The sequence below is a fragment of the Musa acuminata genome, chromosome BXJ3-10, assembly GCF_036884655.1.
Source record: "Musa acuminata AAA Group cultivar baxijiao chromosome BXJ3-10, Cavendish_Baxijiao_AAA, whole genome shotgun sequence".
NCBI classification, from domain to species: Eukaryota; Viridiplantae; Streptophyta; class Magnoliopsida; order Zingiberales; family Musaceae; genus Musa; species Musa acuminata.
Window position 1 is genome coordinate 32,884,827 of NC_088358.1, and position 563,678 is coordinate 33,448,504.

Consider the following 563,678-nt stretch of genomic DNA (forward strand, 5'->3'; position numbering starts at 1 on the left):
TTCTTTATCTCAACTCTTCTAGTTCTTTAAATTAATATTCGATAAAATTGAAACGATACAGAGAAATTAATATTCTCAAAAGCTAACAAAGATAACAAAAAGATTAATGTTTGTGGTGGATAGATTGTTGACTTGTTACTGATGGGGAAATAGTAAGATAAAGTTTAGGCCAAAAATGTTTGTGCAAGATGAGAATTGTTACCTATGCTTGGAAATAAATGGAACCCCGGACTTCATTGGATATCAAGATCTATCGGATTCCATGATGCAAACAATTAATGATGAGTTCATGAGCCGCTTCAGAAACTTTCCATGTAGGTGACACCCCTATGAACTGAAGCTAGAAGGATGCCGTATACCTTACCACTTCTTTCTTCATCGAGACTATAAGTGCCTTTTGTCCCATCACCTTTGGCTTTTTCGGGTGGTGTCACTGCCACCTTCTATCCAAACTCTTCATCAATTGCGTACGACGTAAGTGTGGTTTGCTGTTCTTCTGTGTCAAAAGATCAAAAGCTTTAAAAAGCTACACAGGCTCGACTAAAGAAAGATAAGCTCAAAGCACCGTTCTCTTAGCCAATTATGCAGTGTAAGCAAATGTTAGTGCGCCCTATGTGGGGTACTGATTCAATCTAAACAGCAATGTCTGCACTGCTGTCCCTTTGCTGTGTCAAGCTTAGCTACATAACAATGCACTTTGATTGACTAAATGAGTTCCTTTTTTTTTTTTTCTTGACCAAGGATACATTTGCCATGCTTTTCTAGCACAGATCTATGGGTCTTATATCAAATTAGTCTGTCAAAAGAGCAAAGTCGCTTGGAAAAGGAGGTCAGCCAGGTAAAGAGGCATCTGAGGATAATATTAGAAATGCCAAATGACTAAGATTCTTTGCATGGGTGGTGCATTCTGCTTTTTGAGATGTTTTGATGTAGATCTGCAGAATGGAGAGGAACACAGAAAAAGATCCCAGTGGTCTAAAACCATATCTGAACATGTTCAATTGAGACGCAAGAAAATATATGCAACCACAAGCCCTAATTATACCAACTATCATCAGCTTATTCCATGTGTGAAGGATTAAATCTTTTCAGCATTTCTTTCTCATCTAACTCATGGACTAAACTGACTTAAAAAAGACTACATATATACATACATACATATATATATATATATATATATATATATATATATATAGGATTTATTATTCAAGGCATATAACTAATAGGATTTGATACTTTGGGTACTTTAGTAAATAGATCTGATACACAATATTTTCTAGGTATAAAAAATGTTATTGGAGATGGTCAATATCAAATCTTTGATAAGTGGTCTTATACACCACTATCAATTAAGGTTTTTGATATAAAAATTATAAAATGATGCCTTAAATCTTTGATAAGTAGGTCTAATGCATTATCTCCGGATTAATTTTCATAGGTGATGATATGGCACAATTTGGTAGCACGCCCCAAGGTAGCCATCCACAGCCACATCAGCGCCAACGAAGAGCTTCGAAGTCGACATGGCAAACCACATCAACACAATGCCCCGAACTCAAACGACACGTATATCCTCTGTACAAAGTCATGCAAGGGGCACGGCTCAAAAACGACGTCGCTCGGGTACGATGTCATCCCGCAAAGATCGAGACAATGTCACTCGGATACAACAGTGTCTTGCAAAGATCAGAACGGTGTCACTCGGGTACGACACTGCCCCGATGAGATCAGGATAGTACTGCTCGATGTTGATCCGCGTAGGACGATCAGTATCAGTGCAAAGGGTATGGGTTCGCCGCTTAAGAGGTCGACAACCATTAAGAGGTCGGGTACAGTCGATCCTCGTGTGTGGGCATAAAAACTCATCACCTGGCTAACACGGAGGAGGTTTTTCCTGCTCAAGCACTCTACTCTCTCTCATTCAACCAAAAAACTAACTTAAGCTTCGGAGGGGTTGAGTCGAGAAATCCCCCTCCTGATCTCGACCTATGTGCAGGAGTCCAGCGATGAAGAAGCAGGCCGCCCACCAAGAGAGAAGATCGCTCTCGGAGTAGGTTGACACTTGCCCTTGAGACTCGAGCGTCAGACCGAGCAACCTTGCGCGTCTAGAGTCAAACCTAGTCATGCTGACTCCCCAACCACGGTGTAAAGAGACACTAACATATGAGAATTATATTAGATAAGGTTTCGAAATCTAAAACTTCTGTAAGCGAGTCTCATGCATTATCAGACCAATATTTTAAGTATTAGCAAAATTATATCCATATATACATGTATAGGTGAATATATTACTTGTAGATGCATACTTGATGTATCCATAGGCTTGGTTTTGAACCTTGTAGAATCATAGAAAATCCCCTTTGGCCATCAGTTTAGAGCTTCACCTCAGCAAAAGCAAACAGGCTAGCAAAAGAGACTAGAAGAACACTGTGCTTCTGCTAATCCTAGGTATCATTTGGGGAGTATACTGTGGGTGATAGAAACTGTTGAGCTTTTCTTTTTCTTTCCTATTTCTTGTTTCTGATGAGATCCCATATTGCATGATTACTATGTCTAGTGGAGGAAGCCATTCATTCATCAGAAATGAGGCTTCCTAGTCTATTATGATTGCAGAAGACCATCAAGATGTAGTGGCTGACACAGTTCTGGCCTTTTCTTCGAGGGCCGAGAGAGTTCCCACCTCGGCTGCACTATTACATTGTCTTCGTAGGCCACCGAATCCACTACTAACGAAGGGCACTCCCCTTTAGCATTTTGGATGTGCCTTAACGCGCAGCACAAAGTCAGAAGCTGCAAACAGTTCTCGCACTTTATCGCAATTTTTTGTCCATCAAAGAGCACGATAGCCAAAGCATTATTTGGATTCCAATATCTCTCTCTCTCTCTCTCTCTCTCTCTCTCGTAGAGGAAGAAGAAAAGCTTGCTGTTCGACTAGTGTCTGCCAACAAAGCTACAGAAGAACTCAAACCCTTTCCATGTCAGGAGTCTTCGAAGCTTTCTCCCAGAGAAACGGATCATTGCTGAGCCATTTATTCAGCAGTGCCTGCTGCATGCAGGAACGCAAGAAACTAAGGTTTTGGTCTCTGATTCAACAACGGTAAAAACACTAAACTAGAACTAACTGGAAAATATATGTAGCTTTTTCCTCAAAGATTAACATATATAACAAGACTTTTCTTTGTTATGCAGTTTGCTATCACTAGATTTATGTAAAAGATTAAGTTGATGGATGAGAAAAGGGTTTATGTATCTTTTCTATTTTAAGAGTCATCCTCAGTTGACAGAATAATTGATATCTAATAAATAAAACTAAAATTTCCCTTATATTAATTTGAATTTAACCTATTTAGCTCAAGTTACTCTACTGGGGCAAAAAGGAATTGTCATAATATAAATAAAAAAATATTATCTCATGTATCACCTTAAAGATTAAAATTTTAACGAGTTGCTCTAATTATCCTTTATCGGAGTTATATCTAGTTATTAACAAATAAAAAAATTATATCTTTCCTAATTATTCGATATATCAATCTCATCAATATTCTCATCTCAACAATATAAGTATTTTATATATGTTATGATTTAACTACTCAACACTTAAAACCATAAAGCATTCATTATTTTTCTTTTAATCCTAAAAATATTTGATAATCACGTAATTAAATAATATAACATTACTATTTCACTCAGAACCGTATACCCATTCAATAAGCTTAAATTAAATATTAGGCGTTGTGATTATCATTATTTTTTAAAATTTAAAATATTTTATATAATTTCAATAATTATTTGGTCTATCATGTTTCTCAATATTGTTGAAGGGTACTACTGTAAAATTCAATTTTAACGTGCTAACGATCAAAGTAATTTTTTTTCTAGGAATATATGATAACTTAAATTTAGAGAGATAAATATAAAACTCACTAACTTAGACACACACTTTTGCCATTTAGTTTTAACGAGGATGCCAAACACTTCAAATTATTTGGTGGATCAAACACTTTTGAAGGATTCAGAGGCAATTCGCCTAATAGACTTTTACTCGTTTGAACACTTCGACATCATTATCATAGTGGATGATTTTTCTTTGTGAATTTTATGAGGTTAAATTGATCTAAATAAATCAATTAGGCTTTGTGGGCTTGCGTCGAAGCTTGGAGGAATTTTTGGATCACATAGCTAAAGAATCTGGGGCAATTTTAGTAGCAATAAGTATCATCTAAAGATTGATCTGACATTATTATTTATAACTTCATAGCAAGGATTTTAGTTATTGTTATGGGAAAAATGGGCATGATTGACACGTCAACACCATGCGCCTGACATGTCAACTCCTTCTCAACAACTTATTTCTATGTGATTAAGTTGCTATGTTGCTTGATTGACCTGATGAGGTTACATGGTTGACGAGCTGACTCCACATAGTCGAAATATCAATGTTGCATAGAAGATACAATGGCTCCACGTGATCAACCAATAGGCTTCAAGTGGTCGACATGCCAAAGCCATCTTGTCAACACATCAGAGCCACCTAGCTAATCATCCAATGTCATGTTGACCACCTATAGAGTGAAGTCGGTTGACTACACCTAATGAATATCACGTGGAGACGGGTCATGCAATCTTGGGTGTAAGCTAATGATAGTTATAGTCGAACTCCATACCCCTATTAGTACATGAATTGTATAATGAGTTACGGTAATAGTCTTAAATACCCATTATAAAAGGAAATGCATAAGTATATCTCAAGGTACTAAATGTCAAAAGTTTGACTTATCATATGACTTAAGCTTCCAAAGGACATTATCGAAAATACCTCCGATGTAGTTTTTATAGAATTCGAACAAAACTTGATAAGTTCATCTTGGATCCGAATTAGCTTCTAATTCGGACAATCAAAATTTACTATAATAGACCGGTAATAGAAGGAAGATCAACAAACATGTTTCAAGGAAACTTTGTAGGCCCATCTCGATCGAATTCTGACAACCTAAATGTGAACAGGTCGAGTCCCATAACGTCGAACACCCCCTTGCCAAATCCCTTAGTACTAATGATCTTGAGTCAGGGATAACTCGGTGTCATCTAATCTGAATCCATCTCCTCATATTATAAACCCTAACATCTTTGGATAACTTTTAATTGTTCATATCAAAGCTTGCATACCCAAGTTATTATAAATGCAAGTTTTGATCGGAATAATCCAAAATGTAGTTTCATACCTTCCCCGACTAGCTAAGTTCACCCAGCAAGCTCCACTTGTCTCATTCACACTACCATTCCTAGCTCTCATTCTAGTATCTATTTCGTCTCCAAGCCTGGTAGTTGAGTCTCGTTTAGCTCATATGCCTCTCGAAGCGCTTCTTCTACGTAAAATTCAATCCCCATACCAAAATTAGAAATCCCCGATAAGTCAATCGTACAATCAACAAAACTCACAATTGGGGTTCGGGATCACATCAATAAAATCAACCAAATATCGAAAGACATACAAAAAGAGATAAAACAAGAAAACCAATCCTGGAATTTTATCTATAATCCCCCTTCATGAAAACCATAACTGAGGGGATAATTTTTGATAGAGGCTTCAGGCAATTTGTCCACCACAAAAGCTAAAAAAAGTGACAATTAAAGCCTTGATGCATATAGAGAGCCAACTAGATCTAAATCGATCCTCTTTAAGCAAATTACCGATTATCTAAGACTTAAATTAAAGATCTTCAACTTTAAATCTAACCTATGTTGTATAACATTTTAAAGATCCCAAGCATATTTGCATTGAAAAAGTTAAATATTAATGAATGTGTGTATATTGAGTTTTAGCAATCTTCACCCACAATTATTGTTATTATTTAGGTACAAAGAATTGGTGTTTAGCTTGGATTGTGACTTAGTTGTATGAACATCTCGAAGACCAATGCGACGTTAATCTTAGGAGCAGTGAATTTTAATGGAGTTGTAGTATCTTCAGATCAAACTCCTCAATTTGCCAAATTTTGGTGCTAATGTTCTATTCGAAGCAACATAAAAAATTTACTGAAAACTTCAATGACAATGTTCTATTTTCTGTTATTAGAAATAAAAATCAATATGCTGGTTTTTCTTCCATGATTATATTTCTGCATAGTTTATGCTTTATGTTTTCTTACTTTTTAAAACTGAAGAATTTCTAAGAAAACAAATTTAGTAACTTTGTCTCTTTTGTTGGTTTTATAAAGTACTTATAAAAATTATCAAAAATTTTGAATTGTTCTAATACATCCAATTTTTATCACCTAATTGAAATTAGGTAAAGAAGTTGGAAATAACTAAGAGATCTCCAAATATAATAAAATGGTGACCACTAAAATCCCTATTTAAAATAATTTATGTTTCTTATTTTTGAAAATATTAGAAACAATTTAAATTCCCTCCATATGAGAGGACTCCTAGAAATATGGCAATGATCAGGAAAAACAAAAATATTTTTCTTCTTTACCTCCAAAATTTTCAGAAGCATTTTAGTAAATCTGGAAGAAAACAAAAAGAAAAACAAAGATTGATTTCTGTTTTTTTGTTTATAGAAACAAAAAACATGGAAATGTCTCAGGAAATTAATTTCGTGCTCTTGGTTGTGACCCGTAAGATTCCAAAGAGGCCCCCTCCCCCCCCCCCCCCCCTTTGAAGAAGGCCCAAAGAGGAGGCAAAAGGTCCACAAAAGGGGCCGAGCTCTAAAACCCTGAAAAGCCGATCAAACCCTAGCGAACCCATTACCTGGCATCGATGGCCACCAAGAAGCGGAAAGTCGACCAAGAGGATGAGCTCCTCATCTCCGCCGCCCCAAACCATGCCGGCGAACTTCTCCCCCAGGCCCCTCACCAGCCCGTCGTGTATACCCCGGCCCCGGCCTCTGACGAAGAGGAAGGCGGCGAGGACGATGACGACGATGACGTGGGGAAGCTGCTGGAGCCGCTGTCGAGGGACCAGCTTGTCGCCATCCTCCGAACCACCGCTGCCGCAGACCCCGCCACTCTCGTGGAGATCCGCCGCGTTGCCGACCTCGATCCCGCACACCGCAAGCTCTTCGTTCACGGTCTCGGCTGGGAAACCACCGCCGAGGGCCTCCGCGCGGCCTTCGGCAGCTACGGTGACATCGACGACTGCCGCGTCATCGTCGACAAGGGTAGCGGCCGATCCAAGGGTTACGGCTTCGTCCTCTTTCGCCACCGCGTCTCCGCTCGGCGTGCCCTTCGCCGCCCCCAGAAGCTCATCGATAATCGCATGACCTCCTGCCAGTTGGCCTCCTCCGGCCCCTCCGCGCCGTCCTCCCATCATCACAACTCCGGCCCGCAGCACCACCAAAACCTTAATCCTAGTCCTGGCCCCGCCTCTCATCAGGACAACATCTCGAGGAAGATCTATGTGGGGAACGTCCATTCCGACGTCGACGGCGGCCGCCTCCTTGCCTTTTTCTCCCAGTACGGCGAGATCGAGGAGGGTCCCATCGGCTTTGATCGACACACCGGGAAGCCGAAAGGGTACGCCCTGTTTGTCTATAAGACGGTGGATGGCGCGCTGAGGGCCCTCGAAGAGCCAAACAAGAATTTTGAGGGCCATCTGCTCCACTGCCAGCGGGCCACTGATAACAAGAGTAAGGCAGCGTCCCTTCAGAATGCTGCGGCACCGCCAAGTGTCGCATCCAGCACAGGAGCTCTCAATGGGTCCGGTTATGCAGGGACTACGTCTGATATGGGGTTAGCACAGCAAGCTGCCATGTTAGGTCAGGGATTTATGGGCATGGCTGGGGCTCAAGCTTATGCTCCGGGAATGCAACCAAATGCTGCATTGCTCACTCTTCTGGCAGCAGCTGGGCAGAATCCGGCAGCTTTCGGAGTCACACCAGCCATGCTTGCTTCTTTGAACCCTGCTTTTGCTGCTGCATTTGGTGTCCCGGGGAGCCAACAGGCTGTGCCTTCTTCAGTGATCCCGCAGGCGGCACAGGTGCCAAACTATGGGATGGGAAGTGTTGCATATCAGGGACCTCCAGGATTTCAGGGGTCTACTGGGTTTCAGGGAGCTTCTGGTTTTCAAGGTTCACCAGGGCTCCAAGGCCCTCCAGGTTTCCAGGGAACTCAGCCAATTTCTCAACAAGGAGGAGGTGGCACTTCTTACCAGGGAGTTGCAGCAGTGCAGGGTCCTATGTCAAGGCCACCAACTGGACCAATGGGTGGATACTGATTACTCTAGGTATAAAATATATGAAATAGATTGATTTGCTGAAATTCTCGATCTTAAGAACTGATCTTTTTGTGGGTTTACACTTTCTGTTGTTGTTGGATTTTCTTGCTAATTGATCTTCCCTCTGTTCTAGTTTCATACTGAGACCGTGGTTATTCATGTCATTTAAAGATCACATGGCATTTCAATGTCTATCGGCGCCGGATATCAAGAAAGGCTTCCAATGCAACAGTTGTTCGAATACTGCAACTTTATTAGTTTTCTCGTTGTTTATGGATGTATGGATTTTGGACCTTATCTTTTGACTTGATATTTCTTCTGTTCTTGGAACTCAGTCTCTCTGTTTAGTGTAATGTTCAATGCTGTTCAAAATCTATCTTTCCATTATGGATTGTCAGTTTGGCTATGTGGACTTCGTTAGCTGGTTTTGATTGGAGCTTGATGAGATCTTAACATCTTCTATGCATTGTCATTTGTACAGTATGATACTGTTGCTGAATTTTCTGCCTTATCATGCTTTAAAGTGTCCTTTACATGATCACTTTGCATCTTTGGTTGCCTAGTCACTTGGGGAGCAGAGTTTCTATGGAGATGTCGCCAAAAGTTGTATCCTAGACATTCTCTTTGCCTTGAAATTGACTTAGGATTTATTTTTCCTCATTCTTTTGAGCATCAGGATGATGAATTAATTCTTTGAAGTCAAAGGTCGATATAGCTTTTGGTCAAACTTACAGCATTGCTTCTTGCTAATTGCTTGTCTTTACAGGTTTTAAAATCAATAGTATGTGAAATTCAATATATCTCATTGACTCATCCAAATTTTTATCACTTACATTGGTTAATGAGGCTGTTGTAGCTGCAGCATGCTTTCTCTAATCCCTACACCACCGTTCTGTAAGGTAGATCTCCTGTATTGTTTATCTCAAAATCATTCTTGTTTCACTTCATTACATGGCATTCTGCTAAGACTTTGTTTTTCCTTGGTTATCACCGTTATGTAAATATCCTTTATAAATTGAATATTGACTTGCACAATGGAATTGCAATGAATTAATCTGGAGAAATGGATTATGTTGTGGAGTTCATTTTAAATTTGATAAGCATGAATTGTTATGGTTTATTTCTGTTTGCATGCTTTCACCACATTAAGTTGAATATTTTTTCTTACTGTTGCAACTTCTTTGCCACTGAATAACAAATGAATGTCTGAAGTCCTACTGAAATATAATCTGGCAGATGTTTTAGAAAAGTCAATGTCATGTTGTATTTTTCTTATACTAGTTTGCTATAAGAAATCATGTGAGGTGTAGAGACTATATAACCTTCCATCAAAATATGCACTGGTGCTGCTTGGCTTTTGGATCATCTCCATAACTACTTGTTTCTGAGCTGTTACCTTACAATAGTCCCAAAGAATAAGCCAAGTTGGTTTGAATGGTCGGCTAGTTGTAATGTCCACTCAAATAGTCAAAACTCTAGTAGATGACTGAAGCTTATGATTTGCTATGCTGATTACAACAATGTTGGCACGAATCTTTTGGCTGGTTGCTTTTGCCATACAACTGGGAGGAAAAACAAAGTCACGATTATAGAATTCTTTAGCTGACAATTATGCTAACTTTGCTGTGCGATGAACTTCTTTACCTTTTATCTCTGTTTCTCACCTCCTCAAGTTGACAAGTGTGACTGACATCCAGGATGCCATAGCTCTTTGCGAAGTAGTTGCATCCCAGTATCTGCTGGTGAGTGGTCAATGTGGAGGGATCATTGGAGCCAAGGTGGGATGGGAAATTGTATATTCTGCTGCTTCATCTCAGACTTGTGTGTGCGTTTATGTCAAAATGCAGTAGGGATCATAGTGTTTATCATGGCTGTCGAACTAATCTGGGATATACGAGGATATAACCTAAAAAGGACTCAATTCTGATGTACAGGGATGAAATTCTGATTTAAAACAAAACAAAATGTATTTTTTATGCCTTTATAAATTAATTTCTGGAAACTACAAATGTGTATTCTATGACAAATAGGTCCTATTTATAAGACTAATCATTACTTTTTCAACTATTATATTTTTTGTCTCTTCTATTTTCTACTCTTCTATTCTTCTTATCTTGTTTGTTCTCCCCTTTTCCCTTTTTTCTCCCTTCCCTTTCTATTTTTTTCACACCATGACCTACTCTCCCACGAGTATGCTACCCTGTGATGCAAAATTAGATCCCATGGACTTACCTCTCTATTTGTTACATAGCAGCAGTTTGTAGTGCAAACGAGTACCACCATTTCTCGTCCCTTTTGTCTCCTTTGATTCTTCCTCCATGTCCTTATTGTGCATCTGGTTGATAATGGCTGCTGCATGTTGTGGCTTTCATCTTTCTTTTCATTCTTAGCGAATGGATAGAATCATGTCTAGATGAACTAGTAGTCATGATCTTTGGTTGAATTGGACACAATCCATACTAGAATCCTTGTAATGTCAGGTAAAACTGGTATGGCGGGACAATCTGTCAGACTGTGAGGACCAATTTTATACGCTAAGTGCTGTACAAGTATAGTATAATATAACTTGTAATGTATAGCATATAATTTTATTTAGTATAGTTTATGCTACAGGGTATAATATGCATGTATTTTTTAAAGAAAAAATGATAATTAACTTAAAAGTCACGTACAGAATATGCCTCTAGTCTACATGCATAATATATTATGCATGTACACTATCCTGTACTTGTGTAGTTAGCACAGTATAATATATAGTATGATGTAATTTAGTATTCTATAGTATTTTATAATGCAAGGCTTGCAAGATTGGTAGGACCAGATCAATCAATGAGGATTGGCATAAGAAAATTCAAAAATCAAAATGTTCAAAAAAAGATAAGAAAAGAAGCAAACGAAAAATGATGTATTTTAAAAGAAAAGTGTACATACAAATCTGTGCTTTCGATTTGCAAATCTGTACATACAAATTTCTTTGCTAGTCCTGATCCTATGAGCTTTAGATTTATACAATAATGAACAAGTGCCATGTCTGTTCACTGTGACGTTCTGATGTGAACCAAATGGTAATAAAGGGTGGCCTAGTGCATTAGGCTCCTACAATCTTATGCAGTTGTACACCCGTAAACAGAGTGATTGCCTTCACATGGATCATATATTGATAGGCATATAATTATTTCTTATTATGCATTGTTAGGTTCATTATTTGGTGTAATTGCATGTGGTTTATTTGATGGAAGCGTTGGAAAATGAAAGGTAACTAAGAGAGAACATGCATCTGTTTTTCAGTCTATATCTTTCATTCATAGTGGTTCCAGAATCTAGATGATTAACGTGTAGCTTGGCTATCATATTCTCATCTATTGTTTGTTTATTTATTAAGTGCCACCATGCTGAGATGCATAGTTCCAGCTTACTGTGGCCATATTCTCTTAAATTTTCTTTTTTTTTTCTCAAAGAGTTTATGTTGGGTGTAACAATGAGTTGGGCATGGATATGACTTAAGACAGTTGCATCCTTGTAAAATCCTTGATTCTAGGCTCTAAAGTTGGTGTCTACCATGGAAAACAAATCATCTTGACAAATGTTATATCTGATATAACACCCAAGTCAGTTTTGTCTAGTGCTTTGAGTGATATTACATACAGCTTTCTTCCCTATATATATATATACCTAATCAGACCACTAAACTTGTTTACATGTTAAACTCTCCACCAATTTGGATGCCTTGCCTATTCGGACTACTACCTGATAAGTGTGAGTCTGACTTCTACTGTTGGACTCTTATGTAATAATGATGTTAGTGGTGGCTATTAAAATTTAGTTATTCAATGTTTTCATGAAATTTGGAAGGTATTACTAGAAACTTGTAGGCCAACTAGTTACAATGGAGTTTGATGGGCATGTCTCTCCTTTTTACAAAAGAATTTATAAATGGTGATTATAAATGTAATATCAAGTTATATGGAAACATGTGCTTCTTATTGTTCCTCACACTTTGCTGTTTGGGACAGGAATGAGATGAAAGGGTGACTTCATTTGGACCTTCACATCTTGAAAGCAATGTTGCCTTAGTCTTTTGCCTTTGGTTGTTGAAAGATAGGTAAAAAAACTTTGCTCTCCAGGTGTAGGATTGTTTACATTGTCGAGTGAATGTGGTCAATGTTCTTTATATGTCAATGGTTGATTTAAGAGTTAGTATGTATCAATTATGCTAATGCCTTGTTACAAAATCTATATTCGAAATGTTGTGTGAACATGGAGTTTTCTCATCAAGAATGACCACAAATGTTGCAGGCTAAACATCATCTTATTAACTTTATGCCGACGTCAGGTGAATTCTTGGCAGCTTCTGCTTGTCTATTGATTATTGGAGGTTGAGATCATGTATTTATTAGTTATAACCTTGTTGTACGATAAATGTTTGTACTGTTTGATTTGGTGCAGAAAGATCCTCCTGGCCAATGCATATGGTAGGTGTTCATTTACTGGTGTTACGGAATTAGCTTTATCTTGGCAAGCCAAATTTAGATTGTGGTAGTATATATTTGCTAGTGATATTTGTGTTCGTCCGGCCGTATGTTACACTTGTGTATCCTTTACATGGACTAGCAATGTCTGAGTCATCTATAGACAATTGTGAAGACAAAAAAAAAATAGTGACAATCTTATTGCAATTTTGCTGCAATATAACCATAACGGCGTGGTGTCAATTTAAGTGCTGACTAGCGTTCTCAATTTGCTTAGTTTTTCAGTGACTAAATACAAGGATTTAAAGCTGCATCCGTTCCGGAAGGTCTTATTTGCAGCAAAGCAGTAGGGGGTCAAACCATCAGAACTGGTTATTACTGTGTATGAAGAATAGTTGGTCTCTGTAACAAGAGGATGATGAAGATGTAGTCCGAGTGGAAGATGGTGATAATTCGTATTATGATGCAGGAAGGGAGCATGGGCAGTGCAAACCCTTTGTTTTTTTTTGTTTGTTTCTTTCTTTCTCCAGTTCAAGGTCCTCCGGATACATGCAGTGTTCACAAGATGAGATGCACGTGGAGATCACTGTCAGTGGTAGGTGATATATAATATCATACTAGGCTTTCACGTGAATCCCCCATCATCCCAATCCCAATCCCATCTGCCCTTTTCTCTCTGTGGTATTGGATCAATCTCCAACAACCTCCACTATGTATTTCGCTGTTCACAATTCTCTTTCTTCGAGGAGAATGCTCTCTTTTTCCTTTTACGGTATCAAGGCCTCTTCGTCTTTAAGCTTGTATGTGGATGTCACAGTAACATGGCAATCGATGTACAACCCATCCAATTAGACCCATAATTATGACCAAGGAATCAAACGAGGTCAACGTGTAACTTATAAGGGTTACTGTTACACTTTTTCATCTGGGGGCATCAACTTTGAGACGTGTCTTCCTTTCGATGGCAATTGCATGATGTCAATGATTGATGCTTTTTATTGCAATTGATTTCCATGCATGCAATTTCTTTTTGAACTATGCAGCTGAAAGGTTGGAGAGTAACTTTGGAACGCAAAGTAAGTTTGATCAAATAATTTTCTGTTTGATGATAAACAACAGAAAAGAAAATTGTGGCCGATAAAAGCTTGTTGTAATATCGGATGTTCTCAATTAAGTGCCCTGAATATTCTGAATTTTCATATCAGTCACCCAATTTTTTGGATGGGTCCTTAGTAAGTAATATACACAAAAGGTTTAGGATTTTGAGGACCAGTGTTAACAACATGCAAATTAGAAGGAATCTACTTTCTACATTTTCCAACTTTTTTTTTTTAATTTTTGAATATACTTCTTAGCAATATGGGGTATTTCGCAATGATGAAGAATTTGAAACTTATTAGTAAATTTCTAAGATGCAAAAGAAGCATTAGTAGTATTTCCAACTTAATTCCCAAAATTAATCAATATAATAAAATACTTTTTTTTCCTTGGAAATTAAAATTAGGATTGTAATATTGGAAGATTTAAAATGAAGTTTCTTTCAAATAAAAAAATCATGATATTTGAATAAAATCATATTAAAATATTTTTCACCATGGAGCATCAATATTTTGGTGGATCGAATCACCCGAAAAAAAAAAAATGCAGGAATGAGACAACCTCTCACTCACGAACAAAATTGAGGTTCTATGTGTACATCCCACACAACAAGCTTGTTAGAGACTGTCTTATCCTAAATATATCTTTTAAGGTAATTTAGTCTACTTAAAGATCTTTTCCTTTCATCAAGTGGAGCCTCCGAGTTAAAAAACCAAACCAAACCACTCAAAACTATTTATATATATATAAATGAATTGAGAGGTTGAAATGTTTTCTTATGATCAACACTATATTTAATATCTATTAAATCGAACACTTTGTAGCCACCAAGATGGTAATTTGACGATGCTCTTTTGGAATAAAAGAAGGGGAAAAAAAAGCGAAGGATATGGTACAAAAGAATTACATATTATTGCAGATTGTCAAATTATCTGTCCTTGTACATGATTTTTTTAGTATTTTGTTCTTTTACATGGATGTGTATATATTTTTATATTTTAATTTTTTTGTCATTTCATATAATATGCATTATACTAACACCAATAGATGAAGCATTGATCTATTAACTCTGTACATGACATCTTAATCATCAGAGAATATATATATATATATATATATATATATATATATATAACACTGAAATATAATAAAATTTTAAACATTAAAAAAAAATTATTAGTTTGAATTAGATGGTGTGCGTTTGTGAGTAGTAGAGACTTTGTAGGGCCCCCAAGAAAAATACATGATCTGTTGAGGGGGTTCCCTGCAAAATCTCACAAGAAAAGACACCGTCGCGGCCTCCCTGCGCCCGCTCTGCTCTCTCCCTCTCGCTTTCGCCGAAACCTGAGCGCTCCTAAAAAGCGAAGCCCCAATCCCTCGATCGAAACCCCTCCCTCTCTTCCACAAAACCCTACCTTTCTGCGCGACGCCAGACCCGTGTTTTCCCCCAGTCGCGTCTCGTTGGCTCAGATCTCGCTCCATTTGTGATCTCGCTGCCGACCGCTGTTGCCTCAGCCTCATTGTACCTTAGATTGACCCCCATTTGAGCTCCTAACGTCGGATCTAGGCCGCCTCGGGCCATGGCGAGAGCGTGTTTCTTGATCTCTTTGGTCGTCGCGAGCTGCTTGGTGTGGAAAGCCCACTCGTTCGCGCTCTCCGCGAAACTCGTCCACAGGTTCTCTGATGAGGCGCGGGCCGCGGCGGCGTCCCGCATCGGCGGAGGAGGCGGGGAGCGGTGGCCGACGCGGCGAAGCAAGGAGTACTACCAGATGCTGGCGAGGAGCGATCTCCTGCGGCGGAAGCGGCGGCTTGGTGCCCGGTACCAGATGTTGTTCCCCTCCGAGGGGAGCGAGACGTTGTCGCTTGGAAATGACTTCGGATGGTGAGTTGAAACGCTAATTTCTGGAGCCCCTTCTTTTTTCTCTCATGCATTTGAGCCATCAGACTCTCCTAAGAAACAAAGAAGAAGAACTATGTGATTCTTGTATTTAAATTACCTGAGAGCCAATGATAATTGATTTGGGTCTGCATGAGTTAGAAAGGGACAGTTTGTGGTTACTACTTGTAATTTCATTTCTAAATTTCAAGTTCTTAAAGGGTTTTTCCTCACTTGAATACTTATATCAAGATAAACGAGATTTTGAGCTAAGTCACTAATTTAGCCTCAGGCACTTGGATCATCAGATCTTCTCTTCTTATATTAAGAAAGCCAGAATTCTCTTACGCTTCATTCTACCTGTGCTTAATTACCAGAGAAACGCTAAAGCAGAATCGTCTGAGGGATAATAGTTTGGATTCTAAATAAGTTAATTAGGACTGCTGTGGTGGTTATTAATTGTAACTTGATTTTTAAATTAATGCTTGTGAAGGGTTTTTCCTCTAATGAATGTGTCTATTAAAACAAATAGGACTTTGTATGTTTAGGAATATGTTCATACGTTTGCATTATGCAACCTGCATTGCGAGTCTTGTCGTGTTTGCTGTGGCTGTCATGTGATGCGTTCCTGGAGAAGCAATATATGGGATTCAGATAGTAAAAAAATCATTAGGTTAGTTATAAATGTAGATGGCCTCCTGTGAGCTTTTTATGATTTTCCTTTTTCCTCTTGTTATATGAGGTCTGTGATCGGCAGTCTTTTGTAGCAATCCTATTACAGAACAAGGACTGGTTCCTTTGTAAAAAGATTATGATAAGTTGTTTTTATCAGGGGTGTGACTGACTTATAAAGGTCTCATTTTATTTTGTTATTTTCCCTTCATGGAAATGATTGGTTCATAACAATCCTCATGTTGATTGATTTCCTTTATGCAAGTCATGTGAATGTACCATAAATAATTCATTTGAGAGTAATTAAATGTCTAGAATTTAATATTATGCTGGAATTGTGAGGAAATTAGCCCTGATTCATAAAGCATTATCATGATCCTTGCAAAATGGCATTAATACTTTGAAGCCAATCGTTGACTCGATAGTGAGTTCTGAGTCCAAAATTCCTCATAAACAGACCTCTTACAATAAATCTGTCTCAGGAGTGAGACTATAGAGAGCACCTAAGAGAACAAATCTTAAATCTTCCCCATTAAAGCATTTGGAACAAGAATTTTCTTGTACACTCTGTGAAACATGGATATCAGCACATGTAGTTATAAATCATGAAAATAAATTATTAGAGTCCAAATTTGCAACAAAACATCCAAATATATAATAGAGGACTTAATAAAATGTAATTAAATACATGATTTACAAATTATGATTATAATTCATTTTGAATTTCACTAAATTGTAGAGTCATCCATCCATTTTTCCCAATTAGAAAGTTTAATATGTAGAGAGCAGACCATCACAGAAGGTATCTAAGAAATCTTCCTTAGATATCTATGGTATCTGTTATTCTGATAAATCATTGACAGAGCTGCTATGTAAGTCAAAAGTTACAAAATGTATCCATATCCAAATATTGCTGATTTTAATTAGGATGGCCGTACATTTTAAACTAGTCTGGTTTAATAGCAGATATTGCACTCAACCATGATATGCCCCCTTAAACAAGCACTTAGTCATCAGTATCATTATGAATGCCAATAGATATTGTAAATCAGAGGTTCAATTGCATGACAGAGACTTTGTAGATGTTTGGTTCTTCTTAGCTTGTTTGTAATGTTTCCAGTTATATAGGACAATGTAACTGTGAGCGGTGGGCGAACTTTAGCAAGTTGCTGGTTACAATTGTTACAGATAAAAATCTTGCTTGTGTGTTGCTTCTGGAAATGACTCATAGCTGACTAGTTATTTGCTTGAAATTCAATGGATATGTGTTTGGTTTGTTTGCTGACAGAGTTCCAGCTGGTAGCAATCAGGTAATTACCAGAGTCTGCAGTCTTTTGATTTTCTTAGATAGAAAATCAGTGATTGATTGTTCATTGCTACTGTTGAATGCGTGAAGGTGTACTCTTATTCAGTTGATGGAGATTTTAGGAATCTAGGGAATCATAGAAATGAGTTAAAAATCATTCGGGTAGTACCTTAAATCTTCCTTTTGCGAGCTTCTGAGCCGAATCTCAAGAATGTCTATCTGCTTCCGGTAAAATATGAATAAGTTAATCGTCTCATTTGGTTTGTCTAAACAAACTCGGACAAGAATGGCATCAACCAGCACGTTTTGTATTCTACATGCTGTTCCCTCTCTCTGGTTGGTGCCCTTTTCTTTGTGAAGTACTTTCCACATATTATATATTTAAGCAGTTATCTAGTCACTTGCAAAGGGTCCATGTGTTTCTTCTTTTTGCCCCATTTATTTTAGCATTCATAAATTGTAGTCTTCATTTTTCTCATTATTTTCTTCCATTTGTTTGTCTAGGCAGATATTTTTTTCTTTTATTGGTGTCTATATTTGATGAAGCAGTTTATTTCATGTGTTTTATTTAGTGCAAACTGGTCACCATCGTATTACCTGTATCCATATTTATGATATTCACATTACTAATTAGTGGGATACTGCTAATTGTTTCGGAATGTTTCATTTTTATTTCTGATTGGCAGGTTACACTACACATGGATCAATATAGGAACTCCTAATGTTTCCTTTCTTGTCGCTTTGGATGCTGGAAGTGACCTGCTTTGGATCCCATGTGATTGCATACAATGTGCTCCTTTGTCTGGTTATCATGGCAGTTTGGTAGGCAAACATCTGCTTTGGCTTTGGGTTATTGTCATGAAAGAAATGCCATTGCCTTTGGATTTCTTATATATTACTGGATTGCTTTTTGGTTTATGATTGTGTCTCTATCTTCTTTCTATTGTTTTGTGTACTTTGATCCATCCCACCTGATTTCTTGTCCTATTTGTATAAGAAATTATGACAATGTAGTATCCTTATTTCATTTTTTTATTTATAACCCTTTGAAAGTTCAAAAAATTCTTCTTTTTTTTCAATAATATGTACGTATGATGGCCTTCTTTCCTTCAGAGGTTCAAGAAGTGGCCACAGAAATGAAATGGAGAACAGCAAGAATACCTAGTTAAATGGATCAGTAGGCAGCAACTATTAGGTCATTATGTTGAATGATCAGAATTTGATGATCATATGTTCTTTTGTTGTTATAGAGCAGTATAGCTCAGTAACTAAAATTAGCAAGCACAAACCTATGGGGTTTAATTGCAACAAAGAAATATTATTTTTTTAGTAATAATTGCAAGTTGCAACTATATATAATTCTGCCTTAGAAAATATTATAGAAAGAATTTCACTAAGCAACAAAAGAGAGCAAATGTTGTTGGCTTCAACATACAGAGTTGTTGGATTTCTTTCACAAAATTAAGTAGCTAAGGATGCAGTTTGCTCTTCTTTCTGATCTGTCTCCATCCTCACCCAAATTTCCATTATTGAGGCGATGGTCATCTGCGATAATAATGTATTTCCACTGTAGCATATTAAAAGAGAGAAACTCCACTTTTATTTTAACTGTATTTTTTTAACAATATTTGCTTTTTTAACTATATGCATTATTTAATAACGACAATATAAAGTGGTTCTTCACAATGATAAGAATATGCTCATGTTTTAAATCTCTTATTTAGGTTAATAATTTTGTGTATTCAAAGTTGAGTATTCTTATTGTTTCTGAAAGTTCTTATATAACAAAGTTTTGCATACAGACAGTAGTACCACTACACCTTTAGACAACTTCAAGATGATTAACTACTTATAGGAGCTTATAAACTCACCTTTCAGAATAATACTCTAAATATATTTAAGAAGTAAATCAGGAGAATATCAAATTAAGTGCATTCTCCATATTATGTGGAAACACTTTACAACTGTCTAAACAACAACCAACTGAGATGCATATTAAGAAGTCTTACAGACACCATAAGAAACTTACTATAGAAGTTTTATTTTTCTGCAATGAAATTGATGTACAGACAAGATTTAAGTACTATTGGGCTACCATATTTCTGCATAATTGCCTTGGATCTGTTGCCTTAAATGTCTTAGCCATTATTTAATATTAGTGACAATTAGTTTGTGCATACGGGATTAATTTACACTTATTATATGTTTTCTTTATTATTTTGAATTTGATGATGCAGTTCATGGAGGCTACCTTGATTTTCTCCATTATCCTGGACCTGCATTGTTCACTACTCTTATGCTTATAAAGAACTTCAGTAACCCTTTCACATAAGATTGCCCCTTCTCATATTTAGACTTCAACAAAAGAGTACCTTGGTAAGCCTCATAGCTTAAAAAGATGATTCATGACAGTTTTCTGAAAACCTCAATAGATATGTTTAGCCTGTAGTCTTATTATAATATGATACATGCTTACGTATACCAGATGACCTATAAGAGCAGAGATTTATAAGGAGCCTCTCTAGCTGTAGCACCAAGTTTTAATATGAATTATATTTTATTCCATCATGTGTAGATTTTGCATTTCATGGTCTCATCAAAGTTCTTAAAGATTGTGCTCAAGTTCAGAAATAAGTGTATGAGCATTTTTGCTTCTCTCATTTTAATTTGAATATTGATTTTAATTGATAGAATTTTTTTGAAAGGTTTATTTGACTATAGGAATTGTGGTTTAGTTCTGGCATGCTTTATTTTATATTAGCCTTTATTTTTCAAAGGTCCTTATAATTGTGGCTACAACTGTTAGATCACTTGTGTGGTGGATCTTACCTGTGATAGAAGCTGGTAACTTGTCAACATTGTCTATTAGTAATTTTGCTGTTGTAAACAGAAAACAAGGGGATATTCTATTTACATTTAACAGCAGGTTTAGCACTTATTTCCGATGATTGATTGGCAGGTGCTCCTTTCTGTATGGAGCATCTATTGTGCAGGATAAAAATCTCAGCATGTATAGTCCAGCTGAATCGAGAACCAGCAGATATCTCTCATGCAATCATGAACTATGTAGTTTGGGTTCAACCTGTGGCAGTGCAAAACAGCCTTGCCCTTACAGGATAAACTACTATTCAGAAAATACATCCAGTTCAGGTTTGTTGGTTGAGGATATATTACACTTGGCAACTAGTGAGGATCACGCATCAGTGCAGGCTTCGGTCATCATAGGGTGGGTCTACTTTTAGGTTTTGCATAATGAGTAGATATGAGTTTCTCTTTATGTATTTTTTGTCGACCTTTTCTTCTATAAGATTTCTACTTTTTAAGATTTTTTCTGCTCCTGATTCAGATGTGGTAGAAAGCAGAGTGGTGATTATTTGGATGGAATTGCTCCTGATGGTCTTCTGGGTTTGGGATTTGGAGACATTTCGGTTCCAAGCTCCCTTGCAAGAACTGGACTGATACGAAACTCTTTTTCCTTGTGCTTCCGGGATGATGACTCTGGAAGAATTCTATTTGGAGATCGAGGCTTGCCCACCCAACAGTCTACACCATTTGTTCCCTTGGATGGAAAATAGTGAGTTTTATTAAGTGACACATCATTTGTCGCCCTGGATAGATATTCATTTTATAGGGCATTGATCCATCATTTGTTATTAGGTTCAATCTTTTTGTTTGATACCTTGCAAATGCCTAGGCTCTTTTCTTGCTTTGTTTGTTGTACATTGTCATTCAGACATATGTTTCAGATCAGCACCATTAAAAAGGAAAAAAGAAAGAAAAAATGTTCAAATAATGGATGTCAGTGGATGAGAATGACAATCAGTGGAGCTTTCATTCTTCGCCATGCATTTAATCATTTATTTAAATTTTATAGGCTCATTGAGTGACAATAAAGCAAACTGTTATAAAGAAAGCACTGAATATTTGTAATTATCCTCCTTTACATGAACTGAGCAAGAATTCTATCAGGAGGCTTGGGTCTCAACTCTCAATCCTATCACAAATTCAATTGTGAAAGGTCCAAAATTCAGGATCAATTCTATTGAACATTATCTATGTGATTTGGATATCTTTTGGATGTTTATGAAACTAACCAAAAAACGATTGGTTAAACAGTGTTCATGAGGCAAAAGTATGATCAAGACTATTTCAACTAATGGTCCAGTGGATTGATCGTGATTTAACTAGTATTAGATGAATGCACACAAACATTCAACTCATGTTTAATAGAGCTGATTTTCGATTTAGAACCTCCAGAATCGATTTTGAGGCGATAGGACTGAGGATCAATCCTCCGATAGGATTCAACCTCAACTCCCTTGCTATTGCCCAATGCATAACGTAGGGGAACATATTTAGCTAATTAATATTGATAATTGAAGTCATCTGTAGGTTTTATTTATGACTTAAGTTCAATACAGTGAACTATTTTTCCCCTAATCTTTAATCTTTTTCCCAATTTATTCTGGATGCTAGTTGTGGTAGTTTTGACTTTTCATAATGTTGATTTTAGCTTTTGGCCTTGTGCTTCAGCGACACTTATGTCATTGCGGTGGAGAGTTTCTGTATGGGATCTTCATGTCCTGGGAAAACCAGCTTTCATGCACTAATTGACAGTGGATCATCCTTCACCTTTCTTCCTAACGACATCTATAAGAGAGTCACTCTGGAGGTACTTTTTTATTCTTTTTATATGTCAGAAAAATGTTGTTTTGTCTAGGCACTGACTTGACCCTGGATTGGTGGATAGTTCGACAGACAAGTTAATGTCTCAAAGCGTGCCACTAATAATGAATCTCCTTGGGAATACTGTTATGAAGCCAGGTGAATTTCTTAGTAAGGGTATCATTTTGCACATTTTGCTATCTTTATTTTGTCATTTTAAACCAAGTTCTACTTTTTGTGATGACAGCCCTCTTGGGATGCCTGGTCTGCCAAAAGTAAAACTAATATTTGGTGGAAACAAGAGCTTCATGGTTATCAATCCTATTTATCCTTTCTATAATACAGAGGTGCCTGACTTTGTACTTAAATACTATTTAATTTTTTTATCATCAGGATATGTTTAAACATTAGTATTCTGTCCTGAAGCAAGTGTATATCTGCTCTTTTAATCTAATTTCTGATAGTTTAACAAATAATAAGTTTTACTCCTGATATAGTTGTATGGTTTTGTTGAGTTCAGCAAATACAGGCGTTAAATGTTCCAACTAATGCGACTGAAATTAGTCATCCCAAACTAATATAACAGAGTAGAGGCCTTAAAGGCTTTTTGAAGTTCAAGATTTTTTCTGCTCATTTTATAACAATCCTAATAGGACAATGTTATTTTCAACTTTAGGTGCAGACAGAAGCTACATATGTAACTATTGTTTGCTCTATTGTCTAGGATTTTGTGAATGAAAAAATTAGTTGATGATGTGGTTCCAAGAGCAGTTTTAGCTTATGGATATTGCTCAACACTTTTTGCAACTAAACCTTTGAGGTATAAAACTGGTCCAGACCATGTGGGGCATATTATATTTGCATAACTACTCAGTTATCATCTGCAAATGCTTTGTAAAGGACATTGATAAGCTAAGCAGCAGATGTTGTTATTTAAATTATTAAATTTCTGAGTAAGAACATACTACTTGATTAGATCATAAAAAATGAGCATATGATGACATACCATTTTATGGTTGATCTCGATCGAATTTGTAACTAGGTTCATTTGCTGTTAAGTGATGGTACTATAAAATTTGTGATTGGATCTTTGTTGCAAAATTAGTGTTAATAAGTGAAATGGCCCATAAGAAAATTACTCTGGTTACATGCCTGTCAATTTGTATATGTATGGTCAGAGAGATAAGATGATTGTTTTTTGCCTTCACAGGGAGAACTTGCTGTGTTTTGCTTAGCTCTTCAGTCATCTCAAGAAAGTCTTGGCACCATAGGACGTGAGCATTCTTCAACCACAAAACTTGATCCATACAAATTTAGCTTCCATATAAATTTTCACTTATTTATTTTCTCTTTCTCAGCTAAAAGATTTCATATTGTGGATGCAGAGAATTTTATGACGGGATATCATTTGGTATTCGATAGAGAGAACTTGAAGCTGCGATGGTCACGATCTGATTGTGAGTCATTCTGTAGTCTATTCTTTAGTTGATAAGATACCCTTTTTATCCTTCCCATTTTGGTTAATACAGATCAATATGGTAATGCATCTTGACATTGGTGAGTCTTGTGTTAACGAATACTTCAGATGCTACATAATGATGTCACTTCTATTAGATTTACAAAGGCTTACCAGTATTCTTGTGGTCGTTGAGATACTGTTGTATTTATTGCTTATCACATGCAGTAGATGTCCATCCAAGACATGACTGGCAATGGGTTTATTTGACCGGAATTATACTTGTTTGGATTCTCTGCACATTAGCCTTCCTAGACCAGACGAGCTCCCATGGATACAATATCACTCTCCCAAATGCTAAATTAAGGCAATAGTTTTTGGTTGACAAACGCAACACTGTCTATTCTTCATGTTTCTCTCATTAGATTGTTATAAGCATGATGGTATTGTTGTGTTCATGCATGATATACTGTCTAGAGTCCCATAAGTTTATTACAGAGGAAGTAAATACAACCTTATTTATTCACCATATTTTCCTTGCATGGAGACAGGTCATCATGATCTTGACAACAGCAGGAGGATGCCATTGGGTTCACCACCATGTAACAGGCCTGAGAATCCTTTGCCGACGAACGAACAACATAGCTTTCCTAACAATGCCCGTGCCATTTCTCCTGCGGTTGCCGGGCGGGCTCTCCCTGCTAACTCATCGTCTGTTTCCCAAGGGTTGAATGCCTGGTACTGTCTGTTGTTGCTACTGACTCAACTCGCTGTATTTGCCATCGGGTGATAGTCTTGGATCTAAAATACATAAATAGTGTTGTAAATCTCGGTTCATGGCTTTCCGTTATCCAATGTGTTTTTGTGGTCATTGGATTCTTGGGGCTGTTGTCCACTATATTCTCCATTAAGTGTCTCTGTTATCAATTCACATATTGCCTGGTGGATGATACTAATTCACATGTTCACATGTTGGGGTTGGGTAGTGAGAGATGAAAAATCCGAAATCAAATAGAGAAATTTATCAGAGATTAATAATTAAAAGAATATATCAGAAATTAATACAAGATTTAATATTATTTGATAAATCTTGTTTATCTTCACAAAAAGTTAGTCCGGATATTATGTCTTTTGATATTATTGTTATTGTTTGCACTTGTTAGTTTTATTGGCAAATTCTCACTGATTTAGATTAATAGCTGAAGCAATTGAAGTCACTGAGCGCCCGATAAGTGGGCCGGACGGGCGTGTTCAACCGGATGCGGCCCAGGAGCCCGTCTGATTAAGGTTTGGTCTAGCCCAAGTCAAGTCAATTTGGATCTCTGGTTCGATTGAACCAGATGAGAACGGCATCCTCAACTTCGCACCCGTGCCCTAAACGTCAGAGGTGAAACTGTCTCCTTCTCCACAGCGACCGCGACTGCGGCGTTTTCCTTGGCGAAAGGCGGCAGCAGCGGTGGCATCTTCCTCCATCGAGCTCTTATCGCTGCGGCGTTTTCCTCGGCAAACGGTGGATGCTGCGGTTTCCTCTCCGTCGGCGAACGGTGACGGCGCCCGGTATCTCTCTCTTACACATTCTCCTCCTCCTCTTCCTCCTTCGCCTGTTACACAATCCCTTCCCCTCCCTCCTCTACACCCCGCTTCGCCCTCTCTATACATCTTCCCCTCCCCTTTCCTACTCCCTGATAGTTACCCGCTACCCTCCGAACAAACGGTCAGCATCTTGCCATGAGCATACTTTAAAGAAATAGCAAGTCACAGTATGCAAGTTAAATACGGTTGTTAAGATAGACAGCAGGAGAAGTGCTGCTTTTACAGAGAGCAAAGAGAATTGGGGAAGTCTTAGAGAAAAGGAAAGCACGGAAAACATAGAACAAGAGACTATAATTGGGTCACTGTCCAAAGAAAATCATAATTATTTGTCAATAGAATCATGCACAAGTCTGACTATTCCTCATGTGAAGCATTTTAATTAAAAATATACCTAAGATAATACTAATCTGACTAGGTTTCCCAAAAGAAGCTCTCTCAACAGAAACTGCTTATTTTGCTGAAGCGTTTGGTTCATCAAACCTCTTAGTTTTCTTATTATGTTTACTGCATTGCAGTTTCCTTTTCAAGCACATCAGAAAATTTCAACACAAAACCCCAAATGATACAAAGGACTCGACTCAATATAAAGGACAAGTTGAGTCAACAACTAGAATTTGACTTGATTTCCAAACCCGAAAATAGACTCAAAATCTCAATGTATTTGGTTAGGTATAACCTTACACCTTGACGTCAGCATAGCGTGTTCTCTGCTGTAGTGCTGAAAGCAACTATCTTCGCTACTTGAGGCTAGTTCATACCTCAAAACACAAAGGCCTGCCTATATTTGGATTGTTAAATCTTGTATTTGCTGGTTTAATTGGTGATTTGAAGGAGATTTTGCAGGTGACAATAGAAAGAGATATTAATGCTCTTAATTTAACTACAGATATTTTCTTATTCAGAGTTCAATGATGCAAAAGATCCATATGGATGATCATGAATTGTTTGAACATCATGGCTTCTGTTATTATTTTGGTCGTTTGCACATGCTGGTTTTATTGTCAAATTCTCACTGATATAGGCTTTTTTATTCTTCATTAATGATATGTAGCTGACGCAACATATAATTTTTTAACTGTAGTTGAAGTTATTTACATGAGCAGTCTTTCTCATAAATTAATTTCCTTTATCAGCAAAGAACCAAATAAACTAGTAGCATTTCTTGATTGAGGCAGTTTTCTTATCTCTTTATTCATTTTTCAGAATATTTATTGCCTTTCTCTGGTCTTCCAGCTATGTTTTTTTTTTTCTGTCAAGTTGCTCATCATCATCAACAATGCCTTTTTTAGCATGTTGAACCTCACAAATTACTGTTGTTAATTAATTCAACAGTATCTTTTCTACTTACCAGTCTTGCAAGACTTATAACTAGATCATCTCTCTACATTCTTGATGAAATGGATCAATTATTCTGGAAGTGCTCATTTGAAATGTTCCAGGTTTTAGTTATAGGACATTGCTGAATCTGATGTTAGAGAAAACATTATGCATCTTCCTGTTATTCTGAATTCTTTAGTACCATTTGCAAGTTGTTGATGTTCAACCTACAAGTATAAACATGAGCATCGTCTGTATACGATCAACATGGTAAATGCCTTTGCCACTCTTATGCAGCATATTTGATGAAGATACATTTGATATGGTTTTTAAATTGCTACAGGGATATAGGATGCTTGGTAGTGTATGAATGCACCAACTACAATCGAAAAATAAGTGGAAGATTGTGTTTGTGTGCTGTTGTTATATGATGCCATTATTTCAGTGGTGGAGAATTGCTTGGATGTGAGCATGATAATAAGTAACTAATCATAGGTACTCTTTATCAACTCTCAAACACCATTTAGAGACTTATCTCTGAAAGAAATGGCTGATTGGAACTGAATGCATGTGGATTAACATGAGTGGTAAAGGAATGTTGTCTGAGACAGATGATTAGTTGAAAGTTTTCAACATCCTTGATTTGAGGTAGAAGAGGAATTTGGACTTGGAGAGGGCAGAAATAAGATTACTTTTCTTGTATTTTTCTGCAAACGGTACAGGATACTGCCTCAAAAGACTAATGTTTTCGGTGCAGAAGAGGCTCGTGTGCCTTCTCTCTTGTAACAAGTCCAACATCCATCTTTCCTCCTCTCAACTCTGCAGTCTGTTTAGCTTTTCCACTGCCGAAGAGCACAGTTTAAATCATAGATCCAACTTTACGTTGGTCGACCCCCTTGAGTCATGTGAACTTTCCTCAAAAGAGGCTGCAAAAAGGGCCAAGGATGGCATCTGTGAAAAAGAACTTTCAAGTTCAAGTCTTTCCATTGAGTTCTTTAAGCAGAGCGGTTGGAGTGATGCACAAGTCTTGAAGCTTACCCAGAGGGAACCCAGGTTTCTACGTGCTAACTTAGAGACTGTCCAGAAGCCGAAGATAAGATCTTTGCAGGACATGAGATTTTCTGACACTGAAATAGTTCAGCTGGTTTCATCATGTCCGGGTCTGCTCCATTTTCGTGAGATATCCAACCAAGGATCAACTTCTGGAGGTCACTTCTTGGTTCTAATGAGAGGTTAATTAAGGCCTGCAGGAGGAACATGTTTCTCCTTACTTCTAGCTTGGCTCAAAAGATTGAGCCCAATATATCTCTCTTGAGGGAATGTGGCATCAGTGAGCAAAACATCGCGCAGATGGTAGTGAGACTACCAAGTTTTTTATGTCATACAGAAAAATGTATCAAGGAAGCGATCAAACATGTTGAGGAGTTGGGTGTGTCACGTGACTGTAAAACGTTCCCTCGTGCACTTTTAACAGTCGTGACCCTTAGCAGGTCCAGGCTTGATGCTACCTTTGCAACCCTGATCAGCTATGGGTGGTCCCAACCAGATTGCGTTGCTGCATTCAGGAAGCATCCATCCATTTGGTCTTTGTCAAAGAAGACCTTATGTGACAAGATGACATTCCTGATGAAGGAAGCTGGTTGTGAGCTGACATATATCATTTGCCGTCCGGTGCTTCTTACATATAGCTTGGAGAAGAGGTTGAGACCTCGATATGAAGTTCTGAATTTTCTTGATCCGAATAAATTGCTGGATAAAGGACATGACCTGCTATCTGTCATCCTGCTATCTGAAGAGACGTTCAGAAACAAATTCCTTTTCCTGCTACCCAAGGAGAAATTTATTGCTCAATATGATTCCTATGTTGCTGCTGTGCGGGGAAAGCACCACGTTGTTGTGGAAAACTAGGATTGCAAGTGCTTCCTCGAGACAAAAGTGTAAACCTAATGCATGCTGACCTAAACTTAATCATTTTACATTTGTGACAATTTAAATTCTCCAAGAGTTTATTAGAGTAGAACTTCCATGTTGATTTTTGGGATTTTTCCTCTATTTATCTTTTTCTACAACAAAAGAATGCTGATTCATATATGCTGATGTCCCAGAAAGTGGAGTTTGGGGGAAGTCAATTACTTAGGAAAGGTAACAAAAATATCAAGCTTTTGTGTTATGTTTCTACCATATCTAGCCAATTCACAGACTTATTATTGAATTTGAGTTACGTTGTTGGTTGCATGGTATGTAACTTCGAATGGTATTGCTTGTATCGAGCGGTACGTATCGGTCTGACAATATATCGGTATGTGGACCGTTCGTTATCGAACGAATCATGCTACATCGCACAGTAAATCTTGGTATACCTTACGATACGTCTGTGTTGTACCGTATGATACGGTATTGTATATCTTGGTTGATTGTATCCAATTTTTTATAGTAACATTTTAATTGTATTAAGAGATCAATTACTAATATGATCACATCTATATCTCCTATTAAGTAAGCTATTTTCTTCCTGTGAAGTTAACGAAAAAATGAGAAAGATTTTATAATTTAAATGATAAAAAGATCAAAAGATTTTCTAGAGATGTTTCTGTCTATAGAATTCAATGTATAAACTATTTAAAAAATATTTTGAATATAAATAGTTATTATATATTTTTATTACAAATAATATTATGAAAGATTGCTTATATTTGCAACATTGGAATGTGTGTGATAATATCATTTTCAATGTTGATGATGAATACTAGCAACCTTTGTATGGATGATAGTTATGGATCAAGATTTGAACATAAAAGAATAAGTATGGATGATAGTTATGGATCAAGATTTGAACATAAAAGAATAAATCCTAGATGAAAGTAGATTAACCATGCCCATTTAATTAGTTAAATCTATTGATGATTAGATAAAGACAGATGAAATAGAAGGATAAAAATTTTATTTATAAATAAGGATTAAATATTTATAAATTTAACATAATTTTACATCAAATATTTTATTATATCATTATATACTTGTACTTATTATAGTTATACATCCATTGTCTTCAAAAATTTTAAAAAATTATAAAACTTTTTATATTATAAATTATTTTTAAATGAAATAATAAAAACTTAAGATTTTTATTCCAAATTTTGAATTGACAATTTTTGAAATGGATGATTCTGAAATGGTGACTAAGTCTTAAATATAACTTATATTTAAATCATCAAATCTTATATTTGCTGGTTTAGTTTGTGAATTGAAGGACAATTTACTTGTAACAGTAGAAAGAGTTTTGAATGCTTTAAGTTTGACTACATATGTTTTTTACATAGAGCATAAATAGTTCGGATATTACGGCTTTTCGTTATTAGTGTGATTGTTAGCAATTGTTGGCTTTATTGGCAAATTCTCACTGATTTTGATTATGCCAGCGAAGATTCTCACTGATTTAGATTATGGTTTTATTGAGAAAGTTCTTTACTACAGCTGAAGCCATTGATGTCACCGGCCACCCGATAAGTGGGCCGGGCGAGCGAGTTCAACCGGGTGCAGCCCAGGCGCCCGCGTGATTCAGGTTGCGTCGAGCCCGAGTCAAGTCAATTTGGACCTCTGGTTCGATTGAACCAGATGAGATGGCATTCTCAAAATTCCCACCCGTGCCCTAACTGCAGCGGTCAAACTGTCTCCTCCTATATAGCGACCGCGAATGCGGCGTTTTACTTGGCGAAAGGCGGCTGAAGCGGCGGCATCTTCCTCCGTCGGGCTTTTATCGCTGCGGCGTTTTCCTCGGAGAACGGTGGATGCTGCGGCTTCCTCTCCGTCAGCGAACGGTACAGCGCCGGGTATCTCTCTCTTACTCCTCCTCCTCTTCCTCGTCCATCGCCGTTGCAGAATCCCTTCTCCTCCCTCCTCCTCCCTCTTCCCCTATTCGTCGCAGCTCTCCCGATTCCCCGACAACATCCTCCTCCTCCCTTCTCCCCCCTCCTCCCTCTTTCACCCGTTCATCGAAGCCCCCCGCCCCTCTTCCTCGATCCCTCCCCCTCCTCCACTTCATTACAGTCCCCGCCCCTCGTTTTCCTACTCCGATCTCAACGGTCCCCTCTCCGTTTTCCTACTCCGGACCCGACAGCCCCAACTCCATTATCTTGCTCCGGCCCGGACAGCCCCCGAGAAGCCCCCGTCTCCCTCCTCTACACCCCTCTTCGCCTTCTCTATACATCTTCCCCTCCCCTTTCCTACTCCCTGATAGTTATCCGCTACCCTCCCAACAAGCAGTCAGCAGCATGTCATGAGCATTTACTTTGAAGAAATAGCTAGTCACAGTATGCATGTTAAATACTGTTGTTAAGATAGACAGCAGGAGAAGTGCTGCTTTTATAAAGAGCAAAGAGAATTGGGAAGTCTTAGAGAAAAAGAAACAAAAACACGGAAAAGATAGAACAAGAGATAACAGAGACAATAATTGGGTCACTGTCCAAAGAAAATCATAATTATTTGTCAATAGAATCATGCACAAGTCGGACTATTCCTCATGTGAAGCATTTTAATTAAAAATATACCTAAGATAATACTAATTTGACTAGGTTTCCCGAAAGAAGCTCCCTCAACAGCAACTGCTTATTTTGATGAAGTGTTTGGTTCATCAAACCTTTTCAAGCACATCAGAAAATTTCAACACAAAACCCCAAATGTTACAAAGGACTCGACTCAATCTAAACTACAAGTTGAGTAAACAAATAGAATTTGACTTGATTTCCAAACCTGAAAATAGACCCAAAATCTCAAATGTATTTGGTTAGGTATAACCTTACACCTTTATGTCAGCATAGTGTGTTCTCTGCTGTAGTGCTGAAAGCAACTATCTCAGCTACTTGAGGCTTGTTCGTACCTCAAAACACACAGTCCTGCTTATATTTGAATTGTCAAATCTTGTATTTGCTGGTTTAGTTGGTGATTTGAAGGGGCCTTTTCCAGTAACAACAGAAAGAGATTTGAATGCTCTTACTTTAACTACAGATATTTTCTTATACAGAGTTCGATGATGCAGAAGATCCATATGGCTGATCATGAATAGTTTGGACATCATGGCTTTTGTTATTATTGTGGTTGTTTGCACTTGCTGGTTTTATTGGCAAATTCTCACTGATCTAGGCTTTTTTTTTCTTCATTATTGATATTTAGCTGATGCCACATATAATTTTTTTTTACTGTTGTTGAAGTTATTTACATGACCAATCTTTCTCATAAATTAAGTTCCTTTATCAGCATAGAACCAAATAAATTAGTAGCATTTCTTGATTGAGGCAGTTTTCTTATCTCTTTTTTCATTTTTCAGAAAATTTATTGCCTTTCTCTGGTCTTCCAGCTATGTTGTTTTTTTTTTTTTGTCAAGTTGCTCATCATCATCAACAATGCCCTTTTTAGCATGTCGAACCTTACAAATTACCCTTGTTAATTAATTAAACAGTGTCTTCTCTGCTTACCTGTCTTGCTAGACTTTTAACTAGATCATCTCTTTACATTCTTGATGAAATGGATCAATTACTCTGGTAGTGCTCATTTGAAATGTTTCAGATTTTAGTTGTAGGACATTAGTGAATCTGATGTTAGAGAAAACATTATGCATCTTCCAGTTATTCTGAATTCTGTAGTACCATTTGCAAGTCATTGATGTTCAACCTATAAGTATAAACTTGAGTATCGTCTGTATACGATCGACATTGTAAATGTCTATGCCACTCTTATGCAGCATATTTGATGAAGATACATTTGATATGGTTTTTAAATTGCTACAGGGATATAGGATGCTTGGTAGTGTCTAAACCCACCAACTACAATATAAAAATAAGTGGAAGATAGTGTCTGTGCTCTAGTGTTATATGATACCAGCATTTCAGTGGTGGAGAATTGCTCTGATGTGAGCATTTGAATGAGTAACGAATTATAGGTACTCGTTATCAACTCTCAAACACCATTTAGAGACTTATCTCTGGAAGAAATGTCTGATTGGAGCTGAATGCATGTGGATTAACACGAGTGGTATAGGAATGTTGTCTGAGACAGATGATTAGTAGAAAGTTTTCAACATCCTTGATTTGAGGTAGAAGAGGAATTTGGACTTGGAGAGGGCAGATTAAGACTACTTTTCTTGTATTTTTCTGCAAACAGTACGTGATACTGCCTCAAAAGACAATGTTTTTGGTGCAGAAGAGGCTCTTTTGCCTTCTCTCGTGTAACAAGTCCACCGTCCATGTTTCCTCCTATCAACTCTGCAGTCTGTTTAGCTTTTCCACTGCCGAAGAGCACAGTTCAAATCATGGATCCAACTTTACGTTGGTCGACCCCCTTGAGTCATTTGAACTTTCCTCAAAAGAGGCTGCAAAAAGGGCCAAGGATCGCATCTGTGAAAAAGAACTTTCAAGTTCAAGTCCTTCCATTGAGTTCTTCAAGCAGAGCGGTTGGAGTGATCCACTAGTCATGAAGCTTTTGCAGAGGGAACCCAGGCTTCTACGTGCTAACGTAGAGACTATCCTGAAGCCCAGGATGAGATCTTTGCAGGACATGGGATTTTCTGACACTGAAATAGTTCAGCTGGTTACATCATGTCCGTGTCTGCTCTATTTACGTGATATCCAACCAAGGATCGACTTCTGGAGGTCACTACTTGGTTCTAATGAGAGATTAATTAAAGCCAGCAGGAGGAACATGTTTCTCCTTACTTCTAGCGTGGCTCGAAAGGTTGAGCCCAATATATCTCTCTTGAGGGAATGTGGCATCAGTGAGCAATGCATCACGCAGATGTTGGTGGCAGTACCGAGTTTTTTTTGTCGAACGAACAAATGTATCGACGAATCTATCAAACATGTTGAGGAGTTGGGTGTGTCACGTGACTGTAAAATGTTCCCTCATGCACTTTTAAAAGTCATGACCCTGAGCTGGTCTAGGTTTCATGCTACTTTTGCAATCCTGATGAGCTTTGGGTGGTCCCAACCAGACAGCCTTGCTGCATTCAGGAGGTATCCAGTCATTTGGAATTACTCAAAGAAGAACTTATCTGACAAGATGACATTCCTGATGAAGGAAGCTGGTTGTGAGCTGACATATATCATTGGTCATCCCGTGCTTCTTACATATAGCTTGGAGAAGAGGTTGAGACCTCGATATGAAGTTATGAATTTTCTTTATCAGAATAAATTGCTGGATAAAGGACATGACCTGCTATCTGTCATCCTGCTCTCTGAAGAGAAGTTCAGAAACAAATTCCTTTTCCTGCTACGCAACGAGAAATTTATTGCTCAATATGATTCCTATGTTGTTGCTGTGCAGGGAAAGCATGACGTTATTGCGGAAAACTAGGATTGCAAGTGCTTCCTTAAGACAAAGTGTAACCTATTGCATGCTGACTGCAAATTAAACACTTTATATTTGTGACAATTTAAATTCTGCAATAGTTTCTTGGAGTATAACTTCCATGTTGATTTGGTGATTGTTCTTCTATTTATGTTTTCTACAACAAAAGGTACTCATTCTTTTATGCTGATGTCTCAGAAATTGGTGTGGTGGAAAGTCAATTACTTAAGAAAGGTAACCAAAATATCAAGCTTTTGTGTTCTGTTTCTATCATATTTACCTGATTCTGGCAGCCATATTGATTACTGTGCTGTCATTTAGATGATTGTGATCTAATTTAATAAGGATACCTTCCTTTTGAATGGGGACATCTCAAAGAATTATGTAAGAGCCGCTTGGACGGAAAATACTTCAAAGGCAACCACAGATGTGGGTATGACTCTTTAACATTTTTGTTGTAGTCATATCCACACTCGCTCATTAAATAATTAAGTCCAGTTTAACTGTTTAATCGAACGCATTAAACAGCCGATCTATATTAAGTTTGATACACATCTGTATTGTTATATAATTAGATCGTGTGTTTTACTTTGCTTTTGCGATCTAATAGACCCAATGTGGCTCCCGTATTTTGTTTTATTTAACTATTAACGCCCATGCATTTTGGATCATTTATGTTTATGTTTGAATTCATACCCAGAATGATTATTGAATTTGAGCTGCATTGGGTGCATATCTATTTTTTGATAATAATAGTTGAATTATATTAAGAGAACAATTACCAGGTAGGTAATAAAATGAACACATCTATGGCATATATCTACAGTAAGTTATGAAGCTTCTGTTTTTTTTAATGTAATGTTGTATTATCATTTTAGTGTCTTAAATATAAGAAACAGTATTATTATTTTTTATAATATGTTTAGTTGACAAAATTTTAATTTAACTAAAGATTCTAAGAGGAAAGATTCAAAAGATTGGATAGAGAAGATTATTGGATGGTTGTTGAGCGACTACGGATTATAAGCTAACAATAATGCTGAAGAGTGTAAGATTGTTTTCAGAAGTTCCCGAAGAATTTAAAAGATAACTGTTGCTATTCTTTTGAAGAATATATAAACATTGACTACTAAGAATTCAAGAGAATAGTATATGTAATTTTTGCTTCTATTATGTTATGAAACTTCATTTTTTTCTTATACTATTGTATTATCATTTTGGTGTCTTCAACATAAGGAATAGTATCATTATTTTTTTAGTGATATGTTTAGTTACTAAAATTTTAACTTAATAAAAAATTATAAGAGGAAAGAGTAGAAAAGTGAACAAAATATATTGTTGGATGATTGTGGGGGAACTATTGATTATAAATCAGGTTATGATGTTGAAGAGTGTAAAATTCTTTTTAAAAATTGTGAAAAGACATAAAAGATTTGTATTTGTAAGATTTTGGATAATAAAAAAATACAAATGGAGTTTACATTTTTCAGCAATAGTTTTTGAACCAAACAATATCCTTTAGTACTTTAAATAATTATCTTATTGAATTGTTTCTCGAGCACTTTATACATACGTGTTTTTTATCATAGGAAGGACCTATTAAATTGCAGCATCATCAACTACTTTTGTCTTTTTTTTTCTTTTTCATTAGGCCTCAACAAAAATCATCTATATTTCTGTAAGGTAAAGTTATCATCTAAGTAAGATACTTGAAACTAATTATGACAAACTACTTCTGTTGGGATGTATATGTAAGTTATGACATACTACTGCATTTAGTTAAGTATAACTAGTCCTAACTAAATCACAACTGGTTTGTTGTGACGGTTTTGAATCACAACATAATCAATGCATTTATTTAGGTATAAATATGACTGGTTTGAATTGAATCAAACCAGAATCGACGGTTGATTGCAAATCAAATCGTAATTTACCGGGGGTAATTTAATTGAGGTTCCTAGGTTTGAAAAATTAGAATCAATGATCCCATAATTGATTATTCTGCTTCCTATTTAAACCATCTATTTGATGGTATTCTATATAGATAAAAACCTCGATCAAATAGATTGTCGATGGATAATTGGGCTTAAACAATTGAGCCCAATAGTCTGTGCTTGGACCAACAATCGAATGAATGTCAAATTGGCTATATTTAGGGGTACTTTAATTATTTTATAATTAAAATATTAAAAATTAGAAAATAAATTAGTCCTTCCAATAAGCAAATAATAGCTAGTTATGAAGATATTTTAGGAAAAAAAATTTAAAAATCCTATAGATACCCCAAAAATCTTTTATTTTTTTCCAGATTACTTGTTGAAGGTTGAACGGTTTGATGCTCTTTTCTTAATCCGATGGCAAGTGGAAGCTATCACTTTACCATATAAGAGGCTTTTGGAAATTAGATCTTGTTAATTCAAGAAAACCAACATATCAATGTTGATGTTAAGATGTTGATACGATGGCTTTTAAAAATATAGAAGGAAGAAGATATGATGACCAAACTCAAGTTAGACATCTTCTAAGTTATACTTTAAAAATGTCTGAAACACCGATGGCTCCTTCCATATCATATGTAATTATTGAGATCAAATTTTTAAATATAAAGAAGAAAGAAGATATAGAATATTTTGAAAGTATATTAGGAAGAAACATCCACGGTGAAAGTCAAACGTAAATTTTCAGATACCCTACTAATCTCACTTTTTTATTATTCTATTGAAAAAATAATGAAACATTAGCTATATTTATTTTTTTGTTAAATATTTATTTTTTAGTTTTGGTGAACAAGTTGGATTTATTGATTATTATCAACAGGCTTTAAATCATATTACATAATGAATTTTCATATCACTCTTGCTCGCACTTTATATAATCTTTATAAAAATAATTATCATGTTTTTATTTATATTGATATTTGGAGTTCAAATGTACTCATATTATTGTTATTGGATTGATAGTGATTGGACCATGCAAAATAAATTATTGCTTTTAGAGAAGTTCAGAAAGAAATTTCTTTTCCTGCTAGGCGAGGAGAAATTTATTCCTCTATATGATTCCTATGTTGCAGCTAATTCAGAGACTTAAATTTGAGCTACGTTGTTGGTTGTATCTCTAATTTTTTTTATAGTAACAGTTTAATTGGTTGTATCTCTATTTTTTTTATATAGTAACAGTTTAATTGTATTAAGTGAACAATTATCAGGGTAGGTAATAATATGCACACATCTATATCTCCTATTAAGCAAGCTATTTTATTCTTGTGAAGTTAATGAAAAAAATAAGGCAGATTTTATAATTTAAATGATAAAAAGATTAGAAGATTTTCTAGCGATGTTTTTACCTGATGGAATTCAATATATAAACTCTTTAAAAAATATTTTGAATATAAATAGTTATTATATATTTTTATTACAAATAATATTATGAAAGTTCGCTTATATTTGCAACATTGGAATGTGTGGGATAAAATTTTAAAGATTTTGAAACTGTTTAATAATGTAATATATACTTTTACTGGTGTTTATTATCTTACTGTGCATATTTTTTTGGTTGTTTGCATTAATATGCTTGGTGAATTATAAGAATATCAATATGATAATAATTTAAATATGACAATAGTGATTATAAAATTAAAAAAGGATAAATTATTTTTTTAATTCTATCGATTTATTTAATTACATATTTAATTACATATGACTTTAGTAATTATTCAATTATTTAACCATTTATTATGAAAGTTTAGCGGTCAATAATATTGGTCATAAAATTAGAGATATTAAAAAATTAATTGTTAACTTATATAACTATTATAGTGCTAACTATAGTAGACAACATGGTACCTTTCAAACTTCTCCATCAATGGATCAAGTCATTGGAGATAACAAAATTTGTAAGGGAGAAAAACTATTGTTACAAAGATTAAAAAATCAAAGGGATCATCAAACACAAGCTTAATATGTATCTAACAACTTCTTTTGAATTTGGTGACAATACTATAAGTATAGAGTTTTCTATTATAAGATCATGGACATGATATATAATATCATTTTCAATGTCGATAATGAATACTAGCAACCTTAGTACCGATGATAGTTATGGATCAAGATTTGAACATAAAAGAAAGGATCATAGATGAAAGTAGATTAAGCATGCCCATCTAATTAATTAAATCTCAAGCATATATTGATGAATAGATAAAGACGACGAAATAGAACTAAGAGACCATATGCGAAAACAAAAATTTTATTTATAAATAAGGATTAAATATTTATAAAATGTTACATAATTTTACATCAAATAATTTATTATATCATTATATATTTATACTCATTATAGTTATACATCCATTGTCTTCAAAAATTTTAAAAAATATAAATTTTTTTTATATTATAAATTATTTTTAAATGAAATAATAAAAAAATATTGGTTCAAACTAGAATCGAAATGGATCAAACCGAAACCAATTTTTGCGGATTCGATTTTTTATAAAATTAAAAAATCATACATCCATTGTCTTCAAATATTAAAAAAATATTAATAAATTATTTTATAAATTATTTTTTAAATAAAATAATAAAAAAAAAATATTGGTTCAAACTTGAATCGAAATGGATCAAACCGAAACCAATTCTTGCCGATTCGATTTTTATTCCAAATTTTGAATTCACAATTTTTGAAATGGATGATTCTGAAATGGTGACTAAGTCTTAAATATAACTTATATTTAAATCATCAAATTTTATATTTGCTGGTTTAGTTTGTGAATTGAAGGACAATGTACTTGTAACAGTAGAAAGAGATTTGAATGCTTTAAATTTGACTATATATATATATATGTTTTCTTACACAAAGCATAAATAGTTCGGATATTTTATGGCTATTGTTATTAGTGTGATTGTTTGCACTTGTTGGCTTTATTGGCAAATTCTCACTGATTTAGATTATGGCTTTATTGAGAGAAAGTTCTTTACTACAGCTGAAGCCATTGAAGTCAATGAGAGCCCGATGAGTGGGCCGGGCGTGAGAGTTCAACCGGGTGCAGCCCAGGCGCATGCCTGAATCAGGTTCTGTCGAGCACGAGTCAAGTCAATTTGAGGCTCTGGTTCGATTGAACCAGATGAGAACGGCGACCTCAAAATTCGCACCCGTGCCCTAAATGCAGCGGTGAAAATGTCTCCATATTCACAGCCACTGCAACTTCGGCGTGTACCTTGGCTAGAGCCGGCAGCGGCGGCGGCATTTTCCTCCGTCGAGCTCTTATCGCTGCGGCGTTTTCCTCGGCGAACGGTGGATGCTGCGGCTTCCTCTCCGTCAGCGAACGGTACAGCGCCCGGTATCTCTCTCTTACTCCTCCTCCTCCTCCTTCGCCGTCACACAATCCCTTCTCCTCCCTCCTCCTCCCTCTTCCCCCTTTCGTCGCAGCTCTCCCGCTTCCCCGACACCATCCTCCTCCTCCCTCTTTCACCCGTTCATCGCAGCCCCCCGCCCCTCTTCCCCGATCCCTCCCCCTCCTCCACTTCATCACAGTCCCCGCCCCACGTTTTCCTACTCCGATCCCAACGGTCCCCTCTCAGTTTTCCTACTCCGGACCCGACAGCCCCCTCTCCATTATCTTGCTCCGGCCCCGACAGCCCCCGACAAGCCCCCGTCTCCCTCCTCTACACCCCTCTTCGCCCTCTCTATACATCTTCCCGTCCCCTTTCCTTCTCCCTGATAGTTACCCGCTACCCTCCCAACAAGTAGTCAGCAGCATGTCTTGAGCATTTACTTTAAAGAAATAGCAAGTCACAGTATGCAAGTTAAATACTGTTGTTAAGATAGAAAGCAGGAGAAGTGCTGCTTTTATAAAGAGCAAAGAGAATTGGGGAGTCTTAGAGAAAAATAAAAAAACACGGAAAAGATAGAACAAGAGATAGCAGAGACAATAATTGGGTCACTGTCCAAAGAAAATCATAATTATTTGTCAATAGAATCATGCACAAGTCTGACTATTCCTAATGTGAAGCATTTTAATTAAATCTATACCTAAGATAATACTAATCTGACTAGGTTTCCCAATAGAAGCTCTCTCAACAGAAACTGCTTATTTTGATGAAGTGTTTGGTTCATCAAACTTCTTAGTTTTCTTATTATGTTTACTGCATTGCAGTTTCCTTTTCAAGCAATCAGAAAATTTCTACACAAAACCCCAAATGATACAAAGGACTCGACTCAATCTAAAGTACAAGTTGAGTAAACAACTAGAATTTGACTTGATTTCGAAACCCGAAAATTGTCTCAAAATCTCAATGTATTTGGTTAGGTATAACCTTACACTTTTATGTCAGCATAGTGTGTTCTTTGCTGTAGTGCTGAAAGCAACTATCTCCGCTACTTGAGGCTTGTTCGTACCTCAAAACACACAGGCCTGCTTATATTTGAATTGTCAAATCTTGTATTTGCTAGTTTAGTTGGTTATTTGAACAGTGTCATTTCTAATTACCAGTCTTGCTAGACTTTTGACTAGATCATCATTCTTGATGAAATGGATCAATTACACCCCAATGTTTCAGATTTTAGTTGTAGGACATTAGTGAATCTGATGTTAGAGAAAACATTATGCATCTTCCTGTTATTCTCAATTCTGTAGTACCATTTGCAAGTCTTTGATGTTCAATCTACAAGTATAAACATAAATTAAGTTCCTTTATCAGCATAGAACCAAATAAACTTGTAGCATTTCTTGATTGAGGCAGTTATCTTGTCTCTTTATTCATTTTTCAGAAAATTTATTGCCTTTCTCCGGTCTTCCAGCTATGTTGTTGTAATTTTTGTCAAGTTGCACATCATTAACAGTGGCTTCTTTAGCATGTTGAACCTCACAAATTACCCTTGTTAATTAATTAAACAGTGTCTTTTCTGCTTACCAGTCTTGCTAGACTTTTAACTAGATCATCTCTTTACATTCTTGATGAAATGGATCAATTACTCCACAATGTTTCAGATTTTAGTTGTAGGACATTAGTGAATCTGATGTTAGAGAAAACATTATGCATCTTCCAGTTATTCTGAATTCTGTAGTACCATTTGCAAGTCATTGATGTTCAACCTATAAGTATAAACATGAGTATTGTCTGTATACGATCGACATTGTAAATGCCTATGCCACTCTTATGCAGCATATTTGATGAAGATACATTTGATATGGTTTTTAAACTGCTACAGGGATATAGGATGCTTGGTAGTGTCTAAACCTACCAACTACAATATAAAAATAAGTGGAAGATAGTGTCTGTGTGCTGGTGTTATATGATGCCATTATTTCAGTGGTGGAGAATTGCTCGGATGTGAGCATTAGAATGAGTAACTAATTATAGGTACTCGTTATCAACTCTCAAACCCCATTTAGAGACTTATCTCTGGAAGAATTGGCTGATTGGAACTGAATGCATGTGGATTAACACGAGTGGTATAGGAATGTTGTCTGAGACAGATGATTAGTTGAAAGTTTTCAACATCCTTGATTTGAGGCAGAAGTTGAATTTGGACTTGGAGAGGGCAGAAATAAGACTACTTTTCTTGTATTTTTCTGCAAACAGTACGTGATACTGCCTCAAAAGACAATGTTTTTGGTGCAGAAGAGGCTCTTTTGCCTTCTCTCATGTAACAAGTCCACCGTCCATGTTTCCTCCTATCAACTCTGCAGTCTGTTTAGCTTTTCCACTGCCGAAGAGCACAGTTCAAATCATGGATCCAACTTTACGTTGGTCGACCCCCTTGAGTCATGTGAACTTTCCCCAAAAGAGGCTGCAAAAAGGGCCAAGGATCGCTTCTGTGAAAAAGAACTTTCAAGTTCAAGTCCTTCCATTGAGTTCTTTATGCAGAGTGGTTGGAGTGATGCACAAGTCATGAAGCTTATGCAGTGGGAACCCAGGTTTCTACATGCTAACGTAGAGACTCTCCTGAAGCCCAGGATGAGATCTTTGCAGGACGTGGGATTTTCTGACACTGAAATAGTTCAGCTGGTTTCATCATGTCCGACTCTGCTCTTTCTACGTGATATCCAATCAAGGATCGACTTCTGGAGGTCACTACTTGGTTCTAATGAGAGGTTAATTAAAGCCAGCAGGAGGAACAAGTTTCTCCTTATTTCTAGCGTGGCTCGAAAGATTGAGCCCAATATATCTCTCTTGAGGGAAGGTGGCATCAGTGAGCAATGCATCACGCAGATGTTGGTGGCAGTACCGAGTTTTTTTTGTCGAACGAACAAATGTATCAACGAATCTATCAAACATGTTGAGGAGTTGGGTGTGTCACGTGACTGTAAATTGTTCCCTCATGCACTTTCAGCAGTCATGACCTTGAGCAGGTCCAGGTTTGATGCTACCTTTGCAACCTTGATGAGCTTTGGGTGGTCCCAAGCAGACAGCCTTGCTGTATTCAGGAGGCATCCAGTCATTTGGAATTACTCAAAGAAGAACTTATGTGATAAGATGACATTCCTGATGAAGGAATCGTCCTGTGCTTCTTACATATAGCTTGGAGAAGAGGTTGAGGCCTCGATATGAAGTTATCAATTTTCTTGATCAGAATAAATTGCTTGATAAAGGACATAGCCTGCTATCTGTCGTGATGCTATCTGAAGAGAAGTTCAGAAACAAATTCCTTTTCCTGCTACGCAAGGAGAATTTTATTGCTCAATATGATTCCTATGTTGTTGCTGTGCGGGGAAAGCACTACGTTGTTGTGAAAAACTAGGATTGCAAGTGCTTCCTTAAGACAAAGTATCGACCTATTGCCTGCTGACTGCAAATTAAACACTTTATATTTGTGACGATTTAAATTCTTCTAGGGTTTCTTGGAGTATAACTTCCATGTTGATTTGGTGATTGTTCTTCTATTTATGTTTTCTACAACAAAAGGTACTGATTCTTTTATGCTGATATCTCAGAAATTGGTGTGGGGGAAAGTCAATTACTTCAGAAAGGTAACCAAAATATCAAGCTTTTGTGTTCTGTTTCTACCCTCTTTGGCTAATTTTGCCAGTCGATCGATCGGTGCCAACTTTGTCTCGTTCAAGTTAATTGTTGTGGAGGCATTTTGGTAACTGTGCTGTCATTTAGATGATTGTGATCTAATTTAATATGGATACCTTCCTTTTGAATGGGGACATCTCAAATAAATAATTATGGATACCTTCCTTTTGAATGGGGACATATTTTTTTAGTTAATAATTTATTGACAAGTCCTTTCCACAAGTTATTGACAATCACTTCCTCTTCTCTTCTGTTTATTGGACAAGTATGATTTGTTTATTTCATTACATAATTATTTATTTTAATTTTTTTAGAAAATAAATGACTAACACAAGGTTTCACCATGAGAGGATCTCGAGTTAATTAAAGAAGGTTTTTTTTTTCGAGGCCTCTTTAGCATGAAACTTTCAATTAGGAAGATCTGTGGAAACAACAAGCAACAACATTTAGTATTTTGAATAATTGTCTTATTGAATTTTTCGAGCACTCTACACTTAGTTGTTATGACAGGCTACTCCAAAATAGACTCAAAATCTTGCAAAATCTGACTGGTTTGAATTGAATCAAACTAGAATCGACGGTTCATTGATTGCAAATCAAATCGTAATCTACCAGGGGTAATTTAATTGAGGTTCTTAGGTTTGAAAAATTAGAATCAACGATCCCATAATTGATTATTCCGCTTCCTATTTAAACCATCGATTTGATTGTGTTTTATATAGATAAAAACCTCGATCAAATAGGTTGTCGATGGATAATTGGGCTTAAACAATTGGGCCCAATAGTCTATGCTTGGACCAACAATCGAATGAATGTCAATTTGGCTATATTTAGGGGTACTTTAGTTATTTTATAATTAAAAATATTAAATATTAGAAAATAAATTAGTCCTTCCAATAAGCAAATAATAGCTAGTTATGAAGATATTTTAGGAAAAAAATTTAAAAACCCTATAGATACCCCAAAAATCTTTTATTTTTTCTCACGTCATTGATTAAGCACTTGTTGAAGTTTGAACGCTTTGATGCTCTTTTCTTAATCCGATGGCAAGTGGAAGCTATCACTTCACCACCGAGGTTGATATGATGGTTTTTAAAAATATAGAAGAAAGAAGATATGATAACTAAACTCAAGTTCGACATCTTCAAGTTATACTAATCTCACTGATGGCTCCTTCTATATCATATGTAATTATTGAGATCAAATTTTTAAATACAAAGAAGGAAGAAGATATAGAATATTTTGAAAGTGTATTAAGAAGAAACATCCATCACAAGTTAGTATGGTGAAAGTCAAATGTAAATTTTCAGATACCCTACTAATCTCACTTTTTATTATTCTATTAAAAAAATATGAAACATTAGCTATATTTACTTTTGTTAAATATTTATTTTTTAGTTTTGATGAACAAGTTGGATTTATTGATTATTATCAATAGGCTTTAAATCATATCACATAATGAATTTTCATATTACTCTTGCTTGCACTTTATATAATCTTTATACAAATAATTATCATGTTTTTATTTATATTGATATTTGGAGTTCAAATGTACTCATATTATTGTTATTGGGTTGATAGTGATTAGACCATGCAAAATAAATTATTGCTTTTAGAGTTTTTATTGAATGACATATAGTCGATAATATTTATAGAATGATAAATTTTATAAAATATTGTTTGATTTTTAATTTTTTTTCATTGGTTTTAGTAATACAATGGTAAATACCGCTTCTATTATGGAATTACAAGAAGTTTATCGACTTTCCTTTGTCATGTTTTAAATTTATGCATATAAGAATGACTAACATCTCTTAAAAGTTTTATTTCTCCTATTAGGTAAACTATTTCATTCTAATGGGTCATAAGTAATGAAAAAATAAGTCAGATTTTATAAATTAAATAACAAAAGATCCAAAAGATTTTCCAGGGGTGTTTCTACCCAATGAAATTCTACATATGTGAATTATTTAAAAAATCCTTTAAAGATAATAAATTATTATTTATTTTTATTATAAATAATATTATGAATGTTAGTTTATATCTACAACATTGGAATGTGTGTGAAATAATTTTAAAAATTTTAAAAGTTTTTAAAAAGGTAACATATACTTTAACTAGTGTTTATCGTATTGATACTGTACAATATCAATATGATAATAATTTAAATTTGACAATAATGGCTACAAAATAAAAAAAAAGATAAATTATTATTATTATTATTAATTTTATTGATTTATTTAATTATATGGGTTTTAAATTTTGTATAGATTAAATGACTTATGTAATTATTTAACCACTTATTATGAAAGTTTAGGAGTCGATGATATTAGTGATAAGATTAAAGATATTAAAAAATTAATTATTAACTTACATAATGCTAACTATGGTAGACAACATGATACCTTTGAAACTTCTCCGTTTACGGATCTAAGTTAACAAAGGTAATAAAATTTGTAAGGGAGAAAAACTATTATTACAAAGACTTAAAAGCGGATCGTAAAGCTCAAACTTCAAGTTTGTTATGTATCTAATAATGCTTTTAAAGTTTGGTGATAGCACTATAGGTATAGAGTTTTCTAGAATGATGGACATGATACATAATAACATTTTCAGTTTTAAGGATTAATACTAGCAACTTTAGTGTCAATGGTATATGTGGAGTCAGCCTTCAATACAAAATGTTTTAAGTATGCATTAATAGATAAAAGCGATGAAACAGAACCAATAATAATAATGATGTCCTATTAAACATATCAATTGAAAGGATGATTAGAATGTCCAATATTAGAAGGGATTAAGGATGATTAATTTTTCTTCATCAATGATAGGTTGCTTAAAGTTCTTTACTATACTATAGCTGAAGCGATTGACGACACCGGGCGCCCGATAAGTGGGCCGGGCGGATGAGTTCGACCGGGTGCGGCCCAGGTGCCGCCTGATTTGGCTGTGTCGAGCCCGAGTCAAGTCTATTTGGAACTAAGGTTCGATTGAACCAGATGAGAACGGCATCCTCAAAGTCGCAACCGTGCCCTAAATGCAGCGGTGAAACTGTCTCCTCCTCTACAGCGACCACGACTGCGGCGTTTTCCACGGAGAACGGTGCATGCTGCGGCTTCCTCTCCGTCGGCGAACGGTGACAGCGCCCGGTATCTCTCTCTTACTCCTCCTACTCCTCCTCTTCCTCCTTCGCCGTTAGTTATATGTGCTTTCCCTGCACATCATCAACAGTGGCTTCTTTAGCATGTTGAACCTCACAAATTACTGTTGTTAATTTCTTAAACAGTGTGTTTTCTAATTACCAGTCTTGTTAGACCTATAACAAAATCATCTCTTTACATTCTTGTTGAAAAGGATCAATTATTCTGGAAGTGCTCATTTGAACTGTTACAGGTTTTAGTTGTAGGACATTAGTGAATCTGATGTTAGACAAAACATTATGCATCTTCCACCTAATCTTAGTGCTGAAGTACCCATTGCAAGTCATCGACTGATGTTCAACCTATTAGTACAAAGTTGAATATCATCTGTATACAATCAACATAGTAAATGCCATTGTCACTCTTATGCTGCATATTTGATGAAAATACATTTGATATAATTTTTCAATATCTGCATGGATATAGTGTGCTTCACAGTTTCTAAAGCTACTACCTACAATAGATAAATAGCGGAAGGTAGTGTCAGTGTGCATGTGTCATATCAAGACATTATTTCAGTGGTGGTTAATAGCTTGGATGTGAGCATGGTAATAAGTAAATGATCAATGGTACCCTTAATCAACATTCAAACACCATTTAGAGGCTTACATCTGAAAGAAATGGTTAATGGGAACTGAATGCAGGTGGATTTACGTGAGTGGTAGGGAATGTTATCCGATACAGATGATTAGTTGGAAGCTTTCAACTTCCTTTTGGTTGGAAGCAGACACAGAAAATATATTTAGTTCAGCAATAAAACTACTTGTGTTTTTCTGCAAATAGTGTGTGATACTGCTTCAAAATATAATGTTTTTGGTGCAAAAGAGGCTCTTTTGCATTCTCCCATTTAACAAGTCCACCATCCATGTTTCTTCCTATGAACTCTTCAGTCTGCTTAGCTTTTCCACCGCCAAAGACCAAATTTCAGATCATAAATCCTACTTTACAGTGGCCAACCCCCTTCAATCATGTGAACTTTCCTCGGAAACGGCTGCAAAAACAGCCAAGTTCCTCACCTGTCACACAAAATCTTCAAGTTCAAGTCTTTCCATTGAGTTCTTTAAGCAGAGCGGTTGGAGTGATGCACGAGTCTTGAAGCTTACCCAGAGGGAACCCAGGTTTCTATGTGCTGACATAGAGACTGCCATGAAGCCCAAGTTGAGATCTTTGCAGGACATGGGATTTTCTGACACTGAAATAGTTCAGCTGGTTTCATCATGTCCGACTATGCTCCTTCTACATGACATCAAACAGAGGATCAACTTCTGGAGGTCACTTCTTGGCTCTTGTTGGATGCAGAGCTCCGCTTCAAGTTATAGGAGAATTGGGCAATGTCCAATAACTTCATCCAATCTCGTTGGTTGGCACTCACGTAGTGCCGAAGAATATTGCTGTAGGAGATGAAAGCCACTGTCTCGACAATCTTGGACTTGTTCTTCGAATCAAAATACAATGCGTTGCCAATATTTAGATGATCAAATCTTATATTTGCTGCTTTAGTTTGAAGGAGAATATAATACTGGTAACAATAGAAAGAGATTTTAATGCTTTGACTAAATATGTTTTCTTACGCAGAGCATAAATAGTTCGGATATTATGGCTTTTTATATTATTGTTATTGGTTGCACTTGTTGGATTTATTGGCAAATTCTCACTGATTTAGATTAATAGCTGAAGCAATTGAAGTCACCGAGCGCCCGATAAGTCAACATGCTAAAGAAGCCACTGTTGATGATGTGCAGGGAAAGCACATATAATTAACGGCGAAGGAGGAAGAGGAGGAAGAGGAGGAAGAGAGAGATACCGGGCGCTGTCACCGTTCGCCGACGGAGAGGAAGCTGCAGCATCCACCGTTCTCCGTGGAAAACGCCGCATCGATAAGAGCTCGACGGAGGATGATGCCACCGCTGCTGCCGCCTTTCGCCAAGGAAAACGCCGCTGTCGCGGTCGCTATGGAGAACGCGCAGTCAGCAGCATGTCATGAGCATTTACTTTAAAGAAATAGCAAGTCACAGTATGCAAGTTAAATACTGTTGTTAAGATAAACAGCAGGAGAAGTGCTGCTTTTATAAAGAGCAAAGGGAATTGGGGAGTCTTTGAGAAAAATATAAAAACACGGAAAAGATAGAACAAGAGATAGCAGAGACAATAATTGGGTCACTGTCCAATGAAAATCATAATTATTTGTCAATAGAATCATGCACAAGTCTGACTATTCCCCATGTGAAGCATTTTAATTAAAAATATACCTAAGATAATACTAATCTGACTAGGTTTCCCAAAAGAAGCTCTCTCAACAGAAACTGCTTATTTTGATGAAGCGTTTGGTACATCAAACCTCTTAGTTTTCTTATTATGTTTACTGCATTGCAGTTTCCTTTTCAAGCACATCAGAAAATTTCAACACAAAACCCCAAATGATACAAAGGAATCGACTCAATATAAAGGACAAGTTGAGTCAACAACTAGAATTTGACTTGATTTCCAAACCCGAAAATAGACCCAAAATCTCAATGTATTTGGTTAGGTATAACCTTACACCTTTACGTCAGCATAGTGTGTTCTCTGCTGTAGTGCTGAAAGCAACTATCTTTGCTCCTTGAGGCTAGTTCATAAGGCCTGCTTATATTTGGATTATCAAATCTTGTATTTGCTGGTTTAGTTGGTGATTTGAAGGAGATTTTGCAGGTGACAATAGAAAGAGATATTAATGCTCATAATTTAACTACAGATATTTTCTTATACAGAGTTCAATGATGCAAAACATCCATATGGATGATCATGAATTGTTTGAACATCATGGCTTTTGTTATTATTTTGGTCGTTTGCACACGATGGTTTTATTGTCTAATTCTCACTGATATAGGCTTTTTTTTTTCTTCATTAATGATATGTAGCTGTGGCAACATATAATTTATTTTAACTGTAGTTGAAGTTATTTACATGAGCAGTCTTTCTCATAAATTAATTTCCTTTATCAGCAAAGAACCAAATAAACTAGTAGCATTTCTTGATTGAGACAGTTTTCTTATCTCTTTATTCTTTTTTCAGAAAATTTATTGCCTTTCTCTGGTCTTCCAGCTATGTTGTTTTTTTTTGGTCAAGTTGCTCATCATCATCAACAATGCCCTTTTTAGCATGTTGAACCTCACAAATTACCCTTGTTAATTAATTAAACAGTGTCTTTTCTGCTTACCAGTCTTGCTAGACTTTTAACTAGATCATCTCTTTACATTCTTAATGCAATGGATCAATTACTCCCCAATGTTTCAGATTTTAGTTGTAGGACATTAGTGAATCTGATGTTAGAATAAACATTATGCATCTTCCAGTTATTCTGAATTCTGTAGTACCATTTGCAAGTCATTGATGTTCAACCTATAAGTATAAACATGAGTATCGTCTGTATACGATCGACATGGTAAATGCCTATGCCACTCTTATGCAGCATATTTGATGAAGACACATTTGATATGGTTTTTAAATTGTACAGGGATATCTGATGCTTGGTAGTGTCTAAACCCACCAACTACAATATAAAAATAAGTGGAAGATAGTGTCTGTGCGCTGGTGTTATATGATGCCATTATTTCAGTGGTGGAGAATTGCCCGGTTGTGAGCATTAGAATGAGTAACTAATTATAGGTACTCGTTATCAACTCTCAAACACCATTTAGAGACTTATCTCTGGCAGAAATGGCTGATTGGAACTGAATGCATGTGGATTAACACGAGTGGTACAGGAATGTTGTCTGAGACAGATGATTAGTTGAAAGTTTTCAACATCCTTGATTTGAGGCAGAAGAGGAATTTGGACTTGGAGAGGGCATAAATAAGACTCCTTTTCTTGTATTTTTCTGCAAAGAGTACGTGATACTGCCACAAAAGACAATGTTTTTGGTGCAGAAAAGGCTCTTTTGCCTTCTCTCATGTAACAAGTCCACCATCCATGTTTCCTCCTATCAACTCTGCAGTCTGTTTAGATTTTCCACTGCCGAAGAGCACAGTTCAAATCATGGATCAAACTTTACGTTGGTCGACCCCCTTGAGTCATGTGAACTTTCCTCAAAAGAGGCTGCAAAAAGGGCCAAGGATCGCATCTGTGAAAAAGAACTTTCAAGTTCAAGTCCTTCCATTGAGTTCTTCAAGCAGAGCGGTTGGAGTGATGCACTAGTCATGAAGCTTTTGCAGAGGGAACCCAGGTTGTTGCTCGCTAATGTAGAGACTGCCCTGAAGCCCAGGATGAGATTTTTGCAGGACATGGGATTTTCTGACACTGAAATAATTCAGCTGGTTTCATCATGTCCTACTCTGCTCCGTTTAAGTGATATCCAACCAAGGATCAACTTCTGGAGGTCACTTCTTGGTTCTAATGAGAGGTTAATTAAAGCCAGCAGGAGGAACATGTTTCTCCTTACTTCTAGCTTGGCTCAAAAGATTGAGCCCAATATATCTCTCTTGAGGGAATGTGGCATCAGTGAGCAATGCATCACGCAGATGCTGGTGGTAGTACCGAGTTTTTTTTGTCGAAAGAACAATTGTGTCAATGAATCTATCAAACGTGTTGAGGAGTTTGTTGTGTCACGTGACTGTAAAATGTGCCCTCAGGCACTTTTAACAGTCATGACCCTCAGCTGGTCCAGGTTTCATGCTACTTTTGAAACCCTGATGAGCTTTGGGTGGTCCCAACCAGACAGCATTGCTGCATTCAGTAGGTATCCAGTCATTTGGAATTACTCAAAGAAGAACTTATCTGACAAGATGACATTCCTGATGAAGGAAGCTGGTTGTGAGCTGACATATATCGTTGGTCATCCCATGCTTCTTACATATAGCTTGGAGAAGAGGTTGAGACCTCGATATGAAGTTACGAATTTTCTTGATCAGAATAAATTGCTGGATAAAGGACATGACCTGCTATCTGTCATCCTGCTATCTGAAGAGAAGTTCAGAAACAAATTCCTTTTCCTGCTACGCAAGGAGAAATTTATTGCTCAATATGATTCCTATGTTGTTGCTTTGCAGGGAAAGCACGATGTTGTTGCGGTAACCTAGGATTGCAAGTGCTTCCTTAAGACAAAGTGTAAACCTATTTTATGCTGACTGCAACTTAATCATTTTACATTTGTGACAATTTAAAATTCTCCTTGAGTTTCTTGGAGTATAACTTCCCTGTTGATTTGGTGATTGTTCTTCTATTTATGTTTTCTACAACAAAAGGTACTCGTTCTTTTATGCTGATGTCTCAGAAATTGGTGTGGGGGAAAGTCAATTACTTAAGAAAGGTAACCAAAATATCAAGCTTTTGTTTTCTGTTTCTATCATATTTACCTGATTCTGCCAGCCATATTGATAACTGTGCTGTCATTTAGATGATTGTGATCTAATTTAATAAGGATACCTTCCTTTTGAATGGGGACATCTCAAAGAATTATGTAAGAGCCGCTTGGACGGAAAATACTTCAAAGGCAACCACAGATGTGGATATGACTAACATTTTTGTTGTAGTCATATCCACACTCAGCTCATTAAATAATTATGTCCAGTTTAACCGTTTAATGGAACGCATTAAACAACTGATCTATATTAAGTTTGATACACATCTGTATTGTTATATAATTAGATTGTGTGTTTTACTTTGCTTGTGCGATCTAATAGACCCAACATGGCTCCCGTTTAATTGTGTGTTTCATTTTTTTCTTATAATGTTGTATTATCATTTTGGTGTCTTCAACATAAGGAATAGTATCATTATTTTTTTAGTGATATGTTTAGTTACTAAAATTTTAACTTAATAAAAATTTCTAAGAGGAAAGACTCCGAAAAGTGAACAAAATATATTGTTGGATGGTTGTGGCGGAACTATTGATTATAAATCAGTAATGATGTTATGATGTTGAAGAGTGTAAACTTCTTTTTAAAAATTATGAAAAGACATAAAAGATATGTATTTGTAAGATTTTGGATAATAAAAAAATACAAACGGAGTTTACATTTTTCAGCAATAGTTTTTGAACCAAACAATAACCTTTAGTACTTTGAATAATTATCTTATTGAATTGTTTCTCAAGCACTCTGTACTTCCGTGTTTTTTTATCAAGGGAATGACCTATTAAGTTGTAACATCATTAACTACTTTTGTCTTTTTTTCTTTTTCATTAGGTCTCAACAAAATTCATCTATATTTTTATAAGGTCGATAAAATCATCATCTAAGTAAGATACTTGAAACGGATTATACAGACTACTCCTGTTGGGATGCATATGTAAGTTATGACATACTACTCCAAAATAGACCCAAAATCTCAATGCATTTAGTTAACTATAACTAGTCCTAACTAAATCACAACTGATTTGTTGTGACGGGTTTGAATCACAACTGAATCAATGCATTTAGTTAGGTATAAATATGACTGGTTTGAATTGAATCAAACCAGAATCGGAGGTTCGATTGATTGCAAATCAAATCGTAATCGAGCAGGGGTAATTTAATTGAGGTTCCTAGGTTTGAAAAATTAAAATCAACGATCCCATAATTGATTATTCCGCTTCCTATTTAAACTATCGATTTGATGGTGTTTTATATAGATAAAAACCCCGATCAAATAGGTTTTAGATGGATAATTGGGGCTTAAACAATTGGGCCCAATAGTATGTGCTTGGACCAACAATCGAATGAATGTCAAATTGGCTATATTTAGGGGTACTTTAATTATTTTATAATTAAAAATATTAAAATTAGAAAATAAATTAGTCATTCCAATAAACAAATAATAGCTAGTTATGAAGATATTTTAAGAAAAAAAATTAAAAACCCTATAGATACCCCAAAAAATCTTTTATTGTTTCTCAAATTAAGTACTTGTTGAAGTTTGAACGATTTGATGCTCTTTTCTTAATCCGATGGCAAGTGGAAGCTATCACGTCACCGTTGAGGAGGCTTTTGGAAACATGATCTTGATAATTCAAGAAAGCCAACATATCAATGTTGATGTTAAGATGTTGATATCATGGCTTTTATGATGGGGATATAAAGCGAAATAACCTTTGTATATGAATAAATACTAGCAGGCCATGATATGCAGCGGAATTAAATGAAATCACAATCAAATATAACACCAAGATATACGTAGAAAACCCCTCCAATATGAAGGGTAAAAACCACGGAGCAAACTAGAGATAATCTACTATGAGAATAATGAATATACAAATCTCAATCTCTTGCCCTAAACCTTAGGAACAATCACAAGAGAACAACTGGGATACAAGGATCACATCACTATCCACGATATCTAAAACCTTCCCAAGTAATCACAGCAAAAGTCTACTGTAGATTTGATCTAATATGAGATGAGAACACTGCTAGATGATTGAGAACAGTCTCTCTACATTATCCTTGTCTTCTTCCCTTTCTTTCTCTTCATTTTCTGCCTTCTTTTCCTCCTTTTCTTTAGAATCATGTGGCTATGTTCTTCTCTGGCCTATTTATGCTTTTTTCTGTCTCCAAAACACAGCTACCACACCCCCCTAATGTTAATTAGGGTTAGGTTAAGAGGGGGGTGAGCTGTGAGCTGCCCAAGCCCACTATGGGCTGAATTTGTGGGCTGCCAGTCCAATATTTTAAAAATATAGAAGAAAGAAGATATGATGATCAAACTCAAGTTAGATATCTTCAAGTTATACTTTAAAAATATCTGAAACACTGATGGCTCCTTCCATATTGTAATTATTGACTCTAAATTTTTAAATACAAAGAGGAAAGAAGATATAGAATATTTTGAAAGTATATCATGAAGAAACATCCATCACAAGTTGGTACGGTGAAAAATCAAACGTAAATTTTCGGATACCCTACTAATCTCACTTTTTATTATTCTATTGAAAAGAATATGAAACATTAGCTATATTTATTTTTGTTAAATATTTATTTATATCTACAACATTGGAATGTCTGTGAAATAATTTTAAAAATTTTAAAAGTTTTTAGAATGGTAACATCTAGTTTGACTAGTGTTTATATGTTACTGTAAATTTTTTTTCTTAATTGTTTGCATTGATATAGTTGGTGCATTATAAGAATATCAATACGATAATAATTTAAATATGATAATAATGGCTACAAAATAAAAATATAAATTATTATTATTAATTTTATTGATTTATTTAATTATATGGGTTTTTAATTTTGTATAGTTTAAATGACTTTTGTAATTATTTAACCGCTTATTATGAAAGTTTAGGAGTCGATGATATTAGTGATAAGATTAAAGATATTAAAAAATTAATTATTAACTTACATAATGCTAACTATAGTAGACAACATGATACCTTTGAAACTTCTTGGATTTAAGTTAGCAAAGGTAATAAAATTTGTAAGGGAGAAAAACTATTATTACAAAGACTTAAAAGCATCGAAAGGATCTTAAAGCTAAAACTTCAAGTTTATTTTGTATCTAATAATGTTTTTAAAGTTTGGTGATAGCTCTAAGTATAGAGTTTTCTATTCTTGAATAATGGACATGATACCTAATAACATTTCCAGTTTTAAGGATTAATACTAGTAACTTTAGTGTCGATGGTATCTGTGGAGTCAGCCTTCAATATAAGAGGACGAGTTCTACGTGAAACTAGATTAAATATGACCCTCGAACCAATTGATGTTTAAGTATGTATTAATAGATAAAAGCGATAAAACAAAACCAATATGTCTTATTAAACATATCAATTGAAAGGATGATTAGAATGTCCAATATTAAAAGAGATTAAATATTTATAAATTTACATAAATTTGTATTAACTTTTTTTATTATATCGTTAAACATTATACATCCATTTTTAAATTAAAAAATTATAATTTTTAAATAAAATAATTAGAAAAATATCAGTTCAAACTAAAATCAAAATCGATCAAACTGGAACTGAACCTTGCAGGTTCGATTTTTTATTATAAATTTTGCCAAACTAGAAATGATAATTCCGGAATTGAAATCAATTTACTTAGACTAGATATAACCTTACTGAAAGCCACCCTTTCCATAATCTGAGACTTGTTCTTTAACTCAAAACACAATGCCCTATCAATATTTAGATTATCAAATCTTATATTTGCTGGTTTAGTTAGTGACTTGAAGGAGAATATAATAATATGGTAACAATAAAAAGAGATTTGAATGCTTTAAATTTGACTACATATGTTTTCTAACACAGAGCATAAATAGTTTGGATATTATGGCTTTTGTTATTATTGTTATTGTTTGCACTTGTTGGATTTGTTAGCAAATTCTCACTGATTTAGAATATGCCAGTGAAGATTCTCACTGATTTAGATTATGGTTTTATTGAGAAAGTTCTTTACTACAGCTGAAGCCATTGATGTCACCGGGCGCCCGATATGTGGGCCGAGCGAGCGAGTTCAACCGGGTGCAGCCCAGGCGCCCACGTGATTCAGGTTGCCTCAAGCCCGAGTCAAGTCAATTTGGACATCTGGTTCGATTGAACCAGATGAGAACGGCATTCTCAAAATTCCCACCCGTGCCCTAACTGCAGCGGTGAAACTGTCTCCTCCTATACAGCGACCGCGAATGCGGCGTTTTACTTGGCGAAAGGCGGCTGAAGCGGCGGCATCTTCCTCCGTCGAGTTCTTATCGCTGCGGCGTTTTCCTCGGAGAACGGTGGATGCTGTGGCTTCCTCTCCGTCAGCGAACGGTACAGCGCCCGGTATCTCTCTCTTACTCCTCCTCCTCCTTCGCCGTCGCACAATCCCTTCTCCTCCCTCCTCTTCCCTCTTCTCCCTTTCGTCGCAGCTCTCCCGCTTCCCCGACACCATCCTCCTCCTCCCTCCTCCCTCTTTCATCCGTTCATCGAAGCCCCCCGCCCCTCTTCCTCGATCCCTCCCCCTCCTCCACTTCCTAACAGTCCCCGCCCCCCGTTTTCCTACTCCGATCTCAACGGTCTCCTCTCCGTTTTCCTACTCCGGACCCGACAGCCCCATCTCCATTATCTTGCTCCGGCCCCGACAGCCCCCGACAAGCCCCCGTCTCCCTCCTCTACCCCCCTCTTAGCCCTCTCTATACATCTTCCCCTCCCCTTTCCTACTCCCTGATAGTTACCCGCTACCCTCCCAACAAGCAGTCAGCAGCATGTCATGAGCATTTACTTTAAAGAAATAGCAAGTCACAGTATGCAAGTTAAATACTGTTGTTAAGATAGACAGCAGGAGAAGTGCTGCTTTTATAAAGAGCAAAGAGAATTGGGAAGTCTTAGAGAAAAAGAAACAAAAACACGGAAAGGATCGAACAAGAGATAGCAGAGACAATAATTGGGTCACTGTCCAAAGAAAATCATAATTATTTGTCAATAGAATCATGCACAAGTCGGACTATTCCTCATGTGAAGCATTTTAATTAAAAATATACCTAAGATAATACTAATTTGACTAGGTTTCCCGAAAGAAGCTCTCTCAACAGCAACTGCTTATTTCGATGAAGTGTTTGGTTCATCAAACCTCTTAGTTTTCTTATTATGTATACTGCATTGCAGTTTCCTTTTCAAGCACATCAGAAAATTTCAACACAAAACCCCAAATGTTACAAAGGACTTGACTCAATCTAAACTACAAGTTGAGTAAACAAATAGAATTTGACTTGATTTCCAAACCCGAAAATAGACCCAAAATCTCAAATGTATTTGGTTAGGTATAACCTTACACCTTTATGCCAGCATAGTGGGTTCGCTGCTGTAGTGCTGAAAGCAACTATCTCAGCTGCTTGAGGCTTGTTAGTACCTCAAAACACACAGGCCTGCTTATATTTCAATTGTCAACTCTTGTATTTGCTGGTTTACTTGGTGATTTGAAGGGGCCTTTTCCAGTAACAACAGAAAGAGATTTGAATGCTCTTACATTAACTACAGATATTTTCTTATACAGAGTTCAATGATGCAGAAGATCCGTATGGCTGATCATGAATAGTTTGGACATCATGGCTTTTGTTATTATTGTGGTTGTTTGCACTTGCTGGTTTTATTGGCAAATTCTCACTGATCTAGGCTTTTTTTTCTTCATTAATGATATTTAGCTGACGCCACATATAATTTTTTTTTACTGTAGTTGAAGTTATTTACATGACCAATCTTTCTCATAAATTAAGTTCCTTTATCAGCATAGAACCAAATAAACTAGTAGCATTTCTTGATTGAGACAGTTTTCTTATCCCTTTATTCATTTTTCAGAAAATTTATTGCCTTCTCTGGTCTTCCAGCTATGTTGTGTTTTTTTTTTTTGTCAAGTTGCTCATCATCATCAACAATGCCCTTTTTAGCATGTTGAACCTTACAAATTGCCCTTGTTAATTAATTAAACAGTGTCTTTTCTGCTTACCAGTCTTGCTAGACTTTTAACTAGATCATCTCTTTACATTCTTGATGAAATGGATCAATTACTCTGGAAGTGCTCATTTGAAATGTTTCAGATTTTAGTTGCAGGACATTAGTGAATCTGATGTTAGAGAAAACATTATGCATCTTCCAGTTATTCTGAATTCTGTAGTACCATTTGCAAGTCATTGATGTTCAACCTATAAGTATAAACATGAGTATCGTCTGTATATGATCGACATTGTAAATGCCTATGCCACTCTTATGCAGCCTATTTGATGAAGATACATTTGATATGGTTTTTAAATTGCTACAGGGATATAGGCTGCTTGGTAGTGTCTAAACCCACCAACTACAATATAAAAATAAGTGGAAGATAGTGTCTGTGCTCTGGTGTTGTATGATGCCAGTATTTCAGTGGTGGAGAATTGCTCGGATGTGAGCATTAGAATGAGTAACGAATTATAGGTACTCGTTATCAACTCTCAAACACCATTTAGAGACTTATCTCTGGAAGAAATGGCTGATTGGAGCTGAATGCATGTGGATTAACACGAGTGGTATAGGAATGTTGTCTGAGACAGATGATTAGTAGAAAGTTTTCAACATCCTTGATTTGAGGTAGAAGAGGAATTTGGACTTGGAGAGGGCAAATTAAGACTACTTTTCTTGTATTTTTCTGCAAACAGTACGTGATACTGCCTCAAAAGACAATGTTTTTGGTGCAGAAGAGGCTCTTTTGCCTTCTCTCGTGTAACAAGTCCACCGTCCATGTTTCCTCCTATCAACTCTGCAGTCTGTTTAGCTTTTCCACTGCCGAAGAGCACAGTTCAAATCATGGATCAAACTTTACGTTGGTCGACCCCCTTGAGTCATGTGAACTTTCCTCAAAAGAGGCTGCAAAAAGGGCCAAGGATCGCATCTGTGAAAAAGAACTTTCAAGTTCAAGTCCTTCCATTGAGTTCTTCAAGCAGAGCGGTTGGAGTGATCCACTAGTCATGAAGCTTTTGCAGAGGGAACCCAGGCTTCTACGTGCTAACGTAGAGACTATCCTGAAGCCCAGGATGAGATATTTGCAGGACATGGGATTTTCTGACACTGAAATAGTTCAGCTGGTTTCATCATGTCCGTGTCTGCTCTATTTACGTGATATCCAACCAAGGATCGACTTCTGGAGGTCACTTCTTGGTTCTAATGAGATGTTAATTAAAGCCTGCAGGAGGAACATGTTTCTCCTTGCTTCTAGCTTGGCTCGAAAGATTGAGCCCAATATATCTCTCTTGAGGGAATGTGGCATCAGTGAGCAACACATCGCGCAGATGGTAGTGAGACTACCAAGTTTTTTATGTCATACAGAAAAATGTATCAAGGAAGCGATCAAACATGTTGAGGAGTTGGGTGTGTCACGTGACTGTAAAAAGTTCCCTCATGCACTTTTAACAGTCGTGACCCTGAGCAGGTCCAGGCATGATGATACCTTTGCAACCCTGATCAGCTATGGGTGGTCCCAACCAGATTGCGTTGCTGCATTCAGGAAGCATCCATCCATTTGGTCTTTGTCAAAGAAGACCTTATGTGACAAGATGACATTCCTGATGAAGGAAGCTGGTTGTGAGCTGACATATATCATTTGCCGTCCGGTGCTTCTTACATATAGCTTGGAGAAGAGGTTGAGACCTCGATATGAAGTTCTGAATTTTCTTGATCAGAATAAATTGCTGGATAAAGGACATGACCTGCTATCTGTCATCCTGCTATCTGAAGAGAAGTTCAGAAACAAATTCCTTTTCCTGCTACGCAAGGAGAAATTTATTTCTGTGCAGGGAAAGCACGATGTTGTTGCGGTAACCTAGGATTGCAAGTGCTTCCTTAAGACAAAGTGTAAACCTATTGCATGCTGACTGCAACTTAATCATTTTACATTTGTGACAATTTAAATTCTCCAAGAGTTTATTAGAGTAGAACTTCCATGTTGATTTTGTGATCTAATTAATAATGACACCTTCCTTTTGAAGGTTAAGGAATTATGTAAGAGCCACTTGGACGGAACATTAAAAATTTACGACCTACACTTTAATTTAACGCATTAAACTACATATCTATATTAAATTTTGGTACACATCTGTGTTGTTACATATTTAGGTTAAGTATTTGACTTTGTGGCTCACGTGTTTGGTTTCATTTAATTATTGAGACCCATGCATATTGTCACATTTGGTCATTTAATTATAACATTCTTTTCAAGCACACTAGAAAATTTCAACAATCATCAAAATACTAAATGATCGAAAGGTGCCAAATAAAACTATAACGTGACTTATTATCTAACTCAAAAATAAACCTAAAATCTCAATGTATTTGATTATGTATAACCTAACACCTTTTATCTCCGCGTATTCCTCTCTTGTAATACTGTAAGCCATTATCTCGGCAACTTGAGGCTTGTTCGTACCTTAAAACAAGTTGCACTACTTATATTTAAATTATCAAATCTTCTATTTGATGGTTTGGTTGGTTATTTAAAGGAGAATTTACTAGTAACAATACTAAGAGATTTTAAAAGTGCTAGGTAGGTCAAGCACTCATCTGATTCAACTGAGTCAGGAGCCCATTTCATTGGTAAACCATAAATTCAAACCTAAGAAAATGATTATATATCTAGTGTAACAAAACATATGAATCTGTCAAACCATAAATGAATTTGCATTGTAATTACCTCATATAGTCCATTGTGAATGAATCTGCATTAGAAAATAAAAATGAATTGGCAACAATAAACATGTGGTCTACAAAATGGTTCAGTTCTATTTTGATGAAGTGTTTGGTTCATCAAATCTGTTAGTTTCTTTATCTTATCTACCTTACTTCTTTTTCAAACACACCAATAAATTTCAATAATCAACAAAACCCCAAATGATCGAAATATTCTAAACAACTATAACATAACTTATTTCCAAACTCCAAAATAGACCCAATATCTAAATGCATTTAGTTAAGTATAACTAGTCCTTATCTAGATCCAATTTGAATCATAACTATATCAAATTGATAATTAATTATAGTTCTTGGATTTGAAAAATTGAAAATATGGGTCCAATGATTCCGATTCTGATTTGAATCATCAATTTGATCGTTTTTATATAAAAAAAAAATTGTTGGGCTCTAATGATAAGGCCCAACAGTCCTTGCTTGGCCCAACAATCGAGGGAGAAGAAAACGAACGATTCGTTTGTCCCAGTGATATAAATGACTATATTTATGGATATTTTAGTTATTTTATAATTTAAATTTTAAAAAAATTATCCTCTCAACAACCAAGTAATCGATAGTTTTGGAGATATTTTAAAGAAAAAAAGAAAAAACCTTATAAATACTCTTGAAATCTCTAATTCTGTCTCACATCATTGATTAAGGGCTCAAGTTTGAATGCTCTAATGCTTTTTTCTTAACATGATGGTAAGTGGAAGCTACAACTTCACCGTCGAGGAGGTGTTTGAAAATTCAATATTTATAATTTAATAAAGCCAACACATTAATGTGGATATCGAGCTGAAGGAAACAGATATGATGACTAAACTCAAGTTAGACATATTCAAACTATACTTAAAAAATGTCTAAAACATCGATGACTCCTTCCATATCACATGGAATTATTAGAGTTAAAAATTTTAAATTTAAAGAAGAAAAAAGATAAGAACATTATGGAAAAAACATCCAATAGCTATACTAATTCATTTTTTAGCACCATACTAATTCATTTTTTTTTATTTTTTATATTAAAAATATGAAACATTAGCTATATTAAGTTTTGTTAAATATTTATCTTTTAATTTCGATGAAAAAATTAGATTTATTGATTATTGTCAAGGCTTTAAATCCTACCACACTTGCTCACACATTATATAATTTTTATAAAAAAAATATTATGTTTCCATTTATTTTGATATTTAGAGTGATCACTAACAAATATACACATATATAGGAATCACTTATCATTGGATTGATAGCAATTGGACCATATATAAAAAATTATTGCTTTTAGAGTTTTTGTTGAATGGCATATAATCAATAATATTTATGAAATGATAAATTTTATAATATATTATTTGATTCTTAAATTTTTCCATTGATTTTAATAATACAATGATAAATACCGCTTTTATTTTGAAATTATAAGAAGCTAGTCAGCTTGTTTTCCATGATTTTTTTTTTCATGTTAGATGTGCTTGTCATATTTTGAATTTGTGTGCACAACAAGGACTTAGATCTTTTTGAACTTTTATATATCCTATTAAGCAACCTATTTCATTCTTGTGAAGTCATCCATAAGTAATGAAAAAATAAGTTAAATTTTATAAATTAAATGATAAAAAGATCAAAATATTTTTTAGAGATGTTTCTACCTAATGGAATTCAATATATAAATTATTTTAAAAATCTTTTGAATATAAAAAATTATTATATATTTTTATTTCAAATAATATTATGAAAGTTTACTTATATTCACAACATTGGAATGCATGTGAAAGAATTTTTAAAATTTTAAAATTTTTAATAATTTAATATATATTTTACTAGTGCTTATTATCTTACTATGCATATTTTTTTTGTTGTTTGTATTAATATGCTTAGTTAATTATAAGAATATAAATATGATAATAATTTTAATATTATAATAATGATTATAAAATTAAAAAAAGATAAAATATTTTTTAATTCTATCGATTTTTTTAATTACATATGTTTTTAACCCTCGTAGAAGATTAAGTGACTATAGTAATTATTCAATTATTTAACCACTTATTATGAAAGTTTAGGAGTCAATGATATTGGTCATAAAATTAAAGATTGTTAAATCTCGAATTTTATGGTAAAATCGATTGATGAAGTTGTGATTTAATATGCGTTTGAATAACATAAGATTAATCTCGATCAAGGAAAAGTAATTCGAATAAAGAAGAAATAATCATACGTTGGGCTGAAGTAGAACATGTCAAAAGATTGGACGTCAGGCTGGAGGACCGGTTGATATATCGGAAGGATTTCGTGCCATGAGTTCGAGCATCGGGTCAAAAAATCGAAAACTGCGTGAGTCTATCATGTCGATTGGGTAATATGTTGAAAGAGAGGATGATGCATCAAAGGACCAGATGAAGCATCAAATGAATCAATAATATGCTAGATAAGATAGGATTCATTCTTATAATTGTGTGTTTAGATCAAGTTAATTTAGATCTAATTGAGTCAATTTTGGGATAAAACAATGCAACTCAATTAGGGGCTCATTGGGCCTAAGTTGGGGTTGTTTTGGGCCAAGTGGAAGGCCCATTCAGTGACCTTGAACTGGCCCAAGCGGTGGCACCGCTTGAAGCTTAGCTTCCTAAGGTGTCTGGGTGATGATATCACTCAAACAAAATCTCCGAGACTATGTGAAGCGGTGGTACTGACTAGTGTTAATATGAGACTAGGCAATAGTACCATATAGTGTCAGACTGATAGACGATAGTACCACCCAGTGTCAGACTGATAGGTGGTGGTACCGCCCAGTATTGACAATGGAACCGCTAGTACCTTGAAAACCCGGGATGAGACTGTTTTGACTCTAAATTTGAATCCATTTGAGGTCTATAAATATCCTACTCATCCTTGCTCGGTTAACACAAGAATTGAGAATAAATTTGTAAGAAAATGCTATTGTAATTTAGTGAGAATTTTTCTCATTTTCTCAATTTTTGTTTAAGGGAGGGATGAGTGACTTATAAAGGTTATCTTTTCAACCTGAGAAAAGTATTGTAATAGGGTATTTAATCTTTGCCTATTGAAAGACGATTGATAGTGAAAGTTGGTGGCCTCGATGGAGGAAGAATCAGGATTAATGTAGGTCACGATGACCGAATCAATATAAACGCGATGTGCACTTTATATTCTACTTTAAATTATTGTTGCCTATTGATTCAACCGTTAGCTTGTACTCTACATTTAAACATCTTTTCGATATGAGATTTATCGAATAAAAATTTTGAATCGATGTAATTTTTATAAAAGTACTTATTCACCCTCCTTTCTTAGTGCCAATTTCGATCATAATAGAAATATTAAAAAAATAATTATTAACTTATATTACTATTATAGTGCTAACTATAATAGACAACCTTCCAAACTTCTCTATCAATAGATCAAGTTATTAGAGAAAATAAAAATTGTAAGAGAGAAAAACTATTATTACAAAGATAAAAAAATCAAAGGGATCATCAAGGTCAATCTAACAATTTTTTTTTAGTGTTGCGACAATACTAGTAGAAAGTTCTTTACTACGGCTGAAACCATTGATGTCACCGGCCGCCCGATAAGTGGGCCGGGCGAGCGAGTTCAACCGGGTGCAGCCCAGGCACCCGAATGATTCAGGTTCGTCGAGCCCGAGTCAAGTAAATTTGGTTCTCTGGTTCGATTCAACCAGATGAGAACGACATCCTCAAATTCGGACCCGTGCCCTAAATGCAGCGGTGAAACTGTCTCCTTCTCTACAGCGACCGCGACTGCGGCGTTTTCCTTGGCGAAAGGCGGCAGCAGCGGCGGCATCTTCCTCCGTCGAGCTCTTATCGCTGCGGCGTTTTCCTCCGAGAACGGTGGATGCTGCGGCTTCCTCTCCGTCAGCGAACGGTACAGCGCCCGGTATCTCTCTCTTACTCCTCCTCCTCTTCCTCCTCCATCGCCGTTGCAGAATCCCTTCTCCTCCCTCCTCCTGCCTCTTCCCCCATTCGTCGCAGCTCTCCCGCTTCCCCGACACCATCCTCCTCCTCCCTTCTCCTTCCTCCTCCCTCTTTCACCCGTTCATCGCAGCCCCCCGCCCCTCTTCCCCTCCCCCTCGCCCTCCTCCACTTCATCACAGGCCCCGCCCCCCGTTTTCCTTCTCCGATCCCAACAGTCCCCTCTCCGTTTTCCTACTCCGCACCCGACAGCCCCCTCTCCATTATCTTGCTCCGGCCTCGACAGCCACCATCTCCCTCCTCTACACCCCTCTTCGCTCTCTCTACACATCTTCCCCTCCCCTTTCCTTCTCCCTGATAGTTACCCGCTACCCTCCCAACAAGCAGTCAGCAGCTTATCATGAGCATTTACTTAAAAGAAATAGAAAGTCACAGTATGCATGTTAAATACTGTTGTTAAGATAGACAGCAGGAGAAGTGCTGCTTTTATAAAGAGCAAAGGGAATTGGGGAGTCTTAGAGAAAAAGAAAAAAACATGGAAAAGATAGAACAAGAGATAGCAGAGACAATAATTGGGTCACTGTCCAAAGAAAATCATAATTATTTCAGTAGAATCATGCACAAGTCTGACTATTCCTCATGTGAAGCATTTTAATTAAAAATATACCTAAGATAATACTAATTTGACTAGGTTTCCCAATAGAAGCTCTCTCAACAGCAACTGCTTATTTTGATGAAGCGTTTGGTTCATCAGACGTCTTAGTTTTCTTATTATCTTTACTGCATTGCAGTTTCTTTTTCAAGCACATCAGAAAATTTCAACACAAAACCCCAAATGACACAAGGGACTTGACTCAATCTAAACTACAAGTTGAGTCAACAACTAGAATTTGACTTGATTTCCAAACCCGAAAATAGACCCAAAATCTCAATGTATTTGGTCAGGTATAACCTTACACCTTTATGTCAGCATAGTGTGTTCTCTGTTGTAGTGCTGAAAGCAACTATCTCTGCTAATCGAGACTTGTTCGTACCTCAAAACACATAGGCCTGCTTATATTTGAATTGTCAAATCTTGTATTTGCTGGTTTAGTTGGTGATTTGAAGGGGCCTTTTCCAGTAACAACAGAAAGAGATTTGAATGCTCTTACTTTAACTACAGATAATTGATAAGACCCTAAAGGTCTTATCGTCGCTCTGATACCAAATGATAAGACCCTAAAATCTTATCGTGGAAGAAAGGGGAGAAATGAGGATGATAATGATCGCTTCGAGGGGATCGGCCTCCTTGATCGCTTCGAGGGGATCGGCCCTCCTTGATCACTTCGAGGGGATCAACCCTCCTTGATCACTTCGAGGGGATCGACCTCCTAGGGTTTGTCCAAAGACAGAATAATATTTTTCATAGATTACTGAAAAGAAGCAGTTACATCCCTATTTATAGAGTTCCACACAGAGTCCATCAGGACTTGAACTCTAATAATAAATAAATATTAGATAAACCTCTATTTGACTCTAACTGAACCAAACCGACTCAATAAACAAATGGACTAAACATACTCAATAAACATTATTCAAAAGCTCAGAAAAAGGGTCCTAACAGTTCCTCCCTCTTCAAATCAGCCTTGTCCTCAAGGCTGAGCAGCATCAATCTCGGGGAGCTTCTCTTTCAGCACTTTAGCCATAGCTTATCTGCAACGCATCACAACCCGTTGATCAAGTAAGTATGGTCTCCACTTTTTGAGAGTGTAAGCAACAGGTCGATTTTTCAGTATAGTAATTGTTGCATGAAACTTCTGGCCCTGTATAATCAATTTTATCTTTGAACCTTTGCTATCACAAGTGAAAATACGTCCATCAATGATCTTTACTTCGAATCTGTCATAGTCTTCGATGTGGTGGGCCAATCGGTCAACAGTCTCACTGTCCATAAAATTCTTAGTGCTACTAGTATCAATCAAAACTATAATAGGCTGATGCTCTCGAGTTCCGGCAACTTCCATAGTTTACGGGTTAGAGTAATCGGCTAATGTATGCATTATATGTGCGGTAAGTTCAACGTCTTCATTAGAATTTATACCTTCATGATCGGAGTCCACATTCTTCGCTTTCGGCTCCTCTCCAATTGGTTCAATCATCAGAAGTTGCCCTTCTTTACATCGATGCTCCATACTCCATTTTTCATCATAATACAAACCCTTTGCTGATCTTTCCTTAAGTTCTTCTTGGGTTAGTCTTCGTCTGTCAAGGCTTTGGTTGGGAATAGATAGGGCTGGTAGCTTACTGATCATCTGGTTATTGTCACTTTTGTTTCCATGATTTTCCCTGTTGATTTTTTTCTCATGTAGGTGTGCGAATGAGATTGCAGCTATCATAGTGCGAGGTTGACGAGCCTTAACTTCACACCGGATCTCTGGAATAAGACCTTCAATAAATGTATCCAGAAGTTGTCGTTCCGACCAATCTCTAGCTTGATTTGATAATCTTTCAAACCTACTCTGATATTCCAACACTGTAGAAGTCTGACAAATTTTTGAGAGCTCTCCATCCGCCTTCATGTCTGAGTAGATTGTGTCACAATCTTGGGGCCTTTTTCCAGTATTTCCATATCTGTGCAACATAGAATTTGATCTCCCACCTTGTTGAAATTTACTAAGGCTCCCCAGTAAGTCCTTTTTGAAATCATTAAGTATTTCTTGCAATCGGTTCTCAATTCTGATTTCCAATGCTTCCATTTGTGCTTTCATTGAGTTATCGGTGGCCATTTTGTAAAACCGCAAATCTGTAATCTCAACTCCTGTTTTTGGTGTCAAGATTAGGGCATAAATCACTGCCCTACTCGGTGTTGTTGTTGTGATGCAATCGGTGGTAGCACTATTGGAATGAAGGGTTGCTGCGAGGATATGGGGATGTAGCTGCGTTCGCTGCATGGGAGGCAACGATGCTTGCTGTGGTTGTTGCGTGGAGGGATCACTACTGCTGAGGGCTGGGAGGCAGCGATGGTTGTGTGGCTGGGGTAGCACCGCCAAGGGCTCGCCGCTGCGATGGCTGCGACGGCGCAGATGGAAGGCAGCGTTGCTCTGTCTCTATCACACTGCGGAAGGAGGCACTAGTGAGAGGCAACGATGCTTGTTACAATTGCTACGTGGAGGGATCGCTGCTACTGAGGACTGAGAGGTAGCGATGGTGGTGCGGTTGGGGGCAGCATCGGCAAGGGCTCGCCGATGCGGTGGCTGCGACGGAGGAAGAGTCGCTGCCCTGTGTTTCAGTTGCTGTGTGAGATGAGAGCGTCGGGGGCTAGAAGGCGACGATTGCAACTGTTGTGACTCACGGAAGCGATCGCTAAATAGTCAGGTTGAGGCTGCGATGATGGCATCCGGTGGCTGCAGCAGTGGAGGCAGAGCAAGGGAGAGGCAGCGTTGAAGTGGTCGGGGTTGAGGTTGCAGTGGAGAATAGGAATCGACGGTGGCTCTGCGGGAACAAAGGCAATTGGTGATTTACCTTGTTTCTGTTACCAGAGTAAGGGAGAGGCTACGAGGATCACGGCTGGGCGACGAGCAGCGTTGTCACTGGCTGGGCAGTAGCAGCGACAGTGACGGTAGCCGGCGTTCGCAGCAACAAGGGGACCCATGACTGTGGTGCGGTTGGAAACAAGGGCAGCAAGGTGAGCTGCCTGTGCTCTGTTTCGGTTGCAAAGGATGCAGAGCAAGGTGGAGCGGCGGCTAGGAGGCGAGCGGCAGTCGTCGCACGGTGGCCCGCAGCGGTGATGGGTCGGTTAGGCGACGACAGCGCTGGAGGGGAAGAGGAGTGCTGGAGGTGGCGCGGCTGCGATCGACGAGGGGCTGCAGCAACAGAGGAACTCTGTTTCTGCAACCGCTGCAACGAGGGGCTGCGGCAACCGGTGGTTGCGGTTGCGACCCAAGGGGGGGGGGGGCACGACTGGGAGGCGGGCGGCGGTGATCGAGCGATCGGGAAGCAGCGGCGGCAGTGGAGAAAAAGGCAGCGAGCGTCGTCGTTGGCCGGGAAGTTGCGATGCTGGAGAAGGGAAACAGGGTGCTCTGTTTCTATCGCACCACAGCCGGAGCCGCTGGCGATGCTGGCAACGGCGGTGCGACAGTGAAGAAGGAGGCAGCAGTGGTGGCGTGGTTGGAAGTAGCGTCACCAACGATCGCCGACGAGGGGAGGTCGAGCGGCTGCGGCTGCGACCCAAGGGGAGGCGGCAACGACAGTAGGGCTGGGATGGACGCTGGCAGCGTCGTCTCCTGGCCGGGGAACAGCGGCGGCGGTGGTCGCCGGCCGGGAAGCGGGGCGATGGTGGGCGCTGGCCGGAGAGCAGCAGCGGCGGGTGGGTTGGCCGGAAGCAGGGGACGCAGGGGTGGCTGCGGCTTCTTCTTCCTCTCGTGTTTTTTTTTTTTTTTTTTTTTTGATCGAGATGGGGCAGCGAGGAGGTCGAGCGGTGGTCGAAGGTCGCTGGCCGGGGAGAAGCAGCGACAACGGTGAAGAAAGAGTTGCCTTGTAGTGGTGGTGGGGAAGAAGGGAAGCAAGGTTGCGGCGGGTTGCGCCAAGGATCGTGGCTCTGATACCAAATGATAAGACCCTAAAATCTTATCGTGGAAGAAAGGGGAGAAATGAGGATGATAATGATCGCTTCGAGGGGATCGGCCTCCTTGATCTCTTCGAGGGGATCGGCCCTCCTTGAGCACTTCGAGGGGATCGACCTCCTAGGGTTTGTCCAAAGACAGAATAATATTTTTCATATATTACTGAAAAGAAACAGTTACATCCCTATTTATAGAGTTCCACCCAGAGTCCATCAGGACTTGAACTCTAATAATAAATAAATATTAGATAAACCTCTACTTGACTCTAACTAAACCAAACCGACTCAATAAACAAATGGACTAAACGGACTCAATAAACATTATTCAAAAGCTCAGAAAAAGGGTCCTAACAATAATTTCTTACACAGAGTTCAATGATGCAGAAGATCCATATGGCTGATCATGAATAGTTTGGACATCATGGCTTTTGTTATTATCGTGGTTGCTTGCCCTTGCCTCTTTTATTGGCAAATTATCACTGATCTAGGTTTTTTTTCTTCATTAATTATATGTAGCTGACGCCACATATAATATTTTTTTTACTGTAGTTGAAGTTATTTACATGAGCAATCTTTCTCATAAATTAAGTTCTTTTATCAGCATAGAACCAAATAAACTAATAGCATTACTTGATTGAGGCAGTTTTCTTATCTCTGTATTCATTTTTCAGAAAATTTATTGCCTTTCTCTGGTCTTCCAGCTATGTTGTTTTTTTTTGTCAAGTTGCTCATCATCATCAACAATGCCTTTTTTAGCATGTTGAACCTCACAATTTACTGTTGTTAATTAATTCAACAGTGTCTTTTCTACTTACCAGTCTTGCAAGACTTATAACTAGATCATCTCTCTACATTCTTGATGAAAAGGATAAATTATTCTGGAATTGCTCATTTGAAATGTTCCAGGTTTTAGTTATAGGACATTACTGAATCTGATTGTAGAGAAAACATTATGCATCTTCCTGTTATTCTGAATTCTGTAGTACCATTTGGAAGTCATTGATGTTCAACCGACAAGTATAAACATGAGTATCGTCTGTATACGATCAACATGGTAAATGCCTTTGCTACTCTTATGCAGCATATTTGATGAAGATACATTTGATATGGTTTTTAAATTGCTACAGGGATATGGGATGCTTGGTAGTGTCTAAACCCACCAACTACAATGGAAAAATAAGTGGAATATTGTGTCTGTGCGCTGGTGTTGTCTGATGCCATTATTTCAGTGGTGGAGAATTGCTCGGATATGAGCATGATAATAAGTAACTAAGCATAGGTACTCTTTATCAACTCTCAAACACCATTTAGAGACTTATCTCTGAAAGAAATGGCTGATTGGAACTAAATGCATGTGCATTAACATGATTGGTAAAGGAATGTTGTCTGAGACAGATGATTAGTCGAAAGTTTTCAACATCCTTGATTTGAGGTAGAAGAGGAATTTGGACTTGGAGAGGGCATAAACAAGACTACTTTTCTTGTATTTTTCTGCAAACAGTGCGGGATACTGCCTCAAAAGACTAATGTTTTCGGTCCAGCAGAGGCTCTTTTACCTTCTCTCTTGTAACAAGTCCAGCATCCATCTTTCCTCCTATCAACTCTGCAGTCTGTTTAGCTTTTCCACTGCCAAAGAGCACAGTTCAAATCATAGATCCAACTTTACATTGGTCGACCCCCTTGAGTCATGTGAACTTTCCTCAAAAGAGGCTGCAAAAACGGCTGATGATCGCATCTGTGAAAAAAAACTTTCAAGTTCAAGTCCTTCCATTGAGTTCTTTAAGCAGAGTGGTTGGAGTGATGCACAAGTCATGAAGCTTATGCAGAGGGAACCCGGGTTTCTACGTGCTAACGTAGAGACTATCCTGAAGCCTAGGATGAGATCTTTGCAGGACATGGGATTTTCTGACACTGAAATAGTTCAGCTGGTTTCATCATGTCCAAGGGTGCTCCTTCTACGTGACATCCAACTGAGGATCAACTTCTGGAGGTCACTTCTTGGTTCTAATGAGTGGTTAATTAAAGCCTTCAGGAGGAGCATGTTTCTCCTTACTTCTAGCTTGGCTCGAAAGATTGAGCCCAATATATCTCTCTTGAGGGAATGTGGCATTAGTGAACAACGCATTGCGCAGATGGTGGTGAAACTACCAAGATTTTTATGTCGAACAGAAAAATGTATCAAGGAATTTATCGAACACGTTGAGGAGTTGGGTGTGTCACGTGACTGTAAAATCTTCCCTCGTGCACTATTATCAGTCATGACCCTGAGCAGGTCCAGGTTTGATGCTACCTTTGCAACCCTGATGAGCTTTGGGTGGTCCCAACCAGACTGCATTGCTGCATTCAGGAGGCATCCAGTCATTTGGAATCTCTCAAAGAAGAACTTATGTGATAAGATGACATTCCTGATGAAGGAAGCTGGTTGTGAGCTGACATATATCATTTATCATCCTGTGCTTCTTACATATAGCTTGGAGAAGAGGTTGAGACCTCGATATGAAGTTATGAATTTTCTTGATCAGAATAAATTGCTGGATAAAGGATATAACCTGCAATCTGTCGTGAAGCTATCTGAAGAGAAGTTCAGAAACAAATTCCTTTTCCTGCTACGCAAGGAGAATTTTATTGCTCAATATGATTCCTATGTCGTTGCTGTGCATGGAAAGCACGACGTTGTTGTGGAAAACTAGGATTGCAAGTGCTTTCTTAAGACAAAGTGTCAACCTATTGCATGCTGACTGCAAGTTAATCACTTTTTATTTGTGACCATTTAAATTCTGCAGGAGTTTGTTTGAGTATAACTTCCACGTTGATTTGGTGATTGTTCTTCTATTTATTTTTTCTACAACAAAAGGTACTGTTTCTTTTATGCTGATGTCTCAGAAATTGGTGTGGGGGAAAGTCAATTACTTCAGAAAGGTAACCAAATAAAAGATTGCTGGATATTAGTTTCTAGTTCAAGAACCAAGTGCTAAATTCATGGTGTAGTGTGTTCATATGCTCTTTATAGAAGTTGGTCTGCAGATGATCAACTAAGAAACTGATGTAATGTTGAAGTTAAAAAGGTTGAGAACTACTATTTCTCTGCCGAACCCAAAAATTTGATGATGAGAATTTGTAGATTAAGAAAGGCAACAGTGTCAATAAAAAATTATTGTGTTATCGATACATTGGTTACACTTTATCTCATTGGGAGTCAAGAAAATAAATTTATTATTTGTGAAGTAAAACGAGTAAAACGAAAAGCTAAGAATTATGATGACAAAATATTTTAAACGGTAAAAAAAAAAGAAAAAAGAGGGGGTTTAAACCCCACGTGATTCAAACACACAACCTTGCACCATGGATCATTGTGTTCTATAGTGTTCTATTAAGCATAATAGAAATGATCGTCATCATTTTAGGGCTAGAGATTTCTAGACACCACGGAGGCCAAAGACAAGATAAAATATAGTTTCAAACTTTTAACACTTCCTTTAAATCTTAGTGATCAAGAAATAATAGAAGAATTTTGTATTGGATGATTTGTCAATAAATTTTATTTTTCGTCGGCTACGATACTTCTTTAATGTTTTTTCAACATAATACTTAATTCTTACCTTCATTATTGTGAGTCTTGTAGTAAGAACGGTTTCTTTCTAATCAAGTGGTTATTAAGTTTATTATCGTGATTCTTTTAGTAAGAACTTAACGGATATGCAAGATTAAGCTGTGTATACTTGGGGTTCATACAAATTTCTCTAGTATTTCATATAATATTTCTAAACAAAGAATTGAATGCTTTTCGGTAATAAGTTCTTGTTAAAGCATTGGGTACGTGAAACATAAAGTCAAATCTTAGAATAAGGTTATATCTAAAGTAACATAACTTATGATGCTAGATTTATTTTATAAAATGAGACTTTTGATAGAACCATCGTGGATTCTGAGCTTGGGGTTGATCTCTTTAGGGGATCGACCTTCTTGGAACTCTATAGGGGTTCTTCCTCCAAGTTGCTGCTAAAAATATTCATCTATTTCTTATTAAAAGAGAATGAATACATGATTATTTATAAGGTTTCTAAACCTCAACTCCTAATAGGACTCTTACTCAAGACTCCTACTTCTAACCAACTCTATAAATTGGTTAGAAGTAGGTTTTACATGAATGTCTAGCTAGAGTCCTAACAACTTTTTAATCCACAAATTGATTAGATATTTTTTAGCATAAAAATTTGATGTTACATAATTATTTTAATTTGCTTTCGTAGGCTTCTCTATCATCAAATGTCTACCGAGAGATGTATCGGCTTTCATAGTATAATATTTATATTTATTATTTTAGGGGAGTCAAAAAATCTCTTCTTTCCTACCTATTGCTAGGAACGTAATTGTTCTCGTCTAAGTTGTACAGTAACATTGTGATACTTATTTCAAAGGATCAATCGTAACCTCATTAAGTCCACTTAAAAATTATATTAAAAAAATTAATATTTTCTTATTTTATGTACCGCTTTATAATTTTCATATCAAGCATCATCAAAACACCAAATGATGCAAAGGAGCCGAATAAAACTATAATGTAACTTATTTCCAAACTCAAAATCTGAATGCATTTGGTTAGGTATAACCTTACACCTTTATCTCACTATGTTCTCTTCTCTACTGCAGTGTTAAAAGTCATTATCTTGGCAACTTGAGGCTTGTTCTTACCTTAAAACAAGTTGCCCAACTTATATTTCAATGATCAAATATTGTATTTGAGAGTTTAGTCGGTGATGTGAAGGAGAATTATGTAAGACAACGTATGTAGTCAAATTAAAATAATTAAAATCTCTTTCCATTACTAGTAAATTTTCTTTCTATTACTAAAAATATAAAGAGATTTTAATTTGACTATTGTCATTCATAAGAGTGCAAAAGATTCATATAGCTAAATAGTTCCAACATCTTGACTTTTGTTATTATTATGATTGTGCACTTGCAGGTTATATTGACAAATTCTCCATCAAAAATGGAAATATATTTTTTCATGAGTGATGTTTAGCTGAAGCTACATATAATTTTTTTTACTGAAACAAGTGGTCACTTATGCTTAAATCAATTGTAGTTGGATTGAGCTTAAATCAAACTAATTTGATTTCACTTGGATTCAAGTGCTGAGGGGGTCAAGCGCCTAATTGATTTGTAAATAATAAATTGAAATCTAAGAAAATGGTTATAATATAACATAACATGTTAATATGCAAAAGTCAAACAATCTGGATTGTAATTACCTCACGTAGCACATTATGAATGACTCTGCATTGAAACTAAAAATGGGTTGGCGACAAGCAAAACAAAATGGATCAGCTTTATTTTGATTAAGTGTGTGGTTTATCAAATATCTTAGTTTCCTTATATTGTCTACCTTTCTACGATTTTCTTTTTCGAACACATAGCAAAACCCCAAATGATCTAAATGTGCTGAACAAGTATAGTGTAACTCATTTCTAACTCCAAAATAGACCTAAAATCTTAATGCATTTAGTTAGGTATAATAACTAGTCCTTATCTAGGACAGGTTTGAATCACAACAACTGAATCGAACCAAAATGGATGATTCGTTGATTGGAAATCAAATCGGAATCGACTAGGGGTGATTTAATTCTAGTTCCTAGGTTTGAAAAATTAAAATAAATGATCTCAGAATCAATGATTCTGCATCCTATTTAAATCACCAATTTGATGGTGTTTTATATAGAAAAAAACTTATATCAAATAGGTTACAATGGATAATTGGGCTTCAACAATTGGGCCCAATAGTCCGTGCTTGGCTCAACAATCGAAGGAGTGTCAAATGAACAATTTGCCGACGGTGGTACCGCCCAACAGTAGATCCTGTTGTAGTATCACTAAGGAACGACGATGGTCCCATCAGTACACAGGAAACCTGGGATGAGATTTTTTTAGGCTCCGAGTTTAAATCAACTTGAAACTTATAAATACCCCTCTCATCCCTTGTTAACAAACATAAGCATAGATATTTTAAAGTGAGAAAACGCTGTAAAAATCACTTGAGAAATCCCTCCTCTAGATCTAACTTTAGAATTATGTTTAAAGAGGAGTGTGTGTACTTGTAAAAGTTGACTCGTAAACCTGTGAAAAGGAAAAGAGGGGTGTAAGAAGAAGGTTAATATTCGCCTGTTAAAGAAAGATCGATAGTGGATACCGGTGACCTTGACGGAAGAGGAATCAGCGAAGTGAATGTAGGTCATGACGACCGAACCACTCTAAAATTTGGTTTGCATTTCATATTGAGCAATTTACTTTATTACAAATCATTTTACTTGCCTACTGCCTTTAATACATTTACGAACATGCTTTCAAGTTAAACATTTCCGAGTTTGGTTTTATCGTACGAGAATATTTCAGAACCGACGTATTTTACCGCTGCACTAATTCACCCCCCCTCTTAATGCCGACTCTTTTCCTAACAAGGTAAACTATTTCATTCTTATGGGTCATTTACAAGGAACGAAAAAACAAGTCAGATTTTATAAATTAAATAATAAAAGATCCAAAAGATTTTCTATGGATTTTTCTATCTGATGAAATTCTATATATATGAATTATTTAAAGATAATAAATTATTATTTATTTTATTATAAATAATATTACAAAAGTTGGTTTATATCTACCACGTTGGAACGTATGTGAAAGAATTTTAAAAATTTTAAAAGATTTTAAAAAAGTAACATATAATTTGACTAGTGTTTATTATGTTACTGTACATTTTTTTTAGTTGTTTGTATTAATATGGTTGGTGCATTATAAGAATATCAATATGATAATAATTTAAATATGACATTAATGGCTACAAAATCAAAAAAGATAAAATATTATTATTGAAAGTTTAAGAGTCAATGATATTAGTGATAAGATTAGTGATATTAAAAAATTAATTATTAACTTATATAACCTTTATAGTGCTAACTATCGTAGACAACACGATACCTTTGAAACTTATCATGGATCAAACTAGCAAAGATAATAAAATTTGCAATGGACGAAAACTATCGTTACAAAGATTTAAAAGAATCAAAGGAATTGTCAAGCTAAAACTTAAAGTTTAATATGTATCTAATAACTTTTTAAAGTTTGGTGATAGCACTATGGGTAGAGAGTTTTCTATTCTAGAACAATGGATATGATACGTAATAACATTTTCGATTAATACTAACAATTTTAGTGTCGATGGTACCTATGGAGTGAGTCTTCAAAAGATGCGTTCTACATGAAACTAGATTGAGTATGACTCTCGAATCGAATCAATTGATGTTTAAGTATGCATTAATAGACAAAGACGATGAAACTAAACCAATACATCTTCTACAAGGATAATTATCTCATATTAAACATATCAATTGAAAGGATGATTGAAATATCCAATATTAGAGGAAGGGATTAAATATTTATAATTTTACATAATTTTATATTAATTTTTATTATATCATTACACATTTACTACATTCATTTTTCAAAATTTAAAAATAAAATTATGATTTTTTTATTATAATATTTAAAATAAAAAATAATTAAAAATATCAGTTCAAACTAGAATCAAAATCGATCAAACTTGAACCGAACCTTAGGGGTTCGATTTTTTATTCTAAATTTTGCCAAATGATAAGTCCAGAATTGAAATCAATTTACTTAGGCTAGATTAAACCTTACATCTATAAAAGCCACTCTCTCGACAATTTGAAACTTGTTCTTAACTCAAAACAAAATGTCCTACCAATATTTAGATTATCAAATCTTATATTTGCTGGTTTAGTTAGTGACTCGAAGGAGAATGTATTACTAACAATAGAAAGAGAATTGAATGCTTTAAATTTGACTAAATATGTTTTCTTACAGAGAGCATAAATAGTTCGGATATTATGGCTTTCGTTTTTATTGTTATTGTTTGCACTTGTTTGTTTTTATTAGCAAATTCTCACTGATTTAGATTCTCAATAAAAAAGTAATTTTTCTTCGTCAATGATAGGTTGACGAAAGTTCTTCCGATGGCGGAAGCAATTGACGACACCGGGCGGTCGAGTTCATCATGGTGCGGCCAAGGCGCCCACCTGATTAAGGTTTAGTCGAGCCCGAGTCAAGTCAATTTGGAAATCTGGTTCGATTGAACCAGATGAGAACGGCATTCTGAAAGTCGCACCCGTGCCCTAAATGCAGAGGTGAAACTGTCTCCTTCTCCACAGCGACCGCGACTCGGCGTTTTCCTTCTCGAACGGCGGCAGCAGCGGCGGGATCTTCCTCCGTCGAGCTCTTATCGCTGCGGGGTTTTCCTCGGAGAACGGTGGAGGCTGCGGCTTCCTCTCCGTCATCGAACGGTACAGCGCCCGGTATCTCTCTCTTACTCCTACTCCTTCGCCGTCGCACAATCCCTTCTCCTCCCTCCTCCTCCCTCTTCCCCCTTTCGTCGCAGCTCTCCAGCTTCCCTGACACCATCCTCCTCCTCCCTTCTCCTCCCTCCTCTCTCTTTCACCCGTTCATCGCAGCCCCTCGCCCCTCTTCATCACAGTCCCCGCCCCCTGTTTTCCTACTCCGATCAACATGGTAAATGCCTTTGCCACTCTTATGCAGCATATTTGATGAAGATACATTTGATATGGTTTTTAAATTGCTACAGGGATATGGGATGCTTGGTAGTGTCTAAACCCACCAACTACATTGGAAAAATAAGTGGAATATTGTGTCTGTGCGCTGGTGTTGTCTGATGCCATTATTTCAGTGGTGGAGAATTGCTCGGATATGAGCATGATAATAAGTAACTAAGCATAGGTACTCTTTATCAACTCTCAAACACCATTTAGAGACTTATCTCTGAAAGAAATGGCTGATTGGAACTAAATGCATGTGCATTAACATGATTGGTAAAGGAATGTTGTCTGAGACAGATGATTAGTCGAAAGTTTTCAACATCCTTGATTTGAGGTAGAAGAGGAATTTGGACTTGGAGAGGGCATAAACAAGACTACTTTTCTTGTATTTTTCTGCAAACAGTACGGGATACTGCCTCAAAAGACTAATGTTTTCGGTCCAGCAGAGGCTCTTTTGCCTTCTCTCTTGTAACAAGTCCAACATCCATCTTTCCTCCTATCAACTCTGCAGTCTGTTTAGCTTTTCCACTGCCAAAGAGCACAGTTCAAATCATAGATCCAACTTCACATTGGTCGACCCCCTTGAGTCATGTGAACTTTCCTCAAAAGAGGCTGCAAAAACGGCTGATGATAGCATCTGTGAAAAAAAACTTTCAAGTTCAAGTCCTTCCATTGAGTTCTTTAAGCAGAGTGGTTGGAGTGATGCACAAGTCATGAAGCTTATGCAGAGGGAACCCAGGTTTCTACGTGCTAACGTAGAGACTATCCTAAAGCCCAGGATGAGATCTTTGCAGGAGATGGGATTTTCTGACACTGAAATAATTCGGCTGGTTTCATCATGTCCTACTCTGCTCCGTTTAAGTGATATCCAACCAAGGATCAACTTCTGGAGATCACTACTTGGTTCTAATGAGAGGTTTCTGAAAGCCTGCAAGAGGAACATGTTTGTTCTTACTTCTAGCTTGGCTCGGAATATAGAACCCAGTATATCTCTCTTGAGGGAACATGGCATCAGTGATGAGCGGATCGCGCATATGGTGGTGACAATGCCGGGCGGTTTTGGTAGAATAGACAAATTAAAGGAAGTTATCAAATATATTGATGAATTGGGTGTCCCACGAGACTCTGGAGTATACACTAAAGCACTTAATGTGGTCATTACCGTGAGCAGGTCCAGGTTTGATGCTATGTCGGTAACTCTGATGAGCTTTGGGTGGTCCCAGCCTGACATCATTGCTTTAATCGGGAAGTGCACCTCCATTTGGACACTCTCAAAGAAGAACATATGTGACAAGATGACATTCCTGATGAAGGAAGCTGGTTGTGAGCTGACATATATCATTGGCCATCCCGTGCTTCTTACATATAGCTTGGAGAAGAGGTTGAGACCTCGATATGATGTTATGAATTTTCTTGATCAGAATAAATTGCTGGATAGAGGGCATAACCTGGCATCTGTCGTGACGCTACCTGAAGAGAAGTTCAGAAACAAATTCCTTTTCCTGCTAGGCAAGGAGAAATTTATTGCTCAATATGAGTCCTATGTTGTTGCTGTGCAGGGAAAGAACGACGTTGTTGTGGAAAACTAGTATTGCAAGTGCTTCCTCAAGACAAAGTGTCAACCTATTGCATGCTGACTGCAAATTAATCACTTTATATTTGTGACTATTTAAATTCTGCAAGAGTTTCTTGGAGTATAACTTCCATGTTGATTTGGTGATTCTTCTTCTATTTATTTTTTCTGCAACAAGAGGTACTGATTCTTTTATGCTGATGTCTCAGAAATTGGTTCGGGGGAAAGTCGATTACTACAGAAAGGTGTAACCGAAATATCAAGCTTTTGTGTTCTGTTTCTACCTTATTTAGCTAATTCTGTCCGCTGATCGATCAGTGTCAACTTGGCCTCGGTCATGTTAATCGGTAACTGTGCAGTCATTTAGATGATTGTGATCTAATTTAGTGAGGAAACCTTTTGAATGGAGACATCTCAAATAATTATGTAAGAGCCGCTTGGACTGAACATACTTCAAAGGATACAACTGATGTGGATGTTACTATAACATATTTGTTCTAGTCACATCCGGACTCGCACATTAAAAAATATAGAGCAATACGTCCATTTTAACAGTTTAATTCAACGCATTGAACAACATATCTATATTAAATTTGATACACATCTGTATTGTTATATAATTAAATCAAGTGTTTGATTTTGCTTATGCGATCTAATAGACCCAACATGTCTCCTGCGTTTGGTTTCATTTAATTATTAAGACCCATGCATTTTGTCACGCTCCGGTATTTATGTGTATGTTTGAATTCATCTCAACCAAATTGAGCATATATCACAAATTCAGAAAGATTATTTAATTTGAGCTACGTTGGTTGTATCTTTAGTTTTTTTTTATAATAATAGTTTAATTGTATTAAGAGAACAATTGGCAGGTAGGTAATAAAATGTGCATATATCTACAGTTAGTTATGGAGCTTTTTATATATATATAATGTTGTATTATTATTTTAGTGTCTTAAAAATAAAAAATAGTATTATTATTTTCTTTAGTGATATGTTTAGTTGATAAAATTTTAATTTAATGAAAGATTCTAAGAGAAAAGATTCAAAAGAGTGGACAAAGAATATTGTTGGATGGTGGTAGAGCGACTAATTATTATAAGCTGACAATGATGTTGAAGAGTGTAAAATTCCTTTCAAAGTTCTAAAAGAATATAAAAAAATATTGATTTCTTTTTTTAAAGAATATATAAATGTAGACTATTAATTCTTAATTTGTCAAGAGAATAGTATATGTAATTTTTGCTTCGTACAACTTGGTTTGTTTTATGAAACTTCATTTTTTTTCTTCTAATGTAGTATTATCATTTTGGTGTCTTCAAAATAAGGAAAAATGTCATTATTTTTTTTAGTAATATATATAGTTACTAAAATTTTAACTTAATTAAAGATTCTAAGAGGAAGGACCGAGAAAATTGGACAACGGAGATTGTCGTATAGTTGTGGAGCAACTATTGATTATAAGTTAGTAATGATGTTGAAGAATGTAAAATACTTTTTAAAAGTTCTAAAAAGACAAAATATATCTATTTGGAATATTTTGGACAACAAAAACAAAACAAATGGAGCTCACATTTTTGGCATTAGTTTTTGACCCAAATTAGTTTCAGAAAATTTGCTGCTTATGTCCTCATTTATTTTTCAACAAGTCCTCAGTTATGCATTAATAATTTGCTGATAAGTCCTTTCCAGAAGTCATTGATGGTCACTTTTTTTTTCTTCTCTTCTGTTTATCATGATGCTCAGGTATGATTTATTTGTTTCATGAAATAATTATTTATTTTAAAAAAAATTTAAAAAAAAAAAATAAATGACTAAAACAAGATTTCACCTAGAGAGGATCTCGAGTTCATCAAAGAAAACCTTTTTCCTGAAGACCCTTTAATATAAAACTTCTAATTAGAAAGGTCTATGAAAACCACAAGCAACAACCTTTAGTAATTTGAAAAAATAATTATCTTATTAAATTATTTCTCGAGTACTTTGCACTTACGTGTTTGATCATGGGAAGGACCTCTTAAGTTGCAACATCATTAACTGCTTCTGTCTTTTCTCCTTCTTCATTAGGTCTTGATAAAAAACGTCTATCTTTCTCAAAGGTTGATAAAATCATCATCTAAGTAAGATACTTGAAAGTTGTTATGACAGACTACTCCTGTTTGAATGCATCCATAAGTTATCTATCTTTTTTCTACCTAAGTTTGCATTACTTGGGATACATAAAGTCGTAAACTTCCTTTACATTTCACTAACTCGGCAGGGCATATGATACATAGCATCAGCAGTTATCTATAATGCAAATAACAATTCTAATGTTAGCAATAGATCTCTCATTATTCTCTTTCATAATATGTGCTTTTATTAAAAGTTCATCTACACCAACAAAAACAAAGTATCTGACACTTTAGTTTATCTTGCTTGGAATTTGCTATTGCATATTTGCCAAGCGAATCACCTTCGACAACAGGCTTTGCAGCAAATGTACAACATCCTCACAAGTCACCAATCAGCACAGAGGTTGCTTGGCTTGGGTGACTACTTCCAATGCCTTCGCGCCCTTAGCTCCTAATGGATGACTCGTTCTCCCTCGTGAATCAATTTAAAATTCTTTGGTGGAGGCACTATGGTAACTTAATGTTCAAATATGGGCGACTAAGTTAGCAGGCCAAGATGGCTATTAGCATCCATCCGAAGTAATTTTATGAATAGATTAACCACCGCTCAAATTCTAAAATGTTAGCTGGGGTGGAAACTTAGATGTTTCTACCATAGCCAACTAGTTCTGTCAGCTGATCAGTGTCAACTTTGCCTCGGTCAGGTTAATTGGTGTGAAGTGTCTGCTTAGTTCACCATTGCCTCGTGGAAGAGCCATATTGATATGGATTTCCTTGATCCAATCTCTGCTTAGTTCACCATCTCGCCACCTCTAAGGATACAATTGTCTGCCATATAATTTATACCTTCTGAAACATGTTGTAAGTTTAGTTATTTTTGTTTAGTTATTTAAAATCTAACAGCAAAAGTTTATGAACTCTACATTAACATTTTCTGAATCCAATCCCCCGATTGCGTACTGATTGTATTATTGAATCATCTTAAATTTATGAAAATTTGAATTCTCCGTAACTATCGAAGAAGGAACCTCTTAGAGTATAACATCCTTGTTGATTTTGAGATTCGTTTTCTATAAGGTTTTTCATGCTACAAACGATATCAAATCTTTTATATCGATATAAATGGGTACAAGTTCATTAGTTCATAAAGATAATCAAAATATTCTCGAGTTCTTATATTATATTTCTATCATAGTTGACGAATTCTGTCTGATTCGTGTCAACTTGGCCTCAATCATGTTTAATTGATGTTGATTACGTTATTATTAATTTTATTGTAATATGTGAAATCTTGGTAGCTGAACTATCATTTAAACGTTTTTGATCTATTTAAATAAAGTATGATATATCGTATGAATAAGGATAGAATTATGGATGTCATGTTGGTATTAAAATTATTATCTAAGCCCTATAAATTGATAGAAATTTAATTGTGTGAGGACTTTCATTCATCGAATACTCATCATTTCTCAACCTCTTATGTCAGTCATCTAAGTTTTTGTTAAAGGTTCTATTGTTATAATCAAGTGGCGATGAGGAGCCATTGTCACATGAAATAATATGATTAATCATATTAAGAAGTCTTAATTGAAATATAAGCATAATAAGACAGAAAAAATTAGTATGAGAACATCGACGCGTCCGGCGGCCGAATGATTAAAATCCGGATCGAACCCGAGTCACACTCGAACCCCACCCAAACCCCCGCGGCTCCACCCCTGCCCTAATCGCCGCGACCGCCAAAGTGTCTGTTTTTCTTCGGCGACTGCGGCGTATCCTCGGTGAACAACGGCTGCCTTCCTCTCCAGCGGGAAACAGCGACATTGGCGGTGGCGTCTTCCCCTCCCGGTATCTCTCTTTCTCTTCCTCCTTCGCCATCGCACACTCCCTTCTCCTCCCTCTTTCCCCTCTGTTCATCGCAGCCCCGCCCCCACCATGCCCCACGCGCGCCACCCCCCTCCCTTCGTCGCAGCCCCCCTTCCCCTATCGCTCCTCCCTCTCCCCCTTTCGTCGCAAGCTCGCCCCCTTCCCCGACACCATCCTCCTCCTCCTTCCTCCCTCTTCCCTCTTCCCTCTTCCCTCTTCCCTCTTCCCACTTCCCCCAATTTTCTTTGTTTTTCTTCCTCGATACCATCCTCCCCCTCCCTTCTCCTTCCTCCTCCCTCCTCCCCCCTGTTCATAGCAGTCCCGTCCCCCCCCCCCCCCCCCCCCCTTCGCCTCGTCGCAACCCCCTTCGCAGACCCCTTCTCCCTCTTCCCCTCCTCCTCGCTGCTCCCAGACCACAGCCCCGTCTTCTTCCTCCTCCTCACTCCTCCTTTCTGTATTTGTAACTGCTGTAATTTTGAATTGTTAATTTTGAATTATTATTTTTTACTATAATTTTGAAAAATATCATTTTTGATGTTAATATTCTTTTTTTAGTTATCTTACAAGCTCTGAACTCGATTGTTCTTCCAATTTGTTGGTTTTTCATGTATCTTCCAACGAGTTTCGTTTGCGTGTCTTGGTTTATTGCAAAACCATACTTGGCTTTTCTCATTTCCCTTTCTTTGATTACATTGCAGAGCATGAGCATAAGTAATTTCAGTGAATCTGATGTTAGACAAAACATTATGCATCTTCCACCTAATCTGAATGCTGAAGTACCTATTAGGACAAACTTGAATATCATCTGTATACAATCAACATAGTAAATTCCATTGTCACTCTTATGCCGCATATTTGATGAAAATACATTTGATATCATTTTTCAATATCTGCAGGGATATAGTGTGCTTCACAGTTTCTGAAGCTACTAACTACAATAGATAAATAGTGGAAGGTAGTGTCAGTGCGCATGTGTCATATCAAGACATTATTTCAGTGGTGGAGAATTGCTTGGATGTGAGCATGATAATAAGTAAATGATCAAAGGTACTCTTAATCAACACTCAAACACCATTTAGAGACTTAAATCTGAAAGAAATGGTTTATGGGAACTGAATGCACGTGGATTTATGTGAGGAATTTTATCTGATACAGATGATCAGCTGGAAGTTTTCAACTTCCTTTTGGTTGGAAGCAGATACAGAAAATATATTTAGTTTGGACTTTGGATGTGCTTGATCTGAGGTAGAAGAGGAGTTGGACTTAGAGAGGGCAGCAATTAGATTAGTTTTTTTGTATTTTTCTGCAAACAGCACACGATACTGCTTCAAAAGATGATGTTTTTGTTGCAAAAAAGGCTCTTTTGCCTTTTCCCATGTAACAATTCCTCCATTTATCTTTCCTCCTATCAACTTTGCGGCCTGTTTAACTTTTCCACTGCCACATACGAAAGTTCAGAGCACAGTTCCAACTTTATAGTGGTCAACCCCCTTCAATCATGTGAACTTTCCTCGGAAAAGGCTGCAAAAACTGCCAAGTATCACACCTGTCGTAAAAATTCTTCGAGTCTTTCCATTGAGTTCTTTAAGCAGAACGGTTGGAGCGATGCACAAGTCATGAAACTTACCCAGAAGGCACCCAAGTTGCTGCGTGCTAAGGTAGAGACTACACTGAAGCCCAGGATGAGATCTTTGCAGGACATGGGATTTTCTGTTGCTGAAATAGTTCAGTTGGTTTCAAAATGGCCGACTATACTCTTTAATAATATCCAACCGAATTTGAACTTCTTGAGGTCACTACTTGGTTCTAATGAGAGGTTACTGAAAGCCTGCAGGAGGAATGGATTTCTTCTTAATTCTAACTTACCTCGGAAGATAGAGCCTAATATATCTCTCTTAAGGGAATGTGGCATCAGCAATGAACGCATCGCGCTTATGGTGGTGACGATGCCGAGTTTTGTTGTTCGAAAAAGCAAATTTATTAAGGAAGTTATTGAACATGTTGAGGAGTTGGGTGTGCCACGTGATTGTGGAATGTTCCCTCATGCACTTCTTGTTGTCATGAACGTGAGCAGATCTAAGTGTGATGCTACCTTTGCAACCTTGAAGAGCTTTGGTTGGTCCCAGCCAGACATCATTGCCATACTCAGGAAGAGCCCATTTGTTTGGAAACTCTCAAAGAAGAACGTATCTGACAAGATGACATTCCTGATGAAGGAAGCTGGTTGTGAGCTGCAGTATATCATTCGTCATCCTGTACTTCTTTCACTTAGCTTGGAGAAGAGGTTGAGACCTCGACGTGAAGTTATAAATTTTCTTGAGCAGAATAAATTGCTGGATAAAGGACATAGCCTTATATATGTCTTGACACTAACTGAGCAGAAGTTCATAAACAAATTTCTTTTCCCGTACAAGGAGAAATTTACTGCTCTCTATTATTCCTATGTTGCTGCTGTGCAGGGAAAGCACCATGTTGTCGTTGAAAATTAGGATTGCAAATGCTCCGTCGAGACTGGCAAAGTGTAAACCTATTGCATACTGATTGATGTTGATTTTGATATTTTATTTCTAATTATCTTTTACGTACAACACAAGATACCATTTATTTTATACCGATGTTCTAAATCTTTTGTGTTATGTTTCTATGGTAGCTAGCTATTTCTGTCGGCTGATCGGTGGCGACTTGGCCTCAAGACATGCGTGGGAAAATAATTGATGTGTGGAGAAACAATATTGTGCGATTGACTCTTCATCATATTGTCAATATCTCTGCGCCATATCTATCTCTATTAGAGCCTCTCTTCTTACAGGAGAGCTTTTCATCATATTCTTAATATCTCTGCTGCCATCTCTATCTCTATTAGAGCCTCTCTTGTCTTACAAGAGAGATCGAAACGATACATGAGAGATAATCTTAACCCTTCCAATATTCTTCTAAACTGAAAATAAGTGAAGCAAAATAATCTCTCCGCTACTTGGAGGCTTGTTCGTACTGATGTTGACTCAGAAATTGGAAGAACGAGTGTGGAAACAGTCACTACCTCAGAAAGATAATCTAAATTTTCTCAAGCCATTGTGAACGAGTGTGGAAACAGTCACAAACCTAAAATAATAAATAATACATTGATAGATTTTCTTCTTCTTTTCATTTATTTCCTATGAGACGGTCGATATGTGCCTCAGCGGTCATAGTAAGACTGTGGCTTCATTGAAGCATTAGTTATTTTGGCAACCAAAATAATTTAATCTGACATTTCAATTTTAGTATGGCATCGACTGTTTTGTTACACGAGCATCCGATAAGTGGGGTGAGAGCCCCACGAATTCCAACCGGAGAAGGTTCGACGGGTCCGGCGCCCGAATGATTAAAATCCGGATCGAACCCGAGTCATATTTCGAACCCCACACAAACCCCCGCGGCGCACCCCTGCCCTAATCGAAGCGACCGCCAAACTCTCTTTTTCTTCGGCGACTGCGGCGTCTCCTCCGTGAACGACGGCTGCCTTCCTCTCCATCGGGAAACAGCGACAGTTGGCGGTGGCGTCTTCCCCTCCCGGTATCTCTCTTTCTCTTTCTCTTCCTCCTTCGCCATCGAACACTCCCTTCTCCTCCCTCTTTCCCCTCTGTTCATCGCAGCCCCCGCCCCCACCACGCCCCACGTGCGCCACCCCACCCTTCCCCGATCCCTCCTCCCTCTCCCCCTTTCGTCGCAAGCTCGCCCCCTTCCCCGGCACCATCCTTCTCCTCCTTCCTCCCTCTTCCCTCTTCCCCCAATTTTTCTTCGTTTTTCTTCCTCGACACCATCCTCGCCCTCCCTTCTCGTTCCTCCTCCCTCCTCCCTCTTCCCCCTTTTCATCGCAGTCCCTCGACCCCTCGCCTCGTCGCAACCCCCTTCGCAGGCCCCTTCTTCCTCTTCCCCTCCTCGTCGCTGCTCCCAGACCACAGCCCCGTCTTCTTCCTCCTCCTCACTCCTCCTTTCTGTATTTGTGACTGCTGTAATTTTGAATTGTTAATTTTGATGTTAATTTTGAATTATTATTTTTTACTATAATTTTGAAAAATGTCATTTTTGATGTTAATCTTCTTTTTTTAGTTATCTTATTATTAGATTTGGATAATTTAGCACTTTAATGGTTTCTCGATAGTTAAATAAATGTAATTTGATATTTAGTGGTGATGATTTGAATATGAAATTAGGTGAAACTCATTTTGTCTAATTTTTATTTTAATGGCTAGCTTTTTTGTTAATTATATTTTTTATTATTTTATATTGGCTAGTTCTTTGCCGAGCTTGGGCGAGCGCCTTTAACGATACTGTCTTGAAACAAGTGATCTTTTTTACATACTCATTTCCTGATCATTGTAACCCATTAAGGAGGCTATAAAAAATAATTTTGATATATTACTTTAGATTAACGTAACTTGATTGTAGCCAGATACTGTGGTCAAATATGGTGCTTAGTTTTTGGAATTTCTTATCTTACAACTAAGGAAATTGATTACTAACTGTACAACTAAGGAAATTGATTCCATACAATTTTTTATTCTAATTCATTTCCTGTAATATGGGCTGATTTAATATTGATTGAGTGGTCCAAAATAGAGGATAAATTCCCTTAATTATGTGATTATTAAATGCTTAATTATGGAATTTTGTATATTCCCCCTCAAGTTAGTTCAAAAATGTTAATCATTCTTAAGTTGTTAGTTAGATCCACATAAGAAAATATTTGAGGCTCATTAGTAAAAATATTTGCTAGTTGCTTCTTTGTAGGAATATAAGATATGCAGACAATTCCTTCTCTAATTTTCTCCTTTATGAAATATCAATCTACTTCAACATACTTTGTTCTTTCATGCTGCATTGGACTTCAACATACTTTGATGAATTGTTTGCTTCATCATACCTCTTAGTTTTCTTACTATGTTTACTGCATTGCAGTTTCCATTTCAAGAACATCAGAAAATTTCAACACAAAACCCCAAATGATACAAAGGACTCGACTCAATCATACAAAGGACTCGACTCAATCTAAATTACAAGTTGAGTAAACAACTACAATTTGACTTGATTTCGAAACCCGAAAATAGACCCAAAACCTCAATGTATTTGGTTAGGTATAACCTTACACCTTTATGCCATCACAGTGTGTTCTCTGCTGTAGTGCTGAAAGCAACTATCTCTGCTACTTGAGACTTGTTCGTACCTCAAAACACACAGGCCTGTTTATATTTGAATTGTCAAATCTTGTATTGGCTGGTTTAGTTGGTGATTTGAAGGGGCCTTTTCCGGTAACAACAGAAAGAGATTTGAATGCTCTTACTTTAACTACAGATATTTTCTTACACAGATTTCAATGATGCAGAAGATCCATATGGCTGATCATGAATAGTTTGGACACCATGGCTTTTGTTATTATTGTGGTTGTTTGCACTTGCTGGTTTTATTGGCAAATTCTCATTGATCTAGGTTTTTTTTTTTCATTAATGATATGTAGCTCATGCTACATATAATTTGTTTACAGTAGTTGAAGTTATTTACATGAGCAATCTTTCTCATAAATTAAGTTCCTTTATCAGCATAGAACCAAATAAACTAGTATCATTTCTTGATTGAGGCAGTTTTCTTATCTCTTTATTCATTTTTTCAGAAAATTTATTGCCTTTCTCTGGTCTTCCAGCTATGTTGTTTTTTTATGTCAAGTTGCTCATCATCATCAACAATGCCCTTTTTAGCATGTTGAACCTCACAAATTACCCTTGGTAATTAATTAAACAGTGTCTTATCTACTCACCAGTCTTGCTAGACTTTTAACTAGATAATCTCTTTACATTCTTGATGAAATGTACCAATTACTCTGGAAGTGATCATTTGAAATGTTTCAGATTTTAGTTATAGGACATTAGTGGATCTGATGTTAGAGAAAACATTATGCATCTTCCTGTTATTCTGAATTCTGTAGTACCATGTGCAAGTCATTGATGTTCAACCTATAAGTATAAACATGAGTATCGTCTGTATACGGTCAACATTGTAAATGCATAGGCCACTCTTATGCAGCATATTTGATGAAGATTCATTTGATATAGTTTTTAAATTGCTACAGGAATATAGGATGCTTGGTAGTGTCTAAACCCACCAACTACAATATAAAAATAAGTGGAAGATAGTGTCTGTGCGCTGGTGTTATATGATGCCATTATTTCAGTGGTGGAGAATTGCTCGGATGTGAGCATGAGAATGAGTAACTAATCATAGGTACTCGTTATCAACTCTCAAACACCATTTAGAGACTTATCTCTGAAAGACATGGTGGATTGGAACTGAATGCATGTGGATTAACATGAGTGGTAAAGGAATGTTGTCTGTGACAGATGATTAGTAGAAAGTTTTCAACATCGTTGATTTGAGGTAGAAGAGGAATTTGGACTTGGAGAGGGCAGAAATAAGACTACTTATCTTGTATTTTTCTGCAAACAGTACGTGATACTGCCTCAAAAGACAATGTTTTTGGTGCAGAAGAGGCTCTTTTGCCTTCTCTCATGTAACAAGTCCACCATCCATCTTTCCTCCTATCAACTCTGCAGTCTGTTTAGCTTTTCCACTGCCAAAGAGCACAGTTCAAATCATAGATCCAACTTTACATTGGTCGACCCCCTTGAGTCATGTGAACTTCCCTCAAAAGAGGCTGCAAAAAGGGCCAAGGATCGCATCTGTGAAAAAGAACTTTCGAGTTCAAGTCCTTCCATTGAGTTCTTTAAGCAGAGCGGTTGGAGTAATGCACAAGTCATGAAGCTTATGCAGAGGGAACCCAGGTTTTTGTGTGCTAAGGCAGAGACTGTCCTGAAGCCCAGGATGAGATCTTTGCAGGACATGGGATTTTCTGACACTGAAATAGTTCAGCTGGTTTCATCAAGTCCGAATGTGCTCCTTCTACGTGACATCCAACCGAGGATCAACTTCTGGAGGTCACTTCTTGGTTCTAATGAGAGGTTAATTAAAGCCAGCAGGAGGAACATGTTTCTGCTTACTTCTAGCTTGGCTCGAAAGATTGAGCCCAATATATCTCTCTTGAGGGAATGTGGCATCAGTGAGCAATGCATCACGCAGATGGTGGTGAGACTACCGAGTTTATTTTGTAGAACAGAAAAATGTATCAAGGAAGTTATCAAACATGTTGAGGAGTTGGGTGTGTCACGTGACTGTAAAATGTTCCCTCATGCACTATTAGCAGTCATGGCCCTGAGCAGGTCCAGGTTTGATGCTACCTTTGCAACCCTGATGAGCTTTGGGTGGTCCCTACCAGATTGGATCGCTGCATTCAGGAGGCATCCATCCATTTGGAGTTACTCAAAGAAGAACTTATGTGATAAGATGACATTCCTGATGAAGGAAGCTGGTTGTGAGCTGACATATATCATTGGCCATCCCGTGCTTCTTACATTAAGCTTGGAGAAGAGGTTGAGACCTCGATATGAAGTTATGAATTTTCTTGATGAGAATAAATTGCTGGATAAAGGACATAACCTGCTATATGTCGCGAAGCTATCTGAAGAGAAGTTCAGAAACAAATTCCTTTTCCTGCTACGCAAGGAGAAATTTATTGCTCAATACGATTCCTATGTTGTTGCTGTGCAGGGAAAGCACCACGTCGTTGCGGAAAACTAGGAGTGCAAGTGCTTCCTTAAGACAAAGTGTCAAGCTATTGCATGCTGACTGCAAATTAATCATTATATATTTGTGACAATTTAAGTTCTACAAGAGTTTCTTGGAGTATAACTTTCATGTTGGTGATTCTTCTTCTATTTATTTTTTCTGCAACAAGAGGTACTGATTCTTTTATGCTGATGTCTCAGAAATTGGTTTGGGGGAAAGTCGATTACTTCAGAAAGGTGTAACCGAAATATCAAGTTTTTGTGTTCTGTTTCTACCATATTTAGCTAATTCTGTCAGCTGATCGATCAGTGTCAACTTGGCCTCGGTCATGTTAATTGGCGTGGTGGCGTATTTTTAAGTGTGCTGTTAGTTAGATGATTGTGATCTAATTTAGTGAGGAAACCTTTTGAAGGGAGACATCTCAAAGAATTATGTTAGAGCCGCTTGGACGAAACATACTTCAAAATTAACAGTTTAATTTAACGCATTAAACAACATGTATATATTAAATTTGATACACATCTGTATTGTTATATAATTAAATCTAGTGTTTGATTTTCCTTATGCGATCTAATAGACCCAACATGTCTCCTGCGTTTGGTTTCATTTAATAATTCTAATAAAGAATTATTATTATTTTTATTATAAATAATATTACAAAAGTTAGTTTATATCGACAATATTGGAATTTATGTGAAAGATTTTTAAAAATTTTAAAAGCTTTTAAAAAGGTAACATATACTTTGACTAGTGTTTATTATGTTACTGTACTTTTTTTTAAAGTTGTTTGCATTAATATGGTTGGTGCATTATAAGAATATCAATGTGATAATAATTTAAATATGACACTAAGGGCTACAAAATCAAAAAAGATAAATTATTATTTTTATTAATTTAATTAGTTATATATGTTTTAATCCTTGTACTAGATTAAATGACTTCAGTAATTATTTAACCACTTATTATGAAACTTTAGAAGTTGATGATATTAGTGATAAGATTAGAGATATTAAAAAATTAATTATTAACTTATATAACCGTTATAGTGCTAATTATATTAGGCAACCTTTTAAACTTTAAGTTAGGGAAGGTAAGGGAGAAAAACTATTATTAGAAAGATTTAAAAGAATCAAATGGATCGTCAAGCTCAAACTTCTAAGTTTAATATATTTCTAACAACTTTTTTAAAGTTTGGTGACAACATTATAGGTATAAAGTTTTCTATTATGGAATGATGGACATGATACATAATAATATTTTCAATTTTATCAATTTTAATGTTTAATACCCGTAACTTTAATGTTAATGATACTTATGGAGTGAGGATGTGTTTTATATGAAACTAGATTTAGTGTCACCCTCGAATCAATTGATATTTAAGTATGAGAAAAACTATGAAATAGGACAATGATCTCTTATTAAACATATCAATTAAAAGGACGATTGAAATGTTTAACATTAAAAGGGATTAAATATTTATGAATTAATAGATAAAAGCGACGAAACATAACCAATACATCTTATCTTATGCGAGGACAATGATCTTCTATTAAATATATCAATTGAAATGATGATTGGAATGTCAACAGGGATTAAATATTTATAAATTTATATTAAATTTTTAATAGATCATTAAACATTTAAACTCATTATAGTTGTACATTCATTTTGCAAAATTTAAAAATAAAATTATGATTTTTTATTATAATTTTTAAAATAAATAATTGAAAAAATCAGTTCTAATTATATCAAAATCGATCAAATTGGAAACAACCCTTACAGGTTCGATTTTTTATTCTAAATTTTGCTTAGGCTAGATATAGCCTTACACTGATGAAAGCCAGTGTCTCGATAATTTGAGACTTGTTCTTAACTCAGAATACAATGCCTTGCCAATATTTAGATTATCCAATCTTATATTTGCTGGTTTAGTTAGTGACATGAAGGAGAATATAATACTGGTAACAATAGAAAGAGATTTGAATGCTTTAAATTTGACTACATATGTTTTCTCACACAGAGCATAAATAGTTCGGATATTATGGCTTTTGTTATTATTGTGATTGTTTGCACTTGTTGGATTTATTGGCAAATTCTCACTGATTTAGATTAATAGATGAAGCAATTGAAGTCAATGAGCGCCCGATAAGATGGGCCGGGCGTGCGAGTTGAACCGGGTGCGGCCCAGGCGCCCGCCTGATCAAGGTTGCGTCGAGCTCAAGTCAATTCAATTTGGATCTCTGGTTCGATTGAACCAGATGAGAACGGCATTCTCAAATTGACACCCGTGCCCTAAATGCCGCGGTGAAGCTGTCTCCTTCTCCACAGCTACCGCGACTGCGGCGTTTTCCTTGGCGAAAGGCGGGACCAGCGTTGGCATCTTCCTCCGTCGAGCTCTTATCACTGCGGCGTTTTACTCGGCGAACGGTGCATGCTGCGGCTTCCTCTCCGTCGGCGAACGGTGACAGCGCCCGGTATCTCTATCTTAGTCCTCCTCCTCCTCCTTGGCCGTCGCACAATCCCTTCTCCTCCCTCCTCCTCCCTCTTCCCCCTTTCGGCGCAGCTCTCCCGCTTCCCCGACACCATCCTCCTCCTCCCTCCTCCCTCTTTCACCCGGTCAGCGCAGCCCCCCGCCCCTCTCTCCCGCTTTCGTCGCAAGCTCGCCCCCTTCCCCGGCACCATCCTTCTCCTCCTTCCTCCCTCTTCCCTCTTCCCCCCAATTTTTCTTCGTTTTTCTTCCTCGACACCATCCTCGCCCTCCCTTCTCGTTCCTCCTCCCTCCTCCCTCTTCCCCCTGTTCATCGCAGTCCCTCGACCCCTCGCCTCGTCGCAACCCCCTTCGCAGGCCCCTTCTTCCTCTTCCCCTCCTCGTCGCTGCTCCCAGACCACAGCCCCGTCTTCTTCCTCCTCCTCACTCCTCCTTTCTGTATTTGTGACTGCTGTAATTTTGAATTGTTAATTTTGATGTTAATTTTGAATTATTATTTTTTACTATAATTTTGAAAAATGTCATTTTTGATGTTAATCTTCTTTTTTTAGTTATCTTATTATTAGATTCGGATAATTTAGCACTTTAATGGTTTCTCGATAGTTAAATAAATGTAATTTGATATTTAGTGGTGACGATTTGAATATGAAATTAGGTGAAACTCATTTTGTCTAATTTTTATTTTAATGGCTAGCTTTTTTGTTAATTATATTTTTTATTATTTTATATTGGCTAGTTCTTTGCCGAGCTTGGGCGAGCGCCTTTAACGATACTGTCTTGAACATTGGTACAGTAGCATGAAACAAGTGATCTTTTTTACATACTCATTTCCTGATCATTGTAACCCATTAAGGAGCCTATAAAAAATAATTTTGATATATTACTTTAGATTGACGTAACTTGATTGTAGTTAGATACTGTGGTCAAATATGGTGCTTAGTTTTTGGAATTTCTTATTGTACAATATCTCCAATGATGTTTTTTTTTTTTGACAACTGACAATTAATTTCTGGTTCTTGGATATCAGCTGGTTCACTGACCTCAGATTGTGAGTTTTATCAGTCTCAGATGTTCAATGTTCTGAAAATGCGTGCATGTCATGTACGAGAATTTACTTTGGGGAAATAGCAAGCTACAAGTTGAATAATGTTGATAAGATAGACAGCAGGAGAAGTGCTACTTTTAACGAGAGCAAAGAGAATTGGACAGTCTTTTGCAGAAAAAAAATGCATGGAGAAGATAGAACAAGAGATAGCAGAGATGGTAAATGGGTCACTGGTCAAGGAAAATTATATTCTTTTGTCCATAGAATCATGTATACGTCTGACAATTCCACATCCGTTTTACTTATATATAAATGTAAGATGAACACAATAGAACATAGTTTCTTTCGTTAATCTTTTCTTTATGCAAAGGAAGACATAGATAGGTTGATTACTAACTGTACAACTAAGGAAATTGATTCCATACAATTTTGTATTCTAATTCATTTCCTGTAATATGGGCTAATTTAATATTGATTGAGTGGCCCAAAATAGAGGATAAATTCCCTTAATTATGTGATTATTAAATGCTTAATTATGGAATTTTGTATATTCCCCCTCAAGCTAGTTCAAAAATGTTAATCATTCTTAGGTTGTTAGTTAGATCCACATAAGAAAATATTTGAGGCTCGTTAGTAAAAATATTTGCTAGTTGCTTCTTTGTAGGAATATAAGATATGCAGACAATTCCTTCTTTAATATTCTCCTTTATGAAATATCAATCTACTTCAACATACTTTGTTCTTTCATGGTGCATTGGACTATGAGCAATATTGATAGCAGTCGTATTGTCATAAATTTAGATAATTTTCCCACTATGTTGTTAATTAATTAAACAGTGTCTTTTCTACTTACCAGTCTTGCTAGATTTATAGCTAGGTCATCTTTTTACCTTCTTGATGAAATGGATCAATTACTCTGGAAGTACTCAGTTGAAATGTTTCAGGTTTTTGTTGTAGGACATTAGTGACTCTGATGTTAGAGAAAACATTATGCATCTTCCAGTTATTCTGAATTCTGTAGTACCATTTGCAAGTCATCGATGTTCAACCTGTAAGTATAAACATGAGTATCGTCTGTAAACAATCAACATGGTAAATGCCTTTGCCACTCTTATGCAGCATATTTGATTAAGATACATTTGATATGGTTTTTAAATTGCTACAGTGATATAGGATGCTTGGTAGTTTCTATACCCACCAACTACAATAGAAAAATAAGTGTAATTTATTGTCTGCGCGCAGGTGTTATTTGAAGCCATTATTTCAGCGGTGGAGAATTGCTTGGATGAGCGTGAGATTGAGTAACTAATTATAGTTACTCTTTATCAACTCGCAGACACCATTTAGAGACTTATCTCTTAAAGAAATGGCTGATTGGAACTGAATGATTGTGTATTAACATGAGTTCTAGAGGACTGTTGTCTGAGACAGATTATTAGTTGAAAGTTTTCAACATCCTTGATTTGAGGCAAAGGAGGAATTTGGATTGGAGAGGGCAGAAATAAGACTACTTTTCTTTTTATTTTTCTGCAAACAGTACGTTATACTGCCTCAAAAGACAATGTTTTTGGTGCAGAAGAGGCTCTTTTGCCTTCTCTCATGTAACAAGTCCTCCATCCATCTTTCCTCCTATCAATTCTGCAGTCTGTTTTCAAATCATAGATCCGAATTTATGTTGGTCGAACCCCTTGAGTCATGTGAACCTTCCTCAAAAGAGGCTGCAAAAATGGCCAAGGATCGCATCTGTGAAAAAAAACTTCCAATTTCAAGTCCTTCCATTGAGTTCTTTAAGCAGAGCGGTTGGAGTGATGCACAAGTCACGAAGCTTATCAAGAGGGCACCCAATTTGCTGAATGCTAATGTAGAGACTGCCCTGAAGCCCAGGATGAGACGTTTGCAGGACATGGGATTTTCTGACTCTGAAATAGTTCAGCTAGTTTCATCATGTCCGTGTGTGCTCATTTTACGTGACATCGAACCGAGGATCAACTTCTGGAGGTCACGATTAGGTTCGAATGAGAGGCTTCTGAAAGCCTGCAAGAAGAACATGTTTATTCTTAGTTTTAGCTTGGCTCGGAATATAGAACCCAGTATCTCTCTCTTGAGGGAACATGGCATCAGTGACGAGCGTATTGCGCATATGGTGTTGACAGTGCCTGGCTGTTTTTGTGGAATAGACAAATTAAAGGAGGTTATCAAATATACTGAGGAATTGGGTATCCCACGTGACTCTGGACTATATACGTATGCACTTCATGTAGTCATGAGCAGGAAGAGATCTAGTTTTGATGCTACCAGTGCGACTCTGATGAGCTTTGGGTGTTCCCAGCCTGACATTGTTGCTGTATTCAGGAAGTGCCCATACGTTTGGACATTCTCGAAGAAGACCATATGTGACAAGATGACTTTCCTGATGAAGGAAGTTGGTTTTGAGCTGAAATCTATCATTCGCTGTCCCGTGATTCTTACTTGTAGCTTGGAGAAGAGGCTGAGACCTCGATATGAGGTTTTGAATTTTCTTAAGCGGAATAAATTGCTGGATGAAGGACATAATCTGCTATCCGTCATACAACTAACCGAGGAGAAGTTCATTAAGAAATATCTTTTCCAGCACAAGGAGAAATTTACTTCTCTCTATGATTCCTATCTTGCTGCTGTGCAGGGAAAGCCATATGTTGTTACTTGAAATTGAAACTTTATATTAAAAAGATCAAGTTCATACTGACGGCACTATTTAATCATCTCAAATTTTGTGACATTATAAATTCTCCAGGAGTTTCTTGTTGTATAACATCCGTGATGATTTTGAGATTCTTTTTATATTATTTATTTTTTTTACAACAAAATTTAAGGATTCTTTGATATTGCTGTTGACTCAGAAATTGGAAGAACGAGTGGGGAAACAGTCCCTTCCTCGGAAAGGTAACACAAATTTTCTCAAGCTTTTGTGTTATGTTTCTATCATAGCCAGCTAGTTTCTATCAGCTGACCAGTGTACGTTAATTGGTGTGAGGTGTTACAAAAGAAACTTTATTAATGGTTATGTTGTGGAAGAGCCATATTGATATGGAATTCCTTGATCCAATGTCTGCTTAGTTCACCATCTCGCCAGCTATAAGGATACAATTCTCTGTCATATAATTTGTACCTTCTCAAACATGTAAGTGTGAAACTCCAAATTTTAATTATTTTTTTAATAACATTTTTGTTTAGTTATTTAATTTTAATTTATACCTTCTGAGAGGCTCTATTGTTGCGCCACAGATCCAAAGATAATTGGAATGACCATCATTTCTACTGTTAAGAGTTCAAAATTGGGGTTAAGCTGTGTATATTTGGGGTCCCGTGTATTTTTCTCTAGTATCTCATGTAAGATTTCTAAACAACAAATTGAAAGCTTTTCTTATGTGATAATAGGATCTTGTCAAACTATTGGGTACTTCAATCATAAAATCAAACCTTAGAAAAGGATGCATATCTCGTGTATCATAACTTACGATGCTATATTTGTTGAGAAATTCATTAGATGTGTTGTAAAAGGAGACTTTTTGGATCCACTCATGTTGAGATTGGTTAGCTTTTTTATAGTATAAAAATCTAATGTTTTATAATTATTTCTGATTTGATATTTTTGGACTCAAATGATCGAGCCCAATAATCTTCGCTTAGCCTAATAATCAGAGAGGAAAATGGTTTGTTTGCCCTTTTAGACAGTGATATAAATGACTATATTTAGGGGTCTTTTATCTTTTTTTTTTAATTAAAAATTTAAAAAATAAATTTATTCTTTCAACAACCAAATAATAGTTAGTTATGGGGATATTTTAAGAAAAAATAAAAAACCCTATAAATACTCTTAAAATATCTAATTTTCTATCACATCATTGATTAAGTACTCATGGAAGTTTGAATACTCTTATGCTCTTTTTTTAATACGATGATAAGTGGAAGCTACTAACTTTCCCACCAAGAAGGCTTTCGAAAACCTGATATTTATAATTCCATAAAGCGTGGATATGAGTCGAAAAAAATCTTCAAACTGTATTTTAAAAATTCTTGAAACATCGATCTCTCGTTCCATATCATATGGAATTATTAGAGTAAAAAAATTTAAATTCAAAGAGAAAAAAATATACGAAGAAAGTATATTATAAAAAAAACATCCAATAAACAGTAGAAAGAGATTTGAATGCTTTATATTTGACTACAAATGTTTTCTTACACAGAGCATAAATAGTTCGGATATTATATGGCTTTTGTTATTATTTTGATTGTTAACACTTGTTGGCTTTATCGGCAAATTCTCACTGATTTAGATCATGGCTTTCTTGAGAAAGTTCTTTACTACAGCTGAAGCTATTGATGTCACCGGCCGCCCGAGAAGTGAGCCTGGGATGCGTGTTCAACCCGCTGCGGCCCGCCTGATTCTGGTTGTATCGAGCCCGAGTCAAGTCAATTTGGATCTCTGGTTCGATTGAACCAGATGAGAACGGCATCCTCAAAATTCGCACCCATGCCCTAAATGCACCGGTGAAACTGTCTCCTTATTCACAGCCACTGCAACTGCGGCGTGTACCTTGGCGAGAGCCGGCAGCGGCGGCGGAATTTTCCTCCGTCGAGCTCTTATCGCTGCGGCATTTTCCTCGGAGAACGGTGGATGCTGCGGCTTCCTCTCCGTCAGCGAACGGTACAACACCCGGTATCTCTCTCTTACTCCTCCTCCTCCTCCTCCTTCGCCGTCGCACAATCCCTTCTCCTCCCTCCTCCTCCCTCTTCCCCCTTTCGTCGCAGCTCTCCCGCTTCCCTGACACCATCCTCCTTCTCCCTTCTCCACCCTCCTCTCTCTTTCACCCGTTCATCGCAGCCCCTCGCCCCTCTTCCCCGATCCCTTCCCCTCCTCCACTTCATCACAGTCCCCGCCCCCTGTTTTCCTACTCCGATCCCAACGGTCCCCTCTCCGTTTTCCTACTCCGGACCCGACAGCCCCCTCTCCATTATCTTGCTCCGGCCCCGACAGCCCCCATCTCCCTCCTCTACACCCCTCTTCGCCCTCTCTATACATCTTCCCCTCCCCTTTCCTACTCCCTGATAGTTACCCGCTACCCTCCCAACAAGCAGTCAGCAGCATGTCATGAGCATTTACTTTAAAGAAATAGCTAGTCACAGTATGCAAGTTAAATATTGTTGCTAAGATAGACAGCAGGAGAAGTGCTGCTTTTATAAAGAGCAAAGGGAATTGGGGAGTCTTAGAGAAAAAGAAAAAAACACAGAAAAGATAGAGCAAGAGATAGCAGAGACAATAATTGGGTCACTGTCCAAAGAAAATCATAATTATTTGTCAATAGAATTATGCACAAGTCTGAATATTCCTCATGTGAAGCATTTTAATTAAAAATATACCTAAGATAATACTAATCTGACTAGGTTTCCCAAAAGAAGCTCTCTCAACAGCAACTGCTTATTTTGATGAAGTGTTTGGTTCATCAAACTTCTTAGTTTTCATATTATGTTTACTGCATGGCAGTTTCCTTTTCAAGCACATCAGAAAATTTCAACACAAAACCCCAAATGACAAAAAGGACTCGACTCAATCTAAACTACAAGTTGAGTAAACAACTAGAATTTGACTTGATTTCCAAACCCGAAAATAGACCCAAAATCTCAATGTATTTGGTCAGGTATAACCTTACACCTTTATGTCAGCATAATGTGTTCTCTGCTGTAGTGCTGAAAGCAACTATCTCTGCTACTTGAGGCCAGTTTGTACCTCAAAACACACGGGCCTGCTTATATTTGAATTGTCAAATCTTGTATTTGCTGGTTTAGTTGGTGATTTGAAGGGGCCTTTTCCAGTAACAACAGAAAGAGATTTGAATGCTCTTTCTTTAACTACAGATATTTTCTTACACAGAGTTCAATGGTGCAGAAGATCCATATGGCTGATCATGAATAGTTTGGACATCATGGCTTTTGTTATTATTGTGGTTGTTTTCACTTGCTGGTTTTATTGGCAAATTCTCACTGATCTAGGTTTTTTTTTCTTCATTAATGATATGTAGCTGATGCTACATATAATTTTTTTTACTGTAGTTGAAGTTATTTACATGAGGAATCTTTCTCATAAATTAAGTTCCTTTATCAGCATAGAACCAAAAAAACTAGTAGCATTTCTTGATTGAGGCAGTTTTCTTATCTCTTTATTCATTTTTCAGAAAATTTATTGCCTTTCTCTGGTCTTCCAGCTATGTTTTTTTTTTTTGTCAACTTTCTCATCATCATCAACAATGCCCTTTTTAGCATGTTGAACCTCACAAATTACCCTTGTTAATTAATTAAACAGTGTCTTTTCTGCTTACCAGTCTTGCTAGACTTTTAACTAGATCATCTCTTTACATTCTTGATGAAATGGATCAATTACTCCCCAATGTTTCAGATTTTAGTTGTAGGACATTAGTGAATCTGATGTTAGAGAAAACATTATGCATCTTCCTGTTATTCTAAATTCTGTAGTACCATTTGCAAGTCATTGATGTTCAACCTACAAGTATAAACATGAGTATCGTCTGTCTACGATCAACATGGTAAATGCCTTTGCCACTCTTATGCAGCATATTTGATGAAGATACATTTGATATGGTTTTTAAATTGCTACAGGGATATAGGATGCTTGGTAGTGTCTAAACCAACCAACTACAATGGAAAAATAAGTGGAATATTGTGTCTGTGCGCTGGTGTTGTATGATGCCATTATTTCAGAAGTCGAGAATTGCTTGGATGTGAGCATGATAATAAGTAACTAATCATAGGTACTCTTTATCAACTCTCAAACACCATTTAGAGACTTATCTATGAAAGAAATGGTTGATTGGAACTGAATGCATGTGGATTAACACGAGTGGTATTGGAATGTTGTCTGAGACAGATGATTAGTTGAAAGTTTTCAACATCCTTGATTTGAGGCAGAAGAGGAATTTGGACTTGGAGAGGGCAGAAATAAGATTACTTTTCTTGTATTTTTCTGCAAACAGTACGTGATACTGCCTCAAAAGACAATGTTTTTGGTGCAGAAGAGGCTCTTTTGCCTTCTCTCGTGTAACAAGTCCACCGTCCATGTTTCCTACTATCAACTCTGCAGTCTGTTTAGCTTTTCCACTGCCGAAGAGCACAGTTCAAATCATGGATCCAACTTTACGTTGGTCGACCCCCTTGAGTCATGTGAACTTTCCTCAAAAGAGGCTGCAAAAAGGGCCAAGGATCGCATCTGTGAAAAAGAACTTTCATGTTCAAGTCCTTCCATTGAGTTCTTCAAGCAGAGCGGTTGGAGTGATCCACTAGTCATGAAGCTTTTGCAGAGGAAACCCAGGCTTCTACGTGCTAACGTAGAGACTATCCTGAAGCCCAGGATGAGATCTTTGCAGGACATGGGATTTTCTGACACTGAAATAGTTCAGCTGGTTTCATCATGTCCGGTTCTGCTCTATTCACGTGATATCCAACCAAGGATCAACTTCTGGAGGTCACTTCTTGGTTCTAATGAGAGGTTAATTGAAGCCAGCAGGAGTAACATGTTTCTCCTTTCTTCTAGCTTGGCTCGAATGATTGAGCCCAATATATATCTCTTGAGGGAATGTGGCATCAGTGAGCAATGCATCTCGCGGATGTTGGTGACACTACCGAGGTTTTTTTGTCGAAGGAACAAATGTATCAATGAATCTATCAAACATGTTGAGGAGTTGGGTGTGTCACGTGACTGTAAAATGTTCCCTCAGGCACTTTTAACAGTCATGTCCCTGAGCAGGTCCAGGTTTGATGCTACCTTTGCAACCCTGAGGAGCTTTGGGTGGTCCCAACCAGACAGCCTTGCTGCATTCAGGAGGCATCCAGGCATTTGGAATTTCTCAAAGAAGAACTTATCTGACAAGATGACATTCCTTATGGAGGAAGCTGGTTGTGAGCTGACATATGTCGTTTGCCGTCCCGTGCTTCTTACTTTAAGCTTGGAGAAGAGGTTGAGACCTCGATATGAAGTTATGAAATTTCTTAATCAGAATAAATTGCTGGATAAAGGATATAACCTGCTATCTGTCATGCTGCTTTCTGAGGAGAAGTTCAGAAACAAATTCCTTTTCCTGCTACGCAAGGAGAAATTTATTGCTCAATATGATTCCTATGTTGTTGCTGTGCAGGGAAAGCACTACGTTGTTGCTGAAAACTAGGATCTCGAGTGCTTCCTTAAGACAAAGTGTCAACCTATTGCATGCTGACTGCAAATTAATCATTTTACATTTGTGACAATTTAAATTCTGAAAGAGTTTCTTGGAGTAACTTCCATGTTGATTTGGTGATTGATCTTCTATTTATTTTTTCTACAACAAAAGGTACTGATTCTTTTATGCTGATGTCTCAGAAATTGGTGGGGGAAAGTCAGTTACTTCAGAAAGGTAACCAAAATATCAAGCTTTTGTGTTCTGTTTCTACATAATTCTTTGTGATCGATCGGTGTCAACTTGGCCTCGGTCTTGTTAATTGGTGCGAAGGCATATTGGTAACTATGCCGTCATTTAGATGATTGTGATCTAATTTAATAAGGACCCCTTCCTTTTGAAGGGGGCCATCTCAAAGAATTATGTATGAGCCGCTTGGACGAAACATACTTGAAAGGCAACAACAGATGTGGATATGACTATTAACATATTTGTTCTACTCATTTCCAGACTCACACATTAAAAAATTAAGTGCAGTACATCCATTTAAACTGTTTAATTAAAAATTAAGAGCAATACGTTCGTTCTAATAGACTCTCCCGCGTTTGGTTTCATTTGATTATTAAGGCCCATGTATTTTGTTTGAATTCACTGAACCAAATTGAGCACACATCACAGGTCCAGAAAGATTATTGAATTTGAGCTATTTTGGTTGTATCTCTAGATTTTTTTATAATAACAGTTTAATTATATTACGTGAACAATTAGCAGGTAGGTAATAAAATGAACACATCTATTGCATATATCTAAATTAGTTATAAAGGTTTTTTTAGTAATATGTTTAGTAAACAAAATTTTAAGTTAATGAGAGATTCTAAGAGGAATGACTAAGAAGAGTGGATAGAGAAAATTGTTAGATGGTTGTGGGGGCAAGTAGTGATTATAAGCTGGAAATGATGTTGAAGAATATATAATTGTTTTCGAAAGTTCTAAAAGCATGTAGGATATATCTATTACTTATTTTGGAAAACACATAAACATTGACTACTAATTATTAGATTGTCGAGAGTATAGTATAGTATCTGAAATTTTTGCTCGATACATGTGTTATGAAGCTTTATTTTTTTTCTTGTAACGTTGTATTATCATTTTGGTGTCCAATAAAGGACAGTATCATTATTTTTTTTTTGTAATATATTTAGTTACTAAAATTTTAATTTAATGAAAGATTCTAAGATAAAGAACTTTGAAAATTGGATGAAGAAGATTGTTGGATAGTTGCGTCGTAACTATTGATTATAAGTTGATAATGGTGTTGGAAGAGTATAAAATTTTTTTAAAAAATTTTGAAAAGACATAAAAGATATCTATTCAAAACAAATGGAGCTCATATTTTTCTGCATTAGTTTTTTAACCCAACAAGTTCTAAAAAATTTGCTGATTATGTCCTCATGTCTTTTTCAGTAATTTTTCTATTATACATTAATAGACCAAGTTGAATGGATGATAATGCTATACATAAGATACTCCGCGATTGAAAAATTAGAAAATGTCAAGGTTTATGTATTTAAGTTATCTTTTTAGTCGATAATTCACTGACAAGTCTCTTCCATAAGTCACTGACAATTACTTTTTCTTCTCTTATGTTTATCATGATAAATAGATATGATTTATTTATTTAATAACATAATTATTTATTTAAAAAAATGATTAACACAAGATTTCATCCAGAGAGAATCTCGAGTTCATTAAAGAAGACATTTTTCTTCAAGGCCCTTTAGTATGAAACTTTCAATTAGAAAGGTATGTTAAAACCACAAGCAATAATCTTATTATTTTGAATAATTATCTTATTAAACTGTTTCTCGAGCACTCTTCGCTTATGTGTTTGATTATAGGAAAGACCTCTTAAGTTGCAGCATGCTTCTGTCTTTTCTCTTTCCTCGTTAAGCCTCAACAAAAATCGTCTGTCTTTTTGTAAGGTTAATAAAGTCATCATTCAAGTAAGATGCTTGAAAGTGGTTGTGACATACTACTCCTGTTGGGATGCATCCGTAAGTTATCTATCCTTTTCTATAAGATTTTGCATTACTTGATATACAGAAAGTCAAACTTTTTTTATATTTCACTCTTTGTAGGGCATATGATGCATAGCATCAACAGTTATGCATAATGCAAATATCAACTCTAATGTCAGTAGCAGATCTTTTATTATTCCTTTCATAATATGTGCTTTTGTTAAAAGTTCATAAACACCAATAAAAACTAAGTATATGACAATTTAGTTTATCCTGCTTGGAATTTGCTATTGTATATTTATCTGATTGTGAAATTATCATTGACTTCATTTATTGAAAAGACATATCACCTATGATAACAACATCCTCACAAGTCGCCAATCAACACAAAGGATGCTTGCCTTACGTGACTACCTCCAATGCTATCATGCCCTTAGCTCCCTTATAAATGACTCGTCTTCCCTCGTAAACCAGCTTAGAAATCTTTAAAGGAGGCAACATGGCAACTTGATATTCAAATATGGGCGACCAAATCAGCTGGCTAAGATGGCTAGCAACATCCATCCAGAGTAATTCTACTAATAGATTAACTATTCAAATTATAAAAGGTTAGCTGTTGGTGTAGATGATCTATGGATATCTTTCGAATCTCTATAGCCAACAACAAAGTTGCTTTTGCTTTTCCGTTTATCATATTGGAATTGAACAGATTAAAGAATGTTAGAGATTTGTTTATAATTCAAGAACTAAGAGTTGAATTCATGGTGTAGTGTTCATATGCTCTCTATAGAAGTTGGATTGTGGATGATCAACTAAGGAACTAATGTAACGTTGAAGTCAAAAGATTGAGCACTATTATTACTCTACAGAACTTAATGACAATTGTATAATCTAATTAGGCTATTGTGGTAAAACCTGATGAGAATTCATAGACTATGGAAGGCAGAAGCGTCGACAAGAGACTATTGTGTTACAAACGTATTAGTTACTCTATCTCATCGGGAGTCAAAAAAGAACTTAATTCTCATGTGACATAAAACAAAAAGCTAGGAATTATGACGATCAAATATTCTAAACAATAAAAAAAAGGGTTTAAATCTCATGTGATTCGAACAAGTTGTGTTTTATTTTTTTTTGATGTATTTGAAATAAATATCTTAAGCATAATGGGAATGACCATCATTATTTTAGGACTAGAGATTTCTAGATACTACAGACGCCAAAAACAATAAAATATAACTTCTAACTTTTAACACTTCCTTCAAATCCGGGTGATCAACAAATAATAAAAGAATTTTGTATTAGATGATTTATCAGTAAATTTTATTCATTGTTGGCTACGATACTTTTTCAATATTTTTTTGACATAATACATTATTCTTGATGAACCATAAAACCTTCGTTTTTTTCTATTTTTTATGCTCTACTTCTAATGGTTGTGTTATTGAAGTTATTCTTCTTTCTAATAAGTGGTTGTTAAGTGAGTCTTGTAGTATGAACTTAACATATATGCAAGATTAAACTGTATATATTTAGGGTTTCGTATATTTTTCTCTAGTAATTCATACAATATTTCTAAACCACGAATTGAATACTTTTCTTAAATGATAATAGCATCTTGTCAAACCATTGGGTACGTGAATCATAAAGTTAAACCTTAGAATAAGATTATATCTAGTGTAACATAACTTATGATGCTAGATATATTTTTGTAAAAGGAGACTTTTGGATCCACAAATTGATTAGATATTTTTTTAGCATAAAATGTTGATGTTACATAATTATTTTAATTTTCTATCTTATACTTCTCTATCATCAAATGTCTACCAAGATATGTATAGGCTTTCATTGTGTAAGATCTCTTCTTCCCTACCTATTGCCAGGAAAGTAATTGTTCTCATCTAAGTTATATAGTAACGTTGTGGTACTTGTTCGGAAAGGATTAACCTATCTCGTAACCTCATACAGTCCACTAAAAAATTATATTAAAAAATTTGTATTTCCTTATTTTATGTACCGTTTTATAATTTTCATTTCAAGAACCATCAAAACACCAAATGATGCAAAGGAGCCGAATAAAACTATAATGTAACTTATTTTCAAACTCAAAAATAAACTGAAAATCTCAATATATTTGGTTACGTATAACCTTACACCATCTCACTTTATTATGTAGTGTTAAAAGTCATTATCTTGGTACCTTAAAACAAGTTGCCCATCTTATATTTCAATGATCAAATATTGTATTTGATAGTTTAGTTGGTGTTTTAAAGGAGAATTTACTAGTAATAGAAAGAGATTTTAATAATGCAAAAGGTTTGTCTTACGTAAGAATGCAAAAGGTTCAAAGAGCTAAATAGCTCCAACATTATGACTTTTGTTATTATCATGATTGTTTGCACTTACAGGTTATATTGACAAATTCTCCATCTATGATGCTTCTCAATAAAAATAAAAATATATTTTTTCATCGTTGATATGTAGCGTTGAAGATAGATTATGTGGTTCTATTTAATTAGGTAAGATATATTATAAATATAATTAGATTCTGATTATTGTTATTGATCAATAGAAAAAAAAATTATGTTATAATATAATTCTTTAAGGGATGCTATACTCTTTGCTCTCGCTTATAAATAGATATAATTTCTAGGGGCTAAAAAGATGCATCTCAACATAGTTGAGAGATTAAGATTTTTCTCCTAATCTCCCTAATCCATCAATCTAAGTGATCATGTAAAAAGATAGGAGAATGAATGTCTTGTTCTTCTTACATATTGATATGATGATGATATACTTATAGATCAGATAAGGTTTATTCTTCTAAACAACAATAAAAAGTACATATCGTAATAATATTAGATCTAATTTTATTTAATTTCATATTCTAGCATAAAAATTTTTTCGCATTATAAATTTTACATTAACAGAAGTTACATATAATTTTTTTTATTAAAACAAGTGAAGTCATTTACTCTTTCGTTCACCCATCCTATGTGATGAGGCCCAAGAGTGAGTGAGTTCAATCGGCCATAGTCCAAGCACTCACTTGAGTGGACAGGTCAAACATTCATTTGACCTAGATTAATCGGGTTCAAGTGTTGGGCAATCAGGTGCCCATTTGATTTGTAAATAATAAATTTGAACCTATAAAAATGGTTATAGTATAATATAACATATAAATTTGGTGACAGTACTAAAGTTTTATATACTGGACTAATGGATATATTATATAATAATATTTATAATTTTAGCGATAGATATTTATAATTTTATGTAGAGAATAATTGTAGAACAAAACCTAAAGATAAAATAGAACCAAAAGATCATTTACGAGGACAATGATGTCCTAACGATCGGAATATCCGACATCAGAAGGGATTAAATATTTATAATTATATATTATTTTTTATAATATCATTATACATTTACATTAATTATAGTTGTACATCCATTTTTTTAAATTTAAAAATAAAATTATAATTTTATATTTTTAATAAAAAATAATAAAAAATCCATCAAATTGGAACCTACCCAACAACGATTTTGATTCTAAATATTGACAAACTAAAATTTCGAATTGAAACCCATTTACTTAGGATAGATATAACCTTATGAAAGTCACTCTCTTGACAATTTGAGACTTGTTCGTAGCTTTAAAACACATTGCCTTATATTCGAATTATCAAATCTTATATTTGCTAGTTTAGGTAGAGATTTGAATGCTTTAAATTTGACTACATATGTTTTCTTACACATAGAATAAATAGTTCGGATATTATGGCTTTTCTTATTATTGTGATTGTTTGCACTTGTTGGATTTATTGGCAAATTCTCACTGATTTAGATTAATAGATGAAGCAATTGAAGTCAATGAGCGGCCGATAAGATGGGCCGGGCGTGCGAGTTGAACCGGGTGCGGCCCAAGCGCCCGCCTGATTAAGGTTGCGTCGAGCCCAAGTCAAGTGAATTTGGATCTCTGGTTCGATTGAACCAGATGAGAACGGCATCCTCAAATTGACACCCGTGCCCTAAATCCAGCGGTGAAACTCTCCCTCTCCACAGCGACCGCCACTGCGGCGTTTTCCTTGGCGAAAGGCGGGAGTAGCGTTGCCATCTTCCTCCGTTGAGTGTTTTTTGCTGCGGCGTTTTCCTCGGCGAACAGTGCATGCTGCGGCTTCCTCTCCGTCGGCGAACGGTGACTGCGCTCGGTATCTCTCTCTTACTCCTCCTTCTCCTCCTCTTCCTCCTTCGCCGTTAATTATATGTGCTTTCCCTGCACATCATCAACAGTGGCTTCTTTAGCATGTTGAACCTCACAAATTCCTGTTGTTAATTTCTTAAACTGTGTGTTTTCTAATTACCAGTCGAGTTAGACCTATAACAAAATAATCTCTTTACATTCTTGTTGAAAAGGATCAATTATTCTGGAAGTGCTCATTTGATATGTTACTGGTTTTAGTTGTAGGACATTAGTGAATCTGATGTTAGACAAAACATTATGCATCTTCCACCTAATCTTAGTGCTGAAGTACCCATTGCAAGTCATCGACTGATGTTCAACCTATTAGTACAAAGTTGAATATCATCTGTATACAATCAACATAGTAAATGCCATTGTCACTCTTATGCTGCATATTTGATGAAAATACATTTGATATAATTTTTCAATATCTGCAGGGATATAGTGTGCTTCACAGTTTCCAAAGCTACTAGCTACAATAGATAAATAGCGGAAGGTAGTGTCAGTGTGCATGTGTCATATCAAGACATTATTTCAGTGGTGGTTAATAGCTTGGATGTGAGCATGGTAATAAGTAAATGTTCAATTGGTACTCTTAATCAACATTCAAACACGATTTAGAGGCTTACATCTGAAAGAAACTGTTAATGGGAACTGAATGCAGGTGGATTTACGTGAGTGGTAGGGGAATGTTATCCGATACAGATGTTTAGTTGGAAGCTTTCAACTTCCTTTTGGTTGGAAGCAGATACAGAAAATATATTTAGTTCGGATGTGCTTGATTTGAGGTAGAAGAGGCATTTGGACTTGGAGAGGACAGCAATAAAACTACTTTTCTTGTGTTTTTCTGCAAACAGTGTGTGATACTGCTTCAAAATATAATGTTTTTGGTGCAAAAGAGGCTCTTTTGCATTCTCCCATGTAACAAGTCCACCGTCCATCTTTCTTGCTATGAAATCTGCAGACTGTTTAGTAGCTTTTCCACCGCCAAAGACCAAATTTCAGATCATAAATCCAACTTTACCGTGGTCAATTCCCTTCAATCATGTGAACTTTCCTCAGAAAAGGCTGCAAAAACAGCCAAGTGTCGCACCTGTCACACAAAATCTTCAAGTTCAAGTCTTTCCATTGAGTTCTTTAAGCAGAGTGGTTGGAGTGATGCACAAGTCATGAAGCTTATGCAGAGGGAACCCTGGCTTCTACGTGCTAACGTAGAGACTATCCTGAAGCCCAGGATGAGATCTTTGCAGGACATGGGATTTTCTGACACTGAAATAGTTCAGCTGGTTTCATCATGTCCGTGTCTGCTCTATTTACGTGATATCCAACCAAGGATCGACTTCTGGAGGTCACTTCTTGGTTCTCATGAGAGGTTAATTAAAGCCAGCAGGAGGAGCATGTTTCTCCTTTCTTCTAGCTTGGCTGGAAAGATTGAGCCCAATATATCTCTTTTGAGAGAGTGTGGCTTCAGTGAGCAATTCATCGCGCAGATGGTGGTCGCACAACCGAGTTTTTTTTGTCGAACGAACAAATATATCGACGAATCTATCAAACGTGTTGAGGAGTTGGGTGTGTCACGGGACTGTAAAATGTTCCCTCATGCACTTTTATCAGTCATGACCCAGAGCAGGTCCAGGTTTGATGCTACCTTTGCAACCTTGATGAGCTTTGGGTGGTCCCAACCAGACAGCCTTGCTACATTCAGGAAGCATCCAGGCATTTGGAATTACTCAAAGAAGAACATATCTGACAAGGTGACATTCCTGATGAAGGAAGCTGGTTGTGAGCTGACATATATCATTGGCCATCCCGTGCTTCTTACATATAGCTTGGAGAAGAGGTTGAGACCTCGATATGAAGTTGTGAATTTTCTTGATCAGAATAAATTGCTGGATAAAGGATATAACCTGCTATCTGTCATACTGCTGTCTGAAGAGAAGTTCAGAAACAAATTCCTTTTCCTGCTACGCAAGGAGAAATTTATTGCTCAATATGATTCCTACGTTGTTGCTGTGCAGGGAAAGCACCACGTTGTTGTGGAAAACTAGGATTTCAAGTGCTTCCTTAAGACAAAGTGTCATCCTATTGCATGCTGACTGCAAATTAATCACTTTATATTTGTGACAATTTAAATTCTGCAAGAGTTTCTTGGAATTGAACTTCCACGTTGATTTGGTGATTGTTCTTTTATTTATTTATTCTACAACAAAAGGTACTCATTCTTTTATGCTAATGTCTCAGAAATTTGTGTGGGGGAAAGTCAATTACTTCAGAAAGGTAACCAAAATATCAAGCTTATGTGTTCTGTTTCTACCATATTTGGCTAATTCTGCGAGTCCATCGATCAGTGTCAACTTTGTCTCGGTCAGGTTAATTGTTGTGAAGGCATATTGGTAACTGTGCTATCATTTAGATGATTGTGATCTAAGTAATAAGGACACCTTTCTTTTGAAGGCGGACATCTCAAAGAATTATGTAAGAGCCGCTTGGACGGAACATACTTGAAAGGAAACAACAGATGTGGATATGACTATTAACATATTTGTTCTGGTCATATCCAGACTCACACATTAAAAAATTAAGAGCAATACGTTTAATTTAACGCATTAAACAACAGATCTATATTAAATTTGATACACATCTGTATTGTTATATAATTAGATTATATGTTTGACTTTGCTTGTGCGATCTAATAGACCCAACATGTCTCCCGCGTTTGGTTTCATTTAATTATTAAGACCCATGCATTTTGCCACAGTCGTGCATTTATTTGTATGTTTGAATTCATCTGAACCAAATTGAGCACACAGGTCCAGAAAAATTATTGAATTTGAGCTACGTTGGTTGTATCTTTAGTTTTTTTTTTATAATAACAGTTTAATTGTATTAGGAGAACAATTAGTTGGTAGGTAATAAAATGAACACATCTATGACATATATCTGCAATTAGTTATGAAGCTTTTTTTTTATTGTAATGTTGTATTATCATAACATATGAATATGCATAAGTGAAATCATAAATTTTATGAATTTGGATTGTAATTACCTTAAGTAGTCCATTATGAATGAATCTGCATTTGAAAGTAAAAATGAGATCGGCGACAAGTAAACTTGTGGCCGACAAAAAGGATCAGCTTTATTTTGATGAAGTGTGTGGTTCATCAAATCTCTTAGTTTCCTTATCTTCCCTACCTTTCTATGATTTCCTTTTTCAAACACATAGCAAAACCCCCAATGATCTAAATGTGCTGAACAACTATAGTGTAACTTATTTCTGAAAAATCACAATGCATTTAGTCATGTATAACTAGTCCTAACTGAATCACAACGAACCCATTGTGATGGGTTTGAATCACAACTGAATCGATGCATTTAATTAGGTATAAATACGATGAATTTGAATTGAATCAAACTAGAATCGATGGTTCGTTGATTGCAAATTAAATCAGAATCGACCAAGGTTGATTTAATTCAGGTTCTTAAGTTCAAACAATTAGAATCAACGATCCTGGAATTAACGATTATGCTTCCTATTTAAACCATCGATTTGATGGTATTTTATATAAAATAAACCTCGATCAAATAGGTTATCGATGGATAATTGAGCTTAAACAATTGGGCCCAATAATCCGTGCTTCTCCCAACAATCGAAGGAGTGTCAAATGACCAATTTACCTCTCCCATATAAATAGCTATATTTAGGGTACTTTAGTTATTTTATAATTAAAAATTATTAAAAATTAGAAAATAAACTAGTCCTTCCAATAAGCAAATAATAACTAGTTATGGAGAAATTTTAGGAAAAAAAATTAAAAACCTTATAGATACCCCAAAAATCTTTTATCATTTATCACCTCATTTGATTAAGCACTTATCGAAGTTTGAACACTCCGATGCTCTTTTCTTAATCCGATGGCAAGTGGAAGCTACCACTTCACCACCGATGGCAAGTGAAATCCGATGGCTTTATTGGCAAGTGGAAGCCATCACTTCACCGTTGATGTCACCGGCCGCCCGACAAATGGGCCGGGCGAGCGAGTTCAACCGGGTGCAGGCCAGGCGCCCGCCAGATTCAGGTTGCGTCGAGCACGAGTCGAGTCAATTTGGATCTCTGGTTCGATTGAACCAGATGAGAACGGCATCCTCAAATCGACACCCGTGCCCTAAATCCAGCGGTGAAACTGTCTCCCTCTCCACAGCGACCGCGACTGCGGCGTTTTCCTTGGCGAAAGGCGGGAGTAACGTTGGCATCTTCCTCCATCGAGTGTTTTTCGCTGCGGCGTTTTCCTCGGCGAACGGTGCATGCTGCGGCTTCCTCTCCGTCGGCGAACGGTGACCGCGCTCGGTATCTCTCTCTTACTCCTTCTCCTCCTCTTCCTCCTTAGCCGTCGCACAATCCCTTCTCCTCCCTCCTCTTCACTCTTTCCCCGCCTCGTCGCTGCCCCCGTTACCCGATCCCTCCTTACTCTTCCCCCTTTCGCCGCAGCTCTCCCGCTTCCCCGACACCATCCTCCTCCTCCCTCTTTCCCCTGTTCATAAGCAGCGCCCCGCCCCTCTTCCCGATCCCTCCCCCTTCCACCACTTCACCACAGCCACCTTCACCATCCTCCGACTCCTCCGACCGCAACAGCGCCCTCTCCATTTTCCTACTCCGGCCCCGACAGCCCCCTCTCCATTATCCTGCTCCGGCTCCGATAGCCCCTTCTCCATTATCCTGCTCCGGTCCCGAAAGCCCCCATCTCCCTCCTCTACCCACCTCTTCGCCCTCTCTATACATCTTCCCCTCCCCTTTCCTACTGCCTGATAGTTACCCGCTACCCTCCCGACAAACAGTCAACAGCATGTCATGAGCATTTACTTTAAAGAAATAGCAAGTCACAGTATGCAAGTCAAATACTGTTGTTAAGATAAACAGCAGAAGTGCTGCTTTTAGAGAGAGCAAAGAGAATTGGGGGAAGTCTTAGAGAGAAAAAAAAGGCACGGAAAAGATAGAACAAGAGATAGCAGAGACAATAATTGGGTCACCGTCCAAAGAAAATCATAATCATTTGTCAATAGAATCATGTAGAAGTCTGACTATTCCTCATGTGAAGCATTTTAATTTAAAACATACCTAAGATAATACTAATCTGACTAGGTTTCCCAAAAGAAACTCTCTCAACAGCAACTGCTTATTTTGATGAATTGTTTGCTTCATCATACCTCTTAGTTTTCTTACTATGTTTACTGCATTGCAGTTTCCATTTCAAGAACATCAGAAAATTTCAACACAAAACGCCAAATGATACAAAGGACTCGACTCAATCATACAAAGGACTCGATTCAATCTAAAGTACAAGTTGAGTAAACAACTACAATTTGACTTGATTTCGAAACTCGAAAATAGACCCAAAACCTCAATGTATTTGGTTAGGTATAACCTTACACCTTTATGCCAGCATAGTGTGTTCTCTGCTGTAGTGCTGAAAGCAACTATCTCCGCTACTTGAGGCTTGTTTGCACCTCAAAACACACAGGCCTGCTTATATTTGAATTGTCAAATCTTGTATTTGCTGGTTTAGTTGGTGATTTGAAGGGGCCTTTACCAGTAACAACAGAAAGAGATTTGAATGCTCTTAATTTAACTACAGATATTTTCTTATACAGAGTTCAATGATGCAGAAGATCCATGTGGCTGATCATGAATAGTTTGGACATCGCGGCTTTTGTTATTTTTGTGGTTGTTTGAACTTGCTGGTTTTATTGGCAAATTCTCACTGATCTAGGTTATGCCAGCGAAGCTTCTCAAATAAAAGACTTTCTTTTTTCTTCATTAATGATAAAAAGCTGAGGATACATATATTTTTTTGTGGTAGCTGAAGTTATTTACATGAGCAGTTTTCCTCTTAAATTATGTTTTTTTATCATCATAGAACCAAATAAACTAGTAGTTTTTCTTGATCGAGGCAGTTTTCTTACCTTTTTATTCATTTTTCGGAAAATTTGTTGCCCTTATCTGGTCTTCCAGCTATGTTGTTGTAATTTTTGTCAAGTTGCACATCATCAGAAAATTACTGTTGTTAATTTCTTAAAATGTGTGTTTCCTAATTACCAGTCGAGTTAGACCTGTAACAAAATCATCTCTTTACGTTCTTGTTGAAATGGATCAATTATTCTGGAAGTGCTCATTTGAAATGTTACCGGTTTTAGTTGTAGGACATTAGTGAATCTGATGTTAGACAAAACATTATGCATCTTCCACCTAATCTTAGTGCTGAAGTACCCATTGCAAGTCATCGACTGATGTTCAACCCATTAGTACAAAGTTGAATATCTTCTGTATACAATCAACATAGTAAATGCCATTGTCACTCTTATGCTGCATATTTGATGAAAATACATTTGATATAATTTTTCAATCTCTGCAGGGATATAGTGTGCTTCACAGTTTCTAAAGCTACTAGCTACAATAGATAAATAGCGGAAGGTAGTGTCAGTGTGCATGTGTCATATCAAGACATTATTTCAGTGGTGGTTAATAGCTTGGATGTGAGCATGGTAATAAGTAAATGTTCAATGGAACTCTTAATCAACATTCAAACACGATTTAGAGGCTTACATCTGAAAGAAACTGTTAATGGGAACTGAATGCCGGTGGATTTACGTGAGTGGTAGGGGAATGTTATCCGATACAGATGATTAGTTGGAAGCTTTCAACTTCCTTTTGGTTGGAAGCAGATACAGAAAATATATTTAGTTCGGATGTGTTTGATTTGAGGTAGAAGAGGCATTTGGACTTGGAGAGGACAGCAATAAAACTACTTTTCTTGTATTTTTCTGCAAACAGTGTGTGCTACTGCTTCAAAATATAATGTTTTTAGTGCAAAAGAGGCTCTTTTGCATTCTCCCATGTAACAAGTCCACCATCCATCTTTCTTGGTATGAAATCTGCAGTCTGTTTAGTAGCTTTTCCACCGCCAAAGACCAAATTTCAGATCATAAATCCAACTTTACCGTGGTCAATTCCCTTCAATCATGTGAACTTTCCTCGGAAAAGTCTGCAAAAACAGCCAAGTGTCACACCTGTCACACAAAATCTTCAAGTTCAAGTCTTTCCGTTGAGTTCTTTAAGCAGAGTGGTTGGAGTGATGCACAAGTCATGAAGCTTATGCAGAGGGAACCCAGGCTTCTACGTGCTAACGTAGAGACTATCCTGAAGCCCAGGATGAGATCTTTGCAGGACATGGGATTTTCTGACATTGAAATAGTTCAGCTGGTTTCATCATGTCCGAATATGCTCTTTTTACGTGACATCCAACCAAAGATCAACTTCTGGAAGTCACTTCTTGGGTCTAATGAGAGGTTACTTAAAGCCTGCAGGAGGAACATGTTTCTCCTTGCTTCTAGCTTTGCTCGAAAGATTGAGCTCAATATATCTCTCTTGAGGGAGTGTGGCATCAGTGAGCAACGCATCGCACAGATGGTGGTGGCACAACCGAGATTTTTTTGTCGAAGAAACAAATTTATCGACGAATCTATCAAACGTGTTGAGGAGTTGGGTGTGTCATGTGACTGTAAAATGTTCCCTCATGCACTTTTAGCAGTCGTGACCTTGAGCAGGTCCAGGTTTGATGCTACCTTTGCAACCTTGATGAACTTTGGGTGGTCCCAACCAGACAGCCTTGCTGCATTCAGGAGGTATCCAGTCATTTGGAAGTACTCAAAGAAGAACTTATCTGACAAGATGACATTCCTGATGAAGGAAGCCGGTTGTGAGCTGACATATATCATTGGCCATCCCGGGCTTCTTACATTTAGCTTGGAGAAGAGGTTGAGACCTCGTTATGAAGTTATGAATTTTCTTGATCATAATAAATTGCTGGATAAAGGACATGACCTGCTATCTGTCATCCTGCTAACTGAAGAGAAGTTCAGAAACAAATTCCTTTTCCTGCTACGCAAGGAGAAATTTATTGTTCAATATGATTCCTATGTTGTTGCTGTGTAGGGAAAGCATGACGTTATTGCGGAAAACTAGGATTGCAAGTGCTTCCTTAAGACAAAGTGTAACCTATTGCATGCTGACTGCAAATTAAACACTTTATATTTGTGACAATTTAAATTCTGCAAGAGTTTCTTGGAGTATTACTTCCATGTTGATTTGGTGATTGTTCTTCTATTTATGTTTTCTACAACAAAAGGTACTCAATTCTTTTATGCTGATGTCTCATAGTCAATTACTTCAGAAAGGTAACCAAAATATCAAGCTTTTGTGTTCTGTTTCTACCATTTTTGGCTAATTCTGCCAGTCGATCGATCGGTGTCAACTTTGTCTCGGTCATGTTAATTGTTGTGGAGGCATATCGGTAACTGTGCTGTCATTTTGATGATTGTGATCTAATTTAAAAAGGATACCTTCCTTTTGAATGTGGACATCTCAAAGAATTATGTAAGAGCCGCTTGGACGTACTTCGAAGCCAACAAAAGATGTGGATATGATTATTACATATTTGTTCTAGTCATAACCAGACACACACATTAAAAAATTAAGACCAATACGTCAATTTTAATCGTATAATTTTAGACATTAAACAACTGATCTATATTAAATTTGATACTCATCTTTATTGTCATGTGATTATTGTTATATAACAATAATTATATAACACGTTGTATTGTTATATAAATATTGATTACTAATTCTTAATTTATCAAGAGGTTAGTATCTGTAATTTTTGCTTGGCACAACTTGATTTGTGTTATGAATTTTCCTTTTTTTTCCCGTATGTAATTATTATTTTGGTGTCTTCAAAATAAGTAACAGTATCAGTATTTTTTATTAATATATTTAATTGCTAAAATTTTAATTTAATAAAAGATTCTAAAAAAGACTCGGAAAAATAGAAAAAGAAGATTGTTGGATGGTTGTGGGGCAACTATTGATTATTAATCGATGATAATATCGAAGTGTGTAAAATTCTTTTCAAATGGTTTGAAAAGACATAAAAGATATCTATTTATACAATTTTGGATAATAAAAAATAATATAAATGGAGCTCACGTTGTTCTGTATTATTTTTTGAACCAAATGAGTTCCAGAAAATTTGCTGCTTTTGTTCTCATTTATTTTTCAACAAGTTCCCCTTAATAATTCGCTGACAAGTTCCTTCATAGTCAATTTTTTCTTCTCTTCACGATGGACAGTTATGATTTGTTTGTTTTATAACATAATTATTTATTTCAAAAAAAAAGAAGAAAATAAATTGCTAACACAAGATTTCACCTTCAGATGATCTCAAGTTATGAAGGCCCTTTAGCATGAAACTTCTAACTATGAAGGTTCGTGGGAACCACAAGTAACAAGCTTTAGTAATTTGAAAAAATAATTTTCTTATTAAACTATTTCTCGAGCACTCTATACTTATGTGTTTGATTATGGGAAGGACCTCTTAAGTTGCTGCATCATCAAACTGCTTCTGTCTTTTCTCTTTCCTCATTAGGTTTCAACAAAAATTGTCTATCTTTCGGTTGACAAAGATATCATCTATGTAAGGAATTTGAAAGTGGTTATGAAATACTACTTTTGTTGATACGAATATGTAAGTTATCTATCCTTTTCTAACCTGAGTTTGCATTACCTGATATATATATAAATTTACAAACTTCTTTTACATTGCACTCTCTCCGCAAGACATATGATGCATAGCATCAGCAGTTAGCATAATACAAATAATAAATATCATATTAATTCTAATGTCAGCAGTAGCAATTAGCATAATACAAATAACAAATATCATATCAATTCTAATGTCAGTAGTATGTCTCATTATTCCTTTCATAATATGTACTTTTGTTAAAAGTTCATCTACATCATAAAAAATGAAGTAAATGACAATTTAGTTTATCATACATGGAATTTGCTATCGTATATTCGTGTGATTGTTAAGTCATCCCGTACTTAATTTTTGAAACAAGCATATCACCTTTGGCAGCAGGCTTTGCAGCAAATGTACAACATCATCACAACTCGCTAATCAGCACCATGGTTTCTTGCCTTGGGTGACTAATTCCAATGCCTTCGGGCTCTTAGCTCCCTATGGATGACTCGTTCTCTCTCAAAAACTAGCTTAAAAATCTTTGGAGGAGGTACAACGATTACTTGATATTCGAATACGGGCGACCAAGTCAATTGCCCAAGATGGATACCAACATTATTCTAGTCAAACCTTAGAATAATGTTATATCTAGTGTAACATAACTTATGATGCTAGATTTATTTTGTAAAAGGAGACTTTTGGATCCACAAATTGATTAGATATTTTTTTAGCATAAAAATTTGATGTTACATAATTATTTTAATTTGCTATCCTAGTCTTCTCGCTCATCAAATGTCTATCTAACAAGATATGTATAGGCTTTCATAGTGTAATATTTATATTTATTATTTTTAGGGAAGTCAAAAGATCTCTTCTTCCCTATGTTTTGCCAGGAATGTAGTTGTTCTCGTCTAAGTTGTACAGTAACGTTGTAATACTTATTCCCAAGGGATCAACCTATCTCGTAATCCCATACAGTCTATTAAAAAATTAGTATTTCCTTATTTTATGTACCACCTTATAATTTTCATTTCAAGCACCATCAAAACACCAAATGATGCTAAGGAGTCGAATAAAACTATAATGTAACTTATTTCCAAACTCAAAAATAAACTCAAAATCTCAATGCATATGGTTAGGTATTACCTTACATCTTTATCTCACTATATTCTCTTCTTTGCAGTGTTAAAAGTCATTATCTCGGCAACTTGAGGCTTGTTTGTACCTTAAAATAAGTTGCCTAGCTTATATTTCAATGATCTAATATTGTATTTGATAGTTTAGTTGGTGATTTGAATGAGAATTTACTAGTAATAAAAAGAGATTTTAATGATTTTAATTTGACGACATATGTTGTCTTATATAAGAGTGCAACAGATTCATATAGCTAAATAATTCCAACATTATGACTTTTGTTATTATTACGATTGTTTGCATCTATATTATCCTGCTTTTCAATAAAAATAGAAATATATTTTTTCATCAGTGATGTGTAGTTGAAGCTAAATATAAATTTTTTTATTGAAACAAGTGAAGTCACTTACTCTTTCTCACCCTGTGATGAGACTCTGGTTGAGCGAGTTCAATCGGGCATGGTCCAAGCACTCACCCGGGTTCAAGTGTTGGGTCGATCAGACATTCATCTGATCCAACTTTAGTTGGATCGAGCTTAAGTCAAACTAATTTGATTTCACTTGGATTCAAGTGCCCATTTGATTTGTAAATAATAAATTCGAACCTAAGAAAATGATTATAGTATAATATAACATATGAACTTGCATCTGGATTGTAATTACCTTATGAGTGAATCTGCATTGAAAGTAAAAATGATTTACTTGTCGCCGACAAGATGGATCAGCTTTCTGTTGATGGTGTGTGTGGTTCATCAAATCTCTTAGTTTCCTTATCTTGTCTAAATGATCTAAGTGCGCAGAACAACTATAGTGTAACTCATTTCTAACTCCAAAATAGTCACAAAGTCTCGATACATTTAGTTAGGTATTACTAGTCGTTATCTAGGACTGGTTTAAATCACAACCGAATCAAACCAGCTCGACGGTTCGTTGATTGCAAATCAAATCGGAATCGGTCATGGCTGATTTAATTCCTAGGGTTGAAAAATTAGAATCGATTCCGGAATTGATGGTGTTTTATATAGAATTGTCGATAAATAACCAGGTTTAAACAATTAGGCCCAACAGTGAGTGTTTGGCGCAACAATCGAAGGAGTGTCAAATGAATCATTTGTCTCTCCCGTATAAATAGCTATATTTAGGAGTACTTTAGTTATTTTATAATTAAAAATATTAATAATTAGAAAATAAATTAGTCCTTCCGATAAACAAATAATAGTTAGTTATGGAGAAATTTTAGAAAAAAAAAAATTAAAAACCCTGTAGATACCCCAAAATTTTTTTTTATCCTTTCTCACATCATTGATTCAACACTAATTGAAATTTGAATGCTTTGATGCTCTTTTCTTAATCCTATAACTAGTTACGGAGAAGCGGAAGCTGTCACTTTAACACTGAGAAAGTTTTTGGAAATCCAATCTATGTAATTCATGAAGACCAACATATCAACATGAAACTCAAGTTAGATATCTTCAAGTTATACTTCAAAAATATTTGAAATAATGATGACTCCTTGCATATCACATGAAATTATCGTAGCCAAATTTTTAAATAGAAAGAAGAACGAAGATATGAAACATTCAGACAATATACCGTGAAGAAACATCCATCATAAGTTGACGTAAATTTTTGGGTACCCTAATAATATCACTTTTTATTTTTCTATTGAAAAAATTATGAAACATTAGCTATATTTATTTTTGTTAAATATTTATTTTTAAGTTTCGGTGAAAAAGTTAGTCCGGATATTATGTCTTTTGATATTATTGTTATTGTTCGCACTTGTTAGTTTTATTGGCAAATTCTCACTGATTTAGATTAATATCTGAAGCAATTGAAGTCACCGAGCGCCCGATAAGTGGGCCGGGGGTGCGAGTTCAACCGGGTGCGGCCCAGGCGACCTCCAGATTCATGTTGTGTCGAGCCCGAGTCAAGTCAATTTGGAACTCTGGTTCGATTGAACCATATGAGAACGGCATCCTCAAAGTCGCACCCGTGCCCTAAATGCAGCGGTGAAACAGTCTCCTTCTCCACAGCGACCACGACTGCGGCATTTTCCTTGGCGAAAGGCGGCAGCTGCGGCGGCATCTTCCTCCGTCGAGCTCTTATCGCTGCGGCGTTTTCCACGGAGAACGGTGCATGCTGCAGCTTCCTCTCCGTCGGCGAACGGTTACAGCGCCCGGTATCTCTCTCTTACTCCTCCTCCTCCTCTTCCTCCTTCGCCGTTAATTATATGTGCTTTCCCTGCACATCATCAACAGTGGCTTCTTTAGCATCTTGAACCTCACAAATTACAGTTGTTAATTTCTTAAACAGTGTGTTTTCTAATTACCAGTCTAGTTAGACCTATAACAAAATCATCTCTTTACATTCTTGTTGAAAAGGATCAATTATTATGGAAGTGCTCATTTGAAATGTTTCAGGTTTTAGTTGTAGGACACTAGTGAATCTGATGTTAGACAAAACATTATGCATCTTCCACCTAATCTTAATGCTGAAGTACCCATTGCAAGTCATCGACTGATGTTCAACCTATTAGTACAAAGTTGAATATCATCTGTATACGAACATAGTAAATGCCATTATCACTCTTATGCTGCATATTTGATGAAAATACATTTGATATAATTTTTCAATATATGCAGGGATATAGTGTGCTTCACAGTTTCTAAAGCTACTACCTACAATAGATAGATAGTGGAAGGTAGTGTCAGTGTGCATGTGTCATATCAAGACATTATTTCAGTGGTGGTTAATAAGTAAATGATCAAAGGTACTCTTAATCAACATTCAAACACGATTTAGAGGCTTACATCTGAAAGAAACTGTTAATGGGAACTGAATGCAGGTGGATTTACGTGATTGGTCGGGGAATGTTATCCGATACAGATGATTAGTTGGAAGCTTTCAACTTCCTTTTGGTTGGAAGCAGATACAGAAAATATATTTAGTTCGGATGTGCTTGATTTGAGGTAGAAGAGGCATTTGGACTTGGAGAGGACAGCAATAAAACTACTTTTCTTGTGTTTTTCTGCAAACAGTGTGTGATACTGCTTCAAAATATAATGTTTTTGGTGCAAAAGAGGCTCTTTTGCATTCTCCCATGTAACAAGTCCACCATCCATCTTTCTTCTTATGAAATCTGCAGTCTGTTTAGTAGCTTTTCCACCGCCAAAGACCAAATTTCAGATCATAAATCCAACTTTACCGTGGTCAATTCCCTTCAATCATGTGAACTTTCCTCAGAAAAGGCTGCAAAAACAACCAAGTGTTGCACCTGTCACACAAAATCTTCAAGTTCAAGTCTTTCCGTTGAGTTCTTTAAGCAGAGCGGTTGGAGTGATGCACAAGTTGTGAAGCTTATGCAGAGGGATCCCAGGGTTCTTCGTGCTAACGTAGAGACTATCCTGAAGCCTAGGATGAGATCTTTGCAGGACATGGGATTTTCTGACACTGAAATAGTTCAGCTGGTTTCATCATGTCCGTGTCTGCTCCATTTACGTGACATCCAAACGAGGATCAACTTCTGGAGATCACTTCTTGGTTCTAATGAGAGGTTAATTAAAGCCTGCAGGAGGAGCATGTTTCTCCTTGCTTCTAGCTTGTCTCGAAAGATTGAGCCCAGTATATCTCTCTTGCGGGAGTGTGGCATCAGTGAGCAACGCATCGCGCAGATGGTGGTGGAACGACCAAGTTTTTTTTGTCGAACGAACAAATGTATCGGCGAATCTATCAAACATGTTGAGGAGATGGGTGTGTCACGTGACTGTAAAATGTTCCCTCATGCACTTTTAACAGTCATGACCATGAGCAGGTCCAAGTTTGATGCTACCTTTGCAACCTTGATGAGCTTTGGGTGGTCCCAACCAGACAGCCTTGCTGCATTCAGGAGGTATCCAGTCATTTGGAAGTACTCAAAGAAGAACTTATCTGACAAGATGACATTCCTGATGAAGGAAGCCGGTTGTGAGCTGACATATATCATTGGCCATCCCGGGCTTCTTACATTTAGCTTGGAGAAGAGGTTGAGACCTCGATATGAAGTTATGAATTTTCTTGATCATAATAAATTGCTGGATAAAGGACATGACCTGCAATCTGTCATCCTGCTAACTGAAGAGAAGTTCAGAAACAAATTCCTTTTCCTGCTACGCAAGGAGAAATTTATTGTTCAATATGATTCCTATGTTGTTGCTGTGCAGGGAAAGCATGACGTTATTGCGGAAAACTAGGCTTGCAAGTGCTTCCTTAAGACAAAGTGTAACCTATTGCATGCTGACTGCAAATTAAACACTTTATATTTGTGACAATTTAAATTCTGCAAGAGTTTCTTGGAGTATAACTTCCATGTTGATTTGGTGATTGTTCTTCTATTTATGTTTTCTACAACAAAAGGTGCTCATTCTTTTATGCTGATGTCTCAAAAATTGTTGTGGGGGAAAGTAAATTACTTCAGAAAGGTAACCAAAATATCAAGCTTTTGTGTTCTGTTTCTACCATTTTTGGCTAATTCTGCCAGTCGATCGATCGGTGTCAACTTTGTCTCGGTCATGTTAATTGTTGTGGAGGCATATTCGTAACTGTGCTATCATTTAGATGATTGTGATCTAATTTAATAAGGATACCTTCCTTTTGAATGGGGACATCTCAAATAATTATGTAAGACCCGCTTGGACGGAAAATACTTCAAAGGCTACAAAAGATATGGATATGATTATTACATATTTGTTCTAGTCATATCCAGACTCACACATTAAAAAATTAAGACCAATACGTCAATTTTAATCGTATAATTTTACACATTAAACAACTGATCTATATTAAATTTGATACTCATCTTTATTGTCATATAATTATTGTTATATAACAATAATTACATAACACGTTGTATCGTTATATAAATATTGATTACTAATTCTTAATTTATCAAGAGGTTAGTATCTGTAATTTTTGCTTGGTACAACTTGATTTGTGTTATGAATTTTCCTTTTTTTTCCCGTATGTATTTATTATTTTGGTGTCTTCAAAATAAGTAACAGTATCAGTATTTTTTTAATAATATATTTAATTGCTAAATTTTTAATTTAATAAAAGATTCGAAAAAAGACTCGGAAAAATAGAAAAAGAAGATTGTTGGATGGTTGTGGTGGCAACTATTGATTATTAATCGATGATAATATCGAAGTGTGTAAAATTCTTTTCAAATGGTTTGAAAAGACATAAAAGATATCTATTTATATAATTTTGGATAATAAAAAAGATTATAAATGGAGCTCACATTGTTCTGTATTATTTTTTGAACCAAATGAGTTCCAGAAAATTTGCTGCTTTTGTTCCCATTTATTTTTCAACAAGTTCCCCTTAATAATTCGCTGACAAGTTCCTTGGTAGTCATTTTTTCTTCTCGTCATGGTGGACATGTATGATTTGTTTGTTTCATAATATCATTATTTATTAAAAAAAAGAAGAAAATAAATTGCTAACACAAGATTTCACCTTGAGAGGATCTCAAGTTCATCAAAGAAAGCCTTTTTCATGAAGGCACTTTAGCATGAAACTTCTAACTAGGAAGGTTCGTGGGAACCACAAGTAACAAGCTTTAGTACTTTGAAAAAATAATTTTCTTATTAAACTATTTCTCGAGCACTCTATACTTACGTGTTTGATCATGGGAAGGACCTTAAGTTGCAGCATCATCAACTGCTTGTGTCTTTTCTCCTTCCTCATTAGGTCTCAACAAAAATTGTCTATCTTTCCATAAGATTGACAAAGTTATCATCTATGTAAGAAATTTGAAAGTGGTTATGAAATACTACTTCTGTTGACATAAATCTGTAAGTTATCTATCCTTTTCTAACCTGAGTTTGCATTACCTAATATACATATAAATTCACAAACTTCTTTTACATTGCACTCTCTCATCAAGACATATGATGCATAGCATCAGCAGTTAGCATAATACAAATAATAAATATCATATTAATTCTAATGTAGTATGTCTCATTATTCCTTTCGTAATATGTACTTTTGTTAAAAATTTATCGACCTCATAAAAAATGAAGTATATGACAATTTAGTTTATCATACATGGAATTTGCTATCGTATATTCGTCTGATCGTGAAATCATCCCGGACTTAATTTTTGAAACAAGCATATCACCTTTGGCAGCAGGCTTTGCAGCAAATGTACAACATCGTCACAACTCGTTAATCAGCACCATGATTTCTTGTCTTGGGTGACTAATTCCAATGCCTTCGGCCCTTAGCTCCCTATGGGTGACTCGTTCTCTCTCATAAACTAGTTTAGAAATCTTTGGAGAAGGCACCACGACAACTTGATATTCAAATACGGGCGACCAAGTCAATTGCCCAAGATGGATACCAACATTATTCTAGTCAAACCTTAGAATAATGTTACATCTAGTGTAACATAACTTATGATACTAGATTTATTTTGTAAAAGGAGACTTTTGGATCCACAAATTGTTTAGATATTTTTTTAGCATAAAAATTTGATGTTACATAATTATTTTAATTTGCTATCCTAGGTTTCTCGGTCATCAAATGTCTATCTAACAAGATATGTATAGGCTTTCATAGTGTAATATTTATATTTATTATTTTTAGGGGAGTCAAAAGATCTCTTCTTCCCTACGTATTGCTAGGAACGTAATTGTTCTCGTCTAAGTTGTACAGTAACATTGTAATACTTATTGGCAAAGGATCAATCTATCTCGTAACCTCATACAGCCCATTAAAAAAAAATAAGTTGCCTAGCTTATATTTCAATGATCGAATATTGTATTTGATAGTTTAGTTGGTGATTTGAATGAGAATTTACTAGTAATAAAAAGAGATTTTAATGATTTTAATTTGACGACATACTACGTTGTCTTATATAAGAGTGCAAAAGATTCATATAGCTAAATAGTTCCAACATTATGACTTTTGTTATTATCATGATTGTTTGCACCGGCAGGTTATAGCTAAATGGTCCAAGCACTCACCCGGGTTCAATTGTTGGGCCGATCAGACGTTCATCTTATCCAACTTTAGTTGGATCGAGCTTAAGTCAAACTAATTTGATTTCACTTGGATTCAAGTGCCAATTTGATTTGTAAATAATAAATTCGAACCTAAGAAAATGATTATAGTATAATATAACATATGAATTTGCATCAGTCAAACCATAAATGAATCTGGATTGTAATTACCTCATGTAGTCCGTTATGAATGAATCTGCATTGAAAGTAAAAATGATTTACTTGTGGCCGACAAGATGGATCAGCTTTCTTTTGATGGTGTGTGTGGTTCATCAAATCTCTTAGTTTCCTTATCTTGTCTAAATGATCTAAATATGCTGAACAACTATAGTGTAAATCATAACTGAATCAAACCAGCTCAATGGTTCGTTGATTGCAAATCAAATCGGAATCGGACATGGGTAATTTAATTCTGATTCCTAGGTTTGAAAAATTAGAATCATCGATCCCGGAATTGACGATTCTCCTTCCTATTTAAATAATCAATTTGATGGTGTTTTATATATAAAAACCTCGATCAAATAGGTTGTTGATAGATAACTAAACTTAAACAATTACGCCAACAATCGAAGGAGTGTCAAATGAACCATTTGCCTCTCCCATATAAATAGCTATATTTAAGAGTACTTTAGTTATTTTATAATTAAAAATATTAATAATTAAAAATAAATTAGTCCTTCTGATAAGCAAATAATAGTTAGTTCTGGAGAAATTTTAGGAAAAAAATAATTAAAAACCCTATAGATACTCCAAAAAAATCTTTTATCCTTTCTCACATAATTGATTCAACACTAATTCAAGTTTGAATGCTTTGATGCTCTTTTATTACTTCAACACCGAGGAAGCTTTTGGAAATCCGATATGTGTAATTCATGAAAACCAACATATCAAAAATATTTGAAAGAATAACGAAGATATGAAACATTCAGAAAATATATTGTGAAGAAACATCCATCATAAATTTTTGGGTACCCTAATAATATCACTTTTTATTTTTCTATTGAAAAAATTGTGAAACATTAGCTATATTTATTTTTGTTAAATATTTTTTTTTTTTATTTTGGTGAAAAAGTTGGATTTATTTAAAAAGTTAGTCCGGATATTATGGCTTTTGTTATTAGTGTGATTGTTAGCACTTGTTGGCTTTATTGGCAAATTCTCACTGATTTAGATTAATAGCTGAAGCAATTGAAGTCACTGAGCGCCCGATAAGTGGGCCGGACGGGCGTGTTCAACCGGATGCGGCCCAGGAGCCCGTCTGATTAAGGTTTGGTCTAGCCCAAGTCAAGTCAATTTGGATCTCTGGTTCGATTGAACCAGATGAGAACGGCATCCTCAACTTCGCACCCGTGCCCTAAACGTCAGAGGTGAAACCGTCTCCTTCTCCACAGCGACCGCGACTGCGGCGTTTTCCTTGGCGAAAGGCGGCAGCAGCGGCGGCATCTTCCTCCGTCGAGCTCTTTTCGCTGCGGCGTTTTCCACGAAGAACGGTGGATGCTGCGGCTTCCTCTCCGTCGGCGAACGGTGACAGCGCCCGGTATCTCTCTTTTACTCCTCTTCCACCTCCTGTTCCTCCTTCGCCGTCGCACAATCCCTTCCCCTCCGTCTTCCCCCGTTCATCGCAGCCCACCGACGCCCCCGCCTCGTCGCTGCCCCCTTACCCTAATCCCTCCTTGCTCTTCCCCTTTCGACACAGCTCTCCCGCTTCCCCGACACCATCCCCCGACTCCTCCGATCCCAACAGCCCCCTCTCCGTTTTCCTTCTCCGGCCCCGACAGCCCCCTCTCTATTATCCTTTTCCGGGCCCGACAACCCCCATCTCCCTCCTCTACACCCCTCTTCGCGCTCTCTAATACATCTTCCCCTCCCCTTTCCTACTCCCTGATAGTTACCCGCTACCCTCCGGACAAACGGTCAGCATCATGTCATGAGCATACTTTAAAGAAATAGCAAGTCACAGTATGCAAGTTAAATACGGTTGTTGAGATAGACAGCAGGAGAAGTGCTGCTTTTCGAGAGAGCAAAGAGAATTGGGGAAGTCTTAGAGAAAAAGAAAGCACGGAAAACATAGAACAAGAGGCTATAATTGGGTCACTGTCCAAATAAAATCGTAATCATTTTTCAATAGAATCATGCAAAAGTCTGACTATTCCTCATGTGAAGCATTTTAATTAAAAATATACCTAAGATAATACTAATCTGATTAGGTTTCCTAAAAGAAACTATCTCAATGACAACTGTTTATTTTGATGAAGTGTTTGTTTCGTCGAACCTCTTAGTTTTCTTTATTATGTTTACTGCATAGCAGTTTCCTTTTCAAGCACACCAGAAAATTTCAACACAAAACCCCAAATGATACAAGGACTCGACTCACCCTAAAGTACAAGTTGAGTAAACAACTAGAATTTGACTTGATTTCCAAACCCCAAAGATAGACCCAAAATCTCAATGTATTTGGTTAGGTATAACCTTACACCTTTATGTCAGCATAGTGTGTTCTCTGCTGTAGTGCTGAAAGCAACTATCTCCGCTACTTGAGGCTTGTTCGCACCTCAAAACACACAGGCCTGTTTATATTTGAATTGTCAAATCTTGTATTTGCTGGTTTAGTTGGTGATTTGAAGGGGCCTTTACCAGTAACAACAGAAAGAGATTTGAATGCTCTTAATTTAACTACAGATATTTTCTTATACCGAGTTCAATGATGCAGAAGATCCATGTGGCTGATCATGAATAGTTTGGACATCGCGGCTTTTGTTATTATTGTGGTTGTTTGCACTTGCTGGTTTTATTGGCAAATTCTCACTGATCTAGGTTATGCCAGTGAAGCTTCTCAAATAAAAGACTTTCTTTTTTCTTCATTAATGATAAATAGCTGAGGATACATATTTTTTACTGTAGCTGAAGTTATTGACACGAGCAGTCTTCCTCTTAAATTATGTTTTTTTTATCATCATAGAACCAAATAAACTAGTAGTTTTTCTTGATCGAGGCAGTTTTCTTACATTTTTATTCTTTTTTCGGAAAATTTGTTGCCTTTCTCTGGTCTTCCAGCTATGTTGTTGTAATTTTTGTCAAGTTGCACATCATCAGAAAATTACTGTTGTTAATTTCTTAAACTGTGTGTTTTCTAATTACCAGTCGAGTTAGACCTATAACAAAATCATCTCTTTACATTCTTGTTGAAAAGGATCAATTATTATGGAAGTGCTCATTTGAAATGTTACTGGTTTTAGTTGTAGGACATTAGTGAATCTGATGTTAGACAAAACATTATGCATCTTCCACCTAATCTTAGTGCTGAAGTACCCATTGCAAGTCATCGACTGATGTTCAACCTATTAGTACAAAGTTGAATATCATCTGTATACGATCAACATAGTAAATGCCATTGTCACTCTTATGCAGCATATTTGATGAAAATACATTTGATATAATTTTTCAATATCTGCAGGGATATAGTGTGCTTCACAGTTTCTAAAGCTACTAGCTACAATAGATAAATAGCGGAAGGTAGTGTCAGTGTGCATGTGTCTTATCAAGACATTATTTCAGTGGTGGTTAATAGCTTGGATGTGAGCATGGTAATAAGTAAATGTTCAATGGTACTCTTAATCAACATTCAAACACGATTTAGAGGCTTACATCTGAAAGAAACTGTTAATGGGAACTGAATGCCGGTGGATTTACGTGAGTGGTAGGGGAATGTTATCCGATACAGATGTTTAGTTGGAAGCTTTCAACTTCCTTTTGGTTGGAAGCAGATACAGAAAATATATTTAGTTCGGATGTGCTTGATTTGAGGTAGAAGAGGCATTTGGACTTGGAGAGGACAGCAATAAAACTACTTTTCTTGTGTTTTTCTGCAAACAGTGTGTGATACTGCTTCAAAATATAATGTTTTTGGTGCAAAAGAGGCTCTTTTGCATTCTCCCATGTAACAAGTCCACCGTCCATCTTTCTTGCTATGAAATCTGCAGTCTGTTTAGTAGCTTTTCCACCGCCAAAGACCAAATTTCAGATCATAAATCCAACTTTACCGTGGTGAATTCCCTTCAATCATGTGAACTTTCCTCAGAAAAGGCTGCAAAAACAGCCAAGTGTCGCACCTGTCACACAAAATCTTCAAGTTCAAGTCTTTCCATTGAGTTCTTTAAGCAGAGTGGTTGGAGTGATGCACAAGTCATGAAGCTTATGCAGAGGGAACCCTGGCTTCTACGTGCTAATGTAGAGACTATCCTGAAGCCCAGGATGAGATCTTTGCAGGACATAGGATTTTCTGACACTGAAATAGTTCAGCTGGTTTCATCATGTCCGAATATGCTCATTTTACGTGACATCCAACCGAGGATCAACTTCTGGAAGTCACTTCTTGGTTCTAATGAGAGGTTAATTAAAGCCAGCAGGAGGAACATGTTTCTCCTTTCTTCTAGCTTGGCTCGAAAGATTGAGCCCAATATATCTCTTTTGAGAGAGTGTGGCTTCAGTGAGCAACGCATCGCGCAGATGGTGGTCGCACAACCGAGTTTTTTTTGTCGAACGAACAAATATATCGACGAATCTATCAAACGTGTTGAGGAGTTGGGTGTGTCACGGGACTGTAAAATGTTCCCTCATGCACTTTTATCAGTCATGACCCAGAGCAGGTCCAGGTTTGATGCTACCTTTGCAACCTTGATGAACTTTGGGTGGTCCCAACCAGACAGCCTTGCTACATTCAGGAAGCATCCAGGCATTTGGAATTACTCAAAGAAGAACATATCTGACAAGGTGACATTCCTGATGAAGGAAGCTGGTTGTGAGCTGACATATATCATTGGCCATCCCGTGCTTCTTACATATAGCTTGGAGAAGAGGTTGAGACCTCGATATGAAGTTGTGAATTTTCTTGATCAGAATAAATTGCTGGATAAAGGATATAACCTGCTATCTGTCATCCTGCTAACTGAAGAGAAGTTCAGAAACAAATTTCTTTTCCTGCTACGCAAGGAGAAATTTATTGCTCAATATGATTCCTACGTTGTTGCTGTGCAGGGAAAGCACCACGTTGTTGTGGAAAACTAGGATTTCAAGTGCTTCCTTAAGACAAAGTGTCATCCTATTGCATGCTGACTGCAAATTAATCACTTTATATTTGTGACAATTTAAATTCTGCAAGAGTTTCTTGGAATTGAACTTCCACATCGATTTGGTGATTGTTCTTCTATTTATTTATTCTACAACAAAAGGTACTCATTCTCTTATGCTGATGTCTCAGAAATTGGTGTGGGGGAAAGTCAATTACTTCAGAAAGGTAACCAAAATATCAAGCTTTTGTGTTCTGTTTCTACCATATTTGGCTAATTCTGCGAGTCGATCGATCATTGTCAACTTTGTCTCGGTCAGGTTAATTGTTGTGAAGGCATATTGGTAACTGTGCTATCATTTAGATGATTGTGATCTAAGTAATAAGGACACCTTTCTTTTGAAGGCGGACATCTCAAAGAATTATGTGAGAGCCGCTTGGACGGAACATACTTGAAAGGAAACATATGACTATTAACATATTTGTTCTAGTCATATCCAGACTCACACATTAAAAAATTAAGAGCAATACATTCATTTTAACCGATTAATTTAACGCATTAAACAACAGATCTATATTAAATTTGATACACATCTGTATTGTTATATAATTAGATTATATGTTGGACTTTGCTTGTGCGATCTAATAGACCCAACATGTCTCCCGCGTTTGGTTTCATTTAATTATTAAGACCCATGCATTTTGCCACACTCGTGCATTTATGTGTATGTTTGAATTCATCTGAACCAAATTGAGCACACAGATCCAGAAAGATTATTGAATTTGATCTACGTTGGTTGTATCTTTAGTTTTTTTTTTATAATAACAGTTTAATTGTATTAGGAGAACAATTAGTTGGTAGGTAATAAAATGAACACATCTATGACATATATCTGCAATTAGTTATGAAGCTTTTTTTTTATTGTAATGTTGTATTATCATTTTAGTGTCTGAAAAATAAGAAAAAGTATCATTATTTTTTTAGTAATAATTATACTTTTTCTTATAAGCTAGAAATGATGTTAAAGAATATAAAATTCTTTTCAAAAGTTCTGAAAGCATATAAAAGATATCTATTACTTATTTTTAAAAATATATAAATATTGACTACTAATTCTTAGTTTGTCAAGAGGATAGTATAGTATCTGAAATTTTTGCTTGCTACATATGTTATGAAGCTTCATTTTTTTCCTGTAACGTTTTATTATCATTTTGGTGTCGAATAAAGAACAGTATCATTATTTTTTTTTTTGTAATATGTTTAGTTACTAAAATTTCAATTTAATGAAAGATTGTAAGAGAAAGAACTTCGAAAATTGGACAAAGAAGATTGTTGTATAGTTGTGGAGGCAACTATTGATTATAAGTTGATAATGGTGCTGAAGAGTATAATTTTTTTTTAAAAGACATAAAAGATATCTATTCAAAACAAATGGAGCTCACATTTTTCTGCATTAGTTTTTGAACCAAACAAATTCTAGAAAATTTGATGCTTATGTCCTAGTCGAATGGATGATAATGCTATACATAAGATACTCTTCTTCCTTCCGATGATTGAAAAATTAGAAAATGTCAAGGTTTATGTATTCAAGTTATTCTGACTCATTAAAAACTCTATGACAACATATTTCTTTTTAGTCAATAATTCATTGACAAGTCCCTTCCATAAGTCATTGACAATCATTTTTTCTTCTCTTATGTTTATCATAATGAATAAGTATGATTTATTTATTTGATGACATGATTATTTATTTTAAAAATAAAAAATAAAATAAATTGCTAACAAAATATTTCACCCCCGAGAGGAACTCGAGTTCAAAAAAGAAGATCTTTTTCTTCTAGGCCCTTTAGCCTGAAGCTTTCAATTAGAAAGGTTTGTGGAAACCGCGAATAACAACCTTTAGTACTTTGAATAATTATCTTATTAAATTATTTTTCTAGCACTCTTCGCTTATGTGTTTGATCATCGGAAAGATCTCTTATTTTGCAACATCATCTAACTACTTTCGTCTTTTCTCCTTTCTCGTTAGGCCTTGATAAAAATCATTTTTCTGTAAGGTTAATAAAATCATTATCTATCTAAGTAAGATGCTTGAAAGTGATTATGACAGACTACTCTTATTGGGATGCATCCGTAAGTTATCTATCCTTTTCTACAAGAGTTTGCATTACCTATTTACATAAAATTATAAACTTTTTTTTATATTTCACTCTCTCTGTTGGGCATATGATGCATAACATCAGTAGTTATGCATAATGCAAATATCAACTCTAATGTCAGTAGTAGGTTTTTCATTATTCTTTTCATAATATGTGTCTTTGTTAAAAGTTCATATACACCAATAAAAACTAAGTATATGACAACTTAGTTTATCTTGTGAATTTGCTACTACATATTTTCTTTATTGTGAAATCATCATTGACTTCATTTATTGAAACATGCATATCACCTTCGACAACAGGCCTCATAGCAAATGTACAACATCCTCATAAGTCGCCAATTAGCACAGAGGATGCTTGCCTTGGGTGACTACTTCCAATGTCTTCGTGCCCTTAGCTCCCCTAAGGGCGACTCATCCTCTCTCATGAACCAGCTTAGAAGTTTTTGGAGGAGGCATCACGGCAACTTGATGTTCAAATATGGGCGACCAAGTCAGCTAGCTAAGGTGGCTACCAGCATCCATCTAGAGCAATTTTACTAATAGATTAATCGCTCAAATTCTAAAAGGTTAGCTATTGGTGGAGATAATCTATGGATATCTATCGAAGCTCTATAGCCAACAACAAAGCTGTTTTTTCTTGTCTATTTATCGTATTAGAATCAAATTGATAAAATAATGCTAGAGATTTTTTTATAATTCAAGAACTAAGAGCTGAATTCATGATGTAGTGTTCATATGCTCTCTACAAAAGTTGGATTGCAGATGATCAACTAAGAAACTGATGTAATGTTGAAGTTAAAAAAGTTGAGCACTACTATTTCTCTACAGAACTCGTAGTTAGTTATATAATCTGGTTAGGATATTGCTATAAAATATGATAATGAGAATTTGTTGACTATATAAGACAACACAACAGTGTCAACATAAAATTATTACATTACAGACACATTGGTTACTCTATCTCATCGAGAGTCTAGATAACAAATTCATTATTCCGTGAAGTAAAACGAAAAGCTGAGAATTATGATGATAAAATGTTCTAAACAGTAAAAAAGAAAAAGAAAAAAAGAGGGGTTTAAACCCCATGTGATTCAAACACGCAACCTTGCGCCATGGATCAATGTGTTCTATGGTATTTGAAATAAATATCTTAAGCATAAGTTGCTCAGCTTATATTTTGATAATCAAATATTATATTTGAGAGTTTAGTTGGTGATTTGAAGGAGAATTATGTAAGACAACATATATGTAGTCAAATTAAAATCAATAAAATTTTAGTGATTTTAATTTGACTAAATACATTGTCTTACATAAGAGTGCAAACGATTCATATAGCTAAATAGTTCCAACATCATGACTTTTATTATTATTATGATTGTTTGCACTTGTAGATTATATCGACAAATTCTCCATCAATATAATGCTAGTGATGTTTCTCAATAAAAATAGAAATATAGCTAAAGCTATATATAATTTTTTTATTGAAACAAGTGAAGTCACTTACTCTTTCTTTCACCTAGGCGCCTTGTCATGAGACTCGAGAAGTGTTGGGCAGGTCAAACATTCATCTGATTCAACTTTAGTTGGACCGAGCTTAAGTCAACTAATTTGATTTCACTTGGATTCAAGTGCTCATTTGATTTGTAAACTAATTTGATTTCACTTGGATTCAAATCCATTATGAATGAATCTGCATTTGAAAGTAAAAATGAGATAGGCGACAAGGAAACTGGTGGCCGACGAAAAGGATAAGCTTTATTTTGATGAAGTGTGTGGTTCATCAAATCTCTTAGTTTCCTTATCTTCCCTACCTTTCTATGATTTCCTTTTTCAAACACATAGCAAAACCCCAAACGATCTAAATGTGCTGAACAAATATAGTGTAACTCATTTATGGAAAATCACAATGCATTTAGTCAGGTATAAATACGACGGATTTGAATTGAATCAAACCAGAATCGAGAGTTCGTTGATTGCAAATTAAATCGAAATCGACCAAGATTTATTTCAAGTTCTTAGGTTCAAAAAATTAGAATCAACGATCACGGAATTGATGATTCCGCTTCCTATTTAAGCCATCGATTTGATGATATTTTATATAAAAAATAAACCTCGATCAAATAGGTTATCGATGGATAATTGAGCTTAAACAATTGGGCCCAATAATCTGTGCTTCGCCCAACAATCGAAGGAGTGTCAAATGACCAATTTACCTCTCCCATATAAATAACTATATTTAGGGGTACTTTAGTTATTTTATAATTAAAATATTAAAAATTAGAAAATAAACTAGTCCTTCCAATAAGCAAATAATAACTAGTTATGGAGAAATTTTAGAAAAAAAAAATTAAAAACCTTATAGATACCCCAAAAATCTTTTATCATTTATCGCATCATTTGATTAAGCACTTATTGAAGTTTGAACACTCCGATGCTCTTTTCTTAATCCGATGGCAAGTGGAAGCTATCACTTCACCACCGATGGCAAGTGAAATCCGATGGCTTTATTGGCAAGTGGAAGCCATCACTTCACTGTTGATGTCACCGGCCGCCCGACAAATGGGCCGGGCGAGCGAGTTCAACCGGGTGCAGCCCAGGCGCCCGCCTGATTCAGGTTGCGTCGAGCACGAGTCGAGTCAATTTGGATCTCTGGTTCGATTGAACCAGATGAGAACGGCATCCTCAAAATTCGCACCTGCGCCCTAACTGCAGCGGTGAAACTGTCTCCTTCTCTACAGCGACCGCGACTGCGGCGTTTTCCTTGGCGAAAGGCGGCAGCAACGGCGGCATCTTCCTCCGCTGGGCTCTTATCGCTGCGGCGTTTTCCTCGGAGAACGGTGGATGCTGCGGCTTCCTCTCCTTCAGCGAACGGTACAGCGCCCGCTATCTCTCTCTTACTCCTCCTCCTCCTTCTCCGTCGCACAATCCCTTCTCCTCCCTCTTCCCCCTTTCGTCGCAGCTCTCCCGCTTCACGGACACCATCCTGCTCCTCCCTTCTCCTCCCTCCTCCCTCTTTCACCCGTTCATCGCAGCCCCCCGCCCCTCTTCCCCGATCCCTCCCCCTCCTCCACTTCATCACAGTCCCCGCCCCCCGTTTTCCTACTTCGATCCCAACGGTCCCCTCTCCGTTTTCCTACTCCGGACCCGACAGCCCCCTCTCCATTATCTTGCTCCGGCCCCGACAGCCCCCATCTCCCTCCTCTACACCCCACTTCGCCCTCTCTATACATCTTCCCCTCCCCTTTCCTACTCCCCGATAGTTACCCGCTACCCTCCCAACAAGCAGTCAGCAGCATGTCATGAGCATTTACTTCAAAGAAATAGCAAGTCACAGTATGCAAGTTAAATACTGTTGTTAAGATAGACAGCAGGAGAAGTGCTGCTTTTATAAAGAGCAAAGCGAATTGGGGAGTCTTAGAGAAAAAGATAAAAAAACCACGGAAAAGATAGAACAAGAGATAGCAGAGACAATAATTGGGTCACTGTCCAAAGAAAATCATAATTATTTGTCAATATAATCATGCACAAGTCTGACTATTCCTTATGTGAAGCATTTTAAATAAAAATATACCTAAGATAATACTAATCTAACTAGGTTTCCCAAAAGAAGCTCTCTCAACAGCTACTGCTTATTTTGATGAAGCGTTTGGTTCATCAAACCTCTTAGTTTTCTTATTATCTTTACTGCTTTGCAGTTTCCTTTTCAAGCACATCAGAAAATTTCAACACAAAACCCCAAATGATACAAAGGACTTGACTCAATCATACAAAGGACTCGACTCAATCTAACGTACAAGTTGAGTAAACAACTACAATTTGACTTGATTTCGAAACCCGAAAACAGACCCAAAACCTCAATGTATTTGGTTAGAATTTGACTTGATTTCCAAACCCGAAAATAGACCCAAAATCTCAATGTATTTGGTTAGGTATAGCCTTACACCTTTATGTCAACATAGTGTTCTCTGCTGTAGTGCTGAAAGCAACTATCTCCGCTACTTGAGGCTTGTTGGCACCTCAAAACACACAGGCCTGCTTATATTTGGAATGTCAAATCTTGTATTTGCTGGTTTAGTTGGTGATTTGAAGGAGATTTTGCAGGTGACAATAGAAAGAGATTTTAATGCTCTTCATTTAACTACAGATATTTTCTTACACAGAGTTCAATGATGCAGAAGATCCATATGGCTGATCATGAATAGTTTGGACATCATGGCTTTTGTTATTATTGTGGTTGTTTGCACTTGCTGGTTTTATTGGCAAATTCTCACTGATCTAGGCTTTTTTTTCTTCATTAATGATATGTAGCTGACGCTACATATAATTTTTTACTTTAGTTGAAGTTATTTACCTGAACAATCTTTATCATAAATTAAGTTCTTTTATCAGCATAGAACCAAATAAACTAGTAGCATTTCTTGATTGAGGCAGTTTTCGTATCTCTTTATTCATTTTTCAGAAAATTTATTGCCTTTCTCTGGTCTTCCAGCTATGTTGTTTTTTTTGTTAAGTTGCTCATCATCATCAACAATGCCTTTTTTAGCATGTTGAACCTCACAAATTACTGTTGTTAATTAATTAAACAGTGTCTTTTCTACATACCAGTCTTGCTAGACTTATAACTAGATCATCTCTCTACATTCTTGATGAAAAGGATCAATTATTCTGGAAGTGCTCATTTGAAATGTTCCAGGTTTTAGTTATAGGACAATGGTGAATCTGATGTTAGAGAAAACATTATGCATCTTCCTGTTATTCTGAATTCTGTAGTACCATTTGCAAGTTATTAATGTTCAACCTACAAGTATAAACATGAGTATCATCTGTATACGATCAACATGGTAAATGCCTTTGCCACTCTTATGCAGCATATTTGATGAAGATACATTTGATATGGTTTTTAAATTGCTACAGGGATATAGGATGCTTGGTAGTGTCTAAACCCACCAACTACAATGGAAAAATAAGTGGAAGATTGTGTCTGTGCTCTGGTGTTATATGATGCCATTATTTCAGTGGTGGAGAATTGCTCGGATGTGAGCATGATAATAAGTAACTAATCATAGGTACTCTTTATCAATTCTCAAACACCATTTAGAGACTTATCTCTGAAAGAAATGGCTGATTGGAACTGAATGCATGTGGATTGACATGAGTGGTAAAGGAATGTTGTCTGAGACAGATGATTAGTTGAAAGTTTTCAACGTCCTTGATTTGAGGTAGAAGAGGAATTTGGACTTGGAGAGGGCAGAAATAAGACTACTTTTCTTGTATTTTTCTGCAAACAGTATGGGATACTGCCTCAAAAGACTAATGTTTCCGGTGCAGAAGAGGCTCCTTTGCCTTCTCTCTTGTAACAAGTCCGACATCTATCTTTCCTCCTATCAACTCTGCAGTCTGTTTAGCTTTTCCACTGCCAAAGAGCGCAGTTCAAATCATAGATCCAACTTTACATTGGTCGACCCCCTTGAGTCATGTGAACTTTCCTCAAAAGAGGCTGCAAAAAGGGCCAAGGATCGCATCTGTGAAAACAAACTATCAAGTTCAAGTCCTTCCATTGAGTTCTTTAAGCAGCGCGGTTGGAGTGATGCACAAGTCATGAAGCTTACCCAGAGGAAACCCAAGTTGATATTTGCTAATGTAGAGACTATCCTGAAGCCCAGGATGAGATCTTTGCAGGACATGGGATTTTCTGACACTGAAATAGTTCAGCTGGTTTCATCATGTCCGGGTCTGCTCCTTCTACGTGACATCCAACCGAGGATCAACTTCTGGAGGTCATTTCTTGGTTCTAATGAGAGGTTAATTAAAGCCAGCAGGGGGAACATGTTTCTGCTTACTTCTAGCTTGGCTCGAAAGATTGAGCCCAATATATCTCTCTTGAGGGAATGCGGCATCAGTGAGCAATGCATCATGCAGATGGTGGTGGCACTACCGAGGTTTTTTTGTCGAACGAACAAATGTATCAACGAATCTATCAAACATGTTGAAGAGTTGGGTGTGTCACGTGACTGTAAAATGTTCCCTCATGCAATTTCAACAGTCTTGACCCTGAGCAGGTCCAGGTTTGATGCCACCTTTGCAACCCTGATGAGCTTTGGGTGGTCCCAACCAGACAGCCTTGCTGCATTCAGGAAGCATCCAGTCATTTGGAATTACTCAAAGAAGAACATATCTGACAAGGTGACATTCCTGACAAAGGAAGCTGGTTGTGAGCTTGCATATATCATTTGCCATCCCGTGCTTCTTACATATAGCTTGGAGAAGAGGTTGAGACCTCGATATGAAGTTATGAATTTTCTTGATCAGAATAAATTGCTGGATAAAGGATATAACCTGCTATCTGTCATGCTGCTATCTGAAGAGAAGTTCAGAAACAAATTCCTTTTCCTGCTTGGCAAGGAGAAATTTATTGCTCAATATGATTCGTATGTTGTTGCTGTTCAGGGAAAGCCCCACATTGTTGCGGAAAACTAGGATTGCAAGTGCTTCCTTAAGACTGTGTCAACCTATTGCATGCTGATTGCAAATTAATCATTTTATATTTGTGACAATTTTAATTCTCCAAGAGTTTGTTGGAGTATAACTTCCATGTTGATATGGTGATTGTTCTTCTATTTATTTTTTCTACAACAAAAGGTACTGATTCTTTTGTGCTGATGTCTCAGAAATTGGTGTGGGGGAAAGTCAATTACTTCAGACAGGTAACCAAATTGAGCACCCATCACAGGTCCAGAAAGATTATTGAATTTGAGCTACATTGGTTGCATATTTAATTTTTGATAATAATAGTTGAATTAAATTAAGAGAACAATTACCAGGTAGGTGATAAAATGAACACATCTATGGCATATATCTATAGTTAGTTGTGAATTATTTAGTATCTTAAAAATGAGAAACATTATCATTAATTTTTTAGCAATATGTTTAGTTGATTATTAGATAGTTGTGGTCGAGTACTGAAAAGAAGATTGTTGAATGGTTGTGGAGCGACTACTGATTATAAGCTGACAATGATGTTGCAGAGAATAAAATTCTTGTCAGAAATTTTGAAAGGATATTAAAGATATCTAATTTTAACTTGGTACAATCATTTGTCAGAAATTTTGTTGAATTTTTATTTTTATTTTCATGTAAGTACTATTTTGGTGTCTTCAAAATAAGGAACAATATCATTATTTTTTTAGTAATATGTTTAGTTATTAAAATTTTAATTTAATGAAAGATTCTCAAAAAAGTGGACAAAGAAGATTATTGGATGATTGTGGGGTAACTATTGATTATAAATCGATAATGATATTGAACGGTGTAAAATTCTTTTAAAATTTTTTGAATAGACATAAAAGATATGTAAGATTTTGCACAACAAAAAAAACAAATGGATCTCACATTTTTCTGTATCAGTTTTTGAACTAAATTAGTTCCAGAAAATTTGCTGCTTATGACGGGTCAGGCGCCCGAATGATTAAAATCCGGATCGAACCTGAGTCGCATTTCGAACCCCACGCAAACCCCCGTGGCGCGACCCTGCCCTAATCGCAGCGACTGCTCTTTTTCTTCGGCGACTGCGGCGTCTTATCAGTGAACGACGGCTGCCTTCCTCTCCATCGGGAAACAGCGACAGTTGGCGGTGGCGTCTTCCGTTCCCGGTATCTCTCTTTCTCTTTCTCTTCCTCCTTCGCCATCGCACACTCCCTTCTCCTCCGTCTTTCCCCTCTGTTCATCTCAGCCCCCGCCCCCACCACGCCCCACGGGCGCCAAGCCCCCTTCCCCGATCCCTCCTCCCTCTCCCCCTTTCGTCGCAAGCTCGCCCCCTTCCCCGACACCATCCTCCACCTCCTTCCTCTCTCTTCCCTCTTCCTCCAAGTTTTCTTTGTTTTTCTTCCTCGATACCATCCTCCCCCTCCCCTTTCCTTCCTCCTCCCTCTTCCCCCTGTTCATCGCAGACCCCCGCCCCCTCGCCTCGTCGCAACCCCCCTTCGCAGACCCCTTCTCCCTCTTCCCCTCCTCCTCGCTGCTCCCAGACCACAGCCTGTCTTCTTCCTCCTCCTCACTTCTTTCTGTATTTGTGACTGCTTTAATTTTGAATTGTTAATTTTGAATTATTTTTTTTTTATATAATTATGAAAATGTCATTTTTGATGTTAATCTTCTTTTTTATAGTTATCTTGTTATTAGATTTGGATAATTTAGCACTTTAATGTTTTCTAGATAGTTAAATCAATGTAATTTGATATTTAGTGGTGATGATTTGAAAATGAAATTAGATGAAACTCATTTTGTCTAATTTTTATTTTAATGCCTGGCTTTTTTGTTAATTATATTTTTTTATTATTTTATATTGGCTAGTTCTTTGCGGAGCTTGGGCGAGTGCCTTTAACAATACTGTCTTAAACATTGGTACAGTAGCATGGAACAAGTGATCTTTTTTACATACTCATTTCCTGATCATTGTAACCCATTAAGGAGGCCATAAAAAATAATTTTGATATATTAATTTAGATTAACGTAACTTGATTGTAGCCAGGTACTGTGGTCATATATGGTGCTCAGTTTTTGCAATTTTCTTATCATACAATATCTCCAATGATGTTTTTTTTTTTTTGACAACTGACGATTAATTTCTTGTTCTTGGAATGTTCTGAAAATGCATACAAGTTGAATAATGTTGATAACATAGACAACAGGAGAAGTGCTGCTTTTAAAGAGAGCAAATAGAATTGGACAGTCTTTTGAGGGGAAAAAAATGCATGGAAAAGATAGAACAAGAGATAGCAGAGATGCTGATTGGGCCGCTGGCCAAAGAGAATTATATTCTTTTGTCAATAGAATCATGTATAAGCCTAACAATTCCACATCCGTTTTACTTATAAATATATCTAAGATGAACCCAAGAGAATATAGTTTCTTTCATTCATTAATCTTTTCTTTATACAAAGGAAGATATAGATAGGTTGATTACAAACTGTACAGCTAAGCAAATAGAAGTGCTGACAATTCCACATCCGTTTTACTTATAAATATATCTAAGATGAACCCAAGAGAATATAGTTTCTTTCATTCATTAATCTTTTCTTTATACAAAGGACCATGCCTGATTGGTTTCACAAAGCTTGTCAATGATGATATGATTATGGAATTTTCATAATCGCATACTTTGCACTTGGGATTATCCTCTGCAGGCGTCATTGATATGGTCAAATTGTTGATCTTTCCTCTTCCTCGGATATACAGTTTTACAGACTGAGACCAATGAAGAAAGCTCTCTCTGTTGAGTTTTTGTATTATAATCAGCAAGGATGGATGCCACCTAAGCTGTTTGTTGAAGATGGAACCATTTGTTTCAATTTTCTCTCCTTTAGACATAATAGCATAGGTACCTCACAAACAAACGAAGAAGAAGAAATAGTTGGGGCTAATCTGGAGAGTGGTAGAACAAAGGAATTTTTTTTTAACAATTAAGGTTGAGAGAAAGAAGAAAAACAAATTCTATTGAAACCAAGCTCCGATACCATAAACCAAGGTTCACCTTACCAATCTATACTAGTGTATCGATCGATCATCGGTATGGTAAGTGCCAAGGTATTGTATGTCGGTATGTGTTGTATGATGGGGCATATCGATGGTTTAGAAAAATTATCGAAAATAACTCAAAAAAAAGGAAGAAAGTTAGATTAAAGTTTTTAAGTTGGAAATAAATTTAAATTTACTATAATTTTAGCAAAAAAAATCTAATTTAGGAAAGAATAGTGACACATCTTTTTCGAGCTTTAAGGAATATCTTTGTGGTACGTACTTAATCGTCCTTATGTTAATATTGAATTATTTACAAAAAAATGATTTGAATTATTAGATTGTTTATTTAAATAGCTTAAACTTTAAGATTCAAATGAAACAAGTAATTAACGATAAATTGTTAGATTGTTTATTTTAACAACTTAAACTTTAAGATTCAAATGAATCAAGTAATCAATCGATGGATATACATGGTTCTATCACAAAAAAGAATGACTGGATTCCACTGGCTGTGGATTGGGGTCTTCAATCCTCTATATATATATATATAAATTTGATATATTTGTTAGACCCAAACCTAAAATTGATCCCGCGACATAGTATACTGATGCACTGTACGCCATTAGTGTATTAATGTGGTTTGGTCGCAGTTTGATTGCCTTGAACCATGTGTCCAAGGCAGCTTCTGAGGCAAGGATGTTTGTGACATATATATGTGTGGAGCATAGAGAATATCAAAACTTCTACTTTCGCCACTAATTTGTTGTTTCGTGTCATAAGATCGATCATCGTATTGTTGCTCGGAGAAGAATAATCAGCCAAGATTGTATTACTGTTGACTGTAAGATTCTTCATAATATGATCGCTGTGCATATGATGAGCTTCACGCTTTGTCTATGTCGTGTAGACTCTGTCGCATTTGCTGAAAACTATCCATTGTCTTCCCCTTTCCCTTATATGTATACACATGACCAATATCTCATCGAGCTTAATTATCAGAATCCTGGGTGGTACGTGTAAAATGCTGCTTCTCGGTTCATGCACCACCCTTAAATTATGTAGATGTGACCATATCTGGCATCGTTGCCATCATCGGTCAAGGCACTGTGTCGACGTCGTTGTCATGTCTTTGGACTGAGTGAGTTGTTGAATGCAATTGAGAAAGTGTCTTGTCGTCTGACATGATTCTTTTCAACGGTGCAACTGATGCTATTGTCTTCCCCTTTGTCTATTCCTTTGTTTTTGCACATTAGTCGAACTATTATAACGATTAGGTGTCTCTAGTTCATCTTGATTAGAGTGTTCTTCTTTTTAATCCTTTCAAATTTGATCCAATCCACATAATATGATGGTCGTGCATACGATGAGCTTCGCGCTGTAAGATTCTTCATAATATGATGGTCGTGTATACGATGAGCTTCGCGTTGTGTCTATGTCGTGTAGGCTCTATCGCATCTGCTGAAAACCATCCACCGTCTTCCCCTTTCCCTTCTATGTATGAACATGACCAATATCTCGTTGAGCTTAATGATTTGAATTTTGGGTGGTATGTGTAAAATTCTGCTCCTCAGTCTATCCACCACCTTCAAATTGTGTAGACATGACCATCTCAAGCTTTGTTGCCATCATCGGTCGAGGTATTGTGTCTCCTTCGCTGTCATGTCTTTGGACGGAGTGGGTTGTTGAATGCGATTGAGAAGGTGTCTCGTCGTCCGACATGATTATTTTCAACGGTCTGACTGATGATATTGTCTTCCCCTTTGCCTATTCCTTTGCTTTTGCACATTGGTCGAACGATTATGACGGTTGAGTGTCTCTAGTTCATCTTGATTAGAGCATTCTTCCTCTTAATCCTCTCAAATTTGATCAAATCCACAAATTTCTCAAACAATGTCTTTTCTTCTTACCGGTCTTGTTAGACCTAGAAGTGAATCATCTCTTTTCATTCTTGATGAAAATGATCAATTTTTCTGGAAGTGCTCATTTGAAATGTTTCAGGTTTTCGTTGTAGGACATTAGTGAATCTGATGTTAGACAAAACATTATGCATCTTCCACCTAATCTGAATGCTGAAGTACCTATTGCAAGTCCTTGACTGATGTTCAACCTATTAGTACAAACTTGAATATCGTTTGTATACGATCAACATAGCGAATGCCATTGTCACTCTTATGCCACATATTTGATGAAAATACATTTGATATCATTTTCAATATCTGCAGGGATATAGCGTGCTTCACAGTTTCTGAAGCTACTAACGACAATAGATAAATAGTGGAAGGTAGTGTCAGTGCGCATGTGTCAAATCAAGACATTATTTCAGTAGTGGAGAATTGCTTGGATGTGAGCATGATAATAAGTAAATGATCAAAGGTACTCTTAATCAACACTCAAACACCATTTAGAGACTTAAATCTGAAAGAAATGGTTTATGGGAACTGAATGCAGGTGGATTTATGTGAGGAATTTTATCCGTTACAGATTATCAGCTGGAAGTTTTCAACTTCCTTTTGGTTGGAAGCAGATACAGAAAATATATTTAGTTTGGATGTGCTTGATCTGAGGTAGAAGAGGAGTTGGACTTAGAGAGGGCAGCGATTAGATTAGTTTTCTTGTATTTTTCTGCAAACAGCACACGATACTGCTTCAAACGATGATGTTTTTGGTGCAAAAAAGGCTCTTTTGCCTTTTCCCATGTAACAATTCCTCCATTTATCTTTCCTCCTATCAACTTTGCGGCCTGTTTAACTTTTCCACTGCCAAATACGGAAGTTCAGAGCAAAGTTCCAACTTTATAGTGGTCAACCCCCTTCAATCATGTGAACTTTCCTCAGAAAAGGCTGCAAAAACAGCCAAGTATCACGCCTGTTGTAAAAATTCTTCAAGTCTTTCCACCGAGTTCTTTAAGCAGAACGGTTGGAGCGATGCACAAGTCATGAAAGTTACCCAGAAGGCACCCAAATTGCTGCGTGCTAAGGTAGAGACTACACTGAAGCCCAGGATGAGATCTTTGCAGGACATGGGATTTTCTGATACTGAAATAGTTCAGTTGGTTTCAAAATGTCCGACTATACTTTTTCATAATATCCAACCGAATTTGAACTTCTTGAAGTCACTACTTGGTTCTAATGAGAGGTTACTGAAAGCCTGCAGTAGGAACCGATTTCTTCTTACTTCTAGCTTAGCTCGGAAGATAGAGCCCAATATATCTCTCTTAAGGGAATGTGGCATCAGTGCTGAATGCATCGCGGGTATGGTGGTGTTGAATCCGGGTTTTGTTGTTCGAAAAAACAAATTTATTAGGGAAGTTATCGATTATGTTGAGGAGTTGGGTGTGCCACGGGATTGTGGAATGTTCCGTCATGCACTTCATTCTGTCATGAACATGAGCAGATCTAAGTGCGATGCTACCTTTGCAACCTTTAAGAGCTTTGGTTGGTCCCAGCCAGACATCATTGCAATACTCAGGAAGAGCCCATGTGTTTGGAGACTCTCAAAGAAGAACATATCTGACAAAATGACATTCCTGACGAAGGAAGCTGGTTGTGAGCAGCAGTATATCATTCGCCATCCTGGGATTCTTTCATATAGCTTGGAGAAGAGGGTGAGACCACGACATGAAGTTATAAATTTTCTTGAGCAGAATAAATTGCTGGATAAAGGACATAGCCTTTTATATGTCATGCCACTAACTGAGCAGAAGTTCATGAACCAATTTCTATTCCCGTACAAGGAGAAATTTACTGCTCTCTATGATGCCTATGTTGCTTCTGTGCAGGGAAAGCACCATGTTGTCGCTGAAAATTAGGATTGCGAGTGCTTCCTCGAGACAAAAGTGTAAACCTATTGCATACTGACTGCACTATTTAATCATCTTAAATTTGTGACAATTTATAATCTTCAGGAGTTTCTTCTGAGTAGAACATCACTGTTGATTTTGATATTTTATTTCTAATTATCTTTTGATACCTTTTTATTTTTTACGGATGTTTTAAAGCTTTTGTGTTATGTTTCTACGGTAGGTAGCTATTTCTGTCGACTGATCGGTGACGACTTGGCCTCAGACATGCGTGGGAAAATAATTGATGTGTGGTGAAACAATATTGTGCGAGTGACTCTTCATCATATTCTCAATATCTCTGCGCCATCTCTCTCTCTCTTAGAGCTTCTCTTGTCTTACAAGAGAGATCGAAACGATACATGAGTGATAATCTTAGCCCTTTCAATATTCTTCTAAACTGAAATGAAGTGTAAGCAAAATTAAAGGTTCAACCACTTGAAATATCATAACATCACAGCAGCGAGGAAACATTTGAAATCTAACTTGGAGAGCAGTCCCCAACAAGCTCGGAAAATTTGGAATCAAGTACACGACAAGGGTAGTTGACAATATATACAATGATGCATTGATAATAACAAGATAGAGAAGTTGTCATTTTATATTTATATATATACATATATATATGTATATATTAAATATCATGAATTTTAAGTTAAATCGGCTTAGTTTTATTTAACCTAAATACTGGGCGCTCGGCGCTCGCCTAATCACTCAGGTGAGGCAAAGCTTGAGCATCTTACATGCACATCCTGTATGCTTTTTTTATTCATGTGACGTTTCGACGAGCACCTGCTGAGCACTAGACATTGGACACCCGAGTGATGTTGCACATAAATTAAACCCTCGGTTGGGTCGAACAAATGGTCTGAAGGACTTGACTCACATGCACATCTTGTATGCTTTTTTATTCATGTGACGTTTCGATGAGCACCGGTTGAGCACCAGACATTGGACACTCGAGTAATGTTGCACATAAAGTAAACACTCGGTTGGGTTTAACAAAGGGTCCGAAGGACTTGACTCACACTAAAGTACAAGTTGGATAAGCAATAGAATTTGACTTGATCTCCAAACCCGAAAATCGATCCAAAATCTCAATGTATTTGATTAGGTATAACCTTACAACCTTTACGTCAGCATAGTGTGTTCTCTGCTGTAGTGCTGAAAGCAACTATCTCGGCTACTTAGAGGCTTGTTCGTACTGATGTTGACTCAGAAATTGGAAGAACGAGTGTGGAAACAGTCACAAACCTAAAATAATAAATAATACATTGATAGATTTTCTTCTTCTTTTCATTTATTTCCTATGAGACGGTCGATATGTGCCTCAGCGGTCATAGTAAGACTGTGGCTTCATTGAAGCATTAGTTATTTTGGCAAACAAAATAATTTAATCTGACATTTCAATTTTAGTATGGCATCGACTGTTTTGTTACACGAGCATCCGATAAGTGGGGTGAGAGCCCCACGAATTCCAACCGGAGAAGGTTCGACGGGTCCGGCGCCCGAATGATTAAAATCCGGATCGAACCCGAGTCATATTTCGAACCCCACCCAAACCCCCGCGGCGCACCCCTGCCCTAATCGAAGCGACCGCCAAACTCTCTTTTTCTTCGGCGACTGCGGCGTCTCCTCAGTGAACGACGGCTGCCTTCCTCTCCATCGGGAAACAGCGACCGTTGGCGGTGGCGTCTTCCCCTCCCGGTATCTCTCTTTCTCTTTCTCTTCCTCCTTCGCCATCGAACACTCCCTTCTCCTCCCTCTTTCCCCTCTGTTCATCGCAGCCCCCGCCCCCACCACGCCCCACGCGCGCCACCCCCCCCTTCCCCGATCCCTCCTCCCTCTCCCCCTTTCGTCGCAAGCTCGCCCCCTCGCCACGTCGTAAACCCCTTAGCAGACCTCTTCTCCCTCTTCCCCTCCTCCTCGCTGCTCCCAGACCACAGCCTCGTCTTCTTCCTCCTCCTCACTACTCCTTTCTGTATTTGTGACTGCTTTAATTTTGAATTATTATTTTTTACTATAATTATGAAAATGTCATTTTTGATGTTAATCTTCTTTTTTATAGTTATCTTATTATTAGATTAGGATAATTTAGCACTTTAATGTTTTCTACATGGTTAAATCAATGTAATTTGATATTTAGTGGTGATGATTTGAATATGAAATTAGATTAAACTCATTTTCTCTAATTTTTATTTTAATGCCTGGCTTTTTTGTTAATTATATTTTTTATTATTTTATATTGGGTAGTTCTTTGCGGAGCTTGGGCGAGTGCCTTTAACAATACTATCTTAAACATTGGTACAGTAGCATGGAACAAGTGATCTTTTTTACATACTCATTTCCTGATCATTGAAACACATTAAGGAGGACATAAAAAATAATTTTGATATATTAATTTAGATTAACGTAACTTGATTGTAGCCAGGTACTGTGGTCATATATGGTGCTCAGTTTTTGCAATTTTCTTATCATACAATATCTCCAATGATGTTTTTTTTTTGACAACTGACGATTAATTTCTGGTTCTTGGAATGTTCTGAAAATGCATGCATGTCATGTATGAGAATTTACTTTGGAGAAATAGCAATCTACAAGGTGAATAATGTTGATAACAAAGACAACAGGAGAAGTGCTGCTTTTAAAGAGAGCAAATAGAATTGGACAGTCTTTTGACGGAAAAAAATGCATGGAAAAGATAGAACAAGAGATAGCAGAGATGGTAATTGGGTCGCTGGCCAAAGAAAATTATATTATTTTGTCAATAGAATCATGTATAAGTCTGACAATTCCACATCCGTTCTACTTATAAATATATCTAAGATGAACACAAGAGAATATAATTTATTTCATTCATTAATCTTTTCTTTATACAAAGGAAGATATAGATAGGTTGATTACAAGCTGTACAGCTAAGCAAATTGATTCCACACAATTTTTTATTCTAATTCTTTTCCTGTAATGTGGGCGGATGTAATATTGATTGAGTGGTCCAAAATAGGGGATAAATTCCCTTAATTATGTTATTATAAAATGCTTAATTATGGAATTTTCTATATTCCCCCTCAAGCTGGTTCGAAAATGTTAATCATTCTTAGGTTGTTAGTTAGATCCTCATAAGAAAATCTTTGAAGCTCTATAGTAAAAATATTTGCTAGTTGCTTCTTTGTAGGAATATAAGATATGCAGACAATTCCTTCTTTAATTTTCTCCTTTATGAAATATCAATCTACTTCATGTAACGTCTTCTTCAAGATAATAAGGTCCTACACTCTCTTTAGCACCGTCAATCGTCTTCCTCGAATATAGGTGGAGTGGGAGATCCCATATTGACCTGTCTTAGACTTTCCTCCCTCCTAACTTCAGATAATATAGCTTGGAGGGATGGCAATGGATCCTCTCCCAATATTCATTCATGAACTTCAGCTAGTTCTTTGTTTAAATTTGTCAAAAAATGAAAGGCTCGGGCCCTCTCAAGCATTTTTATATCTTGAACATTATCAGTAGCACATGACCACTCAATATCATAAAAAATATCAAGCTCTTGGAGAGTGTCTTCAAGGTATTAAAGTGTTTTGCAACACTAGTATTACCTTCTTTTGGGTCTTTGATCTTACTTGTAATCTCAAATACTTGGGTTGAATTCCCTATTTGAATGTCTCGATCACGTTATCCCATAACTCCTTTGTATTGGTCAAAATATAAAAGTTTGTTAAATTTATGGTTTCACAAAGTTTGTCAATGATGATGTGATTATGGAATTTTCATAATCGCATACTTTGAACTTGGGATCATCCTCTGCAGGTGTCATTGATCTGGTCAAATTGTTGATCTTTCCTCTTCCTCAGATATACAGTTTTACAGACTAAGACCAATGAAGAAAGTTCTCTCTGTTGAGTTTATGTATTATAATCAGCAAGGATGGATTGCCACCTAAGCTGTTTGTTGGAGATGGAAGCATTAGTTTCAATTTTCTCTCCTCTAGACATTGTAGCGTAGGTTTCTCATAAACAAACGGAGAAGAAGGAACAGTTGGGGCTAATCTGGAGTGTGGCAGAATAGAGGAAAAAAAATTTAACAATTAAGGTTGATTGAAAGAAGAAAAACAATTTCTGTTGAAACCAAGCTTTGATACCATGAACCAAGGTTCACTTTACCGATCTATACTAGTGTATCAATTGATCATCGGTATGGTATGTGCCAAGATATTATATGTCAGCACATGTCGATACGATGGGGCATATTGACGATATAGAAAAATTATCGAAGATAGCTCAAAAATATAAAAAGTTAGATTAAAGTTTTTAAGTTGAAAATAAATTTAAATTTACTATAATTTTAGCAAAAATAATCTAATTTAAGAAACAATAGTGACATCTTTTTCGTGCCTTAAGGAATATCTTTGTGGTACGTTCTCAAACGTCATTATGTTAATATTAAATTATTTATAAAGAAATGATTTGATTTTTTAGATATTTAAACAACTTAAACCTTAAGATTCAAATGAATCAAGTAATTAATCGATGAATTGTTAGATTATTTAGTTAAACAGTTTAAACTTTAAGATTCAATTGAATCAAGTAATCAATCGACGGATATACTTGGTTCTACCACCAAAAAGAACGACGGGATTCCACTGACTGTGGATCGGGGTCTTCAATCCTCTATATCTATATATAAATTTGATATGTTTGTTAGACCCAATCCTAAAATTGATCCCGCGACATAGTATACTGATACACCGTATGCCATTAGTGCATTAATGTGGTTTGGTCGTAGTTTGATTGTCTTGAATCATGTGTCTGAGGCAGCTCTTGAGGCAAGGATTGTTGTGACATATATTGGTGTGGAGCATGGAGAATGTTAGAACTTCTACTTTCGCCACTGATTTGTTGTTTCGTGTCATTAGATCGATCATCGCATTATTGCTCGGAGAAGAATGACCAGCCATGATTGTATTGTTGTTGGCTGTAAGATTCTTCATAATATGATGGCTATGCATATGATGAGCTTTGCGTTGTGTCTATGTCGTGTAGGCTCTATCGTATCTATTGAAAACCATCCACTGTTTTTCACTTTCCTTTCTATGTGTAAACATGACCAATATCTCGTCGAGCTTAATGATCTGAATCCTGAGTGATATGTGTAAAATATTGTTTCTCAGTTCATGCACCACCCTCAAATTGTGTAGATGTGACCATCTCTGGCGTTGCTGCCATCATCGGTCGAGGTACTCTGTCTACGTCGCTATCATGTCTTTGGATGGAGCGGATTGTTGAATGCGATTGAGAAGGTGTCTCGTCGTCCAACACGATTCTTTTCAACGGTGCGACCGATGCTATTGTCTTCCTCTTTGCCTATTCCTTTGCTTTTGCACATTGGTCGAATGATTATGACGGTTGGGTGTCTCTAGTTCATCTTGATTAGAGTGTTCTTTCTCTTAATCCTCTCAAATTTGATCCAATCCACAAATTTCTCAAACAATGTCTTTTCTACTTGCCAGTCTTGTTAGACCTATAAGTGAATCATCTCTTTGCATTCTTGATGAAAAGGATCAATTATTCTGGAAATGCTCATTTGAAATGTTTCATGTTTTCGTTGTAGGACATTAGTGAATCTGATGTTAGACAAAGCATTATGCATCTTCCGCCTAATCTGAATGTTGAAGTATTGCAAATCCTTGACTGATGTTCAACCTATTAGTACAAACTTGAATATCGTCTGTATACAATCAACATAGTAAATGCCATTGTCACTGTTATGCTGCATATTTGATGAAAATACATTTGATATCATTTTTCAATATCTGCAGGGATAAAGTGTGCTTTGCAGTTTCTGAAGCTACTAACTACAATAGATAAATAGTGGAAGGTAGTGTCAGTGTGCATGTGTCATATCAAGACATCATTTCAGTGGTGGAGAATTGCTTGGATGTGAGCATGATAATAAGTAAATGATCAAAGGTACTCTTAATCAACACTCAAACACCATTTTCTGAAAGAAATGGTTTATGGGAACTGAATGCAGGTGGATTTACGTGAGGAATTTTATCTCATACAGATGATCAGCTGGAAGTTTCCAACTTCCTTTTGGTTGGAAGCAGATACAGAAAATATATTTAGTTTGGATGTGCTTGATCTGAGGTAGAAGAGGAGTTGGGAATTAGAGAGGGCAGCGATTAGATTAGTTTTTTTGTATTTTTCTGCAAACAGCACACGATACTGCTTCAAAAGATGATGTTTTTGATGCAAAAAATGCGCTTTTGCCTTTTCCCATGTAACAATTCCTCCGTTTATCTTTCCTCCTATCAACTTTGCAGCCTGTTTAACTTTTCCACTGCCAAATACGAAAGTTCAGAGCACAGTTCCAACTTGATAGTGGTCAACCCCCTTCAATCATGTGAACTTTCCTCAGAAAAGGCTGCAAAAACAGCCAAGTATCACACCTGTCATAAAAGTTCTTCGAGTCTTTCCATTGAGTTCTTTAAGCAGAATGGTTGGAGCGATGCACAAGTCATGAAACTTACCCAGAAGGCACCCAAGTTGCTGCGTGCTAAGGTAGAGACTACACTGAAGCCCAGGATGAGATCTTTGCAGGACATGGGATTTTCTGATACTGAAATAGTTCAGTTGGTTTCAAAATGTCCGACTATACTCTTTCAGAATATCCAACCGAAATTGAACTTCTTGAAGTCACTACTTGGTTCTAATGAGAGGTTACTGAAAGCCTGCAGTAGGAACCGATTTCTTCTTACTTCTAACTTAGCTCGGAAGATAGAGCCCAATATATCTCTCTTAAGGGAATGTGGCATCAGTGATAAATGCATCGCGCGTATGGTGGTGTTGAATCCGGGTTTTGTTGTTCGAAAAAACAAATTTATTAAGGAAGCTATTGAACATGTTGTGGAGTTGGGTGTGCCACATGATTGTGGAATGTTTTCTTATGCACTTCTTGCTCTCTTGAACTTGAGCAGATCTAAGTGTGATGCTACCTTTGCAACCTCGAAGAGCTTTGGTTGGTCCCAGCCAGACATCGTTGCCATACTCAGGAATAACCCATGTGTTTTGAAACTCTCAATGAAGAACATATCTGACAAGATTACATTCCTGATGAAGGAAGCTGGTTGTGAGCTGCAATGTATCATTCGTCACACTGGGATTCTTTCACGTAGCTTGGAGAAGAGGATGAGACCTCGGTATGAAGTTATGAATTTTCTTGAGCAGAATAAATTGCTGGATAAAGGACATAGCCTTATGTCTGTCTTGGTACTAACTGACGAGAAGTTCATAAACAAATTTCTTTTCCGGCACAAGGAGAAATTTACTGCTCTCTATAATTCCTATGTTGCTGCCGTGCGGGGAAGGCCCCACGATGTGGCCGAAAATTAGGATTGCAAGTGCTTCCTGGAGACAAATTGTAAACCTATTGCATACTGACTGTACTATTTAATCATCTTAAATTTGTGGCAACTTATATTCTTTAGGAGTTTTATCGAGTAGAACATCCCTGTTGAGTTTGATATTTTATTTCTAATTATCTTTTGCGTCCAACACTAGATACCATTTATTTTATCCCCATGTTCTAAATCTTGTGTTATGTTTCTACGTATCTATCTATTTTTGTTGGCTGATCGGTGGCGACTTGGCCTCATTCATGCGTGGGAAAATATTTGATGTGTGGAGACACAATATTGTGCGGGTGACTCTTCATCGTATTCTCAATATCTCTGCGCCATCTCTATCTCTATCTCTCTTAGAGCTTCTCTCGTCTTACAAGAGAGATCGAAACGATACACGAGTGATAATCTTAGCCCTTGCAATATTCTTCCAAGCTGAAAATAAGTGTAAGCTAAATAAAAGTTTCAACCACTTGAAATATCATAACATTACAGCAGCGAGGAAACAAGAGTTGTTGCCGATATATACAATGATGCACTGATAATAACAAGATCGAGAAGTCATATATATATATATATATATATGACGCTCGCCTAATCACTCAGGTGAGCCAAAATGATTAAGCTGAAGTTTATAATAATGCACTTATCAGACCTTTATAAGTCAATCTTAATCTTGCCTACCTCCGATGTGGGATTAATCAGGGATGTTATATGCATGGTAACTGTATCGACTTCGACGCAAATGAAGAGTGGCCTACACCTCTATCGCTAGTGTATATATAATATATGATGGTGCCTATGCATATTTGAATGCATGCTATTTTATTTAATCTTTTGATCATTTATTAATTTATTGTTGCTTGCCACATAAGTCGGTTGTCAAATGGTTATCAACATCAAATAATATTGTATTATAAATTGATACCTATTTGTTTCTTAGACTTAATAATGTCTCTACTTTAGTCATCAGGTAGCACACATGGGAGCATAGTAAATGTTTCTTGTCTAAAGTTTGCCCTTGGGATAACTTCATCACATGCATGCTGGTTCTAGTGTCTTGCTTTGAACCATAGTAATGAATTGTTGGACCTCTTTTTGCACGTATTCACTAATTACACGTAGAGAACGCATGTAAATATTCAATTTTGAGGCTTAAGGGATGACATCGTTGCCGCATTCAGGAAGTGCCCATACGTTTGGTCACTCACAAAGATGAACATATGTGACGAGATGAACTCTACATTATGAACTCTACGTTAACATCTTGAACCCTATCCCCCTTGTTGCGTACTAATTGTACCATTATCCCCTTTGTTGCGTACTAATTGTACCATTGAATCATCTTAAATTTGTATCAATTTAAATTCTCCATAAAGAATCTCTTAGAGTACAACATCCAAGTTGATTTTGAGATTCATTTTTCATAATTTTTTTTTGCTATAAATCTTTTATATGGATATGAATGGGTACGAATCATTAGTTCAGAAAGATAATCAAAATATTCTCAAGTTTATATGTTATGTTTCTACGATAGTTGACTAATTATGTTTGTCATCTGTGTCAACTTGGCCCTAGTCATATTAAAATTAATATTGATTACGTTGTTACTGATTTTATTATAATATATAAAATCATCATAGCTGAACTATCATTTGTGTGAAATATCATATGAATAAGGACAGAATTATAGATGTCATTAAATGTGTTCGTATTAAAATTATGTTCTAAGCCCTATAAATTGATGGTGTCATGATATATGAATGCATAGAAAAATTTAATTGTGTGAGGACTTTCATTCATCATATACTCACCATTTCTCCACCTCTTTATCACTTATCTTAGTTTTTGTTAAAGGTTCTTCTATTGTTATAATCAAGTGACGCCGAGGAACCATTGTCACATGAAATAAAATGGTAAATCATATTACGAAGTTTTAATCGAAAAATAATCTAAGTGAAAGCCAAAGATAAAAATGAGCATAATAAGCTAGAAAAGATTGGTATCGAGAACATGATCCGCCTAGTTTCACTCGTTTTCATATCTTCTACTATGAGACGATCGATATGTGCCTCAGCGCTGAATTCATTTTTACATGTTGAAGCATTAGTTTGTTACATGAGCATCCGAATCATTAAAATCCGGATCGGACCGAGTCACATTTCGAACACCACCCAAACCCCCGCGGCGCAACCCTGCCCTAATCGCAGCGGCCGCTCTTTTTCTTCGGCGACTGCGGCGTCTCCTCAGTGAACGACGGCTGCCTTCCTCTCCATCGGGAAACAGCGACAGTTGGCGGTGCCGTCTTCCCCTCCCGGTATCTCTCTTTCTCTTCCTCCTTCGCCATCCCACACTACTCCCTTCTCCTCCCTCTTCCCCCTCTGTTCATCGCAGCCCCGCCCCCACCCCCGCCCCACGGGCGCCAGCCCCCCTTCCCCGATCCCTCCTCCCTCTCCCCCTTTCGTCGCAAGGTCGCCCCCTTCCCCGACACCATCCTCCTCCTCCTTCCTCCCTCCTCCCTCTTCCCTCAAAAATGGAAAAAGTTAGATTAAAGTTTTTAAGTTTGAAATAAATTTAAATTTATTATAATTTTAGCAAAAATAATCTAATTTAGGAAAGAATAGTGACACATCTTTTTTGTGCTTTAAGGAATATCTTTGTGGTACGTTCTCAATCGTCATTATGTTAATATTAAATTATTTATAAAGAAATTATTTGATTTTTTAGATTATTTATTTAAACAACTTAAACCTTAAGATTCAAATTAATCGATGAATTATTAGATTTTTTAGTAAAACAGTTTAAACTTTAAGATTCAATTAAATCAAGTAATCAATCGATGGATATACTTGGTTCTATCACCAAAAAGAACGACGGGATTCCACTGGGTGTGGATCGAGGTCTTCAATCCTCTATATCTATATATAAATTTGATATGCTTGTTAGATCCAATTCTAAAATTGATCCCGCGACATAGTATACTGATACACCGTATGCCATTAGTACATTAATGTGGTTTGGTCGTAGTTTGATTGTCTTGAACCATGTGTCTAAGGCAGCTCCTGAGGCAAGAATGGTTGTGACATATATTGGTGTGGAGCATGGAGAATGTCATAACTTCTACTTTCGCCTTTGATTTGTTGCTTCGTGTCATTAGCTCGATCATCGCATTATTGCTCGGAGAAGAATGACCAGCCATGATTGTATTGCTGTTGGCTATAAGATTCTTCATAATATAATGACTATGCATACGATGAACTTTGCGCTGTGTCTATGTCATGTAGGCTCTGTCGTTTCTGTTGAAAACCATCTACTGTTTTTCACTTTCCCTTCTATGCATAAACATGACCAATATCTTATCGAGCTTAATGATCTGAATCCTGAGTGATATGTGTAAAATATTGCTTTTCAGTCCATGTACCACCCTTAAATTGTGTAGATGTGATCATCTCTAGCGTTGCTGCTATCAGCGGTGAAGGTACTATGTCTACGACGCTGTCATGTCTTTGGATGGAGCGGGTTGTTGAATGCGATTGAGAAGGTGTCTTGTCGTCCGACACGATTCTTTTCAACGGTGCGACTGATGCTATTGTCTTCCCCTTTGTCTATTCCTTTGCTTTTGCACATTGGTCGAATGATTATGACGGTTGGGTGTCTCTAGTTCATCTTGATTAGAGTGTTCATTCTCTTAATCCTTTCAAATTTGATCCAATCCACAAATTTCTCAAACAATGTCTTTTCCACATAACGGTCTAGTTTGACCTGTAAGTGAATCATTTCTTTACATTCTTGATGAAAAGGATCAATTATTCTGGAAGTGCGCATTTGAAATGTTTCAGGTTTTCGTTGTAGGACATTAGTGAATCTAATGTTAGACAAAACATTATGCATCTTCCACCTAATCTGAATGCTGAAGTACCTAGTGCAAGTCCTTGACTGATGTTCAACCTATTAGCACAAACTTGAACATCATCTGTATACGATCAACATAGTTAATGCCATTGTCACTCTTATGCTGCATATTTGATGAAAATATATTTGATATCATTTTTCAATATCTGCAGGGTTATAGCATGCTTCACAGTTTCTGAAGCTACCAACTGCAATAGATAAATAGTGGAAGGTAGTGTCAGTGCGCATGTGTCACATCAAGACATTATTTCAGTGGTGGAGAATTGCTTCGATTTGAGCATGATAATAAGTAAATGATCAAAGGTACTCATAATCCACACTCAAACACCATTTAGAGACTTTAATCTGAAAGAAATGGTTTATGGGAACTGATGGCAGGTGGATTTATGTGAGGAATTTTATCTGATACAGATGATCAGCTTGAAGTTTTCAACTTCCTTTTGGTTGGAAGCAGATACAGAAAATATATTTAGTTTGGATGCGCTTGATCTGAGGTAGAAGAGGAGTTGGACTTAGAGAGGGCCTGTATTAGATTAGTTTTTTTTTGTATTTTTCTGCAAACAGCACACGATACTGCTTCAAAAGATGATGTTTTTGGTGCAAAAAAGGCTCTTTTGCCTTTTCCCATGTAACAATTCCTCCATTTATCTTTCCTCCTATCAACTTTGCGGCCTGTTTAACTTTTCCACTGCCACATACGAAAGTTCAGAGCACAGTTCCAACTTGATAGTGGTCAACCCCCTTCAATCATGTGAACTTTCCTCAGAAAAGGCTGCAAAAATAGCCAAGTATCACACCTGTCGTAAAAATTCTTCGAGTCTTTCCATTGAGTTCTTTAAGCAGAATGGTTGGAGCGATGCACAAGTCATGAAACTTACCCAGAAGGCACCCAAGTTGCTGCGTGCTAAGGTAGAGACTACACTGAAGCCCAAGATGAGATCTTTGCAGGACATGGGATTTTCTGTTACCGAAATAGTTCAGTTGGTTTCAACATGTCCGACTATACTCTTTCATAATTTCCAACCGAATTTGAACTTCTTGAAGGCACTACTTGGTTCTAATGAGAGGTTACTGAAAGTCTGCAGGAAGAACCTATTTCTTCTTACTTGTAGCTTAGCTCGGAAGATAGAGCCCAATATCTCTCTCTTAAGGGAATGTGGCATCAGTGATGAATGCATCGCGCGTATGGTGGTGTTGAATCCTGGTTTTGCTGTTCGAAAAAACAAATTTATTAAGGAAGTTATGGAACATGTTGAGGAGTTGGGTGTGCCAAATGATTGTGGAACGTTCCCTTATGCACTTGTTGCTGTCTTGAACATGAGCAGATCTAAGTTTGATGCTACCTTTGCAACCTTGAAGAGCTTTGGCTGGTCCCAGCCAGACATCGTTGCCATACTCAGGAAGAACCCAGGTGTTTGGACACTCTCAAAGAATAACATATCTGACAAGATGACATTCCTGATGAAGGAAGCTGGTTGTGAGCTGCAGTATATCATTCGCCATCCTGGGATTCTTTCATATAGCTTGGAGAAGAGGTTGAGACCTCGACTTGAAGTGATGAATTTTCTTGAGCAGAATAAATTGCTGGATAAAGGACATAGCCTTATGTCTGTCATGCTACTAACCGAGGGGAAGTTCATAAACAAATATCTTTTCCCGTACAAGGAGAAATTTACTGCTCTCTATAATGCCTATGTTGCTGCTGTGCAGGGAAAGCACCATGTTGTCGCTGAAAATTAGGATTGCAAGTGCTTCCTCGAGACAAAAGTGTAAACCTATTGCATACTGACTGCACTATTTAATCATCTTAAATCTGTGACAATTTATAATCTTCAGGAGTTTCGTCTGAGTAGAACATCACTGTTGATTTTGATATTTTATTTCTAATTATCTTTTGATACCTTTTTTATTTTTTACGGATGTTTTAAAGCTTTTGTGTTATGTTTCTACGGTAGCTAGCTATTTCTGTCGGCTGATCGGTGACGACTTGGCCTCAGACATGCGTGGGAAAATAATTGATGTGTGGAGAAACAATATTGTGCGAGTGACTCTTCATCATATTCTCAATATCTCTGCGCCATCTCTATCTCTCTTACAAGAGAGATCGAAACGATACATGAGTGATAATCTTAGCCCTTTCAATATTCTTCTAAACTGAAATTAAGTGTAAGCAAAATAAAAGTTTCAACCACTTGAAATATCATAACATTACAGCAGCGAGGAAACATTTGAAAGACCTCATACATATTATGAAATCTAACTTGTAGAGCAATCCCCAACAAGCTCGGAAACTTTGGAATCAAGTACAAGACAGGAGTTGTTGCCAATATATACAATGATGCATTGATAATAACAAGATTGAGAAGTTTTCTTGTTATATATATATATATATATATATATATATATATAATAATAATAATAATAATAATAATAATAATATAATATATATATTAAATGTCATGAGATTCAAGTTAGATCGTCTGAGTTCTCTTTAACCTAAACACTGGACGCTCGGCGCTCGCCTAATCACTCAGGTGAGTGGAGGCCAGAGCGCCTTGCATGCACATCCTGTGTGCTTTGTCATTTGTGTGATGCTTCGGCGAACATTGGCCGGGCACTGTGTGATCGCACGCCCGAGTGTTGTTGCGTCTAAATTGAACTCTCGATTGGGTCCAACAAGAAGCAATTTGATCCCCACTCTCGTGTGACTCACTTCGCTTGCAATATTTCTTCCCCTCTCCCGTTGGAGAGCCTTAGATATGCTCGATTCCTACTACCTATTTCGTGTGAATAGGTGGCGAGCCAAACTACCAACAACCAGCGCCATAACTTCCCTGGCTCCAGCTATAGTGGCATGTCTTTCCTTAATGGTACATTCTCTCTCTTCCCTTTCTGCTCGTCTACGCTCGCTTCTCTCTCTCTCGTCAACCCTCTCTGTCTTTCTTTCAATAGGCCAGCTTATTGAAAGACTACCAAGTAATTAGTCGAAGCATTAATTATTTTGGCATCGACTATTTTGTTACATGAGCATCCGATAAATGGGGTGGGCCCCACGAATTCAACCGGAGGCGGTTCGACGGGTCACGCGCCCGAATGATTAAAATCCGGATCGAACCTTAGTCACATTTCGAACCCCACGCAAACCCCCGTGGCGCGACCGTGCCCTAATCGCAGAACTGATCTTTTTCTTCGGCGACTGCGGCGTCGCCTCAGTGAACGACGGCTGCCTTCCTCTCCATCGGGAAACAGCGACAGTTGGCGGTGGCGTCTTCCCCTCCCGGTATCTCTCTTTCTCTCTCTTTCTCTTCCTCCTTCGCCATCGCACACTCCCTTCTCCTCCCTCTTTCCCCTCTGTTCATCGCAGCCCCGCCCCCACTCCCGCCCCACGCGCGCCAGCCCCCCTTCCCCGATCACTCCTCCCTCTCCCCCTTTCGTCGCAAGCTCGCCCCCTTCCCCGACACCATCCTCCTCCTCCTCCTCCTTCCTCCCAGACCACAGCCCTGTCTTCTTCCTCCTCCTCACTCCTTTCTGTTTTTGTGACTGCTTTAATTTTGAATTGTTAATTTTGAGTTATTATTTTTTACTATAATTTTGAAAAAAAATGTCATTTTTGAGGTTAATCTTCTTTTTCTAGTTATCTTGTTATTAGATTTGGATAATTTAGCACTTTAATGTTTTCTAGATAGTTAAATCAATGTAATTAATATTTAGTGGTGATGATTTGAAAATGAAATTAGATGAAACTCATTTTGTCTAATTTTTATTTTAATGCCTGGCCTTTTTGTTAATTATATTTTTTATTATTTTATATTGGGTAGTTCTTTGCGGAGCTTGGGCGAGTGCCTTTAACAATACTGTCTTAAACATTGGTACAGTAGCATGGAACAAGTGATCTTTTTTACATACTCATTTCCTGATCATTGTAACCCATTAAGGACGCCATAAAAAATAATTTTGATATATTAATTTAGATTAACGTAACTTGATTGTAGCCAGGTACTGTGGTCATATATGGTGCTCAGTTTTTGCAATTTTCTTATCATACAATATCTCCTATGATGTTTTTTTTTTGACAACTGACGATTAATTTCTGGTTCTTGGAATGTTCTGAAAATGCATGCATGTCATGTATGAGAATTTACTTTGGACAAATATCAAGCTACAAGTTGAATAATGTTGATAGCATAGACAACAGGAGAAGTGCTGCTTTTAAAGAGAGCAAATAGAATTGGACAGTCTTTTGAGGGGAAAAAAATGCATGGAAAAGATAGAACGAGAGATAGCAGAGATGGTGATTGGGTCGCTGGCCAAAGAGAATTATATTCTTTTGTCAATAGAATCATGTATAAGTCTGACAATTCCACATCCGTTTTACTTATAAATATATCTAAATGAACACAAGAGAATATAGTTTCTTTCATTCATTAATCTTTTCTTTATACAAAGGAAGATATAGATAGGTTGATTACAAACTGTACAGCTAAGCAAATTGATTCCATACAATTTTTTATTCTAATTCTTTTCCTGTAATATGGGATGATTTAATATTGATTGAGTGGTCCAAAATAGGGGATAAATTCCCTTAATTATTTGATTATAAAATGCTTAATTATGGAATTTTCTATATTCCCCCTCAAGCAAGTTCGAAAATTTTAATTGTTCTTCGGTTGTTAGTTAGATCCTCACAAGAAAATATTTCAAGCCCTTTAGTAAATATATTTGCTAGTAGCTTCTTTGTAGGAATATAAGATATGCAGACAATTCCTTCTTTAATTTTCTCCTTTATGAAATATCAATCTACTTCAACATTCTTTGTTCTATCATGGTGCATTGGACTATGAGCAATATTGATAGCTGTCGTATTGTCATATTATAGTCTAACAGGAGTTTAAGTGGGTATTCATAACTCTTTTAGAAGCATTTTTAGCCATAGGAGTTCACTAATATCTTATGGTATTGCTCTGAACTTTGCTTAAGCATTGCTTCTAGCAACAACTGTCTACTTTTTGCTTCAGGTCACCAAATTGCCTCCAACAAATATACAATATCCTGAGGCTGATCTCCTATCATTTACTGATCCTCCCCAATCAGCATAAATGAAGGCCTCAATTCTCATATGTTTGTCCTTTTTGAGAAACAATTCATTGCCCGGAGTCCTTTTTAGATATTGAAGGATTCTATATACAGTCTCTAATTGTACTTCACATGGTGAATGCATAACTCACTACACCTCGTTGCAAATGCTAAGTCTGGAGGAGTATGAGATAGGTAAATCAACTTACCTACCAATCTCTTATATTTGATTGTGTCTATAGTGGCTCCTTGTGAATGACATCACAATATATGATCAAGATCTATTGGGGTTGTCCACAGGTTTATGATCAAGCATCCTTGTTTCTTCTAGAAGGTCTAGGGTGTATTTCTTTTGTGAAACAAATATCCCATTCTTTAATCTCGCTATTTCCATGCCTAATAAATATCTTAGTTGGCCAAGATCTTTAATTTAAACTCTTTGGCTAGAATATGCTTCGATTTCTCTAATTCTGAGGTATCATTGCTTGTTAGGATAATATCATCCACATAGATTATAAAAACAGTAATATCTCCCTTATTTGAGTGTTCATAGAATATTGTATGGTTCGAATAACTTTGAGCGTAACCATGGCCATGAAGTGACCTTGTGAACCTCTTAAACCATGCATGCTGTGATTGCTTGAGACCATGAAGAGATCTTCTCAGCTTGCACACCTTCTTCGAGCCATACAAATTCTCAAAGTTGGGTGGTAGATCTATGTATACTTTTTCCCACAGTTCTCCATTGAGAAAGGTAATTTTTACATTTAATCGATGTAAAGGCCATTCGAAATTAGCTGCAAGAGATAACAATACTCGAATAGTGTTTAGTTTTGCAACCGAAGCAAATATTTCTCAGTAGCTAACGTCATATGTTTGAGTAAATTCTTTTGTATCCAAGCTGGCTCTGCATCTTTTAATATAATCACTCGTCTTATTCTTAGCAATAAACACTCATTTGCATCCCACTAGATTCTTTCCTGTTGTCAGTTGCACCACACTCCAAGTATCATTCGTTTGAATTGCAATAATCTCCTCTATAATTGCCTCTCTCCATTTTGGAATTAATAGAGCATCTTGTATATTTTTTGGATTTTCTAAACCAGACAAGTAAGTTGTGAAAGCATTAAAGGCTTGAGACAATCTATGATAAGACACATATTTAGATGTAGGATGCATCGTACAAGATCTAATTTATTTCTTTTAATACAATGGGAACATCAAGATTTGAGAAAGAAATAGAGTTACCTATGTCTGGGTCTGGATCACTCTCGGTTCAGACTCTTGTTAGTACTCAAGAGGGTGAACGTTGACCGTTTCTAGATTTTGCTGCATTGAGCACACATGAAGCTCATGTGCAATCACAATGAAATCTCCCCCTAAAGCAGACTATTCAATAGCATGTTGTGGCGTTAAAGATTTAGGTTTTAGAGTCGGAGATTTTGATTTAGGATTATCAATATGACTAATTAGTTGTTGGCTAGGTAGGTTTGGTAGAGTGGGAGTGTGAGATGAATTTTACAAGGAAATATGGATTGGTAGTGATAGTTCCAAAAACAATCTTCTTGGGTAGAATTCTTCCCCTAAAGTTAAATATTTTTGAAATATGTTTCGTTCTCAAAGAATGTGACATCTATAGTGACAAATATTTTTTTCGATATAGGATCAAACATTTATAATCCTTTTGAGTTTGGGAGTAGTCGATGAACACACACTTTTAATGCACGAGGTTCAAGTTTTCTTCGTTGATGGTTATGAATATGGACAAAAGCTATGCACCTAAATACCTTTGGTGCAATAGAGTTAAACAGTTTTACATGTGAATAAATGGAGGATAAACAATCCAGAGGTGGTTGAAAATTAAATATTTTTGTTTGCATTCGATTAAATCTAATATGAAGCAATAATAATGACATCTCTCTAAAGATTTTTAGGAACATAAGTGGTAAATAAAAGAGCGTGCTACTTTAAGTAGGTGTCCATTTTTTTGTTCTGCAATACCACTTTGTTGGGGGCTATCAACTCATGAAGATTGGTGGATTATTCCATGCTCTAACAAGTGGGAACCAAGAATGATATTAAAGTATCCTCTGCCCTTTAGAGTTCTCAAACTTGTACTTTTGCGTAGAATTTATTTTGGATCATGGTATGAAAGTTCTTGAAAGTTTTTTCAGCATTAAATTTTTCTTTAAGAGGTAAACCCAACATACTATTGTATGGTCATAAAAAAATGTTAGAAACCACTAGGTTCCAGACAAAATTGTCATTTTAGAAGGATGCCAAATGTCACTATGTATAATACTAAATTGTTTGGATTCTTTTTAAGGCTGAGAAGGAAAAATAGTGATGGTGTTTAGCACATTGACAAATTTCACATAGAAATGGCGAACGATTATTGTTTTCGAATAATGAAGGTAAACTTTTACAACTAAGGAAAGCTTGGCTGGCGTAGTCTATAGTGCCACAACATTATTTCACTGCTAGTAGGAGTGTTACTATTTATTGTCAACTGATCTTTGTTATTTCAAGTAGCATCTTCTTGAAGATAATAAAGTCCTGCACTCTCTTTAGCATTGTCAATCGTCTTCCTCGAATATAGGTCCTGAAATTTATAGTAAAAAGGAAATAATTTAGTGACATAATACAAATCCTTTGTGAGTTTGCTAATAGACAACAAGTTGGGAACATAAAGTATAGAATTTAAAATAAAGGATTTTGAAATTGCAATTGTGCCTTTTCCTGCTATAGAAGAAAGTGATCTATCAACATCTTTTACTTTCCAGGAAAATGTGTATAGGAGGAAAACAAGTGTGAAAGGCTAGTCATATGGTGTATTGCACCTGAATCTATGATCCAAGTAGCCTTGAGATCAAAGAAGCAAACAAAGTTGTGAAATAATTATCTTTTGTGGCCAAAAGAGCAAGATGATGAAGGCGAAGGATTAGGATTTTGGGATTGGTTTAGAAACTTGAAGAGTTGCTCAATTTGTTTCTTACTGAATAGAGGCGTTTCGGCTCCTTTAGAGGTAGTGGCAGATTGATTGTCTACTTGAAATTCTTGGCTATTAGTCTTATTTGGAACTCGATTGTTCTTCCAGTTTGTTGATTTTTCTTGTATCTTCCAACAAGTTTCTCTTGCGTGTCTTGGTTTATTGCAAAATCATACTTTGCTTTTATCATCTCCCTTTCTTTGATTACATTGCAGAGCATGAGCAGAAGTAATTTCAGTTGTCATAATAAGTGCAGAATTTTTTGCAACCATAGATGGAGTGGGAGATCCCATATTGACTTCTCTTATACTTTCCTCCCTCCTAACTTCAAATAATATAGCTTGGAGAGATGGCAATGGATCCTTTCCCAATATTCATTCATGAACTTCATCTAATTCTTTGTTTAAACCTGTCAAAAATTGAAAGGCTCAAGCCCTCTCAAGCATTTTTATGTATTGAGCATTATCAGCTGCATGTGACCACTCAAGATTATGGAAAATATCAAGCTCTTGGAGAGTGTCTTCAAGGTATTAAAGTGTTTTGCAACACTAGTATTACCTTGTTTTAGTTGTTTGATCTTACTTGTAATCTCAAATACTTGGGTTGAATTCACCATATTTGAATATCTCTCGATCACAGTATCCCATAACTCCTTTGTATTGGTCAACATATATATGTTTGGTCAATTTATGGTTCCACAAAGTTTGGCAACGATGATATGATTATGGAATTTTCATATATGCTTACTTTGAACTTGGAATCATCCACTAAAGGTGTCATTGATCTAGTCAAATTGTTGATCTTTCCTCTTCCTCGGATATACAGTTTAACGGATTGAGACCAATGAAGAAAGTTCTCTCTGTTGAGATTATGTATTATAATCAGTAAGGATGGGTTGCCAACTAAGTTGTTTCTTGAAGATGGAAGCATTGGTTTCATTTTCTCTCCTATAAACATAGTAGCATAGGTTCCTCACAAACAAACAAAGAAGAAGAAATAGTTTCGGCTAATCCAGAGAGTGGCATAATAGAGGAAAAAATATTTAACAATTAAGGTTAACTGAAAGAAGAAAAACTATTTCTATTAAAACCAAGCTCTGATACCACGAACCAAGGTGCACCTTACCAATATATACTAATGTGTCAATCGATCATTGGTATGGTACATGCCAAGGTATTGTATGTCGATACGTGTCGATACGATGGGGCATATCGATGGTACAAAAAAATTATCGAAAATAGCTCAAAAAAAAAATAGATTAAAGCTTTTAAGTTGGAAATAAATTTAAATTTACTATAATTTATGCAAAAATAATCTAATTTATGAAAGAATAGTGACACATCTTTTTCTATCTTTAAGGAATACATTTGTTATACATTCTCAATCGTCCTTATATTAATATTGAATTATTTATAAAGAAATGAATTGAAATATTAGATTATTTATTTAAATATCTTAAATTTTAAGATTCAAATGAATCAAGTAATTAATCGATGAATTGTTAGATTATTTATTTAAATAGCTTAAACTTTAAGATTCGATTGAATCAAGTAATCAATCGATGGATATACCTGGTTCTACCACCAAAAAGAACGACGGGATTCCATTGGTTATGGATTGGGGTCTTAAATCCTCTATATGTATATATAAATTTGATATGTTTGTTAGGCCCAATCCTAAAATTGATCCCTCAACAATGTATACTGATACATGGTATGCTCTTAGTGCATTAATGCGGTTTGGTCGTAGTTTGATTGTCTTGAACCACGTGTCCGAGGCAGCTCTTGAGGCAAGGATGGTTGTGACATATATTGGTGTAGAGCATGGAGAATGTCAGAACTTTTACTTTTTCCAATGATTTGTTGCTTCGTGTCATAAGATCGATCATCGCATTGTTGTTTGGAGAGGAATGACCAGCCATGATTGTACTGTTGTTGGTTGTAAGATTCTTCATAATATGATGGTTGTGCATACGATGAGCTTCGCGCTATGTCGATGTCGTGTAGGCTTTGTCGCATCTGTTAAAAACCATCCACTGTCTTTTCCTTTCCCTTCTATGTATAAACATGACCAATATCTTGTCGAACTTAATGATTTGAATCCTAGGTGATATATGTAAAATACTACTCCTCAGTTCATGAACCACCTTCAAATTGTGTAGACGTGATCATCTCTGGTGTTGTTGCCATCATTGGTCGAGGTATTGTGTCTACGTCGTTGTCATGTCTTAGGACAGAGCGGGTTGTTGAATGTGATTGAGAAGGTGTCTCATCGTCCGACACGATTCTTTTCAATGGTGCGATTGATGATATTGTCTTCCCCTTTGCCTATTCCTTTGCTTTTGCACATTGGTCGAACGACTATGACGGTTGGGTGTCTCTAGTTCATCTTGATTATAGTGTTCTTCGTCTTAATACTGTTAAATTTGATCAAATCCACAAATTTCTCAAACAGACCTATAAGTGAATCATCTTTTTACATTTTGATGAAAAGGATCAATTATTCTGCAAGTGCTCATTTGAAATGTTTCATGTTTTTGTTGTTGGACAGTAGTGAATCTGATGTTAGACAAATCATTATGCATCTTCCACCTAATCTGAATGCTGAAGTACCTATTGCAAGTCCTTGACTGATGTTCAACCTTTTAGTACAAAGTTGAATATCGTCTGTATACGATCAACATAGTAAATGCCATTGTCACACTTATGCCACATATTTGATGAAAATACATTTGATATCATTTTTCTATATCTGCAGGGATATAGCGTGCTTCACAGTTTCTGATGCTACTAACTACAATAGATAAATAGTGGAAGGTAGTGTCAGTGCGCATGTGTCATATCAAGACATTATTTCAGTGGTGGAGAATTGCTTGGATGTGAGCATGATAATAAGTAAATGATCAAAGGTACTCTTAATCAACGCTCAAAACACCATTTAGAGACTTAAATCTGAAAGAAATGGTTTATGGGAACCAAATGTAGGTGGATTTACGTGAGGAATTTTATCTGATACAGATGATCAGCTGGAAGTTTTCCAACTTCCTTTTGGTTGGAAGCAGATACAGAAAATATATTTAGTTTGGATACGCTTGATCTGAGGTAGAAGAGGAGTTGGACTTAGAGAGGGCAGCAATAAGATTAGTTTTTTTGTATTTTTCTGCAAACAGCACACGATACTCTGCTTCAAAAGATGATGTTTTTGTTGCAAAAAAGGCTCTTTTGGCTTTTCCCATGTAACAATTCCTCCATTTATCTTTCCTCCTATCAACTTTGCAGCCTGTTTAACTTTTCCACTGCCAAAGACCAAAGTTCAGAGCACAGAACCAACTTTATAGTGGTCAACCCCCTTCAATCATGTGAACTTTCCTCTGAAAAGACTGCAAAAACAGCCAAGTATCACACCTGTCATAAAAAATCTTCGAGTCTTTCCATTGAGTTCTTTAAGCAGAACGGTTGGAGCGATGTACAAGTCATGAAACTTACCCAGAAGGAACCCAAGTTGCTCTGTGCTAATGTAGAGACTACACTGAAACCCAGGATGAGATCATTGCAGGACATGGGATTTTCTGGTACTGAAATAGTTCAGTTGCTTTCAACATGTCCGGATGTACTCTTGCGTAATATCCAACCGAAGTTGAACTTCTTGAAGTCACTACTTGGTTCTAATGAGAGGTTACTGAAAGCCTGCAGGAGGAACCGATTTCTTCTTACTTCTAGCTTAGCTCAGAAGATAGAGCCCAATATATCTCTCTTAAGGGAATGTGGCATCAGTGATGAATGCATCGCGCGTATGGTGGTGTTGAATCCGGGTTTTGTTGTTCGAAAAACCAAATTTATTAAGGAAGTTATGGAACATGTTGAGGAGTTGGGTGTGCCACATGATTGTGGAATGTTCCCTCATGCACTTCTTACTGTCTTGAACTTGAGCAGATCTAAGTGTGATGCTACCTTTGCAACCTTGAAGAGCTTTGGTTGGTCCCAGCCAGACATCGTTGCCATACTCAGGAAGAACCCATGTATTTGGAAACTCTCAAAGAAGAACATATCTGACAAGATGACATTCCTGTTGAAAGATGCTGGTTGTGAGCTGCAGTATATCATTTGCCATCCTGGGATTCTTTCATATAGCTTGGAGAAGAGGTTGAGACCGCGACATGAAGTTATAAATTTTCTTGAGCAGAATAAATTGCTGGATAAAGGACATAGCCTTTTATATTTCATGCCACTAAGTGAGCAGAAGTTCATGAACCAATTTCTTTTCCCGTACAAGGAGAAATTTACTGCTCTCTATGATGCCTATGTTGCTGCTGTGCAGGGAAAGCACAATGTTGTCGCTGAAAATTAGGATTGCAAGTGCTTCCTCGAGACAAAGTGTCAACCTATTGCTCTGCACTATTTAATCATCTTAAATTTGTGACAATTTATAATCTTCAGGAGTTTCGTCTGAGTACAACATCACTGTTGATTTTGATATTTTATTTCTAATTATCTTTTGATACCTTTTTATTTTTTACCGTTTTTTACCGATGTTTTAAAGCTTTTGTGTTATGTTTCTACCGTAGCTATCTATTTTTGTTGGCTGATCGGTGGCGACTTGTCCTCAGACATGCGTGGGAAAATAATTGATGTGTGGAGAAACAATATTGTGCGAGGGACTCTTCATCAGATTCTCAATATCTCTGTGCCATCTCTAGCTCTCTTTGAGCCTCTCGTCTTACAAGAGAGATCGAAATGTTCCGAGAGAGATAATTTTAACCCTTTCAATATTCTTCTAAATTGAAAAGTATCGAATCAAAATAAAAGTTTCAACTACTTGAAATATCATAACATAACAGCAGCGAGGAAACATTTTAGGAAGATGACATTCCTGATGACGGAAGCCGATTGTCATTAGCTCTCCCGTGAATGAGGTTATGAATTTTCTTAAACAGAATAAATTGCTGGATGAAGGAAGTAATCTGCTATCCGTCATATGACTATCTGAGATGAAGTTCATAAAGATTGCACTATTGAATCATCTTAAATCAATGACAATTTAAGTTCTTCAAAAGGAATTTCTTGCCGTAGAAAATCCCTGTTGATTTTGAGATTCGTTTCCTATATATTTTGTTAGATCACAAACGATACTAAATCTTTTATAACGATGTCAATGAGTACAACTCATTACTTCAGAAAGATAATCAAAATATTCTCAAGTGTTTTTATGCTATATTTCTACCTTAGCTGGCTAATTCTATCAGTTCATCTATATCAACTTGACTTCAGTCATGTTAATTGGTATGGATTACGTTTAATTATTATTATTTTTTTATTGTGAAATATGTGGAATATTGATAGCTAAACTGTCCTCTAAATGATTGGAATCTATTTAAATAGAGTGTGAAATATGGATAGAATTATGAATATCAGTCATTAAATGTATTTGTATTAAAATTATAGTCTAAACTCTATAAATTGATGATGGAGTCATGATATATGAATGCATAGAGAAATATAATTAAGTGAGAACTTTCGTTCATTGTATACTCACCATTTCTCTACCTATATCACTCAGTCGTTCAATTGAATAATATGATAAATCATATTAATGAGCATTAATCAAAAAACAATCGAAAGTCATAGATAAAATTAAGCATAATAAACTAGAAATGTTGGTATCGACAACTTCACGAGCCGAAGACGATAATTGTAACATCTCATTAGTCCCATAACGAAAGTAGGTAATGTGTATGATTAGCTTATTTGAGCCTAATAAGTGTACTATGTTAACTTTTGCTTAAGCATTTTGATCAATGATTGAAAGATCAAAATTGAGTTATTAGCAAGTTAACTCATCAGACTCTCCGTGACAATAATACATTGATAGATATTTTGCTCCATTTCATTTATTTCCTATGGGACGATCGATATAATGCCTCACCGGTCATAGGAAAACGACAAATTTTTGTATCGCATCGACTATTTTGTTACATGAGCATCCAATATGTGGGGTGGCCCCATAGAATTCAACCGGAGGCGGTTCGACGGGTCAGACGCCCGAATGATTAAAATCCGGATCGAACCTGAGTCACATTTCGAACCCGAACCAAAACCCCGCGGCGCAACCCTGCCCTAATCGCAGAGACCGCTCTTTTTCTTCGGCGGCGACTGCGGCGTCTCCTCAGTGAACGACGGCTGCCTTCCTCTCCATCGGGAAACAGCGACAGTCGGCGGTGGCGTCTTCCCCTCCCGGTATCTCTCTTTCTCTTCCTCCTTCGCCATCGCACACTCCCTTCTCCTCCCTCTTTCCCCTCTGTTCATCGCAGCCCCGCCCCACGCGCGCCAACCCCCCTTCCCCGATCCCTCCTCCCTCTCCCCCTTTCGTCGCAAGCTCGCCCCCTTCCCCGACTCCATCCTCCACCTCCTTCCTCCCTCTTCCCTCTTCCTCCAATTTTTCTTTGTTTTTCTTCCTCGATACCATCCTCCCCCTCCCCTTTCCTTCCTCCTCCCTCTTCCCCCTGTTCATCGCAGGCCCCCGCCCATTCGCCTCGTCGCAACCCCCTTCGCAGAACCCTTCTCCCTCTTCCCCTCCTCCTCGCTGCTCCCAGACCACAGCCCTGTCTTCTTCCTCCTCCTCACTCCTTTCTGTATTTGTGACTGCTTTAATTTTGAATTGTTAATTTTGAATTATAATTTTTTACTATAATTTTGAAAAAAAATGTCATTTTTGATGTTAATCTTCTTTTTCTAGTTATCTTGTTATTAGATTTGGATAATTTAGCACTTTAATGTTTTCTAGATAGTTAAATCAATGTACTTTATATTTAGTGGTGATGATTTGAAAATGAAATTAGATGAAACTCATTTTGTCTAATTTTTATTTTAATGCCTGGCCTTTTTGTTAATTTTATTTTTTATTATTTTATATTGGGTAGTTCTTTGCGGAGCTTGGGCGAGTGCCTTTAACAATACTGTCTTAAACATTGGTACAGTAGCATGAAACAAGTGATCTTTTTTACATACTCATTCCTGATCATTGTAACCCATTATGGAGGCCATAAAAAATAATTTTGATATACTAATTTAGATTAACGTAACTTGATTGTAGCCAGGTACTGTGGTCAAATATGGTGCTCAGTTTTTGCAATTTTCTTATCATACAATATCTCCAATGATTTTTTTTTTTTTTTTGACAAACTGACGATTAATTTCTGGTTCTTGGAATGTTCTGAAAATGCATGCATGTCATGTATGAGAATTTACTTTGGACAAATAGCAAGCTACAAGTTGAATAATGTTGATAACATAGACAACAAGAGAAGTGCTGCTTTTAAAGAGAGCAAATAGAATTGGACAGTCTTTTGAGGGGAAAAAATGCATGGAAAAGATAGAACTAGAGATAGCAGAGATGGTGATTGGGTCGCTGGCCAAAGAGAATTATATTCTTTTGTCAATAGAATCATGTATAAGTCTGACAGTTCCACATCCGTTTTACTTATATATATATCTAAGATGAACCCAAGAGAATATAGTTTCTTTCATTCATTAATCTTTTCTTTATACAAAGGAAGATATAGATAGGTTGATTACAAACTGTACAGCTAAGCAAATTGTACAGCCAAGCAAATAGAAGTGCTGACAAATCCACATCCGTTTTACTTATAAATATATCTAAGATGAACCCAAGAGAATATAGTTTCTTTCATTCATTAATCTTTTCTTTATACAAAGGACCATGCCCGATTGATTTCACAAAGCTTGTCAATGATGATATGATTATGGAATTTTCATAATCGCATACTTTGCACTTGGGATTATCCTCTGCAGGCGTCATTGATATGGTCAAATTGTTGATCTTTCCTATTCCTCGGATATACAGTTTTACAGACTGAGACCAATGAAGAAAGCTCTATCTGTTGAGTTTTTGTATTATAATCAGCAAGGATGGATGCCACCTAAGCTGTTGAAGATGGAAGCATTGGTTTCAATTTTCTCTCCTTTAGGCATAATAGCATAGGTACCTCACAAACAAACGAAGAAGAAGAAATAGTTGGGGCTAATCCGGAGAGTGGTAGAACAAAGGAAATTGTTTTTAACAATTAAGGTTGAGAGAAAGAAGAAAAACAATTTCTATTGAAACCAAGCTCCGATACCATGAACCAAGGTTCACCTTACCGATCTATACTAGTGTATCGATCGATCATCGGTATGGTAAGTGCCAAGGTATTGTATGTCGGTATGTGTCGTACGATGGGGCATATCGTGGTTTAGAAAAATTATCGAAAATAACTCAAAAAAGGAAGAAAGTTAGATTAAAGTTTTTAAGTTGGAAATAAATTTAAATTTACTATAATTTTGGCAAAAATAATCTAATTTAGGAAAGAATAGTGATACATCTTTTTCGAGCTTTAAGGAATATCTTTGTGGTACGTACTTAATCGTCCTTATGTTAATATTGAATTATTTACAAAAAAATGATTTGAATTATTAGATTGTTTATTTAAACAGCTTAAACTTTAAGATTCAAATGAAACAAGTAATTAACGATAAATTGTTAGATTATTTATTTTAACAACTTAAACTTTAAGATTCAAATGAATCAAGTAATCAATCGATGGATATATATGGTTCTATCACAAAAAAGAATGACAGGATTCCACTGGCTGTGGATCGGGGTCTTCAATCCTCTATATCTATATATAAATTTGATATATTTGTTAGACCCAAACCTTAAATTGATCCCGCGACATAGTATACTAATGCACCGTATGCCATTAGTTTATTAATGTGGTTTGGTCGTAGTTTGATTGCCTTGAACCATGTGTCCGAGGCAGCTTCTGAGGCAAGGATGCTTGTGACATTTATTTGTGTGGAGCATAGAGAATATCAGAACTTCTACTTTCGCCACTAATTTGTTGTTTCGTGTCATAAGATCGACCGATCATCGTATTTTTGCTCGAAAAAGAATAATCAGCCAAGATTGTATTACTGTTGACTGTAAGATTCTTCATAATATGATCGCCGTGCATATGATGAGCTTCGCGCTTTGTCTATGTCGTGTAGACTCTGTCGAATTTGCTGAAAACCATCCATTGTCTTCCCCTTTCCCTTTTATGTATACACATGACCAATATCTCATCGAGCTTAATTATCAGAATCCTGGGTGGTACGTGTAAATTACTACTTCTCAGTCCATGCACCACCCTCGAATTATGTAGATGTGATCATATCTGGCATCATTGCCATCATCGGTCAAGGCACAATGTCTACATCGCTGTCATGTCTTTGGACTGAGTGGGTTGTTGAATGCGATTGAGAAGGTGTCTTCTCGTCCGACACGATTCTTTTCAACCTTGCAACTGGTGCTATTGTCTTCCCCTTTGCCTATTCCTTTGCTTTTGCACATTGGTCGAACTATTATGACGATTGGGTGTCTCTAGTTCATCTTGATTAGAGTGTTCTTCCTCTTAATCCTCTCAAATTTCATCTAATCCACATAATATGATGGTCATGCATATGATGAGCTTCTCGCTGTAAGATTCTTCATAATATGATGGCCGTGCATACGATGAACTTCGCGTTGTGTCTATGTCGTGTAGGCTCTATCGCATCTGCTGAAAACCATCCACCGTCTTTCCCTTTCCCTTCTATGTATGAACATGACCAATATCTCGTTGAGCTTAATGATTTGAATTTTGGGTGGTATGTGTAAAATACTGCTCCTCAGTCTATCCACCACCTTCAAATTGTGTAGACGTGATCATCTCTAGCGTTGTTGCCATCATCGGTCGAGGAATTGTGTCTCCGTCGCTGTCATGTCTTTGGACGGAGTGAGTTGTTGAATGCGGTTGAGAAGGTGTCTTGTCGTCCGACACGATTATTTTCAACGGTGCGACTGATGATATTGTCTTCCCCTTTGCCTATTCCTTTGCTTTTGCACATTGGTCGAACGATTATGACGGTTGCGTGTCTCTAGTTCACCTTGATTAGAGTGTTCTTTCTCTTAATCCTTTCAAATTTGATCAAATCCACAAATTTCTCAAACAATGTCTTTTCTACTTACCGGTCTTGTTAGACCTATAAGTGAATCATCTCTTTTCATTCTTGATGAAAATGATCAATTTTTCTAGAAGTGCTCATTTGAAATGTTTCAGGTTTTCGTTGTAGGACATTAATGAATCTGATGTTAGACAAAACATTATGCATCTTCCACCTAATCTGAATGCTGAAGTACCTATTGCAAGTCCTTGACTGATGTTCAACCTATTAGTACAAACTTGAATATCGTCTGTATACGATCAACATAGCAAATGTCATTGTCACTCTTATGCCACATATTTGATGAAAATACATTTGATACCATTTTCAATATCTGCAGGGATATAGCGTGCTACACAGTTTCTGAAGCTACTAACTACAATAGATAAATAGTGGAAGGTAGTGTCAGTGCGCATGTGTCAAATCAAGACATTATTTCAGTAGTGGAGAATTGCTTGGATGTGAGCATGATAATAAGTAAATGATCAAAGGTACTCTTAATCAACACTCAAACACCATTTAGAGACTTAAATCTGAAAGAAATGATTTATGGGAACTGAATGCAGGTGGATTTACGTGAGGAATTTTATCCGTTCAGATTATCAGCTGGAAGTTTTCAACTTTCTTTTGGTTGGAAGCAGATACAGAAAATATATTTAGTTTGGATGTGCTTGATCTGAGGTAGAAGAGGAGTTGGACTTAAGAGAGGGCAGCAATTAGATTAGTTTTTTTGTATTTTTCTGCAAACAGCACACGATACTGCTTCAAAAGATGATGTTTTTGTTGCAAAAAAGGCTCTTTTGCCTTTTCCCATGTAACAATTCCTCCATTTATCTTTCCTCCTATCAACTTCGCGGCCTGTTTAACTTTTCCACAGACACATACGAAAGTTCAGAGCACAGTTCCAACTTTATAGTGGTCAACCCCCTTCAATCATGTGAACTTTCCTCAGAAAAGGCTGCAAAAACAGCCAAGTATCACACCTGTCGTAAAAATTCTTCAAGTCTTTCCACCGAGTTCTTTAAGCAGAACGGTTGGAGCGATGCACAAGTCATGAAACTTACCCAGAAGGTACCCAAGTTGCTGCGTGCTAAGGTAGAGACTACACTGAAGCCCAGGATGAGATCTTTGCAGGATATGGGATTTTCTGATACTGAAATAGTTCAGTTGGTTTCAAAATGTCCGACTATACTTTTTCATAATATCCAACCGAATTTGAACTTCTTGAAGTCACTACTTGGTTCTAATGAGAGGTTACTGAAAGCCTGCAGTAGGAACCGATTTCTTCTTACTTCTAGCTTAGCTCAGAAGATAGAGCCCAATATATCTCTCTTAAGGGAATGTGGCATCAGTGATGAATGCATAGTGCGTATGGTGGTGTTGAATCCGGGTTTTGTTGTTCGAAACAACAAATTTATTAAGGAAGTTATGGAACATGTTGAGGAGTTGGGTGTGCCACATGATTCTGGAATGTTCCCTCATGCACTTCTTTCTGTCTTGAACTTGAGCAGATCTAAGTGTGATGCTACCTTTGCAACCTTGAAGAGCTTTGGTTGGTCCCAGCCAGACATCGTTGCCATACTCAGGAAGAACCCATGTGTTTGGAGACTCTCAAAGAAGAACATATCTGACAAAATGATATTCCTGACAAAGGAAGCTGGTTGTGAGCTGCAGTATATCATTCGCCATCCTGGGATTCTTTCATATAGCTTGGAGAAGAGGGTGAGACCTCGACTTGAAGTTATAAATTTTCTTGAGCAGAATAAATTGCTGGATAAAGGACATAGCCTTGTGTCTGTCGTGCTACTAACCGAGGGGAAGTTCATAGACAAATATCTTTTCCCGTACAAGGAGAAATTTACTGCTCTCTATAGTTCCTATGTTGCTGCTGTGCAGGGAAAGCACCATGTTGTCACTGAAAATTAGGATTGCAAGTGCTTCCTCGAGAACAAAGTGTAAACCTATTGCCTACTGACTGCACTATTTAATCATCTTAAATTTGTGACAATTTATAATCTTCAGGAGTTTCGTCTGAGTAGAACGTCACTGTTGATTTTGATATTTTATTTCTAATTATCTTTTGATACCTTTTTATTTTTTACCGATGTTTTTAAAGCTTTTGTGTTATGATTCTACGGTAGCTAGCTATTTCTGTCGGCTGATCGGTGACGACTTGGCCTCAAGACATGCGTGGGAAAATAATTGATGTGTGGAGAAACAATACTTTGCGGGGGACTCTTCATCAGATTCTCAATGACTCTGCGCCATCTCTTGCTCTATTAGAGCCTCTCGTCTTACAAGAGAGATCGAAATGTTCCCAGAGAGATAATCTTAACCCTTGCTCTATTCTTCTAAATTGAAAATAATTGAAGCAAAATAAAAGTTTCAACTACTTGAAATATCATAACATAACAGCAGCGAGGAAACATTTTAGGAAGATGACATTCCTGATGACATCAGGAAGCCGATTGTTGTGAGCTGACATATGTCATTAGCTCTCCCGTGAATGAGGTTATGTATTTTCTTAAACAGAGGATGAAGGAAGTAATCTGCTATCCGTCATACGACTATCTGAGATGAAGTTCATAAAGAAAGAAAATTTTTTTCCAGCTACGCAAGGAGAAATTTACTTCTCTCTATGATACCTATCTTGCTGCTGTGCAGAGAAATTAAATTTTTAAGTGCTAAACCTATTGCATACTGATTGCACAATCGAATCATCTATATCAACTTGACTTCAGTCATGTTAATTGGTATGGATTACGTTTAATTATTATTATTATTATTATTATTATTATTATTATTTATTGTGAAATATGTGAAATATTGGTAGCTAAACTGTCCTCTAAATGATTGGAATCTATTTAAATAGAGTATGAAATATGGATAGAATTATGAATGTCAGTCATTAAATGTATTAGTATTAAAATTATAGTCTAAACTCTATAAATTGATGATGGAGTCATGATATATGAATGCATAGAGAAATATAATTATGTGAGGACTTTCATTCATCGTATACTCACCATTTCTCTACCTCTGTATCACTCAGTCGTTCAATAATATGATAAATCATATTAACGAGCCTAAAAATAAGCATAATAAACTAGAAATATTGGTATCGACAACTTCACAAGCCTAAGACGATAATACATCGATAGATTTTCTGCTCGATTTCATTTATTTGCTATGAGACGATCGATATAATGCCTCACCAGTCATAGGAAAACTGTCGTTTCATTTTATATGTCGAAGCATTCGTCATTTTGTCATCCAAAATAATTTCATCTGACATTTCAATTTTTGGATGGCATCGACTATTTTATTACATGAGCATCATCCGATAAGTGGGGTGGCCCCCACGAATTCAACCGGAGGCGGTTCGACGGGTCAGACGCCCGAATGATTAAAATCCGGATCGAACCTGAGTCACATTTCGAACCCTAACCAAACCCCCGCGGCGCAACCCTGCCCTAATCGCAGAGACCGCTCTTTTTCTTCGGCGACTGCGGCGTCTCCTCAGTGAACGACGGCCGCCTTCCTCTCCATCGGGAAACAGCGACAGTCGGCGGTGGCGTCTTCCCCTCCCGGTATCTCTCTTTCTCTTCCTCCTTCGCCATCGCACACTCCCTTCTCCTCCCTCTTTCCCCTCTGTTCATCGCAGCCCCGCCCCACGCGCGCCAGCCCTCCTTCCCCGATCCCTCCTCCCTCTCCCCCTTTCGTCGCAAGCTCGCCCCCTTCCCCGACACCATCCTCTTCCTCCCTCCTCCCTCTTCCCCCTGTTCATCACAGTCCCCCGCCCCCTCGCCACGTCGTAACCCCCTTAGCAGACCTCTTCTCCCTCTTCCCCTCCTCCTCGCTGCTCCCAGACCACAGCCTCGTCTTCTTCCTCCTCCTCACTCCTCCTTTCTGTATTTGTGACTGCTGTAATTTTTATGTTACTTTTGAATTATTATTTTTACTTTAATTATGAAAATGTCATTTTTGATGTTAATCTTCTTTTTTATAGTTATCTTATTATTAGATTAGGATAATTTAGCACTTTAATGTTTTCTACATAGTTAAATCAATGTAATTTGATATTTAGTGGTGATGATTTGAATATGAAATTAGATGAAACTCATTTTGTCTAATTTTTATTTTAATGCCTGGCTTTTTTGTTAATTATATTTTTTATTATTTTATATTGGCTAGTTCTTTGCGGAGCTTGGGCGAGTGCCTTTAACAATACTGTCTTGGACATTGGTACAGTAGCATGGAACAAGGAATATGAAATTGCAACTGTGCCTTTTCCTGCTATATAAAGTATATAAAGTATCAACATCTTTTACTTTCCAGGACAAGGTGTGTAGGAGGAAAACAAGTGTGAAAGGCTAGTCATATGGTCTGCTGCACCTGAATCTATGATCCAAGGAGCCTTGCGATCAAAGAAGCAAACAAAGTTGTGAAATAATTATCTTTCTTGGCCAAAGAGCAAGATGATGAAGGAGAAGGATTAGGATTTTGGGATTGGTTTAGAAACTGAAACAGTTGCTCAATTTGTTTCTTACCAAATAGAGGCGTTTCGGCTCCTTTAGAGGGGCAGATTGTTTTCTACTTGAAATTCTTGGCTATTAATCTTATTTGGAACTCGATTGTTCTTCCAGTTTGTTGGTTTTTCATGTATCTTCCAACAAGTTTCTCTTGCGTGTCTTGGTTTGTTGCAAAACCATACTTTGCTTTTATCAGCTCCCTTTCTTTGATTACATTGCAGAGCATGAGCAGAAGTAATTTCAGTTGTCATAATATGTGCCGAATTTTTTGCAACCATAGATGGAGTGGGAGATCCCATCAAGACCTGTCTTAGACTTTCCTCCCTCCTAACTTTAGATAATATAGCTTGGAGGGATGGCAATCGATCCTCTCCCAATATTCATTCATGAACTTCATCTAGTTCTTTGTTTAAATCTGTCAAAAATTGAATGGCTCGAGCCCTCTCAAGCATTTTTATATATTGAACATTATCAGTAGCACATGACCACTCAAGATCATAAAAAATATCAAGCTCTTGGAGAGTGTCTTCAAGGTATTAAAGTGTTTTGCAACACTAGCATTACCTTTTTTCAGGTCTTTGATCTTACTTGTAATCTCAAATACTTGGGTTGAATTCCCTTTTTGAATGTCTCAATCACAGTATCCCATAACTCCTTTGTATTGGTCAAAACATAAAAGTTTGTTCAATTTATGGTTTCACAAAGTTTTTCAATGATGATGTGGTTATGGAATTTTCATAATCGCATACTTTGAACTTAGGATCATCCTCTGCAGGTGTCATTGATCTGGTCAAATTGTTGATCTTTCCTCTTCCTCAGATATACAGTTTTATAGACTAAGACCAATGGAGAAAGTTCTCTCTGTTGAGTTTATGTATTATAATCAGCAAGGATGGATTGCCACCTAAGCTGTTTGTTGGAGATGGAAGCATTGGTTTCAATTTTCTCTCCTCTAGACATTGTAGCATAGGTTCCTCATAAACAAACGAAGAAGAAGAAATAGTTGGGGCTAACCCGGAGTGTGGCAGAATAGAGGAAAATTTTGTTAACAATTAAGGTTGAGAGAAAGAAGAAAAACAATTTCTGTTGAAACCAAGCTCTGATACCATAAACCAAGGTTCACCCTACCGATCTATACCAGTATATCAATTGATCATCGATATGGTATGTACCAAGGTATTATATGTCAGTACGTGTCGATATGATGGGGCATATCGACGATATAGAAAAATTATCAAAGATAGCTCAAAAATGAAAAAAGTTAGATTAAAGTTTTTAAGTTGGAAATGAATTTAAATTTATTATAATTTTAGCAAAAATAATCTAATTTAGGAAAGAATTTTCGTGCTTTAAGGAATATCTTTGTGGTACGTTCTCAATCGTCATTATGTTAATATTAAATTATTTATAAAGAAATTATTTGATTTTTTAGATTATTTATTTAAACAACTTAAACCTTAAGATTCAAATGAATCAAGTAATTAATCGATGAATTATTAGATTTTTTAGTTAAACAGTTTAAACTTTAAGATTCAATTGAATCAAGTAATCAATCGATGGATATACTTGGTTCTATCACCAAAAAGAACGACGGGATTCCACTGGTTGTCGATCGAGGTCTTCAATCCTCTATATCTATATATAAATTTGATATGCTTGTTAGACCCAATCCTAAAATTGATCCCACGACATAGTATACTGATACACTGTATGCCATTAGTACATTAATGTGGTTTGGTCGTAGTTTGATTGTCTTGAACCATGTGTCTAAGGCAGCTCCTGAGGCAAGGATGGTTGTGACATATATTGGTGTAGAGCATGGAGAATGTCATAACTTCTACTTTCGCAATTGATTTGTTCCTTCGTGTCATTAGCTCGATCATCGCATTATTGCTCGGAGAAGAATGACCAGCCTTGATTGTATTGCCGTTGGCTATAAGATTCTTCATAATATGATGACTATGCATACGATGAGTTTTGCGCTGTGTCTATGTCATGCAGGCTCTGTCGTATCTGTTGAAAACCATCCACTGTTTTTCACTTTCCCTTCTATGTGTAAACATGACCAATATCTCATCGAGCTTAATGATCTGAATCCTGAGTGATATGTGTAAAATATTGCTCTTTAGTCCATGTACCACCCTCAAATTATGTAGATGTGATCATCTCTAGCGTTGTTGCCATCAGCGGTCAAGGTACTATGTCTATGACGCTGTCATGTCTTTGGATGGAGCGGGTTGTTGAATGCGATTGAGAAGGTGTCTTATCGTTCGACACGATTCTTTTCAACGGTGCGACTGATGCTATTGTCTTCCCCTTTGTCTATTCCTTTGCTTTTGCACATTGGTCGAATGATTATGACGGTTGGGTGTCTCTAGTTCATCTTGATTAGAGTGTTCATTCTCTTAATCCTTTTAAATTTGATCCAATCCACAAATTTCTCAAACAATGTCTTTTCTACATACCGGTCTAGTTTGACCTGTAAGTGAATCATTTCTTTACATTCTTGATGAAAAGGATCAATTATTCTGGAAGTGCTCATTTGAAATGTTTCAGGTTTTCGTTGTAGGACATTAGTGAATATGATGTTAGACAAAACATTTTGCATCTTCCACCTAATCTGAATGCTGAAGTACCTAGTGCAAGTCCTTGACTGATGTTCAACCTATTAGCACAAACTTGAATATCATCTGTATACGATCAACATAGTTAATGCCATTGTCACTCTTATGCTGCATATTTGATGAAAATATATTTGATATCATTTTTGAATATCTGCAGGGATATAGCGTGCGTCACAGTTTCTGAAGCTACCAACTGCAATAGATAAATAGTGGAAGGTAGTGTCAGTGCGCATGTGTCACATCAAGACATTATTTCAGTGGTGGAGAATTGCTTGAATTTGAGCATGATAATAAGCAAATGATCAAAGGTACTCATAATCAACACTCAAACACCATTTAGAGACTTAAATCTGAAAGAAATGGTTTATGGGAACTGATGGCAGGTGGATTTATGTGAGGAATTTTATCTGATACGGATGATCAGCGTGAAGTTTTCAACTTCCTTTTGGTTGGAAGCAGATACAGAAAATATATTTAGTTTGGATGCGCTTGATCTGAGGTAGAAGAGGAGTTGGACTTAAGAGGGGGCAGCGCTTAGATTAGTTTTTTTGTATTTTTCTGCAAACAGCACACGATACTGCTTCAAAAGATGATGTTTTTGTTGCAAAAAAGGCTCTTTTGCCTTTTCCCATGTAACAATTCCTCCATTTATCTTTCCTGCTATCAACTTTGCGGCCTGTTTAACTTTTCCACTGCCACATACGAAAGTTCAGAGCACAGTTCCAACTTTATAGTGGTCAACCCCCTTCAATCATGTGAACTTTCCTCAGAAAAGGCTGCAAAAACTGCCAAGTATCACACCTGTCGTAAAAATTCTTCGAGTCTTTCCATTGAGTTCTTTAAGCAGAACGGTTGGAGCGATGCACAAGTCATGAAACTTACCCAGAAGGCACCCAATTTGCTGCGTGCTAAGGTAGAGACTACACTGAAGCCCAGGATGAGATCTTTGCAGGACATGGGATTTTCTGTTGCTGAAATAGTTCAGTTGGTTTCAAAATGTCCGACTATACTCTTTCAGAATGTCCAACCGAAGTTGAACTTCTTGAAGTCACTACTTGGTTCTAATGAGAGGTTACTGAAAGCCTGCAGTAGGAACCGATTTCTTCTTACTTCTAGCTTAGCTCGGACGATAAAGCCCAATATATCTCTCTTAAGGGAATGTGGCATCAGCGATGAACACATCGCGCGTATGGTGGTGATGATCCCGGGTTTTGTTATTCGAAAAAACAAATTTATTAAGGAAGTTATTGAACATGTTGAGGAGTTGGGTGTGCCACATGATTCTGGAATGTTCCCTTATGCACTTCTTGCTGTCTTGAACATTAGCAGATCTAACTGTGATGCTACCTTTGCAACCTTGAAGAGCTTTGGTTGGTCCCAGCCAGACATCTTTGCCATACTCAGGAATAACCCATTTGTTTGGAAACTCTCGAAGAAGAACATATCTGACAAGATGACATTCCTGATAAAGGAAGCTGGTTGTGAGATGCAGGATATCATTCGCCAACCTGGGATTCTTTCACGTAGCTTGGAGAAGAGGATGAGACCTCGGTATGAAGTTATGAATTTTCTTGAGCATAATAAATTGCTGGATAAAGGACATAGCCTTGTGTCTGTCTTGCTACTAACCGATGGGAAGTTCATAAACAAATATCTTTTCCCGTACAAGGAGAAATTTACTGCTCTCTATAGTTCCTATGTTGCTGCTGTGCAGGGAAAGCACCATGTTGTCCCTGAAAATTAGGATTGCAGGTGCTTCCTGGAGACAAAAGTGTAATCATACTTACTGCACTATTTAATCATCTTTAATTTGTGACAACTTATATTCTTTAGGAGTTTCTTCTGAGTAGAACATCCCTGTTGAGTTTGATATTTTATTTCTAATTATCTTTTGCGTACAACGCTAGATACCGTTTATTTTATACCCATGTTCTAACGATTTTTTGTTATGTTTCTACCGTAGCTATCTATTTTTGTTTGCTGATCGGTGGCGACTTGTCCTCAGACATGCGTGGGAAAATAATTGATGTGTGGAGAAACAATATTGTGCGAGTGACTCTTCATCATATTCTCAAAATCTCTGCGCCATTTCTAGCTCTATTAGAGCCTCTCTTGTCTAACAAGTGAGATCGAAATGTTCCGAGAGAGATAATCTTAACCCTCTCAATATTCTTTCTAAACTGAAAATAAGTGAAGCAAAATAAAAAGTTTCAACCACTTGAAATATCATAACATTACAGCAGCGAGGAAACATTTGAAAGACTTCAAGCATATTATGAAGTCTAACTTGGAGACCAATCCCCAACAAGCTCGGAAACTTTGGAATCAAGTACACGACAAGAGTAGTTGCCAATATATACAATGGTGCTTTGATAATAACAAGATACAGAAGTTGTCATATATATATATATATATATATATATATATATATATATATATATATATATATATATATATATATATATATATATATATATATATATATATATATATATATATTTGTCATGAGATTCAAGTTAGATCGTCTTAGTTCTTTTTAACCTAAACACTGGGCGCTTGGCACTCGCCTAATCGCTCAAAGTGAGGTGAGGCCTGAGCGCCTTATATGCACATCTTGTATGCTTTATCATTCGTGCAATGCTTTGGCGAGCATCGGATGGGCGTTGGGCGGTCGCACGCCCAAGTGTTGTTGCACTTAAATCGAACCCCCGATTGGGTCGAACAAAAAGTAATTTGATCCCCACCCTCGATTTACTTCCCTTACAATGTTTCTTCCCCTCTCCCATTGGAGTTCCTTAGACATGCTCGATTCTTACTCCCTATTTCGTGTGAGCAGGCGGCGACCCAAACAACCAACAACCAGTGCCGTGCCTTCCCTGTCTCAAGCCACAGTGGCATATCTTTTCCTAATGATACCTTCTCTCTCTTTGCTCTCTCTTCCCCCTCAGCTCCTCACTCTCTCAGTCTCTCTGATGGCCCATTGCTCGCCTCGTCTTCTTCTTTCTCGTAGGGCCCTCTCCTCCCCTCTACTTTCACGCTTTCTCTCTCTTGCTCCCTACCCCATTCTCTATCACAATACCCCATTCTCTATCCCCGTTTGAAGAATAATCAACCAAGATTGTATTACTATTGACTGTAAGATTCACGCTTTGTCTATCTAGCCTAAGCAAACCTTACATTGATGAAAGCCACTATCTCGACAATTTGAGACTTGTTCTTAACACAAAATACAATACCTTACCAATATTTAGATTATCAAATCTTATATTTGCTGGTGTAGTTAGTGACTTGAAGGAGAATAGAATACTGGTAACAATAGAAAGAGATTTGAATGCTTTAAATTTGACTACATATGTTTTCTTACACAGAGCATAAATAGTTCGGATATTATGGCTTTTGTTATTAGTGTGATTGTTAGCACTTGTTGGCTTTATTGGCAAATTCTCACTGATTTAGATTAATAGCTGAAGCAATTGAAGTCACTGGGCGCCCGATAAGTGGGCCGGGCGGGCGTGTTCAACCGGATGCGGCCCAGGAACCCGTCTGATTAAGGCTGGGTCTAGCCCAAGTCAAGTCAATTTGGATCTCTGGTTCGATTGAACCAGATGAGAACGGCATCCTCAAATTCGCACCCGTGCCCTAAATGCAGCGGTGAAACCGTCTCCTTCTCCACAGCGACCGCGACTGCGGCGTTTTCCTTGGCGAAAGGCGGCAGCAGCGGTGGCATCTTCCTCCGTCGAGCTCTTATCGCTGCGGCGTTTTCCTCGGCAAACGGTGGATGCTGCGGTTTCCTCTCCGTCGGCGAACGGTGACAGCGCCCGGTATCTCTCTCTTACACATTCTCCTCCTCCTCCTCTTCCTCCTTCGCCTCTTACACAATCCCTTCCCCTCCCTCCTCTACACCCCTCTTCGCCCTCTCTATACATCTTCCCCTCCCCTTTCCTACTCCCTGATAGTTACCCGCTACCCTCCGAACAAACGGTCAGCATCATGTCATGAGCATACTTTAAAGAAATAGCAAGTCACAGTATGCAAGTTGAATACGGTTGTTAAGATAGACAGCAGGAGAAGTGCTGCTTTTCGAGAGAGCAAAGAGAATTGGGGAAGTCTTAGAGAAAAAGAAAGCACGGAAAACATAGAACAAGAGACTATAATTGGGTCACTGTCCAAATAAAATCGTAATCATTTTTCAATAGAATCATGCAAAAGTCTGACTATTCCTCATGTGAAGCATTTTAATTAAAAATATACCTAAGATAATACTAATCAAAGGTACTCTTAATCAACATTCAAACACCATTTAGAGGCTTACATCTGAAAGAAATGATTAATGGGAACTGAATGCAGGTGGATTTACGTGATTGGTCGGGGAATGTTATCCGATACAGATGATTAGTTGGAAGATTTCAACTTCCTTTTGGTTGGAAGCAGATACAGAAATTATATTTAGTTCGGATGCGCTTGATTTGAGGTAGAAGAGGCATTTGGACTTGGAGAGGGCAGCAATAAAACTACTTTTCTTGTGTTTTTCTGCAAACAGTGTGTGATACTGCTTCAAAATATAATGTTTTTGGTGCAAAAGAGGCTCTTTTGCATTCTCCCATGTAACAAGTCCACCATCCATCTTTCTTCCTATGAAATCTGCAGTCTGTTTAGTAGCTTTTCCACCGCCAAAGACCAAATTTCAGATCATAAATCCAACTTTACCGTGGTCAATTCCCTTCAATCATGTGAACTTTCCTCAGAAAAGGCTGCAAAAACAGCCAAGTGTCGCACCTGTCACACAAAATCTTCAAGTTCAAGTCTCTCCATTGAGTTCTTTAAGCAGAGTGGTTGGAGTGATGCACAAGTCACGAAGCTTATGCAGAGGGAACCCAGGCTTCTACGTGCTAGCGTAGAGACTATCCTGAAGCCCAGGATGAGATCTTTGCAGGACATGGGATTTTCTGACACTGAAATAGTTCAGCTGGTTTCATCATGTCCGAATATGCTCGTTTTACGTGACATCCAACCGAGGATCAACTTCTGGATGTCACTTCTTGGTTCTAATGAGAGGTTAATTAAAGCCTGCAGGAGGAACATGTTTCTCCTTACTTCTAGCTTGGCTCGAAAGATTGAGCCCAATATATCTCTCTTGAGGGAGTGTGGCATCAGTGAGCAACGCATCGCGCAGATGGTGGTGACACGACCAAGTCTTTTTTGTCGAACGAACAAATGTATCGGCGAATCTATCAAACATGTTGAGGAGTTGGGTGTGTCACGTGACTGTAAAATGTTCCCTCGTGTACTATTAGCAGACATGACCCTGAGCAGGTCCAGGTTTGATGCTACCTTTGCAACCCTGATGAGCTTTGGGTGGTCACAACCAGACAGCATTGCTGCATTCAGGAGGCATCCAGCCATTTGGAATCTCTCAAAGAAGAACTTATGTGATAAGATGACATTCCTGATGAAGGAAGCTGGTTGTGAGCTGACATATATCATTTATCGTCCTGTGCTTCTTACATATAGCTTGGAGAAGAGGTTGAGACCTCGATATGAAGTTATCAATTTTCTTGATCAGAATAAATTGCTGGATAAAGGACATAACCTGCTATCTCTCGTTAAGCTATCTGAAGAGAAGTTCAGAAACAAATTCCTTTTCCTGCTTCACAAGGAGAAATTTATTGCTCAATATGATTCCTATGTTGTTGCTGTGCAGGGAAAGCCCCACATTGTTGCGGAAAACTAGGATTGCAAGTGCTTCCTTAAGACTGTGTCAACCTATTGCATGCTGATTGCAAATTAATCATTTTATATTTGTGACAATTTAAATTCTGCAAGAGTTTGTTGGAGTATAACTTCCATGTTGATTTGGTGATTGTTCTTCTATTTATTTTTTCCGACAACAAAAGGTACTGATTCTTTTATGCTAATGTCTCAGGAATTGGTAGAGGGGGAAAGTCAATTACTTCAGACAGGTAACCAAATTGAGCACCCATCACAGGTCCAGAAAGATTATTGAATTTGAGCTACATTGGTGCATATCTATTTTTTTATAATAATAGTTGAATTAAATTAAGAGAATAATTACCAGGTAGGTGATAAAATGAACACATTTATAGCATATATCTATAGTTATGAATTATTTAGTATCTTAAAAATAAGAAACAGTATCATTAATTTTTTAGTAATATGTTTAGTTGATAAAATTTTAATTTAATGAAAGTGTCTAAGAGGAAAGATTCAGAAGAGTAGACAAAGAAGATTGTTAGATAGTTGTGGTGCGATTACTGAAAAGAAGATTGTTGGATAGTTGTGGAGCGACTACTGATTATAAGCTGACAATGATATTACAGAGAATAAAATTCTTGTCAGAAAAGGATATTAAAGTTATCTATTTTTTACTTGGTACAACTTGGTTTGTGTTACTATTTTGGTGTCTTCAAAATAAGGAACAATATCATTATTTTTTCTATAATATGTTTAGTTATTAAAATTTTAATTTAATGAAAGATTCTAAATTGAAGGACTCAAAAAAGTGGACAAAGAAGATTATTGGATGATTGTGGGGTAATTATTGATTATAAATCGATAATGATATTGAGCGGTGTAAAATTTTTTAAAAAAATTTTGAAAAGATTTGAAGTTTAGTTGGTGTTAAAAGTCACTATAAAGTTAAAAGTTTCAATGATCAAATATTATATTTGATAGTTTAGTTGGTGATTTGAAGGAGAATTTACTAGTCATAGAAAGAGATTTTAATGATTTTAATTTGACTACATACGTTGTCTTGTATAAGAGTGCAAAAAGATTCATAGAGCTAAATAGTTGCAACATTATGACTTTTGTTATTATTATGATCGTTTGCACTTGCAGGTTATATTGACAAATTCTCCATCTATATTATGCTAGCAATGCATCTCAATAAAAATAAAAAAATATATATATATTTTTTCATCAGTGATGTGTAGCTGAAGCTACATATAAATTATTTTCTTGAAACAAGTGAAGTCACTTACTCTTGCGATGAGACCCAAGAGTCTAACGAGTGAGTTCAATCGGGCATGGTCCAAGCACTCGCCCCGGTTCGAGTGTTGGGCAGGTCAAACACTCACCTAATCCAATTGGAGTTTTAATGTTGTGAAGTCATCTTAGAATGTTAATATGTTGTGGAAGAACTATATTGATATGGATTTCCTTGATCCAATGTCTGCTTAGTTCACTAAGGATATAATTCTCTGTCATATAATTTATACCTTCCGAAACATGTTGTAAGTGTGAAACTCCATATTTTAATGGGGTATTTTTTTTCTTATAACATTTTTGTTTAGTTATTTAAAATCTAACAGCAAAAGTTTATGAACTCTACGTTAACATTTTTGTTGCGTACTGATTGTACCATTGAATCATCTTAAATTTGTGTCAATTTAAATTCTCCATAAAGAATCTCTTAGAGTACAACATCCAAGTTGATTTTGAGATTCATTTTTCATAATTTTTTTTTTGCTACAAATCTTTTATATGGATATGAATGGGTACGAATCATTAGTTCAGAAAGATAATTAAAATATTCTCAAGTTTTTATGTTATGTTTCTACGATAGTTGACTAATTATGTTTGTCATCTGTGTCAACTTGGCCCTAGTCATATTAAAATTAATATTGATTACGTTGTTACTGATTTTATTATAATATATAAAATCATCATAGCTGAACTATCATTTGTGTGAAATATCATATGAATAAGGACAGAATTATAGATGTCATTAAATGCGTTCGTATTAAAATTATGTTCTAAGCCCTATAAATTGATGGTGTCATGATATATGAATGCATAGAAAAATTTAATTGTGTGAGGACTTTCATTCATCATATACTCACCATTTCTCCACCTCTTTATCACTTATCTTAGTTTTTGTTAAAGGTTCTTCTATTGTTATGCTCAAGTGACGACGAGGAACCATTGTCACATGAAATAACATGGTAAATCATATTACGAAGTTTTAATCGAAAAATAATCGAGTGAAAGATTGGTATCGAGAACATGATCCGCATAGTTTCACTCGTTTTCATTTCTTTGCTATGAGACGATCGATATGTGCCTCGGCGCTGAATTCATTTTTACATGTTGAAGGATTAGTTTGTTACATGAGCATCCGAATCATTAAAATCCGGATCCGACCTGAGTCACATTTCGAACCCCACCTAAACCCCCGCGGCGCAACCCTGCCCTAATCGCAGCGACCGCTCTTTTTCTTCGGCGACTGCGGCGTCTCCTCAGTGAACGACGGCTGCCTTCCTCTCCATCGGGAAACAGCGACAGTTGGCGGTGCCGTCTTCCCCTCCCGGTATCTCTCTTTCTCTTTCTCTTCCTCCGTCGCCATCGCACACTACTCCCTTCTCCTCCCTCTTTCCCCTCTGTTCATCGCAGCCCCGCCCCCGCCCCGCCCGCCCCCCACCACGCGCGCCAGCCCCACTTCCCCGATCCCTCCTCCCTCTCCCCCTTTCGTCGCAAGCTCGTCCCCTTCCCCGACACCATCCTCCTCCTCCTTCCTCTCTCTTCCCTCTTCCCCCAATTTTTCTTTGTTTTTCTTCCTCGATACCATCCTGCAATAAGATTAGTTTTTTTTGTATTTTTCTGCAAACAGCACACGATACTGCTTCAAAAGATGATGTTTTTGTTGCAAAAAAGGCTCTTTTGCCTTTTCCCATGTAACAATTCCTCCATTTATCTTTCCTCCTATCAACTTTGCAGCCTGTTTAACTTTTCCACTTCCAAAGACCAGAGTTCAGAGCACAGATCCAACTTTTTAGTGGTCAAGCCCCTTCAATCATGTGAGCTTTCCTCAGAAAAGGCTGCAAAAACACCCAAGTATCACACCTGTCGTAAAAATTCTTCTAATCTTTTCATTGAGTTCTTTAAGCAGAACGGTTGGAGCGATGTACAAGTCATGAAACTTACCCAGAAGGCACCCCGGTTGCTGTGTGCTAAGGTAGAGACTACACTGAAGCCCAGGATGAGATCTTTGCAGGACATGGGATTTTCTGTTACCGAAATAGTTCAGTTGGTTTCAAAATTTCCGACTGTACTCTATCATAATATCCAACCGAATTTGAACTTCTTGAAGTCACTACTTGGTTCTAATGAGAGGTTACTGAAAGCCTGCAGTAGGAACCGATTTCTTCTTACTTCTAGCTTAGCTCGGAAGATAGAGCCCAATATATCTCTCTTAAGGGAATGTGGCATCAGTGATGAATGCATCGCGCGTATGGTGGTGTTGAATTCGGGTTTTGTTGTTCGAAAAAACAAATTTATTAAGGAAGTTATGGAACATGTTGAGGAGTTGGGTGTGCCACATGATTGTGGAATGTTCCCTCATGCACTTCTTACTGTCTTGAACTCGAGCAGATCGAAGTGTGATGCTACCTTTGCAACCTTGAAGAGCTTTGGTTGGTCCCAGCCAGATATCGTTGCCATACTCAGGAAGAACCCATGTGTTTGGAGACTCTCAAAGAAGAACATATCTGACAAAATGACATTCCTGACGAAGGAAGCTGGTTGTGAGCTGCAGTATATCATTCGCAATCCTGGGATTCTTGCATATAGCTTGGAGAAGAGGTTGAGACCGCGACATGAAGTTATAAATTTTCTTGAGCAGAATAAATTGCTGGATAAAGGACATCGCCTTTTATATGTCATGCCACTAACTGAGCAGAAGTTCATGAACCAATTTCTTTTCCCGTACAAGGAGAAATTTACTTCACTCTATAATTCCTATGTTGCTGCTGTGCAGGGAAAGCACCATGTTGTCCCTGAAAATTAGGATTGCAAGTGCTTCCTCGAGATAAAAGTGTAAACCTATTGCATACTGACTGCACTATTTAATCATCTTAAATTTGTGACAATTTATAATCTTCAGGAGTTTCTTCTGAGTAGAACATCACTGTTGATTTTGATATTTTATTTCTAATTATCTTTTGATACCTTTTATTTTATACCGATGTTTTAAAGCATTTGTGTTATGTTTCTATTGTAGCTTGTTATTTCTCTCGGTTGATCGGTGGCGACTTGGCCTCAGACATGCGTGGGAAAATAATTAATGTGTGGAGAAACAATATTTTGCGAGTGACTCTTCATCATATTTTCAATATCTCTGCGCCATCTCTATCTCTCTTACAAGAGAGATCGAAACGATACATGAGTTATAATCTTAGCCCTTTCAATATTCTTCTAAACTGAAATTAAGTGTAAGCAAAATAAAAGTTGCAACCACTTGAAATATCATAACATTACAGCAGCGAGGAAACATTTTAAAGACCCCGTACATATTATGAAATCTAACTTGGAGAAACTTTCGAATCAAGTACACGATACATATATATATATATATATATATATATATATATATATATATATATATATATATATATATATATATATATATATATATATATATAATGTGCTAAGAAAAATATGGTAAATATTTGTTTAAAAGGTTTCATATGACAACTTATATGCCAATGAATACAAATGATAAATTATGTTAAAATATATAGTTAAAAATAGATTAAAAAAAATAATAATAATATACATGTTTAATTGGAACATAAATTTATCTCACACATTCAAGATCAGATCTTATATTTATTTACAGTTAGTTTGTTATTCGGATTTATGCACAGCCCTATAAGCATCACTTTGAATTAAGGAGGTGTGATACGATTATTTTAAATATTTATAATTAAATAAAATAAAAGATAAAGATTTAAATTAGAAAAATGAATGAGGATAAGAAGATTTGTTGGAATATAATATATTTCTTTATTATTTAAATGAACTTATACTCTTTTATATCTTTTGATTCATATAAATAGGAATTATTAAATAAATCCAAGGTACTATAGATTTGAAGTACTAATCTTTTTTTTTTTTTTTTTTGAACTATCTTCATCTCGACGATGTGGTGATCCAAAATTTATACTAATTTTTCACTTGAAAGCTTGCAGGGATCACCACTCATTTGTGGTGATTGGTGATGCAACGAATGAATCGAGTGGAAACATCAATCGACTAAGATGAGACTTCACAACATCCATACGTGCCTTCGAAGCAAGACGACACGAGCTTCACCTGTGTGTGCTCCTTCCAATTATTGATCTCACAGCACTAACACGTGCATTGTGAATGTCATGTCATTCCATTTTCTCGTACATCAGTGGATAGGGAGGGAAGAATACACGTCATTCCATTTAATTTAACTAGAGATATTTTCTTCCACAGAGTTCAATGATGCAGAAGATCCATATGGCTGATCATGAATAGCTTAGCTTGGACATCATGGCTGATCATGCAGAGTTCAATGATAAATTAACCCTATCCCCCTATTGCATACTGATTGTACTATTTTAAATTTGTGACAATTTAAATTCTTTATGAGGAACCTCTTAGAGTATAACATTCATGTTAATTTATCTTAAATTTGTGACAATTTAAATTCTTCGTGAGGAACCGCTTACAGTATAACATCCATGTTAATTTTGAGATTTGTTTTCTATAAAGTTTTTTCGTGTTATAAATGATATCGAATCTTTTATATCGATGTGAATGAGTACAAGTCATTAGATCATAAAGATAATCAAAATAATTTTTGAAGTTTTTTATGTTATGTTTCTACCATAGTTGATTTTGAGATTCATTGTCTATAAATTTTCTCGTGCTATAAATGATGTAGAATCTTTTATATCAATATGAATGAGTACAAGTTATTAGATTAGAAAGATAATCAAAATATTCTCAAGTTTTTATGTTATGTTTCTATCGGAGTTTGACTATGTATGAATGTATAGAGAAATTTAATTGTGTGAGGACTTTCATTCATCATCGCATGCTCATCATTTCTCCACCACGATATCAGACATCTTAGTTTTTGTAAAAGGTTCTTCTATTGTTATAATCAAGTGGAGACTAGGAGACATTATTATCACATGAAATAATATGATTTAAAATCAAAATAAATCGAAGTGAAAAATCAGACACAAAAAATAAGCATAATAAGCTAGAAAAGATTGGTATCGAACATTGATAGATTGATACATTTTCGCAGAGTTTGGCAGACTTACTAAGATACTTAATAATACATTGATAGATTTTCTTTTCCGTTTTTTCTTCTTGTCATTTCCTTTGCTACGAGACGATCGATGTGTGCCTCAGCGGTAATAATAAATAAAACACTGTGATTTCATTTTACATGTTGAAGCATTAGGTACTCATATTGTTTTGGCATCCAAAATAATTTCTTCATCGACAGTTGGTTTTGTTACATGAGCATCATCCGATAAGTGGGGTGGGCCCCACGAATTCGACCGGAGGCGGTTCGACGGGTCAGGCGCCCGAATGATCAAAATCCGGATCGAACCTGAGTCACATTTCGAACCCCACCCAAACCCCCGCGGCGCGACCTTACCCTAATCGCAGCGACCGCTCTTTTTCTTCGGCGAGTGCGGCGTCTCCTCATTGACGACGGCTGCCTTCGTCTCCATCGGGAAACAGCGACAGTTGGCGGTGGCGTCTTCCCCTCCCGGTATCTCTCTTTCTCTTCCTCCTTCGCCATCGCACACTCCCTTCTCCTCCCTCTTGCCCCTCTGTTCATCGCAGCCCCGCCCCACGCGCGCCAGCCCCCCTTCCCCGATCCCTCCTCCCTCTCCCCCTTTCGTCGCAAGCTCGCCCCCTTCCCCGACACCATCCTCTTCCCTCTTCCCTCTTCCCCCAAATTTTCTTTGTTTTTCTTCCTCGATACGATCCTCCACCTCCCTTCTCCTTCCTCCTCCTCCCTCCTCCCTCTTCCCCCTGTTCATCACAGTCCCCCGGACCCTCGCCTCGTCGCAACCCCCTTCGCAGACCTCTTCTCCCTCTTCCCCTCTTCCTCGCTGCTCCCAGACCACAGCCCGGTCTTCCTCCTCCTCCTCACTCCTCCTTTCTGTATTTGTGACTGCTGTAATTTTTATGTTAATTTTGAATTATTATTTTTTACTATAATTATTAAAATGTCATTTTTGATGTTAATCTTCTTTTTTTAGTTATCTTATTATTAGATTTGGATAATTTAGCACTTTAATGTTTTCTAGATAGTTAAATCAATGTAATTTTATATTTACCGGTGATGATTTGAATATGAAATTAGATGAAACTCATTTTGTCTAATTTTTATTTTAATGCCTGGATTTTTTGTTAATTATATTTTTTATTATTTTATATTGGCTAGTTCTTTGCGGAGCTTGGGCGAGTGCCTTTAACAACACTGTCTTGAACATTGGCACAGTAGCATGGAACAAGTGATCTTTTTTACATACTCATTTCCTGATCATTGTAACCCATTAAGGAGGCCATAAAAAATAATTTTGATATATTAATTTAGATTAACGTAACTTGATTGTAGCCAGATACTGTGGTCAAATATGGTGCTCAGTGTTTGGAATTTTATTATCATACAGTATCTCCAATGATGTTTTTTTTTTTACAATTGACAATTAATTTCTGGTTCTTGGATATCAGCTGGTTCACTGACCTCATATTGTTAGATTAAAGGAAAAAAGTTACTATAATTTTAAGTTAGATTAAAGTTTTTAATTTGGAAATAAATTTAAATTTACTATAATTTTACCAAAAATAATCTTATTTAGGAAAGAATAGTGACACATTTTTTTTGAGCTTTAAGGAATATCTTTGTGGTACGTTCTCAATCATCTTTATATTAATATTGAATTGTTTATAAACAAATGATTAGAATTATTAGATTATTTATTTAAACAACTTAAATTTTAAGATTCAAATGAATCAAGTAATTAATCGATGAATTGTTATATTATTTATTTAAACAATTTAAACTTTAAGATTCAAATGAATCAAATAATCAATCGATGGATATACTTGGTTCTACCACCAAAAAGAACGACGCGATTCCATCGGCTGTGGATTGGGGTCTTCAATCCTCTATATCTATATATAAATTTGACATGCTTGTTAGATCCAATCCTAAAATTGATCTCGCGACATAGTATAATGGTACACCGTATGCCATTAATGCATTAATGTAGTTTGGTCGTAGTTTGATTGTCTTGAACAAAGTGTCCGAGGCAGTTCTTGAGGCAAGGATGGTTGTGACATATATTGGTATGGAGCATGGAGAATGTCAGAACTTCTACTTTCACCACTGATTGGTTGCTTCGTGTCATAAGATCGATAATCGCATTGTTGCTCGTAGAAGAATGACCAACCATGATTGTAGTACTGTTGGCTGTAAGATTCTTCATAATATGATGGTTGTGCATATGATGAGCTTCACGTTGTGTCTATATCTTTGTCGCATCTGCTGAAAACCATCCACTGTTTTCCCTTTTCCCTTCTATGTATAAACATCACCGATATCTCGTCGAGCTTAATGATTTGAATCCTGGGTGATATGTGTAAAATATTGCTCCTCAGTGCATGCACTACCCTCAAATTGTGTAGACGTGACCATCTCTAACGTCATTGCCATTATCGATCAAGGTACTATTTCTACGTCGCTGTCATGTCTTTGGACGGAGCTGGTTGTTGAATGCGATTGAGAAGGTGTCTCGTCGTCCAACTCTATTCTTTTCAACTGTGCGACTGATGCTATTGTCTTCCCCTTTGTCTATTCCTTTGCTTTTGCACATTGGTCGAATGATTATGATGGTTGGGTGTCTCTAGTTAATCTTGATTAGAGTGTTCATTTCCTTAATCCTTTCAAATTTGATCCAATCCACAAATTTCTCAAACAATGTCTTTTCTACATACCGGTCTAGTTTGACATGTAAGTGAATCATTTCTTTACATTCTTGATGAAAAGGATCAATTATTCTGGAAGTGCTCATTTGAAATGTTTCTGGTTTTCGTTGTAGGACATTAGTGAATCTGATGTTAGACAAAACATTATGCATCTTCCACCTAATCTGAATGCTGAAGTACCTAGTGCAAGTCCTTGACTGATGTTCAACCTATTAGCACAAACTTGAATATCATCTGTATACGATCAACATAGTTAATGCCATTGTCACTCTTATGCTGCATATTTGATGAAAATATATTTGATGTCATTTTTCAGTATCTGCAGGGATATAGCGTGCTTCACAGTTTCTGAAGCTACCAACTGCAATAGATAAATAGTGGAAGGTAGTGTCAGTGCGCATGTGTCACATCAAGACATTATTTCAGTGGTGGAGAATTGCTTGGATTTGAGCATGATAACAAGTAAATGATCAAAGGTACTGATAATCAACACTCAAACACCATTTAGAGACTTAAATCTGAGAGAAATGGTTTATGGGAACTGATGGCAGGTGGATTTATGTGAAGAATTTTATCTGATACAGATGATCAGCTTGAAGTTTTCAACTTCCTTTTGATTGGAAGCAGATACAGAAAATATATTTAGTTTGGATGCGCTTGATCTGAGGTAGAAGAGGAGTTGGTCTTAGAGAGGGCAGCGATTAGATTAGTTTTTTTGTATTTTTCTGCAAACAGCACACGATACTGCTTCAAAAGATGATGTTTTTGGTGCAAAAAAGGCTCTTTTGCCTTTTCCCACGTAACAATTCCTCCATTTATCTTTCCTCCTATCAACTTTGCAGCCTGTTTAACTTTTCCACTGCCAAATGCGATAGTTCAGAGAACAGTTCCAACTTTATAGTGGTCAACCCCCTTCAATCATGTGAACTTTCCTCGGAAAAGGCTGCAAAAACAGCCAAGTATCACACCTGTCGTAAAAATTCTTCGAGTCTTTCCATTGAGTTCTTTAAGCAGAAGGGTTGGAGCGATGCACAAGTCATGAAACTTACCCAGAAGGCACCCAAGGTGCTGCGTGCTAACGTAGAGACTACACTGAAGCCCAGGATGAGATCTTTGCAGGACATGGGATTTTCTGTTACTGAAATAGTTCAGTTGGTTTCAAAATGTCCGGCTATGCTCTTTCAGAATATCCAACCGAATTTGAACTTCTTGAAGTCACTACTTGGTTCTAATGAGAGGTTACTGAAAGCCTGCAGTAGGAACCGATTTCTTCTTACTTCTAGCTTAGCTCGGAAGATAGAGCCCAATATATCTCTCTTAAGGGAATGTGGCATCAGTGATGAATGCATCGCGGGTATGGTGGTGTCGAATCCGTGTTTTGTTGTTCGAAATAACAAATTTATTAGGGAAGTTATCGATTATGTTGAGGAGTTGGGTGTGCCACGGGATTGTGGAATGTTCCGTCATGCACTTCATTATGTCATGAACATGAGCAGATCTAAGTGTGATGCTACCTTTGCAACCTTTAATAGCTTTGGTTGGTCCCAGCCAGACATCGTTGCCATACTCAGGAAGAACCCAAGTGTTTGGACACTCTCAAAGAATAACATATCTGACAAGATGACATTCCTGATGAAGGAAGCTGGTTGTGAGCTGCAGTATATCATTCGCCATTCTGGGATGCTTTCATATAGCTTGGAGAAGAGGTTGAGACCTCGTCATGATGTTATAAATTTTCTTGAGCAGAATAAATTGCTAGATAAAGGACAAGGCCTTGCATATGTCATGAAACTAACTGAGCAGAAGTTCATGAACAAATTTCTTTTCCCGTACAAGGAGAAATTTACTGCTCTCTATAATTCCTATGTTGCTGCTGTGCAGGGAAAGCACCATGTTGTCGCTGAAAATTAGGTTTGCGAGTGCTTCCCCGAGACAATGTGTAAACCTGTTGCATCCTGACTGCACTATTTAATCATCTTAAATTTGTGACAATTTATATTCTTCAGGAGTTTCGTCTGAGTGGAACATCCCTGTTGATTTTGATATTTTATTTCTAATTATCTTTTGATACCTTTTATTTTATGCCGTTGTTTTAAAGCATTTGTGTTATGTTTCTATTGTAGCTAGTTATTTCTCTCGGTTGATCAGTGGCAACTTGGCCTCAGACATGCGTGGGAAAATAATTAATGTGTGGAGAAATAATATTTTGCTAATGATTCTTCAACATATTTTGTTACCAATTGGCTTCATCATCTAGTATACGTAGATGATATTATTGTCAATCTTGATCGAATCTTCCTCAAAAATTTAGGATTCTTCCTCAATAATTAGCTACTCCTTTATCTACAAATAAATCATTCAAATTATGTGATGGCAGTTGAACTCAATTCAATAACGATAAGTAATTGACTCCTTACAATAACTTTCACTTATAATGAAAATTTATTCTAATTTTTCACTTGACAGCTTGCTGCTTCATCTGTGTGTGTTCCTTCCAATTATTGATCTCACAGCAGTAACACATGCATTGTGAATGGCATGTCATTCAGGGCGTCCACAGATGTTGACACACGACCAACTCGGCGAGCATTGCCGAAAACAGCTGTTTCCGATCGCAGTACACGCTTCGTCTCGAGGCTTGAGAAAAGAGACACGATTATATTTATATAATTATTCTCGTGCAATCTAAAAGTATAAGAATAATTTTCTTATTTTTATTATTTTAAAATCTTAACAAATATTTAACTTATTTTCAAAATTACTCTTAATAAATTTTAAAATAACGTCACATTAATATCGATAGAATATCACCGGATGAGTCGAATATTTGAGTAATATCCAATAAGCGCATTTAAGAATATATCTATATATATCTAAATGATAAAAATATAAATAACGTGCACAAGAAACTAGAACATAAGATAAGATGATCATTCTTCCTCTCAATCGATTGCTTCTGTGACCAAAAATCAAAGCTACTACTGAGTTGACACACAAAAAAAATACAGTAATTTACAAAAGAAAGCCTGTTTCATATAATGAGATCTTCTTCATGCATAGGTAGATGTTCTCAAGATATGATCCATATCTACCACCTTTGGAAACTGGTCAGCAATATCACCTACCCCTCCGTTTGTCTAACTCAACGAAAAGACAATTGGATTGGAAATTTTAGGTATTTGGTTGAAAATATTTCATTGCAGGCTCAAGTAAGCTTCTCTTGTTAGTAAATATTAATCATTAAACAATGGGCTAATTAATAATCGATCATCAGAAACAGTGCAGCTTTTATTTCCTTAAACAAGAAGAGTTCGAACATGGCTGATAAGGATTCTATCAAATACAGCTCCTGATGGATTGTTATTACGATACAAAAAGGAAAATGCTTCATACTATGGATGACACGATCATATAGGAACAGGTTGAAGAAGCAACAAGGAGATGCACTCTCTCATTGTAGTGTTAGATTCGGTGTATGCATCGATGTACTTGTACACGTTCTCTAAGATTCGTGTAAAATAGAGTGACGTTTGGAGTAGCGGGGCGAGGAATGTGGTCGGATTGAGGCACTCCTGGTTTATATCCTTCCATGCGTCTTCCACCATTTCTTGGAGCTTCTTGCATGCATCGTCTATGGATGTTCCATACTCTTTCATGCAGCAGTGTACTGTGGAGACAACATGTTCCCTCTTCCCTTCTCTCTGCGTGCAAGTCGATAAAGAAGAAATGTTTCTTTACTTTTGGCATTCGATACAGATCGATCGATGTTGATTACTTTTCAAAGCTTAGCTTTCAGACGCTCACCACATCAAAAGTCCATAAACAACTGGAGAATGGGGGAAATCGTGTGGGTTAATTACCTCATACGAAGTGATGTCATTCATTATTCGACCGATTGCAGAAGAAGCGTCGACGATCTTGGGAAAGCTGGCAGCCCATTCAAATGCTTCCTTGGTTGCGACTTCCCCCATGCCAACCAAAATGGCAGAAGCAAGCAAGGGATACGTGGTGCTCATCTTGGAAACACCCAGGTGTTCTTCTAATGTGGGCACATATTTCTCATCCCTCCATCTGGATTCCTCAAAATAAGCTCTAGCTTGAGACTTCAACTGTGATCACGAGGAAACCAAACCAAATATGACAGCAGAAACGCGTCAGGAGAGAGAGAGGTGCAAGTCTAAGAAATTTTCTATGTGAACTGTCATCATCTTTCATGATTTAGGTTTGATTGTATACACACTGAGGCTTGCCATCCATAAATATATAGTCTATTTAATGAGTTTCCTTATAAAAGAAGGATATAAGTACATACTGCTTCCTTGAGGTAAAATATCCTAAACTTCTCCTCCGCTGCAAGCTCAGTTTCGAATTCTCGAACAGCGAATAGAAGCTTGAGAAAGAAGTCCTTTAAGTACTCCGGGAGCTGATCAACAGCCTCAAAGTCCCACCTGCACGTAGCATTTCTTCTCAGCAAAGGATTATCTCGAATTGCTAAAGGCACCCAGAAATCACATTTTCGTGGTTTCTATATATGTGTGATGCATAACTTAATTGCTACTGCATTTTCTTCTTAGCTTAATAGTATCAGCAAAAATGCAGCGAGGTCTCCAAACCTTTGGATGGCATCAGTTAGTAGTTGGCTCTCCTCTAATGTGCTATAGTCATCATAGATATCGTCCAAGATGGAAGTAATGAGCACTATCTTGGTAGTCATTACCCGCGCACGTGAAAACTGGGGTTCATAGTACACACCCAGTATCCAGTAGTATGCTACTACCGCTCGATCTCGAGCAAAACTTAGGGTTTTGGTTAGGGCTAAATCCTTCCACCACCTGTCAATAATTATCATCAATTTGGAACCTAAACGTAAGCAAATATAAATGCCGTATAAAGAAGACTTGCATGCAGACGTCCTTAAGCTCTCGACGATGAAGAGATTGCAGTATATGGAAGTCCAGCTTTGCGAGCTCTAGGATCTTATCGTTTCGTGTTGGCTCCTCCTGGTAGATGGAGATGTAATGCCTTGCGAAAAGCCTTTTTATGCTTCTGCGAAGAGGGGTCTCGAGGGCAAGAGACACTAGCGTTGCCATAGGTGGGTTGAGATCATGAACCATGGATGTAAGGTGAGTCCGCGTGAAAGAAATAGCTTCATCAAGTATGGTCTCTCCGTGAGTTCCAAGGTAAGCCGCGTTGTATAAGCTTAGCAGCCCTTTTACATCCTCAGTCAAGGTTGTTGAGAAGCTCCCTCCCTCATCCTTGAACTTGCTGAAGACATCTGAATAAATAGAGTGATGACATCTTTTGTGTTAGTAAAAACTAAAGACCTCTGTTATGATCCATAGAGCAACAAATGAACTAAATTAAATGATACTATCACCATGTACTAGCTTAAGTTTTTTGTTTTTCTTTTTTTTAATCTTTATTTTATTAGGGAAAAAAAAAAAAAAAAAAACAAGAGACCTATCCATCATAAGCAATAGCACTATGATGTCTCGACAGAGACAGCAAAAGCTTTTAAATAAATAACATTAGTAGTTAAAAGTCTTAAACGATATCAAAAGTGGCCTTACGTATGCATATACTTATTAATTCAAATTCTAAGTATCAGATTGATTTTGCTCGTCTCCTACCCATAGTTACATAACAGAAACATCCGAATATAAGTCAATAGATCATATCTTATCTACTAATTCAGATTTTTAGATAATATGATATTACTAAAAGAAAAACAAGAGAATTATGCAATAGGAAAGTTTGGATTTTTTTTCTTTTATTAAGTTTTGTGTCCTCTAAAAATTAGAAGAAGAAAAAAAGGATCTTGGAGGAAGAACAAGACAATTGCTCTTAACCTACCATGGAGGAGGTTTGCAGCACCTATCGGACCCTTAGCTGGCATCCATATCTCCCTAGAGTCTTTACTTTCTTATTATGATCGAAATAAATGAGGGAATCATTGGGCACTTTCTTCTGCTTTACTGACAAGTTCAACAAAACTACGTATAGAATACTACCCTATACATTAAAGAAGATGAGGAGATTACCGGAGGTCACGCTGTATCCTTTCTCTCTAAGCAGTCGGAATCTGAGTGAAACCTCGTACAGTCCATCGTTGGCGCTATCGGCATCATAGACTCGTTTCAAAGCTTCGGTTAGTTCCTCCTCGAAGTGGTAATCGAGTCCAAGAAGCTGAATCGTATCGATCAAATGCATGGTTTGTGTCACATCGTAATTGTCCTGGAACATTCTCCTTACTTCTTCCCTGAGTTCTTCGTCTCGTTCTCTCATCCATGCTTCTGACTGTATCATGCTTAGGTGTTAGTTGATGTCACGGATCCACCTCTGATGATCTGTATTCGTTCTGGCTTATATGATAAGACAGGACTGCAGTCTTCAAGTTGAAACAGTTGTTTTCAAAGATGTGGTGGACTATGGGAGTTTAGAAGCACTAGCAACTCTCTCAACTTTTTTGGGATGCGACTTGAGTTACTAAAGCTTAAGAAAACATAGGAAATACTAGAAAACGAAGATGTTCAAAGAGCTGCATGCCAATTCAGTAAAGTGAAGCTAAACAACAGTCGAGCTGAAGCTGATTGTGCTCCAAAATTATACCTATGTACTGTTAAGTTGATCGCTCACTCATGCATGCGTATATAACAAAGAGTTCAGAGACTATATCACAGCTTCAAGATTAAAAGAAACTCTTCGATGAGACACGTGCCTCTGTTTCATCGGAGCAAGGATGGTGTGTGATGAAGTAGTCACCCCAGAGGTCGGGGATGATAGACTGCACACTGCCGCACGACCTGATGGCCTGCGGCATCAGATGACTGAGAACTCACGGCCTCCATTCCTCGAAGGCTTGACGAGGTGGACAAGAACAGCGTGGTTGATGTAGAGGACCATCACGGCTCGGTGTCTTATAGGCTCCATGGAGAACTTAGTGGTTTGAGCAGCTGAATAATTGAGGCCGTGATGCTGAATAATTGGCGTTGAATAATTGATGAAGAACACGATTCAATTGGAACCAATAAAAGAATTAAAACATGTAGTAGCTACATATGCTTTTCGAAACGGCTACACTAACTCTATTTTCTGTATGAGGCAAAAGGTTTTAGACTTTGTGATTCTATAATTAAGAAATTAATTATATATTTTTATATTATTTTTAATAAAAATTTTAAAACTCTAAAGCTATTAAAATTTCAGTAGTCATCCGATAAGAAGTTGATAAGACATATGATACATTGCCTATTATTAATATCAAATCCGAATCTTTACAATAATTCTAATTCAAGTTATTTTAGTGATACTGAAACATATTCAAGAAAGTTTCATAATATTTTATAAATATATAAATCTGGTGATTTTACATGTTTGTTTTAGAATCTAATTGTTTTGATGTTATAGATAAAAAAAAAAAAAAAAGGTGCAAGCAATTAAAAAAGAATTATAAACAATCGAAAAAAAAAAAAAAAGTCTCTCTCTCTCACACACACACATATTAAAACTATCACTTGATTCTGGAAGCTGATACCAAATGTGTTAATATCGAATACAGCCGTCTGGTATTTCGGATGAAGATCCAACGGGATTTGAATCTACACCTCATTTTGCTCAAGAATGATTATTGATATAATTGTAGCAAGTTGATGGGTGAGAGAGACTGCGATTCTGATGCCCGACCTACCAAAATGTGCGATGCGGTGCTTACCAGAAGGTGGTGCAGTAACTGGTTGTCAGGTGTGATGGGAAGGTGGAAGGCAAGCATGACCAGTAGATCAAGCTCGATCGGATGCCCGACGACCAGTGTTATTCCTTCAACTTCAGAAGCAAAAGGCGTGTAAGTTCATCGACGGATGATTTGAACTTGTTACTGCTAAATTGATGGGCTAATATACAATAAACATATCATATATTTCCTTTCTTTTTTTTTTAATCAGAATAAAAATTGACTTTTCATTGGCCCCTTGCTACTTCCGGGCTTTAAGGTGAGTAAATCTGTCCCCACGGCAAACCAGGATAAAAGGGAGAAGCAACAAGATCTCGGGCCATGTTTTCTCGAAGCCAGCAGATAAATACACAACTAGTGGCACCAACAACAGGACATAACCACAGTATTCAATCTACGTCAAACACTATATATATATATATATATATATATATATATATATATATATATATATATATTGCAGCACAATATAACAAATCAAGGTAGAGTGCTGTAAAGAGTTATATGCTCGGACCCCACGACTGACGTCGACTTGGCTTTTGGGCAACTTACTACTGCCTCTAGCTGGTGTCACCGGGGGCTTTGACTTCAATTATTGAATGTCATAGTTATCAAGTTTGGCACTATATTACATCGGATGGTCATCAGGCTTAACATAAAATATGGACAATGCATCATAAACGCATGGAATCCTCAAGGAAGTTGGGGATGTGTGAAACAACTCATCCCCTAAATGAAGGCCAGCACCTCCAGCTTTCTTTACTTCCTCTTCTCAGCACCAAGAGAGAGGAGATCTAAGCTACGAAGTAGAGATTCATTACGGGTTCCTCTGACAACCGCAGCTCGGGACATGGATGAGGACCTAGAATCTACCACAGGCTGCTGAATCCTTTGACCACTCAATGGCCGGCTGCTGCTTGAAAATATTCTACTTGTTCTGCTATTTTGTGGCTCACTAGGTTCGGTGGAACCCGGTCTGAAGCTCGACAAGACAGCCATCTTTGATGTACTCCCATGGCGATACATTGGGCGGGTTTTTTCTGAGTCAACCTAAGATTACAAACAAACACACTTTGTTATAGCACCAATGCAACATCTGATGATACAACTACCAAGGACTTACAGCATCTTTGGATGACATAAGGGCATCGTCTAAAGTTTTGTGCTTGGAATGATCACAATGATGAGCAGAACCTGAAGCATTCCTTCTAGCAAATGCTTCAACTGCACCTGAGAATCTTTCGCGAAGCTCTAGCACCACCGATAAAGGTCACAACCAAATCAGCAGGACAAACTTTATTTTATGTTTACATCTACTCTTCAGAAAAGAAGCAAACCTGAAGTTCTTTCTCCCCGATCAAACGATGGACCAATAGCTCCATTCGTCCTATCGCTTGATTGCTGCAAGAAAATACAATATTTCAAAACAAACAAACAAGAAATAAAGGTGACAAAAAAATCCATAGCAACACAATAACTTCAAAATGCATACCCGTATCCGAGGACTGGCACCAATTTGAGGATGCTTCACAATGGTCCAGTCAAAAAAATAATCAAATTGATACCCTATGACAACACAACATAAAGAGAAGATTTAGTGCGCAAAACCTCAAGTGGCTGAAAGCTTTAGTAAAGATTAACTGCAAACATACAAGTAAAAAAGGATCAGAGAATATAATACTTGGAATCTACCTTCTCGAATAAATAGGTCACGGAAAAGTCGCTTCATGTATGAATAATCTGGCTTGTCCTCGAATCGCAATGATCGGCAGTAGTGGAAATAGGATATAAATTCTGATGGATATGACTTGCAAAGTGCCTGATTCACAGCATAGATGGTGCAAAAATGTCCGCATTTACTTGTTGTCATTAAGCTAATAAGTTGAATGAAGAAATAGCTGGTTAAGCAAGTTCTTCAGCAAACAGACAGAAAGAAGATCCTGAGTTACCTCTACAGGAGTAAGCATTTTCTTTTCACTAATTTTATCATACTTCTGCTTTTTAGTGCCAGCTTTAAGCCCTTGCCAAGGAAGGCTGAAGTGAAGGAAAACAACCAGATGTAACAAGTTATGCATCCATCAAAAAACAAAGATGAAAACGAATAAACCACACAGATCGATCTTAACCTTCCTCTTAAGAAATACATTAGCACATAACCAAGAGATTCTAAATCATCTCTTCGGCTTTGTTCTGCATGTAGACATGGAAATGTCAAGACAAGTATGCACAAGATGTATAAATATAAGGAAAATAACCTGTATCAATTTCTAAGGTGAGAGAAACTCACCAACCCCAAGATGTGTATTAACACTCGCATACCGTGCAGTCCCGGTCAGGTTCTTATTCTCCCTGTAAAATTATCTTAATGCATCTTACATAACCAAGAAGTACTAACACAAGGACTAAAGAAGATTTGATTTACACATGAAGACATGGAACACAGAGACTCGAGACACTCAATAATTGAACATGCATAGGGACCCATGTTAGAAACTTGTGAAGGATGACAAACACATTCGGATGCAAAATAGGAAAGTAGCCAAGGCTAAGACTCAAGAAAACTAGTTCAGCCACCTTACTAAGCTGCTTGCAGAAAGACAGAAACTTTAAAGATGTGAACTTCCAAGGTCTACTCTGGCTTTGAAGTTTGAACACCTTGTACTATCTTGAAAATCTTGTTTATTTACAAAACAAAGTTCCATACCAAGTGCTAATTTTAATTCATCACTTGCTCTTGATTCAAATAATTTAGTAATGCCATGTTTGTGAGCTTGCCGGCAATTCGTTTTGCCTATGAAATTATTAGCTTTTCAAAAGTCAGACCGAAACAAACTCATTAAAAGTCAAAGACAATAGTTATCAAGTTTGTCTTGTCAGAGATGCTATCTAGTAACTACCAATAATTCCTATTTTCTCTTAAACAACAGGTGCAATAATAATGTCAGGAAAATATCTACAGTGAGTAAGCAGGTCGATACAAGATTTTGAATTAGCCCATTTGGTCCAAGTCATTATTACCTGTATGGTATGTGCTTATGAGTTTGAAGATCCCTATATTTCTTCGCAAGGCCATAGTCAATGATATAAACCTGAGATTAAACAACAAATGTCAAACAGATCACAAAGAGAAAGACAACACAACATTAAAACTCTGGGAATACATGGCTAAACTCACAAATCAATCAATATTCCAATCACACTAAAACATAGCTCCTCATGCAACCTATTTATCAAAGATGTGGAGAAATATTCAACCATATAAAATTATGAACAAAAGGCAAATTTTAATCCTGTTGACAGAGTTTCTAAGAATGACAAACTAAGCTCAGGACAGATCCAAGAAGCACTAAGCACCGGTTGGTTCTTGTAATTTACAAAGTCCTTAGAACTCATAAATTATATTGAGGGTTGAGTTCATGATGAAGACATCCATTACATCAGAATACAATGCCATCTAGCTGGCTGATGCAAGCCTAAGGGATCTCTATGGCAGATACTGAATAGATATTGAATTCTCTTCCCAGTTAACTAACACAAAGCTCAGAATCTGACAGTGAACAAAATGACAAAGAGAAAACACTGGCCCTGATCCACATAAACAGCTGGGGACATGCTTAGCAAGAAAAGAATACTTATGACTTAAGAGAGAGATTAAATTGCATATATTACAGAAATGATAGGTCAAGGATTGTAAGAAGGGTTGATAACAGGAAAATGTCAGCCTTGGCACATTGGCACAGGTCACTTGACCATCAAGACACGAACCTAAAGAAACAGCCTCCGTACCTAGATGGTCCTAATGCATGAGACTCGTGTCTAAAGGCCGGTTTTCAAATCATACAAAGCCCATATTTCATAATTTGGTTTCTCAGTCTGTATATAAATGATTACTAAGGTCACAGTAATTTCGACGACAGACATGATGGAACATATCCCTCCACCTCCCACACTACTGCCACGTTATGCAATCAAAAGATCCCCGCCAATGCCCCATGATACAGTCCAAATATCCACTGCTCAGCCTCTTTTTGTTCTTCACCTTAGTTACATCGGACTGTAATAAGTTTCAGAAACATCGGATGTAGAACGGTGAGCAAATCAAATTGGCTATATCAGATTGTCAGATGCTTTCAGAACTGAGTGGCAACCCACTAGAACTTGGAATGAGAATGACTAGATGGAATGTCTGGAACCAATAAAATAGTGGTAACATTGATCAGATGGACCCAGCAGTCAGCAAAGTCTGATTGGTTCCAGGTAGTCATTGTCATATGGTGCCACAATCTCCACCCATGTCAAAAGTAGGGCATAGCAAGCATTGGGGCAGAGGGTTTTCATGGCAAATGTATAGCGGAAACTATACACCCACTGAGAACTAATATAACCACATAATATAAAAGGATGTACCCAGTGCACAAGGCTCCTGCCAATGCAAGCTCTGGGGAGGGTCAATGTACCCAGTGTTACCTTTAAATATTTAAAGATGTTGTTTCTGTGACCCGAACCCTGATCTTCCATGTCGTAGAGGAACAATCTTACTATAGTACCAAGGCCCACCCTCATCCTTAATATAACCACATAATATACCCTATCAAACATATAGTAACTAACTGATAGTACTCAACCTTTATTATTTGATTGTTAAATAATATTTGACTTCCACAATTTTATTTTGGCTACCTATATTTAGATTATTGTAATTATTTCAACGTATATGATGATATTTATTTGTTCACATTGTTGAGTTTATAGGATTTAAATATAAATACTATAAAATTCATGTTAATAAAATATTATATATATATATATATTAAAAAATGCATTTGTCCTCGCCGTGTTCGTACTCCAATTTTTTTGAAAATGATGTCGCCGTGTCCATGTCCCATGTCTGTATTTGTGCTTCTTAGTAATTGTATAAAAGATCCAAACACCAATTTACAAAAAAAAAAACATTATAAGTTTCAAATGATATGAATATTTTATATAAACGAGCCAAAAATATAAAACTAAAGTTCATTCATTCTATAAAAAAAAGCCAAAATATGGTTAATGAATGAAATAATGCCAACGTAATTCATTAATGATATATAACAATGAGAAATTGAAAGAGAGAGAAAGAACACAAGGGAGAAAGAAGAGAGAGATCAAATAGAGAGAATGCTAGCGAGAAAGCACGAGAGTGAAAAAGAGAGAGGGGGAGAGAGATAATAGGAAGCAGTGCAGATTGTCAGAAATACTTCGAGCAGTGGGTATGTGAACATTGGTCATTGATTCAAATATTAAGCAGAAATAGTTTAAAGTTCTTTTTATTTAGACATTGGTCATTGATTGAATGTCTAATGATGTTTTTTTAACTTGATTTAAGTTTTTCTAGTCCTATTTATATGGGTTAAGAATCAAAACTAGCTTTCTCTTGAGCTGAATTGAGTTTTTCCTTAACCACTTTATAAGAAAATTGACTCAAGGGTCATTGGGCTTAAAACAACTACTAGGGCCCATAGCAAAGCAGCAAATAGCCTAAGATAAAGCCACTGTAGACCTAAAGTGCTTTATGGTGACGCTGCATATAAAGCATCGCACCAAACATTTATAAACCACCACAGCAACAGATAAGACTGCCAGTTAGACTAAATATCTCCAGTATATAAAACTAATTTCTATCCACTGATAGATGCAATAAAATAAAAATCTGCCATCCAACCTGTTGGTGGATGCTCTTTCTTAGTGGATACAAGGTCCCTGATGTTCTTAGTGGATCACTAGAACAAAGTGAGAACAAAGGGATCGAGGTGTGACCATGAAATTCCATGGAGGTGCAATGAAACAACCTGAGGAAAGAATGATAGCTGAGATGGTTAAAAGGTACCATCCTCTATGTGATTTTACTAATGAGCAGCTATGTTCACCAACAGATCCATCATGTGTTTGTATCTTCAGCCATACTAGTTCTCACTTCCTTACTAGAAGGCGTACGATGTATCAATGCGGTGCAAGCCTCCCCATTCTTCCAAAACAGCCAACCAAAGACAAGGAAGAAGTCTCATTTGAAACAGTCGGTTTGCAGGTAATTATGACACAAATTAATGGAATCAACACTTATACAATAACAACAACAACAAAACTATAAGTCCCAACTATTTGGGGTTGACTACATGAATCTTTTATCGCCATTGAGATATGCAAAAAGTAATATGTTTAGTTAAGTTTAGAGTATTTCTTGGAATCAACACTTAAAATAAAGATAATTTAAATAGGATCAATTATATATCCTACACAAGTATTTGTTAGACAGATATCTAACACTAAACATGCACCCAACATGAGATTGTGTGGACTACGGACTCGAGGATATTAATAAAATCAGTGGAATCTAGAGTAAATTATTCCAAATTAGTTTAGATTTAAAGTCCATGGCATCAGGAATTTAAACAAGGAGATGGAAGGGCATTGTTTAGAAGGGTATGTTGAATGCTCACAATCACTCAGAATATAACAAATTCAACACTTTGTTTTATGTTAGCGCTCCTATTTTCTAGACAACTTGCAATAGCTCTTGGATGTGCAAAGTAAAATTCCCACCCATCACGCAAATAATATTTGGTTGCATACATTTAAATCTAGATTATGTCTATGATGGAAACCATAAGCTCCATGAAGCTACTTAAGACCATAGAAAGAAAAAAAAGCACTAATTCTTTGTGTGTACTTCCATAGGAAGTCCAAAAATTAGAACCAAAATTTACCTTTGTGAAAAAATTCAGATAAAACAATATAGAAACACACACGAAAGACACGTTTGAAGACCTTATTTATGTCTATGATGGAAACCATAGGCTTCACAAAGCAACCTGACCATCAAAGGAAAAAAGTACTAATTCCAATGTGTATAACTACACAGGAAGTCCAAAAATTAAAATCAGAAATTGGTTAAAAAAATTCAGATAAAACTCAACAAAAACACCACACGAACACACATACAACAAAAAAGAAAAATATTAGAAAATCTGGTTTAGACAAACCATAGGTTCCACAAAGCAACCTACGACCATGAAAGAAAAGAAACTACTAATTTCTCTGTGTATAACTACCGTAGGAAGTCCAAAACTTAAGATCAAAACTTACCTTGCAACAAAATTCAGATGAAACTTTCATAGAAACCAGTTTCACACACACACATTAGAAGATCTATGATTCTGGTAAAAAGCAGAAATTATTACCTTACATTAGTATTATCAAAATCAATTTATTTCGAGCGAGTTGATAAGAAATACTTACATTGTATTCTTGGTTGGAAGAATCATAGATATGAAAAATTAAGTGAACAATTACATGCTCTTTAAGATGATAGTGAAAAGTGCAATTCTGGGAAGTAATTTGAGGTCATTTTTCCTAGTACTCATAACATAGGTAATAAGAAGATGGATTGCCAAGTAATTTTGATGTTCCAAATATTTGTATGCACTAGTTTGAGCACAGTGAATAACCACTAGAATGTATCCTCAGATACATCTGAAGGGCTTTTGGGAAATGAAATTTCCGATAATATGATAACACACCTGATTTGCTTTACGACCAAGGCCCATAAGAAAGTTATCTGGCTTTATATCACGGTGAAGAAACCCCTTTGAGTGCATATACTCAACTCGGTTAATCTTCAAAGAAAGAAACACAAATATTATGGTGATGTTTAAAGAGAGTTTCATTTCTAAACTCTGAAAAACAAAAAGACAACTAAATTAAAAGCTAGAGTCGAAGGGGAGAAAATGGTTCACATACTAATTGATCAGCAAGCATTAGGACTGTTTTCAGTGAAAACCTCCGGTTACAGTAGTTGAACAAGTCTTCTAGGCTAGGTCCGAGAAGATCAATGACCATGACATTGTATTCTCCTTCCACACCAAACCACTTAAGATGGGGGATTCCAGCTTCATTAAAACAACAAACAAAAATCATCATTAGCATTGACTGACCAAACAAAATGAATCATACTAATCGATTGACAACTTACTTCCTCCTTGGAGATGCATATACAACTTCGACTCATAATGAAGTTGAGGATGCTTTGCCTTCACTGATTCCTGCCAGCATTAAAGCATAGGTAGTAAATACCAAGATCCCATGGGTTATCCAATAGAATAACAGAAGTAGATTGCTCCATGATGAAAACATCAGACTTAATTAGTAAAATGAGTTGAAGTAAACTAGAAATCTTGCAATATATCTCCAAAGAGAAGCCCAGATTGGAGCTTTCAAGTAGAGAACTTACTAAAAGATAGACCTAACATCACATTATACACACCTAGGAACAATTTTCTTTAATGGGTGAATGAGCAATTGGATTTTCAGCATTAGGACCACTTGTGTAAAAGGCAAAATCAATGTAATAAAGATCAGAGTTTATATTAATAATTCAAATATGAATACCATGAATAGAGTTTTTTGACTGATCATGTATACATTGTTGCAAGGTGTTGTACCGTACTCCTGGTACAATAGAACATGCACTATGTTTGTGCTACATGTTTTTTCTTTTTTCAGCCATTAAACTTGCACTGTAATCTTAGGGCAACATTAATAACTAAAAACAATTGTAACATCTCACATAATCAACTAGTGGTTTTATTGTTTCGAATTCAAGTTAGAAAATACTTCATTTACATTTTAAAACAAGTTATATATATGAACATAGTAACAGTGCATACGAGCTTTACTGCTACTTCCTCTCCGCTTTGTACGTTAATACCTGAATCAAATCAACAACGAAGACAAAGTAAGACAAAAAAAGAATAATAACTGGAGCATGAGCCAAGACATAACATAAACTAAAAAAATGATGCACAAATATCCGAGAATATAACACACCCAAATAGAGCTCGCCAAAAGAACCACTTCCAATCTTTTTGCCAAGCTTAAATTTTCCACCTATCACACGCTCCATCATTCAAGATCCAATACAAATACCCCACACTAATCAACTCAACGCAAAATCCTCAGATCTCCAAGGTTGTACCAAAGAATACTCCTTTAAATCACCAGCAATCCACCCTACGACTCTCCTCCACCGACCAAACACGATCAGAACAATCGAAGCCACCAATTCGTACAGAAAAAAACCCTAAAAATCGTTATTCTTGGGCATCAAGACCTACATTACAAGGAAACCGACTCCTAGACCTCCAACCAGCACGCACACGCATCATCGGGACTCCGAATCCTCCTCTGATAAGAGGATCCAACAAAAGGAGCACCACTCACTACCGAATACCGAATCAATAAACTTTCATCCGCCCACAACTCTGATCGCGAAGAAACCCAAGCACCAGCCTTCGACCGCCAAATAGAAACCCTAGAAGATCTCCACCGACACGAGAGATCCAAGCGCCGCTTTTCGAAACAACCCGTCGAGTGGATCGAACAGAGAAATCGGATCAAAGATATGGAGACCAAAAAACATCTCCCCCGGATGCTCACAACATCTGTCGCGACGAAGGAAGTGAGGAGAGACGGTGCCGACGATAATGTGATCTCGACAAAGCTGGCGACAGATTAGTTTTCCCTTGTTATTTCTCTGTTATCAAACCTTTTCTTGTTGTTACTTGGGGAATTAAGTACATACGAATTGGGTGACTTCCAAGTATGGGTTCCAAAGAGAGCTGCTTCTCGCTAATTCTTCGTTTTATGCGATAAGTTTGGTAGAAAATTATATGCGGTAGCTTTAGTTCTCGCCATCGATAATATCTTAGTTTGATCAAGCGGCCAATATTACTTCGCATATATGTTTTATGAGGACCTTTGTTTTGTACTTTCATTCGACTTGCCATCAGTCGATGTAATGGACTGCTTTAGTGTGATGACCACCTGTTGACGGGGATCGTAGGGCAGCAGTTATCCCGTGCGTTAGCACAGATACCCGCAATGCTACCTGCCCTGTGGTTGGAAACTCTATTGGGGGCTCCGTGTAACATTGCTATCTCCAATATCGGGGCTACGCGGGTAGAAAAGACTCGTGGGAGATTCGGTCAACGACGATGACACATCAGAGACTAATAACTTATTTTATCTAAAAACAAAGAAAAGGAATATCAGTAACTTATTATGGCTCCTAAAATACTATACAAAAAAATATATAATATACATATTGCTTTTCCATATATGATGATTTTATTAAAATATACAAGAAGATTGATAATCAAAATTGATGGAGATTTAAATTTACAAAATATTAAAATCTCATAAACTTATGATAATATTAATAATTAAGTGTTGATGGAGATTTAAAGTAATTGAACACCATTGTAGACCCTGTGAAATATAACACTATAACTTTATTCGAAAATATTATAAGGATATTTTGAATTAAAAATATAATATATTATCTAGGGTATTTTTTTAAAAAAAAGATATTCTTATTTTAGGTATTTCTCAAATAGTTATCCCATTTTAATTTTTTTCTAAACCATATCCATCAATCTAAAAAAAATCAAAATTATCCTTCTCCATCGCTACCCACCTTCATTGCCACCCACTTGCTATCGTCGCCCATTGTCCATGCTATCCGTGAGGAGAGAGGGCACGAGGGTTACTATTGATTCTTAATTTCATCCTCATCCTCTACTCTATTGATTCTTAGGAAAGGAAGGGCCCCGCATGAGGATTGTCATCAGCCTCGCCCCTTCCCGAAGGCAATGTTGTCTACCAAGCAAAGGGTCAGGGCCAATGATGACCCTCACACCCTCTCCTTTTCTCGTGCAATGGTTGAGGGCAACAAATCTAATAGGACAGAGGATGACAACAAAATAGAGGACAAGCGACGACCCTCACACTCCCTCCCCTTGTGGACCTCGAGTAACGAGTAGACGATAGGCGACGAGGGGCAACGACAATGAGTGAACAATGAACGACGAGAGGCAACCACGGAGGCGGACAACAATGGAGAAGGGTAGTTTTAGAATTTTTTAGATTAGAAGGATGATTTAGGAAAAACTAAATTGGGATAACTGTTTAAAAAATATTCAAAATAAAAATATTTTCTAGAAAAATCGCCCTATTATCTATGGAAAAATTTGAAAACATGAGATAAGAGAAAAACCCAAAACGTAACATGTTTTTCGTCCTTACCATTTGACTGTTAAATCTCAAACTGATATGGTTATATATATATAATATTCTTGTGCACAGACAAAGTGTGCCGGCAATTTCCTGCACCGCTTTTAAACCGCGGGGCATATAACGGGTAAGAATGTCTCGGAACTTGAATCCGAAAAGAGGGATCCAATGTCAGTTCAATTCGGATAATTATAGAGAATCCAAATACAAAATAGGATTGCTGTCGATTTTTATGCATGTACAAGTAACTACTATCATGTAGATACATACATGCCCAATATCGTCGGATCGTATTCGGATACTCTCGAGGCCTGTTAACATCCAATTACATGACTATTCCCTACTACATAACGTGTTATTCTAACAATCTAACCTTTTTTTGTGGCTTGCCTTGGCCATTCTTCTTCTTCTTCTTCTTCTTAAAGATATACCAACAAGTGTATGCGATGCTTACTCCATGGAGCACATTCCTTCGCCATTGCGGTCAACAGATAAATTTGCTGAGACGATATAGCATTGACCACATAGAAGAAGAACTTGTACGACTCCTCAACTTGCAGAACCAACTCTACAAGTAGTTCCATGGGTTTTTATTCCTAGGACATCATCATACACAACCTTGCAAACATAGCTACATCTAACCGCTCTTCTCATTATTGGGATGGAAAATCTATTTAACAGTTGTGCTAAATGATAGATCACGAATATAGTTTCTTTATTTTTCAGAAAGAAAGAAAAAAAAAAAAACTGTGGACTAGCTGTTACATGGAATACTGCATATAGTGAGAAGGGCTACTAACTCATAATATTGCAACAACAGTGATTAAGGTTTCACAAGGCACAAAAAGTAAAATAAAGCATGTGAGCAAAGCCTCCCATCAAACAAAAATCAAATCTGAATGGTTTTTCTGTTTGTATCAACAAATACAAAGACAATCGGAAAAACTAACCAATTTGTGCCACACAGGTAGGCATTAGGCAGTCCCGACAACATGGACATGAAATGGGGATCCACGACAAAATATTGGCTCATCAGATGAGTCCGATTTTGCACGAGCCCTCAGGACATCGGTTGCATCATTTATGACGGCAGCTGCAAGAAGTGTGTAATCCCCTGGCACAAGAAAGTACAGGGCAAAGGAATGTGTTATATCTTGGAGTGGAGGAGCCTCCAGACTGATATCACTGAGGGTACCTGAGGAAAGAGAAAACTAAAAATGAGTCAACAAAATATTGTATAATTGTGAGGTAACACCATTCTATTTGGTCCATCTCTGATTCTGATAAGAGGGATAAATGAGCAACATCAGCTCTTTGTGTGTGCGTGATTCCAAGGAATATCGACTTTGGTTAATAACAGAACTTTTTATCTGACTTGAATGTAAGGCTAGGAAACAGTCACTGTGGTCCAGTAACTAAAATGTCTGGAAGCTTTACCAAATCACATGTATAACAAAACGGACAAAAAAAGAAATAACAAGGGAAATATTGCTTTATTTTTCTGCTTCACAATAAGAAATGAACCAGCATGTCATGTTCAATGAAAGAGGCACTATCTAACAAGAACATACTAAACGGGGTCAACAAAAAAGGTTGTGTCGGGAACGCCCAGTCCCAAAGTTGTCACTTTAGTCGTAAAAAGATGAAAAAACACAAGACATGTGGGAAAAATTAGGTCCTACGAAATGTGCATGTATGGAAGTTTATCTTGCCTTATCATTTTGTTTATAGACTGTCAGTTCATTTAGTCAACCAAAATAAGAAAATGTTGATATAAAACAAATTACTGCTATCGATCAAGAGATATTGAATCATACCAGCCCATAGAACAGTTGCTTTATTTCCTTCAATGCAATTCTCTCCTGCTACATCTCTGCATGAAACATTAAGGCTCATTTTAATCCTTTCCTTTGTGTTATTCCGAATGATGACCTCCATACGAGTCATCTCGTGAGCCAAGACAGAACCTTTAGCTCTTGCAACATTCCTACTACCAGGCTGGCCAGGGGGATTGTCTGATATACTGGACTCTTCAGGAGAAACAATATTTTCTGATGCAGTTCCATTTTCACCCAACCTGAAACCAAAGGTTAAAGGGTCCGGCAGTAATATATCCATGATCGATGCTTGCAATGCTGCTTGAGTGGCATCTTTGATGTTCAACTCTCCTGAGCTATTTCGTCCTGAATGCCATCTCACTTTTATTTTGGATATTAAATTGTTGATGGAAGCATTCAGCTCAGCCTTTGCATTCCTTTCTGCTGTGCTAGAAAATTTATTTCCTAGAAGATTATTGACTTGAGCATCTTTTGAAAAGAAGGAAGCATCAAGAACAGGTAGTTTGAAATGCTCCATGGGTATTAACACTCTTGCAGAATAGTCACGATCAATTCTGGTTTTACGGTACCCAAAGTCAATGTCTTCATTACTGAAATTTGCCATGCCATGCTCACTCTGTTGACTATCCAACTGCATTGAGACATTGACCTCAAAGACTACATCTATGGGATTAGACAGTTCTAGTTCAAGAAGTCGCAAACCCCAACTTCCTCTATATGGATCAATCTTAACCAAACTGTCATTTTGGTTCACTGATTTTAGTTCTTCAGTTATACCATTCTCACCATAAATTTGCTTAGGAAGTGCCTCGCTCACACGTGCCGGAAATTCCATTGAGAGCAAGCGTGCCCTTACAAAGCGCAAGCCCTGAAGAACACACACATTTAATGGGACAACCAAGCGCCTTCCTGGTGGCACAGAATTGCCACTGCCATTTGATTCATCAGGACTTGTCCATGGACCTAAAAGAACAAAGAGGAAAAGGTTAGCCCACTTCAGACCAATTGAATAATAATAGAATCAATGAAAAAGTATGCCAATATTTGATCTTGCTAAAGTACTTGTTATGTCAAAGATAGTAACAACATGGACAAATTCACATCCAGTCCTGTAGAAACAAGCAATGCCATGACTCTGGCAGTTTTCCTTTCCACTCTAACAACTCTAAATCTAAATTGGTTAGTCATGTCGTACTGATGCATTTAAATTTACTCTTTAAACATGTCTGAACCACTTGCACAGATTTCTCAGATATAACACACAACTTCCAACAGATAAAACACATACCTACTGCACAGTGCTCATACCACCATGGATAGGGGGAGGGTCAATGTATACAACCTTTCCTCTAAATAACATGGCTGTTTTCGTAATTCAAACCCTGGTCTCCCAGGTAGCAAAGGAACAATCTTTGCTCTGCTTGGTGGTATTCTTAAAATGTTATGGTGATGCCATGATCTCCAGGTTCACCTAATCCTGATAAATTTCACTGATTCAGGTTAGAATGTGCCAGATTTATCCCTTTCACTCATTTTCTAAAGGATCAAACAAATTCTACATGAGTCAGAAAACCCTAAGGTTTGGAAGGGATCCGTCAGCCTTAGGCTGACTAAAGATATAATTGATTTGAGCTTCTTTTCTTTTCCTGTTCCAACTACTCTAGCCAATTCTATTTAGTTATATCTACTTCAGCTATCTAGCTAGATTGATTCGTCAAACTGATGTCTGAAGCAATGTGTTCCACATATTACATAACAATCCTGACTAATTCTGATCAGTCCCATAAATTAGTGGGTCACTATCTTATTTCCAGTCATTTCAAAGTTTCTGTATCTCTAGTCATTACAAAAATAGAACTCCAAGGGCTAACCCCACTCGTAAACATATTGACTTATTCTGACACAAAAAAGAATCAAAGATGAAATTACAAGGCAAGAGAAGATTTAAACACTTTCCCTAGGAATGTAGCTGAAGAATTTGTGGATCATGAACTACAAAACAAATTCACAGATATAAGAGAACTTATTTCTAGAAGACTGCTGCTATCATAGAGATTACAACTTTAAAAGAAAATTATAAATTTGAAAGGGACATTTAAGTACCCGCATAATAAATAACCAACAACGGGCTGCTTCCTTCCTTGGATATTCTTCGTGCACTTCCAGAGGAGCTCTTGCTAGCATCAAATTCAGAATCCGTCAAGCTCAGCTGCCATGCTTTTACAGTTACTGGAATAGTCACTTCTCCACCAGGTTTCAGAGGAAGAGATGATAACAGAACATCATGTGCAATTGAAATAACAGAATCCTGGTTTTTCCCTGATAATGCAATGTGTGCTTGCTCAATTGGTACAGTCCCAGCATTCGTTAGACTTGTCCAAATATCACGAATTTCACCTTCATACAAGATGGTAGAACCATTCCCTCCTACCACGTGGGAAACTAGCAGAGGTAGAGGGGGCACCACAGATATGTTTGGAGCGGACATGTTTTTTGGTTTGGTAGAGCCACAGCATCTGAAAGGGTCAGAAAGAACAAGGCCCTGTGATGCCCCAAGAAGTAAGTTGTCAACATCCCTGAATAGGTGCTCTGTAATCACACCAAAGCAATGGACAATGCATCCTGGTATTGAAACTGCTCCAACTTTTGTTGGAATCCCAGACAATAAGATCACCTTGGAAGTATTAGGTGGCAGACTCACACTTACAGGAAAAGCATCAAAGTTTCCAGAATGAACTGAGAGATAAATACTTTCAACCATAAGGTCAAAGCTACATGGATTTGCCAATTCCACTAAAACCTGAACTGGTTCTCCTACAATCCATGTAAGCTCTTGTTTATTGCAATCAGAGATGGTCCCCTTGCTGAAAGGAGTGTAAATAAATGGTCCAGAAGGTGCTGAACCAGTCCACCACTCCTTTTTTTGTGGATTGCGCTTTATGATATCTGTTTGTGAAGGATGGAGAGGAAACGAATGCAACCTGGAAAAGAAGCAAGCATCCATTACTGTTACAGGAAAAATTACCGTGGTACTGATACTGTATACTATAATTCATTGCATTTTATTTATTTTTAGGCATAGGAATAACTTGAACTTGAAGTTTGTCTAATATTTGAACCTAAAGTGCATCAGTAGAGAAAAGTCCCTAGAAACAAATGCTTTGGTTACTTTAACTGTAAACTACAAACCAACTAGATGCAAAAACACAGACAGATAACAATTATGACCATAGCTAGGGGAAAATAATAGATTCGACAGACATCAGATTGTGAAAAAAACATATCCATGGACATTTCTTATCAGAAAACACAAATTCATATAAACATATAGAACAGATAGTAAATCCTGTAACCATATTTGTTTAAGGCTGATACTACTATAAGCTGGACATACAACAAATATAAGTTCAAATTGGATAATAGGTGGTTATGGAAGTGTATATAATACAATTATAAGGTAATATAGTAATACAAAGGAGCAATCAAGAAACTAATTCAAATTCATCAATCATATTAATATGGTGAGAAAGTCCAAAGCAAATGTCAAAAAATGAAGAAGCATGAGAAATATATGATGTGCACAGAAAAATTAATATATTAGAAATTTTTTTACAGTCAGGAATATTCAGAAATAAGATCAGGATGATTTCAAAGTAACTAACTCTTGGTTTAAAGACAAACAAATTGTTCAGAAATCTTAAATATAGCATAAGAACTGCAAAATATCATTCTTTCTTGAACTAGGCTACAATTAGGTTGTAACAGATTTTCAGATAAATTTTTGCATTAATCAGAATCTAGAACCTTCATGTTTATAGCCAGAAAATGTTTTAAGTCATGGTAGAGTAGACAACAACAAGCTACTGCTCCTTTAAGGAAAACAGGATAGTATGTCCAAGTACAGTTATCATATGATTTTGGTCCCTTTTTTCTTTAGTGACTATTTGGATTTTCATTCATCATTGTATATTTATCAGCAATAAGAATTCAGAACTGGCAGCACGGAAAGGAAATAATGAGGAGAGAGGAAACAACAATTTCTATATAAATATTAAACCAGAGAGGAAACAACAATTTCTCAATACAATGAAAAAATAAAAAATACCTGATAAAAGGAAGGGCAGGATCGGCACAGCGTGTGCCTGATGGAAGTCTTTCTGCAGAGTTTGCAAGTGAGCTTGCAAGCCCACTCTGACCAGCAGGCGTAATGAGCGGATAAAATGATCTAAGTAGACGAGCTGCAGCACTCCATGCAGCAAGAGGATCACCAGCACGAACAGAGGACATCAGTATCTCTCTCAAAACAACCATTTGTATGGTGCTCCACTGAGACTCAAACAAGGAGACTATTGATAAAGGGTGCATTTTTCCGCCATCACCATGACTTGCTCCAAGATCCTTGATGCAAGTAAGTTGAAGAGATTATTAGCCATACCTAAACTGCATGAAGAATATCAGGAAATGGAGTCTAGAAACAGCTTATTGCATCCATCTTAAGATGGACTTAATTTCAATCACTGTCATAGAGAATACAATGAAAACAAAACACTATAAGACAGTTCAGAACTTGTCTGTTACCAGTTCCGGAACCTAATCGGACCAATATGCAAACAGTAAATGTAGACCAAAAAACAGATCTAAAATGGTTTAATTTTGGTAGATGGCCAGTCTACCATGGTACTAGCATACTACTGTACCAGTTCCACAGTTTGACTAGTACAGCACAATCTGTATGTTGGATGTACCATAGTACTATGCTCTGAGTAAAACACGGAATTCATAAAAGTTAATTATATATTAGCATCCACTCCTATGCATGCACCAGGAACCAGCTATCATTATTTTTAAGCTCTATAGTATCAATCTACTATCTAACAGTGATTTAAAAAGCGCTAGGCGCCAAAAGGTGCCAAGGTCCAAAAAAATCCGAGGCGCTAGGCGCTCGCCCAAGCGAAGCAAGACGCTAAAATATAAAAATATATAATATAATTAATAAATATAATTATTTAAAATTTTAAATAAAAATATGCTATTAAATTAAGAAAATCTAAGATATAAAATTAACAGTATTAAGAAACCTAGCAATAATTTCAAATAAATAAAAATTAACAGTATTAAAATCAAAACAATATATTATTAATCTATTAACAGTATTGAAAATTAATTATTTTAAATAAACTTAATAATATTAACAGTATACAGTATACGTATACTGTTAAAAGGAAGTGTAAACGGGTGCTGAGCCTGCTGACTGAGAAAAGAGGAAGCGGCAGCAGCGAGCAGCGAGCGACGACAGCGACAGTGGCGAGCGGCGATAGCGACGAGCAGCGGGAGCGGCGAGTAGTGGGAGGCGCGAGCGGCAACAACGACAGCGACAGCGGCGAGCAACGGCAGCGGGAGCATGAGCGGCGACAGCGGCGAGCAGCGGGAGGTGCGAGCGGCGACAGAGGCAGCGTTTGCGAGCAGCGACAGCGGCGACAACGGAAGCGTTTGCGAGCAGCGGCGAGCAGTGAGATCGGGATCAGGATCGGGAGCGGCAGCGGCAGCGGCGAGGGTTAGGGTTGGGTTCTCACTTATATCGATTTTAGTTGGTTCGATTGAACCAACTAACCATCAGAGACCGAACCAGGACCGAACCAGACCTAAAATCCTGGTTCGGTCGCCTTGATTAACCCAGGCGCTCGCCCGAAGTGCCCAGCGCCTGGGCTCGGGCGAGCGCCCAGGTGGCGCGCTGGAGATTAGCGAGGCGCTTAGGCCTCGCCTCGCCTCGCCCGAGCGCCTAGGCGAGCGCCCGAGCGCCTTTTTAAATCACTGCTATCTAAGCAATTTATTGATTCAAGATTAACTATAGAACTCCAAAGTTAGGAATCTTAAAGTAAAATAGTAAATGTGATAAGAACAGAATCCTTGGACAATGTTACGAAAATATTATTACATTGTACAAGAAAATAAATAGTGAGCTCAGCTTAATTTTATTAACCACATTACTCTTCTGGCCAAACAAATGCAAATTTAGAAATCTACTAAGGGCAATATAAAAGGCACAAACTTGGAGAATAAGAAATTAAAAAATATTCTTTCCGATATCCTCATGCACGTGACTTCTTTAATGTGTGTGTGAGATAGACTAAAAAACAGAACACTGTGGTGATATTAAAACTATATTTGTGCACATTGATAGCATGATTTTTTCATAAGGTCACCTAATAGTGTTACAAAAGAACATGGAAACCAAGCAAGGGTTTTGGGACAACTCAACCAGTCTTACCTATCATTGTTGTGTGGGTCCTCAATAGCTTGATTATTAGGAAAAACATATAAAATATAGTATTATGTTTGTGAAGGTTGGAAGTGGCAATATCACAAACATTTGGTGGAAAAACTTTAAACAACCAACATAGTCTGCAATGGTTGGATAAACTCAATGAGCACTTATACAAGAGAACGGCATATAGCAAGAGAAAAGTAAATTGCAAAGGCACAAGAATTTACAGGTTCGGCCTAAGGAACAAGGCCAGCATCTATAGGAGAAGAATGCAAAAGTTGTTTTCTATTACTGGAAGATTACAAGAGAATCACAACTTAGTGTCGAAGCATACAAGACAAAGCTCATCCAACTTCTTATCTAACCCTCAAAAAGAAAATGATCCTACATAATAATGGGCACTAAGACGAACTAGAACTTTGAGGCTTCTTTCTTCTCTGTCAATCTTTCCAGAATAATCTAGTGTTCTTTTGTACACATGCACATAGTCTCATTCCCACGTTAGCCCTATACTTGGCTATTAAGAAATTTAGGCCCTTAGATCAAAGGAACATCATCCAATGGCTCAAACCACATACACGTTCACTTTGGAAAGGTTCAGATTTCGTTTCACCAAGCCATACACTGGGGCAACTGGAAAGTGCTAACAAGTAACATAACAAAGGCTAACAATATGTCAACAATGATCAAACTTGCTAGAACTCTGTGCACGCTAACTTCAATAATTCATCTTCAACAATAAAAACCTAATTTGTGGCTTAAGCAGCAGTATGCAATATCTTCTAAAATCATTTCTATCAATCCTACTCATGACAGTGTATTTTCTAAAATCTAAGTTCAACAATCCATTTTCCTGGTTCTCAGACACAAAGATAAGCATCTATACTTATCAATGTCTACTTTTGCAATCAATTAACCACATATCTCAGTCAAATTGCTATCCGAACAATCTCAAGTAGTTAAAACTTTTGTGAATTTCTAATATACCTCTCACTGTGCTTTTAGTTCTATCCATGGGAATCAAGATCTCTCTACCACCATGAAACTATGAAATCACAATCTTATCCTAATATATAGTAGTTTACATTCAGGAACATTATGTTATGTCATCTAGAACTTGGGTATACAATTTAATTAGTGTTATTTAGTTCTGTGGATATATAATTGGGTATAGAATCTCTCACTTTTTTTTTGTTTTCTGCACCTATTTTTTCTTGCAAATAAAAGAGATTTTCAAGAGAAACCAGCCAAAAACACCTAGTTAATGAGTGGAATAGAGTGATTTATCAGACATGCAGTTAATGGTGCATATAAAATAAGTAGAGTTTGGTTAATAAAAAGAATTATCAAGGAGAGAAAATTCTGAATTTTGATATAAAAATATGAAATTCTCAGTATTTCTTCTAATAACAACTTACTTGGGATGATGGACACATCTTTTGGCTGTTCCTTCTACTTTGGACGTGATAAGCATTTGAAGTCATAGTCAAAACTTGCATAGCACTCATAGCAGCACAGGCATTATCCTGCTGCAAGTACAATTGAGCTACTTGTCGTGAAAAGAAGGCTGCCTTCCGTTGATAGCCAAGAGTTCCAAACAATCTTGCTATTTCAACATATAATATTAAGCGATCACTTGCATCAATCAGGGACTTTGCACCATCAGCAGCACTCATCAACAAGTCGACAACCTCCTTAGCAAGTTCACGCCTAATAAGAAGAGATCAAGAGCAGCACAAAGATGTTTCAACTTCCGAACTGGTTAATAATGCTAGTAGATATAAGTGATCTCCAGTTATTAATAGCAATTGAAGAAGTATGAACCACAGTAAGAAAATTTTAAAAATTTAAAATCCCCCATCCAAAAAAAATAAATCAATCCCCCAACAAAACATCATAAATATAAAAGTTAGGAAGACATTTGTCATAAATACTCCCAAATTATATTGATCACTGGAAAATGAAAAATTGTTCTAAGATATGAATGGTGGCATTAAATGAAGAACAGAGATTCAATTATAACTAAAATGGTTTCAGTAACTTTTTCAGTTGTACATATAGATACGTAGAATATACACCCTTGAATATTCTTAAGAAAACGGGAGGCCCAGTGTTGCAAATGCTCTCGAGTTGAAATTGTTTAATTCTATAAGTCCAAGTAGAAAACCTCAGGATTCAACTTAGACGCCTTAATTTTTCCTTGTGGGACTCTTCATCTTAAACTAATACAAACAGTGGACAGAAAGTTTCTTTATTGGAATTAATAATAGCGGATAGTGTAACTAGGGTTCTTTTTGCACAACATGAATCTAGGGTCTAGTGGACATATAGCAAAGCTTATCTTGATTGGTTCTAAACTTCCAATTAAACAAAAAATTGAGTTTTCAGTAGAAGCCCTTCTCTAACAATCACTTAAATTAATTTTGTGCTAGGCTACAGAAGCTTATTTCAGAGATTGTGCAGTATTTTTAATTTCAGTATTGAGAGTCATAATGAGGAGTTGTGCACATGATTAGGTGTCAGTAAATTGGGTGATATTTTCTCCATAATAGTTGGACTCTAATTCTGTCAATAGGCAGGGTAGTAAATAAAAGAAAATAGATTCAACAAGCTAGCTATTCTAGACTGCTAACTATAATAGTCCATGGATCAGCTATCAAGTTGTTGCATTGTTTTTTAAATAAGTCACAGAGGGTATAGATAAGGATGTTTTCAAGTTATTTGGACTAATTTCCATCATGAATTTTATTTTTTACTAGCTCAATAATGTTATCTTATAGTTCCTTTTAAGGAGGAAAAGCAGTTCAATTTAAGGTTCTAATAGGTTCATAGTTTAACAAAATTAGGATGCATAACTTACAAGAAGAGTAAAGGATCCATAACTTAGGAGAGGAGTAGAGGCCAATTGGTTCTTATCAAAGGGACTCTTTATGTGATTTTATCAGTGTTTTTGGGCTTGCTAAACTTTTCACCCATTTTACATTGTCTTCCCACCTGCTCCCTATTTTCCATCTGTTGCTGCCTCGGCAGATCATTAAATAGACTACTATTTATGGTTTTAAATTAGACCCAGAAATAAGTTGATGAGTGTTTGGACCTTCACGGTTCTGCCTCATTATGATTTGAAGATTTAAGAACTCTAATACAAGATTAGAAAAAGAACACCCTTGGGACAGACAAAGGTTGCTGTTGTGTGGCAGTACATAGGCATATTACGATTGATCCACTTTAAGAAGAAAAAGAAAAAGGATGAATGAAAATTTTCTTCAGCACCAGACAATCAGTATGATACGCATATGTCCAATAGCATGCATGAATAATCAGTTGTAAAAGAAACTTATAGCTACCAGAACTTCAAACAGAAATTAAATTGGAATAAGAAGATCAATAAGCTAGAACAAAGAAATCAGAAACTTGGCACTATGACAAATATCAGAATGAGAGAGGGAACTACTGGAGAAGGGACAGACAGAAGTAGTTGCAGAAATTTTATACACAATCATTTTTATACAAATTTACAAAACATGTTTCAATTAAGAAAACCTAGAAGTTGAACAAATGTAATTTTACATGTACAATGCTTCGATAAAGATAAAGATAATTTATTTTCTCCATTTTACTATGAAATTATCAGCATCAGAACAGATGGATTATTATCATTAATAAAGTTACTAGATTGCCTGAGAAATTACAAAGATTTTAACAATTAAGATTTTTTATTTTTTTTATCCACCAATAGCACCTCTTGGTATATTATTATTTTTTTACAATAATGTCCTTAACCTTACCAAATGTACATCTATTTTCACATGTACAGATCACAACAAGGTATATCTACATGCAACGACCTAATATATAGGTTCTTGTATGTTAAAGGGCTGTCTACATTAGAATCTATGACAAGACCTGGAGAAAACACGAAATAACAACTAGAGATGTATTTGATATTTAAATTTCAAGCATGTACAGTATTTGAAAGCATACATAACTTTCATTGATCTGTGATGAATGACAAATCTTAACAAATTTTAAAAGAAAACTCAAATCAGTTACCACATAATAATTTGTTTATTACAGCTTTTGTGAAATATAAAGAAGCAAAAACAATATCCATGTGATTTTAAGATTGATCAGTAACAAGCAACAATATGGCAAACATAGGTCTTACCAGTAATATAAGAGAAATGATAATACAACTAACATACTCAGTCTTACCGGCAAAGGTATCTAGCTAACTTCAGTGCGGCCTCTAGTTCAAAGCTCACTGTTGAAACTCTACAAGAGATAAAGAAGGTGATCAACTCATCTTGGGTCATGTTCAACAAAGAGATCACAATAAATTTACTGATATATTATAATCAGATATAACTCAGCATAATTAAAAGGCCTTGACAAATAGAGCATACAAATCAGAAGATTATATTTCTCAATCTTGATGCTCCAAAGAACAGAGAGGATAGTAATGTCGAAATCTCCTCTTTCTAAGCTAAGAATAGATTGGAATCTACAGGTCTCAAAATAAAGGTCAGATAGATGCAGATCGATCTTCTGATATTGGGTGGTATAGGTCAGAAGACCAACAAGAAACAAGACTGAAATCCATCCTTAAAGATTTCAGTTCCATAACGATGATAAAAATATGTAAGAGCATGGGCCTAGGGGTGGTGGTAAGTTTGCTGTGATTATGCGTCATCACAAAAACAACCTTTATGTTTGTGAGAACCATTCAATAGCTGAAACCATGTGAATTAGGCCACCCTGTCTTTATAATAATAAAAATATGTAAAATTGGCTAACCAAGAAAAAAGAGATTTTTATAATCTTATTAAGAACAAAAATGTCGTTGTTATGGCAAATGTGTACCTGATGCCAGGAATAAACAAATTTTTTTCCTGTAAATGTTAGCTTTCCAAAAGAGATATGCTGATGTATATATGTACAAATATGCTTTCATTGGTATCAGTTCTGTTCACAGTACCAGAGAAGAGAGAACATGCCTCCATTTTACAACACTTCAATGTTTTGATCTAAAGTCACATTGCAACAAAACCAAACAATTTTTTCTATAGCAAGAAATATTGTCATCAAATTAAAGACAGATAAAATCCAAAGAAATATTCTCATCACGTAGACAACTCCCATCTAAAATTTATTTAAACTAATGCAAACATAAAATTGGCTGGGTTATTTCACAGACTCATGGATGTTCAAGAAGTCTACAAGTAACTAATGAATGATGCCTACCTTTGTGCATTATCCTGTAGATAAGATCTCCTATAGAGCTGAATAACATTGTAATAGCGGTACTTGACTTCCTCTTCTAAAAGAGGATCCTTATGATCCATTCGATCAACCTGAATATTGTAAACAAGTTAACTAAATCAATCATTGTTCTTAGTACAAAACCTCTAAAGCAATCAAAAAGCAACAGGTCAAGGGTAAAGGGTAAAAAAAATTCTATACTGCTTATGGAGCTTCTGCAATCTTTAAATTCAAAATCATTTGTCTAACCATGCGATAAAGTAACAGTACAAGAATGTAGAAATATGATTACCAGCAAGGCACAAACACTACCCTCCATAGCCCCTGCATGCCAGAATATATCCCCAGTTAACCTGGCCAGCTCTATTGCAGTGGAATAATGTGCATTAGCATCAATAGGTGATCCTGCTAACATGCAGTAATCCCCTATCGTTTTTTGTGCACGGGCAAGCCTCCTTTTCTTTGCTTTGATAAACTGAAGTAGAACCAAATTAAAGTCATACAACTCTTCAATCAATTAAAAGTATTCTAATCATTTTCAATATCACAAGATACAACTTTTCTAATTCCATAGAACACCTAAAGAATAAACCTCCTCTGAACCAAGACTAGATTGAGAGTCCAAGGGTGTCTTCAATATGGTTCCAGCTGATTCTGCACGAAGAACCCATTTCTCAAACTCCATCAACAAGGAAGCAGCAAGATCTTGCATCATGGTGAGCATGTGGAATTCTTGTGTCTTTTGATCAGAAGGAGGAAACAATAGAATGTTCTCTCTTTTATTGTCCCCTTCCTCTAACTGTTGACAGAACCCAAGAAAAAAGGAGATAGATAAGAAAAACCAAGCTTTCTGACTCAGAATTAGGAATCACACCATAGCGTAGTTTACAACCAAGCTCACAAATGTATGGTAAGTATAAAAGATCTATAATCAAATAAGAGTAGGTAAAGAAGCCAAATGAGAAAATGTGTTTGTTTAAACAAAGTTTTTTTATTAAACCAGAACTATATCAACTGACTTCATCGAGTATGATATAATTATTTCCAAGATGCTAAGAGCCTAATATATTAGTCAAAATCCAACTTTGCTATATTCAAATAACTTTTTAATAGTTTACATTACATCATTTTCTGGTACCCTACATAATCCATGAACACAAACAACTTTTATTTTATATATTTTAGTAACACCCTACATCCATCTCAACTTGGTCTTCTCTAGAACATATTTTGTGTGTATCATTTCCTAGCAAACCCGTATGCTAGCCCATGAAACATAATGGCTTAATCAACGTTCATCATATGATGTACAAAATGTATACCAATGCCCTATTGAACTGTGTGTTGCTAGTACTGAATCATAGCAAGTGACAGTAGTTTCCATACAATTGTTAGCCCAGCCAAATAAGCCAGACCAATAAACCATTTTTATTTTCTCATGTTTTGATATTTTGACTAAAAACAGGAACATCATGACCCCACACATCATTTAGCACCACAATAACATATCATGAGCAGAATATCTCAAAGAAAAAAATATTACATGATAATTAAGTGAGTTGATCAAACAATCACAATACAAAGAAACTCAATTGAAGATATACATCATAATCCAATAATTCAATCAAAATACATTGTCCAAAAAGTAATACAACCACTCCCTATAAGCATAAATTCACTTATTTAAGTGGTACAGAGGTTTGGATGTCTACCAGTCTCAAGATCAAAGTCCTCATTTTTGTCTAACATATTCAAAATATTGGTATTATGATTTCTGATGTTTTAGAACTTGTGTTACTAGAGAACAAAGTCACATAATATTGGTACCAAGATCAAAGTCACCAACTAAAGTATGTGGATCAATATCATTGGGTGGTGTGTGTAGATAAAGCTGACAGTCGACCATGAACAATGGGCCAAGATAGGACCGTTGAAGCCCAAGCAAGGAATGGAACTATGTCGAACCTGTAACGACCTATATCGGATTCGTAGAAACCAGCAACAACTGGTATATTAAGATTTGCTATGATCCAAGGCTCACCAACCAGTAGAAGGTGGTTGGATACAAAGTAGTGTGCACTAACATGATGGTCCATGGTCTTAATATCATCTTGCGGTTCTCCTTTCAAGCTAAAAGGTAAACAACAGAAACATAATACTCTGAGACCATTTTTTTTCCTTTTTAATTGCCCTGTTTTAAATGAATGGGTAAAACCTTTCTCATTCCTTGAGTATCCGCTTTCTATTATACAACAGATCTAGGATAGTAGAAGTAGAAACGGTAGGTAAAAAAAAAATTTCAGTCTCCCCTTAGTATCATACAATAAATGTAAAGACATAAAAAATCCTACCTTATAAACTGACTTGAATATTTTGTTTCAAAACCTATTTTGGTAAAACTATGGCCAGGTTGTAGTCCTCTGTAATTTAAGCCTTTTGTTTGTTTGCAAAAATCATCTTCGTATGTCTTACTTAAAGCCTATCCCTTCTCGATTACAATCAGCAAAACCAATACCATCTATAAAACATATGCCACAGAATTTCATCACGAATTTGCTCAATCAGTATGTGCCTAACCATGAGCATTGTTCAAAATCATTTGATAAATAGGCAAGAAATCTATGGTTTTTTTTAATCATTTAAACTCACCAAATTAGAATCAGAAAGAATCTAGTTAAAACACAATCCTTTATTTGTCTCAAAATTATGTCATCTGCAAGAATTAGGAACTCAATTATTTTGGTATAGACGCCAGGCAACTAGAAGATTCTGGCCCATTTTGAACTTTCAAATTCTACAAAAACAAAAACAAAACAAAACAAAACAAAAAAACGAGTCTGAACTGTAAATCTAACCAAGCAGATCCATTACCAAAACCATGAGCACTGTTCAACCACAACTTCTTGTTGACATCAATGCATCCCTTGGTCTATCAGACGCCATTCTAAATGTTAAAAGAAAGGTCAGTCCATTCTGGCCATAGGAAGAAGCAGAAACTCCTACCTTCCTAGCTTGTAACTTCCGGTCAGAAAACAAAATCCTTCTGCAAGCTGATTAGGTAATGAGTCACTTATTGACAAATCATGGTAAACTAAGTTTTCCATTACCAAATTACTGATAATTTTCCGTTCTTGCCACGATTTATTCATGAATAAGAAGTTCTCTGTGGATCCAAAAATCAAATTTGCATGCCTCGTTCAGAAAGAGGGACTCCATGGAAATACTTCACGACCAAACCTATCACACCTCTCGTCAAGATCACACCACATGGAGCAATCAACAGAAGTCAAGCAATGTTACACCTTGAGAGTAAATCGAGAGAAGGGATCTTGGACGCACCTGGGAATCGGTAGGAAAGAAGGCGAAGCAGCGCTTGGCTAGTGCTGAGGTGTAGGCTTTGCAGGCAGTGGCGAACTGGTCAGCGACGAGATCGAGGTCGGGGGAGGCGGGGCAGTGGCAGAGGCCGATGACAGCAAGGATCTTGCGGCAGGACTGGAAGTCCTCCCAGGCGCTGGGCGGGGCGCCGCCCAGCATGAACTTGAAGCGCAGGCTGCCCGTCTCCCATGGCTGGTGGGTGAAGGGGCTCTTCTGGTGCTCCGAGTAGAAGGAGCTGATAGAGGAGAGGTCGATCCGGGTGTGGCGGCCCAGCATCTCCACGTAAGAACGCAACCGCGGGTGTGGGATTGAGCCGCCGACGGGTAGGACGGCGATCCGGATCATGGAGCCTGTCTCGAAGCTCACATCCGGCTCCATGGCCCGCCGCGGGGGCTCTCGAGGGCAGCGGCGCAGGAGGAGGTGGAGGAAGGAGGAGGCGACGCAGAGAGAACGGAGACGCGGCGGGGGCGAGGGCGGGGGTGGGAATTTAGATCGGAGATCTGAAGGCGGTCGGAGGGGGGAATCGTGGCCTGTGGGACCCACTTAAAAGACAGAGAGAGGGGTCAAGCTGGTGGATACCAGAAACGGGTGCGATCAACAACAGGCTGCACTGCACCAAATCGGTTGACGTGGGTTCGCATTCACCGACGAAATCAGCATCGTTTCAGATCAATTCCAATCGTTTTTACTACGTTACGAAGGACGACATAATTTCTAATTTACTCCCCATTACACTTACATCATTGCACAAAAATGATCATTATTATATGCTTAATCAAGTATTATTCATGATCTGTTCTAATTAAAACCACAAGCCTTGGCTAATAATAGTATTATGACCCGAACTCCATCCATCCTTTTCTATCTGTTAATACAAACCCGGTCCATTGACTTCCATCCAATGTCAGATCTTTGGGCCATCAAGTTCGGCCCAACAATTACACCAATTACTGTAAAATATGAATATATATATATATATATATATATATATATATATATATATATATATATCCAAGACATCCACATAGCAACATTAACATGAAGTTACAACAGAAATTATTAATATATTAATGATTGTAATGAAATTTGCAGCTTGAGCAAAGTAGGAAACATGTTGCCTCTGCAGTCCAATTCCATGAGGATTCTAGAGTTCAAATAATAATAATAATAATATTTTTGAGATTAAAAATATCAAAATATATTTAATATAAAAACATCACAATAAAATTATGGAAGCTTAAGTATATCAAAATATATTTTCTTTAGAAATCAGGTAGCCCAGTTGAAACATTATCATCTTTAGGCTAATTGGGCTCTACATATATGGATGCTTTGATACTTTTCTTGGGTGGAAGCATAATACATAAGAATATTTTACTCGATTAGGATGTATCAGATGCTTTGATTCTTATGTTCTGTGAAGACATATTACATCACACACTCCAAGCTCTTTTATTTGAAATTTTTTTTTTAATTATGATGCATATAACATTTCATTTCTTAAATCTTATTTTTGTCTTTTACTTTTTAAAAATAATAATTATTATTATTATAATAAATAAATTAGATATATATTTTTTTTATAATGAAAAAGAGTGAGTCAAACAATGACAGCTTCGGAGAGAGTTGGTTGGAAATGAATCATGTTATTATAGGTAGTTCACCGACTCCACCAAGTAGACTCCAACAAAGCCATTCGACCAATCCGCAGAATCTAATAAATTTGCAGGCAAGTTGAACAATCCAACCAAGTAAACAAATCTGAACATGCCTATCCATACAACATCAAAGACAAACATTTTATTTTTACTGATGACTAAGTTGGACAGGAGGAAGAACATTAGCCCACAACACCATTAGAACTGCATATCAAAGATTACAAACCACAACTATAAAGCAAAACATTCGACGCATCAAACATAGATACCTTCTAATTGACCAAACAACGCATCACCATTACCACATACCAGATGAACATAAGCAATAGCTACATCCCCTACCAATAAACTACGGCTGTCGTTGTACTCCTATGACCTTTGGTTCTCCGATTCCCCACCTTCCTTTTGAAAAAATAGAGGAATATTGATGAACCGGAGAAGCCAACAACACGACACAGTCCCATCTAAAGCTTTAGCCCCTTCAGACGCCACCATAATCCCTTCTTTTTCCCACCCCCCACCCCCCCCCCCCACCTTTCTTTTGTTTTGGGGGCCCCCAAAGTTGAAATTTTGTCGACAAATATCACTTTTTTTCCCACCAAACACCTTTTTTTTCCTACAAAGATCGCATCTTTTCATCCCTACACCTGTAATCGGCGCCGATTTGACTTGCCGCCGCAGCGGATTACCATGCCAGAACGCGCGACGGAAGGGCCCTCGCGGCCTCCTCGCCCTTGACCACACCCTTCTTCAGGCAAAAAGAAGGAAGAGGGAGCGAACTGGGAGGAGGGGACGCGAAGAACGCCGGTCCCGCGTACGGCGACTCCAGAACGGCGAGCCCTCCTTTCCTCGGGAGGATCTCCGGCTCCGGCCCCAACCGATTCGTGGAGCAGAACACCGAACCATCACCCTCTCGTACCAGATCGGCAGCCCGGGGGGCTCCCGGCTTCAACTCCTCGCCTCGCTTCAAGATCCGGACCCCCTCCATCACGAGGGCCCTCCGCGAGCGGGTCTCTCCTTCGGAGAGGGCACCATCCTTCCGCGGAGACGGCGATTTCCGACTGTCGAACGGCGGGTTGGCGCGGCTGGGTTTGGCCACCGCCTGGGGAGGCGGCGAGCGGGCAGGCTGGCCCAGGCCACGCCGGCCTGCCTTCGAAGGAGGAGGAGGAGGAACGTGGAAGGAAGTGGAAGGAGGGGAGGAGGAGGTGGGTGGCGACCGGGGGGGTTTCTTGCGGTGGGGTTTCGCCGGCGGCGGAGGTCGGGACCCGAAGGCATCGACGTAGAGGGGGTTCCTCAGACAATCGTGCGGTCGCAGCACCTCTGTGCCCATTAGGGTAAGATCACCTACCACAGAAAAACCTAAAGAAGAAGAGGACGTGAATTATTGGCGAGATAAAGGGTACCCAACTCGGCATTTTATAGAGGGAGAGCGTTCCTATTTTGGACGCGGCCGCATTCATATTCCTATACGGACACGACGACCTGTGGATCAAACAAGGCACATCGGGTGCGTCCATCGTACACTGAACCGCTGCGATCGCCTCCTCTTAGAGATCGTACGGTAGAAATATTACCCGCACGCTACTCTATATGAGGACTTTCATAAGAGGAGTTTGCCGAATCTGACGCGTCAAGAAAACCACCATTGGACGCAATCATCGCACCCTGCCAACAAGGCGACCCTGAACTTGAAAAAATTTACATCGAGCCCATCACCGAAGCTCTTTTGGTCGTGATTAATTTTCGTACCGTTGATCTGAAATCGGACGGTTGTAGAAAGCTTGTGGAACCTCGAGACGACGAGGGTATTGTTGCGAGATAACCAAGGCAAGAGGGGTAGCGAATCGGGTACGGTCGACATGAGCTGGCGGATCGTTCGACCGACAGCCGTCGGGTCGGTTCCTCTCCGTGTTATATACTTTTCTACCCCTTTTCGAGAAACTCAACTCTCGACCGCGCGATGATTGGGCATGGACCCACAGGGGACAACTTTGAGGCCGAATAAGCACTTAGGTCATGAACCGAGTACTCAATGACGCGTAACGTATACTTTTGATCTTCACACAGCCACCGGGGTATTAAAATAGCACGACCTTTTCCTACCGCGTTGTACATTATTGACTGGCGTATACATTGATGTAACGTATGGAACACGGATCGCCCTTTGGAAAAAGGCATGGACGCTAAGTGTCCAATTTTCAACATCGATATATAAAGTAATTAACTTTATTTATCAGAAAATTTATAAACCTAAAGGTACTTTGAACTAATCAGAAAACGCCTCTTGATGATTAATTGTATATATTATTATTTCTCAATTCATTACCAGAAAGTTGGGAGACACCGGTAGTTTCGGTATTGTCACTATGAGTCAAGTAACAAGCAGTTTGTTAAATGAGGAGTTGAGAAAAAAAAATTCAACAACATCTCAGAATTATTTACAAACTACACTAAAAAAATTATGGTTGTCGATCTTCTCTTTTTTATTTCAACATAGTATGATATTTTTTTTTTCATAGAGCATCTTTGATTTATAAGATTTTAACATTTCTCGGTGATTCTTTTATTGTATGATTCAATGCATTTAAAATCGGAACAACTAATTAAATTGAACCAAATTAATAATAAAAATTAAAATAACACGTAAACTAAATATCATAATAGTCATAAAATATGCATGTTAAAAAAATTAATATTTTTATTCTTTTAGATTTATAACAACTAAAAATATTATCGAATGTGTATTAAGTATATCTAAACAATAAGATATGGTTTAAAAACATTAAGATATGATCATTTTCATTTTTATAAAAATAGTATAACAATAATAATCCTATGTTTTCAATTCAAAAATATAACCACAGAGTCTCATTACCGCAAAATCTCATTTTGCAGACTTTGTGTAAAACTAGATGCAATTTAATTAAGAATTGATAAGTTGTATTATTTTTTTTGAAACAGTACGACCGTCTCGTTTTTTATTTCTTCCACAAAAATATTTCGAATATACCTTTTTATTATAAAGACTTTCTTTAAATGTAAACAAAATTTCAGTGTATAATATGCACGTTTTTGTTGCTTTTAGAAAATAGTGATGAAGCTGACCTCGTAGAGACTGGACCTGAAAATTACTTTGCTGACTTTAAAAGGGTTTTAAATAGTGTCAAAATTTTCAAATATTTAGTGTTTGTATGATTATTTTTAAAATATAAATACCTGATATTATGTTGATAGATATTTTTTTTTATAAATTTTATTCTTGTGTTAAATTTTGAAATTTGTTTTTAGGTTTATATTTTTTATACAATTTATCAAATAATTTAATTAAAAAAAATATCGATTCGATTTTATCATAAAGATGTCGAACCCTTGCACCATGGCTCGGGTGTCAGCACAGCTTAGTCCAATCCCGAATACGTAAGGTTGTCAACATGGATGATCGGGTGGTGGAAGCTAGTGTCGGGTCAAGAGTTTGACACTCGTATCTCGAATGTGATTTTCTCTTGTGGTGAGTGGTTTGCTTCTTTATAACTGCTCTTGTACATATGCCGAGGTAAGAAGGGAGATTTTTCGACTCGACCCCTTCGAAACTTGAAGTATTGTGCGGATAAAGGGGTCAAATGTCTCGAGTGCTTCACCTAACGCCAATCAAAGGGTTGACTTTTATACCCATGAACGATGGTCGATCATACGTGATCGGTTAATAGCGGTCAACTCCTTATACGGTAGCTTGTATCTCTTATGCGAGTGTCGACTAACCTGCATAAATCTACACCACGTGACGTCATTCCGAACTTTTTGAAGTAGCCTTATGCTATGTGGCGTTGTCTCGTATGGCCTCGAATAGTGTGGGACATGTGATTGTCCATCGCTGAGTCTGAGGTGCCATATTGATGCGATGCACCATCTCAATCTTAATGATCCATATTGGTGCTGACGTGGTCGTTGATTGTTGCCACAAGGGTGGCTTTAGAATATGCCTTATCACTAGCCATTTTTTCTCATAATTTCATCCTAAAAATAATCATATGATTTTAGATATATATAAAGATCTAAATATTACGTACACTATGAAAACATAAAAAATAAAACAAAAACGATTTACATCTTCAATCGTATTATACCAATACATAATTTAATATAAACATGCTTAGTGCTTGTAGCCATATTTGATGCATTTCAAAAAGCAACAATCTCTATTGTAAACTTATAATGTATTTACAACATTTGGTATAATAAAATATGAAATTTCTAAGAGTCTATGCGATTTAAATGATCATACAAAAAATATATGTTTGGTGATAATGCATGAGACTTATTGAAAATTTTCGTTGATAAAATTTATACTTAAAACAATAATCAAATAGTAATATATGCTTACGTAGTGAGGATTAAGAGTTTTATATCCGATAAATTTTGAGGATATTAATTTTCTCAAATCATAAAATATTTGAACATTGATGGTCAGATCTTGTGGGCCAATCCCAACGACACTACTTTGGGCCGAAGGCTCCAATTGGGCCTCTTCTTATAGTAACCCACCCGCCACATTCCCTTCCCGCCAAAATCTCCCCCTTCCCGCCCAAATGCCCGTTCCTTAATTAAGAATCTCTGTCGTCTGAGGGAGAGAGAGAGAGAGAGAGAGAGAGGGAGGGAAGAGAGAATCATGTCGGGGTGGGATGAAGGGGCGGTGTTCTACAGCGACCAGGCGCAGTTCCCCCGCGGCGGCGGAGACCCCGATCAGGGATCCATCACTCGCCACACCGCCCTCCGCAAGTTCAAGGAGTTCATACGCGGATTCAATGGCGAGAAGGGCGACTTCCCTTACCGGTAACCTCCCAATCCCTCCCCCTTACCCCTCGGATCCCAACCTCGTCGCTTGCATCCTCCCTAACGTGTGTCCCCGATCTCGAACTCGCAGCGAGAGCCTCGTCCATAGTCCCGACCACCTCACCGTGGCCATGGAGGATCTCGACGCCTTCGATGCCGTGCTCTCCGACAAGATCCGCAAGTTTCCAGCCGATTTCCTCCCCCTGGTATAACCCGCTTTCCCCGTGAATCCCCATTTATTTTGAGTTCGTTCTTTAGGGTTTTGGATTCCATTTCCTGTTGTTTGCGTGATGAAATGGAGTCGCCTTTTGTTCTCTTCTCTGTCTACTAGTTCGAAACCGCAGCCTCAGAGGTGCTTGCGAGCCTGAGATCTAAGGTTGCAGGCGAGACAGGGGAGATGGAGGAGCCCATCACAGGAGAGGTGCAAGTCTTTCTATCTTCCAAAGAGAGTTCGGTCTCCATGAGATCTGTCGGGGTTGGTTTCGTTCTTATTGTCTCGAATTATCGTCTGCCTTCTTGACTTCTCCCAATTATCTTTTATGAACAATTGGTATTGGTTTAAATGTGGATTTTAGGCCGAGTACATGTCCAGGCTTGTTAAGATATCTGGGATTGCGATCGCTGCTTCTAGAGTCAAGGCCAAGGCCACATACGTAACTCTGATGTGCAAGAATTGCAAGAGCATCAAGACTGTGCCTTGTCGACCAGGGCTTGGAGGTGCCATCGTTCCCCGGTCATGTGACCATGTGCCTCAGGTGCCCAATCATCAAAACATTTCCTTCTGCTCCTTGTTTCATGTTTTTCTCATTTGCACTCGAATTGTTTTTTTTGGATGGATTTTCTTTTGCTCAGGCTGGTGAAGAGCCTTGCCCTTTGGATCCTTGGATAGTCGCACCAGATAAGAGCAAGTATGTTGACCTGCAGACCCTCAAACTGCAGGAGAATCCAGAGGTCAGGAATTCTCTTCCAGTAGCAAGTTCATGTAGTACCGATCATCATGTTGGTTCTTTGAGGATAGGCAACTTCCGCTTTTGTTTGAGAGTTTGTTTCATTTGCAATGTTTTTATTGTCTTCAAGGATGTCCCAACTGGAGAGCTGCCAAGAAATACACTTGTATCCATAGATCGGCACCTGGTTCAGACTATTGTGCCTGGCACAAGGCTGACAGTTATGGGCATCTATAGCATCTATCAAGCATCTGCAGCGTAAGGAAGAAGTGGATTCAGTCAATTCTTACTCTAGTACCTTCCTTTTTCATTTCTTAGTTCTAGATCATTGACTCTTTAGTGCTTCCAGTCAGAAAGGTGCGGTTGGAGTTAAACAACCTTATATTAGAGTTGTCGGATTGGAACAAACCCGTGAAACAAATTCCTCTGGTCCATCAACCTTTACCTTAGATGAGGTAACTCCAGTAAAATAAGCTTCTGCAATTGCTTTCTGTTGATTGAAAATTAATAATCAATTTTTTCTCAATTAGGAGTTAGAATTCAAAGAGTTTGCTCAAAGGCCTGATGCATATGCTAAGTTATGTTCAATGATTGGACCTTCAATCTATGGCCATGCTGATGTAAAGAAAGCTCTGGCTTGTTTGTTATTTGGGGGTTCAAAGAAGGTACAACAGTGCAACTTATCATCCTATAAGCAAATGAAATAAGATCTCAAAGGTATCTAGATATTCTTTTTGCCAAATAATGCAGAGGCTACCAGATGGCGTACAGTTAAGGGGAGACATCCATGTCTTGCTACTGGGTGATCCATCTACAGCAAAATCACAGGTTGACATTCTGGATAGTAGATGCAACTTAGCTTTTGACAACTGTATGTTCTGAATTCGTATAGTCACTCCTGATTAGATGCTATGCATAATTTTGATGAGAAGAACAAGGTGGTCATTCAGATAATTAAGGGATGTGCATACAAACTTATCATGTATCAGTCATCGAACAATTTGTTTACCATAAGCTAGCATCTTTATGTGCATCATCAAAACTCGAGTCTAACTTGATTTTTTCTCAAATAATTTCTTCAACAAGATCTTAATATTTTCATTATTAGGCTGTCCATAGTAGAATTTATTATGTCACCAATAATTAGCTTCTATTCACCATAGTTTGAAGAATTAGCCCAAGGTGGTCTTTCAAGGAATCATGACATCATTATAAATTTATCATACATAAATTTTTGACGAGTTATTTAGCATGAGCTATCATGTTTATGTGCAGCATATGCTTTATACTATACGGGAAGCATTTGAGGTTTTATTTTTTGAAAATGTGTATATTGACTTGATTTATTATTAAATGGACTCTTCAAGATGTCAAAAAATGAGTCGAGTCTTTTTATACAACTACACAAAAAAGCCGTAATGTCTTAACCATTTGGGTTTGTCTTTGGATGTTTTACCACCATTAAGCTTTGTGCGAAGCGATACCCCTAGTTAAGTAAAGAGCATTGAAATTCGTGTATATAGTTATTGGTAAAACTAGTAATAAGCTTTTCCTTTTTGTGAACTTGTTTGGAAATTTTATTGATCCTATGGCCTTATCGATGCTGATGTGAATATTTGCTGTTTTAACACCATAATTAGATCATTGCAGCCATCAAAAACAGTTAAAGATGTAAACATCATAAAAACGAAGAGTCCTTTTCTTCTTGTTGATTAAAATTTTCTAAACTATTACAGATATCCAGTTCCTCTGGATTTGCAGTTATTACAAGTTCTCTTTTAGTACACCAGATATACCTTGCTTTTAATGAATTTTCATGTTTGCTAGTTTCTCAAGTTTGTCGAGAAAACAGCTCCAGTGGCTGTTTATACTTCAGGAAAAGGTTCGTCTGCTGCTGGTCTAACTGCATCCGTGATTCGTGACAGTAGCTCAGTAAGTCTACAGGCTCTAATATTAATGCATTACTTGATCTCTAAATTGGTTTTAGTTTTCTGGGCATAGTTAGTATGGGACTAAGAACTTGCAATTACAATAGTTATCCTAACTAAAAGTTGAATGCAATGTGCTTTCAGCGTGAATTTTATCTTGAAGGAGGTGCCATGGTTTTGGCTGATGGTGGAGTAGTTTGTATTGATGAATTTGACAAAATGAGGCCTGAAGATAGGTAAAATATATTACAAGCTCAATTCAGGTTACATTTTTATTTTGACGCCGTGCTTCATTTTTCTTGATTCTGTTTTCAGAACTTTGTTCTGATATAGAACTGAGCATTCCTTTTCTTCAGAGTTGCTATTCATGAAGCCATGGAGCAGCAAACTATTTCTATTGCCAAAGCAGGAATTACAACAGTACTCAACTCAAGAACATCTGTACTTGCAGCTGCTAATCCTCCATCTGGGCGCTATGATGATCTTAAGGTGTGTTAGTTGGTTTCTATAATATTTTTTTAATTAGTTTATTGAACATGGCTTCACACATCTTTTGTTTACAAGTTCTACCTTCTTGCAGACTGCACAGGATAACATTGATTTGCAGACGACCATCCTATCCAGATTTGACCTGATCTTCATTGTGAAAGATATCAGAGAATATGACCAAGACAAGGTTCACATTGATTTGAAGTTGTGCTCAAGTTGCTTATTAAATTTTACTCCTGACACTAATTCCTTTTGGCAGAAAATTGCTAGTCATATTATTAAAGTTCATGCTAGTGGTGCTGCGGCCTCCAAAAGCACCAATGCTACTGAGGGAGAAAATTGGCTGAAAAGGTATGTATGCTATTTCTGTGATTATCGTGGATGGGAAGTTACATTTACTTAATATTCTGATTGTTCTCCAGAAATATGAAAAGATATTTGCTAACTTAAGATTTATAAAAGGTACATTGAGTACTGCCGGGTCACATGCCATCCACAGCTATCAGAAAAGGCTGCTGAAATGTTACAAAACAAGTATGTAGAGATCAGGCAGGTATGGTATAGTTAATTCAAGATCATGATGCACTTGCTGTCTGGAACTGGATCATTCTGCAGGTTTGAATTACCTTATACTAGTAGTTACATGTGACTGTAGAGAATGAGGCAGCAGGCCAATGAGACTGGAAAAGCTGCTGCAGTTCCAATTACTGTCAGGCAGCTTGAGGCAATAATACGTTTGAGTGAATCTCTAGCTAAGATGAGATTGTAAGTATCATACATATATATATATATGTATATATATATATTTGTGTTATTAGTTAAGGTGAAAGTATATGTTTGTGTTATATGTAATATCATTCATGAATTCAGGACTTCTGTTGCTACCCAAGAGCATGTGGAAGAGGCATTCAGGTTGTTCAATGTTTCCACAATGGATGCTGCTCGTTCTGGAATAAATGAGCATTTGAATTTAACTCCTGAGATTGCAAACGAAATCAAGGTATAAAACAGGCCTGTTTGCTTCTAGTTTCTATCAAATTTATTGGATCTCTTAAATAACACTTTCAACCCCATGAATAGCAAGCCGAGGCACAAATAAAAAGAAGAATGGGCATCGGAAGCCACATATCAGAAAGGCGTCTCATAGATGAGCTTGCGAGAATGGGCATGAATGAGTCCATAGTAAGGAACTCAATTTGCATGCAAATCTTTTGTAAATTCCTTGAGTTACTCAACTCCTAATATCTGCTAAATATTTCAGGTGAGGAGAGCTCTCTTAATTATGCATCAAAGAGATGAGGTGGAGTATAAGAGGGAACGTCATGTTATTGTGCGCAAAGCTTGATCTAAAAGTTTTTACTAGCTAATATCATCGAAGAGATGAGATGTAGATGCTTTTTGTTGAATTCAAATGTTTGATATAATTTCATCTTGAATGTGACAAATATTCAACTTTTCGGTTGTGGGCATGATGGAGCTTACTCTGTTGATCACAAACATTGATCATTATTTTATAGGACTACTAAAAATATAAATTGTTTTCCATCTGCAAGCTCGGAATGAGATATGTATTTGTGTAGGATAAGTATAAAAGAAGTGTGTTGCTGCAAACAAATGGGTGGGTTATTTTTGGAGAAATAGACAAGCCTCTTCAATCAGAAGCAATTTGGATTATAGTGATGTTGCCAACTGCACCTGTTTGTATGTTTCTAGTATGGCTTTGCAGGAGAAATTGAGTCCTTTTACCAAAAGATCTCAACTCATTCTTCCTCGAGTGTGTTTCATTGTTTTGAAATTTCTTCTATTCTGGCTCGAGTGAGAAACTTTCATTGGGGGGTGTTCATTTATTTATACAAACATATTCCAGTTTTACGATATAATTTATGCATTCCTGATGATTACCTTTTCTCTTGTGGCCTTTATGCTTTAGTCCAAAGAGTGAGTGTGTATGTGCAAAGTTGGAGAGGCAATAAAGCAGCAAGAAAGAGAGCAAAATTTCATCTTCTACTCCAATGTACTAAAATAAACAGCCTACACATCCTTGCGCGGATTCCGGCGATCTCTCCACCGTTTGCATAAGCTATATCGAGTTACCAAAACCCTTCCTTGAGAAGATAGACCACAACCACCATCCTTCATGACTCGAACAACATCCGGCTATCCGGCGGCAGCTCCTCACAGAGTGTAATGCTGCGGCATGCCCTCGATGTCCAGTCCCTTGAGCTTCACCACGGACTCGACATGCCCCTTGAGCGTGTGCAGCTCCCGAAGCCTGCACCAAAAACATCGCCCTTTGTAAATCTCTATGTTCTTAATCGAACAAATACCTCTCTTCTCTATCGGTGTAGAATTCTAGCATATCTTGGAGTGTGTGACTTCACCTTGCAACCTCGGCTCGCCTCTTGGCCTGCTCCGCGATCTCAGACAACTCCCTGTAGTTGTTGTTGTCGTCGAACAGGCCCGAGGTGTCTGGGGGCAGCTGTAGGCCATGCAGGGTGCGCTGAGCCAGCGCCCACTGTGCCTCTCTCTCACCCTTCCCGTAATCCTTCTTCGAGGTGAAGGCCGTCTGCATTGTTACGAGTAGCCATTAGACATCAATCGTCGGCAGTTCCGGAGAAGAGAAGAGACGGTTAACCTTGTTCTGGAGAAAGTTGTCCCAGGCTCTTCCACTCAGAGCGTAGCGAATGATGAACTTGAGAACGTCGAGAGGGAAGTAGGTGATGAGGCTGTAGAGCCAAATGACCCCAGCCCACCCCCATCCGATGCCCTGGATCCTGGCAAACCCCCACGAGGCATACACCGCGATGACAGTAGCCACCTACAAGGGGATGGATGCCCATCGATGAGAGACTCTAGGAGTAATTCTGCGTGCGTGGAGGATGCGAAGCTCACCAACTGGGCAGCGATGAAGGCAAAGACTAGCAAGAGACCGGGGCGCTCCACGAAGGACCAACTCCTGGACCGGGTGACGAAGATGAGTGCTTGACTGATGATGCTCACTTGCAGATACAGCGCTGCGGTCAGCTCATCACTGTGGTCCTTGATTGACCTCACACCGAACGCTTCCTGCACCGTTAAAGGTGGAGATCATCAACGGGTTCTCTGCTTTTGCCTGCCTATCCATTTAATTTCCTTTTGGTATAGTTACTCACGGAGAAGAAATCGGTGTCGTGAGCAACGTAGAAGAAGACCACGGTCATGATTGCAAGGTAAGCACCGAGAACGATGCCGGTGGCGAAGATCTCCCGGAGCTTCCATGAGTCGGGCAGTGGGGAGGCCTTGACTCGGTCCTTGGAGATGGTCATGATGGTGCCATCGTTGAGGATGGCGATGACGAGGACCATGAAGGGGGAGAAGTCGAAGCGCCAGATGAGGGCGACGAGCATGAAGCCGAGCACGATGCGGATGGTGATGGAGACGGCGTAGATGGTGTAGTTCTTCATCCGCTGGAAGATGGCGCGGCTCGTCAGCACTGCGCTCACGATCACACTCAGACCGGGCTCCGTGAGCACGATGTCCGAAGCACTGCGTGCGGCGTCCGTCGCGTCTGCCACTGCGATGCCGATGTCCGCCTTCTTCAGAGCTGGTGCGTCGTTGACGCCGTCCCCTGTCATGCCACAGATGTGCTTCTTCTCCTGTAGCCTCCTCACTATCTCGTACTTGTGCTCTGTAGGAACGTCTCACCATTAATCCATCGGAGATCAGATAGATCCTCCACACAATGCAGTGGGGGAGGTACTATTATTCTTACCGGGGAAGACTCCGGCAAAGCCATCAGCCTTCTCGATGAGGTCATCGATGGGGAGGCCGGTGGTGTCATCGTTCTTCTCGCCGAGGAGGGTGGAGGACGGATACATGTTGGTGCCCATGCCGAGCCTACGCCCGGTCTCTTTGGCAATGGCAAGCTGGTCGCCCGTGATCATCTTGACATTGACACCCAGGTTGAGCGCACGGCGGATGGTCTCGGCACTGTCATGCCTCGGGGGATCGAAGAGGGGCAACAGACCCATGAATTGCCATGGAGCGCCGGCACTCTCCTTGCTCGCCTCGGGCACCTCCTGCCTTGCCACACCCAGAGCGCGGAGGCCGCGGTCGGCGAACTTGCCGATCATGGCATGGACCTTCTTCCGGGCGTCCTCTTTCATGTTGCAGAGGTCAATGATCTGATGCATGCGTGAGATAGAAGCGAATTCATGATGGTGCTAAGAGTTCGTATAATGAATACATTCCAGAAGATCGAACCCGTTTACCTGCTCAGGAGCGCCTTTGCTCGCGCGATGCCATTTGCCTTTCGAATCGACGTATGTGATGGCAGTGCGCTTCTCTACTGGATTGAAGGGCAGAAAGTGGAGTTCCTGGATTCCAGCTCGTGCCTGTGAAAGATCATGGATGTGATCGAATCAGATAAAAAGGAAGCATTCTATCGCTCGTAACTATGTAACATGAACCCCTTCCTACCTCCTTGGGGTCGGCCAGCATCCCGACAATGCAGGCATCAATGGCGTCCTGGTTCTCAACCCTGGAGGCCCTTGCAGCGTACAGGACTACCGTATCCTTATCCATGTCCTTCACGAACACCTGTAGCGAACCGATAGAAGATCATGCTAATTCGCACTGGATCACGTCAAGAATTAATTGAGGTCGGAGATGTAGGCGTCACCTCGATCAGGCTCTTGTCGACGGTGAGCTTGTTGAGGGTAAGGGTACCAGTCTTATCACTGCAAAGCACGTCCATGCCGGCCATCTCCTCGATGGCCGTCATCCTCTTGGTAATTGCCCCTTGCTCTGACAGACGGTGGGACCCGATGGCCATCGTCACCGACAGCACAGTGGGCATGGCGATGGGAATTCCGCCGATGAGCAGCACCAGGAGGTTGTCGATGCCGTCCCTGTATCGCCGGTGCTGGATCGGGTACATGACGATGATCTCGACGAGCATGCCGAAGGCGATCGAGCAAATGCAGAAGTTTCCAATGGCGGTGAGCACCTTCTGGAAGTGGCCTACGTTGTTGGTGCTGTCGACGAGGTGGGCGGCCTTTCCAAAGAAGGTGTGGACGCCGGTGGCGATGACGACGGCCTCGATCTCTCCTTGCTTGCATGTGGAACCGGAGAATATCTCATCGCCTGGGTTCTTGGTCACAGGGAGGGACTCGCCGGTGAGCGCCGACTGGTCGATCTTGAGCGGGTCGCCCTCGAGGAGGCGGGCGTCGGCAGGGATGATATCACCCAGCTTGATGCTGATGATGTCACCGGGGACGAGGATCGCAGCCTCCTGCTCCGACCACTTCCCATCCCTCAGCACCTGCCACCGATCAACCGACCCGTTAAGTCGACGCAATCCGCAATAGACGCAGGAACTCATGGAACCGCGGTGGAAGACCTTAGTCTTAGGGGCGAGGCCAGCCATGAGGGCGGCGGCGGCATTGCCTGCGTTGTTCTCCTCGATGAAGCTGATGGTGGAGTTTATGATGAGGAGAACGACGATTCCGACGAAGTCCTGCCAGTCCGGTGGCTCACCCTGTTTGCATGAATGCATGCATGCAAATGATTACCGCTTCTTCCGAAAACCTTCTCTCAGCAATCATGGAGATATATATAAGATACACAAGACACAGAATCGTTACCCCTCCGTTAGCCAAGACGATGGCCATGATGGCAGCGATCTCCATGACCCACGACAGCGGATTCCACATGAATCCTAAGAACTTGAGGAACTTGCTCTCCTGTCATCATTTCAAGAACAGGGGACGTATGGATTAGCTGCAAGGTGAAAGAAGATGAAAGGTGAAGTTTGTCGCAGTAGTATCCATGCACCGACCGTCTTCTCCTCGAGCTTGTTGGGGCCAAAGATCTGCAGTCGGTCCTCGCCCTCCTCGGCGGTGAGCCCTTCCTGGCTACATTTCAGATGCTCAAAGACCTCGCTCACGGGAACCTTCTCCTGAAAGGAAGCGAAGAGGAAGCAAGTAAGTCTACCAGGTGAAGAAGCGATGTCATGGCAACTGGAAAAGCGAAGAAGCTAAAAGAGTCCGAGAAACATCTAACAAGATCGACGGTCTCGTTCTTGATGTCCTCCAGCGACACGGACTTGGTGGCGACTCCATTGTAACCGGTGGCCATCCTCCTAGAAGAAGGATGTGAGGCTGGTAGGGTGCAAGGAGGAGGGAGAGAAGAACAGGGTCTTCTTCTTCTTCTCTCCTTTCTCGGGCCTCCTCCCTTTGATGTACTTGTTTCGATGGGAACTCCCGCCAATTTATAGTAGAGGAGGGCCGGAATTCGGGGCCCGCCAGATGCGACGGCTGGAAATCGGGACACGTGCCAATGGGTGGGGGACGAAGGAGGAGAGCAAAGCCCGGTTCGCGAGCGCGGGGGTCCGGCAGAACCGGTCCTGCCATCGACGTGGTGGGATGGCAAAAGAGACTAATTTGAAGTAAGCATTAACGCTTCCAACTCAGCTACTATCATTCGCGCACGCAAAGCCTCAACCCATCAAACTAGAACAGGAGATGAAGCGGCTGAGGCCGGAATGTTCAGATCGAGCCAGGAAATACGAATCGATTATGAATCAAATTGATTCGATCGATTATAACAAAATCAAGTTTAATCTAAAAGATATTAAATTTACTATCATAAAACTTTAATCGATTCAAACCGACTCAAATGTTCAAAATTATAAATAATATAAACTTAATTTTATAAATATTATTGATTCTAATTCTATTCAATTAGATTAAATTGATTTATTTATATATATATATATATATTAATATTACTTTAAAATTTAATATGTTGGCATCAATTTAACTCATCAAATACACATACTTGGAGCTTCTTTTGGTTTATTCACTCTTAAATCTCCACACTAAGACTAATTATCGATATAATAATAAAATTAACCTTTGAAAGTGATAATGGGTAGTCCCAATATAACAGATATTTGAGTATGATGAGAAGAGTCACTAGAAATGTTTTTATTTTATTTTATTTTATTTTATTTTATGGAAAATCGCTTACCTTATTAATTTACGGAAAATGCACGATGTGATATAGAGAAAAACTCATAAAAAAGAAAATGGTTATTAAAACACAAATATTAAGTTTTCTTCTACTGATTCTCAAGAATAATTACTATTCTGCATATATGACTTGGAGTAGGTAAAAATAGATTAACTATCTGAAACATTAATCCGAAACATCGACAAGAAATATCTTCTTCTTCTTCTTCTTCTTCTTTTGAACTTATTGGAAAGGAAGACAAAAAGATCTAAGCTTTGTCTTGATCTTGATGAGTCATGGTTCAATCAATTTGGAACAATGACTTCATGTTATTAGTCAACTCCTGTGTTGATCATGTTGAATTCCATGTTTTGAATTGAACCAAGACCCATAAATTCAACTGGAAAGACTTTGCTGGAGATTTCCTCTTGACCATCCTTTTTTTGTTGTTGTTGTTGTTGTTGTTGTCCTCCTTCCAATTCTTGTGAAAAACAATATTGTCCTTTCAGATAATTTAATTGCACATATCATTTTCCTTGGATTGTATCAATTGCAGGTAGACAAATCCTCTTATTCCTTTATGGTATTGTTAAAGTTCACTAAATCGATTCACATTATGGATGTTTCAACCTTAACATCATCTAATTTACAGAATCTTTTCATGAAAGAAAATATTCGTTACAGTGCATCTTTTGATTTCATGAAAAAAAAAATAATATTTATAATTTTTCCTTTGTCGTTGTCATTGTCTTTTAACATAAACTCGTGTTTCTCTATCTTTCTCTACGAATTAAGAAAGAATTTTAGATTCAATGTACTTAGTTTTACCCTCATAAAAAAAATTTATTTTTGTGAGTTGAACCCTAATAATCTAAATTATTAAAGAGATAATTTTATTTTGATGCTTAGGTTTTTGTATGTGAATATAACAAATAAGTATTAAAGTAACTTGAGAGAAAATGAATCAACATTAAGTAGTTTCCTAGAGTGAGATGAACATTATATACCTTATTCTTCTCCTAGGGGTTGAATATTCAATATCATTGATTCCCCGTAAAGATCTTGATACAAGGAAAGATATGCTTAAAAGAAAAGAAAGTGGACGAAAGGATCAAATATTTTCATATGTAGTCGACAATATATGAAAAAACGTATAATTAACAAGATACAACATAGAACTTTTTTTTTAAAAAATTGATATCATTGATAATAATTGAAAATTCACTCAAAACATATTCTTTACAATTAATGGGATATAAAGAGGAGCTCTTTCGAGGATAAATCCTTATACATGGATAGTTGTTGTTTTTCATACATATTTAGACCCCTCTACAAGTATTAGATTTTATAGTGTAATAGTGAAAAATTACAGGAGATAAGTTTCACGTTGCTCCCGCTTTGGTGATAAAAATGGATTGGCTCATTAAGCTTGTCTTAACAAGAAAAAAAAGAATATAAATAAATAATGAAGCTCATGATTATTTGTTCTACGCTTCTACTCTTCGAAAAATTTAATATTTTTTCTAAACTTGATGGTTTATTTTTTTATTTGTCAACAAAATTAAACTAATCATGCTAGAAAACCAATTAATGTAATGCTTCAAATATACAATATTTTAATTAAAAAAAAATATTTTATTATAATTAATATTCATCGTAAGAAATTAATAACTAATAAAACAATTAATTGCTAGTCACTTGGAAGCCAATCACGTGACTGATGACACGTGTGACACGCTACATAGTTTTTTTTTCTTATAATTATTTATTGATATTTTTTCATTTTATTTTATATGTTGTATAAATTATGATGTCCAATGAGAATCAGATCGTGATAAGATCATGATAATAAAATCGATTCACCTTTAAATATAGACGTTAAATAATCTCAATCGTAAGTTACTCGAGAGAGACATCGAGATAACCGGATAGATTCATCGTAAGTTACTCTAGAGGTGACTGTCCATTCATATGGTATGTGTTGCGATAAGTAGAGGCTCAGATATGAGATATCCGTTGGAGCTCCTATCTTATTAGATATCTGGTAAGCTCTGAATTATTGGATCTTGTGGATAAGATCCAATAAGAGCCAATAAGAGATTATTGAGTAAAAATCCATTAATCCAAGAGGTTTGGATAATTGGATAGGGATCTAATACCCAATAAAACATAATCCATTAATGTTAAATGGTAGGAACCTTTATAAATAAATGGGCCCAAAAGATGGCATAGGCTAGTCACCTCTTGGTCGACAACCTCAGTTGAGGGTGTATGGATAGCAAGAAAGGTCGACCCCTTATTGATCATGTGGTGCACGTGGAGAGAAAGATAATGCAGTGATTTAAGGAGCATCTTCGTTGTATCTACTATGTGAATCACTGCTAGAGAGGAGGATAGTTGACATCCTTCATCTACCCCTGTAGATCTGAGATTTTTCAAGTATATATGATATCCCTAGATAATAAATCTCACTTGATACGTGCGGTTTTCGATTTTATGTTTTGTGTACCAATCTTCGCATGACGAGGAGATATTTTTTTTTGAAAAATTTGTACTTTTTATTTTCTGTTCTTCCACTATACATATGATGCTCTGATCAGATTTTCCAATACTAATAATTAATATCATGATATTTAGCATTCAGTAAATCCCAAGAAAGGATAACATGATACTGGACCCATCGACAAATATCCTATACCATCTAGTGGGATCACCATAAAAGTCTTAACTCAAAAGAATTTACATAAGGATTAGATGACAACTACTATTCTAAAGCCACTTTGATGAGAAATATTATTAAATATATGAAAACTAAGATTTTTGTTAATGAGCTAATCGAAGCAAAAAAAAGTGTGCACGCATCAAGCATGGTACTACGTGGTCTATGTCCTTATTACATCCCCTGCTGTGTTGTTTCTATCCTGTTGAGGTCATTCATGTACTGTTCAAGATCCATGAGGAGGCTTGCATATAACACATTAGTACAATGACTTTCAAGATTCTACGATAGGACTATTATTAGCTAACCCTCAAGCAAAATGTCGAGGAATACGTTTGATGTTGTAACAAATGCTAGTGTAATGCTTGAGTCTAAAGGTTACCTATTCTAAAATTAATCATAGCCGATCCAACCTTATTCTTTATCGAGTGAGGACTGGATATACTCAAACCTTTTCTACTAACCATAGGGTAAAGAAAGCATCCGGTGATCAAGGTAGACTATTTCACTAAATGAACTTAAGTCAAGTTATTAGTATCGATTATAGAGAAGCAGGTTGAAAGGTTCGTTTGGAAGAGCATCATATCTCAATTTGGAGTGTTGAGAGTGCTAATCACTAATAATGAAACGCGGTTCAATAAAGAGAAATTTTATGATTTCTTTGGAATTCTTTTGAGATTCAGCTCAATGGCTTATTCGTAGGCTAATAGTTAGGCCAAGATAACTAACCGAGTCATGCTAGATGGATTAAATAAAAAAGTCTTAAGAGCTAATGATGCATGGGTAGATAAACTTTTGAATATATTATGGGTTTATCGAACTACCCCAAAAACATATACTAAGGAATCCCCTTTCTATTTAGCATAGAGAATTGAAGCAATGCTCCTAATCGAGCTAGTAGTACCAACTATTCAAACTTATCTCCTTCCGAGATTGAAGCATTTGTTACCTGCACCAAAGATGATGATGAGGTTGATAACTAATCCAAGTCCAAGGCGTTGAAGGATGAGGCTGAGGATGATATTGCAGACCTTTGAAAATTGAGGTTGCTTTGAAGCCGTAAGGGTGTTGTTCATAGAATTTCTAATTACAAGATAAGATGAGGAATATTTGAGATAGTAAAAAATAATTTACAAAGGTTAAAGATGATACTTACCAATTACTTGTTCAGCTCTCATATTTGAGAGTGGGACATATGACATTATCCAACATTATTAAGTACATATAGTACAATCCTAATAGCTCAATGGTTATTCAAATTATCAAAAAAATCATATCGAATCCACCACTACCTATGGAAAGGCCACGTTGCTAGAAACTACTGTTCCACATTTTTCTTCGATAGTGGGTGGTTTTAATGTATGATCGAGTATTAGATCTTTTTTGATCTGTTTAGATTCTCTCACCCGTCTAAGGAAGGAGCACATATGGCAATTGCCCCAATTAGCCCTATGTGCACCATCATGCCTGGCCTCTCCGACCTCTGGCGCCACTACACATTGGCCCTATGTGCATCATCGTGCTTAGCCTCTCCAATCCTTGACACCACTGCATGTGGCCCTATCAGCCTCTATGCATCATCGTGCCTAGCCTCTCTAGCCCGTGGCGCCATTAAACACAACTCTATTAGTCATTGTCATGCTTGGCCTTTTTGGCCCTTGGCACCAATACATGTAGCCCTATCGACTGTTTGTATACTACCATGTCTGGTTGTAACTTCTTTATGTGCTATCATGCCTAGCTAGGAATATGTCGAGTTTGGGTACTTAGCCAATATGCTACGTCGACACTACTAAGACAAATGTGTCAAGTTAGGCTTATCGAGTCGGGCAACTAAAGTTGGGTTTATCAAGTCGAGCAACTCAAGTTGGGTTCACAGAGTCAAGTCACCCAGTTTGAACCTATCGAGTTGAATGGCCCGAGTCAAAAATTCCATCATCTCTTAAATAGATCGCAGATACCAATCGGACTACACTTCCCGACTAATTATATGTGATGCTCCTTAACTCGAGAAGCGAGGGCCATGTGTTAGAGTAAGAGTGATGTGGTTGCCCCGTTGACATCTTATGTGGCTGACTTATCAGCACTCTACGCTATCATTACTACCATCCACATAACAAGGGCTCTCTCACCACATGTCCAAGTTATTGATCAAAGACATATGGCTAAGCTAAATTAGCAAAACTAAGGTAATGGATGAGTATAACGACTTGAGGTCGTTGGGTTATGATAATCACTTCTCGCTTCAACGTCTTTTCTTACTTAGGCACCCGCTATAAAAAGAGATCACATACATATACTTAATGCATACTAAATAATAAATAAAATATAATTTATCTAATTTATTCGATTATTCGAATTACTCAACTTGAGTACTGACTTAAGTATCGGAGGGATATATTATCGAAACTGCTCTCGACTTATTTTGACTTATTTTTATGGGGATCAAAAGTCCAACTTGATTAATTTTCTTAAAACTAACTTAAGGAGAAACCAAATTAGATCTAAATTGGCCTTGTGTTCGAAAAATCTAAATCTAAATTCTAGCATATAGTTAAATCAGTACATCTAAAAAAATTTATGCCTTAAATACTGTTTTCTTTTTCTTTCCCCCTTCTTCTTTTGTTGCTTGGCAACACAAATGAAAGCTAACGGAGAAGAATATTTTAGAACTAAACTATATTTAATTTATGCCTGTGCTTCCCCTTCGTTAAGTAATTAGGAAGATGACAGAAAGGCTTAGCGGTGCCCAACTCATCTACTGTGGTAGGTGGACCATGTAAAACTATTGGTGACATCAACAAGTAGGTTCAACTACTGTAGTCTACTGGTGGCAGCAGCCATTAGTCTTCAGATTTTTCTTACTGATTACTTTGGGATGTCTGTAGCATTTAGGAGCACACAAATATTGTTTTCAATGATCTCCCTATCTCACTCTACTCGCAGAAAAGTACAACAGTAATTTATTTGGTTGATCTCCTTTGCAAGTTGTTGGGGGATTCTGGAAGACAAATGAATAAGCATATTAATGAGCCATGGATTGGTGAGTGGATTGTTGTGGGTCTTGTTTGCCTCAGAATCTATGGTTGGTGAAGCTCCGATGTGGACACACAAACCTTCTCAGCCATGTCCACCTTGCAGAACTCTGCACTGATGGAAAGCTGTTAGTGTTTGATCTCTCTCCTGGTCTCATTGCTTTGGAGTTTAGCAGGTAGCTCAGAGCCGGAGAGGGATTCCTTGGACCTATGAAAGAGATGACAAGGGAATACCAACATCATTTTTTGGCGTTTGAGATAGCAGATACTGTGCGAGCAAGAGCTTCATGGTGGCCATGGATTGTACCCTCAAGAAATCTCAGTGACGACTGACGTTAATTCTTCCTGCTACTGCATCATGAAATCCAAGTGAAACAGCTTATTCTCCACAATCATATTACTGCGTTACTCTCATAATTGGTCATGAAATCACTGTTTTAGAGTGTTATATAGTAAAGTGTTTGGGATACTGCTTGTTAGCTTATAATAATGCAAATTCATATGAATTAAGGAAACTTGGAGTAGTAAATAAGGCTCGAAAAGAGCATGTCTCGATTGATTGGATGGTTGGGAAGACTAAGCTATCGAAGTGGGGACGGCTGACATGACCAGTAGCCCATCCATGTCCATCAGAGTCTGTGGTGGGGTGTGGCATCCAACCTCACTCTCATCAACATAATAACAAATATCATCAAATAAGATAAATAACACATTTTCCTGGTAATTTTTTTCCTAAAAGTTATCTTCTAATGAGTGAGTATTATATCTGCCCAGTCTTCTTTTACATTTTCTAATATAATATTTGCTACTTCAATCTCCATCTAACCCAACTTATTTAAGTGTAACATAACTCTATAATAATTAGTGGTAAGGGGCAAAAAAAATGAGAATATCTAATTATATGAGTTAGGATGTATTTCAAATTACTGTTACATTAATTTTTATTTTTTTTTCAAAGATAAATGATGATGATAGAAAAATCTTCTTCAAAGTAATTTCTTCAATAAATTTGAAATAATTTTATATCCATTTCAAAATATTTTTTTGTATATATCATAAATCAAGTCTTATTAACATAGATATCACAAGATGAAACAAAAGAATAATACTTGGTCCGAATAAAAGGTGACATGTCTATCCAAATGGTGTGATTAAACTCATCTGATTCAGAGAATTAAAGGTTTTAAAGATAATGATTATAATAAAGCTCTCAAACCAAATATTAATATTTTTACTGTAATGATGAAGCATATTTATCTTTAAAGATTCACAAATGTCTTTACATTACTACTAATGGATTTGTATTAGTACATATTTATATTATTTTAATTTTTTAATCGTTTTATCATCTTTAGAATTAGCCTAAAATGATAGAAATTAGAGGTGCTTATCATTCTTATACTAAACCTTAACCCATAGTTAGGCCCTGCATGAGCCAAACAAAACCTTCCTGACGAGAAGCTTCCAACTCTTGAACGTGTCTCCCTGCCTGCGCTTAGACCCTTCAAAGCACAGCAAGCAAACGTGCTCAGGAATTGGTCAAGTTGAGATTGATCCACCCTTCAAACTCTCTATTTCTTCTTCTTCTTCTCCTTTCATCAATTACAAGGTCAATCGCAAGTCAAAGTCCAACACCCTGTTTGACCATCCATCCCTCTGACCACATCACCCTCAGATTCTTTGGTACTTCCCTTCGCTCCCCCTTTTTATCATATAATTATTGACTGATAAACTTGTATTAGTAGCGCATAATTTCAAAAAAGAAAGAAAGGCACACCTTTTGCCTCAATTACTCTGGGCCCCACTGTGGGCTCCACTTTTATTTTCAGAGTTTATATATAAATATGGTCGCTACGAGAGGCGCACAAACCAAGCTTGCTCTTCCTGTGGACTTCGTCTCCTCGATCCAAACCCCTTGTTTCGTCGATTCGATTCCGGTTCCAACCCCAGACTCGGAGGCCGGTCGAAGACGATGCCGGATCGATTGCCGTCCTGCTTTGGCGGTGGCGCCACCAGGGGCACCCCGACTTCGACGATGGCCGGGCCCAACCTGACGACCTCGATCTACGACACCCACCTCGGCGTCGCCTCCCTCACCTGGTCCCGCGCCATCGTCGGTCTCACCCTCCTCGCCGACCTCCGCCTATCCGGCAGCGAACCCGGGGAGGATGACGAGGAGGGGGAGCGCCTCCGGTTCCGCGTCAGGCCGTGGCTCCCTTGGAAACGGCGGGGGTCTCGGCGGTTTAGCCTCAGGGACCGCTCCTGCCACCGCTGCGTGGAGTTCGCGTGGGACCTCTCGCGGGCCAGCTTCCACACGGGCGGCAGCGGCCGGCCCGAGCCTGCGTCTGGGTTCTTCGTCGCCGTCGCCTTTGATGGCGAGATGCTCCTCGTCGCTGGAGACCTCGTCGAGGAGGCGTACAAGAAGACCAAGGCCCGGAGGCCCATCGCCCCCTTCTCGAACCCGACGCCGACCGCCAGGCGGGAGCACGTCGTGCTGGGGACCTCCGGCGGCCCGAGATCGTACCGGACAATGGCGCGATTCGGGGGCAAGAATAGGGAGATTTCGATCGAACTGGGCCCGAAAGATAGGGAGCCGGAGGCGGGGATGGCTGTGGCTGTCGACGGCGAGAAGGTCGTCCACGTGCAGCGGCTCCGCTGGAAGTTCCGGGGGACAGAAAAAGTGGAGGTGGAGAGCGGCGCCCGGATGCAGGTCTCGTGGGACCTCCACGACTGGCTCTTCCAGTCAACGGCAGACGCCGCGTTAAGCGACGCAGCCGTACCGACGGCCGCGGAGCGGGGGCACGCCGTGTTCGTGTTCCGCTTCGAGGAAGAGGAGGAAGAGGTCGCAAAGGCCGCGGAGGGACATTCCGGGAAGGTATCTGGCGGCCCGTACGGGGGGCATTCTGGGAACGGCGCGTACAAAGGCACGGTGTTCGGGGGGCATCCCGGGAAGACCAGGAACTGGAGTGAGAGTAGCAGCAACGGCGGCGGCGGAGCGGAGACAACGGCAGCACAGAGGAAGAGGAAGAGCAGGAGAAAGGACCTCCTGAAGACGACCTCTTCCTCATCGTCGGCGTCGTCGGCGTCGTCGGCGAGCAGTTCCACCGTGATGGAGTGGGCGAGCCAGGAGGAGATGGAGTTGCAGAGATCGGACGGCTTCTCGCTGCTGGTGTACATCAGGGAGAACTAATCTGAGTGCATGTCCTGTCGGTGCTCGTTCCCCTTCCTTTGCTTCATTCGTGTAAATCTCGTTGTTGCTTGGATTCTTTCTTTTTTGGTATCAAATCTCCTTGTTCAGATCTTAAACTGGGATTCAAAAGTATTACAAGGGAAGATCTTAGGATGTTCTTTTCTTCTTCTTCTTCTTCTCTCGGAAACGAGAGACATGCAAAGGTGCAGTTCTAATTGTCGTCTTCTACGCTTTTCACTGCCTTTGCGCGTAAGATTGGCGGACAGTAGCTTGTTTTTGGGGTCATGTTTGACCATAATTTTCTTCAGCTCATTCTGCACGGACTAATATATATATGTGTGTGTGTGTGACTGACAATGGTGCCTTGGAACATAAGGTTTATTGCATAGAAAGTGAGAATTAGAAAAAGGTGAGCAGGAGGGAATATTCCCTTCGTCTTTCTTCTTTTATTGTCTGAGAAAGATTAGAAGAAGGAATCCAAACCTAAACGATCCTGATAGGAGATGACAAATGAGAAGAGTGTTAAGTGAGGTACAACTCATCTCCATCTTCTATATTTCTCGGTGCAAAACCTCAGCTTCCCTTTCACTCACTCCGTCCATTCTTCTTGTAACGAATCCCTAATATCTGAAGCGTGCATGCCCTGCATGAGGGTAGGGAGGAAGAGAGGTTGGCGACAGTGCATGTGCAGCGCTGAAGCCCTTTTGTTGCGTAGCGTTTTCCAATACGTCATCGTCTTGTTCATTTCCTACTTCTCCTACTGCAGCGTGAGAGAGAGACAGGACGGGGGGCCCCTCTCTTCTGACAGCAAGAACATAAGGATCCAAAGCCCACAGTTTTGTCAGGTGAGCAGTCCCGCGTGAGGCGGGACGGACCGGCCGATGCCTCGTCCCTTTCTTCTCCGATGCCGCCTGCTGCGCATCCCACGCAGGACTCGGCAGTCTCCCTACTGTTGAGTTCCAGATATTGATTCAAAGGGTGACATATTCCACGGTCGTTTGGGGCATCTGTGGGCGGGCCTCTGAGTCTGCAAACCTGCCTGGATTACGTTCAAGGTTACAGGGGGATTCGCCTGCAATCTTTCTTGAAATCAACCTGCGTACTCTGGCACATGCTAAGAGCAGATCAAGAGCTCATAACATACGGAAGATTCGACCTTTCACGCTACTAACTTGTACAAATTTACCTTCTCAGGTCATCTCCGCAGAACGAATCTATGCTGATGATCAAGATACCTTCTTCTCAGAGAGAGAGAGAGAGAGAGAGAGAGAGAGAGAGAGGAATGGTGAACTGAACCGAGGACTTGCCAACTACTGCATGACTGGTAAACGAAGCTGTGCAGTGGTGCATTCACGTGGAAGACCAGTGTAACGCGGAACGTTGAATTCTGATGCATGTTGAGTCGATGGAGGCATGCTTTTAGAATGATTAATCTTTCATGATTGACCTTCCCCAGACTTTGAAATTTGAATGATGACCGAGAATTAGGATGCAGTCATTTAGCTACTGTTTTGCTGGAAGAGACGAGAGAGGCTTTGATCAGTACATATAGGCTCGAGTGGTTCCTTCTTTTTCCTCGGGAAGGAATGCAAGTTAAGGTGGCTGAACTGGAGATTCTGCTCTCATCAAGTTTACAGAATCCATCTCAACTCCAATACAATACCGTACTGATAGAAAAAAAAGGTTTTCTAGATCATTATGAAAGGAAAGGTCATGTTTTAGTTTCCACCAACATCACGTCACGGTAAAAATCCTATAAAACATTTATGCCAAAACAATAAGAACAATAATAATAATAATTGGTTAAACACAATGAAACGATTAGCAAGAAGAAAGATCGAGAAAGCGAAACCCAATCTGCTCATCTTGATGCTGATAAGCACAACAGTTTCCGTCGGTTAACGTTATACCAAGCCGCACTTTTTTATTTTGAAAATATTTTTTAATAAAATAATTTTTATTTGAAAATATTTTTAATAAAAATATTTTTTATTTGAAAATATTTTTAATAAAAATATTTTAATTTGAAAATATTTTTAATAAAAGTATTTTTTTTTTCTTTTGAAAATATTTTTAATAAACAATTTATTCCCTTAAAATAAGGTAAAAAGATGCCCAATAAATAAAAACCAAACAAATTTCCTACCTGTCTGTCTGATGCTTACCCATTTCACTTACCCGCCTTAGGATCGGAACTACAATGGCCCACAAGTCGCCAAATATGGTGCGTGTAGCGGGTTCAAATTTAGATCCGACGGAACCCGATCCGATAAAAGTAAAAACCGCCGTTTCTCCTTTCCCACGACCTCCACCATCTGCCACAAAACCCTCGCCTGGTTTCTTCCTTCGTTTCACCTCCTCCGCCGCTTCTTGCCTTTCCTTCGTCTCTCTCCGCCTTCTCCGGTGTTTCTTCTAAGGGAGCAGGAGGAAGGAGGCAGGAGATGGGGAACGACTCGCAGAAGGTGAAGCGTGTTCCCCACCTACCGTGGATGAGAAACCCCGTTGACATCGACCAATTCGAGGAGCGCCCTCTCGGTTTCCTCCCATCCCTTGATCCAAGGTTCGTGCTCTCTCGTATCTCCTGCTGCTATAGTTTCGGTACATTGTTTGCTTCGTCCCTACAAAATAGCTACGACAGTCTCGAGGCCATTTCATGAGGAACTTAGCTGCTCTTCTGAAGTTGGCGTAGTGCATGTCATGAAGCACTTTCAACAATTTTGAGATATAGAAGCATAATACAGCCGAGGGTAGTGATCTAAGAGATTAAGATGATGAGAACTACAACTGAAATTGGAGAAGAGAATCCTACTTTGATTTGGGATCGACACTGAATTCAACCACATGAAAGAAAACAGTATGTGTGTGCTGTCAATCCCTTTAAGCAGATAGGTTATTGGTTTTAATCTGTTTCTGATCTTGGAAGTTATCCCACTCTTAAGTGGATCAATAATGTGAGCAAGCGGTAAATGATGCTGATTGTATGTTAAAGCATATTGATGTCTGATGTGGCCGACGATTTGCATTGCGTTACATGTGAGCTATTGTTCACTTGGATCATAGTTTCATTCTTGAAAAGAAATCAAATTTAGGAAGGGGGAAAGGTGGATCCTTGCTTACAAATTATAAATTTCTTTAATGCTCCATCAACATGGGATCTTTAAGCCATTTCCCATTTGTACCACAATAGACCCTCAAGTTGTGGTAGCTTGTGATGTGTAAGGTTGGGTTCCAAAAAATGACATAATTGGTGTTGGCCTACGCAAGGAGTAGTTCCCTATGGCCTGCGGACCTCACAAATTTTAATTTAAAGAAGGAATTTGACTTGGGAACAATGGATCCTTACTCATTACCTCAAAGTTATGTTTACTTCTTACCAATGTGACTAACATGCCATTTCCTGGATGCCATGTATTGCAGTGCACACAGGTTAGCCTAAGGATCGACAAAATTTTCTTACCCATAATGGGATTCCATTGCTGAGCCTTAATTTATGATAGGATCATTAACACAAATTGATTAATGATCATAGTGCACGATTCTCTTTGCCCAAATATCTTTAATTTTATGTTTGTATTACATACCATGAAACAATAGACACTTGAGATTTTTGTGCATATGTGGATACAACAGATCCATAAATATTTCTATGCTTAAAGAGTTCCTACTGATTCTTTATAGCGTGCCATAAGATTTCTTCTAAATTTGTTGAGTATAGTGTGCAAGAGACCATCGGTGTCTTGATTAATGCTTGAACTAAATTTGTTTACATGACTTAACAAAACAAATTTTGTGTTTGCTATTTCATTATTCATGAATATTTATTTTTCTCCTCCTAGATTGAAGGAGGCTTTGCAGAAAATGGGTATACAATCACTTTTTCCTGTCCAAGTAGCAGTTTGGCAGGAAACAATTGGACCTGGTGCATTTGAGCGAGACATTTGTGTAAACTCTCCGACAGGGAGTGGCAAGACACTTGCTTATGCTTTACCAATTGTACAAATGCTTGCGCATAGGAAGATAAGATGTTTGCGTGCTTTGGTAGTTTTACCTACTCGGGACTTGGCCTTACAGGTTTGTGATGAATTAGTTTTTTAATTCAATTTTGACATGCTTTTTTGTTGCCATTCTTCTATTGACTATTTGCTCTTTAGTTGATGCTATAAATTGAATTGATACAAGGGACAAGTTCTCAAGTCCTGGAGAGATCATGACATCCTACGTTTTAAGTAATTCCAAGAGTTTGGCGTTTGCAGTTTACTAATGAACTGAACCCCATCTTTTTTTATAGGGAAAATCACAATACTCGAGGTTCTTTTACGCAAACAAAGTATAATATGGTCTTCTTTCATATTTTTGGGCATAAAAAATCCCATAAACTGTGCTGTAGTCTTCCCTATTATGGGGACCAGATATTTAGACAGGTTAATGTTCTGCCAGAAATAAGCGAATGCTATTTTTACAATTGCTGCCTTCATATTCCCGAATCTAACTATTTATCTGGGTCACTCAAACCTCTCTGATACCTATTTCTTGTAGCTGTATCCTTTCCAAACCTGATTAATGGGTGTCTTAATCGAGCATAGACAAGTTGGATAGGCGTGTGGTACCCCCTCACGTCCCTCCCCATCCCCCCAAAGAAAAGCTTGGTCCTTTGCCATTTGGGAACAGTGACGATATATACCTGCCAATTTTCACTAGTTCCCAAACCCAAGTAACTACTCCAGTGCCCAACCTCATCTTGAATCCGACTCGAATACTTGTTCTCTACTTCATCCGTCCCAAGTCCAATTAGCGGATACCAAATCTGGCTTTAACAGGTTGTGTAGGTGCAGGTGCCAGAAAAACTTGACCTTCTGCCATTCCTATTCATAATTGCTGTATGTATCATATTTCAGATGGCAGTGATGCTCTACTACATAAGATGTAGGGAATCTTGCTGGATCTTGATTAGACAGCTCAAGTTTTCCTGCTTGTACATCACAAATTCTGTAGTGGGTGGATTATGACATCAACACAATAATAACATGTCTCCATTGTTTAAAAAAATTTAACAATGCAGAAAAATATTTAATATGAAATGAAGTTTAAGCTAACATTGTCTTCTCCAATATTCATGAAAAAATGTTTACCATATCTTTCCAATTATGCACAAAACTATTGATAAAGCTTAATAAATGTGCATAAGTTAGTTTGAACTATGCATGCTTGCATCTCTGTGTAACATAAGCACATAATTGCAGGTGTGCATGTGTATGCACTTTTTCAAATTTTATGAAATGACTTAATCTAAAAGAGAATAAGGGGGGCTAGGATACATTTCTAAGAACTTCTTTACCCTTTTGATGTAATGGGTATCGATTAAAAGAAAATGACAAAATAGCTTTGATATCGTCCGTAATTGTATCTAGTGGTTTGGCTGATGGTAACTCTTCAGTTGCTGAGTTTGATATCTCTCTGCCAACTATTTGTTCTTTATGAGGAACAATTGTTTAACATATGTATTGATTACTTTCTGGTTTATAGTATAGCATTTTATATTCATAAATCATTTCAAAGTTTAGAGAAACTGCTGGAGGTTCTGGGAGATGACAGCCAAATTATAATAGCATTTTGCTGCTAAAATGTATTATCCATAAAAAATTCCTTGCAAATGAGTTCAAACTACACTAGAAGGCATTCAGGGATATAATTTAAATTGTTTTATATCCTGCTGTGTCTAGGTAGATATGATACGGCATGCTTCCCTTTTCTAACACTGAAGCTCCCCATTGCCACTAGATGATGGATTACCAGATAGACATCTAAGCCATTGAATATTTTATTGTTGTGCTAACATAGATTAATTCTTTTTTGCTGTATAATAATTGTCTCATATTGTTTTTATATTGGAACTGTGGATCTATATCCAATCACACAATCTATAGAAGCAGCTCAGCCCAAATCAATTTGGTAGTGTAGACTGGATTTGAGCTGATTATGTGATTTGTAGGGTTATTTAATTTGTTAGAAAGAGGACATTAGCTTAATGTTGTACTTTTCTAAATTCTAGTGCAAAGATTTCGAAGGCATAATATATAAATCTGTGGTGGCCAGCATATTGAAAATAAACTGTTGAATTTTTCAGGATGATCAGCATATAATTAGGGTCTTGGGAATTGCTTAATAGGTCTCGGGCATTACTAACAGATAGTCCATGAGGCAAGCATATGTTATCTGTTTTGGGAAAAATTGAATTGCTACTGTTTACTCTAATCATTCAGTACATCTATCCAAACTTTTGATAAGAGTGGTTGTTCAATTGGTTGATTTGGTAGATTGCTAATCCATAGTGTGTGACTATTTTGTTTAGTTCAGCATATATTTTAAAGATTTACAGAATTCAGTTATCTTTGCCACATAATTTGGTTCATTTATAAATTTAAGTATCTTATGGTTCAGGTTAAAGAGGTGTTTTCTGCCATTGCACCTACTGTGGGTTTACGTGTTGGCTTAGCAGTTGGGCAGTCATCAATTGCAGATGAAATTTCGGAGCTCATTGAGAGACCTAAGCTTGGATCATGTTCCCCTTTTGATCCAGAAGATGTATACATGGAGCTACAGACTGCAGTCGACATATTGGTGGCTACTCCAGGAAGGCTAATGGATCATATTAACATGACAAAGGGTTTTAGTCTGGAACATCTATGTTATCTGGTAAATGAACAAATATATATTTGGATAACATTTTCTTTGACTGTTACATTTACTATTACCATCTCCTAGTAACTGGGTTCTTACAATGTTTCCTGATATATCTAGGTTTCTCCAAATAATAGTTAGAAATGTGGCCTACACTTGTTCTTCAAGCTAATTCACTCACTAGTATCCTCAGGAATCAATGAGATGTTCTAATTCAAGTCAACTTCACGATAAGCTTGAATTTAAGTCCTTATTTCCCAATTGATTTTTATAAATAAGCATCAAGGTATCCTTAGTTGATATCACTGAGTGGTGACAATTTATGTTAAACCTATTTTGTACAGACTTGTTTCTTCTTCCACACTTCTTTCTTTAGCATACACTCTGATTTTGAACTGTCAGTACCTTTTCTGAGTTATATTATCTGGAAGCTTATGGCTCAGAATGTCATCTGGATTATCCAATATGAGTGTACTGTAGAAATTGTTGCTTTCTCTCAAAGTATGTAAATATTTTTTGCGAAATCAGTAAATTGATAGACAGCATACATTCCTATTTCTTGTCACCCTATCTTATTTCTTTATTGGTCTAATGCAACTTCAGGTTGCATGATTAACCAGTAAGTTGAATTACATTTTTCAAACTAATCTTTAGAAGAAATCTCAGTAGTTTTATAACATTCTTTTACAAGCAGTTTCTACTGAGCATTTAACTGCCTGGTACTTTCAGGTAGTTGATGAAACAGATAGATTGCTTAGAGAGGCATATCAGTCCTGGTTGCCAAATGTGATTCAGCTTACTCAGTCAAATGATCAAACAGGTCATGCAATGAGCATTCATGTTATTCCTGGTTCATTGACCACTATTAGAAGATGGTAATTCTATCTCTTTCTTTGTTATACTTTATGTATTATTCACCAACCTGATTTCAGCTCTATTATATCACCTTTATGAGCTTAGATATCCCTGGTGCTTCCTTCAATGTATATTATTTTCAGTCTTCAAAGATTTTGTCAAATGTTTCTTGCTACATTCTGCATTGCTTTTGTGCAGTGGTGTTGAAAAGGGTTTTAAAGGTAAAGTTTACCCAAGGCTTGTAAAGATGATTCTATCTGCTACACTGACTCAAGATCCTAGCAAGATTTCTCAACTCGATTTACATCATCCTTTATTGCTGACAAGTGGTGATAAGCGCTACAAACTACCTAAAAGACTGGAATCGTTTAAGCTGGTATTTACTTTGCAAAGATTTATGACTAGATAGATCAAGTCTTTGAACATGCAACTAGGTTACCTATGAAAAAATTAGAATTATGTCACAGCTGACATTTCTTTGATTTATATACATATTGTTCTACCATGAAATTAATTTTTCCTACCTTTAAGATTGAAAACATTTTTCACAAGCATTAGATATATATATTAAAAGAAGAAAACAGCCATCTAACTATTAAATGTAGTTATTGCTGGATAAGCATTTCTTTGATAAATGGACCTGCCTTATCTTTTCTTACTTGGGGTGTGAATATATGCAGGTTTGCAGATCGAAACTGAAGCCACTCTACTTGGTTGGTCTTCTGCAAACTTTGGGAGCGGAGAAGTCAATAGTTTTTACATCATCAGTCGAGTCAACTCACAGGCTAAGCACATTACTAAAATTCTTTGGTGAATTACCATTTAAAATCAGTGAATATTCACGTCGTCAGTGTCAGCCTGTACGAAGGTAAATCACCTATATCAATTTCCAGGTTAAGATTCCTTGATTTTCAACTTGGACATTGTAACATATATCACAGCTGTACATAATTAACTTTTGAAAGAAGGTCATTTGCATATTTACTAATTTCATGCTAGGAATGGACAAATGTCCACCTTATCTTAATCAGAGGTGCTCGTATTGTGCTTTGGTTCAGTGACAAGGCAATATTTACATTTTTTAAATATGAAAAATGACAGAACACTAATCTGTGTGAGGATGGATTATATTCTGATAATAAATGACTGTAGCAGTTGGTTGAGTTTGTCTGGTCTCTTAAAACCACAAACCAAAGAATCAGATCCTCAGTTTGTAAGGTCCATCTGTGCACTTGTAATCTTCATGTGTAGCTCAGTCTCATTAAAAAACTTACAACGGATTCACTGTTGTAAGTTGTAACTGCATTATTTATATTTTTGGCACTTCTGCCAAACCGTGTTATTTGTCATTAGTGATGGAGAATGTCTGTATTGCAGCAAGAAACTGAAGGCCTTCAGGGAAGGAAAAACACAAGTGCTCATTGCAACAGATGCAATGACACGAGGAATGGATGTTGAAGGAATTAGAAATGTCGTAAATTATGATATGCCAGCTTTTGTTAAGACATATATTCATCGAGCAGGTCGCACTGCAAGGGCAGGTCAATCTGGCCGTTGCTTTACATTAATGAGAAAAGATGAGGTAATGAGATCTTTTGACCACACGTCAAACTTCTTTGATTAATTTTTATAAGTATTTGCTATATGAGTTGTTATTTAGTAGCAACCTGTCAAAAAGAAATTGATAGGCCACCAGTTTTTTCCTGTATCAGTGAAACATTTGATTTTACGTTGACAGCAACTGCAGTGCAATGTACTCTACTCATAAAAATAACCTATCATGTAAGAAAATTTTAATTTTCTGGTTTTCACATGAATTAAATTTTTGTGTGGCTTTGTTGTATCTCTTACTGAATGTTGTTTGCGTCGTTTGACTTGTATATGGAACATCAGTTGCTGACTCTTAACGTCGATCAATCAAGTTGCTTTTGCTATGATAATAGAAATTCATACCAATGTCATTGGGCACTAATTAGCTAATGAAGGCTTATGTCTGTCCAGTGAGGAAGCCAAGTGAACATAGAAAATGGTTTTCCATGATTTTAGCCTCTTATAAGGTTTGCTTGATGGATTAAACTGTGATATAAAAATCTTGTGGAATAGTGATAAATTTCTTTTATTTGTTAAGAGATTCGAGCGAACATAAGAAATGATTTATGATGATTTTTTACTACCTATAAGGCTGTGCTAATGGATTAAACTATGATCCATTCAATTTATATATCAAATCGTTTACGTTGATCAGATTGTTAATGACAAACTGTAAACCTTTCATTGGGTGAGCTTATATATGATAGTGGAAGGAATGAAGATTACCATTAGAATGCTAATGTCAAACTGCTAAGCAATCTTTCATTGGGTTTGGATATGTCTGATGGTGGAAGGAATATGTGCTAACATTGATTCCTTTAAATACTGAGTTCTGTTGCAAACTAGTAAAGCATGAGATTCATCATGCAGGACTCACTTGTGCCATGATGCTGAACTCAGTGTATAGAAACCATACTTCTTGGAGGAAAATTATGTTTCTTAGTCTGAAGCCTGAAGCTTCTGTTTCACTTTTGCCTTGTTATGTTCATGCAAATATTCTTTTGCTGCAGATATCGTTTCACATAACTGTTGTTTACACTTTCTGTTTGTTATGTTTCAGGTTAAGCGCTTCAACAAGTTGCTTGAGAAGGCTGACAATAATTCCTGTATTTTCCATTCTTTACCTACTGACTCTGTAGAAAGCCTTCGTCCTCTTTATTCTACTGGTAAGACTCATTTACCCACCATCATCTGTACATTAATGTTACTGATGATTGCACTTAAAACTTAATGTCTTCATTGTCATACAAAAAAGCTCTGGAGAAGCTGAAAGAGCATGAACAATCATGGACAGCGAGAAAATCAAGAATCAGTTTCAGGTCGGTTAGAGCAAGTAAGAGAAAGATAGTGCAGAAGAAATGAAGGAATGATGTATTTTCAAGGTGGAGATCCCTTATGAGATTGTCTGATAATCCCAACTAATATCATGGTTGTTTGATAGTCTGCTCTTCTGGTGAGTTTGATTTTTTTAATAAGTAATCCTTTATTCTCCTTTAAGTGTCCACAATTTCATGCTCAGGTTTACAATTCCTTCTGAAAGGAAAAAAAAAACCTTTAATGTTTAATGTCTGGTCTTATATCTAAAATTGTTATCTTCGATGAATATGCAAGTCCACTAGCTATATTAATGAGCCAAATGTTACTTTAGTCTGTAATTGACGTAACTACAAAACTGCAAAATATTTCAGAACTGAAGAATTACCAAACAAAATTCATGACCTGCAAGCAATAACCCTCAAAATATAAAAAAGTGACAATGTTAAATGTTGGCATATTTATACACAATGCAAAAGAAAATGACTAACAGAAGGAAGGATTTTTACATGTATTTTACAGTTGGTAAAAGCTAGGAAACTGCTTCACCAATACAAAATTGAATAAAGGAAAGCATGTAGGAAACTTAGAACAAGTTTAGCAAGATTTTAAATTAGAGTTTGGGTCAACAACTGATTTTTTTACAGGTGTGATACATAAATTTTCTTTATCTGAAGACTAAAAATTTTCGTGCTGTAAATTCTCTTATCTGAAGTCAAGGTATACGAGTTTCCTTTTCAGGACCACTTGCCTTTTTTCTTCTAATCATTGTATCATTAGTTGTCTGTGATCAGAATGCATGCTTGTGTTTCATTTTATTTTATTCCAATAAAATAGTGAAGTGAGAAGATTACTCTCTTCATCATTGTCTCCCCCTCCCCCTCCTCTTTCGGCTTGTATGTAACCTCTTTTCTTTGTTTGACTAGTGAAATCTTTTCCCTCAAGCTTGCATTTCTAAGCAGTTATACCTACTTGGTATCAAATTGGGCAAATTTACTGCCAAAATTAGGATTAGACGATATTACTATGGTTGTAGAGTGAGCGAGAGATTACAAAGTTCAAGGTCATGTAATGAATCAAGTTCCTTTCTCTTGCTTGTGTTATCCTTCTATTTCGTCTGCCTCATAGTGATCGAATGCCATTTATCAATGATGTTGTTAGTTCACTATTTTTCAGTTCCAAGACAAGAAAACACCCAAAGGTATTTATTTCATCAGGCTATTGTTGTTTATAGCCCGCAAGACAGAACTTGCTTCACATTACTAGCTTCGGTACTAGTTATATACAGATTTGATTGTTTTATTATCAGTGATTTAAATAGCCTCTCGGGTGCTTGCCTAAGCGCTCGAGCAAGGCGAGGCGAGGCCCAAGCGCCTCGGGTGTGCAACAGGCAGCGCACTTCAATGAGGCGTCGCCAGGGCGCTCGCCCAAACGTAGGCGTCTGAAGCGTCTGATTCAATTAGGCAAACCGAACCAGCCTTACCGGTTCGGTTCGTAGTTTCTTACCTCAAAAGCCACGCTTCATGCCCGTGCGACCCCGAGGAACCCTAGCGTTGCTTCTGCATCCACCGTCGACGTGTTCTACTGCTACCTTCTTCGCAGATGCAGCGGACTATACCTTCCTTTGTTGTCGACGAACGAGTCCGATGGCACCCGTAGCTTCCTTCTACTGTCGCTTCCTTCCACTGTTGAGGGAGAGGCCCGCAGGTTCCTCCGCCACCGACGGACAACCTCTGGAGCTTCCGTCGCTACCGTTGTTGTTGTCCGCAACTTTCGCCGTTGACGCTGTTGCTATCGGCAGCTTCCACCACTGTCATTGCTATTATTTGTTGCTTCCCTTGTTGTCGTTGTTGCTATCCACAGCTTCCTCCATTGTCGCTGCTGTCGTTCGCAGTGCTGCGGCAACTATCTTAAACTAATCCTTCGCCGCCGTCGCTATCTCCCTCTGTTATTGTTAATATTTTTTTCTCCCTGCTCTAACTTTAAGTAATATATTGTTAACAGTATATTTTTAATTTAATATCATATTTTAATTTAAATAATTATATTTTTAATTATATTATATATTTTTTATATTTTAATATTTCAGAGAATATTCTTTTCTCCTCCTCTAACTTTAGTAATATACTGTTAACAGTATATTTTTAATTTAATATCATTATATTTTTAATTATATTATATATTTTTATATTTTTAATATTTCAGAGCATCCCACTTCGTTCGGCCGAGCGCCTCGGGTGTTTTGGGACCTTGGCGTCTAGTGTTTTTCAAATAACTGATTATTATTCAATGATGGTTGTAGTGTGGCCTGTCTCCTGTGCCTACTGCCGCACTTGAGGTTTGCTCTCTTTGCAGTAGGTGACACAATTCCTTTTTATAAAAATGAGGCGCATATGTATATGAATCATCACATTGGTCTTTTATGTGGCACAAGTGTTCACTTTCATCTTTAGTATCTTCATTATAAAACCTTTTTAGATCGAATTGTTACATCTTGCATCAACCATCTGTTTCCAGGCCACTACCAAGTCAGGAAGGCCACTTATCAAGTCACGGAGTCGAAATGGAAACATGGGAGGGATCGAGGAATCGCATGCCATCTCCAATGAGATGCTAATTACACGTCTTGAGCTAAAACATTTATTCAAGAATGTACGAGTTACTTAATAAAGCCATCTTCTCCCTGTTGTAGTAGTGAGTTCCGTTTTTGGTATTAGCTAGTTAGTTCATTGCTTATTCTATTTCCTCTTATCGTTGTTGGTCAATCACATCTCGATCTTGTGGTAAAAGATTAATATTTTCAGGTCCAACCGTGAAGGTTTGCCATATAAAAGATTGCATTATTGGAGAAAGGGCTCTTTGCTTGGTTTAAAGGTTTTTCTTGCATATGTGCTCCTGTCAAATTGATCCCTCTTCAAAGTGTGTAATTGCATCTCTAAAATCCAGACTCTTTACATTATTACTGCTCCTTGAATTATAATCGTGTAATGCTGACGGTTAATACTAATACCAAGAGTAGTTGAATTTAATAAGTCTTGACTGTTAATTACAATCGTATAATGCACTAATTAACATTAATTAGTGATGTTCTTTTTTTCATATTTTATAGGGCCATATGTGTATGAAAAAAAAGGGGGGGTGATTTCTCTCTTTTTTTGGTTTTTGTTTTTCATAAAGCGTAGCGTCTCATGTTTTGTTTTTCTCATTTAATCATGTAAATGTTCGTCCCTTCTCTTTCTTGCTCGGTGCTTTTGTCCCGTCGGTCGGTGTTGTTTGGTTGTCGTGCCCATCGTCTTTATGAGGTTTTGTTGTCTCTATGCAGTGCTCTTCCTCACTCGTCGTTTCTCTTTCCTTTTGTCCATTCCTCGGTCCCTTGCTTTTTGTGTCGTCATGCATGTCATCTGCATCTTTCTCTCCTGTTGCCTCTATTGCCTCCGTCATCGTGAGGCCTTTGAACCCACTTGCTGAAACGAAGAAAAGACTAAAGAATCGGCTCTGAGGCCATCGCCTCCATCCCACGGATTAAAGAAAGGGGAGTGAAGGGGGTCAAATTCTCCATTTCATCCGACGGAGACAATGCTGAATAAGAAAGAAAACGAGGCAAGACGTGCGAACAAAGGGAATCATATCATCACTGCCCTCTTCGTGGGCCGCACATCGGCTTACTCGCCTCTTGTTAGCTACCCATCTAATTCTGTTAACACGATCCTCTACCATGGAAGAAGGCCCTCTCATCTTTGTTTTATTATCTTCTCAACTTCGTTCCTACCAACCAACACAAAACGTCACGAAGGAACTGTCTTGTGAGGAGACATTTTTTTTTTTTTTCTTCTTTTCCTTTTTTTTTTTTAAAGGGTACATCTTAGTTCTTAAGATGTAACAACATGTGCCTTGCTAGATCGGAATTTAGTCTAGTCATAAAGAAATAATGAGTCAATCAAAGATAAAAAAAAAATGAAGAAATATCGACAAAATATATGTTTACAAATATATATTTCTAATCATAAATAATTAACTGTAGCTCTATAATAAGATTACATTAAGAAAGACTCATAAATATTTTTTTGAATTAAATTTATAAATACTATAAAGGTTAAATGAGACAAGTAAATTAGTAATAATGGTGTAAAAAGAGATAAAAGATGTAGGAAACTGTTAAAAATAATAAATAATACTGTTTTTTTTTTTTTTTGTTCACTTGATCTTTAAAGATATCATCATCTTTCTTGCATAGAGTTCATTATTTATTTATTTATACAAATATTACATTTAATGAAGGCATCACGATTTATTAGTCGTGTAGTAGTATTATTGCACCAATGCTATTATTTTGTCTGCCCGATTAAATTCACATCTACATTTGGAAGGACACATTTTATTGATCTGAAAACTGGACTCGATACGATGGAGGAAACAACAAAAGGGCGAAAGCAGCTGATGCACACGATATAAAAGATGAGCATAATAGCAGAAAGCTTGTGGGATTTACTACTTTATTAGACTGTTCGCTCGACGCATTTCCACGTCAAAAGCAAAAGACTTCGTCACCGCTTCGGAGCGGTCGTGTCGGCCGCGGCGGATTGCACCGTCAGCGCCGACGCGCTGGGCGACGACGGGGACTCGGCGGCGGCCGCGGCGCTGGTGGTGGCAGGAGGTGGGGCCGGGACCAGGCCACCGGCGGATGGGCGGCAGGCGGCGGATGAGATGGCGGAGGCGAGGGAGATGGGCATGAGGCAGAGGCCCTTGCCCTGGAGGTACTGCATCGCCGAGCCCATGTCCTCCTCCATCATCTTCGCCACCCGGTGCTCCGTCACCGTCAGGCTGTCGTTGTTACCAGCCGCCGCGCCGTTGGCTCCTGCACGTCCTCCCGGACCCTGCATGCACATGAACATGGCCATCATCGCCACAACGAATATGGCCATCAATACACGCATTCTTTCAACCTTTATACATCAGTGAGAGAAAGAGAGAGTTACCTCAGTGGATATATCAGCCACGAGAGGGGCGACCGCCGCTGCTCCGCCTAACCGGCTCATGCTCAGAACCTGATACATAATTACACGTACACAGTCAAGAGAGAGAGAGAGAGAGAGTAATGTCTTGTACCCAAATATGTTGTTGTCCAAAGCAACATCATTAGGCAAAATAAGAGGGGAGGATAATGTAATCTACTTTGTTAGTCTAATGATAATGAACATAAATTAAGAGAGAGAGAGAGTGAGAGAAGTAAGAGGCAGAGATTTTTACTTTGACTTGGAGCTGCAGAAATTTAACGTAGTCGATGATCTCATCCAGCATCGAAGCCTTATCCGTCTGCCGTTGCCAACTAACACAATGTTAACGACCGCCGCAATACGATGGCAAAAGTGTTAAATTATTTCCTCCACACGTTTGGTGCTTCTCATTCCAATTATCCCGTTAGTCTTTGTTCCCACACATCATTATTTTATCTCTTAGTGCTCTCCACATTGCTATCTATATATATTAATATGATGCCGCAGATTCGATATTTTTAAGGTGACACACAGTTCATCAGAATATATGGAATCTGTAGACGCACATCATCTCTGCATAGTGAGACAGATGAGAGAAAAGAGAACCTTATTAGCGTTGGGCACCAATTCTTGCAGTGCCTTCATCCTCTCTGCGATCCTCTCCCTGCGAAGCTGCACACACGCATACAGAAGACACATCATACACAGAAGAAAAGAAGAGACTACGAGATGAAACCACAGCGGAGCATTAATCAGTAGACGGAAAAAGAAGGAACCGGAAAATAAAGCCATACTCTTTCGGCGATGCTGTGGGGATCCGTGGCTTGCCCTCTCCGCGCCCTCACCTTCTGCTTCTGCGGCGGTGTGCCACCGCCGGACGACGCCGATGCCGCCGGGCCCTGCCCAACTCCAGCCGACGCCGCTGCTCCGCCGTAGCTCTGCGATGACATTGATGCGCCCTGCTGCCGGTTCAGCTTTTCATTGTTGTGAAAAGGAAAAGAAAAACCAGACTTTTGGTGGAAATTTGTGACAAAGTTAGGGTTTTAGATTAACCTGGGGATGATGGAAGTGCTGCCCGGTTGCCGCTTGAGCCGCGCGAATCGATCCCCCGAGCCCGTTGTAGAGCTCTTCGCCCCCCTTAGAATGGGAACAAGATGGGGTTTTTTAGTAGGAAAGACTACATTTCGGTGGAGAGAGCAATCGGAAGAAGCTTACGTTGTGATCTGGGGATTTGTAAGGACGGTCCATTTCGTCTCGAGGTGTTTCCACGATGATGCGAGGATCCGCCGCACCGCCGCTGCCGAGAGTCAGAGGCAGGGGAAGAAGGCCCGATTCTCCGACACCGCCCCCGACGGCCGTCTGTGACCGCCCCACCGCCGGGAGGATGTGGTGGTTGTTAAGCTGGAGCATCATCGCCTCCCCCGTCGGCGAGCTCCCGCCGCTACCCTGGCTCTGCGAGAGCCGAGACGCCAGCATCGTCGCCTCCTCGTAAGAAGCGTAGCGCAGCCCCTCCGCGGCGGCCTCCGGCTGCGACTCGTCCGGCTGCTTCCCGGCGAGGTCGATCCGGAAGAGCTTCTGCGCAGCGGAGGCGTCCCAGGGGGACTTGGGGTTCCCGAGGTCGGTCCAAGCGGAGGGGAGGCCCGACAGCATCTGATCGAAGAAGTCATCGTGCAAGCCGGGGTTTTGGATCTGCTGCGAGCCGTGGTCGTCGTGGAGAGCCATCTGCGCGGAGGCGGAGGCTGCCATACCTCCTCGCACTTCTCTGCTGCCGTGCTGCATCGCCTTCGCGGGCGAATCTAAGATTTCAATTGAGGTTTTGGTGAGGGCTCCGATGACGGACTACTGCGGGAGGAGGAGACCTCTCTTTCCCCTGCTTTTGCTCCGTGTCTTGATCGGGGAAAAGGAGGAAGCGGTTCCGCCTATTTATAGTTCAAATTGGGGGCTTAAATAAAACTTTTTATGGGTTAAAAATATTTGAGAATAAATAAAAATACAACTAATCTTCATTGGGTGAATTTTCCCCCCAAAAAAAACACTCAACTTTTGGTTTTTCTCTTAATTTTTTTTTTAAAAAGCACCCTTTTTTCATAAATTATTATTTTATTTTTATTAATCATTGTCTGTTGTGTTTTTGCTCACCTAGTCGCTCATCTGCTTGTCGATCACCTTACTACGCTTTATGACTGATTTCTCCATGCTTGGTAGCCTCACTCGCTAGCTCTCATTAATCTATCGTGACCTATTAGTGTCTTTGTTGGTAACCACCCTCCTCTCATCTAGTCGTATATGTATCTACGCGCGGGCTAGCAAGTAATGCTGGTTACTCTCCTCCCATCCCTTGGCCACTTTCATCTTTGTGTGTTCACCCCCCCCCTCACCCGGGGGGGGGGGTGGGGGTGAACACTAATAGGTCACTCATCTGCTTGTCGATCACCTCACTACGCTTTATGTCTGGTTTCTCTATGCTTGGTAGCCTCACTCGCTAGCTCTTATTAATCTATCGTGACTTATTAGTGTCTTTGTTGGCTGCCACCCTCCTCTCATCTAGTCGTATATGTATCTACGCGCGGGCTAGCAAGTAATGCTGGTCACTCTCCTCCCATCCCTTGGTCACTTTCATCTTTGTGTGTTCACCCCCCCCCCCCGGGACTATTTGTGCCCTTTGTGCATGGGTTGATAACGCTGGTCACATCCCCTCCTTTGGTTGCATGTGCCTTTACATATGAGCTGATAACACAGGTTATACCCTCCTCTCTCTCGATTATCTATGCCTTCATACGAGGGCTATAATCGATCGTAACGAAAATTGGCTCAGTTAGGGCAAGGGTTGCGATGAAAATTTTTGAAAGTTACGTGAGTAAAATAATTTTTTATGTATCCACCGGTGTTTTGTAAATTTTTTTTAAACTTGGAACACTTTGTAAAAAAAAAACCTAAAACTAGGATTTTTTTGTTTTCAAAATTCGTATGTGACCATCAAATGAATTAAATGATATGTGTGTTTTGCTTTTCTATCAGTAATCCTAATAACAGAAAAATTACTGGCTCCCAAACTGCATTCAAAATACCCTAATTCCAACCCCCCACAATTGAAGTAATTGCTGATTTAAATTGGAAAATGCATTTAAATTGGACTGACATCCATCAAAACACTTAGCAAACGGCTTCTAATTATAATTCATGTTAACTTATATGAGTAAAATAATGTATATAGAATATCATATATTTATAACACTTTAAATATTTTTGGCATCATAATAAATTAATATTATAAATATTGATCCAATTATGAATCAACATGTGGTGACATAGTTAGCACGAAAAAAAAAAAAAAAAGAGACTACGTCGAGTATCGCATCCGATCTTGATCTTTATGTAAATTGATATTCGATCAAGTTTTTGAGACAATCGCAATTTTATTTAGGTTTGAACATAATCGGTTTGATCTAAGTATTATTAAAATCCATCGCATCATAATTTTAAAGTGTATTGAATGTATTAATAGTTCTAACTTGATGGACGGTGATAAATCACATTAACATCCATATCTCAACTTTGAAAGAATATAATTTAGAGGAAGAAATATGAAGAAATATTAATTTTAGAAGAATGCATATATAACTTTGCCTAATACAAATAATTATAACAAGCTAAATAGTAGAAGATGGATCTATTTGTAGAGAGAGAGAGAGAGAGAGAGAGAGAGAGTGGTGTTGTTAGAATATTAAGCTAAAACCTGGCCAAGTCTGGAGTGACAATGACTCATAAACTGCAAAGATTAATTAGACTTTCAACTCTAATCCAATGTTCAATGACAATAATGATGGTGACCATCATGGTTAATGATGCTGGTAAGATGTGGTGGTGGTCCCTTTTGACTTAAGTGCAGATGTGCAGAGCATTAACACGTAGCAACAGCATACATCTCCAAAAGATTTGGATAGGTTTAATTATCCTCCCACAAGTCAAGGAGGCAGAGGAGGAGATGCTGCGGCCACCGTGGGTTTCTTTTCACCATAGCTTTGCGCAGTCTCCTCTCTGTGGTCAAAAGGGGAAGAAGAAGAAGAAGAAGACAAAGGCTCCTCAGTGCATAAAGTAAGCTGAAGCAGCGGAAATGCCAGAGGAGTGGTGTTGATGACACATGTATCAGGGCTCAGCCTCTCAAGTCGCTGACCCAGACATGATATGTTATTTAATGCAATTTTGTTCTTTTGATCGCAGAGATGTTGGCGATGAATGTTAATTACTCCCATGTAATCTTGATGGGATCCCGTTGACATTCGAGCATTAATTACTTGCTCTTTGTTTGTCCTCGAGCTATGAAAAATAAATATTGATTTATGACAGCTAGATATTACTCGAATATTATATGTCATCTCAGGACTAACTCTCATTCTCTCTCCACCTCTTGTACTAATAGTATCTGTCTGAGAACTAGTGAAAACAAAGTCCATGATTTGACTGTTTGCTGATGATAGTGTGATAACTATGAGCTTATTTCTTCTTGGAATACTCAGGCTAATGATGATAGTGTGATAAGTATGAGCGTCAATTAGTGTAGATAAAATCATCGATTTAAAAAAATTTTATTCGATAAAAATCGATATCGGAAATGCTTCACTTTCAAAGTATACCGAAATATAGTAAAAATAAGAATTCAGTTTATAAATAGTAAGAAGTAAATACAAACTAGATTTTTATAATGGTTTGATCGTCGTGACCTACATCCACTCCCGATTCCTCTTTGCTCGAGGCTATCGGTTTTCACTACCGATCTTTTTTTAACGAGCGAAGCTCAACTATCATTTTACACTTGATTCTCCTTTTGATAGGTGCAGGAGAGAACCTTTACACCCCATCCCTACTATTTCCTCTCTTAAACTTCACTAATACTAATAGCTTAAGAGGAGTTCTCATAAGATTACAATAACGTTTTTATACTTTTTTGCTTCAATTCTTATGTTTGTTAGCCAGAGATAAGAGAGGTATTTATAGGCCTCAAGTGGATTCAAACTTGGAGCCTAAAAATATCTCATCCTTGGTTTTCGGGGTACTGACGGTACCACCACTTATAACACTAACATCGCCCAGTTTAATGGTACCATCGCTTGGGAGACCATGTTTGGATGGTATCATCGCCCAGACTAGCGGTACCACAGCCTGAACCAGTCTCAATGATTGTTTCATCAATGGTTCCTCCAGTTGGGTCATTGTTTGAGCCTTTCACTTGGTTTAGCACAACCCAAAATTGGATCCTAATTGAGTTGGTTCAATTCCAACCCAATTATACTTAAAACCTATTTCGATCTAGATAATTATTACAAAGTTAAATCAACCGGCACGTCATTGCTTCATCGACGCCTCACCCTAAGTGATGAAAACGAGATTTGAGATCAAAATCGACCTTATGATTCTATCAAGATTTATTACTATATTTTTTTATTTTTTAATTTTAACATATTTAACTTTTAAATTATTTAATATTTTTAACAAAGTATATGTTTCTCTAAGTTTAATGGGAACAAAGGCTCTATATAATTAATCCTAAATAGTGGAGACATTAACAAGTTTGAACCGGTTCGATTCCGGTTCATTGAACCGGGTCCAACTTGTGTTCGGCACAAGTCCCTCGGCAAGGAGGTGATCAGAAACGGTTGGGATGGGAAGGGGTCGGGATGGACGGTTGTGGGAAGACCATTAAACTTCCCGAAGCAGATGTACACCTCGGAGTTTTTGCTTCGGCGCAAGGAGGCTCGATAACCCAACGGAAGCAGAAGGGAGTCACGTACGATCCCTCGTCTCCGATCCTCCGAATTAGATGTCGTCTTATCTCGCTTCGATTTCCGTATGCTTATCCTCTCTGTGATTTTTTCTTTGTAGATCCTAAATCGTTTCGTTTTGTCCAAAAGATGTTGTAGTTTAGGGTTTGCCGATTTGGGTTTTACCATGTGGTGGTGCTGAACTAGAAGAGACCACCGTTTCTTGTAGTAGTTTCTGCAAGAAATGCAGCGGATTAGATTGTTTCTCTGTCTTCTATCATGTCGATTCTGGGGAATGAACGGGTTTGATGAGTTCTTTCACTTGGTCTTCTATCAGGTCTTGTTCACTTGCTTTTGGATCATATGTTTTGGTTATAATCTTATAACAGATTATAAATTCACATGGGTGAAAAATTGGGGCTTGGGGTTCAAAATTTATTTCGAGTTCCCCAAATACATTAATTGAGAAAACCAGTAAATTACAAAGCGTCCATGAACTCTAGGGGATTTCAATTGGGTCTACAGGCTTCAAATTTTGCTAATTGATCCCCTAAACCTTACCTAGTTTTGATTAGTTCCCATTTTTAGCATCTCTTCATAAGTTTGCATAACTGCACATCAGGAATTGACTTTTCAATCTGGCATAAGCATCTGCGAGAAAAAGTCATCTGGCATACTTGATACTGGTTGGCAAGTCAAATCTTTATTGTTTCCTTGAGAACCTGTGGTTCGGTCTTCCCGTTGTTCGAGTCCCCTTATATAATATCTAAAGTTTTTGTGTTAGACAAAATTGCTAGTGTACCCTTGATTGCAAAATGTATTTCTATAATGTACCAGGGTGTTTCTAGATCAGAAGGTTTACTGTCTTCATGTCTTGGTTTTGATTAATATGCAAGAATATGGATATAATAGCATGCCTAAAATCATTGCCTCTGCATCTTATGCCAGAGGAAATGTGGTGACAGAATTACATTCTTTTTGGATGATATATGCAATTCCATTTTATTACCATATTAGACGAGAGAGGAGATTTGAGTTGCTTTATAGGCTTACATGTATCTATGACAATTAACTTAGGTTTAAGCATTTTCTGCCATTGATTAAAAAAAAAGAATCAATTCTTGGTTGTGGTCATGATATAAGCCCATCAAGTTAATTAGTCATTTGTCCCATTTGGTGTATGACATGATATTATGCTTTCTTTCTGGACGAGACTTTTCAGGTATCATGTTACATCAGCATGGATGTCTTGGCTTTTGTCCCTCTGAAGGGAAGTAAAGGCATCCAATTGGATGCAGTCTAAGCGAAACCCATATGAACAGTTAAACCTTTATCCCATTCTGGACCTGTTTGTTGATTTCATGATCTTTTATGACCTTGATTCAGATAGACAAGTCTTCCCCAATAACATATGGCAAGGCACGGAAAAGTATCAGTTTCAGCATTGCTATGTGACAATCAATGAGCACCACACTGCTGGGATGATGCTATTTTTAGTCGATCATTTACAAGATTTATCAGGTAGGTGTTCCTCCCAGGAAACTACAAGTTATGGATTACAACTATGTACCACATTGGGGAAAATGTCAACTTATTTTAGTGTTATTTTTTCTTAGAATATATATGCATATATTGATGTTTTACCAGACTCTGTTATGTGGTGCCAGCTGTTTAGTATTACTATTTCCAACAATAACTATTGTTTCTTAAAGGCTTTCTGGCATCTACAAATTGGGTTAAATGGGCAATACAGAAACAGGAATGCGTCTGCAAGCAAAGTCTCCAGATCCTCCTATTAGACAAGGTCTTGCTGCAGCAGGGCCGACACCTGATGATACAAAGCCAAAGAAGAAGATCTGCTGTGCCTGCCCAGACACAAAGAAGCTGAGAGACGAATGCATTGTGGAGCATGGAGAGGCTGCATGCCAAAAATGGATCCAAGCTCATCTACAATGCCTTCGTGCAGAGGGTTTCAAGGTCTGATGCTTCATAAGAGGAAGTCTGAAGTTGGAAGGCATTAACATCATGATTTGTGTCATGGATACTTGATACTGAAGTTGACCTGATCAATACAGGAAGTTTTCTCCGAGATAGAAGCGTCCAGATAATTATAACTGGCGTCACCTTAGAAGGTGTTTTGCTACTCTTGCTGTCTTACAGGTTCCTTTTAGGATTAATGGAATTAGAAATACAAACTCAATTTGATCAGAACCTCTTCTTGCTATATGACACATCTCCTTGCTGGAGTTTCTAAAGCTCACCCAAAGACGAAGCAATATTGTTTGGTTATAAGTTGCTTGCTAAGCAGTTGTGTAATCATAAATCCTTCTATGAAAAACCGTGTGTAGGTTGTATATATCAGATCTCTGGTATAATTCGTGTGTTGTTGTGTTGTTTTAGTCTGTATACTTGGACAGTATGTTCTACAACAATAGGAGGAATACGTCAAAGTGTTGAGCAATTGATTTGGTCATCACTCACTGGTTGTCTTGGTCTTTTAGTGTATTCTTGAGTTGTCTTGATCTTTTAGTGTATTCTTGGCCTGAGTAACCTGTGCAAACGGCAAAGAAGAGTAAAATACTCCATTTTTCTGGATTGCTCGTAGCTTGACTTGACACAGTCAACTGCCACTCTTCTGGAGAAGAAACTATGATACACTTGGCTGCTAATAGACACAGTCGTTAGCAATTTGTATTGTAACAACAGTCTCTTTCTCTCCTGCTTTGTCTGTGGCTAATAGATTGTTCATCCTCCCTCTCACTCATATGTTTCATGGGTCTCTTTTCTCCTACCATGCCACAAGGCTAACAACTGTTAGATCCTCTCACTCTCACCTGTCTTTATCTGGTGTGGCCGTGCGAGTTTGATGTAATTAAGAGCAAATTCCATGTGCGAGAGTAGCGAAAAATAATGTCTTAGGTTGATGATGTATTGTCTGTCTTACAGGCAAAGAAGAGGAGGGTTGTTATTTAAGAGAAGATAGGTTGGTTGGTGGTCCGCCTGTAAACTGGGAGGAGTAGTTAACGGGCAACTGATGCAAGATCAGAGGAACAGGAGTCTCATTTAATCGTCTGTGCTTTCACCTCAGCCATGCCATGCCATGCCCCCTTCTCCCTCTCATCTAGTAGAGGCACCAGCCTCAACCTTCCAAGCCAAGGAGACCAGACCATTGCATCTCACGTTACGGTTCTAATGCGAGGAGAAACGGAAGGGGAGGGGTGGAGAGAGATTAGAGGAGAGGAAAGAGGTGAGCAGAGGAAACGATGAGTGCAACCCTTCTCTTGCCGACACCATCATCCCATTCCTGAAATGCCCCCCTGCAGCCCAGAGAGAGAGAGAGAGAGAGAGAGAGAGAGTTGGCATTCTCTCCTGTTTCCAATTGGCATGGGACTCATTGGGTTTTGTCCTGGTCAGACCTTCCACATGGACGGTGTAACAGGGGAAGGAACCTCCCCCTTCCTCCTCCCCCCCCTGTTCTCTCTCTCTCTCTCTCTCTCTCTCTCTTCCTCTCCATCCACCTTTATTTCTCCAGTTTCACAATATGTCTCTGTTCCCATCTGTTTTCTTTATGACCTCTTCTTGGTGAATAGGCCTGTTTCCGTTCTGGGTGTTGCCTTGTAACCCACCCACTTTTCTTTATCTCCTCCCCCTTTCTCTTCTTTCCTATTTGTTTTCATCTGTCGATGGAGGTGAGAATGATGAAGAAGACGAGAAAGGTTCGCAAGGAACCATCGCCATCTGCTACTTGTTCCCCCTTCAGGGATGATGTCAGGCAAAGATTCAAATACCGATCCCTCCTGCAAGATCATATGGAGTTGCTCGAGGTTAGATGTGCTCTCTACAACTATTATTCTTTTTCATGTACATTATTTGTGGGATCTGTCTTCTCTAGATGTTAGTTGATGTGGGTTGTGGTGTTATCCTGATTTTGGAGACCCATGGCTTTTCTTATTTTGTTGTCTCTACGGATGTAAGGTTTTTCTTTTCTTTTTTCTTTTTCCATATTGTTTTATTCCCTGTGCGTGACCAATTTTAGATTTTTATTGATTTAGTGTTCTAGAACATGGAAATTCTTTTCTTGATTTTATGGTTTCTGACCATTTATTTCGAAGATCTAGTTATGATGGTTCTACAATTTTGCCAAATTTGTTCAGAATCTTGGGTCAAGACCTTTATGTTTCTACAGCTTTTAGGTTTTTTAGTTGGAAAGAAAACAAAATTTGCATAATTGAAGAGGTCTAAACTTAACCTTTATGTCATTATTTTAACTTAATTGGGATTTTGTCCCAGTTGAACAAATATTAGGTTTACCAACTTTTCTAATTTCTTCAGGAAACTGAAGCAAAGAAGAAGAAACTGCAGGAGACAAGACAAAAAAAACTGCAGCTCTTGACTGAAGTCAGGTAATGCTCCTTCCCTCAAATTTGATTCACTCAGGTTTTTCAACATGTATCATCTATATATTTTGTACTTTAAAATTCGTTACATCCCTTGAATTGGATATGGTAGGTTCTTGCGAAGAAAACAAGAGTCATTATCAGAATATCCATCTCAGGAAATCCCATTTAGAATAAAGAAGCAATCTCGTCCAACGGCATCCCCATCAGTTTGTATTTCGCAATCAGTGAATTTGCCTCTTCCAAATGGAGTATCTACCAGAGGAAAGAAATACAAAGTATTGGAAGCAGCAAATGCAAGTAATTCTCTGATAGAGTCTTTGTCAGTAAATCCATCTCAGTATCAATTTAAGAAGCAGTCTCACAAAACCCACCCTCATCCCTCTGCTTCGCACAATCGTCGTATATGTTCATCTCAGGGAAAGTGTCTACTCAAGATAAGAGCTACCGAGTAAAGGAAGCTGCAAATACAAGCAATTGCGCTTCTCCACTGATAAATCTGAATCAGGTCTCTTTAATGGTATTGCTATCATCTGCCCTTTAATTTATTTATGGGCATCAATAGTATTATTATTATTATTTTTATTTAATGATGAAGTCTATTATCAATTGCAGAAACAGAGAAGTTTCAGTTGGAGAAAGATTTCCTGAAAATGGTGAAATTGTATAGACATTAAATGAATGAAGGAGGCAAAATGATATTGAGTTAGCAATTTGTAGACATCGGGAGGAACTCAAACAGGGTTGGTCAGGGCAAAATTTTATAGCAAGATCGTGTAGCTTTGAAGTCTTATCCATTTTCATGGGTGAGAAAGGTCAGTTTCCATGCCTTCTGCAGTAGTCCACACACAAAATTAATAATTCCTTTTAGCTATATCTGGTTATAATGAAGCGATTTATGTTTGTGCTATCATGATGATGATAGAATCATACAGTGATATAACCAGGAGTTGTGAAGAAAAATCACTCTGCTTCTTTTAATATTTGAAATGATGTTCCAGATTTTCACTAAGATGAAATGGATTTACAAGTTCTCAATAGGAAATGTGCAAACCTCACTATAATTATTTATTTAACATTTGCAGTTAGATCTAGAAAAATTTTGAATATTGCAAGTAGTTTGAGAGAGAATTTCGTGAAATCTTCAGTTCAGTCACTTTGCATGCGAATCGAAACTTGCAACGTCATCTCTAGAGAAGGTTTCTTGATATTTCTGCAGAATCAATAATCTCGCTCTCGTCGGTCAACTATAAGTTTGTAGTTAATTGGCTTTTGGTGTTGTTGCTTGATACAATTGTTGCAGGTGGTGAAGGATGCACTGTCATAGGACTTACCTATCGACAAGCAGCGGTCGTGTATATTTGCTTCTAAATGTAAGATGCTGGAGCCAAGACAGGTTGATAAGATGCTTCTCTCAGTTCAGTAGATAACAATCTGATCACAGATGCCGTATGGGGGACGGGAACTTTTGACATGAGGAATGCACCTTCTGGTTTACTGTTATTTCCTGGTCATCTTTCTTCAAGATGCTTGAAGAAATCCATATAAAGAATTGGTCCTCTCTTGGTGTGATGGAAATCGAGGATTTGTCGTGTTCAATACCAAGTTGTGCCGCTCTTCATATTCTACTAAAATGTATCAGAGAAGAAGATGGACGGGTCCAAATTGATGAAATAACTGATTCATTAACTTTATAAAGCTAATCTAACCTTATAAATCAAATTCGAATTGAATTGGACAAGTTTTTCATGGGCTCTGAACTTTGCAATTACATTGTAACTTGTCATTTTTCTCATGACTTGTGCTACAGATAGTTGGGTTTTCCCAGGAATCATATTTAGATTAATCTCTTATTTGCATGAGTAATATTTGACTGTCTTTGGATGGTTTGTATCAATCTCACATTCCCATATCTCATGTGCGTTTGGATGTTGTGTGAAGAGTCTTTGGATGTTATGTCGCCTTGAATCAAATTGCATGGGGACATCAAAGAAGTCATCTTGCATGTTTTCTCCCTCTTTTTTGAGAACAATCAGTGCAATGCAAAAGGTTGAAGGCAAACGCTTCACTTAGGATCACAAGGGCAGGGTGGTGGTTGAGTGAACACAGACATGGCTTCACTTGGCGGCAATGGCGACTCTGCAGCCAACTAACACCCGGCCACCAAGACATTAGATGTGGGAGTGAGACCCGAGCCGAAGACTCACCACCGCTCGCTTTGCCGTGCAACGAGTGCGGTTTCCCGGTTCGCCGGCCCTGCTACGAGTATGAGCGGCGAGAAGGGACGCAACTTTGCCCGCAGTGCAAGACTCGCTACAAGCGGCTCAGAGGTGCGCCAGTTTACGTGACTTTGAGGATGATTTGAGATATTCTCTATTGGAATTGTGAGATGTAGATCTAATCACTTGCTTCTAATCTGGAAGTTGAAGTGCTTCCGGTTGAAATTTGAAGGCCCAAGACTGCTTTCATCTCGAAGAAAATGGAACCAGCCATTGCACTCTTGCTCTGTTTCTATGTAGTGGATAGAAACATCTCAACTGATCACACAAATCTTGAAACTGGTTATAGATCAAGTAGGAGGAACTAGTTTTTGTCATCTGGAACGCGAAATCATGATGTTTTGTGAAGCAAAAAGTTGACGAGGTTCTTGACATGCGAGGAAGGGAGCCCGAAAGTGGAGGGAGACGAGGACGAAGAAGATGTAGATGACATCGAACACGAATTCAAGGTTGAAGAAGAGCAAAGCATGATGCAGCAGCAGCAGCAGCAGCCTCAGCTAAACAAGCACATCACGGAGGCGATGCTCCGTGGGAAGATGAACTACGGCAGAGGACCCGAGGATGACGAGAGCAATCCTCCTCAAATCCCACCTATCATAACGAGCGCTCGTTCTCGTCCGGTAAGCTAAAACTCCTCAATTACGTATCCACGAAATATTGATTTTTGTAATGCAATTTGATTCTCGTGTTAATGCAACTCAGGTGAGTGAGGAGTTTCAGATTTGGATTGGTGGAGAAAGCCATGAAGGTTCCCCCTGAAGGTTGGATCATGCAAGATGGCACGCCATGGCCTGGAAACAACACCCGTGATCATCCGGGCATGATCCAGGTCTTCTTGGGCCACAGCGGAGGGCATGACACCGAGGGAAATGAGCTCCCTCGCCTCGTTTACGTCACCCGTGAGAAGCGGCCGGGATTCCAGCATCGCAAGAAGGCCGGTGCCATGAATCCTCTGGTGATCCATATCTTGTTCTTGGATCCCTTACCACCACATTTTGGTCTTCTAACTCGGATTAAGAACCTGCAATCGGCAGATCCGCGTCTCTGCAGTCCTCACCAACGCGCCCTTCATGCTCAACCTCGACTGCGACCACTACATAAACAACGGTAAGGCCGTTCGAGAGGCGATGTGCTTCCCGATGGACCCCCAGACCGGAAGAAGAGTCCGCTACGTGCAGTTCCCGCATAGGTTTGATGGCGTCGACAAGCATGGCCGATACGCGAACAGGAACACAGTCTACTTCGACGTATGATGCGGCGTTTCCAAATTGCTAGAGGTATCACCAGCAAGCTACTGCTAGTGACTGCAACCGTTCTGCGTTTCCTCAGATCAACATGAAAGGCCTCGATGGCATCCAAGGACCGGTGTACGTTGGGACCGGATGCGTCTTCCGGCTGCAAGCTCTCTATGGCTACTACAACCCTCCCAAGGGCCCCAAGCGTCCGAAGATGATGAGCTGCGATTGCTGCCACTGCTTCGGACGCCGCAAGAAGATGAAGCATTCCAAGAGCGGAGCAAATGAGCCTGCAGCAGCAGACGCAGGTGATTTCTTGTCCCTTCTTCTGCGACATCAGAGTTCTCAGTGCTTCGCTTACGTTAACACCACCATCTACCCCTTCACCTCCCTCCCTCTCCTGGCCTACCGCACCCTCCCCGCCATCTGCCTCTGAGCCTCTTCTTCATCGCACTCTTCATCTCCATCTTCGCCACCGGCATCCTGGAGCTGCGGCGGAGCGGAGTCAGCATCGAGGAGTGGTGGAGGAACGAGCAGTTCTGGGTCATCGGCGGCATCTCGGCTCATCTCTTTGCGGTCATCCAAGGCCTGCTGAAAGTTCTGGCCTCGTAGACACAAACTTCACCGTCACGTCCAAGGCGACCGATGACGAGGAGTTCGGGGAGCTCTACACCTTCACCACCGTGCTGATCTCCAACGCCATCAACAACGGGTACCAGCCATGGGGGCCGCTGTTCGGGTAGCTCTTCTTCACCTTCTGGGTGATCGTCCACCTCTACCCGTTCCTCAAACGGCTCATGGGCAGACAGAACATGATGCCCACCATCGTCGTCATTTGGCTTCCATCTTCTCGTTGCTGTGGGTGAGGATCGACCCGTTCGTGATCAATGCCAGAGGATACCAGGCGATGTGGGATCGACTGCTGAGCCGTGTCTGCTTGGACTGCTGCTCGCTCACCATGTTTGCTGCTGCTTCTAAAAGAGTGAGACCATCTCATGCTAAAGATTGCTTATGATTTTGCCATCAATCTTTAATCTCATTTATTTGACTTTAAAGAGAAAGAAAATACAAATAACTTGATTTCTTTAAGCCTAATGATTGACTTTAAAAGCTTAACTAAGTTAACATTAGTGCACTAATTACTATTTTATGTAAGACCAAATCTTATAAGAATTCCATTAATCACACCATCTATATCTGTACTAAATAGCTTAATGAATCTCGACAAATTATTATTTATATTTACCTACATAATCTTATTTTCCCGAATCTTTGGCCCACAAGAGTCCCATTTTTGTTGGGTTGATCGTCGTATCGAGGATTCAATGCCCTAACTGAAATCATTTGATCCCTCATACACTTCACTGGAGATATCATTCAAACATGGCTTCTCTATCATTTCATACCAAAATGTCTGTTCTTCTCTATCATTTTCAAGATAATATAGAGTTGTAAAGTAGGAGATTGTGGATTTAAATGATTCTTCAAATTGTTTATGGGAAAGATTATTCTTTTTTTTGCATTGAGCCAAAATGAAGTGTCATAATTTTAAATGATGGCATGTTGGTTGTTCAAAAGAATCATAATAAGAATGGCAGTTCATTTTGTTTGTCTTTTACATCCTCAATACTTGAGATATCTGACAAGCTGTTGTGAAAAAGAGAAGGAATGTTCATGCAAGCCTTGCAAAAGAGCATTTTACTATGAATCAAATAATTATATTGCTTTGGTTAATCTGATTACTTGTCAGTGGGCTCTTGTTATTTGTATGTGATGATTTTAAATGGGATTTCTTTTATCATAGTCTCTTTCTCTGACATAGTATCTTTTGGACCATTATGCTCACAGTTCTGCTTTCCTGTGGAAATTCAACTGCAAGTCTAAAAAAGCACCTTCTTCCATTGTTTAATATTTTTCAAGTGATAAAGAAATAAACTGTGGAGATCATAAGAAATGGAAGACCTTAAAATATCTAAAGAAATAGAGGACAAATTATTAATTTTCTTTCATGATACAAGACATTGGAAGGCTCCAACAGATGTAAAACTTAATCTTATTTCCAACCATCACAGATTTTGAATGCAGAGGTCAACTGTAAGAATTCACAGTTAACAACATCAAAGGTCTGACATACTCCTAAGAACAATTACTTGCAACTCTAGAAAGTAGATATAGTTGGCAGTCCTCTGAAGCAGTACCTCTAATCCAACATTCTTGCTTCCTGGGACAATTCTCTTGAGCTTCCCAAGTTTCTTTAGCACCAAACCTTCATGGGATTTCTTCTTCCTCAAGGGTACCATCCCTTTTCTCCTCATAGAAGGTGAGGGCTCTCTTTGCATTGCTAAGACCTGAGAAATACAAGAGAAAGTATTGAGATCTCACAGAGTTGGAAGGATTTAAATAGGCATGAGGCAGGCATGTGGTTCCAATCAATGAAAACTCTATCTTATGCAATGCAAATCCGATCAAGTAATAATTGCAGATGGTGCAGAGTGTACTTGAAATTATCCTAGATAGCTACAAGTATTTGGAATCATGGAAATAATATTTCAAGTTCTCAGAAGTAAGATTGTGGACATTAACTTTTCCTAGACCTTGCATTAGCCCGAGTCTTGTGCACTTGGGTCATTTTAATAACCATAAATATGACCATTTTACTTATCTTTGCTGGAAAGTTCAAGTTTTCTTGTCTATAATTCTCTCCATTCCCTGTGAGTTTACTTCCCCTCCTTCCATATTTGAAAAGGCAACTCTACTGAAATTTACTTTACTGTTGTTTAGGTTTTAGTGAAAATTTTATTATTGGGTCCATTTTTGAAGAACAGTTGGCTAATGGTTGAACAATAGACATGGAAATTTATGATAAAGTTGACAGGACAAAAAAGAAAAGTGCATATAAAAGCAATATATAGTTTTCAGTTATATATACCTATCCATCAGTCAAGTTTATCTTCTCATCCATGTTAATTCTTCTAATATTTTCTTCTTCTTTTTTTCCCTGTTACATTGTGTTTGGAATTATGTTAGCCGTTCCAAAGAATTTGGCTCATAAGCTTATCAGAAATTCATAGTTGGTTAATTTCTGGTTTTTATTTTGGTTTCATTCAGATTGGCACATCATTAATGTGCCGGTTGGGTTAAGAAAAAAGCTTAGAATAAACGACCACCGTTGAATTAACTTTTCTGAAATTATTGTGTGGATCTACTTATATTTAGCTCCTTTCCTAAAAACAAGCAATATCCATTTTTTCCAAAGCCTCAAATCAGGGGACTGGACTTTCTATTTTGGCTTTAGGATAAGGGATCAGCATAGTAGTCAAACATTTTACTAGCTCTACTGAGTTGATGGAAATTGCAGGGGACTAACTCCAGCATTCAATACAATGCAGGAAGGCTATTCAAGATTAATAGATAGGAACATGGGCTCTTCCTTGACATGAGGATGACTGTTGGTAGACTTGAAGACAAATGTCTGAAGTCATTCAGAATATTCCTTTATATTTATTGTCTGAATTGTAAAGATCCTAAAATGTCTGAGATAGGTATTCATCATAGCCATATTCCACAGAGGTATTTGTTCAACTATGAGATTTATGTGTTTGTAAATGTACATAATTGCATTTTTGTAAATGAATGACAACCACTTGAGGTTTTGACTGGGGGGGTTAAATGGTCACATTTAAAGATCAGAAATGAAAGAGAAATAATTCTTCACATGTTAGTAGAGGGAAGCGAATCATGCCAGTGGCCAATCAATGTCAATTCATTTTTCTGCATTGAACATCTTTGCACTGTATAAGCTAACCTAAATGGGTGAAGGATTGGATTCTGAATATCCTGTTGAAATTGATAGATTTGATGAGTCAGAGACAAATTGATCAAGTTAATGTATATTATATTAGACATCAATTCAATATAATATATACTATTTATATTTTTAAATATGTGTAATGTGAAACTATTTTCTTAGTTTTTTTATTTATCTAATACATAAATATTTATGATTAGACTTTGTTTTTTCAGCCACACTGTATTTATTTTTTTGAACTCTTAACTCTGATATCATGTTAAAATTTTGAAATCAATGATGACTTAAGTCATTCTAATATTTGGTTAGATTGTATCACTTTGTTTCTGTGCATTTGCTCATAAATTCCTTTTACCTAAATGCTCTGATGAGACCTGTTTTTACCAGATTAAACCTGAAGATTGGCAGAGTGCACAAGTTGTTGGGGATTTACTTCTCCAATTAAATGCCTACACTGATGCATGAGATGAGAAGGGCTGTGTTAGGTGTGTCTATAAATATAAGATTGCCAAGAGAAAAGAGGTTCATGTGGGTGTCACTATCCCTAAGCTATCAAAGTTCCAGAATTCCTGTTGTGGTAGTTGGGAGTTTAGTATTAAGATTGTGATCCATTATGGCTGTCCCACTGAGCCACATGACTCTGTGATCAATGCCTCACCATCCAACTCTCCACAGGGCTGTTCCCTTGTAGATCCCATCTCATGTCTCTGCTTGTGATCGTCCTACAGTGTGCAGAATTGTAGGGGATAACTCTGTCATGGATTTGCCAATTTAATGGCCAACTGCAGGAATGTTGCACAACTGGGAAAGGTAGGCATCATGTGAGGATCATTAAAAGTCATGCACCCTAAGCCTTCTTCCAACCCACATGATTCCACCAATAAAAGCATACCATGTAGCAGATCAGACTTCAGCTGCCACTGAAGTAATTGATTGGTCCAACAATGTATCTGCAATGGAACTTATAACTCATGAAATATTTCTTATTATTTTATTTGTTAATATTATATTATCTAGTAGTTGATATCAGCTCAGCATTTAAATTCTTGAGTTGGAATATGAGGTGGCATGGTGGCAGAGGAACTGTTGAAATGTCTCCAAGCACAGGATTGATGAGATCTACTCCAAGACACAGGAGCAGTATCACTTATTAGGACCATTCATGCCAAAAAGTATGCTGATGTTACATAATTTGGTCCTTTGTATCATTTGTATATCTGTAAAGTCTATTGGCAGTGGATTGCTGGGTTAGTGTTATGAAAAATTTGCACTAAGGTTGCCTAAATCATCATCTCCCATCACTTCAAGCATTGAAGTTGAGGCATGAGTAAATTCCATTTATTTCTCTGTTGGTTTGTTCAATTAAAAGTTTGGCTAGAAATCCAGTTGCAAAACGATAACAATATCAAGCCATGATGTTCCAATTATCGGGGATCGACTATAATTTTTTATTTATCATGATTGAATTAAGTAAAAAAGCAATATCTTTAGTTGAATTAGAAGATATTTAAATCTTTATGTTTATAGTTTCTAGTAAAATCTTATTAAGTTACAAATTTTCTCATACCACTAAAATTTATTATCTTATCCATTCCGATGATAATATCTATAGACCTCATACTCATAGTACATACATGGTTCACCCATCTTAAATAATTTAACCTCATTTTATCCCTCCTCAAAGCTGCGTCCACCTAAATATATTCTTCTCAAAAACACAAACCTTTTTTGAATTATAAATGCAAGAGAATGCAAAAAATGATTTTGATGGTATATTTCATTATTTTGCATATCGGTATATATGCATTTTGGTCTATTATGTAAGCATGTTCGAGTTGATGTTCTTAGGGAAGTTGCAATAGAAGCTATTGAATTTGAAGTCTTTCTATGTGGGTTGAAGGCTGAAGCATCACTAGGCTGGAGAATAGCAGCTGCTTAGTTTCATGATGACTTCATTTTATTACTAACCACACAAAAAACAAGATCAGCATTCAAGTGATCCTAACTCTACATAGAAGATTTGAATAGATTAATAGTGGTTTGATGGATCTACTATCATTTATGTTGAGCCTAAGCATGGTTTATGCTCAACAAAATTAATTGATCAGCTTTTGCATCAAGTCGAATTCAGATAAACATAATATACTCCTAATATGTTATATGATATGGAATTCTTAGCTAATGAATTGATAATAAAATATTAACTCAGAGAGAAATGAGAATTCAAATGACTTGAGAACAATTAAGTCCAAGAATAAGCAAAAGGGATTCATCCACTTAGGAATGTGAAGTTTCAAAACTGAATTTTAATTTATTTTCTATATTTCATCTTCCACTCTCATTATTAGCATAAAAATATATATATTTTAGTGACTTATCTCTTTTATTTAACAGTTATTTGTCTTGGTATTGTAATACAGTCCTTTTGCCAAATCAATTTTTTTCGTTAATTTCGAAACATCAATGTCAGGATCATTGTGATTTATTCTTAAACAGGAACTTGTGACTATGATTATGACAGTAATATAAAGGCATCTTTGTCAGCATAACTATATTAGTACAGCTTCACAACTAAATATGAGCTTTGTCAATAACATTTTTGTTGAAGCTTCAATCTTAACATAGTGATATCAGATCCCTATTTTGGCCTTTTTTACAGCATTGCAAGGAGTCCCAATCTTTACATCAATGTAGTTCCTTATCATCCCTTACCAATTGTTAGGTGACAATATTAGTTTAGACATCATTTAAGAACTAAGGCTGCCATTAGATCATGATTAAGTTGCACAGATCCTATGCTTTCCCTTTAAGGAACACAGATTTAAAGAACACCAAAAGTAAACTAAAGCTCCAGCTTTAGTGTCTTAAGGTCAAGAAGCTTACTCTTTCTTTTAGCAAAGAGACGCAGAGAAGGTTCTCAAAACTAGACATCAAGGTTACTCAACCAACTCTCATCATTCTACTACTACTATAATAGAGAATTTTGTGCTTCTGATAGGGATCAAGGATCATCACTATAGCAACTGATCAACCTGAAACACCACAGAGAGTAACACTGGGCTTGAATTGGATCCAATCCAGCTTTAGTTTAAGTCAGAATGTTGAGATTTGCTTAGCACAGGTGTAGAACTCAGCATTCTTGCCCATTTCTCCAGTGCAGAAGACACTAACAAAGTGAGCTCGAATACATGACCATCAATTCAGTATCAACTATAACCAACAAGAAAGCTGAAGCTATGCACACATCAGAGCATGATTGAAGAATCTTCTTTTAGAGGATTAGGTCAATATTCTGGTTTGAGAAGGTTCAGGAATGGTCTAAAGGCACCTTTCTGCTACATTTATGCTTGTTTTCTAAGCTGGAATTTGAAGGCTGAAACATTCAAACCTAAGCAGTAGCCAATCTTAATTTTCCAAAGTTTTGACAGAGTGGATACAATGCAGAAATATGATGGAGCAGCTGGATTCGGTGTCTGTTGTTTCTCAACTCAACCAATGAACAAAGAAGGATGCATCTCATTATACATGTAGCAGTTTTGCATAAAGAATCATCTTCCATGGAAGGGGTCGACTGCACCTTCGGCCATCATGGCAGAAAGTTCAGAAACATCTCCTTCTCCCTTATTGCCACAAATCTTTTTAATGGTTGAAGCTATGATTCATGAATCCCTTTTGATATGTTTAGACTATGAGGTCCCCAATCGATTCCTTCCCTCTGCTCAAGAATGGGTGGTGGCAATGATCCATTCCATCTTTAATCTCATTCTAAAAGATAAATCTGCACACTGCATGTCTCCCTTTTCCTGGGTAATAATTTCCTGTGATCTTTACTTAAAGGGTGCCACAGCTAATTCCTTGGTAGTATAATTGTGGTGCTGATCATGTGAAGAACCTGGTTCTTTCAGAGATGCATAAATACTCTATTGGCGGAGGGAATCATCAATGTCTTGTAGATCTACTCCTTCGGTGTATATATTAGTAGATAGAACTCAATCCGTTGCCCAAGGTAGACCCTGCTCGGTTGAATGGATGCAGATGTGGAAACGATGGGCTCCCGTCAACAGATGGATCTTCTTTCTCATGCATGGTGCAACTCGGCCATCCAGGTCTTCCAGCCATCGGTCGGTGATTGCCCGAACGCGTTCGAAGAGAGACAGATTGTGGCATTTGAGAATGATAAGATGGTGAGTAGATCCGTTCATCTTCCCATTGTTGATAAAACCTGTCATACGAATTACGACAAGGAAAGCCCTGTGCAGCTGCAGAAGAGCGATATGAGCTTAATAGTGGATGAAGGAGATCTCAGGTCGACTTCGCAACTGAAATTTGATGATCTGAAGGTGCAGAAAATCGATAAATTTACGATATGGAAATTAAACTCCTTTTGTACTGATCAGATGTTGTTCGTTCTCTCCAGTCATGGATATGGCTGCAGAAGGCAATTCACCCAGAACTGGACTATGATCTCTGCATGAGAAAGAAATGGGTACATCCTTCTTCCTCATCTTTCAACTTGGAATATAGCTGAATTTTTTGTTGGAAGTTATTGTTCGAAGCAAATGCATTAGGACATGATTCTGCAACAAGTTTGCAATGTTTGTGGAACAAAGAACCCAAGAAGTTTTCCTTTGGCAGTTCTCCAAGAACATTATACCCTGGAAGGAGATCTCAATAAGGAAGTGGTTGAAGGAAATGAAGCAGAAGCGGAAGGAAGAAGAACGGCTGCAGAGAGCAGAAGTGCACGCAGCCATATCGGTTGCAGGAGTGGCAGCCGCACTCGCAGCCATTGCAGCAGAAAACTTGGAAGCTAATCAACACAAGTCTTTGAGAGACACGGCGGTCGCGTCCGCCGCTGCCTTGGTTGCAGCTCAGTGTGCACAGGTTGCAGAAGCCGCGGGTGCCAAGCGCGAGCAGATCTCCTCAGCCATCGATGCAGCGGCAACTGCTACAGATGCAGCCAACATCTTTACTCTCACAGCTGCTGCAGCGACATGTACCACCACTCAGTAGCGCTGATCCTGATCTGCTCGACAACTGTTAGCTTCTGCAACCTGTTAACAATCTCTCTACGTGTTTCAGCAATGAAGGGTGCAGCCACACTAAGAGGAAGACAAGGTCAGAGGCAGAAAACAAAGGGGAGTTCACCAGCACTTCTTTGCGATGACTTTGGCTTTGACCTCGGGAGGTGCAGAGCATCACTTGCCAAGGGGGATGAGATCCTTGTTGCAACAGAAGATGGTAAATGGCATGTTCTAACATGCACTGCACATTTTGATCATATCTACCAAATTCCATACCCACTATGCATTATTTTTGCTTAAATAGTTACTCTCTTCATGATTTTGATCAGGTAAATGCAGGTTGAGATCAGTCTCAGCCATCTTAAACAGGGATGCGAAGGTTGTCCTAAGAATCAAGAAGACAAATGCTCTCATGGTCTTCTCCACTGCGAAAGAAAGTAAGTTAAATGTCTCCAAACCAAAAAAAAACCAGAGATTGTAGTCTCATTACAGTGTCAATTTCCATCTAATCAGGTGTTGTATATGAATTGGATACAAACCCCCTTGAAGAGCCTAAGAAGGAAGCAGATGGATCGTATTGCATTGGTATGCAAACAAGCCAAGGGAAGATCGAGCTCAAAACTGATGACTATGTGCAGTACAAGAAATGGCTCACCACCATAAACCACATGCTGATGCTCTCTTCAACTCTCAGCAGGAAAGAACTACACCTAATAAGAACTAGCAGGTGTTCTCAGAATGCAGGAACACGTTGATTATTTTCCATCTTCATATCAGTACTTGAAAAGAGTGAGTAATCTCTGATGTAATTTGCAATCTACTGCACACATGTGAGAATGAATTCCTTGTTTCTAATAAAAATCCATCTTAGAAGATCTTCAACAACATTCCTGAAAGCATGCTTGACAGCATAGATCAAGGCAGGTTATCTGCTGGGTAATGGGTAGTGTGTGCAATGGATCCAAGGAAAAGCCATATCATCACATATTTATGGTGTGGACAGTATAGATTATGGATATCAATTTGGAAATCTTTTAAATCGGGCCTATAATGTTTGGAATTGTGATGTATAAGCAAAGTTTAATCTTTCTTCTTTATGGAATTTCCATTGTCCTGTGATGATAAGTTGAAGCTGTAAGCTGTTCTTGAAAGCTCTATCTATCTTCTCCAAGTATTCGGAACCTCTACTGCAAATAGTGTTGTGCAGGTGGATGGATTACTTTGTTATTCCATTGTTTAAATGGCCCTTACCCACTCATTGTGGATGTCACCTTTCTCTCTCTCTCTCTCTCTCTCTCTCTCTCTCTCTCTCTCTCTCTCTCTCTCTCTGTGTCATCACAGCCAACAACTATTGGAGTCTCTCCGACTTCTTGACGAAGAAGACCACAAGTCCTCCTCCCTCTTTCTTGTCATATCTCAACCCGGAGAACCGCAAGATCGCTCACTGCGCATCACCATGGGCTTCAACTCCAAAGCCATGGCAGCCTCGTCTGATCCCCTTGGCGTCCTCCAAATCCTTTGGGAGTCGCTTCACCTCCCCATCAAGTCTGGTCAACTCTTCTTTCCCATCCTCCTCCTCTCCCTCCTCTCCTCCTCCCTCCTCTTCTTCTGCTACTTCTCCATCGCACCCATCCCCCTTGACTTGGTTTCCAAGATCTCAATCCTCCTTGAGGAAACAAACCACCGTCCTCCCGACCTCCTCCTCGACATAGAGAGAGACCTCAGGGATTTTGCTGGGCTAGCAACTTCGATCACGCTTTTCTTCTTCTTCTCCTCCTTGTTCCTTGTCCTGGCCACTCTCTACACCTTTGCTATGGCTTACAGTAACAGGAACATAACGCCTAAAGATCTCTTCCTCCGGATCGCTCGCCGTTGGTACCAGACCATGATCACCAGGCTCTACGTAGTCCTCCTCACCGCCGGCCTCGGGCTCCTGTCTTCGCTTGGCGTTGGCACCGCAAAATTGGTCTCCGATGGTTCCAGCGCTGCCTTCAGCTTTGGCCTGAGCCTAGCAGGCCTCTTGCTTCTTCTGTATCTTTACCTGTTGACCCGGTGGTCGATGAGTCTGGTGATCGCTGCGGTGGAGGAGACGTGGGGGATCGGCGCACTCTCGTGGTCGGTAGAGCTCTACATAGGCAATAAGAAGCGAGGGATTGTTCTCACCCTCATGCTGTTGGCCGTCAAGGTGGCGATCTACGGAGCATTTGCGGCTGTCATGATGGCATCGGGGCCGCCTCAGCCGACGGAGGCACCGATGGCGATCGTATACATCGTCGCAGCGGCAGATGCTCTGTGGGACCTGTATTCAATGGCTGTGTACACAGTGTTCTACTATGAGTGCAGGAAGAGCCATGGCTTGGAGTATACTGGCTTGCCTGTTGTCTTAGTGAGAGTCAATGCAGTAGTCGTACATTGAGATGGAATCTACTAAAAGGAGTTGGTGTGTGTGTTCATTGCTCCTTTTGTTCTCTTGTTATAGCTCATTTTATATTCTCAATATGTCAAATAAATAATTGTTTGAGTATCCATAGTCCTTCAAAATGATGTCTTCTTTGATGTTTCTGCAGTACACATTGATTATTGGCAAACACATAAGTATTTAATTAGAGTTTCTCTCATAGCAATGCTGATATGTAAACGATACAAGCATTCGAGGGAATGTACATGTATTTACTAACAATCTGTAGGGTAAATATATTATTTTGTGAACAACGAGAAAACTATAACGCGAAGATGAATTCCCCTAAAAGCCCATACTTTTGAAATTTTTTCACTCCTACTTTGAAAAATTGGCATAGAGCCTTCGTTCATGTCTCTATCGAATTCATTATCGTTATATTCTATATAGTCATCTTATCCCAGATCAACATAGTTCTCACGTAAAAAAAAAAGAAAGCACGAAGATGATAAGTTTGATAAGGGCAATAGGATTCATGAAGATAGCAACGACTCTTGTATCACATCCTTTCTCGCGTAAGGACTATGATTAACGCACAGAGAGGCAAGACCGATAATGTCCGACAACAACCCTCGTGTCCTTCCTTTCTCGTGCAAGTGCAAGGTTAGCAGGGTTCACGCGAGAGGTCCGATAGGGTAAAGGAAAATAATTATTTATCAAAAATAAATTATTTTTTAAAGTAGGGAATACTTAGTGAAAAAATTTCAAAAATAGTAGTTTGTTTTTTTGGGGGAGAATTCGCCGTATCGTGGATCCATTAGAATGGACGGCTCCGATTAAACAGAGAGCTTTCTTAAACCGTTTTTCGATCATCTCCTTGTCTTCCTCTCTCTCTCTCTCTCTCTCTCTCTCTCGATCTCTTGATCTAGTTTTAGGTTTTTCGATCCGCGACCTTCTCTGATCCCGCGAATGGATGCCTTGGATTCCGTCGTAGATCCTCTGAGGGAATTCGCAAAAGACAGTGTCCGCCTCGTCAAGAGATGCCACAAGCCCGATCGCAAGGGTGAGTTACGATCTGCAAGATTTGGTTTTTTTTTTTTTTTTTGTATGCAGTAGATGTTGCTCTTTCTATTGATTTTGATTGGTTGTGACCCGTTTGAGTCTGTAGAGTTCACGAAGGTGGCGATCCGCACGGCGATCGGTTTCGTGGTGATGGGATTCGTTGGCTTCTTCGTGAAGCTGATCTTTATCCCGATCAACAACATCATCGTCGGTTCGGGCTAGGTAAATTGATGATAATCCGTCTGTGTCGTCAATCTGAGTTGCTTGTTATGGATTTTTTTAGGTCATAATACTTCTTTTTTTATAAAAGGATTTAGATATTCTCTGTTGTGTTTCATAATGTTTGTATCTTCAGATTCTTAAATTGATCCTTTTTTGAATTTGGTAGCTTTAGTAAGATGATCTTTATTGCTGATATTCTTTCAATTGGGCATCCAATATGAACTTATTCTTCAGTCATGGTCTCAGTCGGTAAGGCGTCTTGGTCCAACAGGCTATCTTCTAACCCTAGTTTTCTAGTTGCTAGTATGTTTAAGTGGTCATGGTAACAGGTTAATAAATTATCTCGCTTCAAAAATTAGTTTTCAATGAAAGATATCACCCATGTGAAAGAACATATCCCCTTACGTAGGAAGGAACTGGCTGCCGATTCCATCTTCTTGATCTCCAATTTTGATGGAACATGCAATCTTGTTATGCTTTATTTAAAAATATTATGAGGATTTACAACTCTTTACGAGAATCTTTGAATCATATCTAGGAATTTGTTTATGCAGCACAAGGGAAGTTATACGCAGACTGGAAAATACTGGTGTTGTGTACCGATCTGCACAGTATACAAAACCATGGTTTCCATGTCTTGGAATTTCGATGAAGTGAAATTTTACCGAGCTCGTATATGGTTTCAACACCACATATAAAGTGCAAACTTAGTATCACTGTGTGGTTTTTGATGTACTAAATCCATTTCCTTGACACGAGCATCAATTCAATAATTTTTTAACTAACAAATAAGGGTATGGACTAAGGGTAGGATAATTTTTTTAATTTGAAAATAGATTAGCTTCCACGATGAGCTGCTTTTTTTGTGTGTGGGAAGGGTGGTATTGCATGAATGTACAACTAGAAGTTTAATGGAAATTACTAGTGCCTATAATTTGTTTTGCTAGTCATGCAAATGACAATTCGAAAAGAAAGCTGGATTTTCTTATGCATGTATGGCATGGGGAGCATGTTGCCTTATAATTTTTTTTTTAACTGATGCTTTAGGATCTTGCATAATTATACTTCCTTCATTGGAAGTATAATTATTTTACAATGTTATTATTTTAGTGGAATTTTATATGTTGTGCTTTAGTTTGTATGATTTTTTTTTCTTTATTGTAATAACTCACTTTCCTGATCAAATCTCCGATATGACGTCTTGTAATATGTTTGTTTATGTCATGAGGTGTTTCTTGGTACATTTTAAGAGGATAATGACTAGAGATGAATATGTACCTCTCTTTCGCACTTTTAATTATCAACTATTTATCAAAAGGAGATTTTGTGCATGATAGAGTTTTTAATCTGGGAGCAGTAGGATAAATATCTACTCTTTGGATGCTGGTAGGCCCTCGTTATTCTCATCTTTCTCTTATTACCATCATATCATTGTCAATCTAGCACCAGATTGCCTAATATTTTAACCCAAGATAAGTCTTTTTTGGGGGGAGTTTTGAGCTTGACCCACTTGGCGTTGTAGTTGTGAATCACAAAATCTTACATATTTGAATAGTTATCTGTCATTATGTCTGCATCAACTTAACCTCTGTGCACTCAAATGAAATGACTCATCCCAGAGATGGATGCTGAAAGCAGTCCAGTTTTATTCGATGATGTTTTCTTGTCGCAGGACTCGCGCTTGAATTTTCGGGACAAGCATGAAGTTTATATCGACCGAGAAATCGATTTGCCGTCTTTGGCATTCTTGACTCGCCGCAGCTTTAGCATCAAAGGAACAAACAAAGATATTTTATTTTACTTTTTCGTGTATGCATTTCTAATTTCATAATTTTTGCTATTTTTTCCTGTTTATGCCTGAAATTTACTGATGTAGACTGATATATCATCTTTGGTCAAGACAAAGTGTTGGTTGTTCTAGTTCCTTAAGAGTGAGATTCACCATATACTCATGTGGTGATTAGGCATGAAGCTCCCCACATACTCGAATGCGCCAAGAACCTATTATGGAGTGGGTTGTCAGGTGACGATGATGTTGTGCTCCTTCAGTTTTCAGATATATATTTTCTCATAGCAAATTGATTCGTTGCTTTGGTATAATATCATCATTCTTAGTTTGCAGGTGTATATTCTGATAGAAAAATGCTTGTGTTTCTTTGACAGTTCAGCTTCTTCTAACAAAAAATTCTTCTTTCCGTAACTTTCTCCTCACTTTATTTTCTACCACTTCCTGGGTACGTGGTATATACTGTATGTATGTACTCGTGTTGGTGCATCGAATCGTGTGCATAATCTACATTGAACTTGATGAGGATATTGAGTTCTATATTGATTGATTTAGGAGTAGAAGAACCAAGAGTTTGTAAGTCCGTTGGGTCATCTTTACTTTCAAAGATATTTTTTTTAGAGTTTATGAGATCTAAAGGGATAAAATCATATGGGTACGTTTTCCGTCTAAAACAGATAATTCTTATCGAGATCATGGATTAACATGCTATCATTTTGGTCACATCCATTCTTTATTATACTCGTGAATAATTAGACAAATTTTCATTCGACTATAAACAATCAACTACTTTATTAAAATATCATGAATATATTTAATTTCTTGTCTTCGCCATGACGTAGGTAAAACAAACCCTCTACAATCAACTCAAGTGAGAAATCAATCAACAAATCCAATCTTATTACCAAAATATGCTCAATTGCTGCAATAGATTTCACGATACAAAAATAACTTTTATCAAAGGACACTCTGCCTCAAAGCATGGACAAGTGGCCACCGTTATGTCAGTGTCTTATTGGGCGACAGGCTGGACTGTGAGTCCGTTTGCGCCCCGCCTGAAGAATAACCCGGTCTTGTAAACGGGTTGCATGACCACAAACCCGCTATTGACCAACTCCGGGCCCTAATTTTTGCGACACGAAGAGCAAGTCCACCGCACTAGGGATTCAGCACCACCGCCTTCCTCGGAGCTTCGCCGCTGCCGGGGCTTCAACCTTCCCGCTAGGAACAGTGTGTAGAATAAAAAATGTGGAATCTTGCCAGGGTATCGGGGAATCTGCGGCAGTCTCGAAGTTTCCTCGGTGATTCATTCGCCCATTTCTGCTGCTCAAATCGGTCCCTCGTTCCTTAAGGTTACGATAGTTTCTGTTTAGATGGTTTTTTTTGTCATTATTTATGAAATCAATTCGTGTGTTTAGCAGGGAGGTTTGCTTTCCACTACATGTAGAGGTTTTACCACCCTCGAGTCTCAAGAAAGTGCAGGTGTAATCCCACCGGAGCTGCTAACGACTACTACGACTGTGCTTAGGCCGGATCGTGATATAGGTAGCTATTATTTGGGGAAGTGCCTTTTCTTATGCTTATTGCTGATCATATCGTATTTTTTGTCGTCAACTTGTTTTGTTGCAGTGTCCATTTTGCTGCATTGTTATCGCTTTTTTTTTTTTTTGGTAGTATTTGCACATCATTTTTCTTCCATCGTGATTTTGCTGCATGTAATAGCGGCTAAGTTGCATATGATGCTTACTGATGACTTAGTCTTGATTAATATATATTTTGGAAACATAGCTATTCATTGAATCCTTAATGTAGATAATAGGCGGTGTCTAAGCTACAAGGTAAAGTCAGAGAGAATTTTTTTGCTGATATTAAACATAAAAACTAATGGAGAGAAGAGGATAGAAGATGCAGGAGAAAAGAGAAGTTGTTTAGATTACCGTTTCTCTCCATTCCTATCCAATTTCGCTAATTCTGAAGAGTAGAAAAAAGGTTCTGGGAGAGAATTGGATTCTCCTCACTTCTTTCTAATTTTCCTCCTACTTTTGCTTCTAAATGGAGAATGTTCACTTCTCTTCTCTCCAGCTGTCCTCTTTGCCCCACTTCACTCCATCCAAATGACTCTGGTTGCTCATGAAGCAAGTTATATTCTTTTGTGGGTAGCTGTGTCACGATGGCTTTGGTGATGTCTCCTACTTCTGGACATGTTCCCCAGATAGTGATCATGTCCTTTATAATCAGCAACCAGTCACTTGTAATTATCTATGTCAGATCATTTTACACGTAGTGAATCTTCCATTGGGATTTCAATTGCTTTTTGATTCTCTGCCACCTATTAGCATTAGTATGCATAATATTTTGATCTAGAAGTGCTTCAATAGTTAAAGAAGATTTTTTTTTTTCATTAATCTTCTGTTTTTCATCTCCTGTGAATGTGTTTGTCCTGTAGGGCAATACGCAGACCTAGTTACTAGGGTGACAAATTTTCATGGTGAGGATAATGGCTTCATGGTTTTGGCTGGGGATGTTTTTGATGTGCCGATTAGAAAGGATATTATCCACCGTGTTGTAAGGTGGCAGCTTGCTAAACGACAACAGGTAATCTACAGTACTCATGCTTCTAAATTAGTTGCACATTAGATTGCTGATCGGTCTTGATATCATTATTTAATATACATAGTATTTCTCATCCCAGGACATGATTGTTGTGGATTTAATTTGGAATATGAAAATTTCACTTTTTGATGACATTTTGTTGATCAAATTATCTTTTTCTATTGGCATTTGATTTACAATAATGCAACAAACTAAATAAACCTTTATGATCTACTCTCAGGCTGGTTGGTTGGGTGGATTTTAAGGGTACTACCTGCAAATAATTCAAGGTTGTTATTTACTTCTGCAAATGCTTTAGGTCAAATTCTCTGGAGTCCATGACTTAGTTTGTATCAATTTTTGTTACCTGGTCTTAAAATATCTTCGTTTGACATGCTCGAGTCACTCAGATAGCTTTTCTTTATCTAATCTCAATTGATCCTGCCTCTAATGTACTGTCAGTCTGAATGCTTATTGGTCTTTTTCTCCCATGTTGCTTTCAAACTGGTCAATATCAATAAAGCAAGCTAGTCTTATTTTTTGGTCTCGTAAATTATGGGGAATACAACTATACACCAGATGCACATCTTTGTTTTGGGCATTCTAGTGTTGTTATCTGAGCAATATCAATCCAATAGTTAAGTTGCAGATCCATGTTATGGAAGTTATGTTTTGTGATGCCTATTTCACATATTTCATGTTTAACACCCATTTCTTTGGTTATTAGTTCAGAATGCATTTGCTGAGTATGCTATTCTCATTACTGAAGCATCCATGTTATATACTCTTAGAACCATCTATATTTGGATGAGGCTCAATCATGAGAATACTAGCAAGTTACAAGTTTACATGCTAGATATGTATTATGAACGATGGAGGATGCGTATAAATCTATTAATAAAAATGAAAATAAATTGCACTTTACTGAATCCTTATATGGCATGATGCTCATTTGCTTGTAAATGGATCACTCTTGTAAGATCGTTCGTTCCCTTTTTTTATTATTGCGGTTGAATCTTTACTGGATACTAGATGTTTTGTCTAATGAGAGGAAATTGTTTATGTAAATCGGGAAGAATAGTACAATGTAAGGTTCGTCATAGCATGACATATCGCTCGGTATGGATGGTACATACCGGTTTGATAGGGGATCAGGATGGACGGTACATACTAATCTGTCAGTACACTCCACTGTATAATATGTCAGTATGTTTGTATATACTGTACCAATGACTGGTCGGTATATCAGTACAAACCGGTAAGGCGAACATGGTACTTTGGTCAGTTCACAAATTTGCATATATTTTCTGATAAGCCTTTTAAATTTCTAACCTGCAGAAGTGTCTCTGTTTTGTTTTTGTGTTTTTCATGCAAATGTATATTTTTTGTCAATAGCGAGTTGAAGCATGCACATATTGAATATAAAGATTTGCAGCATGGCCTGTATTATCAAAACTGAGACATCCATATTGGTTGTCTTTAGTTTTCTGTTTAGGACTAATTTATTGGACCATTTTTGTTTCACATCATCATATATTATTTATATCAGGGTACACACCCGACGAAAACTATTAGAGAAGTAAGTGGGACAGGTAAGAAACCGTACAGGCAAAAGGGAACTGGAAGAGCATGACATGGGACTTTGCGTGGACCTCAGGTTACTAAAACCTTTAGCATCTGCTGTATCAGGCTTGACGCAAACCTATCTGCTATCTTTGTCCTTTCTAATAGGAATAATCTAACCAAGTGCACATTAACAGTTTAGGCATGGTGCCACCATGCATGGGCCCAAGCCACGAAGTCATGCAATTAAGCTGCAAAAGAAGGTTCGACGATTAGGATTGAAAATTGCATTGTCAGCTTGAACAGCCGAAGGCAAGGTTAGTCTTGTCTTGCTTTTCTTCCCTCCATTCTTACATTTTAATCTTCTGAACTTTTAATGGTTTTATTCTTTTCCTATTTTGGATCTATATGATGAATTTCTGGTTAATCCTTTTGATCCTTTTTCCTTTAGCTCATTGCTATTCCTGTATGGTGTTAGACTAAAATTTCCAATAATTGCAAGATTTCTTTGATATTATGGATTTGAAATACCCACACTGCATTTACTGCAAATTAAGCTAAACTCACTGTTCCTGTTTAGAAGATTCATGGCCATATATGCAGGGTTGTTTTTTACCGAATATATTAGACAACTTGCATCCGTTTTAAATAATATATTAGCTGCTTTCATGTTGCTTCTTATATATATTACCTGTATTTTCTGACGAGGAACAATCCTACTGGGTATACTAAACAGCTTATAGTTTTCGAGGATTTGGCAGTCCCTAGCCAGTCAAAACAAAGAATATTGTAAATCATGTTGCCCAGATGGAAAACACAGAAGGTTCTATTGGTGGATGGTGGTCCTATAGATGACCAGCTGAAGTTGGCAACAAGAAACTTGCATTATGTGAAAGTGTTGCCATCAATTGCAAGTCCACATGGGTTCATACAAGTGAATATTGCAATCATGATCAACTGCACAATTGGTGAACTGGAGTTTGGTTTCATTTGGTTGATTCAAGTCTTTATATCTATTCATATTTTCATGTGCATGCAGGGCCTGAATGTCTATAGCATCTTGTTGCATGACACACTGGTGATGACTCGAGATACTGTTAGTAGGATAGTTGAGCGGATGCACACTCCCATTAATTGTTGATGTCATCCCAATTAGAGGAGGAAGAATTCATGCTCCAGCCATTGTAGGTATGTTATGGATGAAATAAACCACTGACTGATAGAGAATGAATTTAATTTGCTCTTTGATTTCAGTTTGAGCTTTGCCTAGTCAATTTAATGTACTCTCATCATATGCAAAGAACCTTCGTCCAAATTGACCTGCCATTTCTTTTTTGTGCTAGGACAGCCTACACTATTGGATGTGCCTGATGTTTTGGTATTTGCCTGCTTTAGTTGCCAAATGACTAGAGTTGGAAAAAGCAAAGAGACTTTTGTGTAAGCTTTCTTTCTTTTTATTGCAGCATCGTTGTAGGACGAGAGTGTTTTGCCTGCAATCTTGATTGAAGAGAGAGACAGAGAGCTAACAAATGTCCTGACATGACAATCCATGATTGGTTGGATACCCAAGGAACCAAACCAGGAGACAATATGCACAGTTTTAATTAACACATGCTGCCAGAGTTGAAGCACAAATGGTGTAAATCGCCTGCAATCTTGAGTGAAGAGAGAGAGAGAGAGAGAGAGGAAATGTACTGACATGACAACCCATAATTGGTTGGATACCTCCGCAGGCAACTTCATCACTTATCCAGATCAACCAACAGGAGTGGGGTGTTTAGCTGATCGGAAGCTACAGCAGGTTGTGATCATGGGAGATGTAGTTCTTTGCACTGCTAGTGACAGTATGAAAAGTTGTAATGTAGCAAAGATTTGAGAATTGTTTTGGTACTAGGAATCTACATTGTCTATGCAAAAGGACTCTAATCATTGCTATCAAACCATTGACACTGCAAGAATATCCATTTACTGAGAGAAAGAGAGCATATTATGGTACTCGTAGACGTCCAAGGACATGAGAAAACCCAGCTCGAGAACTCTTGTGGACCTGTCGATTTAGAGCAGAAGCAGAAGACGGAAAAAGCTGCGAGTAGGATTCATAGTTTCAGCGACAAGTCTATCTCCTCCGCAGTCTTGCCTTTGTCCTCCAAAGGTCCGTAAAACCCCCACCATTTCTGCTCGGTGGTCTCCCTCCAAGCTACGGTCGTCACCTTTCCGAGACCGACATCATGGCGGGAGTAGTGTTCTTTCATGAACTCCACCATGCTATGCCGGCCAAAGGCCGAGCCATCACCAACTCCCGCAAGACTCATGCCGGCATGCGGGCCGACTGCGGTGGGCATCTCCCTTCTCCTTTTCGCAAGGCTTCTCTCCAGCTTGTGAGCGTTCTGGTGGCCGCCCAGCGCTTGTGAGCTGTAGAACTTCCTGTTGCAGTAGTGGCAGGAGAAGAACCGTTGTGGCTCAGGCGGAGACATCGGCTGCAGTGCTAGCTCCAGGTTAAGATCATAGGCCTCTAATTCCACTTCCATGGAGAGAGAGAGAGGAGCGGATGAACAAGGAAATGTGTGTGTGGTTATCCCTTTAAGATGAATGAGTACAGAAAGTATCTCAGCTTGAAATGAGGAGGAAAAGGGAGAAAGGGAAATTAAACAAGGCGTGGCAAGAGAAATGATCGAGCGAAGGAGACAGGAACAGGAGAGAAGAGATCAACGTGTGGAAGCGGAAGGGGAGATGGGGGGAGTGGGAGAAGAGATCACCCCCTATTTATGGCTGCACCGGAGCTCCGCGTCGTGTCGGTACGTGGGCTAATGGCCTTCACCATTATTTGGTGCAGGAAAAGGTGACATGCCTTCTCTCCCGCTGTCTCCTTCTCCTCTATCGCTTCTTCACTCGGTCCCCCCTCGATTCCCTCCTTCATTTCGTCCCATCTCTCTCTCCTGGAAGAAAGTGCATGTGACCAAATAGATACGTAACATATGTGCCATCACATCCACTGTTCAGAATCCAAGCATGCATGCACGGCCCAAATCTTCTCCTCACAAAAAGCCACCTGTTGGAACAAAAATCTAAGGTTCACACCCCTCACGCATTTGAGCTTCTGCATCACTTTGTGGTTCTTGACGAAAGCTACATGCTATCTATCATCTTTTCATTCGGGAAGGAAGACAAATCAGCACATGTTTCCTAAATGATTCTCGCATGAAAAAGGAAGGGTACGTATAAATCCCTGCAGTAGAGCACTAACCTTATCAGATATCATTCCCACACCGTATGGTTCGGATGGCTCGGTGGACGGAGTCATGCACATCCATCGTATGTCTTGGGCAACGTCACCTCAAGTGTCTCCGGCGGCACGAGAGCCACTCGGGTCGGGGGCGACGAGGGCCACGCCAATTGAGCTCGTGGATGAAGTAGTGGGGCCCAGCTTTCTGTGGCTGCTGTTGGGCTGATGGCCCATATTCAGCCCATGTGGGCTTTATCAGCCCACAGCTCACACCCCCTCTTAACCTAACCCTAATTAATATTAGGGGGGTATGGTGGCTGCGTTTTAGAGGCAGATTAAAGCTATAAAAAGGCAGCAACGAGGCAGATCTTTGTAGCGACGAGATTCCAAAGAGAAGAAGGAGAACAAGGCAGAAGAGAAAGAAAGGGAAGAAGACAAGGACAACGCAGAGAGACTGTTCACAATCATCTAGCAGTGTTCTCATCTCAGGTTAGATCAAATCTACAGTAGGCTCTTGCTGTGATTACTTGGGAGGTTTTAGATATTGTGGGCAGTAACGTGATCCTTGTATCCCAGTTATTCTCTTGTGGTTGTTGCTTGGGTTTTGGGCAAGAGATTGAGATTTGTATATTCATTATTCTCATAGTGGATTATCTCTAGTTTGCCCCGTGGTTTTTACCCTTCACATTGAAGGGGTTTTCCACGTATATCTTGGTGTTTTGTTTGATTGTGTTTCCATTTTATTCCGCTGCGTATTTTGGTCTTCTAGTATTTGTTCCTATACAAAAGTTATTCCTGTTTATATCCCCATCAACTGGTATCAGAGCGGGGTTTTGGTGATTTAATTTTTGTATTTGAACATGGAGGCCAGTAATATTTCTCGCATGATTAGTTTGAATGGAAATAATTGGATGATATGGAAACCAAGAATGGAAGATCTCTTGTATTGCAAAGATTTGTATGGACCTTTGCAAGGGGATAGTGCAAAACCTACAACTATGATAGATGATGAGTGGAAGAGGTTAGATCGAAAAACAATTGGATTTATTAGACAGTGGCTTGATGATAGTGTATTTCACCATGTTTCTACTGAAATTTCTGCATATTCTCTTTGGAAAAAATTGGAAAGTCTCTATGAAAGAAAAACAGCTGGCAACAAAGCTTTTTTGATCAGAAAACTTATGAACCTAAAATATAGAGAGGGTGCTTCTATTGCTGAGCATTTGAATGAAATGCAGAGTATTACTAACCAGTTATCCTCTATGAGAATGTCTCTTGATGATGAGTTGCAGGCATTGTTACTTCTCAGTTCATTACCAGAAAGTTGGGAGACACTGGTGGTTTCCCTTAGTAATTCTGCGCCAGATGGTATTGTCACTATGAGTCAAGTAACAAGCAGTTTGTTGAATGAGGAGTTGAGAAGAAAAAGTTCGGCAACATCTCAGAATGATTCACAGGCACTTATCTCAGAGAACAGAGGAAGGTCAAAGTCTAGAAGCAGTTCACGTATGGGTAGGAGCAAGTCAAGATCAAGAAAAGATATTGTTTGCTATAACTGTGGTGAGAAAGGACATTACAAGAACCAATGTAAGCAACCTAAGAAGAACAAGAAAAAGGGAAAAGAAGTGGAGTCTACAGAGTCAAAGGATAATACTACAGCTACAGTGCAAGGTGGTGATTATTTGATTTTGTCTCCTTCTAATGATATTTTTTCTTGTGTGTGTCAGGATCTTGAGTGGGTGATTGACACAGGTGCTTCTTATCATGCTACACCACGGAGGGAGTTTTTTGCTACATACAGGTCTGGAAACTTTGGTGTTGTCAAGATGGGCAACTATGGCACAACAGACATCATTGGCATGGGTGATATCCATTTAAAGACCAACCTTGGCTGTAAGTTGGTACTTAAGGATGTGAGGCATGTGGTTGACTTGAGGCTAAATTTAATTTCAGTTGGAATACTAGATGATGAAGAGTATGAAAGCAGATTTCACAGAGGGCAATGGAAGCTCAGTAAGGGTTCTCTTGTTATAGCTAATGGAAAGAAATGTCATACTTTGTACAGGTTGCAGGCTAAAGCTTATGGTGAGCAGTTAAATGCTACAGAGAAAGACTTTAGTATGGAGTTGTGGCATAGACGATTGGGACACATGAGCGAGAAGGGGCTGCAAGCTCTTTCCAAGAGAGAGGTATTACCAGATCTCAGAGGTATACATCTGAACCATTGTATTGATTGTTTGGCTGGTAAACAACATAGAGTTTCATTTGCTAGTGCTGCTTTGTCTAGAAAAATGCATGCCTTAGACCGTGTTTATACAGATGTATGTGGTCCTTTGAGGACAAAAACTCCTGGTGGATCTGTTGATATTCTTGGTATAAGTGGTGCACTTTATTTTGTCACTTTTATAGATGATTTTTCCAGGAAAGTTTGGGCTTATGCTTTGAAGACCAAATATCAGGTTATTAATGTCTTCAAAGAGTTTCATGCCAGGGTTGAAAGGGAGACAGAAAGGAAATTGAAATGCATAAGATCAGATAATGGTGGTGAGTATATGGGATTGTTTAATGACTATTGCAGGTCGCATGGGATCCAACATGAGATGACAGTTCCTGGTACACCTCAGCATAATGCAATTGCAGAGAGGATGAACCGCACCATCATGGAAAAGATCAGATGTATGCTTTCACAGGCCAAGCTACCCAAAAGGTTTTGGGATGAGGCTTTGAGGACTGCAGTTGATGTGATCAACTTATCACCATGTACAGCCCTAGATGGTGATGTTGCAGAGCATGTATGGTCAGGGAAAGATGTTTCCTACATGCATTTGAGAGTGTTTGGTTGTCGTGCATTTGCACATGTTCCAGATAATGAGAGGTCCAAGCTAGATGGTAAGTCTAAAGAATGTATTTTTCTTGGTTACTCACATGATCAGTTTGGTTACAGGCTTTGGGATCCAGAAAAGCAGAAGATGTTCAGGAGTAGAGATGTGGTCTTCTTTGAGGATCAAACCTTTGAGGATTTGAAGAAGAAGGCACCAGCCAAGACTTCTGTAGAAGGATTAGCAGATTGTGACCCAGTTATTCCTCCAGTATATCAGGGTGATGGGGGAGATGTGCAGGAAAATAGTGTAGAGCCTGATATTGATTTACCTGCAGGACATGTTGAGCAAGAAGAAGTATGAGAGCAAGTTCCCGCAGAACCTCAATTGAGAAGATCTTCTAGACAACGTCAACCTTCCAAAAGATACTCTACAGATGAGTATGTGATGCTTACTGATGCAGGTGAACCAGAGAGTTACCAAGAAGCAGTTGAGAGTGAGCAGAAAGAGAAGTGGTTAGTTGCTATGCAGGAAGAGATGGATGCTCTTCAGAAGAACCACACTTATGATTTGGTGCTGCTACCAAATGGAATGAAGGCTTTGAAGAACAAGTGGGTTTTTAGGTTGAAGACTCAAGAATATTGTTCTCAACCAAAGTACAAAGCTAGATTGGTTGTGAAAGGCTTTGGTCAAAAGAAAGGTATTGACTTTGAAGATATATTTTCTCCTGTTGTTAAAATGTCTTCTATTCGTGTTGCTCTTGGTATTGCTGCTAGCCAGGACTTGGAGGTTGAGCAGTTAGATGTGAAGACAGCTTTCCTTCATGGTGATTTGGAGGAGGAAATTTATATGGAGCAACCAGAAGGCTTCAAAGTCAAAGGTAAAGATAATTTTGTCTGCAAGTTGAAGAAGAGCTTGTATGGGCTAAAGCAAGCTCCAAGACAGTGGTACAGAAAGTTTGATTCATTTATGACAGAAAATGGATACAAAAGAACGGCTTCAGATCATTGTGTGTACATCAAATGGTTTGGTGAGAATTTTATTATTCTCTTACTTTATGTTGATGACATACTTATTCTTGGAAAAGATATGTCTAAAATTGACAGGTTGAAGAAGGAACTGAGTGAGTCTTTTGCAATGAAGGACATGGGGCCAGCAAAGCAAATACTAGGCATGCAGATTTCTCGTGACAGGAAAAACAAGAAGATTTGGTTGTCACAGGAGAAATACATCGAGAAGGTATTGGAAAGATTTAGTATGAGCAATGCTAAGCCAGTTGGTTCTCCTCTTGCAGGTCACTTCAAGTTGTGCTCAGAACAGAGTCCGTCAAGTGATGAGGAGAAGGAGAAAATGCAAAAGGTTCCTTATGCTTCAGCAGTTGAAAGTTTAATGTATGCAATGGTATGTACGAGGCCGGACATCGCATATGCAGTGGGTGTTACTAGCAGATTTCTTGCAAATCCAGGCAAAGAGCACTGGGCAGCAGTGAAGTGGATTTTTAGATATCTCAGAGGGAGCTCTAAGGTTTGTTTAAGCTTTGGAGGTGGACCACCTGCGTTAACAGGTTACACAGATGCAGATATGGCAAGAGATATAGATACGAGGATGTCTACTTCAGGTTATGTACTTACTTTTGCAGGGGGAGCTGTGTCATGGCAATCCAGGTTACAAAGGTGTATTGCTCTCTCCACCACATAAGCAGAATATATTGCTGCTACAGAGGTATGCAAAGAAATGTTATGGATGAAAGAATTCTTACAAGAATTGGGGCTGAAACAGGAAAATTATGTGGTGCATTGTGACAGCCAGAGTGCCATCCATTTGTGTAAGAACCCAATGTTTCATTCCAAGTCAAAGCATATAGATGTCAGATACCACTGGATTCGAAATGTATTTGAAGAGAAGCAGTTGCAGCTTCAGAAAATTCATACAGATGACAACGGAGCAGACATGTTGACGAAGACCTTAACAAAAGAAAGACAGGAGATATGCCGACAGTTGGTCGGTATGGCTTCACATTGAGGAGTCATGGGACAGCCTCCCTTATGGGCTGAAGGGGGAGGTTGTTGGGCTGATGGCCCATATTCAGCCCATGTGGGCTTTATCAGCCCACAGCTCACACCCCCTCTTAACCTAACCCTAATTAATATTAGGGGGGTGTGGTGGCTGCGTTTTAGAGGCAGATTAAAGCTATAAAAAGGCAGCAACGAGGCAGATCTTTGTAGCGACGAGATTCCAAAGAGAAGAAGGAGAACAAGGCAGAAGAGGAAGAGAAAGAAAGGGAAGAAGACAAGGACAACGCAGAGAGACTGTTCACAATCATCTAGCAGTGTTCTCATCTCAGGTTAGATCAAATCTACTTGGGAGGTTTTAGATATTGTGGGCAGTAACGTGATCCTTGTATCCCAATTATTCTATTGTGGTTGTTGCTTGGGTTTTGGGCAAGAGATTGAGATTTGTATATTCATTATTCTCATAGTGGATTATCTCTAGTTTGCCCCGTGGTTTTTACCCTTCACATTGAAGGGGTTTTCCACGTATATCTTGGTGTTCTGTTTGATTGTGTTTCCATTTTATTCCGCTGCGTATTTTGGTCTTCTAGTATTTGTTCCTATACAAAGGTTATTCCTGTTTATATCTCCATCAGCTGCGACGCCATCTTATGAACGACACGCACGCATCCTTTCCTTCCATCCTTCTTCTGGAGCGTCGGAAAAGGACCCCCGATGATGAGGCCGTGGGCGGCGCATACAACAATTCCGACAGAGACATCGTTAACTATCAGCAGTAGTAGTAAGTAGATGATCCTCACATTATTATTTCATCGACTATAACACCGAAGAAAGCAAAAGAAAGGGAAGAAAACTCGCAACAACACAAGTCCACAAAGATTTACTCCAATCAAGTCAGCAAATTACGACGACATGTGGAGAGAAGAAGACTGTACCACAAACAAAAAATAAAAGAGGAGATTGTTGGATGGACACGAGAGGGCAATTCCATTGGTACCACGATGTTCTTTGTTTTTGGTGGGGCGTCCGGTGTGGGGTTGGAGAGAGAATACATGTTAAGAAGAAGAAGAAGAAGAATGGGACGGGAACCGTCTTCAGCACCGTTGAGATTATCCATAGACGAGAAGCCTCTATATATATATCTCTCTCTCTCTAAATCGTCAGATAATTTACTCTCACTCGATCGTCTTCTACTGTGTGCCAAAATTAATGTTTCTTGTATTTTTCTTTTCGTTATATCATCACCACACACGTCGGGTGTGAGAGAGACACCATGGTCTTGAATATTATGCACATCCATTGCAACGTGGAATAATCACTTGTTTTTCTTTGTTTTACTGATGATTCAAGATTCCTACTCCACAAAAATGATTCATCGTGCATCAACCAACCCATTTTGGCCCTACTCAATCTTGTCACTCGACGCTGAAGTCTTCCCCTCACCCTCACCCTAATCAAGAATCCAAGAGTTCCGAAAACAAATACATCATATGTATGTATATATCAATCCATCCAATATAAAATGTTTAAAAAAAACAACTTTTAATAATAGAGGTCGATTCATATTTCTTCTCGACGACTTCATTTTGCTTAACCTAAACTTCATCCGATCTCAATCTTTGACAACAATCGGTCAAACCATAAGCTCTTAGTATTAAAATCCGTCGACTCACTTTTTCATAATAATAATAATAATAATAATAATAATAATAATAATAATAATAATAATAATAATAAAAATCGGATAACATAATAAGCTAAGGATCTATGATCAAGAAAAAGAATTCATCTATGTCATGTGTAAACCATGACATTCATTGGCCGCGGCCGATTAGATATTTATACGAATAAAATATATATCCATCAACCTCTCGCCATTCTCACCTACCGACATTCTGCCAACTGACACTGGTGGCCCCAGAAGTGGGTCCCGGATGGGCCACCCTCCAATAATTAGAGAATTGAGTAAAATCTTACCCGCGAAGTTCTTTATCCGCTCAACTTCGTGTCGGGAATCCCCTCGTCGCCTGATCTCGCCGATCTCTTTCGCACTGTAGGCGGAGGCTTACCTTATTCTCGCCACCGCAGCAACAAGTTCTTATCCGCAAGGAAGTCACCTTCTAGACCGCGATGCTCTCTTGCTACGTAAAGCGTGGCATGCTCCTCGAGGACTCGGTCGCCTGGAAGAGCGTTGTTACCTGGACCGCCTAGCTCTTCGGCCACGTCCGTTCAGAGATGGTGTCGAGGAACCCGAGGAGCTCTTCGAACGAATGCCCGAGTAGTACATGGGCCCGGCCCATGAACTGTTCCAGAGCTGAACGTGCTGTCCTGGAACAGCATCCTGACCTCGCCTTGTTGAGAGTTGACGGGGCTCCTGCTATCTTTGATAGGATGCCGGGCTGGAATGCGGCTTCCTGTAAGGTGATGGCATCTTGTCATGAACTGAATCGAAGGCTCGAGAAAGCAGGTCTCGATCTCTTCTCGTACACATGCCTAGAAGGAACACCATATCCTGGGATATGATGATGACCGGTTTTATATACAGAATGAAGATTTGAGGAGGGAGCAACGGTCATCCTACAAGATTAACTGGTAAATTGTGGTCACTTGGACTAGGACGATCACGGATATGTTGATGAAGATGAGCAGAACGAAGTGGCTTCCAAGAGGTTCTTAGAGATGTTAAGAAATGATATCAAGCAGCTGCTTTCACTGGAAAAAGTAGCAGTCCCATCGGATTGTTAGCAATACTATGTATCTTCCACTTTTATCCTTTGGACAGTTGTGCTCTGATGAAAATGGAAGCTTAGCAGCCAAGAAGCTCATGGAAGCAGACCCCAACAATGCCGGGAAGCAGACTCCCCTCCTGCCTACTCCGTCTCATAATCGAGCATATTAGACTATTGAGAATGTTGTGAATGTGGTGTCTATGACCCATAGATTTATGCTACAAGTCCTTATGGTTACAATAGTTATAATTATGTTTTGTCATCTCTTCTGGCTAATCAAATCATTTTAAGTTTCGAAATCAATGCAGCCACCAATTGCAGTTGAGAAAGTGAAGTCAGGCCCGACCACTCTATCTTCCTAATATATTATTATGCAGTGAACACACTATGTAGATCAGAACAAAACTGTGAGTTGGATCGTATTTCCACAAATCACGACAGGTAAAATCAAGAATCGAATACGCATCTATACGTATATTTTTAATTTCTTTCGTTTTGATGCTCATGCATGGATGATCACAGATGCATCGGAATACTAGCGAAGGGGGCGCGACGGCCGGGCGACGAGGCGACACAAGCGCGACCCGGTGGGCTCCTCCGCCCGCCCGGCCATCGATGGCGATGGTGATGGTGTAGAAAGGGCACATGGGGCCCACCGAAACTGGCGTTGGCTTTCCGCTGAGATGGAGAACTTACAATAAAATAAAAGCCACTTTTTCCCACGTGCTAATTGGGGCCTTTGTTACTTTGTGACCGCCACCCCCATTCCATAGATATTTCTCTTCTCTTATAAAAATCAAATAAATAAATAAATAAATAAAAATATATATATATATTAATGCTTTCCTTATCTATAATATTTTTATGATAGGCTCAAATTATTATTGATGGGTATTGAGAGACGAAATCAATTGCACGTACAGAATGCCTTCCACGTGCATGGCTCGTGCACTGTAGCCATTCCCGACGAGCTCCCTGCATCCGCATGTGCATGTGGTCCGTTTTCTTATCCATCTCTCTCTCTCTCTCTCTCTCTCTCTCTCTCTCAAGTACATCATTATTAATGAGATAAGATAAGCTGGCCATCGAATAGCTGCTCACTGTTGGTGGCAGCGAGGGAGATCTCACCAGTCGCGTCTACTGCAAAAGGTCCATTTCCCCCTCCTAATAATTCGTGTCGGAAGATCATGTGGATGCGTCAGCAGTAGCACTTCACGGTGGCAAGGTGGAACACCGAATCTAATGACAGAGGGATGGAGGCAGCAATGCCTGCAACGCCTCCGAGCTGGCTCCACACAGTATCCTTCCTCCACGAACGGTCATAGCCACACAGGCCCGCAGTATAGAACTCGGCCTCCCCGCCGCCTTTTCCCACCCCCCCCTACTCCATCCCAATTCCCGCTCCCCCTTCCACCTCCCGCGATCAAGGCACAGCCAGGGCTCGCAGATGTCGGGTGTGTGGGTGTTCAAGAACGGCGTCCTGCGGCGTGTGGAGAACCCGAGCGGCGGCGAGCCCGGCGGCGGTCTCCGTCGTAAGGTTCTGGTCCACCTCCCCACCGACGAGGTGGTGACCTCGCTGGCGATGCTGGAGAGCGAGCTGGCGGAGCTGGGATGGGAGCGGTACCCGAGCACTCCCGACCTGATCCAGTTCCACAAGCGCTCCTCGGTGCACCTCATCTCCGTGCCCCGGGACTTCTCCCGGTTCACGTCCGTGCACATGTACGACATTGTGGTCAAGTGCAGGAACGTCTTCGAGGTGCGTGATGCATAAGATATACACACACAGGTGTATATCGGATGGTGATCATGCCGACGTCGTCCCCGCTAGAGGTCGATCACTAAGTCTGCATGGTGTTAAGAAAGCCTGGTGGTGGTGTAGCCGCTGCTGTGCTGGTTCCGATTGTGCTACTACTGTTTGATGTTTAAGCTGTTTCCTGCATGTCATTGTGCTTCCTATTTGGTGCTTCGTACTTGTTTGGTGTCTTTGTGTGCGTGTGTCTATATATATATATATATATATATATTCTTATTTTTGTACTTTTAAATTTATTTTTTTTGCTATCTTTTTTCTGTCGTCCGCATATATGCTATTTGTCTAATTCATTTGCCATCTTAAAAATTATATTACACTTAAACCATAACTGCCGTTGCTATTGATAGAAGATAAGATTTTCCTAACTATACGAGGAAAATCCTCTATTCTGTTAGGGAAATCCTTCCTCCTAATTTGTATAAATAGGAGAGGGAACATGTTAATAGATTCAAGCTAAAGCTATTTCATTTTTACAATAAAGCTTCTTCAATTATTGTTCTTATCTTGCCTAGAGCAAACTCTCTTCTCATCTTTCCTCCTAGGCGAACAGTAACTGTCTTCTCCATTATCACTCTGCACCAACGTCCGTTCCCTTCCACTACAGTATCTCTAGTGCTGCTCATCAGCACTGCCTCACCTTTCTTCCTCGTTGTAGCTATTTTCCTTCCTCTTCTGCTACAGCTTCCTCCTCTGTTGCAGTTTCCTCCTTTGCTGTAGTAGCATCACTGCAACATTACTGTAGATTTCTTCTCTACCGTCGCAGCCGTCGTAATCACAACCACGACCAACGTCGTTGAGAAAAGCGAAGCTTCGCTCTTGCCTTCGGCCAGCGACCAACGTCGCCGAGAAAAGTGAAGCTTCACCCTTCGGCCAGCGACCAACGCCGTTGCATTCCTAAGAGGCTCCGTGGTCGCGGTAGTCTTCGCTGATCTGTCAACATTCGGCAGACTTAAGGAGAATGAAGGGAACGCCTGTGCCATCACAGCAACAGCAATCACAGCAGCAGCAGCGATCTACACTTATCTTACTCATGAAGCCTCTCGCTTGTAAACAATTCTTTGCATCGATCCAAGATTGGTATCCTTGTCAGGAGTACCATCTTGCGGGGGCATGATAGAAGATAAGATTTTCCTAACTATATGAGGAAATTTCTCATTCTGTTGAGGAAAATCCTCTATTCTGTTAGGAAAATCCTTCCTCCTAATTTGTATAAATAGGAGAGGGAACATCTTAATAGATGAAGGGAGAGAGAGAACATCTTAATAAGGGAGGGAGATAGAGGGAAAATCCTCAATCTCCCTCCCTTCATCATCGGGACATTGGCAGTACTATATCTTTGATGTTGCCGTCACTGACACCATCGCTACTATTATCATCGGCATAACTTTGGTTATATTACCAACGTTACAATGTCCTTATCATTGTCACCATCATTACCGCTACACTGCAACTATTACTATTATCTGTAAAGGGACAGCCACAAGCACGGGGAAGGGAAGAGCTGAAGATACGCACGGCAAAAGCTGTGGACGAGCGCCTCCGCGCGTCGACGCATCGGGCGATGCCTCTCACTCTCTGGTGTCCTCTCCCGGCCGTAATGCGCGTCGTCACGCTCCTTCCCCCGGGGGCTGGTGAAGTGTCACTGCTGCTTTCGTGACCGAGACACACGGTGGTCCTCTGCACATGATCTTTACTATCAGCATGAGTAGTGCAGTGATGACCTTTTCAGCCCGCTGCCTGCTGCCTGCCATGCATCGATGAGACTCCATGGCTGAAGAGGCAAAGCCACAGCAGGGTCTTCAACTTTCGGATGGGGCCATCATCACTTGTAGCAACGAAGCCAATATCACTATCACAATCATCGTTTCAAGAACCATCATAATTTAATTTGGTTTCAAAGCTGTTGCTTTTTTTTTATCGATCCCATAGTTTCCACTTTTTGTACGCTACGGATGATCGGCACGCTCAGCCTTCTGCACTCGATCCTTGAAGCAATATAGATGTTTTCGTTAAGAAAACAACTAAACAAGTCAAATGGAGTTTGGTTGCAGAAGAGATTGCACTATGGATCTCGTGCCAGATATCTTCGCAATCCATGGCCTAATTGTCAGAAGAGCACAGTGCCGTACGTTCCGTGTATCTCTTCCCAACTCCTTTCGTTAGCGAGAAAAGTCAAAAGCCACCTGTTACTTGTTCATATCTTAATAGAATTGCTTTCACCGAGCCATCGAGAGAAGGAAAAGGAATGGGAAAGCAACAGGTGAGGCATCCATTTCAGAGGACGTCCGGTGAATTACTCCTCTCAAAGACGTGCAAAACACGATTAATCTAACAAATCTGATGGAGAAATGCCGATCCTCGAGCCATTTTTTTATGTGGTTGATCTTTCAGGATGGATGCACAACCTACAAAAATTGCCTACGAGTTTGATGAAGTGCGCGATGATTTTCTGTGTGTGGAGACGGTCAGAAACCATGTGATTTGCCACGAGAGCTGATACCTCGCAGCTTTCGACCCTATTATTCTATCGCCCAAGAGGCACTGCTTCCGTGACTTCCTATTGTTCTGCCCGTCCCACGAAAGAGGACGGCAGCAAACTCCTATACGATCCGTATAGTACGTTTCGATGCAAGCTTTTGGCTTCGGGAAAGGAACGGTTGACTTCGGAGTGCTCCTCCCATCCATACAAGTCCGTACGTAGTGTCCAGCTGTGAGATGGTCTCGTCTATGTTTGCACGTCTCAACTAATCCCAAACAATGCCTACGACTCCTGTTGAATGCTTCCTCTTCTTCTTCCATGAGCTCTGGCATCTGCGTACGCATCTCTGAGGAAGAAGAAGACGGCACAAAGAAGAGGTAAGTACGATCTTCTTTTCTCCCTCTTCTTGTAGAATAGGTTTCTGTGCCATGCTGTTCATCCAAGAGATGATGGGTCTTTTCCCTTTTTCATTTGGGATTTAGATTCCAATTGTTAATCCTCTTCAAGTAGAAAATTTATAGGCTAAATTTACCAGAGGAAAAGTTAGAACAGCTGCTGTTGGGGCATCAATTCCTAAATAAATGTATATGGAACAAAAATTTTGTAGAGCCTTGATCACAGTGCACCACTGTTCAAGGCCCTTTTGGCTATCTAGTTGACCAAAATTGTTTTCTGGTACATTGATGTGAGAAATTTCTTGACAGGGCTCATAGATACAGTTTATGAGAACATATTGCTACAGAGTAGTCACCCTTCAACCATGCTTTCGGTGAATCCTTCTTGTTCTCTTCCGAGTGAAGCAGTCTTTCTAGTCAACCAACAAAAACAGAGATTCCAACTGGCTAATTTGTCATGCTTCGAGTTCATCAGCACACCATCCAATTTTAGTTATCAGCCAAATTCAGGAACTAAGTTGATGGATTTGATTTGAAACTTTCATTTAAAGAACCTAAAACAATTGAGGTCTTAAAGTCAAGCATCCACACTGCATGATGGTTTTGGTTCTTGGTGTTTGAGATTGGTTGAGCGAGAGGAAGATCAATATAGCTTAGCTGAAAAGATGAGCAAAATGAGTTCATGTCATTGCTTAGATCAATTCGGTCACAAACCATGAAGAATTTGAAAGGACTAAAACAACAAGATTAAGATTAAGAGATCTTCTCATACGTGCCTGTCCTCTCTTGACTTTGGTATCACTTGATCAGGTCAGATGTCGACTTCGGACTCATCAACCTACAACAAAGTCTCTCCTGCGGTCACTGTTCTTGCCACCAGTAAGCCAACAATTGCTACAGTTCATGCCAACCTTCCACTGTTGATTTCTCGCACTATCGACATTGCCTTCGAATTTTGCAGCCGGCATAATCGCAGGAGGAGCAGCACTCATTGTCATAGCCATTCTAATCATAAAATGTGTGGAGAAAACCAAACAGCAGTCGGTCTCTGCAGAAGAGCAACTACCCACCGTCAGCGCAACTAGTTCCCATGGCTCTACCTTGAGGAAGGACGTGACCGTAGACATGGAGCCCATCTACAAGTTCCTTGAAGACATCGAGAAGGAGAGGCCCGTGAGGTTTACCCCTCATCATCTGGTGCACTTCACCAATAACTACGCAGAGAAACTTGGCTCAGGAGGTTTCGGAGTGGTCTACAGAGGTCGGTTCCCCAATGGAGTGAAGGTGGCGGTGAAGGTCCTCCATGGAACCACGACCTCGGATAAGAGAACTGAGGAGCAGTTCATGGCGGAAATCGGCACCATCTGCAGAACTTCCCATGCCAATCTGGTGAGGCTCTACGGATTCTGCTTCGACAAGATAACCAAAGCATTGGTCTACGAGTACATGGAGAAGGGGTCGCTGGATCAGTACCTGTTCAACCACAACGACAGGATCGAGTGGGGAAAGCTACGGGAGATCGCAATTGGGGCGGCCAAGGCGATCCGATACCTGCACGAGGAGCACGAGCGGTCGGTAGTGCACTACGACATCAAGCCTGGAAACATACTTCTCGACGCGGACTTCACCCCGAGGGTCTCCGACCTCGGGTTGGCCAAACTGTGCGACCGTGGCGACATCCCCGTCACGCTGACCGGAGCCAGGGGGACGCCGGGATACGCTGCCCCGGAGCTGTGGATGCCAATGCCGGTGACTCACAAGTGCGACGTGTACAGCTTTGGGATGGTTCTGTTCGAGATCCTGGGGAGGAGGAGAAACCTCGACGTCCGGCGAGGGGAGAGACAGGAGTGGTACCCCAGATGGGCATGGCAGAAGCATGAGCAAGGAGATCTGGAGAGCGTGATTGCGGATTCTGGAGTGGAGTACAAGTACCAGGACAAGGCCAGGACGATGTGCAGAGTGGCACTGCTGTGTGTGCAGCACCACCCTGAAAGCAGACCTTCGATGAACAGTGTCGTAAGGATGCTGGAAGAGGAAGAAGAGATCATCGCCATGCCTTCCTCAAGTGCTTCGAGCCAAAGTCCATGGAGTTTTGGGGCAGTGGAAGGCTCAAACAGCAGAGGAAGTGTCACAGGCAGCAGTAGATCGTAGTGTGTTCTCTTCTCATCTAATTGTTCCGATTTGCTTTCTTCCTTACTCTGTTTCTTCTTTCCTCTGAATCCCAATGTATTGCAAGAATTCATGTGATTCACACACACCAGTGAGCTTAGAAAGGTTTTACCTCCCAATCTTTTGGGATAAGTAACATCATTTGTGAATAATATTTGTAACAAACGAATGATCAGTAGATTTCTGGTGATCCAATGGTGCATTTCTTTGAACTGATTTTGATTCCAATTTTCAAGGAATCGAATCGATTCTGATTCCTGTTGGAACTAAATTAGAGTTGGGATGAGCTAAAACCAAGCCTAATTTAAGCTATAGGAAAGCTATCTGGCTTTCAATTTTAATCAATATCCTTATTTTTAAGACAATAAAGGAAGAGCAGATGAAATCATGAAAGGCCCTAAAGAACTGCATACAAGAAGACAAACATAACCTGCAAAAGCTGGCAGCATTAGTTTTGTATCAGCATTCCTAGATCGTACATACCATAGAAGAAGACTAAAGTATGAACACACATCACACTGACCAATCTTCAACTAAAAGATTGTCCACTCCACTTTTATATAGAACATTTTGAAAGCAAAAGTCATGCACAATACAAGTAGCACCAGCAACATCATGAGTGTTCATCACACAAATTCCCTTACACATTGAATGTTGTCTACATTTTCTTCTTTTTACATTGAAGATGCAGGATTTATTTCTATTTCATGTTATTGTGAGTGAATTCTCTAAGGAACATATCATCTGTGACAATTGAACATAAACTTTTGGTCTCAAGATACTAATAGAAACCGACTACCAAGCTCTTCAATTGGCAAGAAACTGGCCACCTCTTTCTTTGTCAAACTCATGCCGAAAGAACTGCCTTCTGATTTCATTGATTTTATTAATCACCAATGTAGCTGCTGGAACACATGAATTATTAGCTAATGTTTATTGGATATTCATAAAGCTGAAAGAGTTTGTACATATCCAATACAGTGCTAGAAACTCAAAGAAAATGACATATAAAGGCATAACACTAGAACATGAACAACTGAGTTCACAAAGCTGAAAGAGTTTGCAGATATCCAATATAATGCAGAACTATCGGAAGAATTTGCCACTTACTATAAACTGAAAGAATCGTTAGATACCCTTAGATCAAAATGGGCCTCTTGACATTAAAGATTTTACACCAGCCATTCTTCACAATGGAACGATGCAACTGAAACAGCAGTAGCTGGCAGTCAAACCCCTATTGCTTCCTGATTAATTGTTAATGCTGATCTACGTGAAAGAACCACCATGCTTGAAACTCCAGAAGAATGAACCAGATGATAATAGTAAACTAATGGAAAGCGACATAGACATTAATAAAGTAAGTTTGACATGCGAACAACTTCCATACATTTACAAGGACGTGGGTAAAGCATTATGCTTTACAACATAATGCTTTTACAAGACGACTTCGATACTGGTTTACAAAGAGCAAAAGCAAGCATGCTTAACAGGTGAAAATTTTGAACTGGTGGCACATGCATTTGCTGTAAACCTAAGCCTCTTTGGTTGGCTCCCATATACATAATCAGCTTGATGACATTATACTGCAACACCCGTTAGTCATTAGCAGACATGCATAAAATCAACCTCAGACGTACAGAAGGCATTTGATGAGATATGCCTTTGTTTTCATAATCTCCACACAATGTTGGAAAAGGGTTGCTGCAATGAAGATGGACAAAATAGATTCATAAGGAATCAACAGAATGAAAGAAATGGAGACATGAGCTTACCTATTTATTAACCTATCAGAGAGCTTGCTCTTTGCTAACAAGATCCTTTGGTTTACCACCTTTACCACTTTCCTTCTCCTGCAGTTAATAATTTGTGAAAAATCAACTTGCATTTATTTTTAAATGGCACACCTAAGCACATATATGGGATCAAAGACGAACAATCAACAAGGGAGACATGTCACAACCATTGGGCTAAACAATGGGAGACAACAACTTGCATTTTAATTCATGGGATGCCTTTAATAAAAAAACAATTAATACATCAAAAAGTTGAGAACATGATCTTAAAAAAGGTGGGTATTCTGCTTCCATTTTATGCTCAGGAGATGCTCATCTGATGTGTTTGGCACCTTATAACATTGTTATCTTATTTCACAACAGAGAATTTCGCCATCAGATAGCCTTTCTAATGACCAAACAACCACAATTCACTATCAATCTACATCAGTCAATGTTTGTGATGAAAAGAGTCATAAGTTCTGATTCTAAAGTAATCACTTTGTTGCAGCTTTGTTTGCTATGCAAACAAAAAGACTCTACGAGTCTCCTAAGCTTTTCATTTTCACCCTCAAATTTCTAATATGCAGAAAGCAAATTCATTCAACACAAATCAAAGAATAGCTTAAAGCAGAATAAAGGGATACACAGTTCAATTGTCAGCAGAACATATCTTAATATGACCATAAAAGTTCAAATTTTCCTATCAACTCAAACCAGCCCTTTTCTAACACTTTTCTCCACTTAAATAAACATTGCTAATTACACCCAAAACTATACTTTAATTGGCGCCAAAGTTTTTTACCAGTCCTTAAAACAGACAACCAAAGTCAACCCACCCAATCCATCCACCCACTCTCCAACCTTCTTGCCATCATCGTCAAACTCAGGCAAGGAAGGTAAGGAAAGAATACGTTCATATATAATAAACATGCGTCTAGAAGTCCCATTTATTTACAACTAAGATTCTTGTGAGTATCCTACTGCGAGTTTTTGCCAAAACACAACATGACAAGTCAAAATTATATACTTGTTTTTCCGATCTCTTGCTCTGCACAAATATCTTTTCAAGCTAACGTCGTTTAACTTTGACACTTCAGAAGGAAATGCCACTCTTCTTGAAATCCAAGTGCAAACAGAACCATCGAAGCCTAAACAAATAAGGAACCAATTGCAAGCTGGAATTCAGAAGTATAAGAAGAAAAATTTCAGCCTAATCCAAGCTGAAGAATGTAATCAAAGAGAAAGGAAGCCCGACAACACCGAAAGGATCGGAAAATGTCACCAACCTTTCCGTTGTTCTCGTAGTAATCGTTCAACGCCCACTGATACTTGGACTGGTTCAACCCGAACCAGTCCGCCAAGTACTCATCGAGGCTGGAATGCGCTAGAAACCAGAAACGAAGGAATCAAACCTCGATCCCACCAAGCTCAGAAGAAAGACCAGCAAATACCCTCAGAAACAAGAAGCTAAAATCTCAGAGAAGGTACCATCTTGGACTTTGGCGATGGCGTCCCAGAGGAACCCGAACACGGATCCCGATGACTTGGTCGACGGCTTCTCGAACTGCATGGGTGGAACCTGCACCGGAGGCGGAGGTGGTGGCGAAGGGGTAGCCTTCCGCGGCAAAGGAGCCACCTTTACAGGGCTGGCGGCCTGCGGATTCACGCTCGGAGCATCGGAGGGTTTGGGGGCGCGCGGCGGGGTGATGAACACGGTGTACCTCCCGGCCTTACCGATCACTGGCGGCGGCGGCGGGGCCTCTCGCGGCATCGCGGTGGAGGATGAAGAAGAGGAGCGAGAGAAGGAGGGAGGGCCCGGCGGCGAGGAGATGGGAGGGAGATTTGTGGGGCTACGGTTAGGGCTACAGGCGAGGAGGACGAGGAGCCCGTAGGGACGCTGGAGCCGTCGCCATTATTGGAGTAGAGGCATCCCAGCTTTTGAACTGAACGGCATCCGATGCTCCGCTTTCTCTCCCCCTTTCCTTCCCTCCTCTTGCAAGCTTCTATGCTCTGTCTGCGTGCCACGCAAAGTGGAGACCACTGTCGTAAAATACTTTTCGTACCTGTTTCTCGGTTAGCCATCGAACGACATGACTTGGGTCCCGCAAGGTGCATCGATCATACGTGCAGGTAAAACGTGTGTCGACGAAGGGCCGGTCGGCGGATTTACTGGCTTATTAACACAATATAACAGGTCTAGCATTGAATGAAATATCGACAATACCACTTAGCAGGTTGGCTTTGTCAGTTAGGCACATGGCTTTTAGGTAAATACGAGATAGATACGAGGTGTTGGATTTCAATTTAGCTGATGCCTCGTGTGCGTCCTGTCGTGTCACGAATCGGGCCTGGCGTTTGATCTGGACCGTCTATTTTTAAGATATTATTCTTTTTCCTTGTTTCTTCGACCCGAGAAGAGACCTTTAAATATAAATACATCCAATAACGCATATAAATCTGACATCCAATTTAACTTAACAATTAATTACAAGTACTCACTTGAAATATATGTACATATATATTATTATTTTATTTATTCTTTATTCAACCTGTTCTAAATGATGACCACTGCCTGCCTACTGTGTTGTGTAAGTACAAGAACAATGCAAGATAAGGTTCTGCTCTCTCTAAGAGGTTCGTTCCAATATAGTGGTGGGTGGGTTTATACATCAGAGAATGATGTCCCCTTGGCATTGTCCGAGAGATGAGATGAGGTGAGCCATTCTTTCTTTTAGGTCAAGAGGGCCCAATGAATCCACCATTAGATCGAGTAGTGTGGTTTTTAACAAAATTACAATTATTGCTAACCTTATTCAAATTCTTACCATAAGCTTAGTGATCAATCTTATTATAAAATTTAAGAGTTCAATTTGAATAACTTTGGATGTAAACTAAGAATATTTTAGCATATTTCAAAATAAAGGATGGTGAATCCTCATGATCAATCTTACAAAAAGCATGATTTCTTTTATGCAGTGATTTCCTTATAAGTGCACCGGAGAAGAGTCACTTGTTCTCCAAGACAAACAAAGGATTTGTGTGTACCACAGTGAAGCTCATGTATGCTAAGAACAAGGTGGAGTTCATTTGTTCGACTCCACGCCTCCAAAGATATACACTTCCACTTGACTTTAGCCATTCGTATCTCAAACTTGAAGTTCGACAATGCACTTTAGCTGATAAATATGAGATCATCTTGGGCAAAATAATTTGACTTCAGAAATGTTGTGGTGCATTCCAGCTAGTTTCTTATCTAACTAGTATGATCGAAAGGAAGTCAAAGGAATAATGCAACGTGAAGAAGATTTCCAATTCCATGTCAAAACAAGATTTCTTCCCCCTTCACATGATCAAATGGCCTCTCTGTGATCAATCAATAGCATCATAATCCTTCTTTAAATTTCGAAGCCTGCATGTCTAACTTTCCCCGATGTCAGGGAGTTTTAATCTACATCAAATACTACCTTTTTCTTGTTGAGCTCATTGTAATCCGCAGGAGTGGTGGAAAGGTCAATCAGAGCAGACGAGCAGAAGCATATCTCTTGTCAATTCGTTTCGATTACCTCTATTTCTTCTCAAAAATAAATCTAACTTGTTCACTTTGGGATTAGGGTTCTTACAATGGAATTAACCTGCCTGACTTGACCATCTGTCACAAACATGCCCATCGACATTACTCAAGCGAGAGGCCAGTGCATGTTCTACATCACCTGCCACTGTGCTGGCTCGATGCATTGGTCATGTTAATCTATTGGTATTTGGTAAACATTTCTAATCTATATTACAAGGAAGATGCATTAGCTGGCGAAAACTCGCATCTGACAATGATACTCGTTTAATCCATATTAATTTTATGAATAGTCGCGCGTCATGTCAATATATAATCATCCCTTGCTTTCGAATCAAGAGTAATAAAAATGTTTCCAGATGTGGTTAGGTAATTTTCTCGACTATACATGACTCATTTGTAGCTCACATACGTAACCTTAAAAACTATATATATAAATATAAAAGAGAAAGGTATCATCGTGATGTTATCATGTTAAATAGTGTTGTCTGAATATTAATATTAGTGACAATTTGGGTAACTTTGTTCTTGGATACTTGGACAAAATTTGCTATTTTCCATGCTAAAACTTGGAGAAATCCATGTTTGTCTTTTGGAGTAAATCGAATGATTCCAAAATAATGAATGCATAAAGTCTAGGGAATGACTCGAAAAGCAAGAAAAAATACATGTTGCATTTCATGGATGATGCAGATGTCAATATAAATTATAGCGACGAAGAAAGTATAGAGAACTTGTGGCACAAACAGTCAAATGTAATCGATGCAGAAATCCACGGATAGTGTTGGCATCATCTGCACATCGTTCTACCCGAATCCAAACGGCATGTCAGCGGTCAAGATAGAGCTTGTCGATGGCTACCGTCATGGAAATATCTATTCGAAGGTGGATTGATGGAGTACGAAGTGGTGCTAATCCTCTGACATGAAAGGCCAAACTCAATGAAAGAAGCAGGCTGGGTGTTCTACTGATGCCACTCTATCTTGAGATGAATCTAATGTAGTTTACCTACTTCTCCTATAATTTGTCTTGTCCTGCTGATTCTAGAATGAAGTGCACAAGTGGTATTGTCTTTAAGATATTCTTGAATATGTGCTGTTATTTGTCCAAAACATGAAAAATGAGAAGAAAGTGCATTGATATTTTAGCTGATCACCTGAAGATATTAGTCCGCCTCCCATGTCAGATTCGATGCTCTATCTCTCTCTCTCTCTAAGGGGTAATTGGTGCATATGTGTCGACAGTGATCGAGCATCCTTTTCCTGAACGAAGCATGCATGCATGCGACAACGTGTCAAACATATTTTTTATGGTCTGACGACTTGTGAAAGCCATAACCCACAAAATCTAGTGGCTGCCCAATCTTAATCAATCTCCTATAATACAGTGCCAGATGAGATACTTCATATTCTTTGTGGAAAAAGAAACTATAGAATGTGTTGACTTCTGTGTGTAAATTCGACCAAAATGCAGTAAGCGTATGATATCATGAAAGCAAAAAAATCTTCTTCAGCATCTACCATGATGTAAATGAATTGTAAGTATGCATGCTTAAAATATTCTGAGAGACAAGTGGATTAATGATTGATGCTAAATATATTGTTCTCTCAGAGAGGAATCCACCAGTGCTTCATGGGAGCTCCAATAAGAAAGAGCCGACAGATTGGCTGGTATTTATGTGGAGGTTGCAGCAGGTTGATCTCGCAAACCAAGACCTTGTTTTGCTGCCTGGCAGCATTAATAATTAGTCATTCTATGTATGCAGTCTTCTGCAGTAGAACATCTTGATGTCCTCCAACGATGTAGGGTTTGGTGGGTGGATAAGAACAAAGAGAAGTCCTGATTCATTACATTACATTACATTACATTACATGGGAGAAATCATATCTACAGGCCATGATGGCCACTGCCACTGCCGACGCCAGGAGACTTGTTTGCCTTGCAGACTTGGAGGACCTCTGGATTCAACTCCATGACCTGGAAACCGATAAATGTAGCATGGATGCATGTCATTTGCAAGAGCAAAAGCATTTTCTAGGTTTGAGGACATGTTTGACCTAATTTTTTTTTCTTATTTTGTTCTTCATCAGAAGAATTGATGAACCCTTAAATATGGTCGTCATCTGTTTTCCCAGATCATCGTAGGATGTATTCTTAACAACTGATATTTATAATTTGATTAAAGGAAAAAAAACAAGAGGTTTTCTTTTTATTCTGTATCTGCAACATGACACACTCTCAGAATACAAAGGCACCCATGCCTTTCAACAAGTAATTGGGACACCAAGTAAGACCAACTTCTCTCTTGCGTTGACTGCCCCACGCATTCAACAAAGTAAATGTTGCTAGGGTTTTTCCGAGTATGTATGAAAGATAAGGGATAGCGTTAGACTTTGGTTCACTCTTTGGTACGTTGTCAACCACCACACTGTGGATTTGCTAAATATCATTTTCGATAGTGTTCCCAACTTCACAAACCTATCTATCTACAACTAGTGAATGGAAACTTGGTGGAATCTGCGCGATCCATAGAGAGAAAAAGACGAAGGAACTTGAGGTCATGTCAGCTAACTCGTGCTTTGATTTATCTGGTGTATATTAGCTGCACTAGAAAAGAACTTGAGGTCATGCGTTGACTTAGATCAATCTATCATCCCTTATAAACATTTCAAGTCCAATCGAAGTCAACAAATCAAAATGTAATTACGCTTCATCTACGCTACTATCTTCTTGATTATAATATATAAATTTACAGGATTAGTTGTTGATCCTCAACTCCTCTGTTGACTATTTACATTTGGCATCAGAATTTGTGTCAGATAAACCTTCTCATATTATTTTTTTAATTTGAAATTAGTGGTGGCATGAAAGAGAAAGCATAGCATAGTGGATGACCATTCATTACAATGATAAATCTTCTGCTAACAATGTTTGCATGAATGCAAGAAACAGCATTTGATGACAATGAGTACAGTTGTTATTATTGCACTCTCTCTCTCTCTCTCTCTCTCTCTGTTTTCTTTTTTGACTTTGGCTTATAACCTTGTCCAAATCTTTCCATGACCACATATAGGAAGTCCGGTTGGACCTGCACCAATTAGCCACAAGATTATAAGTCTCCAATCATACACAATTTTATATGTGGAAGAGCAATTTATATATATGAAGGCAACATTAATTTGTCACTCTATCGTAATTGATTGCCAAGATTCAAATTCTTCGGGGACTAAAGATTACATTGTGAACCTTATCATGTGCACTAACATTTTTTACTCACAGATTTCAGATTCAATCATGGAGACATAAACTTCTCTTTCACTTTCATCAATTAAACAAACAATATATATCCAGTTCATACGATTTGCTTGCGAAAACATCCTTTTAATCTAGCGTTATTTTTTTATACGATTTTTTTCTGAGAAAATAAAAGCAAAAAAAAGAAAAAAAAAACACTTAAACAATAGAAAAGCCTTTTTCATTGATCTCCTCAGACATCATCAGCTGGATTTGATTGTGTCGATGCTTTAGAGTCAACAGAAATCTCACCCATCTCACTGTCAGATCATCTCAAGACAGTGATTTGGTTTTATTTTGCTTGAACCTCTCCTCCGTTACTATAATGCCACAGACTGTGGGTAAGAGGAAAAGTCAACATGTTCTTCAACCTCTATCTTCTTGGTCAACAGATAGATCGGTCATATTAAAATTAAATAGTTAACTCTCCATTGGGTCGATATTGTTTGTATCTTAAAAAAGATGGAAATATTTTTGTTCTTTTATTTGTCATTAAAGACACTTGAGCTTTTTTTATGACAGATAAAAAAAGAGAAAAAAAAGGATAATAACTATAAGATAATTAAAAATTGATATAATTATCAAACTCATTTTAGCTCAAGGAACGAATTCGTATAAGGTCTTATAATTTTGCACATTTCACACATGGATGATATAATTGATGGAAAGAATAAAAGATAAGAACAATTATTGAAAAGTTTTATTGAAGAAACTTTAGTTTGAATACATTAATATGTATCTCTTTTATTTATACAGATTAGGAAGGATGATTTTTCTCAACAGATTAGAGAGATTTTCTCGAAAAAATCTTATCTTCTATCAATAATGGAAAAAGTAACTATTGACCTCCCACAACTCAAAAAGAACATGATTGATTGATTCATCTTTAATTATTACAATATTCAAACCCCTTTTTATAAGCTAAGTATAAGGAAATATAAAAAGTAAAAAAATTATAATTATATCAAATCAAATATATGATTTGATCTTTCTTTCAAAAAGATAATATTCTCAATTAATATGCTTGTTAAGATCAATTTTCATAAAATCTTTCATGAGGATTTAGAATCTTCGTCGATCACAATCATAGTTTGATTTTTCTTAAGTTCTTTTTATATTTTCTTCTTAAACTTAGAAACTATATTAGAATTATACAGTATATTATAATGTGGTAATTTATAATATACAAAATAACTCCTAAACTAATCAAAATTATTTAATTAAGAGATGGATAATATTGATTATGCATCAACAGATTTCTTTCTCATAATAAAAAGATAGAAAGAGAGAAAAATAAAAATTCAATGATTCATCTCTAGTGTTCTAAGTCCCTTTATGTAGGGTAAGTACAAGTTAAGAAAAAAATATATAAATGTGAATATTTTATAATTATATTAAATTAAATATATAATTTGATTTTCTCTTCGAAGAAGAAGAAGATAATAATATTCTTGATTGATATGCTTTCATCCTTGTAAAGATAAATCTTGATAAAATCTTCCACTAGGTTTTGAAGCCTTCAATCACAATCATAATTTAAATTTTTTAAATTTTATTTTAAATTTTTCTTCCAAAGTAAATTAGGAAACTAAATCAGAATATTCAATATGTTGTCATATGACAACTTATGATATGCAAGATAACTCATAAACTAATTAAATTTATTTAAATAAAAGATAAATAAGATTAGTTTTATATTAAATATATATAGTTTCACATTGATCGAAAAGTAAAAGAATCAAGATGTTACAAGAACGAGTCACCGTCGTAATGGATAAAATTATATGGACCCATCAAAACTAATAATTAATTATAAATTTTTTATCAACCATCCATCAATAACGACAAATGATGACTTGTCAAATGAATATAATGACCTTAAATATGTTGTTGTCGCAAGATCTAAGATAATACATGCTCGTCAAAGTAGGCCCGTCGAAGCTTAGAATAAAAAGATATAAATTTAAAGATCATGGGACATACATCAACAATAATTCACTATTTGAAATAATTTATATCAATAAAAAACACAAGATGTGGGGGGCCCATCTTTGAAAAAGTCAAATATATACAATTTTTTTTCCTTCAAATAAGACAATTAAGTCACATATTGTGATCATATATATCCTACCCGCCTTGTCAGGAGACGACAAGTCAGCACTGTCTCCACAAGCAAGAAGAGTATTAAAACTCGTCAAACAAAGGGACCCGCACGTGATACGAGTTTGCGATTGCGCGGTCGTCCTCTTACACAAGTCTTTTATCTATTACCAAAACCAACAGGCGTAACGTCCCCGCGTGCGATCTACAGGTGCGCAAAGGATATCTGAGGCCGGCTGCGTCGACCCCGGTTTACACAACAGACTCGAGGCGAGGCGAGGCGAGATCAATCTTTTCGCTGGTGGCCGAGGCGAGGCTGCGTTTTCGGGTATAAGAGGCGGTGCTCGACACAAATGGTGGCTTGGAAAGGTCTCGAGCAGCCTATATTCTCTCTCTCTCTCTCTCCTGTTGGAACCGATTGGTCGTGAGCGGTGAGGTGAGGAAATGGGCGGAGACAAAGCTTCCAGCTTGGAGGACCTCAGGAACGAGGCTGTTGATCTGGTAATTGAGTCGCCACCACCACGAACACTGCTGCTGCTAACTTTGCTCCTTCTTGTTGCTGCATCTGCTTCGTCATGGTTTTCTCGTGCTTTCCTCTTCATCCATGCCGACTTTCTTCGATTCTTCTCGGAGTAATAGCTACAGAGTTGACTCGCGCCAGGTTTCATTTTATGTGCTTGCAACTAATGCGGTAAACTATAAGAAAAAGAAGAAACATGTGTCCTGTTCTTTGTTCCTCGAGCAAACAAGAAGAGACTGTGGTCGAACCACTTTCTTGTAATCATTCGAGCTTAGAAGCAGCTTCTGAGTCTAAGAAAATGGTCATTGGTACTCTTTTTTTTCCATCTCTTCCGGCCCTTTTAAATCGGATCTTAAACGGATACCGTCTTCTTTGTGATTGTCCCCTGCTCTTGCTCTTTCTCTGCTGTTTTCGCTACACTCAGCAGCTTCTTAGCAGATTGTTTCGAAGGAGTTGCAGCTCGGTGGTGTCTGACTCTGCTAGTGTGTGACTTTCACAGGAAAGAATTCCCATAGAAGAAGTGTTCGAGCAGCTCCAATGTACCAAAGAGGGTCTGACGTCGGAGGAGGGAGCCAACCGGATTCAGATCTTTGGGCAAAACAAGCTCGAAGAGAAGAAGGTCCTTTTTTTAGATAAAAGCTCGTGATTTCACCTTGCTCTGTTACCTGCTCGTTGCTTATCCAAGTGCTCGATGGATGTGGCTGTAACAGGAAAGCAAAGTCCTCAAGTTTCTCGGGTTCATGTGGAACCCCCTCTCATGGGTCATGGAGATGGCTGCCATCATGGCCATTGCCCTCGCCAACGGTGGAGGGAAGCCCCCGGACTGGGAAGACTTCGTCGGAATTGTCATTCTGCTGGTCATCAACTCCACCATATCCTTCATCGAAGAGAACAACGCCGGGAACGCCGCCGCTGCTCTCATGGCTCGTCTGGCTCCGAAAACAAAGGTCAGAGGTGGCTGAAGAAGCCTCGAGATTGAGATCCTTGGAAGATGAATCCTGTTTCTTACGGTCACCGCACCTGGTTCTTGGCTTTAGGTGCTCAGAGATGGCACCTGGTGCGAGCAGGACGCCGCAATTCTGGTGCCCGGAGACATCATCAGCATCAAACTGGGAGATATCATCCCGGCCGACGCGCGCCTGCTCGAGGGAGACCCGTTGAAGATCGATCAGTCTGCTCTCACCGGAGAATCCCTCCCCGTCACGAAGAATCCCGGGGACGAGGTGTACTCCGGTTCAACTTGCAAGCAAGGCGAGATTGAGGCCGTCGTCATTGCCACCGGCGTGCACTCCTTCTTCGGCAAGGCAGCTCACCTGGTGGACAGCACCAACCAGGTCGGCCACTTCCAAAAGGTCCTGACATCCATCGGAAACTTCTGCATCTGCTCCATCGCGATCGGCATCGTCATCGAGATCATCGTCATGTACCCGATCCAGCACAGGTCGTACCGGGATGGGATCGACAACCTGTTGGTCCTCCTGATCGGAGGAATTCCGATCGCCATGCCCACCGTCTTGTCCGTCACCATGGCCATCGGGTCGCATAAGCTGTCCCAACAAGGCGCCATCACAAAGAGGATGACTGCCATCGAGGAAATGGCTGGAATGGATGTCCTCTGCAGCGACAAAACCGGCACGCTCACCCTCAACAAGCTCAGCGTCGACAAAAGCCTGATCGAAGTGTTCGCGAAAGGTGTCGATAAAGATCACGTGGTCTTACTGGCCGCGAGAGCGTCGAGGACGGAGAATCAGGACGCCATCGATGCTGCCATGGTCGGCATGCTTTCAGACCCAAAGGAGGTACAGCAGCTTTCTTCACCTACTTGGAACTATGGATATCACCTGAACGCATAACACAAGTTCATCTCTTGGTGCTTCACAGGCAAGAGCAGGAATCCGGGAAGTGCACTTCTTTCCCTTCAATCCTGTTGACAAGAGAACAGCGCTGACTTACGTTGATGAGGACGGCAATTGGAATCGTGTCAGCAAAGGCGCTCCTGAGCAGGTCCTACTCTGTCACCTGAATCTACTTCGAGCCGAGTTCATGAATGGTTTGCTGACTTTGTGTGGTCAACCGATGCAGATCATGAACCTCTGCAACTGCAAGGAGGACATCCGGAAAAGAGTTCACACGGTGATCGACAAGTTCGCAGAACGCGGGCTTCGATCGTTGGGCGTGGCAAGACAGGTCTGTGACTTCTCTTGCTACGACCGCATTCTCCTTGTTCCTTGCATCAATTATCATGCTTATGTCGCAGGAAGTTCCTGAGAGGAGCAGAGAGAGTCATGGTGGCCCATGGCAATTCGTCGGCTTACTGCCTCTCTTCGATCCCCCGAGGCATGACAGCGCCGAGACCATTCGGAAGGCTCTCGACCTCGGCGTCAACGTGAAGATGATCACTGGTACTTTGACTCGTTTGCTCTCCATCTCTCAAGCACCATGATCCCCACGCTTACCTTCGACTGAAAGATTCGTGTGCTCTTCAGGTGATCAACTAGCGATAGCGAAGGAGACAGGGCGAAGGCTTGGGATGGGCACCAACATGTATCCTTCCTCTTCACTGCTCGGGCAGCACAATGATGAGACGCTCGCTGCACTTCCGGTGGACGAATTGATCGAGAAGGCTGATGGATTTGCAGGAGTTTTCCCAGGTTAGCTCCTGCCGCATGCACTCCAAACCACTACTAGTGATCTCTGCAGCACCGTAGCAGTGTCATGTGGGGGTGTTCCTTGGAACAGAGCACAAGTACGAAATCGTGAGGAAGTTGCAAGAAAGGAAGCACATATGTGGGATGACAGGAGACGGCGTGAACGATGCTCCGGCCCTGAAGAAGGCTGACATAGGTATCGCGGTTTCTGATGCCACGGATGCAGCAAGAAGTGCTTCCGACATCGTTCTTACTGAACCTGGCCTCAGTGTCATCATCAGTGCAGTTCTCACCAGCAGAGCCATCTTCCAGAGGATGAAGAACTATACGGTAAGATCAATTCATCCATTCCTTCGACTCGTGTTTCGGTTTCAGCTGGCTAATATAGTATCCTCCTCATTCTCTGCACACTGACAGATCTACGCTGTTTCGATTACCATTCGTATCGTAGTAAGTTCTAAACCAGTGTTTTGGATGATCTCAAAAGTAGGAATTTTCGATTCCGCTAAAAGCTTTCACTTCAAACCTCCGCAGCTTGGTTTCATGCTTATTGCGCTGATATGGAAATTCGACTTCTCCCCCTTCATGGTTCTGATCATTGCCATACTCAATGACGGTGACCACTCTCACCTGCTAAAATCTATGTACTTTTACGTCTGCAACTCATAGCTTCTAATCTGAATCCGTGATTGAGAAATAGGAACCATCATGACGATCTCCAAAGACCGTGTGAAGCCATCTCCATTGCCGGACAGTTGGAAGCTGAAAGAGATATTTGCCACCGGCATCGTGCTGGGGACTTACTTGGCCTTGATGACTGTCCTCTTCTTCTGGGCCATGAAAGAGACCGACTTCTTCTCGGTATGTTGATTCGTGGCACAGTGTGACTGTTACAACGAGGTTTCCTCCATGACTGCACCATGGGTGTTGATGATGCAGGATAAGTTCCATGTTCGATCGCTGAGAGAGAGAGACCACGAGATGATGACGGCTCTGTACCTGCAAGTCAGCATCATCAGCCAGGCCCTCATCTTTGTCACCCGCTCTCGCAGTTGGTCCTTCCTCGAACGCCCCGGACATCTACTGTGCGGTGCCTTTGTGGTAGCTCAACTGGTACGTCTCCCCAATTCCCTCCGGACAAGTTCTTCGTGGCGATCAAGAATCATGACAGAATCATCATCATTTTGAATCACCAGGTTGCGACTCTGATAGCTGTTTACGCCAACTGGGGCTTTGCAAAGATCAAAGGCTGTGGGTGGGGATGGGCGGGAATCATATGGCTCTACAGCTTCATCACCTTCATCCCACTCGACTGGATTAAGTTCTCGATACGCTACATTCTAAGTGGAAAGGCCTGGGACTCCCTGTTTGAGCGGAGGGTAGAGCTCATCCCTCACCTATATCAGGTTTATGATCATCTCGTCGATTGCTGCTAATCTGTTTGCTGTGTCAGACTGCCTTCACCACGAAGAAGGATTATGGAAGAGAGGAGAGGGAAGCTCAGTGGGCAATCGCTCAGCGAACACTGCACGGCCTCCAGCCTCCTGAGACGACAAACCTATTCTCCGACAAGAGCAGCTACCGCGAGCTCTCCGAGATCGCTGAGAAGGCCAAACGACGAGCTGAGATCGCGAGGTAATGTGCCATCAGCTGCTATCATATCTGTGAATAGAAGCCAACGAACAAGAGGAATTGATCTTGATCTTGCGCTTCTTGGTTGCTTTGCCAGGCTGAGAGAGCTGCACACTCTCAAAGGTCATGTGGAATCAGTGGTCAAGTTGAAGGGGCTTGACATCGACTCCATCCAACAGCATTACACGGTTTAGAAGCACCGCATCGCATAGCTGATGGCTTCATGGAAATGCTGTTACAGTCCACGGTTGATCCCAATTGGCTGCTTGATTGTATTTCCTAAAGCAATAAAACTACTGCTTTGAGACATGGTTTATTGTCTAAATCTCCTCTAGTAATGCTGTAATTCCAGACTTGATATCTCTCAATCAATTCATGTTAAGCTTTACAGACAACAATCATGTGCACAGTAGTGACTTTTATCCCCAAACAGAACATGTCGCAAAGAAATCATTATAAACAGTTTAGTCTTGCTGATGCTTCTGAATACATTGGTGCACATGTTTTAGTTAAAAAGGGATGACATTTTGGATACAACGAAAGATGAAAAGAGCTCATCCTTGTAATCGGCACCATTATCTTATTTGCATTAGTCTTTGCTATATACATTTCAGAGGTTACCAGAAGGATGGTCATCGTTCAATGTTGCATTGCCATAGAGAATAACCCCAAAGAGAGAAACAATTTGAGGGAAAGACCATCACATCAACATGTTGTAAGCCGGCAAGTCCTTTACACAGGTGATGTCTTCCAAGGCAAGTTCACGCTCCAACTGATTTCTTGTAGACTTCAAAACCTCCTGGAGCAAAATAAGACAACGGGAATCAGAAGGCAAAAATCACAGTGGATCAGTATCCAATAGAGACAGAAAGAGAGACTGGCAATTACATTAAACTCCATATAAGATGCACGCTTTGCGAGCCACTGAGCATCCAGCATGCGAAAAGCTATGCAGTAGAGGTTATCAAATGCTTTTTCATCTTCCCCAAGCAGTTCCAGGAACCGAACTCCTGCTTTAGAAGATGGCAAGACTGAAAGAATAGACAGGCAGCGTTAATACCTAGGTCAATCATTAGCTGCTCCCAGAAAATAGTTCATAAGTTACCTGATTGCAAGTCTAGCATCTGTATCAACATGAATGATATATTAACACCGGCTACGGCAAAAGGATATTCCCAATCAGCCCTTCTACCTTCTGTTTTGTGCAACAGAGTTTGGAATGAATTCTGCATCAAATAACCAAAGGTTTGAGATATATGCTGGATGGATTTGACAATATGACAAAAGATAAGTGACTATTACATCTCGAAACATAATATCAGTCAAAAGTTAGCTACCGGGTAGTTTTTGGCAAAAAAGATGAGGTTTTCCAATGATATATATCCACCACCCCTGAGAAAAGATTTAAGCATTATGACTGTCAAGCACTTCAATTTTATATTCTCAAGGTAATCTGAACATAAGCACTTCAATTACTTGGTTCCACACTACCTGAAATCTGTTGATGGGTCACACCCTTGCCAACCCATTTCCTTCCATAATTCAGATTTAAGAGGAGGAATTTCTCGATCAGGATAGGCTAGACGCCATAGCTGTTTCAGGGCATCCTGCAGCATAATTCTATGTTAGCTTTCGGTGATTTCAAATCACGTTTGCTCCATGATGAGAGTTCTGATAAAGAATACAGAAAATCATAAGGACACCAAAAAGGTAAAAATGGTCTCCATATATGGCCAAAAGTACAGAGAATCACAGGCAAATGCAAGCAGTACATACTTGATGATCCATTCGAGAACCATCAAACTGGACCTCCACCCTCAGCCGCAAATTTCTGTAACGTTCTTCCTGCAGGATAGGGTACAAAAGAAATGCAGGGAACAAGAATTAGAAAGCCATTACTAACTTCTGCAGGGCAAAAGCAAAGGAAGTATGGCGTAATAGTTAATGGATGCTGTGCCAACTTTTTCCTTCATACAGAAGAAAACATTACCATATCCAAGGTTCACAAGAGCTTGCATATGAAAATTAGAAGAGGTGGAAAGAAGAGCCATTTTGCATGCATGTCTTTTCTTTCGTTCCCCCACCAAATTTTGAAACTTATAGATGTGGTGGAGAATTTTTGCATAGGGAGACGGTGTTAAAAATGAGAAGTGCAAAAAATTCAAGAAAAAAGATCAATTAATTTTTTATTCAAAAATATTACACATATACCACTTAAAGTTGTCATGCAAGTGCATATGACATGGGAAAGATCTGTAATGCTGACCGCAGCAGGTACAGCGAGGCACAAGGAATATCTGAAGCTATTGCACACGATAAGAGTTGGGAAAAAAAACTCAATGCCACCCAACAAAGTATAGACTGTTTATCTTATTGATATAACTGTGGTTCTTGTGGATTGGAATAATGCATGGCAATGATGCAACAGTGACAATCTCAAACAACAATGGTAACATTAAGGTTTAAAATGTTGGTCCTGTACTGGTTTTGAGACCTTCTCAGACTGGTAGGATACAGGTATACTGGCAGCACTGAAAAAAATTAAAAAGTGAATAATGACTGGTAGCAAGAAATATGGTCCGGTCCAGGTCCTTGATTGGACCGATAAACTGGTCTGACCAATATTTGAAACCTTGAGTGATACTATGTCCAGGACCTTGTGCACAAACAACTACACAAATTACCCAACACAAATCAACGTTTAACATACATCAAACCGATTCTAAGTTTCAAAATACTATAAAAATATAAGAGATGTCAACTAACATGAATTTTAATGATGCTAAGACAAATGAATGCTCTCCATTAACCAGTTAATCTAATAAAGATTCCACAAAATTAACAAAAAAAAAAGGTCTTCACTTTACCTGCAAGGGACAAAGACAAATTGGGTCATCTTGTTCATTTGAAGCGATGGAAGAGATAGGTAAGAACCTTCCTAAAACCGACCCAGAGCCAAGGATAATATTTGCTGCAAGAAAATAAATACCAGTGGCATAAACTGCACAAATTAGGTACGTGAAGATTAAGATGGGGAAAACAAAAATAAAAATAGATACTATTCCAAAGAATCCAGAAGACTTCATGAAATATAAGCTGATTATTTTCGGGTAGCATACATAGATGTCAAATATGTTAACTTGGATACAATGGACACACACATATGGTTGAAAACCATGAGCACAAAATACTTAAGGTAAAAGGGGCTTCAGGTTTGCATAACATCAAATAGAAGTTTCTGAAGCCCAATTTTTTGACTGTCCACATGAGTATTCATTCCATTAACTCTATAAAGAAGCTTCGATTTCTTATTTGAAAAAGAGGAAAAGATCCACATGCATTGCAGAGACGATATCTCAAAATTTGACAGACAACTTTCCAGCTTGTAAGTGATTATTAAAGTTTGCTCATTAATTTTTTGTCAAACATCACAAAGCAAGATGTATGTAGTTTGCAGTTTGTGCATTTCAACCACAAAAATGCACATGCTTTTCCGATACTCAGCATTCTAGTTTAATATTTTCCATAACATTTGAGTAATTGTGTTTGCAGAAAAATATCATCTCGAGGCTTCATCACAAGATGTTATGTGAAGAAGATGATATGAAAAGACAACATGAAGTTTATCTTTATCCAGAAAAAAAATGATCTGATTCAAGAATATTAAAATTCCTAACACATGGACAAAAGAGTCTCCGAAAAACAAAGACCATTAAAATGCAGAAATGGAGGAGCCACACTTCATTTCCTTGTTTCCAAAGCAAAGAGATGGAAAGATTCCATTTTTGGGTTATTTTGGTCTTTGACCTCCCACTCTTTCCGTGTTCAACACACATCTCAATGTTGATAAAATTTTAGAATAACATGTAAAATTTTATCATGCTTATTTCTTTTAAAAGAATTTGGACTTCATCCAGGTAGAATTGTCCATACCATGTACCTAGGAAATGCCTTCCAAAGACACTTAAGAACCTCTTCTAACTGAGGAGGGATATTGACCGTTTTGCTAAAGCCTAGTTGGCTCTTGTTTATCATTTTTGCACTACGGCTAATTGACTTGGCAAGCCTCTTAATCACTGGTAACTGGTGATACTTTTAATTATTCTTTCATAATACAATTTAGAAGCATATACTGCTCAAATCTTCTTTTCTTGCATGCCATAAAGGCATTCTAGTGACCGCTCATGATAAATACATGACTCAATCACATTGACAAAATTAAATAAAACAATTGTCATAAATTTAACAAAAATATTTATTACAGAATCTGACAAATATTTAGTTAAACAATAAATGCTAAATAAGTTCCAGCTATATTAATAAAAACATATACCATGGATCATGCATGAAAACAACATAATTGAAACATCGGTTTGCTAGAGACCTAATATAAACAGGCAAATGCTACTGATGGGCATATCAAAGGCAATACCTAACCACTGAGACCATTGAGCAATCAAATTGGCGAAAAGACGTGTCCAGTGAAGGTTTATTTCCTTCTTTTTGTCATCCCAATCTTGTTCACCTCCATCATCACATCCCTTCAAAATATAAATAACTTGTTAAGCATAAAAGCTAACAATAGGAATTTGTCATCCGATTTATATTCATGCACTACCATAGGTTAGAAATTTTTACAAGAATTACTTTATAGTTATAGTGGCCTGCATGGCGGTTATTCTCAAGCAAAGGTTCATTTAGGGCATAAATTTTTTTACAAGAATTACCTTATAGTTATAGTGGCCTCCATGGTTGTTATTCCCAAGCAAAGGTTCATTTAGGGCATCAAATCCTGATGAGTCTGAATACTCATTTCTCTTCCCGTCAATATCTCCATGATGGAGCCGCCTTCTAATGGTTCTTGCTGCCATCACAGCTATTTAAATGACTTCACTTACCTGTAGAAAATAAATACAGCATTTAAGCAGTATAGCATGACAAAGTTGGAGAACTATAGCATTTAATTCATCATATTTCTTCCTCTAAGTATGATAAAGCAAAAGGCAAATAGTTCAAAGATACTTGTTTGTTCTTAACATCTCTTTTCTTTGTAATAGTTGTTGATAATGAAAGCTGTGTATTATTTTTATTTCCTCATAAAATTAGCAATTTTAATTTCTTCATCATCATTAAAATCCAAGTCATCAAGATTGAGAGTATCATCTTGATATTTTAAGGCTAACCCTAATTTAATTGTCACGTTGACCCTAATTTCATGACTGACATAAATACCCCCTTAAACAAATAATAAAGTTAAGGATATTTAAATATTTTTTATATTATAAAACCAGATCCATTTTATGTAACCCGGTCGGTTCATGCAGGTTATCCAAAAATCGATTTTTGGATTTTTCAATTGGTTTATTTCGATTTTTCAACACATCCTAGGGGCTCAATTAGTTTGAAGATATGGTATGACCTGAGTCAATTGGTTTGAACCAATTTGATTTTGCATGAACCAAGGCTCAAATGATCAGAGTCGATCTGATTTGCCATGAACAAGGGCTCTATTGGTTTGAACCAGTTCGCTATTAGACTGAACTGGCCAGAATTAAATCCAATATAACTGAACCGAGCTTAATAGGCCCCAACCAGTCTAATATAGGTTCAGCCCGATTTGGCCAATTGCTGGAATGCACCGAGCCACAATCCGCACCGTGCTAGGCCACACCAAGCTCCGCTGTGCAGATTTGGTCCAATCAGACCTTGAATCCTATTTTTATCTTTTTCTCTTTTTTTTCAAGGAACAAATAATGATTAATTACTAATAAATTCAGATTAAATTCAATATTTTTTTGTACATAATTAATTGATGAAATAGATACAAAAATTTAAATCAATTCATCAATATTATTTTCTAAAATTAAATTTGCAAGGATGAATAAACTATCAAATCATATTAATTTCAGAAAATACAAATCACATGCACAAAGTTTAACAACCACACAAGCATGGGTCTTTGGAATTCTAATTATGTATTCTACTTAAATTCATAAACAATCTACCATTAGGTTTAGCATGTAGGTATCAATAATAATTTTAATAAAAAAGATTATCCATAATATCTGAAATCCCTATATACTATCTAATAAAATCAAGAAAAACAAAATATAATTATGAACCTACCTAAAGCCAAAAACTCTCACAAGCCTTTCCTGTGATTGAACTCTTTCCCCAACCAAGGTGGATGAAAAGGAGAGGAGTCACCATGTATAAATAGGAAAAAAGGAGGGCTTTGTATTTTCGTTCTTAATTTAATTAAAAATAAATAATACCTTATTTAGGGTATTAAGATAGGAAACCCTAATTCATTAAATTTCCTAATAAGGGTAGATGGTTTAGGAAATAAATGAGAGCATTTTAGTTAAGAATGAAAAGAAAAAAGTCAGTTGGTTTGCAGTATTCATACTTTATGGCTGGTATGCTTAATATATAATAAATTGATAAAATGCTTAATAAGAGCTGATCCGTATGTAGGATCAGGCCTGGGCCAGTAAATATCATTTGGTATCGATCCCTACATACAATATTTTAAACCTCGAGTGAAACTAAGAAAAACACATCATTCTCTATGACCCTCCCACAAAATACCCCAAAATGCCTTTTGTTATGTTCAAACTAAAACTCCCAAGATGAAGTTTCAAACAAACATTCTAGTTCAAAGATTAAATGGTAAAAGCATGCAAAGACAAAAAGAGTTCACCTCTAGATGAACCAGCTCAAGCTCAAAATCCCTATGACAAAGATACTACAACTATATGAGCACCTTGCTAGAGAAGATGCAGATCCAAAGGCTATAATGGTCCCATCAAAGTGAAAACTTGATGGCCACATTACCATTGCAATAAACATTAATGATGATGGGATGCATATGGGCACTTCCAACCAACCAACCAATACCAACACCATATGACACATCATTGACAATTTCACACACTAATGCAATAGCAGGAATAGATGTCACTTACCTCAATCAATCAGGTATTGGTGATTCCAACCAAGGATTTTAATTTCAAATGATACCACCCGGTAGGGCGATATGTACCGGTCCGCCAGTAGACCGGTACGCGGATCGCCCGCTACCGGATGGTACCATCGATTGGGGTTGTTTCCTCCCCATTACCGCTCAAAATCGATCGGTAACGGTCGATTTCGACCGTCGCCGCTCGCTACCGGGCAATATTAGTTGAGAGAGAAGGAAGAAGAGGGGGAAGAAAAAGGAGAACTTGGAGATCCGACGCCGCTCTCCGTCAACGATCCCGATTCGTCGCCGCCCACCCTCGCTGGACACCGCAAATGAGATGTCGTCTCCTCCTCGTCTGAGGCGACGAGGCCTCGCCGTCGTTGGCGACTTCTCCTCATCCGTGCGGGGAGAAAAAGTCGTACTGTACCGTACAGAGCTAAGTTGATACTTCAGTATAGTACGAAATTGCAAACCTTGATTCCAACAACCACCACAATCTTAGAACAGACTACTCCTAGTGGTTGAACAACCATTGAGGAGGCCCAGTAGAAAAAGAGATTATCCTCGATTAATTTTTCAATTATTTCTCCAAATCAAACTCTGACTTGGGTGTTGAAGGAGGATCCCATCAAGCACATTGCCCATGATCAATTTTATTATCTTGACAGTTTAGAACTTTAACGATTGGAGCATTGAGCTCTCAGGCGATTAGCACATCGGATAGTCAATTTGTGATCTAACTAAATAGAATGACTAAAATTGACCGCATCAAATGCCTTCTAGTATGTATTCCATATTGTCTCCAAACAAGAATTAGTGGCTGATCTCTTCTACAGTTTTTTGCTCATTCTTACTGCAACAAATTTAACAGTAGAAGCACACAAGTGGATGGCATTGGTATGTCTCCCTTTGCTTCAAGAAAATGTGAGCTCTCGTCTAGATTATGATGGTATCCTTGATTGAAAGCATCTACTTTTCAATGATCGATACTGGATCTCGTAAGAAAGCTTTCTTTTTGAACAACCTCATTTATAAAAAGAAACATAAATCTTGGAGATAATCATTCAACAAAAATATTCTAAATCAATTGGATACAAGAGTACTTCAATGCAGACCATAGGTCCACGTTTTCCACAAGAATCCATGACAGCAATTCACCATGCATACAACAAATGCATAGTTTTGTGAGTTAAACATAATCATTCAGAAAATTAAATCTAAAAAATCAGCCGCAGTCCTCTGTACTAGTGAATCAAGTAAACAACACCCACTCTTGATGCAGTTTTTTCTTTTAAAGATCAAAGTAGTTTATTGAACAATTAACTAAAATATACTTCTTCGAGAACAAAGTAATTACTCCAAACAAATAATAATAATATTATGGTATACTGAGTTGAGTAACCTTCTTAACAAAAGAATATATTTTGAATGCAGAAATGCTAAATGGAATGCTCATAACTTAATAATGGAATTTCAGAAACAGCAAAAGAAGGGTTTTGCTAGTTTAGCTATCGAATGACATTAATTAACATAGGTCACGAACGATCTTTATTCTAAACTGCACTTTTATTTGCCTCAAACATGGCATGATTTGCCCTGCATTTTTACTTGATGCATATAGGGATGAAAGCCAGGCAGGCTATGTTGGACTACTGAATCTCATACCCAAATTGGGATGCTCATTATTTGCCTATGACTCAACCTGACCTAATCCCCGACTGAACTATGATTGTAGAACCTGGGTTACAAATGAGGTTGGTAATGGTTGGGTGGAAATCAACCAAAATGGAAGGAGATTGAGAAAGCATCTTTCACATCAACATGATCTGTTCATGGTCTATATTGAAAGAGAAATAAATCCAACTTCAGGAATGTTACCAGCCCAACTATCAAGGTTATAGAGGACTCTGTTGCACTAATTAATGATATTGGCGTAGACTAATATATATTGGCAATTTTCTTGTATCATTTATTGCTTGCTTGTGCTCTCTACAAGGTGCTCATGCGACTGCTGAATGAGACATACTATTCTCTCCTGTATGCGCTCATTTCAACCATCCTGAAACCAATAGGAGACTGACTAAGTCTCTCCTTGCTCAGAATATACATGTGCCACAAGCAACTTCCAAAGCTATGAACAATGACAAAATTTGAGTGTTATAGGAAAACATCAATAAGGAAAGGTTTTGTCATAAAATCCCCTTGGTTAACTAGTGTTTATGTGCTATGTAGTTGGCATGTTGTTGAAAAGGACTCACCACTCTCCCAACATACTACTTGTAACCGCCACCACTACCACCGCCAGACTCACAGAAACCTCCCTCATTCACGCTAATACTAACCCATGACTGCCACCACTTCATAACCAGAGTAGTCGAGACTCCTGCCCTACTTCATACAATCAGTCTGTCATCCACCATAATAGGGACAGACTGATTGTACAATCAATCAATCACTGAAGTTTTATTATAAAAGGGGGCCTCCAATGCAGGTAAATAGACATCCTTAGCATTCAAACTCCTTAGCTCTCCCAGACTCCAAATCTGACTCTGACTTGAGCATCAAAGGAGACCCTCCAAGCCCATTTTAGATGTTTACTCTCAGTATTTTGAGCATAGAATGGTTTTGCTCGGACCAGTACAAAACAGGTGGCATGTACCAGTCCACGAGTCAATGATACATGGACCTCTCTTGTTTCGGACGGTCCAGCACACTCATATAAACAGGAAACTTTTCTAACCCTGATCGCTTCAAACGCACACCGCGGCCGCTTCTCACGCATGTTGCACATCACAACCTATCCTTAACGCGACCTCCGCTCCCCACGCATGTTGAGACCTCACTGCACACCACCACTGCGCACTGACTTTGCCCTAGTCGCTTATGCTTCTTATCCTCTTCCTCTTCCTCTTACTCCTCCTTCCTCTTCCTCCTACTTCTTCCTCCTATTGCTCCACCATCTCCTCTTCATCCTTCTTCCTTTCTCCTTCCTCCTTCCTCTTTCCTCCTTCCTCTTTCTACACCAACCCTTCTTCTTCTTCGATTTCTTCCTTTCCTGAACATTGGTATGTACCGGTATACCGACACATGATACACTAATACTATCCGGTATGTACCGGTCTAACTAGATCATTGAAATGGGTCTGGTACCAGGCGATCATAGATTTTAAGAGGCCAGAGCTGCTGGCACCTCAAATCCTCAGACATTGAATGCATGAACACAAGAAAAGGCCCAGGTCAGATCCTCATTTGAGTCAACAAGATGACGAAAAATAACCCAATCGAACCTAAACATCAAGAGAAATATTTGTGATTGATATAATTTCAATGAAATTAGTCATGTATTGATTGTTCTACACGTCCCATCTAGAAAAGCAAAATTATTTCAATCAAACATTATTTTCATCATCAACCCATTCTTTTACAATCTCAGCCTCAAACCAGGCTTCATTGATTCAGAAAAACCATGTATGCTGCATGATCATATTATCAACTGATACATCTAGAAACTGCATGTGCTAGTGGGGATTGATTTCATCATGCAACATTAAGTTTTTCTTTACTAAAGAAAATATACTGTCATATTCACTAGAGTTGCTTGTAGAATTCTCTTGACTGGCAGCACATTTTGGAATTTACTTTTGTGCTTGGATCAGATGGATACTTGTTATGACTGAAGTCATATATACACTTCCACTAGCCATCATACCAACTGAACCATTCCAATTGCAAGGAAAATCGAATGTGAAGATTGGCGATGAATTACTCACTATTTATAAGATAGAGATAGTAGACAACTCATGGACCAACTATTAGGCTATATCAATTGAAACCAACCAAGTCTAGTTCTTTATCGACCAAGTCCAATTCTTTAGTACCCGAGGTTATCCAAATGATACAATACGACATCCTGCAACATATCGCCAAAATATTGGGTACCGGAGCGCCTGTTGATATATTTTCACACCAAGGGATGGTAATAATAAGTGAACGAGCACTTCTACCATAAATGGAGTTCCCACTGAAACAGCAAATCAAACCCTTTCGCAATAAATTCCACTAAATCAACCGATCTCCCCGCCAAAATCAGCGACTCCCGGGTAATTTGATAAACTGAACTTACGCTAATGACATTTCAAACACGGGAAAAAAAAACACGAAATTTTGAGGCCAACTTCACCCTACAACAATTTACAGATCAGTAGCCCTCAAAATCTTCCCTAAATACTAAATTAGCAAAAGGAAGAGAAGAAACATCATCACAGAAATCCATGAAGACTCAATCTTGGCTTCATTAGGTTCAGCGTACACATGAAATCACAGATCCACGACAACTACGAGAAGACCCAAGCAGGAAGGAAAGGTACCGAAGGTCCTTCGATCCGCTCCGACGAAACGATGAAAAGTTGATCTGAGGTATCTTGATCGTTGCGGGTTCTGAGAGCCAATTCGTGCTCGAGCTACAGTATTTAAAGGGGAAAGAGCCTTAGGTCGCAAGGTATCCAAATCCGAAGGAAGAACCTGCCGCCGTCTTAAAGAATACCAACTCATGCGGGACCCCTTCCGTTCACGAAGAGCAACATCTTCTCTAACCAGATCAATCGTACCCCACGCCCTATCTACCTTTTTATTGGAGACAAAAATGGGGCCAGCACGGGCCCGCTTCGGGTCACATAAATCATAGTCGGTGGATTCCGAAGGTAACTCCGAAAAGTATATTTCCTGACGGAGGGCTGAAATTGACGAGCGTACCCCGGAAGGAGAAAGTTAGCTGGACCGAACCACCCCTGGAACCTATTCCGGATGATGTGGAGTTTCAGGAACGTAGGAGACGACGTCACCCTGATTATTTTTCAAGGGTGAATCAGTCTGGATACAACAACTTATCTGGACCGACCATCCTCGAAGATTTCATGGATGATCTGATTTGTCACGACTGTATGAGACAACGTCACCCATGATTCTTTCCGAGGGTGATTCAGTGCCGCTCGAGGAACCGGTATGGTAAAAGAAGAGGTGATGGGATCGGAGTCGTACGGGAGCGTCCTATTAATTTTATGGGAGATATATTTCTTAATGGTTAAAGAATAAGGCTAAGATATTAAAAATGTTTAAATAGGAATCAATATTAGAGGTAGAAATAAATGTTAATTTGTATCGGAATTCAAATTGGTATTTGTATCGCGACTCTCAAGTCCGAGGCGTTGACTTTTGACTTATGACTTGTAAGCCCGACCTTTTCACACTCGGGTGGCTCGCCAACCCAACCAAACCCAAGAAGGCTCTGCTTTAGCCTCCGGTCAACCAACTGGGTCAAACTCGCCCTCCATCAATCATATATGGTGGTATGCTCATTCAACTATCTCACCTCCGCCCACAAAACATTCCTACCCTCACTCTCACCACGGCTCTTCTCTTTCCTACGGTTCATCTTCCGGGCCCCAATGGTGCCTCTAATAATACAGCGGTAAGTTGTGGCGTCAAATGAGCATGTCCTGTATATCCAAGCAACCAAACAACACCCATATGTTTGCCGAAGTCCCAAAATCGATCGAGCAAAGGGAAAAAAAATAGCGAAAAAGAAAAGAAAAATAGCCGCGGGAGCGAGAGGTGAGTCGAAGAGAGAAGAAAAGAAAAAAGAGATTTTTTTTTTCCTGCTTGATCTACCCGATTCACCTCGAGGATAGCGAAGGAGTAGAAGAAGAAGAAGAAGAAGAAGAAGAAGACGTGGAGAGCGAAGCAAAGAGAAGACGAGCAAAAGCGCTTGAGAGGGGTAGAGAGAGAGAGAGAGAGAGAGAGAGAGAGAGGAGGAGGAGGAGGACGAGGAGAACCGGAGCTACATGCGCCGCCGGCTGAATCGAGGCGACGTCCGCTAGTGTTCCGAGCTCGGGAAGAGGTCAGCTTCAATTTTCTCCTTCTCTTTTTCTTTCCTCATCCTCGTCATCGTCCTCGCACGGATTACTTTCTTTTCTCCATTCGTCTTCTTCTTTCTCTACTTATCTCGCTTTGATCCGGGCGGGAAACCCGTTGAAATCCGCTTCGATCAGTTGTGGGTCCTCTGACCGCAGGCAGGGGAGCGGATCGCTGCCTGGTTATTTCTTGGTGTTCCGGTGCGCAATGAAAGCTTTCCGAGATGGCTGCTGCTAAATGGATCTTGATCCTGTGCTTTAGGGTTTTTGGCTTCTCTATGCAAGAACTCCGGTTTCAAGTTTTCATCTCTGCGGCTGCGGTTTCTCGATCTTTCTTTGATTGAGGGTTTTGGTTGTGGAAGATGAGATTTCCGCCTGCATTGCTGTTGCTGATGAGTTGGCCGCTTTGTATAGCTCATGTTCTATCAAGAAGAAGGTGCAAACCCTACTCATGACTAAATCATAGAGTGGCAGAGGATGGTTTAATCTTCTTAATTTGGTGGTTGATTCGATGACAAGTATTCATTGAGAGATGCCACAGCCGCCAATGCTGCAGCCGCAGCCGCCGCTGCCGCCAATTATGAAGCATTCCCGGACTAACCTTGGTGACCTTAAATCCCTGATAACCAAGCGTCTCGGCCAGGAGCGAGCACAGCGCTACTTCAGCTATCTGAACGATTTGCTGTCGCAGAAGCTGAGCAAGCGTGAGTTTAGCAAACTCTGCATTTTGACACTCGGCCATGAGAATCTCCCCTTCCACAATCAACTCATCAGTTCTATCCTTCAGAATGCCTCAAGGGCTAAAGTTCCACCACCTGTTCATCATGACAAATTTGCCCAAATGCCAACTGGAATTGTGTTGAATGGTGATGTCTTGCCGAGGTTGCCCCACAAGATCAGGAGTAGGACCGATAATCACCGGGTTAAAGACTGCCCCAGTCCCCTTGGACCAAATGGGAGGGCACAAGTGTCTGCTCAGCTGTCATCGATACCATATAACACAGCAGTTTTAGGTCAGCATGATGATCTGAACTCAAGTGACTTGCAGAAATTAATACAACAACAACAGTGTGGGCCTCACAAGCAGCCAACAAAGAGAGCAAGGATAGATGAAACACCTGTGCACGACCAGGGTGCCGTACATAGCCCAGTTCTTGCTGAAGTAGTTTCTGTAGACCAAAGGGAGGACATAGAACACTGGAATAAAATGGCTTCCCTTAAAGGTCCTCTTCAGGCTCCACTTGGAATTCCTTTCTGTTCAGCAAGTGTTGGCGGGGCAAGAACGCCATTATCATCAGGTAGTGCTAACATTGATAGGTTTCATAGGAGTTATGATTCTAGTGAACTGTATCATACTGAGGTATTGAAAAAACGAATGGAAAAAATAGCAAAAGCACTGGGCTTGGAAGGAGTGACAATGGACTGTGCCAACTTGCTGAACAATGGGTTGGATGTGTACTTGAAGCGGTTGATTGGTTCATGCATTGAGCTAGTAGGAGTAAGAACAAGGCATGAATCAACAAAGCAGCCATTTTCCAATCTCCTTCCTTTTGCACAACCTGAGAATGGTATTTGTGTAGGAAGCCAAATGCATGGTAATGTTGGTTTGGAAGGCACGCATGTGTTGAGTATGCAAGATTTTAAGGTAGCAATGGAGGTAAAGCCACAGCAACTTGGGGAGGATTGGCCCATGCTGCTTGAGAAAATATATGTTCGCTCATTTGAGGAATAGTAGAAAGTATGAAACCATTGCTGGTTTGCAGGAACCTTTGGCACTTGGATGGGCTCTGCTGTTGAGCACCAGTCTATTTGGGATTGTGAGAAACCTATTTGAGCTTCTTGGTTAAAAGATGTCCCTTGTAAGCTTCTTCCAGGATCAGCCTAGAAGGATTCTGTAAGATCATGCTAAGGATCATCTCAAACAATTAAAAATCCTTATATCAGCCTGTCCAAAGGAAAGAAACCATCCTGTTTGTCTCACTTATTATATGTAAGCATATTTAAGGAGGTGGCCTCTTTCTCACAGTATCACCACCAGAGTCTCAAGCTGTAATGCAATTTGCATCATGGAGATTGAGGAAAATTCTGCATGATTTCTTCTGTATCTTATACAATCACTTCTGTAAGTTTTCAAGTTTAGATCTATGTACTATCAATCGGTTAACTTTCTGCTCATTTTGAAATATCATTTTCTGGGTCTTTTTATTTATAAATTTGACTTCTAATTGTTTGGTGGCCCATAGGAATATTGTTCAATGTAACTGTGTCTCTGATTCCTATTACACTTATTCCTTGTGGTCACCTTTGGTGGGTGTAATTATACTGTAGTATTTTGTGAGCATAATGACCATTTCTCTTATTTGCTATGTATTATCTGAATTACTACTTTAAAAAAACTTTTAGATTTAAAATTTAACAAATTGTTTCATATTTTGATACAATGATGGAATATGAAGTGGAGTCTAAAGAACTATGTGGCAAATTACTTCAGAAAAAAGCAACTAATTTACCTGTAGCAAATAATTTGATGGATAAATTTTTTTCCAATGGCATGCATTTAAGGAAGCTCCAGCAAGTGTCTTTTTTTTTTTCCTTTTTCCAATTCAGACCTTTACAATTCTTCCATTGCGCTATTGTATAATATCATTTATCTTATACTGTAAATTCCCTTGGAGCTTTTCCAATACAATTGGTAGAAATTCTGAGGCACCTTCCTCAACATCTGACTTAACGTGTGAATTATTTCTAGCTTACAGTTTGCTTCTCTGTGCACATAGAATGACAACAATTAGAGGATCTTGCTAGGTCATCCTTGTCATATCCAACAAGGTTATCTAGCTTCCTCAGTGTTATTGTATACACCATGGTGTGTGAGTATTTGTATTTGTCTGTCCATGTAGCTTGCATAATTGTTGTCTGACGAGTAACTCTTTATGGTATTTTGGTATATGAGCATATGCATTTGTCTATTTGTAGGGTTTGCCATTGTGGTGGTCTGACAAGTACCTTTATATGAGTAGCGCACTTCGCTGCCCTTCTTTTGGATTTTTGTTTCTAATTTTATTCTCATTTACTACCGAGGTATGTGGTATGCACCCTTTTGAGTAGGATGTAAATCCTATGGATCCTTTGCCTTTCCTGTCACCTTATCAGTGGACCTGCTATTTGGACTTACTGCCTGGCATCCTAGATTCAAAAACAGTTAGACTGTTCTTGCAAAACTTAAATCATACTTCAGAAGTGTTAAATAGGTTCTATTGTGTGATGCAGAGATTTATGCCTCTGTCTAATTCACTTCTGATATTTAGGGTGTTTTCAGGTGCCTCCAATACTGATTAAACTGACATCCTAGATGCACTTCATAGTTGACTTATCAAGACATTGATATTGGAAGCTTCTGTCACATAGATGTTTATGTTTTATATACTCTCTTGACATTACCAGTGATGCATGATGTATACCATTCTATCTTTTAGGTGTGGCAGGCAAGAGTCTCATTAATTATCTTTTCTTTTTCATGTTTCATTTTACGCTCTCTCATGTACTTGGGAAACTGTCAAATGTTTCTTTTGTGGGCTTGTCAAATGACCCTCTTAACGTCACAGAGGGAATGGGTGAGTTGAGATTGGGGCAACAGGAGATATAATATAGTCTTAAATACTGCTCAATATGTGGAGTTGGAAATGAGAGACACACAACATCGTATTGTAACACCTGCGGGATTGTACATGTTTTTGGTTTAATAAAACACATCTTGGTTCTGTATTGTACTTGCTGTTTTTAAATACATAATTGCATATTGTGTTCAGTCTGTTTAGTTATATCTGATGTACTTCCCTCCTTGAGAAAACTTTAAACAACAAGATCTGTTTGTTGAATGATAACTTCTTACTTTGGCAAGGTGATTTGAGCTTGTTTCCAACTTCTTGTAACATGCAACATAAGATTCTTAAAGGGTTTTGAGAGCTTATAGACTCTTTGACACTAAGAACAAACTGAATTTGACTTCTTTAGCAACTTCTAGAACATCAGTAAGAGTTTTCAGATAAGAATGAGTAGCTGAGAGTCTCAGACTCAGGTGCAGCAACTTAATTAAATTACAAAATCTGCAAAGGCTGGCATATGTCATTCCTAGACCATAAGCATGGCATACTGTTGCCACCTAGCTGCAAAAGAAGTTGATTCTTGAGATTAAATCATGTTTAAGATGCTTATTATTTTCTCAGAAACAGTAAAGTTACACTAATTTAATCAGGGTGACCTTGTAATTGAGCATGAATGTTTAATAGAAACCTACAAATCTCTTAGCATGCTATTTAATGGTTGCATTGTTAGTGATTCTCCTAAATTCAATGAGATTTTGATCGTGATTGGAAAATAGGATGTCCTGCTAGTAGATTGGTTCAACCTGGACATATATTGGAAGATTGTGCCGGTAGAAAACAAATTAGAAACCATCAGAAAGACCTGTAAACTGAAAAAAGAGGTTAGAAAATAAGGGGAAAATGGAACAAATTTAAGCATCATGTCTATGATCTATACTGAATATGCATAATTTTGATAAGTATAGTATACTCTGCTGGTAAGGCAAGATTATCTGAACATCATAGCCTTAGACATTGTGTTTCTCATTGTTTGCACAAGAAAAAAATTATTCAAAACATGCTCATTGTGTTCCACTTCAGCTATGAATGTTGTCCAGATATGTCTAAATGTGCTTTTCAATATTGACAAGAGGCAAATGAAGCATGAAAATAGTAGCAAAATAGATGGTCTTTTCTCATGCCAAGAAGATGGTGATACTAAGATGATTAGCAATATTTTTGGCGGTTCAGATATTAGCAAAATGGAACTCAAGTAATGCCCACCAGTTGTGTTTTGGGTGAGGGGTCCTCCAAGATGTAGAAATCGAAGCATCAGATGTAGAGATGGACATTGAAAAGTTCATAAAGCTAGCTTGAATTTTGAACTTTATTTTAGTTTTGGTAGTGTCGTTATCTATTAATCTAAGATACTTCTGCCATGCATAGCTCTAGGTGTAGTACAACAATATTTTTTTGTTAATTATTAACCTTGGTCCTCAGCTTCAATTGCCATCATCTTAAGTACTCGGAGTTTGTACAGATATATCAATCTATTCTTTTAATGTGTTCTGGAATGCTTGGTCCTTCATATGAAATTCTTTCTGGTTGTATCTAACCTGATCAAAAAGCTTGAAGGATGATTGATTTCATCCCTAGCATTAGAGGCATTTTATTCTGTTTTCGCAAGACTTGTTTCTTGCATTTATATCAGATATATGTAGTAGCTGTTAGCAACATATATCGTCTTTCTTCCCCGTTGATGACTCCTCCAACATATCTTTGTAGTGTTCTAATCTTCGGAAGTTGTCTGACCGGCATTTTGCTTGCTGAATGAATCCAGAAACGAAGGTTACAGTTGTCCATGAAGGGTCTATGTGCTGATATTTGCAAAACCAAAAGCTCTGAACATGACCGCCGCTTGACGTGAAAGAAAGTCCGAAGTATTCGTGAAACAGTTGGTTGATTTATGCTTCCAACAAGACAAAGCCGAAATGTTTCCACCAGCCTCCATGAGTCTTATGCATAGATAGACAGGACAAAGTTCGTTGTGGATGATCTCATAGAGCAAGAAGAGAGAAGAGTATGTTTTGCTACTGTTGTCTTGTTGTTGTTGTTGTTGTGGTTGTTCACTTATGTGCATTGTTTTTTCCCCAGTTTTGTGTTTTTGGCACTTGTGAGCAAATAATAATTGATTGGTCTGCATGTGAAAGACTTTCGAAGATAAATTTGATGTTTTTAAGACATAAATCATATCATTTTACTTTTTATTGTAAATATTATTCGAGCAATAATGATCACTGTCTGCTCTTATTTACCCTCTTAATTAATCTGTTATAATGACATCATACCCGCCATTCCAACCGTCGAAGACAAACCCGCCATTCCTCCACGTGTTTTACCCGTGCCAACAACTGCTACAAAATGCAAAACGCAATCAGAACAATCTTGCACGTGCACCTAAGGCGAACCGGAAACCGATTCCAACGGTCGAATGAAATCAAATAATTGGAGCAAAAAAAAAGGGGGAAAGAAATCCGTTTTCGTGTATATTTTTCGAGGGTTATAAATAAAAAGGGACGGCCTCTCCTCCATCCATATCGTATGGCGGTCGTCAGCAGCTTCCACTCTGCCCTCCTCCCCTTCTCCTCGCCTTCGATCCCTATTCCTATCCTTAACCCCGTGAACTGCGAGAAGAGGCGGCGGTGGACGTCTTACTCCACCCGCCTCCAATGCTCCTCCCGCCCCGATGAGGCGAAGAGGATCTCGGAGCAGTCGTCCTGGGAGTCCAAGGATTCGGAGGGGAAAGACTACCTCTACCGCCTCGGCCAGGAGGCCGACAATATGAACATCGCCGTCGGCGCTCGGCAGGGCGTGATCGACGACCTCTTCGTGGGGAACTTCCTTGGAAAGGACTGTGCGTCCCTCTGTCCGATGATCGCCGTCTTTGTTCCTTCTCTTTCTTTTGGATTTGGTTTCAGATTGTTTCTACTGATTCGATGTTACTTGCTTGATTGGTTTTCGCAGCGGATATCGTCTTTGATTACAGGCAGAAGGCAACGAGGTCGTTCGAGTACCTCCAGGGCGATTACTACATAGCACCTGCCTTCTTGGTTGGTCTCCATTTCTGACTCCGTACCTGTTCTTTAATTTCGTTGCACTAGGTTGTTTGATACGGTATAAACATAAAAAAAAAAAAAAGTAGATGTTGTCACAACTAAAGATCCATGACATATAAAATCAAATTCGAATATATTGTCAGCGGTATCATGTAAAAGTTATCTAGCATGTGTGGCAGTATGAGCCTATAATTTTGTCACTTTTATCTAGTATACAAGCTATCAAGCTAAGTCACTCTTAAGCTTGCACATATCAAGGAATCTATGTCTATGCTGTTGCTTTCTTTAATGCTGTTATGTTGAATTGAAAAGTTAAGCATACTTGTGCCATTTATTTCTTGAAATACTTAAAGTTTGCTCTTGCTTTTCATTTTCTTTGCACAATTTTAGTATGGCATATCTCTTACCAATAATGTCATTTTTGATATTTCTTTCAATTTTTAAAATTTGAACACTACACTTGACAGTGCGTTGTCCTATTCTACAGGACAAAGTTGGTAAGCTCTATGAAACTTTGCCATGACTTTGCCTTTCTTGAAATTTAATGAGGCGTCACTCTGCGGAAAAAAAAAGGAGCAGTTGGACTATTTCCTTGTATCATGTACTTCTAGACACTTGCAATTTTTTTTTGAATTAAAATACAAGAAGAAGTTTTTTTTTGTTTACTTTTCATGAAAAAAATATTGCCTTTAAGCATTTTTGCCTATTTGATTGATGCTTTGTTCCTTTCTGTTTTAGAATGACACTTCTAGTTCAGTAGGATATGAAAGTAAGAATGCATCTTATCTTATTTCCCATTATTTTGGTAAATTGAACTTTTTTTCAAGTGGTTCATCTTTTCCTTCTATTGCTTGATAGTAAAGGAGTTGGTTTGCAGAAATATGGTTAGTATTGCACTAGAAAACCAAGGTCTTATTATCAGTGATTTAAAAAGCGCTAGGCGCCAAAAGGCGCCAAGGTCCAAAAACGCCCGAGGCGCTAGGCGCTTGCCCAGGCGCTCGCCCGAGCGAAGCGAGGCGCTAAAATATAAAAATATAAAATATAATTAATAAATATAATTATTTAAAATTTTAAATAAAAATATAAAAATATATAATATAATTAATAAATATAATCACATTAATAGTATAAACCTGCTGACGGAGAAACGAGGAAGCAGCGGCGAGCGGCGACGGCAGCAGCGGCGAGCGGCGGCGGCGAGCGACGGCAGCGACAGCAGCAGCAGCGGCGAGCGGTGGCAGCGGCAGCGGCAGCGGGAAAGAGAAAGGGAGCGGAAGGCGCGAGCAGCGGGAGGCCTCGAGGGAGGCGCGAGCAGCGGGAAGGCTCGCGGGAGGGCTCGCAGGAGGCGAGAGGGCTCGCGGGAGGCGCGAGCAGCGGGAGGGCTCGAGGGAGGCGCGAGCAGCGGGAAGACTCGCGGGAGGGCTCGCAGGAGACGCGAGCAGCGAGAGGGCTCGCGGGAGGCACGAGCAGCGGGAGGGCTCGCAAGAGGCGCGAGCAACGAGAGGGCTCGCGGGAGGCGCGAGCAGCGGGAAGGCTCGCGGGAGGCGCGAGCAGCGACAGCGGCGAGCAGCGGCAGCGAGCGACGAGATCGCGATCGGGATCGGGATCAGGATCGAGAGCGGCAGCGGCAGCAGGTTAGTGTTGGGTTAGGGTTAGGGTTAGGGTTGGAGTTATATCGGTTTAGTTGGTTCGATTGAACCAACTAACAACCGAACCAGGACCGAACCAGACCTAAAATTTTGGTTCGGTCGCCTTGGTTTACCCAAGCGCTCTCCCGAAGCGCCCAGCGCCTGGGCTCGGGCGAGCGCCCAGGCGGCGCCTGTTTGAAGCGCGCCGCCTGGGACATTAGCGAGGCGCTCGGGCCTCGCCTCGCCTCGCCCGAGCGCCTAGGCGAGCGCCCGAGCGCCTAGGCGAGCGCTCGAGCGCCTTTTGCAATCACTGCTTATTATGTATACTTGGTAAATAAAATTGATATTTGGTGGGTGCTTATACTTTGAGCTTCTAAGGATTAGATCAGAAATTAAAATCATTTAGGTAAATTATAGAAAGTTGACAACAAGCCTTGGTATGATGGTAAGGTTGCTCCTTTACAACTTTTTGGGTGACTAAGGTCAAGTCATGGAAATAATCTCTTTGCTTTTAGGGGTAAGGCATCTCTTTGCTTTTATGGGTAATGCTATGTCAATTAACCCCCCCAAGACGACCTGCATTGGCAATAGCCTTTTTTTTAGGTTCGACCATTTTTTGGAACCTTAGAAGAGGCTATTGTTGTCTTGGCAATAAACTAGTACTACTTCTGAACTCTAGTTCCTATTGATATGACTGAAACCAAGACAACTCGAGTGGTTCCCATTGATATGACTATAAACTGGTGCTACTTCTGAACTCTGGTTCCTATTGATATTAGGGTCATCTACGTAGATGTTCTCTTGTTATTGAGTTATGCTCGCAATAATAGTGCCAGTTAAAGTATTATCTTTTTTTGTACTCCATGCATCACTATTTGGAATAGACTCACTTCACTCCGATGCATTTTGAACATATTAAGACAATCTTAAATAGTTTGCTTTCTTTTTATTCTTGATTGAAAGTTAGAACTGCCTCAGTTAGTCATGTATGTAAATTTCTTACTTAATTCTTTTAGTAACCTCATAAATCCATCTTAGTATACTCTTTTTTGCAACATTAACTTTTTGTATTGCTGTTTTCTAACTGCACAATGTTCAGATTTGTAAATATAGAGAGCATTGCATCTGTATTGGATAATTTTCCCTTTTGATCTAAAGGATCTGATTATACATATCTAGCTCTCCACTTTAATGATCTTGCTATAATCAAGAAACTTATATGAACTATTATCTTTTAAGGAATTTTTCTATCTATTTTAACTATGCTTTTGACTTGTCTCTATGTTCAACTACATAGATGACTAAATTGTCTTCTTAAAATTGTAACAAATTAAGTACGTAGCGATGATTTGAAAACTATTCAGGACATAATCAATTTATTTTTCAGCTGGAGTTAAAGAATGCAATTGGAATAAATTCATGAAAATAGACATTGAGATGGAATTTTCATTGGATGCTGTACTATATGTCATTGTGGTATTAGCCTTCTAGTTTGGAAGTGAAAGAAAAGTACTATCTGGATGTTTGTCGAAAGAGGAGAAAAAAAAGAGAAAGAAAAAAAGGTTTTTCTAGTTTTCTCTTTTTGAAAGTTCATGGTCTCCATTTGGGTGTTGGAAAATTTACTGGCATTTTCCCTTCTTGTTCAATAGCAACTGACTACAGCCACTGTATTAAGAATACTAGTACAATTCGCTTGTAAATAATCACTGCAATTTCTTGCAATCAGAACAAACAAAATTTCATAGGACTCTAGGAATAAAATTAGCCTGTAAGATTGCTCAACTTCATTGTCAATTCAAGGTATTATTCTGGAAACCAGAAAGCAAACTGTTAGCTCAATTGAAGTAAATGAATTGTATTCTTATTTTGAACATATTAAATCTAAAGAAACAAAAGGCAAGCCACCTATTATAATTATCAGCTTGCTGTATGTCCATATTGGTAAAAGATGCAAAGGGCTGTGACATTGTTGTTAAGATCTTGAATTTAACTGCTATCACGAATTTTTTAATGCCTGATTTTGGGGGAAAAGAACATGTGTTGATACTCCAGCTATCCATGAGCAAGATCAATGATTATGTTTCAATATTTTTGTTAGTGAAGTCCTTGCACTTTATGACAGAAAATGTAGCACATAGATAAGCGATGATGTATAGTCATCAATCACATTAATAAAGAAGCTTTCAAGCTTCAATACTGCACATTAACGAACAAAGAAGAATGATGACAGAGTGTGTTGGATTCTTTTCTTATAGAATGGACAATGTGCCATATGCTGACAGAGTATGTTGGATTCCTTTAGTATAGAATGGAAATAGATAGTTTCATGTATACCTTTTTAGAATTGTTGACTTCTAAGTTCTCATTTTTCTCTTGGTGGACCAGGCACAAATGATAAGGACTTCTTTTGGTTTGCAAAGTCTTTCATTTGAAAATATATCTTATTGGAGCAAACGAAAAGCTATTTTCTGTAAAAGACACAAGAACTGAAACTTTCATGTGTAATGAACAAGGACACACCAATGTGCACTCAAAAGCCTAAAGAATTCTTTATTTATGGTGGCCAGTCTTTTAGCTGCTATGTAGGAAAGAGTTAGTTGAAAGCTAATAATGATCTAAGTCTAACAATTTCGAGTATTTTAATAGTCTCCTTTTATAGAACTCATAATAAGAATATAAAAGATGGGACATATGTTTCAGATCCATCCAAGGATAGTTGCAGAAACCTACCTACTCATTTGGGTTAAATAATGCTAGTAAGTTATGGCTGTGGTAAGTATATTATATTAGTGATCGACATTTAAAAGATCTTAGTTTCTCGATATCTTTCCAGTGACTGAGTTTTTGGGTGATTCACGTAATGGTTCATGATTAATTCTGGTATTCTCATTTGACTAAATGTTGAGTTATTCATGGATTTAATTATTTCAATACATAAGCCTGAATTAAAAAATAATTAGACTTTCTATATTTGTTGCCTTTATCAGATGTATTTGGTACTTTGTCATCAAAATAACCAGTTCCGGTTTTAAGTTTGTCTTTCATGAATGTCTTTCATCTTTTGCAGCTTGCCACATTGTGAAGAACTACATTGCCCATCTACTCAATGTTAAGGTTCCTTTAATACTAGGTAAAAGTTAAAGCTTTTTTTTGTGTTGTATAATTTCATGTGTGGAAACTGATTAAATTTTATATTCACAAAACTTTCATGTGCAAAAATAATTAAAATTTTCTTAGACAAAACCCACTTCCTAACTTGTAATTTGTTAAAACACAATTTAGATTTCATAGTGACAAGATGCCTGCTTGTTTATCTGGGTTGGTGATCTAGGTGTCTTATTTAATATGTTAGAATAAGCATCAAGGCAAGTTCCGTGGATTGTGACTATTCTTATATTAGAAACAGAAAGGAGAAAATCTGCACAAGCTTGCAACTTTTGCAAGCTAGATTTGGATCTAGATTTTGATCGTGTTCAACACATCACCTCTGAATTTTGGTTGCGTATATCGTTGACATCATTGAAAGAGTTCGTATTGACCCGAAATATAACTCAGCAGCATGAGACTACATTTTGCTCTTTGAATTAATGTATGTTCTAAGAGAAATCATGGATAGCAAGTATCGATTCTAATGTATTGTTTTCTATTTGTAGTGTTATGCCAGTATGCCTTTTTCTGGGTTTTGACTTTCATTTGGATGATCTGGTTTTAGTTGTCATCCAAGTGTAATTAAAATTTAAGATTATAAAATTAACCCTTCTTTTACATTTTCTCTGGAGTTGTATAAGATTGTGTGTTGTGTTTAGCTCTTGGTTTATGAGCTTACAAAGCTTTATCAAATGGTATATCTTAATCGCCAGTAAGCCTTTGAGGGCTAGTCTTATGCCTCTGCTGTCTAAAATTTCATTTAGGAAATCTGAATATTTGAAAGTTGATAATTATGTTCAGAGCTTATCAAAGTCAATGCAGCCCAAGTATCCGATAAAGGATTTTTGCATACCTTCATCTTATTCTTCTTTCTTAAATCTTTTTGTTGCAGGATTTACTTGAATATTTCTGAATAACATATACTTCTATTTTACTAAGAATTTTCATGTCAACATACTTCAATGATATTTCTTTGGCTTTTGTTCCAGTTCAGTTGCAACCAGATGCATTATTTCTCTTTTTTTTCTAATCCCATAATGGTGGAAGCCTCACGTAGTGGACCATCCTTAACTTTATGATGTTGATTATTTAAGTTTAACACCACAAAGTCACAAGTTCCTTTCTATTGTCTCATAAGGTATCAATTGCTTGTGTTGAGAACATGCAGCTAGCCAGCTACTGCTATTGTCTTTGTTAATTCTGATACAAACATTTAATTTTCTAGGTATATGGGGTGGAAAAGGTCAAGGGAAAACATTTCAAACCGAACTTATTTTTCGTGCAATGGGTATTGAACCAGTCATTATGTCTGCTGGTGAGCTAGAATCAGAGAGGGCAGGTGACCATGCATCACTGTTCTCTTAATTTATTCTAAGCAGTATATTTTTCTTCATGCAAACTCAGTAAGCAGCCTTTTCATATGTTAATTATCATTTCTGTATTATAATTCTGTTATACGATGCCTTTCCTAATCAAATGGTTATATGAAGTCAGTAGCCTGGATTTGCCCTTTTTCTTATGTGAAGCAGCCTTTTCATATGTTAATTATCATTTCTATATTATAATTATGTTATATGATGCCTTTCCTAACCAAGTGGTTATATGAAGTCAGTAGATTGGATTTGTCCTTTTCTTTTTTGTGTATGCCATCTAAAAATGTAGGCCAGATATGTTTCAAGTTCCAATAGATAAGTCTAACAATATGCCCTAATTGTATGCTATTTTGAAATTAGTTCTCTGAAATAAGAATTTTTGAACTGAGAAATAACTTATTTTTTAATGGATCTGAGGTTTAAAACTTGTCTTTATTATAAAAATGTATGATTGCTTTTCCATAAATGATGTTCATTTTCTTTGCAGGAGAACCAGGCAGGCTCATACGTGACCGATACAGAACAGCTTCTCAAGTGATTCAAAACCAAGTCAGAGTCATTATAAACTTTTACTGCTTCTATGTTTTTGTTTCATTTACGTAATATTTTCTAGTTTCTCACTCATTTTTGCAGTTTAGGAATTTTTACATATACCATATCCAGAGATTAATCTCATTCAAAATTACCCTAGGCTTTCAGTAGAATACTGGACAAAGAAGCTGAATTGATTTCTTCCTTACTGTCACCCTCTATTTGGTGCATCCCTTATATTATGGTTGAGGTCCCTTTAGTGAACTAAGTTATGCTAGGTAATTAAATTATTACCATAAAATGCTCAAAAGCCATCGATTTTTTTCTGAAGCTTGTATGTACAGTCTGGATATTTATATTACAGGTATAGAACAGAATTTGAACTGTCTACTGACTAATATTAAATGTAGAAATTTCTGTTTCATATCATGTATTCACAATGTCTAGTTGAAATTGCTTTATTTTACTCAAGGTTTGCCGTACCGCTTAGTGCGGGTGGTACATACCGATCCGATAGGGGACCGGTATGGGTGGTATATTGGTACGTCCCCATGTGCTATGTGTCGGTATGCTCGGTATGACTCAGCACATTTTGGTATATACCGTACCGACAGCTGGTCGGTACGTCGGTACCGACTGGTAAGGCGAATCATATTTTGCTATCTTCTATTTCCATATTTTTCTATCTGAGAGATGTTTGTAACTTTCAAGAGAATTCATTATACTTGTTTAATGATTTGTTTCTTACATAAACAGGGAAAAATGAGCTGTTTGATGATTAATGACATTGATGCTGGGCTGGGGAGATTTGGTCAGTCATTTATCTGTTTTTGTTTGTGAATTTGGTCAGTTCATAACATAAAATTAGATTAAGGTATCTTATTTATTAGCTATGATGTGCAAAATGTGTTGTTCTAACTGAGGTTCTTGTTTTCAGAGTGACCTGCTTGTCCAAAAGGTTTTAATTTATAATAAACTGTCAGCTTACAGCTTGCTTATAGAAATGGCATTACTTGTATCATTACTTGTATCGTTACTTGTATTCTATTGTTTAACAACACTTAAATGACATTATTGTTTCTTTCTACCTAGGAAACACACAAATGACCGTCAACAACCAAATAGTTGTTGGAACCCTGATGAACTTGTCAGATAATCCTACCAGAGTAAGCATTGGACAGAAGTGGAGAGAATCAGATGTTGTGCATAGAGTTCCTATTATTGTAACTGGCAATGATTTTTCTACACTCTATGCTCCTTTGATTCGTGATGGAAGGATGGAGAAGTTCTACTGGTAAGTGCCTCCTCTCATATGAAATTTATCTTTTAATTTCTTCTACCTTTCTACGATACAGAAGTGTACAAGAGATGTTAATATTTCTGTTGCATTTTAAGATATTCTTCTTGCATTAAAGGAACATGTTTCATTAGAAGTTAGCAACTTGAAGCTGCTTTAGGGTTTTATATTGATTTAGAGTCAGCAAGCATTCCTACTACTATGATTTTGGTTTGATTATGTAATATGCTACTTCTTAAGGGTTATTGATCTTTCAGACTTTTACAAGTCCCTTCTTGGAAAATAGTGGTGGAAATCCCTTACTTGATGTCATCCCTCTTTGAAAAGTGCTTATGCCCTGAAAACATCAGATGATGGCTGCCTCATTGAGGCGACCATCATTTCAGGAGTCCTTTGCTCTCATTTACAAGGGTATCATGGCCACTAAATGTTTCTGCAACTCATCATCTATTTTCAATTGGAGCTTGCTTTTCCCTGCTTCACCTATCTTTTCCGTAATCTTGAGATTTGCCTTCCATGAAACCTATAACATCAAGACCTACTATAATCTTATCTCTTTGCCCTCAGCCCTCTCCAGCTTTTCTTGGGATAGGAGAAAATTATTTCACATGGGATTCTACCGCTAAGAGATGGTCTTCAAATTCGAGGTCATATCCTTTTATAGATTTTTCAACTTGGGAGATGTTAAATTATTTCTCTGGGAACTCCACTTGTACACCAAAAGCCAAATACTTTCTGCATGGCTCTTATGAAAAAGATAAGATACGAAGAATTCCTTTGCAAGAAGAGATGGATCCAACACCCTTCCTATTAACTTTTAATGCTTTGGTGGATTCCACCAACCACATCTTCTTTATGCTGCTCTTTGGCTTCTTCTATCTGGGATGTCTTCCGCCATTTCTAATTCTGGAATTCATGGAGACATTCTACCTTCTTTCCAATTGGAGACATTTTGGATATGGTCTTATACTGCTAATGTTTGATATGCTAGGCTATTTGGAAGGAAAGGAATAACAGAATGTTCAAGGGTGCCCCAGATGGTCTCTCCTGCAACATCAAGCATAACCTTTTATGGTTTGCCAGCTTTTTAAGGGCTCTCTGTGCTAAGGGATTTATTATTATTATTATTATTATCATTATTATTATTGATGAATTTATGGCAACCTTTTTATGGTTTTCCTTTCATAATTATTTTTATTTCATATTTTCTTGTTTATCTTTTCTTTTCTCTTTTCCTGTACTTTATTTCACTTTTCTTATGAAATAAGATTGCAGCCCTGCTGCTTTATCCCAAAAAAAGGTTTGTTGTTTACAGCGCCAAGGATGTATAGGCTGCATGCTGCAAGTATTTGCTGTGTGTGGCCTGGCACATGCTTGAATATTTGCTCCATGCTGCAAGTATGTATAGGCATGTACTAGGCTACTAGCTCCAACTGCGTGAACTAGCATTCGAGTATAACACGTACCCAGTATGTTTCCTGGCAAATTGCAGTGTGTGGCACATGCTTTGTTGAGTTATGGCCAGCAAATTCTCTGGAAAATGTTTTGGAAGGTTTCGCAAGGGAAATATTGATTACTTGCTAGGATGCACCATCACAATTTTGTAACTTTATTGAAACTATAAAGAAATCATCTAGGCATCTTCTATATACCAAGGTTTTCAGGTTCAGGTACCAAATCCAACCCATGCCGGTGGGTTGGGGGGACTGGATTGCTCTTTTTCAGGCGATCTGTGTCCTGGTCCACGGGTGGACTGGTATATACCAGGTGGCATGTATTGGTTGCCTGGTATATACTGGTCTGCCTGGTTTCTTGAACAATGCTATATGCCAAAGGCATCTTAAAGCCCCTGAGACCTGCTAGCTATGATTATCAGACATAGCTCATGTACTTTATAGGCCATACACATTGTGATGCTTTCTCTATTGAAATTATAAACTGATTAAACTCTTATTATGTTTGTTTAGTTATGGAAACAGTCAAATTTTTGCTACCAAGTACCAACATTGTAGATATGATGCTCATTCAGTTTCCTCCTCCTTGCTAGTCTTAGGACCTCTTTTGGGATCACTGCTTTTGTCTAAATACTATTCAATATGAATATTTTATGCGCCTTTTAGTTACATGTCAATACAGAATATATTCTGCTGAAACAGGCAGCCAGACCATGAAGATATAATTAACATTGTTCACCAGATGTATGCTAAGGATGGAATAACCCGTGATGAAGTTATAAGAGTTGTAGACACATTTCCAAACCAAGGTACTTCTCCACTTGTATCTGTAGTTGCTCACCAACCTTAAAAATAAAAAATAAAGAAAACAAGGATAACACTTTGACACTGAGTTTCTGCATTTATTTATCACTCAGAAACTATTTTCACTGAAATGCAAAAATGTGTCTTATCTTTTTGTTATTCTTTCTTTGGGTTGGAAGAGGTGGGGACTCAATGTTCTTTGTTTCTCACTTTAATTCTTTTTAGTAATGCTCTTTCTTTCTTGCATCTTTATTTTCGTTGGCATAATTGCACCATGATTTCCTGAGGCATTTGCTTAGTGCTAGAGTATTACTGTCTGAATCTCCCTATGAAGTTTGTGACAGCAATTTCTACTTATTATGCTTGTTTTAGAGGTTAGCATCATATTTTTATTCTGATTTTTCTTAATATCTTTCTTGTCGAAGTTGTGGCAAAATAGAGTTCATACTACATTTACCTAGCAACAATACTGAGACACATTTACAGAATTATCCATTATATGTTTTATCTTCAGTATATATCCATGGTATACATCATCAAGAGTTGAGACTGGTTTTTATAAATGACATATGTATGAGAAAATCAATTCAAATGATCCATTTGGCTACTGACTTTCAGTTAATCATTTGCCATAAAGCAAAATTTGAAATGTAGAAGAATTCATGGGATAAACTCCTGAAGCGTCTATCAATCTCATGTCAATTGTATAAAATTGGTAAATACCTGGCCAAGAAAAAATTAGGCTAAAGAGATATTAACCTAGAAGCTAAAAGGATAGCTGATTGCTATATTATCTGATGCAGCTAGGAATTATAATTTGAATTTCCCCATCTTGTGCAGAATCTGGATGAAGGGAAATGACTAGCTTTGATAGAAACACTTTTTACATCTCTAGGGCAGAAATTTGATGTTCTTAACTTGATTGAATGAAAGCATGGTGCTTAAGACTTGGATATCTTTGACTTGTCTTGCTGCTTTAAACAAAGATGTATCTACATCTAGATCCTCCTTAGTTGTGATGAGTGCAAGGTTATAACAGCAAGAACATCAACCTTGAACAAAAATTCATTATATCCTAATTTCATATTTGGGGTTTGTCAATCATTTCCTCTGGTTATTTCTGTTTATTTCGGGATAATTATGTCTTTCCATATCTAGCCAATCATAGATATCTCAATAAGCAGTGTTAGAGTCATGCAAGCATAAGTGGTGGGAAGTGAGTGCATGAGTGCATTTCTGAAGCACGAGGGGCACTGTCAATTTTCTAGCTATTAATTTCTAAGTTGCCTTTACTTTTTCTATAGTCCTTATAAGAAATCTTAGAATAAAAGGTACCTTAAAAATATCGGAATTCATTTTTTAGTCAAGAAAGATTCATATGATTCATAATTTCTTTTTTTTTAAAGATCATTATTATTTTTATCCTTCAGTGCATACCAGTAGACTATTGCCACCACCATGGTCTCTGGAAAAGGTTTCTATTTGGCATGCTATACACTGGCATTTGTTTAAATATATGGGGCTTTAACATATTAAATATTGCAGGAGCTTAAACTTAAATGATGCACATTTAAGGTTTAAGTCAAATATGGGTATGTATCTGTGTGTCTCTGTTTGTGTAAAGAAATACAGAGACATATTTCTTCAAATGTTCAATAATTGCTTGTATAGTTCTGAATGGGCAGATATGAAAAATCTAATATTTTGGATGATATATGATGCAGTCTGAGCTTTTGCAGGGCATTGATCCAAACTTGTTTGAAAAGTTGAAATATTATCTTATCTTCACAATTTGCGTCAAAAGAATCCTGGCACTTAGGAGTCCTTCAGATACATAATTGGCTTTGAGCTAATACTTGCTCTGCATTTTGTGGTTTTTTTTTTGTTTATGTTTATCTACTTCTAGTTTTCTAAAGTAAGTGTGTTAATCAAATCATTTTGTTCCTTTTGCAGCATTGGATTTTTATGGGGCACTTAGGTCAAAGACTTATGATCAGTCAATCTTGCAGGTGTTCTTTGTTTATAATAAAGTTCTATTGTTTTCCTTTACTAGATGCCAATATAACTCTTTTAGTTACATTTTTAGCATAAAATCATAGACCTAAGTATGTTTAAATATTGCTGTTGAAATCCTGCACTTGTTGGCTTGTTACTGACTTTGGTAAGATCAACATTTTAAGGTAAGAATTGGAAGATATATTACTGAAAGCAAAATGAGCTAAATAAAGAAGCCAACTAAGTTTTGTTCTCGACATTTTGTGTTGTCTCAGGGTCATGTACCAAGCTTTTCAATGATGAGGAATTTCAAAATTTACCTCTTACATAGTTACAGATTAGACTTTTCAGTGTTTTAAGTCAGGACATTTGACAACATTGTGTTTCTTTTCCCTGTAAACTCCCATATCAAATCAAGATTTGTGTCAATCCATCGTAAATGTGCAGGAATGCAAACTTCTGCAACAGGATATGTTTATTTAGTAAACTAGGAAAAAGTGATACAAATTCTAGTTTTGGTTGCTGATGCAACTTTTTAGCGTAGGATCATTTGAAATGGTTAGAACATAGAAACAGTTTGTATAGATTTCAAGGGTCACAGATTTGTAGAACGTTGTTCTAGTTTACATGGACTGACCACTGTTGCAGCACAAACACATTACAAAATGACAGTTTTGATGGGTAAACTATCCTATCCTCAAAAAAACTAAAAGCAAAGTGAATTAGGATTGCAGAGCTGGAGGAACCGGACAAACACCCTTGGGCAAACCTCAATCTTGCATGAATTTTTAGTAGGACTTATCATGTCATACATGTATGTTGCATACAGTCACAATATTGTATCTACCAACACTAATGTCTAACATACCATATAAGCAACAGACAAAATTTTGATGTGAAGGCAGGTATACTTGAGGCAAACTTAATCAAGATAGGCATGAACAATTGATGGCAATATGACTGGAATATAGAAGGTGCCCAGCTGGTGAGGTTCTTTGAATTTTTTTTAATGATTCAGAAAAGAGAGAGAATCTACAATAATTGTAGAGAGAATCTACAATTATTTTCTACCATAACCGACGGTCTGCAATTTCGTACCGTACCTGAGTTTCGACGTTCGCTTGGTACGGTACGAAACTGTATACCGAGCGGTTATATATATATATATATATATATATATATATATATATATATATATATATATATATATATATATATATATATATATATATATATATATATATAACTCGGCGACGTCGTCGAAGTGACGTCGCCTCGTTTATATATATATATATATATAATTAATTAATTTAAAAGGCGACATCGCATCGCCTCGGCGATGTCGCCTTTCCCTTCCCCACGCGGGGCGACGTCGCCTCGTTTATATATATATAAACTGAAAAAGGCAACGTCGCGTCGCCTCGGCGACGTCGTTGAATGTCGTCTTTTTCTAAAATATTTATATATAAATATAAATATATGTATATATATATTATTTTATTATTTTTTTTGTTCCGTCTGGTAGCGGGCGGTCCGCGTACCGGTATGCCGTCGGACCGGTACATACCGCCCGTACCAAGCGGTATCATTCGGTATTGCCTACCTACTATAAACCACATTTTTATAAGATAATTAAAATGTTATAAAGCTATTCATGTATAATTACACTTTATAGAAAGTGTATTGTGGAATTGTCATATCATAGTTTAATGTAATTTAAGCAATATATAAATGAGTAAGCAATTGCATGGGCAGATGCATTAACATGGGTGGATAATATTTAGGATTCTAGATTAAAGTATGATTTGTGACACTATCATTTTCTTTTGCTTTAGAAAATAAGAACTGCTCGCATATTTAAAATGTTGTTTTTTTTTAATGTTTGGAGAGTTCTGGGGTGCAAATGCGAACACAAACTTTCTTCAATCTTGGCTACAGTTATTCTTAAAAGAATTAACCAGAAAGAACTTTAAAATTTGACTAATTTAAGTTTGCAACATCGCACATCACTAGCCATAAATTTGACCAATTTAAGTTAAAATATTCTTTGGAACATCATCTTATGTTATGCACATGTTCCCAGCATCAGGGGCCCTACCAACTTAAAAGGCAAAAGGAAAGAGAAAAACTTGTCATGCTTTTGTAACCTAACATCAAGCTTTTTCTCATGTACTCTTTTTCAAGTTTCTCGAGCTTATACTAAAACTAATCGCCTAGAGCAAGGTCATGTTTCAAATTCATCTTGATTACAAATTGTGAAAGGAAAATTCATAGTTGCTAAGGTCCACCACTGGTGCTCTTTCATCGATTCTCTAGTTTCCAAGATTGCATTTGTTATGGAAGTCCTAAGTTAAAACTGGATATCAGTATTGACTAATTTAGTAAAGGTCATTTTGCTTCAATATGGAATCAAATAACGCAAAAAGTAGGCTTCATGTTTTCAGATAAGCTTTTCTGTAATTAACTAAGTGATTGCCTGTTTTTTTAGCATCAGTTAATTTTTTATTCAATACTTTCTAAAACCACTAAATATGTGGTTACCACATTAATCTGATTAAATATCTTCTATTTTTTTCCTCATTTTTGAGTCTGATTTGTTACCATTCTTTACTGTTTGTAATCTCTGCATTACTAAAATGCATACATTTTACTATTTCCTATTAAATTACAGTGGGTAAATGATACCGGTGGATATGAAAAACTTGGTGAAAAGCTTCTCAAAGGAAAGAAGGATGGGCAGCTTTCTACTTTTGTTCCTCCTAAGGTTAGTGTTTGAACTACCTAGTTACCTATTATCATTCCAATTTCTTGGTAGCTTAATTCATTTGGTACAACAGAAGTTAGTAGTTACTTCTAGTCGACAACTAAACATATTGACAAAAACAGAATTTTCTTTTCAGATTTTAGTATCTTTTTGCTCTCTCTCTCTCTCTCTCTCTCTCTATATATATATATATATATATATGTGTGTGTGTGTGTGTGTGTGTATTTATATTTATTTATCAAGCCAAGCTCCCATTATATTAAATTAACCCTTCACATATAGATTCATCATCTTGTGCACCCAAATAGAGAAAGCCAACAAGGCTATATCTCTCCTTTTTGAAAAGCTACAATGCCTGCCATGGCAAGAGTACATTAGGCCAATTATTATGAGAAAATGGCTTTATAGACAATTGTCAGGTAGAAGACATTGGGAAATAATCTCTATTTCTAAATAGTAAATACTATTTGGGTTTATTACTTAGGGTGAGAGGCTTTCATCCGATTTATTTATTTAAGATATAATTGATTTTTTTTTGTTAACCAGGGTAAAAGTGATTAGATAGAATACAGGTTCAAACCCCACTTCACAAGATCAACAATGGTTTTTACTTTTGCTGGTTGCTAATAAAGAACTAGTTTCTGATTGATCTAGTTTAATTGCATGGTTCAATATGGATGAAAACGTTGGTTATAATCAAGGTCTGTCGTACCGAAGCATACCGCCCGTACCGGGCGATACGTACCGGTCCGACAGGTTACCGGTACGTGGACCGCCCAGTACCGCTACAGTGCTACAGTACTATACTGTAGCACTGCTACAATATGAAAAAAAATAAAAAAATATCCGGTACACCAGGGTGTACCGCTCGGTATGCCCTGATATACCACCCGGTACACTGGTACCGTACCATACCGAGTCTGGGTCGAAACGCTGATACGGTACGGTACAACGAACCTTGGTTATAATAGTGTATTCATCAGTAAAATAAGATTGGTTTAGGGCAAGTTTTTTAAACTTATTGTACTTATCTATACGAACAGTTTGATGGTCAATTGTGATGCTGACCTGGCTATTTTGCTCGTTCTATTCAATACTGAGCATAGCACCCAATAAAGTAACTGATGTTGAACTGCACCATTTGTTATTGGTACGACGCCACCTTTTTTGTTTTCTTCTGTTTTTAAACTCTCGATGAATGTTGATGACTTGTTTAGCTTTTTTTTCTCATTGTCTTATTTTTTTTTCCTGCTCCCCTCTCTCTCTCTCTCCCTCTCTCCCCCACCCCTCCCTTTTTTTGAAGTTGGAAGCTTACGATGGTCCATCATAAATGTAGCTTTTGTTAAACTTGGATATGGTTAGAACTTGATGATAGATGATAGTGTTACAATTGCATGTGTTACAGTATATAAATTGGCAAAGATTTGAATCTAAGCTTGATTGCATATGTTATAGTTAATTTTTTACCAGATTCTTAATGCCTCTGCATTTTTTTTTAAAAAGTCCTAATATATGTTTCCTGTTGTTATAGCAGAATTTGTATCATATAATTATGCTATTTAATATGTTTGATTATATGATATTTAATATGTAATATACTATTATAAAATGTTTCTTTAGTGATATCTAAGAAAAGATAATTGATAAATGCAATTTTTTGATATAAAATTTATTTCATCCCCCCTTCTTGTTTTATATTAGTTCAAGTCATGCTCATATGAGGTATAAAGAAAGAGTGTATTCAAAATTTAAAAAAAAATCAAATATCCAACTACTGAGGTGAGATAAGTAGGGGCCATACTTGTGCAATATCGAAGATGCCATGTCTTTTTTGTTTTGTTCCTTCCTTTTGGCATATTATTGTAGTTTGTAACCTGCAAATAATAGACATGTCATCGGACAAATAGAATGAGCTGATTTAAGATGCATGATTATAAACACTTTTTGAATAGATGGTATATGTTGATTTTGACATATCTTATCCTCAGTGAATAGAAGTAGGTGGAGAAAAGATGGAGCATATTGCTGATGAAGGAAAATGATAATGATAATAAGAATAGTATTGAATCCGGAACCGGACTCGACTTTATGGATGGATGTTATTAAAATAGTTTTGATGATAATGATAATAAGAATAGTTTTGATGGATGTTATTAAAAAAAGACGACTGAACTAAGCTTTTGAAGAAATCAAATTTATGTTGTAGGGCCAGAGTGCTCATCGCCCAACTGATATTACAGCTGGTTTAATCGATTTAGTAGGGCCTCTACAGTCATAGGTAGGCGAGGGGTCAGATTTTATTGAAATTAATTGATGTTGTAAGGATTGTCACCTTGCTAATTTTTAAGTTGGGTTTGATAGATTTTGTAGGGACTCTACGGTAACAGAGAAGCAAGGGGTTGGATTTCATTGAAATGTTCATGGTGTGTTGGTAATAGTATTTGATTGATCCTCCATATGCCATGTGTTAATCTCGTATCCCATAATAAACCGCATCAACCCTCATAATTTCCAGATCACCTTGTGCCCCGAATCAGGGGTGGTCTGAATCCACTTTTCAGATCTTTCCATATAGCAAATATCATTTGCTTCCCAATCCTAGCTTCTCATATCCCTTCTCTGTATCATTTTTCATTGACAGCCATCAAACCCTGAGTTACATCGTGCTGCAATGTATGGTGGTAGAAGATGATCTTAGCAACCCCCCTTATGAGATTCTCGGCCACTCCATCCAGTTAATCAATAGGAAGTTCCATTGGTCTCTTTGTGAATTCATCAACATCCATCATGTTTTCCTACCCAAGCTGGTTCCACCAACCCTGTGAGGACTCTTCTTGTTCTTGCTTAAGGTTCATGGCTGAGATTAAGATTGTGTAACAAAAAGAAGGTGGGTATATGAGTCAAGATGGTGACAAGGAATTTAATTTGCCAGTGGTGTCAGGCTGTGTAACTCCATGGGACAGGGATTCCTATCTTGGGTCCATCAGTTCCATGGGTAAGATAATAAAATACCACGTAGTAACCAAACTAACTAAAACCATTTTTAGATGTGGGTTCAATTTCCTTGAATTTTGTAAGTACATGCAGACTGCTTTATTTAATGTAAATCTTGAACCATGTCTCTGCATTGCTTTTATTTTATTGGAGCACTCCATTTGGTATAAATATATGTGTGCTCACTTAAAAGTTCAACTGGTATTGTCGTTGGACACAGCAATCAGTCGAGGCATTGCTTGAATCAGGGCATTCTCTCGTCAAGGAACAGCACTTGATTACAAATTCCAGACTCTCAAAGGAGTATATGAAGAACATCGATGACTAGCACAATATCAGAATAGATGACACCAGATATCTGTTGTTCAATTTCTGGAGTGTTCTGTAAGAAGTGTACTTTTTCTGTAGTTTGCAAATGTGGATAGCATAGGTTCTCTGTTTTCTTAGTTCCACTGATAATATCCGGTGTGCTTTCTCTGTGTCACAGCACGTATGTTTCTGTAAATTATTTTTATACCCGAGGCAAGCGAGAAGGCAATTGATAGGAGGTCAAGACGTAGTTCTTTCGAATTGGATGCAAGAAACAGTGCTGAAAGGTAAAAAAGCCACCAGACCGTAGAAGATATCAGGGAACGAAGAGCACTAGAAGTGGATCTACCCATTATAACAAGAAACGACTCTGAGCTTAAGAATCTCTTCTGTTTTCTTCTGCAGTGCAGATTAATTCTGCATGCACTATTTCCCATTACCATCATTCTGCAACACAAACAGTGTTATGACAGCTATGAATCTCATGCTCACAAGCGTCTTTCAGGTTTCTTGTGGTTTAATACTATCATAATGGGAACTTGCATTTATTAATTTATCAACAGTGTCCATTTCCAGTGTTTGTTTTGACATTTCTACTGTTTTGAGTTTGGGGGGTGCAGAAGCTCACAAACTGTTTACGACCTTCGATAGGATTTGAAGTAGCAGATCAGTTAAAGGTATCAACAGTGTTTGTTTTGGCATTTCTACTATTTTAGTTGGGCTTAGAAGATCTCATACTGTTTACAGCCTTTGATAGGATCTGAAGCAGCAGAACAATTTAACATGAGGCTCGTTGAATAGTTTGTATCTCTTGAATCTTGTACCGAGCTTATTCTCATGATTTGATGCTGCAACTCTTTTCGTTTCGGCTTGCAATGAGAAGTTTGAGTTGTGGACTGGGTAACTTGATGGATTCTATCTTGGAACTCTTTAGCGATTAAAAGGAAAAGCAATCAAAGAAAGCACTATGAAACTCGTGAAAGTATGTATAGATAGGAATTTAGTTTCTTTAACATGAAAACTTTGAGATTCACCAGGCATAGAGATATGCTGATACACACATAGAGCCTTACCCATCTAAGTGGAGGCGCCTGATTCACCAATAAGTGCTTCGCAAGGGCCGACACACGATGAGATCGACTTCGAGTTCCTCGGCAACCTCTCCGGCGACCCCTACATAGTCCACACCAATGTGTTCACGCAAGGAAAGGGTAACAGAGAGCAGCAGTTCTACCTATGGTTTGACCCCTCCAAGGACTTCCACACCTACTCCATCATATGGAATCCACGTCACGTAATGTGAGTCCCAGCAGACCTCCTTCTTTGCTCTGACATAAATCTACTTCGACGCAATCGATGACTTAATCTCAGATATACATGACAGACTCGCGGTCGACGGGACTCCTATAAGAGACTTCAAGAATCTCGAATCTAAAGGGGTAGGGTTCCCTAAGAACCAACCGATGAGGCTGTACTCCATCCAGTCTATGGAACGCCGACGACTGGGCCACAAGGGGCGGGCTGGTGAAGACGAACTGGACTCAGGCGCCGTTCACTGCGTCCTTCCGAAACTTCAAAGCCAACGCTTGCGAGTGGATGTGTTCGTCGGTTTTGTCTGATAGGAGATAAGATTTCCCTAACTATACGAGTAAAATCCTCTATTTTGGAAATCCTTTCTCCTAATTTGTATAAATAGGAGAGGGAACATGTTCTTTATCTTCTATTCTTTTCTTCATGGTATCAGTGAGAAATGCGTTCGCACTTGTCTTCGGCCAGTGACCGAAGATTTATATCTTTATCAGGAGTATCATTTTGCGGGGGCACGATAGAAGATAAGATTTTCCCAACTATATAAGGAAATATCTCTTTATTCTGTTAAGAAAAATCAAAGCATTTTCATTTTTTCAAGCAAGCAGCGGGTGTGGATGACTCTGGAGATTGAGATGGGTGCAGAGGAAGTATATGGTATACGACTACTGTGCTGATCTCCAGAGGTTCCCTGAGGGGCTGCCTTGCCTCCGGAGTGTAAGCTTCAGTAAGCAATGTATTCTACTGGACACGTACACCGAAAGATACACATAATGCTGAATGGAAGTTTCGTACTTTACATGCACTGACAACACCAATCTACATCCGATAACAATGGAATGGATCCGCCCGTTGCTATCCTTGACCGCATAGTTGCTTCTGCACTAAGCTGCAGATGGAGACGTAATCCACTTTCCTTCTCATTGCTTGATATCATCATGATCACCATCATCATCGAAATCCCTTTTGAGGCGCAGGAGACGACACATCACCGACCACAACCCAATAGTGGGTCGGGGTTGGTGATCGAAAACTATCCCATGGTGTTTGTGGTGTTGGCCGTCGGTGCACTCGACACCACCCTTCTCCTTTCTCCTGAAGTCAAACGAAAGCAAGTTTCCATGGCGTGCTGACTCCTGGAGACGACATCTCAATCTAGTCACGAACAACCCCGGCCCACAGGGAATCTTCCTTGTCCCTCGTTTTCTCCTCCCTACATATAGGGACAAGGCAGCCAACTTTCTCCAAGAATTGTACTCGATCGCCTGATCTCTTTAGCCATGGCCTCCTCTCGAGCTTCTACTGCGGCTTGCTTCTTCTTGGCGCTCTGTTTATCTAGTATCGCTTTAGCTGGTAACTTCTATCAGGACGTAGACATCACTTGGGGTGATGGCCGCGCCAAGATCCTCGACGACGGGCAGCTCCTCATGCTCTCCCTCGACAAGTATTCTGGCTCTGGATTCCAGTCCAGGAATCAATACCTCTACGGCAAGTTCGATATGCAGCTCAAGCTCGTCCCCGGCGACTCCGCCGGAACGGTGGCCACCTTTTACGTATGTCAAGAACCTGAACTTGTACTTGAGTTCAATTCTATATTTCCACGCACTGAATCCTTAGCCTCGTGTTGCAGTTATCTTCGCAAGGAAACACACACGACGAGATCGACTTTGAGTTCCTGGGGAACCTCAGTGGAGACCCTTACGTTGTCCACACCAATTTGTATACCCAGGGGAAGGGGGACAGAGAGCAGCAGTTCTACCTCTGGTTCGATCCCACCATGGACTTCCACACCTACTCTGTCCTATGGAATCCTAGGCATATTGTGTGAGTGAAGCTGCACCGACAAGAACGTTTCTTTAGTTTCTTGCGTCGTCTCTTCATCTTCTATGACGTTTCTGTTGCTTCCAACGCTTCAGCTTCTCTGTGGACGGAACACCCATAAGAGAGTTCAGGAACAGAGAGTCCGCCGGCGTGCCGTACCCGAAGAGCCAAGCGATGAGGGCCTACGCGAGCCTGTGGGACGCCGACGACTGGGCCACCAGAGGTGGGCTGGTGAAGACGGACTGGTCCAAGGCGCCATTCACCGCGTCCTACAGGAACTACACCGCCAATGGTTGTGTCTGGAACTCCGGGGCCTCCTCCTGCGCCATGGGCAGCAACTCGTGGATGTGGCAGGAGCTGGACTCGAATGCCATGAACAGGTTGAAGTGGGTTCAGAAGAACTACATGATCTATAACTACTGCACTGATCCGAAGAGGTTTCCACAGGGACTGCCTCCTGAGTGCAATGCGAGCTAGAAGCACTTGTTCTGTGACCATGATGATGCCCATGTTCATAATATGTATGGCCTTGTGTTCCTTGGAACGATGAATAAAGCCAGTTGCGTGTATTTTAGACAGTAATATATCACATCACTTCACTCTTACTCGTCCTCCATGGATTGGATCATAGCAGTCTTCCATGTAGCTTATACCTTTGGTAGCTAAAATGGTTTTTCTTTTTCGAGCTATCTTATAAATATTTATCTTTATTTTAGAACTAAGATATATTATATTTGATATAATTAAATTCAAAAATTGACCTTGTAACTCAATATTTTAGTTTGTTCTGAATCTTAAATTTATTAGAGTGTAGATCAAACCCAATATATATCACTAGATCATCAACCATTAGCAATACAAGACAAAGATTTTAAATACCTTTTAAGGTGGTAACAGATAAGAACCTTGATTGTCAATCTAGCCATAGATTTTGCAATCCATGACAAAAATAACTCTGCATTAGCATGTATAATGTTATAAACTAATTCAACTCGAAAGCTTAAACAGATGATAAATTATATATATATATATATATATATATATATTTATATTGATTAGCTAAGCGAAAAGAGAGACCGGGAATATATTGCTAAAATGGATTAAGGACGAATAGATATTGAGAATAGATCTATAATCTCGATAACTAGTATTTAGTCTCAAATTTATATTCTAAAATGTTTTACTATAATTGAATTTTTTTAATTAAAAATATAATTAAATATATAATATATTTTAGTTAATTAGAAATTTGCGACAAGAGATAGAGAAAGAGTTATGGATTGAAGGCTATTAACCTCTTCCATGTTTTCCTCAAAGCAATAAGTAAATGCTACACTCTCGTTCTGTGTCTCTGTTACGTTGGTCGCCTGCAAGAGAATTGAAGAACCATTAATGCGGTTTGGTGGAGTCACCGATCGAGGGATGTCGACGTATCACAACACGACTCATCGGAGGAAATCTAGTTATTGTGCCGTCTTTCACTCCCCTTTGGCTCAGATTCCCTCATCTCCTCCAACTGCTGCAGGAGTTCGTGAAGCATCTGCTACCGAAGGTATTCCAGTAGGCCATGAGGAGGAGACGAGCTCACGCATCCTTCGTTGCATGCCTAATTCTAGTCGTCGCGGGTGTCGGCTTGCATGGTTTCGCTCGACGAGTCAGCGGGAAGCAAAGATACCACTGGGAAGAGGAGAAGAGATCATCATCGGAGTCATCGGTTGGCGTCGTCACGGTCGGCCTCAGCGGGTGCAAGTCGGAGAAGATTGGAAGCTGCGGATATCACGCCCGGTCGGAGAAGAAGGATAGCGTGGTCGAGGACGACAAGCGAGTTGTGCCCACCGGCTCGAACAGATTGCATAACAAGTGAAGAAAGCTCATCAGACGAGAAATCTTTCGTCTTTCTTCTCCTTCTTCAGCTATTAAATCTTGCGAGTCAAAGAATGTTGAATATTGTACATTAATTATTCTAACATTCTTCTGTTTCTCCTTTTTAATGTTGCCGTGAAATTTTAATCTTGAATGCTTGATTTGCAGTGATCATTTTAGATGGAAAATTTATCCTTTATTTGCATGAAGTAGTTAGTAGAAAGATGATCCAACCTTGATTTGCACAGGCCAGCAGCTTTCCCGATCTCTAAAAAGCAAAAGCATCAGCTTACTACATTAGCAATTCTTTGGTTTCATCAGACAAGAATACTAACTAACTAACTTGATACTACGACAGAGTCACATACCATCTAAACTAATAATGTTCTACAGGGGTGTCATGGAGTTGGTGTTTGAAGTAATTGCCATTCTGACTGAAATGATGCAACGCTCAGAAAACCATTATAGCTTCTGTGACAAATATTTGTTTCCTTTTGACAGGCTAAAGTGGGCACCGAAAGAACGACAGCGAGCACGTGAGACAGCAGCCACTACCCCCCTCCCTTCCCCCCCAAGCCAATATCTCTGCAACTCATTAGGGTAGGGTGGCTTCTTCAGGCTTTTGTGGGGCTATGGAGGTGAGTGAAGCATCCCTTTCAATGTCTTCTTCTTCTTCTTCTTCTTCTTCTTCTTCTTTCTCTTTCTTCTTCACTCCTTTGATCAAGAATCCAGAGACTGTAGCCAAGGGAGCTCTCAGATCCCAGAACTAACATTCAAACCACGCGCGCTCTCTCTCTCTCTCTCTCTCTCTCTCTCCATGAAATGATGGAACCATGGCCCGCCTGTTTAAGGCAACAGGAACAAACGCTCAGGGCGCAACAGATTAATCACCGATTAAAACTTCTGCATCAAGAAAGGACCAGCCAGACTTTTGACTGCATGTTGCAAACCAGAACTAAGCTTCGAGCTTCCCTTCTAATCTGACTTGCTTTCGTTCTGCTATCCCAAGAAAAAGGAGAGGAAAGAGAGAGATATCAGCGGGTGGAGAGCAGCGTTAAGGACGAGCACTGTCACCTTTCCAGAACCTAGTTTTTACTGCTTTACTGAGCGGATTAAGGTGGTCAGCCTACAAACATGGGAAGAGAGAGGCATCCGAGACGAGTGGAAGCCAGAAATGCAAAGAAGAATGGCAGCCAATATGAACAGTCATCATACCTTAGAACCGCATGCCCAGCAAACGTGAACGAAGAAATGGAGTGTGTGAGCATCAAATGAACTGTAAAGGAGTAGACAGGCCACACTTTTTTTAGAACACTCTTCCCTGAGAAAAAGCAAATGGTTCTTTAGACCACTCTGCTTAAAAATAAGCAGGCTTTGACCATTGGCAAAGGCTTCCCTCAAGTGCATGGCTAAAGACAAGCATGGCTGAGCATCCTCCGTGACCATTCTTGTTCGTTTCTACAGCACTCACGTTAATAATGGCACCTGCCAGCAAATTCAAATGGAGAGAGACGCATCAACTTCACCACCTACACACACACACAAACCACACTACACGGCTAATCCTAGTGTAGCTATACTGCGGGCAAGTTTTGTCTCTCAAATGAGCAGTCCAGGTGAAAGGAAAGACATGCTATTTTCCTACTTGTATAATTTAACCTCATGAGTTCAAGTTGCGATGGAGTAACCCTTGTTCACGCTGCACAGGAAGATACTGTTCTGTAGTCGATGTGGAGATGGGCGTATGTTATCCTCTCCTCTGTCCTGCCCATCAACTTTTCCACCAGCAGAGAGAAAATATGAGAAAGAGGTCAAGGAATGTTACAGAAGGAAGTCGTAAAGGTCAGTTTGGTGCCGCTTTTGCTGCCTCCCTTCCTGGATACAACAGTGTCCAAGGCATGGCAACCACCATGTTCATGTTCTCTTCCTGCCGCTTCAATTATTGATGCCATATCTTCTTTTTCCCTTCATATGTTATATTACCCTGAGAGAGCTTGCTGAACTAAGACACACCACCATGAACAAGCAGCTCTGTGCGATGGTTTCCTGTGTCCTCGTGTTGGCTCTTCATCTCCCTCGCGAGGCACCGGTAGATATGTCTGCCTCTGAAGAGCAGAGTCCAGGCAGGAAGCTACTGAAGGAGTCAGGTCTCTCAGCAGCAAACACCGAGGTTAGTCAATTACTCTCCTCCAAAAACTACTGATTAGAGATAATAACTCCTCCGTTTGGTGCAGGTGATTCAGAGGATGAAGGAACCAAAGCACGGAGATGAGGAAGAGGAAGGCCACATCTACAACGCGGATTACAGTCTAGTGGCTACTCATCCTCCTCCACTCCCCAAGCGTCATCCTAAGCCATAGTCTTAGGTCGATCGACATACCAAAATGGTCTTACTTTTTATGCTTGTAGAATGCAACTCCGCTGAAGTATGTTTTGCTATGTTCTTGTTTCATGAAAGTTCTTGTGCTTCACCACAAGATATCGACATATTTGACCTACTGAGGGATCTACATGCCGGATCCCAATTGCCTCAAGATATGATCGTATCACAATGCGCATCTACAGACACAGAATATCAAAATGCGCATGTGAAATCCATTTGTTCTTGTTTTATAAAGAGATAAAAGAGTCGCTGGCAACTAAGAGTCACGAGGATGCAGGAAGCTGAGCGCCACCGCGACCCCTGTTACACCATTTTCATGGCAGGTTCTTGCTGCTCTGATAAGAACACAAGTGACATTGCAACCAACTTACTAAGACAATGTACCGATTAGATAATGACATGATAATACACTGCACTGCACATCAAGGATTTATCTATGCGTTTCTGGGTGTGGAACCACAAATTGCTTCAATGAGGCTATCACCAATTGCTCCCTACAGTCACAAATTTGTTAGGATTGAAACAGTAGAGAATGAACAGGAAATTATGGAAGAACAAAGTAGCAGCCCACATGACAATAAAGCCTTCACTGTCTCTCATCTGTTCGATCTTGATTGTGATCCCTTGAGATAGCAAATGCCACAGAAATAACAAAAAACACCATAACAAAAAACAGTACAAGAAGAGAAGACAACAAGACAAGGAAAAAAAGAGCATTGTCATCACCAAAACACCCAGCTAAGAACATTTAGCTGAACTCCTGTTCCTCGAGTGACATTAGATGATACGACTGATAGTTCACGATGTAGATATGGAGATCCAATAATACCAATGGACCATTGTGAAGCACTAGATGTTCTGTCTTATGTTGGTGTGTAATCATTAGGCCTAGAGTCGGTGGATCACATGTTCCATGAGAATATAAAGCTCGTATGACTAATTGGGGTTGTGGGAGAAAGTTCCAAGAAGAAACACTGATTATATTGAGTGGCCCAACAGGAAGCCGGAGGAATGTCTGCATCATTGCATCACTTATGTCCTCCTCAAGGCACAACTTTCATACATCTGGTGTACCATAGCTATCAGTCAGATATATTGTTTGCATATATTTGTCTGATTTCAATTCTTTTGAAGCTAAAGAAAGCCTGAATGGAAGAACTCGAAGACAAGCTGGAGGTAGAAGAGAAGCAGCAGCAATAAAAATAGGATGGAATACCATAGGCATTACCCCACTAAAGATTAGATAGAACGTGATCCGCAGAGGGCGATTCTCACGTGCACAGCTCGTGCTTCGGATCGATGTGTTTCCCCACCAACGGGTCCCACTTTCGAGTCACCCCCTCGCAAGCAAACCTTCCCACCTTTGGCCATGGAATCAAAGGGAAACCCAACCCCTCCTCACATCTCTCCCAAATTAGGCAAATGCAACTTAAGCAGTCCCCTTTCCATCAGGAGTTTCAATTAATAATCAATTTTTATTTTTTATAAATCATATTTTAAATTTCGACAAATACAAAGAAATTAGTGAATTTTAATTTTATTTTATGAAAATTAAATTTTAATTTAGTGAAACAAAGCGACAAATACACTACGCGGTGGCTTCCAAGCTCGCTCGCTTTCTCTCTCTCTCTCTCTCTCTCTCTCTCTCTCTCTCTCTCTTTTAACTGCTCGAGTGTCGGCAGGACGAGCTCCCAAAACTCCTCTCTCTCGCCGACTCCCTTCGCCCGGTCATTCGAGCTTCTTCTCCTCCTTTTTTATGCTCGACCCGTCCGCCCTTGGCCGGATCTGAGCAGAACCGACGAGACTCTCTCTCTCTCTCTCTCTCTCTCTCTCTCTCTGTTGCTTCCTCTCCTTATATTGATCGCATTGCTTCGCGGATCTCAAATTACCATCTGTTGCAGTAGCCTCCGGTTTGCCCCCCATCTCGCTTTCTGTTTCTGCGGGTTCTGGGAGCCCAATGGCGGTGGATCCCAGGCAGTTGGTCGCCGGATTCCTAACCATTGCAATGTTCGCCATGCTCGGCAACATGATCAAAAGAGACCACTTCGATTCCGTCAAGGTAATCAATGCAACTCTCTCTCTCTCTCTCTCTCTCTCTCTCTCTCTCTCTCTCTCTCTCTCTCTCTCTCTTACTTACTGGATCATCAATATCTTGTGTACAAAGTCGTAGGTTTTTGTATCGATGCTGACTGGTTATTCAGGACAGTGAACATGTCTCTCTGTTATAGGCATGTCTTCGTGTGTACTGAAACAAACACTTTGACGGCTGTGATTCCAACTTGGCTGGCAATAAATATGCTGATCGAACTAATTTACTGTTATCAGAATTTGATTTTGAGTAAATATGCCTTCTTGATCCTCATTGAACCTGATGAAGCCATCATGGTTGTTTCTCTTTCATTATATCCTCTACAGAATTCAATATTTAACTTTAATTGACATCATCATGGCATGGACAAATTCCTTTATTGCCTATTTGTTGCGCTGCACTGACTTCGAAGTAATTTAGTCAATGCGAAATTGTATGTTGGTGAGAAATGTGTTTGGATCCCATTAAACTTCCATTTTTTCAGGGTGTAGCACTGCTGTCTATAGGACATGCATGCCCTTGCTGATCCTTGCATCTCATGATAGCATTCAGCCGTTATGTTGAGCAGACATTCGACATACTGATTGTTTGAGTGCATATTGGTTTCTGAACAAGATGAAACCATACTTTACAATGTTTAATGGCATGCATGAATGTGCATTAAAATAGACAATTGGATTGACTTTCTTTGTATGCTAATCAGTTTATTTTGGTGTTTTCTTCTTCTTCTTCTTCTTTTCCCTTGATCTGATTCACGTGTTTGTTGGCATGCATGGATGGCAGATTTAGATATTTACATCCTTTTTTGTTTTAAAATCTGTCAACTTAGTTCTGACCTACTTACTGGCTAAAGAAAAATGTAAATCATAGTTCCTATCCTGGTCATGGAGTATGTGCAACAAAGCTTAATGCATGCCTAGACAAATGTTCATTGTCCACCAAACTAGTGGTGGTGAATATTTTAATATCATATTGTCTGATTCATAGAACTTTATGTTTATTATATATCAGAGACATGTCTTCTCGTCCATCATTGGACATGACCAATCTGCCTTGCTCATTTCTCTTTTGTTTTTACCTCTATATACTCCAAAACTCAACTTTTTCCTGATATCATCATTCCATAGACTAGATTCCCTGTTATTCATGGTAGATAAGCATCTGGATATGATTGGACTAGCTTTGATATGATTTAGGCAACACTAAATTGATGGTTAGGGAGAAAAGTATGTGTATTTCATTGCCTTCCAAATGCAGCAGCTCATATTACAGTTTAAAGGAAATGCTTGTTTATATGATCCATACATCTGATATTAGTGTGGCCCATTGTGTTGAACTGGCTGCAAACAATGAACGTAATAATGCCCTCAAACATGAAAATCACTTTTGAATCCTGAACATGATGAAATTGTGTTTCCCCTATTTTATAGTCAGCAATTTGTTTTATGCTCTATAGGTATGTGTTGTACTAATTTGTTGTAAATCTTTCTTTCTATTTTTATAAAGTATTTCTTTCTGTTTTTACAACTCTCTTTCTTTCTTATTCTTTTGTTGTACGTCTTTAGGTGAGTCTTCAAGAAACATCAGTAGTACAATTTGATGCTCTAAAGTCAAAAGACAAGTCTGCTACCCAAGTTTCTAAGGAGAGCAGCCTAGAGCTTAAACCTTGTTGGGCAAAACCAGTTCCAAGTAAGTAATAGAATGTATTGAGATTCTATTATAAAGCTATGCCAAATGGAACTCCAGTCCTCTTTATTGATTGTGGATCTTCCTATTTCGGTTATCATTTCCCTGTGGATTTGCATCTTTAGAAGAGACAGAGCAGTCAAAAGGTTTCATTACATTCTCCTTAACAGGTGGTCCTGAGCACCATGTCTCACAGGTATGATAACCTTTATTGTGTAGGTCTTTTGGTTGATTTAGCTATGAATTGTAATTATGACTGACAACTTCATTTTAATGTCAAGCTGTTGCTCTGATGGCATTCTTCCAGATAAATATTCAGATTGAAGTTTGTTAGCCAACTTCCTTTATTTTTATGTATTATTCAGCTTGTAATAATTTCTAGTTTCACCCAAAACTTCATATGCTTGAACTAGAACAAGACTTAACCCTAATCGTTTACCATGGAACAATGCTCCCTTTTTACTTTTTTTTTTTTTTTTAAACTCTGTTACCTTAAATTCATCCTATGTTAATGTTGATGGTTTAGTTATTTGTTCCTCTTTTTCTTTGTCCAAACTCCAAAAAGTAGGTGAAACTAAATCAGCATACACGAGCAAATATTTAGTTTCATTAACCTTTAATCAATTTCATCATTCAGGTCACAGATGCGGTGGTCATTGCAAGGTATTTAGGTGCCACTCTACTTCTTCCTGACATCAGAGGAAGTGAGCTTGGTCAGAAAAGGTAAACTTCTGATTTTGATCATAGTCTGCCATCATTGTTGAATCTTAACTCCTTAACTCTTAACAGAACAGCTGGTCCTCATCCTCATTTTTCTTTTAGAATCAAATAGCCAGTCATCCTTGTGACTGTATCTGTGATCATGAATCAGAATGTTAGTATCATGATTATGGTGTTTCTTGTTCTTCTTCTATGTGGACACCAACATAAACAACAAAAGTAGTTATGCATATTCTTGTAATGATGGAAATGTATAGTTAACATTGATCAGATGGTGAGTATCATCAGAGCTTCTTTCTATTTCTCCAAATATATGAGATACTTGAGATGTTGCTTTCCCTCTTGTTACTGTTCTTTTGTAGCTTTACATATATCTTCTGCAACTAAAACATTTCAGATGCCTGCAGGAATTTTGAGGATATGTATGATGCTGATAAATTCACTACAAGCTTGATTGGTGTTGTAAAGGTTGTCAAAGAGCTTCCTTCTGAAGTAACTGCTGAAAATCCAGCTGTTGTCAGGGTCCCCAATAGGGTAGCTAAGGACTTTATTATAAACAATATCGAACCAATCTTCCAAACAAAAAGTTACCTGAGACTTGTGAGTTTCTTCCCTTCAATCAATTTAAAGGCAAAGGGAAAACCTAATACTGACTTGGATTCAACTGCATGCTTAGCGATGTTTGGAAGTCTTGAAATGAAGCAGGAAATTTTGGAAGTGTCTGACAGGATGATTGAGAGACTGAAAATTCTGAGTCGCAATTCAGGAAGCCAGTTTATTGCAGTTGATCTTAGGGTTGATGTGCTGGAGAAAAAGGGCTGCAAAGAAAAAGGCAATGGAAAAAAACCTTGTTACACTCCCGTGGAAATCAGAGACTTTCTGAAAAAGGTTGGGTTCAATTCAGATCACACAATTTACCTAACCCAGACTTGGTGGCATGAAAGCCTGAACCCTTTGAAGGAGATGTTTCCAAAAACTTATACTAAGGTGAGTCGTGCTAGTTGCAGAAACCTTTGTTTACAATAAAAAATTGTCATCAGCACCAAACTTATGGTTGATACATAAGTTTGACTGCACCAGAATTTTGCTAAATAATTCTGAAATTAATTTTGTTTCTCCATGAGCATTTAGCTAATACATTTTTTCTAAGATTTGTGTGCTTTTGAGATTTCCATATAACTCTCATTGCATCATAGTTGACATTTACAACTAATTATTTTGGTAGGTAAAAATTTGTTTTGCATGTATTCTTATCATGCATCTCATACATACATGGTAGCAGAACTCATCAGCCAAACATGTCCAATTCTGTTTTGCTCGCCAAGAAGCATAAATGTATATTCTGCCACCAATTTGAAGTTCACTTATTAGAACTAAATCTGTTGCAGGATGATTTAGTACCTGCAGAAAAGAAAGCTCACTTTCTCCAGTCAGGAGGTGCAGAACTACAGAGAGCTCTCGACTTCCAAATCTGCTCCAAAAGTGATGTCTTTGTGCCTGCCATTGCTGGCCTATTCTATGGAAACGTAGCTGGCAAGCGAATAGCTTCGGGTCGGACCCAAATACTTGTCCCGTCGCAAGTTCCCAGCTCCTCTCCTATTGCTTCGTCCAATTTCATCTCAACTTATGTTTCCAAGAAGAATCATCTTGCATACTCATGTTTCTGTTAGCTGCATGAGGAATGAAACTATCAGAGCAGCAAAGAGCTAATTTCTGTTGTTGGAATTTCTGCTACTGGGCTTTCATCTCTGCAATGTGTTGTTGGTTTAAAGATTAAACACTATCAAGTTGAGCAAGTTGACCGTAAGCTAGGGTACATATCTTGATTTGCAAATACCTTCTACATGTGTTCATCATATAAGGGGTTATAGTGCAAGTCTGAGAGTTGTTTTTTTTTTTTGTGTGTGTCTTTACTGTGTCTTAAAAGGAGGCAACTGCCTCATAGGAAAACCATGTCATTCAATTGTGCTCTGGAATTATCCTCAATTCATACTTCATTTGCTGAGTACCACTTAGGAACTAGGAATAATATCATTGATTTCAAATCAAATAATGGTCAGTGAAGTATATACATTCCTATATCAAACAATATGCATCTTTTCTGCCCTGATCGATTATCAAATTGAGATTTAAATCTTTGATTCAACTACTGAGCTAATAACCATGCTATGATGGTGCAACATTTATCGACTATAAAAAATTTCTTTTTATATTTAGCAGTCAAGACTATGGCCTTAGATAATATAATGATCTATTTCTATATTATTGAGGCAACATACTTGTATTAGAGCTGATGATTGAATAAGAAATGTAATAACAAATAACTCTGTCTCACTGACAGTATTTACCTAATCGTATGTCATGCAGAGAAAAAAAATGATAGTTTTATTTCACCTTCAGGCACTTCCATGTTGAAGAAACTCGAGTCCCAAGTGTCAAAAGCACCAATACATGACGTTACATGGCAATCTCCTGGAATTAATGTAATCTAAGCCGAATTTTCAGCGACTTTATAGAGGACAAGAGCACATATATCAAACCTTTACGATTCACCTTCAAGATACGTACGTACTGGCTCGCGCAAGGACTTGACAAAGACAAAAACCCAAAACTACAACAAACTTGACATCCAAAGTCTACACGGCACATTTGGTTATGATTTGATCCAACGAAGCTAAGTTTGCAAATGCAGACAGAATGCTGTACGTGCGTCTTGCATCGCAGTTAGGCATACAGTTACATAAATCGTCCAAAATGTTTCTATTAACATCATCCCTTCTCACAAGTAAAACATTAGAAATTGATCTTATCGAGTTTCGACTATATTGCAAAACTGTGAGTAGCTATTTGACGATGAAGTCATCTGCTGGTGGACAGCAGGTGTGCCTTCCTGTTCCATCTTGGGTCACAGACTAAATATCATTCCAAAGGATGAGGAGGAAATTAGGAGCCTATAAACTCCTGTAGTCTATAACAGTCACTTCGTCCTCTGGAGCATCGAGATCTTGGTAACTGTAAAGAAACAAAGATCAGCTAAATATGCATTCACAAGTATAAGAGCTAACGAACAAAGTATTATGTTAACGAACAAAGTCTTGGTAACTGTGACACATGAACCCTGATAATAAGTGCAAAAATTCAGCAAAAACTAAATGTAGACAAAAAACTTTTCCCCATAAGGAGTTAAATCAAGAAAAAACATAAAACATTTTTGCAGGTGAGCAGAACAATGGCACTGACCTTCTTATGCGACGAGGATCATGTCGAAATGCCGGAGGCATAGAAAGAATTGGTGCAGGACCACTCACTTGCGGACCAAGCCTTCCTGTTCTACCACGAGAACCAGCAGTAGCTTCATATGATGATGGTCCACCGGTCTCCCTCAGCATGCGCATTGCAACGTCCGGTGGGGCAGGGACAAAAGGTCCTAGTGGTCTATAAAAAAAAATGTATAGTTACACAAATATCAAACAGAGAAAATAGTTCAAATAGGACTATGGGAACAACCGACTGACCCAGCACCAGGAACGGGCATTAATACTGGAGGAGGAGGCACATCTGAAGGAAAAGCACCATGCAAGCCTTGTCCACCATAAGCTTCATGAAGAGGCTTCTCATTATCGTCCCCTTCTAAGCCATCATTGGCATCACGAGGTGAATTGTCAGTCTTATCATGCCTGTTATCATCTCTATCATTCCGGTCAGACTCTCTCCTGTAGCCACGTTCATCTCTCAGGCGATTACCTAATGGTGGCCCCCGCCTTTGGGATTTCACCTTCTGCATATAAGTGCAAAGTGTAATAAATAAGATAATAAATGCAATCACACGATCACAGATTTGAAAGTCAACATGCATATATAAGCATGCAACATTTCTACAAATATAAATAAGTAGCAAAATATTGTTGCACAACACAATCTAAGAAATAAGCATATAAGAATCCTGTCACATCATTGAGGCTGTAATTTGGCGAGAAAGGAAAAAAATTAGAAGTTGGAGTTAAAATTGGCCGAATAAAAAATGAAACAGAATCAAATTAATGTCAAACATTTCATGTCCCTGGCCTTCCCCGTGTAGTAAAATTTCATCTTTTCCACAACACATTGGATATATATCATCTCCCATTGAAGCTCTTAAGGACTATCACACATTTTTAAGCATTCTTTTTATTTATCTATTTTTTATTTCTACAAGTAGTTACCAAGCCTGTTGTACACATTTTTATTTCAAGACATTTAAGCATTCTCTTGTACAGACCAAACAAAAGAATTGCAAGAGCCATACAAAAAATTATACAGCCCTATAATAACTGTAAACAAAATTAAGCATATGCAACCCAAAGAACAAATCATAGTTTCAGACTATCCCAGTCCTGAAACAGCCTATCGACAGTTCATATCGCCTATCCTGGACACTATGACAGTTTGGATCTATGGGGATCACCCGATCCACTAAAGGAGTGGTCAGAAATCGTGAATCCATGTGAAGAGGAGCAGGAGGAACAGCTACATCACCATCAAAGAAAGAGAAGGGGACAAACAAGAAGAGACCAACTGCAACTGGAATCATAAAGCATTGGCAGCCACAAAGTGGGAACAGCTGATCATTGTGTCATAAATCACTGACCCACCAAAATTGTGTGGCTCGGAGCAGGGGGAGGTGGCTGGGGGGTGGCTATGGAGGGAGATGAAATGTAAAGAAAATTGAAGCTTTTCCAATTTCACAGTTCACAAATAAGTTGGTCCTTTATAAGGATCCAATGCAGACTCCTTCCTATTGTGATTTTATGATTAATATTCAACTCTAATATTTCTAAGTTAATCACCAAGACCTGAAATGATATCGGATCTGTCCACATAGGATTGAATAATTATCACTTGTGGGGTCCGGGCACCCTTCTTAAATATGAATGTCATTACAACATTGGATCCCTGCAGCTACTAAAGTGGATTGGTGTAAAGAAATAAAAGAGGGGAAGCTTTCCAAATAAATAAAAAAAGTATAAAACTAACACTAGCAAAACATATAATGTTATAACAAGGTTAAAAAACTAAAGAAATGACATAATTATCAACATATTATATGAGATATCACGCAAAATTAACATAGAACATGCTATAGAATTACCAAATGAAAACACAATTGGAAACATTTAAAAGAAGAAAAATTAAATATCACAAAAGTATATAATTATTATCATCTGATCAAATATCAAATAATCAGCTTCAAATGTACAATGCAACATTGATGAACCATGAGATAATGATTTGAGGTTGGCCACATGGATATTACTTTTTACAAGGCTATATCACTAGTGAAACACAGAGTCATCAAAAAGTCCTCAAGTTCTCCTTGCAAAAATAATCCTAACTGAATCACCTCAACTGATTGGCAAATAGGTCTCCTTCAGATAATATCCATACAACTTAAAACAACTTTCCTTTTACTTTTTCATCAGTTGAAACTTATCCCTAATTGTTCACTACAATAGATATTTCTTATTCTATCATTTCCACTCACCTACATTATGCTACGTCTGATTGACCAACTATTTCTATCACTATGTATGTTATCAAATACCTAATATCATAATCCATAAAGCGCAGCTAGCTTTATAGCAGTCTATTAAGAATTTTGTTTTGATCTGTGAGGTAATGCATTAACCTCATTAACAATATCTTCATCAATCTCCCTTCCTAATAATAATGGATCCAAGATATGTAAAATTACTGTTTTTTTTCTGGAACTTTGCACCCATATTACCTTCAATCCTCCTGTTGGTTTTCCTAAAGTTACAGCTCATAAAAAAAAGTCTTAACCACACTTTGTCTACAATCCTTAGTTTCTAATGTGCCTCTACAATTTCAAGCTTATAATAACAATTGAAAGATTTTGTAGAGCACAAATACAAATATGAGTACCAATTTGATATGGCAAACCATACAATATACAACATATAATATGACAATATAAAATATTTATATAATAATATCAAATATTCATTTGTAAAATGCATTGGCTAGTTTGGCTGGTAAAGAGAAGGATCATAAACCGCCTTCATCACTTACATTTTGCAAGATGTATATACATATATACATATATATATATACATATATATACACATATATATATATACATATATATACACATATATATACACATATATATACATATATATACACATATATACACACACACACACATATATATATATATATACATATATATATATTCGATTAACATGAGTTTTATAGTATTTATACTCAAATTTTATAAACTCGACAATGTAAACAAATAAATATCATCACACAGATTGAAACAATTAAAATCATCTAAATATAAGTATCCAAAATAAAGGTTGAGTACATCAAATAATAATACTTAAATTTTATAAATTCAACAGAGTCCGAAGTGAATGGCCCTCACGTAAGGGTCACGCAAGTGCAGCACCGCACATGAGGGCCACGCAACGAAGTGCGTGAAAGCAAAGCGAGAGTGGTGTTGTGTCCCACAAATAAAAATGAAAATAAATAAAAAAGACACAACTAGAACGTGTCAAACACATGTTCAGCTGTGTTGATGACGTATCTGTGTCCAACACATGTCAAACACAGATACATCCATCAAAAGCACGTGTTGGTGCTTCAAAGATGAGAGTTCATTTTCAGTAACATACTACTTCAAGAATAGAGACAAAACCATAAAACGTTATGAAACACAAAGTTACTATAATTTAATGTTTACAAACAATATTAACTAAAAATATCCAAACTGTACCTTAGAAATAATTAGAAGTATTATATATTTTTATTAATTAATTTTTAAAATAAAAATACTTTAAAAACTATCTGAGACACATCAGAGAAATATTCTACAAGTATCACATATGACACATCATGACGAGATATAACTGATGATAATAAGTATCATGTCCAATTATAGTGTTACTTTCATTAATCATAATCTAATGTTTAATACAGTCAATATTAAGCAATTAAAAGTTCTCTAAGTAGTCTTCATGAAAGTATATATACTAAATAATTAATAGTATCCTATAACTTTAATAATTATTAAAAATATAATACCTTCAAAGTTCAAACCCTACATGTAACCAAAAAAATATCCTAGATGTATTACATTCGCTATAATCTGATACATATACCATTAGTAATTCAAAGCATCTGTTATTCACAGGAAAATTGGATTCTGAAGGAAACAATTAATTAAATTTCTAAAAAAAGTAAAATAAGATGTAGTGTTTCACGATGTCTAATCAATAATTAAATCAACCAAACACAGCTGAAAAACATATCATTCAAAAAGTTAAAATGTCAATAGTTGGAATTTACAATATCTAAAAATTCAGAAAAACCATAAAATTTGAATTTATTAAATCATAGAAATTTGGAAAAAAAATAAATTCTTAAATACTAATGTTCAAAGATTGAACATTTTTCTAACTTTTAAAAATGGCTAATCTCACATTATACAAAAATCTAAAGACTAAAATTCTAAATGTTCAATTATACAAAAACTAAGAACAATAGATGATGGATTAGATACTTGACAAAGTAAAGCTATGTTTTTGATATATTAGTAACACATGCAACGAATCATTATGCCTTTTAATGATATTGTTCCATTTCATTCTTCTATCATTATTTTTTATTATACTCATCCTGTTTGTTTTCTAAAATATTATTGTGAGTTGAGACTTCTTTGTCTTTGGTGTTCTTTAATTTCTCTATAGGTGAAACCTCTTTCTCATCCTTTTTCTTTAATCCAAACTCCTAAAACCTTAAAACAGACCACTACAGAGCACTAAAAGTATTGTGTTTATAATACACATAAAAAACACATGAAACTAAAGAATAGCACATCAACATAATCATGCACGAAAAACAGTATGCTTAACAACAAAGATAGAAGTCCTACTGGTGCAGATTGCTGCATGACGGGAGTCCCACCAGGTGCATTGCGATCACTGCATTAAGAATAAAAACAACTTTGACTTAGTGATTCTCTCAACATAGTCCTTAATTTTCAGTCACAAGATGAGTTGAATGCTTACTTCATGTAATTTTGAAAATACAGCTCCTCTCGGACCTTTGAGGTAAGCTCCATCACAAGGTCCGGGTGTTTAAGTCTGAGATGCTTATGAACAAACTCAGGAGCATGGAAAAGCTTTGTGCAGCCCTTAGCTCCACATCCATACTTCCAACCATATTTTTCATCTCGTATTTTCCTCACTAAAGGATCTAGAGCCTCAGTAGCTGCAGCATCAATCTTATCTTTGGCTGTCAATGTTTCCAAGGGATCCTGGCCTTCCAACCTCGCTTGCCAGAATATATCAAGTTTCTTCTCCCAGTTAGATCCACTAGCATTGGTTCCATCATGTGTCTTGTTGTCAGCTCTAACATGCCGAAGACCCTTTGCCTCAGACGTCTCAGACATGCCGTAGTAATCCAAGCCATGTACACGCCATAGGTAAGTGATCAAAGTATCCAACAATTCAACACCTTCAAGACCCTTGACAGTGGTTGGACCACGTATAATTACAATTGGCCCCATGGATCCTCCATGAGACTTCTCTGCATCCAACTTATCATGACCACTATAGGACAGGACATTGTCCTGGATACCCTTCTCCATGTCAAGCTTATGAACCAAGGCCTGCGCTTGTTCAATGTCAACTTGAATTCGCCGAGGTTCAGAACTAACTGGGTGAGACTTTGGAGCCGCGGAAAGCAGGTCATGTCCTTTTGCATTTCCTCTACCATGCCTTCTCCTTTCACCATGAGGATCTGCCTCGTCTTCAGAATTTGGTTCGCTATCATTCCCAGATTTGCTAGCCAAGGAAGGTGTTAATCCTGGGCCACTGATGATATAAGCATGAGAGAAAACTAAGTCAAGGCATAATAATCCTTCAGAAAGCATGAGAAGGGGAACTGAGACGAAACTCTTACAGGTCAAGTGTACCACTCTGCAAATCAAGCAAGAATTCCTTTGCAACAGTCCTGGCCTGTTCTTTCCTCCTACAATGTCACGCAATAGGCATCGATAGCAACAGAAGTGTTGACATTACATTGTACAGGACAATGCACAAACGCATTGAAGCCAAGCTAGCATGACCATATGAAAAAAAGACCAACGTAAAACCTTTATCTGACTTAAGCATTAGAAAATTGGAATGAAGGGATCATCCAAGCAAAAGACTGAATGTCATACTCAAAATACAATATCAATAGCTACATACATGTCCATGTGGTTGCAGGAAACTCACCTTTCAATGACTGCCACCAAGTTAGTTGGATGATATTTGTCTTTCAGCCTACAACAACAGGGTTAAAAACATGAGGCAATGTATAAAATGTTTCAAATATATCACATTACATCAAATGGATACACAATAATATTTGGAAAATTGTAGGCATCATGTACCATTGCTCTTCTTTATGAGCTTCAAAATAAGCTCGCTTCTGAGTTGAAATGTATTCTGATCTGTATTCTTCATACCTGCATGATCAGAACTTTGCTTGATAGCTCATACTATCCATAGTGCTAAACAGCTAGCAGATTCATAAAATCACTCTGATCATTTAGCAGCCAAAAGACACAAGCTTGGCGACATAACCAACAAATGCTTATTGAAATCAAACTCTTTATGTTGATAACTACTTTCATCTGAAATATGTACCTTCGCTCAGCTTCAGCAGGTGAAATATCATCTTCAAGTTCTTGGATGAACTGCTTGTATGACATCAAACCTCCCCTGCAAAAATAACTGAATAAGGTTATTAAACAATTAAAAAATCAAATATCTAGTGAGTTTTTGCTATTTGTCTAGATTTGCATAGTTGCATCATATATAATGCCTTGAAAACCAAAAGAAGTCCAGAGAAAAAGGATTCATGCTTCCACTAAGAGATGCATGTATACTTGCAGTTGGCATTTAGTAATTATGAAGATTCAGCAGGTGCAAAAATCAACTACAGATGAAAACAGTCCTGAGAAACACATGATACAAACTACTAATAAGATTTAAAGTATAATTCATCAACAAATGGAACAGAAGCATACACCACGCACAAAAAGATATATAGAAACAGATGACTCTATGCACATAAAATCTTTTTTTCAGTTGTTACAACCAAAACCATGAGGATTACAAATACATGCTCCTCCCTGACTGTACTAAACTGATAGCCATATTTTTAATATTATAGAAATCAAGTATTTACTGGTCCAACAGCCAACCTGGGCGCAGACTGGACAATTATGGCCACTTCAGTCTGGTGTAGGCTATACCCTGATTTGATCATATTCAACTTCTCTGAATTATAAATTATTCTGATGATTGCCCTCCCTGGTTCAGTCCAACCAATCTTGTTTATCCTCCTTATCAATCTCAATGTCAACTTACAAACTTTGGTAAAGGTTCCATACTAGACAAAACTATAAAGGATATTACAGGGCAAACAGAAGGGCCAAAAGGTAAAATATGTGGCACTTAATTGCATAATTTAACTTAAAACTACCCAACAGCCAAACAGAAAGTCTTGAACTGTTATTGTAGGACAACAAGTTTAAAGAGCAAAAATATGCTGAGAATTTGAGTTTCATGCACTACAATATTAATGACTATACAACACCTATATCTACCGATCACAGCACACGATTAGAGAGAGTTTCTAGCTTACAACTTAAACAACTAGACCACAAAGAACCAAGAATGTTGTTTTTTATTAAACCAATCAACATTCTGCACTATATAAGTTACTATGCCGAGGCAGCATCATTCATCAGCAAGTTTCTTAACTTCTTATCAGCTTTTAGCAAAATATATTCAAGGAACTAAGGGAACGAAAGTCAGATATCAGCATACTTGATACCCATACAAGAATTACTCCACAATTATCTAAGTTTGCTAAAATTCTAGTTTGGAAGAGTCCCATGATATATGATAATTGCAGGTCAAAGAGAATGTGTCTATGCCATAAGAAAACTAATTAGAAAATCTCTCTAAAAAATATCAAAAAGAGAGACACTTATAGAGAAAAAATGGCAAGGAAAGACCTTATTAAATTGGTAAAAGAGACCATAACAAATCAACATGAGCCATATTTTCATTAGAACACATAGCAAAGTACAAACCTTGGGATACCCTCGGGACCATCACCATAACCACTGTATCCAGAATTAGGCCAATCTAAAGATTATAAACAAGAAAAGCATAAGAACTCCAGAATTGGTATTCTACAACAAACAATTGTTTAACATGAGAATAAGAATCCTACAATAATGAGGCCATTCAAAGCTTAAATATATATTCACAAATGATGTATCAATTTGTATAAATGGTTACTTATATGGAAGGATCCTAATCAAACTTGATCCCCGAGAATAAAGCTCAAACAAACCAAGCATTTCAAAGAATGAAGATTTATTACTCTATATTTCTTGTAGTTTGTCATTTTTTGATGCAACTACTTGCTGCCATGGATATATAATCTGAAAATTATATTATTCTTATTAGCCAACCACATCACCACATTTCTGCATCATGTAGTGTCAAATTAGCAAATATTGCAAAAGCGAATGCATCTTTATATGAATCCTCCCCGAGTTTAATATCATTTCACCCTTCTCATTTACCTGGCATTTGAATATATTGGTAACTTCTAGAAAAAACTGACACAGGTAATTCTAATGAAAAGGGAAATCTGCACCAGGTTTCATTTTGATCATAGTACCAAAACAAATCTGTAGGACAATCACTGCACAAGAAACTCAACAGTGGAACCTCATCACCATATTCAGAGAAAAATCATCACGAAAATTTGACTGTTAACAATAGAAGCAAAGTCAGGGGTGGATAGCTACAGAGGTCAAACTTACTCAATTGCTAGCCTCAGTTGAGTCTAAAAAAGGGGTTTTTTTACTATTTGATACAATGATTCAGCTTGACTTCGCCTATGTACTTGGCATCAGGTGAGATGTAAGTTTGAGTGGGTCACTAAATTTAATTCAATTTTCATTCTTTTTAAGTCAATTAAGAATCAGTTTTGAGTTTTGAGTAATTTGTTGTAATAGGTGTCAATTAAGCAGGCTTTTGCTTGATTTAGCAACCTGATAGTAGGAATACACTATCAGCTAACTGAAACTGTAAATAGTGGAGAGACATTAGTTGATAGTTAACAGGCTTAGATAGAAACTGCTTTTCAAACTAGTATGGGAACTTATGCTGGTACTCGGGATTTTACGAACATTCTATATATTAACTTCCTTTGGTCTCCAAACCATCAGCAATAGGTAAAGCCATGTCCATACAGGAGGTAAAAGAGGCTATGTGGCCTATGGCTCCTCGGAAATCCCTGGATCCTAATAGACTGAGTGTTGATTCTAGAGGACCTATCATTCCACTGCATGGGATTCTGCATAGTGCTGTCAAATGATTTTTTGATAAATCCATCTTAACAACACAATTTACTTGAACTTATATTGTCATGGAGCCCAAGGTTGAGAAACTCTAAAATATTCAGTATTTAGATCCATTAATGATAATATTTGCTACAAATTGATCACTAAGATTCTTGCTTGTCTACTTAAGCATTTGTTGCCAGATGTAGTGGGTGGGGGATCTACATCACACTTCCAATTGCATGGATAACTTTTTCTCATTCAGTTCAGATGCGTTTGATATTGGTGACTAACAACTCTGTAAATGGAAGAGCTTACAATAACAATTTTTTTCCGTTTTATCTCAATATTTGACCAATTTTCTGGTTAATTCAAGTCAATAAGTGGCCAGCAAGAAATGCTGCATTCACATTTACCTGCTTGGCGATTCATGTAGCGACCGTGAGGCCTCTCATAGCCGTACCCACCTCTGCTTCCTGAGCCATCTCGATCGTACCCACCACCGTAATCATAGCCATGCCTGCAATTATCAGCAGATAAATAGCAACTTCAAGGAGTGTAATCCCACCAACGGAGCTCGTACACATATTAAAGGACCGCACGATTTCTTGCTCACCTTCTATCATTATAACCCCCTCGGCGCCGGTCATATCCACCATCATCCCTCCTAGCTCGCTTAAAGGGTCCAGGAGGAGGGGACCGGCGAGGAGGCGAGTGCCGGCGGTCACGGTACGACGGCGAGCTCGGGCTACTCCGCCTGCGATAATCCCGATCCCTGTCGTCCCTCGGTTGCCCAAGCAACGGAGGTGGGGGAGGCGGCGGCGACCGATTCCTAGAGTCGTGCTGATCCACCGTCCGGCTAGAGGGCCAGTCGTCCCTCCTTTCACTCGAGTCCCTGTCCTTCCTCTTCGGAGGCGGCGGCGGCGGTGAGGAAGATCCGCCGCCGGCGCTTTCCCTCCGCTCCGGCTGTAGATCACGGCGACGATCCAGTGCTTCGGTGGGCATGTCGATGACGTCCGCCATGGACACGACGATCGCGTGATACGGAAAACCCTAACGATTGGTCCGAGGAGCGGAAACCGTAGAAAAAGCGAGAGAGGGAGGGGGAGTTGGAGGCGAAGGTGAAATAAAGGGAGGAGATTTAGGCAAAAAAGTTTCATGGCTTATAATATCATAAATACCCCTTTACGTTATTAATGTCACATATAGACAGACCCCCTTATTAACTCGAATAACTTTTATAAAACAATTAAAGCGATTCCCTAAAAAAATTACTCACATTTTGAATATTTCTCCATTTTACTTTTTTTCGAAGATTACTATTTATTATTATTATTATTATTATTATTATTATTATTATTATTATTATTATTATTTACAATATCATATTAACAACTTTAAATATTTTTTAGTTATCCCTTTGTAAATAAATATTATAATTTAATTTTAATAAAATTAAATTTCATTCCTTACTTATAATTTTAATAAAAAAGATTACTTTTTCTTCTCCTCCTTTTAATCTTCGGAGATGATGTAAAATGACAGAAAAAAGAAATGAAATGGGATGAACGGAAGACCAAAGAAAAGAAATAGTTTTTGATACTTGTTTTAATGATTTAATGTTTTTAAGATTACGAGCATTGTATAATAATAGTCCAGAAAACATCATATTATAGATCAGTTATATTAGTAGAGAAGATAGAAGACCGGTAATAATAACATGCATAAGTAGAGCCTATGGGGAGGAAAAAAGTAGTAGAAAAAGATGAAAGTAAAAAATAGAATTAGAATGATTATGAATAGTAAAATATTATTTTTTTTATTTTTTAAAAATTATAAAATAGTAAGAATGAGGCTCTAAATAGTATACTCTTTTTTTTTAAATAGTATCATTAATTTAAAAAGTATCTAAATTATCCCTAAAATAAATTTTCTCCTAATATATTGTTTTGGTCTAATACAATATTTTAACATGTTATAGTATTTTGGTCATCACAAAAAATACATTGTAAAACCTACTTGAAAATATCTAAATAAACTCTTAACCTTAACCAAACTAACTATAAGCTTAAAAATATAAATATTATAATAATTTATGAACAATGACAAGGAAAGAGACATGATATAATAAAATCACTTGTATTAGAACAAAAGATTTATAATATTTATAGTGTTTCTAGTATATCGATAAAACACTATAAATACCCCCCCAAATAAAAAAGAACAGTATATTTTGCAAAGACAGATTAAATTACTGGCTAGAGAAAGTGAATCAAATGGCGAGATTGAATGATCCATCTATAATGACATGATCTCGGCAGATGACCGAGATTGACACTCATTGGGGCATAAATGTTCTTTCAAGCATACATTTATGGACACAATAGCTGAAAACATTTTTATAAAAGAAAAATATCTGTACCATTAGTCACCAATTGTTATATTATATTACATTTCAGCCTAACATAAGAACAGAAAACAATCATCATAAATAACAACCAGGAACTACCTTTCCTATCTGCAAATGTACTTTTCATATTCGCAAAATATGAACACTTCGGTTAGAACAGCGTGGAAGAATTCCAACATTCTCCTTCCTATACACTTATTTTTGCGATGCAAAAACCTAATAGTTTTGTGATGCTTGTGGTCTTTTCACTAGCATATAATTTGATTGAATCATAATAAACACCTACATCAATCATCACGAAACTTAAATTCATATAAACATTCATATACAAAGAGATTGATGAAAGAATATATATCCATAAATATATAAACAACTTCATGCAAACCTTTCCAGTCGCAAAAAGCGGATCCTGCAAATTAGCAGATGCCTATTAAAAAGCAACAGCCACATACCACACCTCTTGAGCCAGCAAAATGGGGCAAGCATAGATTCACAGCAAAAACCTCCTAATATTCAAGACTGAGAAAGTCACCAACCACAAAAACCTCAGTTGTGCTCTAGCCCACATAAGATAAAAGCATGGAGAAGACTTTGCGCAGTTCGGGTCTGCTCGATGGTCCCAGATATGGTGACCGCTCCTTCGGTGGCCCCAGGATTTGGATCACGGACTGCAACCTTTGCCCCTGATATCTGAAGTAACAAAACAAATGTCAATAATGGAACTGGGGTAAGCTTCAACACCCTGCAGTTTCCTAAACTCAAAAAACTGATGGACATCGAACTTTTTCATGGGAACACAAAGGGGAGCTTGATTGTGTCTAAAGGTCTACAAAGTATATAATATCCCTATTCAGGTGGAACACAATTTATACAACTATAGAGATTGTGAATAAATTGTGCTCCTCTTCTTCTTTTCTGAGTAGATTGTGCTCCTTCGTAGTATATATTATTGAATGTAACTTCCAAGAAGCTCTTGGAGGTGTCTTTCTTACTGTAACGACTTCTTGATTAAAATGAAACCACGATAACAAATTTGAAGGAACAAATAGGTCTGTTTGATATGATGATATAGATGGAAGATTGACAGAAGAAACAAGTGATCATGATTTTATTTGCACAATTATTGCTAAAATGCAAAAAGAAAGGTGACCTTATGATATACCTCTCTTAAGTCAGCAAGGTTACTGCCATTATCACCATAAACAAATCCAAGATATTGCTGAGGAACTACAACTTCAACAGTTTTGCTTCTTACTACATTTGCCTGGCTGCCACTGCACATCGACATCCAAATATCAAATATAATCATGTCTAACGAGAGTGCCAGAGTCAAGAACTTGACAATACCTTCCAATCAGCCCACTTTCAAAATCTAAGCTTGTTCCAGCATCCTGATTTCTTCTGGTATTTCCACTATTCACTACCTATAGAAAATAGTGTATCACAGCCTGAGTTTCTTAAAACTTGAATAAGAATTTTCAAGATCCATTTCTTTTAGAACACTTAATGGACATATGGCTGCAGACATTCAGTTGACACTGTCAACTGAATTGATTATATGCCAATATCTCTGTATTTTGTGAAGTTATTTTCTCTACATGCATGCTTTCACAGTTAGTTGCATGTTCATATTTCCAAAAATCTGAATGTAAAACCAAAAGTCATACTACATGATAATGAATGAAATCGTGACTCTGTTAAATATTTAAAAGCAACTAACTGATGCCGTCTACATCCTGATGACCATTTCTACAAAATTCTCCATCTGATTAATTCTCTCACCTCCTAAAACTAAAGCACAGGTTGTCAGTTTAATTCATCACCCTTGATTACCATAGTCCATAGACCTTAACGACGTGTTTATAAATATGTAGCAATATGTCAAGAAAGTATTACAAACGAAGAAAAATGAGGTAATAATTACTTATCTCATCAAATCTTGTGGTTCTCTGAGAACTGCCAAAGCAAGTTGATTGTTATAATATAAACAATTCTCCTATAAGTTGAATGACAATTTAAAACTTAGCAGTTTTAAATATTAGATCATTATTGACAGCATTATATCATATTTAACGGCATGTTCTACTTTTCCCTTAAAAAACTTTAACATTGAATTGCTCTTTTTTTGGCAGCAATTTTCTATAACCAAATCAGAATTGTATGGTACGTAGACAGCAGATGGTGCGTTAAAACAGGTCAAAAAATATAAATTTAATTGGATGGAGTGGATCTTTGCTTATAATAAAATATAACCATGTTTAACAAGGTCTGGTTGTCATGCTTTCTATAGTCAACATTTACACTACACTTCGACCTAATAATATCACATTAGCTCTGTTTGGTAGCAGATGCACTAAATTGTTAAGGGTCACGTAACATGATTATTGTCTCTATTTTGAAGACTAAGATAGATTCAATGCTATCCCTGTGTACATTTCACACAAGCCAAATAGCCTTACCTCAGGAGTCAATGTAGGGGCAGCACAATCAGTGGCAGGGGGGCAAGGTCTTGTTGTCTCATTGCCATAAGAACCTCGATCAACCCCAAGTTGATCTACACTTTGTGAGACAGGATGTTGCCTATCTAGAGTGTTGTGAAAACCAACAGCATGATCTGCACTATCAGAAATACTTACTGGGGGGTTAGTTCCGGAAGGGGTCAGTTCATGTCTGGCTGTAGGCAAAACAAAAGGCATTTCATATGTTGCATGAGCCGACTGGCCTATTCCCGCACTTGAATAAGTTTTGAACGGGAAGATAATATCCCGAATCCTGCTAGTAATTAGAAGCAATGCATCCTGAACAGACTGAAACGTACCTGTTACCTGCCAATAAGCATCAAATAATTTAGTTGTTGCAGCCAATGTCGACTTACTACTGATCCATTCCTTTCGTTTCCACAAACAACCTAGACTTTTCATTTCCACACAAGCCTCAAATTTTAACAATTTGTTGCAATGTAGTATTTTCAATTTTGTCTAAACAGAACATAAGATTCTTGAAACTATAGTAAATGAAGCAAAACTAAACTAACAATGGAAGACAAAAATTAAATTATGAAGCACAAGGATTCAAGTCTTAGTCTGACAGCAATTTCAATAAATCAGTCAAATTAGTTGGTACCATTCGAACTAGTCGGTATCAGAATTGACATTACAATAAAATCAGCTTATATAAGTTATGTCTATTTGGTCAAATGTGACTCCCAATTGTCTAAATAAAGCAGAATAGATTCAGAATGGATTCACCTAGCATACAAATTTGTGCTCATACAAATTTGTGCTCAACGGTACCACTTTATATATAGATGAACAGAAGACAGACCTCAGCTTTTCTTTCCAAATTGTTACAAATGTGGGTCTGATTAGCTTAAAGATCTTATATACAATTGAAATACCAGAGTCAGGGCATATTCTCTGAATGTTTATGAGTAAGAAACATGCATGCAGAACATGAGAAAAGCTTTGTTCTTGTCATAATTAAAGAACAGGTTCACTATCAACAGTAAAATAGGAACAATATTATGAGAATGTGTAGTAGGCATGACAAATTACAGAAGCATAGTCTCAGAAAATAATTGCATGACAAACTAGCGCACAAACTTTTGACACTTAAATATGATCGAGTATAAAAATGTTAGAAGACACAGCAACTTAAACCATCACACACTTGACCAATAAAGTGTGGAAGACTTAGTGAAGATAATTCAATTATGGGATCATATTTCACTGATAAAGAGCATCATGGGAATTTTAAAGATGATAAACTATCATTTTATGTAACACACAGTATTCACTGATTATCAACTGAGGTGTCATAAAAAAGGCCAAGGTTAGTCATAAGTTGAAAATTTCTAAAAAATTCACTCACAAATTCATTTAAAGGCCGTTAGTTGCAAACAGCAATCAAGTGTCACTTGCCAACCACAAGACAACATGCATGTGAACAATGGAGGAATCAAAGATCTCCATTTGCAATAGGTATAATGGGTCAAAAATATGAATTACAGCTAACAAAGGAAAAAATACACAAGTATGGAAGAAGATGAGGCTACCTGAACAACTTCATCATTTGGTTGAGCACATCTGGGAACTTGTTCCTTCAAAAAGATCCGGATACTAGCCCCAGTAGCTCGTCTCATTTCAGCAATTACTGCACCACCTTTACCTAATAAACATCCAATTTGGTGTGAAGGAACAAGCAGTCTTGCAGCCACAGCAGAGCCTTTGTCAAGCATCTCTGAAAGTCTAGAATGAACACGAAGTACAGCATCTTGCGCAGGAGATCGACATAATTCTGAAATCTGCACTATGGCAACTACAATGAATCAAGACATCAAATTACACATACATACCAACAATATTCCAAATTAATAAAGTATTATACCGATAATTTGATGATTTTCTTTCACAAACCTCATGTGCAGATATTGTAATAACCCTTTCATCTGAATCTGACACAGGGTCTGCAATCTTAATTGAAGCACCAGTTTCATTTTGCATTGTCCGAATAACAATACCGCCTTTCCCAATAATGCTCCAAACTTTGTCATTTGAGCATAGCATTCTAAATACAACCTCAACCTTCCTCTGGCTGGATGGACTGATTTCTGCTCCTGGATTTGGTGCATGACCTCTAAAATGATACTCTGATACATGAGGGCTGGGCAAGTAGTTCCAATGAGCATAAGGGTCCATAGGTACAAGGGGAACAGTTCTGGCAGAACTAGTCGGTTCTGTCCTCTGGTAGTCTTGTAAACAACTCGACACAGATAGAAGAGCTTTCTTTACAGAAGAGAAACTCCCACTTATCTGACAGTAAGAACTAATAGGTGTAAGTACATGTAAAGAAGCAGAATAAAAAAGTTCAAAACGGAAGCTATTTTGTTAGGCTTCCACCCATGGGACCTACTTATTAGGAATAAGGCTATAAGAAAATGTAATTTCTTTTTGTTAATAACATCAAAAAGGTCCAGAAAGATTGTATACATCTTATCACCTACTTCAGCTATGCTTTCATTCTCAATTCAATGTTACCAAAGCTGCATTCTACATTCTATATTGGTCTTATTGATATCAAAATCCTCAATTTCTGAAATTTGTATTCGTATTTCCAACTTAAGGAGGGTTCTTAATCCATTGTCATTAAACAAAATAATATATCAGAATCAACCAAAGAATTTCATCCTAAATATGTTTTGTAGTTTATAAGCTCATTGGAAGCAAAAGAATTCTGTGGGAATCAAGATTCACAATTAAAAAATAACTAATTCGGATTGACATCCAGATAACTTCCTGAAGAAATCCTGTATTTCATATCATTAATCTTAGGCTGTATTCTCAAGCCACTTCTTTATACACACTAGTCCAGATTAATTAAGTCAACATTATGCCTCGCTTCTAGTATGCCATATCCTGACATAGCCATTTTTTGTTTAAAAAAACTGGGTGTTACAGGGAGGATAGATCTATCAAAGTTTATGCTGGCTAATAATTTCCTGACACAATCTTTCTTTCTCCAAACTAAGACTAATATTAAGGGCATGACGTTCACATCAGAAAGGTCCTAATAAAGTTCTTGCATGTAAAATTATGCAATATGTACAGGTGTTCAAATGAGTCAAATCAAATATGTAGTCTTTAGCATTAAACTCAATGTGAAATACATATATGACATAATCAAATGGCAAAATGAAGAGTTGATATGGCCCTATGATAATCACCCGCATATATTTTGCTAACGATCTTGCTTATCATCCATCATTAATGAAGGTTCAATTAAATGTATTAAGCTTTAAATAATTTACTCTGAGACCACTGGATGTTCTGGTAATGCTTGCAAAGAAGTGCTTTCTTGGGAGACTTTAATGAGCTAAATAGAGCTAGAATGTTTGCTGCTTCATTATCAGAAAGATAAACTCCCACTCAGATATCTTGAAATCCCAGTTGCATCTACTAAACTTAATTAAAACAAGGGACATCAGAGCAAGATACACTAAAAGCTAATAAGTGACTTGCTTGTCCTATCCTCGAAAGAAAATAGCACATGAACTTTTATCAACCCAGAGAAAGCATATGACAATAACAAAAAATATGGCCAACTGCTGAGCGGTAAATGAACACCTTAAAATGACATTTTGACAAAATGTAAAAATGTAGCAAAAGGATTTCTTTTCTGCACTTTGACTAATTATTTATGCTTAAGAGGACGGAATCAAGTACCTGCAAGGTTTCTTTCTCATTGTATGTGCTTCAATTCTATCTAGTCTACACCCAACATAGAAAATGTCTGATAGCAGATATCTACTCTGCACAAATCTGGTCATATATGAATTCACACAATGTAAATTGAGCTGGTCCTTGTTATGCATCATTTACATTTAATGGTAGTCTTCAATTAATGTCTCTCAGCCCTCTAATTGGCATTTGATATGATAAGAATTTGGTTTAAAAATTGCAAAAGTTAAACAAGCAAAGTTCACAATTGTAAGGTTCCACATTTTCTTACCTGGTGACCAAGGCTCTTACCTATAAGGCTACATCATTGATCCTCCCCATAGTCTGCATTTGTGGACTACTAGGATGAATAGTGCCCTCTAATTGACATTTCTTATTATAAGAATTTGCTGTAAAAGTTAAACAATTAAAGTTGCTCCTTTGCTACCTGAGTGACCAAGGTTTTAGTCGTGGAAATAGCCCGTCCAAGGTCCATCATTGATCCTCCTATAGTCCGCATTGGTGGGGTTTTTAGTGCACTAAGCCATTCTTTTAAAGTTTGTAATAGATCATGTTAAGATGTGGAAAAATGACTATACAATAGTCCATATCTGTCTGCCCTGAACTACGAAGATATTAGAGTAGACTGTTCATATGATAGAAGAGTCAAAAGTCTAAAGTCTAAACCATTTGGTTCTCATGAAATGCAGCATTTCATATTTCATCATATCAGCAATAAGAATCTTGCAGATCAATGGTTGGATTAAACAGGCCAACAAGCAGAAGCTTTAGTTTACACTAATTAAAATCTACTCGGAAATCACCATCCAGCATAGGATGTATTTGGAATTGTCAATTGATGATTACAAGACTACTCAATCAATTAGAACCGTCAATTGTGTATACGCAATCAGTTTCGGATGGCTTCTTTGCTAATCATGTTAACAAAAAGATCCTACTCCTACAAGGTGTTCAGAAGAAGATGTAATCTTCTCCTTGGTTATAGGTTACTTATCTTTTTCCCTTGCCTATGGCTATGCAATTTAATTTCAGAAGTGGAAAAGATCTTGTGGTATGATGAACTATGACATCCATGATGAAATATCAAATGACCACAACTAAAATGTTCTGTCGTTAATAAAGATCTTTTCAGATCTAAAATCATCCTTTATCCTATCAGTGTTCATTCATCAAGGATTTCTCTAAGCACCCATTTAGAGTAAATCTTGTAAAATCCATTGAAGCAGCAATGTTACATGACCCATTACCCTAGTTACTTTCCTATGTATAAAACAATATGCTTCCACAGTTCTAAAACCAAAACACGCATGTGTTATGTACACATGACTATATATATATATATATATACATACATATATATATGTATATGTATAAATATGTATATGTATGTATATATATGTATATATATATATATATATATGTGTGTGTATATATATATATGTATATATATATATATATATATGTATATATATTACATATATATATGTATATATATATAACAGAATATAAGAAAAAGCTTCAAGATGCAACTTCATTGAAAATCAATAAACGAAACAAAGCCCATCAAGAAATGTCACTGATAAAGCACAAGGAACAGTAGGAAGATTATGTAAAGTTTCAAGTACTTTGAAGTTTGAAGAAAGCTATCAGTAATGCACATGCATCTGCGCATGCACACACAGTCACACACACACTTCTAGTTATGCAAGTGATCCAAAGAAAGCATGCAAATCCTCATGCAAACCTCTTTTATTATGAAACTAATAACGGATTAACCTCCAGAAGACCTTATACAAGCACGGCATATACTCGAGGGACGAAAGGGAATGCAAAAGGGCAGGCATATTGAATAAAAGAAATAACTAGGGCACGTCAGAGAGGATAAATTATAATTTTACTTTGTTTCTTAGGAATAGAAAATGAATAAAATGTTCCTCCCTAAAATCACACAGCTAACTGCCTATGACAATGGGTGTACCAGATGCTCATTGCAATCAGTTCATTACCCCTTGAGGAAGATGAAACTAAGGATGTCTTCCTGTCTAACAATGTTTGCATCACATAAAGCATTAAATCTGCATAGGAATAAAGGAAAGCCTTAGTGTGCAAAACCAGTGCATTAGATCGACTCTGGTCATCCAAGTCGTAAAGAAATTGTCCCAAAACCCACCCTCAAAAAAATCGACAGGGTTGGTTTTCCAAATATTAATTACATGTTCACTTTCCCCTCACTATCCATTTGTGTATTTGCTTCACATGCATCATGACTAGTCGCATCCATTTGAACATATAATAAATCATTTTTTTATCCCGTAAAATCAAATCTCAAAATATAATGGAGAAAAACCCTTCTTCAAGATTCAAATAGAGAACCTCTTCTAGAAGAAGAGGCATCTCATTTCTACATAGTTTCTTCAGTCATATTTTTATTTTAGCTACAAAAAAAAATGAATATAAGCACTCTAAGAAACCTTCTACTCATTTCACGAACATGTTTTCCCAACCATAAGATGCGGTGCTTCTTTCATGGACTGAAGCTTTTCATTTAGTATTTTGCATTTACGGCACATGGTTTCAGGCTTTCAGAAACCCTGACTCTTTTTTGGCAACAGAGACAAAAATGGCAGTAGGCAGAAACATACAGTAATAATCATTAATATGATTACAGAATGAACAACTTCTTAAGTTTGGGATCTGGCATGCTGCAGAATCCAAAACTGCAAAAGAACAAAAGCAAATGAATGATAATAATGTCATCCTTCTATTGGATATGAACACTGATTTTTCCTACACTATTGGAAGTGGGCATTTAGATATAACATTTTAAAAGAACATAGCCAATTCATTGAATCACTTGATATGAATAGATGATAAACTGCATAGATATAGATAGATTGGTCTCACGGTGAAGAATCTTATCTTATATGAGATCACAAACGACAGGGTAGAAGAATATTACCTAACATACAACTCTAGTTCTCTATCTCTTGTTACTTTCTCCTCTTAAAGTAGGACCTGTGAACACTAAAATCGAATGTTAAGAACTGCCCATCAACAAGTAAGAGATCTAACACAGACAGAGACATAATTACTAATATGGAACCGCAATAAGATTTTCATAGGCCAAGTAATTCAGGGGTTTCTACATAATGTATTACCTAAAAAATGCACCTGTCAGTTATTGCACAGTAAGCTTCATCAATGCTCGATGATTACAGTGGAGGAAAAATAGAGTCTTCTAATGCATGCCAACATGCAAGACTATTCACTTGGCGTTTGAGTGTAAGAAAACATGATAACCAAGCACAATAAAAAAAAAAAAAACCAACAGCTACTCACATGGATCAGCTCATCACCAGCAGAGGCACATGTTGGCACCTGATCCTTCCCAAAAACCCTAACTTGAGCTCCACTCCCCTGTCTGATCTTCTCGACAACTTTCCCACCTTTCCCTAGAACGGAACCTACTTGGTTGCCCTGCGCCAGCAGCCGGCAAAGTACCAACCCATGCATTCCCTTCTCCTTGGTGCCTCCTCCTCCATCAATTCCCTCCCCAAGCCCGTCCTCGTCCACCCTAAGTATCCGCTCAAAAACCCTAATCAACGCGCGCTGAGCCGGCGAGGCATCCGCCTCCGCCTCTCCTCCGCCGGCCTCCGCCCACCTCTTCGGCTGGGCCTCGGCGACAACAACGACCACGCGTTCGTCCGAGCCAGGGACGGGGTCCTCGACGCGGATCCTGGCACCGGTCTCCTCCCGGCACCGGCGTAGGAAGGCGCCACCCTTGCCAACGACGCCGCCGGACTTGTCACCGGGGCAAAGGATACGGAATACGATCTGGACGGAGGAAGGCTTCAGCGGGGGAGGGGACCGGAAGGGGACCCTGGCGGAGGGGGGGTGGCGGCGCTTGGACGCGGAAGCAGAGGAGGATGAGGAGGAGGAAGGGGAGGGGGAGGCGGGGTTGGGCTCGCCGGCAGCAGCAGCGGCGACGGCGGAGGATAGGTCGAGGGGGCGCTTGGGGCCTTCCATGGGTGCCACTGCTTCCACCACCCCTCTCGTCAACTACCAAACCCTCGTTTTGCTACACGTGGATACACCGCTTAGACTCACATGTTATCGTCGGCAAAGCATCGAACATTACGCCCGCATCATTCGCATCCAACTCCTGATGTATTATCCACCGTTGAAATGAAGATTGATTTGAGATATCCATCCACGTTAAATGAGCAAGTCAGCTTATCAGATCGGGTAATGAAATAATCTTATTAATGTTTAGAATTTAGTTTCTTTTTCCCAATTTTATGGTGTAAGAACTCAAATCACAAATAATATATGTTATTTTTGGCTAAATCATGCATGTTTGAACTCGATGATCATGTCAACTTTAGAAATTCCATCCTTAAAGAATGATAAAGAACTCCAGACGGGCCCAAAGTCAAAGAGGAAACTGCAGCCTTTTAATTTCTTAATGTTTGGATTAATGATCCAATAATCACGCAGGTATAACCTCAGCGAGACTATCTCGCAGTCCACTGGTCAACGCACGCCACCGCCGGCCACAAAGGAGTTGGGAACGAGCGCCTTTCTTTTATTTATTATAAGCCACCAAGTCCTTTTCCTAGTAGACTACAATTTTTTTCTATGGAACATGAGGTTGGACTGATTGATCCATCCACCAGCCAAACGATGCAATATTCCAAGATTGCGTGTCTCGGACCATTTGTTGTTTTGCATCCTTCAGTCAAAAGTTGATGATGCATCGACCAGTCATTTGATTCCACGAAGAAGACCGAGAAACATGAGCTTCCCAGGAGGGAAACAGGTCCCGTCGCATGATGTGTATCCTCTGTCTTCGTCTCCTTTGTCTTCTTTAAGAAACGACACTTCTGACAAAATTGAAACGCCGTCTTTTGTCGTTTGTTCAAGAGAAGCGAACGGTTCACTAAGATGAGACGTAATCTCCATGAGTAGGAAGCTTAAGCTACACTGATGTCTCCAAACCTCACGGTTTCATAAACTACACCGATTCAGTCGGCAGTGGTTTGCCGCAGAGCAGTATGTGTGCTTGAAGTTGATCGCCTGTTGGTATGATTCGACAGTATTAATCCGAGCATCGAGTATGTCGGAATATTTTCAGATGAACAAGTCTGAATCGAAACTATCGAAAAAGATGCGACCTGTGTCCATGAACTTGCGTTGATTTTGTGCCCGATCATGGTGGAGTGACGATTATCTACTGCTTAGTTCTGCTACGGAGGTGGAGAATTTATTTGCCGACGGTTGGCTGTCACCGGCAATTCCTGAGTGGAAGAGTTCGCTCGGACGAAGAGACGATCCTGTTATACGTAATGGTATTATTAGTACGTGAAGTTGATGAATCCGACATTGTTTATATCAGCCGTTATTAACAAGGTGGGAGGGATCGCAGAACAACCACCCCGGCGAGGAATGATGACACCTACCTCTCTCCTCTCTCCTCTCTCTCTGTCTCTGTCTCTGCGCTCCGTACAGTGCTGTGGACCCCTGTTCTCTCCCATTGTCCGTGAACGAAAGGCAGGGAGGAGGACTGGAGCGGAACCACGTCGAATTCCTTGGCCCCTCACGGTCCTGTGTCCTCTTTGCTGTTCCAGATCGCAAAGCTCACACCTTGACCCTGCTTCGGTGCTTCTTCGTCTTCGATCGTTTCTAATACTAGCGTCCCTTCCCAACCCCCGTCCGACGCGTTTTGATCCGCTTTGGATCCGATTTCTTGGCCATCGTCCCCGAATAGGACGGTTTTCTCGGGAAATATCTCGCCGTTCCGCTCGCTAAATCCGCGGTGAGCGCGCCGAGGGATCACGGCTGTCCGCGAGGTGCGCACGATTCCCCCACCGGTGCCCCCGCTTGCGTCTTTGAACAAAACTCCGCCTTTCTTACCCAGGTATGCCCATTTCCTGAGTACGAGCGTTGACTCCGATCAAAGGTTGCGTCTTGCGGTCTTTTTTCTCTGTTGGAATTTTCTCCTCGCCCCAGTCTTCTTATTGGCCGATTTAGATCGGTCTATATCTCTTCTTGTTGTGGTAAATCTTTTTTCGTTAGAAAAATCGAAGTCTTGGATAATCATCAATTTGTTGGAGTCGGCGGTAACTTCCTGGAAAAGATTGATCTTGCGGCTATTTCCGATGATCCAAGCGCTAATTAGGAAGTTGCTCGCCCGACTCATGTTGCAAAGAGAGGGGAACTTCTGTGCTTCCGTCTTTGGATCATACTAGTTCGGAGATGTCGTCTGATTCTTTCCATTTGGTTGGAACTTGCATTCGTGGAGGATGATAGAATCTTTTGTGAACACTTGGAGGCGTCTGATGCACAAAATTGGTGGTAATAATTGGATAGTGAACTCGAGTTGTCAGATGAGGCTCCTCAAGTTTTCCCCGAGGATCGTCATCGTGGTGTTGGTTGTTGCTGCATCGATCTTAGGAGTTCTTACCCATTCTTTTCTGCAAGGAGGAGCATGGATTGCTGCTGACCAGAAACTTGGACTAGTTGTTGGACCTTTGTTGAAGGGGCCTGCTGATCCCCCGGTTTTTGCATATTGGATATCGGGCACCGGCAGCGAAGGTCAGAAGATGCTGAGGCTGTTGAAGGCAGTGTATCACCCGAGGAACCGATATCTTCTCCACCTAGATGCAGGTTCCTCAGCTGTTGAGAGGAGCAACCTGGCACGCTCGGTTCAATCCGAAAGGCTCTTCAGAGCTTTCAGAAATGTCAATGTCATCGGCCAAAGTTATGCAGTCGATCGAACAGGTCCATCAGTACTTGCTGCAACACTTCATGGGGCTGCAGTTCTGCTCAGGCTTAATGCTGATTGGGACTGGTTCATTACCTTAAGTGCTTCGGATTATCCACTTGTTACCCAAGACGGTGAGAGTTTGCATTTTTGCTTTATGCTAACAGCTGATCTTTTTCTGTGTAGGTTGTTATTTTTACTTCTATTGATTTATGTAGCATTTCATTTGCTTACTGCAATGGAGTAGTTCTTAAACCATATATTAGCTTGAAATTAACAATCAGAGACATTCCTCAGATGCCTCCTGGTTTACTTCTGCATGATCTCTAAAAGAACATATGAAACTAATGAGTATGAGGGGTTGCCTTTGCGAGTAAGGATTTTTATCATGAAGAAAATTTATGTCCTTTCTCTAGCATTAATAGCAGCAACAATTGCTACTAAGATTTGATATCTGATTATAGTGTCCTGTTGCTTGGAGCCTTTGTGCCTATTAGCATTCTTGCATGACTGTATAAGATACAATGATCTCGTGCAGTTGTTGCCCATATCCGAGCTTTTTCCATGTGGTGATGATGGCCTTTGCTTTATTAAGGTACAGCAACATGAGCAGTTGTTCTAATTGTGGTTGTTGTTTGAGCTTCAGAAGAGAAGACTAGTGGAATATGAATTTGTCTTCGATTAAGATTCTAGCAACTCACCTGCCTATCATATGTTGTCCAAACAATCTCAAATAAAAAAGGAAGAAAAGATATGTATGAGCAACCTTATCTTCATCACTGCAGGTACGAATGCTCTCATCCTTATTTAATGTTCGAGTAGTGGACATTGCAGTGGTGGATCTTAAAACAAGCTGATTATGACTTGTAATTCAGGGTGAGAACAGGCCTACATGATTAAACCCTAAATCTGATGAGAACTCCAAGGCTTAATGCGGAAGATTAGGATCAATCTAAGAACATGAATAAGTGAGTTTGCGTGGGCAACATCCTAAGTCATTACACATCACAACTCTTTTGCAAGTGAATCCAGTTTTGCTATTACTCTTTGTAAATTAATTGGTTCCTTCTTTTTCCCCTTTCAGCAACTTTTCTTTCAAGTGAAGCAAATCTAACCTGCTACCAATCCCTGAATTTTGACGTTCTGAGTTTGACACCTTTACACCTTTCTAGAAAACATCATTTATGTGTCTTTGAAGTATCTTTTGTGGGAAGACTATTTTTATTTTATTGGTTAGAAACAGAATTGACAGAGAAGGCCTTATAGGCTCATTGTCAGAGACAGAGCTTTCTTGAATTATGGTTACAATGTCAAGATATGTAATGCCAAATTTATCAGACATGATAGATCTTCTCAGACTTCTGCCAGAAAAAACTTAATATATATGCTTTCTGGTTTGAATTTATGTTGGAGTCAGAAATATTCTATCGTAGAGAATATGTAACCCGTGTCTGTAGCATTGAAACTCCATGTTTATGCTATTTACTCATCAACCAGATATCTCTGTCTTGTATCTTTCGTTCTCCTTATTTTCTTCATTGCAATGGCAGATCTTCTTCATGTTTTCGCTTCTTTGCCCCGGAATCTGAACTTCATTGATCACACCAGTGATCTTGGTTGGAAAGAGTGAGGCTAGCTCCAATATCTAAGACTATTTTTGTATTTATTTGTGTTCTTAAGTAGCTCTTTAATTTGTGATGAACTTTTTTGATGTAGGTATGCTAGGTTTGACAAAATTGTCGTAGACCCCAGTCTTTACATGGACAAGAATTCCCAATTGCTTATTTCGTCAGGAACACGTAAAACACCAGATGCTTTTAAGATATTCACAGGTATTTACATTTGGTTCTTTTCGCTTTGTTCACCAGTCCTATATCCTTTTCTCCGTTTGATTTCTTTTTTGAATCTTAAGCATGTTGTCATTATAAGTGTCCATACATTTGGGACTGAAGTCTAGCATGACGATCAAATTATCTCCCAATTTTTATTTACATTCTAAGTGTTGGCCCAACCACCTTAAGGTCATCAAGTGTTTTACCGTCGAGATGGTAATGGCTTATCCTTTCTTTTACACGAAACAGGTTCTCCATGGGTGATTCTTAGCAGAGCTTTTGTGGAGCATTGCATTCAGGGTCCCGATAACCTCCCTCGGAAATTACTCATGTACTTTGCGAATGTAGCCTACTCAATGGAATCCTACTTTCAAACTGTGATCTGCAACTCTCCCGAGTTCCAAAACACAACGGTCAATAATGATCTGAGATACATAGTTTGGGACAACCCACCAGGATTGGAGCCTCTCTTTCTTAACCAAACACACTTCAAGGCCATGATAAAGAGCAGAGCAGCTTTCGCTAGGAAGTTTGTGGAAGATGATCCAGTGCTGAAGAAGGTGGATAAGAGGATACTAAAGCGTGTGCAAAGTGGAGTTGGTTTTGGACAGTGGTGCTCGACCCGACCTGGAAACAAGAAGAACAAGTCGAAAGGTGATGCCTGTTTAAGCTGGGGTGACATCAACGTCGTTAAGCCAGGTCCATCGGCGACGAGGTTAAAAAGCTTGGTCGCGGAGCTCATTTCAGAGGACAAGCTGTATTCGGACCAGTGTAAATTTTGATGAGATGACCTGCTATGATTCAGCGATTTGGCTCGTCGCTCTAAGAATCATTGTACAATCATTTGCAGCGTGCAGTTGATGAACCAGCATCCATCATGTCAAATTGTTGTTGTGATTAGTGCAGCCTACATCATGTGTTTAGTGATTTGGGTAATCATCATGCGACAGGTTTCGATTCAAGGTCCCATGCCCTAGAAGAAGTGATACGGACTCTTTTAGTATCCTTTATATAGATTTATGTTAGAGCATTTCGAGTCACTTTACACTGTAGATGGGTGGAGGGGGATAAGAAGGAGAATGTAAACACAATTGCTTCTTAAGCATTCAAATGTGTCTTTGAATGTCACATTGATTGTTTGCATGACTATTAGCCCACTTTGATTCTTATACGAAAAAGGCATCTGTTTCATTGTTAAAGATGACTTTTCATTATAGTGAAATATTGTGAATTTTTTCATCTGCTATTATCCCAGTTTTATGGTTTATTTCATATTGTAAGCCTGGAGTGCATGTTGAACATGACAGAACCCTGTTTCAAACAATTTGGTGAGGTCTATGCCCAATTCTCATCTACTTTGTAGTTAGAGATTTTTGAGTTAGGGGCTGTGAAATCATGTTCAGCTCCAAACATGATTCGGGATGCTCAAAAGGCCCAGAAAAATGTCTATAATTTGGAAATATCATGTATAACATTCATAAATCAACACAAAATCAATGATATAAATTAGCAATTTTGCATGAAAAATATGAACGAGACCATTTCAATTAATGATTCAAACCAACCTTGTGGATATCAAATTTTCTTGTTATAATATTTATTTTTACCCTTCTCGGTATACAAGTTTGAACCATTTCAAACTATGTTAATTCTTATTCTTTAATATTTCAGAAATTATAGATAACGTTCGATGGAGTCGTTCTTGATTTCGAAATGAAAATGTAACGAGACAAATATGTCAACATCTCCTTACAATAATAATCATGATGTCTCAACTATTTGGAATCAATTATAAATTACATATTACCCTTTAGAGATTTAAAAAATTTATATTGAAATATATATAATTATAAAAAAAACATTCAGGTCTGTTTATCCTAACGTCGGTTTTATCAATGGAAACATAAAAATAATAGACAAAAAGATAATTTCAATTGTTCCCATTGGTGGTGGCAGACAATGTCAGTGGTGTCGAATGGTAGCATCGTTGGGAGCCCCGAGTGATTATTATGGATGAGGAGAGTGATGACAAGAGATGGGGGCCACTTGTCAGCATTGAGGTAATTGTCAAGTGGCAAAAGGGTCACTCGACATTTGCATCAATGTCGATGCAGATGAAGAGCGATAAAAGGATCACTCATCGCATCAAGGTCGATACAGTTGTCAAGCGACAAAAGGGTCGCTCACGCGTCGGTGTCAATGCAGCTATTGGAACAACAAAAGGGTCATCGATGCAGATGTCGAGTGGCATTTTCATCGCTTAACAACTTCATCGACTCCAATGTAGATGTAGAGTAATGAATGGGCCACTCATTATGTCAGTGTCGACGTAGTTGTCGAGCAACAAATTAGCCACTCACTATGTCCACGTCAACACAGTTGCGCATCGCTCTACATTTGTATCGATGCCAATGTAGATGTCAAGCGGCCCTTTCGTCGCTTAGCAACTACGTCGATGCTGATGCAATGAGCGATTCTTTCATCACTCAACAATTGCATCGACATCAACGTAGTGAGTGATCGTTTCGTCGCTCTGCATTTGCTTCTACATTAGCACCGACGTAGATACAGAACAACGAAAGCGTCGCTCGACAATTACGTTCGGTGTCAACGCAAATGCAGCTCATTTACAATAGGCTACCGTGGCCACCATCGACGCCGCCATCTACCACCACCAATGTCGTCCGTCACGACCACCAACGGGAACATTGAAATTAATTTTTTACTCATTGTTTTCATTGATAAAACCGACGATATTAGAATAAATAGACTTAGATGTTTCACTTTCGATGATGATTTTAATATAAATTTTTGTAATCTAAGAATCGGGATGCTAAAGAAATGTAACCACGGGATAGTATATAATTAGTCCACAAAAGCAAAACAATATCCCAAATCGGTAATGAATTGAATTATATGTAAATATCTGCATGTGAACCGATACGCAGATTGTCTACGTTTTGGATTCGATCGAACTAATAAAAAACAATTTCACTGGTTTATGGCTCACTCAGAAGCCCTCTTCCTCGTACACGCACTCCACAAGTCGATATTGTCATTTATTGCCCGTTATTGATCACTGACTTTAGCTACAATTCCTCTGCTTCCTTTCTCTTCACCTTCAACATTTTCCCTCCTCTTCATCCATCGCCTTCTTGCCTTCATTTTCCTCCTTCCTCCTTCCTCCTCTTCATCCATCACCTCCTATGTTTGGCTTTCTTCTTTTCCCCTTCCTCTTCCTCGTTCTCTTCTTCCTCTCTTCTATTCCTCCACCGTCATATGTTATTACCTTGAGCAGCATCATGTTTCTGCAACTATTATTATTGCCCAAGCAGAAGGTTACCGATTTGCAGGAAATAAAAAAGGGTCCCTGAGAGCTTCAACTGAACCACTTGGAAATAATTGAGCTGATTCAAATCCATCTGTTCCGGCTTTTTGCCAAACTCAAAAACTTGATGATACAAGACATGATGCAAGAACGAACGAAACTCCACTTTTATCATCAGATATAATAAGCGAGAAGAATGAATCAGAATCTCAAAAGGACGCACATCTTGAAAATGCAGTAACATGATTATATTTCAATACCAATCACAAGATTTTTTTCTTCTTTCAAAAAATTAGTATCCTTGTTCACCGATATTGAAATCTATATACATGCGCTGCATGATTATATTTATAGTTAACAGAAAGAAATAAACAATAAAGAATGACAGTAACATATTTATATTTCAATACCAATCACAAGATTTTTCCTTCTTCACAAAATTAGTATACTTGTCCACCGATATTGAAATCCATATACTTGCGCTGCATGATTATATTTATAGTTAACAGAAAGAAATAAACAAAAAAGAATGCCAGTGATGTACAAAGAATGCTGAGGTTTGCGATAGCACTTCTTGAGTTGGGGACGTTCCACGCTTATTGTATTCAGCCTAAGCAAAAGCTGGAGAAGAGACCACAGCTGACTGCATGGCTAAAATGATCGGTATGGTGACCCAAGTGTCTGATGTGTAATAAAAGAATCACATCGCACAGGTAATGTCGGTGCATCGGAGGACAAATGATTTGCCATGCAAGTATAATCCAAGGTATCTGTGCATCAAGATAAGATATCACCATAGATCACAATATGAGAGTACATGTCAGGTTATAATAAGGAAATAGAAATCAAGGAAATTTTGCATATATTATGCATATACCAGAACTCCATCATTATGCATTTGACAATCAAAACTTTCTACTATGTATTTCTCCCGAGAAGCTACATCCTATGTCATGTTAAATTTATGGTCCTAGTTCAGGAGAATTCAAGCCCACCAAACTCGATTATGCCACTAGGTAAACAAATAAAATCAATATTATGCATGTTTTCCTTCTAAGAACCTCCTATCAAACAAGAACTCACTAGTGTCATCTTACGTAGCCAGTGTATCCAATCAATTTTGCCAGCATAAACCTAAGGTGGATTGGCGTACAAATTAAACAAGGATTAATGGTGCTCCAATAACCTTGCTCAGCCTGCCCCTACGACGTAGGAAAAATCTCTTTAAGAAAGTGAAGGGAGTAGAAGATGGACAGGTCGATACTGTCCTCTAGGGCCAGCTCTTCTGCATCCAGCGCAAATCAAACCTCAAAGTGGAACAGGACATTAAGGAGGTTTGCTCTGCCAACGAAGCATGACAAACTAGTCGATATGATAAGTTCCTAGGTAAGATTCCCCCTCTTGATCTCCTCAAATCACTTCGTCCGAAGATTTGGCATTTGCCTGCTGGATGTGATATGGCTGGAGGCTTTTTCTGCTTCAAGTTTCACTATGCGGAGGAGGTGAATCACATTCTCTTAGGTGGTCCATGGTTCCTTAGAGGCCAACCCCTAACCCTTATCCCTGGAAACCCTGCTTTCCTCTTCTTGAGAAAATCGATTCTGTTCCCACCTGGCTTCAACTCCTAGGGACTTCCCTTGGAGTTCCTACAACGTAACTTCCTCTCTTAAATTGCTTATTAGATAGGGCAATTCCTCAAAGTTGATCAAGTTACCTTATCTTGCATTAAGGGAAAGTTCACCTGGATCTCGGATCTGTGTTCTTCTGAATCTCTCCCAACTTGTGCCTCAAGGAATTTGGATTCAAGTTGCTCGCACCCAGTTCTTCCAACCATTGTGTTTGTACTAACGGGGCTGCCACCTAGTTCTCAAGTATCAACAATCAGGTTCTGTGTTCGTCTGGATCTGTGTTCTTCTGAATCTCTCCCAACCTGTGCCTCAAGGAACTTGGATCCAAGTTGGTAACACAGTTCTTCCAAACCATTGCATTTTGCCTTGACGGGGCCACCACCTGGTTCTCAGGTATCAACAGTCAGGTTGTTGATGCCCCAATAACATCGTCATACCGTACAAGTTATTAGGTTGGCTAGTAGGTTGTCAGGATGAGTCATAACAATCAATATCAAACTAAGGCTACATCAAGATGCTAAAGCAATGTCATGAAGCTGTAATTGTGGTATGATGCATGTCCCACATTGGCACATTTTATGTAAAAATGATTCTAGGCTACAATCAAATTGGTACATGAATGAAGATGATATTGTGGTATCATGCATGTCCCACATGTTGCATAGAAAAATTGATTCTAGGCCACATTCAGATTAATATATCTTGACCATATAGGTATGTGTCAATCTGCATATGTTGATCTTAGTTATCACGATAAAAAAAATAGTTATCACGATTGATCAGCTGCTAGGTCATGATCTACAGACAGATCAACCAAAACCATTGCTCAAAATTGCTAAAATCCATGTTACTAACCATAGGCACATTTCAACCCACTATTATCTTCTGACATGGACAATTGGAGAATCACGTGACAGATATAATAGACAAAATTATCTAATGACTATCTATCACAACATATTGCATAAACATATAACACAATTCTCACTCCCTAACTTATCACTACCACAAAAATATTCCATGAATTAACTTTCCCAAACATCCACATATTTATGGTTATCTTCGTGATTATATGGTTACTACAAGAGATGAGCAATAAACTTACAAGTGTTCTATTTCCTTCATTTGTCTACGCTAAGTCATTTTGAGCATAGTTAGACATCAAGATTGTCTAGGGATAATTCAATTAGGATGAAAACATTGATCAAATCAGATCAACAAGACCAGAGTGATGGAGAATAATTAAAAAACAGAACTTTTAAAATATCATTAAAAATGAAAAATAAAAATAAAACATGAGGAAGTAAAAATATGTTGTAAAAGACTGTTATTCGTGTATTCTAAGATATCTTTTCAAATAAAACAAATGAAATCCGAATATAAAAATACAAAAGATCCCATAAAAAGTAAACAAAATTATAGTTAATGATTAAATATCATCCATAAGATCCAACAAATAAGAAAACAATAAGCCCAAATGTGATTTTAGTGATTCTCTAACCACCATGCATGTGAAGCTTAGGGTAATGCCTAATAATTAAAGAAAGAAAAGATCTGGAATCATCTATGAATCATACTCTTCATTCTCTCTGGTAGCATCTTTAGTTCCTTAAGAGGTGGACTGTTTTGTTATCTTTCCTTTTCTCTTCTTGCACCCTTTCCTCCCTATCCTATATGTCAATGGATGGTAGATATTGCATCAATAGTAATAGTTGACAAATGTAATGAGTACAACAAAAGGAAAACATAAGTAATGTTCATCCTTTGTTTCATAGCCATATATTATTTTTTATATCTTCACTATCTCAAATTCTCTCTGATCCTTCCTCTCCTACACCTTCCCACTTCTCTTTCTCACTTTTGAGATTGTGAGATCAGCTAAGCTTGGCCAAAATTAGCCAACTTTTACCGAGTTTGATGAATTCTATATGTTTTCTCATTGATTTTAACTTATAATCAAGAAATCAACTTAATTTTTCTTGTTGATCTTTCAATGCTGGAAAATTTCCTTCTCAGTCTCCCATGAGAAATGAGATATCTCTTTTCTCCAGGTTAGTCTGTGTTGATATTGTCCTTTATAGGATTGGAAACAGCAGGTTTGCAAACAAATTAGTCAAAGTTAGGATAATAGTCAAATTACAGCATTCAATTTAATTTGGTTTAGAAATGCCATTCAAGCCAATCAAGACTTAAAATTGTATGAGCATATATTACGTATGATATAGGATATAATCTATACTAGTAAGTATTATAGGTAATCCTGTTTGATAATAATTTACATGTATATGATATTAACAATAATTCATGCTTATAAATGCAATATATATATATATATAAATGGTAATTACATATACATAATATCTTAGAACAATATAGTTTTGTAACAACAACAAAAAAGAATCAAATTGCATGCATCCTAAGCAACCTTGTTGAGCTGGATTCCGCTGAATCCAATTGGACCAACCCACTGATGATGATTTAGGCATGGGCCCCAGTTCATATGGGATGAACAGATGCACCATAATGAAGCTGGCCTGACTTGTAAAATGGCAACCCCCAAAAATCTAAAAATATGTTCTGTAATGATTCTTATATATAAGAATGTTAAATTTCTTACATTTTTAACACAAATGAACTTACAGCAATTTTTAATCAATTGGCTGCACAGAAATATGGAATAAAAGTATAAGGGTTATAATGTTATATTGCCCTGTTTAAGATTAAAGTGGATTATTGACTTCTCAAAATCACAAAGACACTTAAAAGCTAAATAACTCATTACACTGACAACGTTCTAATATAACATGCACATTCATCAAGGGTATATGTAACAGACATTGTCGTGATCCTATGATTAAACAAAAGAAGGGTGGAAGAGAAGAGATTCATCACTTACATGTGAGATTTACATCAAATGAGACTAGCAAGTAATGCGTGCAATGCAACCCAATACATTAATACCCCAAGGCGTAATGTAGGCTGTCTCATTAGCAGCCGCTCCCCTGATACCCTGGTAATTCGATAAGAATATTTATTTAGGGGACAGAACGAAGGTGAGATTTAGCATATATGTTGTAAAAGTTATGCCTTACCACATCCCATCAATCTTGTCAGTTATAGGCCTTGAAACTCTCGGGATGATGCGTGACATCGTCAGTGATTTGAAGCCATGAGCTTTAACAAGCAAAATAATGGAACCATTTAAGAGCTAAAATACATTAATAATAAAAAAATAAGCAACTGGATCTTAGAACATGTAAACAGAAGAAAAAAAAAAACTCACCTTTATCATCATCCTCATCGTCTATAACATGGTCATCTTTTTCTGTGTCTATGGCGATAGCGATTTGGTCGGTATTAAATTTGCGTCCGCTGCGCATATGTGTAACAATACCCGCTGATGCTGATTCATTTTTCTGTATCAAGAAAGAACGCATGAAATAGCCTGAAAATTTCTATTGGACATCGCAAGAATACAAGAGGCAGGTGCATATCAAAGCTGAAATCATGTTAACTATCAAATAACTACATGGTTCAGTTGGTTATGAATCTGTAACTTCTTAGCAAAGACTTAAGGTCCTTTAGCAGCTTTTTTATACTGACATCAGTCTTTTGAACCAAATGAAGCTTCATAGGGGCTCTAGAGTTCTATAACCTCGTCCAAGTAACTAAGGAAACCTTTAGTTGTTTGTAAAGCTAGATATGATTAAAGACAACAGGCAGAATGCTATTATAGATATGATACTTAAAGCAAAAGACTATTTAACTTATATACACAAAATAAATAATTCAGACAAAAGAATGCAAAAGTGAGATTCAAAGAGTACGTGAAAATTTAATCATAACAGCATAGGAGGAAAACTGGAAAATGCATGCATAAGCAGTCTATATTATTCACAGAAGTGACAAGTTTAACAAGCAAAACTTTTTTTCAATGGGATGACTATGATCTAGGTAATTCTCAAAAGTTGATAAGAGGCTGTAGATTGTTTATACAAGAAAAACATTTTCATTATGAGAAATATTTGTGAAATAAATCCAAAACTTCTCCTGATGTTTGAATCTTTTTACCCAGAACCAGCATTCAGGTTATTGTTTTAGGTAGGTCAAGTCAAAATGGTAATTTAAAATAGTGTAGACGTCTTGTACAAAAAGTAAACCCCTTGGTGGAGTACTTTGCAAGGGATTCACCAGTCTTTTGGAGACTTCTACTGTGTTTTCTGGTAATCTATCATGGGTTTACTTTTTCTCATTATAGCTGCATGATCTCTTAAGATATAAATTATCCAAGACTGTCTATAAAAGAAAATACTACTCTGCAATGTTATATAGTGAAGATATTACGAAGACACCAATCTTTCAAGATTGCCTGAAAAATATGACAGATGTTAAGTAAAGCGTAGAAGTGTGAATTTACCATGCTCACAGGAGGCAAATTAACATGCAATGGAATCTTTTGTAGTATAACCAACAGAAATGGCTGGTGAATTTTCCAGAAACATAATTATAATTTAGAAACCAGGAGTTGGGATACAGTGAGAGATGCAGAATATAGAGGTTTACCATCTGTTCAACTTCTGAAGGCCCTGGCAAGGTCCTACAGGTTTGTTGACTAACTTTCATGCGCAAATCATCTAATTCAGCCATAAAAGATGCTATTGACTTGTCCAATATATCAGTGTACAACCTAATCTGGCTGTCTTCACCATTCATGTGAAGATTGGACGGTCCGAAACGAGAAATCGTCATATCAAACCACTTTAGCAACTCATGAACTTCAGATGAATGCTTTTTGTTAATCTCTTGTGATGCCAGAAGTTCATTGGTACACCTAGTTACCTCCTGACGCAAGAATGAAACCTCTGATTCTTGACTTTGCAATTGTGACTGAAGGTTTTCCACCTCAGCGACAAGGCTTTCTGACAAATTATACAACTCATCAAACTTGGTGACAGTTGTTGAGAGCTTTGCTAGAGTCTTCTCATGAGAAGCTTCAAGATTCTCCAAGGTAAGACTCTTTTCTTCTACCATGTTTTTGAGCTCCTTGTTCCTGTTTTCCAGGTCTTCCACTTGTGCCTCTTCTTCATCAAGTGCTTCCATGAGTGCTTCAATTTCTGAGATAAACAAAAAAAGTTTAGCTGAAAGAATTTCACTTATCATAGTTTAAACCACCTAACACAATCATACCACCAAAATTGAAGAAACAAATGCAGTAACAGCATATGAACTGCATTTCAAACTCACCTTGATCTTTCACAGTTAAAGAATCATTTAAGGAATGAATCCTTTCATGTAGTCCATTTATTGAAGCCTCCAAATCTTTTAGCTCAGCTACTCTTGACTCTAATAATCTGTTATCATTCTCCATTGATTCAACCTGCTTCTCTAAACTACAAATTGTAGTTTTTGCAGAATCAAGTTCTGTCAAGGATCTCTTTGCAACTGCTTCAGCATTCCTTATCTGAGATACAAGCTCTTCAGCAATTCTACTTGTATGAACATCCCTTTCCCCAAGTTCTCTTTGTAATTCCGAGATCATAGCTTTCAGTTCTGTTGTTTCATCATTTCTAGTGCCCTTAACAATCAAGAATAACTTGTCAACCAATGATCTGATACAGTCATCTGTGAGAATTTGGTGATTTCCTATATCTTGTCTGCCAATTTCACTTGGTGATTGCCTAGATCTTGTCACAGATTGCCCTATAAGGGCTAGATTATTCTCAGCTATTTGGGAATTTCCATTCTCAATATCAGTGATCAAATCGCTACATGCTTGGTAGAGTAAGGATAAATTTTTATTTATCACACAAATTTCATTCTCTTTGCCCCTAATTGACAACTCAAGTTCAGCAATGGCCCTTTCTAAAGAATCAGATTCCTCCTTTTGTGAAGAGAACTTCCTTTCAACAGCCTCCATGATTTTCAACAGATGACTTGCTTGTTGGTCAAATGAAAAGAAGTGTTTGTGAATTTTTCTCTTCAAGTCATTACACTCGCTTACACATTCAAGCACATATTGAATGGAAAAACCAATATTTTCAGCTACCGACTGTTCCTCAGACAGCTCATACAACTGAAGTTCTGAAACAGGATGATGGGAATTTAAATTTTCCTGAAATAGACATTCAACTGATTAAACATGAGCTGCAAAAAGATGACTAACTGAAGAGACAGCTATTTACGACCCTAAAGGAGACAAATGTAACATAAGTGTGGACCTGAGCAATGAAAATAAATAAGTGAAATTTTGTAAGTCAAAAAATTATCATGGTACCCTAATAATAATGAGGGAAATGCTTCTAATGGTAACAATAAGCTCCACATTTAAGCGCACAGAGAAGCACAAAAAGAAACATGTAGGTCTAAGTCTTTCTTGTGGGTCTCTACAAAGATTATTGTTCTTATTGTTGTAATATAATAATATTTGTCATCCTCAATGTTATGCAGATCATATAACAGAAAGATCTGGCGGAGAAAAATAAAAAAACAGACACCCGCTCAGAGATTTACCAAGATTACAGAAAAAAACACCTAAGAACCATTATTAGATGCTTCAATGTCAAATTTAAATAATCAAGTTACAGAAGCCTTTTTGTTAAATCATTTTTTATGAGAAAGAAAAAAGAACAAAAATATTGTGCTAGCACAATGAAATACACCCACTCAAATTTAACTGTCAATCACAAAGTGAACGAATCACAGACATATCTATACCTAATTGCACTGGAAGTGTCCAACAATATCTATAGCAAGTCCTTAGTACTTAACTATATGTGACTGGCATTATGCATTCTGTTAAAACAATATATCAGTATGCCAGATACGTGTGTACCAAATTCTAAGTGTATGATCCTCCAAACAAGAAGATTCATGAATAAAAAATTGTAAATTATTGTCAGTATCAGTTACTATGTTCTTTATTCCGACAAAGTCACTATTGATTGAATACAGATTTATCAACATAACATGGAAATCACAGATTATCAAGCTGAAGTGAAGCAAACAACTATGAAATAACAAATCCATAGTATACAACCATAGTTCGCCATACTGAGGCATACCGCTCGGTACGTACCATATCAACAGCTGATCGGTAAACCAGTAAGAACCGGTAAGACGAACCATGTATACAACAGTAGAAAGATAACCGAGTAGCCCATCATCTACTTCAAGTACAATGAAACTATCTATGAGAAACTATAGCAGCTTAGTCAACATTCTAATTGCACTTTGATGACAATAAAAAGGAAATCAAACCACCTCCTATTCAGGTATGCAAGGAAAATTAAATTTCCATCAATTGTCTTACTGGATATCTTTGATGGCATACAATTATGCAAATAAGATGACACACAATTACTTTAGCAAGATAGATGACCCACAATTACTTTAGCAAGAAAGATGACAAACAATTACTTTAGCAAGATATATGACACAATTAATTTAGCAAGATAGATACAACCGAAAACAACAAATAAAGAAGTAGCATTTAGATCATATTTAACATGTAGGTCACCTCATGAAACGGACAATCAGATGGAAGATCAGTCACGATTTCGCAGTTTAATTGTTTCTCAATAGATTCCACAAAGGTCCCGATATAGCTTAAGAGGTCAGCATGCCTTGTAAAAGTATTAATAAGAAGATCAGAAAATTCAAAGCAGACTTTCTTTATCTGACCAATGCCAGAATTTAACTCAACCAGATTGTCAATTTGCTGCTTCCTTTCCTCAGAATGCAGCAAATCATTTTCCTCAAGATGACGGAGCGCAACAGCTCTTGCAGATTCAGCATCATCTTTCTGTCTAGAGGCCTGTAAAAGTGCAGCTTCTGCCCTCCCAAGTTCCTCCTGAAGGATATCAGCCCTCTCTTGGACTTCATTCAACTCAGCTAGAAGCAGTTCAGCTGCTCGTTTAGATTTCTTTGCTTCTTGTTCTGCGGAAACTAAGGATGAATGCAACTTGATATTTATTTTCCTTATTTCTTCCAACTTCTGAAGAGGATCAGTGTTATTAATTTCAGTGCCAACATCTATACCATCTAAAGCCCTTAACAATCTACTGAGTGTCTGGTTACTAATTTTCAAGTTCTGTTCAGCCTCTGCCAATTGATTCACTAATATTTTTTTCTCAGATTCAAATGCTTCTACTCGCTGATTATTCTCAGATTTTAAATGTGCTATCATAGTATTCATCTCCTCGATTTCTTGTTTCAGGCCATCTCTCTGCTGCACTAGTCCCTTCCCTTTTCTAACAGCGATGTTTAGCTTCTCTCTAGTGGAAGAAGACTTCTCCTCCTCCTGAGTAAGCTGCTCCTGCAAAGCATTCTTTTCTTTGTGCATCATATCTAACTGCAATAATAAGGACTTGTTCTTTTCCATCTCAGCAGTCATCTCTTCCTGCAATAATTTCTGTTGTCTACTTAGTGCCTCTATTTCCAACATCAAAGAATGGTACCTATCAATGGCTTCATCCCTTTCATTTTTCACCAAATCCACATGAGAACTAGCCTTATCAAGTTCTACTCTCATATTGATTAATTCCTGCTCTTTATCATGTAGAACATCTCCTGTTACACTGTCACCAATGGCCAAAGTGCTTTTATTAGAAGCAAGCTCCTCAGCATCTTTGGGCAAAACTTTCTCTGATGTGAGGTTTGTATATTCATCTACAAGCTTACTCACTAATTCTTCCAAGTGCTTGATTGCATTACCATCAGAGAGAGCTACAGACATATCAGATTCATAAAATGCATTACGAACCAGATTGATCAGTCCCCAAATCTCTTTCTCCATATCACACCCTTGAATCTTCTCAGCCAACTTTTTCTGCAGGAAATCTATTTCTCGTTGAAAATTATCTCTGTCAATATCATGTTGTACAACTTTCTCGGAAAGTCCAAGATATTCGAAATTTAGTTTATTCAAACTCTCAGAAAGAAAATCTTTTTCAGATTTAATAGCTACAACCTCTGCACTGACTTCAGATAACTTCTTGTATGACTCTTCTAAGTCCACAACAAGCATATCAGAAGAAGCCTCAAGGTTCTTGATTTTCATTTGCAATGCATCTCTTTCATCCTGGGTCTCAGAAAGTGTTTTTCCTAACCACTCAATCTTATCTTCTGGCTCCAATATACTCAATTGTGGGGGCACATCAATTTTATCCAGCATCTCTTCCCATTTCTGGACAAGGCTATTTCTCTCAACTAAGGACTGTTCTAGCATATCATTGTGCTCAGCCAAACCATAAAACTTTCTTTCAAGCTGCTCATATTTGCTTTTCAACTCATCAAATTCCAGATTTGAAATTGCCTGAGAATCATCCCTCCAAGAATCCATGACCACAAAACCTGCATCAGAATGTGATCCCCCAATAGAACTTTTTTTATCCCAATCATTCATTGTAAAAGAAGAATTTCCAGCAACCATTTTGGACAGCAATTCAATTTTCTCTACTACATCTTTAGAATGGAAATATTCAGGAAGATCCAAATCTTCCAAGACTTCTTCAATCCTCTGAAGAACAGAGTCCTTAAGAAGAAAAGAATCTCGCAAAGCAGTTGCAGAATTCCGAATATAAGAAAGCTCAGATTCTAGAGCTTCTATTCGGTCCACTTCTGAATAAGACTTGAGCTTGGCCTCAGCTTCTTGAAGCATTGCTTCTTTGGACTGCAATTCATGAAGACACTTTTCAAGCTCGCTTGACTTTTCCGCTAGAGAATGCTTGAGACTATCTCTCTGGACAATTAATCCTTTACCTTTTGCAACAGCAATACTAAGCTTCTCTCTGACAGAAGAAAGCCTCTGCTCTGATTGCTCTAACTCACGTGCTTTCAAATGTAATTCTGAGCGAGATGCTTCAAGAGCTTCCTTCATCGTACCTATATACTCCTTGAAAAATTGAAGGTCAATTTCATGTTTAATGTCTGACACACACAATGAGTCCAACTGAGCCTGCAGTTCCATCACTCTAGGTATAAAGTCAACCTTAAGCAACATCGGCAAAGGTAATGACAAATTATCATATGAAATTTCAGGAAATATATTAACTTCTAATAAACATTTCTTTGACAATTTAAGTTGTTCAATTGTCCCTTCATGTTCCTGAATATGAGATCCAACTAATGCCTCTAGCTGCATTAAGGAACTAAATGAGTCATTGTTCATACTGTCAGACATCTGAGTGACTTTGGCACTTTCAGCCAACTTGGGAGCGCAAAGATCAAATTTTGATCCACAACAATCCAACTTACTAGCCAAATCAAGACATTTTTTGTTAGATTCCTCAAACTCTTCATCTTTCTTCATCAAAATTGCCTCAAGTCCATTTTTGGCATGTTGTAGGTCCTCCAACTTTTTTGCCAAAGCATCAGAATACTTGTTCAGATCTTGGATCTCTTCGTTTTTGGTCAACAACACTGACTCTAGCTCATTATTTTTAGATATGAAGAGAAGCCGCTCGTCCAACAACTTCCTCAGATGCATAATAAGCATTTCATAGCGTTCAGGTAAAAGTTGCAAAATTTCATCAGCTTTCATACCCGCATCTATTGTCCCAATGCTTTTATGTGATTCATACAGATGTTCCCAAAGGCTCACATACATTTTATGCATTTGACTGGCAGAGAACTCATTCCTTTCTAGGACAGTACTTAATAGTTTGTTTTGTTCATTATATGAATCATGGAGAGTGTTGTATTTCAAATTGGCGGCATCTAGTTTCTCATGCAGGTTGACAAATGATTTAGTGGCAGCATCAACTGAAGCCATGACATGTGAGCCAACATCACAGTTATCAGAGATCTGAGATGCAGTATATTTATTTAATTTTTCAATGGCCCCAAGAATAGCATCCATAATCGAGTCCCTTTCTTGATTTGAGATAAAAAAATTTTCATTCATTTCATTTTGCAACAGCTCCACTTGGCTATAAATTTTCATTGACTGATCATGAACATCTTGCTGTATTTCGTCAAACTGATTTTGCAAGTCTTCTATTCTGCATGAGTTCTTGGACATGTTGCCTACAAGCTCATCAATTTTTGCCTGAATACTATCACTTTTCTGCTTTAGAGATTGAGAATCCATCTGAAAGGATTTTGATATTGTTCTTCTATTCCATTCCTTACCCATATGTACTTCAGCTTTTCCAATCTCCAATTCTATCTGCTCAATTGTACCTCTAAGACTGGATGTTTGTTCCTTAGTTAGTGCATATGAATCATCTGACAGCCCTCCCCTGGACACATGCACTTCCTCTGATGCAATTTCAGTATTTTCTTTTGATTCAAAGGCCTTTATAAGTTTTGATACTCCAGATGCTCCAGCTCTCCCATCTGACCTGCTCGACAACACTGAATACAAGTGCAGCCCTTCAATTGAGTTTTCAAGATTCTGCAGTATATCTTTGGCATGCTGTACATGCCCCTTCAGAACACCCAAGATGGAAAAACTATCAGATTGCTCATTATCAACCTTGCGAAGCAAAGGACTTTGACCATGACATGACACTCCTGAAGTCCCCTTTGTACTTTGCAAATCTTCAGCTACATCATGAGGAGCTACTCGTTCAGCATGATAATCATTTTCTTGAAACTCAGCTTCTTTAAAGAGAAGAGCTGACCCGAAATGCTCAGCCTCCACCTCTTTTAGCTTTGCTATGTGGAGAGATAAACTGCTTGACAGATACAGGTTATCCTCTGCAAGTTGCTCAAAGTATGACCCTGTTTCTTTTATAATGCACTCAAGTTGGTTTTGTTTATCAAGGGCAGTACATAGCCTCTCATTTTGTTCCAACAAATCAGAAGCGAGGTTTGCATTCTGACTGGCTAGAAACTCCTTTTCCTCTTCAATTTTCTTCCTTAAATCTGTTTCCAACGTGAGGCTTGTAATTAAGTTCACGTTTTCTTTCTGTGCTGTTTCAAGAGAACACCTACAAGCAGATAACTCAGAAGACAATTGAACCAATTCTTGTTGGGACACTTTGAGGTTGCTCTGCAACTCCAAAAAATTGTTATTAAGTAATTCAAGTTCTTCATTCTTAGAAAGTAATCTGATCTCGAGTTCCTCCTTTACAGCATGCATAGCTCCGAGCTCATACCTGCACTGTGCAAGCTCCTCATTGACAACTATGTTGTTTCTGTGAGTTTCTTGAAGAAAACCCTGGAGTTTGGAATGTTCTACAGAAGAACGCTTGCAGATCTCATGATTCAACTCAGTTTGCTCATCGAGCTGAAACTGAAGAAAATCCCTTGCAACACTTGTTAAGTAAAGATACCTTGTAAACTTGTCCAATTCATCCGCAACACCATCATGAACAACTCTGTTTAGCATATAGCATTCCACTGATGAGGAAACTGGGACTGTTGATCCTGACATGGGATAATAGTCCTCTTCCTTAAGCTCTTCGGCCATCTCCTGAGGTGACGAAGAAATTTCTTCTGGAAGCTCCCCACTTGACCTGCACTGAACCTGTACCACCTCTTCAAGGGCAGTTTGATGTAAGCGTTTTTCTTCAACAGTAGTTCTTAGGCTTTCTCCATCAACCATAGCTGAAATTTCTTCCTTTTCTTGGGCATAGTCAGTCTCCAGAAAATAAGGAATCTCCACATTTTCTCTAAGGGAAACAGTGTTGTCAGATGTAAGCTGGCTTGAAGAAGGATTTTCAGAGTATTCTTCTATTTGAATACTCTCATCAGAAGTACCAGTGTTGGAGGAAGCCATCTCCAAATTTTGGTTGGCTGAAATATCCTTATCATTAGTAACTAGGTATGGAACTTCTGATTTCTCTCCAGGTGAAGTGCTCCAGTTGGGAACAACATGGTGTCTAGGTGTCAGTCCCTCTGCTGAAGTGTTTTTAATGGAAGTGTCTTGGTATGGCAATGACATTTCTGAACTATCTTCAAGGGAAATAATCCTGTCTGATGACACTTGAGGTGCCATTTCATCATGTTCATGGTAAAAATTGGTACCCAACTCTTGAGAATCTTCAGCTAGAATAGGAAAACCATATGCTTCAGGAGCCCTCTCCACTTCAAGATTTTTAGAGGCGATAACATCTGTCTGGAACTCAATTTTCTCCATCTCATGATCCTCTTTCCCACTCTCAATCCCCAAGACCATTATCCCAGAGTTCTCAGCTGAATAGACAGGATCTCCTTGAACCTTATTTCTTTCACCTGGTAGATAAGGCAATCCAACCACATCTTGAGCTGCTTCAAGTCCTGAACCGGGATCAGCCATGGTGGCTCCTTGTTTTTCCCTATCGGTATCCAGAGCAACCAAAAGAACATTTCCACCAGTCTCATGTGTTTCACCATCGATGACCAAGATCCCAACATCTGAGCTCTCATCATCATGTTGTTTCAAACCAGGAGGTCTCACTTCCTGCATAGCACCTAACAAGTAAGAGATGAGAATTGAATTATACATCAAACCCCACAACTCCTCCATCCAATTCACCCCTTTTATAGACTGAAAGACAAACATGATTACTTAGCCATAAACTGAAGTTCCCTACCTCATGAACTATCTCAAAAGCTGATGATGAGCCTTCACCGACAACAGGAAGCTCAATCGGCGCTTGTTCAGCATCTCCCCCTTCATCCTGAGATCCTTGGTCAACCACTTGTGCAGAATCCACACCACGCAAATCCACATGATGGACAGCAGATGACGGATCTAATAAGTCCATCTCCGATACATCAGAATCAATAGCCGAAGTCAAAGTGCCAGGATCAGGCTCCGAGATCTTCTTCGTTCGTTCACCAGGATCAACATCCTTCTCCAGCTTAATGCCATTGCTCGAGGATTGGCCATCCTTGCCTCCGCCCTTCTGATCCTTCTTCTGCCTAAATTGTCGAAGCTGATACTCCAAAAAAAATCTCACAAACTCAAAACCTCCAACGACACAATACCAATCAACAACGACGAAGCAAAAAGGGAAAAGAAACCTTTTTACGACCGGCGGCGAGGAGATCAGATCTCTTGCTTTTATCCATGGGATCCGTCAGAAGCAACTGCAATCCGAGCGGCGGTGTGGAGATCAACAGAGCCCCGGGTGCATCAGCATTCGCCCCACCGATACCGCGAGATCTGACGGACAAGTCCGCCCAGCGCGAAGCCCTAGCGCTATCGGATCGCTCCAGTTAAGGGGGGCGAATCGAAACCCTAGGATCTTCCAAACAAACAGATAAAGTTGGAGATCGAAGTCGACAGCAAGTGGATAACCAAGACACGATTTGCGAGTGCGTAAATCATGGGTTTTTGGAGGAACTTTTACGCACCTTCTTCGTGTCTCCGTCATATGGTGTTCTTCTTCATCTTCTGCTCGATGGAGACGGGAGGCGTCGGTTTGAGTTGGGGAGGTCGGGAGTCGTGCTCGGAGATTGAGATTTAAAGGATTCCGAGTCGGTATCGGGTTTCGCCCGTTTTCTTTCAATCCGGTACTAAAACGGTTCGGCGCAAACGTTCTCTCTCTTTCAAAGATCCCAACTGCGTGCCACGTGCATGTCACGTGATAAAGAGACAACGTATGTATCTTATTTTATATTTTATTTATGTATTCATATGTACGTATAAATCGTGAATTACATATTTAAATGGTTTAGGATTATTTATATTATGCAGATCAAAATGTTAGGCAGCTAAAATGAAGTTATGATGCTGAAATTAGCATGGACAAAAGAATAGTTTCAATTAGGGTAAAGTGATAAAGAAAGGAAACTCAATCGATGTACCGATAGAACAAAATAAGTAAATTAGAATTATCGAGGTGAGAGTATATAGAGAGAGAAAATCTAAAATAACTTATGATAAGAAGATACTTGATGGGGTTTTTAGTCGGATCAATATTATGGAAGAATTGTTGGGATTTATAGTTGTTGGATTCATACACGTATAATATATTTACCTCAAATATCGACATATTTAACGTATGTACACGTACACATACGATTTTATTATTCTTCTTCTTATTGTGTTTTGTAAACTATAAATTAAAAACAGCTATGAATGGATGATCAATTTATTTATTTTTTGTTTGGGCAATGATAGTTGTATAATATTTTTCAATCGACAGATTTGGAGAGATGATATTTCCACCGAATTTTCTTATTATATATGCATTTGCATCTTTTTATATATGTATATAATATTTTTCAATTTATATATTTCCCTTATTGTGAATTTTAAGTTAATAGTATAATTGACTGGTAAAGATTTTTTTAAATTAAAACTTGCCTTCACCATTTATCCTTTACAAAAATAAATATATAATTTATTTTTTTATTGTATTAGCTTTATTTTTTAATCTCTGCTTTAACTTTCCAATAATTCACAATTTCTTCTTTCTGTTGAGTTAAATATGTAATCTATGTTGATTACATATTTAACTCAATATAAAATTATTGAAAATCTTTAACTAATATTTCTAACAAATAATTTGGAGGATAAATTTGCCTTGGTAAGTCCCATAGTCTCACATCGGAAAAACCAGGTTTGTTATCTCATATTGGAACTATAAATAAGAGTCTGGACTTTGAAGTCAGATGCACCACAAGTAACACCACAAGAGGTACCATAAGAAAAACTTAAGTTCACACTCGGTTAAATAGTTTGAGTTTATACTTTGAGTTTTTTCCTTTTTAGTATTTTCTAGTGTTTTATAGCCTAGGAAAATCTTGCTAAGGTATTTGTAATAGTCTCACATCGGAAAAACCAGGTTTGTTATCTCATATTGGAACTATAAATAAGAGTCTGGACTTTGAAGTCAGATGCACCACAAGTAACACCACAAGAGGTACCATAAGAAAAACTTAAGTTCACACTCGGTTAAATAGTTTGAGTTTATACTTTGAGTTTTTTCCTTTTTAGTATTTTCTGGTGTTTTATAGCCTAGGAAAATCTTGCTAAGGTATTTGTAATAGTCTCTTTTATAGTAGTGATTTGCTTCTCTTTCGTTCGTGAATATAGATCAAGGTTAATTGACCGAACCATATAAATCTGATGTTCTTGTCGCTTTTATCTTTTCACTTTATTGTCTTTATTGGGGTGTCAAAATTACCCTTTGATAAATTTATTGGGGCTAGCTCTAACATAATCAAGAAATATGTTGTATCTATTTAAATCTTTAATGATATAACAAAAAACTCTGCAATTTAAAAAAAAAAATTGAAGATGTTCTATGAATACCATATGAATTTGTGAGATCTTCCTGTATGATAAATATATTGATAATTACTGAATTATTTCTTCAAAATCTACAAAAGAGGAAGTATAAGGATTTCCCGACCGTATAAAACACAATAAATATGTTTATTATTATATGGGAAAATAATAGGATCAAAGATACTTTTCATAAACATTTATGATTGAAGCCATCAATCCATTGTCTCGATTGGGCGGTGGTGGATCTGCACATTGTTATCAAAGAATCAATTGGGTTGGCAACTTGTTATAAGCATATCCAAGATAAAAGCTTCACTCTGAGACACACACCACCTTAAAGCAACCATCATCACCTCTCTCTTCTCTTCTATCTTGGATCATAGGAGTCATCCTTCCAGTCGGACATGGGTGCAGGTGTTTGGCTACAATTTTGTCATGGATCAAATCAAATATTTAAAGAGCAATAAGTTATAGGTTTGACTTCACATGAGGAGGTGGAGGATAGGAAACCAATCATTTTAGTCACTAGACATCCGATTAGTTCTAGACTCGAGTCGCAAACAACTCATACGGAAAATAGAAAAAAAAAAATCTTTATATATTAATTATAGGATCAATCGAAGAATATTAATTACTCTCCATCCTTACCCAAAAAAACAATTAATATTATGAACAGAAATGTTGAATTTTAATTAGAAAATCAATTTTGTTGTAGTGTAATATCCTAAATAAGATACAAACCAGACATTTAAACAGGAAGGATAGAGAGATGCTGATAAAACTACACTGTGATGTAATGCAGACATGAGATTTGGAATGAACCAATGTAGAAATGTCATAAAGAGAAATTAATGCAGCACAGCGCAGCACAGAACTTTTTAAGTATTTTTCCCAACTTAAGATGTGAACAGAAACGTATACAACAGATGATATTGGATTAACATATGATTATGAGATTAATACAAATTTGTTAATGGATTTGATATTAGAATCATATTTTACACAAATATGATCTAACGGTGTTTCTCTCTCAATCATAACTCTTTAAGAGTCAAATTATATTAGTCTCATCCATACCAAATTAAATACTAAATTTATTCTGATATTATAAGATTTAGCATGAGATCAACATAGAATAGCTGATGTTGCTCTGTTATCTATCGAGTTTTTATTACTGCGGTGCATAACGAGGCAAAGCCAAAAACACGTGTTGTTGTGGCAAATTGTCGAACATTTCAAGTGCACATTATTTATGGAGCAATGACTGTGACGTCAAACCATTCTGTCACAGGGCATAAGAGACGGCACACTGTTGAGGTAATTCCACAGGCGTTCAATTCACCGACGACCGCAACAGAGAGACAGAGAGAGGGAGAGAGAGGCTTACAGGGGTCCAATAGAACAGGGCAGGTTGACTCATGATAGAGGGGGTTGTCGCTTCCCCTATTGCCCTCTGTGTGGAGCAACTCTGCGCGCCGTCCACCACTCTCGCAGGTCGACTCATGATAGAGGGGGTTGTCGCTTCCCCTCTTGCCCTCTTTGTGGAGCACCTCTGCGCGCCGTCCACCCCTCTCGATTCTTGCACAAACTGTCGCCGGTCCTCTGTTCTCCAGCTGCTGTTTCTGCGTCGTGATTGCCGACGTCTCTGCGCTGTCCAAATCTCCTTTTTCTTTCTTATTTTAATGCTACACTGGTGGATCCGTCACCTTCGAGCAGGTTCCTGCGTTTCTGGTAAGCATTAGCTTCCGATGTTCGGTTCGCTGAAGGAGTAGTCGTCTCGGACGTCGAGTTGCTCGGAGACATGAGGCATTTTTCACTTGTCGATCGGCTTTTGCTTCCATTTAATGGATTTTGGGACGAGCGATGGAGCAAAGTTTTAAGTTTTGAATCGAAACTAGGGATTTCGGACTGTTCCACCTCGTTCTACTCCAAGCTTAGTTAATCCTCTCCTCTGGTTGTTGGTTCTTCCTTCTTCCAAAAGATTGGATCTTGCTGCGGCAAATCTAGCCATGGCTTTTGCACGGAATCCGATCTGGACCCATTAGATTTCCTTTCTTTTCCTGCTTCTGGATTCGGGTCAACCCATCCGATTCGCCTTCCGCTGTGGGATTTAGTGTTGTTGGCACAAGTCGAAATATTGCTACTCTAAGTCTGCATGTTCTGAGAGGAGGAATTTATAGGAGACTGCCATGGAGGGTTAGGGTTTTAGCAGAGTATTGTGATTGGTTTCAATCATACCACTCACAATTGCGTCTCCTTCCATGTCGGCGTGTTTGAGCGGCGGCGGCGGCCGGACCTACGGCTTCGACCTCGACATCGTGAAGCCGTCGTCTTCGTCGTCGGGCCGCTCCTTGCACTCTTCGTCGCCTTCTTCCACCCTCTCCGAATCGAGCAATTTGCCGCTCGCGATCTCCATCAAGAAGGCGAGAACTCCCCGGAAGCGGCCCAACCAGGCCTACAACGAGGCCGCCGCGCTCCTCTCCACCATCTACCCCAGCGTCTTCTCCGCCAAGGAACTCAAAAAGCTATCCAAGAACACGAGACCTTTCGACTCCTTCCCGGAATTCTCCGAGCTTCTTCCACCTTTCCCGGTCCTCGTAGACGCGGCAGTCCTAATCCACAAGCCTCAGTCGGAGAAGCCGGCCGCCATCCGCCTCGAGCTCAAGCACAAGAATCCGGTGGAGGAGTGCACGAGCCAAATGAGCAGTGTATCCCAGAAGCCTAATTCTCCTGATCCCTTGCACGACTACTTCGATGCGGAGTCCATTCTCGATGAGGAGGTAGAAGAGGGCATCGACAGCATCATGGGCAACCTCAGCATGAACACCCCCACAGAGGACAGCAACAACGAGGTATCGAGCGACTGTAACTCCCCTGTCAATTTCCTGCTTGGGAGCCTCACAGGACACACAACGTGTGGCGGCTCCGAGCTCGAGCTGGAGCTTGGGCTCAGGAACGGGAGCATCCTGCGACGCGCGTCGAGGGACAAGGATGAAGGTGACTGGTGGAGGTTTCCGGCGGTTCCGGTGCAAGACATTTTTCCAAATCTTAAGCCTGCCGCGACAATACCGGCATTGGAGAAGAAGAAGAAGAAGATGAAGAAGAAAAAGAACACTGCAGGCACAATTTCCATCTTGTCACAGGAAGAATCGAAGGCTGGTTTGGGGCTCAAGCTGAACCATGAGGAGGTCATCAAGGCATGGTCAGACCGCAGCTCCATATTCTCCGACCATCCTGAGTCACCGGATTCATCAACAGCTGCTCCTGTAGGCATCCGATCTCCATCTTCATAAGATCTACAGAGACTGCATAATCAAAATCTCCTACTTGTAGCTCGAGGCTATGAACTAAAATTTAGGATCATTCTAACTGCAAGTATTTACATTTTCGTTACTCTGGAACTAGTACAGAGGTATATCCTATCTGAAGAGAAGGGTGAATGAGCAATGGAGCAAGAACACCTGACCGTTTCTCTATAGAATTGCGTTAATTTGTTCTTTCTTAATGTGATTTGTGATTGCTAATTTTTATCCTGGTTATTTGATGATTGCGTCCTCATTGACACAAAGGCGTGGGTTTTGCAGGTCAGGTTGGAGGACATCAATCTTTTTCCAGACACCACTGGTGCCGACGGCACAAGGTGAATGCCGACCGGTGAGGATTTCTCTCTTCCTGGTTCCTTATCTACCTGTGGTTGTTTCCGTGAATTTTATTGGATCTCATGATATAATTCTGAAAGATGTTTGGCTTTCTGCTCCAATTGGTGCCGTTGCAGGGCTAGTTTGTCAGGAGTTCCTCATCTCTTCTCCAGCAAGAATTAGAGGAGGAGAACCAGCGAAACCTTTCCATGGAGCAACCATAGTTTCCGACGAATTGGCAAAGGTGTTGGTTTGATCTTGAAGCTTTGACATGCTTCTAGGGTGTCACTAAATGAGAAGTCCAAAATGAATGTGGGGAAGAGAGTGTACCGGAATAAGATTTTGTGCAGAGGATCGATTTGTTTCTTACTTTCTCCTCATCAGAATAACTGTCTCCAACACAAAGGGATGATGGTATGTCAAATCTTTATTTTAGTAATTGCATCATCTGCAAGATATCAGAAACTTCTAATTAAATACAAGCTGGCTATGGCAGATGTGTCAGCTGCAAGCTTAGATGTTGGAACTGTTGTTCAATCTTAGTTTAAATCCAGCCTAGCATGTTCATCTTCTGTTAAAATCGACTGACTTTTAGTCGATGCGAATAGTGTAGATAGCATAAGAATCTACAAGCTGCTAACTGATTCCTCTTCCAGCTTAGCACCTCAGCTTCTGTCTCAAGTTATGCCATCTAGAAAACAAGTGGTGACAGAATAATATTGTACAGTCTTAGCTGAAATATATATATATTTTCAATTTTTGTTATGTTTTTGCTTGGGCAAATTCTTCTTCATAATATTGTACAGTCTCTATCAGAATCTACTAAGAACGCAGTGGGTTAAATCATATCCGATGTTCATTTATTAGATTGTTGTCGTGTATTAATTTTATCTGTTATGTATCATTCAACACTTCTGTACTATAGAAACAATTACTGCATAGAAAAGAAAAAGAATGTTATTTTCTTATTACTTGCATCAATCACTTGTTTGTCACATCTTTCTTGTAATTTCTATGTTAATTGTGTGATTCTCCAAAAGAGGTCCTTCTTCTCTTTGGATCTACTCTTATTTAAAGGCTTCTTTGTACTCCTTGTAATAGCTTCCGGACAAGATGTATACAACACAAGGCAAAGAACGTGTAAAGCATCCTTTAAGCATCTAAAATCTAGGAATCTTACGAGGGACGGACTTCCTTCCACCAACCAAGAAGGGTAGTATAGTCCAAAGTTGGTAGCCTGCAGTTTTCAGTGTCTTCCTTGTTGATTTTAAGGGGAGAATCTGTCACGATATTTTACTACTGCAATGAGACAATGACACACAATGGTTGAAAACAGAATCCAAAAACAAATGGTATCCTCATTTAAATATATTTAAGGTGACTAAATGAATGCAGAGAGAGAGAGAGAACTTCTAAATAGTGACTTAGCAGCTTTGTATTTTTTTTTCCCATAAAAACACTCTAATATTATTTTCTTTTTCCTGAAAAAACATAGAAAATCAAATCCAAAAAGAGAAATACACACAAGGCTGAAAGCTGAGGGTCCATTTTTGGATGGTTTACTATAGATATCTATCTAGTAAGTTTCCATTTTGGTGGAAGACTGGTGTATTAGGTATCTATGTTTTAATCCAATCACAATGAAATTATAGCAAATAATCAAATTAAACCTGTATTACACCAAGAAGTAGAAGAAGTTTTAAAGTAGGCACCAAACAGAGTTTCTTTTGGAAGCTAGAAAACACTCAGCATTTTTATTAGAATCATAAATGGTGGATTGGCTGATCAAATAATGGTAATGGATCCAAAATTCAGAGGCATGAAGAGAAGTGATGCTAAAAATTAGGGTTTCATCATATATGTCTAGAGGACATTAGATACCTTCTGTTGACACCCACATCAAAATATTTGCAGGATAAGACACTGCCTGGATGATAAGTGCTCCCCAAGGGAAAGATTGGCTTGATGCAGATTACCTGCAAGGACTACCAAATATTATTGCATCAATCGGGATTAAATCATTCATGCACTATATTTCCTCCTAAACTTCAACAAGAACATTGACAAGAGACCCATCAACAACCAATCATGACAAAGCAATCCAACATAACAACTGTAATTTTTAACAGGGAGGATGGTCACAGAGTTCAAAGAACAGGAATTTATGTTAAAGCAATAAATAACAGGTGAAACAACTCAAAACATCATGCAGACTGCCACTCTTTACTGCAGAATTCTGCAATATCTAAGTATAATTCTTTTTCCTTTTTTGGAAACCCCCAAACAAATTTGCCCTGGACATCAAAGTAGAATGTATGGTACACTGCCAATTCCGAGTTCGGCAGTCATCTGCATAGAAACAAAGTAACTGTTAACTCAGGTAGAATGGCAACTTTTTTGCAGCTTCGTGAAAATTTATTTATGATAACGAACTAAATATCATAATTCTATTTAAGAACTGCACAAATATGGGATAAGTGTCAATAGAAAAAATACACTCACGAAATATGTTATACACAAGAATCAACTCAACCTAACAAGAAACAAGGATAAAATTGCAAAAAAAAATGTCATACTAAACATCAAGTGACAAGTACACAGTAAAATGATGGATTGTCTTAGACTTCCAGATTAAATTAGGAGTTGGTTATTTCCATCACTTGTGCAGAAGAAAACAGAAAAGGAAAGTGATTACAATTGAAGAAAAATGTTGAACTGTCAAATTATTGCTTGTTTGATCAATTTTTCTTTTCAGTAAGTACCAAGCATGACTTCGAGAAGTTCAATCTATAGTTTCTACATCAGAAATAGATTGCAGAATACAATCTCTTACAGGATACCCATTTAAAAAACAGTATACCAAGAAAAAAGTTACTTACACAGAATACTCCAGTAGGCAGTAGCCACTTAAAATTACAACATTAGATTGACTTCAAGAAAGAATTCAACGTCATCTAAAATACAAACAAGGACTTGAACCATATCACACTGGGACCTATGCAAAAAACTTGTGATGCCAACCTTCCGACTAGAATTCCTACTCGAAGTGCATATCCAAAGATTTTTAAATTTCTTTTATTGATCTCATCATACTGAACATGCACATAATTCCATTTATATAACTAAATCTCTGTAATCAATGGATAATATATCCAAAAACAAACACCGAAGCTAATGAGCTTCCAAATGTTAATCTATAAATTAAACTGAATGCACCTAGTTTCTCCCCCAGACCAAATCCTAAGCTAACACCAAGCTCTGCTTCTTCAAGAAAACGGTTACACACCAGCTGCAGTTACACCAAATTCTTGACAATGCCAATTATGAAATTGTGATGGACTGGAGATTAAGCAGCAGATAAGATCAAATACATGACCTGGGATAAACAGCATAATCGACCATTACGTGCTTCAGATAGTAACAGTATATCCTACAATTTCTGTCTCAATATAAGAATCCAATCTTCTGGTGTCTCTTTCCTGATAAAATACGGTAGACTTAGACATAGAAGTCACTAGATCTCCATAGAAAAAAAATATTCTGCATTAATTGATGCTACAAAAATTGCTAGCAGTCCTGAATAAAAGCAACACACATAACTAAATTATGGATTCAATGACAACCGGTCATGGCAAAAAAAATGGTAACCAAGAGAAGTTATGCTGATGTTACAAGCTGAGAACCATAAGCATCCAATTATTGCCATAATTGCAACTTCATTAATTTGTCATCAACTTATCCTGTTTCATTTATGGTCTCTCAATTCACCTATACATGACAGTCTCGTACTGAAAGATACATCTGTTTTGCAAACCTTTAGATTCTCCTTTCATGCTTCCTGACTCCAAACCAGCCGCATTGTTCTGAAGTTAAAAGTTATGCACAAACTAACCGAGCATAAATTGTTCCAGTTTGGATTATTTGCTAAAGATTCAGCAATATGCTGCTAATTTATTTTGTAATCTGTAGGAATATGTGGAACATAACAGACCTTACTGAAATATAGACTTTTAAAATGAAAAGCCTACCTATCAACACATAAAAATTGTCATTCCATAGAGAACTAAGATCAACTGATAAGTTTGTTTATAGTTACTCCTTGAAAAATCAGTAATATAATATATATTTGATGAAAACGAAAAATAAGAAGAAATCAATAATTTACAATTACCAAGGTTAACATGGGACACAAAAGCACATGAAGAAATGAGGGAATTTACCCTGAACTTAAGAAGCACAACCTTGAAAAATATCATCATGCTCTACTTGTCAGCATGCCTATGCTTAGGCTTGCGGTGTGTGTGGTTTGAATCGCCATTTCGTGTTGACTTTATTGTCTTCTTAGAGCTAATTATCAAAAAGTAGATAAAATCAGACAAAAAAATATCCATCAAACAAGAAAAAGGATGAGATAGAAGTACTGGCTTGCATAAGGAAGCAAACGAACCCAACTGACCAGAATGTATTTAATAAGAGTCTGTATACAAGGAAAATAGGTAAAGCCAACAGAGCAGAAGCCTGCAAATCCGAATCAAGGTTATTATATTGCTAGCCAATAATATTTTGATCACAACAAATTCAAATATCTGCTAACATAAAGGTTGTGATATACCATGAACCACACCAGCTCTTTAGTTGCAATAACTTTTGTCAATTCATAACGCTTTAAATGTTCCCGGATGCCAGCTTGGACCTACAATAAGGTTCAATAAAATTATCAAATTGATTACTATGACAGTGGTGTGGAAAAGAAAGAAATATACACTGATATAAGCACTTATGCATATTTTATTAACTTTATCCAACCCAATATCAGTGATTTGGATAAGCAAAAACCTAAACTATGAAGAAGCACAGGAACACAATCATTATTGATGTGTTCCCAAACCATACACAGTGCTAAAGAGTGGTCAAAGGTACGAGCTGAAAATTTGGATTGATTACTTTTGCCTCTCGAGCTTGAACGATAGTGCTTTAGAGAATTCATTCCTGAAGACATCCCTGCCATGACTTTATCTTTTTTAGTAATAAAAAAATTGCATGGGATATTTAATATCACGACCAGGCTTGATGGGATAATTGGCCTGTCAACTTCGTTTAGCTGAAACCATTGATCAAAATACTTAAGTTAAAGTTGATTGTAGTACACCCCATCAGATGCTTATAAATCAATTTTAGTCTTGCCTACTTCCGATGTGGAATTAATCGGGATGTTATAAACTCCTCCACTTAAGGGCTTGATATCCTCTTCAAAGTCCAACATGGCACGGATTAAACCTTAGCAAGGTACATGTGAAGGGTAGCTCAGTAGTGGCTCAATGTCATGATAAGTCATCTGACTCCATCCATGAATAGCCCTTTCCTACTCAAGCCCCCTCACCATGCCCCAATACTAGGTAGTCTCTGATATCAAATGTCATGATACGACCTGATAGGATAACTGACCTGTCAACTTCATTGAATCTAAGTCATTTGCCAAAACGTTTAAGCTGAGATTGATAATAGCACTCCCATTAGACCCTTACAAGTCAATCTTAATCATGCCTACCTTCAATGTAGGATTTATCAGGGTATTACAAATATTTAATAAGTTATCTTTAAATGATTGAATTTTTCTATTGGCCTAACAAGGAAAACTGCAGGGAAAAAGTATCAAAAATGAAAATAACAAAATATCAAGCCTACAACATCTTCCACAGATTAAAGCACTCATGTGCCCCTGAAACCAACACTGAATTCTGATCAAGTGATCAGGCAGTGGGTTTGTGCTTCTTAGGCTTCAAAGTTGGACGCTGATAACAAAAATGTTATGTCTACTAAATTTTGTAATTTTGTTGCATTAGTTTTGTCATATGAGGCAAATATATTTTTGCAAAAGCCAATAAAAACTGTCCATATATGCTTGAGAGGAAAGTTGAAAGAAAAATACCATTAATTGAATTGAATGGTAAACATGCTTGTATACAAGCGAACATGACAACCAACTACAGTTGTACTTTCTTTATTAGATGCTGGAATAGAGTCTTCCCTAGAGTCATATTACTTGATTATGTCATGTCTTGGATTTTAACAAATGATTGATGTTTTTCTTTCCCTTTCTGATATTGTCAACTTAATTCCATTACTATTCTGAAGAGTAACATTTGTTATTCACACAAAGTCCCAATGGAATCTGCAGTTAGTTCTTTGTTTTAATTGTGATTTTTTAAATATAACACACGTTGTTTCCATTCATGAATATCTGTGTGCAGAATCCCTAAGTTTTAAAGTTTGAGTCAAAAGAATGACTAAACTATAGTCGAGTTCTCTTGGATGCTCAAAGGTTTTATATGCAATTTGATGATTTCCAGATCCTAATAGGAAACTGGATGATGATGCTTTGATTTTCTACAAGCACATGCCTTAAGGAATAAAAGCATAATGAAAAGACTTATGATCAACATAAGCTCCATGAAGTTATGCATTTCCTCCTTTTTTAATCTATCAATACTACAAAATAGACAGCTGTGGTGATTTAGTGGTGTCTCTATTACTGGAGATATTCTCTTTATGAAGAAAGATGGGTTTCAACGAGGATGTCTACTCAAGCTTAATATAGCAATATATGCCCAGTGACTTCTCTGATTATTTTCTTCCTCTCTTTATTTTAGCAATTCACCTTTTAGATCTACAAATCATCAAAATTATAACTTATATTGATCAAACATCTGTAAATGTCACATCTCTTGATAGGATCATTTAGTGTATAAAAAGGCTTTATCACATAATTTAAACTTAATGCTTCAACCCAGGTAATACATAATTAATATTTCACACAAAGAATACTGCCTTGTAAGAAGGAAAAAGTGATCCGGACTGCAATAAGAGATGGAACGTGATAGACAAATTCGCACTAAAAGAAACATTGAGAAAGTAGTTAAAAAAGAAAGAAAGTGATTTGAATCAATAATGTGAAAATTACATAGTGGTGATGTCAATCATCACAATCACTAGAAAAAAAAACACCACTATCAGAAAGCAAAACAAAAACTTATATGATTCCTAATTCAGATCCATTAAACAATTTTCCACCAACTGACCTTGCTTTTCACATTGCCAGATCTATAGCTATTTTAAGGAAGTTGCTTGTTTATTCAAAAAAGAGAACTGTACGATTGGTTTATTTTGCTTAGACAGCTATATTTAATTCAAAGTTACTGGGCACCAACATTGTCCATACAAAAACATGCATGTTAACTGAACTACAAATTCAGTTCTTTGTCTCTTTTTTCAGAATGTCAAGACTGTCAAATATGCTAAGTTAATAAGACTACCTTACAGATGAAACCCAAAAGTTTTAAGTGAGGAAGGGCAGTCAAAATGTACCTGACGGTGATAAGTTGTTGCTGATTTAAGAAACTTTCCATAAGCAAGAACTACCCGCTTTGTATAGGGTTTCAAATAGACTTGCATCTGCTCAACATGCGGTTTGGTGATAGTAGCAACTTGATTAATATACGGTTTGGAAAATTTCTTCATTACCTAGTATCCGACATGGAAATATTGGTGACATTAGTGACTAATCATAAAAAAAAATCGAATATATTAAGAAGAACTGCAGAAGGACCTCAATTATCCCTATTTAATAAAATTCAATCAGTAAGTACCTGGAAGTAGGGATCTGCCAGTTCCAGCACCTCGATAACATATGTGGCTATGGTACCCTTAGATGTGTGATAAACTTCTACTGTTTTAGTATATACAATTTGCACATAGGGCTCAGCATTGGTCACAAGAATCACCCATCGCTCTTTAATAGCAGGAACCCATTTCTTCAGGGAAAGAAGTTTACCAAGAAATCAATAATCCCACATCAATTATAAACTATTTTTAAAATTTATCTAAAACTCAAACATCTTTTTTTTTTTTAACATAAAGTTGAACATCAAAGTATTGAATTCATAAGACTTCCTAATTTACCTGAAAGCCAGACATTTTGATCCTAAAACATGTAGATAAAATGACTAAAATAACCCTCAATTTCTGACAATATATGTTAACTACTTACAGTTTTGGCTATTTCCAACTGGGGCTCCACCCATTTCTGTGCCTGAACTAATTTCTCAGAAGCCTGAGACAATTTTTTAGACATAAAACGCTCAGTCATGCAACATTAAACTTATAAGTAAACAAATATGTGCCACATATTCATGAAGTTAACTTAGAAACAAAACAAGAAGTCACAAATGAGCACCTTCTCAAGGATAACATCTAATGCAGGTTTTGCATGCTCCTTCCAGTAAGTTGCTGAAAGTTCCTGAAAAGTGAAACATTAAGGTTGTAGTGAAAAATCTAAATATGCATATCAGCTTCTAACTGTTCATGCATGATACATACCTGATAATGACTGATATGAGCAGCAAGCCAAGGTGGTAACCAAGCTCCGTGAGCCTGAAAGGAAACCATAATGGATGTGATTCAACTACTACATTAGACAATATGAATACGGAGCTTACAAGGATTTAGGAATTGCATGCTTGACTCGTGTCAATGACACACAAGCAGATCATGTACTTGCATGGTAGTGCACCGTCGCATGCAATGCTTGCACAAAAAAATAGAACCACCATGATATGCTACTAGGTTACATACAAATAAGTCAACAGATCAGGTTCTTGACACCAAAGCCTAAGTCAAAATTCAAATAAATAGATAAAAAAACCTGACCAACTTATTTAAATGGCACTATGGCACAACCATTGGTTGTGCACAAGTACAGTAGCAAAAACAAGCTGTTACACAACAATATTAAGCTCCATAGATTACCCAGTTGTAAACTTATTCTGAATAACTATTTGTAGATATGCAATCTCTGTAGTCATCAACCTCATGTCCAAATGTACCAATTCCATAAAGTTATGAGATCCACTTTTCTGTATTTCATTGTTTTATCTAACAAATAAAAGGTCAATGATGAGAATAATAATAAGTATTGATATAGTTGGAACCAAGGTTCGTAATTTCATATCGTACCAGAGTATAAAGTTCAGCTTGGTATGGTACGGTACGAGTATATCGAGCGGTACATTCTGACATACCGCTCGATATATATATATATATATATATATATATATATATATATATATATATATATATATATATATATATATATATATATATATATATATATATATATATATATATAATAAAGTTCAAAAAATTAAAAAAAAGGGGCGACGTCGCCAAGGTTTCTTCGTGGGAAGTTTCTTCTCCCTGCGAAGCCTCGGTGACATCTCCGAGATTTCTTCTCCCCATGCGGATTAGGAGAAGTTAGTGGTAACGGGGCAGAAACAACCCCAATCGACATTATCGCCCGGTAGCAGGCGTTCTGCAGGCAGACCGGTACATACCTCCCGATACGAGCGGTATCATTCGAAATTAAAAGCCCTAGTTGAAATAGGTTGTTAAGATGCTGTAACATCAGACCAGCAGCTCATGCAACAGGCGGTTTCATGAAAAGGAACCTGCCTGGACCATGCACATCTCTGTCTCAGTGGGACAAGAGTTTCTGCTAGGGAGCCTTTCCTAAGTTCAGAAAGTATTTAACAACCCTTCCTCGTCAAGAGGACTAAACAACTCAAGCTGTGTCCCTTTCAGACTTTTTACTCCCTATCACCAAGCATATTCAGACAGCCCAATCAACTTATGATTCCATTGCAAGGCAAAAGGAGGTGACGTGTTTGGAACAATAGTGTCATGGCCTCATGGGTAACATGAAGAGCATGGGAGCAGTATTACCAAAAATTTATAAAAAATAGTAGAAAAAAAAAAACATAAAAGCTGTCAGATTATAGATGGCAATCTAATATGATTAAGATTAGGGTACATTCAAGTCTCGTTGGAAACCTCATCTCTTCTGAGAACTAGAAAAGGACCAATTACAGAACTTTCAACTTTCTAATAAGTCACTAGCAAAACAACCCTCTCAAGCATAATTATGTTCACCAAAAGAAACTAGATCATGTGAAGATATCTTGTCTATCAAAAAAAGCATTGAACTTGCTACCTTCAACACCAAATATCAGAATCACAGAAAATATCACAATGTTCAAGAACTTTTTAAGAAAAAAAATATAACAGCCTTCTTCAACTTCAAGAATGAAGCACTTGCTTAATAACCTTTTAACCAAAAACTAAACAAATACATCCTAAAGGGAAAAAAAAAGTAGTATCATTAATATGCCAACCAGCCTAGACAGATATCAAGCAACTACAATCCCTACCCAAGCAAACGAACTCTAGTCTGTACAAACGTAAATTTATGGTCCAGGGAAGAGCAATGCCTGTAAAAATTAGTGATTGATTTGTATGTTTTGTTTCTCTGTATGACAGACACTTCAAAAACATTTGATGTAGGAAATGGGAACAAGATATGAACGACAAATGGTTCTGTAAAATTATCAGGTTGACACTTGTTGCTCAGCTTATTACTTGTGTAGTTTGGAGGATCCAGGAATATCATATGGATAAAAATATGTTGAAAAAACTGGCATAAAAGATTTCCTCTAAATCTAAGTTAAGAAGTAAAAGCTATAAGAGAATCGAAGGGTCTAAATAAACTACTTCAACTATTTACTAAGATTCTTACCTGTGACAACTCCTTTGACTTCGCAGTTGCTTCTAGCTGTGCCCTCATAAGCTCTTCCTAGAGGGTCCAACAAAATTTTAAGTGTCAGCATGTAAAACTTTTATGTGATGATAATGGTTGGTAACACATACCTCTGCCACTTTAAGAGCACGTTCAGTTTTCTGAATTCTATGCCTTTGCTCATCATTTGTTTTTTCAAGCTTCAAAGAATAAAGGAAAAAATTACAAAATTGACCATAATAATTTGTGGTAAACAAGATACCATGTGTCTCCAGGTCAAAATTTTCAGTATGTATAGAGGATATCAGAGTAACATTTTTTGTTTTAAAAATATGGAAACACAAAAACATGAAGCACACTCTATGTGGCTGCTTTATGTCAATCTTCTGAAAGCTAATAATAAGTTGATGCATTTAAATAATAGCAACAAACAATTCTGTATCAAAGGAACCCCATCATAGATAGTAGTCACAGTATATGATACACAATCTAACAATTGACAATAAAATTACTTGGTTCAAAAATAATGATATCAATAGGAAGTTCAGAGAACTTGAAATTATTTTAACACAACAGGAGGTAAGGAAAGGGTAAAAATTTTATGTTTACACTTTAAAATGTACATAACTTTGTAGGAAATACATATGAGGCATCAAAACCACATTCCACCAGATATCCAATAGGATCCCAAAAAAATAAGGGGGGTCAACAATGTATTCTACACTTAGAAACTAGCAGTCACATATTATGTCATTTACTGAGACGTATAATCAGGATGGTCAGATATAATTCTACGGCCTCAGAACCTGATGAAGAAAATGGCCATCTTCTGATCTCACTATCATCCTACATAAAGTAGTTAATGGAAACTAAAATACAAGTGTTTCACTCAGATGATGTAACCTATATGCAAACTGAAATACAAATATCTTACTCCCTAAAAGCCCAACATAAAAGTAAGTGGATCCATCAAAAAACAAAGCCAATATGATAAAATGAAGACCAAATTCCTTCACCCTAGACATAAATCTGTTAATCTGACCTTACTTTGACTTAGAGATGGATTCTGAAGGTAATGACTGAACCTTCCTAGTACATCCACAAATTATCAACCTATCAACATGTCTTCTCCACAGCTATTGGTCCCCTATGTTAACTTAGCTAGAAAATTTATCCTTTTATAAACAGACCATTGTCCTAAACATATCGGTCTAAAAGAGTTGCAGATTATATTTCACAAATCTGAATCTTGACAAGATTGTAGAGACAATTACTTTTAGAAATCCAATGATAGAAACTCATATTTGCTATCTTGTCCAAAACTCCCTAGAACTCGAGCATTCTTGCCCCTCTTAACGGTGGATGAATTAAATAAATAAGCATAAGGGTCAACTATCAAGTATCAACACAATTAATTGTCTCAAATAATAGATTTTGTTTTAAAAAGCAATACACAAAATAACATATGACCCAACACATGATTAGTTGTCGTCTAATTAACAAGGTCCTTACTCTACACACCATATGAAATTGTAATTGTCATATTCAAATAAAAAGACAGCTCATGATAAATGTAATCATTGATGTGGTTTTACTTGGTATAACTTAGTGGTGATGCAAATTTTGAATAGAACTTTCAATGCAGGCCTGTTGCTGAGATTCACAAAGGGGGCCACAGCCTCACTAACAGTAGCAGGATTGTTTCAGGTGTTTTAGCAAGCTTAAGTTATCTTGTCAGGCCTTCTCTAGCTTAGGAATTATAAGGGATTAAACTCGTCCCATGACTTCAAGTTGGAGGACTAGTTTGGTCCTTTAACCTAAAACGATGGCCCATTAGGTTTTGGGGCCAGTATTTCAGAACCTTATTCTTTTGGTCTTTAGGATTTGAAGGGAGGCAAATTACTAGGGTGCGGATTGTCCCGGACAAATCGGCACACAAGGTGTTTGATGTAATATTTGTATATGTCCATGTCTTTCGGTTTTGTTCATGCTTTGCACAGCATGTAGAAGGCTTGTAGTAGACTTGACAAGCCCATTTTGGTTGGCTTTTGTGATGATTTTAGTCTTGTAAATACAAGTTATATGCAATCATCGCACAGAGGCAAAACTACCCAAAACAAACCATCCAGATAGTCATTTTGCGGGTTTTCTAGCTCCGCAGAGTTGTAAGGAGTGTCAACCAAAATAACACCTAGGAGCAACCCAGGTGGCACATGGCTGGATAGGCCTTTACGGTCGTGCCTAGAACTGGTTCACTGCCTTGCTCCGTAGTAATGTTATGTGGGCACTTATGAGGACTTTTGGCCACGATGAACCACCTTAGACCCTTTGTCATGCGACCATTCAGAACTTGTGAAATCTATGTTTATAATTTGCATTGCCTATCATGTATTTTTTGAAATGTCTACTTTTGAGATCCCAAGTCAAACAGTTACTCTAATCCGTCTTCTCTTTTGTAGGTCCTTAAGGGACCATAAAAAATGTTTCAGGGAGTGACCCTTTGCGGAGGAACACACAAGGGTGCCGCACGACTTAAGCAAAACCAGCTAAGTCTATAACAGATGATATCAGAGTAGGACAAACACACTTAGAAACACTTAGCTTGCAAATGTGGGGGACCTAGCGGCGCTACGTGGAGGGCACCCAACACGTACGACCGTTTAAGGGAAACGGGCAAAGAGACGTAAGGAAAGGAGTCGCTTAGAAGAGCAAGCATCCAAGATTGGCATTTAGAGGAATGACCAACCCTTCACACGAGAGGCACCACAAGGACAAGCGAGCTGAGAAGAACGTGTAGCGCACAAAAGTTGGGATAACTGAGTTCGAGCTATGACTCGGCTAACAAACTTGACAGTGCTCAAAGCAATGGGGCGTTGGCAAAGGATAAGACTGTGCAAGGAGGGAGGAGTTGCTCGACGACTGAAAGAGTTATGCAAAACTCACAAAGGTGAGGGGAATTGCTACATCGAAGAATTCGGTACTCATGCAAGGGCTTGTATGTGGATGATGGACCGTCTGTGGCCATTCCAATATGACCGAAACTCATCACCATTAAACATTTAAACATTTTCTTCAGCATGGGAAGGATACGTTCACAATAGACTGAAGTGTGCAGTAAGTTTACCATATTGCTAGGCCTTAAGGGGCACAACAGGGTTGTATTGGTGAAGAGCCACAATCTAGCAAGTGCGTTCGTGATGGCGGAACAATGCACAGTTTGTTTAGCAAAGCAGAGTAATACAAGAGAATGGTGATCTCCGAAACTTCCAGAGGAAAAGATGTGAAGAGAAAGGTTGCTCTAACGAAACAGATATCCAGGAGGGATAAGTCTCCTTCTCCAAAGGGAGAATTATGTGCAACGGACTGCACATATTGAGGAGGGGTACATCAAAATAACAACTCCATAAAGCTCAATGGACCGAGCGAACGACGAGGAGTCATCATATGATCTAGCATGACGGGGTCCGTTGGCGGACACATTGTAAGATAAAGTGGGGGAGCGACCCTAGGCAACACCAAGTGAAGACACACTTAAAGTCAATGTGGAGATTGAACTCAACGAATAGCTAACCCATGGTATGGTGGGCACAAGAGCTACCATCAACTCAAAGCAAATCGAAGAGCGAAGCAATTTAGATGGAACTTGGTGAAGTGCTCAAGCCGTATGAAGGGAGTCGACATATAAGACGAAAATTAGAGCAAAGGCGCGAAGCTTTTCTTGGATAGAGGTTAAGGATATAAACTCTTGCAAAGGCAAGAGTGAGATCATGTCGTTCCATAAGTGCTTCGTTCTGATGGAACAGACTCATCTTGTATTGTGCCAAAGTCGAAGAGAGCTTCGAGGCACATGTACCTTATCTCAGAGAAGCAATTGATAGAGGGACTAAGGTGACTCAACTTACGAAGGCAAAGTTGGGATCATATGGGCTTGACATGAGGCAAGAGGACACAGAGGCGATTACTCTTGAAGAATATGCCGCTAGTAGCAAGAATATGTCGTTGTGCCACCATTCGACTAGACACAAAAAAAGCTAAGCACAACGAAGATTGTGCTAGGGCAAGGGCCCAGGATCTAAACAATGACACATCAATTTCAACAAGGTTGATGAACTTTGAAAGCTGCTAAGCGATGGACTGTCCTAAAGCTGTGCTTCGTCCGTGTCTGGCCCGAGAAAGGGTGGACGAAGGTCAATTGCCAAATGAACGAATACAATCGGAGGTGTGACAAGGTCTTGCAATGTGCTGGCAAAGGCCATACAATGAGAGATCACAATCCAAGTTCATCCCACAAAGTTCAAAATGTAATGAAGATGTTATTAGGAGCCAGCATAATGTAATGGATTGTGGTGGAACGGTTCGAGGCAATGCAACACACACGGGAGAAGTCTTGTGGGGGTCTTAATCATACAGAGGCATGATCGAGAGCTATTGAGAGCCTCACTTCGGTGAATAACACGACGACAATAAGGGTTACGGATTTAAGGAATGAACATCATGGTACTACCAAAGCGGATCTTTCGTACGCGTATCGAATTTTGCATTGGATAAAAGTCTTGATCATCTGTATGGGGGTTGTGTACCACCGAGGGGAATTTCGTGTGTAAGTACCAATAAGTCTCATAGACGGGACTTGATCATACAGAGGTATAATTGGAGCGACTGGAGAGTTAGATTGCTCCATAGCTCATATTCACACGAGGGAGCCTGGCAAGTTAGATGACAAGGCCAAATGAGCGAGCGTTGCTACCACAGACACAAAGGAAAATAGAATCGATACGAGCCCTACAACATGATGGCAGAGGTCATGCATAAGAGTTGCAGTCTGTCTTTCTATCGACCAATGGAAATTGGTTAGTGAACATAAAGGTATTGAAGCAGGTGATCACAAGGGACGAGGAAGCGACTACGAGTCCAAAGAGCCTTAGCTACCCAAAACCAAGCGACAGTTAAGATAGAGGTGGACTTGGAGGAGTGTCACAGTGTCGTAGAGACGAATCTACTTATCACGAAGAAAATGATACAAATGTGAGGCAACAGATAGTAGGGTCATAAGCATGGCAATGTCATGGTACCGCAAAAGCGGGACTTCTGCGAAGTCATCCATCCCTTATTCTCATAAAGGGAGAGAATATGATCGTGCAACGGGGCAGAGGAGTTGGAGAATGCAGAGACAAACTCCATAAACCAAGATAAGGCCGAAAGATAGAGGTCAGGAAACTTCGTAAGGCCAATGTCAACGGGCTTTTCATTAAAATAACCGAAAGTGGGGGACTTCGGGTCGATATAGAAGTGGTCGACCAAGGAACGGAATAGGCGATAAGCAATGTTGTACCCTTTCTACTCGAGATAGGCGGTAGTAATGATGGAGAAGACGATACAATCCTAGAGGCGACCAAAACTATCAAAGACTTACGTTAAGTCGGGGTAAAAAAATTGCACTTATCGGGCAAAACCTCTTGCATTCCAAAAGTTCAATGGCAATGAGGAGGCGAATTACAGTAGCTCACTCAACACAAAGAGTGCAAACACTTCAAGTGCTTCAGAATTATGAGCAAAGAGTAGACGAAGGCTAGTAATCAGCATGATGCATGAAGTACAACCCTCGATGAGGCAAGCGAAGTCAAGTAACCTTTGTCTTCTCAACTCTTAAGAGAATAGTTAAAACTGAGTAACCCAATTCTCTTATTTATCTAGCAGATGAGTTCTGCACATGTTTAAAGACCCTTCGAAAAAACTTAGTGGAAGACTTATCAAATCATCAACAATGGTGATCGATTCGACCGAGAGTAGAATGTTCACTTCATTTCTTAACAGAATGTCAATCGAAAGCGGAAATGATGTGAACCTACTTAGTTGCAACAACTAAGTAAAAGAGAAATCGTTAGGCAAATTTTGTATAAGAAAGACCTAAAAAACTTCAAAGTCTGCGAAGCAATGCTCATTAAAGCCCCAACAGACATCCAACCAATTCAAGCGACGCAGGACATTTAAGAGATAAGCGCACAACAAGAAAAGTCTTTTCCTTTATCCAAGGGATCCGTAGGAACTAGCAAAGATCGACACAACTCAATCGACCCCACACTGGAGTTAGAGTCACTAGAGAGTTGAAGCAGCATTGGCAAATCAAAGTTCGACTATTTAACAACAGTGGCTGAGAGCAACTAAGAGCCAAGAGGCACATTGCAACTAGAGCAAAAGATTGATGATTCAACAAAGGTGGAGCATCCGCAAAGGCTTCAACGAAGACGTCGAAGGAATAGATGGGGGAGAATGTTACGAACAAATCTATACACAGGGTGTTTGATGTAATGTTTGTGTATGTCTGTATCTTCCAATTTTGTTTATGCTTTGCATAACATGTAGAGGGTTTGGAGTAGACTTGACAGACCCATTTTGGTTAGCTTTTATAAACACAGGTTGTGTGTAATCATCATGTAAAGGCAAAACTGCCTAGAAATAGACCATCTAGACCACCATTTTGGGGGTTTTCTAGCTCCGCGGAGTGATGCGAAGTGTCAACCAACATAGCACCCAAGAACTACTCAGGTGGCACATGATTAGATGGGCCTTTAGGATAGTGTCTAAGGTTGCCCAGAAATAAACCATCCAAGCTGCCATTTTAGGGGTTTTCTAGCTTCATAGAGCGGTGTAGAGTATCAGCTATCACAACACCCAGGAGCTACCCGGGTGGCACATGGTTGGATGGACCTTTAGGGTAGTGTCTAAGGCAGGTTCGCTGTGTTATTCCACAGCAGTGTCATGTGGGCACTTGTGGAGACTTATGGCCGCGGTAGACGACTTTGAACCCTTTGTTGCACGACCGTTCAAAGCTTGTGAAGTCTATGTTTGTAATTTGCATTGTCTATCAAGTGCTTTCTCTAACCCGTCTTCTCTTTTGCAAGTCCTTAAGGGATCATAAGACGTTTCGATGAGGATGACCGTTTGTGGGCGGACACACAAGGGTACCACACGATTTAGGGAAAACCAACTAGGTTCGTGACAAGATAGCGAAAGGGATATGATAGAAGGAAAGCAATAGAGGCATTTCCATCGGATAGGAGATCGGGATGAAAGATGAAAAAAGGAGCATCTATTTGAAAAAAAGATATTTCCATTTTTCTCTTTCTCATTCTACTGATTATTATTGTTGCTATTGGCCATGCTGCCTAGTAGAGCATGGCAAAGAAAATTATAGGGAGTGGTTGGCACCTCCTAGCCATTGGAACTTAATTACTTAAACTATTCCCTTCAAATTATCAAATATTTCCCAAGTATATGCTAGTATTTACCAGTCTAAAAACCAACCAGGATTCTCACGGGATGATTTCATCCGGTTCGATCTGGTGTGGGATGTACCGTATAGTAAACTCACCTAATGAGGCTAGCCAGGTGGTTAATAGCATCATATAATTCGATAACAGGCTGATACCCATACTTTTTTATCTTCAACAACTGTATTAATAATATTGCTTTTTTTATTCCCTCGGCCACATTCTCTCTCTTCAAGTCCCTTTGTCACTCTCTTCAACTCCCTCTGTCACTATCACCTCCTCCTCCTCGTCCCAACCATGTCACCGTTGTTGTCGCCACCTTCACCCTACTGCATTGCTACCTACTCCTCAACCTCGTGTCCTTATCTCCTCCTACTAATACACCTCGGCTTGCATGTTCACCTCCTCCTACGACTCCTGCTCTTCTACTTCTCCTCCTCCCCTCTCTCTCTCTCTCTCTCTCTCTCGCCCAAACAGTGTCGGTGCATAGGTCTATACTAGAACCACATCAGTCCAGCTACCTTCTAGTATCCACAAAGAACCAAGATTTAAACCTTGATTCCTATTCTAATAAATGTACAAATATAAATATCAACCATCTTGGAAACATAGAATAGAGCATATTCAACTAGATGAAGAAATTGCCCCTAGTCGTCTCACCAAGTGCAAATAGTGCATTATCAAAACCCTTAATGTTAACAACTCTCATTGTAAGAAATAACTAAATTTTACTGTAAAATCTGGTAGTTAGACATGAAAGAAATGAAAACAAAATCTTGCAACTTGACAATGGTTGATATGGACAAGCAAAAGAACCCAGTACACAAGGCTCCATTAATGTGGGGGCTAGAAAGGGTCAATGCAACCAGCTTTACCCCTACACATAGAGATGTTGTCTTCATGACACAAAACCCAATATTATAAGCATAAGACAACACTGAACATATATTAAACCAACAGATTCTATACAGCGATCCAGACTTACATTTTCCAATTTCAAATTAAGTTCTTGCACTTTCTTTTCAGCTTCACTAGCCCGAGCATCCAAAGCATGCCTTCTCCTATTCTGTAACTCAATCTCATTTTTTAGTTTCTCTACCTGCAAAAGGATGTATTTTACAATCATACAAATCCTTCCAAACATTATACAGACAGAAGAATTTGTAGTGTCAGACCAGCTTCCCAAGTTCACCAGCTTCAAGATTGGCCCTTTTAAGAAGCTCCTCAGCATCTACAGCTCCTTTCCTCTAGACAAACAATAGTAATTGGAAACCTTAAGATCGGCACAATCAGAATAACTGAAATGCAGTGTGAGTATCGGCTAACCTGGACTGATTCTATCTCGCTCTGCAATGATAAAATGCTGACTGACTTCTCTTCGATGATCTTTTCCAAATGCGCAATGTTCTCATCTTTGCTCTTCAATTCACGTGTTTTATCCAAAATACTAGATTCTACAGTGGAAACAAGCAGGAAATATTATCAGATGCTATAATAAACTCTACGGCATTCTGAATCATGTTTTCCAAAATTGCATTTTGAACAAAGTTTAAAAAATACAAATATATGAAAGAAAAAAAGACATGGCATTGATAGTAAATAAATTCTTCATGATCGATAAAAAAAACACGGCAGGAGGGAATTAAAGGTAAATTTTGACCTCCAATCAGCAAAAGAATGGAAGCAAAACATCCGTTTATATTTTCCAAAACCTAGAAATCTACGGATCAAATCAAAACCTAGCTTAAGGCCGAGATCAAATTGGAATTCACGCTGACCTAGGGCGGAGATCTTGGACCTAAGCTGCTCCAATTCCAACTTGAGCACCGAATCTGAGACATCTGGTTCGACGACGACCGCCTCCTCTTCGGCCCCCGCGTCCGCCCAAACCCCGACAAACACGAGGGAGATCGCGATCGAAGCTATCAGTAGCTTCGAGGCCTCCATCACCAAAGAACTTCCCCTCAATAGAGCACAAAGGAACCCCTTCTCTCTTTCCGCTACTGTAACTACTCCCACGCCCTATGGAAGAGGAAATCCCAACGAGGAAGAGAGCGAGCGAGCGAGCGAGAGAGAGAGAGAGGAGGGGAAGGTATCGGCACTCGGATTTTAACGGAAGCGATTTGGTCGACTACCCGCGCTTCCGAACCCGTCTTCCGAGTAGGTGAGCGGGGTAGGTGACCCGACTGGCGAACAATGTATGGAGGCTCTCTGGGACCCACCATATCCCCTCTCTACCCCTCCTGGTACGCTTTGTAGGTGGGACACGGTACGGGTCGGTTAACGTTTTATACACCTTTTTTTCTCACCTAGAGCACCACTTTGTCCACCCGCTTCGCCTACCTGAACAGAAACCATGCGGCTCCACTTCGAGCACATCTGGGCCCATGGCCTAGCACCAATCACCACGCGACCGGGTGTACGAAAGTGTGGCCCCGTGTTGTTAATGGTGAGATCTTTTGGGGACGACACGTGCCACGGATGAAGTCGGAGACTGAACCCGCTCGGCTCGTTGCAGCGGGCACGTGTCAGGATGGATGTGGACAACCGTTCAATTAGTGCCCATAGAGATGGAGACTTAGTAGTTCTCTCGGCCATGATCTATGCATAACAATGTTTTGTAAGGTAATTTTCCATATTTATGGATATATATATATATATATATAGTTATAATTAGTATTGTAGCCTTTTAATTTCATCTTAAATTTATTAGAAATATAAAAAAAGATTTCAACATTTTAAGAGCGGACTCAATCGAAAATAGGCATTCTAATTGTTAATTTAATTTTTCATAAAAAAATTGATATTCTCGAATAAAAATAAACATCAGATTATATTATTTTTAAATAGGGTTATAGGATTTATTAAATAAGATCAAAAATAGTGTAATCTCGTTCAAAGAAAGTAAAATTCGGATCTTAAAAAGTTTAATATTTTTAAAACGTCAAAAGAATTTCTATAATTATATTTAAGTGGTTTTTGGACCACAATCGTGGCAAATTTACCTTAAATTGGGTAAATTAAAATAGTATTGTTTCATATTTTTAAAAGGGTTATAAGATAATTATTTTAATAACTCGAAAAAAAAAAAGTCATTTAGTCCTTTATAAGTTATTTGCGAGGCTTTCTCAAAATTTAACTTAAGTCTTCAAAAACCTTTTGGTATCTTTGAAACTTCATAAAAAAACAGTGTGACTCAGGTCTTCAAAAACTTTTTGGTATCTTTTAAAACCTCACAAAATATTTTATGATTATATTCAAATAAGTGAACTAGGTAAATTTAAAATAAAAGCATATTTTTTAAATTACTGAAATAAATTATATATATTTAAATGACCCGAAAAATATTAAAAAAACATGTGTATAAGTTATTTGTAAGATTTCTTAAAATTTTGAGAATTTTTGGAATAGGTTGGATGTCAGTTATTAAATGTGATTATATTGGGACTAGTAAATTCACATTAAATTGGGAAGGGCTTAAATAAATTAAGAATACCTATTTTAATTGCTAGAAATAGAAAATCAGTCACTTAGGCTTTTGCAAATAATTTATAAGGTTTTTTTTTTCAAAAAATGGATAATTTTTTGAATTAGTTGGATGTGATTTACAATATTTTTGAATGCGTACTATTTTCTAATAGGGTTCTAAAAGCAATGTATCCCCAATCAAAAATAGTGTTATTTAGGTCTTGAAACATTCTTAGTAATTTAAAACCTCAAAAAACATTCTATAATTTTGTTGAAGTACTTTTTGGACCAAAATTATGGTAATTTCACATTAAATTGGGGCTAGCTTCATATATATATATATGGCTGAAATAAATTAAAATTATTTATTATAATAACTTAAAAATATTAAAAAAATGATTTGATAAGTTTCCTCGGATATTTGAATATTTTTTGAATAAGTTGGATGTGAGTTACAATATTTTTCAACAAGTGTCAAAAAATAGTTTAACTCATAACTTCAAAATTATTTTAGTTTCTCTCAAACCTTAGAAAACTTTCTATAATTATATTCAAGAGATTCTAGGACTAAGGTTATGGTAAATTCACCTTAAACTAGGTAAAATTTTAAAATTAATTTTTAATATTTAAAAAAAATAAAAAAAAATAATTTAAATGGCTCGAAAAAGAAAAAGAGGTCATTTTGTTTTTATAAGTTATTTTTGATGTTTCTTAAAAACTTTAGAATTTTTGGAATAGATTGGATGTGAGTTACACTATTTTTTTAATAAGGACTAAATACAATGTAATTGAGGTCTCCAAAAACTTTTAGATGTTTTAATATCTTACAGTATATTAAGTGATATTTAGACCAAAGTTATGGTAAATATATTTTAAATGAGATAAAATTTAAAAAGCTTAATTTCATATTTTTTAAGAGTTTACATAAATATATATATATTGAAATATAGAAAATTTTGTCATATAAGCATTTATAAGTTATTTTCTATGTTTTAAAAATTGAAAACTTTATTGAAATAAGTTCGATTTGACTTACACCGTTATTAAATGGGTTGTAGTATTTTCTAATAGGAGTCCAAAAAATCATGTAATCCAATCGAAAACAGTACAACTCTGGGCTTGGAAAATATTTTGGTATCTTTAAAACCTTAGAAAATCTTCTACAATTATATTCAAGTGGTTTTGGGACCAAAGTCATTGTAAATTCATATTAAATTGGGTAAATTTTAGAACCGGTCTTATGTTGTGTTAGATCGGTGTAATATAGAGTTTATATGCGTTTGGTTTAAAATGGAAGTGAAGGAGGAAAACAACAGATGGACAGCTGAGGGCATTTTGTTTGGAAAAATATGAAAAGAGGGTGCTCTATGAATAATAGACGAAAATAAAAGCTAAAATTAATAAATTTCATATTCACTCTTTAAATTAAGTTTATGGAAGTGACAAATCAATAGATGAAATCAATAAAAGGTATTTTAAATTATTAAATTTCAATCCTTACCAAATTCATCGGGAAGGCATAAATGAGAAAAGCTAAAAAATTGAGTGATATATATGACGAAACTAAATATTTGAAAGGATATACATATTTAAGATTTAAATCAGTGATTGAAATTTTGTACCGAGTTTCGAGTTTCGCTCAATATGATACGGTACTATGTACCGAGCGGCACATCAAAGTGTACTAAGCGATACATATAATTTATGCGTAATTTTTTTTAAAATATATTTTAAAAAATTATGATAGAGTTTTTAAGTTAGAATTCAATACGGTATTAGTATAAGTTTAACAAAACCAATATAAATTATGTAAGAATAGTATCACATATCTTTTTTGGATTATGAGAAATAGCCTTGTGAAATGTTTATATTTCGATCGGATTGCTCTTTTGTAAATATTGATATATCTATAAAAAAAATCTTAGAGTTTAAGAGATTGTAAATATGAGAAAAAATAAGTTTGAGATAGTTTAAGAGAATATGAAAGTGAAATAAAAGTTTAAAAACCTATGAACATTGTTAATGATCAATTTCGATCATTACAATTCGATACACCCCCATTCGATACGAGACAATATTGAATGTTCCACCCAATAAAAGACGGTCTGCGTACATTTTATAGCAAAATCCAGAGAGAAACCTTATGGATTACAACCAAATTAGCCAAAATGTCAGTTCCCAATAGCTACGTTTTACTGCATTCAAAGTCTACGAAAGAAGCGACACATCAATCTGAAATGTCAAAATAAAAGGTTATCATCATATAAAATGGTCCACATCTTACTTACCAAAAAAATTTGAATTGCGTTTGACAATTGCATAAAAATGAAAAAAGAACCTAACAAAGGCACAGACAACAAATATCAAATCACACAATTCGTTATATGAGATCAGCAACATTGGAAGGCAGTTCCTGTATAACCACATTGTAGAACCTCTGAATGTCAAACAACATCCTCTCGTCATCACTGGTGACAAAGTTTATTGCATTGCCCTTCCTACCAAACCGTCCACTTCGTCCAATACGATGGAGATAATTCTCTGGTTGGGTTGGTAAATCATAATTTATAACCATTGAGACTTGTTGGACATCGATACCACGAGCAAGGAGGTCGGTGGTGATGAGAACACGAGAGGAACCAGAACGGAATTCACGCATGATAACATCCCTGGTGTTCTGATCCATGTCACCATGTGTGGCTGAGACTGTATGATCCCTGCTTCTCATCTTGTCGGTTAGCCAATCCACCTTGCGTCGGGTATTAACAAAGATGACACTTTGAGTGATGGTCAATGTTTCATAGATGTCACATAGGGTCTCAAGCTTCCACTCTTCTTTCTCCACGTTTACATAAAACTGGTTGATACCCTCTAGGGTAAGCTCATCTCTCTTTACAAGGATCCTAACAGGTTTATTCATGAACTTCCTGGTGATCTCTAGTGCCTCAGGAGGCATTGTGGCAGAGAAGACACCAACCTGAATTTTTGAAGGAAGCAGCTGGAAGATGTCGTAAATCTGAAATAATACACCAATTGTCAGATTTTTATGCAAGAATTACTTTACACACGTATGATTTCATTGAATGAATGGGAACATTACATATGAAAAGGTCAAAAATGCAAAAATAACAATATAGTAAAGCCTCGCAGCACGTGAAGTATAGAAGAGGTGATAAATAGTAAGCATGGCCACTAAGTAATTTATATTTTAGCATTCAATAAAATAACATTTTAACGAAAAGTTCATCGGCAATGAAGAATAACAAGGATATCATAAATAATTTGAAAACTGTAAGGAAATCATATAGTTTGCATGGACGTGGTAAAAAAAGTCTTTGGTGAACTCCTAGCAAAATAGACAAAGCTTAGTGCCTATGACATCAGGGAAACAATTAACCCAACTTTTCTATTACATCAAAAAACGCAAGCTCAATGAAGATTAGTGTTCGTAGTGACAAAAGATGTCATATACTAGGAAACAGGCAGTACCCTGGGGTCTGAACTTTAAAAACAGATGAAAAAATGTACTAACTATAGGATAAATACCAAGACGACATTTGTGCTTGCAATTGCAACATATATAACATGAAATATCACAAAGAACATTTACCGAAACAGTAATAAAAAGCTCAAAATTTGTTTCATCACAAAGAGAAAAAAGATAGGAATGATCGGAGAGAACCTGGTCCTTGAAACCACGTGAAAGCATTTCATCTGCTTCATCCAAGACAAACATTTTAATGTAATCCGGGAGAAGGGACTGCCTCCTCAACATATCAAAGACACGACCTGGAGTACCAACCACAACATGCACACCACTTGAAAGAATCCGTTGATCCTCACGGACACTAGTTCCACCGACGCAGGCATGAACTTTAACACCTAGATAATCACCGAGTGCCCGCATGACCTTCTCGATTTGTTGTGCTAGTTCTCTAGTGGGACCAAGAACCAAGGCCTGACATTGGACCAAACCATAATCAAGCTGTTGCAGAACTCCAGAACAAAATGTTGCAGTTTTTCCTGTTCCTGATTGTGCTTGCTGAATAACATCTAATCCCTTGCAAAAAGGAACTATCCCTCTTTGCTGAATTGCAGATGGTTTCTCAAAACCTACAAAGAACAATGCTCAACATATGCAATCACAATAACACTTCAAACATAGCTAGATAAAAGTTGCTGTTATATTTTCTTACCATAGGCATAAATGCCTCTAAGAAGATTTTCCTGAAGACCCATTTTATCAAAACTTTCATAAACATCATCATATGAGGTGAAGAAATCTTGTCCGTCGGCATTAAGCCTGTGTCAAATGTCAGCAATATTAAAGCATGGTCATTTGTGAAAAAAAACAACAGAAAAATATGTGACAGTAGCCAAAGAAAAGGGGAACGATGAATTACAGCTCCTTCATTTTAGCGTCATACTGATGAGCATCGAATTGTGAACCTTCAGGGGCAAGTCCAGCCATGTCTGCAAAGAAAAGGATAATAGTATTATACAAACTGATGACCAAAGAGTCTAAAACATAAGAAACGAATTTTATCATAATCTTATATAAACTAACAGATGAAATTACCTAATAGGCTTTACCATAAAAAGATTAAAAAAATCACAGAACAACAAGACAACGAAAGAACCAAAGCTAACGAGGAAGAAACATGCATCAACGATGAACTAACAATATAAAACAAATAAAAGTGTTCCAATGCAACACAAAAATGACAAGCAAGATCCGAATTTTGGCTTTTCTGTATTGAATGCTATGAAATTTATCTACGGCTTCAACAAATTGCTTAGTGGTAAAAGATAGGACCCGGATAAATTCAAAGGTCAAGGAGCGAAGGCATAATCAAACAAATAAGGCCGTAAGAAAGAATCCGATGACTTTGACTTAATAACGAGACACACAACCCGAATGATACAAGAACAAGAAATTTTAGCTATGACAACAAGAATCTGAAGACTTCGACTTAATAACGAGACACACAACCCGAATGATACAAGAACAAGAAATTTTAGCTATGACAACATCGAGCATGAAGAATCAACACCATATAAAACAGAAACTAGTTAGCAGGACAAAGAAAATCCTATGAAATAATATGCAAAACCTCCCATAGAATACGGCAAACAAAAACATCTAAATATCCTTCTGCATGCCTTGTAACATTGTGGTTGCAGGTAAGAATTGTATGCAAAACATTTAGGATCAACTTCGACTATAAGTTCCAAAACTCAAAATGAACAGGCAATAACAACATAAAGAATCACAAATCATAAACGTTGGATTCTTTTAGAAAAAAAACCCATAAGAACGAATCAGCACTGCGACACAACATTAGCATGGGAAGGCAAAATACCGCTCCAAGTAGAGCAGACCCGTATGTTAATAAAACGGAAACCGATTTCTGACTTTCACACCACACATAACAACCGCGAAAAATTCATCAGTTCCAATTTCCAACTTGATATGCAAACATAGTATAGTATATCCGTGATTGCCTAAATATACATATAAACCAAACAAAGGTAAGCAAGCTCTAAATCCACATCCAAAAAAAAAAAAAAAAAACACTTTCAAAAGTAAATCCGAGAAGACAAAGAAAGCCATGACGCTGTATAAAATTCGAGAAAATAAATAAATAAATAAATAAAAGTGAAACGACCAAAATCACCTTTTTCGTGGATAGGAAGCGGCGATTCACTGATTCGACGAAGCGGGGAGAATGAAAAAGCGATTGAGAAGGAGGAGTCAGCGATGAACCCGATACGATGACGGCCGGCGCAGTCGCGACCGGTTCTTATAGGGCGGGTGCCGATCAAAAGTAAAAAAGAGGAAAGAGAAATGAGCCGTTTTAGGGTTTCCATCAGACAAACAGGAAGCGGAAGCGCGGTTCGATTTTTTCGATTCTGAACCGGTCGAGTCGGATTGATTAATGCTCGAACCCGGTCTACCATATTGATTTTTATTTCGTTAGTCAAAGGATTACATATTAATATGGCTATAATTCAAACATCTAAACTAATGATCCTCCACAATCTATTCATATGGGAGGTTTTCTTTCGAATGAATCAAATTAAGGACAATTCTAGAACTCGATCGAGAAGTTTTATTTTCACAATTTAATATTTTTATTATTTCAAATTTGACTATTAAAATGATTTTTTTAATTTTTTTATTATATATAATTTTAAGCACAAACATAAAATTTGAATTAGAAAATATACGACGCAAACACATTAATTAATTTCTTATGTGAAATGGTGAGTCAAAATCACCAACAGTTTGTTTCGTGACGGCATAATTACGATTACTCTTTATCTTCAAAATTATTTGATTATTAATATAGAAAATCTATGAACCTTCGATCATTGTCATTTTAAATTTGATTATTAAAATGATAATTAAAAAATAATGTAATTATGATACAAAATATTTTTTGTTACAAATAACTGTCAGGATAAACGTAGAATTTTAGTTTGAATATAATATTTTCATATTTTATTCATGATTGAATATTTTTCTGCATAATACCTTTAAGCATTGCCATATTAAATTGGTTATCGTAATGTTACATATCTACTAAGCATTGACAAAAAATCACGGTTGATTTAAACTTCATACTAATGGACATCGTCTTATTTAATTACTATGTTCATATTAAAAAATCATATGAAAGATACTATGCAACATGACTTGTTGATTTATTGTTATTTCTTTAAATATATTGAGACTAATGTGTTGGTTAATTATTTCTTGTTAGCCTTAGAATATAATAAAATATCATTATATTCTTGTTAGCCTTATCATATATATATATATATATATATATATATATATATATATAATTTATCGGCTCACACGTTATTTTATCTATTAAGTAGTCCCATTATTTTAGAATTTGATGAATTTATGATCAAATGATATATATAATTATCTCTAATATATAATGATATTACTTAGTTTCATGATTGTTTATGTCTTATCAAAAAGTATATTACCACTAAAGAGATTATGATTGACTTTTAATGGATTCGATCGCTCGATTGAATTTAACGATTTGTTTGTTAAGTTAACTATTGAAGATATTTTATCAGGTATATTGTCAATAAAGATTTTTAGGATCACAATTTAATTATTCGACATTTATGACACCAAATTCATTAGAGGCAAACTTAGGAATCGATCACAATTTGATGTGAATCATCTTTCATATCGAAACAATAAATCAATGACTTCCACGCTAAGTTTAAGTTTATATTTGTTAGCATTCCCTTACAAAAAAGAAAATGTAGCATTTGTATCTCCTTGCTCCTTAGTGATTATATATATATATATATATATATTTAAGAACTAAATCATAATAATAAGGATGACTAGAATCATATTTTAGAGCAAGATAGTATTTAGAAATAAATGGAGAAAAAGGAGAAATTGAAATCATTTAGATATTGTTGGGCGATTCATTTGTTTTAAGATGTTTATGCATGCATGTTTATCGACCTACCAGCCAATACCCACGTCTGACTGAACAGTCAAAGGAAATATGTGGAGCCCGCGTCGACGTTTCTCGCGAAGTATGGTACATTGACACGCTCCCAGGAAAAGGGCTGTGATAAATCAGAGTTGAACCGAGTTCACATTTGACTGCCCAGTGTGGGACCCACGTCGAGGCGTTTTTTCCGACCAGGTAGTAGGCTGGGTCAGGCATGAAACGCTGGGATTAGTGGTCCGTTAACTGAGACGAACCCAGTTAACGCCGTAAGGATTAAAAGAGTCATTTCATCCTCTTCAGTTACGGACGAATTCGCGGAGTCCCCAACCGTGTCGTATATCTCACTTCGCGTCTTCGCCCCGTGCGAGCCCCTTTCTATTTCTTATTTCAAAAATAAACTCAATCTCCCTCCTCCTCTAGAAGACGACGGCGACGCGGCGGCGTTGGGGCGAAACCCTAGTTTGATCGGCGGCAACATTGCGCGATTTTGAAGCAGATTTTGAGGATAAGGAGGAGGAGAGGCGTCCGTATCTATACTTGCCATGGCGAGGAAGGGTTGCACCCGACGGGAGCTCTTGGACCGGTGGAGCGCGATCCAGGAGGAGCTCGATGGGGACGATCCTTCCCCCTCGAGGGAGCGCCGGATCCTGCGAACTAAGGAGGAGTGGTACTATTCGATCACCACCTGTCCCTCTCACTCTATTGATTCCTTTTTCTCTTAGTTCTATGAATAGACATATATGAGACGGTTGTAATTCTTGGAATGGTGATCGAAGGTAGGAGTTCTCTAGGAGTGGAAATTCTTTATTTCTTCAATTGCTTTCATCGCATGTTCCATATTTCCGTCTCTGCGCACCTGTGCGTTTAATTAGTGGAAAGGGACTTGTAACCTATAATAGTTGTTGGATGCCAACGTGGGTCGCTTCTTTTGCCTAAATTTACTTGGTAGCACGCTTTGCCTGGCTACAAATGGAAATATCAAATAGAGTTGGGTTAAAATTTGAAACGTGAGATTCACTGTATTCTTGTCTGACCTTCTATGAGCATGAGCTATAATCGAATAGCTTAGGAAATGACAACTTGAATTTTTGTTGTCTTGCTTTATTGCTTAGGACACCAGATGTACGGAATTTTTTACTATGAAGTTATGAATAATTATATTTCTATAGCTGCATATTGGTTTATTAGAGGTATCTATCAATGTCAAACAACTAGAAATTTTGGCACAATATGATATATGGGAGTTTAGTCCTCCACCCTAAGGTTGATGTGTTCTGATTCTTCTTTATGTTTGGCTTTATTTAATTTCCACTCCATTACTCAAATGATTGATTTGTATAGCCGAAGATGGATGTCTGTGTGAAAAGAATACACGTACTGTTGTTTGGTACACTCATATCCGGATATTGGCCAGTTATTAATAACTCCTATGGTTTATCAACCTATAATAACCTTATAATTCAGAAAGCACTTTGTTAAAGCTGGAGTTGTATTTGAGCCCTCCAGAATCATTTCTGTTTGGAAATTTCAGGAAGAGTAAGTCGAGGGAGTATATTGTAATTATCATTGTGTAATAATGAATTTTCTTTTCGTTTACCTTTCAGATTGCCTATGGCTATCCTACTCAGTATAGAATAATAACTGGTCAGCTGCATATGTTGTTGAGTCCTAGGTACTATAAGTTTTATTTATTTTTTAGAAGTGGAAAGGTCAACCAAGAGTTGAACTTAATGGTTTTTATATTCGATCATGGCAAAATTATTAAAAGTTGATTACACATGCTATGTTTTACTATTTCATTAGATATCTTGAGGATTGTCATTAGTTTATTGTCGGTAAAACTGTCACTACAGCCTAAAATAAAGAGTCACTCTGTTTCTAAAAATTCTGTTATAATAGTATAAGGTCAATGATGCTTTTTCAACTGATCATGTGCAAAAACTATTATTTTAAGGTAGAAAATATTACAAGGGCAATTTCTTTTGGCTTTTGCGTTGGTATGATTTGTATTAAATTACTATTTTTGCATGCATTATTTTTATGATTTCATTGTTCAGAGTTCCATAATTGCAAATGGCTGACACTAGACAGTTTGTAGATCGCTTATGCCTTTCTAAAATATTGTCATGTTTGGTATTTGTTATTTGATAACCAGATTACATCATTCTCTATGTATGACTTCCCAATTATCTTTTGCAGGTTTTCAGATTCCTTCAACTTTTTGGTTGATTTACCAGCGGAAAATCATATCTGGTGTGACTACTCAGACTTAATGGGACCTCTTTTGGAGACATTCCATAACTTTTTCAGAGATACAAATTCTGTATCACCTCTTAAGCTTTTGTGGAAGCGGGTTTCTCGAGAACTGGGGCATTGCACACAATGTATATGTCAGCATCATCAGGCTCAAGAATATTACAATGTTGAATATGAAACAGATTCTGTTGATCCTCTACTGACAGTATTGCACCGTCTAGACGAAGAGAGGGTAACAGAACATCTTAAAGATATTAATATGCGAATTCGCTGTAAGGAGTATGATCCAGAATCTCATGGGACAGAAGTTGTTAGCGTGATGTTTGAAGTATGTTAACTATAACTTTATCCTTGATAAGCACTTTTGGAACTATTAATTGCATGAATGGTCATTTGCTTCTCTCCTTGCTGCTTCTCGTTAATGTTATCAAAGTTTGCCTAATAATTATCCAAGAGCTATGTTCACATATTTTGACCACTGAACAAGGTTGGCATTGGTATTTGTGGCATTGATTAATAGTCAAGTATAGGTTACCACCTGCTATCTCTAATCGTGCATTGAACTCCATGTAATGAGTCTGTAACATCACATTTCCTCAGTTATGATTTTCTCTCAAGATATGTCCAAAAGTCTTTTGCATGACATTTATTTTACCTGATTTGACATGCAGGTTATGTAGCGTATTTAATATTCCATTTATTTATTTATTTATTCTATTTTTTGGCTTTTTCTTCACGATGCCAACTAGTGAAGTTCCTCCTTTGTTCATTGTAAAGTCATTTTACTATTTTAAATTACATAAATATAATAACTAGTCGTATTTTTCCACTGCAGGTGCTAATGTTTCCTATCTTATTGGATGACCAATCACTTGTTAATGAGTTTCAGTTCTTTATTGAAGCTGTTGATGAGTCTCATGAAGTTACTCTCTCAAGCAATCAACAGTATCCAGTAATTTTCTTATGAAATTTGTAATTCTTCTTCGCTGCATTGCCGCCTTGTTGTTTCTTTGTCTATTATTTTGATGGGAGTATGTTTCCATGTCATATTTTTTTTAATTGCTTTTTTACTCAGACAAATGGTTGTCTTCTATAGGGAATATATGCTCTACTTTTTCTTAAAGGTGGGCGGGCAAGGGCAGTTGGATTTCGTCTAGCTGGATGCATGGGGAAACTGAGGTACCTTTTTTGCCCCAATTTTTGAATTATCCATTCAAATTGTTAATTGGTATACTGATGGTCTAGTTAAAGGTTTCTGTTAGCGGAAACATAAGACTGAATGAGGACAGATGGCTACAATATATCTGCATTCCTGATATGGCCATTATTTCAAGCAAAAGCTAATGTGTCTTAGCCTAGTTTTGGGTACAACCATGGAACATAAATGTTTCAGGTGTTTTTTTTTCTGAGAAGTCTAGCTGAAGTAGAAACAATAAAGGACAATCTAAGATCTTTAAAAAAAAACCAAAATAAGAATATTGATGTGATATACTAGATTATGGATATTGCTGAAAACCTGAATATTCTAGTAACACGTGGAAGGATGGTATTCTATGTAATATGTATACTATGGCTAGTATTTTTAGACAGGCAGCTCAGAGTTATCCTAGACAAAACACATATATTTGCTTGTTAATTACTATCTTTCATGATGGCTAATAATAGATGGAGGATCAACATTCTTACATGCAGTATTGAAGTTTAAACTGCAATAGTATTAGGTAATTTGTGCTTCTTTATGCCCTTGTCTATTAGCTCTCCTATTTGGCATCATAATGAATGTACTGTGTTTTCACCTCGCTATCTGTTCCTTTTTATGCTAGTGACTCACAGTTATCATTTGGAGCTCGTTTCATATAACTTTCTTTATTACAATTTTTTAGGAGAGCAACAGATCTGGAGCCCTTGCAACCTTTGTTGAGGAAATATATTGGCTTTCTTGAAGCAGAGATTTTACCATCAACTTCAGAAGTGTTAAGACCAAGAGTGCAACTTGAGCGCATAAATGTATGGAACGGGATCAAGACATTGTATGTGAATTAATTCTTTGGATACTAAATTAAGGTTCACCTAGATTTCTTACCTGTTGTCAAAGACACAAATATGTTGTTATGATTTCTTTTTGATGTGGAACCATTTAACGTATTGCACCTAACTGTAGACTTGGCTTTCTTGAGGCGGAAGCACTTGAAGATGGGATATTGGAGAAATATCCTGTTTTTCTGAGTTTTGTACTAAACCATGTCAGTGATGACACACCTGAATTCTCTTTTGCTGTTGCTTGTCTTAGGACATTATTTGAAATGCTTGGTGAGTGTTCGATTTTTTTCACGTTTAGTAACTTATCAGCTTGAGAAAGTAATTTGACTTATTTTTATATCTAGGATGTAAGCTATGGTTGAGAACAACATTATCACCCAGTATGATGCGCAACACGCTTTTGGGACAGTGCTTTCACACTCTCAATGAGAAAAGTCATAAAGATATATTTGATCTTTTTCTACCATTTTTGCAGGCTTGTCCATCTGTCATCCTTATATAAACGTTTAATTTCTAACAAGCTTCTTCATTTTTTTTAGTTATTTCAGTTTACTAATGCTTATTTTAAAATTCTTACTCCAGTCTCTTGAATCTTTGCAAGATGGTGAACATGAAAAGCAACGAAGACATTTTCTTTATTTTCTCCTTCATCAAGTAACTCAAAGTAGAAACTTCAGCAATTTAATGCGAAAAAATGCTTGTAAGGTTAGCCGATCTATAAGATGGATGTGATTGTATTCGTTTTTTGTTGCATACATTCAATTATTTGTTCTAACATATTTATCATTCTTATTCATATTAGTTGTTTTTTTTTTTTTTCCAGATTGCACTTCTCATCATCCAACGTGGCTATTCAATGAATCCTCCATGCCCACCTTTTGAATGTGCTCACATGTGGTAAGCAATTATAAAAAACTAAAAATTATGTTTCTTTGTTGGGTTAAGATCCATTTTAGCTTTTGTGGTTTTGGCTATGGACCTCTAAAAATATATAATATAAATAATAAATATAATTATTTAAAATTTAAAATAAAAATATATTATTAAATTAAAAAAATCTAAGATATAAAATCAAAATAATACATTATTAATCTAATAAATACAAATACTATTATTAGTATACTGTTAACAGTATACAAAAGGAGAAGGAGTGTAAGGAGGTGCTGACTGAGAAAAGAGGAAGCGACAGCGGCAGCGGGAGCGGGAGCGTAAGGAGGCAGCGGGAACGGCGACAGCGGCAACGGAAGTGGTGAGCGGCGACAACGGTAATGGTAGCGAGCAGCGGGAGTGGCAGCGGCAACGATCAGGGTTAGGGTTGGGCAGCGACAGCTGATATCGGTGCTTAAGTTGGTTCGATTGAACCAACTAAAGCACCGGAGACTGAACCAAACTTAAAACGCTGGTTCGGTCGCCTGGTTTAACCCAGGTGCTCGTCCGAAGCGCCCAGCGCTTGGGCTCGGGCGAGCACCCAAGCGGCGCCTCTTTGAAGCGCGACGCCTGGAAGTGAAGTGAGGCGCTCGGGCCTCGCCTCGCCTCGCCCGAGCGCCTAGGTGAGCGCCTGAGTGCCTTTTTAAATCACTGGTTTTATATAAAATGCAAGATATGAAATGCATTCCGAAACATCTTTGAATGCTAGCATATAGGAGCTTGCTTTTAAGGACACCCATATTTGTTCCATCTGTGTTAGTTGCTAGTTTCTTTAATAGGTTTTTCTACTGCATAAAGAAAATAAATATTGTAACAATAATACCATTTTACTTATGTTTAATTCACTCTGACGACTAGTCTCCTATTTGTTTGACAGGGGTCCATCTTTGGTCAGCTCATTAAAGGATTCATCTCTTCATAGTTCTTTGCGTCAGCCAGCATTTGATCTCATCAATACCATTATAATTTCTGATGCCTCTGCTTTGATGTCTTTAAAATCAAAGTTCAATGATGCTTTCCACATTCGTGCAAACGTCCCACAAATATCGCTTGATGATGAAGATGATCAACTATTTTCTTATGATGTTGAAGAGAAGGATAATAGCTGTTGGAGTGAATTTGGTGTCCAGAACAAGCTTACCTCTCTTGTATGTGCAGAATGGGCTTGTATTCCCATGTTATGGTTTGAAGCTTTAACTAAAGTAGACCCCTCTATGCTTCCTATATCTTTTTCCAAGGCTGTTTTCTGGGCTTTATCTCATATTTCATTATTAGAGTTTGGTTCCATCATAGAATTCTCATCCTCCATTGAAGAGTTCCTGTCATTAAATGCTAGAGAAATTTTGTCATCATTTGGGTGGGAAATCCCTACTGGATCAGATGATGGTGGTGATGGAAAGGAGTCCAGAAACTCTGTTAGGGCATCATCCATGGCTTCTTTCCTAACAAAAACACTCAAGAGGTTTTACCAATGCCTTCTACCATGAGAGTTTCATTACCAGCTTTGTTAATAATATTCTAATTGTGTGCCTTTGAAATAAAGTTTCTGCTTATTGATTTCTTTTTTTGATCTACCTGGATTTTCTTTATGTTCAGCACCCAGTAATTTCTGAAACTTGACCTAGGCTTGCTGCCCACTTCGTATTGCAAATCGAGCAACATGAACTTCAGAAGCAGTGGACATGGGAACCAAGAATGGCAGAGAGCTTGATACTTTTGATTATAGATCCTGATGATGTAAGGATTTAAACTTTTCCTTTTAATTTCTGTGAGTGGTTCATTCATTAGGCTACTAGAGGTACATTTTAAGTTGAGGCATGCTGGTTCTGTGCTGGCATATTTATGATGGTTAGCACAGATCGGCATGAGGTGTGTGCCAACTGGTAGGGGCTCAATGCCTGGCAGGTGCTATTTTTGGCTCTTTTTTAAAGTTACCTTGGTGATACAGTATGTGTTTCTTGAATGGACCATCACCTAATCCATAATCAGAAGCTAGCAAATGAAACAAGGAAAAAACAATGGAAATTTATATGTTTTCAGAGTATTAACCAAATCTGTTAACATTTACATTTTGTTTCAGAGCATAAGACAAGCTGATAGAGTGATCCTGGAACATGTTTCAAGGACACGGGGTCTGACTTCTGGACTTCAGTTTCTTTGCTCTAGTGCATCTTCTCTGTCTGCTATGTTTTCAGGGTTGAGATATGCATTACAACAGGTAAGCTCTGAAACACAGATTTTTAGATAGTGGTACTGAAATTCCAGTTCAAATTGAATAGTCACTCCCATATTCTATATATTATAGCTTATTGGTTTATTTTCTTTGGTCTTCTTCAGTCATCCTAGTGTAACTTTACTCTCACTTATTGTTGTTCTTCCTTGTTGTTAACACAACTCTTGCCTTAAAAAATAAAGAAATTAGACTAATCCGTATGAGTGTATATTGTATATTCTCTCCAAACTACAGGAGTGGTACTTTATAGCCAAGCAGAATGACTATTTATTCCACCAATAAAAAAATACTGAATGATTCTGGTAGTGGAACATGCAGGGTCCACTTTATGGGTGAATGACTAGTGATAAGTGTCAATATCAGAGTAAGTTATCATGTGTGCTTGCAATATCTTGAAAAAAATTCAAAGTTTGACGGGATTTTGATGTAAAAATTTTGATAGAACTTTGAAAATAACAATCAAAGTACTGTTATTATTCAAAATTGTCAATTCCTTTTCGGAAACGAGAATTTTCTACCGAAGTTTTATATAAACCTGGATCAGTGTGGCTATCAGTGACTTATATGATGTAGGCTTGTTAATCTGGGAACTGCACCTAGCATACTGAGAATTGATGAATTCGGACCAGTTAGGATCTGATCTTATTTAATTCAGCATGATTCATGAAATATTTCTTTCTTCGGGGATGAAAAAAAAAAACAGAACCTGCAACAGAAGCAATTTTAAAAATGGTAAAAAAAAAAGAAACAGCACAGATGACACTTGACAGATATCATATGTTGTCTGCACTAATTACAATTCTAAGAATCTGTTCATGGGTAGCCTGGATCTTGGAGGTTAGAAATGGGTTATTTTTTTCTGGATCCCACGTCACCAGGAAGATTTTCTATTTCACAGATTTCTTTTGCCTTTTATTGCATATGCAGGAACCCCTGGGCAAGGGTGTATGAGTTGCATTTGCTTGAGATGATTGATACTAGGATAGAGAATACCTAATTCCATGGAGGCAATTGATTGCCTGCCCTAAGTATACGCTGGAGTATCTATTCTGATGAGTATTTTATGCATGTAAAAAATCTTTAATTATATTTCTTTTCTAATGTTCTGGATAAATATTGGTTACCTGTTATTGAAGAGTTGGAGAGGAGGTGATTGTTGGGTGCAGTCCTCAGGCAGTTATGTTATCTACAGGAAAGTGTAGTCCACTGGTGTTTTGAACAAACTAATGCATTAAGACCGTCCAATTGTGTTTGAGTTTTGTAATTTTTCTTGTTTGATGTTGGACTCTCTTTTCATTCACATGATTTATTTCTTTGTTAGCTCTCTGATAGTGGTATCAGATTCCTGTAGGACAGATTTATTTCTTAAATAGTACTCTGTTCTGCATGACGTATCTTTAATTTATTTGTTTGATGATAAACACTTGTCTCTTTTTATCCTCACACTTATAACTAGTGTTTAATATCTCATGATTGCTCTTATACCTTTTGCCAATTTTGTAAAACAGTATCAAGGATATGCTTCTTTAGACTGTATTGTAACTCTATCTTGTATAACAATTTAAGTTCTAGAGTTCAAACTTTTTTTTGGGTCATTTCCTCTGATTTTGCTCTTTTTGTCCTGTTTATTTTGTTGACGGCCTACAATGATGCTCTGTGAATGATCTGCTTAGCTCCAAAGGGGAAAAGCTTTTCAGTTTTTGTAAACTCCTTTATTCATATGTTCAATCTCAGGTACCGGTTCATTTGCTCGTGACAAATTTTCATAATCTTCACCACTTATTTTTCATCCTGCGCAAAGTTTTAAAGGAAGTGGTTACTTCTGATAAAAAATCAGTTAAAATGGATACAAAATCTACAAATCCTTTATTCGAGGGGGGCTTTTTGCATCAACCCTATTTTGAAAATTTGCCAGACCGACCACCTGGAAGCTCAGGAACCATAGTGGATATGAAATCTTGGGAGAAGTTTAGTTGCTTTCTATCAGCAGTTGTATGGCCAACAATTGTACAATGTCTAGAGGAAGGAAAGGAGCTTGTCAATAGCAAAAATTGTCAGGTATGACCGTAGGATAAATCTGTTATTGTTGTTATTTCATGTCTACAATTCTAACTTGTTTGACTTTTTTCAATCGTCTGTTATTGAGGTGGCACGAGATGTGGTTGTCCATGATAGTGGAAGAAATAAGCTGCATTTTAATTATTTTATTTTGATTTTTGTGGCTTTTATGTGGATACTTTAAATTCAGTATACATTCTTCATCTTTTATTTTTTTGTTGCAGATGACATGTGTTCGATTGCTTGAGACTCTTCCTGTTGTTTATGAAAAACTCAGCTTCTCATTATCTGAGTTGTCTGGCAATCTAGCATGCTTTACCCATGATATATTTGACTTAAAGTGGTTCTTGCGTTTGGTGGAGTGGGGGAGATCTTCTCTCATTGTTGTTAGTAGACACTGGAAGCAGTGCATTCTTTCTCTGGTGAACTATTTAAAAAGTTCACACACAATTAAGACATCTTGCAATCTTGGTGCTATTGAAGCAATTGTGTCGCATGGTTAGATTTTAATTTGGGTTACTCATTCACCTTATCCCCAACCCCCCAAATTGTGTGACACTTGCTTGTTCTTCTTTTACAGATACTGTAGCAGTTGATAAGCTGAAGGAGAAGGTGCTTCAACTTAAGATATCATTGGCTGAAGATGTTGTTCAATTTTATGATCAGAAAGTCCTGCGGCCAAAAACATTACTTTCTGAGCCTTCGTATGTGAAGAAAAGTTCTGTTTCAGAGACTTATGTCTGTAATGATCAAGTTTGCAGTGGGGCGACATTTCCACCTCAAACAATTGGGAACCAAGATGTTATTATTCTTTCAGATGATGAAATAGAAAAGAAGGTTTCCCGTGACTTAGTTATTACAGGGGCCTTACCAGATAACCATTTAGACAGTACTTGCCTGTCAGAAGATGGATTGAAGAATGTTCCATCATTAAAATCTTCTGGGAACTCTCAGGTTCCTTCTCAAAGGGCAAATAAGGATGTGGTTATCAATAGCAGTGTGTCTTCGATGGTTGAGTCAGCTGTCTGTGAAGGCACAAGTAGTATGATTCTTCCAAAGAGCATAGAAACAGATGGAGTAAGTCAGTCATGTAATACAAGTGACATCGTCTCATCACTTAAAAAAGCCAAGTTATCTAGCCAACCTTTTCTTCATCAATTATCTTCTCAAAATTACTCTTCGGAACTAAGAAAAGATGATGCTGTCATCAAGGAGTTGATTCGTCAAGATGATGATGTCTTAGAGCGTGCCCTTGATAGATCTAGGCATGCAAAATTGCTGCCAGCAAAGCACAGCATCTCTGTACCTAAAAGGCAAATCGTTCAGCTTCAGTTGCCTACAAAAAATAAATTTGGTTCTCTTAATAAGACAGACTTGGGGGCTAGAAGACTTAAACCTCCAAAATTAGATGACTGGTATAGACCCATCTTAGAATTGGACTATTTTGTTCTTGTGGGATTAACCACTGATAATGAAGATGGAAAATCTGCTTTAACCAATTTAAGAGAGATACCTTTATGTTTTCAATCATCAAGCCATTATGTTGAGATTTTCCGGCCATTGGTATTGGAAGAATTTAAAGCCCAATTACATAGTTCATATATTGAAAATTCTGGGGATGACATGTCCTGTAGCAGCATATGCTTACTTTCAGTTGAAAGGGTAGATGATTTTCATCTGATTCGTGGCTGCCTTGATGGCACTGACACTGTTGCATCAAGAGTATGTGCTGAAAATGACTTAGTTTTGCTAACAAAGGAACCCCTACAAAATGCAGCCCAACATGTGCATGTACTTGGAAAGGTATTATTTGGATTTGCTCTTTTACTATGATAATTAAGTTTTATGCCTAACAGGGTCTTGTAATTTGTTGGTTTCTATCTTAGGTGGAGAGGCGTGAGAAAAGTGATAAAAGTCGATCAATAGTTCTTGTAATCAGGTTATATCTTCCAAGTAGTTCTTCACGCTTTAACAAAGCAAGAAGGCTACTTACAGAACGAAGTAAATGGTTTTCAAGTCGGATCATGAGTATGACCCCTCAACTTCGGGAGTTTCAGGCTCTTTCCTCACTACATGACATCCCTATGCTTCCAATCATCCTAAATCCAGTCAATCATTCTGCTGGACATCTTGCATCTAAGAAGGTTCAACTGGATAAGCTTTCTCGGTACATGCAGAAAATGTTTATATCATCATATAATGGCAGTCAGATTCAAGCTATTAGCACTGCCATTGGGTCATCGGAACCCAAGAAGACCTTAGAACTTTCCCTCATACAGGGTCCTCCAGGTTTGAAAATTTCCATCTCTATTGATGTCAACAAAGTTGCACTTGTTAGAATAATTTGCACTATACAGTTTAAAGTTTTACTATGCAGGAACTGGCAAAACTAGAACTATTGTTGCTATAGTAAGTGCATGGCTTGCTTTACAAAAAGTTCATAAGAGCCATTGTTTTAAAACTCCAAGCGCTCATTCAATACATGACAAGAATGAATCTAGTCATTCAAAAGGACTTATTAGTCAGTCTGCTGCATTGGCAAGAGCTTGGCAGGATGCAGCCTTTGCTAAACAACTGATGAAGGATGCAGAAAAAGATTCTTCTGTACCAACAGAACGTCCTTCACGAGGAAGAATTCTTATCTGTGCGCAGTCAAATGCTGCTGTCGATGAATTGGTATCCAGAATCAGTGAGGGACTTTATGGGAGTGATGGGAAGGTATTCAAATCTTATCTAGTGCGGGTTGGAAATTCAAGAACAGTTCATCCTCGTTCACTACCCTTTTTCATTGATACACTTGTTGAACAACGTTTGGCAGAAGAAATGAACAACCAAATCAGCGGAAAAAATGATAAAGATGTAGAATCTTCTAGTTCACTTCGTGCAAAACTTGAAAAGGTTGTAGACAGTATAAGATTATATGAATCTAAGCGTGCTAAAATAGAAGAAAATGAAATGAATACCAGCAGTTCAATCAATAACAAGCCTTCCCAGAAAGGTGATCCACTAGAAATTTCTGATGCTGCAATCGGTGCAAAGCTCAATATTTTGTATGGACAGAAGAAGGCAATTTGTGCTGATCTTGCGACTGCTCAGGCCCGAGAAAGGAAAGTTTCTGAGGAAAGTAGGTCCCTCAGGCATAAAATTCGAAAATCTATCCTCAAGGAGGCAGAAATTGTGGTTACAACTCTTAGTGGGTGTGGTGGTGATATATATGGCGTTTGCTCTGAATCTGCTTCCAGTAATAGATATGGAAAATTTTCTGAACAGAACTTGTTTGATATTGTTATTATTGATGAGGCAGCCCAAGTATGTTTACAGTGTAGTACTTTTTTTTTTTACTTCTTTATTGTGGATGACTGAAATGATGAAAATTTTCTGTTGGAATTTACTACTATAGGCTCTTGAACCAGCAACACTAATTCCGCTTCAGCTTCTCAAGTCAAATGGAACCAAGTGTATAATGGTAATGATGTTCGTCATGTTGTATATTTCTCATTGTAGAACTCTGATTACACTTTCAACCTGGTTAATGAGCTTTCATTTTGAAGGTTGGCGATCCCAAGCAGCTTCCTGCTACGGTGCTCTCTAATGTTGCGAGCAAATTTCTCTATGAGTGCAGTATGTTTGAGCGATTACAGAGAGCTGGTCACCCCGTAATAATGCTAAATGAACAGGTAAGGATGGGTTCATGAAAACAATAAGTCTGTAGCTTTACAACTACTTGTTATTGTGACATATTGATGGCTATATTAATATTTAATTTATATAATCAGTTTTTCTCAGTTGACATCTGTTAACATATTCATATATTCTAAAGGTAAATAAATCTTAAAAATGCCATTGAATTTTTCTAATATTCATATAATATCCCTTTTGTCATATTCAAAGCATAATTTTGTTTGGTCTGTGATTGTGAATGTATATAAGAGAGTTCTTGTGTGTCAAAGACACTTATTTCTTATATGATGTTGAGTGTTATCTTTATTTTTTTAATGATCACTGGCTAATGTTTAATAACTAGAAGTATTGCTTAACGAAGTTTAACACATGCATGCTACTAGCATAAACTTATAGATACAAACTAATGCTGTTTTTATGTATTTGTTGTTCAACTAAAGTTATTTTGAGGGCATATTTATTTTATTTCCTGGCATGACTCTGTGATTTGCATTTTTATGCAGTATCGCATGCATCCTGAGATATGCAGATTTCCATCAATGCACTTTTATGAGAACAAGTTACTAAATGGTGCTGAGATGGAAGGCAGGTCAGCTTTATTCCATGAGAATTGTTGTCTTGGTCCCTACATGTTCTTCGATATTGTTGATGGTCACGAACATCATGGAAAGAATTCTGGTTCTGTATCCCTTTATAATGAGGCTGAGGTTGAGGTAGCAGTTGAAATATTGAAATTCTTAAAGAAAAGGTATACATGCTTCTCCTAATTCTTTGAGAAGATCTCATGGTAAATTATGCAGACAGTGATTTTTTGTCATTCTTTGGTTTTTTTTATTTTTGAGTTAGATACCCATCAGAGTTCACATCTCGAAGAATAGGGATTGTAACACCTTATCGGAGTCAGCTTTCATTGTTACGTTCACGTTTTTCCATGGCATTTCAGTCAGATGTTGTATCTGAAATAGAATTTAACACTATTGATGGTTTTCAAGGGCGTGAAGTAGATATTTTAGTACTATCAACTGTGAGAGCTTCTGGTTCTGGTTCTGAACTACCTAAATCTAATTCAAAAGGTATTGGATTTGTTGCTGATGCGAGACGCATGAATGTTGCTTTAACACGAGCAAAAATTTCTTTGTGGATAGTAGGTAATGCCAGGACACTGCAAAGAAATGTCAATTGGGCTGCTCTTATTGAGAATTCTAAAGAGAGAAATTTATTCCGGTCATTTGTTAGGCCATATAGTCATGTCTTTGCTAAAAATTTATCCTCATACAGTGAAAGCATAGACTCTCCAAAGATGGCTTCACGTTCTACTCACCGAAAGCATAGTGAAAGGGATAACAATGTGGGCTGTGGAACACACGAGGCCAGAACCAATGCCAAAACAGGCAGCAAAATAAAGAGCAAGCTTGGTAGGAATCTAGACATACAAACTAGCAGCAATTCACGTGATAGTGGCTTGACATGTTCTATTGGGTCTCCAAACTTAGGAGGCAGTTCTCTTTCAGCTGGTGAATCACCATTGCAGGTACATGCATGCTCCAAGGATATTATCTCCAAGAAAGCTTCTAGAAAGAACAAAACAAAGAAGCCTCAGAAGCAACATGAAGAGTCAGCTCATACTGAGAATATATTGCAGGAACAACCAACTTGTGATAGACTCAAAGACGAAACTAATGGCAATGTACCTTTGGAAATGGATTCTTCTATTGGATGTTTGATAAAGAAGGCAACAGCTGCTCGGAGATTTTCTGAACATGCTCCATCTAGTACTTCAAGTCAAAGTTCAAATTCTCCATCTTCAAGGGAAACAAAACGGTTAACCAGTAAGATGGCCAAGATTAGTTCTTCTGACACACAGGAGCCCAAAGATTTAATTGCACGGAGGAAACGACAACGAGAAGACATTGAGGCTCTGCTACCTTCAGCTCTTATATCTTCAAAGAAGCCTGGTGCCACATGAAAACCTACTTCTATGAAGAAGCCATTTTCAAGTACTGCATAAGGCAGCTTCAGATTACAGAGATGGTTTAGGCAAGTTTTATGCTCATATTAGGGTGTTTTTGCACCAGATTTTCTTTTTCCTTTGCAGAATCTCTTAGTTGGATTCATTTGGATATCTTTCTCTTGTATCACCTTGTTGCTTATACCATATATTTTATAGCTGTTTTTTTTTTAAAGCAAACAAAAATAAATATCTTGATCAGATTTAACTTATTAAAAGTTAGTTATTATTGTGATTATCAGGTTTTTTGGTTTTAGAAATGTTTTCGAAGGTTTGGTCGGTTGTTAACCGTAGAGCATCTGTACCACACTGGAAAAAAGTTCTATCTCTATACAAGTGACTTGTGATGGAATTATTCCAATCCACCTAGAATCCTGTTGTCTTCTTGAGTTTTACATAGTGAACCTGTTTTTTCAATCTTGGACTTGTTATATTGAATATTACTTTTTTAGTTCTGAATTTCTCATTTTAAACGTCAGAACTTTGCATGTGATTGTTGTTCAATATGAGGACATTTTTTTTCCTTATAAATTCTGATAGTCATAAGGAATGCTTTAATGTTCTTCTGTATCTATTTTTTAATTCTTAAATGCTTATAAACAATAGGAGAATTCATAGTGCATTGTATGTTACGTACCCAATTGCACCATACGAAAAAAGAAATTAAACTTGCTTCTTTAGTTTTATCATGTTCTTTATAATGCAAGACATCTTTTAATTTCTTCAAACTACTTGATTGCACTGAGTGCCATTATATTCTTGGTCATTTTTTGAGAAGATAAAGGTTTTTATTAATGAGTGATGGTAATTTTATATTATTGTTAGGAAATCTTGGGGGCGACATCACATACGTAGCGGAAGAATAGAAAATAAAATCTCAAATTCCCTAAGATATGTTCGTCGTCGTGCTAATATTGATGCACAAAATCCGCGAAATAAAAAATCACGTATGAGAAAGATTGAGTTATCTAGAGAGATCGTATATCCCTGAATCCCTACAAATCTTTAGGAGAGGGTGAAGGAGGTCAAGCGCTCTCATCTCTAGCGGTGATCCACAAAGCAAGGCTACGATGACGCTCCTCAAAACTTCAGGCCTGCTTTGAGGTGGAGGGGGAGGAGAATAGGAGAGGCAACCAAAAGGCTCTAGCCTATGAACCACTAGTTCTCTTCTATTTATAAATGTCCCATGTCAACTTAACCCTAATAGACCCTACTATATTGGGTATTGGATCTAAATCCAACTACCCAAGCCTCTTAGATTAGTATATCTCTATCTAATAATCTCTCATGGGCTCTTATTGAATCTCATCCATAGGATCCAATAATTCAGAGGCTTAATGAATATCCAATAAGATAGGGGCTTCGGCGGATATCTCATATCCGAACCTCTACTTATCGCAACACCTACCATATGTGTGTGACCCTCTAGGCCCAATATCGAGCTGGCCGTGAGTCATACATGTCAGAACTCATTCTAGCTTAGTAAATTATTATCTCCATAATAATTCACTCGATTCATCGATTGCGGACGTATTAGGTCACTACGTCGTAGTCCCCAGACGATACAGGGGAATCCAATCCATTGAACCTGTATGTCCTTAGTTATCGTGTACTTAGAGTCCTTCGTCCATCTAATATCCCAGAGATCGTATATCAGGCATGGTGCTATCAGAACAAAACAGTTTCTACTCAAGTCTTTCTCTAATCGGATTCTCCCGGAAAACTCTTTCTTTCTCAATCTGAATGACAATGGCCAGGGTTTTGTCTGAGCAAGAACACATGTGACGTTTTTCTTATGATACCGAAAGTGGATGATTCTCTATCGACACTCAATAGTCCTCGTAAGGTTGACTACCACTCCCGATGACCGGTAGTGACTACGAAATCGCTGTTTGACAATAAAGCATCATTAACCATTTAGCATTCCCTAAGCGGATCAATCTGTGAACTCATTCCCCAATGAGCACCTGTATTGTATCTTTAGTGTCCTCACACGAGCAGCTATGAGACCAACTGCATCCATCATATCGAGGGGTATACAATACACCAGTCTGTTCGGTTATCTCGATATCCCTCTCGAGTAACCTATGATCGGGATTATTTAGGATCTGTGTTTAAAGACGAATCGGTCTTATAATCGTGATCTCATCATAATCCGATTCCCATTACACAGATCTAAGAAAATCACATTATATATATGCATATATGTAACAAGCAATATAAAGTGATAAATGTCAAATTATAATAAGCAAAAAGACTACGTGTCAAGTCACACGTGTCATCACTCACGTGATTGGCTTGCAGGACACATATGATTAGCACTTATGAATCTTTTCAGATGTTTGATGATTAGTTTCAAAGGACAGAGATGGATGCAGTCATATTATCTTGTACTTTAGCATAGTTACTAGGATGACAAATATTAACTCAGAAAATAGACACATAAGCATGAACAAAGAAACAACAGCTATGGATTTTCAAAAGCAGAAAACAGATAATATATATCAAAGTAGATAAAATAATGCATGGAAATCATCTTAATATATACATTTAGTTGCTAGTCTAAAATATTCTTATCTTTTGGTGATCCAACTCATCATGTATCAAGAAGCATTTATAGTTGCATATATAAAAGAGAGAGAGAGAGGATGCTTTTTTAACATATGGAGTGCATGCCATATAAATAAAAATAGTGTACTTGTAAGACATTTTTCCCTTTGAATTAATGCCCTTTTATCCTCTCTTTGATTATTGCTATTATATCTAGCTTTCAGAAGTACAATGGCATGATTATATTTTGCTCTTGATGAGTAGTCTGAATTGACAACATGCTTAGGGACCTTTGGTTGCTTTTGTGTAGAGTGGTAGTGCCTCCTTCTAGTAGTTTGTGAGCCCTTCCATTTTACACAACTATCAAATATTTGTTATTTAGAATCAAGGAATTCAAACCTGGAACGGTTCATATCGATCAGTACTTATCGGAAACGCATCAAAATGCGGACCACTCTTTACCCATAGGTCAGTCAATCTTTTTTAATCTAAACCATGCCTTTAGGGAATACATTGACAGAAATCTTTTCTTACATGTAGCTACTCCTCGGAGTTCACTCGTTGCTCCACCCTCGCCCATCACCTGTTGCTGGCTACCTCGATAATCTCTTCATGGTTCCTTCCTTCTCTAGCCTTCCCTTTTACTTCTTTCTTCACCCATCCCTCCAAACTAGTTAACACTGTTGTATTACATACCAACATACTATGTGTAGATACGTGGACATGGACCAGATCCATACTAGTTAGACTGATATGGGCCTGATAATCGAAATTGAATTCCTTGTTTATAAGTCCTGTAATAAATTGGGCCACACTACCATTTTTCCTACAAACACTGTAAGACATATTCATTTGCTAATTTTTATCTTCGTGAGAATATGAAGTTAGTAGTAAACTGGTTCCAGAGGTAACTATGATCACCGCACATGCAAATTCAATCGCGACCACATAAACAGTCTTCATTAGCATGTAAATGCAGACTTATATATTTTATATTTTTCCTGCTAATAACTTTTCTTTGTTAGATTTTATTATTAAAATACTTTGTACATGATAAATATAATTATTGCTAAATCTTTTACCCATTTCCTATACCACTTAATCAGTTGTTTACTTGTGTATAAATGTCATGCCATAAATTATTTATTTGGTTATTGCACCTTACTATATAAACTAGATTATGTTTTCGTTTTTTAATTTATATATTGTTTTGACATTTAAATATATCGTTTTCTCTAAGTGCTTTCCTAAACATTGGTCCTAAGGTTAGCAGCTGATTTAAGCTATGTTAATCGAGGTTCGCTTTATCGATATGTACCGGTATACCGACCAACCATCGGTACAGTACGTATGGAAGTGTATTGACATACCCTATGTCAATACGCTTGGGCGTAACGATATGATAAAATTATTAAAAATAGCTTAAAAACTTCTTTAAAATAGAAAAAAAATGGATTAGGGTTCTTAAGTTGGAAATAAAAATAAATTTAGTATAATTTTAGCAAAAATAATCTAAATTATGACAGAATAGTGATGTCTTCTTTAGGTTTTGCAAAGTAATTTTATAGTACATTACGAACCTTCCTTCCATTAATATTGAATTATCTAGAAAGAAATGATTTGAATTATTAGATTATTTTTTAAACAACTTAAACTTTAAGATTCAAATGAATTAAGTAATCAATCAATGAATATACCTGATTTTACATTAGAAAGAACGATAAGACTCCGTAAGTGGTGGATTGAGGTCCTCGATTCTATGTATCTGTATTTTAATTTGATATATTTGTCAGACCCAATCTTGAAAATGATCCCACGGCATAGTAAACTGAGTTACCGTATGTCATTGGTGTATTCATATGGTTATGGTTGTAGTCTGATTGTCATGAATCATATGTGTCCAAGGCAACTCTTGAGGCAAGGATGATTGTGCCATGTATTGGTGCGGAGCATGGAGAATGTCAGAGATTGTACTTTCGTGATTGATTTGCTGCTTTGTATTATAAGATCGATCATCATACTAATGCTCGGAGAAGTATGATCAACTATCATCGTATTACTGTTGGTTGCAAGATTCTCCATAATATGATGGTTGTGAATACGATGAGCTTCACTCTGTGTTTACGTTGTGTAGGCTTTAAAATCATCCACTGCCTCCTTCTTTCGTGTATAAACTTGACCAATACCTTATTGAGCTCCATGATTTGAATCTTGGATGACGTGTAAAATATTGCTCCTCAGTCCATGCTCCACCTTTAAATTGTGTAGATGAGACCATCGATTCTCTGGCATTGCCACCATCATCGGTTGAGTCACTACTGTCCATGTCGCTGCTGTCTCTGGACCTAGCGCTCATCGCCCGACTTAATTCTTTCCATTAGTGCTATTGATGCAAGTACCTTCTCCTTGGCCTTTGCCTTTGTATACTGGGCGGACGACTATGACGGACGAAAGGGTTTAAAAGCCCTTTCCTATGGTTCAAACGGTCAAATTGACCGTTGAAAATAGGGCAATTTGAGCCCTTGATCTATAACGGTCGAAATATGACCGTTATTGATCGGTACAGGTCGGTAACAATCGGATTTCAATCGTTACCGACTGATACACATCTTGTATCGCCCAATACAGGGTCATGTAATGGGTATCGCTCGGTAGAGGGCGATCCATATACCGGTCTCCTGTCGGACCTGTGTATACCACCCATATGAGCGGTACAGCTCGGTACGATGAACCCTGATTGCAACTGATATAGGTAACATTTGATAAGCATTGCTTCTTGACAAACTTCCAACTGCACAACAATAGCGCCATAAGGTCCCAAATATCTGGTTGGCTACATGGATGTTCTCCCACCATCAAGCCATCGGGTTTCTATTTGGTTTTAATAAATATTTCTCTGGTTATTCCCCGTTGTATCTTCTCATTCAATAGACTTCTCTATAAAATTGTCATGTGAGCATTTCTTCGCATGTTTCTCCCACAGATTTACTTGACTGCCATTAAGAATGGGTTGAAGGTATTAGACAATGGAGTGCTAGTTCTGCAATTACCATAATTTTTGGCTTTGGTATTTTTCCAGGAGGTTAGTACTTAGTACTCTATCTGGAATAGTTAGAGTTTGCTCTTCTTTTTTATCGCTTACTACTAAGTCACTAATTCCTCTTGTTCTTGGATCATATGTAAAATTGTCAATGGAACCATCATAAACTACATGTTTTGTCTTTGTACATGATGAAACTTGCACCTGGTTGTTGAGCATGCATGACTACTGGCCTGCGTATTTGGTCTTCTAACAACAACAATAATAAAAAGCTGAAATGTTCCGAACATAATTTTGCTTTTAACCAGTTGGTAATTATCATGACTATACACAATCTCTCGATGAATATTTTCTTGCAAGAAATGGGCCAGTTTGTTTCCTTTTTTTTTGAAGTTCTATAGCAACTCTTTTCCAATCTGAAGTCTCTTGTAATATTGGAACATCTAAGAAATGTTCTTCATCATTCTGACATTGTACCATGCTCTGGATTTATGACAGCTCGTACTTGCACTCCAAACATTGAGGCAAAGAGGCAACTGAGAAGCACTTCTATTCACTAATACAACATGCACCTTAATGGATGTAAAGAAGCACTTCTTGGTTGACGAGTAACTACACCAGAATGTCCAATTGCATGATGCAGTGATTGGGAGATGGTAAGAATTTTTTGGAGCTTCTCTCTCATTGATAAGGTGCTTTTTAGGCTTTCTGGTTCTCTAGTTTGATTTATTTTTTAAAGTATTTTTTACCTTTGTATATAAGCTATATCCGTGTCTTACATATTCTGAAAAACATAAAATTTTGTAGACTATCAGGGGTCTGATTTTCTACTTCATGCAAGAGTGGGCAATATGCAAACCATTCTATTGCATCTTTTGGCTTTTGTCTATATGCTAATGTACATGTAAATACTGAACTGAGTGGCTGAAAGCTCCATCACATTGCTTTGTTTGGGAAAAAAAACTTTTTCTATTTTTGCTGGCATTATTCAAGATCGACATTGTAAAAGTTGTGTATCCATTCAGGTATGTTAAATTAATTCTCTGTATTGATGTTTTTTCATCATTAAATTCCTCCTAACAGCACGCAAATCTGTGTGCAAGGGTAATATTTTCCAGAGAATCTACTATATTGTCAGAGTTTTACCTGGAGGTCATGTTTAACTTGCCTTATGCAAGTTGATTGAAAAGTATGGTTTTGAATGAGCTGCCTGAATTAGTTTGAGCGTGGAATATATGTTTTCCTTAAATTTATGATCTGTGGTTCCTGATTTGTTTTCTGCGGTTGCTCTGTGATTCTTCAACCCTCGTTATATACTTATGATCTGCATACTGCATGCATTCCTTACTCCCACTTAAATCTGTTCTTGGTTCATCCTTTTTATATTTTCATTGGTGTCAAATTTTGTTTCTCCAAGCTTTCCATTTATTTGACTTGTACTACTTCTGTCTTGTCTGTTACACAGTGGGATATCTATCTCTTATGGCGTACTTACAGTGTCATTCTGTTACCTTGTTGACTAAGCTACTTTACATGATGTCTTTTGCATACATTGTAGAACTTTCTGTTAGTATATTGCAGCAACCATTTAGCCTATGTAACGATTAGTCTGCGATGATATGATCCAATGGCTATTCTGTCATAAAAGAAACATCGATGTAGTTTTCCATTTAGTTCAGTGTAGAATTAAGTAGGCCATGAAGGATCACGAAGAATGGGAATTGCACTTTGCTGTATCTTTTGGTATATAATGGAGCTGATTATTGGCCTTCGTTTTCTAATGAAGCCTTGCTCCATTCAGGTGTTCACTCAACTGAGTTGTTGTCTCTACTTAAATGCCACTTAAGCTACTAAGCTTTATCATTTTTCTTGGAGTTTCAGTATGCTGTTTTTATCTGCCTGATATCTCTCATTGCTAGCGTTGCTTTTTAAAGATTGCCAAAATTATGGATAATTTTTTTGAATATTTCATCTCGTTTTTCCAACCTGTCTTTTCACTGCAAACTCAATTAGTGGGCATAACTACATATTATTTGTTGAACGAGAAAGATTGACATCAGATTACTGAATTAATAGCAACCAGTGGATGACCTATGCTCTGTGCTGTTTGCTTGTAAGTTATTGAGATTAAGATACAATGTGTTGTGCACTTACTAAATCATTTTAAGAAATATTCGACAACTATCGGTTGGTAAATCTTACATCGTGCATTATGGGGGTTGCCTCATCAATTTAACCATCGTTATCATATAACCTTGACCGTGGCAAACCTTTCCTTTTCCTTTTATTGTCTTGTTTATGATGGCAACTTTAAAGATTTGCAATGCTAATATTGTAACTTTATATTTCGAGATTGATGTTATTTTGTAGTTATGTTAATTGTATTGCAACACTGATAGTGTAAAGTTACACAATCTTATTACTTCCGCTCATGAACCAAGTCGTATTTAGTTATGTAATGCACTCATTGTTTGTCTTGGCTTTAGTTACGTCTTTGTTGCCATAGTTATATCTAAAGTGGTGACTTTAGATGTATATTAAGCAGTGAACAAAGCTGCTTCCTACTGGTATGCAATATGTTATGTCTCATTAATGTCATCTGGCCTCTGAGAACTTAAATGAATTTTCTTTTCAGTCTCTTGTGCGGAAAAAATAGGGTACAACTATGATCACTTCATTCCTAGTCTGATGTACCTTTCTTTTCCTCTGACTTTTAAGTCTCAGGAAATAGCACAGGTTTATTGACTCGATGCATTCATCACCTTGAGCTGGAACTTAATGCCGGCATTAAAATAAGAACCCAAATAGCTTTGTGCTCTAATGACCGTGCGGTGTTCAAGGATGTCTTCTTGCAAGATGGAATGTGGAGGAAAGTTTGTCCCTTTAACGTGGAGCACGAAATTTTCAAACCAGATTAACAAGTAACATCTACTTTTTAGATTTCTTTATGCAAACTTTTAAGTATATATATATATATATATATATATATATATATATTAAAAAGTTATAATAACATCTTTATAGTCACGAAAGTGAAACATTTAGATTCATTTATCCTAACGTCATCAATTTTACGAAACTATGAAAACAAAAGATAAAAGATAATTTTAATGTTATAGTTTGTGTTGGCAAACGATGACATCGTTGAGAGCTGCGAGTGATTATTATGGATGAGGGAAGTAATGACGAAAGATAAGGGTATTTGTGTTGGCATCGACAGTTATCAAAGCAACCTTTCGTTGTTCGACAACAATATTGATGCAGATGTAGAGCAACACCACTTAGCAATTGTATCGACGTCGACGTAAATACAGAGTGACATCGCTCAATAATTGCATCGAAGTAGTTGCAGAGTGAGTCTCACATCATATTGTCACTCTTCTCATCTACAATAGCCACTTGCAACTCTCGGTAGTGTCGTCGTCTGCCACCATCGACGTAGATGTTTTATTTTTATAACTATATGACTGTAAATATAATTTTTTAAAATATAGGATCAAAATTTTAAGGATAATTAACTACGTGAGCTAATATAATTAGTCGTGTATATATAGCTTAGACTTTTCAGGTCATTAGTCATTGTCTCGCTAAATTTTTTTAATTATTATATACATCATGAATATTGTTGTAGGTGGTTTACTCAACAACGTCTTCTCGTTGGTACGTGAATCATCTTAATTCAGTTAAACCTGAGTTTATCCTTCGTTTATTTGGTTTATTTTTTTTCTATCAATTTTGACTCATTTATATCAAATATTATTCAATACAAACTGTTTTTAAGGAATTAAAGTCACAACGGAATTAATGAAGACTAACAAATAATGACGATCGAACCTCAATATAACTAACTCAAAAAGCCTAAACTTCAAAGTTATAGATCAAACAAATGTGTTTCATCTCGTTAATACACATATAGAGAATGAGAATCTCCACGGTCGTAGCATGAATTTTTCAAAAAGTAGATTAACAATTAACAATACTTTATATTTATTTTTTTACATTATTTGTGTTGAGCAGTTCTTCTTTTTAGAGTCTTTCGTTCTATTTAAAACACTGCTCTTTTAGCATGGAATTTTTTCCAATCTTCAAAAAAAAAAAAAAAAAAAACAAAACCAGTGTCACTGAACCTGGATGACCCACCCGCGTTCAATTATAGTTTCTTAATCCATAACCACTGCTCTTTTCCAAATATACGCAAACAAGTGTCATTCCACCTCGACGATCCAATTTGCTCTGCCTCGAGTTCAATCGAATAACACGAATATAAATCCAAATATCCATTAATTTTCGGGTTTGGATTCATCGTATATTCTCAAAACATAACCAATGACCTTTGGTCCCTGGAATTTTTATCTATCGGAGTCGGTTCGAGTCTTAAGTAAATCCGACCCGATACTGACGGATCCCAGGGTGATATCCGACCGCTTGATTGTACTGTGGACATCACCCTGATGGATCTCCGGGTGATTCAGTCGGTCCGCGTGGATGCATACCCCTCAAGCGAATCTCTCCCTTTCTTGATTCCCTCTCGCCTTCGAACGCTCTGCAACACAACAAATACAACTCCCTCTCTTTCCGCCCTATAAAACCACCCCCCAAACCCCCAAACGAGTTCCTCACCTTCTTCCTCCTTCCACTTCGAAGCTGATTCAAGCGTGCAGTGCCATTAAGCGAAAATGTTGACTATACGAGAGATCGTGCAGCTGAAGCAGGTGATTCGGCAGTGGCGGCAGCGGCTGTCCTGTCAACCAGGGGAAGTGGCGACGGTCCCCGCTGGGTACGTGCCGCTGTACGTCGGGCTGGAAGGGAAGCGCTTCGTGGTGCCGGCCCGGTTCTTGAAATTGCCGGTCTTCGTGGAGCTACTGAAGCGGGCGGAGGTGGAGTACGGGTTTGAGCAGGCCGGAGGCCTCGCCATCCCCTGCGACTCGGACTTCTTCCAGTGGGTCGTGGACGCGCTCCGCCGAAACCACGCCTCGTTCGGGCGGCTCAGCTTCGACGAGCTCCACGACCTCTTCTCCCGCCACTGCGACGCCGGCCCCTGCAATGCCACCACCCCCGCGGCTTGAGTTTGATTGTTGTTCGTTATGCATTGTTGTTTTGTGTCTTCTTTTCCTTTTACTGGGAAATGTAATGATAAATATGCCATTTAAATGATGAAAGGAAAAAAATAAAAAAAAGGGAGTGTATAGTGGTAAATCCATCCATGAGATCCTAAACATCGAGACTGAAGTGAGATGCGAGCTCTCAAGTAACCTTCTCCTCCCCTTCCTCTCGTCTCTTTAGGGCTTTTATTTAGGGTTTTGAGGGTCTTTGGGATGATATTGATGCCGATGATATCCAGAAAAACTTGAATTTTTTTACTGCTGATTTTTGTTCTTCCTAGCGTTTGAAGGCTTATCAATTTCGCACAGATAGATCGGTAGCAATCTGCTGTTACTGCTCATTTCTCATCAGACATTGCACCAAACATTGCCATGTGGAAACTGTCACATATTTCATGCACTAGTTTGGATAATTATGGCAAACTGAATAATTTTCTTTCTTCAGCAGTGGATCACTTTGTTTTGCATTCTCATCTTTAATTATATATTTTTTGTCATCGAATTTACAGTTTGTGTAATTTCTTCTGTTGATGCTGTTTCTTTGTCGCAAGTTATATCGAATAATAAATATCTCACAGAATTGTGGAAAGTATCTGCTCGTGGCGATTATGATAAATAAATGACTTCTTTTAGTTCTGGATCATTTTCTTTTATTTTTGTCAGTTCTAGTTTATGTACAATCTGCAAAAATTCTGACCATTATCCTTTGATTTGCAAAAGTATCTCCAGGGCTCCAAGCTTGATGGTTGCTTGGCCTTCTGGCAACTTGTTTCAAGATGTCGAAGAGACCATAACAAGTGTAGCATCACAAAAGCAATTGCTGTTGCTGTCCATATGATTTGCCCTCAAAGTGAAAAAGGCTGAGTTGAAAGGCAGCAATCACGGGGGAGTCAGCATCTTCCTTTTAGGCTCCATGGTAAATTGATGGTCTGCTTGATTCTTTTACCACTCTTTCTTCTTCTTACTAGTCAGCTACCACCTTGTGCAACTACAGGTAGATCTGCTGAAATAACTCTAGGAAGGGTAGAATGTCCTAGTCTCAGGTTTCTCGTAGTAAAAGAAGAATATTCCTTCAGCTTGTGTAATTTTGTAAAATCAGGACATCTGAAAAGGGAGAATTCATTAGTAGAAAATTATGTAACATTATCATTTAATGGATTCTTTAGCTTTTGAAATTTTGACTCAGTTTCAGCTTTAAGTTCATTTGCTGAGCTGATTCAACTCATGTTGTGGGTTCTTTAGATTGCGGAGTATGTGCAGCTTAGATATTTGAGTGGAAATAGTTAGTGCTTCTATCGCAATATCATCCATTTGTATTGATTTATTTTGTAGCACAGTAATATGTACAAAAAATATTCTATTACATCAACAGTGATTTAATGGCTTTTCATTAGCAGATTCACAGTGCCAGCAGTGTGATGGTGTTAGGCCTCTGCATGGGTTGGAAGACTTGGTGTGATGAGGAAGAAACAAAGTGGTGATGTCCTGAGCAAAGCATGTTGATATTTCTGTCATCTTCCGAGTGTATCCTGTTCTTAACTCTATAAATTCTTTTACGATCAGATTCAATCTTTATTTGACCTTTCATACTTCTTCCTCCTGCAGTGAGACCCCTGCTGACCTGGGAAGCTCCCGATTTCAACAGGTACCTTCAAGTTGGTCTATGACGACAGTACACAAATGACTGCGTTCTCTCAGGTTCAGAGTATAGAAGATGGAGCATTGGAGTTCTCTATGGTGCATCCAGCCATAGCAACCAGGAAAGATGCAGATCAAGCATTGCAAGTTGGCTCTTCTAAGCCTCCAATCTATGAGAGTGATTAGACTTCTTGGTTCTGAGTGAAGAATTACCATGAAAGCTTGATTATTTCATTAAGGTAATTAAGGTAATGTATTTTTTTATATAGATTTAAAGAAGATATTTTTTCAATCATGCGTTCATGTATATATATCATGATAATTGATTATTAAATTATAGATTGACTGAGAATTAAAATATATAAGGAATACAAAGTTGTCATTCAATATTTATCTATATTATGATCCTTTATCATGCCCTCATAAGATTCAGCTTCCGTCGAGGATGTCAATATTAAAATGATGTAATAAAAATACCTTATGAGGAAGAGGCTTTGTGAGGAGTTAACTAGTTGGTTAGAAATATGAATGTGATAAACACATAGTTGATGTCTGACAACTTGATTTTTAATAAAGCAGAAATCGATGATAATACGTTTCATGCAAGAATGGAACATTGGGTTTAAGGTGGCATCAATATTATCACAGTATATTATTGGAGTCGATTGGAAAGTATACCAAGTTTATATAAAAGATTGGTGACCTAGTTGAGTTCTACAATAGTGATAGCGATGGTTCGAGTCGATTTTCAACTTCAATGGAAGATTTTGTGATCAGAGTGATAATCTAATTACTCAAATGTATAATCTAAGTAGTCATGATATTTGCTTGAGACCAATTGGGTGTGACAGTAGACTTAGATCGAGATCGATAAACTTTTGCTATGTATTTAATTTTGTCACAAAGTTGATAGATGATTTTTTACTGATTATTATTGTTGTGACGCCGAAGCTGCTAATAGTTTAGTGATTATTATAGTTTAAAATTATTCCTTAAGTTGTTTGGATTGTAGTTGTTATAATAGTTGGAGAGTTGATAATATAATAGAGGATGATGGTTATGTGTGTTATAGACATATTATTTGGTTCATTATTGAAGTTATTGTTGCTTTGGATTTTTGATTCGATTGAGCTATAATAGTTGGTCTCATTTCCCATCTTTTTATTTCAGATATGCTTTATGATTAATTAACCTGACATAAAGTTCTACAAAATGAGTCACGTGCTCAAGTTGTTCTTGTTGTTGTCATTTTCTCATATTCATCTCTTAAGTCATTAAGAGTATGAATAATGACTTCGGGGATGATCTATTAAGGTCGAGTCATCTATAATAACGGTTAGATTTTAAATATAATTAATAATAATATTTCTTTCATGTATTGTTTTCATTAAGATAAATCAAAGATTTGGTATACGAGTGCGAGAACGATTGACGAAGACGACTTGTAACTTGTATCGTACTTTTGCTATGTTATTGTGTAAAGAGATTAGTGGTGCTTCGGAGTTAGTAACTAAGGTTTGAATGACTTATACAATGGGATGATCTTGACGTAACTATAATCTATAATTAGGATTTATCATTAAGATTAATTATCTTGGTATTTGAATATTTTCTAATAGACAATTGGACGACTCATCCAGCAGCCCAATAAATTATATCTAAAAAGAATGTTAATGAATCGTGCTCATGAAGATGCATATTTAATATGCATCTTTGGAGAGCCTAAATTTAAAAGTGGATCAAAATTATTGCATTAACGAAGATGAGTGAGAGACACTATTATTTCCAGAATGAATAATCAACGGAGCATATAAATAGAGGAAGAAGATGTAGATGTTGGATGCCGCACTAGATTGAAGTTGTCACCGTCTGCCAACAGGAGGCAAAGTACCATTAGATGGTTGGGTTAAAGTAGATCAGATCAGACACAATCATTGGAGGAGGCAGATTTGATCGGTGATCAGTATGAGGGAGGCATATCAAATTTGCAAGGTGAAAGAAATCTATTATAGAACAACAGAGGACGAATGGGAGATCGCATAGAAGAATTGTGTGTCTTTTGTCTTCGGTGCAAGGAACACAAAAGTGCAAACGACAATTCGAGTAGAATGCCGCTCGCTAGATAGAGAAATCTCTCGTAATGTAATGCTGCAGAAAGAAACCTCTGATGCTATGGTAGATCAACGAGAAAGATGAAATTATTATCTGTAGGATTGAAAGGAAGACGACAAACAATTACTAAGCAAATCAGTTTGAAGAATCACAGAGAAAGAGAAAATCTTACTTGTAAGAACAAAACTTAAATACCATAAAAAGCTTAATTATTTTAATTTTTTATTAAAATAATATGTATTTATACATAAGAGAGAGAATATGATTATATATATATATATATATATATATATATATATATAAATGTAATATCCCATTAGTCCTATCAGGCTGGGTCAAAAAAAAATTTTGAATGATAACTATTATTATGATATCTCATTAATCTCATTATCTGCACTAAATTTTGAATGATAATTATTATTATAAAAAAAACTTAATTAGATATAAGTATATATTCTTGATCATCAGTTTGGGGGTGAAAGACGTTTGTCCATCAACTTCGTTTCGTCTAAACCACTGATCAAAATGTCCATCAACTTCGTTTGATGTAAACCACTGATCAAAATACTTAAGCTGAAGTTGAATACCCATCAACTTCGTTTGATCTAAACCATTGATCAAAATACTTAAACTAAAATTGATAATAGTACACTCATCAATCTTATCTACTTTTAATATAAAATTAATCAAAGATGTTCTCATCAAAACCCAACCCAAATCAAACCCACGAATCAAAATACTTAAACAAAAATTAATGTAATACACTCATCAGACCCATATAAGCTAATCATACACATTAGCTAGTTATATATATATATATATATATAACTATATATATATATATATATATATATAACAACACGAGAATCGATCATCAGGATTAGAATATATAAGAAATGCATAGTTACGGTCATCATACTACCCTATCAAATTACAAAAGCTTACATCCAAGAAGAAAGGGAAGACACTTATTGGTTACAGGCACACATGCAAAACACATCCCCAAGTCTTTATGAGCTCCCGCAGACCGGCTTGGGGACAAAGCCACCACAAAATGAGCCCACCACCACCACCACCTGCAAGACACACCAAGTAGCGAGCGCAACTCAGACCCAGGCGCCGCTTAGCAGAGGTTTGGAGGCGGCCGTCTCGCCGAACACCTGCAGTAGGTCCGAGCACTTGGCATCCGCCTCGCACTCCGTCCTCAGCTCCAATCCCAGCTCCTCGTCGATGTCGTCCGACGCAGCGATCAGCAGCAGCTCGCAGCCCTCGTAGTTGAGGAAGTCCGGTGGGTCCGCGGGGCCGAACCGCCGCTTCCCGAACTGGCCCTGCAGGTGGGCGGGGAAGCATGCCCTGCGCTTGCTCTGCAGTCCTGCGAAGCCGCCACCACCGGCTTGTTCGGGGTTCTTGATTTGGATGAGGAAGGAGGCCTCGCGCTCTATGTTCAGCGACTCCTGCGGCTCGTTCTCGGCATCGCCCGGCGGAAACTCGAGCTTGTAGACGAGGTGGGTGTGCGTCCGGCGGCCTGATTGGTGCCGCAGTATGCGGTAGACGCCCTCTGCCAGCGCTCTCGCCGAAGGCCTGCGACGGTGGCCACGAGTTGCTGTCTCGTACTCCTCTGCGTCACATGAAGAGAGAGAATGCTAATCACCAGTTCTACATCAGGCAATTTCTACGTTCATTTCTCTGCAATTCTACAAGCAACAAGTCCGTATGATTCATCGGTGTTCAAGTTACACGTCGATCTCGTACCTCCTCGGAGCGCTTTCTTGATGTCGTCCACCTTCGTCGTCACCAGTTCCACGAAACCCCAGAAAGGACGGCTTCTCTGACTTGGATCAGGTAAGCTCTTCTTCCCCATGACGATGAAGCGAATCAGCGGCTGCTCTTCGATGTTCACCTCCTTCACTTGTCACATGAAACATTAGTTCAAAGTAACCTCAATGTCCACTACCACAGATGTGGTAGAACAGCTGCAGTACGTACCTCCCGGCCATAGCCGCCTTCCTTCCCATCCTGACCATCGCCACCCTCGTCGTTCTCGCCGTCCTCAGAACCCCCCTTGCTTTCTTTCTTCTTCTGCTCATCATCCTTGGAGTTCATCTTGCTTTCCTTGCCCGAGTCCGGCGACTGCTTTCCCTCCACGGAGCGCTCGCCTGACTCCGGCCGCAGCACGACGTACATCCGCTGCACATCGCTGGCACTGTGAGCTTCTTCCTTGTCGACCCTCGGCCGGTAGAAGAAGAAAACCTCGCCTCTCTCCTGTTTCCATCAGAGTGTTACAGTACATGTATGTAAACACGAGGAGGACAGGTGTAGGATGAGTGAGTTGGCTGACCTGAATCTCCACCTTCGGCTCAGGCCTCGTCTTCACCTCCTCACCTTGGCCCATGCTTTCCTGTTCATCTTTCTTGCGCATCCGCGAGGAGGGGTGAGGGAGATGAGTCTACCATTTTATCCTGCGCTGTGGGAGAGTCGCAGGATGCGGTCCCAGAGAGTGACAAGTGCAGGCTTGGCACCGAGAGAGCAAAACGTGGTAAGGTGGAGGGGAAGCCATGTGTGCATGTCGTGGTACTTCTCGGCAACCACGGTTGGCACGAATACAAACTGCCACGTGATGTGCAGCTTTGTTGGGCTGGGATTTACATATGAGGCGACCCATATAGCAGCCCAATATAACTTGCTTTCTAATAATCGCAGTTTATAATAATAATGATAATATTCTTAATAATAACAATACGAGCGAATTCTTAAAAAAAATTTAAGTTTAAATTTTTTTTTACAAAATACTCCAACTTTAAAAAGTTCTCATACATCACTTTTTTTTCTTTTCAAAATGGCTATTGTATTCTTGTCGACCCTTCATTTATCGATTGACTCCTCCATCTCATTAACCGTGTTCATTTTGTCGTATGCACCTTCATGCCCGAGCTAGCCTCATCGATCACCCCCCACTCTTCCTCTAGTTGTTTGTACCTTCTCGTGTGGGTTGGCTCTGTTGGTCGTCCTCTCTCCTTCTTTAGTGGCTTACGCCTCTATATACGGGTTGGTCTTGTCGATCAACCTCTTTTCCTCTTTTGGAAATTTTGTGTCTTCACGTTCGAGTTAGTTTTGTCGATTGCCTCCCTTCACACATATACACGTAAGCCTTATTGGTTGCCCGCTTCTCCTTCTCTGGTTGCTTGTGCCTTTACAAAAAGGCTAAGTTCGACAACTGAGGTAACGTCATTGGGTCCAATAAGAATGCTAGAGGAGGGGACAATTATTCTGACAAAAGTAAAAATAAAAGTCATTTCATGTGGTTAGGGGTATTTGAAAATTTTTTAAAGTTGAAGCATTCTTGAAAAAAAGAAAATTCAAACTTAGATTTTTTTTATAATTCACCATAATATATAACAACAGCAACCATTACTATATTAAATATATAAATAAAAGGACGGTATCACAATTGATCTTCCACAGTAAACCCATCTTAACTAGAATTAATATAATTAATCCAGCTAAAAATTTCAATCATAGTTATAACGATCTGATTGGATCGACTCCACCGGTCGATTTGTAAAAACAATGATAATTACAAATCGGACTGCTTGAAATTTAAGAAAACTGAAATATCTTAAATTATTTATTTATTACCAAAGAAATTTGGAATTTTTTTTAAGGATATTAAAGTTTTTTAGTATAAGGATGAAAGAGAATAATATCCTCCTATTATATTAGTTGCTGTCTCATCCTTATCATCCATCCTATTTCACTATGCTATACAAATCATTCTTATAATTTGATCCATATGTTTCATATTTTTAACACAATGTATAATTATATTTAATTTTACGGTTTGACCATTTGACTCACTGATCCAAAAATCATTTTATTGTTCTATCGTTTCCATTCATACGAAAATAATCATTCACCCATTAGTGTAATTGATTTTACTTAATTATATTTTTAAACCTCTATTTCGCCCAAGAAATTCTACAACTAGGAATAATTCGGTTCGGATGTAGGATAGGTGGCATTCCAATGGTCGAATAGGATAGTGATGATATCTATGGGAGAACTAAGATCGATGGTCAGATTTCTCGACACGGTGATGGATATTTAAGTAATAAGTCAAATCGCCAGCCCGCCAGACCACCGGGAGAATGGGGAAGTGGGAGCGAGCTTGTCACCATTACTTGTTTCCTGTTGAGACGGCTTCATCATCCTTCTCATCTTTCAAACCGCGTCGTCGTCGGCGTCGTCGTCGTCGTCGTCGTCGTCGTCATCGTCATCCCTGCGGCGTCTTCTGGGGTGGGGAGGGGGAGGCTGACGTCGTCGGCTCTGAGGACGTCGCGGAGGACGTTGACCGCCTCGCTCATGGAAGGCCTCGCCTTGGGGTTCTCGCTGAGGCAGTCGGAGGCCAAGCGGGCCACCCTCTCCGCCTTCTCCTCGGAGTACTGCCCGTCCATTCTGGGGTCGATGATGCGGAGGAGCTTTTTGGGGCGGACGAGCAGCGGGCGAGCCCACTCCACGAGGTTGTGCTCGCGGCCCGGCCTGCTCTGGTCGAACGCCCTGCGCCCCAGCAGGAGCTCCAGCAGCACCACCCCGAACCCATACACATCGCTTCTCGCCGTCAGATGACCTGCGGAAGCCACACTACACGAAATCAACACAAGTCACTGAGAGTTGACATTAGCATACAAAACATACACACACACACACACCCTCTCTCTCTCTCTCTCTCTCTCTCTCCTCCCTCTCCACCACCCCCCAAGCTAAAGACATGTTTCACTAAATCAGTAGATTATATATATAATTCAATGTCATTGGATCTAAGCATCTAAAAATACTAAACCAGTAGATTATATATATATATAATTAAATTTATAAACATGCTTTAGATAAGATTTAAACTCAGGAACTTTCATTTCGTAACCATCTTAAATTTATTGTATCTAAAAACTTAAGCCGTAGATGTTCATTGAGCATGCAATGACGACTGTCCAAAATGGTTTATATGAGATCAAGGACACCACAGTACTCACCACAAGATAAGAAATAGTAGAAGAAAGGGAAAAGTAGATGATAAAAATTTTGATTGGCTGCCACTACTCCTGAAAGTTTAGGCTATTTAAATATTAACTAAATAACAAAAAATAAAAAGGGAAGGAGGAAAGGATCAATATGGTACAAATACTACTTAAAACACTGGATGGACTAAAAAAGACAAGTGTAGGATTTAAACAATCTGATATCAGGAGAAAGATTTTGATTGGTTCAGTAATCTTTAAGCTGTCAGGAGAGATTCTAATCTATACAAAACCAAGGCATGAAACAAATGATGTTTCCATTAGCAGCTTCGATAGATTTCCCTACATGAAACAAGGATATCCTTATTCAGAACCTGTAAAGAGCATGCATCTGTCGAAACATCTATAGTTTACCAGTCAATATATACTCGGGAGCTGCATAGCCATAAGTACCCATGACCCTTGTGGAAACATGTGTTTGCTCTCCCATAGGCCCCTCCTTTGCTAGCCCAAAGTCTGACAGCTTCCCATTACACCCCTGCATTATGAAAATATTTTCAGATAATCTTAAAATCCACAATCATTGTTCAAGCTAATTGTCAGTTATATTTAATTAAACAGAATACTAATTTCTCACTGGTTAGATGACTCTGTATTAAATGGAAGAGGCTATAATATTTTTTTACACATTTCCAACAGAAGTTGTGTCAAAATAAGAAGAGAACATTCAAGAGTACATTTTATCTATTTTCTATTTATTTATCTATTACTAGTCAATTTAGAATGATTTTGACCAAGCAATAATAAGAATTAGTGTAAGTTTGGCCTGGTTACATTGTCTTTGGAAATGAATATAAGTATTATTTGAGTATCTTTTTAAAGAGACATCCTAGTGTTAGTGACATGAGTACATATATTTACATTTAAAGTGACATGAGAATCATTTGGATGTCTCAAAGTGTGATGTATCACATATTCTAACGAATTACAAGAGATGAAACAATTAATATTTACTGATGTGAGGCAAGATAGAGGGAGACATAAGAAGAGTTCACAAAGCTCAATGATTCATATAGCCATTCTAAATAGTTAAAATATTAGGATTTGTTATTGTGTTGGTTGATGTTGGATTCATAACAAGACTTCCAACATGAAGTCTTCTTTTTGTGACTCTTGTCAACAACAAAATCTGTAAACAGAGCGACATGTTCAAGAGGTGATGAAAGAAGACAAACCACATCAAGCAAGATGTTTGATGTCTTGAAATCACGATAGATGAGGGGTCTTTCAGCTCCATGAAGAAAGGCAAGCCCATTGGCAACATCCAGAGCTATCTTCATCCGAGTCAACCATGGCAAGGTACTGCAACCCTCTGAATGTAAAGATAATGCAACAATTAATCGTAACAATAAGATAATGCAACAATTGCACTAGTCAACCATGGCAAGGTTTAAGATAATGCAACAATTAATCATAACAATAACATCAGAAGTTATCTTTCGCTAATCATTTTAGTTTTTCTTTAAAATCTTAACCAACTTTGGGACACCAAATCATGCTGCATCTATGAATAAAACATCTGATTCATTGAAGCAAAAATTATTATCTGACAAATGCACTAGAAGATGTACTTAAAAGAAGTTACTGGAAAACAGATGCATTCAATTACTGTATTATAATGTGTTGGGAATAATGACCATTAACTAACTTGTGAAGTTATGATAATGATCACAATATATTTTCCTTGGTATGCTTCATTTAGAATAACATACTTTTCGAGCAAAAACCAATTGATCTCAATTTTAATTATGTCACTATGTAGTACATCCTTCAGCTAATTCATACAGTCCTTGTTTTTCCTATCAATGTTTCGCAGCCAAATAATTTGCTGATACCAAAAGCATGTCATCTTCTGATTTATCAAAAAATAAACAGTAATTACTATCAGATAAAGAAATCAACTTAACAGCGGAAATGATGTCTTAGAGCATGTATGTTCATCATCATACTTATGAAGAGGTGATTTTCTAAGCTCCCATTGGCCATGTACTCATAAACCAATAACCGATGTTCATCCTCGCAGCAGTAGCCAATAAGCTTGACTAGGTTTGGATGACTAAAGAGGCCAAGATAGTTGACTTCTGCCTGACAAAGAAGGAAGAAGCCAATGAACTGTGAAGCTTCTGAATAGATGATAAAAACCATAAAAAAATCCAAAACAATTAAATTTCTGACTTGCATTGATTTAAAGCATTTTACAACATGGTTTACTGTGTGCATACATATATAAATGTATATGTGTGTGTGTGAATGAGAGAGTGAGAGAGAGAGAGAGAGAGAGTAATTGAAAGATTCAAGTCTATATTATAATTAATTTCTCTTTAGTTCAGAACTAGAGTATAGAGAAAACAATTACCAGCTATTTATGAGAAGTAAAAGAAATAATACTTTGAGGATCCCTGTCGGCAATTGAGTAGTAGCATAACATGCTCAATTTTCTCTATGGTAACTGGGATGTAGAGACTATGCTCAAACTTTTTGAATGCTCAAGTATAGAGATAATTTGAGGATTAATTATCAATGATCACTTTTGGGAAAACAGACATGATATGAAAGTAAAAGGAACCAATGTTCATGGGAAGTAACAGGAATGATATTTACCAGCCATTCCTTGTCTCCTTGGAGTCCTTCTGGATTAAGCTTTTTAACAGCAACTTGAGTGTACTTGAAACCTGGTCGGATATTAGCATCTATGACACCTTTATAGACAAGGCCAAACCCGCCCTCACCAAGTATTAGATCTGCACGGAAATTATTGGTAGCCAGCCTCAATTCATCATATGTAAATATTTGAACATTGCCATAGCCAGGCATCTGTCGGAAATCTTCCACATCTTTGATTGTCACTGGCAAAGTCACGACATTGCTGGTCACTTTTGCAACTTGATGTTCTTGGGTAGGAGATGATGCTAAAGAAGCATTACCAATTGGAACTGAGGAAGATTCAATGATCATTATTAGCATGCACAGTTACAAGTACTTGCACTAGAACATTCATCTTCTGACAAAAAAACCAGAGAGCATTTTTAACAGCCAAAATTTCATGGTGATCACAATATAACTCAGTAATCTACAAAGGTATAACCATACAGTAAAACATCCTGTTTACACATTTACTTAGAAAAGTTACTTTTTTGTCCAGAGATACTGTTCTTGCTCATCAAATGTTGAACAATAATCTGTACTGTACAATTATTCAGAAAGTAACTAAAGATTAAAGTGATGTTTTTTAACTTCTCTTTTTGCAAAGCATAAATCTACAATTAATGCTTGGAGTAGGGTAACCCTCACACACTGTATAATCGTCAAAACTCTAGGTGAATTTTACGGCAATTGCTCTATGGTGCATATATGTTTGTACTGCAAAGTACAAACAATAGGACAGATGTTTCCAGCCACCAATTAGTTTTTTGTGTTCCTAAAGGTCCCTTTCTTGTCTAAGCTTGCCTTGGCTTGGGCATGGAACAATGGTTGTAGAATACAAAATCTTTCATAAAGTTCATGTCAAATTAATTTCTTTACAATTAACAACCCCAGAATTTAACTGAAGTTTACATAACTTTCCAGATTGTATGATTAATAATTCACCAAATTACATACAATCTGAAACATGGAAGTTGAGACAGCTGCACTAAGTTTTATGTACCAACACTTGGGAACTCTTTCGTCATATGAACCTTCTCCCGCTAATGCATGAAGAACAGCAATTAGTGCAATAGGAGCTCTGTCCCTGTAGGTCTTGAGTGTCCAACACGAAGGCTATGAGAAAAGAAGATTTTACCAGTGGTATGTCTGCTCAACCAAACAGCCTTACAAAATCCAACATTTAAATACACCAAAACTAGATGTGTATGACTCAAAGTAGCTCATAATAGATTGAAGCTAATCTTTCCTATTGCATGGCCAACTACTAGTTACACGAAATCAAAGTATAATGCAGAAAACTATTCAAAAGTTAAAAACCATGATTTTATGCACCGAAATGATGGTCTGAACTGAAAAGTTCCTTAACATATTTGCAAAAATCAATATAGCTTGCCACACCATAGAAAATAATTTGAGAGGAGAGCTTAAGGGCACGAACACAGAAACCAGGCTCTTTTGGGTGTGTTTCTACCCACCGATAGCATTAGAGAGACAAGTTGCCTGCAATGATTCCTGTAGCTTCCTTGCATTTAGATCATTGTCCCAATTAACTAACTACTTTTAAACGTCAGATGCTACTAGTAACGTTTCAACACTATTTCAGTTTCCATCAATACATAATTTTTCTTTCAGCCCTTGAGATGCTGCACAATGTTGATCTCTCTGCAGAAAGTTATTTTTTGAGAGACAGGGGTCTAACTGTTCCAAGCTTGATTGACTCTACACATGGTTAATTTTGACCGAAAATTAATTTCAAGCCTAAAAATGATTGACCTTGGCTTGTTATATTATTGATCAAAGATAAATCGAGCCTAATCCCAACACAAGTTGAACTCAAGCCCCTATGTAGAGGCTTCCAAAGTGAAAGTGAAGCTTCTCTTATACTTTGCATGAGCCTCATTTTAGCTTGAATTAAAAATTTTCAGTTAATATCCATCATCAAAGCCTAAACGCATCAGCTATTCATAGATAAAAATTTAATATTTGTTTCTTAGATATATAAAAGGCACTTATCACTTAACTACCAGAAATAGAAACCAAAAACAATGTTATATCTACCCCAAGGTTATAATTACTAATTTCAAGTATACGAAACATTTCATGCTATAATAATATCTTCTTACCAATGTGGTCCTCAATAATTAAGACTACGAAGCAAACAAAGGGCATGAAAGAACTCTCTGACTGCAAGACATCTCCACTACATTGACATAAATCACAAGCACAGTCCCAGTTATGTTGACATATAGAATCAATAGGGACCGATACTAACTGAACCCAATTAAATTTAAGTTTGGCTTGGAATAAAATTCGAATCTGTTTAATTGTTTATGCTCAGAATATCGTGGATGTTCAATCACCAGCTCTTACGAGAGCTTGCCACTGTCTTAGCATACCAATATATAGCATATGAACGTACCATATCACGCATCAACCTAGACAATTTGCACACATAACCTAATCCGTAATGCCAATTCCAGATGATAGAATAGAAAGAAAGAGAGTGCTTTTGTCGCCTCGTTCCGTGTGGGTAAATGAGAGAACGAGGACTAGATCACCTGATTCTGGCGAATTACGGCTAGAGCGGTCTTCGAAGCAAAGGCAGTTACCCATGACGCCCTCCGGCTCCCTCCTTTCCCCTGGGGGTGGAGAGAGAAAGAGAGCCTCAACGCCCTCCGTCCATCCACCCGCCCCTGATCCGACGGCCTGCCTTCGACGGGCCTCAGAACTCCCAGGCGGCGGAGAGGAGGAGGAGGTCGATGAGGCAGTTACAGTGCAGACCGGAGGGGCTCGGGGGCCTCCGAATCGCCGAGGGCTAAAAAGGGGGCGCCTCCGAGGAGCGAGGAAGGGAAAGGAGAGGAGCGGAGCGGAAGCGGGAGATGATGTGTTTGGTTTTTGTTCGTATTATTTATTTTTAGGAGGGTTTTGTATTGATTGTTTAAGGAAGAGGGGACGAGGAAGAGTAGGCGCCGGAAACGGTAAAAAACCGGTAATAAATAGAGGGGGGAGCAGATCAAGCACATCGAGCGACGCTGGTTGGAGCACTAATCTTATAGCACAAGAGAGGGTCGGAGGCAGGGACGGACGGACGGCGGTGATGAGATTGACGAGAGAAAAAGTGGTTTGCAGCGCCGGTTGCATCTTCTCCATTATTTATTGGTGTTGTATTTATTTTGTTTAATTTTTCTCCTTGTATTTTGGTTGCTTCTTTAATATTTATTATTTCATGGTATAATTAATCTAGAATATATTTCATTATATAAAAAAAATAAATAGTTAATATATATATATATATATATATATATATATATATCAATTGAATGAAGTAAATTAATTATGATCAAATTTTAGAGTTAAGGATATATATATATATATATATATATATATATATATATATATATCAATTGAATGAAGTAAAGAAAAAGGAAATTAAAGGTTTTTATTACCTATCAAATTACAAAATTTTAATGTAAAATAATACTTTTTTGGTTTGCCTAAATTATGCAACTATTAACGATTGTCTTGGTTTCTGGATCAAGCGGGTCTAACTTTTCTGGCCTAATATATGGGCTGCTATTATGTTGGAGAATCGCTTATGCTTGACTTGCAAAATTAGTCTCGATCTTATATTAGGTTCAAGTCAATTTACGAAAACAAGTCAGATTTCTTTGCATGTCTAAATAAGTTTAATCACGTAGGCCTCAACTTGAGCAACTTGCTTTACCACCTCGTCTCCATCATTTCATAGTCACCAAATCTAATTGACCAAATGATTACTGATGATCCAAGTCAGTAAATGTAAGAAAGAAACAGCAACACGCAAATCTTTAGATCATTTTCACAAGGCTAAGTAACAATACACACCTTGTCAATCTTGCTACATGAATTGTTGGTGCATCACAGTGCATTTCAGTTACTCTTTTTCTCAAACTAGTGGACTACGGCACAAATAGTGACTAAATGACCTTTTAATGTGATGTGATACAATACTGCTGTTCCTTTTTTACATCTGAGCAAAAAAGAAAATATGTATCAACGACAGCATGAAGAAATTACATGAAGGTTAGACAACTGTAACATTGGAGAAATTAGCACTCATGCAAGGCTGGACTTGGAGCAGGCCAAAGAAGGACGATCGATCAACGTCAACCATCTCTTCTGGTTTTTCGTCTATTTGGTCTGAATTGGGTAGACTCAACTTGGCATGATTCTGTTCTACGCTTCATCAGCTTCTTCAAAATGCATGCAATGGCCACCTGGGTGCCGATGGTAGAGCGGCCTCGTGAAAGGCATACAACGCCACCAAGGAGCAAAAGCCCATTTGCTATCCACTTTTTTGAAGATCTCGACGGTGTCTTCTGCGATAAACCCACTCTACTCTGTCCGCCAAAGACAGTTCCTAATTTCTCTGGAGCTTCTTGCATACTTGTTTCAGCACAGGTCTCCAACTTTGGTGGGACCTGATTAAGCACAAAATATCTGCTTCAGTTAAAAGATTAGGTTATCTCATGATTTCATCAACTTCGAACTTCCATTAAAAAATTGTTTACAGATGCACGAAACAGCACGGCTGCAATTCCTCAACAAAACCATTTTTTGTCGAAGGCACAAATTTTCCCAGAACAAATTGTTTTAATATATTAAACCGTGTGATTAGAAATGCTGTTGAGATGAGCTAGAACATTGGCACAAGCACTAGGGAATAAAAACCACCCCAGAGACTGTTAAACATGAGCCTTCAACTCCTACTTTTCCTAGTCACTCAAGCGCAATGTTGGAATGCATTTTGTTGAAAACAAAAGGAACCCCCTGAATTAAAACAATTGCTAATCATATTTGTCAAAATGAATCATGATTGTAAGCCATTTCATTAGAAGCAACAATATCAAACAATAACCTCAACTTTTATCAAAGATATCAAAGGATAAATTTATCGTCCCACGTGTTATGGAGATTCCTAGTTGCAACATAATTTTGGGATTTCAGAGAAACAGAGGTCTAATAACCTGCCCTTTTTAGAAAGTAAAAAGCCATGTTGGACAAAATGGAGATCAGTGAAAAGCTTTTGTTATTCACAGCCAATAACACGTGATTGACAATGGAACTTGCATAGTAAAGATCAAAACTGTATCTACATTGCTGCAAAACAGTGGAGATAGCAAAAACTAGCTGCACAATATGCCTTTCAAGCTTAGGTTTAGGTTCTCGCCCTTAACATGTTAAGACTAAATGAAAAAAATCTTAAACTGTGAATATCTAATTTCCCTTTTTTTTCCCTTGATACCAAAAAACTACTAAACAGCTTGAAGCTGAAATAATAATGCTGACCTTTTTAATAAGTCTAAGAAGCGTAGGGACCATGGTCAAGTGACTGGGGAAGGATGAATATTCACGCAGTGCACTGTTCATCTTTGACACATAGCTCCATATTCCCTTAGCAAATGCCAGTTTTGCCATCTCAACATTGAGGCCAGCATCTTCTTGATGCACCATAGTTATCTCACACGCATCGATACCAGGAACTGCAATAGAAATGTTCAACCATTCACCAATAGCGCAGAGATAAAAAACATAAAAAAGATAAACAGTTGACAAAGAGCAATGTTGATGCAGCACCAGTGTCCTTCAGACATCTCTATAATTGTTACAATCAGACTTATTCATACTGTTTTATCTCAGCCAACTATGAAAAAAAAACACTTAAGCAAATCAACTGAAAACCTGAATGAGGACAATTCAAAGCCAAACTAGGTTTAAAAACAATGGATTGCTGTTTTCAGGCTCTTTTGATTGGTCTATTGGAGTGCCAACACTGATTTAATATCAATTAGGCAGCGTGTGTTCTGATACAACTGGCATCAAACTAATTTTTCAAGATTGTTCGATACAAAGTTTGACTGTGACAGTATAAGAGAAATTCTTCAGGGAACAATGGTTTGAGATTGGAGATTATCCTTTACTAAATTATAATTATACCTCGGTTTAGTGTCACATTGGAAGTAGACAAAGAACTCTAATGGGTTTATTTTTATTAACTTGGGCTTAAACATTTTGATCCCGTGGTTCACACTCAACAAGTTAATAGGTCGGTTATCCTGTTAAGTCATATCACGATAATTGGTATTATAGTCGACCTAGTATTGAACCATAGTGAAAAGCTCATGTAGTAAATGATTACTCGTGGATAGGGCTAGAGAATACATCATCACATGGAACCACCATTGGGGTAGGCCTCATGTGTACCATGGGTCGGTTGATCTATGACATATTGGATAACATAAACCTAGTCAAATCATGCTTGTCTAGAAACAATAATGCAAGAAACCACTTAAGCAACTACATTATCAAGCACATTACTCGATGGCATTAATATCACAAACTTAATAAGAGAAATTGCTTGCCTTGTTTTATACGCCAACCCGATTTGAAAAAACCAACACGAACATATTTCTTTTGTCGTGGAGCCAGAGGATGCTCACAATCCTAACAAAGACCATAAAAAAATAAGTATTGGATAAAATAGATGTTTGAGAGAGAAAAAAAAAAGAAGAGACAAAACTCAACGGGTTTCAACATGCAAGACATATGAGAAACAAGCCTTCAAGACACATCACTGAAAAAAAAACAATGCCAAAACTCTTATTTTCTTTGTAAAAATCGGCAAAAAATTCAACAAGTTTTCTAAGTCATCATAATACATAACTGAAATGATTCTTAGGGATATGTGAGATGAACCATGAAAATTTATTTATATTTATGCCTTGCACCAAATCTATTTTACTATTGTCCAGATGCTAATGATCATTTGCAAAAGATAGGCCTATCATCAAGTACACATAATAATTTATTGGGCAACCGGTGGTGCATTCTAGTATTAGCATAGGGTTTGGTAGATTCAGTAAATTCAACTTATCTTTAGGTTAAAAAAATAAAATGTATGGTTCAAGAAATACTACTTCTGAATTTCAAGGATTTTTCAGATGATTTTTATCATTGCTTTTTCAGTATTTTATATTTGAGAATCTGAATTTTAGTAGAATATGCATGATACTATCTTGTAAGTCAGATTTAGCTGAAGGAATTTTTAAGACATATCTCAAGTATTGAAGATATACAAGGATTTTGTGTGGCACTAAACAATTTCCAACTTAAATCCTATAATTCATGATACATTGAAGTCTAAAATGAAGGATGGCAGTGTCTACTTGACTCTCAACAAACAGAGAGCACCTTGGTAATATAAGATGGTGACTGTTGTAAATGAAAGTAAAGTGTTTGACACAGCAATCCTCCTCCCAAACTTTTGTTTTTCTTCTATTGTTCCTCTCCTTCCATTTCTTTTCTAGTTTCATTTTCTGTAGTAGCATAAGCTTCTATAGTTGATCCACCCCATACGAAAAGATATCACATTGATGGGTTTTAAATTCCCTTATCAGATAGAGTGATGGCGCCTTACAATGTGGTGCATCTTTAGTTATTATCAGAATTGTGATATCTAGGTTTATTTCATTAAACTAAAACCTGTCCTCAGTTTTGATGCATAATCATAAAATTCGTTGATGCCATAAAACCTTATAACTGAATCTAGCTGTATCTCTTACCCCAAATTGTCATATCAAAACATCAAGCATGAACTGCACCATAGAAGAAAGATACATCATGCTGCATAAACTCCATAGAAATATCAAGGATAGAAAGACACGGTAACCAACTACCATGAAGGATTAAATAATAGAGGACGTAAATCATCAATTGAGTGATGCAGTGTAGGCTTGGTGGCTGAGAAATACTCATTTTACTTACCTTAATAATGCAATAGAAAGTTTTGTTTTTTCCTTCCCACACACGCCATGCTAGTATATATTCCCTTGGTGTCATGAGAGGAAACTTTTTTATGGATTGTCCAATTTCTGTCCCACTATTTTCATCAACCTGCAGTTGCTCATGCTGGATCAAAATCTTGTCCCACTTTTTTCTGTATTCATTGTCCATGTAGAAATCTCTTAATAGCTCCGTGGAACATTGCTTGAATGTTGTAACACTAAGGTATTTTGGTGGACCATCCTGTGAAAACCATGGCAGTAGAAGTCAGATGGAAGCGCTACTTTGATGTCATTTTCTCCTAATAATTTAATGTGTGGAAAACTAGCTTGCTCTACAGATCCTACATTGATGGAAATCTTGTGTACTAGGTCACAGTAAGTTAATGAACATTCAGACTTTTAAACTAAAGAATATTAATGGCATTGAGACTATGTTAAAGTGAAAGGAGAGGTTCTCACAAACCACTCTTCTTCTTAACTCCTTAAACTACATCACAGACTAGGAACTTCAGTATTTAGAGTAAAAGAATAAAAACAATCAAGTTGAATAGCTGATTCAGTTGAAGTAAACAATGCAACAAAACAATCAAGCATGAAAAAGCTTATCACCTCCCGAAACTAAATGGTCTAATTTTGGCTACAAAATAAGAACAAATTATACGGACCTACGTTGGGAAAAGAAGAAATGAACCTGACTATCTGATTGATACTATTAAGCAAGAGATATGGCTAGTTTCCCCTTCAAAAGGAGAAAAGGGGTCCTCACTTTATTCAGCATCAAGATAAGAATTAGTTAGAGTTTCAACACACCACTATTAATTTTATCTATCACTTTTAATCGACAACAAAATATAATAAAACAATCGAATGCTGTTATGGAGTCATAAGAAATTGACAAAGCTGTTCTTTACTTCAAACTAGTCAAGCATTCATAAGAATTGAGTTTTCATCCTAGTACAGTAGAAGTTATAAAGAAGTATCATACTATAAATTATTTAAGTTCGTTTTAATGTCGAAAGCATGTGCATAATAGTGGCTGGTTAATAGAACTGAATTCGATCAAACACTCTCTGATTGAACAATAAGCCTTCCAAAAACTAAAAAAGATACCCACATAACGATCTTCAACACAAATAAGTCAAAGGAGCATACTTTTGGGCGGAAGCACTTTGCTTTATAGGACACAAGATCAGTGCTTTTTTCAATCACATCTTCCCATCTCTCATTCTCTTGGAGCTTTCCCTCCAAACTAATCATCAAATCTCTCAGATCAGCATCGGATATAAGCTCAGATAATCTGCACCAAGAGCGACACGAATGTTATACAACGAAAAACTAACTCTTCTTCCAGTTACCAATCGCAATAAAACCAACAAAGACGGATGGAAAGCACGGCAACAAAAGATCAAGGGCAAACCCAGCCGAGGAACCTTCTTCAGAATCGGTCGTTGTGGCGGACGCCGGCGACGATTCCGGAGCTCTGGAGGCCGCCCGGAGGCGACGACGGGAGAAGAAGAGCCGCAGGAGCTGCCACGCGAAGAGGAGGAGCACAACGACCGTCGTCGCCCAACCACCGCCGGCGCCTTCCCGCCAGAATTCGCCGAAATCTGGCGGTACCCTTGCCAAATCGGATAGCAGGGTTCCGGATTTGGCCATCTAATCGGCGGAGAGATGGGAGGGAGGCTGAAGCGGGAGCGAGCGCGAGACGAATTGGGAGTCTCAGCTTCAACTTGGACAAGAAGAAACCAGAAAGGAGCCTTCTTTTTTCCATACGATTAAAAGAACTTGCTAGTAATAAGTGGTTTGGCCGTTCTCACGGCAAAGATTGGACCTTAAACGTACCACGTGGCAGTGGTGTGAGATATCCGTGTTTGTGAATATTAAAGCCTCTCAGATCCAAAGATACTTTTATTAGATACTAATTAATTTTTAATGAGTAATCTCAATTTAAAAATATTAAAATTATCTCTTAAAATTATTTTTTTTATCTTTTATCATCATGTTTTTGGTCAGTTATAATATTTTTGATCTGTTATAGGGTTTTGGTCATCACTATAAAATCATTATAAAGCTTATAGTAAATGAGTCAAATGAAATCAAGATATATTAGAAGCCTATGCTATGATTCAGATAGATATTTAAAATAATTTACCAATAATGTTACTCAAATAATAATAAAAAATTAATTTATTATAGTATTTTACCATCATAATGAAAATATGGTAATGTCTAATATAAAATATTATAAATAATCTATATAGATTTCTTAACCATAACTACAAGTCCAAAAATATGATATGATGATTATATACCGGGAATAATAATTAGAGAGACGATATAATATCACTTAAGACATTATAAATTTTATTAAAAAATACTATAAGCGAGCGAATTACAAACACGATAACAATTTAAAACTAGTAAAAAATAATTTTTTTAAGAAATATTCTGAATATTTTTTTAAAAATTAAGAATACTATTTGATAAAAAGTAAAAGAAGGGATATCTTTTGAAAAATACTCAAAATATGAGTATTTTCTAAAGAAATCATCCCCACATATATATGTTTTTTGAAAAAAAAAACAAAATTATTGAAAAAGAAATGGATAAAGCAAATGAAGATAAAATCCAAATTTATATTTTATTTCTTGTAAGTGATGGATAGAAGTAACTGGTCAGGAGGAGGAGGAGGAGGAGGAGGAGGAGCAGATAGGTAAGAGAAGGAACGCCACTATTATCTTTTAGCCTTAATTCATTGGATGTGACTTGGTTATTTATGGTGAGGGAGGATCTGCCAGTAGCATCATGCTTGCATAGGAGCCTTATCCACCAGAGTTGGGAGAGCAAGGCAGGACCAGGAATAAAGAAACACCAAGTCTCACATCACAAATTTGTTGATGAGTGATTCCTGTACCAGGATACTTCCATCACACTAGTTCACTGCACTTGTGAAGTAAGCACATCCCAAACATGTGGTGGATGAAGTCTATCCAAGAAATTCTAGTAATGATGATGTAAGATGCTGCTGTGATTGACTCATCCTTGGAAACATCACTCGAGACAGTTTGCTACAAGAAATAATAAAACATAGCTGATTCGATGCACTTGTGATTCAAGCTGTGAATGTTGAAATAGTACATCCCAAATATATGGTGAATGAAGTCTATCCAAGAAATTCTGGTGGTGATACTCTCTCTCTCTCTAATATGGCTGCTACATTGGTGGACTGAATCATCCTTAGAAACTCACCAGCTGTGTGTGACATTTTGACCACTCTAGAACCAATTATACTGGCATCAGATCATTCCTTCCTAACAACTGTTGAGTGATCTTTTGACCACTCTAGAACGATGAGTCAACGAGCAGTTCTTAAGTCATCGAGGTAAGGCTGACAATATAATAATATTCTCTTGAAAGTTTCAGTTTCCACTCCGGTGAGGAATGCAGAAGAAATCGTGCAATGACGATGAGGGGAAGAGAAAACTTGAATCAACACTAAACATCATGAACTCCAACCACAGGTGAGGCTGACTTTTTTAGTTTTATAACCAGAATTCAATGATCATTCATTCATTAAACTCATGTAACATAGTGATTTATCCATTAAATCTGAAAAGTGGGTAATGATTGTTTGTGGAACTCCCAAAACTAATCCAGAATCACACCAGTATAAAAGAAAATGTTCCATCCTAGCAATTGCAAATGCTTCGACATTACTCCATGGAACAGTTATTGATGATAAGTGTAAGCCATGCAACTATAGCTAAAACTACATATCCTCCTATAACATGTCATTTATCATATATGATCGATCTGTTGTTGACAACCCAAGAAAAAAATGTCATCGATGCATAGGCAACCAGGGGAGTACCTTTGTATGACACAAGTATGGACCTAAGAGCACAATCTTCGACTACAATAAGCATCGACCCATACATTGCACCAATGACACTTCAGCTCCTAAACAGTTTATACAGCAAACCAAAGCATCTACCAATGTTTATAGCATAAACATTGGTTGGTATTTAGGGAATCAAGGAAAACGGATCGATGTCACCTTCATGCAGATCCTCCGGTCGGACTGAGGAGTCTTCAACGTAGATCAATAAAGAGTATTTGGTTTTTATTAAATCATTACTCATCATGAATGCCAGTAACTAATATATAAATTTATTGGATGGATTTAAATATTTCATTTTAAGGAATTTATAAACTCTTATCAAGTGTTCATTGGTCAAAACAAATAAAATGATAAGTTGAATGCATTGCAAGTTATGTGGAAGGACGAAATCATTGCAAGTCGCCCTCTATTCCTTCCTCCTCTACCAAATCTCATCCTCTTGGATCCTTTCTTTATCAATTTTTTTTCTAATGCTTTCTCTCTTTATCATTAATATAAATTCTTTGTCTTATCGAACTTCATTCGGAATCACTATTGTCAAAGTCCTCTTCAACAAAACTTTCTAATATGCCTAAGGGGTCTTCTATCATCGACAACTTTCTCGAGCAACTCTCTCCGGAGATGAAGAGCTCAAGTGTTTTATCAAAAGATTGAGCTAAGGGTATCTAGGAAGACCTTTTTTTTGCTCTGTGGATATGTGTTTAGAGGAGTTAATCGACTCAGCATAGTAGCGCCTTAGATAGGCGATCGAGATATGAGAAAGTGATGACTCTAATAGTGTCTCGCTAGGCGACCTCTTGTGCGACACACTGTCACAGACAAACTTCTAAACCAGATGTTTGATATAATGCTTATGTATGTCCGTGTCTTTTGATATGTTGCCTTGTACAGCATGTAGAGGGACGACCGAAGGCTTAATAGTCCCATTTTAGTTGGGTTGGTGGCCTCTTTAGGCTTGTAAATAAAAGGTTATGTCATGTGGACACGTGCGAGAGATTTTCGGTATATAATGGACCATTTTACCCTTTATTGTACAACTGTTCAGAGCTTATAAAGTCTGTTTGTAATTTGTATTGTCTATGAAGTGTTTTTCGGAGATGTTTGCTTATGGATCCCGATTGAGGCATTTTCTCTAACTCATTCTCTCTCTTTCTTGGGTCCTAAGGGACATGGGAGACTTCGGGGATGCTGACCTTTGCGGACGGACACGCAATGGTGCCACACGACTTAGGCAAAACCAGCTAAGTCCATGACAACACGTGAGTCAAGGATCTCCCCATGACTCTCACGTGGCCCAAGTTGAGATGATCGATTTTAGCTACTTATTGCCCCATACTATTCCACCTGTCCTGCTTTGCCCTATCAGGCGAGGGGCTTAAAGTGTCCTCTTATACTAGTTGGCTTGGATCAATGCAAATAGGTGGTGATTCTACTTATTAGGATATGGAGGATGATAAAAATAAATTACGAACCTGATCGATTTGGATCCAAAGTCACTACCTCCTAACCCACCATGCTCGATGAAGATTGAAGACACTTGTCTAAACCTAGGTTTGAGTAACTTTGATGTGAACTTCTTTGAAGCCCTGGTCCAAAAGGTGGAGCCTACCCTAGTTAGTATTAATCTCGTGCTAGTAGGCGAGTCGACGATGACTCAGGACAATGTTGACCTCTCCTTTCCTTGTGTCTCATCTATCTCCTCTAGCGTTATTGGGACTATGAAGCTCATATTTATCGATGGATTGTTGAAGGGTAAATAACATTCTCAAAATCATATGGTTTGACTAGATCTATGATATCTTTTTAGATCATAGAATTATCGCACAGAGAGTGACCCTTTCCCTTCCTCTTTCTTCTTCCTTATAATTATTTTTAGTTAAAATTATCATGATACAAACAGTAAAAAAAACTACTTATTTTCTTATTGTTATTAAGATCAAATATAAATTTTAGATTATCATTTTATAGGAAACTCATTTATACAAATCAGATGCGTATTGCTGCTCGGTTGGGATAAGGATATAAAGGCTTTGCTCTGTTCTCTTCGAGTGCATTTGGAGGCATTCTATTGGCCTGGAAGTCGCTTATGTCCACTCCCAAGTGATTTTATCTCATACTCATTGCTTTCATATAGTTCTATAATCAAATAAACAATTCTATCCCTTTCTTATTCTTACTAGTATTTATGCTAGTAACTATATTAGTAGTTGAATCTATTTTTTGTAATAGCATGGGATCTTTAGATTTTGGTAATATTTAATGGATTTTAATATGTGATTTTTAATTATATTTTTGGACTCTTTTGGATTTAATTCTAGTAATAAATCCTTTAAAAATTTGATTTCGCTAGTTTTTATGATCTAGGTTTGGGTAATGTTAACTTAGTCAAATAATAGGAAAGGCTTGGTTTGGGTCCTAGTCAAACGGTCTTGGCTAATTCTCCTTAGTAGAATATCTTTGATAATTTTATCGTGTTTATATTCTCTTGTTCTAGATCATAACCATCTTACCCTTAAGTTGGTCGGTGAGAGTAATAAGAAGAGAAGTCCTTTTTTCTTTTAACCCATATAGACTGAGTATAAGGAGGTCCAAACCATTATTAATCAATATTAGAATCCTTGGTCATGATCCTATTAGGTCTATTGCTAGTAATTATATGGATATTAGACCTATCATTTTATCTTGGAATTGGAATAGCCTTGATAAGCTAGAAGAAATGTATGATCACATCCAGAGTAAAATCTTAGGCTAAAAGATAAAAAAGCTAAGGAGTCTTTTTTTAAGGAGGGTGTCAATTTTTTTTACTTACATAATCATCTACGAGCTATTATCAGACAAAATAATATTAAATAATAGTGTAAAACCAAAACTAGATAGATTAATAATAGGGATAAATACTAAATACTATCATAATTTGATAAACTGTCATCATCGGAGAAAAATCTTATTTTCAACTTTACTAATTTGATAGATAATCCTTTTTGCCTTATTATAACTCTTGTCTCTCAATTTCTTAGTATTGATCTCTCAAACTATATTGATTTGACTAAATTATTTACTTATGAGAAGATTTGATTGTTCATTTCTTCTCTTGGCTATGGGAAGAGCCCTGATCCTAATGGTTCCACGAGTTTTATAAACAATAATGAGGCACTATTATGGTTTTTCTCATGTCTAAAATAACTCATATAGTTTCAAAAACATAATATATAAGTCTCTCTTGTCAAATTTGAGTTAACAGACGTTAAAGTTTATTTACATGATATGCTGACTCATAATAAATAATTAATATAATAATATATATAATTTAAATAAAAAAATTAAGGTTACCATCAATGGCGAGAGGAGGTGTCGTCATGGAAGTAACCACCAATAACAGCATCGAGCCATCGCTATCTAGTAGGGTGTCATGCATATGCAACATCTCCTGCGCTAACGATAAGCTTAGGAGCTTTCGGTTTTACCTCAGGTGAATGTACTTTGACCAATCCAACGTTAGACACGCAATGGTCTCATGATCCCTTTTCCTCCTCTTGGGCGCCTTCGTTCCCATCGCCTCTCACTTCGTCTGCTCCTGTGTCCCCACCCATCATGCCTACAATGTGGTGGTCCAACTCTCCCTCACCTTTGCCTTTGGTCTCTTCTACCTTTGTCTCTAGCTAGTATGTCACATATTCTAACGTCTGTCAACTCAGACTTGATAAGAGGGTTATATGTATGTTTTTAAAAATATATGAGTTATTTTAGATACAAACAAAATCAAAAGTACTTAAGTGGTATATATATATATATATATATATATATATATATATATATATATATATATATATATATATATATATATATATGTTAAAATAATTTTTTATATAATAATTATTTTAAATATAAATAAACTATAAACACTCAAGTAATGTGTGATCAAAATAAAAAATCACAAAGGCTTCGATGAAACCTAATTCTTTGTCGGCAAGTTATGCAGGTTAGTCGGGTGGACCAAGCTGAACACTGATGGGGGCGTTTGAGGCCCAATCGAAGATCGTAGGTGCTTGCTGCCTTCGTACTATGGAAGTTGGGACTCACCGTAGACAAAATGAGTTTTTGGCAATCGAGGAGGGCAGTTTGGGTGTAAATAAACTTGTGATTGAAACTGATACAAATTAATTCCATTTTTAAGGATTTTTTTTGCATTGCATAATGAGGAAGTTCTCCATTGAATTAATTCTATCTTCCTCACTTACTTATCTTTAAAAGGAATATGAAATAGTAGTTATGAGATTAACAATAATAATAATTATTATTATTAGTTTTTATTTTTTAAAATGTTTAGGAGATTATATATTGGTAAAGCGAAATTAATATAAGGTGCCAAAAATGTAAAAATCACTAACCACTCGCTAAAAGAGTAATAATCCCTCGCCTCCGTCCCGAGCCGAACCCTTTGAGCCGCCATGTCTCAGGTAATCTCTCTCTCTCTCTCTCCCTCTCTCTCGCATGAGACCCTGCGATGGTTCCCCTCTTTGGATTTACTTCTGTTTACTAGATCGGCTCCGGTTCTCGATCTGTCGCCTTCTGTTTCTTCGTCGAGCGACATCATTTTTGTCATATGATTTCCTTGTCGACGTGATTAGGTAGATGATTCCCATCAAATTATTGTCTTATCAAGTGTTCATCGAGTAATTCCGGTCTTGTTATTTTCTACCATTCGTTTCCCCCCTTTCGTGGATCGTTTCTATTACCTGATCTGCCGTCTTTTGTTGGATGTTGGTAGGACGAGCACGTTTCCGTGATTTGGTATTCACTTTTCCATCCAATTGACGCCTCATTAAGTGTTCTTACTACGATTCGAACCTAATTTCGCTAGATCTGTGTGAGGTTGTCTTAATCTTTCCATCAGATTTATGCCTCATTAATGTCGTTCCAACGTAATATTTGGTTCGTCTTGATCGTGATTTTCTAATGATGCCGAAGTTCTGATTGGGCTTAGTTTGTTAGGATAGACTTCTTCTCAGTTTATCGGTATCGGAGGTTTCAAAGAATTTTCCATTCTATGCTTATTAGTGTTCTAAATGTCCACCACACATATACTGACCTTGTTCATACAAGGTTGTTAAGTAGTATTGTCTTTATCATTGTTGTCAACAATTCCTCCTAGTTTTGATTAGGTTGCTTTAGGGCTATAAAGTTCCTTTTTCGTTGGAATCAGTAACATTTTAATCATGTTTGTGCTATAAATATGCGATACATTCTTGGAGCCCAATTTGATGCTACGTAGATGATTGGATGGAGTGAGAACTCGAGGAATTTGTATTTACAGGTATGTATGACATATCATTGTTCAATCACTTCTTGTGCTTTGTGTTGCAGGTGGATAACCGGAACTCATCTGCTGGCAAGCGTGCTAGAACCGATGGTATGGATATGCTGTTTTTTGGCCATTGAAACAGTTGTCTGATCACTTTATAAGTTTATGATCACTGACGGACAGAACGGACTGATCTGTGATCTAACATATTTTTGTTTAAGGTGGCCGCCGAGATGATGATTGGACATGCCCTAGTTGTGGCAATGTTAATTTCTCATTCAGGACAACATGCAATATGCGAAACTGTACTCAGTCAAGGCCTGCCGACCATGATGGGGTAAATCTGTCTTCAAATAGCATGCATATACTACAGGCTGCATTGCGAGATATTAGCATTATTTTATTTCTTTTATTCTTTTCCTTTTTCTTTTTTCTTTCGATCTGTCATTCTCTAACGTTTCCTCTTTTCTAGCATTTTAATATAGCGTTAGACTTCTGTGTACATTTCTTTAAGAACTTCTGGGCATGTAAAAGATGTCTACTGATTTTGCAGCAACTGAGGATGGTTTTTCACTGTCTCAATTTCTCCTCTTTTTCCTTTTTGCTCTGTGGATTCTCTAGTTCCATGCTTATGTGCTAGGATTGTTATTGTCCAGAAATCTGCTGCAAAGTCTATGCAAGCTCCTTCACCTTACACCTCTGTAGCTGGTTACCTGGGTTCTGGTGCCCCATCTTCAATGTATCTTGGTTCTCTGCCATATGGGCCTTCCCTTTTTAATGGTCCAGCACTGACTCCTTATGATTTCTCTTTCCCTGGAGGTTCTGCTTATCACTATGAGTATGGCAGTCGCTTTTCTGTTGGGAGTCCATATGGACCAATGCATATGTCTGGACCTCCTCCTTATTCTAGTGGATCTATGATAGGAGCAGGTAATGACATTTAACCACTCAATGTTTTGTCTGAAATTAAGCTAGTAAAACTTTATTATATATTTTTCCATCGATCATGTCAGTTTCTAAAAATGAGATTGAATGTGCTCCATTTGCATTGACTTTTCCATGCAAGTTATTACTGTTCACTGAATGTTTTAAACAAATTCTTATGGAATTACAAGCCATTGACTTAACGAGTGGGTTATGAAAATTCATTTTAGATTAAGATATGATAAAAACTACTAATCTATGTCAGGGATGTTCACAGCCTCTTATTAGTTAGCTCTGTGTACGCATTACTTTTTGTGGTTTCACCTGGATATCTGGAAACCTTTTGACACTGCATTCAACATTTCTTTTCTGCTTCCTGTCTTTGTTTATATATGTTTTAGCTAATGATTTCTTATTCTTTAGGTGGTATGTATGGTATGCCTCCTATGGTGGATAGATATGGGTTGGGCATACCAATGGGTCATGGTGCAATGGTAAGCTATTTGTAGGTTTTACAGTTAAATGACAAGTTTTTCTTGTTGCTATAGTGTTTGCATTCATTTAGATAGTATCTGGGAAAATAGTTATTTTATTGTATTATTATTATTATTTGTTTCTGAGTGTGACGAGTAGTTTTGACCCACCAGTTCTTAGGACTCAAAAATTGTCTAAATATTGTGTAATTTGATGAGATGTCAAGAGCTTTCGGTTGACTTTTTTTTTACTTGGTCATAATTACTTGATATTCTGTACCATTAAAACAAACAGTAATTCTGGAGTGAAAATTCCGCAGGGGGCCAGGCCTGGAGCTTATCCTAATGAAAGTTCTCCAAAGAAGACTGCAGGTTGTTCTTCTGACATTTTGATGTCCTAGTGAAGCTTTGAGATAATTTCTGCATTTAATTCTCCATATATCATAAGTGCAGGACATGAGAATGACTGGACATGCCCTAATTGTGGCAACAATAATTTCTCTTTCCGAACTGTTTGTAACATGAGGAAGTGCAACACTCCAAGGCCTGAAAGCCAGGTTTGAGTACATATTTTATTTATGTCCTTTTTCTTCAAGATGATTGCTGCCCTGTGTTTTTTCTGTATGATCTTTTTGATTTGAATTTACTGTCTTTTCTCAATAATTAGTGCCGCTGCTCGAATTTGTTTCAGCTTCTGTCCTCTTCATGTCATCAGATAACTATTCATCTTAGCTTGTCTTTTCTTGGCCTTTTTGCCTCAATCACAAGAAAATTTTTAATTGCAACATAGGGTATGCTTATCAAACTCCAGTGATAAGATTTACTAAATTGTGCTCTTCTATGGACAGCTTTAATTGTTCAGCCTTAGTTGTAAAAAGCTGGAGAATAAGCAATCATACATAGTCTTCTTGAATCTAAACAATTCCAGGATTGATGCTATTGAATATATATATTTTTCCTTTTCAAAGAGTTCTGTTATTTTGATCCTCTTTATGCATGGAAATTATGATGCTTCAACCAATAAGCAATCTATTCTAACTTCTTGATTCATGGAGTCTGAATGTCTTCAGGAAGTTGTTCGACCTAAATTGTCGAACCAAACTGAATTAATTTGTTTTTTCCCAACCATGATGTAACCAACTATGCTGGTTAACCCGGTAACCAGATAAACGATTTGATTGGTTCGATTATATTGTTCACTGGTCAACCAAAGTTCTTGTACCAAACAACAAAATGCAAAAAAATAAATCTGATAGATTATACAAGTTGGCCTAAACAATTAAACACAAAATTATTTTAAACTAGATAAATAACATTTTTATTAATGCATCACATGAGAGTGAAACAAGAGAAAGCAATATCCAATTTTTTTTGTGCCAAGGTCTTTAACATATCTAAGCTTGTGGCCAACATAGTCCATTCTGTCCATGATTGGTCCAAATTCGAAACTACATTTCCAAATGTCCAAAGAGTATAGCTTGGATCATCTGTTTAGGTGTCTGGGTGTCTGGTATTGGTTGGATGTATTTAACTGATTGAACCAAATTGAGCACATAGAGCTTGGTCCAGTTATATTATTGTTTAGATGGAAAACCATACTTGAATTTTAAATTTTTTTAAAAAAAACTATACATATAAGCCACACCTGAACTGATCCAACATCTTTACATGTCGCCATCATTAGCATTACTATCATTTATTTTCAAAAGGACTTAGAAACAGCAATTCAATTCCAAAATGTTGTATATGCCTGATTGATTCTTTCTGTACATCGTCTGTGTAATTGCTTACATCAAAGTATTTCCCTTGAAAAATCAAATTGATTGTTGCTTTTTGAACAAATATCAAAATTATAGTCCTCTCGAATCCCATGTGTCACGTTAAAGCTTGATTTTCTCAATGTGGGTATTGGTTCACAATGTGACCCAGGTTATTGTTGACTCAAATTATCTTGGTAGAAGAAAACATATGGAAGCTTGGCTGACTATAGAATTCAGATAAATTCAGAGAAAATAGAATTACTGGTGTATGCTTTTGATTTGTCCAATAGCCACTAAACTTGGAAGGATGAGATGATGGGTCGGAATTCGTGGATCTATATCTACATAAATAAGGGATTGGCAAAGTAATGCATATGTAGAATCAGAGATGTTTGCAGGAGGATTTGCTGAAGTCCACAAAGATATCTTTAATGATCTGCATAGCTTGTCATTATTGCTTTGTTACTGTTGATTTTGTGTGCATCTGTGGATTTGTGTTCATATGCATGTATTTGTGAGGTTCTTTCCTTGATGAAGGCTGATAGCTGTTTAGAAAAGGTGGGGAGCGTTATCGATATGCTAGATATCTCTGATCATTTTTTTGGAAGATAGACGTGGAATCAATGAGAGTCTTACCTTAAATCTGAGAACTTAATTTCAACCTACTATGACAGTTTTTCACTTAACCTTTTTTACTTTCACCCTAGTAATACTTCCAATTTTGGTTTTTTATATCTAACATTCTAGTGCTAGCCTTTGCTGATTCTGTTCTTTATCAACTTTGTGCAGGGCCCAAAATCAGAGAATTCAAAAGGTTCCAGTAAGTACACTATGTATTTTTCATTTTTGCATGCATTGAGAAGTGAGAACCACAAAAATTGCTTCCTAAATAATTAAATATTGTCACTACAATGCAAATCTTGTTATATCCTTATTGTCACCTTCTTTTTGTGGTTGATGCATGTTGGTATAGAGAACTTTTCAGACTTTTCTCGAACCTTCACATTTTTATTGCAGAACCAAAAATACCAGAGGGCAGCTGGATGTGTGAAAAGTGTAACAATATAAATTATCCATTCCGGACCAAGTGTAACCGACAGAATTGTGGTGCAGAAAAACCATCTCAGACACAATCATATGGGCTGACATCCAGTGAGGATGATCAGGTTCGTTGTTGTGAACATATGTACTTGTACATGTCTCTTATGTTGGGCTTGAGTAGCAAGTCTTGTGAATATAAAATACATGATATAGCCTTTTGTATTCTGTTACAAAATATCAGTATTTCTAAAAGTTTTACTTTAGTTTCATCTGTTGTCTTTTCCTGCATGCATTGATCCAACATGTGGTTATGTTACAGTGAGTCCTAGGACTGTTGTGAGGGTCAAGAAGGTTCAGAGTCATCGTCGGCGTTGCACACCTTTGATGTCTGTGGTCGGTCATGTGTCCTATAGTTGCAGCCATGATTATGAGTTTCTTCACCCTCATGCGATCTAAGTCGAGTCACAGTCGTAAGGGCAACAAGTCTTTGGCAATTCACATCTGGTATTTTGGCTTGTGCTGGCCTCTAAACATCTTTATCAGGATTCAGGAAGAATGTTCACATATTTGGTCTGGTCAGATCATGGTACTTGCAGACTGGTGCATGTGAATGCTGTTTTTCAGGAAGACCTATGTGTTAAGTTCAGCATTGTTCTGTTAAATTGTTACTTAGATCCTCTGGAAACTTACCATAGTTGTGCTATTTGGATGTTACCCCCTGGATTTTATTATATGATATTTGGATTATGGTTTCAGCATTTGTTAGATTTGTGCTATGATAATTCCTCTAGGCTTGTTCATCAATGGAGACTTCACCCTTCTGAAGCCTGAGAGTAAGTTTTGCTTGTTCTTTAAATTCTTATCCTCTTCCATTCTTTGGATTTTTTTTATAAGGTTGAAATTGGGATATGTAGGGTTGTTTCTAGCTATCCATCATCATGTTTAACTTGTAGAATTTACTTTAATACTTCCAATTTTGGTTTAAGTTTATATCTAACATTCTAGTGCTAGCCTTTGCCGGAGATTTACATTGTGACCTCGTCATTCTTTTTAGTGTTCTCATTACTTGAGTTTAGAGTATTTTCTACTTGGTTTCCACTCCGTACAACATTGATGCTTTTTGTTAATCTTAAATATATTTTTTTCTGGAGTCTCGTTTGCTATTAGAATCTTGTCTACAGTGAATCCTTTCTAAAGTAGAATTGTGCCTTAATTTTGTCATGCAAATTAAACAACAAACCTGTGCCTTTTTAACTTATTATCTTTTAAACACATACAAAGTATGTGTTTTGCCCATTTATTTAAGGAACTCAGCTGTGTTGTCCAACGTATATATATTTTTAGTGTCTTAAGCATGTACCTTAATTTTGTCATGTTACTGGACTAATAACTATAAGGATCCTTCTCCCGGCCAAGGGAGTTATTTTAAGTAATCATTTTAGGCTTTTCCAATGATATATCTTGGAAAAGTTGTATATAGTTTTTCATTGTTTTGTTAAGTACTGAACTCTCTTTTTGATGCTTATGCTAAAGATGATGGTTGGTTTTACAGGTTTTGTTTAATTTCCGAAATAATGATCTTTGTTTGCAGCTAATTCTTCGGATCCTTTGTTTTTATTGGAAACATTGGTAATTCTACGACCCCCCAAAACATAATGTTACAAAAAACAAAAAGAAAACATGGAGTGTTATACGGCTGACACTTGTTGTCTTAGGATTAATCTTGTGGTCTCAAAAGACAGTTGAAATACCTAAATATGTACATCTAGCTGCCTTAGCGCTAAAGCAAAACAAAATTGAACTGCTACCTTGCTCTACCATTTGTTAGTCGTACTATTTGCCCACTGATAATTTTTTTTCTTACAATGGACTTACTGAAAGAAAGCTATTATAAACCAAGATATGTGCTAAACATAAGAGACTGGCTGAGTGAGGGAGACTGGTCTTTGAGTTGGAGATAAGAAGGTGCAGATGTGGAATATGAAGACCAGAGGGGACACCAAGATAGTTGTCTAACATCTTCTGCTATATTGATACATATTTTGTTCCAGAGTGTAGTATGACAGATTTTTAGTTCTCTATATTGATGCTATGATAAAACAATGAAGTGTACATAAGGAAAACTAGGTATGATTTGTAGATTTGATCGTCTTTTCTGTGGTTTCATCTTTGGGTGGTATAATGCTACAAAGACACTATACATTTGGATTCGCAGACACTGTCATTTACTGCTGTTTGCTGTATAACCATTAGAATTATTTTGGTTTAGATCTGTCAGTTTGGAACTACACAAAAGGTTATTGACAGTGGCATTTTGATATTATTGGAAGTACCTACCAGTTCTGAATTTTTTCTAGTTGATGAAATATGTACAGGAGACATTTTTTGCTGGCACTGATTCCACAAGAATTTTTTCTAGTTGGTTTGGTAAAATATATTGAATAAGGCTTAGAATGCTAACATTTGGCAAAGGCATCGACCTCGTCTAGTACATCATCACTAACTAGGTGTAAAAATATATCGGATAAAGTTTCGAATTCTCTAGCCAGAGATGGCTTTGACCTCGTTTCTCTCTACGTCAGCCACGACCGCATCCCAGTCGAAACATATAAATAATACTGCAGCCACGATGATCACAACATGTAAATTTGAGGCAAGCGATTTCTTTTAAGAAAGAAGCAAATGCAAAGGATCTTTAAGCTTGATGAATGTCGATCGCAAGTACAATCATTTGAGGCAGCTGATTTCTCTCTCTGTAAGAAGAAGCAAATGCGGAGGATCAGTATGCGACATGAATGACGTGCGACCAACTATTAACGTCAATGGATATCACTCCCTTACTCTCTATGAAAGCAAAAACTAAAACACAAAGGAGACCGTCAGAGGTGTTTCTCAGTAATCCTCGTCAAATGGGGTGTTCGTGAGAGCTTTCACAGTTCTACGTCTCTAGTATGATCGTGCGAGATGTGGAGAAAGATGAGGATGTGCAAATGGAGGGGAGTGATGTCCAGTAGCAGGGAAGTGACGTGTAATTGGATGAAAGGCGTCTCCTGGCTGAGTGATGCCTGACAGGGGAGGGAGTGATGTTGGTGGAGTAGAGGAGGCACCTGATGGAGGAGAAGCGGCGTTTCACAAGGCGATGCTCGATTGTGCTGTGCTTCTAATAAGAGGTGATGTAAATATGTAATATTTCCACATGCAAGTTCTGATGTACTAATACTTTCTTTTGACTTCAATTTTTTTAAGCTAATAATTAAATTCGATAAAATTAATAATTTAATTATTCCATCGGGGTTAGATTGTGACAATTGATGAAACTGATGACCTATTGCCACCACATCCACATCGAATATAGTCAGAATCACACCGATTAAAAGTGGGTGAACTTTCGGACATGCAATCTCGCAGTACGTCTCTTTATTTACTGTTTCACCTTTGAATGTGCATCCACAAGTGAGAGAATATATATATATATATATATATATATATATATATATATATATATATATATATATATATATATATATGAATGAATGAATGAATGACAGTGCATGAATTTTTCTGGACAACACTGTAAAAGAGAGGACAGAGAGCTTCCTACTTATTTGAAGTGTGTCACGTAGCAATAAACATATTCTACAAAATGGACAAGGGCTAAACAAGCGCAATAGCCGGTCCAACCCCATTCCTCCCTAACCCTTCCAAGTTGGAACACAAATAAAAAAGGGAAATAAAACTGATTAGGAAACTAAGAATTGATGAATTACATAACATAGATGATACAACCACCATCCATGGATGATGAACCACTGCATGACAAAGAGAACCACCACCTCCAGCTGGTTCGTATCGATGGATAACTCAGCAGGTCAGCGGGATTTGGTTATCGACACCATGTGGAAGTCGGACGTTCATGTTCCATTGCATGTCCAACCATTGATTTGTAGAAGAAGCCTTATAAGGATCTGCTAACGACCACTGGCTGCGTACTTGAATGGCGTGCACTTGTGGCATGGAGGGTACAATCTCCTGTTTTTTTCCCTTGGCTAATAAATAACATTGTCACGGTTTGGTTTGTTATCCGGTATCTGCAGCAACCTCAGCAGCACGCTGTCTCATCATCTCCATCACTGCAGCCCTCCGCCGGGAATCAGATTGCTGCTGCAATCTCCTCAAGTGTTCTTTCAGATCTCTGGACAAACAAAAAACCAAACAAGGTTAATCCGCCATTTATGGCAATATGGCAAAACAATCATAAAGAAATCAATAAGCACAACATTTACGGAGTAAACAAAACACCTGCATCGTGGTACACTGCACTCTGATTCTTTACAAGCACGGGAATGTATTTGGAGGAGATACCATATCTTCTTACACAGAACACATCCTCCTGATGCACGCGTCCTGCATTGTATACCATGGCGGAAAAGGCCTTTAACTTTACGGCAGTTAGGATACTGGCACTGAGGAGAGCGACACTGTGAAGCATGGACCAATAGATCTAGCATTTTCCGAAGCTGCAGAATATAAGAAATTGAGTGAGCACATAATAGCGAAAAATTATATTTGCCGAATAGTGCAAAACATTTTAGACTTGAACAAAACAACAGAGAACTTAATAAATAGTTTAAGCCCAGTGTTAGATCTAATATTATACCAAAAGATTTGATGTCAAAGCAGCAAAATCAATTGCATTTTAAGTGATATTTTATTTTGTTCATAATCTTTTGCACCAACACCTGAGAACCTAAAATTTAGCTTTTAAAAAATTGCAAGATTTTTTTTTTGGGTTAATATAAGGAATTATAAGCATCAAGGTTCGCAATACCATACTGTACCAGTATTTTGACCTGGGCTCGGTACCGGTATGGTACGGTACACCGAGCGATACACCCAGGTGTGCCGAGTACTATAGTACTGCTACAGTGCTACAGTAGATTGTTACAGTGCTACAGTGCACTCGGACCGGTAACAAACGGTCCGCGTACCGGCAACTGGTCGGACCAGTACGTACCGCCCGTATCAGGCGGTACAATTCGGTACTGCAGACCCTGATAAGCATATCACATGATGCACCAACAACATTAGCATCACTAGAAGCAAAATATATGGAAAAAAAACTATCGACCCAGACTAGCGAACAAGTTAAAGCAGCAACTAACAGACCACTAACTTTGCTAAGAATTTGGCCAACATTAATAGTACAAGTGGCCTTTAGATTCCAAGAAAATACCTTGCCAACATGATCTGATTTTTATTACAGGGTAATCATAACTTATAAAGGGAAGCAGATATGTGGATCGTGATGTCTTTAGAAACAAATATGAAAGAAACTACCTCTTTCAGAAACAAAGTCTATTTGTACATGCGCGTACACAAAATGTGGTTACTAATGTGCAAATATTGGATCATGAAATTATGTATATGAATATCGCACATGGATACAATTATAGTATTATATACTAAATTAAAGGTCTGTAATGATGATGAAAGAATCTAACAAGTGCTCAGAATGCTCCTAAAAGATATTACAAATTATATAATTTCTCCAATGAATGAATATACAGAAAGCAAGGAACATTTGTGGGGCCCATCAATGCTTATTTACAACTCTGTTTGATCGTGCTATTTATGGCAGATTAAACTACTTAAATAGCGACACAAACATGATCTCTTAATTCCTAGGCTAATTTCTTTTACAAGTGCAGTGTCAAATAGGCAAGCTAATGCATTGATGGCTTTTGAGTTCCGAGGATGAACCAAAATTAGGATGGCAAAATAGACTACTTATGAGTCCTACATTACCTGAGAAGTTGTGCAACTGCATATGTATGATTCATTATAATGAAATAAATTTTTTTCACACATTTTGTTTACAGTGTGCAGGTAAATACATATATATATATATATATATATATATATACCAAAAACCTCCTTGCAACCACACTGAATCAAAGACCTTTTTTTGTTAAGACATGACTCATTTATTAACACAGGAGTATCGTAAATGGATTTGTACATGTTTAAAAATAATTTTTACCATGAAAAGCTCCTTTGAAAGAATCTCACAGGAAGAGCCATGTCTCAATTGGCATTGTGAGTTTATTTAACAATTTATTTCTCACAATTATTTTCAGGTGCATCGACAAACTCTTTCCTCATTGTGGATGATGTTATGTTGCAGTTGCATAGAAATAATAAGAATTCTTATTCTGTTCTGTTCCTAACAGGGATAAGCTGGTCATATTTAGATCTAATATATTCAGACAAATGAATTTTTTATCAACATATTTAAAAGGAAAAAAAAACTTGGCATTAGAGAATTATAGACACAACTCGCCTAATTATAAAAACAAGCTACATTAGGTAAATTAGTTCCAGATTAGATTTTCCACTGGTGACTAGTGATCTGCAAGATTTAGGCCAACAATTGTAATATTATTGTCTAATAATTGCTTTCCATTTGAATGTCTTTAAAGGATAGAGTTTCATTAGTTCTTATGATTTACATAAAAGAATATGCAGCCTATAATTCTTAAGTAGCATAAGTTATGTTGCATATGCACTTCTGCCAGAGTATATAAAAGAAGCAATAATGCAACTAAAACTAATGGCAATTCCTCATCATGCAAATTTGCACATTATCAGACTTAGTATATAACTAAATCTTTTATCAACAAAAAAAACTAATTCAGGCTCTGAATTCTGCCACAAAACTGTTCTAAAAAAGCAACATAATAAAATAATGTCTGAAAAAATTCATCTCCAAAAGAAAAAGAAATAAGAGCATAACAATGACTATGAATTAAACATGATAACATGCTTGAGGAGTCAACACCTAAATCAGGTACAGATTTTTAATCAACGAAGTTACCTGTAAGACTCGTTTTGCCCGAGCTTCTTTATTTTGTGCATCACGATCAGCTGTTGATGGATGATTGGTCAACATATGAGGATGATCAATACCACCTTTCTGATAACAAGCATTGCACACATCAAAATCAGGACAAGTTTCACAACGCCAGCCCTGACCAGCTTCAATATCATGATGGCAGACATTGCATGTGGTTACAAATGCAGGGGCAGTAGGATTATGGAGGTGGTATAAGACCATCATCGATGAATGCTTGGCACGACGTAGAGTATCATATTGATAATGATTTCCCTGACAAAGACTCAGAAATGCCTGCCTGGTGTCAAAAAATTCACTTTCTAGGATATCATCTTTGTCCTTTGTATCATGAGGGACATCATTATTTTCAACCTACAGGGTACATGCGTTAGCAATCAAAGTCTGTGGTAAAATAAACAAAAAAACACAATCATGCAAACTCATCCACAAGCATATATATTTTTATGGAAATGCACACACAACCATAAGAAGATAATATTTTGAAATCACTCAGAATGAATTTTGTTAGGATAACTTACTGGATATAGCATATGCTTTTCCCTGCTATTAGTAGGATGCCTATCCCTTTCATCAACACTTTGTTCTGCTTCATGACACCTACAAGCCAATAGAAACAAATCAATTCCAGACTCCAATATTTTCAGCTCCTTTTTTAGAACTACATATGAACGAGCAACTTCAATCCATAACAAGTTCATTCAGAGCAACTTGTTACCACTATGGGGAGACTACTAATAAAATAGTTCAAAGTAATGGCTGAAAAACTTCAATCTGATACCATTAAATTTTATGAGTATCATTTGTTTTAACCACTCTAATTTTGTAAAATTATACTCACATTAATGTAAAAAACTGCTTGCTAAATAGACTTCATTTTCTCAATTTCTTTTTTCATTTTCTTTTATCCTTTCTTCAGCAAATGAAACAGTTTCTTCTCATGCTATTACGAAATCATATATCCTTTATCAATAGTAAAAAAAAATCATATGGACCTTCAATACCATTCTCAAGGTTGAAAAGATTATGTGATGTATGAGATCTCATTACTCATTACACCATAAAGTATCCACCAATAACTGACTATATGAATGATTATTTTCCAAGCATTGGAACAAAACCCAGAAGCAACACGTAGAGAATGGTATATTAAGCAAGTGAAAATCAATAGAGGAAAAGAAAAAGATACTGGGCCAAGGAAACTTGAACAACTAACTTCTTTGAACAATGCATACAACTTTTTTCTGCCCTGCTTAACAGTCTTCATAGAAATAAATTCTAAAATGTCCTCATGGTGTTCCAGATAAGGCTCTTTCTTAGGGAAAGGGTGGCAAACAAAAATCTCCTTTCTAACTTTTCTCACTGCATCCACTGGCCATGATATCTATCGCACACATATAACTCAAAAGAGAATCACAAGCCAATATGTACAATCCTCTTTAACACCAACAAAAAATGGAAGTATTTGGCAAGACTTTGTAGTTTGTAGTACAAAATCAGTCTTAACCCGTACTCAAGATAGGCATTCTTTAACTACCTCTGTACAATGGAATTTCAGACAATCTAAACCAAGCTATCTGTAGTCCCAAAGTAAATTGAATTAAATAATTTTCACTTGGAAGCTATTAGTCTCCATTGTTCTCTAATGGTAACATAAATCTTCCAATAGCTAATGGAACCTGAAAACTTGATGATGCAGATCTTATCCTACCCGGATCCCAGATTGGCAGAAACCTAGTTCACATAACATCCCACCTGGAAGGAAATAACTCATTTAGCTAATTTTGTAATTTCCAACAGTTTGGTAGAGTCTGATTCAATGTTGGACTATCAACAGCAAACTATCTGAATGAGAATATAAAGAGGCATTAATTACAAGAGCTAAGAAATTCACTTCAAAAGAGGTTGCTTTTAAGAGAAGACGAGGGCAGCAAAAGAACTTTAGAAGGACAGGCAGACTTTTACATCCCTAGGCCTCATACTGGTGCAGGAGCCTCATGCACTTGGCTGCACGCTACTGAGAGGATATAAGTTATTTAGGTCAATTTTGAAGTCTCCAGCAGTTTGAAAGTATCAATCAGATTACAAATTGAAGGATTACCAACTCAACCACGAGCATATTAAGAGTCACTGAAAATATGATACAACCGTAAGTGTCGTTAGGTCTGGATGAAAAGCCTAATGGCAGTAAAATGGCTTCTAAAAGATAACCACAGACCTTATTTTAAGGAACAGCAACACCATACAAAATTAGGAGCATTAATTAGGCATAATGATGTTTGATAGATTAACTTAATTTCAAATCTATAATTTTCAAAACTGCTAGCCTATCATAAGCTATTAGGTGAAGGACAGAAGAGGAAAGTATAATTCTCTTTCCAAGGAAATGAAATGATCATGACTAACAAGCAATCAACTCTAGAATAAGTACCAAGAAGATGAGTATCATTTTCTAATTAGAACCAGATTATTCAATAAATAGTATAACAGTTGCAAGAACACAATTCCTATAACTGTTTAGGTGCTGTTTAACTCATTTGTTTACCTGTTGACTCAACCTTTTCTTTCCTGTAGAGATTTAAAAATTAGCCAATGATTCAAGAGATGAGACATGAAGTAAAAAAAAGTAACAAGAGCCCTCATAAACACTGCCCCTTATGTTGCCAGAAAGAAGAAAAAACCCTACACATGTATTGAGGAAAAGAACATGAATAAAGATTCAATACTAGCATTGAAAAGTGCCATTCATAGAAAGATTCAATAGTTCTGTAACAAAATTCCAATTTGTCAAGCATTTTATGTTTTCAATTGAAAATTTTAGTATAAAATGGCATTCATGATGTTAGCATACCAACCGGCAACAGATGACCATAACAGTCATACAGTACTTGCAGTAACTAATATGGAGATTGCTAATCCATATTAGACATAGGAGAATTTATGTGAAACCCCCTATTATCACCTATATTTCATAAATTGCTACTACCTCTATGAAGTAAGGCAATCACTTTATGCTTTTTTTTCTCCTTTTGTTTTGATGATATATTAATTAGTCCAAAAATATAAAAGTGCAGCCTTGGAGAATAATACTTACTTATCACAAAGTTGAAAGTTTTTGCACTGGTTGCAAACCCATCGCGTTCCGGATACCATAAGTATGCAACAATGTGTGCAAGCATGCTGCAAATGGACCATAATAAAATCTTCCTTCATAGGGCAGATGGTTTCACCAAGCTGTGTAAGAAGAAAAAAAATGCAGAATAATATTTAGATTACTGGACATGATAACTTCAACAGAAAATTCTGAAAATAATTATGTAAATAAGAAACAAGCAAGATTCATGATCGAAAACCCAACCAGGATTTTATAAGATGATCGTAAGACGATGATATGAACATGAAATCCTCAGTTACGAAATGATGGAAGGCCTGAGTAGAAGAAAAATACCTTTTGCATCAACAAAGCATCCTTAGAGGCATTTCCGGAAAGATCAGTTTGACCGGCAGCTTTTAAAGCTCTTTTTGTAATAGTCATTTTGGTTTTTCCCCTCTTCAGTTGTTTTTTACCATCTTCCTCTTGGCGAAGCTGGTAAATCATATCCTCAGCTGCACCAGGCCAATAATCTCCATCGAAGTAGGGCAAACGAGCTGCAGTTACTTTAGCCTTGCACTCCCCCATAGTTATAAAGAAATGATCATATAAGTTAGTCAGGTCAACAACAATATTCTCCTTGGCAGCTTTTCGAAGCATAGTTAAGTACCTGGTAAAGGTGAAAAACAAATAATGCAAATGCAACCAATAACAATAGCGAAAGGGAAAAAGAAACGACATGAAAGCCTTCAAGCTTTACCACTCCCTGAGTTTGTCAGATTTTGGGGTCTTCTGAATTTCAGGATGGCAATACAGTATGTAGTCTTCGCCCCTCAAAGGAGGACAGGCCCAAATATAACAGCTGGTGAACCCCCGTTTCTTGCAATATTCAAGATATCCAATCTGAAACATATAAATAAAAACAAGTTATCGCTCATAGGTTGAAACAAAGAAGACCTGAAGTATTTCATGCCATTATTGTTTTTGTAGAAAAAGCGTGTGATCATCAATAAAGGACTGAAACAAATTATTCTGAATAATATTTAGAACATAAAAGATAGAAAGATAATAAGGTCAAAGTACCAGAATTTCATGATAAACAAAAGTACGTAAAGCTTCCCCAGTCACTGTTTTGATCTCAGGCCTGAAGTACTTTACAGAATCTAAATATGAGAGATAGACACGCCGCTGGTTGGGGAAAGAGCATTCAGAACCAAATTCTTGAACATACATCCCAAATAGGCATACTTCTACCCCTTCTATCTTCTGAAACAACAATACAGCCTGGAAAAAGCATATTTTAGGTTAAATACACCAATTTCATCATAGACTTGAGCTACCTTTTGATATATTTTATGATGTATGGTGAAACTTTTTCTTCAGCATAGGACAACAAGAAGCATAAATTTCAGTGGCTTATCAAGTATGAAACTTTTGTACCTTGGACTTGTAAGGAAACTCTTTAGGGTAATTTTCCTCCTGAAATATCTCTAGAAACCGCTGCTTTACTTCCAATTTTTTGTCAACAGATGATACTACTCTGACTACAAGCCCTTCAGCCCCTGGTACCTGAAATATGGAAAAGAAGTAATAATTTAGAATTTTCAACTACAATGAATAAGAATTAACCATCTTCAGTAAGAGAAAAAAACAATATTAAAAGGAGAGGAAAGCACGAAAAGAATTTCTTTCTTATCACTTAACAGGAATGTACATGAAACATAATGACAAGGCTAAAAACGAGAAGTTCATATCAAAGTTTTAAAAGCCAATAGAACCCATAATCAACTCATGTTTACCAGTCTGATTAGGTACCATATTAAAACATATAGCTCAATAGCAGCACATATCAGTTCATTTTGAATTTTGAATTATTTTATATTGCTGTCCTGCCCTAAACACCAGCAGTATACCAGACTGATAAACTACCAAAACTAGTATTGGACCAATATTTAAATCCTTTTTTTCCAAGAACCAAATACTAAATTTGCTCTTAGATCTTAGGATAAGAGTAAATCATCTGGGAAAAACTCTCCTAACATGGGTAATATTTAGTTCAAATAAACACTAAAACCATGAGCATATTTAGGAAATCCATCATCCTCGTTGTAAAAAACTGAACCTACAGAAATATAATGATATATGCTTGTATGAAGTAGCTCATGAATCACTCAAATGTGACACCTGAAAATACTCAGTTATATAAGGGAAGGAAAATCATGATTTCTGTATCTGACAAAAAAGGTGAAATAAAACTCAAAGATTAGCCAATTGATCCAGAAACATGTAGGCCAAGGATTAGTGTCAAACTGGAGGCAGCTCTCTTCATAGTTAATAGCTTGGCATGTCAACAAGTCAAACTGTCAATATTTTCAGATTTAAGAAATGGGTACAAAAGACTTAATAAGACCAACAGAGTCTGCAACACCAGATAATATTGATTGGGTCTTGGTCCATGGTAAGACTATTTAATGGGTTCTGATGGAAACAATATTTTCAGCATACATGGGTACGTTTGCATGAGTTAAACCCCCTAGACTATGCAGTCCTGTGGACAGTATTTGTAGGATGGGCATGCATAGCTTAGGTCTAGGATGGGTCCTTGTTCAAACACCAGTTAGTTAGGCCTTCCATATATGATTATATTTGGAGTGTCTTTTCAATGTTCTTTGACAAGTGTTATCTAATGTCTTGGTGTTGATTTTATTTTACATAACCAGTTGATAGTTTAGATAGACTTAGTTTTTACTAGTATATATCAGATATAACTCTGATTTAAGTCTAAATAAAATAAGATATCATCATTTTATCTAGATTCCTAATTCATGCCTTGTCAAGTTGATTAGCAAAGAGTTTAACAAGGTAAAAGGTAAACCAAAAAACACTCCGGTCACACTGCTGACCTTTTATTCTGCTCATATATAATGTATGACAGGAACAAATGAAAATTCCAGTGAAGATTTTAGCCAATGTGCATTGCATGTGTAAAAAAGAAACTATTATAGAGTAGTGGTTTGTCTGTGGATGGACAGTAGGCAAAGAAAGAACATGGTATGGATATCAGAAATCAGACTTATCATGATAGAATATGATGGCTTCACCAGAAGCTTTAACACAAAAAAGCAGACTTATAATAGATGGTCTCTGAAATGTTGAACTACAGGTCCAGAATATCTTAAGGTTCAATCAGAGTAATTACTTGCTTTATCTACCTGGAAAATAGGACATGAGCTATATCTGCCAATTATATCTGACATTAAACATTGAAATCCCATCAGAAATAAAGGAAGGATTAATAGAAGAAAAGATGCAATCGTAACAGAAGAGAAAAGGAACCTGGCCACTGGCCAAATGTAACTCAACTGCTACAAACAAATTTATCAATTAATAATGCCACAGAAGTCTAAATAAATGGAGGTTGTTACTTTGGACCATTTATAAGTTGAACACCGGCATAAGTATTAACGAAGTTTTCAGTTGTAGTTCCTTGAATATATATCTTTCATGCTCCTCAGAAGTTTAGATCAAACAGAAATTTGTAGAATTGAAACGGAAATGCAAAACAAATATCTCACTCACCTCATCAAAATTTTTCCCGAGATGCCTGGATCTCTCTTGCCTCTCTTGCTTAAGCCGTCTAAAAAGTCGTCGTTCTATGTGATCACTGAGAATAGTTTTTGGCAAATCTTTTGCACCAAGAACAGCACTCTGAGGCAAAGGCTTGCGCTCACCTCTTTCTATCTCCTTAACACAACAATTAGGGCAAGTGAATTCTGCTTCTCCATCATTTCTTCGACCATTAAAAAGAGCACATACTTGATGTTGCCAAACTTCACATTTATCACATTGCACCCACTGAAATAGAATGTGGATGGCATATGTTTGAGCATTATGCACAATAGGCTCTAAAACTCAAAAGAAAAAAAGAGAAATCAAGATAACACAAAGAAGAAACACACCCATTCTTCAGTTTCCTCATCATTTCTTTTCTTTTCAAGCTTTGTCTTTAAAAATGTAGATCCTTCAGCTTCTATAGTTTCACCTCGAGCCTCATTATAGCATGGGATACAGAAGTAATGACGGGTTTCACTGCTTCCAATTGTATAATAGAATGCATTTCGTTTTATTCGGGCACCACATGGAGAACAATATATTGGAGGGGGTTCAAAAGTTAGCTTTTCCACTGCACAAAGCTGGCATGAGTTTTCAGTCATCGAACGTTCCCTTGCTTGATTCTTCTCAGCTTTAGCCTTGCTCTGTAAAAACATAAAAAGACAATACTGATTATTTGTCTGATTGAAATAGTGCTAACAATTCCAGATGTGGTTAACTATAATCCGCATGGAAGTTGCTCAACTAGCAATTTCTATAAGCATTGACCAGAATACCTTTGTATTTATGCCTGCAAGAACTTCCATAAGACAGCCATAAAATGTAGAAAAGTGGAGAATGAGAGATTGGGAAGGGATCACAATTTAGACAGTGAGTGATGAAACAGGAAGTTTAGGAAGTACTGTTAAACTTCTGATTTCAACCACATTAGTTCCATAATGATTGCAATTCTCTACTCCAATAAATGAATTATCATTTAAGTCAGGCTGACTCAACCTTACATACATAATCCCCAGGAAATGAATTATCCAATACAAATGCCATGTTGACACGGACTTAGCTGGTTTTGCCTAAGTCGTGCGGCACCCTTGCGCGTCCGTCCGCAAAGGTCAGCCTCCCCGAAGCCTCCCATTGTCCCTTAGGACCAACAAAAGAGAGAACGGGTTAAAGAGAACGCCTCAAACGGGATCCACAAGCAAACATGTCCGAAAAACACTTCATAGACAAAGCAAATTACAAACAGACTTTACAAGCTCTGAACAGTGGCACAACAAAGGGTAAAATGGTCCATTACAGACCGAAAAGCTCTCGAGCGTGTCCACATGACACAACCTTTATTTACAAGCCTAAAGAGGCCACCAACCCAACTAAAATGGGACTATTAAGCCTTCGGCCGCCCCTTTACATTCTGTACAAGGCATGAACATGCCAAAAGACACGGACATACATAAGCATTACATCAAACACCTTGTTTAGAAGTTTGTCCGTGACATTCTCCCCCACTTATCCCTTCGACGTCCTCGTCGAAGCCTTTGTGAACACTGCAACTCTTCGCCTTTGCTGAGTCTTCAATCTTCTGCTTTAGCTGCAATGCGCCTCCTGGCTCCCAGCTGCTCTCCGCTGCTGTTTCTGAGTAGTCGAACCTTTGATCCGCCATGCTGCTTCAACTCACCAATGACTCTTGACTCTGGTGTGGGGTTGGCTGAGTTGTGTTGATCATTGTTGATTCTTACGGATCCCCCAAATGAAGGAAAAAGACCATCCTTACTGCGCCAGTCTCTCAAAATTTCCACATGCTGCTTGAACTGGGTGGATGCTTGTTGGAGCTTTAACGAGCATCGCCTCGCAAACTTCTGAAGTTTTGGGTCCTTCCTCCACAAAATCTGCTCATTGACTCTTCTTTCAGTTAGTTGTCACATCCAAGTAGGTTCGCATCACTTCCGCTTTCGATTGGCATTTCGTTGGGAAATGAAGCGGACAATCTACTCTCAGTAGCACTGATCACCGTTGGTGAGGATTTGACAACTATTGTCTTCCATTATCTTCGAAGGGTCTTTTGAACTTGTGCAGAGCTCCTCTGCTAGATAGATAAGAGAACTGGGGTACTCGGTTTCGCCCATTCTCTTAAGAGTTGAGAAGGCAAAGGTTACTTGACTTCGCCCGCCTCCTCGAGGTTGTACTTCTTGCATCGAGCTGGTTACTGGCCTTCGCCTGCTCTTTGCTCACACTTCTGAAGCACTTGAAGTGTTTGCACTCCTTGCGTTGAGTTAGCTACTGTGATTCACCTTCTCAATGCCATTGAACTTCTGGAATGCAGGAAGTTTTCACCCCAACTTGGAGTAATTCTCTGATAGATGAGGTCGCCTCTGGGATTGTACCGTCTTCTCCATCAACCCTGCTGCCTACTCCACTGAGTAGCAAAGGTACAGCACCACGTACTGCCTGCTTCGTTCCTTGGTCGTGCACTCTTGCATGACCCGAAGTCCTTCACTTACGGCTATCTTGATGAGAAACTTGTTGACACCGGTCTTACGAAGTTTCTTGGCCTCTGCCCTTCAGCCTTGTCTCGGTACTTGGAGATTGCCTCTGCATGCTCCACCTCCTCGGCCCCTTTCACGACCAAGCGCTCTCCCTCCGTGAGAGCAAGGGATCAATGACTTTGACGGAAGTCCCGCCTCTGCGGTACCATGGCGCTGCCATGCCCATGGCCCTACTATCCGTCGCCTCGCATCTACATCCCTTTTCTTCACAATCAGTAGATATGCCTTCGTGACACTCCTCTGAGTCCACCTCCATTCTCACTGATTGCTTGATTTTGGGTAGCTAAGTCCCTCTGGACTTGTCGTCGCTTCCTCGCCCCTTTCGACCTCCTGCTTCAACACCTCTGTGTTCTCCAAGCAGTCTGTTTGGTCGATGGAAATACAGACTACAACTCCCATGTATGGCCTCTGCCATCACATTGTAGGGTTTGCACCGATTCTGTTCTCCTTAGCTTCCTTGGTAGCAACGTTCGCTTACTCGACCTTGTCCTCTGACTTGTCGGGCTCCCTTAAGCGAATATGAGCTCTGGAGCAGTCCAACTCTCCAGCTGCTTCGATCATACCTCTGCATGATCAAGTCCCTCTCATGGGACTCACTGGTACTTGCATTCGAACTTTTCCCTTGGTGGAACCCAGCCCCCATATGCTGATGACCAAGGTTTTCATCCGATGCAAAATTCGGTGCACGCCCGGAAGACCCGCCTCTGCGGTACCATGGCCTTCACTCCTTGAATCCATAGCCCTTCTTGCCGTCGTGTTGTTCACCAAAGCGGAGCTCCCAGTAGCTCCCGATCATACCTCCATATGATCTAGTCCCTCCCGGGACTGTGTCGTGTGTGTCGCATTGCCACGAACTATTCCACCACGATCCGCTGCACCATGTCGCCTCCTGGTGACATCTCCATTGCATTCTGATCCTTGTGGAATAAACTCGAATTGTGAACCCTCCATGTGTGGCCTCTGCCAATACATCGCAGGGTCTCCTCCACCTTCGATTTTGTTCGCTCCTTTGGCAATCGACCTTCATCCACCCACTCTTGGGTCACACCTAGATGAAGCACCGCTCTAGGACAGTCCGTCGCCTAGAAGCTCCCGAAGTCCACCGACTTCGCTGTAAATTGTGCACCATTGCCTGGATCCTGGGCCTCTGCCCCTACCAGCACAATCTCCGCTGCGCACTGCTTCCTTCATGGCAACTTGAATGGCAACACTGTGGCATATTCTTCAAGAGTACCCGCCTCTGCGTCCTCTTGCCCCGTGCTAAGGCCTTCTGAACCCAACTTCGCCTCCGCAAATTGAGTCGCCTTAGTTCCTCCATCAAATGCTCCTCCGAGATAAGGTGCATGTGCCTAGAAGCTCCCTTCGTCTTTGGCACCATGCAAGATGAGTCCGCTCCGTCAGAATGAAGGACCCATGGAACAACATGATCCTACTCTTGCCTCTGCAAGAGTTCATGTCTTTGACCTCTGTCTAAGGAAAGCACTGTGCGTCTGCTCCATGTTCCAACTTCTCTGCTGGCTCCCTTCATGCGGCTTGGGTACTTCACCAAGTTACACCCAAGTTGCTCCGCTCCTCGTTTTTGCATTGAGTCGATGGTGGCCCTCGTGCCCACCATTCCACGGGTCAGCCCTCCCTTGAGTCCGATCTCCACATCGACTCCAAGTGTGCCTTCATTTAAGTTGCTTTGGGTCGCTCCCCCACTTGATCTCGCAATGCATCCACCAATGCATTCTCTCAAGCGAGATCATGCGACGACTCCTCGCCGCTTGCTCAGTCCATCGAGCTTCGTGGAGTTGTTGTTTTGTTGAGGTACTCCTCCTCAACATGTGCAGTCCGTCGCACATGATTCTCCCTCTGGAGAGCCGGGACTTATCCCTCCTGGATAACTATCCCATTTGAGCAACATCTCTCTTCGTTTCGGAGACCACCATCCCCTTGGACTACTCCGATCTGCTGAACAAACTGTGCATTGTTCTGCCTCTTGCAAACGCACTTGCTAGATTGCGCCTCCACGTCAATACAACCACCGCTGCACCCCTCCAGGCCTAGCAACATGCTGAACTCGTTGCACACTTCAACCTCCTCCGGACGTATCCTTCGCATGCCGAAGAGAAAGTTTCAATGCTCCATGGCGCCGAGTCTCGGTCGCCTTGGGATGGCCACGAACAATCCATCGTCCACATACAAGCCCATGCATGAGTACCGAATTCTTCGAGTTAGCAATTCCCCTCACCTCTGTGAGCTTTGCACAACTCTTTCGGTCGCTGAGCAACTCATTCCACTTTGCATGGTCTCGTCCTTTTGCCAAGCGCCTCGCTTGCCTTGAGCACCATCAAGTAAAGTTGTCAACGTTGAGCCGTAGCTCAAACTCAGCCATCCCAACCTTTGTGCGCTCCAGATTCTTCTAAGCTTGCCTGTTCTCGTGGTGCCTCTTGCGCGAAGGGTTGGCCATTCCTCTGAATGCCAATCTCAGATGCCCGCTCCTCTGAGCGACTCTTTTCCCTACATCTCCATGCCCGTTTTCCCTCAAACGGTCGCGCATGTGCTGACTGCCCTCACGCAGCCCCGCTAGGTCCCCCACGTTTGCATGTCAAGTGTTTCTATGAGTGCTTGTCCCGCTCTGATACCATATGACACGGACTTAGCTGGTTTTGCCTAAGTCGTGCGGCACCCTTGCGCGTCCGTCCGCAAAGGTCAGCCTCCCCGAAGCCTCCCATTGTCCCTTAGGACCAACAAAAGAGAGAACGGGTTAAAGAGAACGCCTCAAACGGGATCCACAAGCAAACATGTCCGAAAAAACACTTCATAGACAAAGCAAATTACAAACAGACTTTACAAGCTCTGAACAGTGGCACAACAAAGGGTAAAATGGTCCATTACAGACCGAAAAGCTCTCGAGCGTGTCCACATGACACAACCTTTATTTACAAGCCTAAAGAGGCCACCAACCCAACTAAAATGGGACTATTAAGCCTTCGGCCGCCCCTTTACATTCTGTACAAGGCATGAACATGCCAAAAGACACGGACATACATAAGCATTACATCAAACACCTTGTTTAGAAGTTTGTCCGTGACAATGTGGCATATGGACAATTTCAGAAACACAAAGGAATTACACCTTTAAATGGCTAGTTATGATGTGCAAAAAGATGGATAAGCAGTAACCTCGCCACAGAACTTCCCTAACCTTTTAGAAACCCTTATTTTGGTTGTAAAAGTCTGCATTCTTATATCATCTTTTCCTTTCATTTTCTTTTCTTCATTTGTAGAAATTTTTGAATCTAAAAACTGGATGAAGATAGAAAAATAAGGGGAACCGAAATTGGACAATAGTTAGAAATATGGTATTATATACTACATCAGCTTATATAATGTTGATAAAAAACATTACAGACACAAAAAACATTAGAAGCATCCTTGTGAAACCTGAATTCTATTGAAAAAATGCTAAAAAGAACTAGCTGCCACTCTACAGTTTCATCAAGAATTTTGACACGATTCTTTTTTATACTTAGTAAAAATATAATTTTAGTTTGAAATACAGCCTGTATAGAAGTCACTTGAAAAAGTTATCATGTATATTACAACCTGATATTTAAATAAACATTATTTCATGTGTAGACAAAATGCCTTTCAATTATGTTAACAGACTTTAAATATCAGTTGGATCTGCAGGTTGCACACAATCTACTGACTTGTCTAAAATGACTATAGAACCAAAATATGAATGACATGCATAATCACCAAATACATGAGAAAAATACATCAGTCATTCTTTGCACAAGAATAATAAAGTATCATTAATGGGCTTACCAGATGACCTATTAACGTATGGTCACTATTATCAAGTTCAGCCACTGTCATATTTCCATATTTATGGTAAAAAAAATTGACATACTGAAGGCTGGTGCAAGTATCTTGATCCTATATGAATATTTTTTTCTAGTGCTTTCATCGGAGTATTTCGTACAGAATAGTTATAATACCTCAAGAACTGATGTAGTACATGTCACCAGAGTGACACATACTGCACCAGAAAACAGGGATGCTAATAGGCACTCATGTGCCCACCTAGGCGCCCGAACGAGGCAAGGCTTGAGCGCCTCAATATAACATTGGTGAGTGCCTTGGTTGCCTGGCGCAGCTAATCAAATTCCCAGATTTGATCAGATCCTAGCTTGAGTCAATTGGTTTGATCAAATCATTAAAAGATTTTATAATATTTTGGTTCAAGCCACTTGGTTTGATCAAATCTTTTAATAAAAATATAAAAACACCTCCCCCGGTGTCTAACGAACCCTAATTCTCATCCCTCTCCGCCTTGTTGCATGCAAAGTAACCAGTGACTCACAATCGACATTCGCGCACAAGTAGCTCCCCTCCCCCAGAACAACAATGCCTCCCCTCTCTTGCGAATGATAGCATGGCGATGCCTCCCATCTTGCGGATGACAACACATGGCGATGCCTCCCCTTCAACCAGCAGTACCTCCCTCTCTCTAAGATGTCTCCCCCCTCACCACCTTCGCTCTGTCTCTCTTCCAACGTAGCACCCTATTCTTCTTTCTTTCTTTCGCTACGGTGCAACCCTCCTCTCTTCTCTTTCTCATCAATGCAGGTTCCTCTCTCTCTCTCTCTCTCTCTCTCTCTCTCTCTCTCTCCTGGCGAAGAAAAACCCCTCCCCTATATTCTCGGTCTCTCTCGATGGTGCAGCCCCCCTCTCTTTTCTCTATCTCTCCTGCAGATGCATCCCCCTTCTCGATCTCTCTCTAAGCTGACAGTGTAGCCCCCTCTCTTTCTCTTCCAGCAGCACAACCCCCCCCTCTCTTCCCGCTCTCTCCGTCTCTCTCAATGGTGCAAACCCGCTCTTCTCTCTTCCAACAGTGCAACCCCCGTCTCGCCTCTCTCTTCTCATGGTGCAGCTCCCTCTTCTCTCTCCCAATATCCGGTGGTGCAACCCTCTCTCTCCCTCTCTACTGTGAAGTCGTTAGCCGTGCCCCCTCCCACTGTTGGAGGGGGCACGGCCTCAACCCCCATTCCTCCACTTTCAGACCCATTCCCCTGCTCTCAACCCCCTCCCTTACTCTCCACCACCCACCCGGAGTGTTAGTTCTGTTAATAATAATGTTAATTCTTATTAATAACAATTTACGAATAGTATTAATGTTAATTTTTAATCCTTAATTATATTCTCTATAATTTTTATTTTGACAAGTATCTTGCTTCGCTTAAGCAAGCACCTAGGGCCTCGGGCATTTTAAAATATTGACACTTTTTAGCTCCTAATGCCTTTGATAGCACTGCTCTAAAGGTATTAGTTTGGGCACATGCTTGGGTCAATTGGCCTGTGTCAATTTCAGAATTATATTGTTCCAGAATGGTATTGGCAAATCCCCATGTCATGAAACTAAAATCCTTGATTCATATAAAACATCTGCATCTATCAAAGATGAGAGTTGTGAGCTTTGTCCGACTACAGTTCAAGCATATGCACTGTAATAAGTTGGAATTGGCTTGTGCAACAAATGATCCAAAAGTGATGAAATTTGCCAAGATAATAAAGGAGTGGGAGAATGCAAGTGCCTCAAAGTAAAAAGAACAAGTTTAAATTTATTAGTCAGTGATTCCAAAATTAACCATTCACCTTTTGATAACAAATCCAACATATACAAGATACTTCAGGAATAAATTTTTAAGGAACCTAAGAAAACTGAATGTCAGATGATGTTTGATGGAGTTGCCATGAAAGATCTTTAAAGCACTCAAGATGCACTTATAATCCAACAAGAAAACACATCTAAAGATTGACTAGTGAAAACATAAATTATATCATATATTAATAACTTTGATGAAAGACTAATACATTGGGTGCCCAAGATTCAAGCCATGAACCTCTCTACTTGCAAAAGTAAGACTGTATACATTGAGCCTCCCCAGACCAGGGCAGAGAACTTCTAGGCCGGGTTTTTTATATAAGCCACTAAGCCCAACCTCTTCAATTTCTGAACTGACAATTAAAAGGTTATTTGAGATAGTGAACTATATCACACACATCAAAACCCTGTTAGCCCAGGAATTGTGAACAGAATGTTCAGAAGATCTAAGGCATTTCAGTAGCAATACAAAGATAGAGCAGCTCCTTACTAAAGCATCACATAGTGATAAGGCTGGCACATCAGGTAGAAATAACCTTGTTAACTAAAATAAGGTTAGTAACAAAAAGTGAAGAAAAAAGGATGAATAGTTATCTAGATCAATAATCAGTTACAATAAAAGAGAACATAAGCTTGTCATTACCATAAGGGGACCCAAAAAAAATGGGAATATAATATATATGCTTTGTAGGTTTTGATAATTTCAAAAGTCTTTCAGTTAAAATTTGAAGAAGGAACACAAAAAAAAAATCTTAAGCATGTCAAGCACAAAAAAAAAATCTTAAGCATGTCAAGAACCTAACCTGACCAACCCATTGCCTCAAACCCATTATATGCTCCGTAATCTGTTCCGGAGTGAACAGTTCAATCAATGAAACACCTTTTATCTTTGGCTTCCCTGATTTATTTCCAGTTATTTGATCTGTTGTTTGGTTACCTGGATCTTGCTTGATTTCTATGGTAGACTGATCCAGCATTTTATCAACCACCATATTTTCTTGTTTGACATGAGAGTTGACAGAATTGGAAACACTGGGATCTTTTTCACAGGTTGGCAAGTTCTTATTTTCACTGATATCACTGCCAAAAACTGGTACTTGTTCATGACCAGAGCCAGTAGGTTCATCCATCTTCAAAACAACCTCAGAATTAGCAGATATCATCACAGTTCTGTGTTTGCATTCTAAAGCCTCTGTCTCCTGGAAATCACAGTGCTGGTTCCCTGAAGGCAGACAGACCACAGAAGCTTCAACCTTAGGAAGAAAAGGAGATATATGTTGAACCTTCATGCGCTTGGATGCAGGCTGCCTGTCCCCAGAATCTTCAGTAGGAATTGTATCTGTTCTCATTCCATCAGAATCTGTTTTTATTTCAGTAACCACACTAGTGTCTGACAGAGCACGAGCATGTGCCTTATAATTTGCTGCTATATGATCACGTACTGGAATGCACACTGGACAATCAGCCACTTTGCAATTACGGATATGCCTGACAAGTTTCCTAGATTGGGAACAGCGTGGAAACCTACATTGCTCACTGTTGCAGGCATCCATATGCATAATTAACTCCTGAGCTTTCAAGCAGTTGGATTCTCTACATAGTCCCTTTCTTGATGGACACCTGTGGGCATGATGCAGAAACAACAGCCACCTTATCTGTTTCAAATAGTCTTGTTGCTTTATAGAGTCTTCACGTCCAGAATCTACTTCTCTAGCAGAAACATTAGGTTGCTGAGTGTCATCTTGCCCTGCTATTCTTTGGTTAAGCTCCTCCTGGAGTTGTTGGCATGATTGTTTTTCTGGCATCTGTGCTTGCTTTAGTGGTTGCGGATGCCATTGAAATTGCAGAAGTTCATCTTCTTGCAATTCACTGGATATGTGACCAATGTTCTCCGAAAATCCATCAGACTGCAGGTGCGGATGCAACAATTGCAGTGAACCCTCTGAAACCGAGACATGAAAATCTCGAGGGCTGGGCAAATGGCCAAGAAATTGAGCACTTTTAGCGTGACCTTCGGCAGAAGCATTCTGCTGGTATTGAGTCTGTAAGTCTGGAGGTTGGACATGTCGAGCTGCTGACTGAATCAAAGGCTCAGAACAAGTTACATTAGAATGAGAAGGAACTAGCTGCTCACCAAAATGTGAAGTCGCTGAAGACTTTCTCAAAGAATCATTCATTAGTGCAATTTGTTGGTTTTGCTGCTGTCTCTGTGGCAGCAGATGCTGATTCTGAACAAACTGTGCATAAGTTTGATTGGGCTGCTGTGTCGATTGCTGCATGTGCTGTTGTGATTGCAGTAGTTGTTCCCTCGTAGACTGAGATGACTGGTAATTCATTTTCTCTGAATGATCAAGCAACTGAGGTATTATATTCAGAGGAAGTTGTGTTGACTTGAAACTTGCATTGTAGTTTAGCAACCCTGCATTTGCTCTTAACTTGTGATGCAAATTAACAGAATTCATGTTATTCATAGCAGATAAGCTGGATGAATCAGGTCCATGAAAGGTCTCAGAATGTGTTATATCAGTAGTTCTCACTGTATTACCATCATCAACCACAGGTAATATTTGCTGTGATAATGATGCTGTAGAAAAACAAAGTTAAATCCTCTTAAGTTTGTTACAAATAGAAAACTTAGAAATTAATGATAGACAACGTGAATTTGTATGAAGCTACGAACAAAGATATTCCACTTAAAAACACCATCTGTGAACTGGAATCAACTACATGAACAGAAAATTAGAGAAGAAAATATTCATGAACATCTTAATTTATGCTTAAAGCAGGAAAGATTACTTGGCATCCTTGGTTGATGATGTTGCTGCAAAGGCTTTGGAGAACTAACATAAGGATTCGGAGTCAGGACACCCTCAGATGCTGCAGACCCACTTAGTTGCATGGTGTTTCCAATTAATCCCAATGCACCATTTGCAAGTGCATGTGAGAACCCATAAGGGGAACCCTTGTGCAGAACATTGGACCTCATTCCAGCATTAATTTGAGCACCAAGACTATTGAATATATGGCTGTTTTGACTCACAGCATATTTCTTTTGTTGGAGTGACTGTGGAGCCACAGGAGTCTCAGTGCTAGAAAATCCAGTTCCATTTGAACACTCAGAATTTGCAGATGCTGCCTGTTGACTATTAAGTCCAGGAGTTGGTATCATCTGACTAAATTGTCTCGGTATGCTGGTTGAAGCCACTGAGGACATTATATTACTTCCACCTGAACCAAGACCAAAATTGGCCGACTGGTGCTGGTAACCATTACAAACTGTTCCTACAACAAACATACAATCAATCCACAGCAGTAAACCTTAAATATTAAACAAAGACTAACTATGCCCAAAATTTACCATCGGAGGCATTGAGGGAGGTATTGTTTCCAGCATCAGGTGGACCATTTGCAGTTGATAGTAAGTTTGCCATGTTTGCTTTAGTTTGAGGTGCAACAGCAGTATTCCTGGCAGTAACTGTAGGGTTCTCTAGTTGAACTGAAACTGCAGTATTGGTGCTGCCATTATTTGAAATACCAGGAGTTGGAATCATTGTGCTAACAGCAGAGGAAGGTGTAATATGATGTGACAAGGGTCGACTGTTGTTGAGAACATTCTTTATTATGGAGCACAAACGATGATCAACTGGATCCAAAGCTAAATTCAAATAAACTTCCTGATCACAGGAACACATATGCATTAGATGGACTGTGAAAATTTCAGTAGAGGAATAGAAACAGCCAATTATATCAAAAAACTGTGTTTTATCATAACGAGAACTCCAGAATTGAAGTTTCACGGTAGCACTTTAAGCAAACTATAATTCCCTGGACTTAAATCGAAATAAGATAAAGGATGAAACATTTGAATAAAAGAGTTCTCACATAAATGAAAAGAAACATTGGTAAAAAGTAGTTACCCTTGTAGCAGCTTCCCTGAAAATACGATCTTCCAAACGCCTAACAAGCTCTGGTACTCTACGTACCCACTCTTCAGAATACGCTTGATTTTTTCTTTGAAGAATATTGTAGCTGAAACATCCAAGCAATTAAAATTTTCACAACAAATCAAGAAGCACAAATGTTAATGCTTAGAAAATGTTACATATTTCCAGTACTGACAAAAGAGAAAATAAAGAAAATAAGGACATACATTTTCAGCTTGCAAAGTGAATGAAGCCTACAACTATTAGGAAATATCCTTAGTGCCATAAATACACTAGAATATGATGCTAGGTTATCTTATAAAGAACTAGGTTTCTGTGTTTCATGATAATCTATTCCCTAGTCACTTCACTTTGATGTAAATATTGCCAACATAAGGACCAACACCACTTAAAGTACATATCACAGACTGTAAGGTATGGACAATCACATAATGCACAAATACCACTTTTACAGAAAAGTGCAGATTCCAGAAACAAAGGTGTACCAGGACAAAATGTACAAGTAGAAAAAATATTTGTTGTTTTGTCCTAGTGGTGAAATTCTATATTTCTAAAGGTACAATTGGGACGTCATCTCATCAATTGGAATTACATGTCCAATAGAAGTCCTTAAAAATAAAAGTTACGAAAGAGAAACAAACAAAGGCATACATTCACAAGAGAGACAAAGCCAAATCCATGCATGCATGCATGCAAAGTTTTGATTATGAAAGCATATCAATAGCATCCTTGTCTGCACAATTTGTGAAAGTGTTCCTACACTAATTAGTATAACATTCATGGAAATGAAGCTTCTGTCTCAAGTAACACGACTCTTACATTAACCATCGACGATAAATCAATAACAATGTAATATCACAAGAAACCAACAAAAACTACAGCAGTCAGTAATAAGATTCTAAGGTCAGTTTCTAGTTATAATTAAATATTAGATATATTTATTGCTACAAAGTTCATGACATGCAAATTGTTACTTGGATTTTTGTGAGTATGATGTAGCAACAAATATATGGTGCCATTCAACATGTAAAGAGACAGATGCCTACTTATGAATAATAAAATCCTATCATATGAATGTATTATGGAATTGGCATGAACAAGAAACAAAGTCAACTGGGCAGCGAGATTTATCTTACAGTAATAGCACATATGTTGACACTAGAAGATCATGACAATGTACAGGTCTGTAACTAGCAGACTTCCAACTTAATGCCAATTACCTAGGTCAGACACCAAAAAGGTACCAGTTTGCAACCCCACCCCACCCCCTCTTCCTCTCTTCCCTCCCAAAGAAAAATAAAAACAACATCCACCCCTCATTTTTCTTTACTTTTTCCCTTTTTTTCAGTGGTTGAGATCCCAAAGATGTTGCTCACACACACGATTCAGCAGTTTCATAAGATCATGATGGTGATAAAAAGGTAAGATAAAATGCTGAATTGATATAGGCAACTATGGAGATTCCCACACTAATTACAATATAACGGCAGCATTTTACTTTCGATGGCCCTGTTTTAGCAACTTGCCACCTTGCCATATTGGCTTCTAATCTTGGATGGAAGCAGATAACAGCAGATGAGCAGATTACTGCAGCAGACACAACATGTAAAACTTGGATTGAAGCAGATAAAACATGCGTATAGCAGGATAAACATTGAATATATGGGTTCTTAAATACCCAAGACCTTGAACCAAGGCAAGGGATACCAGCAGCTGAGCTAAGACTGGCTGGTCTTAAGTTAGAATGTCACTGCTTAAGAAATATAACCTAATATCACAACAAGGCATTGAGGAATAATAGTCAGTGCTTTCTTCTAAATCCATCGCCAAAAAATGGATTAGTCTAGGCTTCATCCATCACCTTGAGCCACCAACACAATTGGATGACCATGACTGAGTATGCAAGGTCAAAGTTGACAGAGAGAACTTAAGACATAATAATTAAGTTGCAAAGTGAATACTCACATTTTCTGCTGCATGGTAGCACGACCATTCTGAAGTTCAGAATCCATGGGTCCCGATCCAAGACCCTGCATCTGGGATGCCATAAAATTTCCAATCTGCTGGGAAGGACCTGACACTTGTGTGCTTGATTGGGTAGACATCTGACTGGAGATTTGACCAGTCAAATGAGCATGAGCATTCATTTTCCTCCCTTTTGGATGTCAACACCCAAGTTCCAATCATAACACAACCATTAAACAGGACGAAAGAGCACGGGCTTTTAGCTGAAGATGCAATATTCCCAATGTTTGATAAAAAAAGAAGGCTGCTAGAGACATTTTTGCTCAGGCCATCAAGCTCCTGATAACTGATCTGCATGATGACCAATTTCAGCATGGATCATGCACTAAACAAAGTGAAGGGATGCTAAAAGGCAAGTTGTTTAGCTTCAAAAACATACACGCAACCAAAAAAGCAATAAATCGACTAAATAATAAACACCACAGGTCTTTCTAGTTCTGAAGCGTCTTTGGCGCATTCAGAGCTCACGCCAACACAAGGATTACGATCATAATCCCTTCAACTTTACAACCAACCGCAACACAAGGGAATGAGTTTTGACACCAAGACCAACAGCAATTACGAATCAACAAGCCCTAATTTAAGAATTGAATCCCGACGGCATTGGCTCTGCCGCGAGGACCAGACGCATATGCAGCAAGCAAGACAGACATCATAGGTTTCCGGACGATGAAAGATGACAGAAAATCTCTGGGCTTATCAAAATATCTCTTTTCTCCGTCAAAATAAGACAACAAAGAGACATTAACTACACAATCATGTCGCTGGCCCAAACCCTAGCTACCCCAGCATCGATCAAAATGAAGCTCAATCAACAAACTAATACGAACAATCAAACCCAACTGACCTACGAGGGAGTAGGAGCAAGGAGTCTCAGGCGGGGACGGCGATCACCGGTCGTCGTGTGTCGCGGGGCAGCAGCAGCTGGACGAACTCCGCGAGCAGCGGCGATTAAAGGGGGAAAGCAGGAGGCCCGAAGGTCTGCTTGATCAAAAACCCCCCGACTACCGATCCAAGATCTGTGGAGCGGGACGAATTCGAGCGAACGGGGAGGAATCGAGCAGCTTCCGAATCGAAGCCCCTTGACCGGATACTAATTCCTCCCTTGGAGTCCAATCAATTAATGCGAACCCGGGCGGTGGGCTTCCCCTCTTCCTCCCTCCCTCCTCGATCGATCGACGGATCCGATCTCGTAACAACGCTTCGAGGAAGTCTGGAATTAGAATTTTCTTTAACCCCGATTTGGTGTTCTTTGTTTCCTTTTCTGGTCGTTCGCCCACCGCCGCTTTGAAGCCCGATCGAAGACCCAGGCGATTTCTACAGCCGTCAGTCACGCACGTGAGGATAAATGCGGGGGGCGAGGAGGGGGGTGCGCCGGGGGGGGAGCGCTTCCCCACACCCCCCCCACCCCCTTCCGAGCTCACGGAGTTCTCCCTGTCACACCTATCCGCTTTCTGATTGGATGCGGGTTAGATACCTGCGTGGGACCCACGTTTGAAGCCGTCGCCTCGTCCCGAATTACGAGGTAGGTAGGCAACGAGGTAACGAAAAGGGTGTCGAAAAGCAGTTGCCAAAAACAACATGGGATGAAATGGACGGACGGGGATTGGCATTTGGCGTCGAGCAGACGGTGTTAATTTGCCGGTGCTTTGCACCGCATGGTAATTATGAGCAATGCATATTCACTATGGTGTAGCCCAGAAATCACACCAAGAAAAATATTAGTCACATTAAATTTAATAGAGGATATTATTGATCCACCTATAATGAGCATGAGAGGTTACTAGGAAAAAAAAATTGGCATCATATTAGGTAAATTATAATTATCTATGTTAAGAATATGGGAGATTCTTGAAAAAAATATTTTATTTATGAGCATTTATCTTGTATATCTATGTTCAAAATCTCATCTAATAAATTTTTGAAGATACCAAAATAGTCTAGCTTGTAACAAGTAAGCTATTAGGATCAAATATTAATCTTCACCATTATCCTTTGTAGAATATATATATATATATATATATATATATATAGTTTTATATTCCTAGGAAAATAAAATGAGATAAAATTATCTTAATTATGAACATCTATGAATGCTTGAGACTACTAAAATTAGTAGTGTGAAGGTCTAAGAAAATATTAATAAAAGTAAGATAATGTATCGAATTATTCTTTCTTGTTTTATAAATTTTACCATATAATAATACAAAGTCTCTGAAACCATATCATTGAGGAAAGGCGTATGTCGACTTGAAACCATGTCTTTGAGGATATCCATGCTGATTGAAGATGAAACAACAAGGTTTACTTCCAAAAAATTTCTCTATATTAAGGATCAGCAGTAAGTTTTTTCCTTTTTTTTTTTTTTTTGGCATCAGTAATGCATAGACATTCTTGGTTATTTTATTTGATGAAAGTTTAAATAAAGTTAATCGTAAACTTTATTTATGGAAAAAATATTCAAAACTAATTATTTTTTAATTAAGTAAAACTGTATATATGTATATAATCTTAGTAATATCGATAGTATATATGAGGAGATAGTTAAATTAAATGAATAAGAAGTTCGATAAGTAAAAGATTCATGCATCTTAGATGATTATTTTATAAGATGAAGATATTAATGAAAATATTATTTATCGAGTTCATACTATATTGAGTGGGATGTTTGAAGTTTTCTTCCAATAAATTTCTTATCGATATGGGGCTATATCAGGGTTAAATAATAAGTTATTATATTTATACATCAGCAATGAATGAACTTACTATATTTGTTTTATTTTATTATGATATTATTTGACTGGATGAAAATAATAATAATAATCCTGAACTTGAGCGTGGAGTTCAAACTATGGCGATAAAGTATGGTGGAATGGTAGAAGTTTCATACGATCATCATCGAGTGCGTCTAAATTAGAAACAAACTAATATTATAAAATAATATAGTTAGACATAGAGAAACTAAAATTATAAATAGTATTGCTAAAACTCGTAATATTTTATAGATCTAAATATTGTTAACTAAGAGATGATATATTCCAAGAAGTTTCTAATAATAACATGTAGTCTCCATTGAGCCTGGAGAATAATTTAATACGATATAGACATACTATAAACGTAGCAAATAAAATATGTAATATGAAAAGAGTCTACGAAACCCGATAAAATATCAATAGAAATTATAAATAAAAATTTAAATATATTTTTAAATTAATTAAAATATATTATTATTTGTGAAACTCAATATCAACAAAAGATTTATCTAATTAATCCTAAATAATTGAGATATGTTGTTATTGTAAAGAAACAAACCAAATTGTAGCGAGGGAAATCAACAAATTTCGAGAATAAAACGAAGCATCATACAAGTACAATTTGGAGAATAAAACTGCAGAAAGTTGTTCGGAGGTTCATACGAGTACAATATCGGTGTGTCCTTCTCATGTTGACTGCTTAGATCCTACTAGATTTCATCAGCTTCATATTGCATACATCATTCTGGAACCACAGACGAAAACAATGGATGTGTGTTGCTACTTGTGCTGCTGCATAAACACAGCAGGCTGGGTTGCAAACACTTTTGAGGTTTAGCGAACTCCTCCAAGGATGCCACGGGAGTGTTTTACGTGATCCAAATCGACAACGACGAGTGGTCAGCCCAGTCTTCATCGATGATCCATGACGATGATGAACCATTTGTCCTTACTGTTATAGGCACCGAGAACCGTGACGATTCGTTTGATACGAGGTCTCGTGAATCCCCCCAGAAACAAAAACACTCAC

At 37.9% G+C, this 563,678-nt stretch overlaps 54 protein-coding genes, 11 long non-coding RNA genes and 2 pseudogenes across 134 annotated transcripts; 49 read left to right on the top strand and 18 right to left on the bottom strand.

The window, feature by feature from the left end:
• Positions 1–6,708: 6,708 nt before the first annotated feature.
• LOC135581270 (UBP1-associated protein 2B-like) lies at positions 6,709–12,519 on the top strand. Of its 4 annotated transcripts, none has more exons than XR_010501890.1 (3): positions 6,709–8,226; positions 8,984–9,116; positions 9,915–12,519. XR_010501890.1 is itself a non-coding variant. In XM_065171878.1 (2 exons), exon 1 carries the CDS (start codon positions 6,763–6,765, stop codon positions 8,215–8,217), a length of 1,455 nt encoding a protein of 484 aa, XP_065027950.1. In that variant the 5' UTR covers positions 6,709–6,762; the 3' UTR covers positions 8,218–8,226; positions 8,984–12,519. The 4 variants fall into 4 exon arrangements, 2 of the variants coding, with proteins under 2 accessions (XP_065027950.1, XP_065027949.1); XR_010501891.1 differs by having other exon boundaries at positions 12,231–12,519; XM_065171878.1 differs by having other exon boundaries at positions 8,984–12,519.
• A 2,572-nt stretch (positions 12,520–15,091) lies between these two features.
• Positions 15,092–28,705, top strand: LOC135587046 (aspartic proteinase-like protein 1). Of its 2 annotated transcripts, none has more exons than XM_065171959.1 (11): positions 15,092–15,666; positions 18,325–18,460; positions 20,632–20,864; positions 20,985–21,212; positions 22,172–22,310; positions 22,389–22,462; positions 22,551–22,650; positions 23,514–23,577; positions 23,689–23,760; positions 24,311–26,939; positions 27,013–28,705. In XM_065171959.1, the coding sequence occupies exons 1-10, from the start codon at positions 15,365–15,367 to the stop codon at positions 24,547–24,549; spliced, it is 1,587 nt and encodes a 528-aa protein (XP_065028031.1). In that variant the 5' UTR covers positions 15,092–15,364; the 3' UTR covers positions 24,550–26,939; positions 27,013–28,705. The 2 variants fall into 2 exon arrangements, with proteins under 2 accessions (XP_065028031.1, XP_065028032.1); XM_065171960.1 differs by having other exon boundaries at positions 24,311–25,316.
• Positions 28,706–30,364: 1,659 nt separating this feature from the next.
• Positions 30,365–34,135, top strand: LOC135651851 (transcription termination factor MTERF5, chloroplastic-like). Its single transcript, XM_065172368.1, has 2 exons — positions 30,365–30,499; positions 32,453–34,135. Exon 2 carries the CDS (start codon positions 32,850–32,852, stop codon positions 34,011–34,013), a length of 1,164 nt encoding a protein of 387 aa, XP_065028440.1. The 5' UTR covers positions 30,365–30,499; positions 32,453–32,849; the 3' UTR covers positions 34,014–34,135.
• Positions 34,136–39,174: 5,039 nt separating this feature from the next.
• LOC135651846 (uncharacterized) lies at positions 39,175–42,869 on the top strand. Of its 2 annotated transcripts, none has more exons than XM_065172362.1 (2): positions 39,175–39,342; positions 41,214–42,869. In XM_065172362.1, exon 2 carries the CDS (start codon positions 41,612–41,614, stop codon positions 42,524–42,526), a length of 915 nt encoding a protein of 304 aa, XP_065028434.1. In that variant the 5' UTR covers positions 39,175–39,342; positions 41,214–41,611; the 3' UTR covers positions 42,527–42,869. The 2 variants fall into 2 exon arrangements, with proteins under 2 accessions (XP_065028434.1, XP_065028435.1); XM_065172363.1 differs by having other exon boundaries at positions 39,175–39,330.
• A 3,233-nt stretch (positions 42,870–46,102) lies between these two features.
• On the top strand, positions 46,103–51,463 carry LOC135650694 (transcription termination factor MTERF5, chloroplastic-like). The gene is made up of 2 exons (XM_065170230.1): positions 46,103–46,173; positions 49,718–51,463. Exon 2 carries the CDS (start codon positions 50,116–50,118, stop codon positions 51,277–51,279), a length of 1,164 nt encoding a protein of 387 aa, XP_065026302.1. The 5' UTR covers positions 46,103–46,173; positions 49,718–50,115; the 3' UTR covers positions 51,280–51,463.
• Positions 51,464–55,763: 4,300 nt separating this feature from the next.
• On the top strand, positions 55,764–59,572 carry LOC135651914 (uncharacterized). 2 transcript variants are annotated; one of them, XM_065172543.1, is made up of 2 exons: positions 55,764–55,928; positions 57,913–59,572. In XM_065172543.1, the coding sequence occupies exon 2, from the start codon at positions 58,310–58,312 to the stop codon at positions 59,447–59,449; it is 1,140 nt and encodes a 379-aa protein (XP_065028615.1). In that variant the 5' UTR covers positions 55,764–55,928; positions 57,913–58,309; the 3' UTR covers positions 59,450–59,572. The 2 variants fall into 2 exon arrangements, with proteins under 2 accessions (XP_065028615.1, XP_065028614.1); XM_065172542.1 differs by having other exon boundaries at positions 55,765–55,940.
• Positions 59,573–63,969: 4,397 nt separating this feature from the next.
• LOC135650479 (transcription termination factor MTERF15, mitochondrial-like) lies at positions 63,970–140,375 on the top strand. 6 transcript variants are annotated; one of them, XR_010501548.1, is made up of 3 exons: positions 64,060–64,256; positions 69,810–69,957; positions 70,031–71,772. XR_010501548.1 is itself a non-coding variant. In XM_065169851.1 (2 exons), the coding sequence occupies exon 2, from the start codon at positions 139,005–139,007 to the stop codon at positions 140,190–140,192; it is 1,188 nt and encodes a 395-aa protein (XP_065025923.1). In that variant the 5' UTR covers positions 64,089–64,268; positions 138,630–139,004; the 3' UTR covers positions 140,193–140,375. The 6 variants fall into 6 exon arrangements, 2 of the variants coding, with proteins under 2 accessions (XP_065025923.1, XP_065025922.1); XR_010501547.1 differs by having other exon boundaries at positions 64,068–64,268; XR_010501545.1 differs by lacking the exon at positions 69,810–69,957 and having other exon boundaries at positions 63,970–64,268.
• On the top strand, positions 77,095–79,250 carry LOC135650524 (uncharacterized). Of its 3 annotated transcripts, none has more exons than XM_065169944.1 (2): positions 77,095–77,486; positions 77,560–79,250. In XM_065169944.1, exon 2 carries the CDS (start codon positions 77,959–77,961, stop codon positions 79,117–79,119), a length of 1,161 nt encoding a protein of 386 aa, XP_065026016.1. In that variant the 5' UTR covers positions 77,095–77,486; positions 77,560–77,958; the 3' UTR covers positions 79,120–79,250. The 3 variants fall into 3 exon arrangements, with proteins under 3 accessions (XP_065026016.1, XP_065026015.1, XP_065026017.1); XM_065169943.1 differs by having other exon boundaries at positions 77,095–77,272; XM_065169945.1 differs by having other exon boundaries at positions 77,097–77,260.
• LOC135650883 (uncharacterized) lies at positions 82,919–85,692 on the top strand. Its single transcript, XR_010501650.1, has 2 exons — positions 82,919–83,065; positions 83,980–85,692. It is a non-coding gene; the product is annotated as an uncharacterized LOC135650883 (long non-coding RNA).
• LOC135650480 (uncharacterized) lies at positions 86,477–90,925 on the top strand. 3 transcript variants are annotated; one of them, XM_065169855.1, is made up of 3 exons: positions 86,477–86,638; positions 88,025–88,125; positions 89,190–90,925. In XM_065169855.1, the coding sequence occupies exon 3, from the start codon at positions 89,588–89,590 to the stop codon at positions 90,749–90,751; it is 1,164 nt and encodes a 387-aa protein (XP_065025927.1). In that variant the 5' UTR covers positions 86,477–86,638; positions 88,025–88,125; positions 89,190–89,587; the 3' UTR covers positions 90,752–90,925. The 3 variants fall into 3 exon arrangements, with proteins under 3 accessions (XP_065025927.1, XP_065025926.1, XP_065025925.1); XM_065169854.1 differs by having other exon boundaries at positions 88,025–90,925; XM_065169853.1 differs by lacking the exon at positions 88,025–88,125.
• Positions 92,890–94,355, top strand: LOC135651476 (pollen-specific leucine-rich repeat extensin-like protein 1). Its single transcript, XM_065171547.1, has 3 exons — positions 92,890–92,982; positions 93,068–93,680; positions 94,255–94,355. Exons 1-3 carry the CDS (start codon positions 92,890–92,892, stop codon positions 94,353–94,355), a joined length of 807 nt encoding a protein of 268 aa, XP_065027619.1.
• Positions 93,029–97,005, top strand: LOC135650481 (uncharacterized). Of its 6 annotated transcripts, none has more exons than XM_065169861.1 (3): positions 93,029–93,213; positions 95,230–95,323; positions 95,515–97,005. In XM_065169861.1, the coding sequence occupies exon 3, from the start codon at positions 95,834–95,836 to the stop codon at positions 96,956–96,958; it is 1,125 nt and encodes a 374-aa protein (XP_065025933.1). In that variant the 5' UTR covers positions 93,029–93,213; positions 95,230–95,323; positions 95,515–95,833; the 3' UTR covers positions 96,959–97,005. The 6 variants fall into 6 exon arrangements, with proteins under 6 accessions (XP_065025933.1, XP_065025929.1, XP_065025928.1 ...); XM_065169858.1 differs by lacking the exon at positions 95,230–95,323 and adding an exon at positions 94,255–94,490 and having other exon boundaries at positions 93,030–93,213; XM_065169857.1 differs by lacking the exon at positions 95,230–95,323 and having other exon boundaries at positions 93,029–94,586.
• LOC135585795 (uncharacterized) lies at positions 98,787–102,597 on the top strand. 4 transcript variants are annotated; one of them, XM_065172606.1, is made up of 3 exons: positions 98,787–98,971; positions 100,927–101,078; positions 101,195–102,597. In XM_065172606.1, the coding sequence occupies exon 3, from the start codon at positions 101,325–101,327 to the stop codon at positions 102,486–102,488; it is 1,164 nt and encodes a 387-aa protein (XP_065028678.1). In that variant the 5' UTR covers positions 98,787–98,971; positions 100,927–101,078; positions 101,195–101,324; the 3' UTR covers positions 102,489–102,597. The 4 variants fall into 4 exon arrangements, with proteins under 4 accessions (XP_065028678.1, XP_065028676.1, XP_065028675.1 ...); XM_065172604.1 differs by having other exon boundaries at positions 98,787–100,853; positions 100,927–102,597; XM_065172603.1 differs by having other exon boundaries at positions 100,927–102,597.
• Positions 108,509–110,908, top strand: LOC135650670 (uncharacterized). The gene is made up of 2 exons (XR_010501588.1): positions 108,509–108,705; positions 109,175–110,908. It is a non-coding gene; the product is annotated as an uncharacterized LOC135650670 (long non-coding RNA).
• On the top strand, positions 112,887–116,876 carry LOC135650697 (uncharacterized). The gene is made up of 2 exons (XR_010501598.1): positions 112,887–113,082; positions 115,145–116,876. It is a non-coding gene; the product is annotated as an uncharacterized LOC135650697 (long non-coding RNA).
• On the top strand, positions 121,453–123,787 carry LOC135650685 (uncharacterized). Its single transcript, XR_010501596.1, has 2 exons — positions 121,453–121,627; positions 122,091–123,787. It is a non-coding gene; the product is annotated as an uncharacterized LOC135650685 (long non-coding RNA).
• Positions 127,824–131,669, top strand: LOC135651893 (uncharacterized). Its single transcript, XR_010501980.1, has 2 exons — positions 127,824–128,025; positions 129,943–131,669. It is a non-coding gene; the product is annotated as an uncharacterized LOC135651893 (long non-coding RNA).
• An 829-nt stretch (positions 140,376–141,204) lies between the features above and the next one.
• On the top strand, positions 141,205–147,214 carry LOC103969651 (transcription termination factor MTERF2, chloroplastic-like). Of its 3 annotated transcripts, none has more exons than XM_065172041.1 (3): positions 141,205–141,364; positions 145,454–145,604; positions 145,680–147,214. In XM_065172041.1, the coding sequence occupies exon 3, from the start codon at positions 145,885–145,887 to the stop codon at positions 147,037–147,039; it is 1,155 nt and encodes a 384-aa protein (XP_065028113.1). In that variant the 5' UTR covers positions 141,205–141,364; positions 145,454–145,604; positions 145,680–145,884; the 3' UTR covers positions 147,040–147,214. The 3 variants fall into 3 exon arrangements, with proteins under 3 accessions (XP_065028113.1, XP_065028114.1, XP_065028112.1); XM_065172042.1 differs by having other exon boundaries at positions 145,713–147,214; XM_065172040.1 differs by having other exon boundaries at positions 145,454–147,214.
• Positions 147,215–148,519: 1,305 nt separating this feature from the next.
• On the top strand, positions 148,520–154,643 carry LOC103969653 (uncharacterized). 2 transcript variants are annotated; one of them, XM_065169863.1, is made up of 3 exons: positions 148,520–148,776; positions 152,237–152,398; positions 152,885–154,643. In XM_065169863.1, the coding sequence occupies exon 3, from the start codon at positions 153,306–153,308 to the stop codon at positions 154,458–154,460; it is 1,155 nt and encodes a 384-aa protein (XP_065025935.1). In that variant the 5' UTR covers positions 148,520–148,776; positions 152,237–152,398; positions 152,885–153,305; the 3' UTR covers positions 154,461–154,643. The 2 variants fall into 2 exon arrangements, with proteins under 2 accessions (XP_065025935.1, XP_065025936.1); XM_065169864.1 differs by lacking the exon at positions 152,237–152,398 and having other exon boundaries at positions 152,885–153,035; positions 153,133–154,643.
• A 1,854-nt stretch (positions 154,644–156,497) lies between these two features.
• On the top strand, positions 156,498–160,289 carry LOC135650513 (uncharacterized). The gene is made up of 2 exons (XR_010501559.1): positions 156,498–156,785; positions 158,533–160,289. It is a non-coding gene; the product is annotated as an uncharacterized LOC135650513 (long non-coding RNA).
• A 654-nt stretch (positions 160,290–160,943) lies between these two features.
• LOC135651581 (uncharacterized) lies at positions 160,944–170,955 on the top strand. Its single transcript, XR_010501869.1, has 2 exons — positions 160,944–161,660; positions 169,200–170,955. It is a non-coding gene; the product is annotated as an uncharacterized LOC135651581 (long non-coding RNA).
• A 1,560-nt stretch (positions 170,956–172,515) lies between these two features.
• LOC135651850 (uncharacterized) lies at positions 172,516–178,527 on the top strand. The gene is made up of 3 exons (XR_010501961.1): positions 172,516–172,675; positions 176,802–176,952; positions 177,028–178,527. It is a non-coding gene; the product is annotated as an uncharacterized LOC135651850 (long non-coding RNA).
• Positions 178,528–179,859: 1,332 nt separating this feature from the next.
• On the top strand, positions 179,860–185,436 carry LOC135650421 (uncharacterized). Its single transcript, XR_010501524.1, has 2 exons — positions 179,860–180,051; positions 183,775–185,436. It is a non-coding gene; the product is annotated as an uncharacterized LOC135650421 (long non-coding RNA).
• Positions 185,437–187,278: 1,842 nt separating this feature from the next.
• On the top strand, positions 187,279–188,406 carry LOC135650508 (uncharacterized). Its single transcript, XR_010501557.1, has 2 exons — positions 187,279–187,438; positions 187,965–188,406. It is a non-coding gene; the product is annotated as an uncharacterized LOC135650508 (long non-coding RNA).
• Positions 188,407–188,553: 147 nt separating this feature from the next.
• On the top strand, positions 188,554–189,348 carry LOC135651477 (protein SEEDLING LETHAL 1, chloroplastic-like). Its single transcript, XM_065171548.1, has one exon. The coding sequence runs from the start codon at positions 188,554–188,556 to the stop codon at positions 189,346–189,348; it is 795 nt and encodes a 264-aa protein (XP_065027620.1).
• Positions 189,349–191,713: 2,365 nt separating this feature from the next.
• LOC135586307 (transcription termination factor MTERF6, chloroplastic/mitochondrial-like) lies at positions 191,714–200,489 on the top strand. Of its 8 annotated transcripts, none has more exons than XR_010501811.1 (3): positions 196,020–196,179; positions 198,724–198,883; positions 198,959–200,489. XR_010501811.1 is itself a non-coding variant. In XM_065171149.1 (2 exons), the coding sequence occupies exon 2, from the start codon at positions 192,550–192,552 to the stop codon at positions 193,420–193,422; it is 873 nt and encodes a 290-aa protein (XP_065027221.1). In that variant the 5' UTR covers positions 191,781–191,946; positions 192,526–192,549; the 3' UTR covers positions 193,423–193,517. The 8 variants fall into 8 exon arrangements, 2 of the variants coding, with proteins under 2 accessions (XP_065027221.1, XP_065027220.1); XR_010501812.1 differs by having other exon boundaries at positions 198,992–200,489; XR_010501808.1 differs by lacking the exon at positions 196,020–196,179 and adding an exon at positions 191,714–191,946 and having other exon boundaries at positions 198,733–200,489.
• A 1,280-nt stretch (positions 200,490–201,769) lies between these two features.
• On the bottom strand, positions 201,770–203,121 carry LOC135651478 ((S)-beta-bisabolene synthase-like). Its single transcript, XM_065171549.1, has 4 exons — positions 203,021–203,121; positions 202,720–202,855; positions 202,268–202,516; positions 201,770–202,108 (listed from the first exon to the last, which is right to left on the bottom strand). The coding sequence occupies exons 1-4, from the start codon at positions 203,119–203,121 to the stop codon at positions 201,815–201,817; spliced, it is 780 nt and encodes a 259-aa protein (XP_065027621.1). The 3' UTR covers positions 201,770–201,814.
• A 3,498-nt stretch (positions 203,122–206,619) lies between these two features.
• LOC135651702 (casein kinase 1-like) lies at positions 206,620–215,729 on the bottom strand. Of its 3 annotated transcripts, none has more exons than XM_065172032.1 (14): positions 214,999–215,729; positions 214,839–214,879; positions 214,145–214,214; positions 213,913–214,061; positions 213,693–213,788; positions 209,155–209,225; positions 208,424–208,485; positions 208,263–208,326; positions 208,086–208,170; positions 207,829–207,955; positions 207,629–207,702; positions 207,474–207,537; positions 207,260–207,387; positions 206,620–207,186 (listed from the first exon to the last, which is right to left on the bottom strand). In XM_065172032.1, exons 1-14 carry the CDS (start codon positions 215,075–215,077, stop codon positions 206,896–206,898), a joined length of 1,401 nt encoding a protein of 466 aa, XP_065028104.1. In that variant the 5' UTR covers positions 215,078–215,729; the 3' UTR covers positions 206,620–206,895. The 3 variants fall into 3 exon arrangements, with proteins under 3 accessions (XP_065028104.1, XP_065028105.1, XP_065028106.1); XM_065172033.1 differs by having other exon boundaries at positions 215,608–215,683; XM_065172034.1 differs by lacking the exon at positions 214,839–214,879.
• Positions 215,730–218,090: 2,361 nt separating this feature from the next.
• On the bottom strand, positions 218,091–234,506 carry LOC135651331 (trafficking protein particle complex II-specific subunit 120 homolog). 2 transcript variants are annotated; one of them, XM_065171357.1, is made up of 10 exons: positions 233,947–234,506; positions 231,200–231,406; positions 230,900–231,082; positions 230,590–230,699; positions 229,561–229,620; positions 226,764–227,055; positions 223,186–223,478; positions 221,184–222,061; positions 219,060–220,043; positions 218,091–218,437 (listed from the first exon to the last, which is right to left on the bottom strand). In XM_065171357.1, the coding sequence occupies exons 1-10, from the start codon at positions 234,358–234,360 to the stop codon at positions 218,217–218,219; spliced, it is 3,642 nt and encodes a 1,213-aa protein (XP_065027429.1). In that variant the 5' UTR covers positions 234,361–234,506; the 3' UTR covers positions 218,091–218,216. The 2 variants fall into 2 exon arrangements, with proteins under 2 accessions (XP_065027429.1, XP_065027430.1); XM_065171358.1 differs by lacking the exon at positions 233,947–234,506 and having other exon boundaries at positions 231,187–231,326.
• Positions 234,507–235,760: 1,254 nt separating this feature from the next.
• LOC135651767 (uncharacterized) lies at positions 235,761–237,033 on the bottom strand. The gene has a single exon (XM_065172181.1). The coding sequence runs from the start codon at positions 236,968–236,970 to the stop codon at positions 236,326–236,328; it is 645 nt and encodes a 214-aa protein (XP_065028253.1). The 5' UTR covers positions 236,971–237,033; the 3' UTR covers positions 235,761–236,325.
• A 3,245-nt stretch (positions 237,034–240,278) lies between these two features.
• Positions 240,279–245,449, top strand: LOC135651215 (DNA replication licensing factor MCM5-like). 2 transcript variants are annotated; one of them, XM_065171130.1, is made up of 19 exons: positions 240,279–240,470; positions 240,562–240,676; positions 240,802–240,945; positions 241,046–241,225; positions 241,323–241,421; positions 241,548–241,675; positions 241,758–241,872; positions 241,948–242,082; positions 242,168–242,245; positions 243,245–243,349; positions 243,490–243,581; positions 243,702–243,834; positions 243,926–244,021; positions 244,094–244,185; positions 244,297–244,387; positions 244,490–244,599; positions 244,705–244,834; positions 244,915–245,016; positions 245,096–245,449. In XM_065171130.1, the coding sequence occupies exons 1-19, from the start codon at positions 240,307–240,309 to the stop codon at positions 245,177–245,179; spliced, it is 2,193 nt and encodes a 730-aa protein (XP_065027202.1). In that variant the 5' UTR covers positions 240,279–240,306; the 3' UTR covers positions 245,180–245,449. The 2 variants fall into 2 exon arrangements, with proteins under 2 accessions (XP_065027202.1, XP_065027203.1); XM_065171131.1 differs by having other exon boundaries at positions 241,767–241,872.
• Positions 245,450–245,819: 370 nt separating this feature from the next.
• LOC135650498 (plasma membrane ATPase 4-like) lies at positions 245,820–250,059 on the bottom strand. The gene is made up of 13 exons (XM_065169896.1): positions 249,877–250,059; positions 249,653–249,772; positions 249,459–249,557; positions 249,215–249,352; positions 248,495–249,136; positions 248,293–248,412; positions 248,085–248,207; positions 247,586–247,997; positions 246,987–247,501; positions 246,727–246,900; positions 246,470–246,652; positions 246,216–246,400; positions 245,820–246,106 (listed from the first exon to the last, which is right to left on the bottom strand). Exons 1-13 carry the CDS (start codon positions 249,949–249,951, stop codon positions 246,010–246,012), a joined length of 2,883 nt encoding a protein of 960 aa, XP_065025968.1. The 5' UTR covers positions 249,952–250,059; the 3' UTR covers positions 245,820–246,009.
• Positions 250,060–258,460: 8,401 nt separating this feature from the next.
• Positions 258,461–259,934, top strand: LOC135650390 (uncharacterized). Its single transcript, XM_065169662.1, has one exon. It carries the CDS (start codon positions 258,554–258,556, stop codon positions 259,769–259,771), a length of 1,218 nt encoding a protein of 405 aa, XP_065025734.1. The 5' UTR covers positions 258,461–258,553; the 3' UTR covers positions 259,772–259,934.
• Positions 259,935–262,073: 2,139 nt separating this feature from the next.
• On the top strand, positions 262,074–273,094 carry LOC135650888 (DEAD-box ATP-dependent RNA helicase 1-like). Of its 3 annotated transcripts, XM_065170551.1 has the most exons (11): positions 262,074–262,331; positions 263,608–263,842; positions 266,210–266,464; positions 267,179–267,324; positions 267,503–267,680; positions 267,985–268,172; positions 268,682–268,886; positions 269,955–270,060; positions 270,150–270,347; positions 272,726–272,860; positions 273,013–273,094. In XM_065170551.1, exons 1-9 carry the CDS (start codon positions 262,213–262,215, stop codon positions 270,254–270,256), a joined length of 1,539 nt encoding a protein of 512 aa, XP_065026623.1. In that variant the 5' UTR covers positions 262,074–262,212; the 3' UTR covers positions 270,257–270,347; positions 272,726–272,860; positions 273,013–273,094. The 3 variants fall into 3 exon arrangements, with proteins under 3 accessions (XP_065026623.1, XP_065026622.1, XP_065026624.1); XM_065170550.1 differs by having other exon boundaries at positions 272,726–273,094; XM_065170552.1 differs by lacking the exon at positions 272,726–272,860.
• A 1,473-nt stretch (positions 273,095–274,567) lies between these two features.
• On the bottom strand, positions 274,568–277,106 carry LOC135650373 (bHLH transcription factor RHL1-like). 3 transcript variants are annotated; one of them, XM_065169623.1, is made up of 7 exons: positions 276,418–277,106; positions 276,256–276,339; positions 275,997–276,140; positions 275,809–275,874; positions 275,456–275,521; positions 275,185–275,253; positions 274,568–275,082 (listed from the first exon to the last, which is right to left on the bottom strand). In XM_065169623.1, exons 1-7 carry the CDS (start codon positions 276,979–276,981, stop codon positions 274,753–274,755), a joined length of 1,323 nt encoding a protein of 440 aa, XP_065025695.1. In that variant the 5' UTR covers positions 276,982–277,106; the 3' UTR covers positions 274,568–274,752. The 3 variants fall into 3 exon arrangements, with proteins under 3 accessions (XP_065025695.1, XP_065025694.1, XP_065025693.1); XM_065169622.1 differs by having other exon boundaries at positions 275,997–276,161; XM_065169621.1 differs by having other exon boundaries at positions 275,997–276,164.
• A 3,765-nt stretch (positions 277,107–280,871) lies between these two features.
• On the top strand, positions 280,872–283,317 carry LOC103969675 (cytochrome c oxidase copper chaperone 2). 6 transcript variants are annotated; one of them, XM_065172275.1, is made up of 3 exons: positions 280,872–280,987; positions 282,348–282,482; positions 282,715–283,317. In XM_065172275.1, exons 2-3 carry the CDS (start codon positions 282,443–282,445, stop codon positions 282,942–282,944), a joined length of 270 nt encoding a protein of 89 aa, XP_065028347.1. In that variant the 5' UTR covers positions 280,872–280,987; positions 282,348–282,442; the 3' UTR covers positions 282,945–283,317. The 6 variants fall into 6 exon arrangements, with proteins under 6 accessions (XP_065028347.1, XP_065028346.1, XP_018674793.2 ...); XM_065172274.1 differs by having other exon boundaries at positions 280,890–281,047; XM_018819248.2 differs by having other exon boundaries at positions 280,895–280,987; positions 282,184–282,482.
• A 263-nt stretch (positions 283,318–283,580) lies between these two features.
• On the top strand, positions 283,581–287,211 carry LOC103969676 (uncharacterized). 2 transcript variants are annotated; one of them, XM_009383297.3, is made up of 6 exons: positions 283,581–284,785; positions 285,294–285,364; positions 285,471–285,658; positions 285,778–285,878; positions 285,974–286,173; positions 286,662–287,211. In XM_009383297.3, exons 1-5 carry the CDS (start codon positions 284,645–284,647, stop codon positions 286,007–286,009), a joined length of 537 nt encoding a protein of 178 aa, XP_009381572.2. In that variant the 5' UTR covers positions 283,581–284,644; the 3' UTR covers positions 286,010–286,173; positions 286,662–287,211. The 2 variants fall into 2 exon arrangements, with proteins under 2 accessions (XP_009381572.2, XP_009381573.2); XM_009383298.3 differs by having other exon boundaries at positions 285,778–285,866.
• Positions 287,212–288,406: 1,195 nt separating this feature from the next.
• LOC135651479 (cellulose synthase A catalytic subunit 9 [UDP-forming]-like) lies at positions 288,407–289,798 on the top strand (annotated as a pseudogene).
• Positions 289,799–296,438: 6,640 nt separating this feature from the next.
• On the top strand, positions 296,439–298,562 carry LOC135650500 (VAN3-binding protein-like). 2 transcript variants are annotated; one of them, XM_065169900.1, is made up of 8 exons: positions 296,439–296,487; positions 296,586–296,864; positions 296,940–297,020; positions 297,098–297,166; positions 297,316–297,673; positions 297,760–297,918; positions 298,031–298,138; positions 298,215–298,562. In XM_065169900.1, the coding sequence occupies exons 2-8, from the start codon at positions 296,706–296,708 to the stop codon at positions 298,454–298,456; spliced, it is 1,176 nt and encodes a 391-aa protein (XP_065025972.1). In that variant the 5' UTR covers positions 296,439–296,487; positions 296,586–296,705; the 3' UTR covers positions 298,457–298,562. The 2 variants fall into 2 exon arrangements, with proteins under 2 accessions (XP_065025972.1, XP_065025971.1); XM_065169899.1 differs by lacking the exon at positions 296,439–296,487 and having other exon boundaries at positions 296,554–296,864.
• A 595-nt stretch (positions 298,563–299,157) lies between these two features.
• On the top strand, positions 299,158–300,117 carry LOC135651480 (uncharacterized). Its single transcript, XM_065171551.1, has one exon. It carries the CDS (start codon positions 299,158–299,160, stop codon positions 300,115–300,117), a length of 960 nt encoding a protein of 319 aa, XP_065027623.1.
• Positions 300,118–300,985: 868 nt separating this feature from the next.
• LOC135651644 (protein transport protein Sec61 subunit gamma) lies at positions 300,986–303,303 on the top strand. Its single transcript, XM_065171900.1, has 3 exons — positions 300,986–301,162; positions 301,268–301,383; positions 303,056–303,303. The coding sequence occupies exons 1-2, from the start codon at positions 301,069–301,071 to the stop codon at positions 301,381–301,383; spliced, it is 210 nt and encodes a 69-aa protein (XP_065027972.1). The 5' UTR covers positions 300,986–301,068; the 3' UTR covers positions 303,056–303,303.
• LOC135651481 (uncharacterized) lies at positions 303,005–309,282 on the top strand (annotated as a pseudogene).
• Positions 309,283–309,420: 138 nt separating this feature from the next.
• On the bottom strand, positions 309,421–309,852 carry LOC135651482 (zinc finger protein 4-like). Its single transcript, XM_065171552.1, has one exon. The coding sequence runs from the start codon at positions 309,850–309,852 to the stop codon at positions 309,421–309,423; it is 432 nt and encodes a 143-aa protein (XP_065027624.1).
• A 9,373-nt stretch (positions 309,853–319,225) lies between these two features.
• LOC135650973 (flowering-promoting factor 1-like protein 3) lies at positions 319,226–320,007 on the top strand. The gene has a single exon (XM_065170716.1). The coding sequence runs from the start codon at positions 319,555–319,557 to the stop codon at positions 319,876–319,878; it is 324 nt and encodes a 107-aa protein (XP_065026788.1). The 5' UTR covers positions 319,226–319,554; the 3' UTR covers positions 319,879–320,007.
• A 2,313-nt stretch (positions 320,008–322,320) lies between these two features.
• On the top strand, positions 322,321–325,158 carry LOC135651061 (rust resistance kinase Lr10-like). Of its 2 annotated transcripts, none has more exons than XM_065170851.1 (3): positions 322,321–322,776; positions 323,104–323,673; positions 323,756–325,158. In XM_065170851.1, exons 2-3 carry the CDS (start codon positions 323,610–323,612, stop codon positions 324,943–324,945), a joined length of 1,254 nt encoding a protein of 417 aa, XP_065026923.1. In that variant the 5' UTR covers positions 322,321–322,776; positions 323,104–323,609; the 3' UTR covers positions 324,946–325,158. The 2 variants fall into 2 exon arrangements, with proteins under 2 accessions (XP_065026923.1, XP_065026922.1); XM_065170850.1 differs by having other exon boundaries at positions 323,605–323,673.
• A 417-nt stretch (positions 325,159–325,575) lies between these two features.
• On the bottom strand, positions 325,576–328,758 carry LOC135581316 (anther-specific proline-rich protein APG-like). Of its 4 annotated transcripts, XR_010501649.1 has the most exons (5): positions 328,230–328,758; positions 328,028–328,125; positions 327,769–327,889; positions 326,739–326,816; positions 326,284–326,667 (listed from the first exon to the last, which is right to left on the bottom strand). XR_010501649.1 is itself a non-coding variant. In XM_065170507.1 (4 exons), exons 1-3 carry the CDS (start codon positions 328,510–328,512, stop codon positions 326,754–326,756), a joined length of 444 nt encoding a protein of 147 aa, XP_065026579.1. In that variant the 5' UTR covers positions 328,513–328,756; the 3' UTR covers positions 325,576–325,868; positions 326,739–326,753. The 4 variants fall into 4 exon arrangements, 3 of the variants coding, with proteins under 3 accessions (XP_065026579.1, XP_065026580.1, XP_065026578.1); XM_065170507.1 differs by lacking the exons at positions 326,284–326,667; positions 327,769–327,889 and adding an exon at positions 325,576–325,868 and having other exon boundaries at positions 328,230–328,756; XM_065170508.1 differs by lacking the exons at positions 326,284–326,667; positions 327,769–327,889 and adding an exon at positions 325,577–325,865 and having other exon boundaries at positions 328,230–328,756.
• A 7,184-nt stretch (positions 328,759–335,942) lies between these two features.
• LOC135651242 (plasma membrane ATPase-like) lies at positions 335,943–340,812 on the top strand. Its single transcript, XM_065171189.1, has 16 exons — positions 335,943–336,204; positions 336,723–336,842; positions 336,934–337,170; positions 337,261–338,022; positions 338,105–338,227; positions 338,306–338,410; positions 338,481–338,625; positions 338,710–338,874; positions 338,963–339,201; positions 339,289–339,321; positions 339,406–339,487; positions 339,572–339,732; positions 339,811–339,984; positions 340,068–340,250; positions 340,325–340,506; positions 340,601–340,812. The coding sequence occupies exons 1-16, from the start codon at positions 336,148–336,150 to the stop codon at positions 340,695–340,697; spliced, it is 2,865 nt and encodes a 954-aa protein (XP_065027261.1). The 5' UTR covers positions 335,943–336,147; the 3' UTR covers positions 340,698–340,812.
• A 128-nt stretch (positions 340,813–340,940) lies between these two features.
• Positions 340,941–351,990, bottom strand: LOC135651243 (uncharacterized). The gene is made up of 10 exons (XM_065171190.1): positions 351,835–351,990; positions 345,231–345,401; positions 344,936–345,044; positions 343,371–343,474; positions 342,280–342,348; positions 341,995–342,110; positions 341,841–341,895; positions 341,609–341,729; positions 341,392–341,534; positions 340,941–341,302 (listed from the first exon to the last, which is right to left on the bottom strand). The coding sequence occupies exons 2-10, from the start codon at positions 345,372–345,374 to the stop codon at positions 341,204–341,206; spliced, it is 960 nt and encodes a 319-aa protein (XP_065027262.1). The 5' UTR covers positions 345,375–345,401; positions 351,835–351,990; the 3' UTR covers positions 340,941–341,203.
• Positions 351,991–352,862: 872 nt separating this feature from the next.
• On the top strand, positions 352,863–359,227 carry LOC103969686 (uncharacterized). 3 transcript variants are annotated; one of them, XM_009383311.3, is made up of 3 exons: positions 352,863–353,363; positions 353,515–355,498; positions 358,801–359,227. In XM_009383311.3, exon 2 carries the CDS (start codon positions 353,909–353,911, stop codon positions 355,106–355,108), a length of 1,200 nt encoding a protein of 399 aa, XP_009381586.2. In that variant the 5' UTR covers positions 352,863–353,363; positions 353,515–353,908; the 3' UTR covers positions 355,109–355,498; positions 358,801–359,227. The 3 variants fall into 3 exon arrangements, with proteins under 3 accessions (XP_009381586.2, XP_009381587.2, XP_065028729.1); XM_009383312.3 differs by having other exon boundaries at positions 353,536–355,498; XM_065172657.1 differs by having other exon boundaries at positions 352,863–355,498.
• A 319-nt stretch (positions 359,228–359,546) lies between these two features.
• LOC135651965 (ribulose bisphosphate carboxylase/oxygenase activase, chloroplastic-like) lies at positions 359,547–378,947 on the top strand. The gene is made up of 13 exons (XM_065172656.1): positions 359,547–359,874; positions 359,985–360,070; positions 360,564–360,573; positions 364,772–364,834; positions 366,077–366,190; positions 366,712–366,773; positions 367,512–367,566; positions 367,848–368,049; positions 370,209–370,315; positions 372,264–372,319; positions 374,977–375,069; positions 378,284–378,447; positions 378,551–378,947. Exons 1-12 carry the CDS (start codon positions 359,562–359,564, stop codon positions 378,389–378,391), a joined length of 1,269 nt encoding a protein of 422 aa, XP_065028728.1. The 5' UTR covers positions 359,547–359,561; the 3' UTR covers positions 378,392–378,447; positions 378,551–378,947.
• Positions 378,948–380,920: 1,973 nt separating this feature from the next.
• On the top strand, positions 380,921–382,106 carry LOC135651966 (xyloglucan endotransglucosylase protein 7-like). Its single transcript, XM_065172658.1, has 3 exons — positions 380,921–381,233; positions 381,311–381,504; positions 381,597–382,106. The coding sequence occupies exons 1-3, from the start codon at positions 380,961–380,963 to the stop codon at positions 381,976–381,978; spliced, it is 849 nt and encodes a 282-aa protein (XP_065028730.1). The 5' UTR covers positions 380,921–380,960; the 3' UTR covers positions 381,979–382,106.
• Positions 382,107–384,925: 2,819 nt separating this feature from the next.
• On the top strand, positions 384,926–385,849 carry LOC135650814 (uncharacterized). The gene is made up of 2 exons (XR_010501635.1): positions 384,926–385,534; positions 385,599–385,849. It is a non-coding gene; the product is annotated as an uncharacterized LOC135650814 (long non-coding RNA).
• Positions 385,850–387,394: 1,545 nt separating this feature from the next.
• LOC135651641 (protein MANNAN SYNTHESIS-RELATED 1-like) lies at positions 387,395–392,239 on the top strand. 2 transcript variants are annotated; one of them, XM_065171882.1, is made up of 6 exons: positions 387,395–387,806; positions 389,402–389,525; positions 389,651–389,718; positions 390,160–390,245; positions 390,650–391,229; positions 391,631–392,239. In XM_065171882.1, exons 1-6 carry the CDS (start codon positions 387,705–387,707, stop codon positions 391,910–391,912), a joined length of 1,242 nt encoding a protein of 413 aa, XP_065027954.1. In that variant the 5' UTR covers positions 387,395–387,704; the 3' UTR covers positions 391,913–392,239. The 2 variants fall into 2 exon arrangements, with proteins under 2 accessions (XP_065027954.1, XP_065027953.1); XM_065171881.1 differs by having other exon boundaries at positions 387,396–387,806; positions 389,648–389,718.
• A 625-nt stretch (positions 392,240–392,864) lies between these two features.
• On the bottom strand, positions 392,865–403,803 carry LOC135651639 (serrate RNA effector molecule-like). Its single transcript, XM_065171879.1, has 12 exons — positions 403,280–403,803; positions 403,080–403,183; positions 401,398–401,452; positions 399,941–400,015; positions 399,685–399,759; positions 399,527–399,574; positions 399,210–399,278; positions 398,315–399,121; positions 398,179–398,227; positions 393,758–394,020; positions 393,483–393,677; positions 392,865–393,254 (listed from the first exon to the last, which is right to left on the bottom strand). Exons 1-12 carry the CDS (start codon positions 403,684–403,686, stop codon positions 393,194–393,196), a joined length of 2,208 nt encoding a protein of 735 aa, XP_065027951.1. The 5' UTR covers positions 403,687–403,803; the 3' UTR covers positions 392,865–393,193.
• Positions 403,804–405,409: 1,606 nt separating this feature from the next.
• LOC135651640 (KH domain-containing protein HEN4-like) lies at positions 405,410–415,401 on the bottom strand. The gene is made up of 7 exons (XM_065171880.1): positions 414,649–415,401; positions 409,489–409,884; positions 409,128–409,376; positions 407,533–407,898; positions 406,421–406,497; positions 406,236–406,347; positions 405,410–405,763 (listed from the first exon to the last, which is right to left on the bottom strand). Exons 1-7 carry the CDS (start codon positions 415,333–415,335, stop codon positions 405,620–405,622), a joined length of 2,031 nt encoding a protein of 676 aa, XP_065027952.1. The 5' UTR covers positions 415,336–415,401; the 3' UTR covers positions 405,410–405,619.
• Positions 415,402–416,770: 1,369 nt separating this feature from the next.
• Positions 416,771–421,053, top strand: LOC135651349 (beta-glucuronosyltransferase GlcAT14A-like). 2 transcript variants are annotated; one of them, XM_065171400.1, is made up of 5 exons: positions 416,771–417,226; positions 417,385–418,206; positions 419,623–419,698; positions 419,789–419,904; positions 420,154–421,053. In XM_065171400.1, the coding sequence occupies exons 2-5, from the start codon at positions 417,612–417,614 to the stop codon at positions 420,684–420,686; spliced, it is 1,320 nt and encodes a 439-aa protein (XP_065027472.1). In that variant the 5' UTR covers positions 416,771–417,226; positions 417,385–417,611; the 3' UTR covers positions 420,687–421,053. The 2 variants fall into 2 exon arrangements, with proteins under 2 accessions (XP_065027472.1, XP_065027471.1); XM_065171399.1 differs by having other exon boundaries at positions 416,771–418,206.
• Positions 421,054–423,614: 2,561 nt separating this feature from the next.
• LOC135581323 (trans-Golgi network-localized SYP41-interacting protein 1-like) lies at positions 423,615–439,287 on the bottom strand. Of its 6 annotated transcripts, none has more exons than XR_010501909.1 (11): positions 439,147–439,287; positions 438,814–439,037; positions 438,381–438,725; positions 432,377–438,247; positions 430,105–430,972; positions 429,424–429,974; positions 428,144–428,276; positions 427,953–428,034; positions 427,757–427,870; positions 424,974–425,242; positions 423,615–424,002 (listed from the first exon to the last, which is right to left on the bottom strand). XR_010501909.1 is itself a non-coding variant. In XM_065172054.1 (10 exons), the coding sequence occupies exons 2-9, from the start codon at positions 438,859–438,861 to the stop codon at positions 427,771–427,773; spliced, it is 7,998 nt and encodes a 2,665-aa protein (XP_065028126.1). In that variant the 5' UTR covers positions 438,862–439,037; positions 439,147–439,287; the 3' UTR covers positions 423,615–424,002; positions 427,757–427,770. The 6 variants fall into 6 exon arrangements, 4 of the variants coding, with proteins under 4 accessions (XP_065028126.1, XP_065028127.1, XP_065028129.1 ...); XR_010501910.1 differs by having other exon boundaries at positions 424,947–425,242; XM_065172054.1 differs by lacking the exon at positions 424,974–425,242.
• A 3,059-nt stretch (positions 439,288–442,346) lies between these two features.
• LOC135651777 (protein CHLOROPLAST IMPORT APPARATUS 2-like) lies at positions 442,347–445,431 on the top strand. Its single transcript, XM_065172197.1, has 3 exons — positions 442,347–444,294; positions 444,613–444,682; positions 444,804–445,431. The coding sequence occupies exons 1-2, from the start codon at positions 443,290–443,292 to the stop codon at positions 444,670–444,672; spliced, it is 1,065 nt and encodes a 354-aa protein (XP_065028269.1). The 5' UTR covers positions 442,347–443,289; the 3' UTR covers positions 444,673–444,682; positions 444,804–445,431.
• Positions 445,432–446,755: 1,324 nt separating this feature from the next.
• LOC135651905 (uncharacterized) lies at positions 446,756–464,720 on the bottom strand. Of its 4 annotated transcripts, none has more exons than XR_010501989.1 (16): positions 464,343–464,656; positions 463,891–464,018; positions 463,740–463,811; positions 463,550–463,663; positions 455,425–455,493; positions 455,294–455,350; positions 453,043–453,096; positions 452,900–452,962; positions 452,714–452,776; positions 452,313–452,477; positions 452,032–452,187; positions 449,279–449,359; positions 449,123–449,184; positions 448,908–449,013; positions 448,043–448,145; positions 446,880–447,015 (listed from the first exon to the last, which is right to left on the bottom strand). XR_010501989.1 is itself a non-coding variant. In XM_065172529.1 (15 exons), the coding sequence occupies exons 1-14, from the start codon at positions 464,509–464,511 to the stop codon at positions 448,929–448,931; spliced, it is 1,338 nt and encodes a 445-aa protein (XP_065028601.1). In that variant the 5' UTR covers positions 464,512–464,720; the 3' UTR covers positions 446,756–447,015; positions 448,887–448,928. The 4 variants fall into 4 exon arrangements, 2 of the variants coding, with proteins under 2 accessions (XP_065028601.1, XP_065028602.1); XR_010501988.1 differs by having other exon boundaries at positions 448,887–449,013; XM_065172529.1 differs by lacking the exon at positions 448,043–448,145 and having other exon boundaries at positions 446,756–447,015; positions 448,887–449,013; positions 464,343–464,720.
• A 3,545-nt stretch (positions 464,721–468,265) lies between these two features.
• Positions 468,266–471,934, bottom strand: LOC135650645 (eukaryotic initiation factor 4A-9-like). The gene is made up of 5 exons (XM_065170139.1): positions 471,711–471,934; positions 470,436–470,505; positions 470,229–470,335; positions 469,715–470,145; positions 468,266–469,048 (listed from the first exon to the last, which is right to left on the bottom strand). The coding sequence occupies exons 1-5, from the start codon at positions 471,901–471,903 to the stop codon at positions 468,413–468,415; spliced, it is 1,437 nt and encodes a 478-aa protein (XP_065026211.1). The 5' UTR covers positions 471,904–471,934; the 3' UTR covers positions 468,266–468,412.
• Positions 471,935–473,880: 1,946 nt separating this feature from the next.
• LOC135650532 (uncharacterized) lies at positions 473,881–495,372 on the top strand. 4 transcript variants are annotated; one of them, XM_065169968.1, is made up of 23 exons: positions 473,882–474,198; positions 475,731–476,115; positions 476,623–476,739; positions 476,884–476,966; positions 477,671–477,817; positions 477,949–478,097; positions 478,172–478,302; positions 478,410–478,532; positions 478,651–478,724; positions 479,632–480,216; positions 480,380–480,491; positions 480,835–480,972; positions 482,722–483,045; positions 483,270–483,543; positions 483,626–484,848; positions 484,932–485,334; positions 485,423–486,354; positions 486,446–486,511; positions 486,597–486,722; positions 487,230–487,474; positions 487,573–488,763; positions 494,268–494,366; positions 494,823–495,372. In XM_065169968.1, exons 1-21 carry the CDS (start codon positions 474,074–474,076, stop codon positions 488,690–488,692), a joined length of 6,882 nt encoding a protein of 2,293 aa, XP_065026040.1. In that variant the 5' UTR covers positions 473,882–474,073; the 3' UTR covers positions 488,693–488,763; positions 494,268–494,366; positions 494,823–495,372. The 4 variants fall into 4 exon arrangements, with proteins under 4 accessions (XP_065026042.1, XP_065026041.1, XP_065026040.1 ...); XM_065169970.1 differs by lacking the exon at positions 487,573–488,763 and having other exon boundaries at positions 473,881–474,198; XM_065169967.1 differs by lacking the exon at positions 494,268–494,366.
• A 3,571-nt stretch (positions 495,373–498,943) lies between these two features.
• Positions 498,944–501,253, top strand: LOC135651069 (auxin-responsive protein SAUR71-like). Its single transcript, XM_065170859.1, has 3 exons — positions 498,944–500,342; positions 500,824–500,903; positions 501,032–501,253. The coding sequence occupies exon 1, from the start codon at positions 499,001–499,003 to the stop codon at positions 499,388–499,390; it is 390 nt and encodes a 129-aa protein (XP_065026931.1). The 5' UTR covers positions 498,944–499,000; the 3' UTR covers positions 499,391–500,342; positions 500,824–500,903; positions 501,032–501,253.
• Positions 501,254–504,045: 2,792 nt separating this feature from the next.
• LOC135650881 (uncharacterized) lies at positions 504,046–505,588 on the bottom strand. The gene is made up of 4 exons (XM_065170537.1): positions 505,515–505,588; positions 505,163–505,438; positions 504,929–505,079; positions 504,046–504,794 (listed from the first exon to the last, which is right to left on the bottom strand). The coding sequence occupies exons 1-4, from the start codon at positions 505,566–505,568 to the stop codon at positions 504,283–504,285; spliced, it is 993 nt and encodes a 330-aa protein (XP_065026609.1). The 5' UTR covers positions 505,569–505,588; the 3' UTR covers positions 504,046–504,282.
• Positions 505,589–507,089: 1,501 nt separating this feature from the next.
• LOC135650525 (probable serine/threonine-protein kinase PBL17) lies at positions 507,090–513,849 on the bottom strand. Its single transcript, XM_065169946.1, has 6 exons — positions 513,453–513,849; positions 510,850–511,181; positions 510,198–510,333; positions 509,424–509,560; positions 508,603–508,726; positions 507,090–507,800 (listed from the first exon to the last, which is right to left on the bottom strand). Exons 1-6 carry the CDS (start codon positions 513,505–513,507, stop codon positions 507,388–507,390), a joined length of 1,197 nt encoding a protein of 398 aa, XP_065026018.1. The 5' UTR covers positions 513,508–513,849; the 3' UTR covers positions 507,090–507,387.
• A 998-nt stretch (positions 513,850–514,847) lies between these two features.
• Positions 514,848–520,493, bottom strand: LOC135651890 (uncharacterized). The gene is made up of 6 exons (XM_065172476.1): positions 520,135–520,493; positions 519,870–520,014; positions 518,698–518,958; positions 517,296–517,377; positions 516,223–516,416; positions 514,848–515,354 (listed from the first exon to the last, which is right to left on the bottom strand). The coding sequence occupies exons 1-6, from the start codon at positions 520,371–520,373 to the stop codon at positions 515,040–515,042; spliced, it is 1,236 nt and encodes a 411-aa protein (XP_065028548.1). The 5' UTR covers positions 520,374–520,493; the 3' UTR covers positions 514,848–515,039.
• A 6,475-nt stretch (positions 520,494–526,968) lies between these two features.
• Positions 526,969–532,876, top strand: LOC135651597 (ranBP2-type zinc finger protein At1g67325-like). 2 transcript variants are annotated; one of them, XM_065171799.1, is made up of 10 exons: positions 526,969–527,075; positions 527,983–528,028; positions 528,142–528,257; positions 528,577–528,850; positions 529,268–529,338; positions 529,638–529,689; positions 529,771–529,874; positions 531,867–531,897; positions 532,095–532,243; positions 532,438–532,876. In XM_065171799.1, the coding sequence occupies exons 1-10, from the start codon at positions 527,067–527,069 to the stop codon at positions 532,438–532,440; spliced, it is 855 nt and encodes a 284-aa protein (XP_065027871.1). In that variant the 5' UTR covers positions 526,969–527,066; the 3' UTR covers positions 532,441–532,876. The 2 variants fall into 2 exon arrangements, with proteins under 2 accessions (XP_065027871.1, XP_065027870.1); XM_065171798.1 differs by lacking the exon at positions 526,969–527,075 and adding an exon at positions 527,169–527,409.
• A 2,816-nt stretch (positions 532,877–535,692) lies between these two features.
• LOC135651811 (probable histone acetyltransferase HAC-like 1) lies at positions 535,693–561,226 on the bottom strand. Of its 2 annotated transcripts, none has more exons than XM_065172257.1 (17): positions 560,743–561,226; positions 559,836–560,186; positions 557,844–557,955; positions 557,285–557,600; positions 556,723–557,202; positions 554,730–556,510; positions 546,079–546,375; positions 545,699–545,974; positions 543,560–543,688; positions 543,203–543,403; positions 542,880–543,022; positions 542,477–542,789; positions 542,123–542,262; positions 539,550–539,628; positions 538,993–539,382; positions 536,418–536,635; positions 535,693–536,310 (listed from the first exon to the last, which is right to left on the bottom strand). In XM_065172257.1, the coding sequence occupies exons 2-17, from the start codon at positions 560,015–560,017 to the stop codon at positions 536,196–536,198; spliced, it is 5,172 nt and encodes a 1,723-aa protein (XP_065028329.1). In that variant the 5' UTR covers positions 560,018–560,186; positions 560,743–561,226; the 3' UTR covers positions 535,693–536,195. The 2 variants fall into 2 exon arrangements, with proteins under 2 accessions (XP_065028329.1, XP_065028328.1); XM_065172256.1 differs by having other exon boundaries at positions 556,723–557,208.
• Positions 561,227–563,678: the final 2,452 nt, after the last annotated feature.

What these genes read in the sequence shown, in the direction of transcription:
- LOC135650881 (XM_065170537.1), bottom strand. Translation starts at nt 505,568, where the DNA reads ATGGGCCAAGGTGAGGAGGTGAAGACGAGGCCTGAGCCGAAGGTGGAG. An exon ending in AAGGCGGCTATGGCCGGGAG is followed by an intron (nt 505,080 to 505,162) that starts GTACGTACTGCA and finishes TGACAAGTGAAG; the next exon opens with GAGGTGAACATCGAAGAGCA. An exon ending in CAAGAAAGCGCTCCGAGGAG is followed by an intron (nt 504,795 to 504,928) that starts GTACGAGATCGA and finishes CATGTGACGCAG; the next exon opens with AGGAGTACGAGACAGCAACT.
- LOC135650694 (XM_065170230.1), top strand. Translation starts at nt 50,116, where the DNA reads ATGTTTTTGGTGCAGAAAAGGCTCTTTTGCCTTCTCTCATGTAACAAG.
- LOC135651890 (XM_065172476.1), bottom strand. Translation starts at nt 520,373, where the DNA reads ATGGCCAAATCCGGAACCCTGCTATCCGATTTGGCAAGGGTACCGCCA. An exon ending in CAAAGTGCTTCCGCCCAAAA is followed by an intron (nt 518,959 to 519,869) that starts GTATGCTCCTTT and finishes TGGTTTTCACAG; the next exon opens with GATGGTCCACCAAAATACCT. An exon ending in TTCTTAGACTTATTAAAAAG is followed by an intron (nt 515,355 to 516,222) that starts GTCAGCATTATT and finishes GTGCTTAATCAG; the next exon opens with GTCCCACCAAAGTTGGAGAC.
- LOC135650524 (XM_065169944.1), top strand. Translation starts at nt 77,959, where the DNA reads ATGTTTTCGGTCCAGCAGAGGCTCTTTTGCCTTCTCTCTTGTAACAAG.
- LOC135651811 (XM_065172256.1), bottom strand. Translation starts at nt 560,017, where the DNA reads ATGAATGCTCATGCTCATTTGACTGGTCAAATCTCCAGTCAGATGTCT. An exon ending in TCGGGAAAAATTTTGATGAG is followed by an intron (nt 543,689 to 545,698) that starts GTGAGTGAGATA and finishes TCCATATTTCAG; the next exon opens with GTACCAGGGGCTGAAGGGCT. An exon ending in AACTTTCAACTTTGTGATAA is followed by an intron (nt 539,629 to 542,122) that starts GTAAGTATTATT and finishes ATTGGCTTGTAG; the next exon opens with GTGTCATGAAGCAGAACAAA.
- LOC135651349 (XM_065171399.1), top strand. Translation starts at nt 417,612, where the DNA reads ATGATAGAATCTTTTGTGAACACTTGGAGGCGTCTGATGCACAAAATT. An exon ending in TCCACTTGTTACCCAAGACG is followed by an intron (nt 418,207 to 419,622) that starts GTGAGAGTTTGC and finishes TTGCAATGGCAG; the next exon opens with ATCTTCTTCATGTTTTCGCT. An exon ending in AGTGATCTTGGTTGGAAAGA is followed by an intron (nt 419,699 to 419,788) that starts GTGAGGCTAGCT and finishes TTTTTGATGTAG; the next exon opens with GTATGCTAGGTTTGACAAAA.
- LOC135581270 (XM_065171878.1), top strand. Translation starts at nt 6,763, where the DNA reads ATGGCCACCAAGAAGCGGAAAGTCGACCAAGAGGATGAGCTCCTCATC.
- LOC135651641 (XM_065171881.1), top strand. Translation starts at nt 387,705, where the DNA reads ATGGCGGTGGATCCCAGGCAGTTGGTCGCCGGATTCCTAACCATTGCA. An exon ending in ACCACTTCGATTCCGTCAAG is followed by an intron (nt 387,807 to 389,401) that starts GTAATCAATGCA and finishes GTACGTCTTTAG; the next exon opens with GTGAGTCTTCAAGAAACATC. An exon ending in CTGAGCACCATGTCTCACAG is followed by an intron (nt 389,719 to 390,159) that starts GTATGATAACCT and finishes TTCATCATTCAG; the next exon opens with GTCACAGATGCGGTGGTCAT.
- LOC135651702 (XM_065172032.1), bottom strand. Translation starts at nt 215,077, where the DNA reads ATGATGGAGCGTGTGATAGGTGGAAAATTTAAGCTTGGCAAAAAGATT. An exon ending in AGGAAGTAGCAGTAAAGCTC is followed by an intron (nt 214,215 to 214,838) that starts GTATGCACTGTT and finishes TAATGCTGGCAG; the next exon opens with GAATCAGTGAAGGCAAAGCA. An exon ending in CATAAGCACATACCATACAG is followed by an intron (nt 208,486 to 209,154) that starts GTAATAATGACT and finishes ATAATTTTACAG; the next exon opens with GGAGAATAAGAACCTGACCG.
- LOC135650525 (XM_065169946.1), bottom strand. Translation starts at nt 513,507, where the DNA reads ATGGGTAACTGCCTTTGCTTCGAAGACCGCTCTAGCCGTAATTCGCCA. An exon ending in AAGGAGACAAGGAATGGCTG is followed by an intron (nt 510,334 to 510,849) that starts GTAAATATCATT and finishes CTTCTTTGTCAG; the next exon opens with GCAGAAGTCAACTATCTTGG. An exon ending in CAAACATCTTGCTTGATGTG is followed by an intron (nt 508,727 to 509,423) that starts GTTTGTCTTCTT and finishes TTCATAATGCAG; the next exon opens with GGGTGTAATGGGAAGCTGTC.
- LOC103969675 (XM_018819248.2), top strand. Translation starts at nt 282,254, where the DNA reads ATGCAGTCTAAGCGAAACCCATATGAACAGTTAAACCTTTATCCCATT. An exon ending in TCATTTACAAGATTTATCAG is followed by an intron (nt 282,483 to 282,714) that starts GTAGGTGTTCCT and finishes TGGGCAATACAG; the next exon opens with AAACAGGAATGCGTCTGCAA.
- LOC135587046 (XM_065171959.1), top strand. Translation starts at nt 15,365, where the DNA reads ATGGCGAGAGCGTGTTTCTTGATCTCTTTGGTCGTCGCGAGCTGCTTG. An exon ending in CTGGTTATCATGGCAGTTTG is followed by an intron (nt 18,461 to 20,631) that starts GTAGGCAAACAT and finishes TCTATTGTGCAG; the next exon opens with GATAAAAATCTCAGCATGTA. An exon ending in GTTCCCTTGGATGGAAAATA is followed by an intron (nt 21,213 to 22,171) that starts GTGAGTTTTATT and finishes CTTGTGCTTCAG; the next exon opens with CGACACTTATGTCATTGCGG.
- LOC103969651 (XM_065172040.1), top strand. Translation starts at nt 145,885, where the DNA reads ATGATGTTTTTGGTGCAAAAAAGGCTCTTTTGCCTTTTCCCATGTAAC.
- LOC135650481 (XM_065169857.1), top strand. Translation starts at nt 95,834, where the DNA reads ATGTTTTTGGTGCAGAAGAGGCTCTTTTGCCTTCTCTCATGTAACAAG.
- LOC135651243 (XM_065171190.1), bottom strand. Translation starts at nt 345,374, where the DNA reads ATGGCAGCAAGAACCATTAGAAGGCGGCTCCATCATGGAGATATTGAC. An exon ending in GATGCTAGACTTGCAATCAG is followed by an intron (nt 341,535 to 341,608) that starts GTAACTTATGAA and finishes CTATTCTTTCAG; the next exon opens with TCTTGCCATCTTCTAAAGCA. An exon ending in CATCTTATATGGAGTTTAAT is followed by an intron (nt 341,303 to 341,391) that starts GTAATTGCCAGT and finishes ATTTTGCTCCAG; the next exon opens with GAGGTTTTGAAGTCTACAAG.
- LOC135651905 (XM_065172529.1), bottom strand. Translation starts at nt 464,511, where the DNA reads ATGGAGGCCTCGAAGCTACTGATAGCTTCGATCGCGATCTCCCTCGTG. An exon ending in GTGCTCTTAAAGTGGCAGAG is followed by an intron (nt 455,351 to 455,424) that starts GTATGTGTTACC and finishes TGGACCCTCTAG; the next exon opens with GAAGAGCTTATGAGGGCACA. An exon ending in AAGAGCTGGTGTGGTTCATG is followed by an intron (nt 449,185 to 449,278) that starts GTATATCACAAC and finishes TCGGATTTGCAG; the next exon opens with GCTTCTGCTCTGTTGGCTTT.
- LOC135581323 (XM_065172054.1), bottom strand. Translation starts at nt 438,861, where the DNA reads ATGGATAAAAGCAAGAGATCTGATCTCCTCGCCGCCGGTCGTAAAAAG. An exon ending in TTTAACTGTGAAAGATCAAG is followed by an intron (nt 429,975 to 430,104) that starts GTGAGTTTGAAA and finishes TGTTTATCTCAG; the next exon opens with AAATTGAAGCACTCATGGAA. An exon ending in CTTCAGAAGTTGAACAGATG is followed by an intron (nt 428,277 to 429,423) that starts GTAAACCTCTAT and finishes TTCTTGATACAG; the next exon opens with AAAAATGAATCAGCATCAGC.
- LOC135650500 (XM_065169900.1), top strand. Translation starts at nt 296,706, where the DNA reads ATGGATGCAGATGTGGAAACGATGGGCTCCCGTCAACAGATGGATCTT. An exon ending in TGAAATTTGATGATCTGAAG is followed by an intron (nt 297,021 to 297,097) that starts GTGCAGAAAATC and finishes CGTTCTCTCCAG; the next exon opens with TCATGGATATGGCTGCAGAA. An exon ending in TCTGCATGAGAAAGAAATGG is followed by an intron (nt 297,167 to 297,315) that starts GTACATCCTTCT and finishes TTCCTTTGGCAG; the next exon opens with TTCTCCAAGAACATTATACC.
- LOC135651480 (XM_065171551.1), top strand. Translation starts at nt 299,158, where the DNA reads ATGGGCTTCAACTCCAAAGCCATGGCAGCCTCGTCTGATCCCCTTGGC.
- LOC103969676 (XM_009383297.3), top strand. Translation starts at nt 284,645, where the DNA reads ATGGAGGTGAGAATGATGAAGAAGACGAGAAAGGTTCGCAAGGAACCA. An exon ending in CAGCTCTTGACTGAAGTCAG is followed by an intron (nt 285,365 to 285,470) that starts GTAATGCTCCTT and finishes TGGATATGGTAG; the next exon opens with GTTCTTGCGAAGAAAACAAG. An exon ending in TGAATCAGGTCTCTTTAATG is followed by an intron (nt 285,879 to 285,973) that starts GTATTGCTATCA and finishes TATCAATTGCAG; the next exon opens with AAACAGAGAAGTTTCAGTTG.
- LOC135651644 (XM_065171900.1), top strand. Translation starts at nt 301,069, where the DNA reads ATGGATGCCTTGGATTCCGTCGTAGATCCTCTGAGGGAATTCGCAAAA. An exon ending in CCACAAGCCCGATCGCAAGG is followed by an intron (nt 301,163 to 301,267) that starts GTGAGTTACGAT and finishes TTGAGTCTGTAG; the next exon opens with AGTTCACGAAGGTGGCGATC.
- LOC135651965 (XM_065172656.1), top strand. Translation starts at nt 359,562, where the DNA reads ATGGCGGTCGTCAGCAGCTTCCACTCTGCCCTCCTCCCCTTCTCCTCG. An exon ending in TAAGGTTCCTTTAATACTAG is followed by an intron (nt 364,835 to 366,076) that starts GTAAAAGTTAAA and finishes TTAATTTTCTAG; the next exon opens with GTATATGGGGTGGAAAAGGT. An exon ending in AGACACATTTCCAAACCAAG is followed by an intron (nt 370,316 to 372,263) that starts GTACTTCTCCAC and finishes TTCCTTTTGCAG; the next exon opens with CATTGGATTTTTATGGGGCA.
- LOC135651477 (XM_065171548.1), top strand. Translation starts at nt 188,554, where the DNA reads ATGGGATTTTCTGACACTGAAATAGTTCAGCTGGTTTCATCATGTCCG.
- LOC135650532 (XM_065169968.1), top strand. Translation starts at nt 474,074, where the DNA reads ATGGCGAGGAAGGGTTGCACCCGACGGGAGCTCTTGGACCGGTGGAGC. An exon ending in GGATGCATGGGGAAACTGAG is followed by an intron (nt 476,967 to 477,670) that starts GTACCTTTTTTG and finishes ACAATTTTTTAG; the next exon opens with GAGAGCAACAGATCTGGAGC. An exon ending in TCAATAGCAAAAATTGTCAG is followed by an intron (nt 483,046 to 483,269) that starts GTATGACCGTAG and finishes TTTTTGTTGCAG; the next exon opens with ATGACATGTGTTCGATTGCT.
- LOC135650888 (XM_065170550.1), top strand. Translation starts at nt 262,213, where the DNA reads ATGGGGAACGACTCGCAGAAGGTGAAGCGTGTTCCCCACCTACCGTGG. An exon ending in GACTGGAATCGTTTAAGCTG is followed by an intron (nt 267,681 to 267,984) that starts GTATTTACTTTG and finishes GAATATATGCAG; the next exon opens with GTTTGCAGATCGAAACTGAA. An exon ending in CAGTGTCAGCCTGTACGAAG is followed by an intron (nt 268,173 to 268,681) that starts GTAAATCACCTA and finishes TCTGTATTGCAG; the next exon opens with CAAGAAACTGAAGGCCTTCA.
- LOC135581316 (XM_065170507.1), bottom strand. Translation starts at nt 328,512, where the DNA reads ATGCCGCGAGAGGCCCCGCCGCCGCCGCCAGTGATCGGTAAGGCCGGG. An exon ending in CATCGCCAAAGTCCAAGATG is followed by an intron (nt 328,126 to 328,229) that starts GTACCTTCTCTG and finishes TCTGGTTTCTAG; the next exon opens with CGCATTCCAGCCTCGATGAG. An exon ending in ACTACGAGAACAACGGAAAG is followed by an intron (nt 326,817 to 328,027) that starts GTTGGTGACATT and finishes TATTAACTGCAG; the next exon opens with GAGAAGGAAAGTGGTAAAGG.
- LOC135651069 (XM_065170859.1), top strand. Translation starts at nt 499,001, where the DNA reads ATGTTGACTATACGAGAGATCGTGCAGCTGAAGCAGGTGATTCGGCAG.
- LOC135650479 (XM_065169851.1), top strand. Translation starts at nt 139,005, where the DNA reads ATGGGATACTGCCTCAAAAGACTAATGTTTCCGGTGCAGAAGAGGCTC.
- LOC135650390 (XM_065169662.1), top strand. Translation starts at nt 258,554, where the DNA reads ATGCCGGATCGATTGCCGTCCTGCTTTGGCGGTGGCGCCACCAGGGGC.
- LOC135651061 (XM_065170851.1), top strand. Translation starts at nt 323,610, where the DNA reads ATGTCGACTTCGGACTCATCAACCTACAACAAAGTCTCTCCTGCGGTC. An exon ending in GGTCACTGTTCTTGCCACCA is followed by an intron (nt 323,674 to 323,755) that starts GTAAGCCAACAA and finishes CGAATTTTGCAG; the next exon opens with CCGGCATAATCGCAGGAGGA.
- LOC135651639 (XM_065171879.1), bottom strand. Translation starts at nt 403,686, where the DNA reads ATGGCGGACGTCATCGACATGCCCACCGAAGCACTGGATCGTCGCCGT. An exon ending in CCTGCTGAAGCTGAGCGAAG is followed by an intron (nt 399,760 to 399,940) that starts GTACATATTTCA and finishes CTGATCATGCAG; the next exon opens with GTATGAAGAATACAGATCAG. An exon ending in TTGGTGGCAGTCATTGAAAG is followed by an intron (nt 399,279 to 399,526) that starts GTGAGTTTCCTG and finishes GTGACATTGTAG; the next exon opens with GAGGAAAGAACAGGCCAGGA.
- LOC135651597 (XM_065171798.1), top strand. Translation starts at nt 527,377, where the DNA reads ATGTTGGTAGGACGAGCACGTTTCCGTGATTTG. An exon ending in GAGCACGTTTCCGTGATTTG is followed by an intron (nt 527,410 to 527,982) that starts GTATTCACTTTT and finishes TTTGTGTTGCAG; the next exon opens with GTGGATAACCGGAACTCATC. An exon ending in TGGATCTATGATAGGAGCAG is followed by an intron (nt 528,851 to 529,267) that starts GTAATGACATTT and finishes CTTATTCTTTAG; the next exon opens with GTGGTATGTATGGTATGCCT.
- LOC135651482 (XM_065171552.1), bottom strand. Translation starts at nt 309,852, where the DNA reads ATGGAAGTGGAATTAGAGGCCTATGATCTTAACCTGGAGCTAGCACTG.
- LOC135651846 (XM_065172362.1), top strand. Translation starts at nt 41,612, where the DNA reads ATGTTTTTGGTGCAGAAGAGGCTCTTTTGCCTTCTCTCATGTAACAAG.
- LOC135651851 (XM_065172368.1), top strand. Translation starts at nt 32,850, where the DNA reads ATGTTTTTGGTGCAGAAGAGGCTCTTTTGCCTTCTCTCGTGTAACAAG.
- LOC135585795 (XM_065172604.1), top strand. Translation starts at nt 101,325, where the DNA reads ATGTTTTTGGTGCAGAAGAGGCTCTTTTGCCTTCTCTCGTGTAACAAG.
- LOC103969653 (XM_065169863.1), top strand. Translation starts at nt 153,306, where the DNA reads ATGATGTTTTTGATGCAAAAAATGCGCTTTTGCCTTTTCCCATGTAAC.
- LOC135651478 (XM_065171549.1), bottom strand. Translation starts at nt 203,121, where the DNA reads ATGACTACCAAGATAGTGCTCATTACTTCCATCTTGGACGATATCTAT. An exon ending in CTAACTGATGCCATCCAAAG is followed by an intron (nt 202,856 to 203,020) that starts GTTTGGAGACCT and finishes TGCTACGTGCAG; the next exon opens with GTGGGACTTTGAGGCTGTTG. An exon ending in ATGACATCACTTCGTATGAG is followed by an intron (nt 202,109 to 202,267) that starts GTAATTAACCCA and finishes ACTTGCACGCAG; the next exon opens with AGAGAAGGGAAGAGGGAACA.
- LOC135651777 (XM_065172197.1), top strand. Translation starts at nt 443,290, where the DNA reads ATGTCGGCGTGTTTGAGCGGCGGCGGCGGCCGGACCTACGGCTTCGAC. An exon ending in ATTCATCAACAGCTGCTCCT is followed by an intron (nt 444,295 to 444,612) that starts GTAGGCATCCGA and finishes TGGGTTTTGCAG; the next exon opens with GTCAGGTTGGAGGACATCAA.
- LOC135651914 (XM_065172543.1), top strand. Translation starts at nt 58,310, where the DNA reads ATGTTTTTGGTGCAGAAGAGGCTCTTTTGCCTTCTCTCGTGTAACAAG.
- LOC135586307 (XM_065171149.1), top strand. Translation starts at nt 192,550, where the DNA reads ATGAAACTTACCCAGAAGGCACCCCGGTTGCTGTGTGCTAAGGTAGAG.
- LOC135650373 (XM_065169621.1), bottom strand. Translation starts at nt 276,981, where the DNA reads ATGCAGCACGGCAGCAGAGAAGTGCGAGGAGGTATGGCAGCCTCCGCC. An exon ending in CCCACAGCATCGCCGAAAGA is followed by an intron (nt 275,875 to 275,996) that starts GTATGGCTTTAT and finishes GCGTGTGTGCAG; the next exon opens with CTTCGCAGGGAGAGGATCGC. An exon ending in TGGCTGATATATCCACTGAG is followed by an intron (nt 275,083 to 275,184) that starts GTAACTCTCTCT and finishes ATGTGCATGCAG; the next exon opens with GGTCCGGGAGGACGTGCAGG.
- LOC103969686 (XM_065172657.1), top strand. Translation starts at nt 353,909, where the DNA reads ATGCCACAGCCGCCAATGCTGCAGCCGCAGCCGCCGCTGCCGCCAATT.
- LOC135651767 (XM_065172181.1), bottom strand. Translation starts at nt 236,970, where the DNA reads ATGGGCACAGAGGTGCTGCGACCGCACGATTGTCTGAGGAACCCCCTC.
- LOC135650973 (XM_065170716.1), top strand. Translation starts at nt 319,555, where the DNA reads ATGTCGGGTGTGTGGGTGTTCAAGAACGGCGTCCTGCGGCGTGTGGAG.
- LOC135651476 (XM_065171547.1), top strand. Translation starts at nt 92,890, where the DNA reads ATGGGCCGGGCGTGCGAGTTGAACCGGGTGCGGCCCAGGCGCCCGCCT. An exon ending in CAATTCAATTTGGATCTCTG is followed by an intron (nt 92,983 to 93,067) that starts GTTCGATTGAAC and finishes CCTTCTCCACAG; the next exon opens with CTACCGCGACTGCGGCGTTT. An exon ending in TTTCTGTATTTGTGACTGCT is followed by an intron (nt 93,681 to 94,254) that starts GTAATTTTGAAT and finishes CTTGGATATCAG; the next exon opens with CTGGTTCACTGACCTCAGAT.
- LOC135651640 (XM_065171880.1), bottom strand. Translation starts at nt 415,335, where the DNA reads ATGGAAGGCCCCAAGCGCCCCCTCGACCTATCCTCCGCCGTCGCCGCT. An exon ending in CAAATGATGAAGTTGTTCAG is followed by an intron (nt 407,899 to 409,127) that starts GTAGCCTCATCT and finishes GCTTATTGGCAG; the next exon opens with GTAACAGGTACGTTTCAGTC. An exon ending in CCCCTACATTGACTCCTGAG is followed by an intron (nt 406,498 to 407,532) that starts GTAAGGCTATTT and finishes TATTTTCTATAG; the next exon opens with GTAGTGAATAGTGGAAATAC.
- LOC135650480 (XM_065169854.1), top strand. Translation starts at nt 89,588, where the DNA reads ATGTTTTTGGTGCAGAAGAGGCTCTTTTGCCTTCTCTCATGTAACAAG.
- LOC135651331 (XM_065171357.1), bottom strand. Translation starts at nt 234,360, where the DNA reads ATGGAGCCGGATGTGAGCTTCGAGACAGGCTCCATGATCCGGATCGCC. An exon ending in CTACAGGATAATGCACAAAG is followed by an intron (nt 229,621 to 230,589) that starts GTAGGCATCATT and finishes TATCTCTTGTAG; the next exon opens with AGTTTCAACAGTGAGCTTTG. An exon ending in AGATGTGTCCATCATCCCAA is followed by an intron (nt 223,479 to 226,763) that starts GTAAGTTGTTAT and finishes ACTTGCATCAAG; the next exon opens with GATCTTGGAGCAAGTCATGG.
- LOC135650498 (XM_065169896.1), bottom strand. Translation starts at nt 249,951, where the DNA reads ATGGCCACCGGTTACAATGGAGTCGCCACCAAGTCCGTGTCGCTGGAG. An exon ending in TCGACAAGAGCCTGATCGAG is followed by an intron (nt 248,413 to 248,494) that starts GTGACGCCTACA and finishes GGTTCGCTACAG; the next exon opens with GTGTTCGTGAAGGACATGGA. An exon ending in CCTTCATCGCTGCCCAGTTG is followed by an intron (nt 246,653 to 246,726) that starts GTGAGCTTCGCA and finishes ATCCCCTTGTAG; the next exon opens with GTGGCTACTGTCATCGCGGT.
- LOC135651242 (XM_065171189.1), top strand. Translation starts at nt 336,148, where the DNA reads ATGGGCGGAGACAAAGCTTCCAGCTTGGAGGACCTCAGGAACGAGGCT. An exon ending in ACAAGCTCGAAGAGAAGAAG is followed by an intron (nt 336,843 to 336,933) that starts GTCCTTTTTTTA and finishes TGGCTGTAACAG; the next exon opens with GAAAGCAAAGTCCTCAAGTT. An exon ending in GTCTGGCTCCGAAAACAAAG is followed by an intron (nt 337,171 to 337,260) that starts GTCAGAGGTGGC and finishes TCTTGGCTTTAG; the next exon opens with GTGCTCAGAGATGGCACCTG.
- LOC135651215 (XM_065171130.1), top strand. Translation starts at nt 240,307, where the DNA reads ATGTCGGGGTGGGATGAAGGGGCGGTGTTCTACAGCGACCAGGCGCAG. An exon ending in AACTGCAGGAGAATCCAGAG is followed by an intron (nt 241,422 to 241,547) that starts GTCAGGAATTCT and finishes ATTGTCTTCAAG; the next exon opens with GATGTCCCAACTGGAGAGCT. An exon ending in AGTATGTAGAGATCAGGCAG is followed by an intron (nt 244,388 to 244,489) that starts GTATGGTATAGT and finishes ATGTGACTGTAG; the next exon opens with AGAATGAGGCAGCAGGCCAA.
- LOC135651966 (XM_065172658.1), top strand. Translation starts at nt 380,961, where the DNA reads ATGGCCTCCTCTCGAGCTTCTACTGCGGCTTGCTTCTTCTTGGCGCTC. An exon ending in GAACGGTGGCCACCTTTTAC is followed by an intron (nt 381,234 to 381,310) that starts GTATGTCAAGAA and finishes CTCGTGTTGCAG; the next exon opens with TTATCTTCGCAAGGAAACAC. An exon ending in TGGAATCCTAGGCATATTGT is followed by an intron (nt 381,505 to 381,596) that starts GTGAGTGAAGCT and finishes CCAACGCTTCAG; the next exon opens with CTTCTCTGTGGACGGAACAC.
- LOC135650645 (XM_065170139.1), bottom strand. Translation starts at nt 471,903, where the DNA reads ATGGAAACCCTAAAACGGCTCATTTCTCTTTCCTCTTTTTTACTTTTG. An exon ending in GACGCTAAAATGAAGGAGCT is followed by an intron (nt 470,336 to 470,435) that starts GTAATTCATCGT and finishes CATTTGACACAG; the next exon opens with GCTTAATGCCGACGGACAAG. An exon ending in CACGTGGTTTCAAGGACCAG is followed by an intron (nt 469,049 to 469,714) that starts GTTCTCTCCGAT and finishes GTATTATTTCAG; the next exon opens with ATTTACGACATCTTCCAGCT.